Source organism: Dryobates pubescens, chromosome 23 (assembly GCF_014839835.1).
Source record: "Dryobates pubescens isolate bDryPub1 chromosome 23, bDryPub1.pri, whole genome shotgun sequence".
NCBI classification, from domain to species: Eukaryota; Metazoa; Chordata; class Aves; order Piciformes; family Picidae; genus Dryobates; species Dryobates pubescens.
Genome location: NC_071634.1, coordinates 9,540,443 through 10,073,239, shown reverse-complemented (window position 1 = coordinate 10,073,239; position 532,797 = coordinate 9,540,443). Strand labels below are relative to the sequence as shown.

At 44.4% G+C, this 532,797-nt stretch overlaps 6 protein-coding genes across 17 annotated transcripts; 2 read left to right on the top strand and 4 right to left on the bottom strand.

The window, feature by feature from the left end:
• Window positions 1-111,715: 111,715 nt before the first annotated feature.
• RNF212 (ring finger protein 212) lies at window positions 111,716-124,716 on the bottom strand. The gene is made up of 12 exons (XM_009904200.1): window positions 124,605-124,716; window positions 122,887-122,948; window positions 120,566-120,640; window positions 119,621-119,677; window positions 118,055-118,113; window positions 117,895-117,959; window positions 117,736-117,805; window positions 116,669-116,714; window positions 115,292-115,355; window positions 113,424-113,496; window positions 112,466-112,668; window positions 111,716-111,753 (listed from the first exon to the last, which is right to left on the bottom strand). The coding sequence occupies exons 1-12, from the start codon at window positions 124,714-124,716 to the stop codon at window positions 111,716-111,718; spliced, it is 924 nt and encodes a 307-aa protein (XP_009902502.1).
• Window positions 124,717-126,354: 1,638 nt separating this feature from the next.
• LOC104303567 (transmembrane emp24 domain-containing protein 11) lies at window positions 126,355-131,263 on the bottom strand. Its single transcript, XM_009904201.2, is given in 8 exon segments — window positions 126,355-126,504; window positions 127,297-127,443; window positions 128,377-128,502; window positions 129,059-129,159; window positions 130,255-130,440; window positions 130,443-130,497; window positions 130,499-130,573; window positions 131,168-131,263. Coding segments are annotated over 8 exon segments (936 nt in total).
• A 2,325-nt stretch (window positions 131,264-133,588) lies between these two features.
• Window positions 133,589-140,120, bottom strand: LOC104303568 (spondin-2). Its single transcript, XM_009904202.2, has 6 exons — window positions 139,628-140,120; window positions 138,553-138,779; window positions 137,946-138,169; window positions 137,505-137,696; window positions 136,115-136,289; window positions 133,589-134,057 (listed from the first exon to the last, which is right to left on the bottom strand). Exons 1-6 carry the CDS (start codon window positions 139,792-139,794, stop codon window positions 133,879-133,881), a joined length of 1,164 nt encoding a protein of 387 aa, XP_009902504.2. The 5' UTR covers window positions 139,795-140,120; the 3' UTR covers window positions 133,589-133,878.
• Window positions 140,121-240,836: 100,716 nt separating this feature from the next.
• On the bottom strand, window positions 240,837-438,358 carry CTBP1 (C-terminal binding protein 1). 9 transcript variants are annotated; one of them, XM_054172373.1, is made up of 11 exons: window positions 438,032-438,144; window positions 399,125-399,286; window positions 274,937-275,153; window positions 271,450-271,604; window positions 264,347-264,491; window positions 260,117-260,323; window positions 254,379-254,593; window positions 250,512-250,642; window positions 248,242-248,369; window positions 246,807-246,924; window positions 240,837-241,209 (listed from the first exon to the last, which is right to left on the bottom strand). In XM_054172373.1, exons 3-11 carry the CDS (start codon window positions 274,941-274,943, stop codon window positions 241,023-241,025), a joined length of 1,293 nt encoding a protein of 430 aa, XP_054028348.1. In that variant the 5' UTR covers window positions 274,944-275,153; window positions 399,125-399,286; window positions 438,032-438,144; the 3' UTR covers window positions 240,837-241,022. The 9 variants fall into 9 exon arrangements, with proteins under 9 accessions (XP_054028348.1, XP_054028343.1, XP_054028345.1 ...); XM_054172368.1 differs by lacking the exons at window positions 274,937-275,153; window positions 438,032-438,144 and adding an exon at window positions 438,260-438,358; XM_054172370.1 differs by lacking the exon at window positions 274,937-275,153 and having other exon boundaries at window positions 240,837-241,206; window positions 438,032-438,150.
• Window positions 438,359-438,914: 556 nt separating this feature from the next.
• MAEA (macrophage erythroblast attacher, E3 ubiquitin ligase) lies at window positions 438,915-478,756 on the top strand. Of its 4 annotated transcripts, none has more exons than XM_054172141.1 (10): window positions 438,995-439,013; window positions 446,695-446,777; window positions 451,476-451,658; window positions 455,551-455,754; window positions 467,080-467,202; window positions 470,040-470,116; window positions 475,035-475,143; window positions 476,303-476,436; window positions 477,498-477,693; window positions 478,457-478,756. In XM_054172141.1, the coding sequence occupies exons 3-10, from the start codon at window positions 451,551-451,553 to the stop codon at window positions 478,550-478,552; spliced, it is 1,047 nt and encodes a 348-aa protein (XP_054028116.1). In that variant the 5' UTR covers window positions 438,995-439,013; window positions 446,695-446,777; window positions 451,476-451,550; the 3' UTR covers window positions 478,553-478,756. The 4 variants fall into 4 exon arrangements, with proteins under 4 accessions (XP_054028114.1, XP_054028116.1, XP_009902509.1 ...); XM_054172140.1 differs by lacking the exon at window positions 438,995-439,013 and adding an exon at window positions 439,022-439,145; XM_054172139.1 differs by lacking the exon at window positions 446,695-446,777 and having other exon boundaries at window positions 438,915-439,013.
• A 5,288-nt stretch (window positions 478,757-484,044) lies between these two features.
• On the top strand, window positions 484,045-526,414 carry UVSSA (UV stimulated scaffold protein A). The gene is made up of 13 exons (XM_009904239.2): window positions 484,045-484,222; window positions 484,735-485,065; window positions 486,002-486,122; window positions 487,183-487,608; window positions 488,776-488,885; window positions 489,991-490,119; window positions 503,202-503,313; window positions 511,353-511,530; window positions 511,880-512,032; window positions 515,219-515,402; window positions 516,484-516,595; window positions 522,460-522,643; window positions 526,260-526,414. Exons 1-13 carry the CDS (start codon window positions 484,053-484,055, stop codon window positions 526,351-526,353), a joined length of 2,304 nt encoding a protein of 767 aa, XP_009902541.2. The 5' UTR covers window positions 484,045-484,052; the 3' UTR covers window positions 526,354-526,414.
• The last annotated feature ends 6,383 nt before the right edge of the window (window positions 526,415-532,797 follow it).

Genomic DNA, 532,797 nt, shown 5'->3' with positions numbered 1-532,797 from the left:
TGATCCAAGGAATTAAAGAGTCAGGCTGCTGCTGCTGTCCATTTTCTGATGGAATTACATGAGTTACACAGCTCTTCATTTGTATGCCATTAAGCATTAGGGTTTTATTGCTGCTTTTCAAACAATTAGTACTTAAATATGCCCAATATTCTCATAAAGAGGCAGTAGCACTGTTGATGTCAATGCCCTGGTTAACAGTTTGCTTCCAGCCAGAGGTCCACCATCGTGCTCTGGTGCCACTTATTATCAGGGAGATCTTTCCTGATCCCCTTCTGAAGTCGTTCTCTGCTTCGATCATTTAGCTGTGCAGCCGAGTGAGGAGAAGCCCAGCACTAAAGTTAAGTAAAACTGGCATTTCTCTTAACGCAGACATTTTTTAAGTTCATTGCAAGTTTTGGTTATAAAAAGGCTAGTGCTTCGTGGTGATCAGTCATTCTGACATTTTTATGGTGTTTTTATTACCCCTGGCTCATTTCCATACTAAAGGGAACATTTGTAACAATGCTTGCCGGCTCTGCTATGATTAAGGTTGTGCTTTCGCTGCGCTGTGTTGGGCTGCTCCTGCACTCAGTAATGCTCTTGGCACACGTCCCCCCCAGACCCTGCGGTGTGTTTATTCAAAAGGAAGGAAAGAGAAGTGTCTACTAAAACAATAAACTACTACTGCTTGCGTTAACACGGCCATAACTTCCTTGTTCTGCAGACAATCAGTTAGGAAAGCTGTTAGGTAAACTTGCTCCTCCACTGTTGGAAAAATAAATATTCATGAAGCTTACAGCCACCTTTTCCTGTGCTTCATTATCGACTTGAAAATGGTGAAAGATTTGAAAGCTAATGACTTCATCAGAGATAAGGAGGGAGGCCCAGCTCCTGAAACCGGTAGGAGCCGGGGTCTGAAGTACCGTTGAGGATGTGGGTAGGAGTTTAGTGCAATTTTTGCTAGGTTATTTAAATATTAATGCTACTAATACAAGTGGTTGAAAATGGTAATGCCTCCACCAATGCTGCCTAAACCAGGAGGTGAATGTGAAAAGAGGAGTTGTGAATGGTAAGGAGGAGCAAATAAAAGAGAGTGGGGAGGTGACGTGTCACAGGAGGTTTCCAGGGTGAAGTCATTGCTCTGGCCAGTCTGCATGGGTTAGAGCCTGGGAGGCAGCCAGGGGCTGCTTAGGGTGCTTCCCTCAGACTCAGGACATACCAGAGCACTCCATGCCCACTCTAAAAGACATTTTCTCTTGAGCTGCAGAATTTAACTCAAAGCATGTCTTGCCTTGCCTGCATTTCAAAGAGAAATAAGGATGTGTTCTAAGGCCTGCATTCATCTTTCTTAAATGATGTAGCAAAGTTAGAAACGGTAACCATGAGCTGCTTTAAACAGGGAGGAGAGTCTGACACATCCCAAGGGTTGTTTGATTCTTGGTAAGGGAGAAAGACCTCCAATGGCATTTACTGTTCCACTAAATTTGTCACCCATGTGCAATAAAACAAAAGGATGAACCTGGCTTTGCCACTGAAACACAGCGCTGGAAAGTCACAGAAATACATTTCAAAATTGGTGAAGTGTTCATCCACATTAAATTTGCCCAAATATGGCATAGAACTCAGCAAGTAACTGTGGCTTTGCTTATGCTGCTGTGTGCTGCATAAGAGAAGCCTGGAGAAGAGAAGGATCAGGGGTGACCTCATTGCCCTCCACAACTACCTGAAAGGTGGTTGTAGACAGGAAGGGGTTGGTGTCTTCTCCCAGGCAACCAGCACCAGAACAAGGGGACACAGTCTCAAGCTGTGCCAGGGGAGGTTTAGACTCGAAGTGAGGAAAAAGTTCTTCACTGAGCGAGTCATTCGTCATTGAAATTTGCTGCCCAGGGAGGTGGTGGAGTCGCCGTCCCTGGAGGTGTTCAAGGGGAGATTGGACATGGCACTTGGTGCCATGGTCTAGTCGTGAGGTCTGTTGGGACAGATTGGACTTGATGATCTTTGAGGTCTCTTCCAACCTTAGTTATACTGTGATATTGTGATCCCTCTGAGCACAGGAGCCTGGTGTTCTGCATGCTCCCTGCCCATAGGAACTAGGAAACAAAAAGAATAGGAGAGAAGAGGCACCTGGGGTTTGTTGGTACCAACTCCAGCTGTGTTGGCCGGCCCTGCTCCTGTGCTGCTAGGGGAACACGAGCTGCCCTCTGCCATAGCTCAGTCAAAGGGCTCTCCTGCCTGGAATCAGGAGAGGGAAATCTTGATCTTTATCTGAAATTCTCTTCCAAACTTGCATGCAGAAGAAAGGCTACATGTAGGGGCAGGTTCAACCTGGTATCACAGAGAGGTGATAGAGCACCTCCCTGTCATGTTGGTGTCTTCAGGCCTAACACTCCTGTGTACCAGAAGAGATTTGCAAGGGCCCATAAAATCAACACAACTCTGTGCTCTGCTGTACAACCCTTCTCTCCAAATCCAAACGGTGTTTCCTTTTAAAGCACACCCAGAAGATTTGCCACCCTTTAAGGTAACAATCTGGTGGTTGGAACTCTCACTCAAGATCACAGAATCATAGAATTAACAAGGTTGGAAAAGACCTCAGAGATCATCAAGTCCATCCTATCACCCAACACTTCATGACTAACTAAACCATGGCTCCAAGTGCCATGTCCAATCCTTTTTTGAACACCTCCAGGGATGGTGACTCCACCACCTCCCTAGGCAGCACATTCCAATGGCCAATTACTCCTTCTGTGAAGAACTTTCTCCTCATGTGGGAGAAAGGTTCCATATGCTCCAGGCCCTGCAAATTTTCCAGCCAAAGCCCTGTAAATTGCTGCAAATCCTGACTTGCTCAGCACCCTTGGCTTGGCATTCTGATGCTGGGATGAGACCAAGAGTTGTGGACAAGACAGGGAAAGGAGGTAAATGACTTTCAGTCAGGGTGAAGCTGCACGAGAGCTGTTCAAATGACACCTCAGCTTCCTGTCTCCTTGGAGGCACCTTGGTTCCCTCTGGACCTGCAGCAGATATGTGCAAGACTGCTTTGGAGAAGAGAGGGGCTCAGTTACCCAGGAGCAGGCTATCACTCCTCTCAGTCATGCATCCTGGAGCAGGAATGATGGCTGTCCTGAAAGGCTGGACGAGAGGCTGACAATGGCTTCATCTAAAGTATGTAATGCAGGCAAGCTGGGGGAGAGCAAGTTGCCAGGAGCCATATTTAGAAGTCTTTCATGGCCATCATCTGCCATCATCTCAAGCCAAGAATCATAAGCATTATAACAAGGAGATATACTTGAGCACAGAGGATTACAGTTTTCTCCAGGATTGTTGTCATAAACCCCATAGTGGGTAGAGCTTAGCATAGTTTATGATAATAATGGAGTATCACACTGCCCATAGCATCAAAAAATGACAGCAAAATTCAAGAGCAGGTGGGCAGCTTTAATTATATAGCCTCCAAAGGCAATAAACATTGGGATGTTTTTTACTGTCTGTCTGGTATGAGTCAGTCCACAATGACCCTACTGGTGTGATTTGGTAAGTGGAGAGCATCTAGCCCATATTTATCCATGCAAAGTAACTGTTTTCTCCACTTCTGTGAGAACAAAGAAACCAGGATTTGTAGAGGGGAACTGGGGGATGTATTACTGCCAGTGATTTGCACATTTCAGGGCTGAAACATCAGATGGAGGAAGTACAGTCCGAACAGCTGGGACTGCAACAGATGTTCTGCAGACAGCTCTGCCTCATGAAGATGTAGTACAGTAATAGGTCATGTTACAGCAACAGAAAATTAAAAAGAGTGATTTTACATGCATGAGCACTGGCTCCCCAGGCCCGGCAGCATGAGTGACACTGAACAGGGGAAGGCAGCTGGGAACCTTCTGAAGAGGTCATTGTGTCCCTTGCCACCAGGACCTGCTTTTCCAGCATATAGATGTCTCTAGCAGGAATAACAATGACTGGTACTGGAACACAGAAGGAGTGAGTGTAAATTCTCCTTGCCATTCCTCTAGTTTAAGGGCAGATTCTCAATTACTTGGTAATTGTCTGCTTCAAGGCTTTTAGCCTCTTCCACTGCCTCTCTTCCCCCCAGTATCTGAGCAAGGAGTTTCCTCTATTCTGACTTATGAACAAGAATAGCTGCAGCAGCTTTGCCTGGCATGTCCCAAGGTGTTTAGTACCTCAGACATGGTCAGAAGAATCTGTTATGGTAAAACCAGATGATGATCTCCCAACTGAGCTCCATCACAGCCTCAGCCAGACAGCCACTCAACCAAAAGCCTACCAGAGAAGGCTCCACAGTGTGGTCAGGACAGACTCTACCTTTGCCTGTGGCTGCTGTTCTCATGCTACTGCATTCATCTAGGAAAAGTTGACTGTTGAGACCAAGGGACACTAAACCTTCCTTTCCTTCAGACTAAGAGAGTATCCTAACCACAAGGTCATGGGGTTTCTTGAGAACTGCCCAATCTTTTGCTTGAAGCTGAGACATTTTGCAGCCAGGAATGCAATTGTGCTGAGGTCAGATGAAAAACAGAATCACAGAATCACCAAGGTTGGAAGAGACCTCAAAGATCATCAAGTCCAACCTGTCACCACAGATCTCATGAATAAGCCATGGCACCAAGTGCCACGTCCAGTCCCCTCTTTAACACTTCCAGGGATGGTGACTCCACCACCTCCCTGGGCAGCACATTCCAATGGCTAACAACTCTCTCTGGGAAGAACTTTCTCCTCACCTCAAACCTAAACTTGCCCTGGTGCAGCTTGAGACTGTGTCCTCTTGTTCTGGTGCTGGTTGCCTGGGAGAAGAGACCAACCCCCTCCTGGCTACAACCTCCCTTCAGGTAGTTGTAGACATCAATAAGGTCTCCCCTGAGCCTCCTCTTCGCCAGGCTAAGCAATCCCAGCTCCCTCAGCCTCTCACAGGGAGCACAGAGAGCAGGATCTTGTACTACTACCATTTCCACCCCCCCAAACCCAGCATCTATTGCTTCCACAATGAGCAGCATCTGAAAAAAAAGAAACTACCCTTCTTCACTCTTTGCCTCTAGGTACATAATTTGTTCTTCTCCTGGCTGGTTACTCAATTTTCATATGTCCCCACAGTTACTGATTTTCATTACAGAAATGGAGGTTGCCCTCTTACCTCCTGAATGTGAATCCCTGAGCTCTTTTAATATGTTATCATCATTGATGTCTTTCACAGATATCTTATGCAGCCTTGCCACTGTGATGCCCTTAATAAACTCCAACAGTAAATGGACTCCATAGACTATTAAATATATTTAAATACACACATTAAGCAAGCATTAAGAAAAGTGAGTGCTCTTAACTTGATGAAATGAGACTGCAAGCACACAAGGGTCCCATAATGGCAGTTGCATTACAAATGGACTCCTGTGCACATATTCACATATTCCAGCCCTCTCTCCTGACATGAGAGAAGTGTGATCTGTCATGACTTTGCATGATATCACTGCTCTGCTGCCATGTAAGGAATTACAGTGCATCGTGAAGCGCTTGGGACCCAAGTCAGCATGGTCCCAAATGGAAGGGCCTCATTTTGTTGTCTCTCCAAGTTCATCAAGTTCCCATAGCAACCCAGAGCCCATCAAATAATTAAATAACATAGCCACAAACACATGGAGCAACCACAGAGGGTTTCTTAACATGTTTGCCTCTCTTTAACCACTCATTTCTGACAGAACAATTCCACTCAGCCTTTAGCACGCATCCTGCTGCCACACAGTTCCTTCTACAGCAGTACAGACACCACAGGGAGGTTTAGCTGGCCTCTGACACTGCCAGTGGCACTGCAGCCATCTCTTACTAGGAAATTACACAGACTAAAAGAGTAGTTTACAGGCATCCCACTGCCTGAAAGCTATTACTTCAATTTCTTAATGAAGGTTTATGAATAACAAACACTTGTACAACATTCAGGGAGTGATTTGTGAGCAAAGGAAAGAGGAAGTGGGATTTTTTTAATAACATTTTCTATATTACATTTATGATTAGTAATTGCTTCCTCACCAGGGATTACAGGCTATTATTTTAAGCTTCAGGATAGCAGTGATGTGTAGAATAGATGGACTGCAGGTCTCGGTTCTTATTTCTGAGTGTATATGCCTTGGAAAACCTGGACAGTATCCTTCCCTGGGAGATTAGTCCTTGCTGTTCAACATTGTCTTGTATCTCTGGTCCAGACCAGGTCTGTTGTGACCTCCTCTTGGCACTGTTTGGGAAGAAAACCCAGAAGGGGCAGGGAAGTTTGAAGTGCTAAGAAAAACTCCCCACTGCAAAGAAAAAGGTAGAGAGCCAAAAAGGGCAGCTGGACTTTTGAAGGACCTTCAGAAATCTTTTCCTACTGCTCACAGGACCTCACTGAAGCATTAGTTGACCTGTCCTGGTTGTTGAGCACTCCTCATTGCTGTAATTTTGGTGGGTCACAAGACTCCTGTGGGAACCTCAGTTTCTTTACTGCCCAGGATTATGGATGTCAACCATGGCAGGGTTTCTGCAAGCATCTGTTGCTCCCAGTGCACAGGATGGCACTTCAGATGGCATTAAGTCACCCTCTGCCAATATGGCATGACTTCTGGAGCACAGCCTGGAGTCATATCTGCTACCTGGAGCAATTTCCCCTTTTTACTGTCCTGGTAGACATAGGGGCAGCCAGGCTGGACTCCACTTTGCCTCAGCTGCTGTTCTGGGGCTGGTAAATGTTGTGCTTTCTCCTTGGCTCCCAAACTAGTAACTTTCTTCCTGACCAAAAGCTTGGGGCAGGCAATTAGAAGGAAAAAATAAATTATTCCAGTAATGAGTGCAAAAGAAAATGCACAAAGGACAAGAAATAAAGAAGTAACCACATGCTTTAAAGGTAACACCTGAAGAGAAGCTGGCCTTGGTTTTATAAAAGCTTACAAGGGGGGCAGATAGACTTCTCCACACTTCCAAGACCTCATGACCCTTTGGAAACTCATTAGTCATGTCCATTATAGAATCAGAGAATCAAGAAGGTTGGAAAAGACCTCAAAGATCATCAAGTCCAACCTGTCACCCAGCATCTCATGACTACTAGACCACAGCACCAAGTGCCACGTCCAATCCCCTCTCAAACACCTCCAGGGATTGGTGACTCCACCACCTTCCTGGGCAGCACATTCCAACGGCTAACAACTCTCTCTGGGAAGAACTTTCTCCTCACCTCCAGCCTAAACTTGCCCTGGTGCAGCTTGAGACTGTGTCCTCTTGTTCTGGTGCTGGTTGCCTGGGAGAAGAGACCAACCCCCTTCTGGCTACAACCTCCTTTCAGGTAGTTGTAGAGAGCAATAAGATCTCCCCTGAGCCTCCTCTTCTCCAGGCTAAGCAACCCCAGCTCCCTCAGCCTCTCCTCACAGGGCTGTGATCAAGGCCTCTCCCCAGCCTTGTTGCCCTTCTCTGGACACGTTCAAGTGTCTCGATGTCCTTCTTAAACTGAGGGGCCCAGAACTCACACAGTACTCAATGTGTAGACTAACCAGTGCTGAGTACAGGGAAACAATGACTTCCCTGCTCCTGCTGGCCACACTATTCTTGATGCAATAGCTACTATTTAACACAACTGCACCCTTCTCTTCCACCACCACAAGATGTAGAGCTTGCATACTTCGTACTAAACAGGACAGGTACCAAAAACCAAAGTGTTAATTTGGAGGGAGAGGAGAAGGCTGAATTAAGAATGAGAGACAGAGACAATCACTTTGGCTTAGCCTACCTCCTAATTTTCACTCCACCCTCCATGAGCAGTTTATATTTGAGTGGAGAGTATTCCTCCTCCATCTGTTGACAGAAAAAAACCTTCACCCAGGTCTGGTTCGCTGTAAGAGCAGCTCTGCCTGCCACACTTGGCCCCCACAAGTGAGTAGGAAGCTTGCTCCCCATCCTGTGAGAGGTTTCAAGAGCTTTCAATTTTCCTCTCCTGTAACAAATAAGAGCACACAAAACTGCACGCCAGACTCTCCCCCTCCAGTTTCAGATTGGTTCCACTGAAATTTTTAATCCAAGGCATATGGGAACAGTTTATTTCCATTCTGATATCTAAAGATTGGGGAAAACTTTTGAGACGTTTGGTGCACTGCAATTTCAAAGGTGCTTTAGAACCTAAAGAAATTCTTCATTTAAGGGAAAAAAAAAGGAGAGGGAGAGAGAGAGAGAGAGAGCAAGAGCAAGAAAGAGGGAGAGAGAGAGAATATGTTATGGCAAGTTGAAAAGTATATTTTTAAAATGTTTAGTCTGGAGATCCTTCCCTCCCCAAATGTTCCTGCAAGCAGGTTGGCTTCTGACAAAGCAGTTTCCAGGAAACGTAGCTTTTCTTATGCCAGTATCCTGCACTGCCTGGGAGATCATCTCTGTAACCTCATGCCTCGGACATCGGCCTTAGGACTGTGTTGAAAGAACCCAGCTTGAGGTTTATGGGCTCCAGACTTGCAGGGAGTCATTCACTTACATGGGCTGGACAAGCTGAACTGAGCCAACAAGAGGGACGTTTTGCATTTGCTAGCTGCTGAGACAGCATATGTGAGCTGGTGGGCAGCTTTTGCAGTGAGAATTTACAGGAAGGTTGTTTGTGCTCTTCCCCTCTCCCCCTCCCTCTCTTTTTCTTTTGAAAGAATGTGATGGGGAACTGGAATAAGCAGCCTAAAGGGAGACACATCTGAACCAGACACCCTCTTACACAGCCTGGCCAAGCAGGCAGCCCGGTATAGCCGAAATATAAAGCATCAGGTACTCTGGAGGCTGGGAGGGGATCCAAACCCCAGCTAGCAGGGCATTCACATTAGAATAAAAGAGACCTTATTTGAGGAGTTATAAAATCACTGCAATATGTTCCATGTATAGAAGGAACAAAAGGTCACAGAAGTGGCCAGTTTGGCTTGCACGAGGCACTGAGGGCAACATGCTGGCAGTACACATGCTAGAGGGTGCCAAAGAAATCAAATGTAGCTTGCTTCAGTTTAGGAAGGCCAAGGGACCAATAACACAAAGAGATTCAATTATAACTTGGTCAGCCCCTTGACACTAGCGTGTTTCTGGAGCTGGAACTGAAGCTTTTCCATTCAAAATAGGGTCCATTGTGTATGAGCCTGGTGGCTCACCACATACAGCTGCCTCCCCCAATTCTGAGCTTGGTTGTAGGTTTTCCTTAGGCCAAGGGTGGGAAAAGTGTGCTGGAGACAAAGTATACCAGAGAAGGGCAACGAAGTTGGTGAGGGGTTTGGAACACAAGCCCTATGAGGAGAGGTTGAGGGAGCTGGGGTTGCTTAGCCTGGAGAAAAGGAGACTCAGAGGTGACCTTATTGCCCTACCTTAAGGGAGGTTGTAGACAGGCAGAGGTTGGTCTCTTCTCCCAGGCAGCCAACACCAGAACAAGAGGACACAATCTCAAGCTGCACCAGGGGAGGTTCAGACTGGATGTTAGGAAGAAGTTCTACACAGAGAGAGTGATTGCCCATTGGAATGTGCTGCCCAGGGAGGTGGTGGAGTCACCATCATTGGAGGTGTTTAGGAGGAGACTTGATAGGGTGCTTGGTGCCATGGTTTAGTTGATTAGGTGGTGTTGGATTAGTTGATGGGTTGGACACGATGATCTTGAAGGTGTCTTCCAACCTGGTTTATTCTATTCTATTTTATTCTATGAGCTACTGCAGAAAGCCTGTCCTTTTCCTGCTCCTGCCAACCAGAGCCACATTCTCTCTGCATGAAAAATACTTAACACTTACAGGAGAACACCTAATGATCCAGCTTCTAAGATGATCTGCAGCAAAGGGTGTGGGCATCGAAGGGGATCTGTCATGCTGGAAATGAGTATGCTAATATTTGGGGCAGAAGAGCTCTGTACAAGATACCCCAACTCAAGGAGGAAGAAGAAAGGGAGAGGAATGACTGACCTGATTCAGTGGGTAGATGTTAGAAAAAAAGTCTCCAGCTGTTAATCCCACAAAACATTTCTCCCCTTCAGCATTTTTCTGAGTTTTTTTGTTTGGTTTTGTTTTGTTTTGGGGGAGTGGTTGGTTTGGTTTGTTTTTTGTTTTGTTTTAACAGCTGATCTGGTACAGGGCAGAGCTGTGCTCAAGGTGCTGTGATCTGGCCAGCCTGATCTAGTATGAGGTGCCCCTGCCCATGGCAGGGGCGTTGGAGCTAGATGATCCTTGTGGTCCCTTCCAACCCTGACTGATTCTATGACCTACTCTAGATGATCCTGCTCTGGCAGTGGGGTTGGACTCGATCTTTTGAGGCCCCTTCCAAACCTTAATGTTCCGTGATTCTGTGATCTTTAGGAATTACCTAATTAGGATTTAGGAATGGGATGTCCTACTGATCCTTAAGTCCATCCCATGAATCGGGTCCCATGTGTATGGAGGCTGAGTATTTAGGAGACATCAGTGCAGCTCTACCCAGTTTGGGTTCCTATCCCTGAAACGTGCAAGCTGACCAACAACACAGGGTAAATCCTGTAAGAGTCAGGCTCTGCCCTTGCTTAATCCCTCAGGACTGCTGTTTCTAAATATTTATGTTACCTGAGATTTTGTTACAAACTCAGTAACTGTGCTGCTGTAGCCCAATAAGCCACAAAAATGGCCTCTGGTTTGCACAGTGCTGAGAGAAGAATGTCTGGAAGGCACTGCCCGTGGCAATGCATAAACCTGTTGCTGTGGGGGCTTGTTCATGTAGGAGTAAATCACTGGTGTTATCCCTTCTGAAAAGTTAATCTGAAACACAGTTTCCTGTGCAAAAATTAGAGGGAGGCTTACCACCCACATCACCATCACTCTCTAGGTTATATGACCAGGTTTTGTGGTTCAGTTCCAGTGCATTTTCAAAGAAATGTCTCATTTTACACTGTTTTTCTGTTTCTATCTGTCTGCTGTTCTTCCCATTTCCCTGATAACAGTCACTATTAATAGATATGTTATTAAGTCAGCACTTGGCAGCTATAGTCTCTGTTTTTAATTGAGAGAGGCATATCTGAGACATGTGGATGGAGTGCTTTGTTCAGCTTCAGGCACTACAGCTTAAGTAATATGTACTCCAGATACATGAGATGCAAACCACAGAGGAGAAGATAGATAGAAAAGTCATGGAGAAATGAAAGAACCAGATTTTCTGAACACCAGATAGCTCTGCAACTGAATGCATAGGGAAGTGCTAGAAGAGACTGCACAGGAAGGGTTCTAGTGGGAGTTTTTTTTAAGAGACCCAAGACAGGCAAATCAGACCTTGAACTCAGCTATCATAGACATTTGTTTCTAGACAGCTGTATTTCATTGTCCTTAATAGTAATTGTCCTCCTGATTTAAACCAAACTCACTCAGATTAGCCTTTAAAAGTCTGTTTCTTAATATGACAGCTAAGGATTGAAGGCAGATGCAAGCCCAGGTTCTTTCTGGACCTCTCCTCCAAGCCTTCTCCTTGACTAAAAGGGTGGGGAGAAAAGGTTTAGCACCTTGGGCTGTAACCCTTTCCTTGTTCAGAGAGTGGGAAGCTGACTAGTGACAAAGGCTTCACCTGAAATCTCTTGACTGACAGAGCAGACACAACTCTCCTAAATTTATGCAATATATTAGTAGATGTCCTTAGTACACCACACACAAACCTGAACAACTTCTATTTCTCCACAAGGCACAGCTATAGTAATTCTTCTCTTTTTCAGCAAATTAAGCTAAATATCACCTTTTGTCCCTTAACTTCCCAGACCTCACCCATCCAACACCATTGGTTTTAACCTTTCTCAAGAAAGACCTTGTCTTCTGAAGCCACTTATTGCTGAATTTTGCCTTAAAATGGATTCTGGGCTACTGACTCTTTTCCACACTGGTGATTCTGATCTGTCCCTATGGATCCATCCTGAAACCATGAGGAAAAGGAATTTGCAACATCAGAGCCTACCTGTTCATTGTCCAGTCCCTTGCCTTGCTTTTTGCCTCACCTTGCTGCTGAGCTCTGCTCTGAAATGCTCCAGGCACACCAACATGTGCTTCTCATCAGCAGCAAAGGAAGCTTGAGCTGATAGGGTCAAACTGGATGAGCTAATAGTTTTAATCAACAAATCCCTAAAGACCAGCGAGATGCAGCTGCCTGGATGACACAGTTATGCAGCCAGCTCACAAGAGGACAGCAATTAGCTTGCTGAAATGCTAATGAAGAGGCAATGCACAGAGCAAGGCCAGAAGCATAAAGAGACCTTTGTGCAGGGGGTGGGGGAAGAGGAACTTCTTCTCATCTGAGATGTGGTCCAGTGGCTTGGAGTTGTGAGGAGTCTGCAAATTCGAATCAGAGCCACATAGGGAGAGGAGCAGCAGGACTGCCCCAAAGCTCCTATGTTTGGGTGTAGACCCTGGTGCTGGCCCATCTGGTGCTTCACCATGGGCTATTAACACAGTTCTTACAAATTTAAGTGTTTTAGCTCATTAAAGAGTACCCAGAGGATGTTTCTTACTGTTAATTAATCTCTCCTCACTCCTCATGTCTCACTTCACTCCCTACTTTATGATTCCCCATGGGCCTCCAGCTCTGGAAATCTCATTACCACAAATACCATCTCATGCTCCCTTCAAAGTTCACATCATTACAGGCCCCAACTGTTCCTGTAAGGAAAGAAATGGCTCCATTTGAACCTTCTCCTGGGCCTTCTCAGGCATTTTAAGATGTGCAATTATTTGCCCATCAATTACATGAATTAGGCGGGGCAGTGAAACCAGGTCCCACTGTCTGAGGTGCAAATGAGGAATAAACCTCAGCCCTCTCCCCAGTGAATTTACAATCCATCTGCACAAGCAACATTGCCTCCCCAGGGCCTCTTGTTGGAAAAATAGCCTTTAAATGATATAAAAATGAGCCACTCACTGAAGAAAAAATGAACCTGAGCAGCACAGAAAGGCATGGGAGTTAGTCTGGGAGTCCCTGCAGAGCTTCTGTCACCTCAGTTTGTTTGTAGGTTGATATCTTTCATTCCAACAGGATTTAGAAAATGATTTGTATTTGAAAAAGCATTACTGAGCATCTGGGTGTTGATCAGAGCACAGAGGTTGTGCTGCAGTATCCCCAAATGCCTTTCTGGGAAATATGTAGCATAGTCTTAGTACATGGACTGAGTCAACACACCTCTGTGTAAAGGACATATATCTAACTGGAGTTCTCCTGCTTCTGCTCCTGGTAAGCCCCTCTGTGCTGATGATACCCACCACAGGCAGAGGGGATATTGTAGAGCGCCCCTTGTCCTCCCACTAGCACTAGTCAGTTGGCCATAGCCCAGCTTTTTCCCCCTACCAAAGGCAGGGTGACTCACTTCTTGGTGGACTTACAAGCGGTGTGCTTCAGTCCATGTCTAGATACTAACTGGTGAGCATTGATTGAGGCTTCTCCTGCACCGTTTCAACTCCTGAATTCAATGACTGCATACCAACCACTGGAAAATCCTCTCTCCTCATCCTCCTCTACCATGTCTCTTGAGGTGTGTATTCAACCCCAAAAAGATTCAGGCAGAAACACCTTGGCTGGGCAGCCCCAAGTTTGTCCTTGACAAAACTGGTTAACTTCAGCAGGATTCCAGCAGTGATGAATTCTGACCTTTACACACAACCCGAGGCAGAGCAAGCAGGGGTGTCTCTCTCTTCTAATTTAAATTTTACACTCCAAGGATATACATCCATTTTAAACCCACCTCTTTAATCCTGGCAGCTGAACCATTCAGCTCCTGTGTTGCCACTGAGAATTCAGGCGGAGTGTTTGACAGAGGGTGAGGGAGCCGCTCCCCATCATTAAGGAAAGCAGAGGTAGGGGCAAGAGTGTGTGACCTCTGGAATAAACAACCCAGGCTGAATGCATCAAACAGTAAAAAGTTGCCAGAAAAGAAGAGGATTAAAATGCTTAAACCGCACTTGAAATCACATACGCCTCGAAGTAGAGAAATTCCTTCCTGACTTGTTTGCTCCCTGTATAATCAGTTTTCAAATATGCTCACTGGAGTGAGTGCATTTGTCCCAATCTAAGGAAACAAATGGAATGATGTAACTTGTTTCTTTCAGTTCCCACTTCACTGCAACTTCACAATACCCTTGGACTTCAGGGGATTAAGTTCCTGTCTTGGCCGTGGTCCAGTTACTGGTCACTGCTATTTGTTGATTATCCCAGCATTCCAGAAAACATTTTATCCCCTTCATTAACTCACAATTGACCAATCACATAAATTAGGTTAAGGACTAGTGGACATGTCTACAAAGAAAGGAGAGATTCAAAGAAAGGCCAGATTAAAGAACAGGTTGAATTTGATTTTTTCCTTTTCTTTTTTTGTTTTTTTTTTTTATAAGATCTCTAGTCTTGAAATTGCAAATAATGATTCCTGGAGAAGAAGAAGAAGAAGAAGAAGAAGAAGAAGAAGAAGAAGAAGAAGAAGAAGCAGAAGAAGAAGAAGAAAGAAGAGCATTAATTAATCCGGCCACACTTTTGTTCACACTTTGAAAAGATGGAGAAAAAAAATAAGTATCATGGTTTCTCCAAAAGAAGGCCCCCACCTTCTCAAATATACACAGCTTATTTCCACCAGAAACCCCAGCTCAGAATAGAATAGAATAGAATAGAACAGAATAGAATAGAATAGAATTAACCAGGTTGGAAGAGACCTGGGAGATCATCGAGTCCAACCTATCACCCAACACCATCTAATCAACTAAACCATGGCACCAAGCACCCCATCCAGTCTCCTCCTAAACATCTCCAGGGATGGTGACTCCACCACCTCCCTGGGCAGCACATTCCAATGGCCAATCACTCTTTCTATGAAGAACTTCTTCCTAACATCCAGCCTAAACCTCCCCTGGCACAGCTTGAGACTGTGTCCTCTTGTTCTGGTGCTGGTTGCCTGGGAGCAGAGACCAGCCCCCACCTGGCTACAACCTCCCTTCAGGTAATTGTAGACAGCAATAAGGTCTCCTGCAGTCTCAGCAACCCCAGCTCCCTCAGCCTCTCCTCACAGGGCTGTGCTCCAAACCCCTCCCCAGCTTTTTTGCCCTTCTCTGGACACGTTCCATCAAGTCAACATCTTTCCTAAACTGAGGTGACAGCTGTGACTGTGTGAGTGTGCAAATGCACAGCTGTGGGCTCAGTGTGTCACCAGTGCTGGTGTGCTGCTGTGCAGACAGCTGATCACTGGTGGGCACGGTCATGCAAGGTGGTGCTCAGGTCTGTGTGATTCAGGAAGAGTCAGAAGTCCTGGAAGCAATTTCACTGAGAGCAAGACTATCTTGTACAAAATCAGCTCACCATCTCTATGGTGAACTGCTGGTAGCGGAGGGGAGCTCTGGTGCAGGGCTCTGACCCTCCTGCTTGAGCCCAAGGATTCCCAAGCCTCCTCTGGGGTAACAATTAGGGCTGCAGTTCTGCATGCTGCCCTTCCTATGCCTCCTCCTTTGTTTGGCTACACTGCGACCCTGGAGCCATAGGAGAGTGATACAATTCCTTGTGCCTCCTTATGGTATTTGGAATACACATTTTTCTGGCTTTGACTTGGGGGAGAATGTTTCCAAGAATGTAACTGAATGGGGTCTAAATTGTACACTCTACCATGGACTATTCTCTGAGCTCTTGCATGCATGTGACCAACATGTCTCTGTCTGTGGGCAGGACCAGTAAATGCTGCCTGATGCTGGGTGATTGCTGTGCCCACATCCTCTCCATCTAAGAGGAGCTGTGGGCTCCTGGAAGAGAGGGAAAATATGTGGTTCCCTTCTTTTGATGTCTGTGGGTTGTGATTTTCTGTGATAAAGTGTGTTGTTTCTGTGAACAAATACTGCTCTACCTAAGGAATTTGGGCCCTGCAGGAAGATGGACATTCTCCTTGCAATATTTGTTTCACCAGGGAAGAGAAATTTAAGCTACCTGGTCAGTGCAGGGACTATTTTTGTTTTCTTCTGTGGGTGATAAGGATTATCATGACCCAGCTTTCTGAGTCTGATTTATGCCTCCATTCTTCCTGGGATGATGACCCCAAAATGAGGTCATTTCACTCTATGGGGTTTTTTGAGGGCAGGGGGGGGGGCGTTATTTGTGTTGTAAATACATCACTGATTTGTACAGTGAGCGGCATAAAGCATTAGTGTGACCATATTCATAACATTAAAAGGTTTCAAGATGTGCCAGGGGAACATTCAAAATAATATAAAGAAGAGGTTAGTCAGGATCTATACTTGTAGCAGCTGCCCTGCCATCAGTAGGATCTAAGTCAATCCCTGCAGTATCAGTGGAGGAAGCCAAGATTTATGCCTTGTAATCCCTTGCTATCTTGGGACAGGAAAAGATGGAAGTCAGCATCAATTAAGTGTGGAGGGCCTAAGGAATGGAAGTGATCCCTTGCTTGAAATCCACTGAATTTTGTGTGTTAAACATAGACTGTGAGTTAAAATCCCAAATGCCATTTGGCATCCATCTGGTGCCTAGATGATACCCAAATAAGAGCAGTTTTTCACCCATTACTTTTAAGCAGTTTTCCTGGCAAAAGGACAACGACATATTGTGCTGCTGTTGTATTTGCACCAATTTTTCACTAAGTACTGATTGATGTTTATTTAATCACCATTGCTGGTTTATATGCCATGCCTCATTTCTTTAAACAGTATGATTTTTTTTTTCCTCCCCCACCCTCCCCCCCCCCCCCCAATAAAAAATTAGAGTAAAGGATTTATGATGGAAAAAAATCCATAAAAGGTCCCTTTTATTCCACCTAATTGAATTTCACCTCCCGTTACCATTACCCTATTCCTGTTCACAGCACAGAGAATTAAAAGCTTTGGCAAGTTTTTGGGTGAGTATGTCCAAGAAGCTAGAAATCTTGGCCTTTCTTCTGGAAGGTATTGTGTAAGACATATCCCTGTGCTTTCCCCTTTCCCTTCTGCATCGTTCCCATAATCACCCTGAAGCTGTAGCATAGCTGCACTCAGGTGCTCTGTAGGATAGAACTTCTCAACCCCACCTTAGCTCTAAAAGCTTTGCTAGCTCTGTTTGACATTGAAGTCTTCAAGAGATGGTTCAGACACCATCAGCAGTCCATAGCCATGAATCTCCAGGTCCTTCATTCAGGAGTGAATCCAACCCTAGCACTTACCTGGCAGCATCACATGGCAGCTTTGTGTGGTGCCTTGCCTGTCTCATGCCACTTTAAGGAGCAGCAGTTCAGTGCTGTTCAGTTCACTTCACTTCACGCAGTTCAGTTCACTCAGAGCTGAAGCCCACACCCATGATTTCTTGCCCAAAGGACAGGTTTCCTTTGGGGCTTTTTGTTTTGTTTCTGACCATGCTCAGATACTGTCTATTCTTAATAAGGAAGTGATCCTTTGTGGGGTAATGAATAACCAGTTTACACATAAACTTTCTCCTGGAAGGAACATGCTTTCCAGAGAGGTCAAAGGCCCTCAGTTGCCTACAGAAAGAGAATTTAACTTGTAGGAGGCATTTTGAGAACGATGCTCTTGACCTACCTCCACAAGATGTTTAGAAAACTCCTTCTGCTCCTAAGAGCAAAAGTGAGATCTTGCAGCTCTGGCTCAGTTGCTCTCTGTGTGTCCTGGGACATGATTTGCATGTGGGCTTGGGTCACTTTAAGTGGCTTCCACCCCCTATCACTCATCCAAGTAACACAATGATAAAACCCTCTTGCTGGATTAAAAGCATGGTTTTGTATGTTATGAATGAGGTTAGCTCCTGTCTGCAGGTATTAGTCTTGGCAAAAGCCTGACTCATCTCAGGAGCAAGGGCATTCTTATGGATCCAATTAGAGAAAAAAAACACCACTCTCTGGCAAGAAAGACCAAAACCTGTAGTATTTCTGATTATACAATAGCAGCTGGAGTATAATATTGTCATAAGGGAACATGGGAACTCAATGTGTAAGGTGAAACTGGGCTTGTCAGAATTAATTAGTGTGAGAGAAATGGCCTGTGGTCAAAAACTGCATACATTGTCCATTTCTGGGGCTGAGCCATACTCTGAGGTTGGTGAGACGGCACCCTGCACCTCACTCCCACAAGCAGGAGTTCACCCCAAGGACTTCTCAGTGGTGGTGGTGAGAAAATCTTAATTTCTCTTGCATTAAAACATTAACTTATCCTAGTGACTGAACGACAAGAGATTTCACCAGGAAGTCTCAAAGCACTCTCTGAATAGCTGTTAGTGATGGGACATGGGCCAGCATGTTGCAGAGAAATGCACACATGCTGGAGACTGGTTTGGACAGCAAGAGAACCATCAGGGCTAATCACAGAATGTTAGGGGCTGGAAGGGACCTCAAAAGGTCATCCAATCCAACCCCCCTGCCAGAACAGGATCACCAGGTCACACAGGAACACATCCAGGCGGGTTTTGAACATCTCCAGAGAGGGAGATTCCACAACCCCCCTGGGCAGCCTGTTCCAGTGTTCCATCACCCTCACAGTGAAAAATTTTTTCATATCATATCCTTCCACCTGAAATACAGAAATAGCTGCAACCACATCAGTATCTAAGTGCCTCACAGCACTCTTCTAAGCTGGAGATTTCCTGTTATTCCCAATTTACATGGAGGCACAGATGACAAGGAAACTATAGGATTTCAGTGGGATCTAGACATTCATTTACTCCTCCAAGACCTACTCCTGGGGACATGTGTGTCATCATGCAAGAATGGCCTCTGAAGGGCTGCCAACCTTCCTGGCCATGAGATGCTGAGGTGTCCTTGTGCCAGTACCCTGACCCACTGCTCTTACTGGGCACCAGGGCTCATGCAGGGTTTGGAAGCTGCTTTGCTCTGCAGACAGCGCAGAAATGGGTTCAGGTTTACTGGAGAATAGATGAAGATAAGAGAGTTGAAGCATCATCATTGGCACCGCACATTGAATCAAGTGTACACTTGCTTTCCTGAGTTGAAATCTTTGGTCTTGGGGGATCCTTCCCCCTCACCACAGCTTCCAACTTTGTTTCCCTTAAGCTTTTGCTGCAATAAATACATTGACTCCAAGCAGAATAATGAGGTGGTGGAAAAGGGTTAGAGAGAAAGGCAGCAAAAGAGGCACTGTTACCAACCTGCACTCACACAAATGTACTGGAGACAATTCTAATACAGGAGAACTTAGCTCACAAAGTGTGAGTGAGGGATTCAAAGGGGCTTTGCTAAAAGAAAACTTTCCTTTGTGAGCACAGGTAGGTAATTTTACCCAACTCTTGGTAGTTAGCCACAGGATAATATTCTTCTTTTGCTGACTTTCACATCAGGTGCTTATGTTTTATGCTTCCCAGGACAGAAGCTGTCCTGAAGAGTTCCTGAGGCTTCAGTTTCAGTAGTGATCCAAGTGTTACTGCAAATACAAAGGCAGATCACAGCAAGCTGAATATTACTTGTGCTACAGACTCAAGATCTTTGTTTCTGGCAAAAAATCTTTGTGGTGAGGGAAAAGAGAAGCCCATAAAGTTCTTAGTCTTCACTTGAAGGGGGTTCTCCCACTTTATGCAAAGGGAAATGGACATACCTTAAAGGAACACAAGAAAATCCCTGCTTTTCACCTGACAGAGTTATTCATGTCATCGTGCTCTAGTGTGAAAGGGCATCATGTACCCTACTAAAGACCAGGGTGGGTTATGTCCTTTGGCTCTCTTCTTAAGGCAAATGTACAAGTGGTGTCTTGGGCTCAGATGTATGCAATCCTTTGAAATTTGATTTGTCCCCTTGTCCTGTTGCCTGTTATGCGGAGTGGCAGTGGGTGGAACTATCATGTTGATGTTCCCATTGGTGACCACATGTATTTCAGGAATGCTCTGTAATACAACCTGGCTCATTGTTGACAGCCAGAACTTTCCATGAAGTCCACAGGCTCCTTTTCTTCTCCTTGGCATGCTTACTTAATTTGGAGGACAGTAAGGAAACAGGTGTGCCTGGAGTGCAAGCATATACCACCACACCAGACTTCAAGGTTCAGGCAGAGCAGGAGAAGGCACTTTCTAGGGAAGAGATCTCTTGCCACCCTATGCAGACTGTCCTTATATATCCATCATTGCCTGGTATATTACCCAAGGGCAAAGATCTGACCAACTTCTAAGCAGGCAGTGTGCCATCGTAACAGATGGGCATAAATGGGGCAGCCAAGAAGCCATGTATGTGCATCTACTGTGTTTAAGGGTTGGATTCCCAGCCAGGAACGTCGGTCGGAGCAGCTGTCCACCCTCAGTTTACGTGCCTATAGTTTAGGAGGATCTGCCATCACTAATCCAGCTTCAGAGCTGGTTTAACTTTCAGAAATTAAAAATAGCAGGCACTGCCCCATATGGAGAGTGAGTCTTGACCCATTTACACAAGGGTTTGTGTGGGTGAAGGAAGGAGGGGGGAGACTAGCATCAAAGAATGGCAGGGTGGGGAAGTGCGTTGACCTCCATTTGTCTCTTTATTGGGATCCGCTGTGGGATTGTGTCAGGAATGCCTCTGCACACCAGCCAGCTCCTGCCAGGGTGCCCAGAGCAAGGCTTGGCCATTGTTCCCCTGTGCAGGAGAGGACCAGATTCTGCTATCCTGTTCATCTTAGCCCTACAGCTTCATGCTACACCATGTCAACAGCAGCTGGATCTAGTGGTTTAAAACCGCTTAAAACCTTGCACTTAAAACTGAATCCTACCAAATGCTTAAGATCTGCATTTGAGATTCCACCACTGATGGATGTCTCACCAAAGCACTTAAGCTCTGCAAGCAATGTGTGCTGGTGTCATAGACATGTTCATGTGGCTCTTCATGGGGAAAGAACAAGATTTTCCCTGAATCTGATTATCATATTTAAAAGCATATTGGGAGGCTCAGATCTAGAACCAATAAAGGACTTATACTGAAGAAGTTCAGTCACTTAAGGACCTCCCTTAGAAGTTTAATTGCTAGAGAGGTTTCCATACCCATGAGTTGGGGCCTGTGGCTTGTATACTTCATAGATCACTTAAGAGAGGGCGTGGGCCAGTAAACATATGGCAAACAACCTTAATTAACCCCAAGGAAAGGCAAAACACCCTGCTGAGCCCCATATTTACCTTTCACCATTAGTCTTGTTTCTCATCCTCCTGGCTGAATGGAGTTGTGTCTCTCTTACCGAGAGCAGAGCACTTTCATAAGAAGCAGCTGTGAACCTCACACTTTGGTGGGGTGGTTAGGACTGTTGGGGGAGGAAAGTCAAGGTTATTCTCCACCCAGGCTGGAGCAGGGATGTCCATGGCACCAGCCTGTCCTGTGTCCACTGGCTCATGCTGACAACCTGGCTGTGCTGATGTTGGCCTCTTCTGCCATTCCCCAGCCTTGGCATCTGGAGCACTCAGGTTTGGTGCACGCAAAAAAAAAGGACCTCTGTTGCAACAAAGCAGAATAAGGCTTTGCTCTGAGGAACTTTCTGGACTTGCCCTATTCCCCAGGCACTCTGAGGCTCCAGCAAATATTTTGTGAGCCAGCTTTCACACTGCTTCTAGGAACACACAGAATATTTATCCAAAATGTCATGCGTCGTCTGCTTGACCTCTTGGCATTTGTTGACATGAGTTTACCTCATAGCCACTATTTTCCTAATAAATTCTGTTTAGGGTTTGTTTTTCGAGCTTAGATGGAAAATCCCAAATTGTGTCATGACAAAAGTAAACACTCCTACATGTTGAACAGGCTCTGTTTTCCATTCCTTGGCTGCCAATGTCTGGGGTGAAAAAAAGGCCCAAAGAGGCTGAGTGTCAAGAGTGTAGCAGAAGTGGGAGGCAGCCAGCTCAGAGTCTGGAGCTTGTGTGCTGCTGCCACAGCTGAGTCACTACTGCCCTGACCTGTCCACAAAGGATCAATAATCAAAGATTTGTCCTTAACTGACAAATGCATCTCTCCCTGCCCTGATGGGAGGAATGTTCTTCAGTCACAGAAGTATAATTAGCTTGTGCAGTGCTGGGCAGCCCATGATTTGAAGAGGTGTGTGTTTTGCACATCTGCATGCTTGACACCTTTGGACCACGGAGCCTGAAAAAGTGGTGGTGCAGCAGAATTTGCTTTTTACCCTCTGAATCTGAGCTCTGCTTCTTTGCAGGGCTGGATGACGAGGTGCATGAATTCAGCACACAGGCTCTGCTGAGATGCTCCAAACGTCATGTCAGCTGCCACCTGACGCACAGCAGGCGCCAAATTTTCTGCCAGAAAGTCTGAACAAAGCTGCCAAGCAGAGCTAAGAAACCTGGAGATGTGCATTAAACCTCAAGGTGTTCACACACCTCTCCCTCTGCTGTCTCTGGACCAAAGCATGGGCACAGGGGCATGGCCTGTTGAGGTCAGCTGAGTGATTGGTGTGATCATGGAAGAATCTCCCCTCCAGCTCATCTGAAGCTGGGCTGTCAGTTCATGTTTGGTTTGCAAGGTCAGGTAGCCTTTAAGCTACTGCAGCAATGCACTCCTCTGTTGAAGTTTTCTCCCTTATTCTGTGTGTTTAAATTCCACCAGGTCAGGGTGACAGGGACAATGAGCTGGAGAAGGAATATCATTTTCAAATCTGAGGTCCAGTCTGCTGTATTTCAGGTGCAGGTCATCACCCCATAGCTATATAAGAGTTGGAGGAAAGGCAGACCAGCCCTGAAGACCTTACAGTATCAAAGCATTCACAGCTGAGTTAGATACTTAACTGCACTGTGGTATTTAATTTGCTTTTTCAGGTTTCTTCACATTTAATACATGATTTAAGCTGCAGAGTCTTTGCCTGAGGAACTAGTGTCTATAAAAATCAGTGTCTATAAAATCAGAATAGAGCCTTAAAATTCTGATTCTTGGGATACACTTTCCCTTCAGTTATACCATTTTTGCCCCACTGATTTCAGTGGGGAACTCCTCATTTGCCCTGTGAGGAGGGAAGAATTGTTTTTTTCTGCATGAATCCAACTTTCAGCTCTGGCCAGTGAGCAGAGTTCAAGCATCCTGTGTCCCTATGCCTGTGATTTGCCAGGCTTTTCTGAAGCAGCATGCTAGCTGCCATCTAAGCTCTTGCTTGTGGGAAACCTCAGTGACACTGACAAAACCTCTACCAGTTTTCCACCAAGAGTGATTTTGCTGAAAGCAATCAGACCTGCAATAACAGAAATGCGAAAACTTCTCAAAAGCTAGTGCGGTCTCCAGGCATTCATGTTGAAATGAGAATCATCTTGCAGAGGTGGAGGGCTGAGTTACCCCACAAAGGGCCTGATATCTCACAAGGTGACTTTTTAGATCCCCCTTTCTCAAAGCTGGGCATGGCATAGCTGAGTTTCCCCAAACTGCTGGTCACTTCAGAAACGTTTGGCTCTGGGATCTGTCCTGAAGGCTTCTCTTGACACGTCCAAAGATAATCTCAGGTCTGCCAGAAAGACCTTGGAGCCAAAATATTAACCTTTCATTTTTCACTTCTGTCCCCTCTGGGTTTAGTCATGCTCGTAGTTAAGAAGTGACTTGCTTCTGCTGGAAGCTGCTTTGCTCAGGCTTTGCACATGACCAACTCTTTTTTTTTTGCAAGGAGAGCAAAACCATCTCCCCACGAGACTGGCTGCTTAAGGAAAGCAGGAAAGGGGATGGCAGCTATGGAGCTTTTTAACACTCCAAGAGTTTTGTCTGTTCTTTTTCTTCACTAAGTGAATCGATTGGCACCCGAGGCGCATTCAATCATGGTCTGAAAGGAGAAAATATTTTAACAACTAAATGGCTCATTCACTGCAAAAAAAAAAAAAAATATATGAAGAAGAAAATCACATTTTCCAAGAAAATATGCCAAGCTGGGCTTGAAAATCTACGTGCAAAGGGATCACAGGACAAGTATGACAATTTCATTGCTTTCTATTACACTTACTGTGAGAATAGCAGCATGTGATTGTGTATTAAAGCAGTGACTGATCTGTTTTCCAGAAACCCTTACCTTGCAGTAGATAAGACAAATACAGTTGTAAAACACAGGGTTTACTTCATCCACATACTAGCCCAACTGTTTCCAGATGGAAAGCTGCCATCATTTCACAGCTCATAACCACAGTGTGTAAAATTTTAGAGCTGAAATTGTATTTCTCCCACATACTCACTGCTGTGGGTGTTGTCACAAGCTGCATGAGGTTTACATCTGTGTGACAAGGTGAGGCAAAGGGATGCTGACTTACCCTGTTGGTAGAAGGTGAGCAGCCAAATACTACCCATACAGCAATCTTGCATCAGTAGCTTGACTCACAGAATCACAGAAGCATCTTCACTTTTCTGGCTCTTCTCAGATAAGGTGATCTCTAACAGCCAAGCTCCCAACAGGATGGATTTTCCTTAAATATGTTAAGGGGGAAAAAAGCATTCAGCAAAAATGCTGCTTAGAAAAGCAAAGGAAGAGTTAATCAAACTGGGTAGGTGAGTGTAGTGATTGAACTGGGGAAAAAAAAAACCCTAGCATAAATATGGGCATGTACCAAACCAGTTAATAATAATAAAAGAAATAATTGAGCACTGATACTGGTGCAGAGCTGCAGAAAACATGGAGCGTGGGCATCCGGTGAGAAGAAAGCAACACAGAGCTCCATACATAAGGGAACCAGACAGAAGGATGTTGACCAGTGGAAAATTAACAAAGGATTAACTGCAAATATTGAGATTAAGAAGGTCTGAGCAGAGAGGTGGGGGAAAAAAAGAAGGGCAGTGTTATGAAAAATAGGAGCAGAGTGAGAGAAAAGGAAATTAAAAACCTGAGAGCGTAACAGGATAAATACTGAGACCCGGGGCAGAAACCCAACCTGCAGGGAAGTTACACCCCACTGTATGGCACAAAAACCAGTTTGAAAGGGGTGTTTTTGCAAATAATATACTGCAAGACGTCTGAAATAGCAACAGTTTAGGATGGCAGTGGGCCATGTGGTCCATCTACCCACTGTATCTGTTCACCATGGGATGTGTTTTCCCTCCAAAAGCCAGGCTGACTCATGCTTTAATGTGCTTGCAGTTACACAACAGCTTTTTGGACTTCTGTGAAGCATGCAGACATTTCTTTTAACCTCCAGCCTTAGCCACTGTTTATGAGCTTTTGATGGTGTTGTTTTGTGTGCTTGAGTAAGTGAAAGTCAGACCCCATGACCCTGTGGGCTGGAGGGGACCCTTCTCCTGGCTCACCCAGGGACTATTAGCTCCGTTTGACAACATAAATGTCCAAGGGCCAAATTAAGTGCCACTGGAGGCAGTGGGAAGGTTGCCACCAGTTCAAATGGATTTAGGGCTCAGAGCCAAAGGCTTCTTTGAACCAAGATAGGGAGACACTTGCAGTCTGTCCAGCTCACAGAGGCTTGTACTTTGTGATTCATTTCCCTTTTCAGCTCATTATGGAAGAAGGATGGCTTCCCAATGTGAACATCTACAGGATGTGTATAGTTAGCATGAGACGTGCTCTTCACAAATTACATGCACTTAAGAACTCAAGTAATTTAAAGCCAGACAAGTCCCCCTTAAAATGACAGCTCACAAAGAAAAGACTGAACATGCTCTTTCTTGAAAAGAAGAAGCCAGAAGCAGAAGTCAGTAGGATCTAGAAGAGCTTTACCACTGCCAAGAAAAAAACATGAGTGAAAATTGAATGGCATTCATACACAGGGAAGAGGGGGCAGATTAGAGGTCTTCTGACCCTCACCTATGCAGAGGCTGTGCTGCTCAGCCTGTGTCCTGTTTGACCCAGGGAGATCCTCACTAGACATCCTGGGATACACAGCAGTGGGCCAGTGGGGAGCTGGCCAGGCTGTTTTGTGTGAGGAAACACAGGAAATAGCAGCTGTTTGGGAGAGGAGAGGAAGATCAGATAGTCAAGGAAGTTTGTGACTGCAGCAGGTTTACCTCTTTGGAAACTATGAAGAATAATTCAATAAAAGAGAATGAACAAAAAGAGAAAAAGGAAAGGAAAAAGGAAAGAAAAAAATATAGCAAGAAGAAACATCCTGAGGCAGAATAAGGAAACAAGCCAAAAAAGTCATTTACAAGAAGCAATGTTATTTGACTTCCAGTTCCAATGCTTTTTTTTTTCCCATTGGCTATTCTATTCTTTGAGCACCCTGAGCACCATTAAAGGACCACTTATTTCACTAGCTTGTGCATCAGGCTAATTATATCCTGTGCACCACAGCACATGGACTTGACAACCCAAAAAGGACAGCTAGAACTGGGTTCATTAAAAATAGGGTTTCATTTTATACCACCATAAAAAATAATTATGGTTCAGTCCCAAACTCACAATAACCAAATTTGTATGGCACAAAAATTCTTTCTTTCACAGAATCACCAAGGTTGGAAGAGACCTCAAAGATCATTGTCCAACCCATCACCACAGACCTCATGACTAAACCATGGCACCAAGTGCCACATCCAATCCCCTCTTGAACACCTCCAGGGATGGTGACTCCACCACCTCCCTGGGCAGCCCATATCTGGACTTCCTAGTTGAAGCTTCTTATTCTTTCCTATCCCATATTTTCTCTGTCTCTCTCTCCACCAGTCTCAGAAGGACATCAGGTCACTGTCTCATCTAAAGGTGTCCAGAATGAATTTGACAGTAAAATTAAATTCCATTTTTTTTTCTATCAACAGCAATGCCTGGGGTTGGCCAAAACTCCCAGGAACACATTAATTTTATAAGTAACATTTAATTCTGATACAATATAGCTCTGAGGCCCCTCTCAGTGAGATGCTTTGAAAAACACAAATGCAGGCAGTGGTGGCCTCAAAAGAATTTATGTGCTGGTTCTGATCCTATCAATATAAATCTGTACCTAGATGGAGGGCTCTATCTTGCAGAAAGTTCAGTACTGCTAATGATTATGGAGCCAGAAATGACCCCATTTAAATCTCAGTTCCTTGGCTTGCTTTTTGAGGCCAACAGCTCCTCTGATTTGTAAACAGAGCGCAGAAAGCTGCCCATGAGCTAGATATCCACGATGGCACTTTTACAACCATCTCTTCTGGTTGCAGCTGTGCCATAAATTACCCAAGATATAGCCCTCTTTAAGAACTGTTTAACAATTGGAAGCGTAACTAATGATTTCCAAGGAGCAAGACTTCAGCTTCTAACAGGATGGAAGAATATAAGGATTTGGGGTGCGACTGAGAAATGTCATCCCGCGACTGTGTGCTCTGGCAGTTGGCCAGAAGCACCCTTCACTGGCCCAGTGCTGCTCCATTTATGTGCCACTCAGAGATCTCTATGGAGATTTTGCCCTAGTATAAGGCTGGTTCATACATCCTGGCCCTAAATGTATTCTGCATATGCTTTGAACCAATTACAGGAAACCATGAGCAGCATCCTCTGCTCTAGATTGCTCCTCAACACGAACTGCCCTGGAGTCATCAGACCTTTGACATATGAAAGGTATAGCCCAAAGAACCCCAGACCTCTCTACATTTACCTGTAAATACACTTGAACCCTCATGGCAAGAGCAGTGGCCCATGAGCCCACAGCCATGCAACCACCAAATGGTCAGACCATAACATAAGTTCCTTGGAGGAATGGGGATGGACAAGGGTGTCTGATGGACACAAAGCTGAACCTTAGAAAGATGTCAGAAAGACCAAGGAGAAATCTGCTGAAAATAAAAAGCTTTTATTAACTTGTAACATGGCTGGATTTAAGGATGAAATTTACTAATGGAGGTTGGGAGCAGATTGAGCATTGCACCAAGAGGTCTCATGTTAAATTCCTGACACTGGCCAAAAGTATCCATGGCACCTTCACTTCTTTCTTTCCACCAGTTCTTTGACAGTCTTTCTCCTCCTGGGAAGGACTAGCAGCACATATCCTTTCTATCCCAAATATTTGTTAGAATGATTTTCCATTCCAGAAACCAAAGTGGGGAAAAAAGGAAATTGTTAATGCTTTCTAAATAATTAATGTTAACTTTGATGTAGGCCTCCCCTCCAAGCAGCACCCTTTCTTACAAGGGGTGAGCTTGCTTAGCCTGTGATAAGAAAACAAGTTATTTAATCAATATATTTTCCAGCCTACGTGTTCTTTGGCAGAGACTTTCTGCTGTCTTTTCTGTGTCTGTCTCTGTGCAGAGGTCTCTGCCTGCTTCAGAAAGCAGAGCTGTTGGACATGGATAGGAATGTGTCTGGCATCTTCAGAAGAAAGACTCCAAGGGAAATCAGTCTCTGGGCTCATTTTGCAAGAGGTCCAGCTCTGACTGGTTTGTGGCTAGCTTTCCATTCCAGAATTGCTCATGGTGAGCTGTCCAGACCATGGCTCTCACCAAAGAATCTTGGAATCGTGAGAAAACAATGAGTTAGCCGTGAGGAAAGATTAACCTCCCAATCCTAATCCTTCCAACTATCACTTTACATAAAAAGGGTATTCATCTCTAAATCACCACTAAAGACTCATGGATAAATTTCTCTGTAGCCTAATTCCACTGAAACTGTCACTTTTGCATCAAACTCATGGTGACTGAATGCGGGCTGGCCACAGTTAATATTGCAGCGTTAGCATTCCCAGCTAATGCTGGAGCCATGCTCGTGCTGTCATGCACTCTATTTGCACAGAGAAAACTTACAGGCTAAACAGGCAAGAGAGTCAAAGACTGGAGAAAGGAAATATTTTTATACTTTAAGTGGCCCTTCTTGAGCAGAGGAGTTGGACAAGATAATCTAACGAGGTCCTTTCTAACCTCAGTCATCTTGTAGTTCTGTTATTGACCAGCCAGAAGAGTCTTGTGCAGTTTTACAGCTGCCAAACATGCTGCATTGAGGCCCTGGTCCTGCTGGAAGTGTCTAGGTTCCCTTTATCCTTGGGAAATATAGAGCAGAACAGGGCTTGCTCCTTGCTCCTTTTTCTGAAAGAGAAGAGAAAGAAGAGAAGAGAAGAGAAGAGAAGAGAAAAGAGAAGAGAAGAGAAGAGAAGAGAAGAGAAGAGAAAAGAGAAGAGAAGAGAAGAGAAGAGAAGAGAAGAGAAGAGAAGAGAAGAGAAGAGAAGAGAAGAGAAGAGAAGAGAAGAGAAGAGAAGAGAAGAGAAGAGAAGAGAAGAGAAGAGAAGAGAAGAGAAGAGAAGAGAAGAGAAGAGAAGAGAAGAGAAGAGAAGAGAAGAGAAGAGAAGAGAAGAGAAGAGAAGAGAAGAGAAGAACAAACAAAAAGCATTTCATGCGCAGTGCTGTCCCCAACTTCTGTCTAACACTGGTGAGGGAAGTTTGAGCAATGCACTTCCTGGGGCCAGTGGGTTGGTTTTTTGTGATACAAAGGGTGCTGTCCACAAACTCTTGCCTTCCCTGGAGGAAACAGCAACCTTCTTTTCAAAGGCTGTGCTGTGTGTTCCAGTTCCCTCCTGCTGTAGGTGCACCTGCTTGGGCTGCTGTGCTCACTGTGGAGTGTCTCCAGCTGCAGAGATATCTGATGTGACAGCAGGATGAAGGACGTGTCAGGAAGCACAGGAGATAAATGGCACAGCAGCCCTAATGCTCTCATTGATAATGGAGCTGGAGAACTGAGATCCATTTACCTTATTGGTGGGTGAAACAAATCAAAGGCGGCAGCTCCTCCAGGTGATGTACGTTGCTGTGTCAACAACAATTATCCAGATGGGAGTTTGCCACACCACTTGATTTTATTTTTTTTAAGAAACTGGAAAAATTGATTAACGTCTTGACTGCTTTGATGGATTTCTTATTGTATTAGGGTGCAGTGAGCAGCATTGCCTGGCAAAATGATTTCTAAGATGCTTATTGCCTGTTGGAAAAGAGGGAAGGGGAAAACCAAACAAACAAACAAAAGGATATTTAATTTTCTGGTGCTATTACCACCATCTGTGCTCCACTTACACTTGCAAGTCCTTTTCAGTACAATACTTAGCATCCTGGGGACCATCCTCACCCCCAAAAGGGCAGAAGGGCATTAAATTGCTCCAGGAGAACGGTGCCAAACCCAGGCATGATTAGTTGTTACAACCCCCAAAAGCTTCAAATACAAATGACCTACATTTAGGAACTGGAATGGCTACCGTGTCAGCTGCTGGCAGTGGTGGGTTGTACTTGTTGGAGGTACTATCATCTACTGCAAGACAGACTACCTCACCTCCTCAAATCCTGCATGATCTGTCCCTTCCAAGCCCTGGTGCTGGCCAGGCCAAGACTCACACCTAGCACAGGGCATCAGCAGTTTTCCTGAAGGCATTCAGGCTCCTCATGTGCCCAAAGCCAACTCCAAAAGCCCAGAGGGTTTGCTAACAGAGATAACTGAGTGTATAAAATTTCCTTATGTAGGCCAATAGCTGATTTATTTTTATTGCTGTGGATGACCTGCACAGCCAGAGGAGATTAATAGGTTGTCTAGTCAGTCCTCTGGGCATAGCCTGGGCAACCCATTCTCTCCAGCAGCTCCCAGACCAGCAACAATAGACAAGGAAGTGTCAGTTATCAGCTGGGCAGAAAGCACTTTCCATTGTTAAGTAAAGGATTTCCTTATGATTTCCCATGCCAAATAATAAATTGTAAGTCATGGAGTGTGTGCCATGACAGCCCAGGACTACTGTGGGGAAGATTAATATTAGAACTGAATCACATCTTTACCATCTCTTGTCATAGCTGGCTCCAGGCTGAGTTTAACTCTTCTCCTTCTTCCCCCTCCTCTTCCATTCTCAGCTGGAAGAAATGGAAGAGGAACGCAGCACTCTGCATCCGGACCCAGCAATTGCCATGAGGGACAGCCTTGCCTCAGCCCTGTGAGGAAGGTTTGTTCTCCAGATGGTAGAGTTGTGGCACAGCCTGGTGGGATCAGGCTGTGACCTTTTGCATTTCCCTGGAAGAAAAAGAATGGAAACTTGTTCACTGCTTCATAAATACAGTAAGTGTTACTGGGGGAGAGGACTTATGGGATTTCCCCCCACCCCCTCTCCTCCTTTTTTTTCCCTCCAGTGGCTAGAAATTGCAAATGCTCAGGAAAAGAAGGAGGATTGTAGGGGAGCCCTTCCCTTGGGCAAGCTGTCATACACATGTACAGGAAATTGAATGCAAAAATTATTGCAGGGGAGGCTGTTAAAGAAGTGACAGGGTTATAAAACAGATCTTTCAACTGCCACCCGTTATGGGCATTCCAGTTGTAAAGGGTCACATTTTAATACAAATCTGCTGCCCCAAATTACATTTGTCTTTTTCCATGAAACAGAAGTCAGCAGAGATTTACAGGAAGGTAATTTTCTGCCTTGTTATTTTAACTCTTTTATCTCCTCTCTGAATTTTATAAGAAGATGAAAACTCCACTGCATCGGTAGAATTTATTAGGTTGCAACGGTATAACAGCTTCTGTTCTGGGTCTGCTGAAACACCCATGAAAAGCCTGAGACCCGGGCTTTTAAATGCATCCTAGCCTTCGTGAAATGGATTGGCAGGGTGCTGCGGAAATAGAACACAAAATCTTATTATGCTTGATGTGACTAATTTATTACATCAATTCGGTGCTCCTGATCTGATATTCCAGCATTTGCCACGTGAGATCACAGAGCAGGCTGGAAATGAGATGGCTTGCTCCTAAATAATTGTGACAACAAAGCAGTTTGATACTCAGATCTTTGCCTGCTACCAGGAATTTTGATTATGCTTCCCTTCCTCTGCCTCTGTTTTTCTTCCTGTTTTCAAAGCAGCAGACAAAAGATGTCTCAAGGCCATCTGCAGAACTAGATTGGAGATCACAGTGTAACTAGGTAGATGCGGTGCCAGTTAATTTAATTAGTTTTGAAATAGGTTTAAAAAAAAAAAAGAAAAAAAAAGGAAAAAAGCTCTCAGCCCCATCACTGAAATCCTATTCCAGAGGCATGCCACTTTCTGTTATCATTTCCCCCACCCCCCAAATTCATCTCGACTTTGCTATCGGCAAATCAAAAGCTGATCTTCCAACATTAACACCAATTCAGATCTAAATCCTTTTTTCACTTGAAGCCAAACACAAAGTATATGTTTTAAATGCAGCTGCTCAGTTTCTACCCTGGCAATTAATGTTTCATCCTGCTGTTCCAGGTCTGTTTGTTATTCCTTCAGACTCCTGAAAAACACAGAACAAATCCCTGGAGTTGCGCTTTTAAGTGGGCGAATTCAGCGTTGGTGACTCCGTTCTCCCTCGGAGCCAGTCTCTAGGAACTGCAGCTCCTGCTCTGTAGAGGCTTAGCCTCGATTTTGCAAAGTGCTTTTGTGTAATCACTCACTCTGAGCTGCGACCGCTGATCCGGAGCAGCAAGGGGTAGCCAAGTGCGGGACTGGTACGTGTGGAATCCAGGTCTAAGTCTTTCTGCTTAGGTAGGAATTCTCAAGCAGCACCGATGCCAAAGATGCTTTGTGGATTTCTTCAATTTCTTGGCCACAGACACCTGTAGCCTGCTCTTTACTCATGACAGGGGTTCCTTTTGATATTTCCACCGACGCCTGTGCTTATCAGGAAGCCCTTCCCCGATGGTTTTCTGTAACATCATCTGCAAGTGGAAATAAATGCACCGATACATTTACAGTCGGTTAACAACAACCAAATCTTCTCACTGCAGACCGCAGTCTGTTTGTTTAAACCCTGATATGGTGTAGCTAGATGGCTTTATCTTGCTGTCCAAGCAGAACTCTTAAAAGAATATTAAGACACAGTAAATTCTCTGCTAGTGGGGACTTACTTAAAAGCCCCTTTTATCTTGTTTTGCTTAACAAGACACATTAAGAGCTGCAGTTCTATAGGAAAGAATAATAGGGGAAAACCTTCAGATGTTAGCATTGTTTTATAATTTCCCCTGTTAACGACCTACTTAGATCATGTTTGCTGAGATCTTTGCCGATATAAAATACTCACAGGATTGCTGACAATAGCTGTTGACTGCAAACACACTCTCCCCTACTTACAGTGCCATTAATGGCTTTATTTGCAGTCGATAGTGACTGCCATTGCTTTTAAATACTCGTGTGCTGAAAGTCAGTTGAAGTTAATTTGGATTAAATATTACTAATTCATCTCTGAGTGTCATTTTAAGTACTCGTGAGTTTAATAATAGAGGTGCCATCACAGCCTGAGCAGTTGTGAGCATGCCATGGAGAGCCACACACCGGGCTGAAGCAGCTTCCACCTTGGTTAAGTCCCTTAGGGTAAGCTCAGGAAGGAGAGCAGTGGGGTACAAACCTGCTGGCACCATTTGGTCTGAGACTCAGGGGCTGCTCCATAAAATGTCCATGTTTAGCTACATCTGCCCATAAACAGCAGGACTCAGGCACTGGGATGCTCACGAGGACACCCCACATCTAGGGTTCCGCACCCCCTCATGAGGCGGTTGTGCCCCTCTGATAAGAAGTGTCACTTTGGTGTACTTTGGGAAGGAAAGGGCAAATGAGTTTAAATACCTGAACATGAAAAGAAGCTGGGCTCAGCAGCAGGCTCCTTGCATGAGGAGAATGGCATTCGATCGGACACAAGGCACATTTTATCTTGGTACGTACCTTATTCTATCTGCACACCACAGGTACATGATGCAGGAGGCAGGTAGCTTGAGGAATCAGATGGGCTGAGGTTCACCAGTGTTTCTTAAAAACCTGGAAAGAAAGACTTGCTTTTTAAAAAGCATGTCTGCAGAAGAGAAGGGAGCTGGATGTCCATTGCCATCTCTCTTCCAAAAATGTGACAGAAATCAACCTGGCAGCGAGGATCAGAAGTCCTCTCCAGAAGTTTATTACTCATAGGACCTTTCTGATACTGTTATCTTGACTGTCCCTGGGGACCTGGCATGACTTTTGTAGGAAGAATGTGGGCTTGTGAGGACACCTCTGCTGGGCTCATATCCATCACCTCCTGCTCTCCTGGGGTACGACAGATCTCAAGAGGGATTTGAACCCCATGACTCAGTTCTGAGTATGGGACCTGACCAATGAGGGCTTAAACAGAAAAATGGCACCCTCCTGTGGTAATGATTTTTTAAAAGGCAAGCAGCTGTGGCTGTATTAAGTGCAGAGTCTAATCCTGTCAGCATGTGTTATCCATGTGTACACCCACCAAAGCAGGTTTTGCAAAGGATGAAAGTGCCCCTCTGCCCAGGCAAAAATGCCACTTGAGTGCTGGGATGATACAGGCAGCTCACCAAAGAAGAGCCACGGGCAAAGACCCTCCAAGGTCAGCCAGGGAGGCCTGCAGGGAGCTTGGAGACAACTGGTCAGCTGCACAGAGCCACTCTGGAGCCCAAAGTCCACATCCGGCCAGCTTTGAGAGCCTACATCCTTTTTTTGGACTTGGCTCTTTGTCAAAACCATAGGGTACAGTGCCTGCATGGACTTCAAAGGAAGGGCACCAAATGTGATTTGGCCCGGGCAGTTATGACCATTTATTGCTAGCATCTTTCTCATATACTGCTGCCAAGGGTTAAAATGTTTACATGCCCCCTGATTTTAAATGGACCGGGTTGCATGTCAAATGCCAATGAGAGAGACAGCTGGAGTATCTAAACCAAGAGCTTTGATCTTGGTATCTGTAAAAAAGAGGTCATTTGGTCTCCCCAGGAAGAGACATTTAGAAGTTCTCCTTAAAACTCATGCAAGTATTTGATTAACAATAACTTCTATTCACATTTAGGTAGGTTGTGTTACTGCTTGCTAAATGCATCCTCTGTCGACGTGTATGTGCATGTACGTGTGCAAATAGCTGTGTGTTTGTCTGTGTGTAGATAGACATTATTATGTATGTAAAGCTGCGTGCTTATCCACGTGCTTTCTAATGCCCACTGTTTGCATACAGACCTATTGACCTGTCTGACTTGGGTGCAAGCAAATGGCAATGATGTAAGCATTTGATTTGATCTTAAAGTCAGTGTTTGCAGCCATAACCTGAATAATTGGTCCGCGTGCGGATCGCTGAGCAGCTCTGCCGTTGTAAGATCTGCAGCTCTCGGGATGATGCAGGCATGAAAACACAGACTTCATTGTGCTGCAATCACGCCTGACATCGATTCAGAAGAGAGGAATTCTAAAATACAACATTGCACAGGGGAAATACTTCTATTCTTTTAGCAGAGGATTTTGTGGTTGGTTCACAACGCAATTAAAATAGCCACCAGATGTTTATGACTTCAGGCAGCAGTTAACTTCAGTGTCCCTGCTCTCTGTCCTTTGCTTCTTTGTCAGAACAAATGAACATTTTTCAGTGCTGGAGGGGGGAAAAAAATGGATTTTTAAACATACTGAGGGGGGTGGTGTGTATTCCCATTTGGCAGTGCTCAAGTTGGTCGGTGACAGGCTTATTAAAAATGATAATTTTTGAAGTGAAAATAAACTCTCTCTCCAGGATGAAATAAATGTATTGACTTAAATGTGAGATGAAGCACACAGTGTCTCATCATTAAACTGATTGGTGAGAAGTGGTATCCTAAAAAAAAAAAAGGCTTTTCCAGACTAATGAACATAGAAAGAAACTCTTTTCCATTGAATAATAGGATTATTAGTATGCAATTTCTTTTTAAAGACACATTTAAAGGGAGCCTGCTGTGTTCCTATTCTGGTAATTTCCCTTAAAGTCTATTATTTTTATTTGTTTCAGGACTGTTAATTTTGAGGCCACATTATATTCAAATTAGCTTTGATTACCAAGCTCTATAAATGGTAATAGTTTGTGTTTCAGCACCCAAAAGGAAGCTAATTCATTTCCTCGCACTTTAACGTTTGGGAGAAAGAAATTACTTGAGCTCTGCAAAAGAGATTTTTTAAAGGGGGCTGCAAAATCCCATCTCGGGTGTGCTAACTTAGAAACGCTGTGTTTCATCTTCTCAGCCGTGTCTGCTACGGTGCGTTGGCAAAGTAATTGATAGTTTAAGTGTAAGGTGATGAAGTATCCCAGACAACGTGGAAATACATGAAAGAAATGTATATCCCCGGGTAGGGAGCAGTATGGTCTTCAGGAGCAAAATCTTGGCGCTTAAAAAACAATCAGAGAGTGGAGAGAAGAGCCAGCAAGAGAGGTTGCCGATATTCGGGTGTGTTGATAGATGTAGATCTGTTAACGGGCAGCTTCTCTCTCAGCTCTGGCAGTGCCATCATCGATCCCGCGCTAAAGGGGAGTCCTCCGAGCATTGCAGCGACCAGCAAGAGAGTTTGGATTTGCTTGGCTCTGCCGGGCTCCGGTCACTCGAAAATTTGGCATCCCGAGGTGATTCTCGGGGCTGCCCAGGTGGCTGCTGTTCTCGGGAAAGCGCTTGCCAGGCTGCAGCGGGTTTCTTCTGGCCGCTGGGCACAAGCTGTCCCCAGCCCCTGGGAGCCAGGAGAGGGGCGAAGCCTCGGGTCGCCTCTGGCTCCCCCTCTCCGCGCTTTCCCAGGTGCTTGTCAGGCTTTCGAAGCTGCTGCGAAGCCTTCAGGCGGGACAAAGGGGCATTTCCCCCACTGAAAGCTGCTGCTTTCTGCACTCCACCTGGCTGTGCTTTGGCTGCCCATCAGTGCCGGGAGCTGCGGGCTGGAGGGGCTCCGGCTGCAGGGTCTCTGCAGCAGCACCCGCACTTCAGAGGCTCAAACTCCATCCAGATCCACGCTTGTCGTTAACTCCTCAGTGGCTCTGTTACAGCAATTATCGGGATTGATGCAAGGGGTGAGGGAGAGAGGGGTTTTTTGATTTAAATTCAGCACACTGCAGCTTCGGATGTGTAAGCAGAGTGACGGGACACTCTGCTGTGCTTGCTGGTTGTGGTGTTTCAGCGAATTTACCCTTCATCCCCATTGCTGCACGCCAAAGAGGGGGCTGTGGAAAAGATTGCAACAGAACAAATGGTTAATGACCCAATAACCAGGAAACTGCATTTCTGTAGCATATCAGTGAGTAACATTTAGTCGAATCAGGGCACGATGCCAAAGCTGAGACCGGCAGGTCAAGAGCAAGTCACCCTCGCATCTTGTGGCAGGCTGTTCGAGGTCATGCAAGAGCTTCTTTTACTGTGTTTCTAATCCTGGTAACTCGGGTTAAACCCTGAATGAGCACTGGGACTCCCCAGCACTCAGGTCTTCAACAGTATTATTTACCCCCAAAATATTGAATTATTTTTTTTTTAAACCAGCTTTTTCTGGCTTAATCATACTTCTTGGTAACAGGATGCAGGAGTGGTTTAGCAATATATCACATCACAAATCCATGCCTCAAACTGCTTTGCAGTCTAATGTGTACAAACTTCTTTGTCTCAGCTGCCACTGTTCTCCCCCCAACCCCAACCCACTTCCTGATGTTTCATTTTTAATTTGTGATACGTGGTAGCTAGCATCTAAATTCAGTGTCAACCTATATAGTAACATCTTCCAGTCTGTTTGGGGGAACTGTCCCATCGCTGCTGTGTATCTTCCCTTGCATGGTTCACTCTTCCATAGCTGGGAAGAAGTACAATAGTTCCCTTGTTGTGTTTCTGATTGATTACCAGCATGAATTACATTTTGTGATCAAGAGAGAATTATTTGGCTTGATTAAAAGCTAGTATTGTTCTCTGCCATTTCTCAGTCTGTTATCTTACCCATGCTACCAGGAGTTCCTTATTGTTTTATTATGAGAAGTTAAATAGTAACACCTAATTTCACAGGTGTCCCTTGTTCCATTTTTGATCACCTGAAATACACTCGATGTGGTTTTATCAGGTCCTTCCTTCTCTCTGATCTCTTTCCAATGGTGCTTTTCAGCCTCACTTCAGAGTTAGGGTCTGGATCTTGCAGACACCCACTTAGATATTCCCTTCGGGTCAAGGGGACTGTTCATATGTGCAAAGTAACTCAAGTACTTGAGCACTTGGGGGACTAGGACATGGAGCAGCAGTGAAGTATGCCAACCAAGCAGGCTCCAGAAAAGCTTTTCTGAGGCACAATGATTTCAACGTGCTAAAATTCACAAAATGCAAGGCAGATGTGTGCTGATCAGGAAATCATGTTGGCTGCAAGATAAGAAAGCTCTGATAACTTCTGAACCCTCCTTTGATGTTCTCCATGCAAAGCTGCACTGATAGCAGGGTCACCTCATGCAAAATAATAAATAAGCAGAGAGGCAGAATGCAAATAAGCACCATTCAGAAACTGCTTTTAAACAGCCTGGTTTCAGCCCACTGGAACTGTAGCAAGGCTGTTTGTGTAACCATCTCCCTGTTGCCCAGAAACAGCTCATGAGACTACTGAGTGTCTGCAAAAACTCAGATCTAGTTTGTTTGACTTGGACATACAGTAAAACTGACTTTTAAAAGTTACTTTCAGACAGTGATTACCCTTGTCCTTTTACAAGCCATGCCTGGAAATGAGATGTTAATTGTTGTTAATGAGCCTGTCCACCTGAGTAAGCTCTGCAGGGCAGAACTGCAGAACATAATTGCTCCAGTTTGCCTCCAGAGTCTCCCCTGCTGACCCTGATGTCTCTTATATTTAAGAGCAACGGCACCAAATCTGCCCCTTCAGCCCTCAGAGCTTTCTTCTCAATCCAGGACAGTAGCCAATTTTTGTTCCTCTCTCTGTCCCAGTTCCACGTGAATTCTGGAGCGGAGTGCTGCCAAGGTTCAGCTCTTGCCAACATCTCTGGCACAGGGCAAGGACACTGGTGTGTACAGGGCTATGGATGCTGAGCAGGGGGGTTGTGTGCTGAGCTGGTGCTCTGTGTACCTGTATAGTTTATGCCCTGGTCTAGCTGCGAATGAAGGTGTATCAAGCTGCTTTATTGTGATGGCGTTTTTGTGCCTTGACAGTTTCTGTTCTGTGTGCTCTGATTACATTTTCATAGACCTTCCTTCTGCTGCCATAGCTTAGGAACAGTTGTTGCATAACTTTGCAATCCATGCACCGTGCTCACCTGTGGGGGGAGGTTTCATAATAGCTCCCTATGGGGCCCACAATTCAATGCTGAAGAAGTATTATTTTCCTATCTGAGTTGGAGAGAAGAAAAAGCTTTAGCAGAGAAGGAAGCTCTGCATTTTGCTTTAGTGATTGCCACCTGCCTGAACATTTACTGTGGTGTTATTCATATAGGAAAAAAAACAATGCTGGGACCTGAGATTTTCTTTTGATGTCATAGCTACCTACCTCACCTATCTTCTCTAGCTTTTGGGTAACGTACAAAGTCATAACTAATACTCAAGGCATTATTCCCCAAATTACTTCAGCTGGCTACCCAAAGGCAACACATGCCTATATCATGCCATGAGTTCCTTATACTCATTCTTCGCTAGCAGGGCCATTTAATGGGTGGGTCTTTCATGAAGCAGTAAATATCACTGGGGCTTGGCTGTTTCAGACCAAGAGAGGCTAATGAGCTCAGAAGAGCTAACAAGTACAGAGACAAGAGTCCTCTTGGAAAATTCCCTGTGAGCAGCTGCTCAGCCATGGGGACTATCAGCTCTAGAGATCAAAGCTGGCAGGGCATCACAGGAGAAGATGGACAGTGATTAAGCTAACCAGATTTATGGTTGCCAGCCTCTACAGAGGGCCTCTGACCATACTGCTTGTGCCCTAGGAAAGAATTCAGCTGGGCAGTCACATTCTCTGCCCAGAGATGTTCTTTTACTGTTATTCTGCCTCAATGTTTGTAGCCTGGGTATTGTGTCAAGGTGCCTGCGTGCTTCCAAACTAATTTCTGCTAGAAATCTAAGTTTGTCTGATAGATTTCCCCAAGCATGGGTAAATGAGGCTCATGGAGTCTCACGTTCTCAGGTCCAACATCTATATCTCACTGGCAGAGTAGTGACTTCAGCTCAGTCCTCCAGAGCTGGAGGCTGAGGTGTCTTCCCACTGACCCTGTGCATCAGTTTTGCTGCACTGCTCTCACCTTGCACTGCTCTCACCTTTTGTGGTGGATTCTTCTCCTTATGTGTAGCCTTTTCTACCAAGGCTGAGCTACTCCTCGTTCCTCTTTGCAGCGCAAGGGAAGTTCACAGCTGGCCATGGCACCTGGGCTGAAACAGGGACGTGCTGCTCCTTTTGGCCACATTCAAACAGTTCTGTATTTAAAAAAGAGAAATAATAAAACAGGGGTGGAGGTGTGGGAACGCAAATTCTCATGTTTTACAGCGAAGAAAGATCACGTTGCACATTATTAATGCTTCAGTTAAAAACACCTCTGTTTTATTGCTCTTTACACAGCGAACTGTGTTACTCAGGATTTGTTACCTCATTGCCCAGAAGTAATGACCTCAGACACACACAGCCTCATTGTCAGTTGGCCCCTTTTTAGTTCATTTGACATGGTCTTGGCAAAAAAAAAAAGAAGACGTAGAAGAAGAAAAAAAAAGGCAGTTGAAAGGCATCTCTATCTTCTGTCGCTGTGGCTATTAGAGGGCTCAGTCTGTACGGTGCCCAGCTCGTGTTTTAAAGCATTTAAAATGCTCTCTCTCGTTGCGGTGCTATCGTTGGGTTCAAAGCAAATTCAGCTGAGGTAGGGCTGAAGTTTCCAATGGATAGATTCCCATTTTGTAAAGAAAGGCAGATGAAGTTAAAAAAGTAACCACACTTTTAAAATAAAAGGACATTTTACATAGAGAAAGTCTATGTCCTTATCTGCGAGCCAGAGTCGTGGTAGTAGTTACTTGTGTTATTAGTTGCACTGAATGGATATTTCCCCCCCTAAATCATTCCAATTTGAAATAATAACTTAAATACCTGAACCCTTTTTTAATATCTAAATTCTGATTGATTTTTTTAAATTAATTTTTGTTGGTTTTGTTATCTAATTTTTTTGTTACTAACTTCCAAACAATCTCAGATGGCAAAGACCAGGCAAAAAAAAAACCAAACCAAGAAAAACCCAACCCAACCCAACCCACCAAAAATAAACCACAAAAGCAAGAAGAAACAATACCAACCTGCAAGAACTATTCTGATACCTGCTTATGGAGAGATTTTATGCCAACAGTTATGATGAGTCCGTTTCCCTGGTCTTCATCAGGACCAGAAACTAAAGAGAACTCTGAAAGTTACAAGTTCTGTGCCTGTGAATAGAAATCTATTAACCTACAGAAGTTTCGTAGCTCAAACTGGAGTTCTCTTCAACTTAAAATTTGTTTAATTAGCCTGCATTTAAAGAATAGCTTCTCAAATGCCCTCTTTTTAATCACACACTGACATTTCAGTCATCTGCTTTCTGTTTACATTTATTTAGATTTGTGAGCAATAAAGGTAATATTTGGAAGGAGCAATGTAAAGCACAACCACCAGAAGGTTCACACGCAGTAGGGCTGAATGCAGGAAGTGATTTGTGCTTTACTCACGTTAACTTTTCTCCTTTGGAAGAGAAAACTCTTTCAAGATTCATCTAAAATATGAGCCTGGTCTAAGGTTAATCAAAGTTAGAAGAGAATGACAAAATTACTGGTAGAATCAGTCTGATATTAGTGAGGTTTATGTTCACAGGACTTACTAAGCCTGGGAAAAAATTCAAATACACCAGGATTTTCTAAAGCCTTAGGTTAATTGCCAGGAAAAAAATATCATTGCAAGCTGTAAATGGTTTGCTTCTACATTTAGCATTTAAAAAGGTCATTTAGAATCTATGGGGTTATATATACACATATAACATGTACATCTATATGTATGTTTATATATGTGTGTATATCTACACATATATGTGTTATATATACACATATAATTATATGTAAAAGTAACATAATTAACAATTGGCAATAGAGAGTTATAGCAATGAAGTGACAATTACTTCTATATTCTTTGCAATATTCATTTTCAATCTTATGTTATTAAAATACTATTATTACAGTGATATAAATTATAATGTCTATTGAATGTGTATTTACACATATATATTTCATATTAATACAATGGTGTATGAAATGTATTCATATATTTATAGGTTAAAATAAATATATATTGATATAGTTCTAGATTAAAATACATGCACATATAATGTATTATAGACCTATAAAATAGCTACATATATAATGTAATCTATAATTGCATTTTTGTACATACTTTCTCATTTTATATATATACATGCACAATTTGATATTTGAATTATTGCTCAAAACTCATTTTCACATATATTGTTCATCTTATTAAGACCAGCATCATTAAGACCAGCTATAGCACTGGGCAATGGGTGAACTTTTTTTAATGACCTCTACTTAGTGTTTGCTTTTATGTCTCAGTCAAATAGAATTAATTCTTTTTATTATTTTTTTTTTCTATAGAATTCTATAATTCCAGGAAGAAACTTTTTTCTTTATCTTGTGGCACCTTGGTACCTTTACAATGGTCTGCATGGACTGGCAGGGGCTGTTTTTTACATCATGTGGACATTTCCTGGCATTTATACATATATATGTATAAGAAAAATGCATTCTGCCCAGTAGATTTAAGAAAAACAAAGCCCACAATAATCCCAATTATTTTCCATGTTATGTAAATATGCACACATCCTTTTCTATTCTTCCACAGTGGCACAAAGAAAACTTTAGCAGAGAGGAAACCAAGCAGGAAAGTTTAATTTGGAAATCAACAGGATTGAGCTGTGTCTGTTTTCCTTTACACCTTCTGTGTAACTCAGGAAAGATAAACTGTGTTACCAACCTCTCAGCAAATGCAAACAGTTATGCACTGAGCTTTCACTTTCTTTTTCTTCCTTTCTTTCTTTTTTTTTAGCTGTTATTTTTATCTTTTCATTTTGGTGCCAAACTTTATCAATAAATTTGGTAGTATTACAATTTTTCCCTTCTGTAAAGGAAACTCCATCCTTTGTAGCTCATTTGTTATTTAACATCCACCGCTTTCTGTCCCCCTTTTTAAGGGGATTCATAAACTCTCTATGTCCAAATTACAACATTCTTTGGGTCTTCTTCAGTGAGTCCAAAAGCCAGCGCTCACCTTATAAAACAACACCACCACCACCACCACAACTAAAAAAACCCCAAACCCCCACAAAAATACAAAGGAAAACACACAAAACCCCCTTTCAATAGAAACAATGATCAAAGCTTTTGATTAAATGCTTTGGGTCTAACTGAGGAACTGAAATACCAGCTTTGTCCTTTCTATTTGAGGTCAGTCGCAATCATGGCAGCGCTCATGCTTTCGTGTTATCCCCCATGCTATGGACCACTCTGCCTGGATTTTGCCCCATGCCATTTTTAAGCTTGACCAGTGTAAGGTGAAGATCAATGTGAGTAAATTCAAGGGCAAAAGTATGGGGCAGTGACATGGCCGCAAAACAAAAAATAAGGCTCTACAACAGCTGTGTGGTATCAGTTTTGCTTGATGCTGCGAAGACCTGGGGCATTACGCAAGCTGACAAGAAAAGATTTGATGCATTTGATAGCAGGTGTTTAAGAGGGATCAGCAATGTCAAATGGCATCACTATGTTGGCAACATCGAGTTTCAGGAGAGAACAAGAAAGGAGAAGATTATGGACTTCCTAACAAGGAAGTGACTTTGATGATCTGACCACCTCGTGAGCGCGGAACGAGGCTAGATGGCAGGAGGTATTGTGAGCTGGACTTGCTTCTCCTGGTTTTACAGCCCATCCTGAGACTCAGCAAAAGGTTGGAAAAGTCAGTAGGAATCTTCTGTAGATTTTGACCTTTTAACTTGTCTACTGAAGGTGGAAAAGCCTTGCAGCAAGGGCCGTTGCTTTGCTTCTGCGTGGAGCGTGTGGTCAGTACTCACTGACCCAGTGGAGAGACACAAAGTGGGAAAGAGGTGAATGGGAAAATGAAAGACATCCCTATAGCAGGAATAGTCTCATGAATTAAGGATTTCCAACCCAGGCCTCGCAGATTTTGCAGTGTAAACCTAGGTCATGCAGACAAAATGGGGTTTAACAGAGTCTGCAGAGCCAAAATCTACACTGACTTCACTGAACCTTGCATAGAAAGTCCCTCGGTGTTCACATATTCTCCCAGAAACAGCCTTGCTGAATGTAGCTGAAGAACGTCTTTTAGGAACATGTAGCCCAAAGAAGATAACTTAAAACAGATGGGAGCAAGAAATAATAAAGCCAGGCCATATGGGTAGAGTGGACCTATTGGAAGGAAATGCAGCCAAGTGTATTATGAAGTAGTAATGTGTGAAAGAGGCTGCACTAATGTATGGACTATCTGTAAGTGGAATTTTTTCATGATTGAATCAAGAAAAGGGAAATGTACTCTGTCCAAAGGGTAATAAGAACCACATTTCAGAAAGATCCATGTTGAGTTTTTACATCAAATGATGTAAAAATATATCTCAACATTCAAACCAGGACTTTACCTATTCGTTATATATTTGTATGAGTCTTATTTAGGTTTTAAAATATTCTCCTTAAGTCTCCAGCTGGTATTTTTTTTTTTCTTTTCACTTAAAATCTCTCTTGGCTGCAGCAGAAGTGGACAGCAAATGCAATCAGCCATTTCAGTCAAGCAATCAAATCTCCTGTCTAGTGATAGATGGGGCACTTTGTGTTTTTTTTGCCTTTCCAGCTAGAATGTTTTGCTTTACTTCTCCATGAACTGTTTAGGATAGCCTTCCAAAAATAGATATTAATAAAACATAATACTTCTAGTGGCAAAAATGTGATTTCTCTGCCATGCTGCACGGTGCACTTTGAAAGCCAGCACAGGAACACTAATCATCGATTCCACGAACAGAATGTATTATAAAATTAATTTTAAACCAACAATACTTACCCCAAGCTATTTTCAGTTGAAATTTTGGCTCTGGCTTTGACTAAATGAAAGTGAAAATATTTATTCAGGCAGCTAACTGGCCTATCAAACATCCAGTGTTCAGAAGATCTCGTGACAGAGCAAACACTCAGCCGAGTGTTGGGGGAAGGACAGGCTGCATTTCAGCAGGACCGCAGCACGCCAGGGCTCTGCCTTACCCAGAGACCTGGGTAAGAGCAATGACATTTAACAAATTACTGTAGAAAACTGATAAGGGCATGATCCTTTTTGATGCTGAAGATCATGCATAATGCCTGCTGTGCCTCAGTACCTTTTCATAAATATAGAATGAAAGCTCATGGCAAGATGTTGACAGATGCCACAGAGCAAGCGCTAACTCCCCCTGCCCCAGGCAACCCAGTTGGTGCTTTTCAGCCTCCTGTTCTAATGCTGTGGCTGATGGTCTCTCTTGCAGAGCTAGGAAGGTGGTGTAGCATTTGTGTAGGACAGAAAGTTGGATGAAGGTCTGTTTTTTGAATGGTGAGATTAACTCTTACCTTATTGCAGCTGGGCTCTGACAAAAGCAAAATGCACTCTTGTTTGGGCTGTGTGTGATCTTGTGCTACATACAATTGTGTGAGAGAGGGACAGCTAAGGAGCTTTGGCTGAAAAGTTGGGTTAGAGAAGTTTAGAAGGCAGCTTTTGGCATCTAGACAGAACTGCTGTTAAAATATATCTTCCATGTGGGCCTAGTGAGGGGCTGTTCCTGAAACAAGAACTGAGATACTCTTTGCTAACATAGATTGGAACCTGACCCATTAAGGTCATTTGGGGCCCTTTCTGCCAGAGTTCCTTACAGCACCATTTCAATATATGAAAGGGACCTGCAGGAAGGCTGGGGAGGGGCTGTTTGGAAGGCTTGTAGAGGTAAAATGAGGGACAATGGTTTGAAATTAGAACAGGGTTAGACATCAGGAGAAAGTTCTTCACAATGAGAGTGGTGAAATACCAAAACAGGTTGCCCAGAGATGTGATGGAGGACCCTGTCCCTGGGGATATCCAAGGTCAAAGTTAATGTGGACCCTGAGCAACCTGATCTAGTTGAGGATGTCCCTGCTGACTGCAGGTGGGGTGGACAAGGTGATCTTTGAGAGTCCCTTTCAACCTTTCTGTGATTCTATTCTATGATTGTTCAGCGAGTCCATTGTGAGCATTTTCAGAAAGCATCTGTGGGTGTAAATCCCACATGATTTGTGGCAGAAGAAAATGATCAAACTATCAGTCCTCATGCCCACAAGGTGCCCAGGTAAAGAGTGAGCTGATCTGTTGTAGCTGGTGGCATTTCAGTGGTGAAGCAACAGAATTGGGTGCATAAGTCATCCAAACAATACCTGGCTTACCATCAAAGGCAGGTGAGGAGGGGACAGGAAGGGTGAGGTTGGCAACATTAGACACCAATTTATCTTTTGAAGGTCTGAATGAGGGAGTTTCCATTGTTCCAAAGAAAATTCTGGTTGATCATGACAGCTCCTATGAATTTCAGTAGGTAGAAGTTCAGAGCTCCCTCGTACCAACGAGTTTTGTTTAAAACATGGCTATCCCTTCACACTGGAGTTTTTATTTCCATTATCATGGCATTGTGGCAATGGACAGTAGGTTGGTTTGTTAATTGAGCCAATACGCTGCTTCTGGCTAGCAAAGGAAGCAATGTGGATGGACACCCTTCACAACCAAGTTAATAGAATCATAGAATGGTCTGGGTTGAATGGGACTCTAATAATCCTCTAATTCTGAACCTTCTGCCATGGCTAGAGGTACCTTCCACTAGATCAGGTTGCTCTAGGCCACATCCAACCTGGCTTTGAACACTTCCAGGAAGGTCAGGAGCCACACACTGCTGTGTCATTTGTCCTAGCCATTAGAGGCTGTCCTAAACCAGTCTGAAGCTTAACTGCTCTCATTGTTGTTGCCTCTGAGTGCCCAAACAAATGATACAGAATGTCTGTGCTGTAGATAGCAAATGGGAGCTGTCATTAGCTGAATCTATGCTGCCTTTTAAACACAAACAGAAATGGAAACTTGTGTTCAAATCTGTAGTGCAGCAGCACAACATGGTGCCAGAAGGGGTCCAAGCCTGCAGGACTTGCCAAGTACAAAGGTCAGAAAAAAGTTGCCTGTCATGAGGATTCACAGTGGTGGTAAGGAGGGGGTGCTTTCTTTAGTGAAATCCAAGGTGGCAGCATCCTTGGAACACAGCTCTTGTTTGTACGACAGAACTTGCACACCAACATTTGAACGGTTCAGCTCCTCCTCTGCAGCTTTTAAGACTTCAACCCACTTTGCAGTGATATAAAAGGCATTAAGTAATTTTACTCACCCAGTGTCTTCTGCTGCGTGAAGATGCTGCATGCAGTGCACAAGTGATGTGCAGAGGATATGGCAGGGGACAGAGGACTCACCACCAGCCTTTGCCTGGGCACATAGGGAGCACCATGAATTCTGCAGGAAGATGAAGGAGAGCCATGAAAACCTCACTGCCCTGTCACACCCTCTGCTTCTGCCCCCTTCTCTTACAGAAAGGGCTATACTAGGAAAGTTTAGGAGAGCTTTAAAATATTTAATTAGGACTATTTTTCACTCTCCTGTTAATAAAGCAACGGGCCATAACAGCTTTTGGACTATCGTGGGCATCCGTTCTGACTAAAAATAGCTTCTCTGTTCATAAGAACATCACAACCATAAATTCTGATAACTTGAGAGCTAGGAATGAGCATCTAAAAATGTCCCTTTTCTACAGCACAAAGCCATGAGGGCTAAATCTGGATATGAAGCTATGACATTTTTTACTATAAACAAGTCCTGCCCATGACTGAGCTGTTTGATCTGCTGGACCACAAGCCAGAGCAGATTTGTAGGGAAATATTCCATCACCAAAGCACTGGGGAGGAGGCAAGAGACAAGGCTTAACTAGGAGCTTGTAGATTGCCATATCAAGAAATTAGTGGATGGATTGCAGATGAAGCTGGGACAGAATGTGTGCTGAAGTCATTTATCACAGCCCACCTAGGAGGTCTGGGGGGTTTTGCCTTCTGCACCTGCCAACAATATATATATTTATTTGTAAATACATGTACATGGAAATGCGTGATGCCCTCCTTCCTGCATTTGTGTAAACAATTTCTCAAAGGTTTGTAAACGTACCTTATTGTGTTTTGCCTCCTAGAATCCGCAACTTACAAAGGAAAGCCAGCCCTAAGGACACTGGCAGGATTAGTGCCATGGCCCGATGGCACCCTCTGTTGCCTTGTGTCCCTTTTCTGGTGGCTGTGCCCATGTGGATGTGTTAACACCCAAAAGCATCTGTGCACCATCTTCTTCAAACCTGACTTCTTCATGCCTGACTTCCTTGTTTGCTTGGAGTTGTCCTCTGTTTTTTCCTTTGGTAATAAAAATCCAGTCAGCCTTCGGAGCCTGCAGTGGATGAAGATGGTGTTAATGACCAAGAGGACACTTTGGGAGCCTGGATTGCCACACTTCTTTCAGCAAGAGCAGCCTTCTCTCCCTGATCTGTCCTCCCTAATGCAGCTAATCAGAGATTCTTGAAACAACTGTATAAAACTGAGCTTGGTTCTGCAAACAGTGATCATTTCTGGGAGATGCTGTGTGAGACAGAGTGCTCAGCACTCCCTGCGAAGCGATTAGTCCTGATGAGAGCGGGCTGTTTGACTCTTATGCCACTAATTAAATCACAACTTTTCTTTCTTGCAGCGAAACAAAAGCTTGATTCATGAATCCAAATACATAGTGAATCTGACTTTGACTCTGATCCTCTGTGTTCATAATTAAACAACCAGCTCCTTTTACAAATGGAAACAAAACTCCTTCTGGGACAGGGCAAGTTTTCACTCTTAATCATGTTCACTTACATCCATGTGACTACACTTTAATTGCTCATTAATACAGACTTACTAGGAGGATGCAATGATACATAATTACCTTGTTCTTCTTGGATTTCCCTAATGATGATTTCTCAGACTGTAAATATTTTTTCTGTCCTTTACTCTCCCATGCTGCTAAGAATAATAGAGGTGTCTATTTTACTGTAATTATTAAGGACTGATTTTACTGTGATGGCAAATGCAGGATTAGATACATACCTTCTGTTGTTACTGGTAGGACTGTGTCTACTTTCCCCATCTGCAGTCTGAAAAAAAAAAATATCAGATGCTTTAGTTAGACCTCATCACTTAGCAATGATCACTCAGAAGTCATCAAATATCACCACCAACTGATTTTCCTGTAAAACATGTCTTATACAGCAGATATTTTTAGCTAAAAGTATTTAAACTGAAAAGAAAAAAATATCAGATGCTTTAGTTAGACCTCATCACTTAGCAATGATCACTCAGAAGTCATCAAATATCACCACCAACTGGTTTTCATGTAAAACATGTCTTATACAGTAGATATTTTTAGCTAAAAGTATTTACACTGAAAAGAAAAAAAACAACAACTTCATATCCTGATATAAAAGGAGAAGTGGAGAGAAGATCATGGAGAAAGCAAAAATCTGACTTAAAACTCAGTTTGGGTGTTTAAAAATCCATGCCACATTCACTGGCTTTGACACCAGAAAGATGTTATCAGGAAGTCAAAGTGAATTTTATCCCAGGCCTCATAAAAAGAAGAGTGTTTGACAGCTGTGGGAAAGAAGAGGGCTCAAGCTGCATCTATTGTTTGTGCAGCAATATCTCCTTTCAAAAGTTAAATTACTCATAATGATTCCGTGTTAATTTGTTATTTGAATCCCCTGCATGCCCACTTTCCTCAGACAGAGCTGGGTGATGGGAGATGGTAGGGATGTTGCTTGAGCTTTTTGGCTTCGTGTATATCTCTTCTGAAACGAGTTCTGACTGCTGCTCATCAGATACATAACTTTATTCCTCTGAAAACTAACCCCACAATTATTATAAACAATGAAACCCCTTCAGAATTCCACACAGAAGAGCAGTTCTTTTCTGATTTTCACTTGGATTTTGTCAGGGGAAAAAAAAAAAAAGCCACCAACAACACAATGTTAAAAGGCCAAAGAAAAGTTTCTTTGCAAACAAACCCAAAATATCAGTAGTTTAAAACTAGCATATTTCAACAGGACTGAAATCCTTCCTCCTTGCTATTTTCTCAAACCAAAGTGCTGGCAAAATCATTGTGTCCCTGAAAGTGTTTAATTTTGACCAAATTTGCATGTTCTGGTGGCTCTGACTGGCTGAGGTTGAATGCTCTGCTTCATTTGGGTTAAGGCCCTTGTGAGCCTACCGAGACTGACTTAGTCTTTCCTGAACAGAGAAATTATTCCAGTAGAGACCCAAACCCCCCGAACAACACCTCAAATTATTGTGACTCTTAACGAGAAACCCAGGCTCAGCTGGACAGTAAAAAACAACAGAGAAAGGTGTCAGATGAGAACATGCTCAAAAGCCAGAAGCTAATGAGTGCAGCCTACTCCAGGCAGTGGGTTTGGCAGTCTCCAAAGCACCATACAAAGGACAGAGATGAAGGAGAAGGCAGATTGTTTAGAGACAGTGATGCATACTGCATGTGAGGAATGAATCACACTAGAAGAGCAAAGCACTTTCTGGTGGACATAGCCAGCTGTCTGCTCCTGTTTGTCTTTACAAGGAGAAATTGATCTCAGACTGGGTGAGAGCAAAGAGTGATTTTCTACACTGTGCTGGGATGAGGGGAAATTGGGAGCTCTTGGGGGAAGCTGGACTTGCTGGGAAGGTTTTGTAATGGAAGAAGAAGGAGGAATGGAGAAAGAAATGGTTGGAGCAAAAAGGGGCAAGTCTAAGGTAGTTTGGAGCATGCACATGTGCTTACTCCTAGTGAGGTTACCTGTCTTCAGATTTTGGAGAATATCATCCCCCAAACAAAAAGATCCACTTACCCTTTTCTTCTCCTTACTGCTTCCCTATGCACACATGGTGTTGAGCTGATAGAGCAAAAATGCCAATTTGCTCTACCCATTGTGGTGGGTTGAGAGAGGGCTTAGCTCTCCCTCCTCCACAGAGTAAGAAACCACAGCTAACTCAGTCGAAGAGCAAAAGCTATATATTTACAAGCATATATGGAAAGCAGGTTATATATAACACAATATATACAGGTATTTACAATATATACACAGAAATACACAGCAAAGACAAATAACACAACAAAAATCCCTCCCTCAGGGAGGGATCCCCTCTTTGGAACCCCCTCTCTCCCCCCCTTACCTCCCTTTTTCCCCAAAAAGGGGTTAGAGAGAGAGAAAGGCAAGTTACTAAGGAAAAGAGTTGTTAGCAAGCTTCAAAAGCCCATGCAGGATTAGTGTTTGCTTATCTGAAGGCCAAGTCCAGCAGTTCGCAGAAGAAGCAGGCAGGGAGAACAGGCTGAAACACCAAACTCCCCCAACTCCCAAACCGAACAGAACTGAGGGAAAAAAAAATTTTCCAACCGCTTCACAATCTAAAGCTGAATTTTTGTTTATCAACCAATGAAATTCGTTTAGAATATCAGAATGTTTTGGTTCTAGTACCAAAAACATTAGCCAGTGTGTTCCAGCAGTGTTTGTTCTTAAAGGCACAGCCTCAAACGACCACACCCATGAATCTCTTCCATGGACTCTGCTGCCTAGTTTGTCACTATTTATTTACCATCTGAGCAGAGAGGCTGGCTCCATCTTACCTTCAAAAATGCACTGGAACAAAAGGTGCCAAAACAAACAGTGCATGTGCTCATCTCCAAATGTGGAAGAGAGAAGAGGAAAGGAAAACTGCTGGCATCCCTTGAGATGTGGTCCGTTTCCAAACAACCCCCTGGAACAATACTTCAGGAAATCAGAAAGAGGCCACAGGGTGCTGTCTGTCCTTAAAATAAAGACAGATTCACAGCAGGTGACCGCTGTTTTCCCACTAGTTCACAAATATTTTGTTTAGCTACACAATTTCCCTGGGAGTGAGGGGCGTGTTGGCAGGTCAGAGGACCTGCTGTTGGGTTATATCATTGTTATGGGAGTCACGCTGCTAAGGAGCTTTGAGTTGTACCCCATACTGAGAACAGTCTAAATAATCTGTGGCTCAAAGCATCTCTCCTCAGGGATCACTGTGAACACAGGCAGTTTCAGCCGACCCGACCAGCTAAACGCAAACACGTCAAGATCTCAATAGCACCAGAGCATTTGTTTTAAATATCCTGAGTGTGAAATCAGGGCCAATGGACAACATCCATTTGGTAATTGTTTTGTTTGCCAGATGTTTCTCTTTCTAATTTTACTGCAGAGCACATAAAAGTATGTGCTGGGATTAAAATGGTAATTGGGAAGAACACAGTAGCCAACTCCTGGTTTATTGCAGCACCATATACCAGAGCGATTTCCAAGAAGAGAGCCATTACTCCAGATTTGCATGGGTGTGAGATATGAACCCAGACCATTCTTTCAAGGGAATGTCTCCTGTAAATAAATAAAGTCATTTGTGAGCCCTTGAGAATCAAAACCTGAGAGTGGCAGCTCAAGGGAGAGCTCACGCTGTAAGACTCACCTTTCTCTCAGGCTGGAGGTTGTGTCTTCCAGAAGACAAAAAGCAAAGTATATCTCTGTTACTGCCAGCCCCAGGTTTTGAGGCTGGCCACTATGACCTTCTGATGCTGCCAGGAGCCCAGGGGGAACCACAGTCTGCAGTAGAGACCCAAAATGGGAACGCAAATAGATAAAACTGCATTTGACATGAGACATGGAGCTGCCTAATACAGATCTGACTGGGTCCTTGGTGGGGTTCCTAATCCATACTTCCTCTACAACTGCCTCTTTAATGGGAATCACTCTTGCAACCAATAAGTTATATATAGATTTATTTTATATATTTTTTTTCCCCAAGTTTCTTTTTGGATAAGAATAATTGTTGGGTATGCAACCAATGGACACACCAAATGTGGCAGCTGAATAATGCTGAGACCAGAGAAAGTTTCCTGCCTTCCAATGAGCTGCTTGCCGAGATCTGTGTGCAGAGCAAAGGTATTTTGCAAGGCTGACACTGTTGCACTTGTATCAAAGAACAGAATGGCACTTTTAGAGGAATTGCTGCTGTTAACCTGTAAAGAAAGAAGATCAGGAATGGTGAGAGACAGTTCAAAATTGCAACGTGTCTTTCCTCCCAGATTTTCAATAGATTCAGAGCAGGAACAGTGCCAGGATGGCAGAGCAAATATTTCCTGCACAATATTTTATTAGTCAGAAAATTCCTCAAGGTTTTATTCTTACAGATCATTTTGGCTGGCAAAGCAAACCTTTAACTGCAAGGTTTTATTTCAGTGCTTTCAGAAGCTCTACTGAGTGTGAGTTCAGGAGGACACACTCAGATGTCTTTGAAAAAAGCTAGCGCCCAGATACAAAGAGCACTCATTTTGTAAGACTTCACAGGTGATTAGTCAGTTGCAGGGGGATTGTATGTGGAAGGATATTGAAATAATAGAGATGTCCTCATCACAAACATCCCAGAACCTGGAGCTCTGCATACAGCTCCCTGGTTTTTTTCAGCTTATCATAATTTGCCAAACTCTGGAGGGAGCTGGGGTCCGAATTTGAAATCAAAGGAAGGTCTGTGAAAGGAACATATGCTTTTATTTGCCAAAGGAAGCCAAGCTTAAACCACAGCATTTCCAACTTCAGCCATATATTCTGTAAGATATAACTTCAAAAGCAAGAAGGCATGCCATCTTGAGAAAATACCTCTTTTTCCTCCTTCCTGACTGATTTTTCTTAGCTTTTCTAAGTTTTTCCCTCTTCAGTACTCACAGAGTAGGTAGCTGACAAAAAGGGAAACCTTTTCCAGATGAAGTCCACGTTGGCTATCACACACTATCAAAAAAATGTAAATACACTTTCCTAGGACATTTTCTAGGAATGCTTAGACCTTAAAGGAGGGTAAAATTCTTCAGACTGAAGAGGGTCTGTCCAGATGGCTTACTGGGGGATGTGTAGGTTCACTTCACCAGAAGAAACCAAAACTGGAAGTCAGGAGGCTTCATTAACAAATCCCACACACTGAGCTACCCTTTTACATTCCTAAGGAACTAATTTATGGGTTACCCTAGAATACAGCGGGGGGGGGGGGGGGGGGGGGGGGGGAAGGAATGCACTGAGTTTTCCACATACACTGACTTTTCCATAGGTGGTTAAGTGAAAAAATATTTCTCCAGGATCTGTTATTACTTTGCAATAATATAAATTAATCCTAGCTTCTACAAATGGTTTCACTGGCAGAGGCAGACAGTCACACAGTTCAGCTTCGGGGCTTTGCTCTGGATTTGAGCAGCATTTTAGGACAACAAGCTGTCACTGGTATTTAAGATGGGGTTCATTGATGTGGCCATGGTATTTCATACCCATAACCTCTAAACATCTTCTTAAAAACAGACACTTCATAAGCTTGCTAGCTGCAGAGGATCCTACACAACCCTTTAAAGGACCCTAACATGAAAACTCAATCAGAACAAGATAGTTTCTGTTCATTCCTGATGTTATTTCACAGTGAAGCTGGTCAAATATTTAAATAATCTCTGTGCAGCCCTTTTTTGGCCTTCACAGAGTGCAGCTGACAGCTGGCACTTGGTTCTGGAACTTTCTAGGCTCCCTGAAGCTCTTTCTTATGTTTAGTTGCCGCTCTCTAGCAGGGGCTGAAACAGCATAGGTTTCAGGTAAGTCCCATGAGAAGCAGTGAATGACAGAAAAGTCACCTTTGTAGCTCACAGCTTGCTGTACAAATGCAATGTTATTGCCTGTTAAAGTGGAAAAACTGAAATAGTAACACTATTAAATATGGTTGATATACATTAACATGGATAATAATGCAAAGAGTGCAACGGGGAAGGAAGATACCTCTTTATATACTGGATTTACTGAAGCCAGGTTGGCCTTTCTGGAAAATGAGAAGGAATTGCACTTTTCCTGAGAGCCAGAGCCCATCTCTGTTGGGAGGCTGCCACAGGCAGCTCTGTTGCCTCATGCAGGAAAGGAAACTGGTCTGCAGGAAGATCTTAGCAGAGTCACCAAACAGACACCTGCAAAAAATCCCTGAGTTTTTACCCCCAGAATTTCTGTGCAAGTTCTTCCTCAGTTTTCACTGCCGAGGCTCCTATTTCAAGGCTTTGTGCCCTTGGCTCCCAGTCAAAGTAATATGGACAAAGAGATGACCAGAACTGCACCCTGAAAATAATCTGGCTATGGAAACTGTCCTGAACGGAAAGAGCTCAGTGACAATCATGGCGAGAGTTCACTCAATACCAGCTGAAAACCCTGCAGTCACAGAGAATCACAGAATCCCAGCACAGTGGGGGTTGGAAGGGACCTCTGGAGATCATCCAGACCACCTACCCTGCTCCAGCAGGGGCACCCACAGCAGCTTGCCTAGGATCACAATGTCCAGGTGTGTTTGGAATCTCTCCAGAGGAGACTCCACAATGTCTCTGGGCAGCCTGCTCCAGGACTCTGGCACCCTCACAGCAAAGAAGTTTTCCTCAAGTTCAGACAGCTAACACCAGCACTTTGCTTAACCAAACAGTCCCTAATTAGTGAATACTTCAAAGTCATCATTTCAATAAAGCTGTCCCATAAGAGAAGACTTTTCACATAATCAGTGACATGATGCTCACTCTCTGTGCCAGTCACAGGCAGCTGCCAGAGCAGCTCCTCACAGAAAACCTCTGCAGACTGTGGTGTTTACTGACTTTCATGCTTCTGCTAGACAATGCTAGATTACATTTATGTCATTTTGGTCATTTAATACTGTTGCTAACCCACATAATTGTTAAGGGACTACACAGTGCAATTTAGCATCCTTAAGACAATTACACAGCTAAGCACCATGAGCAGTCAGTAGCCAAATCTTTTGCCCAGTGTAAGGAAACCTCAAGGCTCCATGCACTGCAGGGTGGTTCTGCTGTACCCTCAGGAGTCTGACTACAGATGAGGTGTCCACAGTGCACGGTCAGGCCATAGCAGATACTCTGCCTTTGTACCAGGGAGATGCTGTTATTGAAGGCAGAAGGGGACCTGAGCCTATTTCCATCACCCCATAGGTGGACCACATGAGAACTTAACCTTCAAAGTTGTTTCTTGAGCCAAGCTTGAGATCTCACCAAAGGAAGATGCATAGCACATTTCCTCTGCATTTTACATCCATCTGAAATGCATTTTGCCAGCTTTAGAGTTACCTTGCATGTAACACCTCAAACCACAACTGTAACCTCTCCAGTTTCTCTTATGCTCACAGTATTTGATTTGGATGATATATTTTTGCTTCTTATTTTGGCTCATTTTGAGACTCTCATGTTAATGCCACAAGAGCTTCAATCTCATGTATAATATTTCAGACATGCAAGGGGGGTGGGGGGAAATAAGAAATAGAGAAAAAGGGAAACAAAGCTGTCTGCATTCACTTAAAGTACATTGCAATAAAGCTCAGTAAAAATCTGATCAGCATTCTTTTTTTAGTCTGCTCTGATTTAATAAGAAATAAATTAGTGGAAAACCTAAAGGCTGAAAGGAAAGTTTTGCCACTGTTCAAAACAGGACATGAAATCTTTAGCATAATATTTACACTCATTATGTTAAATACTTTCTGCATAGTTAAAATTTAGCACTGCCAGCTTCAGACAGACTGGGGAGGACGTTTGTTTGTGCACAATAAATCTGATTTTGAGAAGAAAAACTCGTTCTTTTCTTACCCCTATGTATACACTAGCATTCACAGAAAAATCTGATTCAAAAGTATGTAAACATATTCATTAAAAAAAAGCTTCTGGCCACTTAAAAGAGAAGACACAATTTGCATTCTGCTTGACGGTGTTTTCATCTTGGCCTTCAAGTTGCTGTGATTTATTATCTCTGGTGGTTCACAAAGCTTTTGAGATACTTCAAGCATCACAGCATCATGAAAACAATTACACTCACATATAGAGATCACTTAAAGCTGTGATGCTTTAAGTGATCTCTGTATCTGAGTGCAGTTGTTTTCATGATCCTGCTGGTCATGAATCTTCTGACAAAATATTTTACTGTTTGGGGAGGAAGGATTTACCTCAAAAAAATCAAACTGTGAGCAGTGACATTTTCATCAGGAAGCACTGGCCAGTTTCCCCAGGGAAAGTTTCAGGGTCCAGGATAGGGCTGCTATTCAAAACAAGGAGGAGATAGACTTTTACCAGCAAACAGCCTATAGTCCCCAGCCCAAATCTTTCAGGAAGATTTGGAAGACAAAAGACCAGTCTCCTGCTCTGTCTGACCCAGAGCTAGGACACGGCACTGCAGTCCCAGAGCCTTCAACCCTGGCTTTAAGCTAGCAGGGGTGTGAGGCTGGTGCAGTTCCAGCTCTGCAAAGCATGAGGACATTCTGAAAAATCAAGAGAGCTTTCATAAAACACGAAAATAGCTTCCTGCTGAGCTGCAATTAAAATCATGCCCAATCCCATGAACACACATACTGTTTATTAAGGAAGTTACTAAGATGTGCCATAGCTCCCAGGCAGAGGTGAGAAAGAAGTCTTAACTCACCATCTACTTCTTTCATCTGAGATTTATCATCTAGCCAGACAACTCTGATCGTTAGCACATCAAAGTTCTTCAAGCCTCCCTGACCAAAAAAAAAGGCACTGATATTTCAAAGATCAGCCATGTATTTGCAGATTCTAAGATCATATGGAAACTTTGCAGTCACCTTCCCTGACATCTGCAAGCATAGCCCAGAGGAGGTTGCCCAGCAACTCCTGAATCAGTTCCAATAAGTTGTGGCTGACTCAGAGCATCTTTCTCGGAAAGACATTCAGCCTGATTTAAAGATTATAAGCAATGGAGAATCCACCACTTTCTTTGGCAACTTGCTACTTACAGAGAGGGCAAAAGCTCACCAGGAGGAATGGGAGTTTTGGCTGGGCTCACATTTAACCTGTGCATTAAATATTCACAAAGATCAAGTTGTCAAATATTATAATTTACTGCCCCCAGTAATCATAAGCCCCCAATGCGAAGTAAAGTAAGAAATCAGGTAAAGTATTCCCAGTTTTAAAATCATTTATGAAGTCAGAGCAGGCTGCATAACTATCCCTACAAGGAGCATGATAATGTTCATCCAAGACATATTCTTTTATTCTTTTTGAGGACCAAAACCTTAGCACTTGGACACAACATCTCTTTAAAATGCAGGAGTGAATTAAGGCATTAAAAGTCTGCTTTTCTTTTCTCCCAGGACGGATCTTCTCCTGATGCTAGTTAGAGTCCTAGAAAAAATATGAGTTACAGTGACTCCATCAGTCAGAAATTGCTTGCATGGCAAGACTTCCAGTAGAAAAATGAAGATACTTTATCTTGCCACAGCCTCAGTTTTGGGCACTTGCTTTGCTATACTGACAGGCAGAACTCCTCAGTTAGTCCTATGAAAAGCAGCCAGCCATAATGTAAACAACGTTTCTGTTTATTCTGCACTCAGCAAAAACATTCCAAGAGAACAACAAATGTGGGATCCCTTCTATTATTTACTTCTCTTTAAGAACATTGTAATTCCCAAACCAGGCTGGCTACTTCTCACTTCTCTTGGCCAGTTCCTTTTGCAAATGCATGTCATCACCACCAGCTAATCCATCACTGCCATTTGACTCTGACTTTCCTTCTAAAGACAATCCATGTTTAAAGGCTCCGTTATGTAATATGCAATAAGCCAAGAGTATCTTGCAACATTTGGATAGGTAGGGCAGCAATGTTCTGCCAGATTCCTTTCAGCATTTAAACACCATTCTTAACATGCCAAAAGTTCCTTCAATTACTAATGACTTGCATAATTAGTAATTGAAAACAAATAGGCAAGACAGATTAGCAAAACTGGTCTGTGTTTTACTAGATGTTACCACAAGAATCATCACTGAAGGAAAAAGAATGCAGAGAACTGAAACTCAAACAGGTCCTGGCCCCTTTGGGAAAGGTCAGTGTCAGTTCAGCGCTAGTCTCCTTCAGAAGATAAATTTGGTGGACCTTCAAAAGGTCATTTTGGAGGAGAAAGATGTTTCAGAACCAGCCCCAGAACAGGTGGGTGAGTGAGTCTACAGGCTTGAAGAAGTAAAAGACATAGAAAGGGTTTACAGTTCAGTGGGAGAGAACATCCTAGGAGAATGAAAAAGACAAAGTTGAAAATCTGGGGGGAAAGGGAGGAAATAAATAAGTAAAGGACACCTAAAACCTTCACAGGAGAGAGGAAAGGGGTTAGAGAGAAAGTTTACAGTCTCAAGCAGGGCATTAAGGGTGGAACCAGAGCTGTCAGTGAGCTGAAGGCAAAACATTGTCCTCTATCATCCATTAGCTGAGCAGAACAATGTCTCTTCAACCAAGTGAGCAAAGAACAAGAGTCAGGAGAAGAGATTCATCAAGAGAAGGACCTGCTGACTTGGTAGCAGCCTTTTGTCCATGACAAATGGGACAGCAGAAATAAATGCTCTTTTGTCTAACACCAGAAGTTCCTGTTGATATGACAGACATATCTATTAAGTTGTCTTTGGTGGTCTGGCTGTGAACTGACACACACCCTAAACACTGCTCATGGCTTGGTAGGCCTGCAAGTGTCTGTACAAGTGGCAGAGGGCACTAGTGGCAGGCAGCAAACACCACAAAGAGCACCTATACAATAAAAACAGCAAAAAGAGGTAGAATTATTTGAGAACAAACATGGCATTATGAGCAAGGACTCTGACTTCTAGTTCATTGCTGAGGTCTCTGTGAACACTCTCCATAAGCAAACATGATTGCACTGCAGAAATACCTGTCACCAGTTTCTCCTTCCAGTGAAAACAGTCTTGCACACCAAAAACACTGGCTATGTGGCAGGCAAGTATCAGCAGAGGAATCAAGTTTCCCAGGGGAGAAAACCTAGCCTGCTATCTGCAATCAAACTGGAACATGATGGAGGTTTTCACAAGGCTCAGCAATGGCCAGAAAATAATGAAATCAAGATCTAAACAATTGTTGGAGCCCTCTGGAAAGGAACTGAGTCAAAATTCCCTAGCTTCTCAGAAAAGACAGAAATATGACCAAGTCTTTGAGGGCAGCATGAAGTGTGTCTGAGCAGATTGGAAACCCCTGCTAAAGTAAATACAATTCACACCAGCACATAAAAATAAACTTTAGAAAACTACTCTAAGAGAAACCAAAGATCCATGCAGTAGAGAATCCTTTCTTTAGCAGCAGTCAATATTAGAATTTTTAGGTAAAAGTATGAAAAGGTGATTCTTCTGTCTCTGCTCTTCTGTCACACATTCTGGCACTCAGCTGTTGAGAAACTTAGGAGTTGCACTCAGTAACGGACAAACACAGCGCTGAGCAATGAGGTATGATGGATCACAAAGCTTCTCCTAAAAATGGGAGGCCTTTTCCAATTGGGATTTACTAATGCATTCCAAATGAAGCAAGGTCTCAAGGAGCTGAGAAGAAACAACAAAAATACCCTATCCTCTAGTTTCTAAATAAATCAAATGTGGACTTGGACCATCTAAAGGACATTCACAGGAAAGACAGTGGTGGTTCTTCCTACTCCAGCTTCTGTCTAGGAACACTGAATTGGAGAGAAGGCTGGTGCCAGCTCAGGGTCAGGCTTTTGTGGAGCCATACAAGCCCTCAGCCAGTCTCACATCTCAAAAGGCTGGTTGGGAGTTTTGTGTGCCTGCCCAACCACAATCACCCCAAGTGTCCTGCTTTGGAAGTTGCACACAATGCACCTACTGCACTGTGTATCTACATCTGCTTGAGATCTGTCACGAGCCTGAGCTGGATTGATAACAGGTTACAGCTGGGTGGAAAGCATTAGGGAAGATCTTAAGTAACGGGGAGAAAATCCATGGAGACTTGTGCAATCTCAGTTTACATGGGCTTTGATTCAGAGAAAGACTTGCAAGGCATAAAAGACTAACACAGAGATGCTTGCCTGAAGCACAAACGCCTCTTAAATCAGAAGAGAAAGGCCCAGGGTACCTCAGGACGTGGAATAGGTTGCTGTGGTGCTCCAGCTTTCCAGTCAACAGTCTCTCGGCGGGAGGAAGGCCCCCTGTAGCAAGGAGGCTGGGAGATGACGTCTGTGAGCCCGAGGGGACTGATCAATCCCTGACATGTCCAAAGCAAAGGGACTCTAACTTGGCTCATGGTGAGCTTACAGGGGAACAATGAAACTCAATTGTTATTTTTTCAGGAGAGAGGAGAAAAATTGGCACATATACAAAATGCAGGAAATGGACCAGATAGAAGTTATTGTTAGGAAATGTGTTTCATGGCCAAGACACATATCTCTGGCTGGCCAGGCAGAGCATCATGTGTCTTCATGGGAAGCTTCTCTTCTACTCAGGGAGCTGGATGGAGGGAAACAAAACTGCAGGAAGAAGTTTGACTTGAGCAAGCAGCAGGGATCAATGTGGCCTGAAGCACAGAAATCTTATCCCAGGGAAGGGCACAGAATTCCTGTGCATGTTAGGAATGGGGGACACCCTGTCTGTTGTTTTATATCGGTCTTTAAAATGGAAAACACCTCAAAGAAAGGGAAAATACACCAGAGTAAGATCTGTAGTGATTTAAAGTGACAGCTTTTTCCCCTGGGGAAAGTTTCCATCCCATCTGGGAGGCCCTGGAGCAGGTTTTGGATGGCTAAGCCTGCCAGTGTCAAAATATTTTTTAAAACCCAGATAATACCACAGAGCATTGTAAAGTCTTGAGCAGACCTTGCTGTTTTTGCTACTGCTGTCTGATGGCAAAGCAGGTCATAGGCCTTGTCAATAAGAAAGTGAGCACAAAGAAACAGGATTTAGCACAAAGAGGTATTTGCTCTGAACCCCAGTGGGAAGGAGAAATCTCCAGTTACAGACAGAAAATGGAGGCTTTCTGGAAGAATCAGCTCTGCAAACATTTTTCAACACAGTTTTCTGTGGGGCTTTTGGCTTACACAAGGTTTTGACTTTACATACAAGTCATGGAGAAAATGCAACACAGACTTTGGCACTGCCAGGTAAAGCAGCAAGCTCTCCCTGGGAAATTGACTTCGCCGCAGTAAATCAGGTTCTGCTCCCAGTCCTTTCTGTTCATGTGTTCACACTGGTCTCACACTGTCAGCACTGCATGTGTGCTCCCAAAAGAAACAGAGAAACACAGGCACACTGACACTGGAGATGTCCCTGAATTGAACTTTGAATTAAATATGCTTTGTCTGTTATTAGATTGTGTGAATCTAGAATTTCCACATTCACCTCTGCACCAGCAATCTGATGTTGTACTAGTGTGGTACAATAGCAGTTCATCTGATTGCATGCATCAAACCTCCCCAGAAGGACTGGGAACAGCATATTCCATTCCTTTGAACAGAAAAAACCCAAACCCCAACACTCCAAAAAGAGAGCAAAATATATCACAGCACTTTCCACAGTGTTGCATAAACTCAGGTCCTCTATAAATTCTCATGTGTGGTTCCTGAAAAGAGACATAACAATGTGGATGGCAAAAGTGGGGGGGAAATGCTAATTTCTGCTGGAGAAGAGATTTTTGGCTTGTAAAAGGTTTCTTGCACATCCAAGCAGGGAACTTTTACAGGTATTTTGCTTAGTGTAGGCACAGCTAGAGGAGGAACAGGCTAAACAAATTGTGGAAGATGACTCTGAATGCTGCAGGGTCACCCAAAAAGATGTCGCTGGTCTATTTTAGGTTTTTGCCACAAGAATCAAGGAGTATCATTTGAGAGACTGAAAGAGTTGCACTGGAAGGAAATACTCTGCAGAAACCAAACGAAGCAGATTTTGCAGAAGCAATAAAAACCCATAAGAGGTACACAGAAAGTGTCCTTTCACAAGCTGAAACAATCAGGCAAGGAGGAAGATTGAATGGGATTTGGGTGCTAGACTGGCATCGTAGGATAACTAAAAAAGAAAAAAAAAGGAAAATCCCATTATAAATAATTAAATCTCTTTCCACACACACCCCTGCCCCCCCCCCCCCCCCCCCCCCCCCCAATAATTACAATGGAAACATGCTGTGATATGGAGATGAGCAGCCAGCACCAGTAACATTCTGGTTTCCAAAAGCTGGAAACACCCAGCTGTAGAAAGTGTCAACAAGACAAGGTGAAGAACACCTGAAGAAACACCAAGCACTCATTTGTGGAGGGGGACTGGGTTGGAAATGACTTGGAACTGCAAGCAAAGGAGCTGACTTCAATTTTGTTACTGCTGTGTCCAGAGCAATACTTTCTGTCAAAGAAATATGAGGTTGCCATCTGCTTTTCCTTGAAAAAAACCCAACCTTCAGGGCCCCACCTTGGGCTAGTTGTAGAGACCAGAATGCCGTGATGCTTATTGGAAGTACAGCCTTACCTGAAAGGCTACAGACAGCTGTAGTAAAGAAAAATTACTTCTAGTGCCCAAACCAGTCCAGAATATTAACAGTTTGGGGGACATTTGTAGAAAAAGGTCCAGAGGAATTAAGTTCCTCTACAGAGGGGGAACCAAACACAGAATCCTGCCCTCAGCTGTGTTGGATGCTGCCCCTCCAAATCTTCTCAAGAACATGCTTCCAAATCCACCCCACAGAAACCATGTGGCACCCTGCTTACACTAAACAGGCTGTTTGCAAAAGCCTTTGTGTTTCACACTAAAGATGGAGCCTAAAGAGATCATCACTGAGCAACTCCTAAACACACACACTTGGAATGCTGAGCTCTGTACTCACTCATGTTTCACGCTCGGTATTGCTTCATTAGAGACTTAACTGCTCTGCCTCAAACTGATGAAATCAAGCCTTTGTGATGGGAAGAATTTGCACTGACACGCAGCCTGGGCCCATGAACTATGTCTCTAAGCTGAAGACAATTTGATAGATGGCACACTGACCACACAGGCAGGTTCAAAGAAACCAGTTTGGAGTGCTGGAGAATTTTGCAAGTATTTTTGATCAATGGTGTTTGGAAGTCTCGAGAACATTAATTCCATAGCCAGTTTGCCAAAATGTCTACCTTAGACACAATTTATGAGCATACATGTCAAGATACATTCAAAATCCTTTGAGACTTCCAAGTACATGAATAACACACGTATCATTACTGCCTCTTTTCTTTTTTTTCAGTGTAGCATTATATAAATCAAGTGAAAGAGCCAGGTTTTCTCAGCTAAGAAAACCCACTGTGCTTAAAATAACAAAGGTAGCACTTATTTATTAATGTGCAACGTCCAAAATTCCTATTAAGTTCTGTCAAGAACAGTTTAACGCTGCACACTCTCAGGAACTGAAATTAACACATACTCACTTGGAGGTTAAATCCATCACTTTGCTGTATCTGTAGTATTCATTTGTGAGCTAAAGGTAAGGAAGTCCCTGCTTTCTCTCCTGAAAAAAAAAAATAGAAGTGAAAAAAAAAAGTGCAAAGTACCATGTTGAAAAAATGGAAAACTCATCTAAATGTACCCACTGTCTTTTCACTCAGTCATTTATCAGCTGTCTTGTGTCAAGCTGCCATTAGAATAGAATAGAGTAGAATAGAGTAAAATAGAATAGAGTACAGTAGAGTAGAGTAGAATAGAATAGAATAGAATAGACCAGACCAGACCAGACCAGGTTGGAAAAGACCTTTGAGATCATCAAGTCCAACCTATCACCCAACACCATCTAATCAACTAAACCATGGAACCCCACCAAGTCTCTTCCTAAACACCTTCAGCGATGGTGACTCCACCACTTCCCTGGGCAGCACATTGCAATGGGCAATCTCTCTTTCTGTGAAGAACTTCTTCCTAACATCCAGCCTAAACCTCCCCTGGCACAGCTTGAGACTGTGTCCTCATGTTCTGCCACAAGTTGCCTGGCAGAAGAGACCAACCCCCACCTGTCTACAACCTCCCTTCAGGTAGTTGTAGAGAGCAATAAGGTCTCCCCTGCGCTTCCTCTTCTCCAGGCTAAGCAACCCCAGCTCCCTCAGCCTCTCCTCATAGGGCTTGCACTCCAAACCCCTCACCAGCTTTGTTGCCCCTACGAGGCATTTAAGGATGGCTATTTATCAGAAGCCTTTCCTCATGCTCTCTGAGATGGTGGTTGTGAATCAGTATCTGATGGGGATGTTGTCAGCAAGTGAAAATGCAACTCGCTCTGCATGGTGAACAGTGGCAGTTGAGAACACAGCAAAGAAACAGATCAGCACTGCCATTTTCATGTTTCCACTCAGTGGGAGAGTTAGAAGATCAAAGGCATCAGATGAGCAGTTACATTGTAAGTCAGCTTTTCTGAGTGTATATGAAAGCAACAGACGCTGTCTAGAGTGGAAACAAATTAACTTAGGGCTAACCTTTTTGTTATAATTTTTTTTCCCACAACATTCTTATAAAGCTGGCAGGAGTGTTTCTGTACTGATTGAATCTTAGAGAGTGAAAGGAATCTTGACTGTTGTTCCTTAGATAATCATCCAACCAACACAATCATAGCCTCTTTATAAGAAGAATATAAAAGAGCTCGTAATTTCCTTGACTGATAATAACATCCTGAATGATAAGGACCACTGTGTCACTCTGCAAAACCCTAACCTCATTCTAACTGGTTTCCTTGACACTGACTCACTGTCATTTCTCTGAACAATTGCAGTTGACCCCTGGTGCAATTCTTTGTAACAATAACAACATTAACTTTTCCTGTCTCAGGGACTCACTTGACTTTCTTTGGAAGATCCCCTTACTGGCTTTGGCGGCATGCAAAGATCAGTTTTGCTGAAGAAGATTGTTCATTAAGTGCTCTCACTCCAGTTATTTCTCTCTCAAAGGGCAATTTTGGCTTTTACTTTTAGCAGGGCAGTGAAAAAGTACTCAAGGTTATTTTTTGTTCTTAGCATGCAGGGGGGACAGTTTGTGGTCGTGTTAGCAAAGGAGCAGCCACAGGTGTTGCTAACTCAGATTGCTGCTGGGAACTTGCAAATCCTCTGGAACCAATTTCAGTAGAAACTGATGCTAAGAAAAGCTTACCTAAAAGTTCAGCATTAAACTCTATACAAGGGGTAGAAAGAGCTGACAGCAAGTTAAATCTACTGGAAACTGAAGGGAAACGTGGAGGTGGAAGAAAAATTGAGATATTTTGCTGTTCCCTGAGTGTTGCCCTTGAAAAAAAAATCATTCCATCCTTAATTTCTCTAATGCCATATCCTTTGTAAGGTTTCAAAACCAACATTTAAAACATATTTTTAAGGATAGCTGTGTCTGAAAGTTAAAGCCCTTTGGGGAAGAATAAAAGAAGGACTTCAAAGTAATAAAATGCTAAATCTGGCAGCTTGTTTTTAATGGAAGTGAAAACCTGCACGATTTAATACTTTAAAGTGTAAGAAGAAGAGAAACATCACATGCAGAGTTCAGTTTCTACCCATGGAATTGTGTCCCTGATTTAACAAATTTCAACTTAAATGCTTCACCACAACTGACAAATGCTTTACTGACTTTGAGCTCATTGTACAGAAGTCCAACAGCATTGGTAGGACTGGATCAAAGCAGCAGTGGTTTTCCAAGCAGCTAGCTAGCCTGATGTGAGCTGGCTAATGTTTTGCAGTCCAGTGAGTGCTGAAATCCCTTTTTGGTAGATTTTGTTGGGGAATGGATTTTCACACGTTGCTTCCAAATCTATTTTAGCTCCAGAGAAGCCTCTGGCCTCCTCCTGCCTGAAGAGCACTGCGGCACCTGATCTGGCTTCAGCCAGGCTTCAGCCTCACAGAGTGTCCAGTCTGAGCAATGACACTCAGCTGCACCTTCCCACCTTGGCTTCTGAGCCATAAGGCTTTCTTCTGGTGCTGAACAACAGCCCTTCCATACAGAACCCTGCATCAAGTCCATACATTCTTGCTAGTTAAACAAAGAGCAAAATCTAGTCTAGTTCTTAATTACTCTTTTCACACCAATCCAACTTTCACATACTTGAAATACTTTGGATGTGGGGCAGAATTCTGAATGTTGCCATCAAACTGATTCATGCCCTAAGACACTGGTCAGGATCCACCTCAGAAGGCAACACTGATGCACTGAGTATTATCAGCTACATGCCGAGTTGATTTTGACCACTGAACCTACTGGTACTTAACAGGGTTGTTAAGATTAATATTTATGATGTGTTTTAGGGATGAAAGCCTCACCAAAATGTGATTTATGGTTTGGCTGTTGGGCCAGCAGGACTAAGCTGCTGTCAGTTATGAGGACTGATCTGCTATGCTCTTCCTCTGGAGGTAGCCTAGCACTAGTTGTCCTTTCTGTGGAATGGCAGGAGAGTGTCAGGGGGTCTAAACCAGGAGGCAAGATACCAAGGTATGTTTGCAGCCTGATTTAGGTGGTAGAAATACCAGTTAATATGCACTGCTTGGGCAAAGGCAGCACATGCCGTGGTGACAAAAGTCACCAATAAATCTGATTGACCCAACACACTGCTAACACAGTGCTAATAATTCAATACACTTGGAAAAGAAACAGCAAAATTAGTTTGGCTTTCACCATGTTTTCTTTGCCCAGATATCCTAAAATAACAGGGCAAAAGATCTGTATACACAGGGTCTTTTTGCTCAGGTGACAGCTTGTTAAAGCTTTATCTGAGGAGAGAACTTTTCACTTGAGGAGAGGAATAAAGGACGGACCAGGCAAATTCCCATCTGTGTTTTACAGACATCAGTTTTTTGGTGCTAGTAACAATTAACATATCTGTGCCAATCACAATTTGCTAGTCTCTGTCTGTGCTGACTTTGGCTGTACCTCAGCGGCAGGGAGGGCGAGTTCCACATCCTTTTGCCATTTTGAGTTCCCTGGTTATCCATATTACACTCATGTGGAAAGCAGGGCAGACAGTCAGACGTATGCACCCATGACTCTTCCTGATGCAGAGTGAGGATGTGGTAAGCGAAGCCTAAGACTCATAAGCTGGGAAAGATTCCCACCTTTTGTGTGTACCCATTGCATTTCTAGAAGGTTTTGGTGAAATGCTTGGCTTAAACTACCAAAGTACAACATAGCAACACTACTTACATGATTGGTGTATGCTGTGACACCTCTCAAGATGTTTCCTTCTCTCCTGCAGTGTCCCAGATATCTTAGCCAAGCAGATGTTCACCATTAATTTGAGCCACAGAAAAATGTAGGATTCAAACTAAAAGAAAAAAATACAGAACATGGAAGACATATGAACTATTCTGTCTATGCTTTGTCTTGCAAGTAATGAGGAATTTCTATTTTCTGAGTCAGAGCTGGAACGCAGACACCTCACGTTCTGGAGGGACCTCACTATCCAGCACCGCCAGCCACTAGAGAAGGTGATGCCTGCATCCCTCCCTCAAAACCCTGTCCTGTTGTTATGAAGAGCAGCAAGACATATCTGTGAAACAGACAGGGAGAGAGAAGTGGTCTTTCTGATGACATTCTGCTCTGTTTCTTGTTCTAGCATGTTATTGTGCCCAGTGACTGCAGGAATAAAGCAGGACCTGCCCTGATGGTGCCACCGCTGCCAGCTCCATCGTCCTTCTGCAGCCAGTGTTTGTTCCGTAATTCACGGCCCAGTTCACTCTCAGCTGTGAAGCTTTCAGTTTCTGTAACATTTCAAGACTCATTTCTAACTAATAAGAAATGCATCCCTTGAAGTTTTCCAGGAAAACTGTTGGTGATAAAAGTCCACTGTTTTCTCTGAAGAGAGACTGCTGGGCCATGGCATGTGGCCATCCCCTCCCACCTTTCCTCCCAGTGTCAGCAATGTCATCGCTGACCCAAGTGAGTGCTTTGTTTCCTGAAGCAGAGAGAATAAAGTGATTCTCAACTGATAAGGCTCCTCCCTGAACGTTTGGACTCTGTTACCACAAAGATGGTCCCCATCTGCCTTGGCTGTTCCTCTTGGAATAACCCCAGATCTTCTCTGTACTCCAAGCAATCTGACCCATTTCCTTCCCTCAGCAGCATGTTTACCCGTGAAGCACCAAAGAGCACAAAGCTTACCAAACAGCTCTCCAAGGGCTCACCTCATCAGGAGATATAGACATTAGAGTGAGTTTTACTCACAAGACACTCATTTGGCATGTTTCAAAGACAACAGGGCTGCTGGAAGTGCTGCCATTCCAGACCCTGGTGTGAGAGGCAAAGGTTACTGCCAGCAGCTCCTCCTCGCCCGCCAAGCCAAGCACTGCTCCTTAGCTTGAACCGCTCTTTGTGGTAGAGCAGCATCAGGTACTCATTGACTTGGCTGCCATTAGGGAGCCTTTCCCTGGGATCCAGGAGAGCCAGCTCCATGGCTCCATCCCTCTGTGCCAGGCCTCTGAACGCTGCAGACTGGGACATTTTGTGCAGCCTCAGGAAACGGCAGCTCTGCTGAAGGTCAGGGTTTGTGAAACAGACACCTTCTTTCTTTTTCTTTTTCCCCTTTTCAGGGGATTTTTGTTTTACTCCCTTCTCCCTCCTCACCCCACACTTTCCCTGGGCCTCTTCCAAGAACAACCCTTGTGCCATTCTCTCCCACCAAAGGGACAAAGAGCTTCTTTTAGCAGCCCACTGGCAGTTCAGGATACAAAGAAGTTAAACTAACAATGTGGCGATGAAGCAGCCCATTGCAGGCAGGTCTGGATGAGTCACAGAAGTAAAGAGTAGGAAGGGATTTAAGAGGCCACCTTCCCCTCTGCCCCAAGGCAGCACGAGTATTTTCTTCTACTACATTTTCCAGTATCCCTGCAACTTCTGCTCCTTTGGAGTACAGCAACCATTTGGTTCCTTCCAAGGAATGGTGTTCGTCGCTAGGATTCATCACTCCTCAGAACTAGTTTGCCTTGTCCTTGAGGCTTATGAAGAGACTACACCACCTTAAATTGTTTAGTTTAACCCCAGAACAAAATACTGTCTGAAGCCAACATTTTAAGGGCACATCTAATCTCAGGAGGAGATGTTTATAAGGTCTGGGTTGCCTAATGGCTAAGCTCTGATCAGCTTCAGAGAGAGTGAATACTGGGTGCACTATACGCTGAATGCTGTAGCATGCAGAGAAATATAGAATTACTGCATTCAATTAGTTAAAGCTATTTCCAGACTTGTGCTTGCACTCAGCCATGGTTAGAAGTGACAACATTTCAGCATTACTGCCCTGATACCACTTGTCAGAGATTTCTGCCCCTACAACCAGCCATAACAGAGATATCCACTGGGTCATCCTCATCATGTACAAAAGTGCAAGGGAATTTGTCCACTCTTTCCCCTGACACGGGTCCAAATTATGCATAGTGTCCTCCAGTATCACTTGTGACTCATTTGCAGACCCTTTTGGCCCTCTAACTACTTTAAATAGAAGACTGTTCTCATTGCTGTAATGATGTGGAAAGGTCTTCTATTTCTTTTGGTCTAAATATGAACACAGAGCCCAGTACCGTCTCTTCATGCATCTCAGAGTACCTGTAGGATCCACAGCACCAGTAACTTTACCTTAGGTCCCACTGAATAAACAGCCCCAGCAGTGTGTCAGCCAAGATGTATGGATAGGACACTGCCCCAGGGCATGTTGTTATGGTGGGGCCAGGATCGTGGTTCCTGCTGGTGAGAGTTTGCAGTGTGGGGCTGAAACCCTAATGGCTGAGCACGGAGGCTGCAGAAGTGCCTGATGGTGATGCTCTCACTCTCCTAGAACATGTGCACAAAGCCCAGGATCTCTGCTTTTTAAGGGGAGGTGAGACACTTCCAAAGGTAATAAAACAACAGCACATATCAATTTGTCTCCTGGAACTTAAAATGTAGAGAACACTGAGGACATACCTGGGGCTTACTCTGGTGTATCACAACGTGGTGTGACCTGGAGGCCAGCAGACCAAGTCCTTTCCAACCCAGTCCCCCTGGCCTGGGCTAAACAGACACATAAGATTCCTCACAAGAACCTGTTAAACGAAAGCCTGCTACCATGACCTGGGCAGGTTTGCAGTTGTTCAGCTCTTGTTTTGCATCCACCTGCAGCTGCCTGCAGCTTCCTCAACCTCACAAAGATCTTGGCACTCTTCAGGACAAGTCAGTCACCCTGTGAGACATGGCTCGATGAGAGGGCACCTGCTCGCATTCCAGCACCATTAGCAAACCATCGCTGCCATGACTCTCAATGGGGTCACAACGATGTTCACATCAAGATCTGCAAACAAAAGAAGCCCATCATCTACAGGGTAAACATTAACAACCCCTGGGTTACTGTAACCTCATCAAATGCTTTATGGAGTATTTCCTGTGGGTGTAATATCTGGACACTATTTTTATGCAGAACACATCTGTGGGTGTATTAGCTGCTGTCAGCTAAAGCAAAGAAACGACAACAACAACAACAAAACCTCAGCCCAAAGTAACCAGTTCTTTCATACCTTCATCTTAAGGACATACTTTTAGTGCTGAAATAGATGAAAGAGGCTGGATAGGCTTAGTTCAGCCTAACCTAGTTTTATAGCGCTGGACGGAGATCATTGCTGGCTGACAGCACAAAAACTACTAGCAAGGGTTTTTTGTACCTTTTTCAGGGAGGGAATTTAAACACCCCCCCAAAATGGTCTGAGTCTCTATTTTTTCTGTTTCCTCTTTTTTTTTTTTTTTAAATTTTTATTTATTTTATTTTTTTTTTAATTGAAGCAAACCCATTATTCTGAATTTTTTTTTGTTCATTTCCACCTGGCAAAGATTCAGTTGTGGCTCAATTCAAATGGAAACTGAAATGAAAAATTCATTGGTGCCTCTCTCTGGGCTTTGCTAAGCAATGCTGTAATAAAGCTGCATGGAAATGGAAGCTCCAGACTTCAACTTTACGAAGGAACTTGGAAATTCCAGGCAAGGCTTCTGTCCAAATCAGAGCAAAAACCCCAAATATTTCAAGATTCTACAGGAAGGAGACAAAAATATCTCAAATATGAACTTTTTTGTTCACTGAAATACTTCATTTTTTTTTTCCCCCCTTATCATTTCAAATCACCTTTTAAAGGCTATTTTAAAATGAAAACAGATTTCCAAAATAAAAGGTTAGTGGGCTCCATTTCTAAAGGTGCAAATGGAAAGTCTGAATTATTTGGTAACCTTTTAGTGATTTTCCTCTGATAGGCCAGCAACTGACCATCACTTGGGAGAGGTACAAGCTTGGAATCTATTTCAGCCTAAAGTTTCCCTTCAAAATCTCTCTGACCAATTCTTTTGCAAGAAAAGAGATGAGAATTTTGCTCATGTGGAAAGAATTTTCCACGGAAAATGCTTTTTATTAGCGGTGAGGATATGTGCGAGCATCACAGGTTGAAAAGTAGTAACAGCACCACTGAAGACCCTGTTTCCATTAGGTGTGGCACTGGATGTGGCACATGGCTAACTTCAAACACAGAATTTGCTTCACAGATTCATGGGACTCTTTTCCACAGAAAATGAGGCAGCACATGCCAGCTGCTTTATGGAGTTGGAAGACAGCACCACAGGCTCAGCAGATCTGATCTGTGCTGCCATCTCTACCATCAGTGTGACAGCTAACTGTTGGCACATACTGGTGGTACGGCATCATCTCAAGCTTAAATGCATGAAAAATAAAGACTTTCAAATCCTACATGTTCCAAAGAGGTTTGGTGCCCAGAGAAGGGCAACAAAGCTGGGGAGGGGTTTGGAACACAAGCCCTGTGAAGAGAGGCTGAGGGAGCTGGGGTTGCTTAGCCTAGAGAAGAGGAGGCTCAGGGGAGACCTTATTGCTCTCTATAACTACCTGAAGGGAGGTTGTAGACAGGTGGGAGTTGGTCTCTTCTCCCAGACAACCAGCACCAGAACAAGAGGACACAGTCTCAAGCTGCACCAGGGGAGGTTCAGACTGGATGTTAGGAAGAAATTCTACACAGAGAGAGTGATTGCCCATTGGAATATGCTGCCCGGAGAGGTGGTGGAGTTGCCATCATTGGAGGTGTTCAGGAGGAGACTTGATAGGGTGCTTGGTTGCATGGTTTAGTTGATTAGGTGGTGTTGGGTGATAGGTTGGACACTATGATCTTGAAGGTCTCTTCCAACCTGGTTTATTCTACTCTATTCACAATACAAGGAGCTCACTAGACAGAAAAACCTGGAGTTCAGTATCCACATAGAAGGAATATTAACACCCTGAATGAGTGCTGCTTGCTGACCTGTTAATCAAAAGACAATATTATCCAGGAAATTATGGACCCAGATAATGATCCTGTTCTGAGCCTTAGCCAGTCCAGAATGTATTTTTTTAAATCTTTCTTTTTTTTTTTTTTTTTTTTACAATAAGTTCCTGATTTTAACTTGGAATAAAAACATCTGCAAACTTCCAGAGGGTTTAGTCAGCTCAGACTGATACAACAAAAGCAAAGGAAGTGAAACCCTGGCATGATCTGTACAAGACCCTTTTCCACAGACGCTTTCCATACACAGGCTTACATTTCAGAACAGCTAATCAATGGAAACATTGTGCTGGCATCTGGGGGGGAAAAAAAATCTAGACCCTGATGTTGACACCTTTCAAATATTTATAGTGCTTATTGTATCAATGCCTCAGTGATCTCCCAGCCAAGCTATACACACATGCCCACATGTACCAAAACAGGGGTCTCTCAAGGAGCACCTTTTTTGCCCTGCCTGCAGTGCATATCAAATCTGTGAAAAGAATATTTGTGCCACTTTTCACCCCAGCTTCAGAAACAATGTGCACAAACAAAACCCCTGCGCACAGCGTTTGGCCACAAAGAGCTAAAGCTTGGGTCCTAGCTCCACAGAACCATTTCAAACTGCAGTGACAGAACTTTTAAGGATGTCTGAGAGTTTAATCCAATTTAACCAGGTGTTTTCCCTCATCTGCACCATGTCAGAACAAGTGCAGCCTATGTCTCAACCACAGGTCAACATCTCCAAGCTAGCATGGCTCTAAGACATCTCTCCACAGTGCCAGTATGACTTGTCCCAAACTTTTCTCAGTGTCATACCAGCACAGTTTTAGAAGGCACAGTCAGTGCTAGCTCTGGATCCATGTAAACCTTCCCCTGCCTCCTCTCACCTGGCCTGGAACTCCCCAGCTTACAGAGTAATGGCATGAGCACCTAGTGATCCAGGAACCAGCAAGTGCTAAATGTAACCCCAAAGGAAGGTGCTGGGTGAGGCTCATCTTCACCACTTGCATGAGGTGCTGGATGAGCTGTACATCTCCAGCAGTGGAATGGGATGGGATGGGATGGGATGGGATGGGATGGGATGGGATGGGATGGCATGGCATGGCATGGCATGGCATGGCATGGCATGGCATGGCATGGCATGGGAAAAGAAAGACTCGCCCTCTGGAGGTGTCTCACTCATGCTCTGCACTGCACAGCAGACCTGGACAACAGGTTCAAGCTGAAGACAGAGTCCACCCGGCCCATAGTGCAGGCACCTGCCTCTGGCTTGTATTTGCACCCCAGTTTGGTCATAGCCCATTCCTGTCAGCTGGGACAAACTATCCCCTCTGCTCTCACCTGTACAACACAAGGGTAGCACTCTCCTCATCAGCTTGTCCAGTCTTTTTCACTTAAGAACACCACACAGCTTACATCTCCTGCTGGTGTGCCTGTGCCACAAGCCATATGCTGCTCCACAGCCAGGAAGCTTCCTTTGATCATGGGCTGGAACAAGGCAAAAGAGATATCACAGTCCCTGTGACAGGACCTCATTTTTCATTCAAAGTCTGCTTCAGCTTATTTACTTACATTTTTTTTTTCCCTCCCAGCAGACTGGGAATTGAATAATGATTCAATTTGCAGCGTTTTTTGCTTGTTTGAAATAGTAAAGTCTAGAAATATCCCAGGCAGACACATGGAAAACTGCTTGCATGACACTGGGCCAACACTTTCCAAAGTGCTATGAATATTTAAGTCCAGTAGGCACTTGAAAAGTGCAGAGGCTTCCACGGGTAGTTTCCTTCTGTGCTATAGTTTCTCGCTGTTCATGTGCAGGAATCGGATGAGTATCCCATTCATTGCCCAGCCAATTTTTCTGGTTAGGTCTCATAACCAAAATAATAGCCTTATATGGGAGCTGCACTGGTGTTTTAACAGCTTTATAAAAGGCAGCTCTGTGTCCCATCTCTAAATATTGGCACTCGAGCTGCTTGGTTGGAAGCCTGGTACACATGTATACTTACAAAGATTTTCTGTTTCTGTTGCTGGCAGAAAGAAATTACTGTTCTTCTGCTGAATAAACAAGTCATTGTGGGTTTCTCTCTTCCATTGCCTCAGCCACTGCAGAAGTCCTTACGTGGAGAACTAAGATACAGTCCTAGGGTGTGGAGGTGGTCTTTGTTTAGTGAGGAGCTGACAAATGAAATTTAGCAGGTTTTGCCCCATCTCGAAGTTAATCTGGAAATGCATGAAGGAGGGAGGTGCTTGTTTAAATCCTGTGCTTCAGAAGAATGCTCTTGGGGTGGATTTGGGGGCTGTAACAAAGCATTAGATTCCTGTGCAGTGCTTGAGAGGCACGTGCAGCTCCCCCACATGAATGTGAACGCAAACCTAAGTTTGATTTGGCCCCCACCTTGGAGGTGCCATCATGACTTGAAACAGTTGCATCAATGCAGAAGGAGGAACCTTCTGCTCATTTTCCATTTGTGGGGTTTGGAGCAGAACATTGGTTGCACCAGCATGCCCATGTGACAAGGGCACTTGTTATCTTGCCTCACAAACGAGCCCAGTGGATTGTGTGTACCCACTGCAGGTCTTCTAGCAGGCGTTGGCATAAGACACTTCCCAAGAATGGCAGGAGGTGGAGAATCCAATCACTTCTCGTGGGAAATTTCCATTGTTCGTCCATAAAAATATGCTTGGCTTCAATTTGACCATGCCTTTGCCCCTAAAAGTGGAGGGACCGCTGCTCTCAGTGCTTTTCTCTGTGTGAAAGAACATAGCAGCTGACATTAATTCAGCCCTCGGACTTTATTTTCAGTCTTCTTCTGATAACCTAAGAACTTGCTCTATAAATCCTTCATTACAAATTATTTTTTTTGGCTGTGAAAAAAAAAAGTGCTTCAATAAAACCCTTTTTTGTTTCTTTTTTCCTTTCCTTGACCTCTCTTCCATCTCATACTATCCTTACTGAAATGTGGATGCTGAGACAGCCAGGGGATTCCAGGATCAGTCTGATTACGGCTTTTCATGAAGGCGAAGTGACAACCCCCATTCAATCTTTCTGCTCCCGTGTTTGCCAAGAAGAATCACATCTCCTGCAGGGGTGTATAGAAGAAATCACTTTCATCCTGACATGCACTGAGCAGGAATAAGATGTTAGACATGCCAATATGTCCCTGCAAGCAACAACACAGCCATAGCATGCCCTCAGAAATTATTGGAAGCGGCGTATTTAATCACTTGCAGTTAAGTCATCGGTGGTGTCTTGGTGACACTTTGAATAATGGGTTGCCAGTGTTTCTGTTATATTTGTCGCTGTTTGGGAATGGTTTAGATTGCATTAAGAAGAAAAATGTTAGCATTTTGTTTGCCAAACAGGATGCAAATGGCTCTGTAATTTTCAATAATGCCCTAGCCCGTGTTGTGTCTGAGCAGCAGCAAAATGTTCCCACACACGGGGTTAGCTTACTCCGCTGAGGACAGTTTTAGAGCCTGCTTTAGTTCTTTGAAATGGAACAAGAAAATGTGAGGATTTTATTTCTGTGATTCAAATGTTGCTTAATCAGCAGGCTGACTCCTCTTTCTGGGGTTATCTCCCAGCAATCACAGCAGACTCCAGCAAGCAGGTGCCCAGCTCTTCAGGAGAAAGTTAGCATATGAAACATTCAACAACGGCACATTTTCTCCCAGCTATTTCTCAGCCATTGATTCTTGTCCTTATGTCCTTAGCACATGGTGACTGAGCTTGCTGTCCTTCTACATGTGCATGTCCAAGTCTGTGTGTGCAGAAACAGATCACTGTGCAAGGTGTAACACCAAATCTTGGGCATGTTTTCAATATCACATTCACAAGCATTCAGGTCTTGATGGCTGGAGAGCTTTACAGAGAAATGTCAGGCAGTCACTCTTCTGAAGTGCTCAAAAAGATCAAGGAAGGATATGATTTCAGTGTCAACAAAACTATGATTTTTCTTTAAAGACTGCATATATATATATCTATATATATATCAGATATCAAAAGGCTTTTTAACGCTGCACAAAAAGACTGAAAATTGAAGGCAAAGGCATCCCACCAATAAATATGACACAACCATCTAAGAGAGAGGTTGAGTCAAAGGAACTGGCGGGTTCCTATCTCCTTAAGGCTCCCCCACATGCTGTCATCTTCATGGAAATAAGGCACTTAGCTGTGTGTAGAAGTTACTCAGTGAAACGTGATGGCTCTGTCATGATAAAGTGCAGAGGAGAAGCGTACGTGGCTCCTTCTTGACAAACTATGTCAATTCAAAGCTGACCAATCTATGTTTTCCACCCCCTTTCCCCAAAATCCTCTGGGAGATTTGCAATGTTGATTACCAGACTCTCTGCTGCTAGATATTATTAATTGATTTTTATGACAAAGTTACCTATGATGCAGAACACAGCATGGTAACCTGCACACAACCAAATTGCTTGCACCTAAGAGTCCTTGTGTTGACATCAATGAGGCAAAAAACCCCACCCTTCAACAATGTTATTTCCAACACAGGACCTAAAGGAACACCATAGAGGCTCAGGGTGTCCCATAAGCAAATGGCAAGCAGATGAAAGCGTTAGGAAAGCAAACAACTGTAAAAAGCAATGCAATTACCACACACATTTACACCCTTGCATACACACTGCCAATGGAAGAATTTGCATCCTGGCTTTTTGTTATCCTGAGGACAATTTTCTGCATTTAATGTGAACTTGACCTCCTGCCATGTGCAGAATAGGGGAGGTCCAAAGCTTCCCTGCCTGCTTGCCTTCAGCAGCACCCATTTTTTCCCAATACATGCAGACATGAAACATCTGGATATTTCAAAAGCCTCAGCTCCCACTGAACTCCACAGCTACTGGAGCCAGCCAGGAAGGTTTACAGGAAGAGAATTAAAGGATTGCTAAAAATCCCATTCTTCCCATCTACCATAAGCCAGATCCTAACTGGAGCATACCTTCCAATAACTCATCTAAGCTGCTGAGCTCCAGATCAGGTGGGGCAGCCAGTAGCAGTGAGCTGGTTAACGTTTACCAGAGCTTGGCTTTGGGGATGGTCAAATGCTTATTGTAGAACTGGACCTCTGCTTTTCATTTACAGCATTTCCCCTCTTGCAAATCTGTTGCATTTTATGACTTCTGTTTCAACTTTTAGCATTTTGGATATTCTGAGGCATATTTTTAGGACATTATTTGACTCCATTAAGCAGATACATGTTTCCATCTATGTTTAACAGGAGTGAAGCACTATCATTTTTCATTCTGGTGCAGCAGGACAATCTGTAAAAGTCTGCCTTTCTAAGCAATATGTTACATTTAAAACTCTGGTTTAACACAGAGGGAAATAGATGTTAAAATACATAGGGGCCATTAAAATAACCAAAGCAAAAGGCCCCCATAAGATATAATTTACATTTCTCAGAGGGGAAACAATATCTATTTCATCTAATTTCATGTGTTGGTTTTTATTTCTTTTTTTTAAAGGAAATTTCCTTTACTGCTGCTAAGTAGGAAGTTTTAATAAGGTATTTTTTTTCTCTCTTCCTCTATCATCTGATTCTTTTATGAGTGGCCCTAACTCTGTTTCTTTTGCAATTGTTGCTTCAGAATGCACACGGTTTTTGTGATGGATTTCTGGGTTTGGGGAGAGCATCAGCACTAGTGACCACAGACAAGCACAGGCTGGGGGAACTGTGGGTCTGGAAGCAGCTTTGAGGAGAGGCTGAGGGAGCTGGGGTTGCTTAGCCTAGAAAAGAGGAGGCTCAGGGGAGACCTTCTTTCTCTCTACAACTACCTGAAGGGAGGTTACAGCCAGGTGGGGGTTGGTCTCTTCTCCCAGGCAACCAGCACCAGAACAAGAGGACACAGTCTCAAGTTGTGCCAGGGGAGGTTTAGGCTGGATGTTAGGAAGAAATTCTTCATAGAAAGAGTGATTGGCCATTGGAATGGGCTGCCTGGGGAGGTGATGGAGTCACCTTCACTGGAAGTATTTAGGAAGAGACTGGATGAGGTGCTTGGTGCTATGGTTTAGTTGATTCGATGGTGTTGGATGATGGGTTGGACTCGATGATCTCCCAGGTCTCTTCCAACCTGGTTTATTCTAGTCTTTTCTATTCCATTTGCTGATGTTCCTGGCAGGGAAACATTCCAGTGTAAAAGCCTCTGGTAAAACCAAGTGCAAAGCCATCACACTAGGTGGTCATCATGGCTCCTTCTAGCTTTAATTTCAACAAAGCTCAGTAAGTCATGACAAATTGCAAACACTGTTCTGAGGAAAACTGCAGGGATTTTTTTCAATGCCAACTCTGCTTTCAATCACCTTTAGCACCTCCAGTATTTGCCTATATATGAAAAGAAAACATGCTTAAACCTACTGCATATAGCTTCATGGAGACATCTAGAGCTGCCCACACTCCTTATATGGCCAGCACAGAAACAGCCAAAAGAGGATTTCTCCACCAAAAGGTCTGAATCACTCCTGCAGGCATCTCTGTCTGCATTGTGCACAGAGGATGCTGAAAGCAAGGGCTAAAATATGTGAGGGTCATGTCTCCAGGTAGCACAGTAACATTCAACTCACACCCAGAGCTTTGGGAAGATCATTAGCTTCCCTGAGCATTGTGCTTGACTTTGAATGGGCATCCTTCATAAGTTCTAGGCTGGTTCAAAAAAGGGAGAGGTTTGCATCACACACATCATGGCAAATAATTCCCAGAGAGCACTTGCCTTTGGAAAACTGAAAGAGTCACATAGGCTTCTCAGGGCGGGAGCTACTAAATGTGAGACATGTGAGAACTGGAAACAGCATAGGAGGGCACCTGTGAAATCCCATTAGCAGCTCCCTCATGAGCTCCTGTTTTGCCAGACTGAGCCCCTGGCAGAGAGATGTTTTGATGCTATGAATCACAGTGACAGGAGGTATTAAATCAGCAAAGTCCCATTTCATTTACAAGGCTCAGTTTTCATGATTTCCCATCGCAAAGGAAGTGCAAGACTAAAACATCTGGTCCTGTCAATGGGCTTTCAGCCAAAGCTTCAACGTCTGCCACTGAGCTGAAACAACAGCAGCCTAATCTCAGTATTGTCTTTAGCTTTCTCAAAAACTCTTCCTCCACAACGAGACAGCGGAAAGAAATCTTCCCTCAGTGGTTTATTTCAGGCGTAGCACATCAAGCTGCAACCACACACCGACAGCAGACACTTTCCCACCAAGAATCCCACCACTTCCTAAAGGCACTAAAGGTTCAGACAGGGCAGGAGTTCATCAAGGCTAAGCAATTAATTCAGCTCAAAAGATACTTTTTTACCAAGGTTTACCAAGTCTAGCAGGAGGTGGTACCTTGTTTCTGAACAGCTGGGACATGTTCACAGGGAATGTGGAAGAGCAGCAAGAAACACAGAAGAAAAGAAGGAATTTTATGTCTGATTTCCTCACAAGGTTCAGGGGAAAATATATTTCAGGCCAGAGCCAAACTGGATTCTGATGCCTGAGTGTCTACACAGATTCTGAACGTAGGTAGTCTTTTGAATATATATAATTTGACACTTCTGCAATGTCCACTATGTCACCAGCATGAATCATAATTGATTTTAGCACCTCACAGGCCAAATGTTCATTATAAAAAGGAGAGATTAACAAGCTGGGTGCTATTCTGAACAAGATAGATGTGGGCAATTTTCTAAACAAAAATAGCCCCCAAAGTGCTAAAAGCTCCCTGATCCAATCCAAGCAACTTCTGGCTGTTTGAGGGGAGGAGAAGGCTCTTGCAATAAGCAGTTCACTGCTCACTGTGTGCAGCGAGACACCAACTTAAAAAAAGGCTTTCTGTGAAACAGGAGCAACAAAAAGAGAATTCTGTTGGATGCAGGGGGGAAGGAAACACAGTGACAAAGATAAGGAAAAGGCTAAGCTACTCGACGGCTTCTTTGCCCCAGTCTTTAGCAGACCAGTTGTTGTCTGAGTACCCAGCCCTCTGAACTGGAAGATGGAGGTAGGGAGCAGAATGAAGTCCCCAGAGTCCAAGAGGAGATGGTTGGTGTCCTGCTGCACCACTCAGACACACATGAGCCTGTGGGCTGGATGGCAGACACCAGTACTGAGGGAGCTGGTGGAAGTGCTCACCAAGGTCCTCACTGATTAGATGTTAGTAAATGTGACTCTATTCTACAAGAAGGGTTGGAATTTGGGATTTGCATCTCTGGGATTGATCTTGCAGGGAAGACAAGGTAATTGAAAGCAATCAGAAGCAGCAAGAAATTGCCTCTGGTTAAAACCACCCAGCTCCCCAGGAATTACACCAATACCCATGCACATGCTGTTTGAGCTCCAGCAAGTCACTTTTCCCTGCTGACCAAATGTTGCATCACTAGAGGGGATTTGCTTTCTTGCTGAGAAAAAGACTGACATCCCTGTTTCAACACTGTCTTTTCAACAGCCATTGCTGCTCCAGACACAAGTAAGTATTCCATAAGTCAAGCATGACACAGCAGATGTGGTATCTCAGCCTTTCTGTACTCACAGGCAAGACATTATTAGGTGAGTTTTCAGCAGACACTTTAAAATAAGCACACTCAGCACAAAACCTGGGGTGCAGAGTGGGAAATCCTCTGTCCTGTAACTCACACTGAGAGGACTGGAGACATAGGTGAGTAGGATACAAAGCTTAGGTGAGTCTTACACAGCCTGATGTGTGCTGGGACACAAGCCGCTCCTGTTCCACTACAGCAAAGACTGTTGTCAGAGACATCACATGAGATCACAGAGACCTGGTTTCCACACACTGCCCCCTACAGAGCTCACAAAGATTTCTTCCAATGGGTGAGAAGATATAGAATAGAATAGAATAGAATAGAATAGAATAGAATAGAATAGAATAGAATAGAACAGAACAGAATATAATTAACCAGGTTGGAAGAGACCTTCAACATCACCGAGTCCAACCTATCATCCAACATCATCTAATCAACTAAACCATAGCACCAAGCACCTCATCCAGTCTCTTCCTAAACACCTCCAGTGATGGGGACTCCACCACCTCCCCTGGTAGCCCATTCCAATGGCCAATCACCCTTTCTATGAAGAACTTCTTCCTAACATCCAGCCTAAACCTCCTCTGGCACAGCTTGAGACTATGTCCTCTTGTTCCGGTGCTGGTTGCCTGGGAGAAGAGACTAGCCCCCACCTGGCCACAACCTCCCTGAAGACATCTCCAGCAGCTAATCTACTGTCCCATGCCTCATTCCCACCACATTCAGAGGTGCCATCTCACTTTTCATTTCAGAGGGTGCCAAATAAAACCCCGAGATGAGGGTACAAAGTTGCAGGCACTGCTGGCACAACACAAACACAAAGGAACAGTGTTAGGCAGATAGATGTAAACACTGGGAGATGACTAATGGTGAATGCACAAATTACCCAGTCCATTATTTCACCCTGTTTTGTTGGGGGTAACTGTAGATTTAAACGCTGGCTCATCAACTGCCAAGCAATGTTTAGCTTTGTATCATCCCAAAGTATCTCCTATCATGGGAGTATTTGGATGTTCTCAGTTGGCAGCAGAAACAAGACAGTTGCATTAAGTTAAACCCTGAGATTAAATCTGGTCTCCAGGGCAAAGGCAGGGTGATTAGTACTCCTGTTTATAAGCAGGGTTGCTCTAATCTTTTACTTGTAAATTTCCTCCTCCATCTGTTATCCATCAGGGAAGTGAAGTTTTAAGAAGCTGTGCAGATGGCTTTAAGGCACTCCACTTCTTTCCTAAGCAGTGCCTGGCCCACTAGATGTGTTTCTTGGAGATGGAACTTAGTCTGCAAAATCTGCACCTTCTCTAACCTCTGCTGGTTTCTGCCCAAGCACTGGCACTGGCATCCTGTGCAAGGGGCTATTCCTGCCTCCCCTCCTCAGCAAATGGGCTCCTTTGTGCTGAAAGATGCAATGTGCAGTACCTGTGCCAAAGGATTAAACTTTCATCATCTGGGTTTGATACTTAAATTCATGAGAGGAAATGAGTGCTAAGCATCCAGTGCATGCCAGCATACATTGAAAGATCCCTTTAGCAATCCATACCAGCATCTTAAAATGGGGTACATGAGGGTCTTTTGCACCAGAGAACATCTCATCTTCTCAAAGCAAAACTCCCTCACCATGCTTACCTTTTTTTAGAGAAACAGGGCAATTCTCAGCAATTTTTCAGCTGTAGCAGTAAAAAGCAGGGAGCAGGAAAGCCATTGAGGGAGGAGAGACAAAGTGGTGATAAGAAGCAGCTCATCAAGAATGTGTTTGCAATGCATTTTGGCACCAAGGAAGGACAGGGTGGCTTTGGGCTACCCTCACATGAACATGCAACACAGATACCAGTGACAGCACCAGAAACAGTACTGGGGAAACTACTTCCTTAGGAGTCCTGGGGTGAAAAACAAGCCTGACAAGTCAGTGGTCTTCTGCCATTGACTTTTATGAATCTCAGGTTTTACACCATGTGTGGGATAAGGTCTGTGGCAGCCAACTACAGACCTGAAAAGAATTCCAGTCTTAGCCAGACAGTTTGCTTTATCATGGATGCCTTCCCAGTGTATGTTTCAGTACCTATGTACCATCAGGTAAAGTACTACAAAAAATAATCTATTGAGGTTCTCTGGGAAGTCTATGCCATGATAAATAGAAAGCTCCAATACCTTGCAAGCCTTTAACTGCCTTATTTAGACTTAGCAGAGAAGAGCCCATAGGATTAAGGCAACGGGTGTTGTGATGCCTCCAAATATCACAAGATGTTCTAATGCAAACTGCCATAAAATTCTTAAGCACCTCAAGGAACAGGGCTAATGATCTGCCACAGTAAGCAGATATTAATCCAATACATATTCAAGGCAACCCTTGTACATACTGTTCAAAAAGCTGGGCTTGCTCTGCACACCACATCCTGCCAGAATAAAGCTGTGTACTTGCCTTCATCACAGAAGCTTTACAGGGCATGTTACTGCTTACTCCTGTCTATCCCTGACCCCCATGGCACTGCACAAACAGGTGTGCTCAGACCCTTCTTCCTGAAATCTAAACCATTTGACTGAAATCAAGGCTTAAACACACGTAATTTATGCACAGTTTTGCCTTTTCCATGATACACAAAATGCCATTAAAGGCAAAAGGCTCTGTTACTCGCCATCTGTTTTTGGAAGCCTGACTTTGTGTAGTTGGATGTGCTTTGTACACAACAGGCATTCACTCAGACAACATTTACATACAGATTTTCAGAATTCTGCTATTTGAAGGGAAGAAAAACCACCAAACCCAAAATATTTTTATGATTAAGGCTTAAAACCAACCAAGGGCAGAGAAGCCTGGCGAATTTCTTTCTCTTGTCCAAAGTTTTCTGTGTCACTCTATGCAAATCACTTCATGCCTCTCCATTTCAGGTCTGAATCTCTAGGATGAAGACAACAGTGGGTCCTCTTCTCTTGAAAATTCATATAACAATGTATTGGAGCTTTTGTTTAGAAAAGGAAAGCTTTCATTTTCTATTTGTGGAGGCCCAAGTGAAGCAGACCTAGCTCAGCTGGGCTGCTAAGTGTCCCTGCAATGTAAATATAAATCACACCTTTGAGCCATTAGCACTCCAATTTTTCATGAAGTGAGATTAATTTCACCAGCTGAAAGCCTAATCTAAGCTGGCCATCTAGACTCCAGCCATACTCAGTGGAGACAGGCATCTCCAAAGGGTAATTTCTCCCACTGGCAGTAGACACTTGAGATGTTCTTGCACTTCCCAGTTAGTGTCCAGCTGCCACCCCAGAAGGGCACAGGTCTCCAGGACACCCTTTGTCATCTCTACTAGTGCTATGTGGTCGTTTCAACACCCTAATGCTCTGCAAAAGCCAAAAGCACTAAAGCAGCCAAATAATTCCACCAAGGGGAAGTTTAGGTCACCTACTAAGACAGTTAATTGAGCTGTGTGACATAGGTGTCCATGCATGAATCAAGAGCTCACTGAGGCTTCCTCTACAGGCCAGGCTGAGGTGCCATTGGCACCATCTAAGGAGCATAGCATGGGATTCAGCTGCCCTGGAGCAGATGCCTCCATTAACCAGATGAATAGCTCTGCAGAATCCTCCAGCTACACAGGCCTTAGATCATCCAGTGTTTTGGATTCAGAAAACTTTCTGTCCCTCTTAGAACAGCACAGAATTTACTTAAGAGATTCATTTAATTTATTTAAGAAATTGCAAGCAGTTTTTGGCAAGAGAGCTTCTCTGCTGTATTAAACAATGCTCCAAAACACAAAGAGGACAGAATCCCTAATGTGTAAAACCTTTAGCAGAGAGAATGTAGAGAGCAAGCAGATACTCGCTAATTACAGGAGAATGTTGGTAACATGGAGGTTTGTTTTGAGTAAGAGAAAGGAAGCCCCTAGTGCTAATTTCCCATAACAGAAACATCTGTCTCACTGGTGTGTGGGAATTAAATCCATGTTCCTCCTTCAAACCTGCACTTATTTGGTAACATGGCAACCTTAATGGAAAATAGCATTTGCATGTCTGGCAATTTAGCTACGATGCCAATGACAGTGAACGTGAGATGAAAGAGGGGGTAGGAAGGGTTGAAACAGAAGTAGCAGCATCTGATGAGTTTTAAGATGCATGGTACAAAAGGCAGCTTCCAAAACCCATCTGCTAAAGTGCCAAGGTGAAGGATTTTTAAATGTAAATGGATCTTTTTATTACACTTCATTTAGACTGTAGTGCCTGTGAGAGCAATAGAGCAGGCACACACATAGAGACAACTGAACCACATGGCACCTCTGTCATCAACCTTGCAGTCCCTGCTCACTTATTTATGTGCAAACAGGCTGAAAGCACCACCAGGTGATAGTCTGAGAGTACTCATCTTGCAGAGACCATCCTGGATGCAACCCATTGTTGCTGGATGATCTTAAAACACTTTGATGGAGAAGGACTCTGCAGTAGCAGAGAATTTAGCATGGGTTTTCCACAGATCCTCGGAGGAAATCTCTCTGCCTGCACATTTCTCCCACATCTACTTGAGATCATATTTAGCATTCAAATCAGTTTTCTCAGGTTTTTGTTAAAGATGGATGAAAGGCCAAAGCCTGCAAAGCAGGATACCTCTGTTCCCACCCCTGTGTAATGACCTTGGACTTGTTTCTGCTCTGTTCTAGAGAAACGCATTTCTGTGCTCCTGTTCAGAAGGGCATTTAACTATGTAGTAAGTGAGTAGGTGGGTGAACAGGGGTCTCAAGTTACAGGTAAAGGTAATTTTACAGGTAAATTACAGCAAAGCATAATTGTAAAGTGCCTCAGAGAGCAAAGAGAAAGCTTTCTATTTTGAAGTAGTGCACTAACCTGACTTCAGCCTTTCATCACACAGAGAAACAAATTCTCATTCTTAGATCACTTCCTTTGTGAAGAAAACCACAACCTCCTCTTTGATATCTATTCATTGGAATTATTCACTGGTCATGTTGGAGGTAGAGAAAGAAAGGTCTTAAAAAAAGAAGCCCTCCAGCAGTTACACAGATGCAACTTGATCTTGGATTGTGAATATGCAAGCAGTGCTTTGGCCAAAATGTTCTTCACATTTTGGGCATCTGGCAAGATACACAGTGGAAAGGTAGAAAAATGTCATCAGCATACTACAGCCTTTTCTGATAATCATTGTTTTTGTCATTTCTCTCCTTTGTTGGTGTGAGCTATGTGAGACAACCAAGGTAATTCTCACTTCTTTCCTTCACTGGTGTGAACCACATGAGACTTTTCTGACACCAGTTGTCTATGTCCACTGTATCGTTCTGACTTACCTTCATTAGCCACGTAGCAATAGCAGCACACAGCTCAGGAAAGGCATCAAAGCCTACTTAGGAAGCAGAACACCAAGACTGCAGGCCTCCCTCAGACGTGCAGCTTGCTGTGGTGGCATGATTTTTACCAGCTCTAGAAACACAAATTATTGAAGACCTCTCCATAGCCACTCCACAGCAGCTGCTGATTCAAAGACCAACCTTGACAGAAATACGACATGATGTGCCCATCCGGTTCCTGAGGCTCTTTAGTAACTTTGCCATTTTAGTTAACTGAGGCTTCTTCTACCAGTCAAAACAAAACCACATTCAAAAAGGCTTGTCTTGACTATCAGAGTGTTAACTTTTCCCCTTCTGGTAGATAAATTGAAGCAGGAAAACAGACTGTGGCTCCTGCATCCCCTGGTGCCCCCACACAATGGGAATGGGATTACAGCCCTGCCGTGCCCCCGAGGACTGAATCAAAAGCCTCTTTCTACTCTGTTTTACAAGGAAGGACATCATTGCTCCATGAAACATAATAGCTCAACACTTACACCTGAAACACAATCTACTCCCTTCTCTCTCCGTTCTCACTGGAGCTACTACAGCTCCCTTGTTCCATTATGCAGGATATTACTTTCTCTGTCTGAGAGCAGTAGGGAAGACATCAGCTGTTATCTTTCAGCCGATAAAGATCTTCATTCACGCCTCAGGGATTGCAATTTAAGGGGAAAAAAAACATCCTCCTTTGGGCACTGTGAAAGGCAGTGCAATAACAGTGTTAATAGCTCCCAGTCCACATAACACCGCTGCTTCTGGCAGTAGGAAACCCGATGTGAGCCTTGCTGAGATGTTTTGATCACCTGTCAGGGAAACACGATGTCTAAGTTTGACTTCAGTAGAAATATGTCATTAGCATTTGCACCACATTCCATGCCTAGCACAAGAGCTGGCCCATCAACAGGCTTTGGGCAGAAATCCACACGGTAACCATGAAGGGCTATGGACCCTAAAATCCTATTATATTTGACAGGGATACCCAAGAGATTTTTTTCTTTCTTTTGCTTGGACCTTCTCCTGGAAATTTTTTGCACCTTAGTCAGGCCACAATGTCTCCTAATTTTCCCTCATGTTTTTAAGAGTTCAGAGCATTTGCTCAAGAGGCTCTCTGGAACTCCTCTAAATCATGATCCTGCAGTACAGTTTGCTCTGGGTTGCTACTTAATGAGAAGAATGTGAAGCCCTTGATTCTCCCAGTGGTGTCCTGCAGAGTATGCAGAGATCCTATACTACATGCAAGCCTAACTCCTGCAGGAGAACCGTGTCCTGAGGCTAGAAAGGAAAGAATGCTTTGGAAAACACTGGAAAGTTCTGAAATTAGCTCAAGGAGTGTCAGCACAGCATTAGTAGTGTGGAAACATCCCATGAGTGGAAGATTGTTTTGTGCTGGGAGCCTAAACCTGGCTTTTCTCAGTTAAATCCTTTCACAGGGCCGATTGCCCTCTTCCCATTCCATAGAGGTTTGGACACTGGGACCTGGAAAGGGTTTGTGCTGCATTTCTGTCTCAAGCAAAATCCCCAGAGTTACTAAGGATGAGAGAGACAAACAGAAACAGCCTTTAAATTAAAGCAACAACAACAACCTATTTTTTTTATGGTGAAAAGGGCATTTGGTGCTATTTTTGTGTATCAGGATACACTCTCATCAGTTCTGCAGGAAGGTATCAGTCAAAATAAAGTGAGAATATCCCCAAAAGTTGTGTTTATAAGATTTGACAAGTGATAGAACATAATAAAGGGTATTTCCATTGCACAGCACCCTTGACCTGTCATGAATCATTGCAACAGAAGAAGTGCTGTAGCTGTGGCAGCAGCAGAGCAGATTGCCATTCAAATTCCCCAGCAGACAAATAACTGTGACTTAGCACTCCTCCAGAAGCAGATCACTGTAAATAACACACCAAACACTCAGGAACTCCCCTGATGTCTCTCTTAGGCCTTACAGCAGAGATCACTCAACGCAGGAGAGTGTCCTCACTGATTCAGACAGGCTGTGGTCCAAGCTGCTAAAGAAGGTGCTCATTACAGTAAGAGCAAGCTGGAATCAATAGTCTTGCATGCACTGCACTTTGTGAGGAGACAGAAGGCCACAGCTGAGTACTGCTAAGAATTTTTTTTATCTTCAGAGCCACAATTGCTAAGGTTGTGCCACATTCCAGGCTAGAAACCCAGTGAGAGCAGTAGGCAGAAACCAGTTCCCCCATTCACAACCCATCGGCTGGCCATTTCCAGCTCTGGGGCACTGGTCCCATCTCTACCTTCCTCACTTATTTTTGGAAGCTGAATAAATAGTTGCTGGCTGGAGGAGAGAGCCCACAGGCTAGAGAGATGAAAATGGTCCCCAGGAGGCTCCTCATGGTCAAACCCAGTCTGCTGCAGACTGAATTATGAAACGTAATCTGAAAAGTGTCTCTATCCCTGAGGCAACAAGACTTTGTTTCATGAAAGGAAATTGTACTTTCACAGTGAAAGCTAGTTACAGATGAGAATGAATACACACAAATGTGTTTCTTCAGAGAAAACCCTGCTCACAGTAAGGTGTATTTTCCACCTCCAGCCAGGCATGGCAATGGGAAAGCAGAGCCAAGGCACTGAATTGTCCTGCAGACAGTTATGGCTCTGTTGAGGAGCTTACATTAAACAAATTCTGGTAAAGTCAAGGAATATTCTATATTTAACAAAGCTCTTTTGCCTGCTCACTCATTAGTTAAAGATTTCTGAGCATTACTGTCCATTCTTCAAGTGTAAAATACCTACATCCAGCAAACAGCTTGACTAAAGCTTAGCTTCTTGGGGTTTCTGTTGTGTTTATTTTGCATTTGCTCTTCAGTGCATCTGCTGGCACTGCTGAGACCACTCACACTGATTTCAAACATATTCCCATTGATTTAACTGCTGCTTCCTGAATTTAGGCAGAGCATCCTGAAAAGGTGTAACCTGTGCTGGCCCATGGATCAAGCTGAAGCTTCAGAACAACCTCTGCAGTTCTCATTCTGACAAGCTCCTAGATAGCTTTCCCAGAACCCACACAAGTCACTGTCTATATGGAGTTTGATGAACGTCTCAGCTGGAGGGGAGCCATCTGCTCCTCTCTGCTGGTCTCTTCTCCCAGGCAACCAGCACCAGAACAAGAGGACACAGTCTCAAGCTGTGCCAGGGGAGGTTTAGGCTGGATGTTAGGAAAGAGATCTTCATAGAAAGAGAGATTGGCCATTGGAATGTGCTGCCCAGGGAGGTGGTAGAGTCACCATCACTGGAGGTGTTTAGGAAGAGACTGGATGGGGTGCTTGTTGCCATGGTTTAGTTGATTAGTGTTGGATGATAGGTTGGACATGATGATCTCAAAGGTCTCTTCCAACGTGGTCTGGTCTATTCTATTCTATTCTATCTCCACTGAGCTAAGAGCACTGCATCCATCTTCATACAGAAAACTTCAAAAATAACCTGCTGCACAACCAGAAAATTATTCCTTGTCCCTCTCTGTTTACCAGCATAGTTTATCACAACTTGCACAGCATTATTTTTTTTTCAGGATGAGTCACAGACAAACTACACAGGGCCTCTTCAATCTCACTTTTCCTCCAAAGAACACATAAAAATGTAATTGTTGTTTTTATGAATAGAGCAACAAGCAGTTTAGATCCACAAAATACTCAATATAGCACAAAGACACTGAAAAACAAGATTTTGCCAATGATGACAAAAATTCCACAGAATCAGCAGTTGTGGTTTAAAATCAACACTGCCAAAATCAGAGCCTTTTGTCTTGGTTATTTCTGCAGGTCAGGCCCAAGTTGAAAGACCTTCTCAAGACAATGGAGAAGGTTGCAACTTCAAAATGATGTGGTCAATTGAAAGTCATTAAGCAGACGCAGTGGCCCATTAGTTGCTCTTCACTGGCACCACCAGTCCAAGAGACAACAATGCATTCTACCTGATGTGCAGCTTAAAGGCTTGAGCTGATTTCCAGGGCTTTCTGCCATGGACCAAAGCAAGGACAATGGTATTTACAATCGAAGCAGCACAATACCAGTATGGTTCACCCCAGGCACAGGGGGCAACCTGAACTCATAGTCCTTGGCAAGAGACCTCACCACTGTGGTTTCAAGGGACATTTTGTGTTTTACAGAGAAGTGGACTGGCGTCTCTCTCTTTGTGTAGGCTTTGGCTCTATTACAGGGGTATTTTGGCTTGGAGCAGTTGTGCAGTTCTGAAGCAATCTCCCATCACTCCCTTTACCACTTGCTCAGTTCATAGAGTGGTCTTAGTGCACCAGATTTCTTTTGTGAGAGACAAAACCAAAACCTTTGCTGTAGCAAGTCCCTGATGTTCTCCTACAGGCACACAAGGCTCCCAGACTATATCCCCTGGACATTGCTTCAACCCACATGCCTGGTGGGGCCTTCCTGTACAGGAAGCCAGACCACATATAAATGGAAATAACTGCCTCAAACTATGTCACATGTGTATGTAAGCATCTCAGCACCTACCCCTTGGAGATAAACACCCAATGTTTTTCTGCTGTGCTGCTTGCTTTGTAGGAACAGCCTTGTAAAAGTTCATTTAAGAGTTTTGTCCCTTTGCAGTTAGCCACAGAGAGTTATTTTGAGCAAGGCTTAAGGTCTAGCTCTGTCCTTACCACTTTCTCCAGGTAGAAGTTTTACTTCAAGCATATTTCTGGCTCACCTGAATCCAGTTTTTAGGTGTCTACAGGTCCATGTGCATGAGTCAGACCAGGAACCTGACTTCTCTGAAGCAGCAGAAGCACCTAATGGTAATCTGCTATAATACCGCATGGCTTCTCTGTGAATTCGGCACCCATCCACGCTCCTGCTTTGTTATCCATAGCTGAGCACAGCTGTGGCACAGGGCAGCCAGACACTTTAATTACACCCATCCAGGTCACAAATACTGGCAATCAGCTGGTTCAGCATTAATGGTTTCAGTTCCATCATCAGCATTAGAAAATCTAGCTGATGGGAGCAGGCTGGGTCTGGGACAGCACAACCAGAGAGGAACTGTAAGAGCAAATTGCCCTGAGCAGAATAATTAACCTAAGTAATGATATCTGAATTAGCTACTTTTCCTTAACAAATAACCCTCAATGAGAATGCTTTTTTTGGCTCTACACTGAACACTAAGTTGTCTTTGAACTACACAGGATCTCATCAAATCCCAGTCTATTTGCAGTCTTTTCTGGCCTGCAACCTTCTTGGCATTTTTAAAACTAGCTGTATAGCTCACGAGTTACCTTTGAAACTTCCTAACTCGTTGCATAATTTCTTTTTCTTTTCATCCTGACCCAGCTTGCTTTTAAAACCATCTGTGTCTTTTCACTGGAGGTGAGGCTTTGCAACTAGTCTCCATTATGTAAACATATATTGTAACATCCCCAAACCTGCAGTTAGTCAACAAAAGATCAAACAGGCCAACACACTTTCATGGTAGCCATCAAAGTCACTCAGACTTTCTCAATGAAAGCTGCCAGCTTGCAGCTCTTTTGTCCCATGGCAAAGATAAGGCTATTTGTCTTTCTTTCACAGTTACAAATAAATAAGGAAAAGAGGGACAGTAGTTTAAAATGATATCTTAATCAAACCTGTTCATCTCAGAGTTTAGATTTCAAACCTTTATGTGCATTCCAGAGTGAAGTCAAATGTCAAACTTTCCTCCTTTATCTTCTCTCCTGGACTCTGGAGAAGATCTGTATCTTTACAGAATGAAACAACTGTTTTCCTTAAAATGTTTCAATAGGCCTTGATTTTGTAAAACAAGCCACTTCTCTGGCAGGTGCTTTGATTTCAGGGAATTAAAGCAATTACCACAAAAGGGCTGACAAACTTCACAGCTGCTGGAGTAAAAGGAGAAGGAGCTTCATGGCTGAACACAGCATGTCTGGGCAGGAGAAAGGGTTGTCGAGGAGGGGCATTGGTATTGACTTCTTTAATATACTTCACTTGCTATTCAATCCCTTCTGGTTCTAAGTGTATATTGAGATATCATCTGCTTTCTCCAATTCCCTAAATCAACTTTACCAACTGAACCAACTGTGGATGTCCAGAGAAGAACAAAAAAAGCACAGTCAGAGCTGCAGAAAGCACCAGAAGCACAGTTAGAGCTGTTGAGGAAAAAGTGTCTGCCTCATGGAGAGGGAAGAGGGATTAATCATTTTGTATCACAGTATCACAGTATAACTAAGGTTGGAAGAGACCCCAGGGATCATCAAGTCCAACCTGTATGTGTTCAGTTGTGCCCTCTGGGTGTAAACACAGAATTCTCCAGCAAATTCTACTGAGATTGTTTTGGATTCCTATATTTCATTTCCAAAATCACACCATGAGCTTCCATTCTGTACCACCTTTCCCCAACAGTGGTTGTCACAGAGTGTACAGAACCCTCCTTTGCAGATGCATTTTTTTCTAACCATGCTGCAGAAAGTGTTTTTGCAATGCTGTATTGTATGTACAAAGTATGAAACATCCAATCTAAACACTCAGGAAGGCCTGGCACAGTTAGACCATACAGAGATGCTAGCCAAAAGGTTTTCAAAGAACAGTGTTAGCTTCATGTCCTTGCACAGGTGTCAAGGTCAGTTCTGAACCTGTTGGAACTACAGGGGCTGTACCTTTGGATGGCAAGCCAAAGGACCATTAGAATTGTAGTTCCCTCTAACCTCCAGGACCTTCACTATTATTAATACAGAAACTGTCTAACTCTTTGCTGGTGTTTTTTTTTTTCCTCTCTGGTTTTGCTATATATATTTGGACACTTCAGTTGTAACCATTCCCTTCCAAATTTATCACCATCCTCTCCTTCCACTCCTTTCTTTATGGTCCAGTTTGCTGCTCCCTTCTCCTTCTCATGTGTCTCCTCCCTGTTGCTTCTCTATCTGAAACATCCTGCCAGCATCTCTCTTTACATCTCTGCCTCATTCAAGTCCCTTTAAACAAGATATTCCTTTCAAAATGCCCACACTTTTAAAACTAATAACAGGCCAAAAAAACCAAACCAAACCAAAAACAAACCATGAAGTCCTTCACCTCTTTGACACTGCCAAGCACCCTGTCACCTCTCTGCTCAGCCCCTCACAGGGTGGGCTGCTGCCTTTCCCCTCTCTCAGCCCTGCTCAACACCAACAAACTTCATCAATAATTGGGGGATGTAATCCAGTTTGGAGAATGAGGCACTGACCCTGCCCTGCTCTCAGCCCTGCCATTCCACTGTTGAATGACCTTGAACAACTTTTTAACCTTGTCTGTCCTAATCTGTCTGATCCTGTGACTTTTTGCAGCAAAACATGCAAGCTCCTGGGATCTCATTATGTGCTGTTAAAGGGCCCTGATTTCCCTTTGCCTGGCTCAGCTTGGGTCTACCCCTGTGACCAGGCATCTTTACAGGCCATGTCTCCTTCTGAGCTGTTGGCTCATCTTCCCTGGACAGAGGGCAAGAACAGGCAGGTTGCGATGCACCTAAGCACATGCAAGCTTCACTTGTGGGATGCAGTGACCTACTCCATCAGAATGCTTGCATGTTGAAAATAGTCCCCCATCTATTAACTGATTGCAGATTTTTGGTGCATTTAGGTGGAATATCTAAATAATTTGGGACCAGCTGGATTGCATTTTTTAATAAATAAGCTATTCCATGAAAAACAAACAAACAAACAAACAAAATCACCCAGACCTTTTGAGAAATGCTGTATATCCGAAAGGTGATTTTTCTGTGTCATTTCAGAAGTTTCTTTGTAAATGGGTTCTTGGACCTCTGCTTCACAAGAAAGTTTTATGACACCTGATCCTCCTGAAGAGCTGTACCTGTGCAGAATGCATGGTGGGGTCATGGAATCTCCTCTGGAGGTACTCAAAACCTGCCTGGATGTGTTCCTGTGTGATCAGCTCTAGGTGATCACAGTATCACAGTATCACTAAGGTTGGAAGAGAACTCGAGGATCATCGAGTCCAACCTGTCCCCACAGACCTCATGACTAGACCATGGCACCAAGTGCCATGTCCAATCTCCTCTTGAACATCTCCATGGATGGTGACTCCACCACCTCCCTGGGCAGCATATTCCAATGACGAACGACTCACTCTGTGAAGAACTTTCTCCTCACCTCGAGTCTAAACCTCCCCTGGCGCAGCTTGAGACTGTGTCCCCTTGTTCTGGTGCTGGTTGCCTGGGAGAAGAGACCAACCCCTTCCTGGCTACAACCACCTTTCAGGTAGTTGTGATCCTGCTCTGGCAGCGGGGCTGGACTCAATGGTCTTTCAAGGTCCCTTCCAAACCTTACCATTGATTCTGTGATTCTGTGATAGACACTCAGGTACCAGCACATTAGCCCATCAGAGATCCATGTTGGTTTTGTGCAAGCAGAAGGCACATGTGTCACATCTCAACTGGTCATTTTCTACTGGCATGCATGCAATTAAGGCATGCAATAGGTCAAAACAACAAAACAATGTTTTAACACATCCAAACAAATTCTGCCTAGTTTCTCTCCTTCAGTTACAAGGTGTTTACATTCCCCTCAGAGTCAAAGACAAAACCTAGCTTTCTCTACTTCGAGCAAAGGCAAATCTTCACAGCTTTCCAAAGCTATCCAAAAACAACCCTTCTCCTACACTTCTTAACATCTCAAGAACTGCATCAGCACCTAGCACCACAGAAGTCAGATATTTCAAAGACTTCTTCCTGCCTTCAGTGGGAACTTCCATGAAATGGCATCTGCTGAAGAGCTCCTGGGAAGTAACATTCTGTTTTCCTACCCAAAAGAAGCAGCTTTGAGAACAGCAGGCCTTTTGCAAAGTAACCAGGTGGAAAGGTCACGTCACTCCCTAAATATGCAGAAATGGAAGACCTGAATAAGTGACTAGCATGAAGGTTACACCCATCACTGCTGATCAACATCACCTCATACAGCTCCAACAGCAGCAGAATATTGGAGTGTCTTGGAAAAAGACTAAATAACAGAAAGAACTTCTTGAAGAGGCAGTCTGCGTTTTGCCAAAACCTTTTACATGCGCTCCACAAAGGGGAGTCTGTGAGCAACTGGGAGGGGAACAATAATAATAAGGTGGAGGAATAGCTTTCACAGGATAATAAATGAATTGCAAATAGCACACATCAGGCACACTGCTTCTCAAACAGAAAGCTGTTCCCAGAACAGAAATAAAAATGAGATTGTGACTGGGACAAATGGCCTCTTCATCCTTAGCAAAGAGAGACACTTCCCTAAGCAAAGGACTGATTTGTAAAAAGAAAGAATCTTAGGAGTTCAGGTGCCATTTTGTGTGCCAAACTAACTAACTAATTAAATATATATATATATATACATGCACCCCTTCAACCACCCCAAAATTCCAAGCACCCAGGGAGATCACTACAGAGTCCCACCCTACCCTATCCTACCCTTTGTAATAAGGCACAGAGGGTGTATTCCAAAAAGGAGGTCAGCTGTCTTTGCCTTCAGACCATGTCAGAACAATCAGGCACAGCCTCCCTGTGCAGCATGCCAGAGGCCATTGCCTGTATAAACCATGCCTACCGTGCCCTGTGAGCAGTGTGTGTGCCAGAAGGGAAGGCAGCAAGGAAGGCAGGCAGTCTGTGGCCTTGATTTTGGGCAGCTTCCAGATGGCTCCTGTGCACTCTGCTTTATCTGTCTCCTGGAGAAAGTGGATCTGTCATTCAAGTCATTCAGAGAGGGTTTCTTTTCACTCTCCTGGAAGTGTTTGACTTTACCTGGCACTTTTCTTACTGTTACCTATGAAATAAAGATTTTTATCACTTACACTGAAACAGCCAGAACTTCTTTATTGTCAGTTCTGTTGGAACAAGAGGCCAGTGATGACTGGATGAGCTGGCAGCCTTTTAAGAGTGATGTGAAAAATAATCTGGGGGAACAGTGCAGCTTAAATGAGGGTCTGCAATCTGGCAAGAGCCAGAGGGGGTATGGTTTGGGACAGATTTCTGCAGTGGGGATGGTGGAAATAACATCTAAAAGGTGAAGCAGAGATGGCAGGTGGCTAAAAAAAGCTTATAAATCTTTGTACAGGAAGGAAGAGAGAGAAAATCCACACTACAAGACCAAGTGTGCAAAACCTTCCCACACTCTCATCTAGCCCTATTAAGGCACAGGAGGGGAGGATTGGGGGAGGGGGTGGGGGTGGGAAGGAGGTATTTTGGGTCCAGCTTTAATACAGGCAATCATTTGCCTGAAATCACACAAACCCCCAGTTTTAATTTCCCCATTGAAGTACTTTCTTTTGCTTGGTGTTTATAAGTGGCCAGAACAAGATGGCTCAGAAGAACAGTAGGAAGCTTTGTAAGCTATGATTACAGAAAGCAGTAAGCAGGGATAGAATCTGAATGGCTTTAGACTGAACATGAATTCCTTTTAACCCAGCCATGGACTGGGAACATGCTGCACTGCATCAGTGCTTGCACACAAGAAGCAGTTACAGTGCAGCAGCCCCTGCTCAGCCTCCTCATGCACAAATACAGCAGACAATGCACTTCCCACGAAGCTTTCAACATGCCAGAGAGATGGGGTTTTTTTTCCACAGAAAAGACAAAAACAACAACAACAAAAAGAAATTTGATGAAGGCTGAGGCAGGGCAGACAAGAGGAAGGAGAGGGAACAGGAGTGATAGAATGGTGAGCACAGAAAGGTACCATGCAAAGGGCTAGCAGGGCTGTGGCATCCCCCTCTCTTGCAGAACACAGTAGCATCTGCTCACTTGAAGGCTGGGGACAACCAGCACAGGGCTCTCCTTCTGCATCTCCCATCCCACAAACACCACCACTGATGTGCTGGACCATGGCAGAGGCAGTGGAGGAAGGTGTTAATGGTAGTGCCGCATTTAAAGAACAGTTTCAAACTAAACTGCTAAAAAGTGTTTTAATTAAGAAAAAGAAATAAAATTTAAACCTCAGAATATTCCTTGAAGACAGTCCCTTAGCAGGAGCTGAAGGAAAACAGGCTGGTTAGGATTTAATGGACTAGTCCCAGAGAGCTTTTCATAAAGTAGTCACAGTATTATAAATGAGAAATGCTGCAAGAATAATGAAAATGGGGCTTTACACAAAGTACAGTGCCTTTTATTTGCATATGACCTCAATGATTATGTGCAAGATTTGGCCCTCCTCAGAGTAAGTGCCACATTCTGGTTAGAGAAATATGATGCCTTTGTTTTGGCAGAAAATAAATCTCTTAAGGTAATCAAAAATTCATGTAACGTAGTCTAAAAATATCCCCTCCAAAACCGCCTGTGCCAGACTAAACAGGAGAAAATATTTGCCTTTGACAGGAATATTGATCTATAAAATGTTTCTTTTCTTCTCCCTCCTCTGCCCTCTTGATTTTCTTCCAAGCTCCCCTCTTCTGGTGCTTTCAGTGGAGCAAGGCCTTCTTCTGGGAAGGAACATCTTGAAACACGATTTTGCCAGCTACTCCCTGACTCTTCTTTACACTGAGGCTTTCTGCACTGTTCTGGCAATTTATAGAGGAGACTGCATCCATTTTTAGCTCTTCAAACTTCCCTTAGCATGTGTAAGGACCTTTGTATGAGCAAGAGCTTACCATGCTCATCAGTGTAGAATTGCTTTGGATGCCCTCAGCCCTGCAGAGAAAAAAAATGGAAGTGAACCTGGAAAAAATGTTTCACTTCCTCTAAAAGTCAACCCACCTAAGAAGGAATCCTCATAAAGAGGAATGCTGCTTGAGGCAGGGCTTTCTCTGAATACAGTCAGTGTCTAGGTGCTCAGGAGGTGGATTTCTTTTCGCTGGTGTACACTGGTGACTTTATAACACTTCGGTGATGCAAAGCACCAATGCTAGCTTGAAAATGCAGGATTTGGGATCACTGGCACAGCAGTGAAATCAGCTGGGTGGGACCAGTGTATCTGACACTCGCTGTACTGGTTGTGGAAGCTAATTTACACCAGCTCTGGGAAGCTACTTTAGACCAGCTCTGGTTTCCTTACCTTGGTCACTGCTCACTTTGCTCATCCCTTTTAAGCAGGGGTTAGGAGCAGTTACATCACTCTACCCCTCCAGGATCAGAATTCTGTTTGGTTCCTACTTTCCTGGAAAAGCCGAACAGTATCAAAAAAACTTCTGCAGGTCTCTGACTCATATGATTACAAACCAGGGGGGGGCTGGGGTGGAGTGAGGTTGTTTCTTGTTTTGCAGAAAATAGCTAGTCTCTGTGGGGATGGTATTTCCAACAAATATCCCACCTGTTTCCTTGGCCTGGCACCCTGTCACACCAGACTAGTGATGGGTTAAAGCTTTTAAGTGATTGACTGCTGTTTCTGAGTCTCATTTTTCCACCAACAGCTCCATTTCCCCATTAGCAAATGTTTTTATTTTGGGCAGACCACAATGCTTTGTTTGTGTTTGTTTGGCAAGCCATGCTTATGCCTGGTCAAAGGAAGGCTGAGACACAGCCCATCCCTTATGCAAGTGTTAATGGCTCTGAAATGCTGCTGATGGGCAGCTGTCCCTTCTGCTTCCCTGCTGTACTTCAGACAGACGAGCCATTAGAACCTACTAAGCATAACATGACATATGGCTTTTCAGGGGCAACATCAGATAGGAAAGAGTTTAAACATTGAGTCCACTTGCACAGGCTTAGGATTTTTCTGATTGTAAGGAGGAACAACAGAGAGGTTTGCTCTAAACTCACTCAGTCATTTCAAAATGCAGCCAATAAAGCCAGTGTATAATAGCTGCTGGTAACCACAACCATGTGTCAAATGTACCATCGTGTTCTCTAGGAAGGAGGATGTAAGAAAGTCTGGTTGTTGGACTATTCTTTTTCCTGGAATACTATAAAGCTAAAATAGCAGCTTAACAAAACACCACAAAGATCAAGGGACATTAGCTGTCAAAGACCAAAGGCAGCACAGGGTTCCTAGGCTGAGGGATCTTGAAGGCCTAACGGAGTACTAAAAATGGTCTTTCAGCTTCTCTTTCCCTCCTTCTTGGACTATTTTGAATTTGTAGTTATTTTTAGATATTTGCAAAACAAAAGCTGCCTTTCTCCTAATTCCCAGTCCATACTTTCACATGGAACAGGCTTAACATTTCTTCAGGACCCATGACATAAACAGGCATTCGAAACCTGAAAATAGACCTCCATATTTTTGTGCATACACCAAGTACTTGAAGGGTGGCCAGCTAATCTGCTAGGAGTTTCAGGTTAGGGATTTCAGCCTTAACAGTCAAAGAAGTCCTTCAGGTCTTCAATTTAGTGACAGGGATTACTGTTTCCAGTCACCTTTGAGCCATGTTCCTGGTGCTTCTTTCCCTGCACAATGGGTCAGCGCTCTAATTCCTTGTACTTTCATGTCACTTGTAGCCAAATAGGAAGGGAATTATGTCTCATCTATGACCTCTTATAACCTCTAGGAGCATTCTTTGTGGTTCTTATCCAGTGCCTTACTTTCAATAAAATTAAATTAAAAGATGAGTGAGTCATCAGTCACCTTCTCAGTGCTACTCACCAGTTAGCTGGAGTCACACTATTCAGAGCTGTATCGCTGCTAGAATCAGGCTCTTGGCCTGACAGCATGAGGTCTTTCCTGAAGACATCACAGTTTCTCCTTAATCTGAGTATCCAAGTTGACCAACTTGCAGCTTTTGTTGCAGAAACAGGAAGCAATTGGATGCAAGAGTCACTCACTGCAAGGAAAGAAGAGGTTTTACACAGCTTGGTTGAGCTCCTTCCTCCACCTCCTTCTCCTGCCAGATTCTACTGAAAAGAGCTAAAATAATAATTTCATGAGTCTGTCTATTATTGACAGTTCATTACACCAACCTGGATGGATTCTGGCTTTCACTTTAAACTGGAGATAGTCTTGCCCTTCATGAATGATTTCATAGGTGTTATAAAAACACACTGCTGTGGGAATGTGCCGTTTCAGTAACCAACTACCTCTCAGCAGTAACACTGATCCCTCTCTGATTTCATTGTAAAAGATAGAAAGTTCCACAGAGTACCGAGAAACTCCCTCATGCTGTGCTGCTCTTCACTTCTTAGAAGGTGAGTCAGACAGTGTGATGGGGCAGAATTACATCCAACCAGACTGAGCTCCATGTCTCCAGGACCATTGCTGATGCATCAGTGGAACAGATTCTCGTTAAAGGCTTTGTTGGTTTCTACTTTTATTACTGGGATGATATTTTTGAGATAGAATAGAATAGAATAAACCAGGTTGGAAGAGACCTTCGAGATCATTGTGTCCAACCCATCATCCAACATCATCTAATCAACTAAACCATGGCACCAAGCACCCCGTCTAGTCTCTTCCTAAACATCTCCAGTGATGGTGGGTTAACATCTTTCCTAAACTGAGGGGCCCAGAACTGGACACAGGACTCAAGGTGTGGCCTAACCAGTGCTGAATACAGGGGCAGAATGACCTCCCTGTTCCTGATACAGGCCAGGATACCATTGGCCTTCTTTTCTATAAATGTGCATAAGCACAGCCACTTTCAAAACTCCCCTTTCAGAGACCTGCAAATTCAGGAGTAGTTTGTGACCTCTAACTGTAAAACAGTCCCCTTTTTTCCCCCCTGGGATGTTAATATTTTGTAGACGTTTGCATGTCTGCATAAGATGCTGTACGTGTATGCACAGAAGCAGATGCTGTTGCATGGTTTGCCTTTGAATGGAAACTTCCCATAAGTATAAATGAACCTACTCCTCACAAGTGCATGCAGTACAAACACAGTCACACTGATGTATTTCTTACATATTTTTTGGGCCTGGTTATCAAATTTATGATGTTCTGCTCCCGTAATAAATAATGTGTGAACCCATTAAACTGTGTTTCTCATATGTCACCAAGTGCAGTAGACCCAGCACATGGGAAGCATAATCTCTTTCCCAAAGCCAGATACTTCATATCAGACTGCAGGGTTTTCTATCTGGCTGTCTGTAATATTGCTGGAACCGAGGGAATTCCAATGCTTGTTATATATTTCAGACCTATAAAATATTGACTTAATTTCTCCAAACGTCAGATAAGTTTAAGTTTTCCACTCAACAGATTCATCTGAGTTTGCATTCAGCATCTCCCACTGTCAGATTCAAGCCTCAATTAACAGCAAAAATCAACCCCTCCAGTTTTAACTTGCCCAAAAATGCAGTTAGTTAAAAAATATTTTCTGCTCATATGATACCTTCCTCAACTCACAAATGCAAGGCCATATCTGTTCATCTGTTCACCTCTATCCTTACATCTATCCATTTTACAGAAACTAGCAGGTAATTTTGTTTTCTTACCATCTTGTAGCAATTAATTTCCAGGCCTCTTCCATTAAAACAAACAAACAAAGGAAAAAAACCCAAACAATCAAACAAGAAAAACCACACACACACACACAAACAAATGAACAAAACCCCACCGTAACAGTGAGAAAACCGAAGGACAGAAAGGTTACATTGTTTGCTTATGGTTGCACTGAAAGTCTCTAGGGCCATTGTAACTCTGAAAGCCACTCTTCCTCTGGGCAATAAACCCTGCTGCTTTTGCAAACACCTTAGAATCCCACCTGAGAACCCAGCTGCTCTTCCCACCAGCAGCACTGCCTCTCAATGCAAAGGCAGCAAACTGCAGTTCCAGTAAGAGCTGGCAGTTGTCAGCATTCTGAGTTACTGTCAGCAACAGAAGCTGCACTCAAGCCTCCAAATCTTTGTGTCTCCCTCTCACCCACGTCCATGTGTAAATTTTCGTTTGTGGGAACTTTTTCACCCCGTTGTGTTTCTGACAAAGCTCAGAGAAGAAGCACCGCTGCTATTACAGGCATCTAGCATGCTGCTTACCAAGTAACACTTCATTACATCCCACCAACTGTTTTCTTTGGAGGGAAACAAACATTCCTACAAATAGAGCAGATGACACATGAAATGATAAAAATGCCTATTGGGTAAATGAAAGATCTCCTTTCTTCTCAAAACCATTCAGCTTTACAAGTCTAACGTGGGGTCTTGTACTATGCCAGATACATTTGGAAACCATCCCAAATATCACTTTGAAACTCTGCCTATTTAAAAGTTTTGGCAACTTTGATCACATGCACAAAAGCTTCAGTAAAATTGTTGTTTTCATGAGGCCAGCTCTGCCAGGAAAGGACAAAGCAACAACCAATGCCCTCTGTTTGCATCTACCCACATTTAATCTATTAATGTGAGCCAAACTTATGGTCGTCGGTATTGTTTTACTGGTATCATTATCTGGCCTGAAATAAAGCTGTGGGTTGCTTTGTGGCTGAAATAACTGAAATCAGCACCCTTACACCAGATAGGAGTTTGACCCAATGCATTTTTGGCCAGAAAGAACTGAGGAGATGTTCTGCTCCATATGCTGCAAATGCAAGCGAACCTTGGCTCAGCAGGCAAATGCCTCACACACTCAGAACTAACTACACTTGTGGGTCACAGTGACTCTGTGGAGTTCAAAATATGTGGAACAAAAACAAGTTAAAAAAGATGTTACTCTGTTCCTGAGATACGATGAGGTTTCTATTCAATGATCCAACATGCAGTAGCTAAAGAAATCCAAATGGCTTCTTTTCTATGCAGGCCCAAAGTCTCTCAAGTTTTTCCACAGTTATAAAACCTTCAGACAATTGCAATGAGAAAACATGAATATAGCCATTAGTGGCTCCCTTATGCTTCACTGAAAACCTTAAATCCATGAATGGATTTGACACTCCAAAGAAAGAGGCTGCTGAGAAACATCAGCTTACCTGTCATGATGTCTCTGTTACATGTTAAGAGTGGAGCAACCAGGGTTGAGTGTTAACTGCAGGAACCTGGAGCATTCTTCAGCTCTAATCCTGAGTACGAGCTCTAGTTGTGTCTCATCTCCTATACAGGGAGTACCATAGGTATAAATCTCCACTCCCCACCATTTCATTCCACCCTCCCCCAGTTTACCCTCATTTTCCAGCCTCTAAGACTCTAGCATACAGATGGAAAAGAAGCCAAAACAAGATCCACCAGGATCGCTGCTCCAGGCAGCACCAGGATTGTGGGCATTCTCTTCCTTGGTTGGCAATAGCCATCCTTCCTGCTGGAATATTTCAGCCCACAAGAAAAATAGAGATAATCAAAGCAAAGGAAGGTTTTATACTTGCTTCCCACATATAGGAATAAAAGTGTGTGGAATCCCTCCTCTCCAGCACAAGCAAGATGTTAGTTTCATTGTCTGACTATAGTCACCCTCCTGCAGTAGGAATAATTCTTCCCTGCTACTTGGACCTCTGATTAATTTATTTCTTACTTGTTCAGAAAACTACTCATGATCATCTCTATCCTCTGAGTTAATGGTAGAGATTTTGTTGTTGTTGTTTTGGGCATCTTATGTTATGATCTCTGAGGCTATTCTGGATTTAGGGATTTCAGCTGGGTCTTAAGTGTCTCATACACATCACAAATCGAACACATACCACAGGGCACAGACTAACCCAAAACGCGTAGCTGAGGTTGGTGTTTCTGTAAAAGCCCAGAGTGCTGTGTTACACTGCCAGGCTAATCTGTCATGACTGAGAATCATTATATTCATAAGTCTACACCACACAGACTGAATCCTCTGATCTAAATGAAATTGCTCTGGTTTCATGGTAGTGCTGCTTGGATTGCATTATGGTCCATTATCCATGGCCTTGTTCTGGCTCTAAGTGCTGACAGACTGGTGCCTTACACAGCTATAGTGCCCATTTACTTTCAATGCCAGAACAATAGCCGTTAACACATCTGCTCTGTAAAGATTTGGTACAGCTTGTTTCACAGCCCTACCTCAGTCTCCTAAGGACTGTATTCTGCTTTTTTGATTAAACTTTTTAAATGCATCAGTCTCCTCTTTTTTTCCCCAACTCTGCTCCTTTTATCTTGCTTGACTAATTCCAAATCATCAGGATTTTGCTAAGCAGGAGCAAACTTTTCCAGTGTTTTCTGCTAAACTTCACGGTGGTTTGTAGATTTTAAATGACCCTGCTTACTTAAGATATTTAAGATATTAATATGTCCTGTTCTGGCATTGCCTAATGGTATAGAGTTTAAAGCTGATGGTTCTCAAACCCAGGTTACCTTAAGCTGGATGACCCCAGAGGCATGAACACTGATGCAGTCCCAGGGAGGAGCACAACCAGATGCTGCCTCTGGTCATGCTCTGACTCGTGGCTCTTGTACCAGCTGCTGTAGAAAAAAAAGATTCAAATAAGCAGATTTGGGGGAGCCTCCAAGGAAAATATCTTCCTAAAATACCTGGGCCCAGGCATTATATTAAGTTCTGAAAAAGATGCATGCAGAAGGTGAAGTGGTTTTGTGTGTGATTTAGTTCCACAAAATTTTCTCAGCACAGGAAGAGGCTTCTGATGGCCTTGGGCAGCAGGGTGGCAGCAGCAGGGGCAAGGGAGGGTCACACGGTAGTTACATTAAGAAATTATTGGTTACTATAATCAGCAAATTTCTGTGCTTTAGATACTGTGCTGATGTACAGGAACACACAAATAACTCCCCCAATGCAATGGCCCAACCTCTGCTGTCTAACATTCACAAACACAGACCTGAGCCTCCAAATACAGAAAGGAAGATAAAATGCAATCCCCTTAATTGTGAAATAGCAATTTAACAACTGATACAATAGCCTCTGATACTGATTTTTCCAAAGCTAAATCCAGGCCACCAGCCATCTTCAGCAAGCACTGGAGCAGGAGCTGCCTTTCCAGCACCAGTTGCTCCATGTGGAACTGGAATGGGGCATCAGTGACTTAGTTACACACTACAGGCCATGCTCCAGCTGCCTCACAACAAACCTCTCTGCAGCAGCTCCACAAGTTCACAGTAGCAGCACTAATTTTTACCAGCTGAGGGCTTGAGCCTTTATCTCTTGTTTAGATTTCAGAATAGACCTCAGATTTCTGCACTGTGAACCTCCTCTAAACAAAGGGCTGATCGTTGGGGTTTCCCTTTCACTCAGCACGCTGAATGCCAGTGAGCACAGACCACCAGTCCCAAGCCATGGGCTTTACATGGTTTGCTTGGTCTCCCTCCCACTGCCATAGCATGCAGCTCTGGGAACAAAAAAACAACCCATCTAATACCTGGAGCAGTGCTGCCATGGATGCGGGAAGTGGAGTACCTACCACATGGGTGCTACTGAAATGAAACTGGGTCCATGTGCCAACTCTGGGAAAAAGAACACTTTGTTTCTGCCTGGCCTTGGCAAGCTTCTCACCCTGGCTAATTTAACATTAAAGCTCCGCTGGCTGTCTCAGATCCACATTGTTAAAGCCAGCTGGATATGCCAAAAATGACAAGGAGCGCAAGCTTTTTGCCTAAACAAATAACACCGACTGTCACTTTGTATCAGGACTTAATCCTGCTAATGAACTACAGGTGGGACACTTGCCCTGATTGAGTACATTTTTCAGAGCCCTTTCCCATTCCCCTATTGCTGGCTGGCAGCTGTAAGGTCTGTGCTGTAAGCTGGGCTTTGCTCTTACTCAGCAGTTCATCACTTAGAGTGCCTTTGGCTGTACATTGCCTCAGCTTCGTTATCTCCAGTGCCGCAACAAGGAAATGCTGGTGCCCTCCCCTGCAGGGCTTGCAGGCTGCATTCAGGTTTGCATCAGACTGCAGGCTCAGTTTTTGTTTGGTATAAAGGTGTTTGTGATGTTTTCAGCTGGTTTCACACCTACCTTGACATACACACCCTGCAAAATGGGCTCTTCAACAAAGACATTGCTGTGGGGGCTCATGTAGGTTTCAAGGAGAACACCGTGGTGCTCCTCAGAACATTGTACATGGCCTGAGAACACCACTTAGGGTAAAGGAAAAATTCTTACTACATGCAAAAGCTGCTTGATATTTCATTTGCACATTTTCCACAAGAACTACTGAAACCCCTGACACCGTGATGTATGACCAAATAAAATGTCAGTTTACTGCACACAGAGCCACACTTACTGACACATTTCCACTCAGTGCCAACTCTTTCCCTTGCCATGTTTCTCAAAGCCCACTGTGCCAACCCAACCTCGCTGCTACGTGACTTTCCACACAGAGAGGTATTGCCATTTCTCAAAGCACCAGGCTGAGGCTAATAAGCAGATTGCTTTAAACTTGCACCAAAATCAGAGGGTATGAAGGAAGCAGACAATTGGCAGAACTAGGCTTTCCATCACGTGTCAGCGAGACCTCCAGCTTGGGGAAATGCTCTTTTCTGGAGTATAGCACTAATGTATTTACCATATGCTGTGCTAGAAGCTTTTTACACTCACACTAATAATCTGCAAACTTGGTAATTTCACACACACAGGCTGGAGCTCTCTTTTTATGTTTTACTACAGATGTAATGTGTGCTGCTGGGTGTTACTAGGCTGAGTTACTTTTATGCTCTATAAGCTTTGTTGGTGAGCTGTGAAACGCTGCCAGAAGCAGCAGTGAGTACACTGTGCTTGTGAGGAAGCACAAGTCCTCTGCATTGTGAAGGTTATTGGACTGGGTTCTTACCTATTTCATTATTCCTTGATTAGGAAAACTGCAGAGTTTGTAAAGTCCTGTTAACCACTACTGGGAACTGCAGAGGTTCTAACAGAAGAGGAAGCAGACACAGAAAGGTGAGAGTGCCCCTTTCAGAGTTTACAATTAAATAAATATACCAGATAGTCCAGATCTGCAAGAAAATTATGTCAAAGCACAAACCAGCACAAGTCTTGACCAGAGGCAGTCAACCAGCTCTCCTTCATGTGTCCCACAGTCTCTCCTTGCTTTAGACACCCCCCAGGATCTACCTATTGCTAATGTTGCACAGGAAACAGCAGAAAGGAGAACATGCACGAACATCTGAGTGCACACAAGGAGGAAAGCTGACCAAGCCTGGAAAGAGGGCTTACATTGAAAACATTCCTTGATGGTTCTGGCTGCTTCTGTTCTCCTTCCGTTTATCCCTCCCTCCATCTCCCAGCTAGACTTTCCTGCCCCTCCCCTGCACCATCCCCAGTTCATAATGCTCCCAGGGTACAACTGCTTGCACAACACCTGACCCATGGAGTGGACCCTGTTCCAGGCTGGGTCCTGTTTGCAAAGATAGGTCACAGATACAGCAGAGACTCGACTGGGTGGTCTCAAATGGGCCATCCATGCCTTACTCCCATCATCCCAGAATTCAGGTGGATTCTTTTGACATTGTCCTTTTGCAGAGTTTTTTTTGCATGTGGGCCTTGGCAGCACAACTGTGGTAGCTGTTTGGTTTAAGGGTATTGCAAGGTGGACCAGGATGTAAACCAGCTTCTTTTCAAGCTGCAGTGGTTTCTGGGTAGCTTTGTGGCACCAAGGTCAGGGGACTGCTGTTTGCTGTGGGCAGGGCTGTGAGATACCTTTCCCATGTTCTGCCTGGAAAAAGGAAAGCAACTCTTTTCATTTGCAGAACAGAAAGAGTTTTCCTCTTTTGTTGGTGGTAAATTGTGAGTAACTTGATAACACAGCTTGTTCACTGACTCATAGCACTGAAAAGCCTTTCACACACACAGTCATTTCCTTCCCCACCTCATCACCACACAAACACCACTTTGTCCTAAGAAAGTTCTTTCTCTGTCCCCTCCAGACAGCTGGCACCCTAGTCCTTGGTACTGCTGTACCCTTGTCAGTCCAGGACAAATATTTCATCTCTTTCCAAAGCATAAAGCACCAGGGCTTTAACATAATAGGAGGGAAATCTGACCAGAGTTCAGGGGCACACCAGCCAAAGGACCCTTGGGGCAGAACATCACCAACCTTCTCCATGAAGACATTCAGCAAGCCTATCCTTGTGCTAATGAAGGACACTGGTGCATATTGATCCAAATCAGGCAGTGCTCCCTGTTGTAGCAGTAGCAGTCAGGGCTTCTAGAGATGCAGGTGATTCGGCGACTGTTTACTGCTAAAGCCTGCTGGAGCTGCTGGCACACCTAGCAACCCTAAAAGTGCAACATGAAGCAACCCTAGACACTCCCAGAAGGGATGTGAGCAGTGCTCTCCTACCTGCATGGATGTTTCTATGTGAACAGAGAGTTTTGTAGGAAGAGTCTGCAAAATGGCACACATCTGATCACATGTCTGAGCTCCAGCTCCAGAGGCACACAAAGCTGATCTATGGACCAAAGTACGCTGGCACTTGTGACACAGAGACCACAGAAGAAGAGAGGTCTTGGATTGCATCTCCTTGGGTCACAAGCAAGTTAAATTCTAGACACAAAGTAGGACTAAGGTTGATAAGCTGAGAGTGCCTCATTTGATGAGGTATGGCATCCTCTCCTGACTGCCAGAACTCCAGAGTTCAACAATAAGCGGTAGCAATTTCCATTTTAATTGGCACAATTGCAGAAAACGCTGCTTGGCAAGTATCAGGTATTGTGTCTAACAGACTGAGCATTTGTCTGCAACAGACTCCCTTTGTGTGGCCGAGCAAGAAACAGACATGATGCTGCCTTATATGGCGTAAGCAGCACCTTGTGAAGAGAGAAGTCATGCCTGTGAAATGAAGCTGGAGCTGGCAGGGATAATGCAAACAGGAGGATACTTTCAGCATTAGTGGTTGACCCCACTGCACAAACAGCGTGATTCTGACCTGTAATCAAATCTTATTCTATTGTCTGCGTGTGCATAAAGCATCCTTGCAATGAAACAGACACTCTTGTGTTCCCTTCCAGAAAACTGCAGAGGATAAATTAGTGCTCTCTTATGACTTAAAGTCAGAAATCTGCAGACAAACACTGAGAAGAGCTTGAGGCCACTTCAGTCTGTTTCTCAAAGCTGCACCACCGGGTTTAGCACAGGCATCTTCACTCTGAAGTCTTCAATACCTGCTTCAATACCTATCCCAAGACACCAAAGCGCTGGCAAAGTGCTCTGCTAAGAAAGCTTCCCAACGCCCAGCCTAAATAATTTCTTCCTTCAGACCACTGCTGCATGTTCCACCAGCGTGACCAGTCCCTGCCTGTTGTCACCTTTCATGTTTGTGGACTGCCCTAGCCGAATTGCTGGGGCAGCTTAGTTCCTTCAGTGCTTCACATTTGCTGTTCATCTTCAAGTACTTTTCTGATGTTACATCTTCAGCCTCTACATCATTTTCTTGCCTTGCCTTTTATGTTCTGTACTTTTCTGTACGAATTCCAAACTGAAAAGGTCCCAGAGGCAGAGGTTTTACTCCGCTTGCCCAAGGATAGGCTTACCAAATTCGTTTGGAGGGAAGTGAGCACCCTCTCGTGTATCGTTGGTGCACTGCACATTGCCTTCAGAGCACCTTAATTCCTTTTGAAAGCAAGGAAAGTTCAGTGAAGATGGATGCCCAAGAGATTAATACAGAAAATTTCGTGCTTATTGGTAGACAGAGAAGAATTTGCTACTTTTTGTTCTCCTCTTCTTAATGAAGAAAATACTGTGCTGAATTATTTTTCTTTTAACAACAACAACCACCACCCACCCCACAAACAAACAACAAAACCCCAAACTTGGCAAGTTACATTCCTTAAATGCCTTCCTTTAATTTGATTTTTTCCCCGAACCATTATTTTGCGTTATTTGAACCTACTTAGATGTGAGCTTTGAATAAAGTGATGTTATAGTCAGGTCATTAACCAGTGGTTTCAAAACATGTAAAAGCTACTGCTAGATACCACAAAGTAGTTCAAAGCAGAACACAATTATATGAATCTCCATTTTTATACTATACTTTGGTCTCTATTAATGTGGTGGTTCAAGTTCTCTTCTCAACCTGCAGCCACAAAACATGTTCTGCCCATGATGAGCTTTTACCACAGAGCAGGTGAACTGGTGAAGAATGGCAGAGGCCGTGGAAATAGTCACTGAATTTATACAGAAACAACAGTGGTGAACAGCAGCTCAGAAATAGTTCAGCTATCTGAGTGTACTTACTCACAGCTTTAGATGGCAAGGTGCACTGTTTGTTGCTCTTAGTTCTGTAGAACTAGCCTATATGGCTGCTTCCTATATGATTTCTCCCAGGGAACCTTCAGACAAAGTGCCACTTTTCTCTGATTAAAGCGGCACACTTACTAGTTACAGCTCATTGCAGCACGGAGGAGATCATGTAAGAGTGATGAAATCAAATTCAGAGATAAGTAAGAATAGTCATTCACTCTTGGGTCTGCTGAGTGAATTAACAATTTGTCTCAGCATCACAAAAATCCCCTTCTTTATACTCACCTTCCTATTCTTTCCTTTAGTTCAAGCAAAACATTTCAACCCAAAAGACATTTGTCATGCACTCAGAGGACTTTATCTCAAAGCCCCACAGAGGAAAAGTTCCTACTTGGTGACTCAGTCACACCAAAATTTTGTCAGACATCCATAGAAATGGTGGGAATGCCAGATTTAGAGTCATTCTTAAATGGAAAAGGTTGCATTCTAGCATCCTCAAATCAGATCTCCAACTGGTGTTCCTGTGTGAGGGTAAAGGCAGCCTCCAATGGGTTTTGCCTCTTCATCCCAGCTCCCCCATTTCAGCCCCTTTGGGAAAGAAATCATTGCTACCTAAAGCAAACATTAAACTTCTTGGAGTGTGGAATAGATATTGTATTATGAGCTCTGCAGAGCCTGATAGAATGTAACACCCCTCAAACCTTACCCCTTTCAACAATGCAAACAAAGTAATCTATCAAGTAAGAATCAGAATTTGCAATTCTGGAATCAAAAATCCATACATTGATGATTTTTTTTTTAGGACTGAGGCTCATCTCTAGTACTGTACAGGCGCAACCATTTAAAATTATAGTCCTGCTGCAGCTCAATGAATTCACCACAGGAAATGCACATTGAATATATAATCTTTTGCCTTAACAATTAATAAGGGTTATTTATTTATATGATATATTTTAATCCAGAATCTCTAAAAACAGCAAGGGGGTTTTGTATTCCTGTTTATAACTACTGTAGATATTAATCAGGAAGATTAGTGATGTTTGAAATGCATTATTCCTGCTGAAGAGTCGGCTGGTTTGTGCCAGCTGGACAGAAATGACAAATGCTTTGATGTCCAGGGACCCGCAGGGTTCCTCCAGGTGCTGTTGACCGACAATGTTTGTTTATCTTTCTGTTGAATGTCCTCCAAAAGTAGTAGAACCTACAAGTACAAATGGAGAAAAAACAAAAAGCAAAATAGTAAGAGTAAAGGAAAAATTACTCTGGGAACTAATTCCTTTGGTCCATCTTGTTTCCTTTTGCACTCCACTTTTCTTCAGTCTTACCTCCATCCTTCCTAAATTCTTTAATCTGCTTCCTCTACAGCATTCATTCTGTACCATGCACTCTTCTGGGCTCCTTTTCTACTCCCAACCCTTTTAGTGTTTTCACCTTTTTTTTTCTGTCCCTTGGAACTCATCCTTCCTCCTCTATGTCTCATCATCTGCCCACCCCCTATCCATTTTCAGAATGACTCCACTCATCTGTTCATTTCCTATAATTTGCCTAGTTCCTAATCTTGCTCCTCGCACCTTTTTTCTCCACTCTTCACTTGAGAGCTGCTGTAAGATTAGGTTTTGCCAGGTTATTATGTACTTTACATTAGTTAGGACTGGCATTTTTTAGAAAACTATTATGACCATTATCAGATTTAACTCTCTCAAAAAAAAAACAACACCACCCCCCCATCCTGAGGCAAAGCCAGAACACATTTTCAAGCAGATTACTGATAGCCTCCTTCCAGTTTTGAAATACCATATTTGTGTTGCTTCATTTATTTCATATTTACTTTTCTTCTGTAAACAAGTAATAAGCTTATGTTATGCTGAAAAACTGTCAGCAAGTGCTAAATGTTGCTGTTGTAATAAACTTGCCTAAATGTTGTCGTTGCAACAGTCCGGAGATGGTGATTGGATGCCTCGTCACAGATGGCTGTGGAGAAGGCAATGCAAACGGGAACAGCTGAGGGGTTCTGACGTCAGAAGTAGCCCATGACCCCCTTCTGCTGCTGCTTTGTGATCCAGAGGATGATGATGTGAGTGAACACAAACTATGTGGTAGCCTTATAGGTGTGGATCTGTTAATGAAATTAATTAATGAGTATGATTCGTAGCACAAGACATTTTGAAAGCACTGAAATTCCCAGTGCTAATGCTACAGGTTGTTGGCTTCTGCATACTCCTTGTCAGATTTGTACTTCTGTAGGATCTTTACATGTTTAAATAAGCAGAAGGACAAACCAAATTATACAAGAATCAGAGATGAGGGGGAAAAACAAATCTTTTGCTATATATATTTTAAATTTGTCCTAGGAAGATATATTTAGCTTTATGATTACAGAGAGCAAGACTTGACTTTTTTTTCTGGACACACTGAAGGGTTTTTTTCTTAATAATATCCTTGCTTGAGACATTTTCAATGTTTGGACACCTCAAACACCTGCTACGCACTGCATGAACATACTGAGCTTATTCAGAGAAGAGCTCTGTAGTGTAAATATTGTGCTGTCATGTCAGATACTGAGAAAGATTATAAATCAGACATCTTGTTGCAGTTTCTTGCTATGAAATTGCTACCTTTTGTGTAAAACTACTATGGCTGTAGATGCCACAGCTACAGGAACTGGGATTATCTCTGCACAGTTTATAAGAAAGTGACGTCTACACAAAATCTTCCCACCATAAAACAGAATCATTAATACAGGTTTAGTTAGCCTGTGTAATAAAATTTGCTAAGGTTTAAAATATAACCTTTAAATGCAGAGATTAATACAGATGATATATTACAGTCTCTCCTAGGAGATGATAGCATCCTGCAAAGGTATTTCATTACCTTGTAGATCCTGCTCTGCTATTTTGGCTTGACATTATTCCAGATGACTGAGAATGTCTGTAGGATACACTTCCTGTAAGAATTGATTTATTTTTTATCATGACCAGTGTGAATTACTCATTTTACTGAAAAGAGAGCTTTGGAAACCAAAATGAGTACTTTAGTTGCATCATGTGGGGGCAATTGGTGATAGGTTTATTCAAGGGTTAAAAATGATGCACAATTACAATAGCCAATGAAAGATAAGGAATTGACTGACAACATAAAGTCACTGTGTCACTTAAGCCCTAAATACTAATCCTGTGTTTTCACATGTTCTAACACATTTACACAATTGAACACAGGGAAGGAATTTGTAAGTCACGAGCTGTCTTCCAGTACCTCTTGCTGGAAGAAGATTCAGCAGAACTGAAAGCTATCCAAGGTCCTTGGCAATACTCCAGCAGAGGGTAAAGGTGAAAAATTGCTTTTAGTCTCGGTAAGTGAAGCCTACATAGAGCTTAGCTGTCATGAAAACAGCAAATTGCACTGTTCCTGCCAATTTTTTTTTTTTCAAGGTAAACACATATATTGTTTCCTTTCATCTTCTCTCATTTATTAGACTGTTACTGGACTATCAAGACAGCTCTGCTAAGGTGCTCTAGTGCTTCAAGATATTCTCTTTTGACCCTCCCCATCTCTAAGAAGGAAACTTTCTTTTGTGCATTATTAAATCATTTCTACTTGCCCTTGCTTTTGCAAGTATGCTTTGATTCATTCAGCTTTTCGACTGCAAAACTTTATAGGCTGATTCTGAAATGTGCTGAGCACATATCTGGTCTACATAGAATTTTACTATCTAATTAAATATGTTTATACTCAGAAACAAACAAAAATAACCCCCAAACAGTTAACTTCAGCTCTCATTCTCTTGTTATCTGTAAATTTATAGGCAACCATGCACTTAGGAAGCATCTGAACATACAAATCAGATACAATATGGAAAAAGCAATTTTTGCTCCTTTGTTACACTTGTATTGCATTTGTCTTTGTTTTGGGATATTTACACCATGGGGAAAGGTCAGAATGCCAAAGGTTCCTTGTGTGGCTGGAAATGTGTTGAAGCCAGGTGGAGCACAGCCTGAGAATGGGCTGTCACAAAACAGGATTAGTGTAAATGAAGGGGTGGGAGGGATGTGGGGATGGTGGATCTGCAGAACATGAGGAGTCTGGGGAAGCTCCTCACAAATGAAGCTGCACTAATTGCAGTGGGCTATTATTCATGTCTGTCTTACACCAGACTGTTGCACAAGCCCTGGAGCAGCCCTGAGTGAAAGGAGCTGTGAGCAGGGAAAATGTCTTTAAAAAAAAAAAAAAAAAAAGAAGAAGAAGAAAAAGAAATTACTGAGATTAAGTTAATTAGTTTGCTTTTGATAAATCCTTTTGTAACTTTCATTTTGTTTCCCCCCACTTCCTCCAGTGATTTTTAACATGACATTATGGACAGTGCTAATATCTGGTAACTATAAACACATAATTACAAAGGTTAATAGAGGGTCAACAACATATATTGCAATATGCCTGTTCTGCTCAACCAGAACATCATTACAGTGCTTTCTTTGCAAGTGTGGGCTATGATTGGTCAGTAAAATTCATTCTGATTGCAAGCAATTATTCACAGAACAGGGAAGGTCACTACTAGGAAGATTTGCATCATTCTTCATTTTTAACCATTTCCCATCTGCTGCATTCATTGCTACATGATGAGTTCCTTCTACCTCAACACAATTAGAGTCTGCTCAGTAAATTACTGATGTATGGATTTTAATTTATTCATCCTCTTAACAAAATTCAAATGCCATCCAGTTACAAACTGTATTTTCACTCACCCATACGTCCGTCTTGTGGTGGAGTTATTAATGATAACCTTGCTGGACCAGTCGGTGTCTCAGGCTAAATGGATGGCAAGGTATTAATTGGAGTGTTATAAGAATGTTAATTGTGAAGGTCTTTGAAGCAATGGTTTACATTTTTAAGGCCTGTAAGACTCTGGATTTATGGCACTCTCTGCTGACAGTTTTGTTCAGAACACAGAAAGCCAAAACCTCAGGACTGAGTTATTTCTCAGAGCTCCACAGTGGGCTGGGGAGAAGGTGGATGTACTTCGACTCTAATGCAGTCTGGTATTTTCTCACATTCAGGTGAGAAAATACCAGACATTTACATCATTTTCCGTGCTGAGACTCCATTCTTTAGCTAGCATCTGTTCCTGGCTGTCACCTCTCCTAACCAGAACACCAACACAGTGAAGAGTACCCATCTTCATTCTTGTTTTAGAGGTGTCACTCAAAGTATGTACTTCCCTACTTAGCATCAGGCTCACATCACTGAATTCAGACCTAGCGTTTCCTCAGCATCTGAAGATAGTACACGTGCTGATGCCACTGTGCAGACAGAAGCAAGATCATCTGGTCAAGCAGCAAACAAAATTGTTTATGAAAGGGGAAAGAAAATGACTGGCTTGGTTTGTATCTTTAAACCTCCTTTTCTTACATAATAAATGAAATTTCAGGAATGTTTTGGTAACCAGTGTGATGTGAAGTTAAGAGTGCCAAGTGATTCCCCTCTTCTAACTTCAGACATCTGCAATGGCAGCATTTATATCCAGATTGATCTCCTGAAATTCCTCTATGATCAAGGAAGAGAAACAGGACCAGGATCAGTAAGTTTTCCTTTAGAATTAAATGAGTCACACATGCTACTTTATAGGCTATACCTATGTATATAGGGCTATCTATGGATCTAATCAATCCAGAGGTTATAAAGGAAACCCTGTGATGCCAGCAGAGATCTGCACTACAGCCATCTCCATGAGGTTTGGTGAAGGTGGAAATCTTACATGTTCTTCCATTCCTTAATGGAATAGCACTTGAACTCTCAGTTTCATGCAGTAGCAACATTTACTCTGAAAACAGTTACAATATTTTTATGATATAAATGTACTGAGATTTCAAGAACTTGCCACTTAGCATCAGAAGCTGAAAGGCCTGTGTGTGACACAGAGGATAGAACGGCAGTAATCAGCGCTGTGATGCATTTCCTTTCTACTAGGCAGCAAACACAGCTGAAATCAATGTGTGCATAAGAATTATTCTGAATAGGGGGGATCCTATGATCCTACTATTTGCAGTGGTGACAGAGCAGAAGACATCAAAAGCATATCTAGGTAGGTATCCATGTATACAAACAAGCAAACCCACACTTACCTTCCTCATTGGTGAAGGTACAGGATCAATCTCCATTGACTCCACTCTTATAACAAAGGTCAAAATAAGGATGACATTGTAATAAAAAATAACAGATTCACTTTAAGGCCTAAAATTACATTAGAATCTCAATTTAAATTTGACTAATGATGGAAAACAGAATACCTCATGCATAGCACACACCAATGTTTAAAACTCATAAGGAAAAAAAAATCTATTAATTGATTCTGAGCTTTGTTTTAGGTATTTACAGAGAAAGCTATTTGATGATTGCCATTTTAATGACTTTATCTAATTGAGGCTCATGTACTACTTTATGTATTTGTCACTTGTCTCCACAAGAGTATTCTGAAATTTTATTATGACAAATAAAGTCACAGTCACAGGTATTGAAATCTCTTAGCATCAGCTAAAATATAATGAGCCTTACTGCAGTTCATCCCATCTAACTTTAGACAAATGCAACCTACACATGGATGTCTGTACAAGTAATTCAGTTTTTCTCTACAGTGGGAGGACTTCCTCACTAATTAATCAATCTATGTATCCAGAAAAATCTGTATTATGCATTATGCCCAGTGAGAACAAAGGCAATCTCTGCAAGTAGTTATTAAGTAGACTGGATAGAGAAGAACCTCCTCAATTCTTTCATATTTACATGGATTGCAGAAACAACACAAACAGTCTCAAAGTGCACCAGGGGAGATTTAGGCTGGATGTTAGGAAGAAGTTCTTCCCAGAAAGAGAGATTGGCCATTGGAATGGGCTGCCCAGGGAGGTGGTGGAGTCACCATTACTGGGGGTGTTTAGGAAGAGACTTGATGAGGCACATGGTGCCCTGGTTTAGTTGATTAGATGGTGTTGGGTCATAGGTTGGACTTGATGATCTCAAAGGTCTTTTCCAACCTATTCTATTCTATTCTGTTCTATTCTAAACAAAACACAAGATAAGAAAGTATACATATTTTAAACTCATTACAAGAAAACCCCCCAAACTTTGTGTAGCAAATGTCATTATGCTGTCACTGTCAAGATTTTTCATGGAAAAGGAACAGATTTATACTTACATTTCAGAAGCTGAAGGATGACTGGGATGAAGAGAATATGAAGGATAACCATTCTGCTTTCTTGGAGGAACTAAAGTCATTAAGAAAGGTAGTATTAGAACACAGCTAGATCCAGTGATATGTATTCAGTAGTTAGTATCGTAAGTCAACACTTCTTACTGGAAATTGGATTACTACTTGTACTGGCAAATGGTGGTTGTGTGTTTTTTTCATGAGGTTTCACACTGAAGGGGAAATAGAAATAAAAACAGGTATAAATGGAAAGCTGGTTTAGTTGGTTCATTTGTCTAGTTGGCCAATAAAGCATTAAACCACTTACCATTGTATCTGATGCATTTGTTGTGTTACTTTCTTGAGAGATTCTTCCAGCTTTAAGGTCTGTGAGAAAACCATAGATAAAACCAAAATCTCTCAGTGTGATACACACCTTCATTGTCACACACCAAGAATTCTGAAGTGTGGAAGGGCTGCTTTCTATGAGGCTTAATCTCAGATACCATTGTTATTTCAGATTTATTGCAGCAAGACTGTAGCTGTTGCATGGATCAATTGAACTGAGTCAGACTGAAAAAGAGATGCCTCTTTTTGGCAGTTATTGGCTTATTTTGATTACTTTTTGTTAAGTGTGCTGGTAATAATGGATATGTGAATGCTAAGAAAAGTGTGTGAAAATAGTTTCCTTTTCATTTTCCTCCTTTTCCCATATCTGATATAAAAGTTGTGCTTCATTTAATACAGAATCACCTGGAAAAGATACCAATACCTTTAAGAAACACCAAATTCCATGCTCCCATATTTTTCATATCAGATTGAAAACTGATTCAGTTCTTTGCAGTATCTTCCTGCAACAAGCTTATATGAAGAGGTTTTTTTCTGCTATGCTACAGAGACAACCAAAGTATCTACAGTAAAGAATGTTGTGAGCTTGCAAAATTCAAGAACATTAAGGTCAAAAACATTAGGCCAGGTCCCCAGTATGTGTGTTTTTTACAGTCTTTTATTACATGATCATACATTATATTTTATGAAGGATGTAAAAATTTAGTCAATAACTTCAGTACTGCATCTGCATTTTATCTTTAATTTCTATCCTGTGACCTTAGTCCTTCATGACTTTCCACTAGTCATGCTTTGATTTGAGGACAAATTCTACACTTTCTGGTTAACATCTTATGCTTCTCCTTGCAATGCAATTTGAATTATTTGATTCATTCTTTATTAATTCTTTCATAACATTCTCTGGTATACCTCTATAAAAGTATATTGTTTATGGGAGGTGTTGATGGGCTGATTTACCCATATTGCCAGGCAGCTCTAAGCCATACACCTGGCTGTGTCCTTAGAAATTAATGGGACATCCAACTGTTATAGCAAATGAGGTAGCTGAGAAATGAAAAAGGATTTTTCTTTCCAACCTATAGATGAAGATGCACAGCCACAACTTAAGTACCTGTTCCCTACAAATAATAATTCTATTCCTCTTACCATTGAATTGTCCCTAATTCAGGGTACTAGTCCTTAGTCTTGTTCTCCATTGCTCCAGCTTTACTTGCCAGCCTGAGTCTTCTTTTCTTCAAGGTCTACCATATGAGTACCAACTTCTCCCCACCTTTTCTACTTTCTCCTGTGTATAGTGAATCAGTTCTTTCTCTCCTTGTCCTTTGACATTCATCTTGGTCACCCCACAACTAAAATGCTTTATTTAATAATAGTAGCCATAACTAATAAAGTTATCACCAATTTACAACATTTATAATAACAGAAATGAGGCCATCCTGACAAATCATCCTAGGTATCCCAATATGAGGTGAATTATTTTCTGAAACCATCCAAAGCAACAATCAAACATAACCACCAGAAGGAAGGAAGTCACAATTAGAGTTACCTTTTTTCTCTGGTATGCCAACAAATGTTTACGATGTTTTTCTTGAAATTCTGAAATCTAAAAGCAGGTACAGTTATATCAGGCATCACTAATGATTTTTATCCCATCTCAGCCAACAGTGATGGAGAATCATAGAATGGCCTGGGTTGGAAGGGACCTCCAAAGGCCATCTAGTCCAACCCCCTCTGCGGTAAGCAGGGGAATCCTCAACTAGATCAGGCTGCCCAGAGTATTCAAATTATTCTATATATTACTAAGTGTTTAAAATTTCTTCTTTAAATCCTCTCCAATGAAATATTCTGTTATTATCACTAATAAAGGTCATTTGCTCTAGCAGCAGCTATGCTCAACCTGGGAGATTTATTTTACTGAACTTGAATTTCAACACTATGCTCAATAACAAGGTAATGACATTGGAAAGCCAGTTTAGCTGTGGTGTTTCTTATTCATTAGTGCTAAGCAAACACATAAAATTAATGGCAACATAAAAAAACCCAGTCTTACTGGCAATTATAACTTGCCTTGTAAAAATATCCTGTTAATTAAAACATAATTGTTAAACATGCTGTCTGATGGTGTGTCAGAACTTCCTGTGTCCAAACGAGGATCATAAACCATGAGAGGCAAAAAGTACACAACATGCCAGGAAGGCAAGACAAGAGCCTGAGGAACAAATTACAACAGGCAATAACTTACTAATAAATCTTTCCTCTAATGTGTAAGAAAACTGCCAGAAAATTTGTAGAGATAGAGGCAACTGAGAAGAAACACTCTGAGAAAATTAGCCCATGGCTACTTTTAATTCACTGCAGAAGAGCCTGCGAGGTTCCCACTGAATAGTCATCAAAGGATCAGAAGCGTCTGCAGTTCATGTATGTTTAATATAACAATCAGTAGAAGCTGCTGATTATTTTATAGAGTTTAAAAATTTTAAGACAGATTCACCTGTGTTATTTCTTTTGCATATTTCTTGCATAACGTGTCTATTCCCATGAACAGTGACTGAATATCAGGACTTGTCTGCCAAGAAAAGAAAGTATACCAAGGTTAGCATTTTTCTTTGCAAGTTGTATTATATTCCACAGCTACTAATTTTCATAGAACTCACAGGAGGAAATTAATTATATTTGAGACTTCCTCTGCTCTTTTGAAATTGGTTGACATGAACCAAAACATTTCCCCAGGATAAATTAGCATATGGAGAAAGAGAAAAGCAGATAGACAGACGGCAGGGTCTCCAGCCTGTCTGTGGTATTTAAGTAAAGAGAATGCAAAGAAGATTAAAAAAAATTAATCTAGAAAAATTAATGTGTTCATAAAATATATTTGACACCTTTTAAATATGTTCATAGGAGGCAAACTCTAGCATTAGAGTCTTAACAAAACCTTGGTTTAAGTGTCTCCAAGGTCTCAAAAAGGTGAAACCCAAGCAGCTTTGTTGCTGATGTAAAAGCGCTTGAAAATAAAGGTTTGCAGAACCTTTCTATATTAGCTGTTACATGGAGGAATAGCAGATGTTAATCTGATATTCTGTAATATTGAACAGTGAGGTTCAGATTTATCATAACACTTAGCCATCCTCTGAGGAAAAAAGCAAGTAGGGATCATGAGACACAGAAGGAAGGTATAAAGGTGACACGCATGCATTACTTAAAGATGAGAATATTTAATGGGTAGATGTTGATTGCACCAATATACAATTTAATGAGGAGGTTTAAGGCATTTATAGGACCTCCTACTCATTGAGAATTCTTCCATAGCATCAAGCTCATAAAGGTTACCAGGTATATTTCCATTCAGGTTCCTGAATTATAAAGCCATGACTTTTTTATATGCATCTTTAATTATCATTCCAATCATTTTATCTGTTCTTAATCAAGGCTAAGCAATCATCATGAATGTCTTTTTCAAAGAATATGGTAATTGGCTTCCTTCCAGTCCTCCAGAGCAGAGGCAGGTTCTAATGAAACATCTAATATTTTTGTTAGTATCCCAATCACTGCATTTTTTAATTCCTTCAGTATTTTGCAAGTAAATTATCAAGGTATGTGGAAATGCTGCAATTTAAGACTGATCTAACTTCAGAATCAGTTTTGATTTGAGCAAGGTGTTGGGCAAGATGACCTCCAGAAGTCCTTGACAACCTAAATTATTCTGTGCCTGAAATTAATAGCAAAACTTGCAGCAAGGGTTGGCTGATATGTAAAGCTTATGAAAGTACCTCCTTTTAGAGCTTTTGTGAGGGGCTTTATGGTTGTTTTATTTGATTGCTACGTACACTGCTACTTTGCTTGCATTCTGCTTTGCTGTAGGTTTTAATTTTGGGGAGCATTGTTTTCTTCATCCTGTTCTACAATATTCTGTGTTTGCAAACATGAAATATAATGTAACAGGGTTTTTTACTTGTTTATCTACACAGTATGTAGGCATAGAGGTTTGTGTATTCAGCTTAGATTTAAACATATCTACAGAAATGCTCTCCCTCAAGGCCAGCTCTTCAGGGTCAGTTCCAACTGTCCTCTATTTCATATATATGATTGCCTCATAGTCTTGTAGGACTGTGTGTGTTAGCTGTACTGAAAGATTGTAATACTTTTTTTCTCTCACTGTAAGGCAAGTTTGTCTCTTAGGTAGCCATCAGCCTAAGAAAATTAAATGTTTTCACACCCCACTTACAAAATCAGCTAAGAAGGAGGAGGATCATGAAAAAAACTAAATCTTTCTAATGATATCTTGAGAAAGGGAATGAAAAGCTGTTAATTATCTGGGGAATCACAATAATACCCAACAATATTTCAGATCCTCCCCTAATCAGGTGGCCATGAAGAAAATAGTCAAGAGAAAACAGGGGAAAAAAAGGCAACAGACTTGAAACCACTGATGCACCACCACACAGTTTTTGATCCAGCCCATTACATGAAATAACTAATTTCAGTCAGTGTTCTCTGATATGAAATACTAAAGTCAATAAACATTTTCCTTGTTTTGGAAGCACAGACATTAGATAGTAGCCAACCACATTTCTTGCAATGGATATATAGTCCAGCAGAATCTAAGCCTAAAAAAATCTCTGTAGGCTTTTATTTGAACAAATCCATAAGACTAAAACCTATATAGTGCATAAGTATCTTAGTCTCCCAGTTTATCATTAGTAAATATTCATGTCACAGTTAGTAAACAGAAGGAAAGTATTTTGTAATGCAAATAATTTAGCTGTTAAGTGAACTACAGATTAATGAACACAACAATACTAAAGCTTCATTTACCTGTTTTGAAAGGACTAATGTGCGACAAGGATTTCTACAGACCAAACATTCATCTTTCTTGCCTGAGAATTAAAGACACATTTGAAATACATCAAACAACAGCTACTGGATACATTTTTAATAGCATTTGATGCTAAATCTTTGTTTGGAGTTTGTGGAGGGGAGGCTGAAGTTTACACAAGAAATACAAATAAATAGGAATAAATAATTGAATTCTATAAGCACTGCACAGGGAAAATGTGTGTGAATGTCATCAGGCTTCACTCCTGTAAACAAGCATTCACGTAAATTATTTTATGAATATCATTAGTGTCACTGAATGCAGGTGACTTTTAGTTCCATTGATTTAAATAGGACTCTTTGCCTGGTTTAATTAAACACATGCTTAACTAATGAGTTGGAGGCAACCAGATATACAACTTCTTACGCTGGGGCCCAGCCTATTGATAAAATATGTGAAACCTTAACTTCAAAGAATTAATAACTTTACCTTATGAATATTTTCCAGTGAAAAATTAATCATGCTGGGGCTTAAAACTTTATCATTTAAAAAATACTTCTCTTTGATTATTTGCAAATATTTCTAGTAAATGCATATTACTACAATATGTATAATTGATAATTTTACTAGCTGCTCCCTTTCTGAGGATTCTGAGGATTGATGTTTATGAACACCACTCAGGAGCTGGATACAACACAGAAGAGCTTCCAAACACCACCTCCAGTCCTCCTCATGCTGCTGAAAATTGACAATACTGAGGTTTAAGACATCTTAAGATTCGTAGTGAAATCTGCACTAAATAAATCCTATGTTTTGCAGATTGCTCTTTCACTAATCAAAGCACATGACCTTTCCAAAATTAAACAGAACAGGATGCCATCTCTGGGTGGTTTTTTTTCACAATGCTATCATGGATCATGTGCATCCAGACTTAATTTTCATTAAATCCTCCAGTTTCCTGGAGCCTTGCCCTCAAAACCACATTGCTCCAGCCGGATTCATCTGGAAGCAGTCAGCAGTTTTCACCATTCAGTGAAAATCATAGAATCATCATAGAATCATCATAGAATGGCTTAGGCTGGAAGAGACCTTAGAGATCATCTAAGCCAACCACCCTGCCATGGGCTGGAAGGGACCTTAGAGATCATCTAAGCCAACCACCCTGCCATGGGCTGGAAGGGACCTTAGAGATCATCTAAGCCAACCCCCCTGCCATGAGCAGGGACACCTCTCAACTAGACCAGGTCACTCAAGGCCCCATCCAACCTGGCCTTGAACATCTCCAGGGAGGGGGTATCCACAACCCCTCTGGACAATCCATTCCAGAGTCTTGCCACCCTCATAGTGAAGAATTTCTTCCTAAGATCCAAACTAAACGTATTCTCCCTCAACTTAAATCCATTTCCCCTTGTCCTGTCGGTGGACACTCTGGTAAAAAGTCCCTCTCCAGCCTTCCTGTAGGTTCCCTGCAGGCATTAGAAGGCAGTTATAAGGTCCCCTCCCAGAGTCTTCCCTAGGCTGAACAACCTCAGTTCCCTTAGCCTATCCTCATAGCTTATCAATAGCAAGAATGGAAAAAGCTTATCAATAGCATTCAATTGATATGAAGAAATGTTCAGTCAGGTCTTTTTTCCCCAGTGACAAAGCAGAGGTGTGCCTGCCCAGCACCCGGCCCTGGCGCTGAGGCCGAGCTGCCCGTGCCCCGAGCAGCCATTACCTTTCTGGAGGCAGAGCTCGCAGATGACATGGCCGCAGCTGGTGAGGCAGAACCGGGGCGTGGGCTTGCGGGGCTCGCAGAAGCAGACGTTGCAGAAGACCGAGGTGGCCATGGAGTGGAGGGCCAGGAGCGCCTAGCAGGGAGCAGGCAGCTGAGGCAGACCCTCTCTGTCACCCCTAGGGACACAGCCCCACAGGCCTTCCTCTATCTTCCTCCAGCCTGAGGCACCTCAGGCCCTGGTGTGAAGGGTGCAGTGCCCTGCCCCAGGGTCCTGAGGGCAGCAACCTCACACTCCAGCAAAGGGGGTTTGGTCTCTCGCTGCCAAACTGGTGAGCTGCCCACACAGGGCACCCTCTCTGAGAGATTCCCAACCAACCTGGGCAACCAACCTGGCCCCAGCAGCCTGTCCTGAGGCCCTGCAGCAGCCTAGGGCTTCAGCCTTGTAAATGCAGAGATCAGGGGCAAGTTATCAATTCACTGTCACAGATTTGTTGTTGCTTCTTTTGGGGAGCGTTGATTTTCAGTCCCTAGACTGAAACCCCCCAAAGGCTTGCTGGCTTCCCCTGCAAAGGCCAAGGGAAAATCCCCTTGCAGTCCTGCAGGCCTCTGGGTACCACAGAGCCATAGACTGCACAGGAGCAACCTCCAGCTTTTAACTCCATAAAAAACTGCTGCTCCCACAGTGCTTCCCCCAAAGAGCTATGATTCAGCTTCTGCTTTATAGAGTTGATTAAAAACGTTGAAGGAGACTGAAAACATTTAATCAAAGCAAAGATATTTAATTATTATTACAGACAAAGAAGGAAGAGCTCTCAAGCTACAGCCAAAGCTTCAAGGCTCAGTGCTGGTTTGAATAGAGACCTAATTAATATAGAGGACCATAAACAGCTCCTTTGTAAATTCTGACATGGTGCCTGCCCTTTTGGTTTAAAGGCTTAAGTGTATTATCAGTGAGATGAGTTAAGCTTGTCATTGGGATGTAGTTAGGTGCCTTACCCATCAGCTGAACCACAATCTTGTAGTTTACCTTGGTGTACTTCATAAAGACTGTACCTGGCATAAGCTGTGGGAGAGGTCTGATACCAACTCTATAGCCTGATTTTGGGGCTTATCAGGGAGCAAAGTTCTAAATCACCTGTCTAGGTCTCTTGCATGGTAACTGCTACAACCACTGACCATAATCTTAATAGTGGGCTCCACTATCACTTAGAACTTCAAATACTTTAGAAGAAAATATTCACAACTATATTTGAGGAAAAGCTAGGTGTTATACATAGGCTGAGTTCAAGACACCAAACTAAGCACTGAAGTGAGTATAACTGTTTCTCTGCCTATTATCTGAATGCCAATCAATTTGAAACACTGAACTGTTCCCAGTAGTAATGAATAAGATTGTTAAGCCAGCAGAGAAATTTAAAATATTAGGAAACATCTTTTAGATTTCTATTTTAGGGATAACGATTCTGAGCTGAACTTAAATGCTGCCTTAATCATGGAGTTCTTCTAGGTTTAGTCTTACCCCTGCAGAGGGGAAAAAAAGCCCAACAAACTGATAAAAGATGGGATTAAAGGAGTAAAATGTAAGGGGATGCCAGGTTGTGATGGAGAAACCAGGGTAAAATCAGAGTAGTAGAGGAGAGAAACCTGGAAGCTACATACAACCAGTGTTCTCAGCAATGCAGGGTTTCTTTGGATGCTAGGTGTTACATGGTGTGCAATTTCTGGGCCTATGCATTTACTTTGATAAGAATTAAACAAGCTTCTTAGATATAAAGAAATCTCTGAGAGACTTGATTTGCCAGATTCCAACGGTGATGAGAATTAGTGTTTGTGCAATAGCCCACCACAAGATATTGCTGTTGGTTTCCTCACTTGTCTTCCGAAATCTTTCTTCACGTTCCTGAAGGGAAAAGGCAAATGCAATTACTACCTTCTGGCATCTGCAGGTTCCATGCTGCTGTCCAAGTAACTAGTCAGGTATCACTCTTCTGCAGAGCAGTGAGCAAACACTTTTCTCACGTTGATGAAAATTAAAGTGTGTTCTTATCCATAGGGTATCTTTACACTCAAAACTGAGAAGCAGACACACTGCATCCTGAAGCCAGAAGCCAAACAAAGCTTTCCCTTGTGCCTGTTGTGCAGGATTAAGCCTTCTTAGGTTAACAGTCACCTCTGTATCGTAGTCAAGAATCTTTCAGCAGCCAAGTTTCTTTTCCTAGGTAACTAGCTGACCTGTTTCAAACACAGTCTGCCTGCCTGCATAGGTATAGAAAACTAAAGACAGCAAATGCACAATTGTTTGGAGGAGGTCTTCACTTTTAACTGCGTGGAGATCTATAAATATACACTCAGCCATTTCCTTAACCACTTGAGTAAAGTTTATACACAGAGGCCAGCATGGAAACAACAGCTGGCAACAGCAGCAGCAGCACCTGACACCTGCTGTTACTGCCTCTGACCATGTCTGAAATTTCCTGCTTTAGAATGACACCTGTTGCTGTAAGCATGAGTTCACAGGGGTTAGTTAGCTTTCATGTTACAGCTTAACAATATTTTACAAGGTAACATAAGCTATATTTGTTAAATACCAACAGAGTTCTGTGAGTTAGTTAAAAATAACACTACAATTAAATGATAAATCTTATAGCATATTAATCAGTAAGGCTATGTGCAATGCTTTTAACATACATACTCTTTCATAGTTCTGTTCTTTGGATACGTGGTGAATTTGCTCAATTATATGTTCTAGTCTTAAGTTAACTTCATTCACTTTGTCTTTGGCTTGAACAACAGATTCATCAAGAAAATGTTCTCCAATTCTAATGTCCAAGTGGATACGCTGCAAACAGAAAACAATATTCTCATCACTGTGTCTTCCCATTTTCATTCCTATGTTCTTGAGCTGAACAAACCACCCTATTTATATTTGTGCTATCAATGTTCTACTTCCCTGTATGTGTTTGCTTCCTTTAAATGTAATAACCAGAATCACAGAATGTTAAGGGCTGGAAGGAACCTCCACAGATCATTGAGTCCAATCCCCCTGCCAAAGCAGGGTCACTCAGAGCAGGCTGCACAAGAACACATCCAAGTGGGTTTTGAAAATCTCTGGAGAAGGAGGCTCCATAACCTCTCTGGGCAGCCTGTTTCAGTGCTCTGTCAACGTCACTGTAAAGAAGTGTCTCCTTATGTTGAGGTGGAACCTCCTGTGTTCCAGCTTGTACCCATTGTTCCTTGTCCTATTAGTGGGAACCACTCAAAAAAAAGACTGGCACCTTCATCTTGACACTCACCCCTCAGATATTTATAGACATTGATAAGATCCCCTCTCAGCCTTCTCAAGACTAATTCAGCTCCATCTATACCAGATAACCGCCTCCTCATGTGTCATCAGAATTATATTGGTGTTGTCTAGTTAACTATGACTAATTCCATTAACCCTCTCTAGCTGATGAGCCCCACAGATTTATTTTATTATTAGAATTTAAGTGCTTTTGTAATGTATACAATTAAATTGATCTGGATCTTTCACATTCAAAGCACTGTACAAACATTAAATCACTCTGTAGTTATTAGTTTTTCCTCTTTATTCTGACTTCTTAAACACCAGAACAGACTCTTTTTCTCTCTTCATAAGTCTAGGTTTGTTTTCTTTAATTACTAGGAAATGTTACATGCTGTAAGTCAGACCAACATCTAGCCTGGTTTGTCTCTCTGCAGTTTGCAAACAATTGATGCTACAGAACAAAGAATATTTCAGAAATGCACTTACCAATTTACTTCCTGCAAATGCCACAAATCTTGTGGAGTTAGACTGTAAACAGATAACGTGCTCCCCAGAGAGGTAGGAGGTGAAAGAAAAGGTTCCTTGTGGCCCATACAGTTTTGACAAGAGTACCTGTAATTTAGATATTATAGATGTCAGATATGTACATTATGAATACCAATAAAACAATCAAAAGGAGTACTGTGAATTGGATGTAAGAAGCAATCATTAATCTCCTGAAAACTGAGGCCCTGCCTGGGCACAGAAATAAATAAAGCTGATAGCAGCACAGGAGATGCTGTGAGGGATGGCCACTCAGCCTCACAGGGACCTTGATTTGTAGCTCAGGTTATCATCTGCCTTCCTTTCTGCTGCTCGGATCATTCTGTGCCACCTTCCTTCATTAGTGAATTTTCATGATTTTAAAGATCTAGCCTGTTTTATCAGGTGTGACTTTCTCTTCTGAGTGGCACAGCTTCCCCATGCCAGTCTGAATGCAGGAACTGTCCACAGGCATCTTTATCAAACCTTGCCGGTGCTGTTTACTTGCATAGATCATCAAATTACTGCACTAGCTTGTAGGCTGCAGACTGCTTTTCCCCCCAGAGGTGTCTATTATTTTAGACAGTACTGCCTGCCAACGCTGAAAGTCATAAATCCTACAGAAACACTCCTAAAGCGTACTTACTTCAGCAGAAGGACTTGTGACCGTCACAAACATTCCCAAACCAGGAGCAGATTCAAGAAAGTCCTGTTTGTGCACATCCCAGCGTTGTACTTTGTAATTCCCTGGATAAAACACAGATAAAAATCTCTTAAATAAAACATAGCTTAGTATTAAACATCTTTATTGCTTTTTAAGCACAAGTATAGAGATAAATGACTAACAATAAAACAATATGGGTACTTCATGTGCATATGATTAAAATTGCTCCAGGGCTACTTTGCCACAGTCTGAAGGGCAATATTTTATTGCTATGGGAGAAAATCTTCTAGAAAACTACAAAAATAGTTGATTAACAAGTAATAGTTTTTGATTACTGCTAATAGTCTGGCAAGATTAGCATACAGAAGTCATGCTGAGACCTCCCAAAGTATGTGTACTGTATTCAAATTACATTTTTAAGGTTGTCTTTCCCATTATTTATATATAAAAAACCGTATGATTATCTATTATTTTTTGTTATCCTCTTTCTGCACTACATTTGCAATCTTGGAGGCAAATTTAACGTACTTGTGCTATTCCAAGTGAAATGAAACTTTGGCAGCAGTTCCACTGCTGCAGCATTAGATGCAATGGATGGCGGCGGCGTGCAAGGACGCTATGAGAAGCCCCTGCTGCAGGGAGGTATTTTCAGTGTATCCTCTTTCTTATCACCACAGATTTAACATATTCACTAATCACAGATTTTCCCATTACACTTCAAGCTACCTTCATCATTGCACAGGCTAGATCATACAATCATAGTCATAGAATCATAGAATCAGTAAGGTTGGAAAAGACCTCAAGGATCATCAAGTCCAACCTGTCACCCAACACTCAGTCATGACTAACTAAACCATGGCTTCAAGTGCCATATCCAATCCCCATCTTGAACACCTTCAGGGACAGTGACTCCACCACCTCCCTGGGCAGCACATTCCAATGGCTAACAACTCCCTCTGGGAAGAACTTTCTCCTCACCTCAAGCCTAAACTTCCCCTGGTGCAGCTTGAGACTGTGTCCTCTTGTTCTGGTGCTGGTTGCCCAGGAGAAGAGACCAACCCCCTCCTGGCTACAACCTCCCTTCAGGTAGTTGTAGACAGCAATGAGGTCTCCCCTGAGCCTCCTCTTCTACAGGCTAAACAATCCCAGATCATCTCGGAGCACTGGCAGGCACCTACCCATCACCAATGTGTCGCTGGGGATGTCTTCAATTATACATTTCTCTTCTCTTTCTCCACTGTGAAAATACAAAGCAAGTGAACAAGAAATCCAAAAACACAACAGAACCCCTATCAATTGGCTTTTCATGGTTGCCATGAATCCCAGGTGCACTGCTGCTGAAGGTAACCATTTACAAATGTATATAATCCTGTGGTCTTTCCTTGTTTGCTGCTTATCAGTTTTTGAAACAGAGAAAAAAAACATCTGTGAGAAAAGGCAGCTGGTGGTTACATGTTTATAACTAACTACAGTATGTCCTGTAGAATGAGATAACACCTAAAAGAGATCTTGTAAAACCTTTCCTCTTTCCCAGCACCCAGCTCAAAACTTTATACACATAGAACATGAAACTAGAAAGGACCTCTCAGATCAGTTGATCAGTACTGAGTACTTGAGGTTAGTTCCCTAGATTACTGAAAGCAACCACGCTGGCTATCTCTTTCCATAAACTGCTCACTTTTCAACTTAAATTAACTTGTTAACATCTATTTCCCATTTGTTCTGGGTGATTATTCCAACCTAAATCACTGGACAAATGTATATGCTTGTACCAGCCCCACAGGGACTGCAGGAAAAGGCTGAAAGAAGGAAGTCAAAAGAACAACAGAAGAATCTGAAACAAACATAAATGTGATGCTGTAGGAGAAAAATAACAAAATGAACACTTTCTGAACAAGATTTTTTTACATATAAATGTCTTTTTTTCTAGACACTGCTTAATGAGTTCTCTCTTACACAGCTGAACACTCAGCTGCATAAACAAGACGGGGCAAATCATTTTAGCAGGGCCTGTTGTGACAGGTCAACTTAAAGAGGGGTCTTCAGACTGGAGAGAAGGCATAAATAAGTTCAGACCCTGACCCAGATTACCCAGAGGTGGTAGATGCAATGCTTGCTTTGATGAAGATCCAGAGAAACATTAGAGGCTGGGTTGTACAGGACAGAAGGATACAAATTGCATCTCATGGCCAGCAAATCCTTAGGAGTCTCAACAGTGATATAAGGACTTCATTACCGCTTCAGCATTTATCTGTCAGAAAGCATTCTAGATTATATATAATCTCATCATATAGTCAGACTCTTACCCCTCCACCACAGGAAGCTCTTGACCAACATGCACCTGCAGAAATTCTCATGCCATTCTGTACCTGCTGGAAAGAAGTCTGTCAGCAGATTGTGAGCTACCTAAGCACTTATGCCTTTAGCTTTAGGATAGGGAAGACATATTTACTTAGCAAAAGGGAATAGAGCCTCAAACTGCAGTTAGTTTATTTCCCACCCCCCTGCTGGTCACTCATCCCAGTCATTTAGAACTATTTGGTGGAACCCACTAGCTGCCCTCTTATTCAATCACCTAAGGCCCACATAGCCAACATTCCTGCTGTGCACCAGGGAGAGCTTTGGAGTTCAGTTCACAGCTCACTGTTCTGGTTTTACCAGGGCAGAATCATGAGCCAGATGTACCTTCCAGAGTGCTTTCTGAAATGAGTTTAACCCAGAATGTAATATACCTATTTCTTTCCCTAAATCTTATGTAGTTAAGCCCACAGCATCTCAGCTGCCAGCTATCTGTAACACCGGATACAAGAGAGAAGGAAGAGCTTCTCTGTTTCCTCTCTGTCCCACCATTTTTAAGATGAATGTTCAGAGAACTTTCCAGAAGGTTCCTTTTGGGATCTGCTTGGATGAGTCCACAAAGTTGGTGAAGGCAGTGGAACATCTCCCTGGTAAGGAAAGGCTGAGGGAGATGGGTCTCTTTAGCTTGGAGAAGAAGAGGCTGGAGGGTCACCTCATTCATGTTTATAAAGATGTGCAGGGAGGCGTCAGGAGGATAGAGCCAGGTTCTGCTTGGTGATATCCAGTGATAGGACAAGGGGCAATGAGGGCAAGCTGGAGCAGAGGAAGTTCCATGTGAACATAAGGAAAAACTTTTTCACAGTAAGGATGGCACAGGCTACCCAGAGAGACTGTGGAGTCTCCATCACTGGAGATGTTCCTGTGTGACCTGCTTTAGGTACTCCTGCTCTGGCAGTGGGGTTGGACTTGCTCTTTCAAGGCCCCTTCAAATCCTTAACATTCTGTGATTCTGTGGTTCAAGAAACCACCTTGTGGTGTGTGAAGTTTGTTTCTCCTAAATCATAACTTAAACTTGCATGTGATTTCAGCCCAGGACCTTTATTGAGTTTAGTTATCACTTGTCGATCAGTCACTCTGAGATTAGCTCCTATCCTCAAACAATATTTAAATATATACTTCAATATATGTTTTCTGAGATGGTGATAGTTGTGTAAAAAGGAATAGAAAAAGAAGGGGAAATGAATCAAAAAGGCATAGAAATTAGCTAAGTACAAAATATGACCATGACAATGTAACAAGACTACTTCAATTCTGGGATGGAAACAGGGGAGTGTGAGGGGAATAGAAGGGATAAAACAATGAGTAAGTCAAACAGTTGTGGAAAACAAGCAACAGGGGGGCCATGAAAAATGCAAAATGTAGAAATTCCTGTATGTAGCTCTATTATTGTGTGTCCAACTTTGTGTAGTCTGATAAAGTTTCAAACAACTTCTGTAAGCTACATGATATGAGCTGAGCATTAAAACTTGCAGCCAGGAGCAGCTTCTGACTTCATTGTGTGTGGATGTATCTGTGTGTGCCTCCATTTGAGATAACATTAAACACTGGTAAGGTTTCTCTGTGAAAGGCACAAACAGCAGCACATGCTTAAGGAACCACTTACTGCATAGAACTTGCCAAGGATCTGATTTGTGTTACGATCAACAGTGTTAACTTCGGGATAGTTGTCTCATGAGGGACACGCATCAACAGGCAGTTAGTTTAACATCCCAGCTAACACTTTTAATCAAGTTCAGAGGCTTCTACCAGTACCCACAGCTGTGGTTTTTGCCTAGTAGTTTTGTTGGCCGAGTGCCCTCATGACAGATTTTTCTCACTTTGAAGGGGGGAGGAAAAAAAAAAAACAGAAAAAGAAAAAGACATTTTCGTGTACTCCTAAGCCTCAAGACAAGTTTACTCAGTTATACTGTGTCTTAACCACACTGCAAACATGTGATCACTTCGACCTGCATAGGTAGTTTCTGAAGAAATGCGTGTTAAACGTGCTCAGAAAGACAACAAAAACGCCAATAAATTATACAAGCATAATTTAGAGAAGAAAAAGTAACTTCTAAGTATAAATAGCTGTAGAGCAACAAATTACGGTAAGCAAGAACGTTATTAGTTTCGATTTTGGTGGTTGAAAGGTTTTTACGGGTGTCAGACCAGCCTTTCCGAGAGTCTTTTCTGCCACTAGAGGGTACTCCAGGAACTTGCAGTATATTTACAGCAGGGACCGGTTGGGGGTTTTTCGGTCGGTAAATGATCAAGTACTGTTGTCATACTGAGGAATTTAACCCTCCAAAATCTTGATATGAAACAGCTTTCAAACCCAGCCTACAATACCTTTACAGCAAAATAGTGCAGCACACCCTATTTATAAGGAACATTGAGTGACATGTAGTTTCCATTTAGTTAAACATATCCTACTTTTAAATTATCTAAATTACGATCTTTTCTTGATTTCAGACACAGTTCTCTGGTTCACATCCAGTTTCTTCATCCAGATTTGGACACGGTGTTCCATTGTTGGCAGGCTGAAGGAGTACGAAACGAGTTCTTATCTTGGTCCCTGTTTTTCTGCAAACACCTCTACAAAGACCCCAGGAAGACCATTGTGAAACCTCACAGTCCAGTGGTGTTTCTGTAACATACACAATAAAAAGGTCATTTGACAGAAATTCGTGCCTAAGGCAGATACATAGTTTGCAAGGCATCAAGGAATGACGATCAAATAAGCTCCTCTCTTATACAATAAAATACATGGTATTAATAAAATCCATGTGTCTCATAAATAAAAATGTCCTCTTTTTTTTTTCAGCTCCTAAGCTCATCAACATTCATATTCATTTCTCTGCAGTGTAGAGACTGTCTGAGGTATCAGTAGTGCAGCATGCTATCTATTGAATAGAAAATACAGAATGCCTGTCAAAGAAAACTCTGCCTAAAATATTGCATTCAAAAGACTACATTAAAAAAACCCAACAACATTCACTGTCAATTTTATAACTCATTTGCCTTTGCATGGCTTACCAAAACTACAGGGACTGAAGCTTTTCTCTGGTTTATTCAGGTATACTTATACTTCTTGGCTTTGTTTGCTGTGTACTGCAGTTCCCTTTGCCAATAAAGATATTTTGTCACTAGAAGCTTTTTAATACTAAAAGGGTTTTAATACTAAAAGGCTTCAATATTGTCTTAATTTACTGCAAGGAAAGCAGTCAGAAGCTCTGAAGTGTTTTTCATAACATACACTTCACTGAAAGTATCTCTCATAAAAATATTAATGACTATTCCTTAGCAAGTTAAATAAAAATATGTCTTGTCACAGGAAATTGCATCATCAAAACTGTGTGTTGCAGCATTTGTGGGTAGAATAGGTGTGCAGCACACCAGCTTTCAATGCCATGCCAACTGCCTGCTATGCACTGCTGGAATTACAATGGAGCTCACCACTGCTGTTGAGATGTTTCTGAAGGGAATGAGCGACACAGCTAATCTCTGGTGATTAAATCTGTCCTTTGGATTCTGGAATATGTTTTAAAGTAGACTGATTTAGTGGCTAATATACAGTAAGGTGGGGATATGGGATTAAAATTACTTCTGAAATACCATTCTTGAAATGCAGATCCCAAAAAGGGCCAAATGTTCCTTTCAAATGGCATTGGAAAGGCATGGAATGAAAAATGAGGCACGTAGCACTTTGAATATGTCTTGTGTACTAATAGAAATACATTAAACCACTATAAATCAATCAGTAAATACATTATTAAAGTCTCAACCATGCATTATTAACTGTGTAGGGAATGGGCTATATTTCACTGATTGTGAGGGAACTTCAGCGCAGAACTAGAGGCATGCAGTGTTCAGACACTCTGGAGAACCTGCAACACAGCAGCTCTTCTAGGAGTACCCTGGGGATTTAGCTTAATGCTATCTCTCAAGTAGTATCTAGGATGTCAGTCTCCTGTTCTGGACAGGAGACTTCCTCTTACACTTTGTAAAAATCCACTACAGAAATGTACAGAGAAAATCTCACTGGACACTGTCCAGCTGCCATCTTTCCCTTAGAGCCAATATTATGTTAAATATCTATCTTTTCATTTGGAGAGCTGAAAATTATCTTAAGATTGATGTTGAGTCAGCAGTTTGCATCTCTTCCTACCTAAACAGGGTTCTCAGCTAATATTTTTAAGACAAGAAAAGTGAGAAAGCACATTGGTGGTGCTGTCAGGATGTATGTTTCTATCACAAGTATGTCCAAATCAATTTAATTATAATCAGTTGTTATTGCACATAACTGTCAAGGCCTCTGACCCAGAAACAGACAACAGTAATTGTTCTCTTTTAACTTTTACATCATTATGTAAAAGCTAAGGATTAATATTTACTTCCCAGATGCAAAGAATCTGGGAACCCTGATTCTTATCAAGTGGTGTCACTGATCTATGCCAACACTGGGGGCTCAATAGCTCCTGCTGCAGGCATCACCCAACCCTTTGAGTCATGGCTGAAATGTTGAATCCCTTCCTTACTCCTTCAGAGATTGATTGATTGATTGATTGATTTAAATCAACTGGTTTGTTTTATTTCCCTTTTTCTATGCAGGTAGGAGAATCCTCTGCCTAATCAGATATTTCACATATTTGCTGAGTGAATGGAAATCACAGAGCTGAGGCTATCACAGTGCTGATCACTTACCTGAGACAGTGTCTATTACTTCATTGCTTTTATCTGGCATATTATCATAAGGTACAGGAAAACCCAGAAGGTTTTTCTTTATTTTCACCATTGTCACTTGAGCAATAGGTGGCAAAATTTTGAGTTTGGGATAATAAAATGAGTTTGCTGGGTGGCTTGGAGAGGAGCAAGTGATCTGTGAAATAAGAAGGGGAAGCTTAAAGAAGATAACTGCAAAATCAACTTCATATATCATAACAGTTTTTGGCAAGTAAAATGCATATAACCAGTTTCTGGGAACCTCAGTTCACACAACTCCTGCCGGTAACTGCAGAGTTTTCATGCATAATGCTTTGAGATTGGGCACAATGAACTGTGACAACCTTTGGAGACAGGACTGAGATAGGAGTACTGAAAACACAGCAATGTATGGAATGGTTTCAAGGAAAGAAATGGATGTTATGACAAGAAATAAAAACACAACAACAACAAGAGCATTAAATACTAATATGAGGTATGCTATAGCAGCTGTCATATGGATATAGGAGGCCAAATGCATTCTTTTCCAGCTTCTCTGCTCCTTTTCTCATTACTCATCAGCATAGCACTTGGCTCTAGTAAAACTAACCTTAAGAAAGGATTAGCTGAATGCTTATGGGATTCAAAACATTTGAATCTCAATTCTTCACCACCCATGAGTGACCTGAGCCAAGCAGGAGACACACAGAGTATGGAGCAAGCACAGGAGATTGGCAGTGGGGTCAGGGAGGCTGCAATGAGGTTCTCCCTTGCCTTCTCTGTCCCTCAAATGTAAGAGTTTCAGGTCGTAGCAGTGCTTTTCACTGAAAACTCCCCCTCACATCACTATTTGTTGCTGACAGCTTTAGTAATGCCAGGACTTTTGTGGATATTTTAATTTCCCCAGAAGACTAAGAATTGTTAAAAATCATCTGAAATAGTCAGCTTCTATAGACATTACCTAAACGTGGAGCCAAATGCTCATGAACCCTGTGCAGCTTCAAAATTCTTGGGTAAGACAGAGAAAAAATAAAGGAAGCAGCAAGGTTATCAGCTGTGCAACAAATCTATACTGAGAGCATCAGCACTCTCAGGTTCAGTACTGGTTCAGTACAGTTCATTCTCAGAGTCAGTCTTACAGGAGCCCATGCTGTAGCCACAGGGTAATCTCTCTGGAGGAAGGACTGGGAGCATGCAGCTATGAAGTGCTAAACAACATCATAGAATCATAGAATCAATAAGGTTGGAAAAGATCTCAGAGATCATTAAGTCCAACCTATCACCCAACACCTCAGGACTACTAAACCATGGCTTCAAGTGCCACATCCAATCCCTTTTTGAACACCCCCAGGGATGGTGACTCCACCACCTCCCTGGGCATCCATACACTCACCTCTGTAACTGTGTCCTGTGGAATGGTGGCAAAGTTTGGGGAAGAAAATGTGAAACCACTGTCAGTTCCAGCATCATATGGGAACAGATCTACTGTCACTTCCTCCAGCCAGTGGTCTCCTTCACAGAGATTCAGGCTGTCAATGCCCACAAACCAATCTGGGCTTGGAACAATTCGTACGACAAATGAAACCTAAGGAAACAAAATGATCCATCAGGATTGCATCACTCACTGTGAAGTGCTCCAGGAATCCACACTTAAATGCGTGGCAGAAATATCACTCTGCTCTTCAGCTTCATAGACTAATCTGTGCAGTGCCCCCTGCAAGCTGACGTTGACTAACTCTTTGCATTCTTCTTACAAGTCTGAACTCAAATATCTACTTTTGGGTACTAGTGACATACAATAAAAGTTTTAAAATGAGTATGTACATCTACTTACTAAGGGATGTCTTGGATGCACTTCTAACTCAGTGGAGGTTTGTCCTGTGCCACTGGATATGGCAGGAGCAGAGAAGATTCCATGTACGCTCTGAATTTTCTCTCCAGCTTCTTCTATTTCTTTCATCAATACCCATGCCTCGCCCTTCTCAGCAAAATCCCGAACCCCATTGCTGGCATACTCATTTTTTTTCCACATGTTGTAGTCAGAGCTGTGAGTAACACCTATTTGAGTGAATACATGGCATGACATGAAAGTCTGGTTTAAATTGTCCCCATTTTTTCTCAATCTCTCCATTTTATTTATGAGGCTAACAAGGAAAAGGGAAAAAAAGGGCAAAAAGCAAAGTATAAAAATGAGTGAACACTGAAACATTTGGCTTATCACTGCTCATTCCAGCTGCAGCCAGCTGGAAACAGAAGTCAATTGAAACCAGTCGTAGGTTTCCGCAACTGCTGTGGAGATTTCACTTTCTGCATTTCATGCTTTATAACTTGGGCTACTTTGCCCTCTTTCATTAATTTCCTTACAATTGACTATTAAGAATAAAGCGATCACAGAATTCAAGAGATTTCCCTGTTCTTAAGGGGGTCTGTCCTCCACTTACCCAGCATTGCTGACCACTGTGCTGGGGGCCTGTAGAGTGGGTACTGCTTGGGGAAGGCAGCCTGGCTCCACTTGCCCGTGAAGATTATGCTGTACTTGGCCAGCTCCTCTGCTGAGCAAAGAGAATCATCACCCACAGGCAAGCTGCTGGCACAGCCCACTGCTGCTACAAGGAGGGTCCAGATAACTTTACAGGAGCAGTAGACAAACATCAGGTTTTCCATTCCCCTCCACACAAAATGAAAGAAAAAAAAAAGACCGTTAGCCACATTACTCACTCTGGACTCAAAGCTTGGTAACAGCCCCCTAATAAAATGTAACACACCATAAGTTACAGCCAAAGGAAAGTATACATCTGAAACACCGCCGATCGTCCTGCTTCTAGAAACATGATTGTGATGCTTTCAGATTTGATATTTCCAATGCTGTATACTACAGCTCTGTAAGTCTGCTGGGGACAAGTGTTTCCAGTGAACATAAAAATACCTTCACCTTGTCCACGGTACTACCCCTGAGAAAAATCTGGTTCTGGTTGTTTCTCGAAACCTTATTAGAGTCACATCTTGAATTAATTAGAGTAGCAACTGTTTCTGTGGAAAACATTAGTGATGTATTTATTCTTTTAAAGATTAAATTGCAGGTTACTTTGCCAAGAGAGATGATTTAGTTTAAATTTGTGTTCTACAAAGGCTGGTTTATGGCATAACATTTAAAAATCAAATACATTTCGTCTTTCTATAAATTACCCTGCTGTCATAACTGCTGCATGAGAAAAAAAAAAAACCCACAACCCTAAGACATTGTGATTGCCTCAGCTTGTTTGAGCTCCACGGCTGTTAAAAACCAATCTTCTTTTTAAAAGTTGCTGCTGCAAGTTGGGCAAATTTCACTTTTAAAATGCATCTGATAAGTGCCATCAGGCTGGCCCACTCCAGCAATTGTGTAAAATAACAGCCTCATATATATATATATAAAGAAAGTCTTTTAAACTGCTTTTGTCCTGTGAGAAAACTCGACAAATACAACTAAAATGCTAATAAGAGATGAATCGGTAAAAAGAACTGCAAATACTCACTAAATGTTTCCTCTGGAGTACTGGCAGGGGGAGAGCACCTGCTTTTGCTGGCAGCTGAGTTGGTCTGCAAGAGAAGACAGTAGGAGTCTTGCTATTTATGCCTGGAGAGGGTCCCTTTGGTCCAACAATTATTGTTCTCCTTAGACTTCCCAGGTTTGCACAAAGCATGACATCTTCTTGCTTGCAATCTTTTTGGATGGACTACCAGAGGCTTCCTGTCTGTCCACTGGCTCAGGTTCCTATCAGAGGACTGATGACGAACAGATTAAATGCTTTTAAAAATGCCTGGGATTTTCAGCAACAGTTGGAGCTTTCTGGTGCCTTTACACTTCTCTGCTCTTATTGATGCCTCCAAGCTATACAAATGAAGGGATTCCAGCACTGAAATAGTTCTAGTGAACACACTTTAAATGAGAAGCATGTTTTCTTGTAAGTTTTATTGTCTGACAGATGCTCCTTCCAAACATTTCCAGAGAGCTCTCACACACCATATGTATGTGTTCAAATAAAAGGGGTGAGGCAGCTAAAAAAAAAAGAAAGTCAAGAGGGAAAAAAAAAAAGAAGAAGTTACATTTCATAATTGCACATACTCACACAGACTGTGTCTTCTGCAAACAGGAATTGATTTAAAGCAGCACAGTGTATATTTTTGTGTTCTCCAGCATCGTGAGCTGGATGATGAAAGGGCTCTGTAAGATCGTGGCTTCTTTGGAAAGAGTGGTTTGGGGAAGGTCCGAGATTTTTCCTGAGCTGTCCTCAGAGTAAAAACCCCAAGGAAAAAAAAAAATAAAATAAAAATCTTATTCTTACTGTTAAATCATGCCTCTTCTGCAGCTCACTACCTACACTTACAGCCCTCAAATGATTTCACTTGCCCGTGAGAAGCTGTGCAGCACAAAATGACCCGATTAAGAAATAATATTGAGTATTTGTTTTAAACTGTTTTCCCCACCACATCTCAAGTCAGGGAAAACAAGGGCTGTGTGCCATGCCTCCAAGATTAACAAAGGCTGCTGTGGCTGATCAGAAGTTTGCAGTGACCCATGAAGGATGTCTTTCCCTGAGTCTTCTTTTGAGGTGGTGAGGAATGTCACTGAGGTGATGACACCATCTCTAACTTGATGGTAGCGCATATGATTAAAAAAACAAACAACAAAAAAGAAGTCATTTTTCAGATGAAACTCCCAGGCCATTATCAGTATGTAAAGTGACAGGCAGCCCACCAAGAGGGCAAATAACCAGATGGAGCTCTGTGGCACTTGACCTGGGAACTTGTCTTTCCTTTGCCCCCCACCCCGTGGTACATCAGCAAGAAAGGCCACGTGAATGGAATTTCCATGGATTACTCGACCTGCAAAATGGATGGATTCAGCACCCATAACCAAAATTCCTGTGCATCTGGACAGACTGAGAATTCTACAGCAGGTTAAGTTTTCTAGACATGGCCATACTCTTAATTTCCAATACCCCTTCCTCCGTCCTCTCTTAATGCAATGTTTTCCACAATTTATTTCTGTTCCAGGAGCCAGACTTTGCTAGGGAAAAGAGCAGAGCCTTCGTGGGTACTTTTATAAACCACTTGAAGTGTTTGCTGAAGGATGATGTTTGAATTACATCCAGATCACTGCCTCCTATGCACAGAGTTGCAGATCCTCAGAGAACTGAGTCTACTTACATCAGAAGTGGGAGGTCTTCCCAGCCCATGCAGCTCTCTAGAAGAACTACACGGAGATCACACAAGTTTTCAAGTCTATTGCTGTTAAAATTACTTAAGGCTCACTTATTTATTACTAAGTAGCTTTAAACTTCGGAAGGCTTTGTTGTTTATCACCACAATTACTGAACCAGTTAACTTCACATGTTGAAACACACCATGACACTTCCAGGAAAACACTTAAAATGAGAACAAAGCAATTAGCTCTGGATCCAGCACAGATTTTTGTCATATCTCAGACCAGCCCTTTCCTTTCGAAGAAAAAGCCCTGGCAAAAGGCACAGCCCCAGACCAGATCGTTCTGGTTCCATGGCTGCATGTTAGGAATGTATCTAGGAACAGCAACACACACGGGCTGCATCTTTTGGCACAGCTTTGTTAAGTTACTAGATGATAAAAGAAGGGGAATCATTGGCAGGCATTAATTTGGGAACTCATCTGAGGATTTTAAGTACAGCTGTCACGGTGCAAACAATGGTCTCGTGGTGATTCGTTACTGTGATCTCAAAGTACAACAAACTCAGGTGACTCATGCCAGGGGGTTCAACTTCAGTCAGCAGCAAAACTTTATTGTTTATCCATATGAGGTAGGGGAAAGTGAGGGGAGAAAAGCAGAGTAAAGTGATGAAGAAAAAAGGAAAGAGGTCTATAGCTACCAATTATGCAAGGGTCCAAAGATGTCCCTCTGGGCCCATGTCCAGTCCTGCTGGTCCTTCTTGATCTTAGTAGGGAAAGCTTCACTTCGAAGTTTTCTTCTTGTTGCTTCTTCAGAAACTCCTCAGGTAACACAATCTCACAAACACACACACATAAACACAGAGGAAAACTCCTCAGAAAAACTTCCCATTGCTAGGGAGACAGCTTTTATAATCAACTTCACACCTGTTGATGTCTGAACTCCTCCTCTCTCCACCCTTTGTGCCCCTATGAGTAGGGCTTCCATGCACACTTAAGGGGGTGTCCCCAAGGTGTGGTCTGCCTTGGAGGCAGGTAGCCTTAGACCAGGAGGTGTGTTTTCATATTGTAATGACATTATAATGAGCAGAGTTCATTAAAGTTCATGGTTCCCTTGGCAACACCAGGACATCAGTCTCTCTCTTGACTGCAGTTCTGTTTCTCCATTCCAAAGTGATGCTTGCACACAACAGGGTCATCCATCATACTTGGCGGGTATGGACCCTTGGTACTACCTAGGTCTCTCCCACAGAACCTGCACCTGGAAAGCCATGGAGATCACATTCCAATGCACAGGCTCAGTCACTTAATCAGTAACTTGTTGTGGAGTATACAGCTGCAGAATTCAGGCTAAGATGTTAGCTTCACTTTCAGTCCTTCTCCTTGGAACAAGTGGGTCCCAATTCCTGGTGACAATGATGAGACAGCTGAGGCTCTTCAGACCGCTCCTTACAAACAAATCTCAAAGATCACAGAAGTCAGAGGTGATTCTTTCCTTGCAACAGGAGCCCGATGCTTTGTACTGAGCATCCAAGAGACTTTCCAGTTCTACAATTCTCTGTTACCAGTTTGTTCTTCCATTATTCCAATTTCTTGAGGTGATCAAGCTGCTCAACATATACAGCTGCTAGAATACAACTGAGACTAGATCTTTTATTTTCCTACTTTATCAGTATGGGGATTAGATGCTTTGAGGCATTTTAGTTTGAAAGACGGAAGAGGGATTCTTCAGACTGCAGGGAAACTTTTCCACTGTAGTCCTGTTTTTGATTCTGGTCCAAAATGGGGTTTTTCTTCCTTACCATTCCTACACTGGACCTCCTCTCTTTACAGGGAGAGTTCTAGTGTGACTAATTTCTCATGATTGACGTCTCCAAGATCCACAGTCTCATTCATTATCTTTGCTGAATTTGTAATTAAATTGTTGGACAAAATACACTTACTGTAAATTTAGATAAATATCTCCTCTCCCCACTTCCCACCCTCTCAAGGCTGAAAGAGGTGAAAAACAGAGAAAACCATATCAAGGGATGTTGTCAGAAAATACTAACTTGAGGACTCCCAATCCTGATACTTTAAATAGAAACTGAGCTAAACAAAATCGGTCTCTGATATTGTGTAGAGCATCAAAATATCAAAGAAAATAAAAGGGGGGGGGAAAGGGAAACAAAAGGGGAGGGGGAAGGAAATCCCCCCTCAGATTTCCACTCAATTTCCACTCAATTGCTTTCATGGCTGGAAAGCCACAGATGCCAAATTTTTGTGGGCTAGCAGTTAGAGGAAAAAAAAAACCTGCCTGTGGGATCAGAACCTATGTTTGCATTCCTTCTTCAGTCTGTGTGTCCCAAAGCAGCTGAAAACTCATGGAAAACTCAAAAATAACCAAACCCCTTCCGTGTAGGAGACAGTTAATTTTAGTTGCAGAAGTGTGCGACTTCTGCTGGCTCTTGTCAATAAGGCAACAGTTCCTACAGGCTTAACCAGGGTGAAAGCTGGAAAGCATAAACCAAAAATGGTGTCCAGATAGTTCTGGTCTTTAAGTAACAGTCATGACTGTGCCTTAATTGTTCTGCATTTTTGGTAACAAACCCACCAACCAAATTAAGAAAACAATGAGGAAAGCTCTGCTTAAATACATAGCAGTACAGTCGGCTGGCTGGTTTTTGAACCATGTACACCACAACAATATTTGTATGAGCATGCTTAGCCTGTCACACAGGAATATGGCACATTAAAAGAGACTAAATTCCATTTTGATTACTCCCAGAATAAGCAATAAGATTGGCATGATTATTTATGACTTTCCTATTAAGCTGTAAGATGAAGAGAAAGAAAGAATATTTAACTAAAAAGGCTGGCTTGAAGTTAATTTGCACACCTTTATTCGAAACAGAAGCTCCAGAAATCTCGTGTTGTTTATCTTTCTGAAGTCTTGCCACACACCAGAATTTTGCTACAACAATTTCCATTTTGCTAGTAGGGAGTATATGTGCAACTCCGATATTCACAGGCTGTTTAATATGCTTATGACCAGTTATCATCTCTTTGTCTAGCAAGAAAAACATAACGTTGTATTTACTTAAGAAGGATTATGCAGCCTCACTTTCCTCCTGTAGTTACCATGGATACACACACGATTATGGACACCCAGCACTGCCAAAAACGTTTGCAATTCACTCAAAACCCTCTGAGCTCTAAGTTGTCAAATCTCAGTACCAGAGTAGCAAGCAGTAAAAAAATTTATCATGGAGAAACTGCAGCGTTGGCTTGGAAGCTTCTGTAAAATAAAGCATTTGCAGAGAAGCACAGAAGAGTCCCCATGCTGGATGGTACAACAGCAGGGAAGGCAGCTGTAATCTTGATTTATCTTTTGGCATAAAAATTGAGCCCTCCCTTAACCTCCATACAAGAAGGTCTGGTAAACTTTGTCAGGTCAGCAGACAGTCACCAAGTTTTGTTCAGCCTGGAGAGAAGGCGGCTTTCAAGGGAAGCCTTCCAGTGACTAAAAAGAGGTCAGGAAGATGAAGCTAGGCTCTTCACAATGGTGAACATCGGGAAGACGAGTGACAAAGGGCAGCCAGTCACCAGCATTTGAAACACTTGGAATTTGAAGGTTATGATAGAGGCATTGTGCTGCTTGTATAAATAACTGTTTTAAAACTGGGCTATAAATATGCTCAATGCACAGAAACTCCTGACAGGATTGCCAGCTGACCGCAGAAGAAAAGGTAGCTTTCATGGCACACATGCCCAAGTGCACAAAAGGTCTTAAAAGTAGTGTAGAGATGAAGGAACAAGACTATTATATAGAAGACATTACTGCTTCTGACCCTAGGCCATCATCTCTTGTCTACAACAAAAAACTTGCCCTTCCCCAGAAACAGTGAATGAAATAAAATGCTCTGTTTGCCCTTTGGGTCTCAAATAAACCCAGGGGAACGTGAACAGTAAGAACATTTTTCTTTCTTTTAGGAAAAAATACAGTAGGAACAGTATTTTTGCAAGTATTGCAGAAAGTGGAATTACATTTAAAAAAGGAATCAAAAGAGTTTGCTATTTTGAACCTGAAGAAAGCTGCTGTTCAAATAATGGGTTATATAATTCCTTGTAATTGTTGCTGCTGTTTCAGACCCTGGCATTTTTAATAATCATAAGTGCCTGAGTATGAATTTTATTTATCAGTTATTACAGTGAAAAAGTGAACTCCACAAGGAGATGACAAATTTAAGTTTTCTCCATTATATTCTGCATTAACTACAAATTAAGGATAAATTGCTATCAATTTATATTTCAGGAAGCTGTACTGCTCGTTTACTTCTTTTACTTCCAGAGCTAAATCAATGTCAAGTACCATGCTAGGAGGCACTCCGCTGCTAGAAATGCTCGAATGGATTTCCAATTCTGAGGCACTGGTATAAATATGAATTAGCACCAACAGAAACACTCTGCAATTATGCCAACATGAACATAATCAGGATCTGACCTGTTCTTTTAAAAGATGTAAAGCTCATATTGCAATTTCTTTCGTCAATAGAAAACCCACTGCCCAGACTGCATTTTAATTAACTGCCCTGAGTTCTGTTTGCAGATTCAATTAAGAAAAAGATATTATTCTTCACTTCTTGTCCTAACCTGCTCTTCAAAGTTACAGTGCCATTTACTGAATGTATTATCTGTTATGAGTTCTGAGAAACTCTTCAAGTAGTTGTTTGGGCAACATTTTATATTATGAATAAAATACATTGCCCAGGGGGAATTGTATTGAGGTATCACAATTACTCTTTACACTAAGGGTAAATAAGCACAGAACTGGGGAAAGACTTCGGTGGTCACTCACACTGTCTCCCCCAGTTTGCTACCTGAGCAGCAGCAGCCCTGTGTGATCATTCTAATGACAGTTTTCTGGTAAAAGAGAAAAGGTCAGAACAGCCAATTTAAATGTAAAAGGATTGATTTAGTCATCTGAACAACAGCCTCAATCTTCTGTAATGATATAAAGAAAAAGCTTTTACCTCCTTTCAAGTGTGGATCGTCTGCCTTTTCTGGAAGCCCTGAAGTCTTTCTCTGGGACTTCTCCCTTTGATAGTTGCTCAGACTCGGTCTAACACATTCGTCTTTCAACTCTTGCATCTCAAGTTCACTGTTTTGAAAGCTACATCAGCATTTTCTTTCCCTGCTGTTCTAATGCAGAAGCAGATGTCTTTATCTCAATAGTGATTTTGACACTTCTCTTGGCTAAGTAACTTTTGGCAAATTAGATTGTGTAAGCAGTTTACTACTTGTGAGTAAAACAGTCAGAGATACCGTGATACCAACAGTGGAAGAATGCTCAGAAGCATCAATCTGCCAAACTTTGGATCATCCTTAGCAACAGTATCAATATTTGTCCAGTGCTAGAAAAACTGACATAAACACAAACAGCCACTTCACTTCATGGCGTCTGCAGGTGAGTAGATCTTTCCTGCTGCTTAGAATGAGAAGCTACCTTTACAGGTGCTTACAGTGGTGACACTAGTGCCTGATCTGCCTTGCCCCCATGATAATAAAACAAAACTTTTCTAAAAACAACAGTTAAAAAAAAAATCTACAGTAAATTGCATAGTAACTGCTGAAGGTAAGCCTGCACAGGCTACATCACAAACCCCAAACCATTCTTACAGGCATCCCTCATCTCCCAGTGCTTACACACATTCTTTGTTGGCTACCTCAGCAAGTCCTGTCAAATCAGGCACATCAGACAATCAGAATTCTCCCTCTGACACCAATCAATTAACACCTCAGCTGGCTAGTGGGACATAAGAGAGAGTAACAAAGCAAAGCATGGTGCAGATTTGCTCAGTGAAGACAATGCAGATGGGATTTAGGTTGCAATGCTTCTAACAAAGCATTTGGATTCCAGTTCGTGTTCAATAAAACTTCCAATTATCTGGAAACAGGAAGGGAAGAAGGCTAAAAAAATGCATAATCCTTTATGCTCAGTTTACAGAGGGATCAATGTCTTCTGTTGATAATCTGGTCCTATATGTTGTGTCTTCATTTTCCTGGGTGTGCTAGGACTGCTTGAGGACATAGGACAACAGACCGACTCTATGGGGGCCCACATTCTGGATCTGTGATGCCGAACACCAGATTTTATCAATAAACAGAACAGAACCTCTTCTTTGGTGACAGTTTACATGGTAGGTGCTTTCTTGGAAAACTGAACCATTGGGTTTTAGCATCTAGAGAAAGAAAAGCAAGCAAAAAGTGCCAAGAACAGAAAATAATATTAGAACATGATCTTAAATATCTTGTACTAGCTAGAGACTAGTTGTCATCAACTTCAAGTATCTAAACAATGAGCTTATTTTCCCATGGTTTCTAGCCCATTACAGTAGCTATTTTTCTCCTTCTACCAGCAGGACCAGCCAAATAAAGTACCCCAAGGATAATTCACTTATATTTGTGTAGTCATTTCCAAAGAAGGAAGAAAGCTCCTCCATCTCAGAGAGCTTGTTTGTCAACAGTTGTCTTTATGAGGTTTTCACTCTGAGCAGGTCTGAGCCTTGAGGCAATACTGACCAATCTTCTCTGTAGAGTGAACATACCCCAAACCACTGCAGTAATTCTAATCTCTGCTTTCTGAGAGCACAGACAACCCCTCCAAGCAGAGCAAATGTAGATCTGGAGGATGCAGATAAATACATGTTTTGAAAACAGCTCTTCCCCTGTTTTCTGTTTCTTTTCAGAATGAGCTTCTCCTTCCAGATGCTCTGGAGTCCAGCAATCTGTGCTGCCTTCCTGGGTTGCAGCAACCTTCACAGAGTCTCCCTCTGGGTCTCCAGGAATGTATCCTCTCCTTGACCTCTGAGGCTTGGCTTCTTTGCAACCAGTGAGCCATGTGCTTTGTCAGGAGTCTTTCAGCCTGCATGCAGTCATTGTCATCTCCTCCCTTCCCTCCCCCGTCCACCTGAAACAGGCCACACAGCCAGGAAAATCAGAGACAGCCTTTCTCCCTGCTCCCTGTCACACCCTTTGAAACCAAACAAAAATAAAAAGATACAAGGACCAAGAAATAGACACAAAACCATTAATAAAAACCTCAAGTTTTTCTTCCAGCATGAAGGCAAAAAGCAGTAGAAAGTGGAGGTGCTTGGCAGTGCCACATCTCAGTCAGCTGCAAAGGCTTTCCTGGTTTTCAGGCACAGACATGCACCCTCTGCATTTTCTTACCTCAGGTAAGACCTGAGCTAGTCAGGGAAGATGCAGAGATCTGAGAGAGAGAGGTTCAGGTTTCTACTCCTCTTTCAGAGTCTGGATTGCACTCACAGTCTGGAGTGAGGATGGTAGGAATATACTTGTCTTAGACAACACAGAAAAGAGCAGATGGAAAGGTCTTACAGCATGGTTAACATATGTCCATTTCTTTGTCTAACCTCTCTGGTCATCTCTCAAAGATCTTGTGAAACAATTGCCTGTCCAGCTTCTAGCACTGCTACCTGTCATCTTGACATTTGACTTGGCATCTGACGGCCTCCCAAGACAATAAAATCCAAGACTGATTCCAGCTTGTGCAGAGGAAAAGCAAAGCAGATTATGAGAAACTTTCTCCTTTGGCAAAACCCAGTGGAAGAGGTGGCTGTTACCAAGTGCAGGTTTCTGTAGGAACGTGATGTTAGAATGAGTCAAGGTTCTCACCTGCAGCAGGAGCAGTCTCTGGGGTGTGGCATTGTTCAATGCTAGGGGAGAAAATAAACAAGAAATAAGAAGTGAACCCTTCTGCTGACATGGCTGGCTCTCCCAAAACCCTGTCTCACCTTTTTTTATAAGCTCTTTTCTTTAGCAGTGGTCACTGCCTCCATCTGCTTTCAAAACCTCTATGAGTTCAGGTAATCTTCACAAAACTGAGGAATCCCAAAGCCTGTTTTCTGCAGTTTTACAGCTTCCACTTTGCTCACCCAAGAGTCACTGCATTTTTTTCTAGAGACTTTCCATATGCCATTGGTGGTGCTTTACCACTGATGCCCACCTCTGGCATTCACATTCTGAAGCCATTGAGAGTATTTGGGACATATGGCAGGGTGTATCAGCCTGCAATGAAACACCTTTCCAAAGATAACAGCATTCATATGCTTATACCTTTCTGAATAGGCAAAGACTACTTGTTAGGAAGTGAACAACTCGTTAAGCAGATGCTTGTAAGACCTGCAGACACCTTCATTTCACTTCCCAGTCTTCCTGTTTCTCAAGGCTCATTGAAGAGAAAGGCTTCCAAGATCAGCCTGGAGACCATAGAATACATCTCACCTTTTACACTCACCTGTTCAGTGTTCAGAAAAGAGAGGCAGCATTTCTGCAGAGCAACCACAACACAGGTCTGTGGTAGAGGAACACAATGCAAATTTCATCCAAGATGACAGGTCTGTGGAGAAGCAGCCTAGGAAGCCTTGCTGCTTACAAGTAGCCTTCTGTTTCTGAGCTGTTTGGAGATTCTCTTTTCTACATAGCAAAAGAATCAACAGCAAATCAAAAGACCATGATTTCTAGAAAGACAATAATGTTTCCCCTAGGTCTGGAAGCCTTCACAAATTTAAACCCAGAGGGAGAGAGACACTATGAGAATAATTGGCAGAAAATGGTATCAAATTTAATGAAAGTTAATGGAGTATTCTCAGCCATTTTAAAGGGAAAAGGTGCACGTTTTCACATGAAATATTTTCTTAGGGGACTGTGGAATGTTAGGTTTGATTCTCCTGAATTGTCTGCCAGGCTACACTACCAGTGGGAATCTCACCATAAGCTCAGCACTGCTTGCATTAATAGACTAGAATCTTAGAATAGAATCAATAAGGTTGGAAAAGACCTCAGAGATCATCAAGTCCAACCTGTCACCCAACACCTCATGACTACTAAACCATGGCACCAAGTGCCATGTCCAATCCCCTCTTGAACACCTCCAGGGATGGTGACTCCACCACCTCCCTGGGCAGCACATTCCAATGGCTAACAACTCTGGGAAGAACTTTCTCCTCACCTCGAGCCTTAAGGGACAGCTGAGGTGTTCTCATACTGAGTTTGCAGTACTGAGAGCAGGTTGCTTCCATGAGCCTGCTTCCTTCAGCTGAGCCATCAGGCTCTGAAGGGGCTTACTAGGGCATCACAAATCCTTTTGGCAGTAACGTCTGGAAAATGTCTGGAAACAGCTTCGTTTTCTAGAGTGAAACAAGACTGTTGAGTCATCCATAGAGCCATCAAGGCTCTGAGTTTTCACTCAGATGAAAAGGTGGGGAAAGGCTGTGGATGAAGACATCTTTTCACTGGGGAGCAAGGCAAGAAAATACGAGGAACTTACTGTGACTCCCTCATAACTGAGATACTGCAGAATAAATAAGCACTCCCATAAATCATATTCAGATGAGAAGTAGTAATTTATTGGTCTAAAAACCATATAGATTTTGCATGCTGTGTTACTAACCTCTCACCCTATGCAATTCATTGGAGTGTTTTCAGTATCTGCTGTTTATATCCTGTGCTTTTAACTCTGATGTAATATTTCAGAGCATGAAAAGGCTATCAGGGTAATAATGAGTGGGGTTTTTTTGTTGGTTTTTTTTTTCTTCCAGCATTCTCTTGCTGACCTCTGTTGAGTAATGCTCATGTGTATTTATTACTTAAGTACTTCAGCATTACCAAAGCACAAGGAAAAACAACAAAAAAAAAAAAAAAGAAAGAAAAAGGAAAAAAAGGAGGAAATCTAGAGAGCTTAGGGAAAAAAACTCCCCCAAAACCACCCTTGTACAGCTGCAATTGTCCCATGGACTGTTTTGCTTTGGGTTTGTTTTTTATGTTTCCATTTTATTTCTACAGGGATGGGAGTTCCTGTAATGTTTTGGAAAAATTACAATATTTAGGTCAGAAATATCACCCCTCACACATCCCTGATGCTTCTCTGGAAAATGTCAGAGTGACAAAATGAATTCCTTCGGAAGAGTGACACAGCAGCTAGGGGATTCAGGATTTCCAGGAGAGCTTTGGAATATTTACCCAGCTGCAACTCTCAATTTCTCTTCTGTTCTTTGAAATTTTAATCTCTTTTTTTCACCTTATTGCATGGAAATAGGTCTAATTTCGGCAACATTTTTCCTTGCACTCAAGTACTTGGTCACACTGGAATGAGGCATTTCTTCTTTCATTTTCTCATCGTATGGAAAATCCATGAAAATGTGAGAGCAGTGCAGTGGATGGAAAATTATTGCTTTCTCTCACAAATTTGGCCAAGGGAGAGCTGGAATATTTACTAAAATAATCCCAGAATACATCAATATTTCAGAGATGGACAGGTGCTAAGTATTTTGTTTTGTTAAGCTGGCTAACCCTCTATAAATCAACTGTATCCCTTCTCAAGTTAGTTTTAACTCTTTCCGTCCAGTTTTTCAGTGAGCTCCTTCAAAATAATCTTACCACACTTTTCAGATGACCAACATTTTTATTAACACCAGCTTTTCAAGCAAGGGCAGCAATCTTCTCCAGCTTTGCAGGGAGAAATCCAATTACTTATGCACTTCTTAGCTGGTTTTGGTTCTAGGAATCACGGAGTGAGCCTACATTATTTTATCTCAAGTGATACCTCTTGAATCAAATTTTGTGATCATTCCCAGTTAATAATGTTTTAATTCACATTCTGGACTGGGCTTGGATTCCCACACAAACTGGATTTTGGAATGAAGATGAGTAGAAAATGAGCTTGGGGAAGCATTCAGTCCACAGTACAACTAGAACTAGCCCAGCATTAAAGCCTCCGGAAGCGTGTGAAAGGCAGAACCAGAATAGACAGCTTCTGTTTATGACTCTCTTGATGATGGTCAGTGCTAAAAGGGACACAGTTTCCAAATGAACTTTGAGTTCACAGGCACTCACATGCAGAACCAAGTTCTGGACTGAGTTAGACACTTACAATGCCGCTAGAATGTACACAGGACTTAAGGGTGTGATCTTCTGGGGTGGGGGGCTTATGAAAACGTCATTAATTGGTTATCTGCATCTTTAAGTCACTAAGTCTCTTTGGGAATCAGAACCTTGTATTTTTGTGGTACAGTTCCACCTTCTTAAAATAAGGATTAAAAAAAACCCACAAACAACCAAAAAATACAGAGTTTGACAGAACCTGATGAGGATAAAGGTATTAAAACCAGTGAGCTACTCAGATCACACGAGCGAGAGGGATGAATCCCTAGCAAAGATCGCTTTCATATCACAGATCAAGGTTAAACAAAGGCTAAAGCTCTGCATGCATGATTTGCAAATGTAGTTATGCTAATAGCATGATGATCTTAATTAGATGATCAGCTGCATATCTGACTTTTGATAATAAGTCCTAATGTGACTTGCTAATCAATGTCAGATATGGGAATAGAATGCGGAATTTCTGACTTGTGAATCCCTGCACTAATTGCTAACCCAAGCTGCCTCCCTCATGTCACCCTTCTCTTCAGCATGTTCCAACTCCTGCTTGCACTCATGTGATGTATTACTTGAACAGCTTTTTGGAGATCCACAGGCTGTTAAGAGCAGAAGACCACTCTAATCATATTATCCAGCTACTCAATAACAAGGACAAAATAATTTCTGGCTATTTCATACTGGGAAATCATTATTAGTTTCTTTTTACCATAAATTAGCATTATCAATCTTAATTTTTTTGACTGGGCCACAGAACTTCTTCTTTTTTTTTTTTTCAAAGACATCTAATTTTGATTTCAAGATTCCAGATGATGATGAATTTGTCACTTTGCATGAGCAGAAATGTCAATTATTAATTGCCCTCGGTGTAATGAGATGCTCAAAAATAAGGTCAGATTCATCCTGTTTTGAAAAGTTGCATTTAATTGCCAGTTCAAATGTTTCTGGTTTCTGCTTGCAGCCACAGTCATATCTTGTTATGCCTTTAACTGCTAGATTAAAGATTCCTACATCTCAGATCACAGATTGCCATATAAAGGAGGCTGTGAAAGAGGATTAATCACTTTATTCACATCACTTAATTCTCTGTGGGAAGTAGTTCAAATAGCTGAGAACATAATAGAATTATTTTTAGCTTCCACTACTTTGTTTTTCTTTCCAATTTAGCAACATTGCAGATAAACCTTAAAAAAAAAAAAAAAAAGAGGAACTATTACAGAAATGGGTTTGAAAGTGGATCTGAAAGATTTGCCTGGATGCCTTCTTTCCACAGGACAACCCCCTGTATTCTCTACCTGAAGAGAAAGGGGTGAGGGGGGGAGGAAAGGAAAGGAACCCTTTATTTTTTTGTCTGTGTAGTTGTCAGCTGTTTCTTTGAGTTTTGTCGACACATCAGAAAATCATCTTAACAACTGGGATTCCCATTAATTAAGTCACTGGAATAAATACAGCTGTCAAAGCAAAATAGGGTATTGTGGAATTTCCACACACAATAACTCATTCCCCCTTCAAGAGGCGGATGCTAGAATTAATAAAACTGAAGGAGTCCACGAGGCTGGCACAGCACCCTGGGTCTAAGCTCTGCTCATAGAAAAGTATGACATGAATCAGTACCTCAATTTTCTGCCTGAATAATGCTTGTGTGTAAAATTGCTATCAATTGGAAATATTTGGATCAAACCAAAAATAAGAACTTGGCTCCCAGAAAAGACAGCAGAAGGTATTTTTCCTTGCGAATCCATAGTATTAGTAGCATGCCCAAAACACACAATCTGTGAAAATAAACCTGTTAGACCTGCATTTAACTTTCTCTCTACAACATTAAATGTTAATAGATCGTGGCCTGATTGGAACATGGTGTCATATTTTTCATCTCATGCAAAATTTTACTGTGGGGAAGGGGGAAGCAGCAAGATGTTTCTCATTAAGAAAGTGCATGTTTGCTGCTGCAGCTGCAGCTTTGGCTTCATTTCATGGTTTCAGCTCTCAAAGGGCATAGAAAGGAACAGTAACAACCACTGCAGTCCCAAACTTATCACCTCCTAAATACAAATGGAAAATTTAGACAGGAAGAAAATTAGACCTGGTTTCTCTTCTAGGAGAAAAATGCCATTAAAGAAACAAAACCCCTCACATTGTTAGATAATTAAATCAATGTTAAGGAATCAAATTCTAGAAAAGAATAACTTTTCACTAATTTTGAAAGTGTCCAATTTGCTTTTTCTGCCCTTGGAATGCACTGTTCCCATCAGTCTCCCTTTCACCTGGAAAGCCTGATTGATAAGGAACTGCACCAGCAGTTGCTCAGCTCCCTCTGAGGAGCAGATCCACCACATAACTCTTCTGAACACAGACACACACACACACATCTACCCAAAGGTTCCATCTCCATAGCAGTAATATCCACAGTATAAATTATGGAACAATACAAGAACATTCATTTGCCATGAACTTTCAACTCCTCACCTTTGCTCTGCTCGTTAATCCATTCCTCGTGGGGTAAGTGGAACAGGACCAGACAGTCAGGAATCTGCCAAAAGTGGGAGTTCAATCAGACTGAGCAAAAAGTTGATCTGAAAAGCAAAAACAACTGGCAAAACCCCCCCCACAACACCCAAGCATAGAGAAGTTCTGAAAAGCAAGGGGAGGGAGGGTTTCTGCCCTGTCATTTGTTAGCATTTTTTCCTAATCAAAACACATGAAACAAAATTAATTTTAAAAGCCTGGCCCAATAAAATGCTACAAACACTGGGGGTGGAAAATGGAAAAGAATGTACCACAGATAAACAGCCTTGATCACAGCTCTTAACTGTTTACTGGGGAGTGCTCAGCGTTCCAAGGTTAGTTTATGGATTTGCATGGAATGGAATGAAATAATATATTAAATAATAAATGAGTAACTGCACAAAAAAAAATATTCCAAAGGTTCTGGAAACAAAAGTTTTAATAGTTTAAATAATGAAAGGTCAATAGGATTTATTCAGATAGAGCAAAATCACTTTGTCCTCTGTTAATATATCTTGGAGTTCCAGTGATTAATATTCTAGAGAAGGAGCCTCTTTGTTAGCTTCATTATGCTACAGTGTGAAAAGTAGCCACATGCATCCTATTATCATCCTTCCAGTGCACCCTCAGCCAAAACAGAGAGGATGTGAATTATGTTCCTAGTATTGACAAGGTTAAAAAAGAAAGCATACTTTAAAATTTATATCTCCTGACAAATGAGGAAAGATAGCCAATTTTAAAATGCTTCCATAGAAAATCCCCTAAAGGCAGAGACATTTCTGCAGGAATTAAACAGAATTATTCTGTATCTAATGAAAACTCTGCAACCATTGCTGGCTTACTAAGTTTGACCTTGGTGCTTAGTGATAACAAAAGATGGAATATCTCCTTTGTCCACCCATTATAAGCACACATCAAACATTGCACAGGGAGCATCTGGTTTTAAGAGGCACTTACTTTGGAATGGCACTCAGACATGTAATGTGCTCAAGTGATATGTCTGGATTTCTATTACTGGCCTTCACAATTAGCAGCAGCAGCAGCTCTACGGTGTGTTTTTTTCCTATTCTGCCAAACAAACCAAATTTCTGTTAATTATATGACTAAATTAGTCATTCCAAACTTAATACCTCCCAAAGCCATCAGCAGATGTTCCCTGTATAATCACTGATGTCACTGTAAATGACTGAAGAGGAGACACTGAGTCCGTGCTAACTTTGGTGTTCCTCTTGTCTGACTCAAGCTGTCTCATCACACATCTGACCAGCCTCCATCAGACCAGCTGTCTCCAGAGACACTGACACTTCCAAAAGGAAACTCAACCTCTTTAAAAGCACACAGAGGAAACTCAATCCTGTCACACTTCACTATCCCTAGAGGCTGCCATATTATCTAGCCCCCATAGCTACATTTAAACTGCAAAATCGTGAGACCATTGCTATCTTCTAGCTGAACATGGTGGGAAACTGCAGGTCAGATTCAGTTCTAAGTTTCAGTTGCTTTTGATTTAAGTTTCAGTAAGACCAGAAACCTGCCCAGTCTTGCAGGAGAAAAGCTGTCTGTGCCTAGTGAGTGATCCTCATCTCAGCCACTTCGAGCAGGGGCCTCCCAAGCAAATGCAGAAGTCACATAAAGCCAGAGATAAATGTTCTCAGACTGCTGATGCCTCTTCTGAAGTGAAAATCAACAGTAATAAAGTTATCATCTCCCTGATGAGATCAATGGAAGTATTTAATGCAATATATTTAAAAGAAGGAGGCTGCAGACAGAGCAGAGAGGCAACTGGAAAGCAAGGGATTTACTTGCACTTCCACTTTCACCCTTTAATACCATGTCTCTTCTAGTCTCTTCCTTGCTGCTCTATCAATCTGTAGCACAATTTACTACTGAATGAGTCTGCAGGAGGGAAAAAAAAAAAAGATGCCTGTTTCCCTTCCAAATAGCTATCAGCATGCTCTCTCTCTATAAATCCTGGTGAGGTCCCTGGTGGTGGCATAACTGTTAACAAATACAGAAAGTGATATGGAATAGCTCCATTTCCCTAGCATATTAAAACTACAGTTGTCAGCATTTAATGTCTCTGATATCCTTAACCCCCTACAAGTTGTAGAATTAGCTAAAGCTTTGCCTCCAGGTATCCCATCAGGATGCTCCAATACAGAGAGTTGCATTCAGTGTAACTCTCTAGGAGTAAAATATCTTTTTTGACATACCTAATGTGTCATAATAACTGCAAATTTATTGTGTCGAGCATTAAACACTTTTTTCCTTCCTAGATGCCTGGAGCAAGGAAGAACCATCACTATTACCATAAGTATGCCACACTGAATGAACAAATATGCAGAAGCCTTACTGCAGACTTCAATCATTTACATTATTTTTAAATGATATAATTTTAAAAGATGTTCTTTTTAGAGTCATAAATGAGAATGGAGCAGATGGTTTGAGCTTAATTTAGAGTAATTTGTCTATTAAAATACACTGCATTGCCAGTGAGTCTTCATTAGGACACTAACTGATTGCAAGGGAGTTGTAATTCCTGGGGTAGACAGAAAGGTATTGGACCTTTAGGAGAAGTTAACAATCTTGGAGGAGAAGTGAGCACAGATTACCATTTCAAGATCAGATTTTTGCAAGGGGGGTGGGGAATAAGTAAATGTGAAAAGCAAGAGAAACTCGAAGTGAGATTTACAGTCCTTTCAGACTTCCAAGTGTTCCTTCACAGGCACAAACAAAAGGGACCTTTATATCATTTTATTCACAGATTTCTCACTTTGCATTGACTTTTAACTGTTTATCAGTGCAGAAGATTACAGTTTTGCATTACAACAATAAAGACATTTTTAGAAGTAATTTCTTAGAGGTGGTTCGAGTAAGCAAATGATGCATATTGGAATTTGGTATTGTCTTGTTCAGTCTGGATTAGAATTAATTTGATGTTCATTATCTGTAGGGAAAAGGAGTGAGCAACAGAGAGGCAAAAAGCAGGGGGCATAACGATATGGGTCAATCAAAGCTAAAGGTAAAGTGAGAAACTTTAAAGGCACCTAGAATCACAGAATGCCTCAGGTTGGAAGGGACCTCAGTGCTCATCTACTCCAACCTCCCTGCCATGGCCACGGTCACCTCTCAAATAGACTCAGCTGCTCAAAGCCTCATTCAGACTGGCTTTGTACACCTCCAGGGATGAAGCATCCACAATCTCTCTGGGCAACGTATTCCAGAGTCTCACCACCCTCAGACTTCTTCCTAAGATCCAGTCTAAACCTACTCTTCCTCAGCTTAAAACCATTCCCCCCTTATCCTATTTTTGACACCCTTATGACAAGCCCCTCAAAGCCTTCCTGTAGGAGTGGAAGCAGCTATAAGGTCCCCCTAGGTCTCTTCTCTAGGTTGAATAATTCCAGAGAATATAGGAAACATAAGGTTGCTAAAGGTAAAGTGAGGGACTTCAAAGGGACATTGAATAGAGGAAGTGTAAGTTTCTGCACTGCTGATGCAGTCAAACTGATGTTAATGAAATAAACCTTTGGGGTTTACATCAACCTTCCCCATGGCTAAGTTTTAGGTTTTTTTCCAGGAAGAGGATCCTGTGTTACTGTGGTCTGAGTAACAAAAATTTTTAGCTAATACTTAGTGGTTGTTAAAAAAAATGATGAGCAAGCAGATAGTTACAAATGAGCAAGCAGATAGTTACAAATAATGTATATAATTATCCTCATCCTCTTGTGAAGTTTGTATTCCACAAGTCTATACACACAGCCCCATTTCACATCAGCCTGTGTGTGCTTTCATGGAGGTACCTTCATATATGGAAATGGAGTGTCCAGGCCTGGCCATGGACCAGCATCAAGAAGAGAATTCTGACAGTGACTCAATGTATTAAAAACTGCAGTGTCATGCAAATGCTATCAACATTTAATTGTGACAGAACACTGGCAGAACTAATCAGGAATGGTGCTGGCTTGACAATTCCACATCTTCTCACAACCCTGGGGAAAAGCAAAATCCTAACTCCCACCTCCTAAGTGAGGGTCAGACTCACAAACTCATGGCTACTTCAGTAGATATTCAAGGTGAGGCTCAACAGGGCAACCTGATCAAGTTGAGGATGTCCCTTCTTACTGCAGAGGGGGGTGGACTAGATGACCTTTGGAGGTCCCTTTCAACCCAGACCGTTCTGTGATTCTATGATTCTCCATGTTTCTTGTTATAAGATTATCAAGCAAACAAAGCAAGAGTCACCAGGACTGAAATAGGTTTGATTCTGCCCCTAGTGATTAGAGATTTACTTTAATGTGTCATTTAAGTACAGTGGGTTGTGCAAATCTGTTGTGACTTGACTTACATTGACTTTTTCTCTCTGTCATATACGGTTCAAGAAGAATGGAGCAGAAGTTTAGGACAAAAGAGTCCTAAAGCCTGGTTTGCTCCCAGCACCAGTTAAGTATTTTTTCATGCTTGAGAAATATCCACAGCTACAAAGGCAATTTCTAATTCAGACACTTTAGAACCAGGCTGCTGCTGAAAACCTGCTGTGCAAAGCCTAATTTTCTAGCCTTATATGAACATGGTTTATGTGATGCAAACAAAGTATTCTGCTTTCCAAATGACTGCAGAAATTAAAGCCTTGCTCAGATTAGAGGCTCACACACAAATATGACTAGCATGAAGTGAGGGAAAATGAAATAAAACCCCCCATCCTGCAAGGCTTACAAGTTTGTTTTAAAACAAACCACAACTAATTTCACATAATGGTGGTTTCAATGGGTAACAAGAGCCTCATCTCCTAGATTGCATAAAACTAGGGAGAAAAGGAAGGAACAAGACAATATTGTATGATTTCCTCTTCTCAAATTACTCTGAGACTTGCCAAATAGAGCTCATTTCCTAGAAAGTGGTCCTATATAGAAGGAGAAATAACTAACATGAAGAGTAGCAGGCTTCTTCCAGAAAGAATGGAATTATCAATACTGGTCAATACATTTCATGAAGAATGTATGCTGTGAAACAAGCTTGATAGAAATCAAACTGCAGTCAATAATACACAGCTGCAAAATGACAGCAAAATTATGTTAGAACTGATAAGACATAAAAGATGCTCTGCCCTCTGCCTCACTACTGAAAAGTCCTCAGCTGGTGCACTACATCCCATCTCAGTTATACTAGCTCAAAACAGCTACAGATGAGCAAGACCTCATGGTTAGGTACAACATGATGTGACACTGCTTCTGGCTGATACCACAGCTATTTGGGCTCAGTCTGACTGGACACAGAGCTATGCTGATAAACTTCTAGGGAGTCAGTGCCCAAACCCAAAGAAATCAAAGCTAGCATATTCCACGTGTGAATTGTCTTTTGACCATGGTTATCTACAAGGAAGAGAAATTCAACATAGTGTTTTCCTTCACATCCTTGCAGTTCTGGACTTGCAGGATTTCTGGCTCTGCAGCTCATCAAAATATTTGTTCTGCAATTGAGAACCTACCCTTGACAGCACACTGCCATTTGCTCTTCTCACAGACTCAGTGGTTTTTTCCTCTCTGTCTTGCAATACTCACAGTTCATGAAAAGCATCCAGATTTACACTAACCTAGCCAAAAAATTATTCATGAAAAGATCATCATAACAACAGCTCCAATTGAAGGATTTCTAAACCTCTTTGCTTTGCTAGGGCTCAAGGTCAAGAAACAAACATTCAAGTGCACCAAAAGTCTGGGCGGCAGGGCTCTGAGGAACTGAAGGTCAGCAACTGCTTATCTTCTGTGAGACTTAATCCAAAGAGCCACAAGTCTCTCTCTATTCAGATTCAATTCCATCTTTCTTGAATTCTTATAATCAAGCTCAAGCCTATCTTTTTACATCCCCAGATACAGTGCTCTTGCCCATTGGCAAATTTCAGACATTATCTCAGCTTTTCAGCTGACATTTCCACAGATTATTATGCTGCAAAGCCTTCAACTTCTAGTGTTCACAGTCTCTCAAGTGGATATTGTCCAAGAGTTAATCCCCTCTTACACCCTCTGAGGAATTGGAAATATCAATAGAATAGCCTGGAGCAGGTTCTAAAAAAATATCTGAAGTCTCTAAAAATATGGCACACCAGAAAAAAAACAACAACCCAAACCAAACCAACCTCCCTGTCCCCATCAGCCCTTCATGCTTCTGGGATAAAGATAGATACTTCTTTCTGTAGAGGAAAGTGGAAAAAAATCATCCAGCTTGATTTATGGACCACAGGCTGATGAATATTGCATAAAGACTAATGACTGAAAACCTGAATAAATGCTCAATTTACAACTTCTGCTGTTAATCCAGTCACATGCAGATTGACTTCCAGATGCCTCCTGCAGGTTAAGACTTCTTTATGTATATTCCAGCCTTACAGTGTCTTTTTCTGCCTTCTAAATATTGCTTCCTCTGTGTCTTTTTTCAAGTGTTTGATGAATTGTTGGAACTCCAGATTACTGGTATGCTGGTGGGAACTATGCTGACACAGCAGATACTTAACCCTCACAGTCTTTCCAACCTAACAGTCTTCAAAGTGTTCCATGGCTGTGATGTGATCAGTGGGAGTCATTTGTGTCTTCAAAGCATTTGGTGGTATCCTAATAGTTCTTAACTGCCTTTGCTGTTTCTCTTGTACAAAGCCAAGTGATATTCAAGACTCCTTCTGGTCCTTTTTTTGGAGCCCTCTGGCCGGCTGCCACTATTCTGTTGTGGTTTTCAGTCTTGCAGTGACATTATAGAGCATTGGTAACATGATCTCATGTTCCATTGCACTCTCCATGTCCTGGCAACTTTGTCCTACACTGTATTTCCACTTTTTTTTCTTTTCTTTTCTTTTTGACTAACCTTTATTCTCTTCTCACAGCACACAAGTTTCAAAAGCATATCTTGGGACCACTCAGGTACGCTCTTCATAGAATAGTTGTGTTAAGTAAGCATAAGAAAAAGTTCCTGCCAGAATTATCTTAATTAGATATTTTTTTATCAAACAAAAAAAAATTCTATAAAAATAGGAAATAAAGAGGCCTTGAGGGTCCATATAATGACACACTGGGAGGTAATATGAAGGCAAAGGATGTGCAGTACTATTAAGAAATGCATTAAAATGACTTTTTTCCCCTTTATGTATACTAGATATTAATGCTTAATATTGAATGCCAAGACAACACAAATAAACAAACAAACAAACCCCTCCTGCTAATATGTTTAGCAAGAGCCTACAAGTTTAGATAGGTATAAGAAGATAATAGAAATCTGACAGCATCTCAGAAATGGTATGCCTTATGCCTTATGCAGTCTTGGCAACCTCATCTTTCAGTCCATTTTGTTTAAACATCTATAGTCCAAAGTGTATATTCCAAATCTTTCACATTTCTTAAGGTAGAGATCTTGTAATGCTATACCACAGTGGTTCAAAGAAGCTGTAATCACAGCAAAGGCAGCTTAAAGCTAAACATACAATCTAATCAGAGTACAGAATAAAAACATTTCCTGTGAAAGACTTGAGGAAGAAGAGGAAAAGGCAAGGAGGTGACATATTATGTGATGCTCAACATCTGAGCACAAGAACTGGGGAAAGAGCAGTTGCTTGAGTCACTCCATGTTGCAAGAATTCTATTTTGCACTGCAGAAGTGCCTCCAGCAGTTACCATCAGCGTTTCTGGTCAGGAAAACGTAGCCCCAGCAGCCTCCAACACATCAGTTGCCAAAGGCAGCTGGTTACTCAAACTAGCTGAGGTGCTGGATTAGCTAAGTCATGCTCTGATCATTAATAGGTTAGCATTACTTCAAATCTTTAGTGCTTTCATTATTAACTCTGTTTTGGTTTTACAGTAAGCGATTTTATATGTTTAGCAAGCTGTTTGGTGGTAAATCTGGCTCTTGCTGTTCTGGCATGTGACACTCCCTCACTCAAGCCAAGCTGCCACAGCACTCTGGTACAGTTCTACATTTGATCCAATATTCAGGAGATAAAGGGAGTTCTCTCACCTCTCTGCAGAGAATCCTCTGGGGTTGGTCAGGGTCATCACCAGTCTGGAAGAGATCATCCTGTGAGAAACTGTCCCAGGCTCCTCAGCAGGCAGTGCCACACAAGATCCTGCAGCAGTTTGTGTGGTGTCTGCAAGAAGGACACATTGGTGTGAACAAGGAGGAAAGGTGATTGAAAAGTAGTTCTTTCATTTCCACTAGAGAGGAATCTTTACGGAGATCTGAGTTTTCTTTGTTTGTTTCATTCCTGCCTCCACTCAGAAAATACTTGAACAAGCTCTTTAGGCTTGGGGGTGGTTTTGTCAGCATAACTGACTGGACAATAATGGGAAAAGCTTTCAGGCTGTGCTGTGAATAGAATGAATCATGGAACCCTGGTATATCAAGGTGGAAAAGACTTCTTAATTCATGTGCTCCATCCTTTTGACCAAAGAGGTGACTCTTTGCAAAGTGAGTTCAGATTCCTGAACTGTTTAAACTGTAGCACCTTCAACACACTCTCTCACAAACGAAGCTGAGGAACCAAACGTCTTTCTTTCAACATTATCTCTTCAAGGCTTTATTCAGTCCGAAAGCAAATGGGAACCCTACCATCAAACATGGCTGTGTCAATAAATAAGAACCAAAGGCTACCAAGAGAAATGAGACATTTGTTTCTCTACACATTCCTCTTGCTGCTTCAGTGTAAAAACACAAAACAATGTGAAAAGTTTACGAGGAAAACATTAAAACAAAGCACATATTTTCTTCTTTAGTTTTGTTTGGTAGAACAGAAGGGAAAGGTCTCAAGCCCTTGTGCTCTCAGTTCTGCTAAGCAGATGTGTTCAGCTCATGAGCTCCCACTTCAAAGATTATTTTTTTTCCCCCCCTACAATATTTATTTATATAAATTGGTGAAAGTTTTTGAGCTGCCTTGTACTTCGAGCTACTGCAAAATACATTTTTAAACATCACAGGAAAGAGGAGATGAATCATTTTCATTTTTACTAGTTCCAAAATATGTCATAATGACTTTAACAGTGCAAGAATCTCTGGATTACCTCTGGCAGGGATAGGGGATGGAGGAGGAAAGATGCTGGGTTTTTTTTCTCTGCATTAACATCAGTAGAATCATCTGGAGTTCATCAAGCACAGGTCTGTTTCTAGTATCAGTATTTTGAAACATGCTTTATATTCAGTATGAGGCTACTCAATTGGAGCTTTTTTTTTTCCCCTCAGCTCAACCTCATTCACTGAATATAACAAACCTCACAGTCTGTTCCCTATAGCTGCCATGTCTGTGTTACCTGTCCGTGCACAGGTTCTTTCTCATGGTTTCTGTCAGTATCAGCAGGCAGCAGCATTTCAGATTTCAGTGCTCTGTAAAGCAAGGAGAGACACTATAGTCAGTAGAAAATCCACACATTTTGTTTGCCTCATAAAGCCTCTCTCATGAGCTCGTATTCACCAGCTCATCCAGGAGAAATGCTGGTGTAAGATATATATTCAGCCAAACCACAGCCCATTTCGCAGCCTGGTGAGCACAGATTCTGCTTGTCTCTCCTTTGGTGTAGCTGGGGGTCCAGGTTATTGCCTCTGCAGGATCTCTGAGAAGAGCTGATCAGTCCCTTTCTCATCCTCTTTGATGTCATGCATTCTGCTGGCCTTGTCTCATGGTTCTTTGACTTGGGGACACAGCAGCTCCACCAGTGCACAGCACCTGTCCCACTGCCTCAGGCAGGCTGGAGCTTTTGTTCTCTGCCTCTTACATCACACTTGAGGCAAAGAGGCTGTGTAACATGCCACCTGCACAACAGGTATGCTCTGAAGAATACAAATCTGCTGATGGTGCTGCACATGAGCTCATGGCAACAGGATCTCCATGGGGGAGTAGTTTCAATTCATGTGTTCACTCACAAAAATGGTTATTAAACTCAGATTACCAAACAAGCAACACTATCTGAGCACACCACCCCTGGTCACATGCAGACATCTCATGATCTAGTAAAAATTGCCAATCACATCTTTCTATTTTCAACTTTTTTTAAACCAGCTGCCTTGATTGCCTGCAGCCTTCCTCACAGATGTAGCTGTTGCCTTCTCTGACCTCTGCTCTGTGGTCTCTCTGTTTATACAGCCTAGCCACTGTGAATGTGAGCATCTTCTTGGATGTTTTTTTCATGTAACTTCAACTGTATCCATATTCTCTCTATTTTTATGTCTCATTGACCCTTGGGCACATTTCTAACCTTAGATGGAGTCACATGTCTTAATTTCTGTTTCCCCAGGCTATCAGCTAAATAGGGCTGGGGTGAGACTTGGTGTGTTTGATTCTGGGGAGTATTTTAAGATGCAGCTTGTGAGAAGGAAAACAACAATATCTGAAATACATCTGTTCTCTGTCCTTTGCACCCAGACCTGCAGTTTGAATGTAATATTATATCTTGCTGATTATAAAAACTCATGATTTTATTAGCTTGTAGTGCTGCTAACCTCAAGCACTCAAACACTGTGAGTAAACCCCCAAAAATCCTACAGGGAGGCTTAAAACCATGAAATCTAAAAATATACACATGAGGACATTTCATTTCCTGGGTTAAAGCCTTTAGGGCATATTGAGGTCAGATTTTCCAACTTTTTGTGCAAACAGGAAGACTATAAATAAATCTCTTTTAAGAAAGTTTATCTATCTCCTTCCTTTCCTTTCAGAAGCATGGACAATGAGAACCATGCTGGTCACAGTATCACAATAAAAGCTGGCAGCATGGCCAGTTGCTTGCTGGGAGGGGGAAGAGTTGGCTGCTTTGCCTGCCTGCTGAGGGTTTGTAGAAGATGATGGTGAACCAGGCTTTACTCATTTCCAATGTGATGGACATTGAGTCATGTTCCAAAGGTGGGGAATAAACCCACAGACAAAAATTGCTTCAGAAGAAATGAAAATAAATAACCTCCTGTGATGGTAGATCTACAGAGAAGAGACTAAACAGTTCAGCCAACCAAGATGCACTGGAAGAGTAAAAGTGAAAAAATAAGAGTAATTCTTCCTCCTGGTGTTCAGCACAGGAAGAGAGCACTGCCAGTTTCCAGTTCCAGTCCCAGCGTCAAAGCCTGCTTCTGCATTTTATCAAGTGCCTGCCTCAGGTAAAATGTATTTACCATTACAAATTCACGCTGTATTTGCCATACACACAAAGGGTCCTTTCAGTTTTCATTCTTCACTCATTTTCCATATAACAAGTATAGGAACATGTCACTTCATTGCAGAAACAGCACGGAAAAAAAGACGGAATTCGTCTACATTAACAACTGGCTGAATGCAGCTCAGCTCCTACAACAACCTCACTCTGGCCACACGTAGTCTTAAGAGGTTTCTCCCTTCTTTTTTAACCATAGAATCAGAGTGGTTGGGTTTGGAAGGGACCTCCAAAGGTCGTTTAGTCCAAGCCCCTCTTCAGTAAGCAGGGACATCCTCAACTAGATCAGGCTGCCCAGAGCCTGGTCAAGCCTCTACTACAGCCCTGGGCAACCTGGTCCAGTGTTCCACTACCCTCATGGTAACGAGCTTGTTCCTAAACCATCTCTCTAATGGAAATGAAGCTACTATGCAACATAACATTAGACTTCAATACAGTTAAAAATAAGGAACCTGCAAAACACTGAACCTTAAGCACACATTTGACCAAAGAAGTTTTGTATTCTTCTTTTAATGGATATTTCCATAACTATAACCTAGCATTTTAGATATCTAGATCAGGCTGCCTGGAGCCTTGTCAAGTCTCTACTACATCCCTGGGCAACCTGTTCCAGTGTTCCACCACCCTTATGGTAAAGAACTTGTTCCTAAACCATCTCTCTAATGGAAATGAACCTACTATACAACAGAACAAGAGGACACAGTCTCAAGCTGCACCAGGGGAGGTTCAGACTGGATGTTAGGAAGAAATTCTACACAGAGAGAGTGATTGCCCATTGGAATGTGCTGCCCAGGGAGGTGATGGAGTCACCATCATTGGAGGTGTTTAGGAGGAGACTTGATAGGGTGCTTGGTTGCATGGTTTAGTTGATTAGGTGGTGTTGGATGATGGGTTGGACTCAATGATCTTGAAGGTCTCTTCCAACCTGGTTTATTCTATTCTAAAATAGTAGACTTCAAAACAGTGGTTAAAAATAAGGAACCTGCAAAACACTGAACCTTAAGCACACATTTGACCAAAGAAGTTTTCTACTCTTCTTTTAATGGATATTTCCATAAAAATATAACCTAGCATTTTAAATATCTAGGGATATATAGATATAGATATATATATATATAATATATATATAGTGTTTTATTTGTAATTCATATTTGGAATAATAATAATAATAAAAAAAGTCTCTAAAACAAGCAAATTAAAAAACAAATTCAGATTTTTTTTTTCAGACCAAATGAAATTTTGAATTAGCTGATTAGAGCTGGAAACAGACATTGTGACCTCAGCATCATTAAACCACCCTGCAAAGTTATATAGCGAAAGCCTGCTGGCTCTAGGTGGTGCTTGTTAAATGTGTTCTGTTCTTTCCATAAAAAACATAACTTAATTTTCAGTGTGTGGTTTCAATTTGTTCAACTGTCTGTATAAATTACCAGTATTGCATTTCATTTTTCCTGGGGAAAATATAGCTGAATTTCACGTCATGAACAAGTTGACTTGTTCTTTTTCTTTTCATTCTTTTCAATTCTCTACCCCACCCTGCTCAGTGGCAGGACAGTTTTTCCTTTTGCATTTCCAAGACTATGCCATCCAAACCCAGGCTTCTCCTTGCAGGCATTTCTGCGTGCAGCAGTGCCTGCTAGGAGCAGTAATCATCCCATCGGCCCTTGCACCCCACCCCCAGCAAAAGGAGCAAGTTACAGAAGTTTGTATTTCAGTATCACTAAGGTTGGAAGAGACCTCAAAGACCATCGAGTCCAACCTGTCACCCAACACCTCATGACTAGACCATGGCACCAAGTGCCGCGTCCGATCCCCTCTTGAACACCTCCAGGGATGGTGACTCCACCACCTCCCTGGGCAGCACATTCCAAAGGCTAACAGCTCTCTCTGGGAAGAACTTTCTCCTCACCTCCAGACTAAACTTCCCCAGGCACAGCTTGAGACTGTGTCCCCTTGTTCTGGTGCTGGTTGCTAGAGAGAAGAGACCAACCCCTTCCTGGCCACAACCACCTTTCAGGTAGTTGTAGAGAGCAATGAGGTCACCCCTGAGCCTCTTCTTCTCCAGGCTAAACAACTTCAGCTCCCTCAGCCTCTCCTCATAGGGCTTGTGCTCAAGGCCTCTCACCAGAGAGGCTTTTATTCTCTTCTTCATAAAATATCAGAATATGTCAAAGATCAGAGGGTGAGCAGGTCTTTGCTCATCAGTTTGCCCTTAGTCCCTCATATCCAAATCTCCTCCTCCAGCAGGATGCTGGCCTTAAACCCTCAAAATTCTTCAGCAAACCCATTGTCATGATTGCAATCCAGAGATGCTGAAAGTTAAATGTGTGCTTAAGTGCTTTGCTGGATAACACATTGGAACATTGAGCACTGTAAAGGTCTAGAATCTGGGTAACTTCCTAGAGAATATGACCTAATTCCTTCTAATCCCTACAGAAAATGGCCTAATTCCTTCGTGTAACCACAGGAGGATCAGCAGAAAGTTCTCCTGTCTGGACTAGGAAGTCTAGGAGGATGTGCATGACTAACAAAATATCATCACCATTTTTCAAACGTTAATAGATTCAATTAATGAAGAAAAAAACCCACACAACAAACAAACACAAAACAACACAACACAACAAAGCAAAAACAACCCCCCACAAGATTCTAGATGATGTTTAGTTAGTGTTAGGTCCAAAGCAGAAACTTCTAATAGCGTTAAGGCACGTTGGTTTAAACTGAATTCTGTCTCCAAAGGTTTGGACAGAACTGTTCATGAGGTGAGAAGTTTACTTTGGAGATGTTCCCATGTTACACTCTTTCATTAAATAAATAAACACCTTTGATTTAAAAATTTTTGCCTTAGTCAGTCCTCTTGCTGCTATTTTCCAGAGCTGGCTGCGATGTGTCAGCCTGTGGTCACAGGATGCATTCATAAAAAGGTGCTGAAGACACCAATCCAAAGCCCTTAGACCACTAACCACCAGTCAGAGGAACAGACTCTCCTTGTGCTGAATTCCCTTTGTTATCAGCTCCCCAGATACCTTGACAAAGCATTGGTGCTGCATCAGTCAGCTTCTGCCTCTGGACAGTAGCTCAGAAAGCAGAGAGCATTATTGCAACACAGGGAAACATTACAGACTAATGGAGATTCTTTACCCATAAATTAAATCTAACAAACCTAATACAAACCCCTGGATGCCAGCATTAATCAGATCATGTGTTTAATTGTTAAGGAATCTGGGCAATAAAATTAAACGAAGTTAATGCCAAACTTGGAGTCAATAAAGTATTGGTCGTGCAGAATACTTTCTAGAGCTTGTCCACAACAGTTTACTGTTGAGAAATTATTACCCCAGCAGCTATGCCAAGACTGAACAGAGCACAGATTATGCCCTATGGAAGCATAAATTAGACTAAAGATTACTAAGACTGATGTCCTGGGATACTGTTCTTACACATACCACAATCATTAATTCGGGTGACAAGACAAGCACTGCTGGATCTTTCATGGGGATGTTTTTGGTGTTCTAATCACAAACTGGCTATGTGCTGCTGTGGCAGATGGCTCCTGTTCTCTCACCACCTCACTGTCCTCCTCTCAGCAAGGTGCCACAGCACTCAGCCCTGTGCTGGACAAGAGACCTGCCCCACACCAAACTAACTCTGTGCTGCTTGCTGTGATGTTCTGCACAAGCTGCACTGTGAAGGCACCAGACTGTTCCCATTAAGCTAGAACTTGTCAACACAAAGATCCTGCACAGGACTTTGTAAACAGAGAGCAAATGTTGTTCAGATCTGATAGCTAATGCCTTTCCCATCTGTTGGCTGGAAGTCATGGGCAGTCCAAGCAGCTCTTAGCATGATGTGTAGAGAGCAGAACCATCCAGAAACCACCCTGGTAACTTATCAGAGAGCTTATCCACACACAGCTGCTTCACAAACCCTCATGAGCAGTATTTGACTAACCTGCTTGTAGCTTTCTCTGTATACAGTAGTCTACCAGTCTGAGTCTTAGGGGAATGAGCACTCAAGGGGGGTAGTTTCCATGTCTCCCAGTTAGCACTGAACTGTGTTTTGTTTGTGAAACTCCCACAGCAAGATCTTGTAACCGACAGCTGATAACAACTGGAGGTATCAAATACTGAGCAAAAGATTGCGCAGGTCAAGGAAAATATCAGAGAGTTCAAAACACACCTCACTCTTGTATCCATCTAGAAAACATATACTTAATGATAAAAAGCTTGAGAAATACCACAATGACTTCCTGAGCTCACAAAATCTCTTGCAAGATGGAGTGAGCTGACAGAGCCCAGCATCACTGCAGAAAGCCAGAATCTCACTGTCTCAGAGGTTACTGCCAGCCCACAGCCACCACCCAGGTGGCCCACTGGGGAGGTTTTCTTTGCTCCTCTACAAACACAAGGTGTTGTGAACTGGCTGCTATGTGGAGCAGGTACCTGTTTCCTCTTCAACTCTTTCTTCCCAAAGCATCAGACATCCTGCAAGACATTCCTATTTTGGAACTGTGGGAAACTCCCACCTCCCCAAAAGCCAGGCCTAGAAACATTTGCTGTACTTTAAGAAGATACTGTGCTATATTTTATATTCAGATCAACTTCTGTAATAAAGGAAACAGGAATCAGGTGAGCAAAGGGGTTAGAAAGGCAGAAGTTATGCATGTTTGTTTCTGAGCTATGTTGTGAAACCTTTACCCATCCCCTTCCAACTACCACAAAGCAACTTTCAACACATTGCACAGTGGTGTTTGCTTAGGACTGGAAAGATGTCCTTCAGATATGCAGAAAGAGATACCAGAAGATGTCAAACTAAGCAAGACCAGCAGAAAAGGGGTGACACTATACCTAAGCAACCACAGCCAAAGCTCTCATCCAATGTACATGAAGCTAGTGCTCAGGTGACAGAGGCAAAGCAATGCACAGACAGCTGCCATAACATGCAGTGGCTTTGAATACTCATTAGACAAATTAGGGAACATGCTAACAAAAGAAGTCTTTTAGGTCAACCTTATGAGAGACAGATTATACTCAGAAAGTAGAGAGGCAGATGTCAAGTGCAGAACAATGAATCATTAGGGGAAAGCTAGAAAATGCTAAATAATAATAAATAAATAATCTCAAGGGAAAACTTCAAAAGAGAAAAAACAGCAGCAAAATAAAAACATTCCACTGGGCAAAAAAAGGAAAAAGAAAATAAGAGTGATTTCAGAACAAAACTCAGTTGTTTGCATCTTCTATTCCAAAAGTTCTAGCTATCTCCACCCATGTACTAATGGGCTTTCCAGGTAAAACACAATCTGCACAGCAATACCTCCAATAGACTGGATGGAGCCAGCTGAACTCCCTTCCCTGTCATAGACACTGCTCAGATCAAACCTCTAGATGTGTAGTGTATGGCTAGAAACCAGATTTTCCTGGGTTTTGGTGCCCAGGCAGATTAAGAGAAATAAACCAGGATATTAGATATTTTGACTTTCCATTTAAGATAAATTGTATTTATTTTTCAATAAGCCCTTTGGATTCTTTCAGGCACCAGTGCCAAAGAGGGTAAAACAACATTAGGAGAGCATTAACCGCAACATGACATACACCACCACCCCCTAGATGACACCACAGCAAAGACCAGATGCTGGTTCAACCTTACTGCCTCCGCTCCTTTCCAGGACAAGCTGCAGCAGCCTGAGAGCTCATCTGACACAGGAACACCCACACACAATGATTCTCCCTCCTATTCAGAGTGAACTGGTTTTCAACACTACTTATGAAAGGGGAAATATTCACCTGCCCTCCCAATCTTCTCAAAAGCACAGACCACCCCCAGCAATAGGCAATAAGCTGACTTCCCAGTTTATTCTGAAGCACACAAAGTTATTTGGTTACAGCTGTGCTGGTAGCTGTGACATGGTAGCTGTGAGAGCAGCCTCAAAGTGAGGATGGAGGCCAGCTTCCTCCAACATCTGCATTGTTGGTCTATTTACATCAACATTCATGCCTTTTATTAATGTGTTTAGATATTGCTAAAGTGTCCTCAGCACCTGCTGTGAAAGAGCCCATCTAGCGCACCCAGGAAACTAAACCCCAGCACCTGGCATCTGTAGATGCTCACACTCTTACCTGCTCTGTCCTTGCAGGGCTTGCATCCGTGACTCGCCTTGCAGGAATGCCACAGGGGGACCAGGGAGCGCAGCTCTAATCTAGCCTGGAAAAAAAAGGACAATGGGCTCAGAAGCATCCATCCCACAGTGCCCTGTGTGAGTACAACTACAGCAGGTGTCACCCCCTCCACCCAACCCTGTCCTCCAGAACTGTCCAGTTCAACTGCACACTCCTCTGACATCCCCACCCCTCAGCTTCAGCTGTGGTGTCCCAACCCAGCACTAAGCTCTCAGGACAAATATACTAAAGCACAGTGTAGAAGTTCTTGTATTTACTGCCACTTCGGGAATTTCCAGTTGCATCAAACTTTCAGCAAAGAAAAGTTCAGTAGGCTTGATGAATTTTACTGATCAACTCTGGTATGTTTCTATGGCAAACTTCCTTAGGTTTAGGTCTTGTTTCTTCTTTCTGATAAGAAAGCACCCAAGTGATTTTGTAACACTTGCCTTTTGTTCCAAACACTGTGACTTAAAAGCAACAAAAAAAATTGTACAGTTTAGAACTTCTCTCACTGGAAGTGTGACAATGGCAATGTATGCATCAGACAGATACAAATCTAATTTCTGCAGAGCACAGCTGGAAGAGCGCAGATCTAAGCCCACAGATTCAGTGCAACAACAGCAGTAGCCTTTTAGAAATCTCAGACATAAAATACAAGCTCATGGCAGGCAGCTAAGGCTCATATGACCCCATTAGTCTTTGCAGGATTTTCTTTTTCCTAGGCTTTTGAAGAGCTTCAATTCATTGCTGCTCCTACAGCCAGTTGTTGTTTGTTTTGCTGGGGGCTTTTTTTCAGTAAGAGCATCCCATCATGAGCTCTTTGCTCATTTTATTGAAGGGTGGTTTTTTTGTAGATCATCTCATGGAAAAAAAAAAAACCACTCCATTCAATATTTTCAAACCATCCTTGGGAAGATTCTCTTCTGCCCTGAGGACACATCACTGGAGTAAGAAAAAAGGGCTGCAGAGTTATAGCTATAGCCAGGGTTCCACACACTGCATCTTGGCCCCACATTACAGAAACCACAAGACAGCTACTCAGCTATGGGTTTAATCATGTGCATTCTCTACTTGCCTTGGTGATTTCCTTACAGCTTTTACTTCTGTGACATCACTTTTGTACATTAAAAGCCAAGGACAGAAGAGAAGCAAACCCAATCTGCCAGGAATGTCGGGAAGGATTTCTCAAGAGTAAGAGAAGAGTTTGCAACTTCTCTTTCTATAGAGCTCCTCCTCCTCCCTCCCAAGCCTCTGGGTTATGCTTCTTTGGAGTGTGCATTTGCACATTTCCCAGCACAGCTACTTCTGATAGCTTTAGACACATGAACATATTAAATGATGAGTTGTCTTTAGGAGCTGCTTACCTGATGCCTAAAAAAGAGGGCCTTTGAGGCTGTTGTGTTAAATTTTACTTATAGATTATCCCAAATCAAAAATCCTACCTCTGACCTTTCTATTACTATGTTTGTTTACTGTGCAAAGGGAAGAAAACTCAACATAGGTGACACAGGAGGTACTTCACACCCTACCTTTACCTAGAACTGCTCATGCATTGCCTCCTCCTGCTGACAGGAGTTTGTCAGGCACATTTGACCCATGTAACAAAATCCTGAGTGGTCGTGGGTGCAAGGAAATGTTGAAGGTCTGTAAATCCCAAGTGCAGCTCCCATCACACATAAAAGAAAACAAATTGAGCTCTATCTGGAAAATATCTTCCTCACTGGGCTTGAAAGAGGAACATCATGTCACAGTTCTTCACCGATGCCCATGGGGAATCTAGAAGCCAACCTCTGTTGCGTAGGGACCACTGAGAGGCCAAACTCTCTGCTGTTGAGACTGGACACAGTGGCCCAGGACCCATAAAGGGCACCTCAATCTAAGTACTGACTGGGGGTCTTCCAACCCCCTTGGTGTGGGGTCCAGCATGCCCCCAGCTATTGCCTCATCTCTGCCATCGCTGAGCTCCCTGAGCCAACACTGTTTTTTTCCTACTCTTTGTGATACAACATGAACTTTCCTTGTTTGGTTTATGTTCCAAGAGACAAATGATGGAGAAACCATTTCTGAAGCTCTTTCATTTGTCAATGACAAATGCAGAGATTTATATGAAACACCAGGAAAATGGAAATATTGACTCTGATCCTTCAGCTCAGCTACCTAGGTGAAAAGTGTCATTATTGTTATGAATCAACTGCAAGCACGTCACAGGCATAACAAAGTGGTGTTTATTGCTGGTAACCTTTGTCATAATCATAGTTTCCAAGAAGGACTCCTTAGTTACTGATCAGACTCTACGGGTGAGATTTCAGGAATTGTCTGAGCAAATTTGGTGCCAGCTCAGATGGAAAATTGCTGAGAAATGGGTGCCTGACTCCCACAGGGCCTTTGTAAAAGGCTCATCTTGCATTAATTGAGAGTGAGGAGCGAGCAGAAATTCAATATAGTATCACAACGAGAGCATGAGAAAGAAAATGGCATATTGAGCAAGTTTAAAGGAAAAGTTCTGTCACTGAAGGACAAATTATTGCAGAAACTTATTATTTACTGGCATTGTCCTTGCCTTTACCGCCAGGAGACAGCAGAAATTAAAAAAGACTTTCTACAGAGTCTCAGATTCTTCCTTTCAGTTCTCCAGGGCCCTCAGTGGCAGACTCCATCCAACCACAATCCTATCTCCAGCATTATTCAACATCTGCATAGGGCACAGAGGAGAGACAGATACCACAGGGGTGGGATCAGAAGGACAGTGCTAGACACTGCTGCTAGAGTTTCTCTCTGCCTCTCATCACAATATCATTGTCTAGATTATCCAGGGTATACCTGAGGGAAAACAGCTGAAACTGTTGACTACAGAGAAGATCAAGGTGATGCTGATGAGGTGCATTTAAAGCACAACAAATACTTTCCACAAAGCCATCTAATATTGAGGCATCCATCCTCAGTTTAAGTGTCTCTGCAGACCTAGAAGTCTTCTGTGCTCTTTGTGCTTCTGGAAGTTCATTTAATGACTGCATGAAAACCACTGACTAGCATCTGAAATGGGACTGAATATTGTCCAGATACCAACCCATTCTTAGTGAGGAATGGTTTTTATTTCTCCATAAGCTTCCCTACCACAGCTCTGTCCCTGAAACCTGTTGTGCTTTCTTTTTAAAAGTTGAGACAACAAAAGAAGTCACTACAGGACCCACCTGTAGTGGGTTTCATCCCCTGCACTTGCTCATTGCACTGCATTGAATAGGCTGAATACTGTCTGGACACTCAAAGTCCTCCCTGGATTTCCCTCTAATTTTCAGTTCCTTCCTTTCCCACCAATGACTGTCCAAGGACATCTGCTCCACTCCAGAAATGCCTGTGAATGAGGCACTGCTTCCTAAGGAGGACTGGAGACTGTTCAAAGACCATGCACAGCTGAGAACTTACCCCAACAAGAGCTCGAGCAGCAATACATCTACCGAGCAATCATGTTTCCTCAAGCAGAGAAAGGACGGAGGGGAAGCACCACTGCTCTGCCTAGATTTGGATGCCTAGTGGGTCAGGCACCACAATGAAAAGTGCTGCCCAGATAAGCAGACCCTGGGGCAGAGATGTTCACTTGACTTAAGAAATGGGAATGAAAATAGACATAAGCCCCTGGATAAGGGTCTGTGCGGAGACTGCACTTACTTCTGAGTCAAAAATGCAGCTATGGTAATGAACTACAGGCTTTTTACTCAACTCCAAAGACCATTTCCACTTCAGAAAAGCATAAAGGACCTAATGCATAGCGCAAACAAGGCCTGTAGTAGCAGTTCAGAGACCACCACAACGTTTCAGGCGGTTCAGGCTGCTTTTGTTACTTTGTCACAAAGAGAAGCCTGTAGCCATATGTTACCCAAATAAAAATTCATCACACAAATTATTTTTCTTATGATTTGCCTTGATTTGTTGGGTTTTGGGTTTTTTTTTTTTCCATCTTGCTGAGTTGTTTCATGAGCCTCTAAATTAAACTTGTGGTAGGGCAACGGACTAACAAGGACTGTGCCCAGTTTATGTCAGGAAAGAGCTGGCTGCAAGACAAAATATTTCATGGAAACCTTTGTAGCTCTGCGGGTGCCAACCCTCACAATTATTTGTGACCTTTCTCCCGCACGCAGCAACTCAGCACACTCCAGCAAGTGCTGCAGCCTCGCACAAGAGGAACTGAGAACTCTAAAGATGACCAGCAGGCTTTGCTGAGTGGGTTTTCTCAGTGCTGCTTTCATTTCATTACATGATCGTTTGTTTCCTCCTAGTTTAAGTTGTTCTTGTTGAACTTCCAGTTCACTTAGGAAGAGACTGCAGTAGGAATCTGTTGCCAGTGAGTGGAAGGAGATGATGGTGTGCAACACCTTCCTGAGACCAATAGAGCTGCACCAGGGGAAGTTTAGGCTTGAGGTGAGGAGAAAGTTCTTCACAGAGAGAGTTGTTAGCCATTGGAATGGGCTGCCCAGGGAGGCGGTAGAGTCGCCATCCCTGGAGGTGTTCAAAAGGGGATTGGACGTAGCACTTGGCACCATGGTCTAGTAGGCATGAGATCTTGGGTGACAGGTTGGACTTGATGATGTTTGAGGTCTTTTACAACCTTGTTGATTCTATGATTGCTCACTATAGAGCCCTGATTCTAGTGGTTTAATTAGGGTAGAAAGAACCTTCTATTGCTGAAGTTCAAAGAAGAGGTTTTGCAACAGGGCTCCATTTTGTCTTCAGAAAAACCACTAGGCTAAGTTGAGGGCAGATGCTGGCCCCCCAGAAAAATAACCCTATCCTTTCTTCCTAGATCAGTATTAGGTTTTGACCCAGATTTTAACTTACAGGTTATGAGAAGGTGGCATAGATGTGATGTCATGAAAGGGTGGCAGCAGGGCAGTCCCAGAGAGCTGGCTTTGCTGTGTCAACTTCAGGACTTCCATGTGTTACCCTGCAGTGATGTAACAATGCCAAGGTGGAAGATGCTAAGCTTGGCCTTGCTCAGAGCATGTGAAATCCCAGTGCTTCTGGGCTGCTGCAGCCTGCAGAAGGGGAATGCTCCAGCCTTACAGGGGGACTGCAGCTGTGCCTGCAAGCCCAGACAGCCTCGTTTAGATAAGGACAAGCACTCAGCTGGAAAAGAAACCCTGGGAGCATCAATCTGCCGTGCTTGTGAATTACCCTACACACAGTGAATCGGGGGCCATAAAGGGACTCCCCACTATTTGCAGCATTAAAGAGGTCTCTGGAAAGATCTCTGGTGTAAGAAGACAAAATCAGTCTGTGAGAAAGAAGTGGAAAAAACAAAGCTGACTAAGATTATTTTTTTTTCAGTAGGAATATCGTGAGTCTCAGGAAACCTCAAACCGCCATCTGGTTTTTATTTTAGCTGCATCTACTGATACTTATTGACTGCAGGGAACAATTTCCAAGCACTTTCCAAAAGTTTGACTGTCTATACATTTGTACAAGAGACACCAGCATTCTGGTGTAAGAAAAGATTGGACACTGAGTCAGAGAGACCTGATCAAAGATTTAAGGGGCAATATTTGCAACAATCTGAGTGGGTCATTTGGGGGGCGAAAAAAATCTGTTTAGTTTGAAAAAAACTTCTTGTTTCTAGAGCCAAAAATGATTATAAACGGATTAGATTAGTAACTAGAAGTCCAAACAAGCTGATGCAGCTTATTTTACTTGTGTTGATGACACTTTCTTTTGTCTTCATCCAGTAGTGGGAAGTGTTTTATCATCTTCTGGTTTGGAAAAAGACCCAAGCAGTTAATGTAAAAAAACATATATTCTCCAGTAGCTGCAGCATGATTCATTTTCCACCCTATGAGATCACTGTGAGCTTGAAAGCACCCTAGAGCTTTATTTGCTACATTATAGTCATCAAGGATCATAAAGCATCTTCTTCCTTCCGCACCACTAGAACTTCAGAGAGGCAGTATGGTTGAGTGGAATGAGCAAAGGGTTGAAAACCAGGAAATTCTTATTATAAACCTAAAACAGCTTGTGTCTTGCCTTTGGCCTTGCTTACATAATGCTGGACTCAGTTCTCTGAAGCAATACAGTCCCATAACTCCAGCTAAAGAAATTACAGACCCCAGCCCGTTGTGACACCCAGACCTTGCTATCTGCATTGTAATATAGGCACGATAATACCAACGCTTTTTCACCAGGCACTTTGAGGCTTATTGGTGAAGAGCAGCAGGTAACAGCAAAACACTTTAATTAAGGTCTGTAAATCATTTTCAAAGGAGAAGTTACTCATTATAGTTGTTCCACACCATTTCCCCCACAGAAGCACATGGAGGAAATCCTGCACATTACATTTCCCTGTATTGCTACATAGGATGTTGACTTGAGGACTTCCCCGTTTTCCACATCATTAGGACAGTCCAATCCCAGCAGTACTGGATGAAAAATCTGGGGGTCAGGCTGCCATCCAACCCCCTGCAGCAGTAACCCTCCACACATTAAAGATTTGGTGGTGTTTTAGGGTGTGGTGGTACCTAAGCACCCCAAAACAATAGCAGAGATGATTACTGCAAAAGATTTTAAGCTTACCCAAAAAGCAGTTCAACTCTTCCATCAATATGCACTCCTTCATCTCCTGGGAGTAAAGGCAGCTGGCCAAGTGCAAACATGCCCTGGAACAGAGAGGGAGAGATTGAGTCAGGCTAGGTAAGACCATGCATGGTACCTTTACTGCTGCCGTGGTGGAAACAGGACAGAGAAAAGAGTGCGTGTCCAGAGTGCCTCACCATGATGACACTGCTCTTCAGTGGCCTCCAAGGATGATCCTCAGAGAAACAGCTCCTACTGAGGAATGTGTAAGAGCAGGAACGCTGAGGAGAGCAACCTATGGCTTTCATAGGTATTTAGAGAGCGCATGCTTTGGAGCAGGACAACAGATTTACTGCCCTCCACCACTGTGGAGGGCACATAGGCCATCAGAACTACTCACAGAAGCAAAAATTAGGCATTTCAGTGTCAGCATCCCAGGACTGATCTGGGGCAGTTCTCTCCACAGTCATGCTAGAAAGAAAAACAGTAACAAATACATTCAGGACATGACCTTCTGCATTACTGTTAAGAAAATGTGCTTTTCCTTAGCACCTTCTAGTCTGGTGTCTGTAAATTAATTATACTTTAGACAGCCTGGCTGTCTAAAGAAAACCAAAGTACAAATAATTACCTTCGTGTTTTCCAGAGTGGCTTTGTTACAATTAAAACAAACAAACAAAACCCACCCAAACCCTGTCATCTGCAGCTGAGGTTCAGCTGCCTCTTTTTAAAATGCCATTACACTGAATTTTTCACTGTTTCTTTTTACTCACATAACTCTTCCCATCCTATCCTCCTAGCCTCTTCCTTCTCCACATGAATCCCCAAGGTGCCAGCAGAGATCTCTTTGGCTGTGTGACCTGCAGTGAAAAAAAAAAAAGGCAAAATAAAAAGCAGCAGTGTGTGGAAGAGAAAACCTAAGTTTAGCAGTGAAAACTCCTGAGGTCTGTTTCTCCCAGTGCACTTTTACATCAAGATTATTTAATTGGGTTAAAAGTAGAAGTAATCTTCATTTCACATACAGGATGCATCTTGCTGGTGGCCTGCAGTTGTGTAGCTCCCTGCTGCACAAAGTCATCCCTTCAGTTTACTCTGTGTTCAGTTACTGAGGTGATGGATTTAACACCCAGTACCTTTTTTTCTCCTGCCTCTTGTGCTTCTTTCAAGGCTATCAGTGCAAGCCCCAGTCCGTGAGTGTGTATGTTCAGTGCCACCCTGGCACTGCCAGCTGAAGACAGCACTGCACCCTTTAAATAGATTCATTTTCTTGAGATGGACCTTGCCACTAGTCTCTTTTCCAGCTGGACAGAATAATCAGGTTGTCTCAACCCAGCCAACAGAGAGTTTAATCCTCAGGCCCTCAATCATCCATAAATCTGTCTGCAGAGAGCCACTGCTAGAAATTCTTTGCTGTTGATGTCATATCTTGTAAAATATGTTGAGCCCACTTTGAGCATGTGTCTGTTTTGACTTTTCCTGAAGAACAGTCTCTGGAGGGAAAGTCTGAACTGCAGCATCCATCTTTCCGTACATCCAGATAGGCAGTTGTGAAAGCCTCTCTCTCGTGGGGATGTTTTCCAATGAGTCAGACTCGCTTTCTCTGGATTGACAAGTTCTGACAGCAAAGTATTAGCACTATCTTGCAGCCTTAGTCAACTGGACTCCAACCAAGAGCTGAATAAAAAGACAGACCTTCATCCTGAAGCAGATCCCCAGGCAAGTCTCCTATTAAAGAAACACAGGACCTTTTCCTGAGTAATCAGGAGGGACTCAGAAGAGTAGGCAGGATTTCAGATGTCTTTGAGTTAACCTTGCAGCATTCTTCTCTACTTCTGCACAGATTTTTGTTGGGCAACTGAGGCAGAGAGCCTGAAGGTTGGTTGCAGAAGGGGACAGAGGAAACCTGCTCAACACCAAAGCACTGTTAGTGGGGCTTCAGAAGCACCTAGATCCACAGGGTGCAGAGGTGTTTTTAAACGCTCTCTGCTGCCTGATTCATCACCTCTTCAAAGTGTGGCTCTGAATTATTTCTATCAGCTTGGTGAAGTGGAGGATGTCAAAGAAAGAAATCCCAAGTCTCATACCAGCACTGATCATCAGTTTCTTCCTTTCCCTCCTTCTTTCCTTCATTAATTCCTTCTTTCTTTCCTTCCTTCCTTCCTATTTCCCCTCTCTTACTCTCTCTCTTTCTATGACCTTAAAATGTAGATAGTCCAAGGAAAGCAGAAGCAAAACATTTGCTGGAAGATGAGCAAAAGAATGGAAATTGACTCAATGTGTTCTTTAACAACTCACAGTTGAGATTCATGGAAGCAAAACTCAAACCAATTCAGACCAAAAATAAAACTACGGGCTTTTCTTTTCTTTTTTTTTTCAACACTGAAGATGATTAATCACTGACACAGCTTAAAGATGTCTGCAAGATTTTCCATCACTAGCAACTTAGAAGTCAAAATTGGATGGTTTTTAGAAAATAAATGCTCAGTTTCAAGTAAAACTTAATACAGGGAAGACCTATGACCTCTCCTACAAGGGATCAAACAGTCACAGTAGTCTTTTTTAACTTTACAATCTATTAATGAGATCTTTCTATTCTCTTCTCTAGGATCACCCTCTCAATTCCACTACTTCTTGGCATCGGAGGTAATTAATTCTTGAGTTCCTATATATTTTTCTTCTCAGGCACCTAGATAGGAGGCAGGTCTATTAAAAATACCATTAACCCCTGCAAAGCTCATTTAGCTACTTCCATTTCTCATGTGCAGGACACCTGCTCATCAGATGGCAGCACAGTGTCTAGAAGGAAAGTCTAGAGCAGCAAGGCCACTCCTGGAAAATCCTTGTGGATATTGGGACATCAGCCATATTGTGGAGGACATTTGCAGTGACAATGGCAGCCAAATGTGGCTGTAGTCCATTCCCAAGCTCAAATTCATCTTCCCCCTATAAATCTGAGAACTATGTATGGTTTGAACTTCAAAGGGCTCCTGAAGAAGCCAGCTTGAATGTGGCTGGCAACTTATTCATGGAGTCTATATGAACTAGGCATGGGCCAATTAACCAGGAGGTATCTGAAGTTTGACTCTTCTTAAGCACAGAAGGCTTATTTTCAAGGTATGTTATAAAAACCTGACATTAATGTGGCTAAGAACACTTCAGCTCAGCACATATCCAGGTGATCAGCCATTCTTCACTTAAAGACACAACTTAAAGACAGCAACTAATGTTGCTGGCTGTCCCCAGTAACCACAAATCTGCTCACTCTCAGGGGCTGTAGGAAACTGGGTAAGACCTGGTTGCCATCAACAAAACCAGGGTCCTTCCAGTCAAGCTTCAGTGGCTCGAGTATTTACCTTCTGGTTGGTTGGTGTTTTTCCCTCTCAAGATGCAACGTTTTGCTCTGCTAATACCATCATGCCTCATCTATAGCACTCCATGGAAAGTATCCATTAGAGGCACCTTTCCCTTTGGGGAACACCTGGGTACCCCACTCTTCCTGGAGTACCTCTACACTTCATTACAGAGCAACCAAAAGCATAGCACAGGAGCACCCAGGCCAGCTCTGAACCAGCGTCTTCAGACTCTGTCAGTGGGGCAGCGGCAAGGACACGAGTGCACACATATTTTCTGCCCCATGAATCTGAAGCAAGAACATATTCATCAGCACTCAGCTCACACCCAGATAACACTGAGCTGATAACTCTACATGCATTACCCAGTGCCTGAGACAGGCAAATGGTTTAAATCACTTGGGGGTTTAGTAAAGGAGCCATTTAAAGAGAGAGCAGCAATTGCTGGTGTAGACCTTATTTACATTTCTCTCTTTATTTACAGTCACCCTTATTTACAGGGAGAATTTTTAGAAGTAATGACTTAATAATCCACATTTTCCTATGACCTCACAAATGCACCTTTTTTATGGTAAAGGAGCTTTTATTGATGACTCAAACTTACAGTGGGTCATGAGGCCAGAAAGTAAATGACAACCTTCTCCCTGCATAAAAAGTTTTGAACACGGTATTTTGGGAGATATTACTGTGCTGCTGGGGGTTGCTTGGCCTCAGAGGGAGATGCTGCTTGCTGCCAGGCCAGAATCCCTCCAGCAGGGCAAGATTCGTCTCAATTAACTCCTCATACCTACAGCATGAACACCTACATCACAGCCAGTCACCTGCAGTTTCTTTTGTGGCACTACACAATGTTAAGACCGAGTTGCTCAGCTGTATTTTGTGTGCCTGCTGTAGGGTGAGATGAATCAACCTCAAAGAGCCCGTTTCCTCCCGCTGGCTAGAAAGAAGCCCTTACAACTGGCTCAGCTGCTGACATCTGCACTGCAAACCTCTCCTGTTGCTCAGCCTGTGTGGCTGCTGTCTGCAGCAACTGCCCCTTTAATAGGCTGAGAGGACATGTGCCAAAATACCATTATTGAACAGCATTAACACAATTACGTAGGCAGCCACGCAGCAGATGTTTAAAGTGCTGCAGAAATGCCACGACTTTCTGAAGGATGTAGCTGTAGGTGGCCTAGAAAAAAACCTGAAGCTATTTTTTAATGCAACTTCCACACACCAAAGTGTGACAAACACTGGCTTGAACACTGAGCTTGGGAGAGTGGCCCATCCTACAGAAGAACTGCAAAGACCTCAAAGTTGTTAGGTTCACAGAGGTGTGAACTGCACACTGGGTACATTTACTGGGCTAAATTGACATTACAAGAGACAGACCTATATAAGAGACATCTGCCTCCCTGCTGATTCATAACTGATCAAGCTATCAGTTACTGTGAGAATGGGGAATATAAAAACCAAAGTCTTGGCTTGAGAATTTTGTGTCATATGAGTAGCTTCAAATGCTTTCCTTAGAGTGTTTAGTTAGTCACTGAAACTGCTGGGGGTTTGGGTTTTTTTGTTTGGTGGGGTTTTTTTTTCCACAGGTGGGAAGCCAAAGAATTTTAGTGCTCTTTTTAACCAGGCAGTTGTCTTTTTGCAGTGTTTCCTGTGCTTCAGTAGAACAATCTACCATGACAAACTCTTTTCCCAGCTTATAAAGCCACCATTCTTCGAAGCTGAGAGCAGCTGGTTTGTAGCTGTCATAGCACCTAACAGGGGTAAGGTCACTCCCTGTAGCTAATCTGTGAGCTAAATTACAGAACCTGATCCCCTGCCAAATTCTAAAAGCAGAGCTTCCACATGATGGTGACCTGTGGTGTCCAGAGTTTAATGTATTTCTTATTAAAATCAATGGAAACTTTATTTCTGTGAGGGCTGGACTGAGTCCTAATGACATGGTGACAAATGCTTCCCATATGCCAGCTCTGGTGTTAGAACTGCTGTCGATGAGATGTCCTTAAACTGTGCTCTTCAGTCCTGTGGCCAGTGGAACCATTAATATATATTGGCAACATTATATTTAATTAAAACTGATTTTGCTGATTGAACACCAGGTAATTCACCCTGATATGTAATTAGACATCAGCCTCACTCACTTCCAGTTCTACCTGCACAATCTTCCACAGGTTGTAAGAGTGTAATATTATTGGTGCAATTTTTAACACTAACTACACGACGACCGGTATCTACCACATTGCTTTTCAGCAAGACCATAGCAAGCCTGTTAGCAGCTCTCTGGATTCGAGAGCAAGATACATTGCCTTTTTCTCTATCCTATTTTTTTCCCCTTTTCAACAATAGGAAAGATTCTTAAAACTCTTGGCCTGGGCTACAGGCACATGGGCACAGGGCTGTGTTTCATGACCAGTCAAAAACATGAGTCTGGATTCACCTCTTCACAAAAGAGGCAAGAGTCTTCCTGCTGCTGTTAGTGTAAGACAGATGAAGACCTCAAAGAAATAAATGTAGGGCATAATTAGGGAAATCAAGGATTTTAGATCATCATAAATCTGTACTTGATGTCACTGTGGCAAATGGCTGACTGATAACTGGACCTTATGTTGGGCTGAAACTTCCTAATTAATTAGTTCTTTTTAAAGCTGTTTTACCGTGAGCCTGGTCCTGGTATCAATGTCTGTGTGCAGCCATGTGTGTCTGTATGCTTCCCCCTCATTTTCCTTACAGCTCTTTTTTGATGGTTGATTTTTTTTGCCCCCCCCCCCCCCCCCAGTCAAACATTGTTCTCTCTTTTCCATTTTTGTATATCTGCATTTAATTTGTCTTCTGTGTTGGGGGCCACTGCTGGCTGAGGATCTATCCTTCTTGTAACTGAGACACAGCTATTTCTGTTCCTTAGCCCCTACTGTGCCAGAGGATTTATTTGTGTGTGGCTATTTGTTTCTGGGCATTGGACTAGACCAGTAAACCAGCAGTTTGGGAGGTAAGGAATGCTGGGAACAGCTTCATGTCAGCTCTGCTGAGCTCCAGAGCCTGGCTTTCAAAGTCTTCCTTTTACCTCACTCCCAGATTTTCCAAAGCTTGATGTCAACGACATGGGACACCACTATTTTAGGAGATGTCCTTGTTCTGCCCAGCTCATAGGAATCTTCAGGCACTTCCCCTTGTGTGCCCCAAATCTACATGGAGAAAAGGGTGAAGGTATTCTCTGCAAAAGCTCAAATGATGAGTCAACAGCATAATAAGCATTTACACCAGGGCAGGATCTGCCCCATGTTGCTTCCAAGCATATGACAAAGAATTCAATTCACTGACAGTACAGTAAGTTCATGTGGAAATGGACAGGCTTTTGTGAAAGAAAGGGGGGGGGAAGACTATAAATTAAGACTATTTGATTTAAAAACCAGTGAGAGTAACTCCATAAGCAGCTGCTCAGATGTTTAAAATGCTTTCACCATCTACACCGTCCAGGGAAAATGAGGAGGTGTGAATTCAACTACCATATAGGATCACAAGGTGGGCTCAGCAAGAATAAAGCATGGGAGGATGCAATGAATTAACCAACAAAACCAAATTAAGCAGCACAATAATCAACCATCAGACATCCACAGCACCTGGGAGGCAGCCCCACTGAAACAAAACAAAACAAAGCAAACAAACCCCCCCCATGAATAGCACCTTAATGAAATACAGACCATGATGTAGGCTGTATTCAGTAAAGAATTCAGCTCTTTGGCATTCTTGGGAGAGGAAACTGGAGTGTTCTCCAAGTGTTTCAGGAAGCCAGCTAGTACCATCAAGTGTAACATCTAATACCTCTTTTCTACAGCTTTAAATCCTCTCTACTTGGCCAACAAACAGCGTGATCTAGCAGCCTTTCCCTCCCTAGGACAACAATTGCACATCCCCCAAGGCTGTGCCAATGGACTCCTCAGTGTATGCACTCTTGTCCTGCAGACAAATGAACACTGAGCTGGCCTTCTGATGGTGTTATCAAGAGTGCTGCAAATATATCCAGTGAGCTGGAGTGAAGAATGGCTGTAAGATAAGGCCAGCACAGCGTAACGTAAATTAAACAAAGCAGAAAAGATTACATACGCTCCTAAGTAATGTTATTATTCTCCTTAATCCTCAAACACAGTCACTAAATTGCACTCCCAGATTTAGTTATGATATTTACAAATGACTTAACTGCACACTTAAAGAGGGGAAACTGGCTACAAATGGGGGCAAGCTCATAATTTAAGGTCACAGTGGTGCCAGCACTGAGCAAATGCTTATTACTGGGTTATTTTTTTGGTCATGGGGAATTCTTTCTTTCCCTAAGAACAAATCCCAGAAAAGCAAATTCTTTTATCACATCTGCCAAATCTGGCATCCAGGCTTTATGCAAATACAGGACTTTTCTTTTTGAAACACTGGGAAGCAGAGGCACAGGTGAGATTTGTTGGAGAGTGTTTCCTTTTGAATCATTTGTATGAGCAATTCAAACCCTAAAATATAAATTTCATTTGAAAAAAGATAATAATCTAAAGGAGATTGAGCAGGAAGGTATTGCATGCAAAACAAAGCATCTTGCTGGAAGTGACACAAAATTGCTGCTCCCTTCCTCCCTTAAACAGAAAACCAAGAAAGTTCAAAATGAGGTTACCAGTTTTGTTTGTTTCTAACTGAAAACAGAAGGTGCATATTTTTATGACCCATTCCTGAGCTCAGTTGCCCAACTGCTCTCAGAAATGCCCTCTCAGCCTTTGATACCTATCCTCATTACAGTACCTTTTCCTCTAGAATGCTTGTCATCTCCTATCTGTCTCCTTTTTCTTGGTAGAGAACCATGGAGCAGATCTGGATATTGGAGGACAGGTAATAAAACAGAGTCTCCTGTTCATCACTCTGAAGCCTTATTTGCCCTTCTCCAGCGCTCACAAGAAGAGGAGAGAACCTTTGTGTGTAGCAATCAATGGAAGAGGACTGGAAAAGATGTGTTTGCAGCTGTGGCCAGGAAACAAGAAATCTGAACTGTAGGCAACAAACCACAGCAGAGAGAGGGAAGGGTATCGTGTGTTTCAGGCTGTTCAAGGACACAGAACTAGTCCTTAAATCTCAAATTCTCCTTTCTGAAAAAATGAGCAAGATTAGAAGTTGTAGCAGAGGTTTCCCTCAGACTGCTACTTTCAAAAGAAGACAGAGGTCTGGGCTTCTCCTTAGCTAACAGCATCTTCATATGTACTGACAAAGTGAGCCACTACACAAACTGCCAGCCAGCCGCTGAGGTGTTGCTGGAACCGCACCGTTTCTGCGAAGAAGCTTGCAGCCTCAGTGAAAACCAAAAAAGAAAAACCAGCCCCCAACACAGTCTCAAGGGCTGCATGTACACTTCAATTTTTGGTGGCTTAGATCAGGAGGAAATTCCTCTAGGCAAGACCTTCTGGCTCCCACTCAGAAGCCCTTCGCTCAGCTCACAACATTATGAAGTGAGCCAAAACCCCTCAGGTCTTTCCCAAAGACACTGCAAGGCCTTGGGCAATTGCCTTCAAGGCTTTGAAGAACTGATCTGAAATACCCACTTTAAGTAAAATAAAGACACTTTCATGCTAGCAGCTGGAGTGCATCCTTACCTTCCAGTGAACATCTGAAGACCTTTCTAAGGAAGTGTGCTAGAGCCCTTCTGGGATGCCAAAGTAACACTTCAAGTGTTCACATTGAGGGTCATGAGGTTTCTTTTCTTGGTACTTCTATTTCACCCTGTAAAATGATGACATTTACCCATCAGACAAAACATTTTGAGATTAACTGAACTGTTTGGAAACTTCTAAAACTTCCACCTGAAGAGCCCCACCAAAGCTTCCAGCCCTGCAAGGATTACAGCTGCCAAAACATGTGTTGTGCTTAAGAATTTCAGCGTATAGTGCTTCTCCAAACAGCATTCACAAGCCATAAGCAGCCACAGTCAGCCATGCAGGAAGCAGAAAGGTAAAGTCTGAGAACTGACTTCTAGGGCAGGGGAAGTTTCAGGAAGGGGAATTCATGTGAGTGAAAAAAAGACACTGAGCAAGGGGAGTTATTCCACACAGACCTTAATAATTTCAGTTCACTTATAGAAACCTCAGCACAGCTATCACATAGGGAGAACTGGCTGACCATACCTCATATGGCCCTCATACTATCCTCAAGTCTGTATTTTCTATTGGTTACTCAAACTAGGAAGCTCAACAACACATAGGCAGTGGCTCCTTAGCTGTCCATTTCTGAACTGCTTGGGGTTTTAAGCAGGGAAATTACAATGTCCTGACGTTGCATTACTGTGCTCACACTCCTGCAGCTAGCAGTCTTTAAGGATGCTCCTTGCTAAGCCAGTACAAACTGACATGAGATAGACAGAGAAGAAAAATAAGAAATGCAGCTGTGTCAGGCTCAAAGAAACTCAAGCAGCCATGACAATGTCATGGACACTTGCAATCCAGAGAGAGAGTTTTGCTCAAAATAATATACTCACTGCACTCCAGACCCTTCATTTCTGTCAATTCATGCTGGGGAAACTTCCTCTGCTTACACTGTGTGATGTGTTGTCTTGGGAGGCTGTTTGTCTTGGTTTATTAGCAACACAAGAAATGTCAGTTAGTGCTTTACAGGGCTGTTTCTGCCAACAAAGAGATCATGTCTCCAGCTTTTAATAGCTCCATGGTTTGGGGTTTGCTTTTTTTTGACTCAGGAGACCTCCTGCAAACCCCAACTACACACAGTAACAAAGGAACATGACCTCTAGTGGGAAGAGGTCCATTTGTTCACCTGCCTTGCAATCTCACAGTCATCTACTTGAACATGAAGCCGTAGATACAGCAGTTGCAGTGCATCCATGCTAAGCCTTCACCTGTGTGTTTTTAACCCTGGTATTCTGAACTGCACTGGTGACAAAATAGTTCTTTTCCAACGAGAAAATGACTAATTTTCATGGGACCCAAACTAATGAACATTGCCACACACATGTGTTTGGAGCTTGGTTCCTTCTCCTTGGTGTACCCTTGAGCCTGAATTTCCATGGGTCGCGTTATTCAGCTTGGATATAACACCCCTATAATTTCTTCCCTGTTTAGTACTTGATATATGTTCTCAAAATGAATCCCATCTTCAACAACAACAAAAAAGAGCTTTTTGTCTTAGAATGTCTGCAAATAAATCTCTGTATTCTTAGATAATGGAAATTGTGGGTGATTAAATTCAATTGGATAGAGCCTGAGCAAAATTTCTCTGACTAGTTATCAACAGTATCTTGATTTTAGGTTTGGCTTTGTCATTATATCTCCTACATTTACAGCTGCCTCTACTTTCCTTCAGCAGTTCTCCATATTTCATTTTGCAGATTGTTCTCTGCAGGCTCCTGAATATGTGGGTATTTGGCAGTGATTTTATAACCTATTATCAGCACTGAAAATTATAGTGATCCCATTTGTGTTATTATAGCTTAAGAATGTGTCAGACTTTCCATTTTAAACTTTCTACTGTCAAGAATCTGCAACTGGTCTTTCTTTGCTGACAATTAATCCTGCAACAACAAAATTCAATGGGAATAATGTTGTTTATTAATTTGGCATTTTTCTCAGGACTCCTGGCAGTGAGTGTGAGGAACATAACTTCTCCTGAAATTCAAAGGGGGGAAAAAAAACCCAAAACACTAAACAAACAAACAAAAGAGCTTCACTAATTTCCTGCCTCTTGATTCAGGGTCCACATTTTAGACCAAAAATGTTAGATGTGTCTCTTTTTAAGCCTCTGCAGTATTAATACAGAAGTGGATAGGAGGATTACTCGAGAATGCCTGGAATTATTTCCTTTCACTGGAAACATAATATGTTCCTTCAAGATGGTGCCAAGATTTTTCTGCCAGTGGAGCAGAGAATGGATAAGGGAATCGGCTCCCTGCTCACACAGAATTCTTTCTTTTTAAACATCTCATCCAAACTAAACCAGATCTTCTCACACCCTGCAGCAGCCTCTAGGTGAGAGGGCTGTAGATGTGCAGATCAGAAAGTGCTCTGCTGGAGCTGGCTAGGGGAGGAGAAACCTGAAGAGGAACCAAGATGAGGCTACTCAGGAGACACACTCATACCAACTGCTTCCTTGACATTTCCCACTGCCCTGACTCAAAGCTAGTTCAGTGGCCTATTACAGCAGCCCCAAATGCTGCATGCAGCACCTCCTAGCTTCTCTTCTCATTTTTACCCTCAGCAGAAGGGGAAAAAATTGTGCAAACATAGCAAGATTTGGCCCTCCAGCTTCTTAAACTTATTGATGAAGCAGTGCACACAAACCCATCCTAGCAAACAGTGAGCTGGGTAACTGGTGGTATCTCTCTCCTCATCTCTTGAGAGAACCTTTGTTCTGCCCAAGGCAGAATAATCTCATTTCTTTTAAGTTTCAGCTGCCCAGCTCCCATGGGACCTTGGACAAACAGCATAACCCAGATTTCCAGTAAAAATAAGTAAACAAGTAAACTTGTTCTCATTTGATGAGCTCAGCTTGAACATTTGGGCTTGCAGGGTATCAGAGGTGGGTCTCAAACACAGAGGCAGCCATGTCTTCACTATCTCCATTATGAAATGGGTGGCAGTGAAAGTCTGATGCAAGACCTCAAAATATGGAAATTGGTTGTGCTGCAGGAAGAATGAGTACTGTAGATAAGACACCGGAGAAAGAGAGAGTTCCAGCCTCATTCTAGTGATGCAGACCTCCTGAGTCTCTAAATAAATCAGAAGTCTTGGGAGAATAGCCCTGTTTCCGAGGGTCTGTGCTTTCATTTGCACTAATGTATGGAAATCCTACAAAACAGGATTTTGTCTCCTGATATTTGGAAACATCCAGTTCTACTCCTGCTTAGAGAGGAAGATTTCTTGCTGAGCTGGATTTTTCAGCCAGTTAGTTTGCATAAAATGCTGAGGATTAGAAGAACTCAGCTCTTGACATACTTAGCTCCTATATTTTGGGTAAGTTTTTAAAAGGAAATGATGATTGTGAAGATGATGGTATCACAGGTCAGTTTTCCACTAGGAAGTAGGTCCTTGGTCAGTATTTCCATTCACTCTCACTGACTCTAACCAAAGGCACAGACACTGCAAGCAGAGTCTGGCCTCCAGTGGATTTTCTCCAGACCGCTGTAGATGTCTGATGGGAAGGTCTATGGAACATCTACTGCCTTTGAAGTAAATCCTGTGGTGAGAGGTTCCTCAGAAGGGCAGATTGTGAAGCTGCCACCAATGTGAATGAGAGCCAGAAGCAAAGAATGAGAAAACTTCATAACCTCTCTCCTCTGCAGTTTCCCGGCTGCCCTGTCAGATCCTCAGCATCAAAGGCAGATAGCAGAGATTAACCTTAAGCATTTATATAAAAAACTGGCCAAGGCAAAATTCCTGTCCAAGGGGCACTGCCCTGTGAATCTTAATTCACACCTGCAGCCTGTCTGATGTCACTGGGTGAGCTCCCATGGCCTGAGACTCAACCATACAGCCAAGAGACAGATCTGGATCTTCCCCAAAAAGTAAGCTATGTCATGGTCAGGGAAGGGAGTGCAGTGATGGGTTGGCACCACAACATGCTTTGTTGAAAGCTGGCTGGCTGCAAGAGCCATAGAGGACCTTTCCTGGGATGGGTAAAGGGCTGGTGATGAGAAGTTGTCTCTGCCTTACAAAGCCAGCACTGGCTCCCTGATTCCTAGTCTGACCAAAACAGACCCTGGGTGGCATCACCTTCCCTGCCTGGACAAAGGGCTCGTTCCCAAGTATAGCAGCATGTCCTTGTTTGCTGTAAACTGTGCATTAGGAACCCTCATGAGTGTGACCCAAGCTAAAGAGAGAGTTCCTAAGCTTTGGGGGCAACATGTTCCATATTTTCTTTGCAGTTTATTGGCTAATTAATTCTAATGCATTCACATTACATCACAAAGTGCAATGCAGAAATACCCCATGAAGGTTACCTTAATAGGGTGTGAAGATCTGATGAACGGTAATTCAGAGGGAACTGCTTGGCCCATCTCCTATTTACCTGGAAACATTACTGCTTAAACCCCCCTCCCCCTTAAATACATTACTTGTTTTTATGGCTCAAAAGCCTTTAATTTGAAGATTTTTATGACTCCCTTACAATACACATCCATTTAAAAAATGTTTTAAACCAACCCGGATCATTTACTGCCAACTGTGCTTTGGGCACAGCATTGATTAGTCCAAGTGTGATAAAACAACCTTGTTTTTATTCATACTTTAAGAGAATAATAAAACCTGCATGCTTGGAAATACTGAAGCAATATCTTGGCCCAGAGCTATTTAAGCATGAATTATTCAAGTCCAGTTTGGTTTTTGTCTTTTAAATTCATGAATCCCCAGAATGGTTTTGTAAAGTGTATCAGTGAAACCATGTTTCTAATTACTAAAGGGGAGGTGGATCAGAATGCATCATATATGTAAAGGGGTCACTTTGTATTTGTCTTCCTTTGCAAGCCACTGTGACTCCCCTTGGAAATTAGTTATTCAATACCCACCCTATATTTTAGTCTGTGGTCCACTGAGAGAATGCAGATCGAGTTACTTTGTTCCAATAACTTTTGCAAACAAGCTTTTTCTCACATCCTGGAATACTGGGGCTGCCTAAGTGCACCCATCTAGGGGTTTCACAGACAACTGACTGGGAGCCCATTGCCTGGAACTGGGCTGCAGTAATCAGAGCAGACTGCAGAAAGAGGCAGAAAGGTTTTGCTTCTTCAGCAAAAACAAAGGCTCGTGTAGCAGTGGCAGGGTGTCCGTCTGGACATGACACTGCTGCAAGCAGGGCTTCTTCCTTAACTGCTGCAAAATGTCATAGACAGAAATATCTTTTGTAAGTGTAAAAAACAAAAAGAAAAAGAAACAAACCCAAAAGATTAATCCTACTTCTGCAATCCTTCCACCATGGGTAACCTAACGACGCTTTCTGCATACACCGTGGTCTGAACCGAGTCAGTGGAAAGAATGAGACCGAGAGAAAGCTTTTTCTAGTTCCCTCAGCAAATCACCTCAGTGCTCCTCCAGTCCCTACACACACACACAAGACTGCTTTATTTGGAGTATAAACTTCTGAGCCTAGAGAACACTTTTCTGTGTATTTGTACAGTGCTTTGCAATTGCTGAATTAATAAAGATTTGTTTCTTATACATCACATAAATTTATACGGGCTGGAAGGCACCCTGGACATCACCTAGCCCCCAAAATAGCTCAGAGCAGGTCCAGCTAGATCAGCCCACACAGGAACTTGTTTAGTCTCTCTCCAGCTAAACTCCATCTCTCTTTCTAGAGACAGTTTTCAAAACCTCTCTGGGTCTTCTGATGTTTTATCTGTAGGTTTTCCTCTCCTTTAAAGACATTTGTAATCAGTAGCTCAGAGCTACCATAGCTGTACACCAAGAACAACGCTGCAGACACTTGGCTACTCTTCTCCTATGAAGAGGAGGCTCAGGGGAGACCTTATTGCTCTCTACAACTACCTGAAGGGAGGTTGTAGCCAGGTGGGGGTTGGTCTCTTCTCCCAGGCAACCAGCACCAGAACAAGAGGACACAGTCTCAAGCTGTGCCAGGGGAGGTTTAGGCTGGATGTTAGGAAGAAGTTCTTCACAGAAAGAGTGATTGGCCATTGGAATGTGCTGCCCAGGGAGGTGGTGGAGTCACCATCACTGAAGGCATTTGAGGAGAGACTGGATGGGGTGCTTGGTGCCATGGTTTAGTTGATTAGATGGTGTTGGATGATCGGTCGGACTCGATGATCTCAAAGGTCTCTTCCAACCTGGTTTACTCTATTCTATACTAAGTCTTTCCAAGTTCTCAGTAGTAAGACTGAGGAAACAGCTACCAAATCCACAAGGAAAGATGATTGATTTTATCTAGTTTAAATCAGTATGAGATTGATTAAGTGACGTGGCAAATTCTGTCCTTCAGCTTGAGAGAGACAAACGCAGTGCAGTATTCTGACAGCTGCTTCCCTGCTTGTCCATCACCGAACAACTGCAGCACAGCAGCATCTGCGTGAGGAGGCAACCCTCAGATACTGCTTTAGAGCATCATCATGGGTCTGGCAAATAGGTTTAGACTGAGGATACAAAAACAAACTCTCTGCTATTTGCTGGAGCAGTATTTAAAGGGCTTATGATTGGCAACATAATTGATCGTATTGACCAAAAGAGCCATGGACATCTGGCTTTCTAGCCCTACAGATAAAAGACCATATGTTATGAAAAGATAGAGTGTGAGAGGGGGAAAAATGTTATAGGCTGAATACATGAGCAGAGGTCAAAGCTAACTGAAATCTAATCCTGTCACCCCTGCTCCAACAAGGAGTGAAGGATGTAGGGCTGTTGAGCAATGCAGAAATGCTGTTGCCTAAGATAGAGTTGAGCTGATGGCTACAGACCTCAGGAATCTTTCTGCTTAACAGAATCACAGAATGGTAGGGTTGGGAAGGGACTTCGAAAAATCATCTAGTCCAACTTTCCTGTCACAGTAGGGTCACCTAGAGTAGGGTCACCCAGAGTAGGGTCACACAGGACTGCATCTGGGCAGGTTTTGAATATCTCCAGAGAAGTGAACTCCACAACATCTCTGGGCAGCCTGCTCCAGGGTTCTGTCACCCTCACAATGAGAAAGTTTTTCCTTATGTTCATGTTGAGCCTCCTCTGTTCCAGCTTGCACCCGTTGCCTCTTGTCCTATCATTGGATAGAATAGAATAGAATAGAATAGAATAGAATAGAATAGAATAGAATAGAACAGAATAGAATAGACCAGACCAGACCAGACCAGGATGGAAGAGACCTTCGAGATCATCGTGTCCAACCTATCATCCAACACCATCTAATCAACTAAACCATGGCACCAAGCACCTGATCAAGTCTCCTCCTAAACACCTCCAGGATAGAACTGAGCAGAGCCTGGCCCTATCCTCCCAACATTGTCCTTCAAATCTTCATAAACATGAATGAGGTCATGCCTCAGGCTCCTCTTCTCCAAGCTAAAGAGCCCCAGCTCCCTCAGCCTTTCCTCCCTGGCCAAGAGAACAGTTTACACTACAAGTGCCTACAGTTTACCAGAAGTATCTTATGTCCACTTCTCCCACTCCTTAAGCAAGCTCAGCAGAGCACAGCCTAAGTGTTTAAGATAAATTAGGGCATATTACAATTTTCAGCATTAGTCCCAGTTTTCCCATGCTTGCTATTCTGGGAACAATGCATCCATTCAAATTGATTGCAAGTGAGTTATGAAGGGACCCAAGCTCTCTGTCCACTCCTAACTGATGCCCTTTTTTCAAATGTTAATGTCAAAGTCCAAGTCATAAGCTTAGAATCATTGGCTTGTGCTGTTCCCTCTTTGAGCTCACAAAGAGACACACACATTTTGTAGGCTGAATTTTGTGGGGAGTTGGTAAAACATCAACATCTCTACTGGGGTGGGGGGGGGGGAAGTAAAATAGGGAATAAAGGTGCTTTACATAACACCAAGAGCTCCCCACTGGCACACCTTTCAGTTTTGTTCAGTGAGCAATGAAAAAAGAACATCTATTGAAAAATCACATGTGAAAATGACGCTGGAGAAACAAAGGGCACAGATCAGAGATCCCACTCTCCTTTTAGTCCACTTCAGAGGCTAAACAAACAAAATTCACACCAAGTTGGCTGGCATTTTGAAAGGTGCTAACTCAGCACACTGCAGCAAGATTCTGCTGAACTGAGCACTTTATGCTCTTTGAAAGAAACATCTGTGATTCAGTGATAGATTTTAATACAGTTAGACAATACAACAAGATGTGTCCCGGAGAAAAACATCGCTGTGAATGGATGGCTCTTGCAAACTACACAATACCCACTCCCTCCAGATTACTCCTACCAACAAAGGAGAATCTTTTGTATTATTAAGTGAAGTCAACAGAGCAGATAAAAGGGTGATTTCCCCCAAAACATGGTAACAACCTTTTTAAGGTGGAATTTTTGTGTGGTATTCTCAACCACAGCATTTGTAGGTCAGTGTTACGTTTAAGGTGGCTTAGCGCACAGAATTAAAAGGTGCCAAGGCACAAAATGCCCTACAGGCAGTGCACTGCAAATACCAGCATCATTCTCTTTACCTGGTGAGACCGTAAAACAAACAGGAGAAGTTACTCAAAGTTCTAAACAAAAGCTAGAGAGAAGCAAAGTGGAGTGGAGAAAAGGGAAGCAAAGTGAGAGGAGACTCGAGGAGAGGAGACTCGAGGAGAGGAGAGGAGACTCGAGGCGAAGAGAAGAGAAGAGAAGAGAAGAGAAGAGAAGAGAAGAGAAGAGAAGAGAAGAGAAGAGAAGAGAAGAGAAGAGAAGAGAAGAGAAGAGAAGAGAAGAGAAGAGAAGAGAAGAGAAGAGAAGAGAAGAGAAGAGAAGAGAAGAGAAGAGAAGAGAAGAGAAGAGAAGAGAAGAGAAGAGAAGAGAAGAGAAGAGAAGAGAAGAGAAGAGAAGAGAAGAGAAGAGAAGAGAAGAGAAGAAAGACCCACAACCCAAATCAGAAGATACAAAATCATTCTGGGACTAGGAAATGGATGTTATTCCCCACCTCCCAAGACAATTAACAAATATTACCCACAAATCTGAACCAGCCTCAGTCTGTCTTGGGCTTTTAAAATTTTCCCAATCCATCTAATCTCCCCCACCAGCAACGTGTGGCCTTTTACAGCTCTTCCCCCAGATTCCATGATAGATTTTGTACAATACAGGCCCCAAATCACACAAGTGCTTTGGTTTCAAGGACCACAGGCTGCAAGCAGAGCATACAGTTGTTGCTCCTTGCAATCCCAGACATAGCATCCTCAAGGATGTGTGAAAGTTCTCTAGATAGTTGCAAAAGCCCCTTGCATGAAATCCAATTTCATGTTCAGTAATCATTTCGTCACTGGGTCCAGATGATGAAGTGGACACAGATGTTCATTAGCAACAAAACCAAGGAGGCAAACAAGGAGGCAATCCAAGAAGCTGCTAACAACTGAAAAGCCCAAGGTTGGCCATCACATCTTGCAGAGTTACAAACATCTCTGTTCAGACCAAAAAGAAATCTGACCCCTTCACCATCTGTAGGAGTCCAAAGAAGATTTTCCCCATCCTACCCACACCTCAAGGTAACACAATTTTGTACAAGGTGCACTCAAGCATCAGTGGCCTAAGCATGCAGAAGAGTTTGGAACTTTCCAGCCAGCCAGGATCTGCTCCTACAAATCCTCCCATAAAAATAGCTTTCCCCTACCACACCTTTTTTCCAGAAATCTCCCTGAGTGGACTCACAGCCTGGCTTTGCTGATCTCATTTCTGGTAGCACCAATAGGTAATAAGAAAGGTTCCTCCCGGGGCCTTTTCCAGAGGTATTTTCTCTCCCAGCTTCACAGTGGAGGAGGAAAACACAAAGACCATCTGCAGGGAGTGACAGCTCCTGTTTGCCCTGTCAACCATTCCAGACTCTATCCCTGTCCTCTGGAGGGAATCGTTCACAGGGAGATTAGCAGAAGGATTAGCATCCAGCGAGATCATCCATAGCTCAGCCAGCAATCACCCAGCTCTGCATCCTCTGCCTTTAACCTCTCCCTTCCCGGACTCCTGGCACTCATCCCCCTCGCCGTGCTTCAGGAGAAGCACAAGTGATGGAGGTTTGTCAGTGGCTCATCTGGCACGTCTGAGCCATGTCTCCTCAGCCACAAGATGTCAGTGTTGCTGAATGTTATTGTTCTACCTGAACAGAAGCATCTGTAGATGCTAAGTGTGACCCTGGGCTTTGGACAGTAAATTGAACCCAAAACCCAGCAATAACACTCCACCAAGGACAGAGAAGTCTGCATGGCAAAGCTCAGCCTTAACCATCATAAGTCATACTTGAGCTAACATGGTCGTTGCTGCCACCTCCTCTTAACATGCAAATCCTTGTGTCTCCTTGCAAGTCCCAACTCATGCCATGCTTGATCACAGCAATATCACTTAGAAAGGATCAGCCAAAGTGATACCAGAGCTGCTCATCAAGAAGAAATTAGTCCATCCCACTAGAAATGAGGCTGTCCTACTCTGATCCTACCAACTCTCACTAACCATGATATCTGAAATCAAAGAACACACTAATAGCTCTCTGTCCATTCTCCTCCTGGTAGGTACTTCCATACCCCCTGGCTCTGGCAGCACACTCTGCCCACATGGCTCCATCATGAAGGTCCTTCTGTACCCAGTCTTGGTTCCTTTCTGTATCACTTCCCCAACTGTATAAGTAGATGTTTTTGCAAGACCAAACTACAGATTAGTTCACTGCACTCTCTGGTTTTAAACCACCCTTTCCTCTTCCCACCCCTTCCCAAAAGGCCAAGGTCAGGCAGAGGGGGAACTTTTGAACTGATATTGTTCTGGACTCAATGTATTGTGGAGCTGCACCTCGGATTTCCTCTGCAGACCAACCAACCTGTGTGTCGATTATTTTTCTGCTTCCTTCGTGGCTGCAGGAGATTTGCTTCACCAAACAGGGACTGGACTTCCACCCTAAGTATAGCAGAGCAGGGGGACAATTAGCATGAGAATTCCTGTTTACATAATTTGCTGCCGTTCATGTCCTCTGAGCTTGTTTACTTCTGAAATGGCAGGAAGCATGACTTTGGTGGGAGTGGAGACAGGACTGCTCACTGTGAAAAAACCCAAGATGAATGGAGATAGATGAGTTTATGTAGACTTGCAGTTACAAAAACACACAATGGGAACACAGTTATTTGAGCTGGGAAGTTCAGCAGATGGCTTAATACATTTGACCCACCTAGGACTTTCCTTTAGAAAACACAAATACATCTTCCAACAGTGAATTCAAGAGTTTGGGTTATAGGGAGTATATCTAGGGGGGAAAGAAGATTTTACCCAATTCTTAGAACCTTTCCCCAGTTGCTTGCCCTCTCTTTCTCCCCAAAACACAATCCATTCTTTGCAGAAGACTGCCATAGGCTAAGCAACAAAAACAAACCTCAGAGAAAAGTCTTCCCTCTTTCCAAACTTTCCCTCCACTTGTGCTGAACACCTCAAGTAGGAAAACCCATTCCCAGCTTCATAAAAATTGTTCTTAAAGACAGCTCCTGTCAGCTCCTCCCTGCTCCATCAGACAGTCTGGTGGCAGTGACCATAAATGGCTGTATGAATCCCCCTCTCATCTTTGCCTTCTGTTGAAGGCACCATCTCCTCTGCCAGTCAGCGATGCTCCTTGCATCACACGCTCCTGCCTCCCCAGCTGGTGCCAGCGGGCACAGAGGTGCCAGTCCCCCAGGTCTGGCCTGGCCAGTGCTGCTGCAGAGCAGGGGCTGGCTCCTGGCCGGCTGCAGGGTCACCATTTGCCTGGAATTTGGGAGATGGTGCCCAGAGTGGCAGCTGGCAGCAGTGAAGTGGAGAGATTCTCAGAAAAGCCTGGCGGGTTCTGGGGAACTGGCTGGCCTCAGGAAAAAGCTGCATTTACTGGGGTCAGCTCAGGATGAGGATGGCTGGGATTTAGTTAGTTCATTAGTTTTTTTTGCCCTAGGATCCCACTCCATTCAGGGTGTTTTCATGCAAATTCTAACATTTTCAAGCTACTCAGCAAAACTAGGTAGGCTGGCTGAGACTCAGCACTACAAACCCTGGGGAGATGGATGGTAGCTTTCAGTGTAATTCCTGGAAAAGTTAAAGGGGTGACTGAAGCAGGGCTACTGGATCCAGCTCATGCATAGGTAACAGGCTAGCTTAGCTAAACAAGGGCTTGTGCTTCACATAACTAGAGCAGTCTAAAGAGGCAAAGGTTGGGATGGCATGGGAAAGGATTTCATCAGCCCAGACAGAGATGGAAATACAAGACTTAGAAAGCAGAGAGTGGAGGAGTCTCTAATTTCCGGCACTCCAGTGGAAAGGTGAAACAGCTTCATTAACGTGCCAGAGCCCTGCCCCACAGCTATGACTTTTTTCACCTGCTTTTGTTCTCCCTCCCCTCTGACAAAGCAGGTGGGAGGAAGGGCAAGGCACAATCCTGGAGCACTTTTCTTTTCCTTTTTTTTTTTTTTTGAGTGGGAGCTTCCAGAAAGAAAAAAAATCCCACTACAGTTCTTGTTTTAAATTATCAAAGGACAAACTTCAGCTCTGTGGCTTAAATCAGCTTCACATGCAATAACCTTTCAAATGGTGCTTGAAAGTCAAGTCAAATTTCAATACAAATGATATTGCCAGGTTAACACTAAGAGATGAGACACTGTCCTTTATGTTTCACTATCATTCCCTCCAATGTGTTCAACAGTCATTTTAATAGAATCATAAAAATCTTCAATTTCCTCAGTAGATTTAAGCAGTGCCAGCAGCAGCAAGAACTGTTCTTCTTCTGTCTCATTTACAAGGTTTGTGATTACTTTAACATCCCCATTTTTGCAGGTCTTGTGTCCTCAAGACCCCAAGCTTGTTACCTCTCTGCTTCGCGAGGCCTTCTCAGCAGGAACTGCTCCAACTGTTTTGTCTTGCCTTGCTTCTTCTGACAAAGATGTTAGAACTGGAAGCTGTAAGTGCAAAAAAAAAAAAAGAAGAAAATATAAATAGGGAGGGCTATGGAAATATCCTGCTGGCAGTGAGCTTCATCATTTCAATGTTCTGCTGGGAACTAAAGACTGGCACTGCAAAGCTTTTCAAATGTATGTCAGGTGCTCGTATATTGTTGGATTTTTAAGGTGAGAAACTGAAGCCCACAAACTAATTTCTTGGGAAGCATTCAAATGAAGTGAAGAGTGGGGAGGGCAAAGATGCAGTCTCAGCTTAACCTCCAGCCTTTCCACACACAGCTCTGGCACTGCAGAAGGGAAAACTTATTTCAGGGCAAGCCTTTCATGGATGACCACTGGCAGGTCATCAGGTTTTTTTTGGATGCCTTACTACAGACACCAGCTGTCTGATTTCCATGTATCTTTGCTATGAACTCATAAAGCACTACAAAATACTGAATGCTCTGAAATAGAATATCATCATTATCATCTTATCCTGGTGCCTTTTGACACAGAAATGCCTGGGTCCATTCAGTAGCTGTATGACAGAGCTCATAATGCCTCTTTACATGGCCATTGTGAACAGAAATGCAGCACTTTGGGGGAAATTGTTAAGATACTGAACAATGAAAAGGAGAGAAGGAAGCCTAGGACGAAACTAATAGTCCCACATCAAACAAAGCAAGAGGCTGTACTTGATAAGGGGACTAAAATACCTGTGATCACATCACTGGAGAGTTTAGCATGATGCAAAAGCTGGAATTGCAATCTTTAATTGTGATATTTCTTAACCTTAAGCACTTGATTTATCCTTAACGGTCACAGAGTGAAGGATATTTTGCTGCACTCATACATTAGCCATGCAATGCACCCCCTCTAAATTCATAGATTCATAGAATGGTTTAGGTTGGAAGGGACCTTGAAGATCATCTAGTTCCACCCCCTCCTGCCACAGGCAGGGACACCTTCCACTAGACCAGGTTGCTCAAGACCTTATCCAATTTTGATCTAAACCAGCCTGATTATATTAAAACAATTTATTGTGTGCCTAGTGATTGTCTTATTTTCTAATTAGGGACTAATACTTCAGTTTCTTAAGAATTGCCTTTAATGTTTTGCAGAGTAAGACATGATTTGGTACAATTCCATATCCTAACATCAAAATTCACCCTGGCTTTGTTTTTGGTGGCAAATACCCTGAGACTTTACCCTGTAGGCATCAGTCATGCTCTTAAGATTTACCTACCAGAATAATCTGGGTCATCCCTTTTTCAGAAGGCCACATGTGTGATGCCTCTATGACATCACACTTGGAGTCCAGAAAGTGCCTCATCGTGTTCTGAGCTGGGGCCTGGGTAGCACATCAGTTATGGTTCTCTGCAAGACACATCTCAGTATCCAGCTTTTCAGGCTGTGTGTTTGTGTAGTTGCAACTTTCCACCTCCCCCACAGTGATTTAAGTGATGTTATTCTTGGCTAATAGTAATTGTGAGAAAATTGAATTCCATCTGTTTCCACCAAAAGCAGAAAATAGAATGTGTGAATCAATAGAGGGCTGCACTCCTTACACACATTTGTCACCACCAGCGACTCTGTTGCGGAAACATCTCCACAGGTATGACCTGCAAAATGAGCAGCAGGCCACAGCACCTGGTCACCAGCTGGCTTAGGTAAAAGCCAGAGCCTCTTCTGACACCTATGGATCTTTCAGATGTGGCACAGCCCCTCCAGACTCTTTCAGGGGGAAGATGCCTTTCACCCTACTAATGGACAGACATAAGCGGAGCTCTGGCTGTGCTCTCAGCATCAGTGCTTTGGGCTTACATCTGGTTTCTCCAGCCTAGATGATTGCTTTCTCATACTCATGCTGATTCCTCCATACCCTGTGTAATTTCAGACATGGCTACTGTGCATCACCAGAGGTTTCTATATGACTCATATCAGCATCACCTCAGGTTTTCTCCCTACTTAATGTTGTCAGAATTGAAATCTCTGTGGCTCTCCTCAGCTGAGCTGCTTCATTCACAGCCATGACCAAACCACAGAGAGGCAAACAGCACTTCAATAGGTCCTAGCAAGTCTGTGCTTCATGTACAGGCACACCACCACTCCACCAGAGCCATGTTCTATCCAACTGGTAGGACATACCAGAGTCTTACCTGCCTGCTTTTATCACAACCATAAGCTAGGTAGACCATTCCAGGAGTCCTTCAGCAAGAACTGCTAGGTTCCTTCTCAGTGTCATGACTTCTTCTGTGTGAGCAAAATCCACTTCAGTGGTGACAGCACAGCATCTCCTCCAGGCACCATCTCCCTGCCCAGGTGGGCAGCACACTCAACATCCTGCCCCATCCCAAATTAAAGCAGAGATCTAAGGTGCAGAAAGGCAGGAAATTCCATCAGAACAGTTGCTCTGTAGCTTGGCATCTCTTCAGCACCGTGCAAAACTTCACCTTCAGGTCAGTGGCACAGAATGAATTTGGGCTCATTTGCATCCAGTGCCACCAAAAGGAGGATCCAACTCACCCAGTTGTATCCAAGAGCTCCTCCCAGGAACAGCAGGCATAGCTCACACGTTTAAAAGGTGATTTTGGGGTTCCTCAGTCCTTTGGAGACCCACAATCAGGTGCCTAGAATGGTTTTCATAGAGTGTGGCCGCTAGGCATTAAAAGCCTAAACACCTCAAGCTTCAAAATGAATGGCTGTTGTTTGCCAAGAGGCAGAGGGAAAAAGGGGTTTTGGCTGCTGCACAGCAACAGTAAAATGAGAAGACATTAAAAAGGAGCATTTTTGGGTGAATAAGGCCATTATGTCAACTAACAGGACACCTTCAGCTGGAGCTCTGCTTGCCATACCTGGGCTTGAATTTTTCAGGGTTTACTGCATGTATGCACTGATAAAGTCCAAAGTGGCTAATTACATTGTTCAGCAGCCTAAAAAGGACTCCCATAGGCAGAGAGATTGAAGGCAGCATAACAGCCTTCAGTTTAGAGGGAAGCATGTAAAAGGTGACAGAACAGAGGTGTGTAACATAATGAACAGCTTGGGGAAAAGAGGGTAAAACCGGGTGGTTTGCTTTTCCTAGAGGCTTCCCTATTGGTCAATACAGATGTAACAAAAAAAAAAATCTTAAATTAGTCCAAGGACTATTTTCTGCAATGCCTGGCTGCTATGAAAATGTTGGAGGAAACAAGGAGTTGACAGCTTTAAAACACTTAAATTTGTATCTGCAATTACCCTAACCGAAATAAAACCTATGGAGGTTGATCTGTGGCAGAGTATAGAACAAGAGCCAGTTGCTAAACCTGAGATGGCTCTACCCTGTCAGCTGACAGTGAGATGAAGCTCTTGCAGTGCCATCACCATCATCAGCCACAGCTCCATAGCACCCTGAGTGCAAGCAAGCCTTTCCAAGTCTCACCTTCCCAGATTCCAGGGGTTTTACAAACCTTAGCAACATACACAGTAGAGGTTACAGAGAGAGCTCCAGGTATTACTCCTCAGTCAATACAGCCTCTCCCCAGCTTTTCCATCAGGAAATAGCCAACTTAGGAATTGGGACAGCATGTGGCTCCAGTCAAACTGAATGTAATGGGAAATGGAAATCACTGAATGGGACAAAAGTTCATGTATTTGGTGCCAGTAATTGGATACTTCTAAGCTTGTTTGAGTTGGGGGAGCTAAAGAAAAAAACCACCAGTGAAATAAATCATATCTGGGAGGAAACTTAGGCTTTCTGAGGATAAAAGCATGAGTCAGCTGATGAGCTAAGATCTGAAGGTGCAAGCTGTGGCAGAGCCATATCCTGCATTAATCAAGCAGATGCAGAGATATACTGTCCTGACCAGCTGGTTATCTGCTTCCTGTCTGCAGAGGCAAGATGTCCTAGCCACATGTGCCCTAACACAAGCTCTAAACCAATCCCCTCCTCCCCAAAATGAGAGCCAGCATCTATCTTGAGAACAGCCACCAGGCCCAGGACATCTCGAGCAGAACACATGAGCCTCCACAGCCAGACAGACAGGTGAATGTCAGCAGGGCTGAGACAAAGCCACATCCTTCTTCCCACAGAAGGAGAGAAACCTAATACACACATCTAGAGAGAGCTGTATTCATGCACACAGATGATGAGCAATGAATTGCACCCAGCTACCACAAGCCCAAGAACAGTAAAGTCTGGAAGAGTCAGCACCTTCTCAGATGAGGTTTCATTGCCTGCCACTTGCCCATCACTATGTTCTCCCTTTAAGCAGCTCCTGTGGATTCATATTAATGCAGGAGTTTAACAGTACCCAAAAAAAAGAGAACATCCTTGCCCTTTGTTTAAAAAGCATTGGGAAGGGGTTTTAGCAACATCCTGTATTTAAACATTTGGTGCCTGAGGTCTGATTTCCAGGTCACTTCTCATGAGTGGAAGGGGCAGAAGCCAGCCTGATAGTTAGAAACCAATGTTTTCATTAAGCAAGCTGCTCACAGGAACTAAAGTTTCAAGAACAGTCACTAAATGATGCACAATTCATAACTAGAATAATTTCTCAGCAGCACTTCATCAAATTAAGTTATTTTAGTCACTTTGATACTGTCAAACACAGCTTTCAGTGCAGCTTACTGGAGAGCTGGTCTGTGCAAACAAACCCACCACCCTCCCTCTCAGACTTGCTGCTGTTTCCCCACAAACACAAACCATTCACCTACTGGAGGTCTAGCAAGGCCATGTGTGTTGTTTCATCTCTGTGCTAGCCCAAAAGAAGACAGACACAGGAAAGACATTCACCTGGCCCTCATCCCAGGCTTTGCCATGCACACACACATCTTTCCACCCAGAAGGTTCCCCTTCTCTGTGCAGGTAAAGCTGGATTCCTTCTTTTTTTCTTTCCTTTTTTTTCCCCCCTGCCAACTGCCTCCAGCTGCCTGGTTCCCCAGTCCAGTTGCAGGGATATTTCAGCCCTCCTGGCTGCAGAGGGATGAATTCCCAGCACCCACTGCAGCAAAGCTCTGATGGTCAGACTGTGAATGGTGTGGGACTGTGGCGTTAGGGTGCTGGGACAGCATCTGCCATTAAAAACAAAACAAAACAAACATTTATCCACCCAAAAAGCATCCAGAGAAATGAAAAGATAGATAGATAGATACATACTTCATAATGAGGGTAGTGAAATACTGGAACAGGTTGCCCAGAAATGTGGTTGAGGCCCCATCCCTGGAGACATTCAAGGTCAAACTTGATGGGGCCCTGAGAAACCTGATCTAGTTGGAGATGCTAACTGCAGGGGGTTGAACAAAATGACCTTTGAGGCTCCCTTCCAACTTGATGCATTCTGTGATTCTATGATGAGAGATTAAATTATATATGTACAACTACATTATGCATCTATACTGGTATTCAAAACATCTCCAAATGGAGGTGTGCTGGTTCAGCAGGTACTCCAAATCAATTTGACTCTGCCCCAGCAAAGATGCACCCATGACAGCCATGCTCCAGTCCCTCAAGCTGAATTGAGAAGCTGCACTGCAGAAATTTTAATGATAAGAATATCATCACCACCACCACAAGCAGTGCAGTGGGATGGCTGATGGCCTACAGTGCTACATTAACCCCACCAGTAAAGATAAAGTGATCCAAAGGCTGAATATTCTTCAGTTAAGGGACAGGCTAACAGTGTAGATACCTGAGGGCTTGGCCTCAGCACCTTTCAAAAGCTTCATGCCATAGCTTGCACTTGCAAACTGTTGTGAGTCATGCTGCCCACCATGCCACCAGCTGAACAAACTGTGTGAGGTGAATCTCCCTGCATGAAGAGCCCAGCTTGCTCCCGGAAATCACCTCTCCAGGGCTCTCTGCTACTTGTCTGCTCTTCAGCAAATGAAGGGAAGCAGCTCACAGAGCTGACACCAGTACCAGGTTTCAGAGGTACACAAACCAGACACCGAGGATGCTCAGCACGTCTCTGAAGGCTCGTGCTGCCTCATGTGGGTGAGTGTCCTGAGCTAACAGCTTTGTCTTTGAGTAATTTGTGGAGAATAAAACTGGTTCCAGCTTGTTCTTGCAAGAGCATCTCGGGCACGGCTTAGCCACAAAGCATTTCCCGTACTGTGACATTTATCAGCTGAGCAATCTGCACAAGTCCCTGAATTTCAAGGGGGAAAATGTGGCAGACTGTTTGTTAAATGCAAGTTACTAAAAGTGGTAAATGGCTTGTTTTACTACCTCTCCCTGATACATGCAGCTGAACACACAAATCACCGAGTCCACTGGAAGTCTGGAAAAGCTCACAGTTCCGGAGTTAATCATTAATACCGTGGGGTTACAAGGAGGTATTTTTTAAGGTTGCCACAGCATGTGGGAAATTCCCATGTGCATTCCCTGCAGGTTTTCAAGAAACAGCCTTTTCTGTTTGGCTCAGATGCTTTTGTAATTGTTTACATAAATTGACTATGAAGTATCAAGGTCAGGTATTTTTCCAGAAAGCCAAGGAAAACAATTTGCCATCCTGTTGTATGAGAAAACACAAGAACAATTCCAGCATTAGCCAACTTCCTTTTCTTTCTCCTGCTTTACATGGTATTACACTATTGTGGCAGAAAACACTGAAACTCTGCTTGCTTACAAGAGTGTGAAGCCTATGGATTACAGAAATCCCAAAGGGAGAGAGGTAGCAACACATTTAATCCCATACCCAAAGCAAGGCTACTTACCTTCCTTTTGCTTTCCCCAGGTACCCAGCACTAGCATCTCAGTTTCCAGCAAAAACTCTGGGAACCTAAAAAAAATTATATTCATGCAATTAAAACTGCTTATTTTATGAAGGGGTCCCAATCTCCCAGTTGACATTACCAGTGGAGAAGATTGTTTGGTTTTTCCCTCTCAAATCAATAAAGTTCCTACCAAATCAAGCCATTTTCTGCTGACATTTTTTTTCCCCCCAAAAAAACCTTCACTCAGATGATGATGCTCAGGCAGCCTAACCCCAAGGGCTTTGGAGGCTTTTTCTGAGAGCTGTGTAACTGGGAAAGTTATCTAGTCCTCCAGCTGCTTTGGAAGAGAAATCTTGTTTTCCATCTTAACCCCACTGAACTGGGACAGAAACCTACTGTAAGAGACTCCCCAGCCATGACCCTTAGTGGGTGTTTTGCCACCATCAGTGGAGGTTTCAGGATTGAAGTGGTGAAATACAAGCCAAAGATATCAGTATTTTCTTCCAGGAAGGGAAAATCCTCTTGAACAACCCACCAGGAATTCTGTAGGGTTGGGCAGCTGAAGTCTGCAGCATAGCTTGCTCTCCTGACCCACCCCCATGTTCAGCAGCTCACACAAGTGCCTTCTGTAGATGCACTGCTTGAGAAATTGCAGCTGACACAGACAGTTGGAGACTAACATGGATCAGTGAAAAGTATGTCTGAGATTTAGACATCTCTGAGAACAGTGCCACTAAGTATTTTTACCACCTTCCTTCTCCTCCTCATCCCACTTAAAATCCAGCAGCCCTTAGGGTACCAGGACCTAGCAAAGGTGTTGAAGCTCCTCCAGTCTGCACCACCTAGCCAAACACCAGCTCAGGTCCAAGCTTACCAAAGGCTGTATCATCAACAAAGGTTTTTGAAAGCCCTTTCTGCAATGAGCAACGCTCCTCTTGCAAACAAGTATGAGGACGAGAACCACCACTCACACATCGGTTTGGGCCAGCGCTCTCAGGAAGGACACAGATCCATTAGTGTGAGTCCAGAGGAAGACAACAGTAGTGGGGGAAGGCTTAGACCCCATTAATTGTGAGGGAAGGTTAAAGGGGTGGGATTTGTTTAGTCTAGGAAGGAGAAAACTAAGAGGAATTATAATAGCAGTCTCCAAACAGATGGACTTGTAGCTGTAGAAGAACGGAAATGACCATCCCCTGCATCCCCATGGAGCCTGGAAATAAGTGACAGTGTCACACTGGCCTTGAGGGGGACAGGAGCAAGGCAGTAGGAAAGTTTCTAATACTCAGCAGTGACAAGCCCTGAAAGCATTTTCTTGGGAGGCTGCAGGACCTCTGTCACAGGAGGTTTATGAAAACATGTGAGACAAACATGCCAGGAGTAGTTAGTGTGAAGCCAATCCCACCTGGGTGAGGAGATGGACCAGGTGACCTCCTGAGAGCTCTCCCAGCCCTGTTTTCAATTATTCTGTTCTTCCTTTCTCAAGATGTGTGGAGTGGTGTGTAATTGCTTGTCACAAGTCATTTATAAAAAGCAATTTTCTTACAAAAGTCCAACAGGATGCTGTGAGACAGCACATGAGGAGCAAACACTGAGCCTTACCTCACTGCTTTACACAACTGCCTTGACACCGCAGGCTTTGTCCAGTCCTGCTTTTCCTCTGGCTGTCACAGGTTGGCTCCGAGGTTTTTTAAGAGTATGTTCAGGAACTCTGGTGAATAATTAAAACCAAATCTCCAGATGTATTTAGAAACAGAGGAGATGGGTAACTAATGCTGTAGCTGATGGTCAGGTGTGGGGGAGGAAAGGCACACAGACAAGGACCTACCCTTCAGTCATGCACCGCACGTTGAGATAAGCAAATGCACAAATGAATTCCACCATCTGGTTCTGATGCACCAAACTAAAAACATCTCTGCCAGGTGTTTGGGTACACTGCTTATCCGTATTCCCCTTCCAGCATGCTCAGTAATTCAGGTCTAAGACTACTGAGGAACTCAAGTGTTGAACTCTGTTCCACTGGGAACTGGTAGCTAAGCACCACTGCAGGGCTGAGCCTGCACATCAGTGCAGATGTTAGCCTGAAGAGCCTTCCCAAGGCTGGTTGGGCATGGCAGGGCCCACCTAAGGACTGCAAGTGTTGTTTGCCCACAGTTATGATCACAAAGATGTTCTCTGAGCATGCCTTACCTAAGAGCAAACAAATCCACCCCACAGCTCGACATTTCACACAGGCCTGGAGCACTTGGGGAAAGGTCAGAAAACCACAACAGAAACATTTCAGAACGCTTTTCGTTACTTCCTCCTATCTAAAATTGTTCCTCTGTTTTCTGAGGCTCTGATCTTTTCAGAAACTTGTAGCCCAAAAATCTTTCTTTTTCCAGGTCCACATCTCTCTTTTTTTCCTTTTTTTTTCTTCCTTTTTCTCTATTTTTAAACACCACCTCCCTCATTTTGCAGGAATTCAGCTGGCAATTCAAATAGTTTATTTTCCAGTTAATAAGTTATTGTACAATGTCTACTAAAAACATCTGAGACAACCATGCTCTTGTTTGGGCTGATTGTTTGAATTATGTCCCTTTTCCTTTCCTTTCTAAGGGGTTGTGCTGCCTCAAAACTCCATTTAGGTTTCTTGCTATTGTTGGGACATGTGCTGCGTGCCACAGACACTGCTCTCATTTGCAGGCTTTGGCAGATCAAAGAATGGTTTCTAGCCTTTGAAGCTCACCACTTTAGAGCCTACCTTCCCAATTACTGGAAGAGGTTTTTTCCAGCATCCTGGCTTCCTAGGCTACCTTTATAAGCTTGTCTCCCTGACCCACATAGACCTAATGCCTACCTTAGTCTCACCATTGATGAAATGCAGTTGAGGAGACATGGTGCTGATCCCTCTGTTTGGTCACAGAAATCATCCTGCTGGAGCCTTGCAATGCAAAAGCAGGTTGGGGAAAGAACAGTTTCTCCACACCATAGCACACAACATCCCCCAACACCATCTCTACATGCCATTGCGACTCCACAACCTCCTCAGTGATTAGAAAACCTTGAAAGGTGCCACAAGGGTTTCTGAAGCAGAGCGGTTTCATTCCAGGGAGATGGAAATAAACAGGTAGAAATGCAGTCTGCCACCTCCAGGAGTGCAAGCTCTCCAAGTGGGAGTCTGTTGTGGAGCTCAGTCTCAAACATCCTGCATGATAACTGATCTCACAGGGCATTTTTCACCTTGGTGCAGCCCATCATGGTGGGACACTTTCCCAGCCTGAGTGGTGACACAGGCTCACATTTAGCCATCCATCACTTGAATGTGGCCCATGAAGTCACGTATGATTTATGTTATTTAATTTATTCTTTTTAATCACAATATGAGAATAATGATGAAAATATTTTCAGCTGATGAAAGGACATCTTCTGATCATAACTCATTAGCTGCAGAGTGATCCAGCAATCCTAATTCCAGCTAATAACTTCTTTCTCCTTGGGATGGAGGATTTCAGCCCACTACAGATTCAAAGCAGTGCGACAATAAGGCTGGCAGCACAAACAGGCAAAGAGCTACATCAGTTTAGACAACATACAGCAGTGCTTGCTTTACACCAGTGTTCTGTGAGTGACTGGACAACTGGGGGGCTCAGCAGGGCTGCTTCTAAAGGAATAGATGGATACAGGTGAATTCTCTTGGGCATGACAAACGACAGCAAATGCAATGGCAACACAGCTCTCTGCCTTCCAAAGACAACATGGAAGGCATGTTGCTTTTATTCAGGGGGTGACATTAAAAGCAAAGAAACAAAGTGCAACAAGGCATGTGGGTTGCAGCATTATCCCACTCACTTCTAGAGAGACCTTCTGCAAGGGCAGGAGTCCCTCAGGCTCTGCTGCAGAGGACATGGCCCTGCACTGCTGGGAGAAGCTCTTCCACAGAATAATTAGACAACAAAACCAACTGTGAAAAGCTTTGGGAGTCCAAGTCCCCTGTCATCATCCTTCACAGCAAATACACTGGGGGGGGGGGGGGGGGGGGAAGGAGTGTTGCCTCCATACAAAAACAACCTTTCTCTCCACAGCAGAGCATGGCAAAGGGAATAGGGCTGCGGACACTCACAGCTCTCAAGGCAGGGCGCTGTGGCAAGCCAAGCCTGCAGGATTACCAGAGAGTAATTCCTCTCCACAAGAGTTTCTCTTTGTGCTGCTTTGCTCTAAGGATGCTGTATGGATTGCTTTCCTCTGTGTTCCCAGAGCTGCAGCCCATGAGCCACCTCATGAGAGAGTTTTGAGACACCCAGGAGCAAAGTGACCCAAGGCTGAGGTCTGCTAGGAGCCTGGAGGGGGTGTGAGTCCTCATGGGCGTTCGTTAAACAAATGTCCAATTTTCAGTCTTCACAGACAAACATGGACAGCCTTTTGAAAAAAAAGAAAAACAGTGGGAAGAAATGCCTTACTGTTTATTCTCAGTCAGGATGAGAGGAAAGGGCTCTTCAAGTCCCTTCTGATGCATCAAGGATGCCCACTTTTCCCTGTTCTCTCTTTAACACCGTACTCCACCCACCTCCCCATCTTGCATTGCACCAAGGGCCATCTGACATTTTCTCCAAGCCCACAACTATGATACCAAGCACAGCAAGCAGAATCCCAGAACATTATGGAACCAGATTTTGCAATACTTTTTGCTCCACTTCCTCCCTTGAAATTAAAGCCTTATGTGTCAGTGTCACACTCTTGTAGCCAGAAGCCCTCCTCCAGCCCAGTTTCTCCTGCTCCCAGCTGACGCCGCAGCTCATTGCCATCAAGGACACAGCTTCCTGTAGCAGATCTGAATGCTGGAAGGGGAGGTGTTGTTTTTTGGGTGGGTTTTTTTTTTCCCTCCCCATATCCTCAGTGCTAGACAGAGTGAATTCAACCCATCAGACAGGAGGCTCTTCCCACAGCTTTTTCTGGGAATATGGCAGAGTTAGTGATTTCTTCTGTTTCCTGTAAGGCTGATTTCCTGTGATGAGATTGAAAGTAAATTTAGAAAATACATTTGGCTGTATATTTTGTTGTATAAACCACAGAATACTTGTGTTTGGGGATGGGAGCTGAGGGGGTTTGGAGGCAGACTTCAGCCTCAGCAATGTCAATCCTTAAATTAGAATTACACTGTCCACGGTAGTTGGCATTAGTCTTACCTTCTCAGGCTTTTCTCTTACATTAACAGACTATCAAAAGGAAAGAGCACAGAGGTGCTCACACCACCTCATTTCATGCCATTCAAACATCCTTGATCTTTAGTCTTTCCAGAGCAGCCAAAAGAGGTCTATCCCTTTGGCAGGGCAGCAGCGAGCCCAGCACACCCAGCCAGTTCTCCCTAGGCAGTGCAGTGGAAGCTTGCACCACCTTTTACATGCCTGACAAGAGATGTTGCTTTTGGAAGGCTGATGTTAGAGAAGATGAGAACAAAGGGATGTTTTTGCCTGAGCTCCTACCCAAGAGCATTTTCTGCTGCTCTAATCCTCTTCTGTTTGACATAAGACATCGTGTACCGAGTCTTGCTGTCTCTTTGGTCCCTCCTGTCTGGCTTACTGGGGAGAGAAAGATCCCAGTTTCTGCTGGAACATAAAATGGAAATCATGGTTGGGAAAAAAATTGTTGTCCCAGACAACTGCCAAACAAACCTGTTCCACAAAGGTCAAAATGTTGCAATGTGGAAAGGGCTCGCAAAGGAGAACAGGCAAAACTCAGAACAGTCAGTCACGGTACTCCATGTCCATGGCTTTGAGAGGCTTCAGTGAAATACCAATCTTCTTTTCCTTTTTTGTTTCCAGAAGGCATGTGGCAATTGCAGAATATCAACTTTGAGATGTCACTGTCTTTCAAACAGACCAATCTGCTGAAGCTTAGCCTTTCCTGCCAGTTCTTTCCACTTCAAACCATTGCCAGGTTCTGATGAAACAATATTTAGGTAAAGGAAAATATTTCTGATCAGTTCTGGTAAGCTTGCAGGGCACACTGGATGTAAGCTACACTGGTGAAGTGCAAATGTTTCCTTGGTTCCTTCCCACAGCTTCCTGAATGACACACATCAAATGGCTGTCAGTCCATCCAGGAAAGCCAGCAGATGACTTCAGGGCCCCTGCAACCCTCCTGAGTTCAAATCAACCACACAATAAAACATTGACTGGTTATGTCTTCATTTGCTCTTTCTCTGAGCATGCAGAAAGCTGGTGCTCAGGGTAGCAGCTCAGGAGGACAAATTAATCTTCTTTAATCGTTGTTTAGGCTCTTTGCTGAAAGACATAGGCACTGGTAGATGTTAGTCTAGGGTATTCTGATGGGCCTTCCTTTGCATAAGGTCTTACTAAAAAGAGTTAGCTTCAAAAACCAGCATTCATGTTCAGCCTTCTGCATGCTCCACCTCACCCTTCCCCAGACCTCTCTCGCAGTCACCAGCATGTGGCTGAGCACACTTCTGCCGGGGAGGGAGAGATATCTGCCCTGGCTGTTGCCAAAACTAGCACTGTTCCCGGTGCTAACGCAGGGTCTCGGAAGTGTGCATTATTCCCACTTGCAGCTAATTGTCAGGTTAGAGAATCATGATGGAAACTGATTCCAAAATATCCTGAGAGGCACAGATGCCCCCCTTCAGCAAGCCTCCTCGTATGGCCAAAGTCCTGTCCTGGCTCCAGGCTACAGCTGGAAGGAGCGGAGATCCCGAATCCGTTCTCACAGATGCTAAGGGCGCAAGGTCGTGCCCCAGTCTGGGTGGCACGAAGTTCAGAGGTTTGTACCCCTTGAGATCAGCCCCCAGGAGCTCTGCTGCAGGTGTGCAGAGCAGACAGCAGGGGGGTCCCTGCACCCCCACCCTAAGCCTGCCTGCAGGGCTGTGTTTATCTTCAGGCATGAGGGTTTTTTAAATGCTTTCGCTGGCTTGCCCTGGGAGGTGGCCGGCAGGATTAATAGCTGTGCTTCAAAGCTATAAACTGCACGGTGTGTTTGCTCAGACTTTGAGCCATGAGTTACTGCTGTAATTAAATCCAGAAGGAGAGACCATAATAACATTCTGACTTGATTTCCAGTGGCAGAGCATTGATTAAGAAAGCTACATAATAAATGAGAGGCATTTCAGAATCACACTGTTGATGTTATCTGTAATTTTTTCATAATTAGAAAAGCCTAAAGAAAATTGTATATTATAATTACATGCATTATTAATCTGACTCTGTTATAATACAAATTCTTCCATGATTACAGGTTGCAGCAAGCTTTTTGTGATTTCCCCCCCCACAACTCCCCACCACACCCCCCCCTTAGGAGATCCAGCGATTTGGTTTACAAAAGCCCTTGCAAACAACAGAGAGGTTGTGCCACAGTATTTCAAACTCATGCAAAAGCAGAGAAATTTCGAGCTGGTCACAGGAAAATCCAAAAGGGCACAAATAGTTTAGGGGCAATCATTTCCCTGTTTGAAGTCGGTGGTACAATGAACAGAACATTCACGTGGCTCTTTCATGCAGCCCTTCACGCAGCAGTCTTGAACAACTGCATGTGGAAGGAGGCAAGGAGGATATGTAATGATTAAAGCTCAACAATTTGTAGTTCATTCAGCTCCTTTTGAGTAAAGTGACCTGAGCACAGGGGATTGGTCTTGAATAAAAATGTATCTCACCATCCTCTACGGCTATTTGGAGTCTAATACATCTTTCCCATGCTCTTCACGTAAGTAAGGGTTAGCAGAAGACACAGAGAGATTCTTAATTCACTGAGACAAGTGACGACACCACACAGAAAGGTCTGCATTGCCAGAAAAAGCAGAAACTCACCAAATTAAGGTTAGTTAAGACAACTTCTCAGCCATGTTGACAACTGGCTACTCTTACAGGCATTGTAAGAATGTCACACGGGTTCAGAGGGATTGATTCCTGATATGAGCAACTGGTTGGCAAAGTCAGTAGACAGTTAACAATTTGGACTAAATCTAGTCTAATTCATTTTGCTTGGTGTGACAGTTAAAGCCCAGGCACCACTACTCTTGCAATCCTCTTACCAACATTTTAGGGGGAAATTTGCAGGGTCATTTTTGGAGGTACCAAAAATCATTGCAACATGAACAATTAACCAGAGACCAGTAACAGAGTTGTGCCTTTCATCACCTGCTTTCTATCCACAGGTTAATTACAGGTACAAAACCAGTAAGAGAGACTGTAAGATGCATTGCAAGTCCTTTAAGTGCTTGAGGGTTTGCAGAGCATCTCTAAGGCTTCCTGCACCCACATCAGCCAGTGGGCAGATGCTGAACTGAATGGTTTGACACACCTATGGGTGAACTTCAACACAGCTGCTGATGGCTGGTTCACACTTCAACTAATTTGGTGAACAACCTTCATATCCAAAAAGCAACATGGAAACAAGAAACTTGTCAAAAAGGAAAGCCAAAGCAAAGAACCTTCATCACCCTCATGAAAAGAGAGATAACAGGAGCCATGTTAACCACAGACCTATCCCCAAATGTTAACAGCAAGAATATGAAACTACCAGAGCATGAAAGCAGGGAAGTGAGAGCACAAGCAGGCAATTCCCTGATTTCTGATCCCCACAACATCACTGATCACCCAATCTCAATGAGAGCAGCCACCATGCAGAAGGAATCCCCAGATCACTTCTTCCCAGAACGGAAAATCCCTGTGCCAAGACCACCAACATCACAGGACCACCCAATGCCAGCCTTTGCCAGCCAGCACCATACAAGTCCCATTTGGCTCAGGGAAATAAGGCTACATTCATGCATGGTAAAGGCTGTTTGGAGAATTGTTAAAAGGAGGTTCTGAGCATGTTCCAGTCACTGAGTGTTGATTCTGGCAGGCACAAACTGAGTCATGCTTGGTCCCACACTGAGCTGCTGCACTGCAGTCTAGGGGCTCCCTCCAGATGGTTGCAGATGCCTCTGAATGGGGACCAGCTGGTTAATGTTTTCCTGCCTTGGTTACATGCAGATAAAACCATGTGCGTCATGGTTACTTTCGACAGAAAGTGGTTGTGCTTCATTCACCTCAGGCTTGATAAAGGCTGTTCTTCAGCTGGAGACAAAAGGGTTATTCTGACAGGTTATGGAGATGTTTTGCCTGTGATTTAAATGCTTGATCCAATCCTGCCTGGACTCTCTAAGACAGATGTAAATGCCCCAAGTGGTGCTGTCACATTAAATGCAGTGGTTGTCTTGTTCACTTACTAGCTCTATTTTGCCATAACACGCACTGACTGGCAACCAGCTTTGATTTCAAGACTTCTGGAGAGGCTCCAGCCTAGAAGAGCATTAGTCACCATTTGAATTCTGCCTTCATCAACTTCATGTGGTATTTCAACACGTTTACCTTGAAGAACAGATTCTTCTAGCCCTAGTCCTCATAGGCAAGAGATTTCCTTCTTCAATTTTGGTAATTATTGATTATTAAAAGGCATGAAGAAGCAACATGAAAGGGAAAACATCTTGCTCTCCAACTGCCCAGGGTTATATCAGAAGAGAGGTTAACCTAACTGAAAAAACACTGGTGAAACAGGAAATTGGCACTGGATCTGATCTTACCCTGGATAATTCAGTGCCAGATCTCATTCCCTGAATGGAGCTTTTATCTTTATAATAAAGTAAAAATATCCTCCACTGAGGAAGACCTTTGAGCTTTTTCCTCTGTTGTGGGAAGTATTTACTTTCATCTGACCTGCCAGACCCCGTAGTACCAAAACTCCCTTTACACAAGATTTCTCCATCCAAGAGTTCTGAAGCTCAGGAGCTCCTCCTTCATGGATGAATTGGGTAGCCCCATTTACCTGGGTGCCATGGTCTAGTCGCGAGGTCTGTCGAGACAGGTTGGACTTGATGATCCTTGGGGTCTCTTCCAACCTTAGTGATACTGTGATACCTAACCAGATTTAAATGCCAACTGATGATCAGACTGGTGCATTTTCCTTCTTAATTCATAGACTTTCTTCATAATACTACTTGGAAATTATTGATTTCTTAATACATCATTTAAAATGTTAAATGTTCATATTTTCCTTGCTCATCCACAAACAGATCAGCTACCTCTAAGGTACTTCATATTCACCCCTGGCAATAAAGCCAAGACACAGAGCATCAGGAGTGGGCAGATTCATCCCTGGTGAATGTGGATTTGCATATTTGAACCCTGAGGCTTGTAAAAACAGGCCTGATTTGAGCACAAGGAAGAGGTGCCACAGCAGCAAACAATTCATTTCAACAGGAAGAAATGATTCCTTGTGAAGTGCTGTCATGAGCAACGATATAAAAATAACCACAGATTACCTTACCCGTGTTAGGAAATGTGCTCTGCTGGTGCCCTAAACATGGAAGTGTAATATAAATTGTGTACATTTTCCACTAACTGCTTTCTCTGCCATAAAAAGAGCCTCTGACTGCTAAAGCAAATTGATTCTATGTGCCGATGCTCCCACAAACCCAGTGAATCTACCCGGAGACGCACTGCCCCTTTATGGGAACCCGCATCACTTACTGCCCTGGGAATAAGTCTGATGGGGTGATTGAAGACCATCTCACAGAGAGCACAGCAATTATTGCTGGAACAAGAACTCATTTCATACAAAGCTGTATTTATCCTTACTTTGAAACGACACTGCTTCAAATTATCCAAGGGACTCCACAGAGACTGTGCTCAGGCAGTTAACTCATTAACATCGCAGACTCCAGCTGGATGAGCACAGATCATGTGGGTTTGGGCCTTCAACAAGTAGCCAAATGTGGCAGCTTCTTTAAAATTTTATCTAAATATTTTGTAACACAGCTAAGAGCTCATTCTGATCTATACTCACTTACTGCTTACAAAATCTAGACTGCCCTTTGAAAGCAGCCCATGGGCTGGTTTGTGTTTAAGGGTGCTGTAATACTTGCTGAATCCAGTTGGCCATATCACTTGCCAGGTTATGGCAAGAACTGGCACCCCTTGACTTTGAATAAGCTTTGTTTCCTGTGTTTAAACTTCAAATGTGGCTACTGTCTATGGTTCATCTACATGTGGTTGTATTTCAGCTGCTTGCCTAAGTGTTCTAAGCTAAATCAAGCCTGACAGACTGAGACACAACACTTAACTTCCTACTCAAGAGACTGTGGAGCTCCCCATAAAGAAGCCCACAAAATATTTATATACATTAATTATATATATTCTGCAGTGTCCCAAATATTAAGGAAGAGGTGAATACAGAATTTAACTGAGCCTTCTTACAGCCATTTGCTTTAAAAACCAAAAAGAAAGATTGATTTATGGAAGGTAAATCAGAGTAAGAATATTAAACCACTTACAAACACTGGAGTTTTCATTCCTTGGAGGACCAGAACATGGTACAGATCTGCTATTCTTTACTATGAGGGTAGTGGAACACTGGAACAGGTTGCTCAGGGAGACAGTTGAGGCCCCATCCCTGGAGGGAGCCTCCCAGGTGAGGCTCAGCAAGGCTCTGGGCAACCTGATCTAGTTGAGGATTCCCTGCTTACTGCAGAGGGGGTTGAACTAAATGACCTTTGGAGGTCCCTTCCAGCCCAGACCATTCTATGATTCTACAATTTTATGATTCTGTCTAGAAAGCTTCCCCATTCCTGCATCAATCCTACACCAGCAAAGCAGAGCTGTGCAGGAAGGCACTGTGCCTGTGAACAGACCCTTGCTTGCCAGGATGTGTTCTCAGATGGTGCTCCATTGCCTTCCTTTAAGCCTTTTCCCCAAAGCAAGCACATGGAACCTGACCCACAATTTGCTGTAGCAGCCTGCCTTGCTGCAGCAGAACAACCTGTGCACAGCCACAAGACTAAAGCCAGAGCTTTTCACTGCAGCTAGCAAGATTCACTGCTCAGAGAAGAAGATTAAGCAAATCATGATAAATTCCATCATTATAAGCACGTCTTCAAACAGCTGGGACAAGTTTCCCACTGGTGGCAAACTCTGGTTCCTCCAGTATCCCAGTGAAGGCAGATATTGGTCAGAAAGCAAAGAGAAGTTATGCAGAAAGGATTCATTAGGTGAGAGTCAGTGGCCAGGGCTGTGATTTTTGTATTTTGATGATCTTTTTTAACTGAAAATGCATGAATCTGGATCTTGGAGTGTCACAGTTTTGATTAATTCATTCCTCTCTATGACACTTCTAAGCCATTCTCAGGGGTCTTGCCTGATCTTTTATCTCTCCTAAGAGAAGTCTACTGTTTCACAGAGAGAAATGCACAAGGTAATTTACTCATGTGTTATTAAAGCCACTCTGCTTGTAGATGGATGCTTGCTCATATGTTGCCATGTTAACAGGAGTTATATGAAACGTGGTCTCACTACTCATTAGAAGCTCCTGGAATAAACAGCTTGCTCCAGCTACCCAACACTGGGTTTTGTGATGGCTGTACAGCCCATCTGCAGCCCTTCCTGACTCCAACATTCCTGTTGTGAAAGTGAACATCAGACAGAGGGAAGAGGGAAACCCGTGCCATGTTTAGCTTTCAGCCTGATGCCAGTACTCTTCTTACTGCAAGACATAATAATCAAAGACCCAAAGTAAATTAATTCTCTACTCAAACATTCCTATCAGGAATTATGTATGGCAGAGTTCCCTGAAAATCACCAGCATATGGAGAATTTCTTCAGACTTACAGCTCCCCAGGCTCTCTCAGATAAAGACAACATATTTAGAGAAGGAAAGAGCAAGTAAGAGAGAGTGACAAACAACATCATGTTGCCTTAACAAAATGTATGCCATCTAAATGATGGCATTTTTGATCAGCTCGAGCCAAGACCCCCCATAACGGTGTCTGACAACTGCCCTCTCTCTGCTCACCTCAGGTATTTAATTACACATAAGTGAATAGCAATAAACGAGCTGAATTATGCAAAGCAGCGCTCTCAGGAAGGAGATAATGACACAGCCAGGAGAATTTCTCCCAGTAAGTCACTTACATCTCTAGATTTGCACAGAGTCATCAAAACAGCAGCCCTGGAAAGAATCAGAGATAACTTTACCTGAAGGTGGTATCAGGGTATGCCACTCCTGGCAGACGTCTGTGCAACCTGCTCCCCAAGACCCACAATCACAGGAACTTCACAACCTAGTCCAGTTTATTGCCCTTTGAGAGGCTTTCCTGATGCTCAGTTTAAGTTCTCCCAATGTTAATGTGAACACACCACTGTCTGTCCTAACCATCACCAACACAGAAGACTCCTTCGGTTGGAAAGCATCTTTCATGGACCTGAAGGCTGTTGTCAGGCCTGACTTCCTCCTCTTTTTTCCTGCCACTATATAACCCAAGGTCATTCAATTTTTACTTATGGGACAGAGGTTAAAAAAATAAAGGCAAACCCCCACCCAACCTTTATCAGCCCAGAACACTGAACTCTGAGAAATGTATTGATCAGTCTGGCCACAGTATTCCCACGCCAAGCAGAACAGAGAGCACTCCTGCCTGAACTCAGAGTGGGATGTTTGTCCTTCTCACAGCAGCATCCTGCTGCCTACTTGCAGCTCATTTTTTGATCTGTTACAATCAAGGACACTTTTCTGAAGCTTTCTGGCCAGATGCTGCCCAGCCTATTTCCTCAGCCAAGGGTTTCTGGGTGAGGGGCACACAAGTGTAGCCCCTTCCTCCCATACCTCGCAGTCCCCCTCAGCCTTCTGCCTGCTGCAAAGCTACCGAGCACACAGCGAAGTTTTTAAACTGAGCTATGTGACATCTGTTCCTCCCTTCAATCCACACAGGGTTTTTTTGAAGTGAAGGAAATTAAAATGCCTTAACACAACTTATTTTTATCAGACCTATGCTGACTGCTATTCATCTTCCAATTATTTATGTAAACTTCACAGACAATTTGTTACGGTTGCATTTCACACACACACACACACACACACACCCTAGAACTGGTGTTGATCCAACTGGACTGTAATTCCCAAGTTGCTCTGGGAAAAAGAAGAAAAAAAAAACATTAGTTTTTCCTCCTTCAAGTTTATTGCCATTATCTGCAGACAGCTTTCATTCTCCATTGAGTAGCAGACCAATTCCCCCTTTGATCTTCCTCATTCTGTTAATGGATCTTATAGAATTATTTCTGGTTATCTTTGAGGTCTCATTTTGTGCCTCAGCCTTTCTGGTTTATCCCTGAATGCTTGTGCTGTTCTTTCAGATTTATTCTTAGAAATCTGACCTCTTCTTTCTTTTTCCTTCTCCCCCCCCCATTTCTGTCTGGTGTTAAATTTACAGAAACCCCCTTCATCATCTACCCAGTTTGGCACCTACTGAATTCTCACATTCGCAGTCCAACTTCTGTCTTTAGCTTAGGCTGAAGAGCAGACAACTCTATCTTCCCCTGGCTTTACCTCTTATGTTATCTTGCTATTTACCAAACTTGAGTTTAGTGATATTTGTCTTCTTGAAACCCACCACTTTTATCATGATCTCCCCCACCTTCCCCTTCTGATACAGCAGCCCTGAGGCAATCATAAAAAAAAAAAACCCACAACTAATTTAGAAGTCATTCAGTAAATATAACATTTTCCATCATTTAATGATAATAAAATTGAATATACAGAGGAACAAAACACAGCCTTTCAGCTGTCTTGTAGGAAGAAACAGTAGTTAGGAGAAGAACCTTCCAAGAGAAATAGGAATCTACCACTACGTGTTTATGTAGTGTGCAAGCAACCCATAGCTTTGGAGGGCCTTGCAGATCATTTCCAGCCAAAATAGAGAGACATTTTCTGATCTGTGATTCAGTGAACAATGCTTTCTCAATCATAAAGTTCTACTCTCCTGATCACTCTCAGATATCAGAGCAATAAGCTCAGTAGTGCAGCCAATAGAGAGAGCGCGAGTCTGGCACTTCTTGAGCAGCAGCACCACGCTTCAACATACTCTCAGTACCTGTTTGCATCAGCAGCTTTCCATTTCTTCTGTGGACACAGCATATATTTTTAACCCTGAACTCCTTAGGATCCTTTTATACAATAAAGCACTTCTCTGTGCCCCAGCATGGGAGGGAAGCTCATCTGGAACTCTTTTGAGGTGCCGCTCAGGAGGAGGCATACAAGATTTTAAGCACTTGCTTAAAGACACAGCTTCGCCTCATGGGCCACATAACCCCAAAGGGAAAATGTAGTAATTAGTCCAAAGAAGCCTCTGACTCACAAGCATTTACCCACCACCCAGAAGCAGATATTTGAACAACTGTGGGTTTGGAGCAGCATCCCCCAGTGCTTAAAATAACCCAGCAAGACCTCTCATCATAGAAATCAGCAGTTACACCCACCTCCTCTTCTCCACCAGCCTTTCCTTCTTGGACCTGCTGCCACTTCTCCATGGATAGAAAGCAAGAAAGCACTTCACAAGGGAGTGGGACCTGAGATCTGTCCGACAGCCAAGCAGCTCCTTGTTGAGGTTTCAGTCCTAGAAAGGCAAAGCCCAGGTGTACAACAACCCTCTGTGCTGTTCTGCATTTCCCCTTCTGCCTGTTGGACTGACCTTTTTCTATTGAGTGTAGTCGTCTCACATCCTGGTGCTGCCAGGAGAGAACCAAGACCCCTTTCAGGCTGATGGGGAAGAGACATGCCTTTTGGAAGCTGTCAAGGACTGGGCATGGTGTACAGCAGCTGGTGCCCATGAAGATGGTGCCTGCCAGCAGAGCTGACTGTAGCTCGCAGCATGCTCCAACGACACACTGCACACACCTGGAGATGCTCCTTGGGTGCCCTCAACATGGCAGAAGAGGAATGGTTGTTTGGGACCAGCTTGTGGCTGGAGGAAGGGGAGAAAAGAGGGATAGAGCATTCCTGTTGCCTGTAAAATAATAACAATAATCAAGTCAGGAAGAATCAAACCCTGTTAGCCCTTCTCTTCAGCATGCCTAAAATCACACTAGGAGCAAATCTCTCTCTTTTTCTGTGTGTTTTTTTTGTGTGTTAGACATTTTGCTCTCTGGCCTGTGGACATACAGGCAACAGCTGCCCTTCTGGCTGGACAGATGAGCCCCAAAACACCGTAGGCACACCAATGGCCAGTGATTTCTGGGCAGAGGTCCAGGGGCTGATCTCAGCCCTCTGCCTTTTGCAGGGCTGTAGGAAAGCTCGTGGGGTTTTGTCTCCTTTCGGGGTGATTATCAGCAAAAGCCACTCCAAAAATGCATCTCTCTCCACATTTGAAGAGGCAGCAGAATGCCCTCAGTGGAAAATCCCCACATCTGAAAGATCCTGTGCTTGGAAGCTGGCCAGGGCTTGCTGGCCTGCGGACCAGATTGCGAGACTCCACTTTGCAGCCAAGAATCGTCCCCACTGGACCAAAGAAATGCAGGAGACTGTTTCCAGGCAGCAGCAAGCAGAGAAGAAAGTGCATGGGGTGAGATGAGTCCCGGCAGTCCACAGCAGGAGGATGTAACCTGATAGTTTGCTTCTCCTGCCTCATCTGCTGTGTGGTCCAGTGTCAGCGTTGTGCCTGAGTGCATTTCCCAGGAAGGGAGTGGGAAGGAATGGCAAATGTTAGGAAGACAACAAACCTGAAGCCTTCCAGGGACAGCTACCTGCACTGTCCATGGGAGGGTAACAAGGGAAGAATTAGGCTACATTCCTCTTCCTTCTTCCCAGCAGCTTGTAGCACTGAATCCACTGACTCTGCCCCAGCACCTACACACCAAAAGGTCTTCTATTGAATGAAGTCCATCCAGAGGAGATAGAGACTGTCTTTACTCAGTCATCTCTGAATAAATTACTCAGATGAGACTTGGGCATAAATCCTAAATTAACCTGAGACCACTCAAGCATTGTTTTCCACAAGCTGGAGCATTTGCTTGCAGGACTCTGTTAACCCCTGGAAACAAGCATAAGCCACATTGGTCTCTACTGCTCCAGCTTTCATTTAATATTTTCTACTACTTACTGTGACACACTTCAGCCATCAGTACCAGGGGAAATTAGGTTTCCTTTGCTCCACATGACATCATCTCCCATACTTAGCAGCTGGGCTTGATGACTCAAAAGTGGCTTCCAACCTCAAGAGTTTTCTGATTCTACAGTTTACCAGGCCAGAGCAGATACAAGTTTTCATTAGCAATTAAACTAGTTTCAGCACTGGTTCAGGGGAGCAAATTGACTGACCAGGTTCATAGGTACAGCTCCCTGTGCCTGCAGGCTTGGTTTGGTCACTGCATCGACAGCCCTCTGCTTAGAAAACTTTTTGCCCATCAAAGCTGATCATAACTTTTCCCTTCCCTTGCTGAGAAAAGAAAGAATAATAATTACCAAAAAAAAATCTGAAACAAATTAATGCTACAAAAATGAAATAAAATCATATTAAAGGCAGAGTCTCATGCAGAAGAGCATGAGAACTGTGTTCAGAGCACCACGCTGTCCCTAGAGGACTCTAATCCGGTCAGGCTCTAATCAATGACACATGCCACTTCTGCAAGAGACAGCCCAAAGGCACAGCAGGGTGAATCAGAGATACAATTCCCACCATATCCTGCTTTTATGAGTTTAAATCTGATCTTCAACGTTATTTGAAAACAGTTTCTGTGGTTTAATTAGATAGAGTCAATAGCCAAATGTTTTCTGGTCTATGTGAAGTCCTGAGTCCACGGTAGAACTAGGAGTCAGAGAATCACAGAATGTTAGGTGTTGGAAGGGACCTCCAGAGCTCACCAAGTCCAACCCCTCTGCCAAAGCAGGGTCACCTAGGGCAGGCCACACAGGTGGGTTTTAAAAGTCTTTAAAGAAGGAGACTCCAAAACCTCTCTGGGCAGCCTGCTCCAGGGCTCCAGTACCCCCACAGCAAAGAAGCATCTCTTTGTTTTGAGGCAGGACCTCATGTGTTCTTGCCTGTACCCTTTACTCCTTGTCCTATCACTGAGCAGCACCCAAAACAGCCTGACACCTTCATCTTGACACCCACTCCTCAGATATTTATAGGCATTGATCAGATCCCCCCTCAGCCTTCTTTTCTCAAGACTAAACAGCCCCAGGTCTCTCAATCTCTCTTCATAGGAGAGATGTTCACATCCCATAATCATCTTCAGAGCTCTCTGTTGGACTCTCTCCTGCAGATCCCTGTCTGTCTCAAACTGGAGAGCCCCAAGCTGGACACAGTATTCTAGGTGTGGTCTCACCAGGGCAGAGCAGAACAGGAAGAAAACCTCCCTGGACTTGCTGGCCTCACTCTTCTTAAGTCGCTGGGGGTGTTCAGGACAAGGCTTGACAGGATGCTTGGTTGCATGGTTTAGTTGATTAGGTGGTGTTGGATGATAGGTTGGACACGATGATCTTGAAGGTCTCTTCCAACCTGGTCTGGTCTGGTCTATTCTATTCATGCACCCCAGGACACCATTGACCCTCTTGGCCACAAGGGCACATTGCAGTCCCATGGAGAACCTACTGTCCACTAAGCCTTCCAAGCCTGCACTTTTAACTCACCCTTCTATGTCTACCACCGTGCTACACGTCCTAACCCACGCTAATACTTTCAGATACCACCTTCTAAAGCTTAAAATAATATATATTGTAATGGTGTGGGTTTTTTTCCCCTAAACCCACATCTAGCAGTCTGTGGTTTGATAGTCCAAATCTTCTCTTTCATTTGTCACGCCTGCAGTAATTTGCAGGGGAGGCATGATTCCATCTGAACCTTATTGATAAAACCAGCTAATGGCTGGAATTTACATAGAAATAATACAGGCATCAAAAGCTATCCAGGAGTTTGAAGCATCAAGAATAATCACAGTGCATTGAATAAGATCATATGAATAATTCAAGAGCCTCAGCATCACAGTTTTGGATTCCTATAAGACCACTGCTCTTTTTGTCCAGAATTGTAAGCTTAAAAAAAACAAATTCCAATTAAAGACAATGAAAAAAAAATAACATCAAGCCACATATTTAATTCCTCTTAAAAAAATATTACCACACCACACACACCCCCCCTCAGGACTGATAAGAGTAAAGGCAAGTGTGGCAGACTGAAGTGGTGCTTTAGAGATAAAGTTTGCTGAAATACTGGTCATTTTCAAGATTCAGCTTGACAGGGTGCTGGGTCAGCTCATTTCAACTACACCACCACCTAGAAAGGTTGGACCAGGTGATCCCTTCCAACCTGGCATTCTATGAGTCTATGATCTACTAAGCACAACTAGAAAACCTTGTGATGAGAAGAAGAAAACAGGTATCATCTTGGGAGGGACTGTTGTTGGGGGGTTTTGTTTGTATATATATATATATATATATATACATATATATATGATGATCTTTGAAGTCTCTTCCAACCTTGGTGATACTGTGATTATACATATATATCACAGTATCACCAAGGTTGGAAGAGACCTCAAAGATCATCAAGTCCAACCTGTCACCACAGACCCCATGACTAAACCATGGCACCAAGTGCCACATCCAATCCCTTCTTGAACAATCTGCCCTAAATATTTCTGTCCTGCCCTACCATTAACTGGTATGCTGGCCAACAGCAGAGTTTTGGGCTAGCCCAGGCAGCCTCTAGATACTAGAAACCCTCTGGGGCCCTCAGTTTAGGAAAGATGTTGACTTGCTGGAACGTGTCCAGAGAGGGGCAACAAAGTCGGTGAGGGGTTTGGAGCACAAGCCCTATGAAGAGAGGCTGAGGGAGCTGGGGTTGATTAGCCTGGAGAAGGGGAGGCTCAGGGGAGACCTTATTGTTCTCTACAACTACCTGAAGGGAGGCAGGCAGGGGCTGGTCCCTTCTTCCAGGCAACCAGCACCAGAACAAGAGGACACAGTCTCAAGCTGCACCAGGGGAGGTTCAGACTGGATGTTAGGAAGAAATTCTACCCAGAGAGAGTGATTGCCCATTGGAATGTGCTGCCCAGGGAGGTGGAGGAGTCACCATCACTGGAGGTGTTCAGGAGGAGGCTTGATGGGGTGCTTGGTTGCATGGTTTAGTTGATTAGGGGGTGCTGGATGATGGGTTGGGCGTGATGATCTTGAAGGTCTCTTCCAGGCTGGTTTATTCTATTCTATCTCGGGTAGTTCCATAGTGTGGGCCTGATGGAACGTTAAAACTGTTTGATAATAAATAACAACTGATTGTTAAAACTATAGAATAACACATAAAAATGCTTCTTGTCATTTAATGCTAATTAATATTTTAATAGATATTAACTAGCAACTAAACTAACGTTTTAAATGTTTTGATACCTTCAAACCCCCTTGGCGAGGCACAGAGGGCAGCGGGGCCCAGACTGCAGCCCCGTCTCTAGACGCGTTCGTTAGAAGCGGTGCAGCAGGATCTGGTTTGGACAGGAAATTAACAGTTAAGGCTGAAACTCTAGTCCTTCATTCCTGTGATTAAAAGAAAACAGATATCATGCTGAAAGAGAAAGGCAATTTCAGCTTTCATGTAGCAGTGTCCTTCAAACGGTGCTTCGCATCAGGCATTATTGCTCCGCAGAACTCAGCCATTAATTCCCTTCATTTAAAGTAAAAAGCGCCCGCGGAAGATTATAAAACGCTCTGTGTTCCCAAACAGGCAGATGCTAATGGCTCATCCTGAATATGCCACTCTGCCCCTCCACACAGATATTAAATGGCTGAGATAAATCGTGGCTGGGGGGCTTACAGAGGCACCGTGTCAGCGATAGCGATGGATTACAAACTTCCTTCTTCAGACAGCGAACAGCCCAGGAGGGGCTGGCACCCATCATTTCTCATTCCTCAGGAAGCTGATACGGTAATGATTGCTGCAAAGGAAGGCACTGATAGCCAAAGCCATTCATAAACAAAATGCCACATCACCCCACCCATGGGGACACTGCGGAGAGAGCCAGGAGCCTGCCCCACCTTTGCAACCCTGCATGGTGTGGGCATGCATGGAGAGCCCTGCAGACACTCTGGCTGTGTTTGCACCATCAGCAAATACAACACTTGAGATAAAAACATGTTCCACAGCGCAGCACACCCAACAATCTGCTCTGATCTCATAGCCAGCCCTGTTCTGAGCACTAGTCTGGACTAGGGACCTCCTGAGGCCCCTTCAAACCTAAATTAGCCTATAAAATGTCATGCAATTGGCTTGTATCAGGCAGCTGGAATCAGCTTGGTCTTTAATGTGTGCTCTCTCCATAGACCAAGTAAATAGAGAGTTCAGAAAAGGTAATTATACTAATAAAAATTAAATGCTAATTAGTTCATGAGAAATTAAAGGGTTTTTTTAGGAATTACAAGGAGCCAAAAAGTTCTGTGAGTTGCTTCTTCTTGGCCACATACAATAGCAAGGGGATACTGACCAGTGGCCCCAGTGAAAGCTCTACTTGTAGGACATGTCTTAACGTGCAGAGGGACATGTCTTAACATGCAGAGAGACATGCCATCCCAGAGCTGGACACGCCACCCCTGCAAACACTATCTCAGCAGTCACAGAGCAGCCAGAACTCCACTTAGCCCATCTTCAACAGCCAAGGTGTAATATTTATGAGCAGTTTTCTTTTTTTCCCTTAGAAGAACCCTTAAAACCATGAACTGCACACCAGCAGCATCACACACACTGACAAACACTGTATTCATGCCTTGAGTCACTTCCTCACAGAGGCACAGTCAGGTCTCTGCTGATTGCCAAGTGCCAGGGAGCTTTAATGAATCAGGTTTGCTGGACAGGATAAAATGACACCAAATCTGTCACACTGAGCGAGGCCTTCACTGCTCTTAGCAGCATGATTAAAGCAAACTTGTGACTCACATCATTTTGCAGGTAAGAATTCTCTCTGGCATTTGTGCAAAGGTTAACTGCCTTCTGGTGGCTTTAGCGACAGCTTCTCAAGTGATGGCTGATGCTGGACCCTTCTGTTCTGAGCTCTCCAGCTGACCTAATCTTACCAAGGCTTCAAAGGTTAACACTTTCTGAAATTGAAGCTTTGCTGAGTCCTCCTCCTGCATGTACAGAAGAATCACTGCTTGCTTCTACTACTTGAAAAACCACGGCTTGCTACCCCAGATGTCACTGCTCAGTCTCATGACCATGTTTGAGCAAGAATCAAGGAAACAGAAGATCTGAAGGCCACAAAAATGTCAGCAGGGTGTGACCATTTTACTGCAGGAACAATACTGGGCTATGTAACTCAATATACAGAAGAAAAATGACACTGACCAAGACAGTCCAAACAAATGTCACATCCCAGACAAGTGCCAGCACTTGAATTCTAACTTACATCATTGGAACTTGCTGCCAGGTAAACTCCAAGCCTCAGAGCCTGAACATTAGTCAGAGCAAAGGTCCATCCTGAGCCCAGTGTCTTGTGACTTGCATGCAGAAGGAGAGGATGTGACTCTTGGCCAAATCCCCAAGCTTCTGGCAAACCAGGAGTTTAGCAACAGCTCAAGCAGGAGGTTGCATCTGGACTTCTGGTTTGTTCAGCTGCCACCATGTACTGACCCCCTTACAATTTGTCAAAGTGCTTCCTGAATTCACCTTTGCTTTGGGAACAGCCTGTCCCAAGAAGATCAGTGACCTCTGTTCCATTCTGTGTAAAAGCTCCTTCAGTCATACTGCTGATTACTACTGGCTCTTGGTTTTGTTTGACAATAGCAACAAGTTGAGAACGTCACACTCAGCTGAGCGAGCCCTAACCCCACAGAACACCTCCTTCAAAGGCCCTCATTCTTCTAGAACCGTTACCAATCCTTGGGCCATTTCCAGTTCTACTACCAGGTAGTAGAACTCTTGGTGGTAGAATCAAGTAGAGAGCATGACCAGATCTGCATTTAAACTAAGAGCACAACATGGCTTTGCACAACAGTGAACTGAGGGTTGCTTTACCTTGCTTGGAGCTGTTCAGATGCATTTGCAGACACCTTCGTATCAAATACTTGGGACCAAGGGCAAACTTGCAGATGTGAAAGCTACAGATTTACATGGACTTTTCAATGGCACAGCAAGGGAATGAAGCAGCACCTAACCACCCCTGATGCTTAAACACCTTTAGTTTTACATTATCTGTCCATGCAGAGAAGTGTTGGAGCAGTCATTTTCCCTTGTCCTGGCATATCTCAAGATGCTTTTTCCACAGCAGTGCAGCTTCTCTCTAAGACCACTTGGAAGATGACCTTTCAGCTCAAAAGCGGAGTGGAACATATGGCCAATCTTTATCTTGGCATGGCAGGGAGGTGAGCAGAGGTCACTCTCCAACCAGGTCACTGCTGCTGCACACCTGCTGCCCAGCTGGAGCTGCTCTTGCTGGACACAGCACAGCTCTACAGTGCAGAAGGGGCCACCCCAGGCACCAAGGACCACTGAGGACAATTTACAAAACCCCAGACAGCTTCTGTTCTCCTCATTGTGCCATGCTTCAGCACCTCAGCAATGCAGTGTGGCTGCTGGGGGACACACAGAGAATCACACATGAAGCTGCTGCTGCAGAGGCTCGCAGCATTTTACCCTGGCAATGAACTTTTTCCTCTCATTTCCATTTTCATTGAAATATCAATTTGCATTTATTAAAAAGCCCTTATCCTCCTCTCCAGAAAAAATATAAAATCAAAACACCAACCAAACAAATGGGGGAAGGGGGAAAAAAAGCAAACCCACCCTGATCTAAAGAAAGAGATTGGTTTACATAAAATCCTATTAGTTTAGCTGATTGCTTCCAAAACGTTTCTGAGAAAGCTTTCCATTACCATGCAAATGGTGCTGGGCCTTTTGCAGGCTAACTGCTAGAGAGCAATGACTTGGGCAAATGTTCATCCCCACTGCTGCTGCTGAGAGCTGCTGGGAGCCAATGTGGAGAAGCGCAAGAGCCAGCTGATCTCCTCTCTGAAGGAACCAGCGAAACCTGCCACAGCCCTCTCCTCATGTCCCCACAGCAGCATCCCAAACGCATGGGGAACACACTTGTGGGGGAGCCTGTGGGTCTGAGAAAAAGGAGGAGGAGAATAGAGCACAATTTGGGAGAGAAGGAGGCTGGTAACCCATCAGGAGCACATGTAGGGATCACATGCCAGAGAAGAGCTCAAGGGAGTGTGCCCATCGCCTGGACAGAGAGCTGCATTCTTCCTCAGTGTCATCATTTTCTCCTCCTTGCTGGAATAACCATAACATCCCACAAGCTTTTCCTGGCCAATGAAACTAAGAGAGCTAACAATGCTACAACTGCGTGGCCCTCTATGTAACAGTTCCTGGAGGTGCCTGCATCAGCTCCATCCCTAAGGCACTGCTTGCTGCTTGCCTCTTTGGGATTGCAAGGTGCAACCTGGGTGATGTGAAAACAGCCAGGAGCGAGGAGCTCACCTTGATGGTTGTTCATGGTGGCAGGCAGGAGTCAACACTGAAGGTATTGCAAAGTCTGCAAAGACACTGCCAAGTCAAGGTTTTTGAGTCAGAGGGTACAGGGTGGGGGTTGCTGCCTACCCCTCTGGTGTAAGCACAGCATTTCTTAAATGCTCCCCAGAGCTGCTTTGGTGAATCAGGAGCCACATGAGCAAGGCAAGGCTCCAGATCTAAAACACATACATCAATATGGAAGGCCACCAAATGTCTCCCTGAAGCCTTCTCTTCTCCAGGCTGAACAACCCAAACTCTCTCAGTCTGCCCTCAGAGCAGAGGGCTTCCAGCCCTCCCAGCATTGTTATGGCTTCCCCTGGCGCTGCTTCAACAGGTCCCTGTCTGTGCTGAAGACCCCAGAGCTGGCCCCACCAGTGCAAGTGGGGTCTCAGCAGAGTGGGGCAGAATCCCCTCCCTGCCCCTGCTGCCCACAGATGCAGGAGATGCTGCCAGCACAGCAGCTTCCCTCAGACACCTGCTCCCAGCCTGGCTCCCCTTGCTCCAGGTGCATGACCAAAAAGCAGCAGGAAGGCAGATGACTAAATAACTTTCTTCCCCTCACTTCAAGCCCTGCCCACAACTTTCCAGCTGCAGCCTGTCCCTGATGCCATGAGAGAGGCGGAGAGGAGCCAAAGGAAGAAACACAACAATCCCGTTCGGAAGACATCAGGCCAGTTGCACACTGGAAGGGAAAATCCTGACTGATTGGAGCTCCCTACCCATCTGCTCTGTGGAGGTGACTGGCTGAGGCAGCAGAGCATGAGATTTGATTACAATTATTATCTTAGTACAGAGATGAAATTGTTCTGAGTACAGAGAGCTTCTGGGAACAGGCAAGCATCCAAAATCATCTTTGGACTCCAAACTCTGTGACCAAGAGATGGCACAAACCGAGAGCCAGCGCGTTTCCCCCAGCGCCTGCCTCCCCGAGCAGGGCTGTCCTGGGCAGGCTGCCATGTCACCTCCAGACAGCCCCTGCTCCCGGTCTTGTTTTGCAACGAGGGAAAAAAAACAGATATGGTGGGACCACAGACCAGCTAATCCCACTTAAACCAAACCCAGTTGCTGCCAGGCCCTGCTTCTCCCCACAGTCAATTCCAATCTGGTGCTTGCCTTGCCAAAGCTGAGGGCTGGAGGGAAAGTCATATGAGGCAAGGCTGAGGCAGGCTCAGCCTGGAGGAGACTTGGGACCTTATCATTCTCTACAACTACCTAAAAGGGAGTTGTAGTCAGGTGGGGGTCAGGCTCTTCTCCCAGGCAACTAGTGACAGCAAAAGAGAGCATGGTATGAAGCTGCACCAGGGGAGGTTGGATATTTGGAAGCACTTCCTCACAGAAACGCTGATTAGGCACTGGGATGGACTGTCCAGGGAGATACTGGAGGTCTTTAAGAACAGATTGGATGTGGCACTTGGTGGCATGGTATAGCTGATGTCATAGCGTGAGGTCACAGGACTTGATGTTAGAATCATAGAATCAATAAGGTTGGAAAAGACCTCAAAGATCATCAAGTCCAACCTGGCACCCAACACCTCATGACTACTAAACCATGGCACCAAGTACCATGTCCAGTCCCCTCTTGAACACCTCCAGGGACAGCAACTCCACCATCTGCCTGGGCAGCACATTCCAATGGCTAACAACTCTCTCCGGGAAGAACTTTCTCCTCACCTCCAGCCTAAACTTCCCCTGGCACATCTTGAGACTGTGTCCTCTTGTTCTGGTGCTGGTTGCCTGGGAGAAGAGACCAACCCCCTCCTGGCTACAGCCACCCTTCAGGTAGCTGTAGAGAGCAATAAGGTCTCCCCTGAACATCCTCTTCTCCAGGCTAAACAATCCCAGCTCCCTCAGCCTCTCCTCATAGGGCTTGTGCTCAAGGCCACTCCCCAGCCCCAGAGAGGTGTTCTCAGAGGTCTTTTCCAGCCTCAATTCTGCAATTCTGTGACATGGACAGCAGCAGCACAGAGGGACCAGAGCCCATATCTGTGAAGGTATTCAGATGCTTAAGTGATGCTCATACATCTAAATTTACCTTTGCAGTGACACAGTTCCTGGGGCAGGAGTAAACTTTCTCACAGGACAGAAAGCAGCTCTATTAGCAGGGAATATTCCTGAGAACTCCAACACAGCTCCTTCTGTGGAACAACACTTGTGGCCCAGATTGTGAGAAGCCAGAAGCATGGGGGTACACCACCTTGCCCAGCCACTCCTTTTTCTCTTAAACTCCACAAGTTGGAAGTGTTTACAATTCCCTTGCTTCTCATTAAATAAACCTGACCTCCTGGAGGCCAGGCAAAGCTTTGAGTAGTTAGCAGCACACAGTAAAGGAGAAATGAGGGCTTTGCTGGCTGGAACTCACCACGCTCTACATCCTTGGGAAATATGTTTGCAGCACTCCATGCCAAGAGTGAATGCTTCTTGTCTCCTGGGTGGCTCTGGGTGGTACAGCAGAACTTGGGCAGCACCAGTGGGACTTGACACGATAATTGGCCAGAGCACAGAAGGCTTAAGAGTTTAGGCTGTTGGCACCAGTCAAGCAGGATTTGGTCTGTCCCCTGAGTCTTGCTAATACCCAGATACTGCAGGGGTCTAAACAGCTTATGCTATTCCAGGTGGGCAAAGCACTGTGTAGGGTAGGAGTCCACAGGAAGTCAATCCAGGAGAATTAGTATTTCTTCTGGCTGTTATATCCTGCCTAATTCTAACTCCTCTAGGAGTTATTTGACCCCAGCATCTGTACAACGAGTTATGAGATCCCTATTGTGCTGCCTTGGCTTTGGGTACCCTGCAAAGGAAATTCACTTACAACACCCTTCAGAGAGATCCAAAGCTGGAAGGGACAACGATAATGTGCAAGCAGGTTGCACAGGCACTACTCTGGATTTCCAACAGTAGTCCCTCTTGGTGCCTCTGTGTCAGAGGCTTATTTTTGTGCCTCTCATCTAATGCACAGCCATGTCTTCCCTTCCAGCATGCTCCTCCTGGATCACATTTTCTCCTGGTGTTTGGAAGAGCCAACAGCAGTACGAAGCCTGAAAGCTCTGTGGCCTCACCAGGTGCAAGGCAGCCTCCCTGCTGGGCAAGTCTCTAGGAAAGGACACTATGGACAATGGAAGTAGGCTCTGCCAATAACCAGTTCTAATCTTTTGTCAAGTGCAGCATGCTTTTATTAATTTTACTGCTGTGTCAGGCCTGCCTGCTGTGCCCAGGCTCCAGTCCCAGCACCCCCACACCTCTGGTTTGTGGCCCATCTCTATTACTCAGAATGGTCTCAGAGGAAGCCCTGTCCCTTGAGTGTAAATGCTGACCATCTTAGAGATGTTTTGTATCTAAGCACTTTCTAAGTCTGCCCATGCAAGTATCAGGCCAGATTGCCTCATTTTGTAGGCATAAGAAAATATTTCTTGCTTAGTTCAATAAAACCATTTGTATTCATCTCTCCTGATCCCACCATTGTTTTCCCTTGCTCAGCAAGATGTATATTGCAGCCTGGTTAATTGTGTGTTTGATCTTTACTACTTAACCAGATCTATTTATCATTACAATGCATCAGTACATTATAAAGCTTTCAGGCACATTTATCAACATAACAAAGCTCCCACTACAGAAGAGTCCTCCAGGGAAATAAAGCAACAACAACAAATACTTCAATGCAATTCACTTAGCAGTACAAATATTTGTAAGTACAAAAATCTTTAAGTGTGCTTCTTCCCTAAATGGCATGTTTTACTTAAAATTGCTTTCATAATGTGACAGTGCCTTCAATTTCTGCAGCTGATGGCTTCCTCACATTAAGGCAAGGCCAAGTGAACTGCTTGCTTACAGCTTCCCTTCTGCTGATGCGAGGCAGAACTCGAGTTGGCTGCTGTGCTATTGCCAATTCAGTTACACTTAATAAAACAGGGACACTTAAAAAAACACTAGTGCATGATTAATAACTGCTATAAATACACTGCAGCACAAATGCAATGCTACAGAGAGCTGTGAGCTAAGTCTACAACAATCAATTAACCGTTAATTCTAATGCCTGTTAATCATTGATTAACCCTTCATAAATAACAGGTGCATTACCCTTGCTGTGAACTGGGCCCATCAGGCTGTGTTACATGGCTGTTCATGTTTCTCATGCCCATCATCTGCATGTTGCAAATCTGTACCATTCTTAATATATGTAACATTCTTGGGAAATAGGTTATTACCCTGTTTGCAGGTTATTTGGGTTTGCTTCTGCCTCACTTATTGCAAACAGAAGGGCACCCCAGGAAGTCAGCTCTTCTGGCTGAAAACTGACTCCTCACAAGAAAGTCCTGGAGATGTTTGGTTTTTCTTGTCACGCAGTGAGTCACACTCAGAGTGTCTATGGGAAGCGTCTGACCTGAGCACTGCAACAGGATGTGGAAAGATGGCCAGGCTGCAGCAGTCCTGCCCTGAGCAGGTGCACAAGGAACCACAGGGGGCAGCCCAAACTGAGGTCTGAGCGCCCTGTGCTCTATGTCCAAAAATCAAGGTAGTGCCCAGCAACACCTCTCAGACCTCTAGCTATCCTCCTGCCTCGAGACAGCAGCCATGGGTGACCCACCTTCACCAGACCCATCACATGATTAAAGCAGCCAGAGCATCTTGAAGCCACAAGAACTAAACATGAAATTGTGAGCACAGATTTCAGAATACTGAGGCTAAGATTCTGAAGACAAGTACTCAAAAGTCAGCAAAACCCAGACTTTGACATTTTGTAAGCTTTGGGGTGGCCACATGAACACAGGTGGTTAAGGGATCATTAACCTTACATTCAGGAGACCAGTGCTCCATGAACAAACAACTGATCACAAATCTGCTTTGCACTCACTGTGCCTGCTTGTAACTGCCCTGTTGCTGTTATTGTGCCTCATGCAGATTTTAAAGCTTGCCAGAGATGCAACAGAGGAAATCTAATTCTGCCCATGTTCCTCATCAGTCTAGAGAAGAAGATTCCCATGACATTCCAAAACATGGTATTTCAGATCATGGGTCTGGGGCAACACAAATTCTCTGCTTTTCCAAACAAAGCTCTTACCAAGGAATAAGAGTGTAGATGCTACTGAAGGCTACAGCAAGATCAAGGTGTGCAGTGAATAAGTTTCATATCCCAGCATCTCTGAAGAAGAGGTACCACAACCCAAAAAAGGCACCATCCATCAGCAGGTAGCGTGTACAGCTGCAAGCAGTTTTGTTAGGGACCAGCACACCAAGAGCAAAGCAGGCTTAGATGCCTGAAACATGTCTAGAAGGAGCCAGCCACTAGTGCTACTTCCACCATAGAGAGGGAACTGGAATCTTCCCTGTGAGGGACCCAAAAGCTATTGAGAAAACAAAACAGGAGACTGTGGTGGAAATCTCTACCTTGAGCCACCTCCAGTAGGAAAAAACCCAAGGATGTAGCCACAGAGGACAAAATCTCACAGTCAAGACAAGAAACAGTGCAATCTAAGCTGAAGCTTCAGACAACACCCAGGCTCTCTCTGTTCCCTCACTTCTATGTTTGTGCCTGTGAAACGTTTGGAGCAGGAATTATCTTCAAATGGTCCTGTACTGTTTACAGACACAGAGAGCATTACAGAACCTCTGTCCTGAGCAGCTCCCAGGGCTTTGAAATACCTGTAAGAAAAGCAAGGCACCAAACACTGGCCTGGGATGAAGAGATGAGGCAGGACAGTCACAGCTGTATCCACAACCTGCCCAGCTGCTCCGTACCTGCTTCTCTCCAGACTGGGACGTGGTGGAAACTCTGATGTTGATCTGCTGTGGGCAGGCTGAGAGCCTGAGCCATCGTTGCCTAGGCACGACAGCGTTTGCAGCCAAGGCAGGCTGCCCACGCCCGGTACCTGAGCAGCCCAGGAGAGCTCCACGCAGCACAGCACTTGAGGGGCAGCTGGAACTGCAGGGGGGAGCCTAGCGCCGGTGTCTCCGGGGGCCGCCGCTAGCCAGCAAGCACCAAGTGGCTGCTTTGCCACCTAGTGGCAGCGACGGGGGCACTGCTGATGTGGCTGTGCCTTTTGTCACCCCCCCCGTGCCCATCGGCTCCCGCACACTGCGGGCAAACGGCAACAAGAGACAGCAGAGATCACAAAATATGACCAAAGCACCAACTGCCACCAGCCCCACTGCAGCTCTGCCGGTCAGCAGAGCCACCCTGTGCCACCACCCAGCTGCTCCAGAGCCTGGCACAGCCCTGCCAAGAGCTAGGATGGTCAGGTAGTGAGATGGACGTGACTTGGGTGAAGGAAAGACAGCTGTGCTCAACGGGAGTCCGAGTGGAGTGCTGTATCCAAGTGGAGTCCAATGATAAGACAAGGGGCAAGGAGCAGAAGTTGGAGAAAAGGAGGAAGGAGGTTCCATGGGAACAGAAGAAAAAACTTGCACTGTGAGGGTGACAGAGCCCTGGAGAAAGTGGCCCAGAGAGGTTGTGGAGTCCCCTTCTCTAGAAGCATTCAGAACCCACCTGGATGTGTTCCTGGGTGACCTGGTCTAGATGATCCTGCTCTGACAGGAGGGTCAGATTTGACGATTTCTAGAGGTCCCCTCCAACCCCTAACATTCTGGGATCTTCAGCCTGACAAAAAAAAAAACAACAACCAAACACAACACAAAAAGACATCTTAAAACATGAATTACCAATGAAGTATGACTGCTTGGGGGGGGTTCCAAGTTTTTGGCCACAAAAGCTGCTAGAATAAACTTGCAGCTTTAGGGGGGTTTGTTTCATGAATGGAAGAGGAATGCTCTTGCCATCAAGTCAATCATAATGGATGGCATTCCTGGCTCTGAACATTCCACACACAAACCTTCCACTCTCCCATAGAAACAAAATTTCACTTGACATAGTGCTCCCTGGACACAGACTCACGTATTTCAGTACTTCTTCATTCAAGGTTCAGCATTTCTTGATTTGCAGCCTCCCAACATTTTGCTAAGAGCAACAGAGGCTGCTCTGTAGCCCTGTGGGAATGGAGAACAGGAGCTCTTCCTGGATCCCACAAGGGCAGCTCACTACCCTCAGGTGCACAGTGACCAGTTCACAGGGAGTGACCAGACAAGAGACCACAGAGGTTTCTTTCCAGGTTCATTTTCACCCATCCTGGATTTAGAATAGAACAGACCAGGTTGGAAGAGACCTTTGAGATGATCGAGTCCAACCCATCATCCAACACCATCTAATCAACTAAACCATGGCACCAAGCACCCCATCCAGTCTCTGATTCTTTTGGTTCTTGTGGCAGCTAAACTTTTGTCCTGCTTTTCAGAACTGTGTTGGGATGAAGGACACCTTCCCAAGGAGCACAGGGAAGGCCAGGCCAGCTTCCAGCCGAGATCTAACCTGCCTTGACCACACTTCCTACTGTGCTGAAGAGAAAGAAGCTCCTTCAGCTAAGAGACAACCAACCACATTCTGCTGCACGCTTCCACCACCACAAAAGCAAGCAAAGAAAACAATGGAGACTTCTCATGTTGGACTTCGGCAAAGACGTTTATTATGCTCATTGTTGGGTTGCTGTGGTACCTCCTCTGCTCTGCCCACAGGGGTGGCACAAAGTGCTGTTACCATTTTGCAGCTGACGATGCCGGCGTACAAATCAAAACCCCATCTCCAACCTCAAAACTCCATTAGAAACACAGGAAGAAAAGCTCAACATTGACCAAATGGAAAAGGGGAGGGGGGGGGGGGGAGGGGAAAAAAAAAATGGGATGGAAAGAATTATTACCTTTTCTTTTTGTTTTTCTCCTTTATTTCTCAAGCTTCCAAGACAGGATTACAAACAACAGAGAGCAAAAGTAAAGCTAGAAACGAAATTACTTGACAGCATCTGGTTTAAAAAAATTACAGCTAAAGAAACCTAATAAAAAGTTGAATAAAACAGTTAACTAGAAATAAAAAAAAGGAGGGGGAGGGGGAGGGGAAAACAACAACCAAACATTTTTTTACACGCCTTGATAGTTGTCCGGGGATTTTATTTCTTTAAAATAATTCATACAAATGGTTACAGTCACAAACATGGGTTTTTTAAACCCCACCCCCAAACCCCCCCCAAAAATAAAACCAAACCCCAAACAAACAGAAAAAAAAAAAATATCCCACCCTACCCCCCCCCCCCAAAAAAAAAATAATATTGCTAGCCTACCACATTACCAGGAAGGAATCAATGTAGGCAATGAAATGCTGCTACTTTTCAGTAGTCTAGTGCCTTTTTCTGCATACCACCAATAATATATACTTGAACTGGTGACAAAAAGCACAACTCTCCTTTATACAAAACCCCTCGGCGTTGTTTAATTCCTCTAAGTCTCTTTGCAAGGTCATCTCTCCTTTTGTGTGTGTGTGTGTGTGATGGGTTAACACCCATCCTGAAAACGGGGGGAGGGGAGGACGTGCGAGCGCTAGGGTCCGGCGGAGCGAGCGCTGCGGCCGGCCGGAGCCGGGTCGGGCGGAGCGAGCGCTGCGGCCGGGCCGGAGCTGGGCCGGGTCCGGCGGAGCGAGCGCTGCGGCCGGGCCGGAGCCGGGCCGGGTCCGGCGGAGCGAGCGCTGCGGCCGGGCCGGGCAGGGCGTTTTTCCCCCCTGGGACACCCACTCTGTTCCACTCCCCGCCCCCTACTCCCTGCCCAGCTGAGGGTATAAAAACGCTCTGTGTGTTTTTGGTTTGGTTTTTTGTTTTTTGAAATCAGGGAATTGGTGCCAAAAATTAGGAGAAACTGTTGGGTTGTTGTTGTTTTGTGGTTGGTTATTTTTTCTCCCCGTGTTTGTTTTGTTTTTTGTTTTTTTTTTTTACGTTTTTACTAAACCACCCTAAAAAATAAGACAAGCAGGTAGAAAAAACAATGCACTGTGTGGCGTAGTAGAAAGAAAAATGGGAAAAAAATTCATTGTCCTGAGAAGTCTGCCAACTGCCTCGTTCTGGGGCATGGTTTTAAAATATAAAAGGAAAGGATTTTTATTCTTTTAATTCTTCTTCTTTTTTCATCTCAAAATCGGTTTGCTGAATGCCTCCCTTAACGGTTCCCCCCCCCCCCCCCCCACCTCGTTGACAGCTAAGCAAACAAACCCTTTTTTTTTTTTTTCCCCCTCTTTTTTTCTTCTTTTTTTTTTTTTAAGGTTCTAAAAACTGTACACAGACAAGTACATTCATGATATAATTAACTACTAACTTCTCTTGCTTAACGAAGAACCCATAGGACACAGAAACAGTGATCAGTCCACGGGACAGGGACAAACTACAATTGATACGGAGGGGGGGGGGAAAAAAAAGGTTTCCAAATCTTCTCTCTCTCTTTTTTTTTTTTTAAATCTTTTTTTTTTGTTGTTTTTCTCCTCTTTTTTTTTTCTCTCTCCTGTCTCCCACCTTTTCCTTTCACACTGTAAATTGGACCAGTTTCTAGAACAAGAATCGTCTCCTCCTGTTAAGTTCGTGGTTCTGCCTTGACTCCAAATGCAGGGTTTCGTTGGTTTGTTTCCGGGCGCGGAAGCCGGAGTCTCCGGAGCTGGGAATGCTGTTCTCCTAGGCTACAATTGGTCGCTGGGGTGGTCTCTATCAGCTTCTGGTTTGACAGTTTGGCCAGGGGAAGGAGCGTGGGGCGGGTGGGCTACAGCGGGGAGGCCGTGTGATAAAGACATGGGGTTGGGGACTATTCCTTCTACCGCTGCTGGGATGCCGGTGGAGGCCACGCTTACAACGCCTGGGGGGTACCTGCTGAGAAAAGGAAACCAGAACATAGGTGAGGACCAAGGCATGGGTGACCAGACAGCCTCCTCTGCCTCCTTCCACAGCTACGGAGGTGCTTCAGAGCAGCAAGAAGGCCAGCTGGTTAAGCTCCAGGTGAGATACCACACGCAGATGCTGCTAAAGAAAGCAAAAGCTGTGTTCTACCCAAATGAGTTTTGTTGGATTGTTCATAGAATCAATAAGGTTGGAAAAGACCTCAAAGATCATTGAGTCCAATCTGTCACCCAACACCTCATGACTACTAAACCATGGCTTCAAGAGTCACATCCAATCCCCTCTTGAACACCTCCCGGGATGGTGACTCCACCACCTCCCTGGGCAGCACATTCCAACAGCTAACAACTCTCTCTGGGAAGAACTTTCTCCTCATCCGAAGCCTAAACCTCCCCTGGCACAGCTTGAGACTGTGTCCTCTTGTTCTGGTGCTGGTTGCCTGGGAGAAGAGACCAACTCCCTCCTGGCTTCAACCTGCCTTCAGGTAGGTGTAGAGAGCAATAAGGTCTCCCCTGAGCCTTCTCTTCTCCAAGCTAAACAACCCCAGCTCTCTCAGCCTCTCCTTGTAGGGCTGTGCTCGAGGCCTCTCCCCAGCCTTGTTGCCCTTCTCTGAACACATTCAAGAGTCTCAATGTTGTTCTTAAATTGAGGGGCCCAGAACTGGGCACAGGACTCAATGTGTGGCCTAAGCAGTGCTGAGTACAGGGGCAGAATAACTTCCCTGCTCCTGCTGGCCACACTATTCCTTATGCAGGCCAGGTTCTTCAGGTTCAACAGCATGAGTGACAGCAGAGCCAAGGAAATAACCTGAAAGCATTGCTCCTCTCAAAAGTATACCTCAGCAAGAAACAATTCAAGCTTGGTCTATACAATAGGTACCTGTTCCCCATGATTCTTTCTCAAGTTGACCTTTGGGAAGTTCTTAAATTTTGTTGTTGTTTAAAACAACAACAACAAAAAGATCTGTCATTTTGAAGCGCTTCCTGAGAGCTCCTCCAAAGGCAGCAGTCACAGCCACACACACAAGATGATGAATTCAAGCCTGCTGCACATGAGTGACTCTTTCAGTATCACACCTAGCAGTGCACTTGTCTGCAGAACCAGGACAGGTGCTTTGGGCAGGCTGCAGGAAAGAGGTCAAACGAAACACTGCAGGGGGCTTTAAAGATGTTACTCTCGGATGAACACCCAGACCGAAAGATTTCACAAATTCCAAGTCACCCTCTGGTTCAGCTTGGTTTCATGATGGCTCTGATGCTAGCAGAACAACAAAAACCTTGCAAATCTCCAGTTCCCATCCTGGAGCTCAGATGCAGCCGATGAGCACAGGTATGCCAGTGCTGAGCGTACCCAGCAGCCACACAGCAACACCTCTAACAAAAACTCCTCAATAATTATTGGCAAGTCACCTTGCAATGGCCACTGAACACTGGCCCTTTGCCTTTCCTCTCCATCATAAACCCACCCACTCTTCCCTTACCTTCTGCCCACCCAAGCATGCAGTGAGAAGCCTGAACACCCAAACCAGCCCTTCCTGTGCCATTTGCTGCCCTGGCATTTACTCAGGAAACGGTGAAAGGGAGAACAGGCCCTGCTAGCCCTGTCACATCATGCTGCTGTGGATTTCCTTCTTGTCAGAGCTCACTGCCAAATGCACCAGGGAATTTCAGCCTGTCCCAGCAGCACTTTTTCCAAAGTAAGGATGGGCAGCACAAACATGCCTAAGTTCCCTCGAATTTAGACAAAAATTAGTGCAGACCTTATGCAAAACTCAGAGGAGGAAAACAGCTGGATGAAAGCACATCTATTTGCTGTTCTTTTCTTCAATCATGGGAGCTGTTCTTTGTGAGCACTGTGCCAGAGGAGCTCAGCATGGCTGAGACATTACTGGTCTCCTCGTCCTGGGAAAAATTCCTACAGATCTTAAGAGGCTGTAATCTGGGATGGACAAGCAGAATGTGACACACCACACCACTGGCAGCCCAAAGAACTTGGCTCACAGGTGTACACGTTTGTGGGGCTTCCTATGCTAACTCCTTCTCCAGAGATGCTCCTTAGAATTAATTTGCAGTTGCTAATGGAATTAGTTGCTTGTTTTGGTACCTCAATTTGAATTTGATTAATTCAGATTGGCTTCAATTCCTATGAAACCTGTCAGCCTGGGTCTTGTTTTATTTATTCAAGTTTAATTTCAAAATAGTTTTTTATGAATCACCTAGAGGAACAGATAAACACCAGCAGCAAATTACAGAAACTTCCATGTGGAAGCCCAGTGCTGCAACCAACATAAACCTCTGGGAGAAGAGACCAACCTCCACCTGGCTCCAGCCTCCTCCTTTTAGGGAGTTGTAGAGACCAATGAGCTCTCCCCTCAGCCTCCTTTTCTCCAGGCTAAACAACCCCGGTTCCCTCAGCTGCTCTTCACCAGACCTGTTCTCTAGACCCTTCACCAGCTTTGTTGCCTTCCTCTGACCATGCTCCTGCACCTCAATGTCCTCCTTGGAGAGAGGACCCAATATTACAGATAACAGACCCCCTCTACAGAAACTACTTTGACAATTCCTAACCTCGCTTTGCCATTCTCTTTCCACAGTTTCTGTCCCAATCCTGCCTCTGACAAACTCAACAGCCTCTAGACAGAGGCATTTCTACCCCACACAACCCTCCTTATGCTACTATTTATTGCTTTTTTTACTCTCAACCAGCAAATACACTCCCTCCAACACTTCACAAAGCTGCTCCAAATCTTCCTCCTCTGGCAGCAATAAATTGCAATGTTTTCCAGTTAAAATGTCCACTGAATTAAGTGTTTGTGAAAAAGCAGCAGCAGATCAGTTTCACCACCTCTTTCATATGCTCTCACCCCCCCTTTCTTAATTTAGGAAGAAAGAGACAGTGCCCCTCTTAATTACAACTGAAAGGCAACTGTAATTTGTGTCAATCTCATTTTTCAAACTACAGAAGCCCCCTGAACTCTTCATGTTGTGCTCAAGAAACTGGGTCTATCCCAAATGAGCTCAAAAATCTAAGTGCATGCTGTGAGCTTACATCAGTCTGAAAGCCACTGGAGAAATAACTCACCATCAATCAACTCCTGAGTTACCAACACCTAACTAGTCTCATCCAAGTGCCTCCTCAGTAGCTGACACATCTCCTACATGGCAGAAGGCAGAAAGAAGTGTCCCTGTGTATCAACTGCACAATCAGTGGCTGCAGAAGTTCACTCTGCCCACTCTGTTACACAGGACACGGCTGGGGGTGGTTAACAGGCAGCCCACAGTAACAAACAGAGCAGTAACACAAGCCCAGAGCCTCTGTGCTGCCTCACCCAGCCTGCTACAGACAGCTCCTTCTCAGGAACACCTTCACTCAAGGAACAGCTCTCATGTGTGTGACCTTTTGTGTTGGTAGGCACCTTGCATTTTACACAGTGAGGGTTTTGTTTTCCACAGAACAGGACCATTTTCAGAATATCTAAGATTATATTCTCAATGTTCTACAGATGTCATAGTATCTGATAATTGAGCAGTTCTGTCCTCCACCAAAATACAAGGCAATGTTATACCCAGAACAGCCTCGCTGATTTTAGTTCACCCAAAGAGCTATTTGCATTTTTTAACATATAAATTATTATCCCAGGTCTTATCTTCTAATGCAATTACATGACTGTGATACAGTTATTAGCACATCTGAAACATCACACTGCCTGTGAAAGGCTCCAGAACTCAGCCAGTTTAACATAATCTTGGACTGCAAAGAAAAGGCAGGAAAAAAATTGTTTGGAATAATCAATTCAAATTCTGTACTTAATCCAGGTGGGAATTAAGCATCAGCAAATTCTGCTACTGACACCAATTTCTTCATAAAGCCTGAGCTTCAAGTTCTGCATATTTTATACTGCACAAAACAATAACTGCCTTCAGCCACACTCAAACACTGTTTTATCACCCCTCCAAAAAGCAGCTTTTAGTATTTGTTGCCTGACTCCTGATGTCTCCCTCAAAATCCCTCAAATGAATTCCATTCTGAACTTGAAAGTAACTGAAGTAAAGATTAATTTAAGATCAATTTTCTTTGTTGAAAAAACAGACTGAAAGAAGGTCTAAACCAGGCATTCAGCTCCAAGTTGATCCTGGTTTTATCTCAATACATACGGTCTTGGCCTTGTAAATCATTAACTCCCCAAACATTCCTAAGTTAAAATCCATTTGATGCTATGAGACCTCCAAAATGAGAACAAACAACTGCATTTTAGTTGGGCACACAACCCTGCTCCTAAATCATGCCATGGCTGGAGTCATGCCCCCTGCTCAGCAGCACCTGCCCTTGAGCCTCAGCAGCACTGCCCCAAGTGCTCCAAGCTGAGCAACATGGACCCACAGGCTATGAGGAGAGCAGATGCTGCTGCAGGCACCGCAGGTACTTTTGCCAACAACAAACATCTTGAACTGATGGGAGGTAACACACTGACCAAATCAAAGGTACTCTTCTGCTTTGGTGCACGCAGGGCTACTGCTAAGGAGATTCTGGCAGAGGGTGGTGATGCTTCCCCCATCATCTGCCCATCACTGTCTGAGGAGACTGTTAAAGCCACTGGGACAGAGAGCGTTGCCTCACTCCACTGCAGAGCACAGCTGGGTTCTCACTGAGGTAACACATAAAGACCCTGCATCTACTGAAAGCATTGGGGCAGCCCTCCTGAAGGAGGACAAAGAAAAGAGATTTATGAAGAGAGACAGCAGAAAGATTAGCACAAAGAGGTATAAAAGAGTAATGTAAGGCCTGCGCTGTCCCCTCCCTCAAGGCAGGAGGGGGAAGAGGCTCTTTGGAGCTTTCTCAGTCACTTCCATCCTACTTAGGAGAAAATTCCATCATAAAGGATAAAACATGGCAGATATTTTTCATAAATAAAAATTGTGTGGAGCTGGCTGCTAGGGCCAGCTGGAAGAGCCACTGGAAGAGCTGCCAGGGCTAAAGGGACAGAGAGACTCTCAAAGCAACTAAGGACTGGACACACTGGATGTAAAAAACCCTGCCCCTTTCCATTAATTATTAAAAGCTGCTTTCACAGTTGGCTGAGAATACACAGATCAAGTCCCTCAATTGCTTTTGTTTAAAAATTAAATAACTTAAACCCCACTATTTTAAACATTTTCCTAACAGCCACAGGCTATTCCGCTGCATTCACCACTGAGTCACTTGCTCTGTCTTCTGTCTGCAGGCCACAGAACCACACAACAATGGTTTATGACAGGAATTTCTTCTGTAACATCTTGCTGCATCATTACCTTCAGCAAAAGGCACCAACTGCCACTGCCCCTCACTGGAGGTGGCCAGAGTGTCCTACTGGGATGTACAGGGAACTGTGTGCTGTTCAGGTACCACCAACCACACAAAAAAGGCAAGAAAAGGAAGGGTACTCATACTGTGTGACTGCCACTGGCAAAGCAAAATCACTCTCCTGAAAGCAACAATTACAGAAACAGAATAGCTGGGCCCAATGCCACCCATAAGGGGGTCTGTTGCTGCTTCTGCAACACCTTCCCTGAACTGCACACCTGCACACTCACCTGTATGCAGCACCATTAAGCTCTGGATGAACAACTCCAGGATCCATGCTGGCCCAATGTGTAGCTGCAGTCAAATGATCTTTGTTAACACAGTTTTTCAGACTGTCTGGAATACGACCTGGGATGAAGTGAGGGAGAGGAAAGAAGAATCCATTAAAATTGCATGTCTTATGCTCTTAATGCACCCATGTTACAAAGAACTACAAGTATTTGCATATTTAAATCAGCACATAAAAACACAACAAGCTTATGTTTGATTATCACTGCTCTGGAACCTCAGCACAAGGACTGGCTCCAACAAAAGGATGGGCAAGACACTTCAGTTTCCTCTAAAATAGAGGGGAACAGTCCTGTAAAGGCTGTCAGAGAAGGAGTTCAGGAAGTGCCTTTAGTCACCACCCAGAGGAGACCCTGCAGAGGCTGAAGTGACACTCAGCTGCCAGCCTCTCTAGGCACACTGGCTGCTTTCTGTGGAGCAGAGCAATGTGCTGGCACTGAGCTGCTCTCAAGGTGACACAGATGGCCCCTGTGTCTGAAGAGCATTCAGCCTAGATTGCCAAGGGGGAAACAGCAAAGTCCTACTAAAGAGAGAACATTAGTGCTTAATGAATCATTTTCCAGTATGAAAATCCTTCCTTTTATTTTAGGCTACAAGGGATTCAAACCAATGCCAAATGGCTCACTCCTCTCATTTTATTTATTAGCAGTGCATGCTCAAGACAGAAGTGTTTTCTCTCATGTGCACAGCTCACAATTACATGGTAGTTATGTAACAAATGACTTTGCTCTTTAAAATGCCAGACTGCTTTAGCAACGCTTCAAAGAGGAGCATCTAAACCAGAGTGCCCTCCCAACAGCACACTGACAACCTTGTGCTGACAGAGCTGTCGAGAGGGGAGCATCACTAGAGCAGCATGAAGCTCTGCATGCTTTATCTCTGAACACTGCAGCTTGAAAGACACTAAAATTCCAGACAGTCCTCTAAAACCAGTTGGGATGAAGAAGTGTGGAAAAATACAAAGGAGCTAAGAAGAAAAGCACACAGAACTGCTCCGGACAAGCACAAGGAGACATCTTGTAAAATCTCTGAAAGATGCCAGAAGCATCTGAATGACCTGCAGTCAAACCTATCAAATGGGTAAATATTTACAAGCAGCAACACCACAAACAGCAGGTTTGGCACATTTCTGTTCCATGACCAATGTGCTGCTTTTGCAGTGTCTGCCTTCCCTCTGATGGCATTGAAGCACCCAAATGATCTGTTCCAGTGCTGAGAACACACTGAGTGGGTATTTGCTCATGTCTATGTTCCAACTACAAGAAGTGGTAAACAAAACCTAAGGCTGGTTCTCCTCAGCCTTTTTCAAGCCTGAAGACCCAAAAAGGCTGTTCCAAACCACGAGGCAGTGAAGGAGCTGAGGTGATGGATGCCTACCTGTGATCGCCCTCCGGATCTCTCGCGCAGCTTCCTCCCGCATCTCGATGGAGGCTTGTTCACTGTACCAGGCTGCATGTGGGGTACAGATCAGGTTTGGGGCATCCTTCAAGGGGCCCTGACTAAAGCTAAATGAAGATTTAAAACAAGATCAAATGACAAAAACAACTGGGTGAGGGGAAAGAAGGAAGGGAAGGGGGCGGAATCCAGATGGATTTGCACATACACAGATTAACTTCAACTACACAAGAACTGCATTTCTATTCCTTGTTGGGTTTGATTTTGGTTCTATCAGTTAATTTAACACACTATTCAAGGCATAAATAAGCCACAATCATCTCTTACAGGCTCAAAGGGTAGAATCTAAGCATAGCAGCAACATTAGCTTCTGTCCAATGTACTGATTGGTAACTACAGCCACTGCCACCTCGGCTGCGGGGCACCAATGCATGAAGCAAGGCCCGGCTCAGTGCAGGATGCCATTCCCTGGCTCCATTTCATCAGTCTGACTCCCACTGCATTAACCAAAGCAGCCCTGATCTCTCAAGAGTCACTATGTGACATGTAGTCACTTAAAGAAAAAAACCTTGCCATTATTTCCAAATAAAAAGTGTGTCCAGCAGCAGCCTCAAGGCTTTTTTTTAACCCATTATTATTTTAATAATTCAGTTATTTTTATCTGTTATTTTTAACTACTTTTTCCCCCCCTCCCCCCTTTCCTCTTCCTTTATAGAAACCCCACAGAAATAAGATTTATTTGGGGGGAAAACAATAGATCTGTATCAAAGTGCTGTCACAGATATAGAGGAAAGAAACTGGCTCCTCCTATTTACTTCCAGTTTTAAACACCTTACAATCAATTGTAACAGCAGGAGAATAAATGCTTTAAGGAAAAAAAGCAGGCAAGTGATAAAAGGATAGATTTCACCTGCAGTTCAATCAACATCAGAGTATCTGGCAAAACTCTTGAGTAAAGAGTTGCCTACTGACATCAGACAGGCAGCACTGAGCCAATGGAAATGAAGGCCACAGCCCTGCCACTGAATCTCCACAGATGGCATCCCCATGCAGTACCTGGGGCTGCTCTGGCCTGCTGGGGCAGAGCTGAGACCTGAGCTGGGACAAATGGCTGTAGCTGGAAATCTCTTCAGCTGTTAGATTCTGGCTTTGCACAGCACTGCTGCACTGCAATGACTGCATTTAGAAGTCACTGAATGCAGGGTAGGCACAAATAACATTAAATATTTGTGACATGGCATTGTGTTGCAGCAGATATAAAAACTGGACCTTAAGGGATGCTATTCTAGTTTTTAAAAGCTTCTATTTCCACTCCCCGAGCTGACAGTGAGAAACTGTCCTCTCTCTCTCTCCAGTCTTTACAGCCTGCCCTCAAGTCCTGCATCTGTTCCTCTTCAAAAACTCATGTGGATTGTTCCAGTTAAAATGAACATTTCTCCCTGCCCAGACTGAGGAAGGCTTTGTGGCACATCAGCACTAAGCCATGGCAGCCTCTTCTAACTCCAGAAGTCAGGCTCTGGACTCAAGAACATTTCAAAGAGGCTCATGTCTGACTAAGGGTGCTGGTGTCATAACATCAATGCCACACTGGGGAGTGGTTCATATCTGCCCTACTTGGTGTTACTCAAAACACTAGGCTTGTGCTAAGCCAATGACAGCAGAGTTACCACTGCCCTGATAAAGAGTTAAACAAAACCAAATCTGCTCTCTGGTCACCTTCATTTTTTGGCCCTGCTGCATTTCTGCTTCTCCTGCAGAGGCAACCCAAACAAAAGTCTGTCTTTTTCTCCAGGAAGGTGTCCTGAGGAAATTTTTTCTGACACCAAATCTCAACCCTTTTGCCTTCTGAGAGTTTGCTCAGTCATCAATATTAGATGCCTCCAAAGCTGCATCAGTGACAAAGGAGCACTCCCCTCAAAGCCATGGCACAAAGCCATGCCCAAGACTTGAATGCAAGTCCCTGTTGGTTCTACTAAATAAACTCCAATTGATTTTAGTTGGGGGTTTTGTTGCTTTGGGGTTTTTTGTTTGTTTGTTTTAATTGGCTATAACATTTTTCACTTCTGACCACATTCCCAAGCTCCACCTACATTTGCATCAGCCCAGTGCTGCCCAGATTCATGCCGCTTTACCTACGGAGCGTTCAGCTGAGGCAGAACTCGGTTTTACTTGTTGCTGTTGATTGTATCATGCACTAGGACTTAAAAATAAGAAAGTGAACAAAATAAAAAGAAAAGAAAAAGGAAAAGCACCTGAATGGTTCTGACTCATGTACATCTAAGGCTGCCCCTCGTATCCTTCCTTCCTTCAGGGCCTGTGCAAGTGCTTTTTCGTCTACTAACCCACCTCGAGCTGTGTTGACCAGGAAAGCCCCTTGTCTCATCTAGGGAAAGTTAAAAAACAAGAATGATGAAATAAAAATAAATGAAATAAAATCTTTGTGGCATTATTTTTTTTTTCTTTTTTTTTTTTTTTTCCACTCAAAAGCAGCATCCATCACAAACAAAGGCTTTTCAGCTGGTTAACCTGTAACAGTTGTCACCCCTTGCCGTTGGAAAGCACCACCACAGGCGATGCTTCGAGCAGCAAACGCTATTTCACAGCACTTAGGAACCTTTTGTTTCCCCGTAAGCAGCGTCTTTTAACAGAAGCCTTGCTTCAGATACTGCGCAGGAACACGATCAAAAGATACAACTGTGCAGAGGAAAGTGACAGATCATTTTATGCCTTTCGATTCCACCGTGAAATTGCATGCGACAGGAACTCCGGCACATCCCTCAACAGATTCCTACTTTGTGGTTTGCGACTTTCACACAAATCCAAAGCCTGCATCCATTCTGCAGGAAAACCAACGCTCTTGGATTTTCAAACACTTCTCCCTTTAGTTGTCAAAACACAGTAGGGTCTATGTTTTATTTATTTTTTGTTACTTCAGCTTTCTCCTTCCCACGAGACTTCCCCGAGAAAGCTCTAAAGAATTCCTGTATTATTCAATTAAAAGGCATGAAAATGAATGTGGCTGAGGACGCCTCGTGCCCCGGAGAGGAGCGCTGAGCGCTGGGCAGATTAGCATTGCAGATGACACCGCGCGGAGAACCGCACGGGTTTCCGCTGTCGCGCATCCGCAGCGTCAAAACAAACCGGCGGTTTCAATAAGAGATGGCACAGAAAACGTAAGTCACTGCATCCTGCTGCCAGCCACCCTAACGTTCCATCTCTTACCAGCTCTCTAACTCAGAAGTACTCCTGAAGGTGAGCATGTGAAGAGCTCTGTGGTGACAGAAATCTCATTTTGTCCTGAGTCCATCTCTCACCATATGAGCAAGAAACCCTCAATGTTTTGACCCCAAGTCAACTCCTTGAAGCCTGCACATCCAACTACAGCTTCTGTACTGGATCCTTGTGCTGAAAGGCTGACTGGAAATATCCAATTCAAGAACAAGAAGGTTTAGATGGAAGTCAGCTAGAGAATTTTGTTTTATGAGATCACAGGAGATACTAATCAACTTGCACAAGCTTGCAGTTAGCTTTTTAGAGAAAACAAACCTTATTTCCCTGGCCAACTCACTGGGTTTAGCACAGCCCTGCCACTCCATCTGGAGACTCTTGGGCTTACAGGAGAACCATCTATTGGTCTCTATAGTAAAACCAAAGTCCTCTTTGAGGAGCAGAATGAAGGGATAGTTTTATTTCACTTGGGAATTGGATCAGTGACAAAACAGTAGCATGATTATAAGCTGCTCTAGTAACATTAAGACATTCCTGACGGGAATTATCACTGCAGCTCTACTACATCACCTGAAAGAATCAGACCAACTCAAACAGCAACCACATCTGCTGTGCAAACATGCCCTGTAGGCTCAAGGAACTTATGTACCTTGCCTCTTTCTGGGCTCTTGCAAGTAGCTGGTTTGAGTTTCAGTCTAGCACTGTGTTTTAAGTGTGCTCATGGCCTTTGAAGAGCTTGACAATTTTCATCAAAAGTAAACCTTGCTAAAGAAAAAACTTTTGTTTGAGGCTAAGAACCTTACTTTCCAAGCTGTAAAGCTAGCACTAAGACAAGTCCAAATCAAACAGAATGTGGCTGCAGAACTGCCTCCCAGAGGGAGTGAATGAGGTTGACTCACGATAAACCGTGAGGGTGGATGCAGCTTGAGATGATGCTGAGCAATGGGTGGAAGCTTGAAAGAGCTTCACAGCTAGAATTGCTGATGCTGTTAAACTCACCTGCACCAAACCTGCAGAGCTGCTTTAAAAACACATTGCCTTTGAATTGTAGTGTCTGCTTCTCAGATTGGTCAAACTAAGATGAGCTCACCTTCTCATAAGAGAACTTGATTATAATGGGTTCAATAGACACATGGAGCTACTACTTATCTATACGGTCAAGCACCATGGCTAGGAAGAATGCTGACTAATTAAAGGGAGAAGCTAATGAAGGAGAAGACTGACACCAAATTTTGAAAGACATTTTAAGGTCATGTCATTTCAGATTGGAAACAGAATTCAGCATGAGACCTAGTGAAATGAGATGCACCACACCTCTCTGCTTGGTGCATGAGCATGCAATATTGGACAGAAGCAGCATGTAACACTACACATTTTAGGTTAACATCTGTCAGCCTGAGAAAAAGCTGTTCAGGCTCTTTTAGATACATATTCAGATATGGTTTATGCTAACTAAGCACTCAGAGGTGTTAAGTTTTATAGCTTTCACATCAGCTGTTATGATACAGACTGCTTCATCCTGACTTTCATCAAAGCAAAAAACATCTAACACCTTGATCCTTGTTTTTCATCAGGAAGGATAACAACTGGCAAGATAAATGCTTACTATACCCTTTCCAGTACAGATTTTCATTTCAGATGGTATCACTTAGTTCTAATGATTTGTTTCTCTCATTAATGCACTAAGCCCTCCCCAAAGCTCACTGCATTTATCCCACTTCCACTCAAAAACTTCCTGTGAAACACTGGGCCAAGTTTTGCAGCCCACTACAGGAAAAGTGACCACTGCTCAGCCTCTACCAGCATCTCTGAACTGGGTGTCATTTCTTTTGGATCTGGATGTCTGCTTGCAAAGACACCTAACAGCGTCACAACCATGAAATGTACCTAAAGCACACGACACAGGGGAGCCCCTGGGGCAGAGTAACAGTTTTCTCTTACAGAGCTGCACTTGAGACATCTTAATTTCTTGGAAATTTTAAACTCCAAATCCTGTTTTTATGTTAGGATGGATCTCCAAAATACCTGAACTCTCAACCCAAGAACTGTGTTAGGCAGTCAGTGTAACAGACCCTCCATGACTGCAGAACACTTTCAGTAATTACTTCAGTTCTCTTCAAGTTCAAGAGTAGGTGGTACAAACCACTGCTCAGAAGCCAAATCGTGGTCTTACTGCAAAGGAGTGCTAGTGTGACTGTCACAAACACCACACATATAAAGAACAGCAAAACCAAGGATAACATTCTAGACTTTCTTTCCTGTACACTATCCAAGTTCTTATATTTGGAGTTAGAAGTCAGACATGCAGTGGAGAAGCTTACTAATAAATTAGTCTAGAATGAAGCAGCTACTACACCTAGATTTTGAAATTATTTTAATATTACCTAAAACTTTAGGGAGAGATTAGTACTAACTCCAAGGAACATTATTTTTCCAGGTAATGCAATGCTGCAGATGCAACCCAAGCAGGAAGAGCTCTGCAGGTGTCAGCAGCGAGCACAGGAGGGAGCCATTTAGTCACAATCCTGAAATCCCATCTAAAGAACCCAAACCGAGGAACCAGAGTGCAGGCAGAACTGCTACCTGAAAACACACTAGTGAGGAAGTGGCTACAGGAGCCACAGAAAAGGTGCTTTCACAGAGACACAGCTTCAGTCAATCTCAGCCACATTAAGAACAGCAAATTCTTTCCACAAATACAAGGTTACTGAGCAAAATAGACAACAATAAAAGCAAGAACAGGTAAGCCACCAGCTATTTGCTACTCAGCTATACAGCTGCTTTATCTCAAAGCAGCAAGAGGGAAAGAATGCCTCTCAAGTGAGAGCCTGAGAACCTGCAAACACTAGTGTGTCAGCCAGCAGCAGCAGGGCGCCCACAGAGCTCGTTACCTGCTTGATGGTGAAGTCATTAATAAGATGATGATTGTGTTCGTTCAAGTTGCAGTGCAGGGTAACACAGTCACTGTGGAACAGCAGGTCCTGCAAGGTGCTGACCCGCTGCAGTCCCAGAGCTCGCTCCATGCCATCCGAGAGGTATGGGTCATAGAAGATCACACTGAAGCCAAAGGCTTTGGCACGTAGTGCTACTGCTTGCCCAACACGCCCTGCAACAAGACACAGGCAATTAGGACAGAAGCAAAGCAGCTGGTGCAAGGCACCCTCTTCCTATTGCAAATGATCCCATCAAACCCTTTTGTACAGCACCTAGGAGAGGACACCAAACAGGCAGCTGCCATCCCACTTGAAATCATCCCCAAAGCCAGAAATGTGACCTTTGGCTGTGCCACTGTCCAAAAGCAAGCAGGAACTTCACACCTTCTGCAGCCCCAGAAGATGCCATGTCATCTGCAGTGAGCAGTGTAACACCAGGGTTTGCCCTGCTGATGGCAAACCACCACAGCTGTGAATACATCCTGCCAAGGGCTTACTCTTACCCATGTCAGACCAGCTGGCTTTAATGAAAAGCTATAAAATTAATCCTCAGAAATGGATGCAATAAAGGTAATTTGCTTAATCTGAAACTCAACCCTTCTCAATGCCTGGGTTCCCTTCTCTGAACTACTGTTTTCTTCTGTACTGAAAATTATCCATTTGGCATTAAAATGCCTTAAAAAGGCCCTGTCATTTGAAGCTCTAAAAAAAATGTTGTATCCATCTACCTAAATGATGAATAAATGAGTCCCTCACAAGGCAGAAGAGTGCAATGCCTTTTGGTATTCCAAATGACATTAGCTTTTCTCTGGTACTCTTCCCTTACTGTCACATCTCAGAGCTGTGCCTGAAACTGCTGTCAGGCACAGGTCCATGCCACACGTCTCAAAAAGCATTTCCCTCTGACACTCCACCAGTAAACCCCAGTGAGAACAGTCAGTGAGCACATCCAATAAGTGAAGGGAATTCTGAAGAACATGAGCTAACAGCTTCTCAGGTTAGAAGACTGCTCAGTAGATGACTCAGAGTAGTACAAAGGTTAGATAAAGAGCTTTCCAAAGCAGCACTGGACACACCAGAAGAAGCCTGGCTCGTTTTGAAAACAAGTTAACAAGCTTCCTTTTGTAACATCTGAGTTTGTTCAAAAAAGCATCACAGGGAAATCCCATCTCTTGCCAATTGTGCTTGAAGGGATTTCCCTCTGCTTTTCAGTTCCTCTTTGAGTAAACTTAAGAGGCTTCTTCACAGAAGAAAGGTTTTTTTGTTGAGCACTTTAACCTGAACACAGCAATTCTGCAGTGCTCAGTGACAGCTGTGCTTCGAAGCTTAAGCAGAGGCAATGTGACCAGGGGGCTGACTGCTTTTCTCTGGGGACACCAACTTCAACTACTCTTCAAATCCTTTCCTTCCCATGCTTGCATACATCTTACTTGCCTGCTTCTCACTCGAATCAGACACTTTTCATCACAAACACTGCATTATCCCCAAGTTCCCTGCATCAGTCACACAATAATTTGGTGTTTTTAAGCAAAGAGTATCACTTCTGCTCCTGCTCCCCACACACCACTGTCATCTGTCCTTTCCTACACTCAGTGCAGCAGCAGTACCTGAGGGGATAACACAACACTGAAATCTCTTACAACACACTCTGTTAAAGCTACACTTTCTGTTCCCTGCAGCCAAGGCTAACAAATCAAAGCCTCTGCAATGGGCACAGCTTCCCCTCTGAAGCGCTTGGGATCAGGTGTGGACTTCTAGACAGAGCTGCCCTAGCACAGTTCCTTCATGGGATAAAACTCCCACAACTGAGAAGTCACATTTAGTCTCAGTCATTGGACAGGCACCCAGGCAGGCACATGGAATTTGCCAATTCCTTTTTAAACTGCAGCCAGACAACACAGCACAACCACAAACCTGCCAGAGCTTCTTCCTTTCCTGAAGAACCTTTATTATGCAAGACTCTCCTGGGCATAAGAGATAGGCTCAAAACCTACCTTAGCCCATCAAGAACAGAACAGCACACAAAGCATCCCACCTTGAGGACAATTTTATCTTAAAGGTCTGTACAACTGCTATGGATATTCATGGCTGCTTGGAGGGAAGGCAAATTCTGAAACTCAGAACATTTGATGAACTTCTTGGTCAGTAGTGTAGGAAGGGTGCAGGGAATGTGTGGTGTATAGAACTTGCAAGGCAGAGGAGAAAGTGACCCAAGCCTGTTTTAGAAATCAGATTTATAGAAAGCTCAAGCAAAGCCCATACATCATCTCACTGACACCAGAAGTATGGAGAGACACCCAAAGATGTCTGGATCTCCTCTTACAGTCTGACCCCTCCACTCCTTGTAAGTCTCCCAGTTTGTAGGTATCTCTGACCTTGACCTTGCCAATAACCAGATTTGAGTAGACAGCTGCAGTTGTCAATGACCTCTGCCCAGCTCTTGGGCAAAGAACATGAATCCTGTGCTGGCATGACAAGGTCTCACCCCGTGCCCTTGGCAGTGTTGATGACCTGCCTGCAGATACCCATGGAAAGGAAAAGTGCTTTCACTTCACAGCCCTTTCCTGTCCATGCAAGAATCATGGAGAACCTGGGTAATTTTCTTTCCTCTTGGAGAAACCTACAGTGTGGAAAGTGCCATGTTGACATATTTCCTGCTGAGCACATTAGGGGAGCTAGCAGGAGTGCTGAGGTACATCACTCATTGCATGGTGGTGCCACCCAACTGCCAAGCCTCAGTGCTGTCTGATGACAGATCAGTACTTCAGGCCAAGATCTATTCAGGACCATGGGACTGCTGAGAGAATGCAAGCAAGTGAAGACAGACAAAATGAGTGATGACATGCACCATGATGTAAAGACAAATTTATCTGGAGAAATTTCACCTGTGGAGCAAGGAAATGCATTAGCTGTTAGTCATCAGCATCTGCAACCAGGGAGGAAGGGGAAGGGAGGGTGACTTCACTGCTGTAAAATTGTCATTGCAGCAGATCCAGGCCCAGCTATCTCTTCAGCCAACTACTTGCATGCTGCTGCTCATAAATGCTCTCCTTTTCAAAAGCCTCCAAATGTTTAGATCTAAGGTGAAAAGGTAGCCTTTTTTTCTTTTTAATGTAAGGCTTCCTAGCCACACTTGAATTACTTGCAATATAGGACACTGGATAGTAATAAAGATTAGAAGTGACAAAGACAGCTGTTTAATGATGTGGTATTATTTATGTATGGCTCCAAGAATCACACACTTCATAAAGACAGCAAGAAGCCCAGGCTCTGCCCTCAGGAGCTCAGAGGCTAACCAAACAAGCAGAACAATGACGGATGGCATCCAACAGGCACATGAAGGAGGCTTTATGCCATTGAGTCTCCGCTTATCTTCAAGCTCAATACGAGCAGAGGATGAGAGATGGGGTTAACTTTAAAGGAGGAGCACAGAGTAATAGGATTATGCAGGATAGACCAAGTGTCAAAAGCAGGATACTAGAGGAGGCAAAGAAAAGAGTGGGTGATGGAAAGAAAAGGGCAAGTGAGTCATGAAACTTGGCTAGACCAATGGATGAGGAAGTGAGGAGCTGAAACTTTGGAGGGAATGATGTAGTCATTCCCTAGCACAGAGATAGGCAAGAGCTAGGGTGTTTCTCTTTGGCAAAACAAGAGAACAGCCCAGGAACAGATGCAAAGAACATCTGGACTTAGCTGCTGCAGCAGCAAAGTGATAAATTTAAGCAACCCACTGCTGCAGAGACCATGAGTTTAAGACAAGAACAGAGAAGCATGGCTGTGGTTGAGATATGAGATGGTCCCAGACACACATGAAGGAGAAAAGACAGTAACAGCAACACTACACAGGACTAGAGAAAAGGACTTGGTAAGAGATGATGAGAGTTGTTTGTTTTGTGTGCAGCGCGCTTACTAATAGCCTCTTAATGGCCCATCACAAATGACACTGACATCTCTGAACAATAATGAATTGAGGCAAAACTAAACACACAGAAGAGGCCACTAGTAGAGAAACATAACCCAAGGGCAACAGCCTTTTGAAGGTGGTTGTAAATACACATTTTAATCTGAAACTAGAGAAGCAAAGCACCCATATCACAGCCTAAGTGCCTGAAGGGCTCAAACCTAAAGCCTCTTTCAAGACTCCATCTTTAATCCTCATTAATACATAGCTACAAAGGGGTTTGTTACACAGGTGGGAATCAAAATGCTGTGCCTGTTCACATGCAAGCACAAACAGTGCAAGTTGTCAAAACTGACTTTCAGGCTTTAAAATTTTCCTTGAAAGTGAATATTCTGTTGCAGGAAAAGAAATGAGAACAACAAAAGGTTGGAGACAATGACTCGTTAATAGCCATGACAGATGTTTACCTTTAAAATCAGATTTCACCAGTCATTTAATCCACCACAAAAGCCTGGCTTTTTAAAACAAAACCCAGACCCCAGCATTTCACATGGCTTTACACACACTGCCAATCTCACCAGCCATTTCTTTTTCTATACCATTCAGTCATGCCCAACAAAACCAGCACACAGAAAATTCACTTCAGGAATTCTAACATGACTTTGCCGTTTTAATTTGTGCAGTGCAAAACAACGAAAAGCAATGCCCAGAGGGCAGACACCTCCAGCAAGCAGGCACACAAGCATGTGTGCCAAGGCTGAAGTTTCAGAAAACTAGGTAGGCATTTCCATCTCCAAGCACTGCAGGTGACCTGTCTCTGATTTATGCACTGGTGCTGGGCCTGGAAGTGCACTCAACGTGGTGTGCTCAAATGTGGTGCATAATTACTTGTGCATGGATTTGAGAAGGCAACTTCATGACTGACTAACTTCTTGGAAGCCATATTTTGAAGGCAGTTCTTTGACTGTGAAGATTCTGGATGTGTTGCATACTCATTTAAATGAGGACTATGTAACACCAGGCTATTTTCAACTTCTAAAAGTAAGAGTTTGTGGCTCGAGTTAGTTGACAGCAATGTGTAACTGGAAGAGTCGTTTAAGTATGATGTCTTGTTGTCAAAACTCATATTAATAATTCCTGTGGATGAATACCACAGCAATTACATCCACCATCTATCAGATCTTTGGTAAGACAAGCACATGACTGAATAATTTTTATATAGAAACTGACTTGCTTGTTTTTCTTCTCCACTTCTGTAACAGACAGTAATTAATTCATCTCAAGCAAGCCTGTCCATCTGTTAGATGCTGAAACACATTTAGGGCCATTCAGAGAGGTAAGTAGGTGATTTTATTAGGGCTGGAAACATTTCAAACTTTCTTGCATACATTTTTCCTCTGATTTGAGCTGAACTACCATTTCAGATGTAGCTCAAGCAAATGCATGAAATAATTGCTCTGTAGACCGTTCCCACAGCAAAGGATTTTTAGATACATTCAGAAACAGTGAAGTGAAACAAAGAAAGCACAAACTGCACCAGCTACGGCAAGGGCTGAGAAACACAACAAACATCTGACACCAGGCTCAAGCAGCAGAATCCTTGTCCTGCAAAAGGGAAATGATAGTAATCTCCTTTTAAACCAGACACACTCCTCTAAGAACGATGTGGTACTGTGGAGCGCTTGATGTGGGAAGGAGAGAACTGAGCCCTCAGCCTTTATAGCTCAAATCTTCATGGGTTTTTAAAGGACTGAAAGGCTGAGGCACACCAAAGAACCCCCCCAAGCCAACATACCTAATCCAATAATGCCCAAGGTCTCCCCTCGGATCCTGGCAGCCCCAGAAGCCACTTCCCGGATCTGCTCCACGCTCTGTACTCTCGTGCCTTCCCGCAGAGCCTGGTGCAGCCAGGTGGTTCTCCTGTAGAGGTTCAGAATGTGGCACATGGTAGAATCTGCTGTTTCTTCTACTGAGGCAGCTGGCACGTTACACACGGCGATCCCTGCATGGAATGGGGAGAGGACAGTGGTTGCCAAACAGTTGTGACTTTTCCCCCTTCAGCAGCAGTTCAGGAGGATGATCTTTACTCTTACAGATATTGCAGTATCTGTTTTACACAAACACCAAGGCTGACTGCAATGGAGGAAATACTTGACAAGCACCTGCAAATTTTGTGTTTTTTTCTCCTCAGTATCACAGTATCACCAAGGTTGGAAGAGACCTCTAAGATCATCGAGTCCAACCTGTCACCACAGACCTCATGACTAGACCATGGCACCATCTCAATTTATTATATGACTGTTGATTGCATCCTCAAACTAAGGCAGATAGATAACAGCATCAAAACCACAAAAGGAAAGCAGTGAAGATGTCAGGTAGCTCTGAACACGAGTCAAGGTCTTGGTGAGCATTTCCCATGCATACTGAGCTGGGTGTTTGAACAGCACAGAGAAACCTGCCTTGTTCTCATGCACTGCAGTTAATTATCATTGCTTAGATCTAACTTCCTGACTGAGCTTTCAACCACTGGGCAGACACCCCCCAAAAAGCCATCTACACAGGTTATGAAAAAGCTGAAATCATTTATAATGAGGGCTCTTACAGCCCTCACAGGACAACTCTTAGTATTTTGTGTATGACTAATCAGAACACCAGGAGGAACAGCTTGCTTCATGCTGCAAACAGGTCTGTAGAGTTACAACAGACAGAGTCCAAGTCCAGACCCTCAAATTCAAGAGAACACATCTAACTGCCAAGAGGGAAAGAGAAAGTCTGCCTTTGCCTGGCATATCAAGATAACACAAAATTAAGTCCACATTGCTAACAGCTGGAAAGTTACCAGTTGAAAAGGGTGCAACATCAAGCAGCTAGATCCCCCAGATTTCCACAGTCACTTGTGGAAGGCAGATGAATTCAAAACTCAGAATTTTACTTCTAAGGTCAGATCAGACAGCAATTAACTGCAATTCCCCTGCAAGTTATCCCATTCTGCTCTCTACCTCCAGTACAGTCTACAGCAGCTAATCAAAATGTTTACTTCACAGAGTTTGTGTCTGTTTTGACTTCTCTTTCCATCCCTTCCATTTACTACATGTTTTGTTTCTAATCATCAGCTCCCACCAATGTTTGTCTCAGTTCTGCCGACTGAGATCACAAGCAGTGTAATTTCATGGTGGAGGGAAAAATAAAGTAGTGTTTTGTATCCTAAAAACCACCCTAATTCTGTCTTCACTGTCTAGTAGTTCAGGTTTTTTACATACATGAATATTCAGTGAGTCCTCAGCTAACACCAGTGTATCATATGAATCAAGAAGAAAAAACTCATTCTCTTCAATAACAGTAATAATAATCTTAAAGCCAACAAGATCATACCAGATTTATCCATGTTTTACATTCTAGTGCCTTTGCTCTGCTGCCCAGCATATTTTACAGCTTTCTTTAGACCAGTAAAAACCAGCATAAGGAACCTGCAGGATTGTTTTTCTTCCCTCTGCTGTGGAGATTCAGCGTCTGCTGAGTCACTGCTCTTAGACTTAAAGACAGACAAACAGCATCATTTGCTGCAATATTCATCCTGGCTCCCTGCTAACATCACCAGCAGGGTGAAACTCATTGGGTTTTTTAAAACTGGGGGAAGAAAGCACAAGTAGGGAAGAGTGGAAAACTGAAAAACAACATTCCCTTAAGTGCATCACATTGAACAGCTGCATTTGTTTACACAAAGTCTTTTTCATGGAGCAAAAATGCAGGTTTTAGATGGCAGGAGTTTAATAAGCATGTCCCCTGAGAGCTGGCATCAACAGAATAATGCTTTAAAAGGAACTTCAAGTTGTATCATATTCAGGAAGAGAAATAAGAAATTGACTCACCTTACACTTTCCTCTCTAATAGGTTTCCTTAGGAAACTTAGGAGAACAAAAATCAAGAGGAGAGAAACTTCTTTTTCCCCTATTTCCCCCCAACTTTAAAACCAGCTAATTTCTGAAAGGCAGACACGGTGAAGCACAAAAAAGCAGGAAGGAAGAGGCAAAGGTATGATGAGATGAGACATTTCACATGGAAGACAGCTCACTTATCTCATACCCATCACTTCCATGCTCTCTTCCCTTTCCCACCACCTTCAGTCATCTTGTGCTTAGGTTCAGTGCTGAGTAACACAGGTCAGGGGCCAACACTGACTTCCACTTCACTCACATCCAGCTACGCTCACAGCTAGTCAGTAATTAATGTAACGGAGAAAAAGCAGAAAAATCTTCCAAGACTCTATCCAAGAAACAGATCTTCATACATTTTAAGAGGAGGAGAACTACTAGCATGAAAACATCATCAGGCAAGGCTGGCAACAGTCCCCCCAGGCCAGCTCTATGAAACCTAGCTCTAAAAGTTACCGTGGAAGCTCAGGCTATGTCACTTTACAGTCTAACTCTACACCACACTGCAAGAGTGAATCAAAGCTTTATCCAAAGACCCATTCTTATGTTACCTCCCTGAGACGTGTATTGTTTGTACTAGTTCAACAGATGGAAACAGATTTGTCCTGTAGTGGTCAGTCAGTATTTAAATCCAACCACTTTACCCTGAACTACTAAAATCAGAGATTTTAACACTGTAGACCTCTCAGCATTCATTGGCTTTTGACAAAGTGGAGAACTGTACTTCCTGACTGTTAGAATGCCAAATGGGACATCTTAACTGTGTAACAGCCTAATCCCAGCCCAGGAACTGAATGATGGAATGTGGCTGTTTCACACCAATGAGAACTTCCAACATTTGCTGGACTCTGGCTTGAAGAATTACATGGATGCATTTAAATCATTAACTTGGGTTACAGGCCAGCTGAGACTGACAGAAACAGCCAGCAAAACTGCAAACCACCTCCTCACTAGAGACTCTGCACAAATTGGATTCCTGGCTGCTCAGGGCCTTTGATCTGCATAGGCTTTGGCTTCTGATGGAGAATATGAGCCCGGGCCAACCTCTACCCACATACACATTTTATGGGGCTCACAATGCGTGTCCCTGACTGGGAAACAAGTTCCAATACCTAGAACGCTGCCTTGCAGCCTTCAGACCTGACCTGTTTCTCACAGAAGCCTCCAAAAGCAGGCCTCAGCCTGCTGCCCAGACTACACAGCTATTATAACAGGGGAATATTTCACCAGCACTGATAAACAGTGCTGTACCAGTGGGGTTGTTACCAGGGCTAAACTCTGTCAGGTTGAAATACACTTTTCCAAGCCCTTCCCAGAGCACAATGGGAAGCATCCTTGGTCACCTTCACAAAGAAAGGAAGAAAATACAACCTGATCTAGCATGGGGGGGGGGGAGCCCTGCTCACAGCAGGGGGGTTGAAACTAGATGATCCTTGAGGTTCCTTCCAAACCTAACAATTCTATGATTCCAAGTGGCAGCTTGACCTGTAGCTTATAGACAAGAGCTGGCTCATCCCAAGGAAAAGAGAGCACAAACTTAGACTGCTGCTTCTCACCGTGGAACCTTGAGCACCATCTCTTCCCAGCTTCAGAGAGGGAATTCATTCTGAAGCATCAACAACTGATTGGCCTATAAAATGGGCATTACTTTTATGGAGTGCTTTAGTGCTAAATCTCATGCATCATAAATAAGTCTCAGACAGCTGATAATGATCTCATTTTTTATTCAAACAGAAGTACTATGCCACGCTGATGGAATTATACTTTGTGATTGAATTACAGCAGTAGCAGTTAAAATATACAATTGAGTTGGGGAAAAAAAAAAAGAGAGATGAAAAATTAGGGCCTTACTCCTTGGGTTTATATTGAACAAGGAGATTGTCACCCTGTCACAAGGTTGTTAATATTATCGTTTAATTAACTAATGCTACTATCTCCATAATGATTTTTAAACACTTTGATGAGAAAATTATACAGCTTACATACTAGGTTAGTATAAATTATACAGAAAACATTAATGCAAAGACTCAGATGCTTATCAGATTTCTGGAGGCAAGCAGATGAGGTAAAAATAAGGTCTTTAATGGCCATACCTAAATCTCCAGCAGATTTGATGTCAATATTATCAAAACCACTGCCAATTCGGACAATTATTCGAAGTGCTTTAAATTTCTCCAGGTCTTCTCGTGTTAAAGTGATAGTGTGATACATCAGTGCCCCCACTGCTTCATTTAGTACCTATAAACAGAATGGAAGACAACAAAAAAATACTTATTTTGGTTTTCTTTCACAGGATCTCCATTTAAACATGTATGCATATCTTCAGGCATAAAGACAGCAACAGCATTACATCCAGGTCTTGTTTCTCCGAACACCTTCCAGCCTCTTGTCACTCTTTGCTGTGCCCATTCTAGCATGATGAGATGAGCTTTAAAAGAACTAAGTGACCTGTGTTTGTCTCCTTATGATGAGAGGAAACCCTTCTCAGCCCACACAAGATGCTCTGCACTATGGAACTCCCAAGTGTCCCTGGCCTGCAGATGCAGATGAAACACCAGGAGAGCAGCACCCACTCCACACAATGAGCAGTTTTATGCTCAAGCAGCTGACATTCAGTTGTGAAAGGAGTGACAGAGCAGTTTTTCTTCTCCACACACACAGTGGTACAGCCATTCACTTCACTATTAAACCACTTGATACCTGAATAGAAAACATTCAGGGATCATCCCAACCCCCTGAAATGGCAGAGACTGAAATCTTCAATCCATTCCCGAGAACAAAGTGTTTGTCCTTCAGTTTACTTCACACCAAGTACTTGCTGATAGAAAACTGGGTGCCATATAAATTGGTACAAATGAGATGCCAAAACAGAACACAAAAACACAACCCACGAAACAGCAACAACAAAAAACAACAGGGGGGGAACGTGAGACAAACACAAAGCCCAAACAGAAATAAGAAATGGTACTAAAGCAAAATGTTGCAGAAGTAATAAAAATCCCTGTGAAAGAGCCAGAGGAAAGCACAATTAAATTGACAAACTCTGAAGTGTCTGGATAGCTTTCAAATACTCTGAGCTCTTCCATGGAATTCAAGAAAGGTTAAGAGGAAGGGGAAAAGAGCCTAGCCTAGCACACCATACCCAGCAGTGATGAATTCTGCTACCAAACAGTGACTCTGCATCCCACAGCTGACAGAAGTTTATTGTTCAGAAAAGGAGAAAATACTCCCTTCTCTTCCTATGGAAACTGGATTATTTCACTTCTTCACACACTTCTGTGTTCCCCCCCTTCCATGCACTACCCAATACTCTCATTGCTGCAGGGGGTATAGCAAAATGCACAAATCCTTCCCCAGCTCAGCTAGCTCCAATGACTCCAACAGGTTCCCATGACACACCTCACATCAAAGCTCTGCAGAGGCTGTAAATTTCTTATTCAATAAACTTTTGGGTCTGGTACCCAGACAGGTCCTGTCATGGATTATTACTCACACAAGCATTTTTTAGGGTACTGCAAGATCAGTAACAATAATCAACACCAACAGAAACCATTTAGAAAACCTTACTGCAGCAAAGCAGTCTGGCGCTCAGAGGACTACAGCTGCTGGAACCCAAGCTCTGCAGCTGTAATCATGAACATTAAAACACACAACTGAAAATTTTGAAGGAAAACAAACCCAAACCCTGTGAAAATGAAAGAAAACCACTTCTTACTGGAGACTTCACAACATTATTTCTGCTCTTTCCACACGTGTTGCTGGATTCGTAACCCCAGTTGTAAGTCTGATAAAGACCAGAAACCTCTGAGTAGGATTTGGATTTATTTGTAAGAGTGAACAAAAGGGGAAAAAAAAACAGAAAACAAACCAGAAATGATACATCCTTAAAAACACAGCTATGAGATAATTCAAAGAACAGCTGTAGGCTCTGATCTTACAAATGATTATACACACAGAAAACTCCTTGATTGTCATGGTACAAACAAGTCCTTTGGAGATTGCATCTAACAGTCACCGACCAGACAGGCTGCACTCATCAGAACGTGCTTCCTTGAGCTGAAACCAACAGAAGAGTTTACTTCTGCTTCTAGAGAAACATTACAGCTAGTACGGACCAAGCTGAAGCCTAAGCCTGGGGCACTCTACACAAGAAATAATTCCTCTTAGAACCAGAGTACCCACCAAAAACACCCTCAGGGTTTACTTTGTCCCATTCATTCCTTGAAGAAAACAGTTCCAAAAATCTCACAGCTCCAACAATATGGAAATGTCTTCTAATTTCCAGCCTCAATTTATTCACAGCCCAGCTCCTATCCCCTCATTCTGGCGCCAGCCTGGCCCATTAAGCTGAGCTTGCTCTCCTTGATGTTTGCAATCCAAATGTATTTATAGACAACCATCATATCCCCTCAGCATTTGTCTGGATGGACTTCACCAGCCTAGTCCTTCCAGTTTTGTCTGGGATGATGCCCTTCTACCCCTACTGCACTGCGCTCACACAAGCCTAACCTCAGCTTTTCTCTGGGGTGACTGCACCAGGAGTGCTGCTGAGGTCTGTCTCCCTCCCAACACCAGCACTGCCAGCAACAGTACCTGTACTGGAAATCCCTCCCAGAGGTATTTCTCCACAGCCACTGTCACACTGCCAGCTGACCCTCCTCCCCAGCTTTCTATCTTCCTCCCAAGATTATAGTACAACTTCTTTACCCAAGTCACAGTACTTGCTCATTCAAGCCCCAAGGTCCTCAAGCTCTCTGTAACAACTCAGCTGTCTCCTCCATTCCAGGTTTTATCACATACTTCCCACCCTCCCAGGGTTGCTCCAGATGGCAGTAACACAGGAAAAAACATCCTATATGTAGCTATCAAAAGAGCAGGACCCTCCTAAGGCTCAAGTGACAGCCAGACCCTCCTCTCAGGCTGGGAAGAGGCCAGTGGCTGTGTTTATGAGAGTGCTGCCACTACTTTGAGGTCTGCATTAAACTGAGGCTAAAAGACAGCTGAAGTGGCTCAGACATTTGTGTTTTACAATGAAGCCACTTTTCCCTCCCTAACCATGCATATTTGATTAATTCAGCCAGTCAGGGCTCTAATTTGGACCCATTATGCTACATTTTTGGGCCCATCTAGATTATGGGTTGGCACTAGGAGACAGGAAAGTATGGGAAAGCGCGAGAAAGTGTTCAAGAGAAGGAAAAGTATTTCCCAGCTCTGGTTTAATGCTGACCAGCCACTTCCATGGGCAGTTATTCACCCATCCAAGGGGATACAGAACAAACAGATACAAATGGAAATTCCTTTTCAGTGTTTGAGCCTCTTCAAAGGTTGTGGATCAGTTAGCAAAGAAAGGCATCGCCAAAAACAATCTTCTGTGACTGATTCTCTAACACTCATTTGTTAATTGTGTTATTTCACTTTTTGGAACTGAACATGTGATTGAAAAAATACCCAAAAGGCAGAAAATCTGAAATTAGAAAACATTCAGCAAGAAATGTTAATAATGCCACTGATGGATTAAAAAAAAAAACACTAGAGAAGATGTCTGTATTTTGGAATTATTTGACTAAGTTCTATTCTCAGTCAATACAAACACTAAATGCACACAAGGAAAAGTTTGACAAGCTTGTCAATGAGTAAAATCAAAACTTGAGCTAAATTCAAGTATAACATGAAACTGAATCCAGAAGAAGTGTGAACAGTCCTGGAAACTGAAATAATCTTCAGAGAAAAAGAGCTGTGCACAGGAGTAACTCAGTGCTACAGCAGCATACCCAGGGGTGAAGGCAGGAGCAAGCAGGGAGTGGATGTGGGGTTTCATCCTGATCCACGACAAACTTGATTGATACAACACTCGCCCAGTTTTATCACGCAGACATCAGCTCAAGTCAGTTTGAGTGAGCTATTTAACAGGCAAGCCAGACATTCCAGATGAACACAAAAGTGTGTGGCAGTCTGACAGGGCTCCTCCATGATCTCTTGCAAGGGAAGGCAACATGATGAAGAGAAGAAGCAGAGGTAGCTGCCTAACTTCAGCAGCCACTCTTGCCTTCATCAGACAGCTGTGCTTGTCAGCATGTCATCTCCAAAAAGTATGTTCCACAGTCACCAAAACAATGGAGACTTTTTTCACATTGGGGTACCAAAACAAAAAAAACCAAAACCACCAAAAAACAAACAAACAAAAGAGTATTTTACCTAAACTGTGTAAACTTTGCTTTGCATTATTTGACTGTGGCATGGGTTGAGTGGAATTGTCTGCTGCTACTCAATGCCACGCTGCCTTCATGCCAGCTTCTGGAGCAAAGTATCATGGGGCTTGAAGTTCAGATGTAACATCAGAGGCTTCCTGTTCCAGTTGCTGCTTCTGGTTTTGGGATGTTGGGTTTTGCCACTGGGCTGGCTGCTGTGTGCTTGGGAGGGGGAAAACTGTTTTCCCTCTTGCTTCTGTATTTTGCTTGCTTTTCTGCAAACAGGCTCAGGCCAGTGTGCACTGGATTAGCACCAGAACAAGAGGACACAGTCTCAAGTTGCACCAGGGGAAGTTTAGGCTTGAGGTGAGGAGAAAGTTCTTCACAGAAAGTTGTTGGCCATTGCAGTGTGCTGCCCAGGGAGGTGGAGTCCCTGGAGGTGTTCAAAAAGGGATTGGATGTGGCACTTGAAGCCATGGTTTAGTAGTCATAAGGTGTTGAGTGACAGGTTGGGCTTGGTATTTGAGGTCTTTTCCAACCTTATTGATTCTATGGTTCTATTTCTTCTCTAGTGAAACACTTGATCTCAACTACCTAACACAGACATTTTTTTGTGTTACTTTCCCTCCTGTCTGTGTGGGGGCAGAGGGGCTTGTGAGAGCAGGCTGTGCTAACCCAGGGCAGACCTACAAAAGAGTGCTGCACATCCAGCGTGTCATCAACAGCCTGGCACACAGGGGAAGGCTGCAGCAGGCTTGTGGCTGTTCTCAAAGCCTCACGTGGACCCTTTGCAGTGTTGCAGTGAAACTAATACCATTAAAAGTAAAAGCCAATCTGCTCAAAAGGTATTTAAGGGGATCTCCAAAGCTGCTGATTCTGCTGCTTTTTCCAAGTCCTTGTGTCTTTAAGAGACTATCAGCCCAGTGTGAGGTTGCCCTGATTCACAGCACTGTCAGTAACACACACATTTCACAAGACGCACTTCAGTAGACCCTAAATATTGATACTTAAGTTTATACTGTACATAAATACAAATACTTTACACAAAACAAACAAAAGTGACTTGCAGGCTCCTGAAAACCTTCTCTAAAACCCCATCTATCCCCACACTGTATAAACTACATGTGCACACACAAGTGACACAGAGGATATTTTACAGACTGGAGAAATAACACACACAAGATCCACACACAGCTACAGAAGCAATATGCACAACCTACAGCAAACCTCTTTAAGAGCTCTATTGAAGCTGGTCTTTCAAACCCAGGGTTTACTGACAGTTATAGGCAGTTTGAGGACAGAGGCTGATTTGAGAACTGACTTTGAAAATACTTTTACTAAATAAAAGGCTTTAATGAAAAAAAAATTTAGCAGGAGTTCTGTGTATTACCTTGTATGTTCCACTAGCAAAGCTGAAGTGTGTTCCTTTTCAGCCTAAGCCTATCAGATGCTGTGATGGATTGAGTATCTACATGAGAGGATCATGTCACTGATGACAACCTATCAATCCACACAGCTCCATCTCAAAAACCCTATTAATAATCACCATGAACTTTCAAGCCCCAGTGATCCTTAGTGAAACCTGGTACTGGAAAATGAAAGAAACAGTTAGCTGATACCCAACCTCACAAGGCTCTGATCTGTCTGTAAGAGCGATGCGTGCTGCTGGCTGGGCACAGCAGCTTTCTGAAGGGTGTCAGTTCAGGAGACACTGGCACTCTGCCCCTTCACCTGTAACACTGCCACTGGCAAATCTGGGAGATGTTGGCAGAAGGTCACTGAACACAAACACCAGCTCTGTGCACAGCCTTACTGTGACAACTGTACCTTAGCCACTTTGTTGTGGACGAAGGTGTAACAAAAGTTATCAGGATTTTCTTTTGCTGATCTTTTCCAAGTCTTTCATAAGGAATTTGATCCAAGGCTCTTTCAGTTTTAGGCTCTGGATCAGCTCCAAGGTGACTATTCCCAAGGATACATTAATGCTTAGAACAAGGTGCCTTCCTTTACATGTATTCCTTGACAGTTTCCTTGTGATGGAAAACTAAAATGCAGCAACTGCATCATTAATATAAAGAACCACCTGAAGCTGGAAAGATTGTCTTACTTAACCACTGACATAAGAGGAACAAATCTAAGACTCACCTAACAGCAGCACCATTCTTGATTTGTGTCAGTTTCAAAAGATCTGTTGCATTATGAGAGCTCTCCAGCTCTTCTTTGAAACAGTCTTAGATGGATGTGAAAAGGTTCTACTGCTGTCTAGAGAGCAGCAAGGATTTGGGGTAGACATGAGGCCTTCAGGCTGAAAAGTCTCTGAAGAGAAAATGCAGGTGTATGGCTTGTTGGCTCCCTAGGCCATCATCCCCAAAAGTGGGTATCCCTCTAAGAAAATGAAAAAACCTCTGACAGCACTCAGAACTGCTATCTGTTTACAGCTCCCAAGCCACCAGGAAGGGTGTGAACTTCTAGAACAGACAGACACATTCTTTAATTAATTTTCTAAAGTATTTTGGTTTACCATTTGTTTGGAAACTTTTCTGCAGCGTCAGTTCTCAGTGCACAAAGCCTCCTAAGCCCATCTGCACAATTCCTTGGCTAAACAGAGAGGTTTGGAAGCTCCTCACGTGGCCACTCCACTCCTGAGATCTGGCTGTCCAGCTGCAAGCTGAGCCAGACTGTTTACAAGCAGCATTTCATTTAACATAACAACATTTCCCCAGAGGTAAGTCTCTCCATGGATCTAATTCGGTAGGTGAGCATATGGACAACATCTGGCCGAGGAAACACTGCATGGAAGCATGTTTCAACAAGAGACATTTCCAGCTTTGCTTTATCCTCATGTTTTATTGCTTACTGGGAATACCCTGTAGCTGCCTCACTGGGGTGCACAGCCACTGACTACGTCAGAGCCGGACGCATCCCCACAGCTAACAGCATACCCTCGCCATTCATCATCACGGAGTTACTTGTTTCCAGACCAGTTGAATTATACCTCTAAATGTTACCTTTTCATGAATCTCTTGTGTAGACTGAGCATCACAAAATGCCACTGTGGCTACGTCCTTCAGAATAGGCATTTCTACTGTACAGTCCCTGCCATCCAGCAGCGCGACCAGGGGGCGCGGGTGCATGGGCCCGTTCATGATTGGAGGTCGAATGCCTGGGAAGAAACAAGAGAAGCCCTGTTAGTTAAGTCATGCAAATGGGATAGGAGAAACAAATTTGCTTATAGCTACTGTGTTTATTCTGATGGCAGAAAAAAGGACAGAAGCTAGTAAAACAAGTAACGACTTTACAGTCAGCAACCAACTAAAGCCAGAGGGTATAAGAAAAAACATGCTGTGGAGACTGAGGAGGCTGAGCAATGGGAGATGAATAAAACCACCAAGTGGATAAAAGCACCACAGTGTGTCTCTTAAGGAGATATCCTCACTGTACTGTTGAGAAGATCCTGTGTGATCTTCTCCAGGATTTACATTTTGACTGGATTCCACACCTTTGTGAGCTCTGGACAGTGAGAAATACCTTGTCCGGGCTTGCCGAGAGCAGCTTATGGAGTATCATAAGCAATTAAGAGAGGATTTGAGTATTCAATTTACATAGATTTTATTCTCAGCAGGTCATCATCATCTAACTGAAGAAAGCCTACAACAGCAAAACTTTGAATTGACTGAAGATCCAGCGTGCCAGTGTACAGGCTAGCTGCTGATTTATGTAGGTCTGCTTAGACTTACAAGCTTTGCAAAACAATTCTGTGCAGTCTGTCAAACTCCATCCCATTTAATCTGCCACTTAGAGAACTTGAACAAAACGTCCCCCTCTAAGTCAACACCATGCTTGGAACGTTGCAGAGGGACAGAGAAACACACTTTAGATATCTGGGGCAATTAAAACCAGTTGGAAGTGCAGACTTGATTTATGTTCTCTTTATGGAGTCTTAAAATGAAAAAGTAATCCTTATAACACAACATTTAGAGAACATCTTTTTAACAGTAGAGATGCTACCGATACACAGAAGTACTCAAGGGAGTAATAATAAACCATTGCATTTAGACAAAAGCAGTTAAGTGTGGGTGGGGAAAAAAAAAGAAACCAAGAAAAAAAAATAAAGGACTTCCTGAAGAGATAAGGAGAAGCAAAAAAAAAAAAACCACCCACCAACCCAAGACTACAGTACATATTTTTTCCTCTCAAGCAGTTTTAAGCACTGCAGAGTGAGGCAAGCTAGATTATTTCTTGTATGCACATTTCAGCAACGTATTTCTGTCACAGTGTGACTTTAAAAGCGCTGCTCGCGGCTGGATGATACAAGTTAGTCCAACGTTACTGCTAAACACAGAGTGAGGTTCCCCAGTTGCTTTCTACAAGCAAACCCTGCATCTCAAATCCCAGCCTGTGTCAGAAAGCAAGCCCTGCAAGACTGTCATCTGCATTTTAAGCGCATGGAGAATCAGCAGAATCCCAGCTGTATAAGATAGCTGGAGAAGAAAAACAGCTGCTGGGAAAGCAGGCTTTCAGAAATCAGCAGAAGCAGCACACTGCTTCCCAGGAGGACCAGGCTCAGGCTGAAGGAGTCTGTGACCCTGCAATGGCAACTGTCCAGCCTGCACACAGGCTCTGTGCCTGCCCCTTACTGTGGCAGGGTGACAGGCCAGCCCACCTGCAACCTGGCATTTAAGCGCTTCACCTCTTCAAACAGTTTTTGTACTCGATGCGGACAGAACAAGAGTCACCACTCTTGGTTCTTTTAAACCCCAGCATCTCCCAGCAGCTGGTGATGCCCAAAGACCAACTCTGCAGCACTCTCACCAGAGCAGACAAATGTGAAAAGTATTCACCAGCTAAGTTTTCCATGGGTACAACACCCATGAAAACCACACTGTGTTGTAAACCTCTACTGTGCCAGAGATGCTTGGAAATACTTGTGGTAAACAGATTCCTTCAGTAATATCCAGCCACCAAAATCAAATGGAAGCCTTTGTAGTGTAATTTTGAAGAACTCTGCATCGTGCTAGCTTACTACTGTTACCTGAACCAAAACCAGACACATAACCTTCATACAATCACTTGTAGGCAATAAACCACAAACTAATAATGTGATGCAGAACACAAACACTACAGGAACACACAATGCAAAGTTACATCATTATCCTGAGAATAATTTCTATCCTTTAATGGGAACTTAAGTTATAAAACCCCACATTAAAATTACTTTAGAACACCCCAAAATAAAGCATATTATAACTTGTTCATGTTTCTTTCAAAGCAGTGTATCTGATAGCATGAGTAAAGTGCAATTAAGTCTTCAAACAATGTAAAAAATGCCACTGCAAATCCTCTTCATGTTACACAGAGTAACTGTACTCATTTTATGACTGAAATAATATGGTCATTGCCTTAATTGTCAGCCCAGTAAAGCTGGGATTTCAACACCACATCTGAATGCCAGCTAAAATAAAACTTAAACCCATGAAAGCAGAACTTTGATACTGAGGTTGCTGAAGATGAAGGAAAATGGCACAGGTGATTCCCTTAGAGCTATTACTAAAGAGCAGACAGAGCCTAAACAGGTAAGAGAAAATGACATGAAAAACTGTTGTTTTCAAGAACACAAACCACATGCCTTTACAGCAATGAATTCTCCAACATACATGAAGGTGTGGTCTGGCTTTCCCCTCACGCCAGGGGCTCCACTGATTTCTCAACCCAGTAACTTGTGTCCAATGCTAGCGCCAAGTGGCATGCCAGACCGAGCCCCAGAGCATGGAAACCAAAGCCAGAAAAACAGCTAGAAGGAAAAACCCTTCCTGAGCAAATCTCAGGCTGTTAAAAGTCCCCAGAACTCAAACACATCCAGTGACCTTGACCACGAAACCCCTACAAACCTCTGCTTGCCAAAATCCTTTCTAAACTCGAGCAGAGACTTCCTGTTGCACAATCCTCCTGCCTGAACTCCGTATCGCTGATCGCAGACAATAACTCAACACTTGAGTAAACTCACATTAACTCCAGCACAGGGGCAGCCACTAGGCAAAGTTTACATTTGGAAAGGCACGGTTTCACTCTGAATCAGAAGCCTTTGAACAAGAAAAAAAAAGACTTCTTCCACCGTTTAGATATATTCTGCCTGTTTCTTATCTAGAAACGTCACGCTGCACCACAGGTTTGGCTTTGCAGCAGCCCTCTGGAGTGGCAGGATAAAGCAATGTGTATTTAAGAGCAGTATTTTCCATGCCTGCATTAACAGTAAATCATGCAGCTTGGTGCCAGAGAGGAATAACTGTAAACCAGGCAAAAGTGACATTCAACACCACAAACATGAAACCTATTTGAAGAAATCATTTCCCTCAGCTGGTTCATCCAAGTATATGGTACAGCATTGCACATAACACAGATAAACATCACACCATCCACCCCCCAGCCTAGACCCTTTGTAATAAGACAGCAATCTCTATTTATCCTAACTCAAGACTTTCAGGAACCCCTACCAACCTGACATCTCTTAATCTGAGCTTGATTTCCAGGGTCATGAATTCGATTTCTCAATGCTTTACAATCTTCAGCATTCTGAGGCAAAATAGCAGCCTGTCATTCCATCCTCATTTTCATGTCTTTAATTTGTCTTGCAGCCTCCTGTAATCTTGAACCAAAGCTCTTAAACTTCTTATCCACTGCAACCTCTGTAGCCTGGACGGCGTTCAAACTTTTACTAAAAATTAAACACAAACAGTACATTAAAACAACATTAAGGGTCTGACTGGTGCTCACAGAAGCCAGGAAACTCAAAGCTTAAAGCTTCTCACTGCAGCTGTACCCTTCCCCTGTCACTGCTAGCTTCCCACCACACCTGCTGGGCTGCCTCCAGCCAGTAGCATACCAGGGACCCTGGCGGACTATGAAGACAGAAGTAGGACACCTTGGCCAGGACAGCATCCTGCCGGGACCTACCTGAGCAGCAAACACCACACAGGCAGCACATGCTTTGCTAGAGGAGCAGGGATCTGAGGATATGGTGTGACTTCCAACACCACTGTGGTAGTTTCAACCCACTACAACCACGCAAGTGCTCCAGTGAGTACCAGTACCAGCTGTGCTGGAGCACTGAGTACTCCATGTAGCATGAGAGATGGAGTGAGAAGCCTTAACTATGAACTTGGTGGTTTTGCTGGGTATAAGTCAGGCCCTTAAGGTTATCTAAATGTATTTAAGGGGGAAAGAAAACAAAAAAGACAGAAGTTTCCCACAACAGTTCTAATCCAGCCATTAGTGTATTTGGGGGCTTTTCTTTCTCCAATATGGAAATCTGGTGGGGAAGCCTTTGCCCCAGTAGCAGCTGCCATGCCATGCCCACTGGACTGTCTGAGGCAACAGGTGTAGGTGCCCACCAACAGGGGAGCTGTGCCCAGGCAGCAGATGCCCGCCACACAGCTGACACAAGGTTGCCTGCTCTTAGAGGATCAAAACCTTGTTCTAGTCCAGCTTTTGTGGAAAAACTGTTGGGGATTGAAAAAGCAGCTTCCATCTGCAGGGCCCAACAGGAGGCCGGCCCCATGCACAAGCATGTCAGTGGCTGTGGGTCTCACAAGCTAGAGACCAATGGAGTTCTTGCCAAAGAACAGAGGAAGGGCTGTGACTTATTACCTCAGATCCCTGGCAGCACAGGGACACAAACTACCAGATCCACCTTAGCACAAGAAGCTGACTCAGAGCTACTTTAGTGGCCTGGTTTGCTCCTGTCCCGAGCTTCACCTGCACCTCCTGCTGCTACCGTAACAAGGGTGATTCTTTGTGTGCCAAGGGCCAGGGGAGCCGAGTCCAGCACCACTCACAGCTAGAGGACAAGCACTGACATGCTCTAGCCCTCAAAATTTATTTTCTGCCTTTTGTAAAACAGCCTTTACTCTTAAATGGATAGGCAGCCAAGTGATCCCACTGCAAAAGGCACAGATCTCAGAGTAGCCCTTTCCTGGCACTAGAAAGCACAGCAAAATGCAACAAGCTAAGTGACTGCTGAATATTCAACCATGTCTTCTGAACCTCTCTCTGCCACTAATTCAACATTAGGATCTCCCACACAGGATGTGTGTGCAAAGGAAAGGACTCTGGCAGATTCATAGGCTGCAAGTTTGACCTATCTTTCAGGTCCCTAAATCCATTTGCAAAGCCCATGTAATTCTTTAAGTGGGTTTTTTTTTTTTTTTCCTCCCCCAAAATACATGCTTCCATTCCTTTTTTTTCCTGAAAAACACATCAATGCTAAAAAATCACAACACTTCCCAGAGACCCTGCAATGACAGAGCAGTATGGAATGGAGGACAGCAGCCTGGCAAAGCAGTTTCCATTTTCAACTTTATGGGAATTCTTACAAGCGCAAAGATCAAATAAGCAGGGAAACTCCCTTGCCAATGGTCCTTTGAAAGAATCTGTCCTACCAAGCTTCCTTGAATCAAAGTGATTTAAGTTTTTAACAGAACACATACTCACAAAACCTCTAATCAATATTTACAAAACCCAAGACCCCAAAATGACAGGTTGAGCATTCACCTAATTTACAGTCTTGCACATGTTACATGTGACCGATCCCCTGGGGCGTTTTACTTTACTTTATATTCTCACCTAGGCTGTAAATTCGGTCAGAGCTGTCACTTATTTACTATAATTTACATGTTTTTTAAGAATAAATGCCAATATTAATTCAAGTAAAGGAGGAGTTGTCATAACAAACAAAAAATATCCCACTCCTAATGCAAGCACAGAAGCTGTTATCAATTAGGCTTGCCAAGAAACACTATTAAAATTCCTAGAAACACCCTACTCCAAAAACATATTTTAAGGTTCCTGACACATCATGCATTTTTATAGTTTGGACTTTGCCTTGGTACTCTCATCATTCTGAGCACCGTGAGCACAAGCACCATTTAGATTCCAGGCAGAGCAAAACTCTAAAGCAAGCAAGTAGAAAGAAGCTTTAAAATACAGTACATGTAGAAGGAAAATGCATTCCAGAAAGAAATAATTGTCCAGTACTTTGGATGCTGAACATGCAGTGCAAAAGTCTCCTGATACCACCAGAAGCAGAGCAAACACCTTTTGCTACCATCTTCAATGTGAGCATTTGGGATGTGGGATTGAGGGGAGGCAGAGGGTAGAATATCCTTAAAGAACACCGAGAAGCAGGCACAAAAAGGCGACAGCTACCCTCAGAAGCCTGAATTAATTAGCAGATTACATTTAGTGCCATTCTTTTCTCATTTAATGTTTCTAGCCATGCTTCTGTAGATTTTAGGAACCTGCTGCAAGTCTTACCAAAATTAAGAGAAACACTCCTAAATTGGTTTTCAAACAAACAAGCTCTGGACCTCACAATACACGTCCAGGAGAAAACTAAGCCTCAGCTTTAATTATAGCTCACAAGCAGTCCCTGCTGAAGACTCAAGAGCTCAGAGGTAAACACCAAGCATGCCAAAACGTCACTGGAAGAGCACAGCTAATGAAGATGCTTTTTATTTACCCACACTCAGTGGAAACAGGTCATCTGCCTTCTTTTCTTTGTGATTTGCAAAGGACCAAGAAAAACAGAAGTTGCTTCCTCTGGCGTTGACCTACTGATGTGCAAGCAGAGCAATCACACCCACCTGTGTCCCTTTGCTGACTGCAAGGGCTGAGATACACCCAGCCCCTCTCCAAGGCGCTCACTCCTCCTTCCTCACACAAAGCATCTCAACAGAACCACTGCTATGTAACCACCACCTTGGCCCCCAGACTGTCCGAGGCGCTTTGGTTTACAGACACATCACTGCTCTGGTGAGACACGAGCCTGGGTACCCACACCATTGCTGCAGTATGCAACACAAAGACCTCACCACAGTATTTTGAGATGACTGCCTTACTTGGTTTTCTTTTGGTAATATAGGCAAGTAAAGAAAAAAGCCGCTGATTTCTATTAGAAAATCCCACCTTTCCTTGCTTGCCTTGGAACCTGCGAGTCATGGTTCCTTCATTACTGTTCCACACTTACACAGCTTGCCACACTCAGACAGCAGCCTGGTAACTGTGAGGAGATGTATTCTGCTGTGGTTTTAAACAGTGGTCCCTAACCAGTCTTTTTGAAGCATCTAGCAATTTTGCTGCTATTTGTCTAACATCTGTCAGCATGCACACAAACTCCTAAACGCTTGTCAGGGTACAAAAAACAAAGGTCCCACAAGGCACATCTTGAAAGTCTATGATCAGAAATGAAGGTCTGTGAAGGGGAAACAAAATCATCTGGCAGCATTTTGTACTGCTACACATGTACTTCAAACAGCCACGAGGAAACTGGATTGCACATCTGTCCAAAAAAAACCATTCCATGTGCCTATTTGGAGCATGCTATAACAGTGTGTATGGTCTTAACTAATACTTCTCAAAATACAACTGAAAACAGGATGAATCCCACCTATTTAGTATCAAATGAACCAGCAGTAGCAGCATCATGTTGCTGTAAAATGCTTTCACTGTGTATCACCAAAGTAAACCAAATGACAACACTCAGTTACAGCTCTGTGGAGCACCGAACCCAGAAGGTATCAGCAGTAAACCACACGAACACCACCACTGCAGAAGTGCTGCTTTCAAGTGACAGATACATGAAAGCTCCAGAGAAAAGATAAAACATCTTAAAGGACTGAGTTTCATGTCTGACATACAGCATTTCAGTACCCCTGTAAACACTGTTCCAAGTATTTTGAGCTTAAGGGAAGGATACAACTCAGTGCTGTCGGAGCTACCCCACCTGAGCACACTCCCACCATCTAAGGCTGCCAGCTTTTATTACTGACCCCACCAGTTTGACAGCGCCATGTGGTGAAAGGCACAGGCTGCCCAAGAGATCTGAATCACTGCAGTGAAGCTCAGGACAGGACCCACCAACTTGAGTCAGAACTTAAGGGATTAGGACTCTCCAGTAGCCACGTTTGCCCACAGCTACAGGCTGGGATGTCCCAGTTCCCACCGAGGCATTATCTGCTAAAATACAGAACTGAAGGCACCAATCAAGCCTGCATCAAATACCTTCCCACCAGGTACAACATGCTGGGTATTAGTCAGAGCACACATCCACTTTCATCTTCTCCCCAAGGACTGTGACCAGGGAGCAGACTGGTAATGGCAACCAGGAGGGAAATCCACCTTAACACACCCAAACTCGAGTTTAAAATACAACTGAGCTTGTATTCCAGCCCATAAACTTTATAGGCTGGTGGGTGTGACTCAAAAGAAAAAAAGAGGCAGCCAGAAAACTCCCACTGACAGGAACTGGAGAAACAATGTGCTGCAACACTTATAATGGGAGCAGATGATTAACTGCCCCAGCCATTCCAGCAACAATATCCACTGTGCCAAGACCTTCCACAACACTTTCCATGGACGAAGTGCTCCTGGAGGTTCTGAGGACAATACCTGGGATACAGAACACAAGCCTAGAAGCAGTAGGCCAAGCAGGGTTGCACTGCCACAGGAAGGGCCCCTTTTACCCACGTGTTCCACAGAAATCAGGATGCAAGCATTGCCTTTTCTGTTTGAAACCTTGTTATCAGAAGTGGCATCTGGGCTGTGACTTTGATAAAAGCTGAACAGCCACATAACATTAATTCAAACCCTAATACACTTAAGAATGATTCCTTATTTGCCTGTAAAATATTACATGAACTATAAAGAGAAGGGCAAAAAATAAGTCACCTTTCTCTCTCTCCTCAAAAAAATGCTTCTCCTACAGCAAGTTAGTTTATTCCAGCAGGTTTGGTGCTGGTGTTTGGTTTGTTGTTACAAACCACTGCCTGAGCTCTAAGCATGCTTTGCAAATAAACACCTATGCTTTGCAAATAAATACCACTTCCTAGCACTGTCAGCGCAACCCCTTTCAGAGTATTAATTGCACATTATATTTTGAAGACACTGCCAAGGATTTATTGCAGAATATAACTCCTGGTGGCAGCCTGTCCCAATGACTACCCTCTGTGCTCTTCTCATGCTTCAGATGTTATACACTGTCTCAAAGAAACCCAGTGAGGCCAGCAGAGCCAACGTCAAAGGTTTCCTTCATTCTGATCCCAAACACCACCAGCAATTTCTCTAGCAGCCCACCTGTACTTTGCCCAAGAACGTTAAACTGTTACTCAGGGCCACTCCTTATTCTCCTTATCAAAAAGTCTGAAGATAAGCAAGTGTGGGGCCTCAGATAATCAAATTGAGTTTCACAAGGTTTCCTTTTGAGGTCAGCAGAACACACTCAAATGACACTAAAAATAACAGCACAGAAGTATTTTACACACTGAACACTGACCTCTCCATATTCTTTATAAACTTGTTATTGCTTTCATTTTGGAGAAGCATCCAAAGTGATTCACCACCCTCTTAGCTGTGCTAGACCTATCAGCAATCTTTATAGTGGAAAAATAAATCACTGTGACTCTTTCTTAGGGATGGGAAGAAAGAGGAGAGCTAAGAACTTCCTCTAAGATGCATGATTCAAACAATTTTTAAAGCTCAAACATACACATATGTAGCCCAAGCTTTTAAGATCAATGTAATTAAAAAGGAACAACTCAAAACAGTAGTAAGGTCTCTGGTAAAGGAGGATAACAAACCCCCTCTTTAGTTACACACCATTATGTTCTTCTGTAAAACAAAGCAACTCTGACAAACACTGAACCACAGAGCAAAGTACCCCTTAAAAGCTTTTTTCCCTCTCTCCCTTTGTTGGTTCCTCCCACAGCCATGAACCTCTGCTATTCTCTGTCAAGATAAGAAAATGGTTGCTGATGACTGCAAACTAGAGAAGAGTTGTGTTGGACAAAGGAGAACGTCTGGAGCATACAGAAATCAAAGCCCTGCACCTCCCACCCAGGTTCCCCTGCAGCCAAACCAAGCTTGAATAAATAGGATTTTGTGAAAAGATGTTCATTCTGAAGGTAAGCAAACAGGATGCATAAAAATGACAAGCTGACTGAGAGGGGGCCAGTAACAACAGCCAAAGTGCCAAACAAAACAAGCACTTGAAGGCAAAAGCTAGTTTTATGCTATCATGTTACATTTAATCATAATATAATAAAAGTGCATGATGTCAGAGAGCTGTTCTACTGAGCTCTGCTTCAAGGAGACTTCTGAGTTTCAATTACAAAGGCTTTGGTCCCAATATTACAGTCAGAGCTGTACTGAAAAGCACAGTTAAGATCAGGAGCTATTTCCACTGCCTGATGAGAGAAGCAAAATATTTCTTCCCACACATACCACATACTAAAGGGGTTTAGAGAAGGCTTTTGAATGCTTTAAGTTGTTTCCACTGAACTGGTGAAAAGTCCCAAGTGTTTAAAAATGACCCATATTTGCATTTTTTTCACTGGGCTTTGTTATGTTGCTTAAAGTCTCTGTAGTTTAACCATGTTTAACTTGAAAAGGGTCTATTCACGTGCATCAAAAACGCTTTGTCTGCAGATCAAGGCTTCGAATTATAAACGTTTGAGGGCCTAAGTTATGTTCTATCTCTGCAAACGGTGTAAAACATTTACTGCTGCTATAGGCTGCCCCTATTCCCCACACAGGTGACACTTCCAGCAGCCTCTCCCCAGCTGTGCACCCTCAGCTGGACCCAGCATTGCATCTGGCAGGCTGCAAGCAGGGACACTGCCACTCAGCCCACGGCACAAGAATGCCACCTCCCCCTCACCGTGACAGTCTCCAACTCCTGCCACAACAGGCCCCAGAAACTGGCTTTCCAAACAAAATACAGACTGACAACAGGCTGAGAACAACTGGAAAGGATACTAGAGCAAGGTACTGGATGCAGTCCAGAATCTCCAAAAAACCCCAGAAACCTCTCTTCCCCCCCCCTACATTTTCAGACTCTAGAAGCAGGAGGGCTCTTGGCAGCAGGACAAACCCAGCGAGCTGAAAGGCATGCAGGAGCATGACATTTCTAAACAGTCACATGGAAACTCACAAATTACTTGGGAGTTTTTGAACCCAAGGATCATCAAACTACCACCATCTTCATACAAGCAAACTCAAACCACCTCTCCAAACTCATCCTGTGGTGCAGCAAACGGACACGGCACAGACGGGAAAGCGAGACGAGCTGCTGGCTGTGATGGCTGAAGAGATGGGAGGGAAGCCTGCCCAGTGCCAGGCAGTGGCGATCGGTGGCTCCCAGAAACCCAGAAAGCTCTGTGACCATCTTCCAGAATGTTAGGGCAGAGACTGGAGCTCATTCCTGCTCTCCAGATCAAGAAACCACACGAGAGCAGCAGCTCTTCCTAACACGTTGTTGCCCCTGGTTTCTGGATGGAACACAAACCAAATGAGCCCAGGCAAACCACTGCAAAAGCAGCAGAAGTTTATGCATCTGGCCCCTAACTTCAGCTTCCACCACTCTTTTTGCTTACTAGGTACACTGACAGCACAACTGTTATTTCAGAGGAAATTGCAACTCTAATGGTACTTTCTTCAGACCAACCTTTTCAACTCTTCCTGTCCCTCCGAGGTCAGCGCTATCACCCCAGTTACAAAAGGAAAAGGAATAAGTACTGAGAACAGGAACTGAAAGCTGGAAAAAAACTCTGTACTGAAAATCCTACATCCACCAACAGCCCAGGTCATTTGTTAGCTCTGCACACTAAACCAAACTAAAGCAGGGTACAGTGAATAAACTGTGCTGACCAAAGAGCTGAACACTTTAGGAGGCAACTCCAACCTCTCTGTTCTCATGAGGTTTGAAAAATTACTAATTAGCACTATTTCCTATAAACTTCACAGCACCACAACATATTGTGAGATGTGACCCTCAGAGGCTTTTTTGAGCTGTTACTCAGCACTAGGAACACTGAGAGCACGCAGCTTCCCACCAGTGTTTTCACCAGAAATCTGCTCTCTCAAGTGCTAGTGACTACAAAATTCCCTTGCACCAAGTTTCAACATATCAACTTCTTCACAAAATATGAGCAAGAGACTTGTAACTGCATCATTGCCTCGCAAACAGCTAACTTGGCTGCCTTCTAGCTTCATACCATGCCTACCACAACCTCACAGCAGCCAAGTGACTTGCAAAATGACTGGAGTTACTGAGAACTGCACAGCTAACAGTAGTTTTTGTCATTTTCTTCCTTTAAGGACATAATAGAATGAGACCTCTGGAGAGAATCTGGTCCAACCCACCTGCTAAAGCAGGTTCACCCAGGGCAGGCCACACAGGAACACATCCTGGTAGGTTTGGATTCTCTCCAGAGAAGGAGACTCTCCAGCCTGCTTGTTCCACAGCTCCAGCACCCTCACAGCAAAGATTTTTTTCCTGATGTTGAGGTAGAACTTGTGGTGTTCAAGTTTGTGCCTGTTACCCCTCATACTATCGCAATACATCACTGAACATCTTGACACCCTGTTTGCTCTTCTCCAGGCTAAACACAAAAGAAGAGATCAGTAAAAGCCAAAGCCAGAAGAGTTCCAGTTCAGTATTTGGATTAACTCAATTACCAGTGGCTTTTTTTTCCTCCCAGCATGGCTCCGGCTGCTGCCCTTCCCAGACCAGCATTGCCATCGAGCACTTCAGGGAATGGTGAGGAGAAAAAAGTAGTTTACAACAGCCACAGAAAATGTCTCTTGTCTCCAGTTTCTCTGACAAGTACACAGAGATGATAAAAGGGTCAAATCCATTTATTTTTTGCCCTCTTTTCTGTTATCAGACCCATTTGTTTATGAAAGGAGGGAGAGCGGAGCGGGAGAGAGGAGCAATGGTTTTGTTCTGCGCCTGATGAGATCCTGTCACACAGGAAGCGGCACGGCCCAGCTCCTTTCCACAGCTGCAGCATGGTTAGCAAAACCCTGATCTGCAAACTGCTGAAAGCAAGACACAGAGCCCTCATCTTCTCTACCAAGCTCCTCAACCCCCAAGAAAACCACTTGCAAGCCACTACAAGAAGGCTGTGAACAGTGTCAGCAGAAGGGCAAGAATACCAAGCAAGCTATTTTTTTTCCCACTGAAGACAATACCACACGTCAAACTGTGGGGTTTCTACCTATAGGGTTTGGTTTGCTTTCAAACTGTTTGGTTTTTTTTTTCCAACTGTCCTGAGGAAAGGAGCCACATGGCTGCTGAGCAATACCATGACATGCATAGAACCGGGCCAGAAGCATGAACAAACGCATCTAATCCTCTTCTGCAGATCTGGAGCTCTCCCGGGGCCATGTGTCAAACCTTGCACACACCGAGGGGTTTGAAATTGAACTGCATGGGCTTTAGCTCAGGCAACAGAGAAACAGCAGTGCATCAATGCCCCCAAAACAGGCCAGATGAACTGTTTATTAAAGATGTAAACCACAGTTATGAGCAGCACCTACTGAATTCATTTGTTTGCCCTACGAAACAGTGAACAATGTGGCTGAAGTCTGGAATGGGAAGGAGGAATACAAGCCAAAGGAAATTAATCCAAACCTTAATTTTTATTCTGCATATCCAATCTGTATAAAGCTCTTCAGACAACAGTCTGCAGATATCAGGAATTAGAAGAAGATTAAATCTCAAAGAACTTGAAAGCAACTATACTGAAAGCAGACAGTCTGCACCTGCTTATAACTCAACACCTAACTGAAGGCCCATCTATATATACTTAAAATACTCTGCATTTTGATGGAGTTTTGAATCTCTATACTAGTCTTAACTGTTCTTCATGCTGTGTACCAGTGCTGCTTGTTTTCCTCCAAGCAGCAGTGACTACAGCATGTCATCATGTCACCATGACCACTATCACAGTCATCACCAAAGCCTACAAACTCACTTGTATTTGGGGAACTGCAAACCCTACTGAAGTCAAAGCAGCAATGAAAGGATTCCCTCACTTCCATCAGACCAAGTTTACAGCTTTTGGCAAGTGAAATCCAACAAATCCCTACAGGAAAACAGGGCACTCTCCAAATTAAAGAAAAGGAGGGTAACACCAGTAACTACATTATTAAAAAGATTTAGAAGTGGTGTAAAGTTGCAGTATTGAAAAGTGTTACATACTTTCTGGAATTAAATTCAGCTTTGCTCATTTGGCCTTTGGTTAGTCTTTGTTTCACTGATTATGTCAAGTTACATGCATAAAAATTGCTTTGTTATACAAAATCCTGTCTTACTGATACACTGTACCTGATGCAGCAGAGTATTTCCCCCCCATCTCTTCAAAAAAACCCACAAAGAACATTTTCCCCCTCTAAGAGAGAAGGAAATGTAATTCACATTGCATCAGAAAGCACACAAGTATTAATGATGGGGGAAAGAACATAAATGGTTTCCATTTTCACATTCAAAAACACCTACCTGCAAATTAATGCTAAAAGCAACTGGCCTATAAAGGAGCCATGTTTCCATGCCAACTGATCACAGAAGTACATGGAATTCAACCAAAAATGAATAACCTAGAAAACAAGACAATAAAAAGGAAGCAGAAGTGCTGGAAAGGAAGATCCTGCCCAGACACAACTATGTCACTCCAGCAAAGGAAGGGGTTTCAGCTGTGGATGGCACACGCTAGTGGCACTTCATGGTGACACTGCTCTGGTCAAAGGCAGGACACTGCACACCTCTATTAAGAGAAGGAAATACTGGTACAACAGCAGTTCTTAGGAGGTTTCACAGCTAGCAGACAGAAAGGCACAAGTCACCATTCAGTGCACACCCTTCACCAGGATTCTGATGTTGGTTTCCATCCAAGAAGTTTTTGCCTTGTTCCTGACTGGCAAGGAGCTGCTCTGCACTCTGCAGCCAGCAGCAGAGCTCCTGCAGGGCAAGGCAGGCAGGCTGCCGAGTGGCAGCTCCAGCACCAGTGCAGCCAGGCATCTGCAGCCCAGGGGCTCAGAGAGCCCCGTGCACACCAGTATCAGAGAGAGTTAGTGCTGGGTGTCTGTGAGCAACTTCAGCTTCACAGCTGAGGCAAAGGTGCTGCCACTTTCTGTACTACAGCAGAAAAACGTTACAAGTTCATAGATAAAATCACAGCTTGCATGGTCCACATGTGCCTCTATGTGAAAAAAACATACATTGAGTAAGGAAGCTTATAAACACTGAATAGAAAAGAATGTTACAGATGTGCACAGGGACAGATCCCAGATACTGCCATTGACATGCAATGGAACCAGCAGCTCAACTATTTGCTCTCTAAAACCTAGAGAAATAAGTTCCAGCTGAAAGGCCCATAAAACCTGTGCTTTAAATTAAGACCAACTGAAGACAGGACAATAAATTTCTGTCTCCTAATACATCTTTATTTTATCAACTAAGCTTTTCTTCCTATTTACTTCTTGAAAAACATATTAAAAGCCATTAGAGATTTAAAACATGGAAAACCATTGTCAGAGGACTGGAAGTTGGGAATCCCACCACTGATGCATTTCAGTGTCACTGGTTTGCTGCACTCTGAAGGAACAGAGAAAATAGCAAGTGCCTGTACCCATCAAGCACATGAACTGCTCAGCAACTCTGAAAGCACAAGGCTATGAATTCTGACAGGGAGAAATGTGCTTTAATAAACTCCTAACAATCTTTACTACCATAAAAATTACCCCTACCCAGAACAGCAGCAGCAACTGAGAGCTGCCAGGCAGGCAGAGAGCAGCAGCCCTCACACCTCCCTGACAATTTATCCTTGCTATGTTTCAGAAGGATCAGGGGTGGCAAAGCTGAGCGAGATGAAAGGTCAGTTCAGCTTCAGACCTTTGCCTCTTTTCATCTATTGTCAAAGAGACTCTACTGTTCTACCAACATCCTTCTACTTTTGGAGGCTTCTGAGGGTTGGTTTTGTACTGGCTGCATCATTTCACTGCCACTTACGAGATCATCCATCGAGTGCATTGATTTTTTCACGCAGCAGTGCCTTGGGCAGGATGCTGGGTGGTAACAGAGCAGAAGAGCCATGTTATTTCAATACAGACAGCAGAACAATCATGACATGAAAATCACTGTCAGCAGAGCCACAAACAACTTCAATGCTCGCAATGCTTCTCCCCTAGCCAGGCCAGCAGAGTGTTTATATAAATGGAAGCAAGAACGCTGCCCTGAGCCTGATATTCTCCCCAGCAAAGGTCTTGTGGGAATGTTCACTTTCACCTGGCAGCCTTCCAGAAGCCAGCAGGAAAAATACCCTTGTCAAATCTTAGCCAGCTGAAGAATACTCCACATCTCTGACACTTTCCAACTACTCCAAGTTACGTGTAAATGAACGCAAGCTTTGAACTACATCCACATCAAATGGATGTACTAATGAGATCAACTGCTCTGCAAAAAGACTCTGTCAAGTATCTCAGGTCCAAAGCAAACAGTCAACACCACACTGCACAAACCACCAGTTATAGGACAGCCAGCAGTGTTTGCAGTGTCTGTAGAGCCTTGCTGGATGGGGCAATCAGGATCTGAGGGCAGTGCCAATGGCAGCAGCACAGCCCCATGCTAGGACAGTAACCTGGCACCACCTTACAAAGCTGCTGCTGGAGCCTGCACTCAGACACACAACCAAGAAGAGGGGAGTGCATCTGACTCTGCACTAAACACCACAACAAGAAATGCAGCATGGAATCATCACAGAGCCTCCTTAGGTAGGAAAAGGCCTTTAAATCACTTTGTCCAACCATTAACCTAACACCACCAAGTCACCACTGAACCATCCCTAGGTGCCACATCTCTGCATCTTTTAAATGCCTCCAGGGATGGGGTCTCCACCACTGTCCTGGACAGCCCATTGAAGGCCTTGACAATGCTTCTGAGGAGGAAATTATTCCTCATGTCCAATCCAAACCTCCCCTGGGGCAACTTGAGGCCGTTTCCTATTATCTTATCGCTTACTCTTTGGGATGAAAGAGTTTATCTTGATTCTGTGCACAACTGAAAGCCACTGCCTCCCAAACCAGTTAGCTGTGATGAGACACAAACAAGATCTACCAAGCACCTCTTCAGAGCATCATTAAGCAGAGAATCCCACTCTCATCTGGTACCAATTCCAACAGCTCCAAGGGTGCTTTCCCAGGTACCCTCACCCTCACTACCTGCACTTAACTGCACCACTGCATGGTGGGACTGGAGGCAGAAAAATAGAAATGAGTTCTCCCAGATCCCCCTCATGCATGAGAAGACCACCAAGATCATCTGGACCACTCCACTGCCACTCAGGACATCTGCTGACACTGCTGTCTCCACTCCCCTCTTTCGATTCTCTTGTCAATAACTAGGCTAGATTTGCCTTGAAAGTCAGCTGCCCTGCACATCAGCACTTGCCTAGGATTGTAGCAATCTGAAACTCCTTCTGCAATGAAGAAATGGACTTGAAGAAGGTGAATCAGTTCAGTTGTGTAGGATGGAATTTCCTAACACAGGTGCTTCAGCACAGTCTCTTTCCTAGGGGCACAAAGCCCACACAGAGGTTGGATTTCCACTGGAGCATGCTTGTGAACCAGAACACAGATACCCAGTTACTGCCAAGTACCACATTTTGGTCTGGTTTGGCCAACCTCTAAAGATTAGAGTCATTAGCCATTGGAATGTGCTGCCCAAGGAGGTGGTGGAGTCACCATCCCTGGAGGTGTTCAAGAGGGGATTGGACGTGGCACTTGGTGCCATGGTTTAGTCATGAGGTCTGTGGTGACAGGTTGGACCTGATGATCTTTGAGGTCTCTTCCAACCTTGGTGATTCTGTGTGAAATGTGAAATCAGTCCAAGAGTTCAGACAAGCCTGCAGGAGCTCAACTGACTGGAGCTGAAACTGCACTTAAATGTGAACACTTCCCCAGGTATCATATGGCTTATCCACGGACTGCTGCTTCCACTCTCCACTATAACACACCAGGTTATTTACTATTTACATAAATGATCACTGCTTAAAGTCCTTGTTGGAATCAGCCTTTTCAAATGGAAAAGAATTTTTACTAATTCTCTTTGAAAATGGGGGAGAGAATTAGGTTACTTTTGAGATACTTTTTATCCTGCACCACCACAACAAATAAATAATCCCCTCCTGCCAATAAATCCTTAGGGTATTCCAAGAGCTGCTGGAATTGTGCAATCCACACTCTGAAAAATTCATCATTTCTCCAAGATTGTATCCCCAGAACAGCCAAAACTCCAAACCTTTATTTTCAGCATCTTCCCACCCCCTCTGCTTTGAAGCTCTGTGGGTATATGAAAATATTTTCTATTCAAGTTATTTGTTAACCAAATTTTTCCATGTATTTTTTTTTTTAACAAAGCCATAAAGCTCAGAAAAAGAATTTACACAATTCAACAGGCTTCAAAACTGCTCCAGAGGGAAGATGCTAACAAAGTCATGAAAACAAATGCCAAACTGCAATACCCATGGTGCATCAGGTTCCACATCACCAGCCCAGTGCAATATACTGGTTTGCACTTTGTTTATTCACAGGGCTAAGAAAGTAAGATTGATGATATGTATTGGAGGGACCTCATAATCCTGTTTCTCCCAACTCACTGACAGAACTCGCTCCTCAACTGCAGGCACTGAACCAAACCAATCTCTGAACAGAATTTTAACAAAAGGATTGTCCTGTAATCACCTGGGCTTAGAATGTAAAATGTAGCCAGGATCCTAGGGGATTTGTAAGCCCACTGCAGTTCCCCCTGTTATCAACTGGAAGCTGAGGAACTCAGCATCCTGCAAGGATCAAAATCTGCCAGGAAAGGCAAAGTTGTGCCTGCAGCTTACTGTTCTCCAAATTCCTACTTAAAATCCTGGTTTATTGCTTGCTCTGAGGAGATAGTTCTTGTTGCTGAATACATAATGCTGGATTTGAATTTTAGATGGCTCCAGGGTGGTCATAAGATAAACAACAAGAGCATTTGTATGCCTCTGTATTTACAGTAAGAAGAAAAGACATCGGGATTCAAGGCTGCAAAACATGCAACCTTTGGAACAAAGACACGGTAAGAGAAAGCCTTGAAGAGAAGACTGCCAGATGCAAACAGCAAGCACAACCAAACCCAAAAGGCAAAGCATTGCAAAACCCTTTCAAAACCATACAATACTATAGGAATTAAGTAAACTTGAACCTCCCCTGCAATAGCCTCGTCATAGCTAATTTGTGATTTCCTGTAGGCTCAGTGCTAAAGAGCACAATGGAGCCTCTATTGTGAGCCTCCTCCCACAAGCCTTCAAAAAAATGCAAGACATTCATTTTATCTACACTGGCGTGGCTAAAACATCCAGCTCTGCACTGATAAAAGGTTATTTTCTCAGATGTTGCTTTTGCTTGGAAAAATACCCCCCCCAAAAAATTAAAAATAAAGCTGCTGTCTGACTGTGCTGAGTTCAAAGTTCACAAAGGAGTAGTGCTTTTGGTGCCTTAAACTGCTGACCATGAACCCCCCACGCACACACACACACAGCAGATGCAGGAAGCTGCTTTAGGTTTAGAATAACAAGAAATGAATTCACATTAAGAAGCATCTGCAAATTCAACACAATTCAGGCTTGAGCAGCCTCACAGGAGCTAAAACAAATAACCAACCAACAAACAAAAAACCCCACTGAAATTTGACAGAACCAAGGGAAAAAAAGCCACTGCAGCACTAATTACGGGGGGGGGGGGGACAGTCAGGGACTGTTCCAGAGGTACTGAAAATTGATACTGCAGGTTTTTTTCCATCTGAAAGGATCCTGAAGCTAATTGCAAACAAACCAAAACGAACAAAACTTTCCACACAAAGAGCTGGTAGCAGGAATAAAGGCCACTAACGCTGACAAAAGGCAGCCTAGGAAAGGAGCACAGCAAGCAGAGGTAGACCTGAAGCATGCAGCAGAGAATTTGATGAGGATAGAAAATACAGCCCAAAATGCTTTGGGCAGTCAGCTCAATGACCTCTTTTAGTCAAGAAACAGCACATTAAGGTAGAGAAAGAGCTAGCCAGCTCCAGTCAGCGTGGGAAGGCACACATGCAGCACTGGGTTACGGGAGATCACCGCTCGGCTACACTCGTTACACGGATGGGAAAAGCAGCACCAGGAGAAGGGCTGTGATACATGTTCACACTGCTCAGAGAAGCTCCAGACAGGCTCTAAGGTAGTTGGTAGACCACAAATGTGAAAATGCTCATTATATGGTTGAAAATAAACAGTTAAACACATCTGGTACAACACATTAAAGAGGGAAAAAACATTCAAGTAGCAAGTCTAAGAGTTTGGAGACTGGCTTGTGGTTATCTCTGCTGAACAATTTTGTCCTGCATGACTCTGCAAAGACTGAAGCTACACACTCAGCAAGAGACAAAGTGCCTGCAAGCACCTGATCAAATTTGACTCATCTGGGCATTGATGAAGTGCTCCACACCACTGTTTCTGCTAAGCCATGTATTTTCTTTATGGGATTGAGAGTCTCATGCTGCAAATATGCAAGACAATGATAATTTAAGGCAGTTTGGCTTAAAATAGAGGGCTAATGCTGAAAATCCATACTCAGGTGAAAATCCCAGAGAAGCCAGCAGAAATTCTGCAATTGTGAATTACTGATACTGGATCTGCACCAGTGGCAAAGCCATTACTGCCTGTCAGCCCCCAGCAGCACCTCCCTGACTGCAGGCATGACTAAGAGCTGCCTGGGGCAGCGGTGCCTGCGCATCCTGCTGCAGATCAGCCCTGTCTGACTGGAGAGCACGCGTCTTAGCACACCTCCTTTCTGGCTCCTTCTCCCAACTTCTGACTCACCCAAGGGCTAAGATGACATTCCGCAGTGATAAAATGTTTGTGTAGTAAAGGATGATGAAAATCCCCCGCAGTGCTGCTTCTCTCCTGGCTCTGCTCAGAGCGCCGACTCACCCGTGCACTGCCCAGGCACAGGGTGTAGGCTCCTGCTGCAGGAAGGACCTCAGCTGGGTGGGATGCAGCAGGGAGAGCCTGGAGAGTCAGATGTGCTGATCCAACTGTCATCAGGTGACAGCCATGGGAGACTCCTATTGTGTTTGGAGGGTAGGCAAGAACAACCCACCACAGCAGCAGCAACAGTGGTCAGCCTGGCTTTCAGAGGACCACTCTCCTTTGATGTGCCTAGAACTCAGCTCTCCTAAAGCACTGCCTGCTTTACCTGTGGTTGCACTCTGCTCTGACTGTCCAACATGGGTGAGGGTCTCCAGCCCCTCTGTACAAGGTCATACATGTCTAGGGAACTGTGCACAACATTGGGCTGCCTGTCATGGTTTCCCCAGCTACCAAGATGTCTTACTTCTGAAGGTCACGTTCAGTTGGCTGCAGAAGGCTTGCTTTAACAGGCAGCAAAACAGTTAACTTCTTGTCATGCTCTCCACTGTGGTGTGAAAACTAACTGCAAGTTTCCAGCATGCCCTGCTGAGACAGACCTCCCACTACTCTTAGCACAGGGTGTGTCCACATATGACATCAGGAGATGGAACCTATCAGACCATGTCAGGGCTCTTCAGGAGGACCCTTAGTGCACAACCAACAGCAGGAAATCTGGACTGCACCCAGGAATTGGGAGTTGTAACTGAAGTTAAGTAAGAGATGGTTTTCTGCTTTCTTCCTTTGCTTGCAAGCTGGCACCAGAGCTCCCTTAACAAGGCTAGAGGAGAGGAGGGTGACGTGGGGAGTCCTGGCACACAGAGTCAGAAAGCGTGAACAACTTCACTGCAGACTTATGTAACTTTGCTGCTGGTGACAACTCGCTGAGCGGGAGTTGGGCATGGATAAGGGACATCCACAGACTGTAAATAGAACTAATCAAATGTGCCTTAAAAATACCTAACAGACAAAATGGCACAATCACATTAGGTTGTGTTTTAATGCTGGAGCTACCAAGCCTTCACACAGAACAAATCTAAAAGCTTTGTCAAAATCTCAACCTTGCAATTACCCAGCAGAACTGTCCCCAGCCCCGAACCAGCTTCTCCTGCCCTTTGTGGAGAACCCCTCCTGGCTGACTCCCCTGGGGGTACACTGCAAGGAAGGTCCTCCAAAAAGTCAGGTATAATAAAGGAGAAAACGCAGAGATGAGCACCAGTGACCCAAACTAAACACCACCATGACACAGGCATTAGCCACTTCTAGCTCAAAGAAGAAAAAACAACAAACTGCATTAATTTTCAGTTACATTGATAAGAAACAAACTGGGTAATTAGTAAACAGAGTAATAATACAGGAAGCAATGTTTGAGATGAAATGGCAGAAGTATTTCATGAAAGAGACAAGTTAATGTGGAATCATCTTTCCTCAAAGATTAAACCCTCACCCTGCTACAGCAGACATTCATGCTCTGCACACCCAAAAATAATTAACCTATTCATCTGGCAGATTTTTCAGGAGACATTTCTTTTGAACTGCTTTTCCTCTGGGATTTGTGAACTACTTTTCGATCACTCTGAAGCCCTGGGTGCTGCCAGCTCCTGCCTGGGCCCTGGTGCTAGCAGCAGGGCCTGAGGGTGCGGCTGTGGCACACGGTGCTCCAGATGCTCCCCGTCCCAGACATAGCCACAGATAGCCCCAGGGCAGCACAAATGAGGCTGGCCAGAGAGTGTCTTGCACTCCTCGAGGAACTGGATAGGTCTCTGGTCATGTTCAAAAACAATTTGAAGTTTTTACTCCTTTCAACCATCAAACCAAAGTGGAACATCAAAGGACATGCCCCACACGCACCTCAAGAAGCCTGCTGCAGGATTCTCAGCATCCTGCTCACATCCCAACCCAGCCCAGACACTTTCTCCCCACAACACTGCCACACAGCATCAGCATCAGCATCAGCCAGCAGCGCTACGATTCCCCACATCCCCCCCAAACCCTGCTGAGCTCGTTAATCACCAGGCAGAAGGACTGAGGATTACTGTGGCTTGGAAAAAATCCTGCCAGAATCACAGCTCAGAGAGTCCAAAACGCCCACCACGACTGGAAGCATGGCTGCAATTCTCCACTTCTCCCAGAGGAATACTGGTGAGGCAGCAGAGGGTTGCAGCTCAGCAGGAAATGTTAGTTTTAGGTTTATCTGTAATGCATGTTTGCTATCTCTCCCCGATCAATACATCATCATCCTCGCTCTCAGGACAACAGAGAGGGAAAAGACCTAGAAACACAGCAGGAACTTCTGACTCCCTATCCTGTAAATCCACTGCTGCGCTGCCTGGAGCGAGGGAGCACGTGCAGAGAGGAGCCAGGGCTAAAGGGCTCTGTACCACAACTCTTATCCTCACCTTAGATTTTAAGACACGTATTAGGAGTGTAACCCCATCTCCACTCTCCCACTAAATAAATAATTATGGGGCCAGAAGGTTAGGGAGTCTCAGACAAGGCTGCCGTGCTGCTGCACTGCCAACTGCTATGGGATTTGAAAGCTTGACACATGCTGGGGAGTATCACCTCATCAGTGGTCCCAGCTGGCCTGGGAGCTGAAAGCCTCAATATGATTCTTGAAGGCAGGTCTCTGGTAGGCCAGCAGCCAGCCTCTCCAGATCAGCCCCTGTGACAGATGCAGGGTAGGCAGCACAGGACAGCACTAAGCAGTTGTACCCCAAAAGACTTGCATGGCTCTGAGCACTGTATTTAAAGCGCACAAATTAAAGATCACATCTTTACTTAACAGACAGATAAATATGTGTTGTTCCATATACCTACCACTGTTCAAACTATTTCCTTCTAAAAAGCTGGGTTTGGGGTTTTTGTCCATTCTTCTGGTACACATGGATAAAGGTGCTCTGGGATAACAGCAGTTTTCTCCCCGGAAGGGGCCTACCCACCCCAGTCACCCCTCTGCAGTAGATGGCCTTACTTAAGAAGGGATTGCCTTCCCATCTCAAAATGCTGGCAAGTGCAGCACTGCATCTGCAGGGTAACACTTTCCAGCATCCAGCCCCATCCTCACCCTCCCGGCTGAGCCCTGCGACTGCTCTATTTGCACTGTCAACAGCACAGTAACTCCAGAGACAGAGATTAGCAAAGCCTAGCAGAGTGCATTTCTAACAAAGGGCAGATGCCATTTATCTTTATGATACAGCAGGACAAGTGGAGAGCTAACCAAACTGACAAATGCAAGGGCCCTTGTCATTTGTTCTGTCACGCTACCGGGGGCTCCACGCTGTGACCAAGTATCACAGCACAGCCAACACCAAGCTCCTCACACGGAGCATGCCCTCTGCTCCAGCTGCTCCTCAACGACACACGGCAACACTGCACCCGAAAAGGCAAAGGGGGGGCTCCCATAGTTTCACATCAAAACCGTGGTTTCACTGATTAAACTCTTCTGCTGAGCATGACTGCAGCACCTCTCAGGGTTAACAACTGCTTCATTTGCCAATTCACCAGTGAAATAACACATCCCTTACTGGGAGGATGTTGGATCTACACCATAGTGGGGGCAGCAGGGTCTGCAAAAGGACAGAGAACACACCACTGACTCTGCACCAATTTATACCTTTGATGCCATCATACTGGCACAGAAACTCGATTTACATCCCAAGTATTATTTTACATTAGGAATGACCAAAAGGAGGGAACAGTGCAGTTCTCACAATTTCCCTCCCCGGTTAACCACCTCACAAATGCCTATTTCCATTTTAGGCTGGAAAGCTGTGGGGGTTGTGGGGGCTGTTTGGTCGATTTTGCTTAGAAAACACACCAATGAATTGCAAGTGCACGTAATATTTTGTCACTAGCACTCAGGGCAACTGTCACACTAACAAAGCAGAGAGGATTTTATTGGTCAAACATTAAGGAATTCCAGCATTGAAATCCTCCTGCCTTCGCGGGGGGGGGGGGGGGATGTCAATAAAGAGGAGCATTTGAAAACATATTAGAACTGAAGTTAGCAGTTTAGGCTGCTAATCTTACATGCCTGCTTCACCAAGGCACAGCTAAAAATAGATACAACAAATCAGAACACAGAACAAAGAGATGCACTGGACAATTACCCCTCTGCTAGCCCAGTTTTACTTTACAGAGAGCTTCTGAACCCTCCTTATTGAGAGAAGACACTGAATTTTTAAAGCAGTACTCAACTGAATTTCAACCAAGACTACTTAAATAATGGTATTTTCCTTAGTATTTCCTTGTTCCCTTCCTAGTGGGATACAATAACGAGGCTGAAGATCTTTTAGTAAGGGCATCGGGCTACCTGCCAAGGGGCTGGAATGCTAAATAAGAGTATTTACATCTTCCAGGCGCAGGAATCGGCGCGATGCACTCGAAGCACATCGCTACATGGCAAATCTGACACTCAACTGGAATTCCCTGGGAAACAAGCACACATTCACTTGGCTTTATTAGGCCTCATTATTTTCAACGAGGCTAAGGGGGTGATTATCCTTAGCTGCTCCATCAGGGCCTAACAGCAAACATTCTTTCTGATAAGGACAACAGCCACCAAAATACAAGGCAACGCAAAATTGGCACAACAGGTGAGATTTTGAGAACCACCCCTGATAAAGATGTATTTTACCTCGATTCTGTCCAGCCCAGTCCTAGGACTGAAAGCCTGCCTTTTTTATTTCATTTTTCAGAGGAAAACAAAGCAGCATAGCAGGTTAGTTCATCTCTACACGGTAAACGGGATTATTTGCTGCTTTGCAACCTTCTTTTAGTATCACTTGCTGATAATATGACCGTGTTTGTAAACGGAATCGACACTTCTCTTCCTTATGTCCGGAGGGGAATGGGGGCGGGGGGGGAATAATCACCTTCAGATTAACGTAATATATGCCAAGCGAGTCTGTAACACCAGCTCATGCATCTTATTCATATTCCCTTAAAAACCAGCAGCAATCCATGAATGCACTCGCTAATACATGCTTAAAGAAAAAAACAAAACAAACAAAACAAGAAAGGGAGGAAAAGAAGCAAGAACAATTCCCATTTCAGGAGCCTCACCTCTCAGCCACAACCCGCCTGCAGACAGCACAACCATTGCTGCAGCCAGGCCCCAAGCACTTTTTCACAGCGAGAAAAGGCAGCTTTTAAACTTCCTGTTTACGGCAGCACCAGCACAGCCCCGCTCTGCTCTGCCCTTCCACGGCTCCTCACCGGCCCTTCCCCGCAGCCGGGCACCGCTCAGCCCAGCGGCAAGCGGGGCCCGGGGCAGGACCCCTTAAATCACCATTCTGGAGACAGCTTCGGCGCCGTCTCACGGTTTTATTTACGGCTGAATTACACCCGCAGCCCCCTCCCAGCCACCGCCGCACCGCCCCCCGCGTTCAGCCCTTATTTCTATTTTGTTGGGTTGTTTTTTTCTCCCCCCCAAAGCCCAGCCGCCGCCAGCAGCCACCACACAAAGTTGTGCTTGGGAAGCGGCCGCTGGGCGCCCCCGCTTCCCGCGGGGGGCTGTGCGGCGGGGCCGGCGGCGTCGCGGCCAGGCACACAAAGCGCGGTGGCGGCGGGGGCCGACCGTTACCCGCACACGCACACACACACAACCTCCCCCCACGGTCCCCACCGCCGCCAGCAGGCCGGCGCGGCCGCCAAGCGAGACGAGCTGCTTACCTAGCGGCAAGCCCTTGTTTAGCAAGTGGGAACTTCCCATTGAAGCGCTGTGTCCGCGCCCGCCGCGGGCAGGAGGCCGGCCGGGGGGGCACCGCCGCTCCGCGACGGCGAGGCTGGCCCGGCGCGCAGCAGCCGCGGCATATGGCGGCCGCTCCGTGGGCGCCCCCGAATCAGCCGCCGAGGCGCGCCCCCGCCACGCGCACGCGCACCGCCCTCCAGAGGGCTGCGGGGGGAGCGGCCGCCGCGGGCGGAGCTTCCGCGCCCCGGCTCGATCTCCTGGTTCTGGGCAAGCACCGAAGACGGGAAAACAGCGGGGCGGGCGAATGGGGGCCTATAGCTGGCTCTGTTGGCTGCCGTTTTAGGTTGCGGTATGGTGCGGGCGCAACGAATTGGCACCTAACGCAGCTCCTTATTCTCTTTCATATAAACTTCAACAAAGCTAACGCTCGATACATTCAACACCCTCCCCGCATCCCAAACCATCTAACCGACTGCTCTTTATGCTCCAGCCGAGACTTTTCCCCTCAGGTATTAACGAGGATGGGAACCCCCATCCCAGGCACCGGCTTTGCTCCCGGCGATAGCCAGCGATGCTCAGCGCTCCCTATATCACTGAGCACTCAGAGCCAACAAGATCCAAACCGGCCCCGTGATCCCAGCAGGGAAGCAGTAGGTCCGGGTAGGCACTGCCGCGGCTGGGGCTGGCTTTAGAGGAAAAGCAGAAAATAGGCTAAATAGCAACACTCTTTCTCCTGGGGATGTCCATGCCCAGTAAGCCCAAAGCACCGGGTGATTGGCACGAGACCCCTTCCAGTCCTCGCCCTCAGCTCCTGAATGAGGAAGCCCCAGGTTAATACCAGGCTGTCTCATTTTACCCCTTATTGCTCCGTGGTCCCTCTGTAGCTGGGACGCCCCGCAGATCCCACCTCTGGTCCCGCACTACATCCCAGCAGGAATGTGGGACCTGCTCCTCGGGCAGTCCCACAGCCCGGGCCCGTCTGGCGGCACCAGAACGGCCACGGTTTGTACCATGTGCCAGCGACTCACACGCTCCTGCGAGAGGCCCTAAAGAAATAACGAAACACGGCCCGGGGCACGGTCAGTGCGCGGCAGAGGCTGCGGAGCCCACCGGCGCTTCGGGGACAACAAGGCCGGGTCTGCATGCCCCGAGAGTCGGCAGCCGTGCCGGAGCCCTTGGCCAGAATCCTCTGAGGGTTACGGGCGCCGGTGTCCCCCATTTCCTACACCACTCCCGCTGCCCTGCCATCCCTTCGAGGGGTTAACCCCTGCTTTCACTAACATAGGAAATAAATTCATCACTTCGACCCTGCGCTGCCCAAAGCGGAACCGCGACTGAGATTTGGGTCACCCCCAAGTGCTCTGCCCAGTGCCTAGACCCCGGCGCCCTCTTTACTCCGCTCCGGATGCCCCCGGAGCCCACCATTCGCCTCCCTGCTGAGGCAGTACTGGCGGCGGCGGCAGACGCGAACCAAAGTGTGCGAGGCGCCCCCGCGGCCGGCTGGGTCAGCTGACAGGGGCCCCGCCCCGCCCCGCCCGGCTGAGGGCGGGGGGCCCCGCCGCGCCGCCATCGCCCCGCCGCCGCCGCCGCCGCCTCCCGCCCGGCCTCTGCCCGGCCTCAGCCCGCCGCCGGCAGCTCCGGCCCAGCCCCCAAAGAAACTTCTGCACCCCTCTGCGTCCACCCCCCCGCCCCCCATCATCGGCCGGGTGCTCACTCGTTCCGCCTCCTCCCCACAGACAAGCCCGAGGAGCCCAAGCCCCATTTTCGGTTTTTCTCAGAAATAAAATGCTGGGTTCCTGACAGCGGCTCCAGCCCTGACAAGATCGCGGTACTTGCGCTATTTTCTGAGCTCCGAGAGGGGGCCCGGTGTCTCCCCATACAGAAGGAAATGGCAAAGCTCTTACAGGCCTGGAGAGGCGGGCAGGCGGTCCCCAGGCCGGGCCGAGGCGCTGGGTCTGGCTGCTCCGGGGAGCTCGGGGAGCCCTCGCTGAGGGGAGCCAGCTCGGTTTACATCTGCTCCGCCGCCGCCCCAGGCTATGGCCGGTTCCTGCCCAAGTCTCGGTGTTTCACAGCCTCCCCACGCCTCCCGCGGGACGGTGTCGGTCAGCCTTTGCTAACTGCAGCGCGAACTGCGAGACCCTGGGCGAGTTTAGAAAGCAATGTACAAGAAAAGAGGGTTGAACAGGGAGATCTTGGAGCTTTCGGGGCCCTTCAGGATTGGTCTGCAGCTCTTGCAGCCAGGGCCTCCTGGACATCGTTCACTAGAAACTCCCTTTGCTCAGTACTAGGAGCAGATCTGTACGCACAGGCTGCAGAATTTCCTCGGGGCGGTTGGTTTGGGGTTTTGTAATTATTTGGTGGTGGTGGGTTGGCTTTTGTTTGTTGGACTTTGGGTTTTTTTTTTTGTCTGAAAGGGGAATATTTGAACCCAAAGGTTCTAAAGGGTGGTTCCAGCCTCCAGAGTTCAGGAATCCATTCAAGGCATAAACAAAGGATTTTAGCTTACAGGCAGCCTTTAACCACTCAGCTCCAGGTCCCTAATAACTTAGGTTTGCCCATCATGCTCCAGGTAGTGTCCATTTCACAGCGTTATCCAGCAGGACTGGGAGGTAACTCCCAGGGCAAGTTTGTGCAGCCTCTGACTTTGTTCATTTTTCTCCAGTATTCCTGGGAAAGCCTTCTGTGGCTCCACACAGATGTCTCAGACATCCTTCAAACAACACAGTTTCTCACTGTGCATCACAAGTGCAGCATCTAGCCAAGCACCTCATGTGGGGTTTGTATAAATAAACAAATTTGGGTTTAATCACTTTAAAGTGGTTAACCACTTTATTACCATTTATAGATGTTAGCAAATAATATATATATATATATATATACATATCAAAGCTGTAAGGAGAAAATAATGATTTAGGTTTTGCACTACTTCAGTTGCCATGTGGCAAAGCATCAGCAGGAACATGTATTAGGGGTAGAATACACTGAAATGGCAAGTGAAGTATCTGTGAATATCAATATGGGTAGGGAAGGATCTCTGGGGGAAAAAATATCATTGGTAAATGAAAATTCAGAAATGAAATAGCAGTTGAGTTCTATTTTTTTACAGGGAAACACAAACAGAGGGAGGCAATGAAGCCATTTCCTCAGAGGGGGTTACATGACTGGGCAAGTGTTTAGCTCCGAACTGGAACTGCTGCTTCGAGGAGGGAGGGGAGTGTGGTACAAAATATTATGACAAGGGGAGTGCTCTGAGTGAGGATAAGTTGGCATGATGAACAGATGGAGTATTCAATAACAGGAGGTTATTAATACTGCAGCTTGGTATTCTCTACGCTACTTCATGAAGGGATTCATATGCTTGCTCTTTTCCCTTCCTGATTGTACACAGACGTAGCAAACATACACGCTGTAGGTGATGCTGGACTTGCTCCCCTCCCAGCACACACATCACAAAGCCACATTTCCTGGGAACACATCAAAGGCTGGATCCTCATCTGACTGTAACTACACCAACTGTGTTCTTTTCAACAGCAGAAAGCTGATTCGCACCTGCTGAAGGAGGGAAGTTATCTGACCCTGTCTCCCCCTAGTTAAAAGGTCTTTCCACCCTGCTCCTGACAGCTGCCATGAAGCACTTGCTCTAAGCTAAGAAGATGCTCAGGAGAGAAAAGAAAATGAAATGAATCCAAGAGTCCTCCTTCAGAACACGTTGCAGTGCTCCTTCTGCTGCAGAAAATCAAGCTCTCTCCCACCTAGAGTTTCAGTCCTCCTCCCCTGCATGGCTTTCCTTGGCCTAGTTCTAGACTGGACATGAGAAAATGCAGGAGCAGACCAGCTGACTCCAGTCAAACCTCCCACTGCCCCCATCTGTTTTACTCCCTATGTCCTCCAGCTCCCCACTGGGTCATCAAACTTCCAGTCATCCTCACATCTTTCAGTCTACGACTTGTGCAGCTACAACAGAACTACCCCTCCCACAAAACGCTCACAATCCCCATCCTCTCCTCTCATCCAGGCACTGCTGTCTATTATTTTTTTTAACAGTAATGTTACACAGCTGAGTGTCTTCTGTGTTCTGCACTAAGAACTTGGCACTTTGCAGAGCCCCCCCAAACTGTTTCTTGGCTCCTTAACAGTCAGCTGGAGGAGCACATGTGCTGAAGAGTAAATACACTGGTTTAAGTGTATCTGTTAACAGCCATATGTATAATTTAAGTACAAGTTTTATTCCCCTCAGAATGTCTGCTCAGGAGGGCATGACCTTGGGCTTTCACAAATTAGATACATTGGGGTAGGATATCTTTAGCAGATGTGACTTTGAAGATGCTGAAAGAGGAAGTTTTACAGTTGTACAGCCTGAGCAAGGAGCCAAGATGCATGTTGAATGCTCTCTAAAGTGAATAATGATGTCTGACAATATCCTCACAGCTCAATACTGAGACAGTGTACTTGCAGGTTCTCTTTGGTTTGCCAGGGCTGTGCCTGCTGGCTCTTCCACACGTGGTTCTGCCTCATTTCCAAACATTCCTCGTGCATCACAACAGTTTTTAAAGCCATCAGCTTAAAAGCTTTGTGCATTTTTACATCAAAATGTGCAGTTCCATTTCAAGGGAATAGCTGAACTTCTGTGAAGGGTAAATCTTGCAGATGTGATTAGGAGCTCCTAGAAAGGGATGGGGATCAGAAGAAAGGAGTGGTGGCATAAAGCAGGCCCAACACTCAAACTTTCTTCTAAAATCAGCTCTTTAAAATGTGTAATCAAAGCACATCAATGCAATTGATTTAAGATGTGGGAAGAAGACTTTGGAATTAAATCTTTCCTTAATTCTTTTGCTCAGACCCCCAAAATAATTCATTTATAAAACACACACCCAAGGATCAGGCTGCTTGCATTTTGCAGCTGCCTATTTTAATTAGAACTGGGTGTTATGTACAGCTTCCTCTGTGTGAGAGTTCTCACTGTAGGAAGTTCATGCCTTCTGGTTGTGACAGAGCAAGGCCATTCTGGAGAAACCTTTTCAGCAAGCTATGGTGGGGGGATCATCAAAACAGTAATTGCCAAAAGGGAAACACTTCATCTTTAAGAAATGCATGAAATAAAATGGAGGAGCTTCATCTGCTGTTTAAAAAAAGAAAGAAATAAAAAATAAAGAAGGTTTCCTGAGGATCAAAGCCATGGAATAAAGTTCCACTTAATGAACATGAAGTTCAGCTGTGCCAAACACTTAGACAGTCACTTCTGAAATGCCCAAGTGCACAGCTCCTTTCTCAGAAGGGACTGGCTACACCAGCTCTGTGCTGGAAACATCAGCCTGGCAGAAGTGAAAAAGCTTGCAGTGTGCTGAGTGAATGCAGGAATAAATTCCCTTCAAACCAGTGACCACAAACCCCCTCCCTCCTCCGATGTTATCAGTGTTAAGTGACTAAGGGATTTTCTTCCTGAGCTCACCCTCTTCACACAAGTGCTAAACCCACAGGAACCAGGGTGGAATCAAGCCCTCAGCACTTTCTGGTTATTGTGAAATGAGAAGTATCATTTTTCTATCCAGCCAAAAGGGGTTTAGAGACCTTTTCCAGGAAGCTCTATGTTTTGGCTGAAGAGAAAAAGAAGCTAAAGATGAACAGCAGAAGAAATGTATCAAGGACCATTAGTGGACGTTGGCCATTGTCCATCTGTTCACTGAGGAATAAATCCAGACCTGAAGGAACAACTGCAACCTGCCCCATATGGCTGGCCCCCTTCTGTGCTGGCAGGGCTGCTTTGGGGATTTGACATTGGATGAGGTAAAGGAGAAGCAGCACAAGCTGTGTTCCCAGGAACCGACGTCCAATTAGCATGAAAGAACAAAAAGTGGGTTAGTAACCCAGGGGAAGGTTTTCTCCTTCTCACCTGTCTGGGCTCTTGGAGCTCACTACAAAATGCACACACTGCAGTGATGCTACACTGAGGCTCCTACTGCCAACGATGTCCTGCAAAATTTAACTTTAGCTACTAACAAAATTATCTGGGCAACAGACAGCCCCTCAGTCAACCAGTGATGCAGCTGTCTCCCAAGGTGTTCAAAAAAGGCACTTGGAAAGAATATATTACACTAGAAACTTCATTACAAATCATAATGCACTGTGCTTTCAACATAATGAAGCAGCATAACAACATTCTGCATTTACTGTTAGAGAACTGGATTGGAGCAAATTAGTATTGAGCGGTAATTTGCTTCAAGTTTTAAATCAGTCTGGGCCTGGTCACAAAGCAAAGTATTATTTTCTAGATGATTAAGGGCAGCAGGCTCAGACTCAGAGAGAATGCTTATGACATCTGATTGTCTCTTTAAATTACAATGAAAAAGTGATACTCTTTGTGCTGCTGCATTCTGCATGCAAAGAGACAGACAGGGACATTAAAACCAACTGAAGGGATCAAAACCTGCAAGCATGCAGCTGATTCGAGAACCTGTTTGGTGGCAGTGATTTCACAGGTAATACAGAGAATAGCCAACCACCCTAGAGAGCACCAGGGGGTGTCCTGTGTGAACCTGCTCTGGTGGGTATGTCTTCAGCCTTAGGGCAGGCAGTGGTCTCTTCGCTGCCATGCCATCTGTCCCCATCATCAGAAGGGGACAGAGCTGTTGGAGCGCATCCAGAGGAGGGCCACAAAGATGATCTAAGGGCTGCTATGAGGATAGACTGAGGGAGCTGGGGTTGTTCAGCCTAGAGAACAGAAGACTCCAGGGGGACCTTAGAGCTGCCTTCCCATACTTGAAGAGATCCTACAGGAAGGCTGCAGAGGGACTTTTCGTAAGGGTGTCTAGAGACAGGACAAGAGGGAGTGGTTTGAAGCTGAGGGAGAGTAGATTTAGAATGGGTCTTAGGAAGAAGTTCTTCAATTCAAGGGTGGTGAGGCTCTGGAACAGGTTGCCCAGGTTGTGGCTGCCTCCTCCCTGGGGGTGTTCAAGGCCAGGCTGGATGAGGCCTTGAGCAGCTAAGCCCAGTTGAGAGGTGTCCCTGCCCATGGTGGGGAGGTTGGAGTAGATGATCTCTAAGGTCCTTTCCAACCTGAACCATTCTATGATTTGCACTCTGTGATTCTCTACCTCCTCTCCAGTTCCCATATAAAACACTTGGTATCATGTTCTTGTCGAAGTTGCACAAGTAGCCAGCAAATAAAAGCTGTAGCTGTATCAGAGAGACTGTTCAAGTTCCTAGACCATTACACTGGCACTCACAAACACCAGTCATCCACAAGCTGGCACAGACAGCCTCAAACTGCTTTGTTTGAAATGTACACCTCAGAACTGAGGACCCCACAGGAAAAATAAGGGGAGGTATGAAATCCAAGCAACACCTCACTGTAATTTTTCTGGAGTTTTTTCTCTTGAACTAATCTGAGGTTTACCAGTCTGAGAAAACAGCACAGACACCACAGGATGTGAAAGCAAACCCATGTCTGTCACAGGAACATGTCCACTTGCTGTCATGGGCCTCCAGCACAGCCATACAGAGGGCTCATCTGTATTCCTACACTGAATTCCCACACTAAGTGAACTCTCCTGCTCTGTCACATTCACTTGGGATGAGTACAAGTCATCAGACCTGAATTCCATCCTCTTCCAAGTGAACCCTGCTTTGTACCCTTGCACCACCAGCATCCACTGTCACCCAGCGTGGAGAGAAGGGAGTGGTGATCTCTCTGCCCCATCACACCAGCTCTCCAGGCACACAGCATCTCCCTGGTGGTGCCCTTCCCTGACTGATTTCACTCACAGTTAAAATCTGTCCATGCCCTCCAGAACACCATGGGCCAGGCTCTGCAGACATCCTCAGTGACTGCACAGCAGCTCCAGCAAACACAGAACAATTGCACATCACAAAACCTGCCCACGTCTGGCTGAACACAATGAGATCTGCCTGCAGATAACTATTAGAGAATTTAATGGACTGCAATAGAAAACTTAAAGCTCTAACTGGATTTTTAAACTTAATTTTAAAAGTAGTATACCCAGAAATGTGTAAACAAAAGAAGGAGAGCATCCTGTTAAACACCTACAAATAAAAATGCTCTCCATTGACAGCATTTGTGCTCTAAGAAACAGGAAAATCAGAGTGGAGAAAACCAGCAGCAAAGGGACAAGCACTGAAAATCAATTCCCTAGTTAAAACACATGGAGCAAGAGAGGCTGGGCAATCCATACAGCGAATGGCTGATGGGTTTAGAGCAGCAGAGGCAAGGGTCGTGCTTCAACACACACCCCACTGGCCACAGAGACACATTGGGTGTTCTCTGCCTCCCTGTACCCAGCAACACACCAGTATTTGTACACCTATCAGGTATGTGTTCTTCTAACAAACACTTTATATGCAGTCAGTGGGTGGCACAGCTGTTTTTTTCTATTACTAAACTAAAATAAACACTCTGGTGCCACTTTTTTTTCCACTTCCCCTTCTCAAGACTTAATAGCTGCAAAGTAACCTGCAAGCAATCCTCATCCCTGTGCCAGTCTGTTAGGGTACAGCTCAATCCTGAAGGACATCTGCCCACGTGCCAGTGCCCACAGCAAGGTGGCAACCTTCTGTTCACAGGAGAGGGTCCCTTTGTGTGGCTGCACCATGTAAAGAGGGAACAGCTACCCTAGCACAACAGCTGCCTGATCACACTGCTTGTATCCGTAACACACAATTTCCCTACAGAAGAACATCGAGTTCGATGGGTGATCAGCAGCATCAACAGATTTACTGCCCCCTGCGTTCCCATTTATTGCCCAATACCTCGAGGCACAGATCAAGGCAGCACTATGCATCACAACAGGATGGTTTCCTCAGGGGTTTCTGCACGCACTTTCCAAAGGCCTTCCCACACTGCACGAGGAAAATGCCGCAGAGAGAACACATCTCACGAAGATGTTTGCTAAACCCTCATCTTTGGAACGGTTCAACTCCTCTGTGCAGGAAAACACCATCTGACAGAGATGCTGTGTTGAATTTGTATCACAGCACAGCACAACTGTGGCCCTACAAGTGTCTTTTTGGAGGCTCATCATCCCACAAGGAGCACTGATCTCCACAGCACTGCTCAGAGAGCGGCTGCTGTGCCGGGGAGGTGCTGGGCTGGCACCTCTGCAACGTCTCTTACTCAGGAGGATGCTGAAGAAAGCCCACAGAGTTCATGATAAGCTACAGACAAAGGGCACTAAAATAAAAGGACTTCCATGACAGTGTGAAAAGGTAAATTTCCTCAAGCAGGCTACTGAATAGAAGAGAATTTGGAACATTAATCAGCTTCTGAAACTGGTTGCAGTTAATGCACCACGTTGCTTATCTTCCTCTTTTCAGGTCTTTTCATTCATTTTGTCACAACTATTCAGGCTCTAACACACACTGTCTTTTTTTATGCAGCAGGGTATCCAGTGCTGCTTTTATGCCATGAGCTATGGTTCCTCACTACCCTGATGTGCCATTTGAGCTGCCAGGTCACAACAAGCACAGCAACCAAAAACCTACAACGCTGATCCAGTCAAAAAATCTTGAGGTTTTCATATTTATCACCTAACTCTTGAGAACACCTCTGGGTATAGAGCAGCTTTGTGTTGTTGCTGCTGCAAAATCTCACTTTTTGTTTGGGTCCCATTTATTCCTATGGCCAGCAGCAGAGTCATTGATGTTAGAATCAGCTTGTATTAATTTGTGTTACTTTCTGCAGCTGCAAGGCTGATCAGAGCACAGGCTTGTCCATCAGCTGGGGAGGAGCAGAGTTCAGCAGGCACACACAAGGAGGAAATGCTGCCCGGCAAACTGATTGGATTTGTAATTAAAGTGATTCCATTCCTGAACAGCACCACCTCCACCACGGACCTTAACTAGTGGAGGCTAAAAACAAATGAGCTGTAATAATAGGTAAATGTATAGAGCTGATGTATAAATAATTAATTAGCTCTTCCTGAAAGACCTGGAAACAAATGAGGATACTTTGTGTATCCTTCTCCTGTGCTGAGCTCTAAGTCAAGTGGCTTCTGAGACCCATGACCCAGAAAGGTTAAAGTTTGTGTCTTTCCCAGAGGCTGCACCTACATGATTAACATCACAGAGAAACCCGCATCAGGAAGACCAATTACAAGAGAGGAATGAACAATAATTCATGTAGATAATGAATAGTTGAAAGGGGGGGGGGGGGGAATAAATCACCCTACCCCCAATATGAGTAATTTGGATGTTTTTCCTTTGAGGCACCACAACTGTTAGCTTCTACTAAATACCAACTGCTGAGAGGAAAGGGATGAGTCTTTGTTTCTGGAGGTTTGATAATCACAAACAGAATTAAGTGTTCTCCTCAGTCTATTTCTGGATCTTTCCTGACAAGGTATTTCCAACTGTGCTAAACATACTGGATATTCTGAGATGGAAACAGATGTCTACAAGGCTGTAGGCTAAGGTCATCAGACTCATCTCGTTTGTGACCTAACCCTGGTCTTTTGGCTCTCTTTGAAAAAGGGGGGTGGGGGAGTTTGGAAATAAATAGAAAAGGGTAGAGGAGAAGAGAGATGAAAAGGACACCTCATTTATCTAACAATTCTTCCCAGGTGATTTTCAATCCAAGAGCACATGCAGGTTCTGGTAACACACAGCCAACATGATGCAGATCAAGGAGATGGGTGTTTGGTCAGCTATCATTACTACTCCTCACAGCCTCATTGTTGTTTCTGGCATTATTGGCAGGCAACTGTCTGTTTTTCTCCTGATCATCTAACCAGCCAACCTTTGCTGTTTAAATTTCAAAGGCACTTTTACTGCACTAAGTGGCTGAAATTGCTCCAATTTATACATATTCTACATAGAATCTTCATTTATCAATGAGGGGTTCCATTTCTCAGCTCCTGAAGCATCCAAAGGAAAAAAGTGCCACACTGATGCTGACATCATTTCTGCTGCTTAGGGGAAGATAAAATTGGGTCTCTCAGAGCTGCAGGCAAAATAGTACAATGGCTCCCACACACTGCCTGTGTAGACACGACCGGGGCGGCTGTCTGCGCTGGGCACTGCTGCGCAGCGCGGGCACAGGACGCATTCAGAAGATCTTTTTGTTAGGATCAGTTCATGTGTGCAGGCAGTGCTCAAACAGCTTATTCTGCAATCACTGCTACCTGCTCCCTGACCCCAGAGATGCTTTCTTGCTTCAAACAACCACCAAAGCTCCAAAACACTGCAGGCCCCCACAGTGTAAATAAACAAACACACGGATTGCACAGGGGGTTCTGTTTTAAGAAAACCCCAGAGACGCCGAGAGTAAATTTTCTGGATCCTCTTCCCTTGGATGCTGCAGGGCAGTCAGAATTTTTACATCAACACTGTTTCCATTCTGCTCTTAGAAAGATAAAATAAAAAGGAGAAAAAGGGTTTGTACAGGAGCATTAATAGTTCCACTTGCCCTGTGGCGAGCGGGGAAAATATGTCAATGTGAATTATTGTGCTGTCTCCATGGATCAAGATTTCTCTTAGTGCTTTCAAAATTCCACTAACAGAAACAATTGCTAAGAGCATTTGCTACTTAGCCTGTTATGCTGGAATCAAACAAGACCCTAGGATCAACTAATGCTAAAATATTATCTTTTATATTGATTTTCTCCCCCTGCATTAACCGAGGGAAGACGCAGCCAAATAATTTTAGCTGGGAAGAGCAGCGTACTGCTCTCACAAGGACGTTCAGAGAATTTAAATAATCAAGATAATTGCAAGATAGAATTCTGAGCAGCTCATGCTTCCACAAATGTAAGTATATCAGAGTGCAATTTTACTTCATTCTGACCCAAACAACTTGTACTGCCTATTCTACTGACTGCAGAGAGGTTACACGGTGGGGGATGTAACATCTCTGTTCTGCAGAGGCAGGGAACACCCCTCCAAACACATCAGGAAATGATTCTGATGGTGTGGCTGTGTGTATCTGAAGGAGAGAGCCAAACACTAATAAAGAGATTCCATTTTCTCTCCTGGAAGGCTATTTTAGGGGTATTTATTAAATTCCATTTTTATGCCCCTTTCCTAGCACTAGATTACAGTCTCAATTCATTAAGTCATACGGGCCACTGAGCAGACTTGGTATGAAAATTTTCTGTCTCAGTTTTTGGATCTGGCCAACAAGAATGCAGCAGAAGAATGAACAACTGATGGGCTTCACACTGTGCACTTGCACATCATCGATTATTTCTACCAACTAGCAAACTATTCTCACTAGAAAATGATCATCTTGATTCTTAGACTGCATTCACCACCAGGAGTCATAAACATCCAACAAATCCATCGAAGCCAACCACAAAGATGCAATAAAAATCAGGGTATGTGAGTTAGCTCCACTGGTGCTCTGCTTACAAAGGGTTTGTGCTCCACAAAACTGATCGAAACAAACAGGTTATGAAACATTTAGCTTAGGACACAGCTGTCAATGAACGGCTCTCAGCAGAGGTGTTTCTAAACGGGTGCCTGTCATCATCTTAACCAATGATGTGGATGTGGCTAGAAAATCTTTGCCAAAACACCTGTGAACATCCCCAAAACAATACCAAGTGTCTGTCAGAAACAGCACAGCACAAGCACAGAGTCATTCTGGACCACTGATAAATGAAGAGCGCAGGAACAAAACGTGTTAACGAAACCAAGATGGAAAGCTCTGCCACGAGGAAAGGCTTACTGGGGCAGGGGATGTACAACTGAGTGAGCTCCAAAAAACCACACCTTAACATCAGGAGAGAACCTTTGCCTTGAAAAAAAGAGTTAAATTGAAATATGGAAGAAATTTTTGCCATGTGATAGGATGCCTGAGATTGTAAACAGTTAACTATTGCTGCCGGCTCTGGCATCCACGCTCTGTATATCTAAAAGGGTACAAGAAAAGCTCACTTGCTGGAGAAAAATGCCTTGAAGAACACAATGTATTCAGATTGCCAACAGAAAATTGAGAGATAACACGATTACTTTTTGTAGGGAGAAACATCAGACACTGAGGCACTGCCTGATCTTAGAGGAAGACATAATAAGAACGAGCAGCTTAGAAGCTCATTCAACATCTGCAGCTTCCTGCTTTTTTTCTCTTAAGTGGCTGTTACTGACTATACTGTCAGGGGTTATGGTGATGTCTTTATCTCCTGAAACTTCAAATGCTTTTCTGAAAGATCAGTCTAATAAAAAATTGGGGCTGAACTGATATATGTGAGACAAAGAGGATCAGAGTAACCTGGAAATTCCCTTCTGATCATACACTTAAAGGAGTTACAGCTACAGAACCTTGAGAGGACCAATTGCTGGTCACTGATCTGCTCCCTGTAGGAACAAACATAGTAGATGACCTGTCTTTCATTGAGCCAAGACCAAAGTTTCAAGTGAAATTTGTACCTATTTATGACACAAAATAACAATTAACACCAGCTAATTCCTGCTTCCCCAAGTTCCAACATGTTTATGAACATGAAACAAGGATCACTGCTACTCAGGGTAGTTTTCAGGTGGTACAACTGAAAGGCTAGAGGGACTTAATCAAGCATTTAATAACTGCAGAGGCCAGCACAGCTCAGTGAGCCAAGATGAACTCCTGCTCACAGCTGGATTCAACATTTGAAAGGTTTTCAGTAATCTAAATCCCTGTTATTAGCATGTTTGCTACAGCTGAAGGAGTAACATGCCATCATAAAGTAAGTGTTGGAATCAGTACTGTACACTGTGCTGGATACTGCCTGCCTTAAAATCAACTTCTCTGCACCTCACTCTGAGTTGTAGAAAACTCCAGTTAATAGAGCAATCTCTAACCACACAAAGGTCTCTCAGCTAAACCCTCTCCTGGTACAGATGAGGAATGGACAGGATGATAGTAAAAGAACACACCAGCTAGAACCAGGTATATTACAGAACCATGGAATCATTTGGATTGGAAAAGACCTTTCAGATCATCCAGTCCAACCATTCTCTAACTCTACCAAGGCTGGTGCTAAACCATGGCCCTCAGCACCACATCTCTGCCTCTTTGAAAAACCTCCAGGGAAGGGGATTCAGTCACCAACCTGGGGAGCCTGTTCCAATGGTTGATACTTACAGGAAGAGAGGTTGGCATCATCTTTGCTGCCATCAGGCAAAGCAACGTGCCTGTCTCAGAAAGCAGAATGGGATGGGGTTTGTGACGCAAAGTCCTCTGAGCTCCAGAGCTTGTTGCTCCTGAAGCCAACCCTGTGCCCATGCTCAGCTAAGGGCAGTGAAACTCTGTGCACTCATCTCATCGTTTTGCAAGGGCCAGTCAGAACCTGACACTTTGTTCACACCTCATGCTGATGATTGGTTAATGGCAGCTGGCAAATTCCCTGAACATTGACAGAGCTTCCCAGAGAAGGGCGTTAGTGAGTTCCCCTGGGGGAATAAAATCTTCATTGGCTTTGTCCTACACTTCAGACTTTCCTTCAGCAGAATCAATGCTAATCTCTTCTCAGTGCAGACCTGTCACAGAACTAAAGGAGCTAGACTTCAGAAGTACACAGAGGTTTTGAGATCTGAAGATTCTGGTTACAATCAAAAGCTCCAGTTCAACTCTGATATCCCTGGATGCTTCTGTCACTGTGAAACCAGCAGGGGCTTCTAACTATCCCTGCAATCCTTGCTGCTGACAGCAGGTTGAGTAGACCCCATTAAATATGACCTCTGATCCCCATCACACAGCCAGAGCTTTAGCCCTCTGGTTGCCCACCAGACCACCACTATGCCACCACAACCTCCCAACATGAGGAGGGGCTGCTGACAGCCTTGCTAAAAGTCAGAGAAATTATGCCCACTGCTCTCTCCTCATTCCAAAATCCAGCCAGGTTCTCAACAAAGTGAACCAGCTCAGAGAGGCAGACCTTCTCTGCTAAATGCTGACTGTTCCCTGTCACCTCCTTCTGCTTCATGTCCCTAGGAACACATCCTCAGTCCTCATATTGCCAGTGCAGTGGTAGAACTTTTTTTTGCCCTTGACATTCAAGCCTCAACTCAAGCTTTGGCTTTCCCAAGGCCACCCCTGCATGCCAGAGCAGTGCCTCCAAGCTCCTCCTTGGCAGCCTCTCCCTCCTTCCACCCATCAGTGCCCTCAGAGCTCCAAATCTGGTGGTAGCTGTGGGGCAACCACAGCTCCAATTTACTCATATCGCTTCCTGAACCATTTAATCTAATGATTTGCTTCCACGTTTCCTTCAAAAGGAAGGGGTTTTTTCTTTTTAAACAAAGCCTAACCTAAGCAGCAATGACATCTGTAATGGGACTTGGATGGCAGCGGGTGGGTAGCAGTTAAAAACCTACTGGGAGCAAAATTAGGGCTTTTAAGAAGAGCGTGGCTTCTGAGATTTAATTTCACTGTTGCCTAAGCCTCTCCTTAAACTCTTCTCTGTGCTAAACAATGCAAGCAACAAGGTGACTTATTCAGGGGGGCAAAGATGCATTTTATTGTCTTAGGTGCAATTCAGGCAATTAACAAGACCAACCACCCAGAAGGAGCAATATTTCCTAGCGTCCTCTCTTCCAGAGGCCACAGAAACGCCATCCTTTGGCACACGCCGGGGGATGCGATTGCAGGTCCATTTCTACCTCTGGTAATTGCACAGCACAGCTAAGGAATTGGACTTGAGAGTTTCATGATGGAAACAACCTCTTCCTCCTTGCATTCATCACCACTGCAGAGAGAATGTGGTGGGGTTTTAATAAACTATCATCTGATTTCTAAATGTTCTGGGCCCCTCAGTTTAGGAAGGACATCGAGACACTTGAATGTGTCCAGAGAAGGGCAACGAGGCTGGGGAGAGGCCTTGAGCACAGCCCTGTGAGGAGAGGCTGAGGGAGCTGGGGTTGTTCAGCCTGGAGAAGAGGAGGCGCAGGGGAGACCTCATTGCTCTCTACAACTACCTGAAAGGTGGCTGTAGCCAGGAAGGGGTTGGTCTCTTCTCTCTAGCAACCAGCACCAGAACAAGGGGACACAGTCTCAAGCTGCACCAGGAGAAGTTTAGACTCGAGGTGAGGAGAAAGGTCTTCACAGAGAGAGTCATTCGTCATTGGAATGTGCTGCCCAGGGAGGTGGTGGAGTCACCATCCCTGGAGGGGTTCAAGAGGGGATTGGATGTGGCACTTCGTGCCATGGTTTAGTCATGAGGTCTGTGGTGACAGGTTGGACTTGATTATCTTTGAGGTCTCTTCCAACCTTGGTGATACTGTGATAATAGATGGTCTTGAGGATTTGAAACTTCATCAAGTGTAACTGAGGACAGACTGAGTTTTGTTTTAGTAAGGAGATGGCTTGGGTTAAAGAAAACTCGAGCATTTTTCCATGTTCTGTTTCATTTAATGGCAAATAAACCACCCTTGGGATGAAAAATGTGGCCAATATTTGTTCATAAACAAGGCATTAAAATGCCATTAGAGCGATGCCAGGTGTCAAGCTGCTGGGCTTTGCAGTTCTCAGCATTAACTTCAGGTAATTCTTTTTAAGTACATTCCATGTAAGTGATTTTGATTGTGCTTCATCTCAAACCACGTGGACCAAATTACAGCGTGCAGCCCCACAGAGGGAAGATTTTGGACATAAATCACTGACCTGAGCAGAGGGTATGTTGCCACGGAAATCACTGCACCTGGAGCTTGCAGTGATGATTTCTTTAGATTCCCCTTCAGAGGAAGATGTTTGGAAGAGGACCTCTCCCCTGCTGCCTTTGAGCCCAGGCTGGACAGGGTGCTCCCAGCTGCTTTACAAGAGATGCTGGTGAGCTCGGCTGTCTTCCCCTGGGCAACCTTGGCTGGGCAAACTCCTCCCTGGTGTTTCCCACCTTGAAATACTAAAGGCTGGCTCCTCTTAATCCCAGTGGTTAAAATTATCTCATTGCAAATGTTGACATCTCCATGAGATGGTGTGAAAGGGAAAACAAAAATCATCCCCCAGAGGGTAGCATGTCCACGTCCTGCCCCAGACACAAGAGACCTGCTGATTCTTGATGATGGAACCAAGCTGGCTTCATTTGCACTGACCTCCTGTATCTGTCCTGATCTTTTACAGATGTCCAGATTGACATACAAACCTGAACATTCTCTGGACAGCTGCTCAAAGCACACACACAGATTTTTGCTTTCCACTTATTCTGCAATTTAACTAAAAAAAACAAAAAACACAACTTTCCCCCCCCCCCCCCCCCAAGTGTCAATTTATGTAACAAATTTGTGAGTTACAACCACAGACATCACAGCAGCTCTGTACAACCCACACACATCTCCCTGTCCTCAGCACAGTAGTGAAGAAAACACCACACTCCTCTCACAAAAACACCCTTCGAGCTTTGAAGCGTACCCTAAGGATTACCAAATCCAGGCTCTGATGGAAAGGAGCAAGTTTCAGAAGCCAGGACCATGTCCTCCTGCTAGCATCCTTTGGCAGCTGCAGGTATCACTGGTAGCTGCTTACACCAGTCTGCAGCAAACCACTGCTTCTGCATTTCAAACTGAACGTCATCCAGAGAACTCGGCTTCAAACTCTTCTGTCCTCCCACCTCCTGCTTTTTAAATGCAGCCTTCACTCTGCAGTGTAGCTCTGAGAAAACGGAGCAGAAAGGGCATTCAGCATGGAAAAATCCTCCCTGCAACACTGCCTAGCTCATGGGGTTTCATAACTCTAAATCCACTCTTGGTGCATCGTACCCCACCAGGTAGTTCTGCAGGGGCACCACCCAGGGCAGTAGGACAACTCCATCAACCCAGTGGAGGACAACCACATCCCAGAGGGGTATTTTCATGCTTCCCTACAGAAACCACACAGCAAGGCAAGCCCATGAGCATTGTACCCTGAGCAACTCTGGCACCAGCATGTCCCAGCAAGGCAAGGAGAAGCTGAAGCTCCCAGAGACCTGCTGCCTTTGGGGTTTGCACAATCTAAGCACAAGGAACTGCTGTTGATTCATCTCCTGGAAGACAGACCCATACGTTTCCATTCTCCTATTTACAACGTGCTTGACAACAGGATCTTCGTCATTTCTGCCTTCACTTTGACAGCACAAATATTTTGACACCAAAGGCTGCAAAGAAGTTGAACAGATTTCATGTCAACACAGACCAGTATGAAAATAACATAGCCTGAGGTCACCAGATTGACTTGACTTTTCTGTCTGGCTCTGAACAAGTGGATTTCTCCCTGTGAGTGACCATTCCATGTTCAAACCAAAGGGAAGGGCAATGCAAGCTGTGCCACTTGGTTAAAACAATCTCCAGGCAGTCAACATTTGCTCTCTGCTGAAGAACTGGCGTGTTTGGAGCTCACAAGGGATTTAGAGATCTGCCTAGAAGGTACCACCAAGCCTGTAACCATCATTTCTACAGTGACTTATTCTTTTTACACAGAATACAGCACTCCCTAAAAAAATGACCAAGAAACCATTGTGTTGTAGAAGGCCAGAGGGAAAGGAGAGGACCCCTTAGAGCTTTTTCAATTAAGTATAAAGCAAAATAAAAAGTGTTCTTCATGCTTCAGACATTAAGTAAACATGGAACAGCAATGGCCAAGTGGTGCTTCTCAAGCCTTCATTCTGGGGAAGCAACTTCTCCTGCTGGAAATGAAATCTTGGACAAGATGAGACAGTACAGGTTGAGAAGTGGTGCTTCTCAAACCTTCATCTGGGGAAGCACCTTCTCCTGCTGGAAATGAAATCTTGGACAAGATGAGACAGTACAGGTCCCATCCAGTGTCTAACTCACTGTGGCAGCGACACAGACTCAAGAGCATGTCTGCCTGTGCATTCATCTGTGTGGGACATATCAGAACACCTCTGTGCCTGGGCACCAAAACACAAACTGAACAGATGCAGCTCGCCCATCCAAGGGGTGTTTATCAGCCAGAAGCATTGCATTTAACTGCCAGCCATGTAAGAAAATGCTTCTACTAACTGAAAGCAGAGAGGTGATGATTAAAACAGAGCCAACCTCACTAAGCTGTCCTCTGGTCAAACACAGGGAAGCAATTCCTTCCCTAAATTATTTACTGCAGACATTTGCAGGAGGCGACGTGCCTGAGCAATCACTGCTTCAATCTTTATTTCCTTGCTTAAGTTAACCAAGAGGAAAGCAAGCAGCTAAACTGACAAGGTATACAAAAGGGAGAGAACAGGGTTTGCAAAACAAATATCACACTTCTCCCTTCTGGAGTCTGACTGGGTCTCAGTGCTGTCATTGGGAAGACATGGAGACACAGGGCTGTGGTGCACCATTCCTTGTGCTGGCACTCTACAGAACATTGGTGGAAAATAAAAATGCAGTTGATCTGTTAAGCAATGCCACTGATGAAGAATGTGGCAACCCCAACATACAAACATCAAAAAGCCCAAACTCACAACCCCCAAAACACTGATCTTAAGATGTTGAGGGAAGAGAGAAGAAGGGAAATGAAAATTCTGCTGTAGTGGGAACACTGCCATGAAAATGTAAGGGGGGAAAAGGATCAGTGATGAAGGCTTCTCTTCATATTAATGACCACTGACTGAGTGTTCAAGGTCAGGCTGGATGGAGCTTTGAGCAACCTGATCTGGTGAGAGATGTCCCTGCCCATGGTGAGAGGTTGGACTGGATGATCTTTGAGCATCCTTTTCAATCCAAACCATTCTGTGATTTTAAGAACAGCCGCAAGAATGGCTTCTGATCACTATGAGTGGAAGGTGACCCTGCCTAAGGCTGGGACACCATGATGAAGCATGACCTATAAATAATCACAGACCATCACCATTACACACCTATTCTGGATGCCCTCTGCAAACAGCACAGTGTGTCCTCAGCACTGGTGGAACATCAGCCTCCCTCCAAAGCCATTTCTCTTGACCTTGTTGCCCTGTTTCCACACTGCCAACAGTCAGCATGACTCTGAACACAACCTTTACAATAAAAACTGGGCAAGAAGACAGGATCATTTATAGGAAAGTGCATGTCTTCAGGTGCTTCATCACAGACAGGGTTATTACACTTCTGCACCACATTGCAAGCAGGTTGGGGGAGCAGCTGGGGTTGCCTTTCTAAACACTCTGTTCTGAAAATGTTTTGTTTTGTTCTTTTAAACAATGACAGAGTAGCTGGAATTGTCCTGATTTCTTCTGAAAACAAAAAGGCAAAAGAAAATGGGCTGAAAATTGGCACTTTAGGTAGTGTCTGATGCAAGGTAAGTGGAATAAACAAACCCCATTTTATTTTATTGAGTTAGCAACTGTAAGAAACCAGATTACCTCTGGATCAACCTCCAGTATGGACTTATATCCAAGGAGCTTTCACAGGCTCTGGTTCAATTCCTGCTGCCTCTTCACCATCTCCCTGTAACAGGAAGGCTTTCTCTGCCCAGCTGAGCAGCTCACACAAGGCAGCAGCCAGGCTTGCTGTTTGAGGCAGGTGATGGCCAACAGCTTGGACATCCTGACAAAGGAGGTCAATGTCCTGCCTCTCACAGCTTCTCTGATTAATGAAGCAAATTACAGTAAACACTAAATACTGCTGCTATCCCATCTTTCTCCTCTTTTACTTTAGTTTTCCTGCTAAGAACAACATCCCTTAAAAGCAGATGCTATTCTGGTTTACTTACTTAATATGAAAAATGAAAACTGTTGGTGTGGAAACTGCTGTTAAGGGTGCACAAACAGTTACTGCCTTTGCAAATGCATTTGGATTAGTAACATGATTCCTGGGTCCCACTGTTGGTCCCTGATGTTTGCAGTGATATAATATTAGCAAGTGGTTAATCCCAAACTAGTTTTGCATTATTTTTTACATGCTTTTATGCCAGTTTAAGGTACCTTTTACATGACTCTTTTACAGCAGCCCTTCCAAGATTTACAGCTGTACAGCTATGAATCAGGGCTTGCTCCCTGCCAATATTGTCTTTAAAGAATTAAGAAAAAAAAAAAAACCCTGTCAATAAAATAATTAAATATGTTTTAGAAGTTACCAGAGTGAATTCTCCTTTCAAGCCTGTATGAAGGTACAACTAAAACTCCATTGCCATGGTTCAGCTGATTAGATAGTGTTGGATGATAGGTTGGACTCGATGATCTCAAAGGTCTTTTCCAACCTGCTTAATTCTATTCTATTCTATCCTATCCTATCCTATGTGTAAAATGCCCAAGACCACTAAAACCAGCTTTCCTTTTTTGTTAAATCTTTGGAGTAGTACTAAAGAGAGCAAGTTCTGTATTTATTTAGCAATGCTAAAGCTCAGCAGCTTCTGGAACTCCTCCCAGTGAGTGCATGCAAGACTCAGACCCTACCCTGCCAAGCAGAGAGAAAAAAAGAGTAGGTGTAAACTCCAGACTTCTCAGCTGAGGAGATAGCAAAGGTGAACAGGCTCCAAATGAGATCTCCTCCACAGGACATCTCACAAGCACACAGTGATGGCATGGTTCCATTTCTGAGCCCAAGCTCATCCAGCATCATTGTGCAGCTGCAGGCTTTTGGAAGCTATCTATGTGTGTACAGAGTCTATATTTAAGAGAAGTGAAGCTTCTGCATGTAGTGGAAGGCACTTACACTGCAATGGAACCAAAATTAACTTGGAAACCTGCATTTATTGCTGGAAAATCAACCAGCAGAGAAATAGGGTATCTGAAACATTTTCCAGACAACCTGGTATTATCCCTATTCCATCAACATCTGAAGGTGCCAGATGAAATCACAGCCCCGCAGCGGGAACACAGAATGAGCAAATGTCTCTCTTCAGAGATGGACTAGATAAGGCAAGGAGGGGGGGAAATAACAGCCAATTGCAATGACTTGGTCGTCATCAACAAATCCATCCCTTACCAAGCCAGGAATATCAAGCCAGTCAGCTTCTGCACCAGCACAGTTAAGAATCTGACCCCTCAAACCAGTGCTTACAGACTGTTCCATCTAGGCATGCCGCTTACTTGTGCGCACGCTGCTCCCCCACCTTCACCTCCCCAGACCTCAGGGCACTTGAGCAAAAACCAGGGACCAAAACACTTGATTTGTGGGTTTGGGCACCAATGACAAGACTATTTTTTTTATGGTTTTCTCCAGGCCTTTCCCCACTCATCTAAAACTAAAAAGCACTTTTGTAACAACAAGTGGCAACAGCATTTCTTCTGCTTTACTTCTCCTTAACCCTTCAGAAACCCATGGCACCGCTCAGACAACCAGCAGAGGCAACAACAATGCCAAGAGAAAAAGGTAGTGATGAGAAATGGTGAAAGTTCTTCTGGTGCAGATAATTTTAGTTTGCTTATTTCTGGCTGGGCAGTCAGTACTGGGCAGCCCCCTTATGAACCACAGCAATTCCCTTGAGCCAGGTCACATGCAGGGCCCAGAGTCCCAAAGATGCTGGGTCCCAGCAGAGCAGACCTGCCTCCCCAAGGCATCTCAAAGTGCTGGTTATGGCACTGTTGCTCTAAGCACCAGCTTGAGAAGGGGAGGATTGGAAGAGCATTGGCAGAAGAAGGCAGTTGAGCTGGCTTCCAAGTGATCTTGGAGCAACATGACTGCATAGCTGAAAACCACCCCCGAAATTCAGTTTCCTTCTTCCAGCTTGGTAAAGCGAAAGCACTGCATGCTGTGGTGGACCTAGGTTGGATCCTAGAAGTCTTTTCCAGCTTAAATGATTCTATGTTTGCATGCTTCTCTCTCAGCTAGGGTCCTAGACCTGGGTGTATATATAGAGGCTAAAACCCGAAACTAAGTTGCTAAAATGTAACTGAAATCAACAACAGCAACACGAACCACCCTGAAACAAACAAACAAAACCAACTAAAAGTCCCCCAACAACAAAACCCCAACCAAACAGAAATACCCAAAAGAAACAAACTAACCAAAAAGAGAGAGAAGGCAAACCCAGCCTCTGTTTCACTAAGCACCAATTTGTCCACAGCCTGCCCAAAGCGAATCAGAAAGGATGGCAGAAGATAAAGATGCACATTAAAGGTGCACAGACTCCACGGAAATCAGCCTGAAGCATGGCAGAGCTGCTGCCCACTGAGCAGTGCAATGAGACAGCAAAGTGGAGCTGGTGTCAGAAACCTCCACTTTCCTGTCACCTGGGAAGGCAACCCTCAGCTGGTGGGAATGCTCAGTGTCTCTGGAGAGCAGCATCAGCAAGGCCCAAGGAAGTGAGGCTGTGTCACACTTCCAGCTCCAGAGACAATTCTGACATTGGGAATGATAAAAACATGACCATACCCTGTCACATTTTTCACTGCCTTCAATTAATTCTTCTCTCTGTCACATCCAGATAAATGCTGGCAAGCCTGTAAGCTGTTTTTCATTCCTGTTATTAAAATGTCTATATAATATGCAAGGAAGAATATGATTTAAGAGTAGTGTGATACTTGAAAACTGCATTAACATATAATAACTTCTCCTATTTAATCCAAGACATTGTGTAAATTAAAAATACATCAAATAAAATTCTGTGAGGCTCTTGCCCCCAATGACTCAAACCACACAATAAATCCATCACAAAACTATCTCCTTTGTGTGATGGGAGTCATATAATTGTACTTTTCAATCTCTTGAAGAACGGTAAAATACGTTGAAAATGAACTTAATACATAATTTTGAGAGACTGAGGTTCTCGAAGTCTAGATAGAAAGTGCAGCAAAATAATGGCAACTAAAGATATTCAAATTAAGTGTCAAGCCATGAAATACAGAAATTAAAGCTATGAAAGCATTTAAGGGGGAGATAAATTATTTGTTAAAACCTCAACAGCATCAAAGACGACTTCAAAAGTATTTTCTACTTGTGCACCTTGACCTTCATTTGAACAGTATGTTGCTTGTCTTCCCTGGTTCCTGGGACGACTCCTTTCCTAGAGCTGCCTGGCTCTGACTAAAACTCAACAAATTCCTGTCCCAAGTCAGACCAGAGACTCAGTCCAGTATCTTTTTTTAGGCCATGGCCAGGGTGAGTGCCTCAGAAACCCATGAAGTCTGGAGCATCCACACAGGACTGCTTTCCCAAATACACAGCAACTTGATGCTTGGGGACCTCCAAAGCAAGAGCTTATGGCTGGGAGGTTACCAATACCCAACAGACTTCACTTTTAATTGCCCAAATCATGCCAGAATACTCAAGAGCCCTTTGTCACCACTGACATGCAACCTCATCTACCTCAAGACCCATCACAGATCTCTGGTCACAATTCACACTCTGTTCTTTGAGATAAAAGGAGGAGAAGGAACTCAAGCTTTCCTGGTCCCCTACAATACTTCAAAAGCAAGAGGAGAAAATGCAGCACCAATTAACTTCATTCAAAGCCCAAAAAAAGTAACCTGGGTCCTCCAAGAAGAGCACTTCTCCAGCAAGTGTAACAGTTAAGTAAGGAGAAGTTATCTTGGCTAGTAAGAAGTGATTAGTGCTGGAAATATGTCTGGCTAGGCCAGGAATAAAAAGTTTAAACATTATCTGGGAATCAGGAGGACAGACTGGGAGGTGCTTTAATTGCACAGATGGAGCACATTTGGGCCAGGAAATCAAGTTACAACTGATTTTTAAGAGCTGAATTATTCACCTCCCACAAGCCTCTCACTAGAGTCTGCTCTTTTTTCTTTTTCCTTTTCATTATCACACATGTGAACAAGAGGTTAAATAATGGTGAAATGAGTTGTGCTTAAAAGGATTTTTCTGGAGCAGGGCTGTACACAGATAAAAATCACACAGCCTGAAAGGCCAACTTTAGTAACTCTCTACTCTTGGGCTGAAGAGAAGCACAGCACAAGACAACAATCCCTTCACCTGGCAGTAACATGCACATAAAAACAGATGAAGACAATTCTCTTCCAAAATTTCCTGGCCAGACCACAGTAAATATCCAAAGAGAAAGAAGGTCTGCCTAGGGATGGCTGTGCAGATTGGGTAGCTGCTTATTTGATTTTAAAAGTATTCAAAGACATTTAACACTGCACAACATTTAGATGTAAGCATGGTTGAAAGGTGATTTTCTTTTTTTAACCCTGACAGGGCTTTGTTCATTTTTACCTCCAGCCCTGTGTCCATCCCTCCTGTAAGGCTTTATCGCCTCGCCCTGCATCACAGGGCTGAAAGGATGGCAGAGAAAGGTCGTCGTCCTCCTCCAGGAAGGACAATGCTGGTGTAATTGGGTGTTTCACACCTAGTGCTGAGCGTAAAAACCCTACAGACCCAGTGCTAATGTCAGAGGTGTTCTTAGAGCAAGCTCTTAATGTCACAGATGTTTAAAAGAAAGTGGTTTTGCGACTGAAGTATTGAGATGTTTTGATGAAGTGGAGAACTTCATCACAGGCACCTCAGGTGTGTGTGTATTTGGTGTGTGTGTTTGAAAGGTCACATCGGGGCTATCAGAGAGTGTAAAACCTGCATACAGCAGGCTGGGGCACATTTGCTTGTGCATGTACAGAGGGATTGGATTGCTGGGAGCACTGGGAATTAGGTGCATGCTCAGAAGACAGCTCGCTGCTCACTGCCCTGACTCAGCACCACCCAGAGCTGCTGCACCTGGGGGTGTCAGAACAGCCTCCACCTACTGCTCTTGGTGCCCATGGATCAGACGTCCAAAGGTCTGATCTGCCTGGTTTTCAGTCTCTCTGGCAGCATGGTATCCCAAGGCAGCAAGGCCTAGATGTTCATCACTTGCTATGTAACCTTTCATCTGGTTTGTGCTGGACTTTCATTAGGTTGGTTAAACTTCCCCCCTGCTCCTGATGTGGACAGATCTGCTGGAGCAGCAGCTCTGCTCAGCCATGTGTTTGCTGAGCCTCTGTGAAACAGCAGAGCAGGACTCATGAGTTCATAGCTTAGAAGCTAAGGCTTTTAGAGGGCTACATGGACACAAAGCCCTACACCCCAAATGACTGCAGCTTGCTTGCCTCAAGCTGGGAGTCTCCACCTCTGCAGAATCCCACACCAACTTTTCCAAGCGAAACTGCAGACTTGCCCGTGACACTGGGATGCAGCCACAATCCAAATCACACCAACCACATTATTTCCTAGCCCTGGGAGGGAAGGATGTGCGTGGATAGCTTTCCCTGGTACACTGCTGGAAATGCTCCTTTGTGAGGAAGACAGCTGAGGTATCTCCACCCCCATTAGTGGTGGCTAACCATGGGCATGCACACGACTTGACCCAGAGTATGACACAGTTTGCTATTTTTAAAGCTGGAGTATTTTATAGGAGGGTCTTTTACCACATGAAACTCAACGAGAGCTAGGCAGCTAATTACCTAAGAGGTAAGGAAACTTTTAAGCTACACACAGATGTTGAGCTGCACTAAAAGGACACTCATTTGCCAAAACCACTGCCAAATTAAAGTTCCTATTTGGAAACTTTCAGGCACTTGTGTGTGGTGCAGCTGCAGCTGTTTAATTGCACATAAATTCTGTTTTCCCCTTTCCCATTGTTATTCAAATGACACTAAAGAGCAATTACAGCAGAACAACAGTAACTAGTCCACTAAAAGTTCAAACTGTAGCAGATCTGTTTTAATTTAAATTCAATAAAGTATTAGAACAGTGAAATACATGGGCCTCTCTGCAAGCTCATAAAGGGTCCTTCCTGTGTGTCTATGTCCAATGTACACATCCAGTCCACGGGCACTGGGATGCCCTCAGCCCTCGGTGCCTGCGAGCCTTTGGGTGGGTGCTCACCTGCAGATGGGCTCACCCTGAGGAGACAAACAGGCTTTTGAGGGGAGCATTTTATGTGATCAGTGACTTCCAGATCAAGTGGGATGTCAGTGGCCACGGTGTCCCCTGCACAGCCTACCTGGGCGCTCGGGGTGCCTCTATCAGATGGATACGCTGCAAGCACCTATGGGCACCCAGGTAACTCCCATGCGGTTTGGGATGCTGGTTGTGCCAGGGGTATGGAGCTGGCATGATGCTGAGTCTCACACATCTGCTGAGCAGGCATTTCATTTAGCTGACTGCACAAACCTTCAGATCACAGAACTCTGCAGGCTTCATCATTTCGGTATTTACCACGCACCTAAACGCTCCCAAGGCACCTGATTACCTCCTGTACAACACTCCTCCTAAATTTGGCCTTGGCAGTGGAGCTGGAGGACATAAATCAGCAAAACTGAACCAGGAGAACAGACAGCACCAAAACACCTCTGATGTAGAAGCAATTACCTCCTTGAGGCTTCTCCTTACCAAACTGGGCTGATAAAGTATCATAAACCTAATGGGTTTGTGAGATTTTTCAACTCTATATGGACATCAGGGTGTGAATTTCTAGCACCAAGATGGCACCACACAAATGTTTGCTATCCACAGTTCCTTAGCCTTGGTGAGTGAGTGAGATAAAGGAGTGAGGAACTCCTTTATCAATGCTGAGGATTTCCATGACAAAGTTAGTTATGAAATGGCAATTTCCTATTATGTGTAACTGCAAAAGCAAGAGAAAGAAGTAGCTGCATCCAAATAAGTAGCTGCATTCTTAAGCTTAGGAAATAAACTAAGCCTTCAAAGATAGAGGGGTTAGAGATAAGGGGGAGGTAGAGCTAATAATTTTACACCACTTACATTAAAGTTGGGGGAAATCTTTTAACCACTTACTCCTCTAGGCAGCCATCTGAACCATGACTCACCATACCTAGACAACATCATTTACATGTCTGACAAATAAAACAATTTCTAAATGTCACTTAAGCAGTGAAATGTCACCCACAGCATATTTGGGTACTTAGCTGGGCAGGGGGGGCGGGGAACCCTCCCTTTTGATTTGAAGTCAAGTTTGTGCAGCAATGTATCTCATTTTTTTCTCTGTTTTTCCTGGGTTTATTAGAGAATTGCTTTCCTACAAAGCAAGAAGGCTGACTTTTCTTTAAGTCAAACCCAATCTCTTCTACTCTCAGGCTTCTTCTCCCCTCCCAAACACAAAATGACTGTCCAGGACAAAAGGAAGAGGAGGGGCAACATCCCACGAGCCAGCAGAGCCAAGAGCACTGTGTAGCTCAGCAGTTATGACGAACTCGCTGCTTCTCCTCTGCTGCTCATGCAAGCAAGATGAGAAAAAAAAAAGCATACCCAAATGTTGAGCTTCTTCAGGCCAGGCAAATTATCTATTTTTAGCAATGTTGCCTAGAAAAGAGAAATCTCTTCCCTTAGCAATACCAGCTGGTTCCCATCTTACCTGTGAATCCCTCCCCTGGAGGTCTACACCTCCAAACGCATCCCCACGCAAACACCGAGACATTGATCACTAGCCTGGCTGGACTGCTCACACCTGGCTGGGGGACCACTGTACATCTGGCTAGGCCAAACCAGGGGCTTCAGTCCCCAGTTTCTTACATCATCTCCACCACTGTTGAACCCTTCAGGAGACAGTCCCTATTTCTTCTTGGTTAAAGACAAGGAGAGCTCAATCTGATGCCCTGGCAGCACAGCTCTCTTTCTCTGCAGTGTGCTCTGTTCTACTTCCCCAGCTCACATTCAGATGAATTAGCATTTTTTAAACTGAAATGCTTCAAGTATACTTTTTTTTTCCCTCTCCCCTCACCCTGGGCCTAAGTTAGGCAACGTTCCAGTCCCTGAGAAACACTCTTGAGGCCTGCAGAGAGCAAATCATTACAATTTTGAAGACTCAGTAAAAATGGAATGGGAAGATCTATCAGCTGAAAATTGGTCAATCCAGTCCACATCCTGGCTCTGGAAGTTGTCCAAGCACCTGATGTTTCACAAGCAAATTTTTCTGCAAGTAAGGAAAAAATAAATTTATTTCTGACTCACATTGTCAGTCCTTCTCCTACCATCCCATGGAAGGGTTTTAGATCACTCCTAACACTTCCATCTGCATACAATGTTTAATTATTCAATTATTTCATCACAAATTCCGGTCTGTTCTAGCCTAAATGGGCACCATGCAGCAGTTCTATTTCAAGTGCAGTCCCTTCCAAGATTTGGCATCAGTGCTTTCAGCAATGCCCATAACTACCCAGATCAAAACCTTCTGGTCCTTAGTAAATACACACTCACACCAAACAAATCCTGGTTCATTTTCCTTTCCAGCCACTGTGGGATGTCTCCATCAGAGCTGCCAACTCCGTTGCTGCCGTAGGCAGACCAATGTCAGACAACTGCCCTTCAGGAGCTGCTCCCTCCAAGCTGCTCTACAGAAGCAGGTATTCAGAAAATCAAGAATCACCAGCAAGTCCTGGGCTTCATACAAAAAGCTCCGTCTTCTAATGCCACCTCGTCTTGAGTTGATCTTAAAGGAATTAAGTACCGACTGTTCTTTTCCCAGGGCAGCCCTTAAAGGACATAAAATCCTTCAGAAGCACTTCTTAGCCATTTCTGAAGCTAAAAAGTTATTTGTTTCTTCTTTTGAGAGGGCACAGAAGGGATGCAGGAAGGCAGAATGAAAAGAATTGGGGAAAGAGAAGAATCTCTCCTTTCTATCAATTTCAGGAATCCTGCCTATGGCCTTGACAAGATGTGAGGGGAAGAGGCAAAGCAAGAAATAGGTTCTTCTCCTGAGCAAACCTGCCCTTCTGGTCATTCCCTGAGTAAAGAACTGACCCAAGGTCTGAACTGCTTTCTCTTTTGAGCTTCCAGAAATGTGAGTGATATACCAATAAGCTTTTAAGAGCCTCAGCCCAGAACAAGTCACATCTTTCATGACCAGCACATCCCTCCAAGAACAAAGCAAGCTCAGCTCTTTTTAATGGATTATGAAATATTATAACCTAGAAGTACCACCATAAACAGAGATCTTCTTTTGCTATTTGCTCCTGTTCCAGAGCTTGAAGAGGCACACATATCACCTCCTTTCCCTCCCCAAACCAGAGATGCCAATTTGCCACCTCCACACAGCAAACCCAGCCAGACACTTAGCAGCATCGTTCCGGGAGAAAAATAAACTTCTTTTACTAACGAAGTGTAGTCATTAACAACTGCAATTTGTGAGCTAGCTTCAAGACATGACTGTGAAGAGACAAGTAGGGAAGAGACTGTGCAATATGCTGAAGACTGTGACTGGAAATCTTTGAGATTCCCCACCAAGAGCTCCAGCAGCTCTCCAAAAAGCAGTGGCCATCAGGCATGACTAGAGAAACACACCTGCTCAGAGACAGGAAGAACAGTTCCATAGCCACCTCGGTGCCACTAGCTAAAACAAGCATAAGTTTATGTTTTGAAGCATAATCCCCTGAAATAAGGATGAAGAATTTCCTTTCCTGGGAAGGAAAAGAAATGCTGAGGTTTTACAACCATTACTGGATCTGAAAAACAAGGACATCTCTCTCTCTACCAGAACTAATTTTTCACTCCCTTCCTTCGTTTCTCCAGGGTTATCACAGAGGTGACTTCTGAACAGCAACGTGCCTTACATAATGCCTAGCTGCATATCTCATACAGCCATGGCCAGCAAAGGTACCACCTAAATCCAGTAAGGAGGAAAGCATCACTGTGGAAAACAAATTGAAACCAGAAATTATGAAACATAAATACTTAGATGAGCACCCAACCATCCCTCTGAGGTTACTGAAAAGATTTACATATGAAAAGAGGATTGCACACAGTTTCAGAAGTCCATGTACTAAGCTCTGATGTTCATTGCATCTCCCTTAAGAGCTAATTGAGGGATGGATGCACGTGCCCTGAGGGACTGGGTGAGAGATAAAAGGAGAGTCAAATGTGGATGGGGCCCCCACGGTTGTGGGCAGTGAAAGTAACGCCAAGGTCCAGCAGACAAGGACATGCAACATGAAGACCCAGCTACACAGAGCAGCCTTCAGTGCCAGGGCATGAAGGCACCATACCCTAGGAAGAGAAAGTTCATTTTATAGAGACCATTTATTTTATAAATTAAACAACTGGGGATGGGGAAGTGCTGGGAAGCAAACAGAATGGCCATTCAAACACCCTGCCATCAATGAACCATTCTGCAGAGAGCTGTTGCTTTAAAACGAGGAACTTTGCTGAAATCAAACCCAGACTAACTAAGACAGGTTTGGCTAAGTGATGGCTTGGACCTCCAGCATTTCTGCAGAAAATCCCACACGACCACCAGAAAACCACAACTGAGTCTTTGTGTGCCTCCTGACATGAAAAATACACTTTCTGCTAAGAAGGCTCAGCTACCACTAGCATTTGTTTCCACTCCATCCTCTGGAGCTCTCTGCCATGCTGTTCAGAGCAGAATGACACACAACATTTTTCACAGGCTGCCATGGGCTTGCAGATCAGTGGGTTAATGTATCAGCCTTTCACCTCTGGAAACCACAGCTCAACAGCCTGAGTTACTCTGGTAATAAATGTAGTATTGTCTCGGTTCAATACAGGCTTGTGTTTGAAGAACTGCAACACAGTATTTTTATAACCTTGTAGAAAAGATAAGAGGTTGGCAATTCCCTTTTATGCCTTTTAATCTCAAGAAAGCTAATTAAACCCAGCCTCTGAAAATAATTAGGTACCTGACACTCTGACTTTACCAAGTCTGGTTTAAATCAAACTATTTTCTTTGATAAACTAAGCTATGATATGAACTAACTATAAATTATTTCCATAAATAGGTTCACAGCAGGTAAACCAGATTAGAGGTCAATAAAGCCAAAAGGTACATCTAGCTCAGGTAAGGAGGAAGCACATGGGCTTCTTTTAGGAACAGAGAGAAAAGAACATTGTTGAAAATCAGTTTTTCAGCTCGGAACCAGTTTCCAGGTTTCAATAACAAAGCTGTTAAAAAAAAACCCTGAGCTTGTTAAGAAAAGCACAACAGAGCCACACTGGGACCCCTCACAGCTGGAGGAGTGAGTTAACAACCCCACACAGCTCTAGCTAGCTCAGCTTGCTCACAGAGAGCTACCACCAAGGACTGGCACTCCAGGTTGGCCCAAGAGTGTATACACCACAGAGCACAGTGGTCAATGCAATCTTTATAACCAGTATGTTTAAGGGATTTATAGTATCATAACAGTCAACTTCCCCCAAAAGTGGATGGATTTTTAACTCAATATTGATGTTTTCAAGACCTCAGAGCCCTAGGCAAGCCAGATTGCTGCATAAGGAAGCCAAAGCCTTCTAAAACCAACCAGATAATTTCCTGCTTTCGCACAACTATGGGCCATGGTAATTCTTTTACTGTAATAAGGATTACAGAAAAAACCCTATTCTATTGATTTTAATGGTGCTGTCACTGCACAGCAGAACACTACTTGTGCAGCATCACTTTGCATTACTGCTCCCACCCCTGATGGCAGCTGAGAAGCGCTGAATCCTAGCCAAGAGCTGAATGCGCCATTATCTCCCCTTGCACAGCTGCACAGGCATCCTCCTACAGAGGGGTGCTCTCCACCATTTTGTTTAGAGCTTAAAAAGAAAGTAATAACAACATAGATCCCATATCCTAAAGGCAAAGACAACCCCTGCTCAGGGAAGCACAAGAGCACAGCCTCTTTGCACAGTGTCTGTAATAGCACATTGCCACACGTGGAGTTAGCAGCGGGTTGCTGAACTCTGAGACCTCGGTGGGTTTTCCCTCTGTTTGCTCCAGTCAGTTCAGCAAATTCCAGCATCAATAAATGCATAAAGGTTTATATTAACTCAGGCTGATTTATAATGTAATTCAATACTACAGGGAACAGAGGCATGTAAGCCTGAAAGGGATCTTCACAGTCAACCCTGACTCCACTTTCCAGCCATTGCCCACACTTGGTCCATGTAAATCCTTTTGGGAACCAGATCAGACTCCACATTAAGGCCAGCTCAGTGTCCAGCCCTGCTGTGTCTGTCAGAGAGATCACTCATGGTCAGAAGCCTCCCAAGCCTCCAGCCCAGAAGCAGCAACTGTCAGTTTACATTAAGTCCTTCCCTGTGCTAATGGCACTCAGCTGAAGTAACTCCTTGTGCTTCTTTCATTTGCTGCTACTCCTGCAGCCACAAACATATCCACACTCAGCCCATGACCTGCTGTGCTGCCAGCCACTCCTCTGACCTTCTCAGGACTCTCGTGTCCACAGTCTCCTCTATCACACCAACAGATCTTCCCTGCCCTGTCCCAGGATGAATTCCTTGTTTGTGAACCTGATGACAAGAGTAACACACAGGGCTCAGAGGAGACAAAAGCCTTATTCAGTGGCATTACAATTTCCTCTCTCTCTGGTGGAAGTTTCTTACACAGTGCATCGTACTTGATCTCCCTCATGGCTACACGTCATCAGTGGCTTGTGGTTCACTTGCAGCCAGTTACCACAGCCAGCATTTTCTCTTCCTTTGTCATTTCAAACAATGGAATAACATGAACTGGGCAGAGCATCATTACAAATACACACTAGCAGTCTTTCAGCGCATCTCCTTGCGCTTTGTGGTGTGAAACGTGATACCATTTGTATTTTACCCATTCTCATCATCTTCCTCCAAGGTATTCTGTTCAATTACTACATTGGTCAATGTGTAATGAGTTGGTCAATTCTGTCCTTCTGTGTACTGCATATGGCCAGCCTCCCTGTAAGATAACTAAGGGAAATACTAAGCAAACCCCACACCATGGCCAGTTCACACATCGCCAACAATCCTCTTCCTGCCTGATTTTTCTTTACATCAAGCCCTCCATCACACTCTCCAACCCTGAAGTAATCCTGTCTCCATTTTCACTGACAGTCTCCTAAAGTGCTGCACATTAAGCACTTACTGAAGCCCAGCCTGAGCAGAAGTATCCATTACTTATTTTTAGTAAACTCAGACTGTACTTTCTGCCATTTCGGGATCCAGCAATTTCCTCAAAACACTTCCCAAAGGATGTCAGGGAGGTGGGAGCCCTTCTAACAAGCTTTGCTTCTCCTCTCTCAGTTTTAGTTCTACACAAATTATTACTCAGAAATTTCTTCCTCTGTTGTGTGCCAAGAGAAGAAGACAAAGTTCCCAGCCAGAGGAGCAGGTCTGGTGCTCATCAGGGCATGCCCATGGAATTCCCCCATACACCCACATTCAGCCACCCACCTTCAGCCAACTGCAGCACCAGAAGTGTCCCCACAGGGAACAGCAAGAAAACACCAGGAGGGAGCTTATCTCTCAGGGGCTCAAGCACATACTGCCTAAAAATTAACTTGAGGAATGGAATGGAATGGAATGGAATGGAATGGAATGGAATGGAATGGAATGGAATGGAATGGAATGGAATGGAATGGAATGGAATGGAATGGAATGGAATGGAATGGACCAAGTTGGAAAAGACCTTTGAGATCATCAAGTCCAACCTATCACCCAATACCATCTAATCAACTAAACCATGGCACCAAGTGCCCCATCCAGTCTCTTCTTAAACACCTCCAGTGATGGTGACTCCACCACCTCCCTGGGCATACCAACCCCCACCTGGCTACAACCTCTCTTCTGGTAGTTGTAGACAGCAATAAGGTCTCCCCTGAGCCTCTTCTTCTCCAGGCTAAGCAACCCCAGCTCCCTCAGCCTCTCCTCATAGGGCTTATGCTCCAAACCCCTCCCCACCTTTGTTGCCCTTCTCTGGACATGTTCCAGCAACTCAACATCTTTCCTAGGCCCAAATTATACTAAAAAATCCCACGAAGCCTCCTGTTCTTTACCCATTCCCATGTGCAGATATCCATTCCCAGCTTCCATTCTCGCATGTAGATATAGAATTTTTTGTTGGAAAAGACCTCAGAGATCATCAAGTCTGACCTATGAAAAAATGCTACCAATATTTCAGTGAAATAGTCCTTTCTTAACACAGTAAGTGGTTGTAGAGCTGAAAAGCTGTCAAAACACCCCAGACGTTTGCCACTGCCCTTGTGGAACAGAACTGTAATTTAACCTTCTCCTCAGAACAAAAATCCTTTTTTCCTACTAAAAAAAGCCTTAATTTTTCTTTTCTTTTCTAATCCTGTTAGCAGCACCCACCTATCCTGAGCCTATCCCAGCACGACCAACTCAACAACCTGACTTGGAATGTCAGTGGGTGGAACACCGAACTCGGGGCACCCCAAAGCTCACAGCCATGGCAGTCAGGGTTGGAAGGGACCACAAGGATCATTGAGTTCCAACCCCCCTGCCATGGGCAGGGGCACCTCACACTAGATCAGGCTGGCCAGAGCCTCATCCAGCCTGGGCTTAAACACTTCCAGGGATGGGGCCTCAACCACCTCCCTGGACAACCCATTCCACACTCTCATGGTGAAGAACTTCTTCCTCATGTCCAGCCTGAATCTCCCCACCTCCAGCTTCATTCCATTCCCCCTAGTCCTAGCACTACCTGATATCCTAAGAAGCCCCTCCCCAGCCTTCTTGTAGGCCCCCTTCAGATACTGGAAGGCCACAATAAGGCATGCTTGCATACCCAGGAGATGTGCTGATGCAATCTTACTGCAGGGTGTGCAGGGAAGCCCCCCCAGCTGCAGCTGCCTGGAGTGGGACAGGGTTCCCCCTCCCCAGCCTTCCCAAACCCCACAGCAGCTTTACCAGGATGTCCCCATGCATGGCTGTGATGGCCATCCCAGAGGTGGCACCAGCAGCAGGGATTTGGAGCTTGTGCTACCCTCACAGTTATGATTTCTGGCAGGTCAATGAAAAAAAAAAGGCGAAAGAAATCAAGATACCACGGTGAAGACATCAGCTGGGACACTGGCAGCACAGTATCTGCACTCCAAATCACCTGAAAAGCAAACTCCTCTGGAGGAGGAAACAGAATCATGCTTTTCCAGGGGACAGAAGTGGACTGGCAGAAAGTTAAGTTGCTGTACACAATAAAAGTGCAGTCGGTCTGGGTCCTTTTGGAGCTAAATGGTCATTCTGCAAAAACTTAGGGCAAGTGATGCACACCACTCCCGGCAGGAACAGCACCTGGATTAGACAGATAGGAGCCCATGACGCTAGTCAGACATTGAGCAGAAGGTTGAAAACACTTCCCCTGAGAATGAGCGCCCTCAGTAGCTTCATCCAGCTCCTACTCATGCTCTTCTGCTCCATCTGCTGGCTCTGCAACCGCAGGCCAAGGATGCTGCACCTGCTGGAACAGCAATGCCCACACATGAGAAAGAGAAAAATAACAGCAAAGAGGCATTTATCAGTCTGCTAATGGCTCTTTATCCATATCTTTGGTTTGGGTTATTTTTGCATTTATGGACAGAGGTCGAGCTGTTGAATCTTTTACTTACATGAGCTTATTCTACTTTTTGGGGTCATTTCCTCCCCTATCTGTTGTGAGCCTAAACAGAAGCACCAGAAAGATCTTCTTAGGAGGGTGAAGAATTTCCAGAGTTCAGGTGCCTTTACTTCTCGATGTTATAATGACAAACAAGAAGTGGAAGGATTTTCTTGCACCTCAGAAATGACAGCAAGCCTGTGTATTCAAGCAGATGATCCACACAGGCTTCACATGGGTATGGGCACATAGTTAATAAGCCAAAATCTGCCCCAAGGGTCTTTCCAGGGTGTTCTTATTACTATTCTAGAGGGAATCACATTCTGCTGTAGAATCAAAAAGTGGGACTGGATGAGACCTAAAGAGGTCCTTAGTCCACCCTTTATCGACAGTAACACCAAAGTTATCCTTACAAAAAACCTCTAAATGCCATCAGCTCCTAAAGCAACTTACTCCACTCTTCAAATGCTCTTCACTCTGCTGCAGAGGAAGGAATCAATCAGTTGCCATGCTGACCACTTTCTGGCTCTTCAGAGTTAAGCACATGCACAGCTAATTACAAGGGATTTTTACTTTTCCATTGAAGTCTTGCAATTTCAGTTTCCAACCACCAAAAGCACACAGGAGTTGGAGCAGAAAGAAGCTTGGTACAGGTCGAGAAGGATGATACTCTTGTGAATGAAAGCTGAGGGACATTCTACCAGTAAGGTTCAAATTTTCTTCTTTTTATAGTAAGCAGGAAGAAGAAAAAAAAAAAAGAAAACATGAAAACAAACCAACCAACCAAAACCCAGAGTTTAAAAGCCATTTGGCATTAGGGTCTTAACTCAGTAGAAGTTTTATGGTATCAAGCTCAATATTATTCCAAAGGTAGTTCCTGAAATTAGGAGGCTGTGGAATAAATCACTGCAGCAGTACTCTGCTCAGGAACTCCTCCTCAAGGATCTGATCCTCCTCAGGGACAAGGAGATGAGTTGGTTTGGTTTGGCAGGGTGCTGCCATTTAGAACAGCTTTATGTTCAAACACTGCAGAAAGATGAAGCTTCTGCCCTGGTATTCGGGTGGCACCAGTCAATGGTTTGCTCAGTGCCAGGGGAGTCTGAGGTGAGGAGTTGCCCAACAGCCACTAATGGCATCTTTTGGAAAGCAAACACAGACATTCCCTGTTTCAAATCACACCTTCAGCTGGCTACACAGCTCAAGTCTCAAAGTGTATGCAGACCATACAACCTCCCATCTTCCAAGGCTGAGGGAACTGGGATTGTTTAGCCTGGTTTGAAGAAGAGGAGGCTCAGGGGAGACCTTCTTGCTCTCTACAACTACCTGAAGGGAGGCTGTAGCCAGGAGGGGGTTGGTCTCTTCTCCCAGGCAATCAGCACCAGAACAAGAGGACACAGACTCAAGCTGTGCCAGGGGAGGTTTAGGCTCGAGGTGAGGAGAAAGTTCTTCCCAGAGAGAGTTGTTAGCCATTGGAATGTGCTGCCCAGGGAGGTGGTGGAGTCACTGTCCCTGGAGGTGTTCAAGAAGGGATTGGACATGGCACTCGGTGCCATGGTTTAGTAGTCATGAGGTGTTGGGTGCCAGGTTGGACTTGATGATCTTTAAGGTCTTTTATAACCTTATTGATTCTATGATTCTTACAGCTAAATAGCAACAGGGGATGTAAGAGCAAAGGGATCAGAACTGGGTATCTAGTGGCAGCTCAAAGTGATTTCCAAACAGACAAAAAGCCCTTGAATTGTGCTGTTTAAAAGCCAGTTCAGAGAAAAATACTGCCTGCCCTTCACAATTTCTTCTTCCACTCATTTTTTCCATAATGTGTCTAAATTTATACTGTGACATCTCGCACATGATTCGTTTTGGGTCAGGCAGGAACATTACAAACAGAGCAGTGTTGCAGAGTACATTGAGTAACAGCCCAGAGTGGGTTGCTCAGGGAGATAACAGAGCGTGGGTGAGGTGGCACAGCAGCAGAAGTCACCTCCTCCAGAACACGGCTCCATCCAGACAAGCGTTCCCCTAGCACCGCCTCATGCAGCTACAGCGTTCACAGCACTGGCTGCAAGTTCAGCAAGGAGTATTTAGAAGAAAACTTCAATCTATGGAGTTGGTTTGGTCTTTCCTTTGAGTCTCAGGGTAGCAGAGGCTGTGCTGCATTCAGACCCCAAGCAATGCTGCCTGAGGAGAGGAAGGTGACAAATGAGGATGACACATGCCAACTTTACAAATATGGATCAGCAGAGAGTTAAAATCCAGTCATCACTCAGCTGCTTCATGGCTGTCCTCTGGCCCCTCAGTTTCTCATGTGGTTAAAAAGAAAAAGCTCTCAGTCCTTTTTGTACCTTTAGAATAAAACACCACAGTACTTGAGTACTGTGTGCAGTTCTGGGCCCCTCAATTTAAGAAGGACATTGAGACTCTTGAACGTGTCCAGAGAAAGGCAACAAGGCTGGGGAGAGGCCTTGAGCACAGCCCTGTGAGGAGAGGCTGAGGGAGCTGGGGTTGTTTAGCCTGGAGAAGAGGAGGTTCAGGGGAGACCTCATTGCTCTCTACAACTACCTGAAGGGAGGTTGTAGCCAGGAGGGGCTTGGTCTCTTGTCCCAGGCAACCAGCACCAGAACAAGAGGACACAGTCTCAAGCTGCACCAGGGGAAGTCTAGGCTGGAGGTGAGGAGAAAGTTCTTCCCAGAGAGAGTTGTTGGCCATTGGAATGTGCTGCCCAGGGAGGTGGTGGAGTCACCATCCCTGGAGGTGTTCAAGAGGGGATTGGACATGGCACTTGGTGCCATGGTTTAGTAGTCATGAGGTGTTGGGTGACAGGTTGGACTTGATGATATTTGAGGTCTTTTCCAACCTTTTTGATTCTATGAGCTAATTATTTAATACTCTTATTTATGCACATCCCCTAGACTTTCAGTATTACAGGTGTCTGTCTTGGAGACATCAGTGAGACAGCAATTAGCTCCGGCCTTAAATGAAGAGTAATGTGCCCTGATTCTGGATTAATTAGTTACAAGTCATTTCTACAAGTCATGATTTTTCACTCTCCCCTGCAAATATTTATGCACTCATTTACCACCCCAGTGCAACTGTGTGATACAACCAGCCCAGAACAATACGACTGGCTTAGAATACAAAGCAAGACCAAATTAATTCCTGCAGCACCGAAACCTAACACACACATTTCACAGGAAGCCAAGTGGAGCCATCAAGCACAGCTCCTTCTCCTGGGCATCAGCACTAATTGCTTCTGGACTTTGCAAGAGGTTGGAAATGGCAGCAAACCAGCGAGCCTTTTCTCAGTGGAAATCATGAGAAAAATATCATTTCTTCTGACCACAACAAGAAAGGCTTTTAAACACACAAAGTCGTCACAGGACTTTTTGCAGCAGCTCAGCAGAAATCCCTGCAGACAGGATCGCCACTCCTCTGGCTGCCCAGGTGCAGCAGCTCAGCAGAAATCCCTGCAGACAGGATCGCCACTCCTCTGGCTGCCCAGGCGTGCCACAGCCCTGCTCGTCCAGCCTGTGCCAGCCTGCTCCGGCTGCACCGCGGGGCTCCTGCAGCCTGAACACGTGCAGCTTATGCCTCACACCATCAACATCTTGTCTCAGGAGCTGGGGTTGCCTGATGTCCTTCCCTTTTTAGAACAGAATAGAATAGAATAGAACCAGCCCAGGTTGGAAGAGACCTTCAAGATCATCAAGTCCAACCCATCATCCAACACCATCTAATCAACTAACCCATGGCACCAAGCACCCTATCAAATCTCCTCCTGAACACCTCCAGTGATGGTGACTCCACCACCTCCTCGGGCAGCCCATTCCAATGAGCAATCACTCTCTCTGTGTAAAACTTCCTCCTAACCTCCAGCCTAAACCTCCCCTGGTGCAGCCTGAGACTGTGTCCTCTTGTTCTGCTGCTGGTTGCCTGGGAGAAGAGACCAACCTCTGCCTATCTTGTTTGGCAAGGACCAATCTGGACAATCCTCCTCCTTCTGTCTTTAATTGACTTCCAAGTGGAGAAAGTCTCACCAAAAGGATGGAAAACTCCCTGTAACTGCCACAAGCCAGCACCCTGCAGGTGACCGCACATCTGCATGGAGCTGTTCCCATATGGATGTGTTGTCTTTAGGAGATCCAGCCCTTTCTCATCCATGAGAATCAGCACGGGGAAATTTGGGATTTTCCACTACAAAAGCCCAGCTCTTTCTCTCCATGTCTCTAATGTCCAGACCACAGGGGCAAAGTTGTCACCCACAGAGCCATAGGCATGAATCAGTAGTGGCTGGATGCACCGCTTACACTGGCATCACTTGTCTTGCCCCAGCTGTTGGCCCTTCCCACCCCCCCAGGCATGGCTGCAGCACAGATGTTAGTTCTCAGAGCAAACAAGGGCTAAAATTCTCTTGTCCCAGATGCAACTCAACCAACTCTCCTCTGGAACTGGCCCAGGGCCAGAAAAATACTCATCTGCTCAAATGTTCACAGAGCAGCACGAACTGGCAGCCTTGAAGGACGCGCCATGAGGGTGGTGAGACACTGGAACAGGTTGCCCAGAGAGGTAGTAGAAGCCCCATCCATGGATTTTTTTAAGGCCTGGCTGGCTGGGGCTCTGGGCAACCTGATCTAGTGTAAGGTGTCTCTGCCCATGGCAGGGAGTTTGGAACTGGATGGCCTTTGAGGTCCCTTCCAACCCTGACTATTCTGTAATTCTGTGATCTACTGACTCTTCAGATAAGGACAGCCCTACCTTACCTGATTAACCTCCCCAGGTCTCATGCCTCACTCCTGAGGCTTCTGAAGATGTAGATCATTCATAGAAAACATCACTAACACCATGGATAGACTCAGATCACAGCACACCAGGTTTTATGCTCTTCATTCTCTTGCAGGCCAGTCCAAATATGATCAAGAAATAAAACCATGGGTAAAACTCCAATCAGCCAATTCTTGCTTTCACCAAACAAAAAGCACCTATTTTTTCAACAGAGATTACCTGTTTGCTTAAAAATTGACATCTTTATGACTTTGAAGGGCCATAGCTTGCAACCTTTAGAGGGACACAGATGCATCCACCCCTAAACACAGCTCAGTTTTATCCGTGTATTGAGTAGGTTTATCCATAAGCAAAGGATACAACCAAAGAGCATTACTAGTCACACACCTAACTCATGCACGAAGTAACTTAAGTATAAGAAACTTCTGGAAAGTTTTTATCAGTATTTGGATAGCTTTTACAGATGAAACAATCCTGGGAAGGTACTAAGACAAGTTTTCTCAAGTCCAGCTGCAAAGCTGAAGGCTGCGAATGTCACCTTGCATAACCGGTGGCTCCTCCAGTGCTGCACCTTCTGTGCAGGATCACAGTCACTTTGAAGAGAGTGGCTTGGTATCCTTAGAGACAAGGATGGTATTCCTCCAAAGTGGGCCTGGCAGTGATGATAATCCATCCTCTGAAACACCAGGTGCTTTCACGTTCTCACACAAACATAAAAGGTACCAATTTTTTTTCCCCTGAACTTGTGAAGCAGCGGCCCAGGGGTGCACTTTGGAGCTCTGAATATCCCATTCCCTTTCCCAGCCCCAAATGGTGTTTAATTGACTTAATAAGTAGTCTACCTCTCCAATAATTTTCAAGCACAACATACCCTTCTGTACTTTTCAGGATTTTCAGGTTTTCTAATGAACAGTGCATTAACAAACTATTTTCCTAGCCTCATGTTTTCTCCCTTGATTTCACTGCACATCCAACATCCCACCCTTCCAGTCCACCCAACAATACACCTGCTGTTCCCAGTACAACCACTGGCATGGCCAACAAGGTTCTGCTGCTCACATTTCAAGTTCAGATGTCACATTCTGTTCATTCTGAAATAGTCTGTTCTGATTTCATAAAATGAAACAGGTAACTCAGGCCATTCCACAAGAAGCAAGCACTACAAGCACCAACTGGCTCTCAAGAAAGCACCTTCAGGTTCTCACCTGTGTACAGAGGTTCATAGTATCAGTCAGGGTTGGAAGGGACCACAAGGATCATCGAGTTCCAACCCCCCTGCCACGGGCAGGGACACCCCACACTAGATCAGGCTGGCCAGAGCCTCATCCAGCCTGGGCTTAAACACCTCCAGGGCTGGGGCCTCAACCACCTCCCTGGACAACCCATTCCAGGGCTTCACCACTCTCATGGTGAAGAACTTCCTCCTCACGTCCAGCCTGAATCACTCCACCTCCAGCTTCATTCCATTCCCCCCTAGTCCTATCACTACCTGAGATCCTGAAATTCAGAATGTGCACAGCAAAATGAAGTTCAAAATCTGTTCTTTACTAGCACCCAGCTGGCCTTCCCAAATGACCTGCACACCACAAAGCAGACTCAAGACACTCTCCATGCAAATGAGAAGCTCTGCTGGGCAGTGAAGCCTAAACAGCCCCTGACCGTGCAGGATGGAGCAGGCAGTGATCTGAGCAGCAGCAACAAGAAACAGAACTCATTATGAAACCTATGTTAGAGAACAACTTGACTGCAGCCCACCTGACCATGCCTCAGACCTGTGTGTGTCTGAGAGGAAAGAGAGATCCTGGGACACCCAGAGTAGTGCCCTGGTGATGTACTGGAACCTGCCTCTGCCCACAGAGATGTGTTGGGTGCACATGAGGTTCATCACTATTAGGTAAATCTAATTTATTTGGTATAAGGCAAATGGAAAAAGAAAAACAACAAGACCATTTAAAAATTGCCTAAGGTCACTTCATGGGCAAAACAATGTGTTTAAACTGCAGAGATGACAACATGCTTAATATGACTCCACAGAAATTGCTTCCTTGATGACAATACATTAAACCCCTCATTGAATATTCATAGAGTTTTTGACAAGATTGAGTGACACACAATCCCAGCCTGGCCAGCAGCGAGGTGATGGTCTGCCTGCCTGAGGACGGATGCCACAGCAGCCAGGTCACCTCTGCTCAGCCCAGGGCCAGGAGAAGCCCTACCCAATATCCCCACTCCCAGTTTCTAACACAGAGGGAGATCAGACCCACAAAGCTCCTCTGTGCATTGACTGCAGGGTGAGGAGCAGCCTTCAGCACAACTGCAGCCTCCTAACAGCATGACAGCAGCAAATTAGAGACACAGGCAAGAAAAAGCCTCTGCCTGCCTTGCACTTGATGAGTTCTGACCTCTGTGTGAGAAATGGGTAAGACAGTTTAAGTGATGTGGAATATGTCCCTTCAGAAGGCACTGGGATGCCATTTACAGCCATGGGAAACATTCAGATGGGCAGGTCACTCAGCGAGCCTGCACAAAGGAGGTTCTAATAAAGGCAGTGCCAGACAATGCCATGCCAGCACTGTGGTCCAGAGTGCCTTTTTCTGTCAGATGTGTAGCACTGAGACAAACAGCAGTTATTGTTGAGACAAACAAGGGCAGATAATTGGAAAGCATTCAGGCTAAAGCCTTGTTCATTAATCCAGCGAGAAATGCCACTGCCGATCATGCACCGGTAATGGAAGGTGAGTAACACCATCCTGCAGCCCCACAATTCCACCACTGCAGCACTGACACCACAGCATGCTTCCTGGGCCACCATGCCCATGTCAGTGATCTTTATGACAGTATCACCTGCTAACACATCAAAGTCCATAGCAGCAAAGCACTTGATGGCCTCAGGACAGTGCATCAGGTGGCAAAGCTATGGGTGACAGAGATGGGACCTGAAAGTACCAGAAAGGGGCCAACAAGAAAGCTAGGGAGGGACTTGTTAAAAGGCCTTGTAGTGATAGGATGGGAGAAAATAGATCAAAGCTTGAAATTCTTTAGTGAGGGTGGCACAGATAGCCCAGGGAGGTTGTGGATGCCCCCTTCCTGGAGGTGTTCAAGGTCAGGTTGGATGAGGCCTTGAGTAACCTGATCCAGAGGGAGGTGTCCCTGCCCATGGCAGGGGGTTTGGAACTAGATGATCTCGAAGGTCCCTTCCAACCCCAACCACTGCTTGAATCTATGAAACCTGTGGAACTGTGCCACTCCTTCCAGGAGCAGTGGGGGCTGCCAGAAGCTCACAAAGACAATGATTTATATGTGACTGCCTCACAGGAGAGCTTTAAAGTGACGCACTTTGCTTTGGGTTTTAAGCTTGGAAACAAATTAGATCTTCAAATACTCGCAGAAATATCAGCTGGGGATGGGGGTGAGGGGGGAGTTTGGGAGCCAGCCATGTACAATACTGCACACTGACAGCCATTTAAAATAAAATTCAGGTAATTAATTTTATCTTGTTCTTTTGCTGCAAGCCCCAGGCTAACATTTTTGCAGCAGCTCCAGCCACAGCTACACCTGGCATGTGCACAGTGCTCATTCCTGGAGCTATTCCACATCACTGCCACTCACCTGTGACTTACACTGCTCACTATTCATGCCAGCTTCTCATCAAAACATCCACAGCCAAAACAGGGGTGTCTGCACTAACCCAGAGAGCAGAGGGTGCCCAGCAATGCCCCCAAAGCCCATCACTTCAACCAAGGACATGGACATGACATGCAGCAGTTCAGAGACTGCTCTTGAGTCTGCCTTCCCAGCCTGCCAGCTTCTTTCACTGCCAGTCAGCCCAGACATGTTATGTGTGATGTTCAAGGGTTTGGCAGTTCCCCCAGCATCAATACCTGGAAATAAATAATTAAACAGACAAAACAACAACAACTCTATCTGCTTGGAAAATTTTAACATTCACAGAATCACAGAGCAGTTTGGGCTGGAAGGGACCACAAAGACCATCTAGTTCCAACATCCTGTCATGGGCAGAGACACCTCCTGCTAGAGCAGCCTGCTCAAGGCTCCATCCAACCTGACTTTCAATGTTGCTAGGCATGGACCCTCCACAATTTCTCTGGGCAACCTGTTCCAGTGCCTCACCATCATCATGGGGAAGAATGTCTTCCTTTTATCTAACCTAAACCTATCCTCTTCCAGTTTGAAACCATTACCAGAAGATGCTTTCAAAATTCCATCTCCTTCCACAGCACGAGCTGGAGATACCACCACCATCATCCATCCTGCTGTGCATCCATGCCCTGGGCATAGGGACAGAGATATCTCTAGACTTTGAGGCTAGACAGCTTCATCTGAAGCAGACACTTGGGAAAATTTGAGTAAAATCAGTCCAACCCCTTTTTGCAGTTCTTTCCACTCACCCCAGATAAAATGCAGCACTGCAACTGAAGCTGCTTGCAGAATTCAAACACAGGCTTGGCTAAAAAAGAACAAGGAGGTTGCCTTTGGTTTGCCTCACAGAAGTTGCTGGAAAGGGATGACTGCTGGTATCTTCAGACAACTACCCTTATTCACTAAAAGTTCAAATCAGCCTCTGCATGGTACTGCACAGTGCTCTGAACAGAGAGCCACCTGCAAAATAAGCAGACAGGGGAGCCTTTGCCAGCTCCTCCTCCCTCAGTTCAATCACACAGCTTGTTCCACACTTTGGGTTTCAGAACATTCTTTTCCCTTTCTTTTAATACAGACAGCACAGGAGATCAAAACACACATTCAGGAAAGGGATGCTGAGGGCTGGAAGCAACTCAGGCAACTTTGCAACAGCAAAGGCAATGAAGAAGCTGCGATCATGAGTCCTGAAGTGAAGCCACTGCAGCAGGCACTGAGGGGCTCTGATGCACCACAACAGTCACTGCTCCTCTTGTCACTCCACCCAACTTCACTGCCACACTCTGAACACCACCTAATCAACTAAACCATGCAACCAAGCACCCTATCAAGTCTCCTCCTAAACACCTCCAATGATGGTGACTCCACCACCTCCCCAGGCAGCCCATTCCAATGGGCAATCACTCTGTGTAGAATTTCTTCCTAACATCCAGTCTGACCCTCCCCTGGTGCAGCTTGAGGCTGTGTCCTCTTGTTCTGGTCCTAGGTTGGACACAATGATCTTGAAGGTCTCTTACAACCTGGTTTATTCTATTCTACTCTATTCTGTTATGGAGAACAAAATAAAATCAAGTAAGAGTTTACTGACTGCACACATCCAAACAGCAAATCTGTGCAATGCAAACCCGACCTGGCAGCAGGCTCTTCGGGGAAGATGAGCTCCATCTCGTTTCACACAGGCATTATGTTCCGCAGTAGTTTGAGCAGCAGTTTTCCTGTTCACTGAATTTTCACACACTCTGTTTACCTCTAAGTAAACACTAGCCAGTCATGCTAATGTTTCAGTTAACACAGCTTTAGGTCCCGCAGTTTGTCAGCCATTTCACTTCTCAGCCTTAGCTTAGCAGCAATATTCTGGGTTTGTGTTTGCTAAATGCCCTGGTTTGTTCTTTACACACCATGAAAGCACATCCCCTGCAATTACCTGAAGCCAATGTTAACAAATCTGCAACAATTTACTCTCTTTCAGAATGTCATTTGGAATTTTCCTAGGAAATGTTCCCCCACCCCCCCCAAATCCTGAACACTGCACTGACCCCTCCCCAAAAGCTCCCAACACAGGCCTGCACCATTGGCATGGTGACACAGTTGGAAGTTGCTCTCTGGGGAAAGGCATCTTCATCAGTGTCAACTACAGTGGTTCTTTGGTCTAAGGTTTTTGATGTAGGCAGCAAGACATCTGATGCATAACAAGAAGTTAAAACATTATCAAATCTGTCACTTCCAGGCAGAAAGGTACCAAAACAGATCAAGTCATTAAACCAAGGCAGCATCTTATGCCTGACTGGCACCTACAGAGCAAACTCCATTTCTTACTGGGTTTGATTGCAGCAGCAAAGCTGTAGACCTAAGAAGACTGGGACAACTGCAGGCACCTAATCTATGTTCCTAGGAGTAACTGCAACCTGCAGACCCATGGGCATGAAGCAGAGACGTCCAATCAAAACTCTCAGCCTCCACTGGCTTCGTGTCATGGACAGACAAAGTCTAAGTTCATCACCTATCCACAATCTGCCACCAAACTCCTCAATCCCCAGTCAAATGCATCATCCAACATCCCTATTTTAGTGTTTTCTGTAATTCTCCCCCTCTACTCCACTCTGGTGAGACCCCCACCTGGAGTACTCCATCCAGTTCTGGAGCCCCAGGAAGGATCTGGAGGTACTGGAAGGTATCCAGAGAAGGGTCACAAGGATGAGCAGAGAGCTGGAGTTCCTCTGCTATAAGGACAGACTGAGAGGGTTGGGGCTGTTCAGTCTGGAGAAGAGAAGGCTCTGAGGAGACCTTATTGTGGCCTTCCAGTATCTTAAGAGGGCTACAAGAAAGCTGGAAAGGGACTTCTTAGGGTGTCAGGGAGTGATAGGACTGGGGGGAATGGAGCAAAACTAGAAGTGGTTAGATTCATACTAGACATTAGGAAGAAGTTCTTCACCATGAGGGTGAAAACACTGGCACAGGTTGCCCAGGGAGGTGGTGAAAGCCTCATCCCTGGAGGTTTTTGCAGCCAGGCTGGATGTGGCTGTGAGCAACCTGCTCTGGTGTGAGGTGTCCCTGCCCATGGCAGGGGGGTTGGAACCGGCTGATCCTTGAGGTCCCTTCCAACCCTGACAATTCTACAGTTCTATGATTCTGTGATCACAATCTCTGCAGGCATCTGCATCCTGTACTTCGAATGACCTTCCAAGCAGCAGAAGAAACCAAAATAAAATGACTGAATTTAAATTAATTACCAATTAAGTCTAATTTAATTCGTGCCTCTGCCAGCTTTCTCACGAGAACGGGGAGCTGCAGGAGGGACACCACCTGACTGACACAGCTTGGTCTACTGCTCCTGGTCCTCAGGGATTGCATCCAGCTATAGATAGTCATCAGAAACTTCTTGGCCAAACCCAAGATCTCCACAAAAATAGAACTTCAGAACAACATCTGCGTAAGAACCGAGCACGTGTTTCTAAAAAGGTAGCAGCAGGCTGCTGCTGCTTAGGAAATCATTAAACCCCCAAAGACAGCATCCAGGATGGCTCATCAGGGAGGCTCCAGCTCACATGCAGAGCTGGGAACAGAAATACTCACGGACAGGAAAAAGCCTGAAGCAGCCAATAAACCAGACGAGATCTTGATTAATGAGATTTCAGAGGTGCCAAAAATATTAATTACAGGTAGATAAAATGCTGATTTCCACCCCTGGGGATGACCCTAATGAGCCAGTCAAGGCTTGGGCCTCACCAGGAAGGAGCACAAGCAGGCATGTATGAGCTACAGCCATATGGATGGAGTCAGCTCCCATATCCAAAGAGGCATCTACAGCAACCTGCGCTTCAGCTGAGCAGAAAGCATGGCACCAGAGCCTGCAGCCCCACTCCTCCCCACAGCACTGCTGCTGGGCTCCAGCCAACTTCCCACCATGCAGAGACAAGAGCCCAACACCTCAAACACTGCTGCTGCCAGAAAACCACACGCTGGGAAACAAGAGCAACAATTCTTGATCCCACATCAGGGACAAACCATGAATTCTTTTGGCACAACTGCTCCTTCCCTGGCCCTGCCCCACTGCTTGGCTCCGCTCTGGGAAGTTCAACAGCTTCTACCACCACTGCTCTGAGCCCTGCCCCCAGGAAGCACCATTCAAGTGCTGAGAAAGGTGTCATCACCTTGAGCTAAAATCCAACTGTATTCTGTAATGCAAATTTAATAAATATTAAAATGATAGAAGTGTTTCTCTGAAACAAAAATAAGCCACTGGGCTGTTTTGCTCTTGGCCAGCAAGGGAAAATGATACAGTCTTGACCCAAGACTCTTGAGGAGCTACCTATAATAATAATAATAATAATAATAATACAGAACAGTGCTTAATTTAGCTGTAACCCAGGGAACTTGTGGGAAAGCAGGGATGTCCAAGCACATGTCACAAACAACTGCTGAAAAAGATGCCAGCCCCCACCAGAAAGGAGAGTTTCAGAAGGAAACTATGAGGAGAGGCTGAGGGAGCTGGGATTGTTTAGCCTGGAGAAGAGGAGGCTCAGGGGTGACCTCATTGCCCTCTACAACTACCCAAAAGGTGGTTGTAGCCAGGAAGGGGTTGGTCTCTTCTCCCAGGCAACCAGCACCAGAACAAGAGGACACAGTCTCAAGCTGCACCAGGGGAGGTTTAGACTCGAGGTGAGGAGAAAGTTCTTCACCGAGCGAGTCGTTCGTCATTGGAATGTGCTGCCCAGGGAGGTGGTGGAGTCCCCATCCCTGGAGGCGTTCAAGAGGGGATTGGACGTGGCACTTGGTGCCATGGTCTAGTCATGAGGTCTGTGGAGACAGGTTGGACTCGATCTTTGAGGTCTCTTCCAACCTTAGTGATACTGTGAAATACTGTGAAAAGCTTTATCCAGCCAAACCCAGCCACAGTGCCTCGTCAGGAGCACGTTGGGCCAGGGCAGAAAGAGGTGTGAGGAGAGCTGTGGGAAAACCTGCTTTTCTTCACTCTTTCTGCATCCTTCTGAGGCACCTTAATTCTGCTTCCAAGGGCTGTGCCAGCTTGGGGGGAGGATGGGATAGATCCAATGGATTGTTCTCCGTGGGTTTAAAAGGAAAGCAGAGTCACTTCAGGAATAACAAGACAGGACGTGTGGAATTCTGAGGATTCAAAAGTCTCAAACATGAGGCAGATTTTCTTCCTTTTATTTTTTTGTTTTAATTCCACTTTTTTCCCCCCCAAACAAAGAACCCCTTCTCCCTTCTCCCAGCCCACTTTCACTCAGGGTACAACAAGAAAAGATTCCACATGTGCAAACGCTGGGTTTAAAGGAAGTTTCCCTGAAATACACAAAAGAATTGCAGTACCACAACTGCTCCCTCATGAAATACAAGTGCATTTAAAAAAAAAAAGGCATTAAAAAACCCTCTTTGTAGCATCTGGAACTGCTCCACTCGGCCCCTTGAGGCTGCTCAGATATTCTTCTGCTATCAACTTCCCCACTCAGGGCTAATATTTCAGCAGAACAAAAACGATGGAGTTGGGAAAACTCCTCATTATTCAACCATAAACTTTGCAGCAAGGAAAGCAGATTTTCCTAATCATCTAAGCTGTTATTCCTCTAAGTCAGATGACTAATTGCAGGAATATTCCTTGGAATTAGATGACTAGGAACAGGAGCACATTTAACTGTAATGAGAAAAAATAATCTCTTGAAAATACTTCAAACTCCAACTAAAATTCACAGCTTTAAAACCTGGTCTCACACAACATCATCATAACTTCAAAGGGGTTGAAGCAGTTCCATCGTGAGGCCAGGCTGTTGGGTTGTTCAGCCTGGAGAAAGGAAGGCTCCAGGGAGACCTTAGAGCAGCCTTCCAGGATTTGAAAGGGGTTACAGGAGAGCTAGAGAGGGACTTTGTACAAAGACATGAAGTGACAGGACAAGGGCTGATGGCTTCAAACTGGAAGAAGCTGGACTGAGATGAGACATTAGGAGGAAATTCTTCCACAGGAGGGTGGTGAGGCACTGGAACAGGTTGCCCAGAGAGGTTGTGGAGTCTTCCCGGAGAGATTCCACACCTGCCTGGATATTGTCAGCCCGGGCAAGCTGCTATGGGTGACCCTGCTTCATCAGGGGAGTCGGACTGGATGATCTCCAGAGCCCCCCACCATGCTGGGATTCTGTGACTGAACTCAGAGGCAGGACCTGGCATCAGAGCGTCACGATTCCACCAGCAGCTGTTTAACCAGGGCTCCTGAAGAAGCCTTTTCCTCCACAGCACCCGAGGCAAAGCGCACACATCCAAGTGTCACCCCCATCTGAGCTACAATTAATTTTTTATAAACTCTAAGTGCTGTAGCAATGCCATCCAGCAACCTTATTTTCAAATTGAATCAAGCTCTGTACTGCCATCCAGAAACAGTTTCATGATCTCCACTGCCTTGCTCTCAGGGGACCGCTGAGTGAGTTCATCTGAGCTGAAATACGATGTCATGAACTTAGCAGAACAATGATTTAATGTCTCTTCCTTGTGCTTTCTCCATACAGAAGCCAGGCTGGATCGTTTCTTTCCTTGTGTAAACAGCTATACACAAGTCATGCCAGATTCCCTGGACAGAAGTCAGGTCACTGAAAAGTCTTATTTGTTTCTCCGTGTCCATCCCCTTGAAGAGTCCATAAACAATGTCAACAATGTCTTTACCAATATCCAGTGGTAAAGCTAAAACACTCTGGTTCCTCTTGCTGAAACCTCTCTCCCAAAAGTGATGAGGTGAGAAAGCAAAGACTAATTGAAATTGATTTTTTTTGTTGAAGAGATTTTAACATCTACAAATTCTCCTGTGAGGATACAAAGGAGCCACTGGCAAACAGCTCTTGAGCAGCAGCCGGAGATGGTTGGGAATTCACAGACAGAAGAAGAAAAGTCTTTTAATGTTTTGAACAAATTACCATTTTCTTTAAAAGAAACAATCTGGAAATTAATAGTATTAAGTCAAACAGTGGCAAGCAGTCAAAAATGGCTGCCAAGTCAAGGTGGTCTAAATGCCACCACCACGGTAGCAGTGCTTACCACCCAGCTTCAGGTCCTCGAGCAGGGTGTGGGCACTCACAAGCCCAGCAGCTCTCTCCTGGCAAACCTCAACCTTGGACCACCTTGAGGCCATGTGTAGGCAGAGATGACCCATGGGGAGCTGTGCAGATAGCTCAGCCCCAAGCTGTCCATGAGCCACAAACCAAACAGGACAGTGCTGCATCATTCAGAGCACCGACACCTGATCTGAGCCTTGAAATCTCTCAGCAAATGATAAGTCCCAAGTCTCAATCCAACCCATTGTTCAGCTGCCTGAGAGCAAGATAAAGAGGAGCTGAAGGGTTTCAGTGTTGGTGTCAGCCAACAACCTTGTGTACGCAGAGGGTCTTGCCCCCATCACATAAATCAGGGGATACAAGCCCTATGACTTGGGTTAGACATATCTGCTTTGTGTGGAAACTCTCAGAATCATAGAAATATTCAGGTTGGAAAAGACCCTCAGGATCACCAGGTCCAACCCAGAACCCTGCTCTACAAGGTTCACCCCTAAACCATATCCCCAAGCACCATATCCAAATGGCCTTTAAACACACCCAGGGTTGGTGACTCAACCACCTCCTTGAGGAGCACATTCCAATGCCTGACCACTCTTGCTGTGAAAAAGTTCTTCCTAATGTCCAGTCTAAACCTGCTTGGTCACAGCTTGAGGCCATTCCCTCTTGTTCTATCACTAATCACCTGTGAGAAGAGACCAGCACCAGCCTCTCTGTAACATCCTTTCAGGTAGTTGTAGAGCAGTGAGGTCTCCTCTCAGCCTCCTCTTCTCCCAACTAAACAGCCCCAGCTCCCTTTCTACTCTCACAGCAGATCCCAAACACCTCTAGACCTAGACTGGACATGGCCACTGAGAAATGGCTGCACCTCCTTGGCCACTCCACATCCTCAGCAGTGTCTGTGTTAACCAGTGACCTGTGAAACAACAGCCAACTGGTTATGGATCCACCGCCGCTGATATTCCACCTGTATTCATTAATTACAGTTACCACAGCCTGTATTTAATTACCTTTTATGAGCAATAGGCTCAATTAGCCAAGTAAGCCTGCTAGACAATGATGCTCCACTTCTGCAGTCTATTCTTACACATCAGAAAATTAAACCTGGAGATAGCACTTCTGGTTCCTGATCACCTGAGCAAGCAGCAGCCATCCCTCTGCAATCTCCATTCCCACATGACTCAGCACCAGTCCCCTCACAGTCAGTACCCAGCCCTGTGTGGGTCAGCAGCAGTGTCAGCACCCCCAGACCCCAAGAGGATCTGCCCCCAGCTGAGGCAGTGAATTCAAGGGCAGCCCAGGCAAATGCTGGAGATGCTGCTGCTGAACAACCTGCCCATCCTCTACCAGAGCGCTGCCACCGTGCTCCAAATCCAGACCTACAGATGAGGCTTGCTTGCTTTCCTCCACACTGCAACACAGCAAGGCCCAGAAAACTCAGGTTCGGTCTGACCTCCATCCAGAAAGCACAGGCAAAGAAATGGAAAAGATGGAGAAGTGAGAGGGGAATCCCTTTTGTTCCTTCACCTGATGCCTTTTTTTTTTGTTCCCCAAGTAAAAAATACTTTTCTGGGGTTTTTTGCAGTTAGTGCCCTTAAGGTCTGCCTGAACATATAGAACAGAGACTTTGGGGTTTTTTTGGATCCAAAGTTTGCCAGTGGTTTGGCTTGTTCTGCAAGGTACCTGCCACAGCACAGGTTTAAACCTACTCTAGGTTTAAGAAAGTGCTTTTTCTTCCAAGTAGAAACCCAAAGAACTGAACATTTACCCTGTGATGACATCAAATACAGGCAGGAGAAGCTCTGTGGATTGATTCTCTTTCTGCAAAAGGAGGCAAGGACCACAGCACATTTTAGCAGAGAGGACACCAAGTCTCTCCCTAGCAAGTAGCACTGGGATGTGCCCAGGGTCAGGATAACAGGACCCCAGAGGGGCTGAGATTGGGCAGCCCCAGCCGTGCCACTGTCCCCACTGCCTGCTTCTCACCTCCTCCAGCTAAAGCTCCAGGGAAGAGCAAAAGGGGTGTGCGTGAGTGACGAACGGGGCTACTGTTTGGGTTGGATTGGTGGGAAAAGCCTGATTCCCATGGGTTTGGGTTTCAGTTACAAGCAACTGAACACAATCTCGTGACTTGGCGTTCTTTAGGACAGCTCCAACTGACAGCAAGACCCTGAAACCAGTGCCATGAAATTCACCCAGTGAATTTGCTCAGTGAAGCACTGGGCTCAGTGGGCACTTGGGAATTCTGAACTGGACTTCTGGAAAAACAAAACCAAACCCAAACAAAACAGACAAACAAACAAAAAACAACAACCCACCAACCAAAAAACCAACCAAACAAACAAAAACACCAAACCCCAATATATCTGTAAAGCTTGTCATGAATTTGTTTGGAATGTTTTAAACCCCTCTGTTTTCAGCACTGGTGGCAAGGCAAACATCCACCGCTGAGGCTAAAGCAAGCAACCACAGCTGGGAGAAGTTATTTTCCACACACACAGAGCATTCCACCTAGAATAGAAGGTCACTTATTGCCCCACTTTGGGAACACAAAAGAAACCTCCAGCTGAATGGGGTCTCCAGGAGGGGAACAGATGGGCCAAGCTCTAACATAGCACTGCTGTATTGACTGGTGATGGAACCAGAATCGCATCGCCATGGCAACTCCTTTACTGCCTCCTCCCTCAAGACAACAAGGAATAGCTCACAAGAGGTATTTTAGGAAATCCATAAAAAGAGAGAAATTGTGTTTCTTGCTTTCCAATTATTTAAAACACACCTACAAAAGGGGCTTTCAGGGAACGGGTGGATGGCATTAGCTTCCACAAAGTGACAACTTGTGCCTGTGATGTGAAGCCTCGTGATGAACGCCAGGTATCAATCATCCTCCTAAAACACTAACTGCAAACTTGATGGTGCTTCCACTGAAACCCCTTCTGCTGATTTTCTCTGATAGATCTGCTTTAGTTTATTACTTCCTACTTGGATCAAGAGAGCAGTCTGATGTGAGGGCTACCACCCAAACCAGCCCATCAGCCGACCTGAGCTTACCCACAGGTTACACCTACCTGCAGTACTCATGTCACTTCTTGCATCCCTACAGCACTTAATACATACAAGTTTATTTATCTTACTTATTTGCATTCTTTAAGTGCTGAGGAATCTTTGCTTTGCAGAAATCTGTTGGACACAGAGACTGAAGATGACTGCAATGAAAAGAAGCTGCAGCAGGGCCAGGCAGATAAAGCGGGTGGGTGCTGGCCAACTCCAGCTCCTTTTCAGCAGGAAATCCTCAAAACTTTCAAACAATAACAAATGCTTCATTCTCAGAGTACACTCCTCTGAAGTGCTCATTTCCTTCCAAGTGAAATTCATTGGGTTTTAATTTTCACTATCTCATCCCTGCTTGCAGACGTGTTTGCAGCGACACACATCAAAGACATCAGAGCTGATAGAGATTATTTGCAAACTACTTATTAAAGCAAACTACTTATTAAACACTCCCAGTGAATTTCTTGCAGGGAGCTGAAGAAACTAATAAATATCTTGGGTTTTCATAGCATCACCTCAAAACCCCAGGAAGACAACCCCAAAGGAGTCCCAGCTGTTCCATGTACACTTGAATAATTTGGGAAGCTTTGATTTGCCACACACCCCCGAAGGGCCCCACTTACACTGTAAATGTTTTTGTTTTCCTTGGCAGAAGCCCCTGAACAGGCTCTGGTTTAATATCAGCTTTAAAGCAACAATAAAAATAATCATCTCCCTCAGATGCCAAACCACCCATACTGCTGCAGGTCTCAGGGGAGGGCCTGGCTGTGGGAACCCGGCTCAGCAGCTCCCACTGCACTTTCTGGCTCTCTGAAGGCTCCATCGGGGAGCTGTGCATGCCCTGACCCTAGGGCAGCCAAATCCAGTCACCTTCTACAACTGAGTGGGCCCAGCAGTGGTTCAGCTGCAGTTTAGGAGAAGAACAGCCAAGCTACACTGACTTTGGAGATGAAAAATTTGGGAGGAATGGTCACCAAGCTTCCCAAAGTCAGGAACATGACACAGACTGCCTGGCCACACATTGGGTTTCTCATTGTCTGAAACACAGCGGGGTTCCTCGTACCACCACAACTAGGAAGTGCCACTGTTTCAAATGTACATGATTTAGGTTGGCTTTTCCTTCCTTCTCTTTTCCTAAAGCATCAGACTTTCTGCCATTTGCTGACTTTTTGTGAAGGAGAAAGCTCCCTGCAGTCCCCCATCCTGTCTGCACCTGAGCAACTCCCCCAACTCCTTTTTACTCCCTTTTACAAGACATACTTCACCTTACAGCATTGCCACAACTCTCTGTCCAGAGCCCTCCAGATGCTGCTGGCACCGAGAGTTCCTGTCCAGGGAGCTGCAGACGAGATCTCTGCTTTCTGTGACTCAGAAACATGTGTCTCCATCCTCCAGCTCCTGCACACTCACCCCCTGCTCTGGGCTGTGGCAGTCACCCTCTGCACACCCCTCAGCACTGCTGACTGAAAGGTAGGGGTTAGCAAAGACCCCTTCATATCCAGCTGGAATTAATCTAATTTGCAGTACCTTGGATTTCTTTTTTCTTCTCTTGAAGCACCCAAGCCTCTCTCCTCTCTCAGATGAAATGTGTCCCAGGCCTTTAAATCAGTCTTCTGTATCTTCTTCAGAAACTTTTCCCACCTGATGGAAGGACCCACCTGCCTCAGCTCCACTCAGTCCCACTGGAGGAGCAGCTCCTTGTGCCCCAAACAGAAGCAACACGTTCTTCTGGCCCCACAGCTCTGCTAAGCAAGCTCTGGAAGCTCAGGTTCATCTGCTAACTTGGAGTCATTACTTATCCAGATAACCCACCATCATGTCACATAACTTCTGCTTCTCTGCATCCGACTTCATGTGAAATTACCCCCTACTGAACCAGGTGATTCAGAGCCATCTGTACCTAGGACTTCTTCAGTCATTTCCATCTTTGTCTTGACCACAAACATAATCAATGATGTCTACTGATTTTTCCATATCATGGATAAAAATGTCAACAAGGATTAAGACAAAATTATTCTCCCCAGGACAACTGCTCATTTTAAACCCACTTCATCTCTGCAGTGCCCATTTTGGATCACTCTGCTGTTCTAATTCAAATGGTATAGAGTCAAGTGTCAGAGGGAAACCCAGACTGGTAAATCAACACTATTACCCTCATTAGAAATAATCCCATAACAACACCCTGCAGTTTGGTCATTTGCACACCAGAACAGTGCAGACTGCTGAGCATTTTATTGCTACTGATCATTTCACTTCTACAATTTCAACCTGCACTGTTTGGTGGTAGCTTTTTGGGTTTTTTCTTAAACACATACCACCAGCAGAGGCAAAAAGAAGATGTAATCAGCAGAAGGTACACCACAGGGGAAAAAACAAACAAAGAAAAGGGAGAAAAAGAAAAATCACTCAAATCCTTCTGAAGCTAAACCTCAGAGCCAAACTGGGCACCATTGTCAGCAGGTATTTGAGCTGCAGCCAGAACATCTACCTGCAGCAGTGCCTCTTCCAATGCCCCATTCATACCTTGCAGCCAGACCAGCAGAAACATTCCTTATCCTCACAAAATACTTTTGGGCCTCTTTATTCCCCAGATCCCACCTCACTGGTTAAAAAAACAAAGTGGTTTTGGGCTCAGTGGAGGGAAGAGAAAGGCACAGCAATATTCCCAGGGCTGTGGTGACAGAGATCCTGGTGCATTAGGAAACTTGTTCTGTCATTGCATTGCACTGTGTAAATAGAAAATATAATTAATAAGGACAGGCATGCTAACATTGGTTCCTTTCAAAACCTGGAGGCAAGGAAGGAGAAGGGGGGGGGAAATGATAATATTTAGCAATAGGAACAAAAACAGCTGCAAATGAGACATTTTTTTCATCCCCCTTAAACTAGCTTTAGTAGCAACTGAGAATAAAAATAAACTTAGAAACCACTTTGTAGAAGTCTTGGTTTAAACAGCATATTTCATTCCAGTCATATGTAAAACTGGAACAATGCTCTTTTTGCCCTCATTACAAAATGGAGAATATTAACTATGTGAAACAACAGGGGCCCATGCTGGAATGTCTCCAGAATTAAGTTCTCAGTATGAGGGGTTTTCCTCTTTCTTTTTTGTTTTTCTCCCTAACTTCAAGCCACAAAGACATTCAGGATAAAAATCTTACAATGACTTTGGGTGGAGATGATCCTGTCCAACCCAGCCTCCTTCTCAAAACAAGGCTCCAAAATGCATAATTTCTGATGATTTGGAAAACACACACTGCTCAAGAAGCCCAGGTTGTGCCATGATGCTACAGCACCACTGGTGACAGACCAATGATGCTACCCAAGTCAGAAGAGCAAATCCAAGTTGTGGCCAAGGTTTAGTAACAACAGCTAGCGATCAAAAGAGTCAGGCATCTCCCAAGGCATCTCCTCAACTCCCCAGATCCCTCAGAGCTTTAACTACCATTCCCTCACTGCAGCCTGTTTTGCTTGGAGAAAACTCCATTAGGGTTAGTTAAGGCTCTTCCAAGCCATGGAAACCCAGGAGAAATTGTGTTTATTGGTATCCAAATCCCCACGTAAAGCAACAATGTTCAGACACTTCCTGGCAACCAGCCCCACCATTTCCCAGCCCACACCACCCTGCAGATACATACTGCAAGATATTTATTGCAACCCCTCCAAAGTCTCCTGGCTGTTGGTTCAGTAGCTGCTTCCCATGGTCCTGCTGAACGTTTACATAAGACAATTGCTTCTAATCTTTATGTATTTGCTTTAGATGTGCCCTGACAACCACTTAGCAAAGTGGCATTTTCCTGACAAAATGAATCATTTGCCTTCTACCACCAAGTTGCAGATCTTTGTTACTGAAATAGAAAGGCTAGAACATGCCCTAGGAAGTCTCTTTCTCTGCTTTGAAATTATAGGGAGCAGATAGACTGAGTCTGAAAAGCTTGTGATTAAAAAAAAAAACACAACCAACACCATAATAAAAAAATGAAAGAAAAAAGAAAGTTAAAATTACAAGTGAGACCATTTCCAGAAGGGCTTATAATGGGAACAGCATCTTGTGACGAGTGGAGCGCAAGAGGAAAAATACAGCATGGAAAGGCACAGCTCCTCTCGACGCTCAAAGTACTGACAGCACATTCTGCTGAGAAAACCTTTGTGTCCTCCTGATTTAACGACAAACTCCATGTGACTTTGCCTGGTTGGAGGAATGGAACAGGAACAAAACCAAGACACTGTCCTGACGTGGTAGCATTCAGGATTTCTTTTGAGAAATAAATTGCATCTCTTTTTTTGTTGTTACATAAAGTTCTATTTTCAGCCTGAACAAGGCGGGGGGGGGGGGGGAGGAGAAGAAAATAACCACAATCATTCTCAAACCAAGAATCCATTAGAGGTCTAACACATCAAGGAGAAATCCTCTCTAAAGTACCACAGACTTTGATTTCCAGCCCTGCATTTCCGTTTCCATTGCCTTTGCTTGACAAAGCAGTCAGTGCTAAGCCCCTTCTCAGCCCAAGTGTCTGCAACAGCCTCACCCTCCTCAAACTCCTGTCCTTTCATGGTATTAACCACTTCTGGTTAATCCTTGACCTCTGAGGTCCTCTCTTCCTATTTGTATTTCTGACATACCTCCTTTCCCCAAAACAAATCCTCCTCCTCCAGCAACCACTGAGGTTCAGATGTTGACATCCTGCCTTCTCCTCTACCCATCCTGTTCCATGACTTGAATAAACTCCATCCTCTTCCTGCTGGCAGCTCAAACACTGCACTTCTCCAAGATGCAACCAAGTCTGAGTTTTATAGAACACACACTCAGTAAGATCACAGCAGAACTATCACTTGGCTCTCCATCCTCCCCTGAGCCTTCAGTGGTCTCCAATTATTCATCCCAGCACATAAAGCCATGAGGCTGCCCTTCACACCACAGCATCAGATTGTCTCTCACGGTCCCTGGATCTTTCTGGTGGGATGTAAATTGTGCTACTTCTACTCTGCAAATTAAAAACCTGATGAGGAACACAATTTCAGATGACCTTAAAGTCATCTACTGTATGTTTTCCCAGTGATGACCACACTGCCCCCATCAAACCTTTGCCAAATACCCTGGATGGGGCCTGAGCAATCTGGTCTAGTAGGATGCATCCCTGCCCATGGCAGGGGGTTGGAACTAGAGGATCTTGAAGGTCCTTTCCAACCCAAACCAGCCTAGGAGTCTGTGATTCTACTGTCTTCCCTTTTATTATCTCTCTTCAAACCCCTACATTTAACAGCTTTTGGGGAACCTGGGCACAACTCCACATTTTTGCCTACCACACTTCAGCAGCTCACCTGCATTTCCTATCTGCTGAGAATACACACCACCTTTTACCTGCTTGCTGTACTTGGCTCCAAGCTCCCTGGCTTTTATAGACAGCTTTATTCCCAAGGATGTAATCTTTTTGCCCTCAAAGAAAGCATCCCACACCAACATCTCTTTGTTGTAACATCACAAATCATTATTATTAGTCAGCACCACAAATGTCCACCAAGTAACAAAGGTAGTTCTGGCTTGGTTTTTTTTTTTGTTGTTGGGTTTTGTGGTTGTGTTTTTTTTCTGCTTTAAAGCAGTTTTCTACTACTAGCTTACTTCATCTGTAAGCTGAAAGATAGAGTGACCTCTCCATATGGCACTTTCAACATATGGAATAAAAATACAGATGCACAAACGTTTAGTATACAGCAGAGAGAAACCACAAAGCATCCTTCAGCTCCAGTTCATCTCCTCTGCACTGGGCCTGTAATTGAGAGAAATTAAAATGTTCCTGGGTTTGTGTTTGATAAAACCTGACATTTCTAAAGCTTTTTTTTTTTCAGCATCTTGTTTCTGAAAGAATGGACTAGAAAGGTCTGCAGCAGTAAGCAAGGTGTTTTGGGAAGGAAAATGGCAGTTACTGCTGCCCATCAATCAAACGTGCCCTGTGTGACCATGTTCTCAGAACAAGATGACTGAGCTACTGCTTTCAGAGAAACTAATTGGTTTTCCCTTCCAAAGTCTGCAGGAAGTTGTTTCAGCTTTTATTTAACAATAATTCCAAGATACTGCAAATCACCTGAATAATGATCCCAGGTTCTTTAAAACCAGAACATTCCATAGCAGAGGTATTGCCAGAGTCAGAACTGTCATGCTACTTCCCATGAAAAGGAGAAAGGCTCAACACCATAAAATTAGACCTACATGGAGAAAAGGCAGGACAGGGTTTACTATCATGTTCCAAAACCTGATGACCTAATAAACCCCTCCAACTTTTCAGACTCTTCTGCCTGATCCTCTGCATCCAGCAGCAGGAGATGGGTGCAGCCAGCTACGTTGTGATAAGGTAGCGCCCGCAAGCAGATCTGCAGACCTAACAGCTTTACTTTGCTCTTCTGGAGGTAAACAGAATACACCAGAGTCATCCCAAGGGGCAGCACTCCTGCTCCACACCACAGAACAGCCACCCCCTACACCACCCACCCTCCATGAGCACCACTTCCCCACCCACCACAACACATCTCCAGCAAGAGATGCAGCTCAGTGGTCTTCAAATAGCTGTCCCTGAGAGGTTCCATCTGGATGAGGTAAGTCTCTACCACAGTAACCAGGACATGCTGCTCCCACCAACCCAATTTCTGAGGTGGCCAAGTTGAACATGTCACAGAGTTGTAAAATGTTTCTGCTCTGGTGTTTCCTGCTCAACAAGGTGAAAGCTTTTCTTGCAGTATGTTCTCCAGGTGAAGAAACACATAAAGGCATTGGTGGCAACACAAGCAGGTGATGTTCAGGGGGGATATAGTCCACGCATGGAAGTTGTTGGGAATGTTAATCCTACAGTCTCCACCTGCTCAAGAGAGGATGGTATGGCAGGACTCAAGAAAGACCAATGGGACTTGAACCATGAAAAACACTAGCCCTGACCATGATGCAGTATGGCTGTGTCACAGCAATCTTGCTCCATCAGGAAAGGATGAGGAACATCAAATGAAATGTGAACTCCACAGGAAGCTGATTTGAAGAATGCAGGTAGCGTGTCCTTCCATCTTCTATCAGACTGTATTGGTTCAAGCTGTTTTTCCCCACAAGGAGGGACTGGGGATGTGGGGACAGGGCTTCTCCCCTCCCAGTGACACAGAGAATGGAGCAAGCCGGATGGTATATTCTACACCACACTCACATCATGCTCACTATATGATAGGAAAGTAACGGGTTAGCTGGGGTTTATGTGACTTGTAACATATTCTCTAGCTGGTAAACCTTCCTGTTTCTGGGGGGGTTGTGTTTCTTCCCCAGTTTCTGGGCTGGGCTTTGTCCCTTTTTGTTCCAGTTGCAGTTTGCAGGGAGCAGTGGCGGTTTTCACAGGCTTTACCCATGTACTCTGGGACCTTTTGCCCTGTTGAGTTTTGTTTGTTTTCCTTTTGTGGCATCTGATATCCCTGCATAGAGTAGGAAATCATCCTTATCTCAGCTGGCATTTTGGATCTCCAGCTCCTTTCCTCCTTGCCCACCCAGAGTAGGGGGGAAGGATAAAGCCCCTCTGTTGGCACTGGACTGCAGGAACTCAGCTGCCAGCTGAGTTACAACCAGGATGCAGACAATCATCACTACATGGTCTGTAGTGGTCACCATATGTTTTACAGCTCACATTCTCTTCGTGACAGGTCTAGTCATTAACACAGAAGTTCCTTGGCAGAAGCACACTCCAACTGTAACTAGCTGCATGTTAGCTCCTTCTCTGGATCTTCAGATGTTAAAGCTGAGATAGCCGCTCAGCAGAATTGCACAGACTGCTGTCCTTGCACCACATCCCATACCAGCCTCCTTGATGCTCTGTGACCATTGACCAGAGGAAACAAAGCACTACAAGATGAAACCTGGAGGCACATGTGGGCCAGAAGAAAAGCTCCTTACTAATAAACTCAGAACTTCTCATGTAAAAAAGCATGCCCTATTTTCTAATATCCCTGGTCAGGGTGCTTTAGTGCCATTGCCTGTTTCCCCACAGTCCTGTTCAAAGGGTTGGTCTATCCTCTCCCCAGTTGACCCCACAAACACATACTGTCCCATACCAGACTAGGCAAGTCTAAATGTTCTGTATGTCACCCTCTGCTCTATTCCCATTTCAATCCAGCCCCAACCTGCCTGGCATGGCCCAAAAGCCCTGTGACAGAAGATATCTGGGCACAGCAACCTAGGGCTCAGCTGGGAGCTTCTCCTTGAGAGACTGCCAACACCTTCTCCAACCCACCTCCCTTACTGTACTCTTCATACCCACAGCAACTGAGGTCACCATTAACTGTGCCCTTTCTCCTGACCCACTTGTCTTGAAATAGCAGGACCTGGCATGGGTTAAAAACAGAAGGGGGGGAAAAAGGGGAGGGGAAGGAAAAAGAAAAAAAAAAGGAGGAGGGAAGCTGCAGGTTTTGCTTCCTGGATAACTCCTCTTAGAAAAGCCAACTCTGTTCTGATTTTCTCCACCATTTTTTCCTCTTTCTTCTTCAACGTCTCTTCAGTATCTTCTTTTTGTTTCTCTCTGCAAGAAGAGGAATCAGGTTAGGAAAAAGGAAGGATGGAGACTGCTGCTCTAAACTGCTTCACATCTTCAAAACTGTGGAGAGAAAAAGATGGGACGTGGGAAGGTAATGGAGCCCTGTGGCCTTTGTTTTCCAGAGATGACCTTCATTTTCCTTCTGGTTCATGACTGAAGGAGACATGAGAGAGTAAAGACTGCTGGAGATAATGGCAAATCTCGAAAGAGGAGAAACGCTCAACCAAATGATATGGAGAATAAGCAGCAAATGTTAAAGGAAAATAAACCCCACCAATACAGACTGTGGTCTCTCTGCAGAGGAAAAAGGCTTTATTTAGTCTGAACCAAAAGTGTTCACATTCTGTGAAATTTCAGGTGAACTCAGGTGTGGATTTCATATCAAATCCACCAGCAGGTATGTTAAACACAGCAGTGCAGACCCATTCAGATGCCAATTTTCTATTATAAGAGGCAAGACACATGGCTCTGTTTCCTGAAGGACAACAAGGAACCAGAAAGAAATAAAAGCATGACCTTAATATTGTAAGCAGCAGTGTCTACACATTCTGAGGCACCCCCCTGCACTCTGTTTGCACTGACTTTTGCAAGGACAGTAACAGATTAACACTGATCACAACACGCTGCACTGTTGGCTGGAACAAGGTTAACTTCTTGCTCAGAAGAAAGACCTCTCAATAAAACCAGGGTAGGTAACCCTGGCTAGGCTCTGAAGCACCAGGTTTTGCTCCTGCAGCACAGGAGCCGTTTTCCAGGTAGCTGAGCAGGAGGAACCAATTTAGAGCTGCCAGCACAGACCCTCACTTTCCCCTGACACAGCCAACAAGATTTCTCAGCACCCTTGTAGAAACCCACCCCAGATGAGGACTGTGAAGCTGCTGGCACTGAACCCAACTACAGTAAGTATTTATTTAAACAGAAGGTGTTCTTGGGGCATCCTCTTGTGGTTTGGTTTCCTTATGACCTTCAGGAAGGACAGACACCTTCCAAACCTCAGTCTTTGATCACTGCAGAGGTAGCACCATTCATGCCATGAACCCACCAGCTGATTCTTCACCTTCCCCAACCAAACGCATCAGCTGAAATACTCTCTGCCTGGTTTTAACTCATTTAAATCACAGATATCTTGCTTTGAGAGAACCTCTCCAGAGGAATGAGGTTTGCATTTAGTGACATTTTCAGAAAGACACAAGAAATAATATCAAATAACTATTTCTGCCTCCTGACAAGCTTCTTGGAGTGCATCAGAACAGCTTTCTAAAATAAACCAACCTTTTTCCTGCACAGAATTGCCATCCTTATAGGGTTTATAAGGCTACAACAACAACCAAAAAAATCCTGGAAAGAAGCATAAAATCAAGTCCATCTTTTTGAACTCAGGAAACTAAGAGACAATGAAGTTTAAAACCAGTTCCTTCAGAATTAGACATAGTCAGATGCTTAAGAAAATCTTCCTGATGCTCACCTTATCATCCTTCACTTCAAATCACTCCTCTCCACCTAGTAAGATCTTAACCCATTAGAGGTGTAAAGCTAAAGCAAAGCTTTTCCATCTCCAGGCAATATTCAGGCCCTCCCCAGATGTAACACATGGTTACCTGTGTTACTAAAGCACACAAACTGCTGTGGTAAAGCAGAAACTATTGAAACAGCTTGTGCTACAAGCACAGAGAATGTATCTGTATCAAAGCCACCACACAGACACACACAACAACAAATAAACAAACACCAACCCACAAACGAATTGGATTTGAAACACTGGAGGAAGATCTGAAGAATGCTGGACTTGAAAACAGTTTACAAGAACCCCAACTCATGTCTGTGCTGAGCCAACACAGAAATCAAACCATCTGAAAAGCAAATCAGGATTAATGTTCCAGCTCTCTCCAATGCAGGACAAATAGGAAAGCTTCAGAGGCTTTCTTCTCTATTTTATACATTCTTGCTGTGCACCTTCAGCTACCTAAGGAGTTGAATGAGAAGTAGAGTGGTCTGCAGCTGAGCTCAACCTCCCCCAGGGTTAAGTGCATCTCCAAACACCGACCACTTCCCTCCGTTTCTGTTAGACAAGGACAACATTACCCAAACACAGCTGCTGTAGGGCCGGGACCAGCACGTGGCATTGCCAACCTGTGCTGTATCCGAAGTCCAAGGAAACTCGAAAGGGTCCTGGAAGAAGCAGTTCTTTTCCTGCTCCCTTTCATTACCCCCCAGTCCAGGTGGAACCTCACACAAGAGGTAGCTGCACCACACACGGCGGCAGCGGCGCACCAGCGAGCGCTTCATTAATTAAAAGCCAGAAAAGGAAGTTTGCTAAACGAAGCAAATGTTCTTATCACTCCTATCTATATTCATTAAAACTGACAGGAAACCAAATATCACCATCTGTCTGCCTGCAATAAAGACACTAAAAACAGCTCCGGGCTAAAGAATAATATAAAGTATAGAACTGCAGCTCTTCAAGTTTCCGTTTTCAACGGACCAGAGAGAAACTGATGTCAGACAGGGGAGAATGAAGGATGGCAAGGGGCTGGAACAGGAGACTGGCACAGAATCTACACGCTTCACAATTTACACTGAAGCCCCTTTGCAATCTCTCCAAGCAAACCAGGAAGGTGGAGTTTGCTCTGGGTTTCTCAGATCAATGAGTCCACAAAAAAGCAAGGTGCTGCAGAGCAGCTCGTTTGCCTGTTCAGACATAACTGCTGCCAAAACCATCCCCAAACCCTTACTGCACTATGTAAACTGCAGAGTTGTAACACTCAAGCAAGTCCCAGGAGGAACTTCTGCAGCTTCATCGTGGACTGAGGCATTGGTTGTATATTTACAAGAGAGATTTCATTCTTGATGTTTCCTGTATTTGGATTTTGCTTGCAAGTAAACAACTCTGAATAAAACTTGAACAGGATCTGATAGCAGAGGTACCAACCCAGCTCTGGAAAAAACCACCACTGTTCACAGAGGTCAGCAGAAGGTCACCATTTTAAGGTCCTTTCCACCAGTTGTACAATTCCTACCTTCTTGTAACTGCCCTTTTTTTGTGCTGCAGGAGCAAGGAAGGAACAAACAAGTAGATGGCAAAAAGATGTTTAATGACAGGAAGGAAAACAGCTTGCTCCCATGCCCAAGAGCACAGCTCTGTTGTGAATTCTGCACCATAGCCCGGCTGCATTTTGCACAGAATGAAAAGTGCTTCCAGTCCCTCAGCGCTGCACAAATTATGAGCTCTACAACCAGTTTTTAAGACCAAATAAGGTCAAAGTAATTTAAGGCTGCGATAAACTGAAGAAGAAAAATCTGTTCCCTGTTGTGCCCAGGTACTGGAGCAGGGGCAGTGGTGGGCAGAGTCCTGTGATGCCTGCAGGAGCAGGACAGAAGCAGCAATGAAGCTGAAGACCAAATTGAAAACTTCTTAATTTTTATTTGTGTGTCCCTCCAGAATGTTTTGTTGGGTTTTCTGCATTGTAATTTTCTGTCCCAAGAACAACAATTCCTGCATCTAAACAGGCTCTCATGCCATAAGAAGCTTTTTTAGCCTGCACACAATCACAACCCAGCAATTACTGTGCTGCTGTTCATGCTTGAACAATGCCAACACAACCATTAGCAGCTCAGCATCAGGGTGAGAGGCGGCTGAGAAACAGAACTGTAGGACTATTTCTGTTTACTGAAGAAACCACAACAAAATTACAGAAGGCAATGAAGTCTGAGTGTAAAAAGTTGCTGCAGATCCATGCCCAGGGAGGTGGTGGAGTCACCATCACTGGAGGTGTTTAAGAAGAGACTAGATGGGGCGCTTGGTGCCATGGTTTACTTGATTAGATGGTGTTGGATGGTAGGTTGGACTCGATCTCAAAGGTCTTTTCCAACCTTGTTTATTCTATTCTAGTCTACTCTATATGCAATGTACCAGCAGATTCCTCTTTAATTCTGAGGAATCTGCTTTGGGAAAAGTCAAGCTGTGAGGATGTAGGAAAAGTGAGATGTTAAGAGAAGGCTGAAATTCAAGGGTAAATTCTCTTTACTATTAACTACTTAATATTAGAGACACAGCACACTCATTAACTGCCCATACCAGTGGGAGAGAGGGATATTTAGAGAGGACTTTGGGAAGGTGGCAGGCAAACGTGGAGAAATGGATCAGAAGAGAAAACAGAAAACCATGCAGAAAAAAAGAAAATAATAATTGTCTCTTAAAATTGCTGGAAAATATTTGATGATTCTAAGGTGCTTGAAAAAAAGAAAGAAAGAAAAAGAAACATTATGGTGAAGCAAAACGTTGATTTGCTGGCTTTCTAAACCTCTGGTCTTACTGTGGAGCTCTTTCTGAGCAAACAAACACACCGCAGATGATTGTGTTTTGAAACAGTTCACGTTGTATCAGAGCTCCTGTCTTCCTACAGAGAGTAAGAACTGGAAGTTGCATTGCATTTCATTAATAATAGGATGCTACAAAGACCAAGGAGCACAGATAATGACCTGAGAAGGTTAACTCCAGCAGAAAGAGCAAGCATGACTCGCTCCCAGACTCTCCTGTCCACTGCTGCCGCAGGAACACGGGGCTGTAAATCCAAGCACCTTCCACAGCATGTGCCTGAGAAAACCAGCTGCAGGCACCAGACTCTGAGTGCTGGGCTGGGAAGAGCCTACTGGGGCACTGAGAAAGCATCAATTCCCTATAATCCTCTTTAAAAGGTAAATGAAGCTCAGCTCTGAACTGTGTGGTGTTTCTTGATCCCCCTCCTTAACACACAGTGAAGCTGCTTCTGCTCTGCCTTCCTTTAATTACACATAGCTTTGTTCCAATATTATACCTACACAATATGATCAGTATAATTGGTTTATTTATATCCATATATAACCAAAATACCAATTTATTAGTGACCAGTCTATATCATTTTGGTCTTGTATTCACCTTGTCTGTGAGCTGAAAAATTTCCTCTGCTTAGTCTCCACCTCGCAATGAAGCATTCCTGAAAGGTCCATCCCTTCTGGAAGGTCACTAGAAAGCACCCAATTTCTCTGGGCTTAAGCAAATCTCCTTGGCCCCCAGGACTACATACACTGCATTTCAATTCAAGGTGGTTTTTGCCCTTTTGTACCCAAACACATCATCATCTCCTTATCCTGACACATACAATAAACCCCAAACCTGACAAGTTTGGTGCTAGCTTGGCAGATGACCAATTTTGGCAAGCAAATCACCATCACTGCAAGACCTCCTTATGGGTATTATCCCTGAATTCATTCTGGACAGTCAGTAACAGTTTTCTATACAACTCTGTAAAGCTCCCTAGAAATCCACTTCTGAGAAGAGAAAGCTAGAGCAGCACCACCCCAGCCACAACACCCTGGTGTCTGGTATTTAAAGCACAGACCCAGTACACCAGTAACGTGCAGCTCACTGTGCTTTTGCTCCACACCGTTAAAAACCTGACCCAAGAACAATCACAGAATGGTCTGGGTTGGAAGGAACATCCAAAGGTCATCTAGTCCAACCCCCTCTGCAGTAAGCAGAGGCATCCTCAACTAGATCAGGTTGCCAAGAATCCTGCCAAGCCTCACTTTGAATATCTCCAGGCCTGGGGCCCCAACCACCTCCCTGAGCAACCTGTTCCACTCTTCCATTCCCTCACTGTAAAGAGCCTGCTCCTAACATCCAATCTAAATCTGCTCTTCCCTAGTTTGAAGCCATTGCCCCTCATCCTATCACTACAGGCCTTTGTAAACAAGCCCATACTAGATGCACCTTCTAATGCACACAAAACCAGACCAATTTATTACCATTTACATTGCTGTAAGTATTTTCTTGTTGCTATTTAGATGGGCTCAGTAATGACTGCAGCAAGCTGGGACAGGTTTGCTGTAGAAGAGAAACCAGGGTAGGACTAAAAATAAAACCTGGTTGTCTGGAAAGCTGGGGAAAGTGTGGCAATGCTACAAGGGATTCAGTGCAAACCTGCAGAAGATAATCACCACACAGACAGTACTTAGTCTTTCATTTGAATGGACATTTATTTACAGACAGAATAATCCAGAGCTTCTACAGGTTTCTTTGATGCTCCCATCACTCCTATTCCCCTTTCCCACGTGTCACTTCTCTCACACTTCCTTCTGCCTTCTGCTATCTTTCTTGCCTTGAACCAGGCTCAGGGCAACTACTTCTCCATGTCCTGGTTATGCTCTACTCCTCCATGTGCCCAACTGATTTGATGCAGCGATGGGTGAAAACTCAGAAGGATCTCAACAAACCCTTGAGTAACAGGCCAACCCTCTCCTGCCTTTCTTTATACTCTGCAGGAATTATAGTCCTTTTTCCAGGTCTATCCCATTATTTCTCCCTATTTTACACACTAACCATTACTTTTCAAGGCTTATTCCTCCCGTACCCTTCTCTCTCTACCATGGTCTTCAGAGAAAGCTGAGGCTCTTAAGCACTGCAGGTCAGTCACTTCATCGTTATCACTGGAAACACATTCTGAAACTCCAGGTACCACCATAAAACTGGTAAATCTCACCTTGAATGTTAGCACTGCTTTTGTACTCTCCCCTAGAAACCTACTGCTGATCACCATCAGAGACAGGATATTGGAGCAGACACATTTGATCTGCACCAGCATGGCTGCTCTTACAGATTTATTGCTAAAACAAGTGTTTTCATTAGTCCCTAAGAAAAATCAGCAAGAAGTAGAATTGCAGACTTGCACTTTACTACAAGCAGCTTTGCTGTGTGGCAGTTCCTCCTCTATGTTTGTTAGACTACTATGCAAAGGAAGTTAATGCTGGTGGTGATGGGCCTGTCTGTCAATGAACCAGGTATTTGGTTTCACAGTGGCAGGAAACCTTAGGTACAGGAAAAGTAGCACAAAGTATTTTTCACCTGCTGAGAAATAGGGGTGAAAAGGCTTTCAACATGATTTTAAACTAATAAGGATGATGATACTGCTAAAGAAGAACAGTTTGTCATGAGACATCCACCTGGAGGTGTTTCAAAGAGGCAGAGATGTGGCACTGAGGGACACGGTTAAGCACCAGCCTTCAAAGAGCTAGAGAATGGCTGGAGTTGATGGTCTTAAAGGTCTTTTTTTTTTCAGCCAAAACCACTCTGTGCTTCTAAATCTAGAGCAGGAGAAAGACAGGCAGGAGCAGCACCCAGAGGTCCCACCAATGACCCAGGCATGGAACCAATATCCAGGTGGCCACACACCCAGGAGCTGGCACCCACAGCGGGACTTATGGGGGGACGCAGATGCTCCAGTCAGGAATGTTGGGAGGCTCCAGCACACAAACAGTAATTCAGCAATCACATTTCCTTCTCCTTGCTACAAAATAAACACTGGCTCTGAGACAGACCCTTTGGATTTATGTCCTTTTGAAAGGATTTAGTAATTGGAGGGGAAAAAAATGAAATCAAACCAGGAGTGAAGCGCACAGTAAATAGTTGTGAGAGCAATGTTCTCCTCCGGGAGTACTGCAGCAGATGTTTATCACCAGCTAGTGCAACAGTTAATCCAACTCCCACCAGATTAACTCTTTGGCTCTGGAAACCAGCCCTTTGCCAGGGCAGCCTGCAGAAAAGAAGGGACCTGCCAGAGCTACCGCAGTTAACAAGCAGTTAACTGAAGGAAGCAAGGAGAAAGCCCAACCAACCAAACCCATGTCTGGCCCGAAAGACTCAGATGAACAGGTGTATGTGTGGGTGGGAGTGTGGGGGGTAAAAAATGAAGAAAAAACACTTAAACAAAGCCTCCACTGACATTCTGGTCACTGAAGTGGGTACAAGCAAAAATGAGCCAAACAGCCCTGCTGAACAACTCAGCCAAGAACAGAGTTTTTAACCTATCTTTGGAAAGGACAGGAAATATGATTATTGATCTGGGGCTTCAAAAGGGTGGTACCAATGTATCACAGCACCAGCTCAGAGGTTAGTCTATTTAAAATCTGAGTAAGAATGAAAATGGGAAGGTACAAAACCACTATTAAAATACAAATTGTTCCAACAGCAATTCCCCAGTTCAGAAACACTGCAGTACCTCAAAGCAGCAAGAATTCCTAAAGATTAGATTAGGTACCCATACCTCAAACAGTAGTAGCCTACTAGGCTATTTTTCCTCTTTCTTTTTTAAAGCAATTCATTGACAGGTGTTACTTTTCCTGTATCTATAGTACCTAGACAGATTACCTGGTATTTACTCCTGAAAGATACAAGCACAAGTGGCAATTTAAAGCATTACCATTTAAAGCTGAAATCCCCATTTCTTAACAGGTGCAAACCAGATCCCTGTTTGTAACCCCTCCTGAAGGCAACCACAGGGCTAGAAGTCCCTGTCCAGAGTGACTTCCCTGCTCCTCACTTCAGAGACACTGACTTGTGAGAAATCTTGGAGCATGTATGGGTCCTGTGAAAGGAGTGAGCAGTCCAGCCCTTTCCACCACCCAAAAGGGGTCCAGCAAAAGAGGGAAGTGCACCATGTGGTCAGTGCTGAGCATCACCTACTGCCCCCACATCCCTGGGACCATGCAGCACCTGGCTGCATGTCCAGGTGGGATCCATGGAGCACTACTGGGAAGCAGAGCTATTTGAGGAGCACACACCATTTCCATCTGAGGGACCCCCCTCCCCCTTCATGCTCCCAGCTGCCCTAAAACTAAGGTCACCAGTTCTGGAGACTCCAGACTGAAGTTCCATACTGACTGAATAAACTCTCAGCTGGTTAGGTTTTTAAGCAGAGAGAAAAACAAATGCCAGTCTGCCACGTGTGGAGATAATCTAAAGAGGACTTGTTAATCTAATTGCTAGGCAGAACAATGGAGCAAGGAAAAGCTGTAGGAGTCCTTTTGACTCCACAGGATTTCTGCTGGTAACACAGAGCAAGTTTCTCCCTTGGCATTACTCCAAATCAACAAGAGCATCAGCAAACATCGTCAGCCCTTTTATATTTGAAGACACTGATATTATTTCCTCTAGAAAAATCTTAAGACATATTCCTTGGAGTCTGAAGAGACCGAGGGCCACAACACTTGCTGCTGCAGAGCCTCTGCCCAGCAATGTCACTCCCGTGCTAAAGGCCACTGGAAGGCCACCCATTAGCCTGATGACTAAAACACAATTGTTTGCAGCCTGGTTTGATTTCCCACACACAGGCACAGAGACATCAAATGCTGTAAATGCCAAGAGGAAGGGTTTGTTTTCTCAGGGTTTGTTTTTTTTCTTTGGCATTCCAGAGAAACACACCGACATTACGTTCTGTGAGTCCTGCCAGCAACGTCCCACGTTCACAGCTCCAGTACTGGTGATAGATTTTGAACATTAACAGCACAAAGCATGATTTAAATCAAAGCCTAAATCATAAATGGAAAAGTAATTTAAACTAGTGAACTGGAAACCTTGATTTAAATAATTTCATTCTGCAACTATAGTTCTCCTAGAGATCTATTTCCTCTCAATGGCTGTTAGTTCTCGCTGAGCAGGTAAACAAACTACAGGCATCTATTCAAAGGGCTATGAAGCCCACTGCACTCTAGAACTTTTAACATCTTAAGTAGACAATTTAGTAGGCAATTATTTTTTGCCTGTGATTCCTAAATGCCTCAGAAGTATTTAGTAAGTCCTAAAGCACCTTTTATGGCAATGATTAGTCCCATTTTATACAAGGATAACTCAAAAGAAGAGATCATTAGCTAGTTAGGGCTTTTTCCTTCATCAGATTAAGCTAGCTCCAAGATAGCATGATTGATCTCCACTATAACAACTACCTGCTGCACAGGATTTTTCACTCTGAACTATCAATCACAATAATTTGTAAATACCAGTAAGAGAACAATTAGCAGTAAAGCCTCAGGAGGCAGCGGGCTGGGATCAGCATAGAACAAGAAGCTTTTGCTGGATGGTTTCCCCATGATACAACACCTGGTACTATTTTTACTTCATCTTCTAAAATTGAGCTGCAAAGGCAACATCCAGCACAGTTGGCTGCTGTTCTTCACCACAGCAAAGCTTCTTTATGGACAGCTGTGAGTATTTTGCCATGCATAACGATGGCAAAGCCAGCAGCCAGCACTTAGATCACTTCCACAGCCCACCTGAATCATCACACCAGACCTTCCCGGTTGTACAACCTCTAGTTTAAGGGCTCATTTCTTACTGTTGTGCCTGAGAATCTCCAGGATGTTGTGCCAAAAGCACTGACTGTGAATGCTTCAGAACAATGTCCACATACTGAACATGGCACATCCCAACGTGCCAGATGGATCCGGCCTTACACATGGCACAGCTTCTGCCCTGAGGAAAAGTGCCAGATAGGAAACCTCTCATATCTCCTACCTCAACCTGTAAAAGTGAGAGAAGTTATGCAAAAAAGATTGCCCTCAGTCTCTCACCATTCTGCCAATGCTTCTCTGGTGCAAAAAGCTACTTGTGCCCCAAAGAGGGCCACGATGGGGAACTGCACCTTTCATAAAGCACCTCCTGATTTTCTCTGCAAGCCATCCCCTGCCACGCAAGGGCACCAACATCTTCTTTGTCCTCCTGTAAACTTGCTTTTGCTGAGATGCTTACCAAAATGTTACCAGACATCGTTCAGTGGCTCTGAGAGTTGCCAGGAGGGGTGAGTGGCAGAACACCAAATGCTGGAGGAAAATAAACCAGCAGAATAAACAGTGTTGCATGACCAGACAAATCTGGTAAGTGTAACCACATAAAATGCCAGCCCTTTGCTTCTGCCTGAAGCCCTCAGCCACATTAAGAGGGTAACCACTCACAAGCATGCAGAGGAAGAGGATCTTGAGGACACAACCCATTGCTCTGAGACAAACCGACCCCAAACCTTGCAAGGTCCAGCTGGATTCACTTATCTTATTGCAAGTCCTCAGCTTCAGGAAACAGACCTCTGTTGTCTCCAAAATAGCTTGTACCAGTGTATGCCAGACTCCAAATCCCATCCTCCTGGCATGCCACATGTGCCACCATTCCTGCCACCCTTCCACTGGCTCAGGTATTAGGGGGACATGGAGGAGCCACAGGGAGCAAGAAGGATGAGCTAACTACAGGTCAGGAACCTTGCTGCACCCAGCAGCTCACCTTCCTAAAATTACACTGAAAGAGGGGTTTGGGCTTAAAAACCATGCACATTTCCTGCACAAGCTTCCAGCAACTGCCCTGGCTGCCCGTCCCCCCCTTGCTCCCGATGCTTCAGACACGATGCTGCTGGTTTGGGAAGCAAGCTGGCTCCAGCGGGAACACCAGCCCCAAAGGCAGATGTTGTGTAAATTCATATTTCATAAACACAGTTAATTGTGACAAGAGGGCTATAAAAACCCTTGTACTGCTTAAATTATTTCTCCACTTAGAGCAACTCCACGAGCAGCCAGCGTTCCACACTGCACTGGCAGCTCAGCAATGACATTACAGCTCTGGCAAACTACAGATATAAAAATTACACATCTTGAAAAACTGCACATTATTTTTTCTTTTCTGCTGTCTTTTAACACAACCATTTAAAACCAAACATGCCATGCAATTGTCGTTAGGAGTTCTCCAATCTAAAGGCTGCTCGTGTTTGAACATGGAAATCGTGCTTCTGAAATAAACATTTGCTGCTATCGGGGGGAAGTGCTGCTCCAAGTCACATCCTGCAAAGCAGACACTGTTGCCTTAGAGTCTGCAATCCCTCACCTTTAGCAAGGGAATGTTCTCTCCATCCAACAAGGGCATGATAAAGGGAAAAATTAACCTTCTCTCCATCCAACAAGGGCATGATAAAGGGAAAAATTAACCAACAGGCTATCAACAGAACAGCTAGAGGATAGCTGCTAAAACTTGGATTCAGCCACACTGACAGGTAAAAAGATAGGTACTGCAGGGCTGGTTTTAATAAATCAATGATATATGCATTCACTGATGCTGACCCAAATTATTGGGGAGACAATAAAAACAACACACAAAAAAATCCCCAAGGATTTGAGTTTTACTTTTCTAGGCTCATTTCTTCTATTTTTTTCCCTTTAGGAAAAAGTATTTATGAAGAGCCTATTACCTGTTTATACCTGGAAAAGATTTGTTACCATGCATCTCCCTTTGCACTTATTAATATTTACCAATTTGCATGCCAGAGTAAGAAACAAGGCACCTGCAGCAGAGCAGCAACCTGATGAGCACAAAAGAGTAAGGGGAGAGTTAATCTGCTCTCACCTGCCTGAGTCAGCAGACAGGCAAGGGGCATAAAGGGGTAGGTCAGGTCTGGAGCACTCACACTTCTGTCACCACCATAAGCTGGCATCCCCAGCCTGCCTGGCTGCAGCTGCTTTACACCCGTGAGAGACCAGAACCTGCTCTTTTGGCTACAGCAGACTCCTGTGGGTATCAGCCAGGCACAGGCACTGTTCCTGTCTGTTTCCTCAGGATGCTTTGGAAAAGTTTATGTAAAGGATGAGAATCATACATGCTATTATGTAATGAAATCAAAAGACAACAAAAGCTTCTGCTTTTAATCAGTGGTTACTGAACTGGAGCTGGCTATGTCTAAAAAGCATGTATCACTTGCATAAATAAATAGCATTAATTTCCCAATTAAGAAAATACTTTAGATGCAGCTATCTACATTTCCCACATAATCAGGTATCCACAATCTAGTTTATACAGCATGCTCAGTTTAAGCCCTGAATATACACCACTTCAGGCAGCCCAGTGACTGGGAAGACAACCACACAGCTGCAAGCACGCAGGTTTGCCCCACTGGTGCAGCAGGTGATATTTCCATCCATCATTATTTCTTACAAAGATGGTCAAGCTGGCAGGGTCCTCTCAGCAGAGGGGAGACACCCATATGTGCAGGGGCAAGACGCAGGGACCTGGGCCCTCAGCAGCACAGCTTCTCTAGCTACCCTCCCACTGCCCAGGGGCTGCTCCTACTTGGTGGGGCCAGACCGAAGCTCTCCCCTCACCCCACGGGTCCCCGCGGCCTCAAAAGTCTTCAGCCCTACCAATAGGGCTGGGCATAAAGCATTCCTCTGTCTCTGTGATGGACAACGAAGAGTTAAGAGCATCACAAGAAGCCCAGGTGTGGACTATACAGACCTCACCACGGATTTCAACCCACATTACTGTGGAAGGCACCGCAAAGGCTCAATGTCAATCTCATTGGAAAGAAACATGGGGGCAGTGACTGCTCCTTGCTCAAATCAGGGATTTGCACCCAAAATCTCCACTGCTCGCCTGCACCGCAAAGCGCCACACTGATAGACCACAGGGTCCTGGGCCAGGGGGACCCGAGATGGCACCGGGCACACAGAGCCCGCGGTACCCAGAGACACAGCACAAGGGGGACTGCAGGATGCGTTGGAAGCTTGTGCTGTCTTCAAACAGATCTGTCAAAAAGAACTTTGGCCACGGACACCGCCAAGGAACTACAGCTTAGAAGGTGAGAGCAGCTCCGACAGGAGATGAAACACATAGAATAAGCACAGCTGGCTGTGCACAGCCTCGGGAAGGAGACGAGATTCGTCACATCTCTCACAACAGATCCCGTCACCAAGCACGTTACAAAATCATATAAAACCAAATTTGTCCCTGACCCGCCTAACAGATTAGCAAAACAGGGTAAAACCCGGGAGTATTCAACTTCATGTTTTAAATTTAACCCAAGCCAAGGACGTTCGGAAACAAGACGCAATCGGCCCCTTCCCCGGGAGCTGCGGTCCTGGCCGCAGGGGAAGAAACGGCTGAACACGGAGCACACCCACGGAAACGGCTCCCGATTAGGGCTCGGGATGTTCCGCAGGGATGCGGGCACAGCCCTGCCGGTCCTGGCGGCCCTTCTGCCACCTGGACCCCCGCAAACCTCAGCTCCGAGCACAGCGGCAGCCGCAAGCCCTGCGCGCAGGAAGCGGTTGCAGCCCCCGCACCCCCGGCAGCGGAGCGGGCACCGACCGGCCCCCGCCTTCTCCGGCTGCTAATGGCTTCGGTACAGCCCCGGCCTCGGGCTCTGCCGGGGGCACCCCGTGTTCGGCCGGTCCCGGCGGCGCTGGCCCTGCAAACTTTCGCGGAACGCGGCCCCTACATCCCCCACACCCAGAGCCGCTGCTGCTCCGGGAGCTGTACCCGAACACTGCGGGGTGGGCAGGGGCTGGGCACCGCCGTTGTCCCCGCGGCGCAAAACGCGGCGCTGCCCGGCGGGGCTGCGGCTGCCCCCGGCCCAGCCCCAGAACCCTGCCCGCCGCGGAGAACGAGCGGCGATGGCCAAACTCCGGAGAGTCCCCGAGCTGGGGCGCAGCAGGGTGCGCGCCGCGCGGGGCTCCGGCTGCCACCGCAGCGGCCAGGGCCGGCACCCACCTTGCATCGCCGCCGGCTCCACCGGAACCGCCGCCGCCGCTGATGCCGCTGCTGAAAATACGGGGCAGGCGGGCGCGACCAATCGGGGCGGAGAGCCGCCCGCACGCAGCCAATGGCGGCCGCCCGCCGCCGGCACGCAGCCAACCACAGCGCGGCTCGTTCCCGGCGGCGGAGGCGGGGAGCGGGGAATGTGCGGCGGCTGCGGGGGTCGGTGCGGGGCTCGGTGCAGCGGCCCTGCCCGATTCGCCCCCTCCCCACTTTTGCCTTTATTTTTCTATGCTTTTACATTTTATTTTATTTTCAGTCCTTCCCTCTCCCTCTTTCCCCCTCTGTTTAATTTGTTCCACTTCAGCCTCCTCTCCTCCCTTTTTCTTTCCTCGTTCCTTACTTTTCTGCAGTTTGTTTCTTGTTTGTTTTTTTCACATAGCCCCCAGAGTACTGGGGAGGTTCCTGAAGCTGTACGTTTAGGGTTTCAAACCACCACAACTGACCAAAAGCTTCGGGACCCACCAGGACCTCGTTCTGCTAGGTGGGAGAGGCTGCTCGGGGCTTGCAGAGCGAGCATTAGAGACCAAGGTTTAGAAAGCGCAAGGAGAGGCTCTGGAGCCCCCAGCACAAGAATAACACAAACCTGCCACAGTGGGTCCAGAGGAGGCCACAAAGATGATCAGAGGGCTGGAGCACCTCTGCTGTGACAACAGGATCAGAGAATTGGGACTGATCAGCCTGGAGAAGGCTCCAGGGAGACCTTAGAGCAGCCTTCCAGTACCTAAAGGGGGCTATAGGAGAGCTGGGGAGGAACTTTTGACACAGCCATGGAGTGACAGGACAAGGAGTGGTGACTTCAAACTGGGAAGAAGCTGGATTCAGATCAGACATTAGGAGGAAATTCTTCTCCATGAAGACGGTGAGGCACTGGAAGAAGTTGCCCAGAGAAGCTATGGAGACGCCAAGCCTGGCACTGTTCAAAGGTAGGCTGGATGAGGCTTTGAGCAACCTGGTCCAGTGGTAGGTGTCCCTGCCCATGGCAGGTGGTTGGAATTAGATGGCCTTCCTACCCAAACCAGTCTGTGATGCTGGTACATACTCAGTGCAGGACTCGAAGCAGCTCCCAGGGTGCTGAATCCAGCCCTTAAAGGACCAACATGAAAGCAGCACTGCCGCAGACAAAGCTTTGGACTGTATCACCACTGTGACATTATTAGCACAGTAAATTTTGTTATATTTTGTTATATATGGATTGTCCAGGGAGGTGGTTGAGGCCCCAGCCCTGGAGGTGTTTAAGACCAGGCTGGATGAGGCTCTGGCCAGGCTGATCTAGTGTGAGGTGTCCCTGCCCATGGCAGGGGGGTTGGAACTAGATGATCCTTGTGGTCCCTTCCAACCCTGACTGATTCTCTGATTCTATGATAAGGTCCAGCAGTCTGGAAAATAAATACCTGATTTACTAAAATAATAAAATACTGAAGGCATAGTCTTTTACATCAAAATTCATTAACATTTGTTCATGGAAATGAACTTTTCATCCAACAGGACTCATGACTGCCTGGGTACTGCAGCAGAAAATTATCAACTGTGGAGGAAAAGATTTTAAAAACCCTGCATTTACTTTTGTTTTTTCCAGTCAAGTGCCTCTGACAATTCCTAAATTTAATGCAAACTAAAATAATGAGGAAATATTTGCCCCCTTTCTCTGCTGCTGTGCTCCTCTTGCCCTCATCCCCAGCATTTCACATCATGGGAGCTGCTGAAAGTTCCTGCCTCACTAGGCTGTGTTAATCACTCGTTCCCAGCCTTGGACTCACGCAGGGTGATAGAGGCAATGAAGTGATCAAGCCTGTATCAGCCCAGGTCGTGGTGGTAATGGCCAGGAGAAAGCTTTTCTCCTGCAAATCAAGCACAGCCTGTTTCTAAGGTGCCCCAAGAGCCACGAGCTCTGTGGCGCTGCAGCTGCTGACAGGCAACCAATAACTGTGACAAATTATACATGCATGGCATCTGCAGCGATCGATAAAGTGACTCACCAAATTCATAAAAGATAGATCACAAAGCATACATTTTTATTAAAGGAGAATTCCACGATAACCAAGGACTGGGGATGCTCCCAAGCATAAGATTAAATTACATGCTGAGCAAACCTGGCAGCTTGTGATAAACTGCAAGAACTGCGGCCCAGGAGCTGCTGACACCCTCCAAGAGCACGTTCTGGAAGCACAACAGAAAGGAACAACAGAAACAAACATCCCTTGAAGTGCTGGCTGGAGAATTCCCTGCCACAGCTACAATAATTACTTTCCAGCCTTCTCCTTGCTTTGTCATTTATTCCTTCAAATATACTGCTGATTTGAGTGTTACAAGGAAGAAAACCAGATTACAGAATCACAGAATCAGCCAGGCTGGAAGAGACCTGCAAGATCATCAAGTCCAACCAATCACCCAACCCTAACTAATCAACTAGACCATGGCACTAAGTGCCTCATCCAGTCTTTTCTTGAACACCTCCAGGGACATTGACCCCACCACCTCCCTGGGCAGCCCATTCCAATGGCCAATCTCTCTGTCTGTGAAGAGCTTCTTTCTAAGATCAAGTCTTAACTTCTCCCTGGTGCAGCTTGAGACTGTGTCCTCTTGTTCTGGTGCTGGTTGCCTGGGAGAAGAGACCAACCCCCACCTGGCTACAACCACCCTTCAGGTATTACCAACATAGTGGGGGTTGCACCAAATGAACTCCTTAAACTGGTCAGAATCCAGCAGTCACCATGACTGGAGTACAGATTGCCAGCGTGTTCAGGGTGAGGAAAAGTTACTCCACTGTACAAGGCAAGCGTCCCACCTGACACAGGGACACCGCTCACTGACGTGTGATGCCTGCTGAGTGGCCTGCAGCATTTGCTTGAACTTGGGGATACAAGGAATGCCATTGGACCAGCAGCTCTGAAGCTGCACCTGTGGCATTTTCCACCACTGAGAACTGCACCAAGGAGAGCTTTTCCAGCCTCCTGGAAAGGTGTCAGAGCAGCCTCCCATGGAGGGAGATAAAGCATCTCCTAACAGCCAAGGTGAATGCTCTTGGGCCCAAGCCTCAGGCTGCAGGACCCTGGTGAGGTTATGGCCACATTCATACATGTCCCACATGAAGAATGTGAAGCACTGAGACCCTGGTAAAGTTCACAGTTTAGGAGCTTGTGTTCCTAAACATCCCCAGAGTCCCCTTCTGCCGGCTGCCTCTGCCACACCAACAGCATTAGGAGGCTGTCCTAAAATTAGTTCTAAGCTCTGTAAGGCAGCTGTGTGGTGCTCACAGGCAGCCCTGCAGGGCTGAACTCCTGTCAATATTCCAAAGATTTCCTTTCTGGAAAGACACCCAGCATTTCTGGGAAGCTCCCTTCCCTTGCTGTGAGCCAGGCAGTGCTTTACATCCATCATGTTAAGCCACCTTCTGAAATTCCCTGGATTTCCTAGCTAAACACAGGATTACAAGATCTTGCCTATCTTTTGTTGGTTTTTTTTTTCCCTAGCTAATAAATAATGGAATCTGAACTCTGAAATGCTGTCGTGGAACCAAAATCAAATAGAGCCCAAGTAATATGAACACAATTTTTGTTTATACTAGCTCCATTATGAACTGGCTTCCTCTGGTAAACAAATGACATTTAATAATACATTAAACACATAAACAGGAACGGATTTGAAGTTGTAATTCCATCAGCTCTGCCTCATGCCATTCATCTTCTCAAAGGCCATCTCCACATTTCATCTGATCGTGTACAGAACATTTTTTTTTCAGTTAATAAATAGCCATGGCTCTTAAAATGCCTTATTGCTTGAGTAAGCTGCTGTCCCCTAACTAGGGCAGCCTAGAGCAGGCTAAAAGGAAATCCCAAATCTATTCTCTGGCATTTTATTAGCAACTGGAAAGTTATTATAAAGTGTTCTTTCCTTTCAGAAAGAAAAACCTTCACTCAGAAAACACACCCAAATGTTCCCCCCTTACAAACCACCATTTATCCAGTATTTTACACCCTTGCAGCACAGCAGTCATTCCATTTCCTAAGCAAGCCCCCACGCTGCTGCAGATCTCTGCAGCCCCCAAAGCGTGCCCTGAGCTGGCAGCAGTGCCTGCTTTAGAGGAGCAAACAGGACCGGCCTCAGAATCACACCCACCACCTCGAGATGAGGCAATCACATTGGCTCCTACCAGAAATCCCCCTCCCTTCCTCCCTCCCTCCCTTCCTCCCTCCTCCCCTCAGCAATTATTTAACTTTCAGAAATAGATGCCACACAGATGACGAGCCACAATTACAGACATTCCTCCCTGACATCAGGGTTGCACACAGGCATGTCAGTTTTCTGGGGTTGGGTTTTGTTCTGTTGCAAGAGTAAAGATCTTCTTTTTTTCACTTACAGAGAAAACTCTGAATATTGCACATGCACATTCACATGCAACTTCCTACTTCACAAAACTCAGCTGTAACTCACTTAGAAGAGATGACCTTCGAGCCTTCTTAGGTGAGCAACTGATCCAAGTCATCTAGAAATGACTACCTGGGAGCCCACTGACTTCCTCCTACATTTTCTTCCTTGAAGTTTTGCTGCTTTTAAAGCCTATTTGTGCATTCTGTTGTGGTGACATCTTTCATACACTCATTACATTGATTCTTCTCTTAACATGACACATTTAGCCTGCATGTAAAGGGACATGTACCATAGCAGCTATCTACAACAGGCTTTCACTCCAGAGCCAGTTGTCTTGGGTAAAGCTGTGAGCATCCACCCTTTCCCCAGGTAAAGGGAATGGTTTGAATGAAGAATTGAGTGCTGCTGGTATCATAACACATCTCTTAGACACACAGGGCTGAGAAGGGTTTGCCTTGGGATATGACAGGAGCTGTGAGAAATAATTCCTTGCATGAACTCAAGCTTCCTTAGTAAGGAAATCCCTGCATTTTTTGACACCCCTCTCCTTGGAAAGCTGGAGTGGACTTTGGGTGCTCTTCCACCACTCAGAGTCAGTTTGGCATTTGTTGGTACCATTTTTCCTCCTGTAGCCATTGGCTTCCAGCTCTTTCACTTCTGCTCCATTCTGTACCGCTCCAAGGATCAATATTCTCTCCCCCTCACATCTCTTACATGATAGTCTCTTCACTCCACTCACTAAATTGTTCAGAAGTGATGTCTGCTTGCACTGACAGAGCAGAGAATTCTGTCCCCTTGTTCTTCTGCATATTACAGGGACTGCTAAAGCACATCCCATGATCATCCAAGCCCCATTTATCTATAATGAGGATCTGGTTGCAAGTTCCTACTTCACTAAACTCAGCTATAACTCACTTAGAAGAGATGACCTTCGAGTCTGCATTTTGAATTGGATTCCACTGCTATTAGCCCAGTTTTCAATGTCATCTCAGTTATTTCTGTACAATATCCTGATTCTCTTCTATATTTAGGATGCCTTCCAATGCTGTCATGGCACAGCCCCTCCACTGATGCCAGATGATCCACATTAGGCATGTCAGACCCAGTTCTCCACTGGTGACCCTTCTGGCACACCACACCTTTCAGTAAAAATACTATTTCATTTTGAACAAGGCCTGCCAGTGGATTTATGCAGGAAGAAAGAATTCTTCTTCAGCTCAGTTTTTCCAGCTGCAACCACTCTGCTTGCTTTGTGGACCCCTTCATAAGCTCTTTGGATCACAGGTAGCAGAGGCTATTTAGTCTCTCTGGAAGGACAAAACTGTTCCATTTGGAGAAGAGAAACCTATTTTTCAGTGAAAGGGATGTCTGTTTTCAGAGCTGTCTGAAATGCAGAATACAATCCACTAAGTGAGGATTCCAAAAATGAGGTAAAATGTGCAATAATTCACATCCTTCATTGCATTTTGCACTCACGTTCTGCCTATATTAAGGCTTCTTTGTGCAGCCCATCTTGCAACACGAGTAAGAATAGAGCAGTTTTGATGGGTAAATCAGAAACAACAGCTTAGGCTTTATTTTGAAGACTGTCTGTTCCTATCTGCCTTTTTGGAAGGGTTTAATAGCCTTCAGAAGCTCTAAAAATGGGTCTGCCAAAAAAAAATTAATAGGCTTAACCATTTTTAGAAGCACTGGCGATCGATATTAAGGCTTCAAAGTAGAGTGTTTGCCTGTTCTTGATGCTGCTTTCTGTGAAGACAAGCCCCCTAACTCTACAAAAGCAGCAACTGCTACAGCAGACTGAACTCTTCCACACTCTCAGCCATCAATTTCAGTCCTTTGCTAAAATGTACTGAAGCACAAACACCTTTCAGTTTACTAACACACACTGGACCCAAGTTAATTTCTGTGTGAATTTCCCTTTAGCTTGCAGGAGCATTTGATGATGGACCACATCACCTAAACTCCAGATACTGTGCAGTAAAGCAGTTTACTACCTTTGAAAAAGGAGATAAAGCTCAACAGATATCTGCATTCATTTTTTTTTCCACCATTAAGCTAACAAGAAGGTGGCAGAAGAAGCTCAAATGGGCTATAAATGTCCTCCAAAACACTCTGCAGTATGGCAGACGTGGTCCAGGTGACTCTAACAGGAGTGTCCATCCTTACTCCTCCTCCAAGAGACAACACCACTACAATCAGCTGCTTACCAAGTGCCCTGTATGTTAACTTGAAGTTAATATCTAAACTGTGTTTTGTACCCTCTTTTGGGACCATGGACAAAGAGAAGTGTTTTAACTCAACCCCAGCCATAAATCCTGGTGGCATCTCCATGAATGAGCCTACAATTGAAGGATGAGGAAGAGCAGCTTCCATCCTGTCCTAAAGAATTATATAGTACTTGCAACACAAATTATTTGACCAAGATTCCTTCTTATTTAATCACTAAAAAAAACAAACCACCAAACCCATAATTTTTATTCTAAGACAAATTTGGAGTAGTTGAAGAAGCTACAAAAGCTAATCTTGGCATGGCCAACACTTAGCAAGGGTTGAAAAGCAGCAGCTGTTCAGGAAGAAACCAGTTTCATGTTGTTTAAACTGGAAAGTCCCTACAAGAACTAAGCAAACATCCTTATCCTTTCCATAACCCCAACTCTTGAAGCCAAAGCAGGAAAACAAACAAATATGTTCAAAGAGTGTTTTGTCATTTGGTAGCATCTCCTATCTGTGACACTCAGAATGTTCTGGGTAAACTAGGAGGTGCTGTTACTGGTTTGTGAAGAAGCTGGAACAGTTATTTCAGTCCACACTACGCAACTCAGTCCCCACACACAAAAACTTCACAGGGTGCCCTACACAGACACTGAGCAGCCCATTTAATCTGCTCAGTGTCAAATATCTTAGAACAAGAAAGCAGCAATCATTAAAATAAAAATAATCACAACAAGGCATGACCAAAATTTTAAGAATAGAATAGAATAGAATAGAATAGAATAGAAATAGAATAGAATAGAATAGAATAGAATAGAATAGAATAGAATAGAATAGAATAGAATAGAATTGAATTGAATTGAATTGAATTGAATTGAATTGAATTGAATTAACCAGGTTGGAAAATAACTTTGAGATCATCGAGTCCAACCTATCACCCAACAGCATTTAATCAACTAAACCATGGCACCAAACACCCCATCCAGTCTCTTCCTAAACACCTTCAGTGGTGATAACTCCACCACCTCTCTGGGCAGCCCATTCCAATGGGCAATCACTCTCTCTATGAAGAATTTCTTCCTAACATCCAGCCTAAACCTGCCCTGGCACAGCTTGAGAGTGTGTCCTCTTGTTCTGGTGCTGGTTGCCTGGGAGAAGAGATCAGCCCCCACCTGGCTACAACCTCCCTTCAGGTAGTTGTAGACGGCAATAAGGTCTGCCCTGAGCCTCCTCTTCTCCAGGCTAAGCAACCCCAGCTCCCTCAGCCTCTCCTCAGAGGGCTGTGCTCCAAACCCCTCCCCAGCTTTGTTGCCCTTCTCTGCACACGTTCCAGCAAGTCAACATCTTTCCTAAACTGAGGGGCCCAGAACTGGAAAAGTAAAGGGCTGATTAATGGCAAGCAGCAGATGATGATGATGATGCAGGAATAACAATTAATCTGAATGGAAATTACTGCATTTTGTGCAGAAATGCCTTTGCAGACCACGATGGAGGACAGAGACCTTCCAAGACTGACTTCCATGGGACCTTGATAGGAAATCAGGTCATATCCCTTCCTTTAAATGCAGCACTAAGACTTGCTGTGGTAAACACTTCACATGTCCATAAGCAGCAGCAGTACCAACATCAGTGATTATCTAACAGCAATAGTGTACAGCAATAGATTTTTATTTCTATTAATAAATATTACAACTGCTGTGCCTGAATAATTCCTGCACTGTGCCTAGAAAGACCACACCTAAGCCTTCTAATTTGTCCAACAGTGCAATGAGAACAACACTGTCATGCCCCAGTTAATATTTCAGACGTGAAGTGTCATTACAATGGTAACATCTAATTTGATCACAGACCATCAGAGGAACCAAAATCAAGAGAAACTAAAAGTGTCAGCTACGCCACTCATTTTCCCCCAAACTCTTTTAAATCAAGTTCTCACTGTAGAGCTCCTCAGTGATTTCATCTGCTGAGCTCAGTCTATTTTGAACCTGACACTTCCCCTGACCTCTCCAGGAGGAAATCCCACCAGCACACAACAGTGGATTTGCTGTTCCTGGAAGAACATGTAACTGCATCTCCTTGCCCTTCCCAGCAGTACATCGGGACATGCTGTCCCTCTGCATGTCCACCTGCAAGAGCATCCCACCCCACCACCAGCTTTTAGCTTAAAGGTTAAGATGCATTTGCTCCCAAGCTTGTCCTATTAAACTTTTTTTCCCCCTGATTAATGGCTAGCTGGCAATAAGTTTGCACTTTTTTAGTGATTTATGTATTGCAGATTACAAGTGTCCTGCTGAGAAGCACATATGTAATAAGGGCTATTTCTATTGTCATGCTGCTCCTTGCCAAAAAAGCAGGGTGAAACCCATCTGTTGTATTTCCTGGCTGAGGTTAGGCAAGAAAAAGGAGACTATGCAGCACTCTGTCACTGCAAATGATACTGAGTACAACAGAGCTTGGAGACGGAATCCAAAGTGCTTACTCAGGGCGGGCACTCTGCCTCACTGATACTTGCCTGATACACACAGATGGAAATCCATATGAAATAGAACAGAAGAAATAATGCCCAGGAGATATGCAGCTCTGGAATGTGGCCAGGCACTCCTTGAGATAAGAGCTAAAGTAGAGGCTGAAGCTTCAGAAAACTATTTCTCCACATGTACCTTCAAATATGCAATTTTTTTTTTGTACCAAAGCTTTTCATTTCTGCCAGTTTTATAAATGAAGTGACTGAGACCAGCCCTGAGACTGATAAGCTGCTCTTGAAAGGATGCATCACCCCCTATTTTTGTAGATGCCTGCTAGTTACTATTTGCATCACATCCCTTATTTTAGGGTATGATCTTCAGCTCAGTGCAACTCACTGGTTATGGTGGTTTTAAGGTTTTTTTTCCCTCCCAGAGATAAATCTCACCCCAGTGGAACCACAGCCCCCTTATCTGGTACAAATCTCTGTCTCTTTAGAAGCTCATTCCCATGCAGTACTGGATGCAGTCCAAACCTGAGAAATTCCTTCTCTGTACTGACTCTCAAACATGGTGTAAGTCTTGGTAAGCCTGGTAAAGTGCTGTCTTACCAAAGCAGGCAAATCCACAGGGTATTTTCACTATCTGTTTAGGAAAAGCACTTGACAACCACAGAGCACTGTTAACAGTAAACTCAAATCCACTTAGATTTTTATTACTTCTGCTTCAAAAAGAAGAGGGACTAGAGGGAATGGAACAAAAAATAGAAATGGGTAGATTCAGATTGCATGTTGGGAAGAAGTTCTTCACCACGAGGATGGTGAGACACTGGAACAGGTTGCCCAGGGAGGTGGTAGAGGCCTCATCCCTGGAGGTTTGTAAGGCCAGGAGATGTTCTGACAGGTGTCTCAGTTGGGGGTGAAAGTGTTGACCCAAACACTTTATTATAGAAGCCTATATAGAAGCCCTGGAGGTTTTTAAGGCCAGGCTGGATGTGACTCTGAGCAACCTGATCTCGTGTGAGGTGTCCCTGCCCATGGCAGGGGGGTTGGAACTGGCTGATCCTTGAGGTCCCTTCCAATCCTAACAACTCTGTGATTCTATATTGCTCATAGAATTCCCGTCAGAAGCAGGCACAAGTCTCCTTGATGCAGTTTCTGTAAGTGCTGCTCTAGTTAGACACTTGATGGGACAATATCTGAGTAAAAGGACAAAAGCCCTGCTCTTCCTAAGCCCGGCTGGTCTTAGGAACTTCTGGAATTGCTGCACGCTGCCAGCAGATGGGAAATCAGTCAGAGACGCAGCAGCAGCCTCCATCTGAAGGCTCCCAAGTAGGAAGGAACCTGTCCTTTACGCCTGATGGAATCCAGTGACACAGCAAAATATTGCTGCTGCAGTGTCCTCGAGGCGTGCCCTTCGGAGAGCCCCGCGCTGCCAGCTCACCGCTGCTGCAATAATCCATTACCTGCGAGTCATCTGCATGCACAAACCCAGCTCAGCTGCTGAATCAGGAGGTAAGGATGGAATTGCTATGTGCTGTAGCTTTTCAGCCTGATCATGAATGCTGCTATTGGCTTGCAGAGTTTCCTGTGTAAATATGTTGTGATTGTTCCTTCATAGAGGCAGGTATATGGACAGGCAAATTAAGAAATGCTGAGCAGCATTGCTCTGTAGTAGTTTGCTGGGGGGGAGGGGATGGGGGGTGTGTGTAGCTATGCAGAGACTTCTCACCTTGCTGAAAAAACAGACATGAATCCAGCCCTGGACAGGACAAGTACTAACATCATTTCACAGGTAAGGAAACAGCTACCTTGGGGAATTCCTCCCCAAGGACTCTAAGCAATTGGTTAAGCCCTGTTCTGATCTCCCATATCTTCAATCATCTACCACATCACTTCTGGAGGACTCTCCATAGCCTTGTCACATAAAGCATCTCTGTGGTGTGTTCTGCCTGCACCTAACACTGAGGGCTAGATGTTTTCCTTTAGTTTTAGGTATCTTGTTCTCTGGCTTTAAACACTTCAGCCATTCTGAGTCAGGCCAAAATTTACAAAAGCTAACTTAGAAGTGGTCTTTAAAAGTAAATATTCCTTACCACACCTATACAATGTATGTCTGAGGTCACGGAGAGCATTGTGTTTGGTGGCACTGCCAGGCTGGATGGGAAAGTGTTGGCAATGCACAACAGCGTGTACCTGAGGTCCAGGACACTGCTGGCTGGGTTGGGACACCAATGCACTGCATGCAGGCAGAGTTGCTTTATTTTTTTGTCTTTAATACTCAGAGAATGGGACAAGGACCCTCAAAAGTTCTACAAAGTTTGGGCAAGAAAAAGAGAAGCCTTCGGCAGGCACGGATGCAAGGGAAACTTGCAAGGGGTTCACACCAAAAGTCCACCTCAATAGCAGGGTTTTCCTGCTGCTAGGTTCAAGAAAAGAGCAGTGAGATCTATATGAAAAACAGGCAACACCAGGAGTCCATCTCCAGAACCTCTCCCTGCCACCAGCAATCTGCAGCTCAGGAGGTGCCTCAGAAGGTTCAGCAAACCCACAAAAGTACCTCCTCACTTTTTCAACCCTCTTGACCTGTGGTGAGAGCTTCCTCACTCACCTGCTGAGTGAAGGACCACTTCCTGCACCTCCAGGCATCAGGGTCACTTGATGCCTGCCAGTAATCACACTGAGAGTGAAAAGAGGTTTGCAGATATAACAGGCAAGAGGTTTCAGAGGCATTTGCTCAAGTAGGAGTGCTGCTTTCTACCTTAGGGCTGAGGAGAATAATTTAACTGCTGCATTCATTAAAATAGGTCAAAACCTTCCTGTTTATTCCCAGAAGGGGACTCAATGTCCTGACTGTCAACAGCGTGGAGTGCAATGCTGAGTCAGGTAATTTCGCAAGCATAGCTCATCAAGACTTTTCCAGTGAGAAATGTCATTGCTCCCTACCCCACTTGCCAGTGGGATCCACATACAGTCCATGGAGAATGCAGAAACTCCAGCCAAATCCTCAACTGCTCCCTAAAGGGATCTACTTTCAACTATCACAGCCCTCACTGAGCTCCCTGCTCTTTACAGGGTGCCACACACAGCTTGGTTATCTGCAGCAGGCAGCCTTCAGATCAAATTAGCACATTGACCCCAACCCTCAAGTGGCTGCAGCCTCCTTGCAGGGAGCTGCAGGGAGCAATGAGGTCCCTCCTTCAGACTAAACAACCCCAGTTCCCTCAGCTGCTCCCCACCAGCCCTTGTTCTCCAGACCCTTCACCAGCTTCACTGCCCTTCTCTGGACACACTCCAGCGCCTCAATGTCCTTTTTGCAGTGAGGAGCCCAAAACTCCATCCAGCGTTCAAGGTGTGGCCTCACCACTGCCATCCAATAAACAGTTAAATATTTTTCCACTAAGTGGGAAATGCTGATTTTAGGAACATAGCTGCAGGTGCTTCCATTCATAAAGGACTAATTCAATAAAAACCAGAGCAAATGAAACAGAGTTGAACATTAAATGAGAAAAATTAACATGCAATGCTAATTGATTTCCAGTGGCAATAGACTTGCATATCACCAAGGAAAATAAAGCTATCACAAAGAATATTTTAAGAAGCATTAGGAAACAGGGAGTGAAACAGAGATTATTTTATTTCCTCATTAGAAAAGGGAATCAGAAAAATGAACAAATGAAGGCTCAGAAATAATGGGGGGGGGGGGGGGGGGTAAAGGTGGCTAAGGCCCACAGCTGATGCAGGACCACACTTTCCTCTCTCTGTCACTGGATGTGCTCTGACCTTGGCATGGCAAGGCCTTTAAGGAGTTGCTCTAAAGTTCCTTTCATCAGCTGTTCCAGGATGCAACCATGCAGTTGTTGATGACTGTAATCACAAGGAACCTGTGATCATCTGGAGCACCAGGTTCCCCATTCCCAGGCAGACCTGGCAGGAATGTCATTGCTGAAGGAGTCACTGCTGAAGGAAGTGCCACTGCTAAAACAACTTCAAGACTCCTTGGTCTAGGGAGGGAATACAATGGGGCCCAGTGATGGAAGGCATTTCCTTGGTCAAGGAATGACCAGGTGGCACTTTTTGTTTCTGTGTCTAGTATCTCAGCACTCTTCAGATGGATTTTCAAAGGAAATCAGGCTCAGGTAATTGTGTCTGTCCATCTACCCACTGGGCCCTCCTTAACTCACTAGCAAGTTTCAAGCAAAAGCTGTCGGCAGGTTCAAGGAGGATTCAGTTCCTGTAAGTTTCATTAAGGAGAGAAAAAGAAAAAAGGCATCCAGATGAGAAGACAGAGTCCATGAGAGGCCCTGCTCTGTGAAAGGCTGTGGTGGGTCAGCAGCAGTAACCCCTTCAATGGCACCAGGCACACACTGACGCAGAGCCAGCCCAGCTGTTGCCTTACAGATGCTGGGAGGAGAGGCACTGGAATCCTTGCCTAGAGCCCCTCATGCCTGCCATCTTTCTGCAGAACAGGGCAGCTGATGCATGCTACAACTGGTCACAGGGGGCCTGTTGATGTGCATCTGCCTCCAGAAGAGCTTGTTCTGTTGGAGGATCCTGTTCTGGTTTAAGCACAACAAACTGCTCAAACCTGGAAGAGGAATAAAAATTATCTTAAAGCATGGAGGGTACTTACATTTCACCCAGATGGTACAAAGGGATCTCAAAGTGCTGATGATTTCAGATGGGTTTTGGGGTACTAGGACACCTACCTTCCCTAAACTCCAAACTTTGGGTGTCCTTATCCTCTCACAGATCTGGACTGAAGCATGTTGCTAGGCTGCCAACAACTGCCAGGCAACAGATCACAGCATGCAGCCTGGAGTCACGCTTACAATGCCACACGTTGAGCATATTCCACTGGTAAGAAATCAATAACTGGCATTGCCATAATCAAATGCAAAAAGTGATCCTGTTTTACCCAGGGAAGGGGGGAAATAAGAATAACCTCCTTGTGAATCATTCTTCTTGCCTTTCCAAAGTAAAACTTCTACACTCACTCTTCAACCAAATCTTTCTTCTTGCCTTTTCAAAGTAAAACTTCTGCACTTATTCTCCAATCTGCTATGAAATCAAATTAATTTCAGCATTAATGAACAAAGCCACTCACGTTGCACAACATGTCATTAGGATTCCTACTACTTCTCCTCTGAGCTCCTTCTATTCACTGCCCCACCAAATTATTAAAACAAAGCAGTTACTATGGTAACTAATTCATCCTCTGCATTATGAGATAGTTTCTAAACATCAGCGTCTGGTCCTCCTGACTTACATGCCCTAAATTCCAGTTTGAAACTCTAAACTTTTGTCTGGCTTGCCAGGAAGGCCTCTTACAATCCCTGCATTCATGCAGATTAGGATAGCTGGAGAGCAGCTGCTTTTGTTCAGTGCGGGGAGGAGGAACAGTTACCAAATTATCCGAGTTTGATAAATCGCTGGTGCCTGCCTGCGTGCGAGCGCCCAGCAGCTCTCAGGGAGCAGGGACAGGAGCTGGGAAGCAAACAGGCAGACAGGACCATCTGCAGGTTAGATAAACTAAAGCCACAAAACGCCTGGCAGATGTTGTGGAAGCCAAGGAGCATCTGCCCCAGTGGTAGCTGATAGGGAGGAACACCACATGGGTATGCCTGATGCCCTCTTCAAGACAGAGAGGAACAGCAAGGAACGAGACAGCGATAAAATTGCCTGGGAAAAAGTTTTACTAGCAGCTAATGAAACTATTTCTTCAGCTGTACACTCCTTGACAAAAAGAGGCCTCTATCATGCATTTAATTAACACTTAAAATTACTCTTAATTACCTATTAACAGGAATCATAGTCTATTTGAGTGTCACTGTCTAGCACAGGAGGAAGCTTTCTGAAAATACAGGTGGGATCAAAAGAATAAAGACTCTTTCCTCTTCAGCTTTTGTAGTGCTGCTGCCACTGCCTGTAATTTCTATGGTTTGTTTGGTTTTGGGTTTTGTTTTTTTGGTGTGTCTCCATTTAATTGGCAGAATGAGAGGCTTGAAGAATCGGTGCCTAGGATGATACTTTGAAAAACAAGCATCAGGAAAAGGAAAACATGAGTAATGTTGAAATGCTAATTTCTAGCTTAGAAGAAAACAAAACCACATCTACTCAGAAACACAAACAACTTAAATTTAGTTCTCACAGGAAAGGAAGGAAGCAGGAGCCTCCTTATGGAAGCATCTGAGCAGAGTCACAAAGCACTACAGCCCTCTGGCTCCGCAGTGGTACCCATGGGCACACCTGTACCTGCCGCAGATGCCAGCTGCTACCACAGGTAGCAAAGCCTCGTTTTCTAAAGGGATTCCAAGAGCATAACAACAGCCTCCCGTATTTGTGTCACAGGAATTCGAAGGCTCGAGCTGACCGTCTTCTGTCAGAAGAACAAAAGGCACAGAGGCAACGGCTAGTTTTCTAACCTGCCGTCTGCCTTGAGAAGAGCTGAAAGATAAAGCTCAGATTTCTTAACTCCAATGACCCATCCATCAGCTCACAATGACTTTGCTAAGGGGAGAATCCTGAGAGAGTCTCCCTTCGGCAAAGCCTCCATGCAAGCCCCCCTCCTTAGGGAGAGGAGCCCTTCAAGTCCAGTACTGACCCCAAGGAACAAGGACACAGGGATGGAGCAGCAGATGCCTTCAGCACTAGGAGACTGTCTCCACTTCTATTTTCTTGTTGCCACTTGCATAATGACACTCCCATCCTGTCTACGCTAAAGGAGGAAACAAAATCCCTTTTTGCATCTCAGACTGCACTTCCCTAAGGATGGGAACTGTCTCTGTGAAAGCTGAACATGCCTGCTTTAATTAGATGACTGCTTAAATTTTTCAGTGTGTTTACCTCGACGCTTAATCTTTGAACAGTTCAGCGTACCGGCGAGCAGAGCAACGCATAAAATCCAGGGCTTCCAGAGCAGCTCCCCTAACCCCAGGCAGAAAGAAGCATCTATTGCCACCAACCACTTAGACTTCTAAAGCTTTTAGAAGTTTTACCAGGCACTCATCTGCAGAATCTGTAGTCTGAGAAGTCTTCTAAAAGATTACTCAGGAATTAACTGATGAGGTGTGGTTAAGTATTAGGATTCTGATTCAAATGCAGGTGGCATTACAAATACAATTAGCACAACCCTCTAAACTCAGTGCCAGGCTATGCTGTTTATTGCATTTAACACTCTGTGACACCAGTAAGACTTTATTCTAGCTGTAAGATGCTCCGAGTATATCACAGCTGAAGGTAGCTGCTGGCTGTCACCAGTAAGCAGTGGATTTTATATCAATACACTGATGAAAATGTCACTACAAAGATAAAGCCTGTAATGATGGACACAACATTTTCCTTAACACATTTGTAATCAGTGACCTGAGCCTTTCAGCCCAATTTAAGCATCTCACTGAGATTCTTTGCTCTGTAGGTTTTTTTTTCTTCTCCTCCTCAGTTTTTCTTGTTAAAATAAAGCTTTTCATTAGCAGCTACTGTTCAGCATCATTAGGGCAAAATGGGCTTTTAAGCTAATTTTCTTTCATACAGCTTGCATTGTTACTGGTAATACCTCGGTAAAACCAGAGCAGCTTAAGTGCATGCAAATTCAATGCTGTTTAGGTAGCACATCATAAAGATTCAAATTACAAAAGCAGGTTACTGCAGCAATCCAGCAGAAAGCCCAAACCCCTTTTTCACCACAAAAACAAACAAAAAAATTACCATTAAGGATAAAACCAACCCCCAAACATAACCCTCTGCATAAGTATTTCAGTTGCAAGTGTAGTAAGACATAGGATGTTTGTGCTCTGAGGTAAACACACACACCCCCCCAGCACAGAGATAACTTTCCATAAGGTGTGCTAGTGGTAAATCCTCTTATGTGATGACTCTTGGGAGCATCATTTTCACTTTATTATTTCAAGGTCACCTTCTCTTAATCCTTGGAAGAGCCTCTCTGTTCTTGGAAGACAACTGCTATGGAACAGATTGAATATTGTACCTAATTCTCTCTCTTTCATGCTCATGAAAATAGTTTCAAAGTTCTTACTGGCAAAACACAGGGTAACAGTGTTGCATGGTTCAAACACCTTTGCATGCAACACATCTGCATTTTTAAGACACTTGTAGCTGAAAGTAAACTGATTTACTTATAGGATGTCCTGCTTGGGTTACTCTAGATAACTCTGCTGAAGCGCTTGGGTTACAGCGGAAAGGTTTGAGGGCTGTTCCTGCAGAGAGATTTGGTGGCTTTTACCACCTGCTTCCTAATTCAGTTTATACTGGTTTGCCAGGGAGAACAGGAATTTTCTCCAGTTCAAAATCTTTATTTGTTTGCTGAAGGCACTTCAGGAAAGAAAAATCACATTTTGGTGACGGTTAATTGGTGCTGCGTGAAAGAGCCACTTTCTCTTGGAAAACAGCAAGTGGTAAAACATCAGGAATCTTTTAGCTCCCTCTGCTGCCCTAATCCCTCAATGAGCCTTCTTCTAAAGCCTGTCAGAGAGACACCAAACAAGGAGGCAGCCCCTTGATGTCTTTGTAGGAAACACTTGGCAGTTTCCTATGCCCAGCACCGTGATAAAAAAAACCCCAAACCTCTATAAAGCACTGTGGGATTTACCACTGTCTGCACATTTCGTTCTTTGCTTCCTTTCTCTGACACCTGCAGCCAGTGAGACAGGTGTAAACATTTCCAAACTGGGATGTCAGTTAAGAAAACCGATAGAACCTCCTCCAAAACTTGACATCTGCAGTTCCCCCTGATAGAAGACAGAGCTAAGTGTGCTCACCGCCTGGAAGTATTTATTCCTCCTTCCTTTGATTTCCAGATCAACACACAGAGAACAGAGCTCTAGTAAAAATTCTTTTTTATCTTCAGGGGAAGCCCAAGCCCTGCCAAAGTAGGCCATCTCCATCATTAATATGCAGCAAACTTGCCTTAGCTGCCAAATTTCACAACTGCAATGGGTCAGATCACAGTTGACGCAAGGCACACAGGCTCCATCCCTGGTCATGAAATAACACTTGGTATTTGTCAATCTGGGACTTGCCACTTGTGAAGAAGCCAAGCTCTCTATTACATGCACAAGAGGGGGAAAAAAAAGAAACAAAACAGGAAAGAGAATGTGGGTTTTTTTAAACTAAATGACTCTGTATTTCAAGATTTCTTTGCAAGTTTGGAATGAAGAAAACTGAATTTATTTCCTATCTGCTTTCTTCTCTGCATTCCTCCTGGAACCAGCAGTATAGCACATCAGCTATCATCACCTCATCTTAGTAAATCTCATGGTGTACAGCATCAGGCAAAGAGAAAAGCAGCTTTAAAAACACTAACATTTTCTTACAGGGCATGAAAGCCCAGCCCATGCCCTTGAAAGAAACTCTTCCTTTATCCTGCACTTCTACTGTCTTTCAAGGAGCACAGCACTTGGTATTTGCCAGTGATGAGACCTTCCCAAAGCAGGGCTGCCCTTCATGAAAGCAAAAGATGAGAGAGATTTTATCTGCAATTGCAGAAACCCATCCCATTAAGATGCAGTTTCTTCTCCAAATCAGCTCCTTTCTCAGCTGATAGAGCAGCACTGCTAAAACAGCCAAAATACATCTTGGGTTTTCTGCTGGACGCTTTTAGAAAGGAAGCAGCAACCTGTGCGTGAAGAACAAGCTTGAGCTGTACACCAGGGCTGCCTAAAAAGGGAAGAAGACCTGGGATGATTGTTGAGGAGCTCTGAGGTGTGCTAAAATGCTTTTTGCTTCCTGAACCCCAGAACTAGATAAACATACCATCTGTCTGGTGGCAGATAGGGTCTGCACAGCCCTTTTGTACTGGCACACACCACAGCCTGTGCTACAGGTACCACCTACAAGGTGTTCTGCAGAGAAATTTCTGGTTTCAAGCAATCATCAAACTGAGAAAGTGTTGTGCTGTAGTTTAATCCTCAATATCTGTGTGAACAAGCAAGAAGACACAGGAGAGGACATCCCTTTCCTCCTCCTAGCTCCAGCCACATGCCTCAGCTCTCCCCTTTCAAGAGCTCCCTTGGAAACCCACCCCAAGCAGTGGGGTCTGAGCACTGCCTTGGGCAATGGAATGTGTAAGAGAAAATTCTCTGTGCTCAGCAAGCTCCCTCACAGACAAAGGAGACAAAATAAAATATTCTTGATGCTGCAGCCACCTTCTGTTGCCTTCCTGCTTCATCTATCAGCTCACAGCGAAGCGCAGAGCTCGAGACATCCCCACAGGAGCTTCCAGGCAGCGGTCAGTAACAACAGACACACATTAATTAAAGCTTTCTAGAATCCAAGCAGACACACAGCATTGTTTACAGGGGTGTTGGGGTTGTTTCTTACAATATAAAGCACAATAATACCTTAATTAGAGATAATAACTTTTCAAACTGCCAAAAACATTTAGATTCTTTTTTTTTCAAATTACCCCCAAAATGAACATATTTTATTTCTGCACTGTGACACTTCCAACTGTTCTGCCAAATGTATACTGCTATAATTATGCTTTGCAATCACCAGCAGCACCGGAGAGGGGGACAGAGAACAATATAATCAGGGACTAATTAATCTTTCGCATGCCTTGATACCATTTATCTTCAAGGGAGGAATCCAAAATGTTGGTTTATAAACTGGCAAGTGAGTTTAATATTAGCATCTCAGAGTGCCTACAATCATGTCTTTATAGAATCATAGAATCAGCAAGGTTGGAAAAGACCTCAAAGATCATCAAGTCTAACCTGTCACCCAAGACCTCGTGACTACTAGACCGTGGTACCAAGTGCCACGTCCAAACCCCTCTTGAACACCCAAGCACAGCTCCCAGCTCCTGGTGGAAGTTAGACAGCAGAACTCAGTACCTGGCTTTTTCAAAGAACAGTCTTCAGTTTCAATCCTCTACATGACCTCTAACATATACAGAATTTATAGAGCCACACAAGCCCTAGTTTGTGTAACTATAACACTGGGATGACAGAATCACAGAATGATTTGGGTTGGAAGGGACCTTAAAGATCATCAAGTTCTACCCACGTCTTCACAGTCTCCTCTGGACTGACTCTAATAGTCCACACTCTTGTGTTGGGAGCTCTAGAGCTGGACACAGGACTCCAGGGTCTCATGAGGAGAGACAAAGCATATTTTACACCACCCTTTTGAGATGATACACGTAAGAACAGGGCAGGGCATTGAAACGTGCATGAAAATCATTGCAAACAGTCTCAGGATTAAAAGCAAATATTCTGTTTCCTATTTAAGGAGTGACTGAAGGGAATCATTGGTACCTCAGAGACAAAATCACTTACTCAGCTACATTAAAAGAAAGCTAATTGGTCCCAGAGTAATAGAGTCAGGTTTTTGCTGCACTATCAACTCAAATGTAGCAGTACCACTACCATACTATGGTTAACTGACAAGGCAGGAGTAAACCCATTGATGCCTGTTCAGTTTGTTGCTTCCTTTGCATGATTAGTTACTATGAGCAAGTGTGCAAGTTCCCTAAGGCCACAGCTCCAGGAACACTCTGTGTGCGGTCAGCCCACTTGAAAGAGTGTTTGTGGTCACCCACACACTCCTCAGAAAACTGAGTGCAGCCCTGCCCCATGTCCCCAGCCTCAGCTGTTCCTCTGGGAAGTCAACCCCACAACACTCATCTTCCAGAAGCTGAATGTCAACTCCTCATCCCCTCCTTGAGCTGGAATACTCAGTAAGGGATTGCTGTTTGTCACCACTCCAGGTGTCATGATGTGTCCACAGCTGCCCACCACAAGTTTGTGCATTAAACTAGTTGTAAAAAAATAGATAATCAGAAACAGTACTGGCTAGTAAATCACTGCAGCCTGGTTTTAAGTGGAACTATCAATAAAAAGGAATGCCATCTTCAAACTACTTCCTACTGAGGCAAAAGGCCAAGTGAAGAAAGCTACAGGCCAGCTGAAGAACAAGAAAAGGTGACAGAAGATCAGCTACCTTTGCTAGCCCTACAGCCTGTTACATGCCCTCAGGTGTGCAAAATCTTATGCACGTTTCTGAAACAGACAGTGTTTGGGTTGTGCTGTGGAAGACACAAACTGGCACCAGAGAACAACTTGGCATACTTAATTTTTACACCTGAACAGGAGATAGACAGGGAAAGGCCTTTTTAAGACAAACTACCCCCTTGAGTTTTTATCCCACTTCGGGCAGTTGCAGGGTGAGGGATTTAAAACCATCAGCTGAGATGTGGTTGCAAACCCCACAGAACACTGGGACATTTCACATGCAGACACTCAAGAGCAGAACACAGCTCAGACACTGTCAGGAGCCAAACTGAATTCCTCTGAATGTACTATTTCAAGCATTTTCCCATATCCATTGTTTCAGCCCCTTTCTGCCTGGCCTTCCCACTCTTATTTTGAAAACCTGGCTCTTTGTCCAGCAGATAGTGAATGGGCTTAGGAAGCAGAGGTGGCTAAGAAAACTTTTTCCAGTGTTAATTTTCAGCTGGCTCAACTCCCTGCACTGCATGGCTGTGCAGATCTCACTGTGGGATGCAGTAGATTCTTCAGGGCTGGGAAAAACATGCCAGACAAAGGTGCTGATCAAACAGCATCACTAGATGTGAATATCAGCCTGGGGGAAATCTCTGCTGCTTTAACCAGGCACAGTGGCCACTGGACTGGCACCTCTGTCCCTGACAACACTCCTTGCCACATCACCACAGACTGTTCTCTCCTCTCCTGTTGTCCTGTTTATCACTACAATGAGCCCAAAAGGAGGCTGAAATTCCACCAAGTGTGTTGAGCTGATCTGACTGCTGGCTGCCATCCAAAGGGACAGGTTTTTCCAGCCTCCCCACCATTTGCCAGCTCAGCTAACAGAGGCAAGAAGAAGAGTACACACTCTGCACTTTTTTTATTGAGGGGTCAGATGCAGGCACCCTGGGGTGAGGACCTGGGAAGAGGGAAGAGGGCCATGCACTGCACCAGCACTCCTCTGAATCACTCCCAGCTAATCCAACTGCAGAGCTGACCAGAAGGAGGGGGAGCCTTCCCCAACTGCATGCTCTCAGCAACCACCTCCCCTTTCTCTGGACAGAGATTAGCGCCCAGTGAGCAGATTCAACAGGCTAGTCAGTCTAAGCAGAACACAAGAAGGGTTTGGAGCAGGCAATCTGGGGCAGGCTTGGCTGGTTTTAGAGGAAACAAACAGGGAGATAAATCATCTCCACCAAACCTGGTACTGCACCCTTTGATACTTGGATGAAAAGCCTCTTTCTCTGGATCCATCGGGATCCACGGCCCCAGCACCCCTCAAGGACCCTTTCCAACTGCCCCTTCCATGTAGCTGCTTTGTCAGTTGAATAGTGACCTGAGGAGTTCACCTAACTGGAACACATGCCAACAAAGCCCTTTACTTTCAGTATGAGTCTTCTCAGACTAGCTCAGCCCATGGCTACACTTGCCTCGGCACAAGCGGAAGAACAGGGGCAGGACTCAGCTGCCAAGGGTCTGCTCACACCAACAGCTGCCAGCAGAGTCTCAAGGTCAACATGTGTAGGAGCAAATGGCCTGAAACTGTGCCAGGGGAGGTTTAGGTTGGAGATCAGGAAAAATTTCTTTGCTGCAGGAGTCAGGCATTGGAACAGGCTGCCCAGGGAGGTGTTCCACCTCCTAGAGGTGTTCCACCATGCCTAGAGGTGTTCCAAGAGACGTGTGGGCATGGCACTTTGAGATGGAGTATAATGGCCATGGTGGTGTAGGGTTGATGGCTTGACTTGATCTTAAGAGGTCTTCCCCAACCAAAACAATTCTGTGATTCTGTGAAATGTTTCATCTGCAGTTCTCTGCTCCAGCATTAGACATGATGCAGAGACCATGTGCCCAGGACTCTCAACACTCTGCCATCATACCAAAATCAGTTAGTTAGTTAACTATGCCCTTGCCTTCTAGGGAGAAGCTAACATTTCAATACAGAAATGCATTTAGACCAAACCAGCACACCTTGTCCCTCCACCTGCTTTCACACCAACTCTAAAAGCAATACCAGGAACACACAATTCAGTCATGTGTGACTTAAGGTAAATGCCAGACCCAAAAGATTACATCCTTTCACTAGAATTCAGGCTGGTTTTATTAATACTGATTAAAGTTTGAGGATCTTCTGGGTCTGGGAGGGGGAGGGTTTGAGTGTTTGGTTTTCATTTGGTTTTCTCCTTCCTTCCTAGGATCAGAGACAGGCTGTTAAACCAACCTGTATGAAGCAAGTCTGTAGAGCAAAGACCCTAGAGAGCATTGTCTGATCATCTTAGCCTCTTGTGATTGTTATTTTATACAAACCTACAATCTTTCACAACATTTGGGCAGAGTATTGTAAAATACTATGTTGAAAGCAAACTTAACTGTAGAACAGCAGAGTGTTCACGCAGCGCTTGCCTTTATTTATCTACATTTGTTCTCAGCCAGAACCAGCATTTGTGCACAGCCAATGTAATCCCAACAGGAATTGCAACTCCATCAAAACCACACCAAATGCCCCAAAGAGGGGAGTTCTGGTGTCCAGAAATTCAGTAACCCTCACCACTGACGCAGCTGACATTAGAAACAGATATGTCTAACCTTCAAATATGCGATCCAGGCGTTGCCGCTTCACTTTGTGTTTGTCCATGAGAGAGGTAAGAGTGGAAGCTCAAAGAACGTCCCCACGCAGCTTGGTGATGGTCTTCTCAAGCCAGCCACCAGTCAGAAAATGCTTACTGTATTTTAGAAACTTGTTTTCACCTGTGAACAGAAAGATAAACTTCTTAAACTTCATAATCCAGGGGGTATTTTTCCCCACCTCTCTTTAGACAGATGATCTGAAACACATAAACCACATTGAGCAACCTGGTGTCTCACAACCACCTGCCTTCCAAACACACAGAGAAGCAAAGCACACAGTGCAGCTCAGACAACCTGGTATAAGAAATGCTCCAAGACAGCTGGTTGCTGCCTTGTCACTCCTCAAAACTTGTTTGTCCTTTCACTGGACACAGCAGCAGCTAGAGAAGGTACCTGGGGCAGGCACAGGTACACAGCTTTCATAGCATGGCAGAAATGTGGCCACCTGGAACGAGACTGGAAAGCCACACTTGTGCAGCAGAACACTGGCAGCAAGACAAAATACTTTCTATTCTTGGTTTTCAGCTTCCCATGACAAAGTACAGCAGAGGTGGATAGTTAGAAGTTGAAGGAAACACTTAAGAGGCACAGACCTGAGGAAACGCATCAGGGTGACAAGCCGGCATGCCAACATCTCTATCACCCAAATGGCATTTGCAGCAGGTTTATGCATGACTAGGCAAGCTCTTTGGCAGCAAGTACAACTAAACACTTCTCAGATAGCTGGGCAAGACAGCAGAAGGGCATTGCAACAAGCAGTCTGCTTTTCCAGCCAAACCACTGAGAAGCAGGAAGGGGGGATGGGGAGAGAGAGAAGGAAAAATCCCTCAAGAAAAAATTAATCAAGCAGTAGATTATAACATGCACACGAACAAGTGGCTGGGGTAACACTGAGTATACAGACCCTCTACAAAGCATAGCCAGAGCACCACTTTTATCTGCTTTTAAATATCTCAATAGACTTTGAGAGCCAAACTCTGCATTACGAGCACAGTGCACATCAAAACGAGCCAAATAATCCACTTCCCTCTCTCCTTTCATCCCTGCCCAACAGCTTTCAACATCAGTGGATAGCATTAAATGGCCTTTCAAGTGACTGAACCTACAACTCTGCTTGTTTCTTTCTAGAGGCTCAACTTTCCTAAAGCCAAACAGGGCATATTCCAGCACCTCAGGATGAAGATTCATGCAGTCTCAGTGAAATGATAAAGGAAAGCACTCTGAATACCAAGAACTGCACATTTGCATTAGAATAGGTATCTTGACCAGCACGCCCTGCTTGGTGCATTTGGACTTTGTTAAAAGTTCCTTTCTTTGTGTTTACTTTCATTTTAAAATGGAGCTGATGTGCAATACTCATCATGCTTTTAACGCTTCATTCAGCCTCATCCTCCTCTCCTCCTCCACACCTCTGTTTCTTTAACCTCAAACTCACGATTCTTCTGCTGTTTTGCACAGCGTCTGACTCCAGCTGAATTATTTCATCCCATCATGAAAGGGGGAAGAAGAATTGATGAAGGATGCAGCAGCCCATTTTTTTTTTTCTCTTTACAAAACAAGAAGAATGTTGCCACGTTAGACATTTTTCTCTTACATTCCCCAAACACATCACTCTGCAACATAGAATGTGGCTCTAAGATCGCACAAGCATCACATCGACTCTGACACACATTTTAAAGCTTTAAAAGCCCCACAGCCACCTGCCTTTGCCTGAGCTGAGGCTCACTCCTAAACCAGGCTTTAATTTATCACTTCTGTTTTATCATCTACTTCCTTCCCTAGTACACAAAAAGATCTGGAGGATAAGGAAGAGAAATCAGAATATAATGAACATTTTAAACGCTTGTCCTGGTTTAAAATTTTTATCGCCGGTTTAATTTCCTGTCTTGTAGAGACACAAATTCCTGCTGGCCTCCTGCTGCTGCTGCTGCTGCTGCTCTGGTTGTTCATTCAGCACAAGATTTTTTCCACTCTAGTCACTCCATGTACAAAGCTGGATGACAGCTGTAAAAAAACACAACCCAGACCATCTGTAACTACTGACCTACCACTGCAAGTGTCGCCAGATGTTTGCTGTCTGTCTCCAGCAGCTTCAAAATGTACCCAACAAATCAAGGAGGGTTTGGGGCTTTTTTTCCTTTTAAATATTGGGGTTTAATTCTTTTTATTCATATGAAGTTCTCATAAGTTTTAAGAAATACCCCCTTTTTTTGGAGGGGGGGGAAAGGAAAATAACGTGTTAGCACAGCTCTAAACTTCACCCTCACGCAGCTCTCTGACACTCCACATTCTAACACAAAGAGAAGATGACGACATGGAAAGCCTTACCCAGCAAAACAAAAGCCTTATAATTATGGGAGCATTAGTTACTGCAATTACTAAGCCACAACATGAATAATTGTATTTGAGAAATTCACTAAAAACACAAGCACACTGCCTAAAGAACTCCAAATCAGAGCACAGCACTGCAGATCAGATTTCTGCCGTTCAGCACTTAAAGTGAGGATCCAAGTGATTGCAGAACCCAGACTGCTTGTGTCAGGTATTAGCTGCAAACCATCTGAGATACCATCAGTGGGCAGAACCCTGCTGAGCAGCACACATTTTAGAGTGAAAGGCACACTGCTCAAACATTCAGAGGTTTTTTTTCTTTCAGTTAGGCAGATGATTCCAGTGTTTGAAAATATTTGTAATGCGCCTCTGGGTGTTGCAGTCTGGAGCATTTGGCTCTTCCCTGAGGAAGGAGGAGCTTTACTATTTCTGAGACTGCAAGACAAAAGGAACAGGGAATCTCCAGCATTTTTATAGGAGGGTGAGCAAATTCTGGGCGCTCAAAGAGGAAGAAGTAAAGATGTCAGCTTTTACTGCAGTTTTCAAAGCAGGTAACAGGTGATGGGCTCAAGGATAAACACAAGGTGTGAGTGAGAAGAACTGAAGGAAAGTCCCTCCCAAACCCATGACCTCTCCATAAACAGAGAATGAAAAGGAAGCAAAGAAATAAACACTTTTTAAAATGACAAACTTGTATGCTAATTATACACACAGGGGTAGGCTGAGATAAACTGCAACTTCCTAAGGAAGAATGCCCACCAAACCCAAAAGTTCACAGCATTTCATGCAGCACCCTTTCTTTTTCCATCAGTCTTACAGCAGGATTTTTGTGAGGACCAGATCATGTTTTTGCTGACTTCCAACAGGTGGGGAAAGACTATCAGTAAAATGTCAAATACATCCTGCACAGCCTCTGCTCAGCGAGCCCCACTCACAAGAGGATCCAGAGGAGGAACTCTTCTGAGCACAGCCCAGGCAAGGCAAAAGGCTGCTTTCTGCCTCACCATCAGCTTCCTCTGCGTGGAAGGCCTTGTTTGCTGTCCCAAATCAGATGACAAAGCACAGGAAACCCAGACCAGAAATTAAATACACAGAACAGACTGACAGATCATTAACATACAGAGAACAAGGTTGTGAAACTTCATGTTACCCTCAGGAACCTCAATCTTCATTTAATTTAGCCATTCTAATATAGATGTTCTTGAAATGAAACTACATTAAATTACTGACTTTCTTTTTTTTTCCCCTTTCTACTATCATCTTTCAAAAGATATAAAATAAGGCTATTGTAACAAAAGCTGGAAGTTTATATTCCATATTCCATTGCCATCAAGTTTTTACAAATTGAATTACTTTCCTTCCCACCCAGGTAAGAAAGATCTTTATTTGTCAGGACACTTCATGAGCTTCAACATATCCATTCTGCAGAGCCCTGGAAGCAATAAGTAAAGATGATGAAAAAGGAAATGTATCCAAATTTCACAGTATTTCTTCAGCACAGAACAACAATATCTTGTGTCAGGCAAAAGAGAGGACAGCTTCAAGACAGTAAACAGCAGGAAGTGAAATGCCACGTTAAAATGCTGTCAGAGGACTTAGCTTCACCTTGACATAAAAGCAACGCTGCACTAGCATAGGAAAGAAGTCCACGTGCTGAGGGCATGGCAAGAGATGGGCTCTCAGAAAAGGGAAGGCAAGAAAGAAAAGCTAATGATGTATGAAAGACATATCTACTTGAAAAAGCTCTGCAGATTTGTAGCTGAACATTCCTAGCACCAGTTGCAACAGTACAGCCCAAACTCTGGCTCCGAGCAGCGCTGCCTCACAACAGAGGATGCTGTGCACTACGCCCACACACAGAGTAGAATTTTGACCTTCATACCTGATGTGGTGTTTAGTGGTTTGTTTGTTTGTTTTCCTTTCTCATGTTCAACGTATTTACCACTGGGACTTTGAGGAATGCCCCCTTAAAATACAGAGGAACCTCAAACAGAAGGATGAGAAAGAGAAGAAGAGGACAACGACTTCTGTCTATGTGTTTCTTCAGAATGCAGCCCTGGCAAGGCTGCTGCAACAGCACTGGAACAGCCTGTTCCTCACTCCTGCAGGACATGATCTGTTCCTACATTTCATTCCATGCTGCCACTCTTTTCTGGAGATGCTGTGACTTATACTGAGAGCTTCTGCAGTATAAACCCTCACACCACTTCCACTGTACTCAAAACTCCTCTTGCAAAGGGCCCAACTACATTTAAAAGTGAGTGTGGAGCAGAACAAAAAGATGAATTGCCAGCAGGAAAAAGCATAAGGTCAAACTTTCGGTGCAAAATTTGAGGTTATTCCATCTTGTCTTACAAAAAATTAATGCTGAATTAATAAGAATATATATAATTATATCTGCCTGCCAGGCAATTTATCTCGCCATTAAGTGTGGTTAAGCCTCTTTGCCTTACCATTAGATGTCAGTACAGTCTAAGAGAAACTATACAGGGAGCTTCAAGATCCAATAAATTAATCAGAAAAGTGAAGCAATTACTGAGTTAGACACCAAAAAAGAATGTTAGATCCTACTCAGAAAAGGGCATTAAGGAGGGTGAAGAAGGAGAACACACAGTGGTGAGTCCCCAGCCTGAGCAGGACACAACTCTGGGGAGTACAACAAACACGTGAAACTCTGTGTCTCAGTAGTACAGAAAGTCATGAGCCAGCACACTAACAGCAGGAGGCTTTGGCACCCAATCTGCAATGCAACTGTAAAAGCTGGAGTCACAGCTACTGTGGACACCTAAGCTTTAAGTGGCTTTTCAAAGGAATTACAGAAGTTTATGGAAAACCCATCAGTGGTCACTGATGGTAATGGCCGTGGTGCAAAGCCACCTCAGAAATCCATAAGCCGGTAAACACCAAAGCTAAGAAAGATGCCAGTGCCTGCTTGCTTTGCTCTCACCCAGCGATCACTGTGCTGACCATTCAGCAGCTGCCATCAAGGGAGATGCTTCCTGAAGAGCAGGAGCAGAACAAACACAGTGCTTTACTCAAGCAGCCACTAGTGACCACAGGGCAGATGGACCTGCAGCCCCTTCTGACACATGAGCACACTGTACATCCTTAGGGATTGCAGAGGTGTTCTAGGAAATGGACTGATCCAGCCATGTAGAAAGTGGTGTCCACGGATGCACAAGAAACATTCCAACACAAAAGTAAAACAAGCTAGTGGAATTATACCTGAAAGATGCTGCTGGACTCACCAAGCTGACAGGCTGTCCATCACAGATCATGCAAGATAGCTACAAACATCATGAGCACCACTAACTGCCTGGGCCATAGGCTCCACCAGAGTGTATGGCCAACTCTTGCAGTGTCCTTCACTGCTGGCTGGTTATGCTTAATGGTCAGTTCAGGTTAGACTTCCAGGCATCGGCTCTGCCTGGCAGATGGAAGAAGTCCCTAGTGTTGTCTCCACAAGTACCACTTCAGTATCACCAAGCTACTCCTCAATCTATCAAGCTCCTAGTAAGTCTTGTGTCTGATCCTACACTGTGTCCAGAGTTTGGAGTCTGAAATCCAACAGCAAGTTACCAAAGTGCCAGAACAAGACCAAGCCTTGCAGGAGCACTCACATCTATGTCCAATGCAGAAGAACTTGGGTTGCTCTCCAGTCCTTGGAGACAGTCTGGGACCACCCCTAAGATGGAAAGACTTTCTCCTTGGTTCAGCAGTTTATTCATCTCCAATGCAAGGCCTCTGCTTTCCAGGGCAGGGGTCCTGCCCTGTGAGCACAACCCAGTCTCACGTTCTGTATTTATGACCTAAACTCGAGCGAGTTTGACAAGGCACAGCTTATCAAAGCAAACTCGACTGCCCTGCAGCACTTCCACCTCCTTTCTTTCAGCTGCATCAGCAGGTTTTGCTGTGTTTATCAGTGAAGGGGTTTTCCTGTTGAAAAAAAACACACCAACCCCAAACATTCAAAATAATCCCAAGAAAGCCCCTTGTCAGCATGCCACTGGAAACAAAGCTATAGGCTTCTGACCTATTGTCCACTAGTTTTTAATACTGTGGATGGCTCTTTTGTGCTCTTCTATGTTTTGAGTCAATGAGTACCAAATAAAACATCCTCCAAAATGTAAACATTTAATACCCCTGAGCCTGCACCTTTTATGGCATGAGAACATTGCAGTGATGATTGTACAGCCACAACAGTGCCACATTTTACCAAGCAAAATCCCAGAAGTAGGGAATACATTCCACTGATTGCTAATGGATTTAGCCTGCAAAATGGTTAAGCACTGCTCTAGCACTGTATCTATGCCATTTTATGGAAGAAAAATGGACTAAGATAGCATGTTGCTAGTTAAGCCTTTAGTTTCCAGGCCATTCTCATGTGCCTCTGCCATTCTCATTCACTTGCTCACAACTGCATCTGCATTTGGATCAGTTACTACTGCTTACCAATTAACACAGCAAACAAAGCAAGGAGCCAACAAAATAAGTCTTTGCCTTTAAAATCCTCTTAAAACCGATAGCTTAAACCAAAACCAAACAGTGGTCTGCATGTAAAGCACCAACAGAGCTGAGTACATCTTATGGTCACATGCTAAGCATTTGCATCTTTATGGATTAATTTGTTGTACACAAAGCCATTTTCACGGAATCACCAAGATTGGAAGAGACCTCAAAGATCATTGAGTCCAACCTGTCACCACAGATCTCCTGACTAGACCATGGCACCAAGCGCCACGTCCAATCCCCTCTTGGACACCTCCAGGGATGGTGACTCCATCACCTCCCTGGGCAGCACATTCCAATGGCTAACAGCTCTTTCAGGGAAGAACTTTCTCCTCACCTCCAGCCTAGACTTCCCCTGGTGCAACTTGAGACTGTGTCCTCTTGTTCTGGTGCTGGTCACCTGGGAGAAGAGACCAACCCCCTTCTGGCTACAACCTCCCTTCAGGTAGTTGTAGACAGCAATAAGGTCTCCCCTGAGCCTCCTCTTCAAACCAGGCAAAAGTGTATTTAACTTAATAGTGGTGAAGTCTGCATCGATGGAGCATGGGAAGCAGGGCACTCATGCCTTCGAAGGCCAAGCACAAGTTAGCCTTGCTTTGACGGCTGCTGTTATTGCTCCAGCAGTTGTTCAGTGACTGCCACAGAAGATAAAGACCCTGCAACCTCTTCCTGACTCATTTCAATATAACTGAAGCTCACCCTACACATAATTAGATTTGAAAACATAAACGTTTTTGCTTGAATAAATAGCATCAGGAGTGCAACCCTCGGAGTGCATTTCCAATTATGTTACAGTTCAAAACAAATGAAAAACTGTCCTTTGAAGAACCGAGTCATGAAACACACCAAAAGGTACAAGCTGTGCTTTTGTTGTCTCCGAGAGCGCAGCCTATCTGGGCTGAGATTGTCAGCTTTGCAGCGTCTACAGCTAGATGGAAATTATCTGTATAAAGGGACTAAAATGTCAAATTCTGAATTATCTGATAATTCTACAACAGATGGCCTAAAATATTAGTGATTCAGTTGTTGCTGGCATTGGGTCAGTTCTTTACTTGTTAATTAAGGACCTTCATTTTGAACTATTATTTCGCTATGAAATGCCCACGGGGGGTGGGGGAGGTGGGGAAATTAGAAACTTCATGGCTGAAGATTTTGTAAAGCTTGCTCTCCATTTGTGCAAGAATCTCCAGTCTGGCTGATTAATAGAATTCCAGTTGGTGGGGGGAGGGGGAACAAAAAAAACAAACAAACAAAAAGTATATCTAGAATAGAATTAACCAGGTTGGAAAAGACCTTTGAGATCATCAAGTCCAACCTATTACCCAACACCATCTAATCAACTAAAACATGACACCAAGTGCCTCATCCAGTCTCTTCTTAAACACCTCCAGTGATGGTGACTCCACCACCTCCCTGGGCAGCACATTCCAATGGCCAATCTCTCCTTCTGCAAAGAACTTCTTCCTAGGTGGGTTGGATAATAGGTTGGACGCAATGATCTTGAAGGTCTCTTTCAACCTGCTCTATTCTATTCTATTCTATTCTATACCTCCCCTGGTGCAGCTGGAGACTGTGTCCTCTTGTGCTGGTTGCCTGGGAGAAGAGACCAGCTCCCACCTGGCTACAACTTCCCTTCAGGGAGTTGCAGACAGCAAGAAGGTCTGCCCTGAGCCTCCTCTTCTCCATGCTAAGCAACCCCAGCTCTCTCAGCCTCTCCTCATAGGGCTGTGCTCCAAACCCCTTCCCAGCTTTGTTGCCCTTCTCTGGACGTGTTCCAGCAAGTCAACATCTTTCCTAAACTGAGGGGCCCAAAACCACACAAAAAACCCAAACCTAAAAACTTTCACTGCCTGTTGTCTTCATAATATCTAGCTTCTGCCTGAAGTAAATGCTGGCAGCATGCAAGTGCATACTATCTGAGGACAAGCACTAGGAGCAAGCCCTCAAATAAGCTAAGGTTTGCTCCACGAAGCATCAGTTTGTTATCTGATGCTTGGAAATCTGCAAGAGCACACACAGGTTGGCAAGGGTATGGAGGAGTATTAATCAACTCCACACATGTTAACAGACTTTTGAATGGGGGAAAAAAAAAAAAGAAAATTATGGCTAAACAATCCCAGAACCCCAGCATGGTGGGGGGCAGAAGGGACCCCTAGAGATCATCCAGTCCAACCCCTGTGCTCAAGCAGGGGCACCCACATCAGCTTGCCCAGGATCACCATGTCCAGGTGGGTTTGGAATCTCTCCAGAGGTGACTCCACAATCTCTCTGGGCAGCTTGCTCCAGGACTCCAGCACACTCACACGAAAGAAATTTCTCCTCAACTTCAGAGGGAACCTCCTGGGTTCCAGTTTGTGCCCACGCTGCCACTGGTCCTGTCACTGAGCACCACTGAGAAGAGTCTAGCCCCATCCCCTTGCCCCTACCCTTTAGCTCTTGCTCAGCATTAAGAAGATTCTTCCAGGCTGCTCTTCCCCAGGCTAAAGAGCCTCAGGTCTCTCAGCTTTTCCTCCTCACAGAGATGCTCTACACGCTCAGCAGCTTTACAGCCTCTACTGGACTCTATCCAGCAGTTCCCTGTCTCTCTTGAACTGGGGAGCCCAGAACTTCACTCTTTCACCTCCCATCAGATGTGCAATCCGCGAAAAATAAGCACCCAGGCAGTAATCAACCTTGCTAATGCATCTTTACACATAAGCTACAGTTACTTTGCTTTAATAAAAGCAAATTGGAGTTTCAATGGGTAGGAGATTGTCGAGTACCAGAGCAGCTGGGGACACTGACTGCTGAGCAGCTGTTAAGCTGTTCATCTACAATAACCCCAGTTTATATTTGATATATAACATATTAAAAAAAAAACCCCAAACCATAATGAAAAAAACTTGGAGGCCATCAGTCCAACACCTCAGTTGGCCATTTCTGCAGCGATCAGAACTCTGCTCTCTCGCTGCATAAATTCTCTCAGTGTGGAAATAAAAAGTGACTACAGCAGTAAAAAAAAAAAAAAGGCCCTTACTGTTTGCCATTGATCCTGTTACAGGAGGATCACTGCTCCTGAGGACAGTGTTCCCTCGTGGAGATAAAATACATCCTGACCTCTCTCCTCCTGACGGCCACACTCACTCAGCTGTCCTCCACTGACAAACCTGTCGTGGGTTTGTGCCTGCTAGAGCAGGAGTGTTGTTTTCACCCCCTCCCAGGAAAACACCTCACAAATGCATTGTTAATTCTGTCAGTGATTTTTTTTTTCCCCCCCACCTCCCATTCAGACAAAAAAAAAAGAAAAAGTGAAGCACATTTCATGTTTACCTTTTGTCCCATCTTGCTTCCCACCACCCTGTTCCTCTCAGCTCCAAACACCTGAGCAGCGAGACACTGTCAAAGGGTGTTCTCTCTGTGACTCTGGGGCAGTAACGCTGAACGCTGCCCACGGCCACAGCATACAGAACAGCCCCTGGCACTTCTTGTTGGCAAAGGAAAGTGCATCTCAACGTGGACAGATGAGCTCTTCTTTATCCAAAAGCATCCCAGCTGTAACTTACTGATTTGAGCAGTTTAGCTCAAATTTACTGTGTTCTCCATGGCCAGAAAATTTATGTCTGGCATTTGCTGGGGAAAAGCAAAACTCTGCAAGCCTAGCCTAAAACTGGCTTCAAGCCTTTGGAAGTGGTATCCCACTTCTGTGACCTGTTCTATCACCTCCAGCTACATTACCTTGTAAAGATGGATGACCCCTCCAGCTGAGTGTTACTGCAACTCATGTACCTCTGCACCACAAACCTGCAGCACAACTGAATAGAAATCTCTCACTCCCTGTGTGTGGCACACTTGAAAGTCCTCTTGGAACTATATCTTAACTAGGGGAATGGCCTTAGAGGAACTCCAGAGGACCACAAAGATGATCCAAGGGTTGGAGCATCTCCCCAGTGAAGACAGGCTGAGAGAGTTTGGGCTGTTCAGGCTGGAGAAGAGAAGGCTCCAGGCAGACCTCAGGAGCAGCCTTCCAGTACCTGAAGTGATCTACAGGAGAGCTGGAGAGGGACTTTGTACAAATCCATGAAGTGACAGGACAAGAGATAATAGCTTCAAAGAAGCTGGATTTAGATGAGACATGAGGAGGAAATTCTTCCCCATGAAGGTAGTGAGGCACTGGAACAGGTTACCCAGAGAAGCTGTGGAGGCTCTGAGCCTGACAGTGTTCAAAGCCAGGTTGAATGGGGCCTTGAGCAAGCTGATCTAGTAGGAGGTGTCCCTGCCCAGGGCAGATGGTTGGTACTACATGATGATCTTTAAGGTCCATTCTAACCCAAACCAGTCTGAGATGTCTGAAATGCTTCAGGTATTCAGCCACTGCACTTGTTCCAGGCAAGGCAGGTATTCATGTATTCAGGAAATGTACAGCAGAGTGCAATTAGGGAAGAGACACAGAAAAAACCTGATTATAGCTGGGCATCATTGATAAAAACCTTAAGGGATTAATAGAGTTCATTTCAGATAAACACCAGTTTTGATGCATGAGCACAAAGCCATCTATGCTGGAGACATGTAGTTGTATACACACACCTAATCATCTACAAGCAATTTAAAGATAAAACTAATTTAATCCACATGCTTCTGTTATAGGCATCAATTCTGCAAGTGTTTATTAGAGCCATTCCAAGTACTTTTTCTCTCCCATAGTTACAACACACCAAATTGTTACATTCCACAGAAAAGGAAAAAAAAATCCAAAGGTGTTTCAGACACTCTTTGCATCCAGAAATTCCACCCAAGATGACTTTAGACTTGTTCTTATTGTACATAAAAGACCTGTTAAGTCATCTTAATAGAGGACTTGTCCCCAGGGTGTCTTCTGCAAGTGATTCATTTCATTGACTCTGATAGTAAAAGGGTCATAAGCAGAAGCAGCAAAGCTGAGATACAGCCCTGAATGTGCATGCTGGGTTTATGAGAGAAAATGGGGAGTGTTGCAGCACCAAACCCTCAGAGACATTAACCACAGCACAAACCACCTCTATACCTGCTTTTTATTAGAGATTTCACAAATATTTTACATCACAGTGCATTAAGCTATTTTACTTCCAGCACAGGGTTCTGGAAGCGATGCAGGGGAGCTACACCTTTATTTCACCATCTCAGAACCTCCCCATTTGTATTTCACATGCAGTTTATCACAGCTTAATTTCAATAGCTGTTAAATATCTGTTAATCCGTTCACTTTTTGTTCCCCGAGCCATTTAGTGCTTTCACACTGCATTCCACAAGTACAGCACTTGGAGCCCCCGGTTCTCTGCATACACACTTAAAGCCAGAGGCTTGCAAAGACAGCAGTCAGCACACATCGCCGCAACACACAATAGCAACCCGTAGTAACACAACAGTTGTGGGAAGCTTGAGGCTCAGTTTTCAGTGTGAAGAACAAAGACTGATGCTGAAATATTTTTTTTTGAAGATTTTTTTTTCCCCCCCTCCCCTCCTTTGGTAAGCTGATAGGATAAACACAGCCCTGGAACATTCCGTCCGTGGCAGGAGATTTAACAAAGAAATAAATTGCCAGATGAGGAGCTCCATGCTGGCAGGGGGAGGGAGGGGGGCTTGTGCAAAGGGAAAAAAAAGAGAAGCAACAAGAAAAATAAAAAAGCTCTGACATGCATTCAGTCAAAACCCAAACATGTCCTTTGTGAAAAAAAATACACCTCAGTCCTCCCCAGATAAACTCTCTTTGTCCAGAAAAAGCTCAGAGAATGGAGTGAAGCGCTCTCAGGCACAGTGATGGACAACTAAAGCCACCTTTAAATGCGGCTCTGGAAACACAGGATGAAAGGTCACCAAGAAGACAATGTGCAAATCCCCCTTATACACCTTACTCTGAAACCTCTGCAGAGTTTTCTGAGTAAAACAAACAAGGACTTCAGACACACATTCAGGCAGCGGTTCTTCCCATATCCAGTAACTGACAAATGGCTTGGGAGTCACAAATTTAATCCCCAACAGCAAATAAACATGATGAATACAAGCAAAATTTTAATCACTCTGCATCATCACACAAGTCCAGATGATACAAACTAGAAAAAAAACCAAAACAGCACAAAACCCAAAAACCCCAAAACTTAGGCTGCTACAGATAAACTTTGACTTTGCATCAGTGATACCTCTGCCCTAAACTGCCCCTGAAAGATAAGTGGCTGCTTATGAGGCATAAATAAACAAACAGCTTCACAGAATCCTAGAATGGTTTGGGTTGGAAGAGACCTTAAAGATCATGGGCATGAGCAGGGACACCTTTCTCAAAGCCCCATTCAACTTGGCCTTGAACACCCCCAAGGAGGGAGCATCCACAAACTCCCTGGGCAACCTGTTCCAGTGTCTCACCACCCTCACTGTCACAAATTTCTTCCTAACCCCCAGTCTCATTCTGTCCTCCTCAAGCTTCCATACATTCCTTCTCATGCTATCACTACAAACCCTTATAGAAAGTCCCACCCCAGCTTTCTTGTAGGCCCCCTTCAAGTACTGGAAAGCTGCTTCTTTCCCATGACTATGTGGGAAATACCCTCCTGCCTCCTCCTGTCAGCTATTGCTACACTTCAACCTTCAAAAGCCTTCCTAAACTCTTTGAAAGCCCTCACCTGGGGAAATGTAGCCATTTATCTGAACATGAGCACTGGGCCCCTACAGATCTAAGTCAATTGACTTAATTCTTTACCAGCTACGCAGATGAATAATAAAAATAAACTCTTCTCTGAACATCCTGCAGCCTCTCTGAGAGCAGCTGTTACTGTAAACATGTTTTGCTGGAGGCAAATTCTGTTCTTTCTCTTTTCATACAATTCCTGCTTCCCTCTAATTTTCAAGGTTGCTTTAGCAGGAGTAGGACAGCAGCCAGGTCAGGCAGCACTCTGACATTCTACAGAAATGCATAACCTCGTGCCATCAACAGCTCTGCTTTGCTGGGGAGGCTGGAGGAGATGTGCTACAGAGGTCCCTTATACATCCACATTTTATATACAGCATCCCCAAATGCTTTACTTTATCTGAAGAATTAAAGCCCACATCTCACTTCCCAAAAATCACTCTGTGCAAAGCAAATACAGAACTTCCACCCTTCTGGTTACACCTGAGGCATGGCACAGCTAAGAACTCAAAGCTGAAAGGGGTAGGAGAGAAAGAGACAATGCTGTAAGATAAAGGACAGCTAGGTGAGGGAGAGACCTTAGGTTAGGTTACTTGCTTTTGAAATAGTTTTAGCATGTCACAGACTGCACTCAGGATACCCAACAATCAGCAGATTTGTCAGCTCCACTTCTAGAGCAGGTTATCTAAGGTGATTCTGCTGTTCAAGGGAAGGAGGCAGCATTTGTTTTCCAGCTTCACACACAGACAATTGCTCCAAAGCCAGCATTCCCAGTGCCTCATTCTCAGGCTACAGAAATATTTCCCACTAAACCAGTAAACAAATACAAGTTGCCACCTGCCAGAAAGGAGAAACAACTGTTCCCAGCACACTGCAGAAAGAGCAGAGTAAATCTGTTTGTGCCAGGGGTGGTGGCTGTAAACTACTTGTCTGCCTTGGTAAAGGCAATGGTAGAGAAACTTTGCAAGTCTTTGCACTTGTTTATGATGAGACATTAATTTATATCATTCCTGATTAGATCCATGCAAATAGTTCTGCCCTATAAATAAGTCTCCCTGTTGAAGTGCATGACACCGATACAAAACAAGACATTCTTTCCCTGGAATGTGAGCAGCTGTGCAGAAAATAATTGGGATTGCTGGTCAGGGACTGCTGTTTCCAAGTATTCCCCCTGTAAGCATGCCTTTTGTTATTCTGCTCAACTGCTCTATTGTCTTGATATTTACAGTAAGATATTGTAATTCCTTGATATCGTAAGAGGAGAGCTAGAGAACCTTGTTTCTCTCCCCCAAAATGTCCTGTTCCTAAAGCAAGGATCAGAGCACAAAGCAATTGAGTTTCACCCACAGAACACTATTAGGGAAGAATCATCATATGGCTATGAAGAGCTTGAAAAAGCAAACTCTTAAATGTGCCCAGCAGTGACCCTTGAAGCACTTCTTACTGTTTTCTCTCTCAGCCAATCTTCAGATGTACTTTATACCTAGTTTATAATCTCACTTTAATTTTCATTCCATTCCTGAAGCTCTGCCAGCTGCTGTGCCCAAATTGCTGGATCAGTCTCTGTTACACTAGCTGGGGAGGGAAAAAAAAAGGTTTCTGACTTTGTACAAGTCTGGGACATGAATTAAAATTTCTCCAGTGAATAAAGCAAAAATTAAACTTAGCCTCTCAGCATGATCAAGCACACTCACTTCCAGTGTCCAAGTATCTGGCCTCTGGAAACACAGGTTTGTCTTCAAATGGGTTTGGAAAAGCCAGCACTGAGAAGCAGTGTTTTGTTTCCCTGGCTGTAACTCCCTCTTCAGTTGGTCTCTCTTGGTAGGCTCCAGTTACAGAGGTTGCACACTGCAGAGAGCCAAGCGCTCAGATCAATTTTACTGTATACTTGATGTCTGCAATAAGAAATCTGCTTCATCAATTCTGAATAGGAAGTTACAATTTTCAACTACTTATTGACAGACTTAGTGTTGATCAAAAATACTCTAGGTACTTTGGCCTGGAGAAAAAAAATAGGTGGTTTAATGTTACTTTTCAAACAGCAGCTGGATTGGTAACTTGCTGAAAACTTCTGGTCCAGAGAGTATGCAGACAGGAGCTGGCAAAATGTCTGGCCAGCAGCAGTAGCTCTGAACATCTCTGCCTTCCAAAAAACTGGAGCCCAGGGCATGGTGCTTGCACACCAGCCTGGCCAGGAGGTGAACACGTCCCAGGCAGCTGTCGTGGCCATGAGCTTTGCTCACTGTGAGTCATCCCAGAGCAGAAATGTGGCAGAAGTGCTGGGTCTGAGTGCACAAGAATCCAAAATTCCAGCAGGGGAGAAGAAACAGGGGCTAAAAGAACGAGAGCAAGGACAAAAATTGAGTGTGGCTTCGCTCCCTCTCTCCTACTTAGCTTCACCATTTTGTCACCAAGCACAAAATCCTGCAACGACTTCTTTTTGTAAGTGATCAAGGGGTAGCCCCTGGTAGTGAAGCTTCTAACTGAAATCACTTTACCACTGCTTACAGTATAATGTTTTAGTTATTTTAATTCTAGTTTTACACTGTTTGGGTTTTTTTTGAAAGCTCTCACATTTAACACCTATGCATGAAGGAGATCAGGGCTTATTGATTCTTTAATCACCTTAAAGACATAACATTGAGCCACAGAACCAGCAGGATTTTGCAGAGCTTACATTAAAGTGCATGTTAAACTTACTGACTGGTAAAAATCACATTGCTAGAACATGCATCCCAAATTCTGCTTTTAAGGCTTGCTCTTAGTGTGTCTTTCCCAATTATGTTTTATTGCACAGAAAACTCACTTGACAATTAAATCAGCTTAAATGAACACGATTAAAGGGTGCAAACTCAGGCATGCCAAAGTTAGGAGACACTAAAATTAGAAAGTAACATGCTCTGCATTTTTCTAAATGCAAAGAAATACGATGGGAGAGATCCTGCCTTCTCCAGCAAGAATTTGCTTCTTGTGCACTGCTCAGAAGAAATTCCTCCTGTTCTTTTCTCTGGCACTTCCCACTGTAACCCTGGGCACTCACATTCATTTAATTCCATAAAATGGTATGGGGAATGAGGGCTATTTTCCAGTCTGCAAACCAAGGAAACTAAGGCACAGGAAAGTTAAGACCAAACATATTACAAGACTTCAGAGAGCCAACATGAGATTCCCAGACTTGATCTCTCCAAGGACATGACATTGAGTAGTGATTCATATAGCCAAATATTGCAGCCTTGTGTTAAAGTACCCTACACCATTCCAAAGGTGTGGCCAGGCAGCTAATAAATATCCTAGTCGCTTACTGCTGCTAGAAAGAGGTAATCTTCATTCCTCTTCCTTCCACACTTCAGACAAGGGCTTACACTCTTCACTGGTACAGCTTGCTATTTGACCATTCAGCAAAGCAAAGCATACTGGAGATCAAAAATAAAACTAAGATAACCACCAAAAAATTATTAGCTTCTGCTGACTTCGTGAGCTGAACTAGTTTGTGAAGCAGTCTGGCAAGCAAGAGATTGGATGCAGAGAAGAAAAGTGATATGGCTGCAGGAGGAGGAATGGGGTTTCCCCTCTGGGAGGCAATCGTGTTGGGTCAGGTCACACATCACACCCAGCCGAGCCCCGGGCTGCTTCGCAATGCAGACTGCAGTGGCTCAGGAGCTGGCAGCTAACCCAGGGTAAAAACAGCAACTACAGACCTTTCTAGCATCTTGCCAGGACAAGGGAGACAAATTCATCGCATTTCCCCAGGAAACAGCTTTTCTAGTTTGAACTCTAGCACCCACCACTGCTGCATTCCTCAGGACCTAACCATGAGGAGAGCCTGCCTCTTGGAACACCACACACATTGCAGTTGCTGCAGCACAAGGGAAGAGAGCTCATAAGCAATCACTTCTTGTGCCACAGCTTTGCATTGACCCTTCCACACAGCAGACTGCTGGACCTCCACAAGCGTGCTGCACAGAAATCAAGCAGGGACACCTCCCTCTACCCCACCTTCCTCAAGGAAGCCTGGCCTTGAACACCTCCAGGGAGGGGGCATCCACCACCTCCTTGGGCAACCTGTTCCAGTGTCTCACCACCCTCACTGTCACAAGTTTCTTCCTAATCTCCAGTCTCAATCTCCCCTCTTCCAGCTCAAAGCCATTGCCCCTCATCCTATCACAAGACCTTGTAAAAAGTCCCTCCCCAGCTTTCTTGTAAGCACCTTCAAATCCTATTGAGAATATAAACAATAAAAGATGTCACCATAGTGACCAGCAGATCCAGCTCATCAACAGTTACCTGTTGGGCTTTCATTTGGAAAGTTCCTACCTTACTTTGATGTGCTCTGCTGTCTGCCGAGCCCCCAGCGCCCTTCTTTCAAATGGAGGAATAAAACTGCTGCCACACAGCACATTGTGTGAAGTTTCCTGTTTGCCATAGGAGCTGTGCCACATGGACAGCGACAACTTCAGCCAGACTGCAACACAAACAGATAAATTGTCTCTGGGCAACAAGGCCAGGCCTGAGGGCTTCACTCCATAAATACTTCCAGCTCCGCTGGTGCAACTGTCAGCAGGAATGCGCTGGGGAGCACAACACTGAAATGGAGGCCTTTTGAGTGCCAAGACATCCAACCAAAGGAAAACAAAACCAACAAAACCACACCAACCACCTTCTAAGGACAGCTGACTTTATTAGTAAACTTTATGCAACTGAATCAGGTATCAGTGGAGGCTAAGGGAGGAAGGACCACCAAAGAGGGTTCTCCCATGGGAACATCAGAACAAAGCCTCACAGTTCTGCCACTGGGTATTTCTTTTCCCCCAGTCTTGATTCAGCATGTGACCTCATTGGGGATTGAAAGGGTTAAGGAGTGGAAGATTTAATCATTATTTGAATAACATCACTGTTGTTTTCATCTCCTTTGTTCTTATTTTGACAGCAATGTTATCTTTATGGGCTACAAGTTCATAGTCAGGATCTCCCTCCTGCCTTTTTGAGGTTTCCATTTCCATGCAGTGCCTTTTTTTCAGACTTTGGTAACAATATTTGGGCTTGGGGCAAATTCCAGTAAACCAATATCCAGACAATTCCAAACACAACCATCCCAGGTCTGTGGCAAGCACTGGGAAGTCCGAACAACTCTCCTCCTACTCTTTCAATCATTCTTCAGTTGCAGATACACTTCCTTCTCTTCATCCCCTTCCAAGATGGAGACATGCTTTCTCCATGGAATTCTTGAAAATATCCATGAGCTATTTCCAAGTCCAACTTCATCTGAAGGTCCATTTTTAAGTTGTTTTTGGGGTTTTTTTAAGTCTTCCCCCCCCCCCTTCATTTCCAGCATCCCACACTTGCATAAAATTAACAGTTGGTTAATATGTTTACAATGGATTTGTCAGTCACAAACTGCTTGTTCCAACGCTTTTTTAGGTGACATTAATAACCAAGTTGCAAAAAATTTACATCAAACTAAGGCTTTCTTTAAAAAATTATTTACTTGCTTGTTTTTTAACAGTGAAGTCCCTGACTGAGCTGTATTACAAACAAGAGATGTTTGTTTGAAATACTGGAGCCATTTCTGCTCTGCTGTTCAACCTTTGGTAGGGTAATGGAGATCAATACTGTGTCCAGTTCTGGGCCCCTCAGTTTAGGAAAGATGTTGAGTTGCTGGAACCTGTCCAGAGAAGGGCAACAAGGTTGGCAAGGGGTTTGGAGCACAAGCTGAGCAGGAGAGGCTGAGGGAGCTGGGGTTGCTTAGCCTGGAGAAGAGGAGGCTCAGGGAAGACCTTATTGCTCTCTGCAACTCCCTGAAGGGAGGTTGTAGACAGGCGGGGGCTGGTCTCTTCTCCCAGGCAACCAGCACTAGAACAAGAGGACACAGTCTCAAGCTGTGCCAGGGAAGGTTTAGGCTGGACGTTAGGAAGAAGTTCTTCATAGAGAGAGTGACTGCCCATTGGAATATGCTGCCCAGGGAGGTGATGGAGTTGCCATCATTGGGGGTGTTTAGGAGGAGACTGGATGGGGTGGTTGTTGCTATGGTTTAGTTGATTAGATGGTGTTGGGTGATGGGTTGGACACAATGATCTTAAAGGTCTCTTCCAACCTGGTCTGGTCTATTCTATTCAAGCCTGTACCATTTTTGGGGCAGTTTAGTGTCACTTCACTGGCTGCAATTAAAATAATGAGCAATCAAACAGAAACCTAAGTATTGCAAATACTGAAGCACACAGCTTGTTGCCCAGCTTTCTACAGACCTAAAATTTCAAGTGCTTTCCATCTACTTCAGGTACTTCCAGAAAGCAGCAAGTGCATTGCCAAGTGTAACAAGTGGGTTTGTTCTGCTTTTCACTCCTACTTGTGTTGACTCGAAACACCAACGAGAGATCAAACCTCCTTCAGAGCTTCTTTCCAAAATGACTTCAAAAGCATGAAAATGTTTGACAGGCATTTTAGGATACTTGAGCTTTATTTTCTGAATTCCTTTTTAGTACAAAATGTATTAATCCTCATATAAAAGTGTGACCCATCTAAATAGCTCAGAGTGAAGAGAAAAGATCAAAACAAATGAAAGCGTTCACTCAGATTCCTCCCTTCCCCTCCTTGTCAAAAACAACTAAGTTTTTGGGCTTCTCAGGGGCAAATAATTACCCCCTTCCAAATGTTTACACTACAAAAGGTTTTGGTATACTATTTAAAGGGCTCTTCATTTATTAAGAAAAATATATGCATATATTAAAAAGATATGTTCAAACTTTCATTTCAAGCACTGAGGAATTAGACAAATTTTAATCACAGAAAGGAAAACTTAATAAGCATTTCTGAGACTTGGCACATTTGGTCCCACAACTTCCCTGCAGCAATACACACACTGGGAATGAGCAACAAGGAATGGAAATTTATGAGCAATTCTACTAATACAATGAGATACTCATTATTTAAATTATAACATGCAGTAACATTGACAGAACAGCCTGCAAAGTCCCTTCTCCAGAACAGGACTGAAACAATATAAGCTATAATTTAAGATTCAGTTGCTATATATATGCACACACACACACATTCTTGGTTTGGTTTTAATATACTAAAGTGGTCCAGTTGCACCATTTAAACTCACAAAAAAGACAAAGTGAACAACTCCCACATGGAGTTGAAGGTACTATGGGTTGAGAGTAGCTCTGGAAAAAGAGACTTGGCTGTGTTGATTGATGAGAAGCTCACCAGGAGCTGGCAGTGCCCTCATGCAGCCCAGAAGGCAAATCATGTCCTGGGCTGCACCAAGAGGGGCATGGCCAGCAGGGCAAGAGAGGGGATTCTGCCCCTTGGCTCTGCTGAGACCCCACCTGCATGCTGCATCCAGTTCTGGTGTCACCAGGATAACAAGGACACAGAGCTGTTGAAGTGAGTCCAAAGGAGGGCCACAAAGATGATCCAAGGGCTGGAGCACCTCTGCTGTGAGGATAGGGTGAGGGAAGGAGCTGATCAGCCTGGAGAAGAAAAGATTTTAGAGGGACCTCAGAGCTGCCTTCTGATACCTGAAGGGATCCTACAGGAAGGCTGCAGAGGGACTTTACACAAGGTTGTCTAGCAATAGGACAAGTGGGAATGGTTTTAGGTGGAGGCAGCATAGGTTTAGACTGGTGCTTAGGAAGTTCTTCAGTATGAGGGTGGTGAGACTCTGGAATAGGCTGCCTAGGGAGGCTGTGGATACCTCCTCCCTGAGGGTGTTCAAGACTAGGTTGGATGAGGCCATGAGTCTAGTTGATGGGCATCCCTACCCATGGTGGGGAGGTTGGTGTAGATGATCTTTAGGGTCCCTTCCATCTTGAGCCATTCTATGAAATCCTTGCCCCTGCCATGCTAACAGAGAACAGTCCAAGCAGCCTTGCTCTAGATTTCAGAACCACAAGAAGAACTGCCATGTTTCCATGGGCCCTTTGGTCAGTAGAAAGCAAACAGTTCTTCAAATCATCCAAAAGGAAGTTTTCAAGAGTTTGACCCTGAGAGGGACACAGACAGAAAGAATTAGGTCTGAGAGTAGGAAAAGACTGTTCATTCCTACAGTAAAATGAAGAGTTCAGCTGCCAACCAGGCACTGAAAACAGTCTGGGAAATAGCGTTGCTAAACCTTTGGATTAAGGAACAAGTCAAATTATATGGTCAAAAAAATTATGTATTTCCACATCAAAAGCTTGCCTTATTTTTTTAAATAGTGATTGAATGCATTTCCATTCACTTTTGAAGCAAATCTACTAAAAAAAAAAAAAGGGGGGGGGCGGGGAAGGGGAGGAAAAAAAAGTCCTCTGAGTATAAATTTGCAGGAGATAAAACCTTAAATAATAATAAAAAAAATACAGTCATTACTGGCTGCCTGCTTTAATTAAATTTCATCTGACCAATTTCATCAGACTACTTCTGCAGGTGGGCCTCTCAAGATCCAGCTTAATTAGAGCTCACAAAACACTCACTGGGGCCATGAAGAATACAAAGCCATGGTACTGTTTCTCCAGCATAACTTTGGATTGAGATTTAAAAAGAAAAAAAAAAGTTAGAAGAATAAGCTATCAGCCCTAAAATTGCACCCAGAATTGTCCTTATAGGGAAATCACTCTAATCATGCAATACTGGGACACAGGTTTCAGGTAGAGCTCTATAGAATCATAGAATCAATAAGGTTGGAAAAGACCTCAAAGATCATCAAGTCCAACGTGTCACCCAACACCTCATGACTACTAAACCACAGCACCAAGTGCCATGTCCAGTCCCCTCTTGAACACCTCCAGGGACCGTGACTCCACCACCTCCCTCATTCCAGGTGGTGCTCATTCCAATGGCTAACAACTCTCTCTGGGAAGAACTTTCTCCTCACCTCAAGCCTAAACTTCTCCTGGCACAGCTTGAGACGGTACCCTTTGTTCTGGTGCTGATTGCCTGGGAGAAGAGACCAACCCCCTCCTGGCTACAACCTCCCTTCAGGTAGTTGTAGAGAGCAATAAGGTCTTCCGTGAGCCTCCTCTTCTCCAGACTAAGCAACCCCAGCTCCCTCAGCCTCTCCTCATAGGGCTTGTGCTTGAGGCCTCTCCCCAGCCTTGTTGCCCTTCTCTGGACACGTTCAAGAGTCTCAACATCCTTCTTAAATTGAGGGGCCCAGAACTGGACACAGTACTCAAGGTGTAGCCTAAGCAGTGCTGAGTACAGGGGCAGAATGACTTCCCTGCTCCTGCTGGCCACACTATTCTTGATGCAAATACAGGCATTCTCCTCCCGAGTCTCATTTGGTTTGTTCCATGCAACTAAGACCATGCTGGGAGGACACTAAGATTTTCTGATTAAATAGATCACTGGGGGCAGGGGAGGAGTAGAAAACCCCACAAAATAAAAACCATGGGGTGCTCAAACACTTCCTGAAGGGCACATCATGAAAGGGTGCAAGTATCCCAGTTCCCACGCACTCCTCCTGGAGATCCCCTGTCTACATCAGCGTGTGTAGCCCAAGGAGAAGGTATGCAAATGCTCAGCTACAGAAATAGTTAATTGTACAATTACATAACAGTAGGTCAACAGCTCTGGAAATTAAGGGGGGGGGGGGGGGGGGGGGGGGGGGGAAGTCTTTAAAAACTCCACTTTGAGAGCAAACGCCGTCATTCATGTGGAAGCATGAACATAATGAACTCCCAAATGCTTCAGCGTTACAGCCATGAACAAACCCATGAGGGCTGAATAAGCATTTGCACAAATGCACTTTGAGAGGGCAGGAAACAGCATCCACACCAGCTTCAAAAACCCAGAGGAGGAAAGCACTCCAGACTTGCGTCTCAAGTCTCTAAAGCTAAACTGCAGAGTAGGAGAAGCTGGCACCTTCTGAAGAGACTTCTCCAAAGCAAGGAACAACGAAACACCTGTGACACCAACTCACTGGCTGGCTGCTGAACAGCTGCACACTAATGTCCTTGCATGCATCAGGAAGTGCTAAAGACCTTCTGGAAATGAACAGCCAAGGTGAACCCTGGCAAAGCAGCTGGCAGCACACAGTGCTGATAGCCTCACGCTGGCAACAGCCCTGCTAGTTATCAATGGCAGTGAGCTGCCTAAGAATACAGGTGCCAAACCAACAGAAACCAACATATGTAGCCTTGAAGCTGTATCTCTTTCATAAGAGCCACAAAAAACAACCAAAAAACCAAACCCAACACACACAGATGAGAGAGATACTGAAACTTTTCGTGGTTGTTCTATTCTATTCTTAGGTTCATAGATGATCTCAAAGATCACCTGGCCTGCTGTTTTCCCAAGCCCAGATCATCTGTACTCCTCTCATTCCTGACAGAAGTTAGCCAAACTGAAGCTTAAGGTCTCAGATAAGAGATTCTGAAGGATTTCCAGGCAGCGGATCCCAGAGCTTTATTACCATCACAGGCAAAAGAATAGATCAGTGACTTTCCCTGATAAAATCAGTGACTTTCCCTGATAAAATCAATGTGACAAGCCAGATGCCTTTTCTCACCATGCTGGCAAGCAGCCTCTTCACTGCTCACCTTCCCTTCTCCTCAAGTACTTGCACTGATGGAAAACAAATGATAGAATGGCTTGAGTTGGAAGGGACCTTCAGGACCGTTTAGTTCCAACCCTCCTGCCATGAGCACTGTGACACCTTCTACTAGACCACGTTACTCAAAGCTTCATCCAGCCTGGTCTTAAACATTCCCAGGGATGCGGTGGACACAGCTTCTCTGGGCAACCCATTCCAGTGTCTTAGCACCCTCATAGAAAACAGAACTGCAGTTAAGGTGGAACCGGTTCTGAGGCTACTAAAAAGACAAAAGACTTTCATGGGACTTTTGCCTAGGAAAAGATTCAGTTTGTCTACAGTGTCCAACCACCTCCACTGCTTCAGTTCTACCACCCATGCCTGGTGCTCACACGTCCCTCTCCTTAGCCACAGCAGTCAATGTCAGTCCACTGAAGGGTATTTCAGTTACAGATCAGCTTCCTTAATTGTGTCTCAACATGAAACATGGTTTATTACAAAAGCAACTGACCCGAATAAAAGCTGAAGCCAGCTGTTGTTCTTTAAGATCATTATTCCACCACTCCATCATACAGAACTAGAAAAAGCCACAAAGTTTCTTTAAAGTGAAAGGGATGATTATTTTGTAATGTCCAAACTTTAGGTCTTCAAACCCAAATACCTGCTATCTAAGTCACAGCTCCAATCACTGCCTGTTCTAGCTGAGCAAAGGGCTTTGTCAGCCAGACAGGTATTGAAGACACCTTGCTGTGACACTTCACTTGATTTCTCACCAATACTCAGCCCTATCTTTTTGGGCACTAACTCATCAGAAGGCCAAGCACACAAGCTATTGATGGTTGTTTAAAAAAAAAAAGTAAGTGTCTAGTACAATTAAAGTGAGAAGGAATGAAAAGAAATCCTGAAAGCACAATCTGAATCTCACCCTAGTGATTGCTCAGCCATACCATGACTCACAACATCTCCAGTTCCCTCAGGTTATCCTCTCCTGATTCCAGTGGAAGGATAGGGAAGACACAATGCTCAGCTGTAAGAGGAATGAGCCATGACAGTACTGGTGATGTGTTCATATCAAGCAGATGCTAACAGTGTCTGATATTGCCTGGCAGTGCTTTATCACACTGTAAAGCTGCCTGAGATGCAAGACAGAGGTGGCAGTTACTGCCTTACCTGTCAGCTATGTCATCTTTGTAGTTCATCAACTCTAATCCAAACCATTCTATAGAGGAAACCAGACACACCATAGAAACGTGACCATTAAGTTGATCAGCAATACAATAGTTTTAGATGACAAACTGAACTCAGAATGAAACCCTTCTGTCATCTTTACATCATCCACTTTCCTACTGCTCTCTTGGTATATGAAGATCTATACCCTTTAAAAGCAGCAAACACTCCAGCCAGGAGCTCCAAGGCCTTTCTGAGGTATCAGTCTTGTTCTTTTGGAACATCTGAGGGTTCATCTGATTTTCTGCAGTGACCAAAGAAGAATCTAAGTATCTCCAACACCAGTTCCTCCCCAAAAAAGCATTTTCCCTCTCTCTCCCAAAGCACACATCTGTCTAAAGTGCACGCCCACAATCAGCCATCTAATTCCAGCTCAGATTTAGGAAGAACTAAATGCAATGGTTGTTTCAGTGCTGTAAAATCAAGCATGAACCTTATCCTCCAGAACCAGGTGTGGGAGGGAACACATTCTTTTTCTCCTCCTCCTCTTCAGAACTCACTCAAACACTTAAAGCAAAAGGTTGCACTGCTTCATAATTTGAATGTCACAACATAATTCTTAACACAGCCCACATAGGTGCTATGACCCAGAATGAAGATGTCTACATTTGACACATGGAGAATTGAACACTGACTGCACCCTTTTTTGGATACTCTACTTTTGCATGTGAAGGATATTGTAGGGTTAAGAGAGCTGACCAAGATCAGCCTTCTTTCTAGCCCCCTCCCCACTAAGTTAAGAAGATTAAAATCATAGAATTGTCAGGATTGGAAGGGATCTCAAGGATCTTCTGGTTCCAACCCCCCTGTCATGGTGCAGGGACACCTCACACTAGATCAGGTTGCTCACAGCCACATCCAGCCTGGCCTTAAAAACCTCCAGGGATGAGGCTTCTGTAATAAAATGTTTGGGTCAACACCAATTTTTTTCTTTCACCCCCAACTGAGACACCTGTCAGAACATCTCCTATTAAGCACGGCTGTGTCCAAAATGCTTTATTACATTATTGATCTCATAGCATGCACATCCCCAAACAATCTGTATCAGCAAGTGTTTCTTTATAAGCTTATGTTTAGGAAACGAAACTAAGCAAACACAAATGATTAGTAGTTTATTTCAAATCTTCTTGCAATGGTAAATTCCCAGTCAAGAACAACAGAAAGGAACCATACCGAGGTTGAGAAATGGCAGCCGTAAGGTGGCACTTTCATACTCCCTCCTGCTCTGTCACCTCAGTAACTCTTATCACATGCCCCCCCCCCCCCCCTCCAGGTAAGGGGCTTCCAGATATCAATAAACCAACGTTTAACTAGAAAAAAGTAAGGCAAAAAATTAATAGGGAAGACTTCTGACTGGGGGGACATAATGCACCAACTCTCACTCTTCCAAAGCACAACTCTATGACCAGGCTCAGACAGGGAATTGCCTGCTCTGCTGAAACAGGTAATAGTAAGGAACCCAGACAGCGAAGGGAGAAGACAAAAGCTGCAGAGCTGTGACAGTTGGTGAAAAGGGGCTGGATGTTTTCTCTAGAAAAGAGGAAGGATCATAGAGATCATCAGGTGACTACACAACTTGATATAGGACACTGTTGGATCTGAAGCAGTAGAACAATTCCATTGAAACGTTCCTCTCTAAGCCTCTGTGAGGTACAAAGAGACCAGAGTAAAACTTCTCTCTTACCAGTATGATGAAAAAGTAGGTAGGTATTTTTGAGCCTACAGCTTATCATTATCATCTTACCTGCACTTTCTTTTAGTCCATCAGAGCCAGCCTCTGTCAATTAGCTCAGCACCTCCACTGCACATTTGCTGTACTTCCAAGCATCACTATAGTTCATCTGCACCATGTCAGGCTTGCAGAGAACTTTCTGTCCTTACAGTTCCTGAACTACCGCTTGTATGAGTCCATCTCCTGTTTCCTGTTCCACACTCTTCAGGGACTTTTTTTCCCCCCAAGAGTGCAACAGTGTCCAAGAGAACAAGAGCTGGTCCATAACTAGGTTCAGTGAGGCACTGGAACCAGGTTAAACACCTTCTGGACAGATGAGTCTCACAGGATTCAGTACACAGCTGTGAAAACAGAAAACTCTCCAGGCCCTTGTTGGACTATACCGGGATCCCTGAAAACTCCAACAATGGAAGCTTTTGGCCTGTCAATTCCAATTCCAGACTCTTGCTGGGTCTGGGGTTTGCAGTTGGCAATATATCAAACTCTTTCCCCACACCAGAGCTGCAGCAGAAATTCTCCCTGATGCTTACTAAGCAGACAGTGCTGAAGAGGGAAGCCCTTCTCACAGTCTGCTCTGGGACATGCAACTGCAAACCTCCATGGCACGTTTGTCTGTGACAATGTGCAATATTTGGGGCTGAATGCAATGCTATTTATTTTGGTAGCAAGACTCCAGAGGGACAGGATGTTTAGACTTCTGCCAAGCTGCACCCATAAAGCTTGAGAGACACACCGCATTCAACGGGAAAACTCTGCTGGAAACCACCTTCTTTGACACATCAAACCTTATCTATTCCTCATGCTGTATAGATACAAGGTTCATTACTCATGATGGTCTGATGAAAGAATTATACTCTTCCTCAGAGAGTCAGCACACACACATAATAAAAGACAACTGCATTGTTACTGCACAGTGATAGTTAATGTGCCAAAGTTTTACTTCATTTAAAACAGAAATGAAATTTAATTTTAATATAAAGTTAATCATCCTATCCTGAGGTATGTATCCAGATGCTGAACAGGAAAAAGAGATGTCAAATTATAATCTAGTGCCTTACCTTGCTCTTTCTGTGAGACCTCTTTTTATTGTCAGTCTTGACAACAACGTGAACATCAATCTGAAAAATACTGCATCAGGCTGCAAACTGTGTAAAACTTCCACAGCAGTGGAACTAAATAATGCAGCCATTAGTAGAAAGGAAAAAGAATTATTTTGACAAGTAGCTGGGCATGACACTATTTCTAAATTAAATTTTACTGCAGTCCCAAGCTGATAAAATGGATAACATTTTTGCTATCAAAGTGCTCCGAGCCTGAGCCAAAACTCTCCAAATACCTCTTAAAAATCATACTAAAATGATCTGTCTGTGTCATACCTATTGTTTACACCCTGCCTTGCAGATCAAGGCTCTAAAGCACCTGCAAGGACTGCTAATAGCAAAAAAGCTAATTTCAGAGGAACAGACATCACCAGATAGGTTCCTTACTGCAGGCTACCTCCTCAAGATGATGGGACAAATTAATATCAGCACTGCATATTTTCAGCCACTTTGCTGTTAATAGGCTGCTCTGGATGTTTTTATTGCATATTCAATGGTTGCTATTTGCAGTGATCCTGACTGTAATTTTTAATTAGCATTGGCTAACAGCCTACTAACATAAAGAATTTCTGTACTTACCATAAATAACATTGGCTAAACAAAATAAAGGGGGAAAAAAAACCACACAACAAAACAACCACCAAACCTTCATAGCAGCTTTAGGTGTACATTGGCTTTGTGGACTTCAACACACATACACACACAAACTTCTTCCAGAACTACACAAGCTTGGGTACTGACAGCTAAGAACAATTTCATACCAATTACTGATTTCAGAAAGAATGCTGGAGCTACAGCAGCCATATTCTTAGAAATTACTGCTTGCACTTCTGTGAATTCATCAGCAAAGGCAGTAAAGGGTGACATGGTTTAGTAATTAAAGTTTCAAGCCAAATGATGAAATTGAGACAGCACCTTTCCAGACACAAAGTTATCCCAGCCTCAACACTGCAGTGAAGATGCCACACAGAACTACTCACTTTTAATAACACAAAGCTATTAAGTGCACCATGAAGGAGAGGTACTCTAAAGGAGGAGTTGAAAAGCTGAATATTAAACAAGTTACTGCTCCATGGCCAGATCATTTCCTCTCAAGCATTAATTTCTAATTATTACCTTGTCAGAATTCACAGTCAATAACATTATGGGAAAGGCTGTCACTTAAGGGAGGTGGCTTCCTGCAAATGACACCAGCCCAGCTGTTCACGCTGCTTCCAGCACACAGCAGAAAGGCACAGCGTGGTGCTTTGCACACCTCAGCCTTCCTTTCAAGTGTCAGAATGTCACTGCCTCTTCTCAAAACACTGGAAAAGATCTTGGACTGCTACTCCCATCAAGATACTTTGAAGATCTCCAGCTAACAAATACTCTACTTGATTCCTCAGTGTCATGAAGGTGACAAAATGCCTACAGAGTGCTCACAGCACTCTGAGAGAAAGCAGCTGATAAAAAGTTGTTTCTTGAGACAAAAGGCAACAAACACACAAAGGAACTTTCAAGACAGTACTCCTAATTTTCATCAAAACATGCTGTCACATGTCAGGAAAAGGGTCAGTTTCCACCTGGAAAACATCCACTCACAACTGCAGGCTTGCAAACAGTTCCTCCCATGATGGATCTGGACAGCCACAATCCGTGAAGCACCTCAAGACTTGACTGCTGTGCCTTTCCTTCCTCAATCCAGGCATTGTTCCATGCAGAAACACATCCAAAGGACCAATAAAATCTTACTGGCATTTCTGGGAAACATGTCTAGCAGGCTAAGCTCTCTAGATCAGAAATAAATAGCGATACAGATACATTTAGAACACACTAATCAAAGGCCCAAGCACTACCCACCAGCCAAATACTGAACAAGCCTCAAGAAAGCTTAAAAATCAATGACAACCACCCAAAAGTAAGAGTGACATCAAAGACTACTTATTAAAATACCTGCCATGCTTAGCTCTGCACCTATTAACTTTGCTGTACAATCTATTCAGAAACTTGCAATCATCTGTTCTACAACTTCTGCATTCCCCTGCTCGGGTCTTGCCCTCTGCAGGTCTGCACTGTTGTCCCCAGCCACAGCAAGAGGAGGACACCCTTTCCATGCAAGCTTTTAGCACTCCCACAGGCAGAGATGCTTGAGGTAAAAGCAATGTGGCCTAGATTTAATTGCCTTACTCAAAGTAAGTATCCAGAGTTCAGAGACCCTTATATGCAATCAGGAGCCATGTGTTTATTTTGCTGTAGTCACGGCAGGATCAGAGAAGTTAAACTTTGAATTGCTCCTGCAGGGATGAATATATCACTTTGGGTTTGACATCTTCAGCCTGCAACAACATAGTGCTGGAAGTAACACAGTCTATCTTCAGCAGATTAAAGGATTTTATCTGCTTCACTTTTATGGCACAATGATCCCACCACAATCTCTACCTTCTTCAAGCTGACTTCCCAGGAGGTAAAAAGCTGCAAAATCAATTTCCTGTCCCACACTTACTGAGCAGAACGGGAAATGGCCAATATTTTCTCCAGAGAATCTTTTCCAGATACTTTTAAGAAGGAATTAGTATATGACTTGGAAGACAAGCAGAAAGCTGAATTGACTTACCCAGTACAACAATTCCACCCTTCCTAGCCATTAGTCTGTATAGTGTCCTATGCATGACACATCAGGTACAGGCTCTTAAAGACAGCACATCCTAATAAAAGATGAGAAAACTATTTCAAAATACACTGAACAATGAAATGAATTGTCATGCACCAGTAGCCATATCTGAATTCTACTCTAGTTTATGGATGCTTTCTACTTCAATTTAAAGTAGCAACCTTAATAAAAATAGAAATGTTCATCTGAACTAATCATCCATTATTACTGCACTAACAATGTCCATTCCATACAAAGGTCAACAAGAGGGAAAAAGGTAAAATATTGCCCACTGGTAACAGCAAGGGGATCCCTTTTCCTCCTCTTCCTCCCAGTTAGGGCATGCCATGGGTTGAGCTGAATCAGCTGCTGCTACTCAATGCCACAGCTGCTATCATGCCAGCTTCAAACTGAAGTGCTAGCTGGAGCAAAGTATCATGGGGCTTGAAGTCCAGATGTAACATGAGAGGCTCTCTGTTCCAGCTGCTGCTTCTGGTTTCTGTTTTGGGGTGTTGGGCTTTTCCACTGGGTGGGCTGCCAGTTGGGGAAAGGCTGCTGGCCTCTGCATTTTGCTGTGCTTTTCTGCAGACAGGCTCAGGTCATTGTGCATTGGATTATCTCATTTCTAGTAAAACTCTTTATCTCACCATTTTATCTCAATCCAGAGATGTTTGGGGTTTTTTTGTGTTACCTTCCCTCCTGTCTGTGTGAGGGGAGAGGGATTTGTGAGTGAGCTGTGGTAATCCAGGACAGGGCAGAACACACTACTGAAGTTCTTAAACTTAACAATAAATGACATTTTAAACTCAAAAATCAATACATTTTGAGTTGAGAATTTCTGTTGTGAAAATAATTTGCAATGCATGTGAATTCCACTGCTGATGGTCCACTATCTACCATTCTGCCTGAAGCCCAAGGGCTTCCATACACAGGTTTAAGCCACAGCACTGCAGACAGCACCGGATGCAGCCTCCTGAACAGGTCTCTCAAAACACCTGAGAAAGGAAAGATGGAATCATGGCCCACAAAAAGCTGAAAGTGTCTCCTAGCAAATCCATAAGCCTCTGAGAACTCCTCACACCCTGTGTCTGGAATATGCTGAACTACTGGCTGTGCTGTGGACTCCTCAGAAATGCTTTCCAACCACCATGCTGGGCAGCAGAGCAGGCAGGAAGAGAAACTCAAAGCTTTTAAAGGTTTTATTGAAGATGTTTTCTATTACACTGCCAAAAGCCCAGCACATTTTAACTGCTCTTCCTAGAAAGCTGAAGACACCTCACATCCCTGAGGATGTGTCTGCACTGTCATTGGGGATGCACTTTTCACTATCATAATGGTTCCTCTACACTGGAAATTTAACCTGTCCTCTCCCCTTCCTGTTTCCTAAGTGTTCCCAGTAGCTAATCACTAATTAGTATCTCTGGTGGTTCTCTCAGATGATATGACTCCTGTGTGCAAGCATGACAATCCTCCCCATATCCCCCTGAGCCCATCAGGATCATCTGGAGTTCTTCCCTGAAAAACTCAGGGTAACACTAAGCCCTTTCCAGAGAAAGAAGCACGGTCAAAGTCTCTCTGGCTGCAGTTCAAACTCCCCCAGCACTTACCAGCTGAAGAACTGTGCTCTGATTTTATTTTCCACTTCAGATGACCACCCTTTTTTTTCAGTTGTAAAATAAATCCTAAATGCATATCACATAAATGCTTAAACCCAGGAATGCTATGGGACCCTAATCAATCAACAATGCTTAATTCTGGAAGAGCCTAAACCGAGTTAATTTAGATTATCACACTTCACTTGATTTTATGCTGTCACTTGGTAATGTCAAAACGTGTGCTGGGTTCTGTTCCTGTTTTGCTGGAGTAGGAGGATTATTAAAATATGGAAAGGATTCATTCCTGTCTGCATGAGCTGCTGTTGATATCCCCAACCAGAAAGATTCCTTTCTAGAAGTATCACCAATACATATTCCAAGGGAGTGTTTACTTCCAGCCTGCCTCTGTTCTAAAAGCCTTCTTGCTATGAATTCCTACAGCAAGGCTACAGGTCTCCTGCTCAACATTTCTCTGTAGATTTTCTAATCCTTTTCTCCTTAATCTCCATTATACAAAAAGAAATCCACGTATGCATGGTCTGTGAGGAGCTAAGGAACTTTACCTCTCACCATAGTTACCACAGCTGATTTCACCACTGCCTCTGGACAGTGAATCATTGTCCTTTAACAGCTCAGATTGGATTTGTGTATGCCTCAATACATTCAACAAACATAAAATCCTAAACACAGACCAATTTTGTATCATTAGCAGATGAGTACATGCCAATTTCTGAGGCTGTAAGATAACATTCCATCCACCTCTGCTGTCTCTGTGTTGTTTGCCAGGATCTCAGAGACTAAAATGTTTAAATGTGTCACTGTGACTGTTATTAAAAAGATTTTCTGTCTAATTCAATTCTTTGGACAATTCTGAAACAATTTTACATTCAGATTTCCATTAGCATGCTCAACTATTCTATTAGACTTCCTTGTTTGTTTGTTTCTCATGGTAACCAATTTTATTGGACTTGACAGAAGCTGTTCAAATATTGAGAGGCAGTGGGAGATGGCAGGAGGTGATCCAGGAGCATACATCTTGTGTGACAGAGAGATGGTAGGAGGTGATCCAGGAGCACATATTTTGTATGACAGAGGGGAGATGGCAGGAGGTGATGCAGGAGCACACATCTTCATAGACACATAGAATGGTTTGGGTTGAAAGGGACCTAAACATCATCTAACTCCAACCCCCCTGCCATGGGCAGGGACACCTCCCACTAGCCCAGGTTGCTCAAGGCCCCATCCAACCTGGACCTGAACACCTCCAGGGAGGGGGCATCCACCACCTCCCTATGCAACCTGTTCCAGTATCTCAGCCCCTCACCGTGAAGAATATCTTCCTAATTTCCAGTCTAAATCTCCCCTCTTCCAGCTTCAATCCATTCCCCTCATCCTGTCACTACAAGCCCTTGTAAAAAGTCCCTTTTATCGTGTGTGACAGAGGGGAGATGGCAGGAGTTGATCCAGGATCATACATCTTGTGTCACGCAGATTCCTTTCCTTGCTCTCCACTGCCTTTTTTCCCCTTTCCTCACCCCCCCAACACCTCCTCGCCACCCCAACCAACCCAGCAGCAAATAGGCGAGGTCTGGAGCAGCCCCAGGGTACCGTACCCTGCTCCCCACACCCCCGATACCGCGGGCACATCTCGGATCCAGCCCGGCAGCTCCAGCAGATGCTCCGCAGGTCCCTTCATGAGCACCGTGTCCCTCTGCCAGCTCCGGCAGCGCCACAACTCCACTGCCAACATCTGCGGCACCCATCGCTTTTCCCTCCACATTCTCTCACATTTCCCTGCTAACTCCGAAAGGCTCGGCGGTGTTAAAAACCACAGCCCCCCAGCAGCGAAACCGGGAAGATCGGCGGGAAGGAGCGAGAGAGGGATAAACACAAACATGGCGAGTGGCCGGGGGTTGTTCGCTGTCAGAGCGGCTCCCAGCCCAACATCAAGGCTTTTGTTAACGCGCAGCGGTCATTTGCATGGAGAACCAGCAGCCTTCCCCGGCACACACGGCGCAAACCCCGCGCAAACCCCGCGCACCGACCCGCGGCCGCGACCCCCACACCCTCGGCGAAGGCTCCCGCACGGAACGGTTCGCGGCGAGCCCCGATTTCGATATAAAAACAGCGGACAAACCTCGGGAGCGCTGCCCCAACCGGGGCTCCCTGCTCGGCTGGGCTGTGGCTGGCACGGTCAGGCTGAGATGGACAAGTCCGTGCCCCCCCCTTTCGAACCCCCCCTCCCGGTACCGCTGCCCGCACCCCCGGGGCACGGCAAACTTTGCAAAGTTACCGGGGAAGCAGTGGAAGGGCTGCCGAGCTCAATGGCAGCGGAGCAAAAAGCCCTGCCCGGGCAGCTCTGGCAGCATCAGCCGGGCACTGCTTTGGAGTTTGGGCTGTGTCAGCACTTTCCTCCTAAACCCCATCAGTTTTTAGGGGGCTGGCACTCAAAAAGCAAAACAAAGAAATTAAATGGCTCACGACTGAAAAAAAGATAATAATTAAATTGCTCATGGCTAGAAAATTTGCCCCTCAGGCACATGTGTCTGGGGGGCAATTTTTTAGCCATGAGCAATCTGAAGGCATCAGCCATTTAAAACAGCAATCTCTCCAGCTGAGGTTGGTCTGGGGGAGCTTCTCTTTGCTTGGTAATATCCTCTCAGAGAAATAAAAACACCACCAACATCCCCAGCCTGTTTACATCAGCCAGGCACACTGAAACACTTCTCAGTTGCAAGCTTAAAGTTACAATGGGGGGGGGGGGGGGAGGGAGGATTAAAAAAGAGTTCTACAGTCATGCTATGACTTTCTTCTAAAGCAAATATATGCCCTTAGAGGAAAAAAAAATGTGCAACAGCCTAAAACCTGCTGGGAAAGAAAATTCAAAGCTTAGATTTTGCTGACCTAGAACAGCCATGACAGGAGGCAGCTCCTCTGATCCTTACAAAACTCAGCATATCAACACTTGCCCATCAGAAGGTGTCCCCCTGGGAAGTTCTGCCTTGGCAGCACTGTTGCATAGCTATCAAATAAAACCCAGCAGCACTGATTAAAACAGAACAATCCATTACAAGTGGCCAGTTGCTGTGAATAACCCAGTAAAGTAACAAGCTCCTCAGCTGGAACTGGCTCATCCTTGTTATCTTCTAGAAGTTATAATGCTCCTTGAACACCTCTTTCAAGGTATCTGGTATCAGCACAGGTCATCTCAGTCTGTTTTACAAAGGCAGCTGCCCAGAGTAGTTTGAAGAGAAGCTGCTTTGATAGCAACACCTCATTCTGTCAATGCTGTGCACAGTATTTGCTAAGATATGCCCAAAGTCTTTCCATTATTCAGACATTAAAAAAATCAAGATGAAGTCCTGGGTATCTCACAAAGCATGTAACTGACCAGAAGAACATCTGGTACGCTTCTGCTTCTTCACTCTAAGATGGACAGTGCACCCACCACCCATCTGCTCAGGGGAAGAGCTATTTTGACCAGTGGGGCAAGCCATGCTCCTCCCTGATCCAACACAAGGCTTTCTATCACTACCTTGTGCCAGTCTCACCTGCTAAAATCAGAGCTGATGGTGCCACACGCATTTCTGCCACCCTGGCACATGTTCACAAAGAGGAAAAAGAATTAAGGAGTAGCATCTCAACCCACAGCTTTCTTTGGCCCTCAGGAGCAGAACACTAAGGTTTTTGCTTGGCTCCATCCAATAACACAGAGCATGGATGAGCTTGGAAGATTTGAGTGCAGCACTCAATGGCAGACAGACGTTCTCCTCTACTCACCCATCTGCAGCAAAGCACAAAACATTCTAAGATACCATCAGATGAGTAAAGTCCTCCTAAAGGTTTGGAGTATTCTGTGTGCACTGCTCCATTTTAACTAACTGCTAATTCACATTAGTAAGTCACTAAATGAGGACAGGCATCAACTGCTTTTGATTCAACTGGGCAATGCCAAGAAATACAAAACAGAAGCTGATTTTTACTGGTCTTCTTACACCATGGGGGGACAAGGTAAAATAAACAAGATACAGTGCACAAACCTTCTCAGCAGATCCAACTCTATGTTTCTGGTTTAGAATAAAGCATTAGGATTTATAAGCACTGTAAAAGCAAAGTTGTATTGGTAATTAAACTGAATTTAATTGAATTAAGCCCTGGCTTTATGACTTTGTATGGTAGGTTAAGCAGGAGACATTTATTAACCTAATATTAAAGAACAAAGTACAGCCTCTGTATATGAATAACCATACCCAGGAATAACAATAACCATAAATATTTTGTTAAATACAGCAGGAAACTACAGATTTTAGCAAGTTCAAAAGATGATTAGTTTCCTCCTTATCGCCACGTTTATCACACCAATATTTATATTATAAACCAACAGCTGCAACCAGAAATTGAAAACAGGCCAGAAACACACATAGGTTGTATCAATATTTGCACATGGAGCCCAGAACATCAATTAGTTGACACTCAACACTCCAAGCTCCCTCTCTGAAGCTGCAATATTTAAAGGTTAAAGATTAGACATGCTCCCTCTTGTGTTAAACTAAGAATACACGGGATACATGCTGTTTCCTCTGACATGATGGTTGCTTGGCCATCTGTTCCATTAAGCAAACCCTTTAACTTTGGCTACTAATGTCTGACAAACCTTCACCAGGAATTCTTCAGTTTAAAGACGGACACACACTGAGCACGCAGCCTGCATCCGTGGAATGCGCATGTTACACTGAATCAGCTACTGTGTTATCAGGAAGGACTATTAAGGGATCACATGTTAAAAAAAAATCCACTGCAAATAAGTGGTTTGGACAAATACAAATCTAGACTTTGTAAATGCCATGAAAAGTCTCACTCCTTCAGTCCCTACAAACATCACAGGCCTTAAAGAGTTAAAGCATGCCAACTTCAAGCCCTGCAGTTATGTCAATGATACCAAACACGGAGTAGCAAGTTTCCTTCTAAATATTATCTTACAGAATGTATACAACAGACAGGAAGAACAGGAAAAGTTGACAACACCACATGATTATGTTTGTAAATACAGCAACAACAGAGCTAAGTTTCCAGTCTCCCACTTGACAAGCTCAGGTGAAGCTTTCCCTGCACAGAGTCCTTACAGAGTCAGAAATCCTCCTCACAAAGCCTCTTGCAGAATCCGGCCCCAAGAGCCTGTCTGGACATGAACATTAATCCCAGGTGTAACTAAAAGATGTTTTTACTAATAAACTTCTTAAACGAAGGCTTTGCACCTGGTGTGGGTTTGGCAAATTACACTCAGGCACACACATTTGCTGATCATGGTCAGTACCAGCATGAGTGCCAGGGCAGCTGAGAGGAAACACAAACAGCCTGGAGTCTAGAGAGAAACCTACACTCAGCTACAGGACTTTGCATGTTCTCTTTTACTTAGCGCCAGCCCTTTGTGGTGCACAGAAGATGCCCTCAGTGCAACAGGGTCACTACACACTTGGAAAATAATGATGCTACCAAGTACTCTAAGAAATGCACTTGTTAAACATGACTTGCCCTTTCAAGCCATGAACGTTACATGTGTCTTATCTTCCTGGAAATATCTGTGTCCTTTTTGTACAGTCATCTGCAAACCACAAATAGGAGAGCCGCACAGTTTAGAAAAGACAGCAAAAAATACCACAGTTACTATTGGATGCGGGTTTGGGGGCATCTTTAAGGCCTCAGAGCACAGCAGCACACTTCCTGAAATACATCTGCTGACAATGGTAAGCACCTGCATCACGACAGAACTTTTGCCATTGACTTCAACAACACAAGGAAGTTTATGCCACTGCACAGAGCTCTGATCAGCACGTTCCCACTTTCTCTGTGTTGTGCCACAGACTTAATAGCTCCAAGTTGCTTCCACCCCACTCCTGAGGTGCTTGAATCACAGTGGGAAGGTTCACATAGGGTACTAGGAGGGCTGACTCTCAAGACAACGCTCTCTACATATTAGAAAGCAGTCGAAAGGTATGGGTTTCATCATCCGGGAGTGTTTTTATTCCCTGGGACTCACACGTAGAGAGTCTGCAGGATCAACCCCCTGTTCTTTTTTCGACACGGAAACAGGTATGCTCGACAGAGGAATTACTGCTCATTTAAACCAGTGCTTTCAATGCAGCTTATGGCCCAGCAGCTCCCGCGGACTGCTCTCAGGAGCTGAGCAGAGGTCACGAAGAGACGCACATCTGCGAGCGCCGCATTAGAGAGACACACGGCTTCCCGCAGACAGCTGGAGCCCGCAAACTTAACCCCCGAGCAGCGAAACGAGGAAGCCCCCGGAGCTGCAGACCGCACGCCGCTTCACCGGGCAGCGAACAGGGAGAGAAAGCAGCAACAGATCCGTGCCAGCCCGGCTGCGGGGGCAGAGGCGGCTGAGGTATCCCCCCCCGCGCCCCGCGCACGCCCAGCCGGCGTTGGAGGGCACTGAGCCAGCTGAAGCTGCCGGCCGTACGCAAGCTGAACAAGGACCGAACGGCGGCCAACCCCCGCCTCACCACCCCCCTGCCCCGCGGGGAAGGCGAAACCAGCGCGGCTGCTGCGGGAGCTGCTCCCGCCCCACACCACCTCTCACCGGGGAAACTCAGCGCCTGCCCGCCGGGCAGCGGGGCCCCGCCACGGCCTCCCCTCTGCAGCTCGGGAAGCGCCTTTGGGCCAGCTCCCCCTCAACGGTAAGGGCAGGCAGCTCCGCACCGGGGAAGGCGAAGCCGCGCCGGGTGCCTTTGCTTGCCCCGGCTACGGGGGAGTGTCAGGGAGCACAGCAAGGCACCGAGGACCGAGAGCCGAGGAGAAGGGGACTCACGCTGTCTCTGCTATTTAAACCTCTTCCCGCCGCCTCCGCCTCACTGGCTCTCCCTCGCTCTCTCCTCCCCGCGGAACTTACTAGGGGCGGCCCCCTTCTCCCGGCCGATATACACATAGCCGCACGCCGTGCCGCCGCTGCCCCGCCCACCCGACCCGAACGCGCCGTTCATTCGCTCAGTTATCTGCCCGTCAGTATGGCGACGCGACACCGTTGGCTAGAGGTGCCGCCCATCAAAAAGCTCTCCGTACCCCCTGCACCAGGCTCCGCCCTCCGCCCCGCCCTCCTCTCCCCGGACTCCTCGGGGGTGCTCGAACAGCCCATTTAAGTCACCGTCGAATTTACTTTTGGGTCCCACCTACTGAGCTCTAGAAGAGACTCTGGTTGGGTGATAGAAAAGGGGTCTCTATAGCTACTGGGTGGCTGAGCGTCTATAACCCCTCAAGCCCCGCCTATCTCGATGGCGTCACTCCATTCAGCTTGCCCGCGCGTCGGGTTGGCCCCACCTATTCCCACTCCGCTGCCCAATCAGGAGCGTCTCCTCAAGCTTTGAGGCGGTGCCCACGGGTATGAAAGGAACGTGCGAAAGGACGCCCCCCGTTGGCCGGTGTTTCTCGCCCCACTATCCCCTTTAGGCTGTACCACTGCGCCCGGCGCAGGGGTGCAGGGCTGGGCCTGGCTCTAGTGGTTCCGCCCGTCACCATCAGCCATGGGGCGGAGCAGGGCCGCCGTTACCCGCCATGCCGTGCGCGCTGTAGGTAGCTGCCTCCGGCCGGGCTGGGCGAGGGCGGGGGAGGAGGTGGGAGCCCAATCCAAGATGGCGGTGCAGGAATCAGCTGCTCAGCTCTCAATGACTTTGAAGGTGCAGGAGTATCCCACTCTCAAGGTGGGTGCGGAGCCTTCTTCCCTTTCGCACCGGCACGGAGGAGAGGGCTGAAGCCATTCGCGTCCCACCGGAGCAGCGCTGAGAGGGAGATGAGGGCTTGGCGAACCGGGTGCCCCGGCCCCCTTCCTTCTAGCTCTCCGCCTCAGAAGTCCCTGGGGCCCTCGGGGCTGTGGGGTGGCGGTAGGGAGGGATTCCCGCTGTGCCGCTGCCTGCCTGTCTCCGTTTTCCTCCGCTTGACGTCTGGGCTTCTGCCGCCTCGGCTTCTCCTCTTCCCCTCCCCCTCCGCGGAGGGCGAGGGACGTGCCTGGAATATGCTGCTGGCCCCGGGTGTCTGCCCGGAGGTGAAGGGGGAGGCCCCCGACATGACTGGGGACACGGCAAGGGTAGTGGAGAGATGGAGAAGCTGGACGAGAAGGGAAAGGGGGCGTCAGGTCCTTGTGGCAAGGCGAAGCTGCGGTGTAAGGGGATGTGAGGGGCAGAGGGCTCGGCCGGGGTCAGGCTGGGGAGCAGGGTTAGGGGCGTGGGAGGGACGGCTCAGGCCGGCCGGGGGCCGCTTTCAGCGCTCATCCCAGATGATCAGCTGAACCGACGTGGCGTTGTTAGGAGACCTGCTAAAGGGGAGGGAGTGGAGGTGGTAGCAGAATATGGTTCCTTAGCTGCTTAGTCCCCCGAAGATGGAGATGAGCTTAAAATATAAAGAGACAAACTTACTAGAAGCGGCTGGAGGCCTGGAGAGACGAGTATGCGAAATAGTTAGGGTTTGGTACCAGCACAACGCTGGTTAAGGCACTGGGGCTGTCTAGAGGCTGGTAGCTTCTCAAGGCTGTGTGGCTGGTCTTTGGCTTTGACTAGGTATTGTCAAGCAAATGAAGGACTCGGCACTGAGCGGTAAGGTCATCGCCTCTAAGAACTGTTGAACTGGAAGGATGATGCTCACAGCAATCAATGGAAACCTTTGTTTGAAGTCTTGTATATACAGTAGGTCTACCACGTTAAGAGGCATAGCTGTGAGAGGGAGCTGGGTGAAGGTTCTTTATTGCAAAATGCTCATTTAACTCTCTCTCATGCCAGTATATCAACCTTTTTTCATTTACAGAAGATGTTTATGCAAAGTAAACTTTGTTGTGCTGAGATCATGCTGCACTTCCACACGCTGAGAGCTGTGTGCTCTTTGCAGTGTTTGTTTTGCAGGTTTTCTAGCCATGTTCTTGTGCATGTCTTCTTCAACTCTCCTAGCTTCATTCTACTTTGCTCCAAGAAGCAGAAGGACAAAGTGTTGATTCCCATTTTCCAAGTGAAGGCTTCTTTCTGTCATGGTGAAGTACTTTAAAGCTGACAGCATCAGGCTTAGATTTTTACATAGCTGTAAAGAGTGCTCTAGCACTTTCCATAGCCAGGACAATGTGAAGGCATTTAAGTTAAGATAATTTTTTAAGCCTGCATTTTAGCTGTATTCCAGTTGTTATCACAGCTTTGCTTGTTACATTCCTGAAAAATTACTGGCAGTGAGGATCAGGGAGGTTTTGGGTTGCTGTTTATGGCTTAAGATGAATTGTCAATGTGCCAGCCATTTAAAAGGTAGAAAATATTTTGAACTAATGCTCTTTATTTCCACAAGCATTCTTTTTCCCTGAAAAATCTTAACAAAAATACACATAAGAGAATGGAATGTTGTTTATAAAATTGGGAGGCTAAATAATAAAAGGGTGAGACACCCTTGCACTGCAACTCTGAATTTCCTAGCAAAGGTGATGTTTATTGATTTTTCCCAGCACCCCTTCAACTTCTGGATTGTTCCTGTTGTCTGTAATGGCATTTTTCATTGTTTAAAAAACCTGCCAGAACAGTGTCTGCTCAAATCCCTTGGATGTATCCACTTAAATGTCTTTAGCTGTGAGTCATGTATCAAAACATTCTACTGCTGGAGGTGAAAAAGCAGCAGGGAGAAAGGAATACTAAGGCTGAAGTCCACCGAAGTGAGTTGATATGAAATCCCATTTTGTTCTTTAGGAGGCAGGTGCCTGCAAGTTTCTGTGGGACTGAGCCTGTGGATTTTCACCTGAGCCCTATGAAAGGAATGCATATAACTTTCTTTAATATTGTCCACCAGCACAGGGGCTCAGGCATTTCTTTTGGAGCTCTGGATGCTGGTGATTTTCCCTGATGGAAGTAAAATGTAAGACTGTAGACTTGTGTTTATATCCTTCCTGTTTCCTCCCTCTAGCTTCCTCATGCCAGCATCACTAGATAATAGTTGTGTAATAGCTCCACATTTACAGTGTGTTCCACAGAGTGCCTTTCATGTGCTGGAGTGCTCAGAACTGCAGAGGGAAATCCCTTTTCCAGAGCTAAATTATGGTTGCTGCAGGAGTGAAAATGCTTCAGTCCTCCTTCAGCAGCTCAGCTCAGGGGAAGTAAATAGAATTCTTCAGCTCAACCTAGGGAAGCTATTGGAGCGGACAAAATAATACTGGACTATTTCCCCCCCACTCCAATCCCTTCTCAAGGACAAGGAGGCTGCCAGCTATTCTTTCTCCAAAAATGCTGTGGAACCCTTTTTTCCTCCAGTGATAGGGAATTGTGCTAGTCTCATCTGAGAGCATGAAGCAGGAGAGTTGGCAGTTTAGAAACGAATGAATGCGAACATTGTTATCACAGTTCTCTGCTGAAACACTAATAAACAAGTGATGACAGGAAGCCAGATAATTCATCCATATCTTTGGAAGTGTGAATAATTATTGAACTGACCTAGCAAACTGTATGAGGCAAGACCCTGCGACTGGGAGATGGAAGACCTGAAAGCAGGGATGATCACTTGTAAAAATAGTCTTATCTGAGCTGTTTGCTGGGAACAGTTTAGGTTGAGCTGGGCTGCAACTGCCTTGAAAACCAGCTGATGGAAAGGAGAGCTGAAGCACCGAATAGTTGAGCACCTTCTCAGAGCTGCTGTTTGCTTTCTGTTGTTGGTAGCTGTGGCAGGGAAATACTGGCAGCACGTGTAATAAGGTATTAATTTCTCATGGAAATACCATGTTTACCTGAGTGCTCAACAAGGGAACTGGTAGGAGAATAGGATTATAGGAACTGTACGTTGTTTCTGTCCCAATTGCATGGAACTGCAGAATAGCTGAGGTTAGGAAGGACCTCTGGTGACAGACTAATCCAATAGCCTCTTCTCAGACCAGGGCCAGCTAGCGTGGGTTGCTCAGGGCCGTGTTCAGACTGTTCTTGATTATCTCCAGGGTGGGACTCCACGCTCTCAGGGCAAACCTTTGACTGCTGTTACACTATAAAAAGCTGTCTTTTGTTTCCATGGGATTTTCTGTATTTCAGTTTGTGCCTGTTGCCCTTTCACTGGGCACTGCTGTGAGCAGTCTCTTTATTCCCCCCAACAAGCGTGTATACACATTGAGAAGACTTCCCTCCAGCTTTTTCTTCTCGAGGTTAAACAATCCCAGTCCTCTTAGCCTCTCTTTGTATGTCAGATGCTCCAATCTGATCGTGATCTGTGGCCTCCTGCTTTACTCACTCCGGTGTATGTGTGCCTCTTGTACTGAAGGCCCGGAACTGGGCACAGCACTTCAGATGGGGCAGAGTAGCGAGGGAGCATTGCCTTCCTTGATCTACTGGCAATGGTTCCCAGCCCAGAGTTCTGTTTGTGCAGAGACACATTGTATTCTCATGGGCAGCTTGTCCACCAGCACTCCCAGCTTTCCAAGCTGTTCTCAGCATGTACTGGTGCATGTGGTTGTTCCTTCCCAAGAGTAGGGATTGGCATTTCCCTTTGAGTTTCTTGAGCTGCTCGTTTGTCAGTTTCTCCGGCCTGTTGAGGTCCCTGTGAAGGGCCCCCGCAAACATCTGGCATGTTAACAACTCCTCCCAGTTTTGTAGCATCTGCAAGCTTTGGAGGTGAACTTTGACCCATTATCTGGGTCACTAGTTAAGATACCAAACAGTTCAGGTCAGCTGCTTTTCCCACTGAAGTGGAAAAGGTGCAGGATGAATTTTTTGCAGTATCGGTTGCACTGCTTTATTTTTTTCTCTCTGTTTATACGCTTCACTGTAAGTTGGCTTTGAACGTAGCTTTGTACTTTGAGAGCCACGGAGTACATCTGACAGAACTTTCAAAAGGCTTCATCAGAAGTTGCTCAGTGCAAGTGAGTGGTTCAGGCAGAAGTTGAGAAGGGCAGAAGTAATGGAACTTCACAGTAGCACAGAATAGTAGGGGTTGGAAGGGACTTCAGGAGATGGAGTCCAACTGCCCTGCCAAGGCAGGTTCACCTAGAGAAAGTCACACAGGAGCATGTCCAGGTGGGTTCTGAATGTCTCCAGAGATAGAAACTCCACCTCTCTGGGCAGCCTGTTCTGGTGTTCATCACCCTTAAAGAAGATGGTCCTCATGTTTAGCTAGAACTTATGTTCCAGCTTGTGCCCATTACCCCTTGTGCTGTCATTGGGCACCACTGAAAAAAGCCTGGTCCCAGACTTGTGCCATCTGCTGCACTGTCAGTTCCTCAGTACCCCAAACCAAGACGTGTGTGGCTCTTGCGGGGAGTCATTTGTGAAATGCTTGTGAGGTAGCAGCCTGCCAGGATAAGCTGATGTGGATGTTGCTAACAGCCAGCTCAGAGCTAACTCTGTGTCTCAGGCTAAATCTGGCACCAGGCCGGGCGCTGTGACTCACAGTGCACACTGTCCCTCCACGCTGCTGACTAACAAGCTTCCTGTCCCCACACATCATGTGTGCATCTGGGCAAACTGGCCTGGCACCTCCTGCACGGGCTGGCTGCTAAACACCCCTGGCACCATGGGGGCTGCAGGAGGACTTTGCTTTTGGAAAGTAGCTACAGTAGGAGTTGGCTCCAAAGGGGATTGGTCTCCTTCCACCCCTGCCCACTCCCTGTAAAACACATTTTCAAGTGATTAATTAAGGAAGAAAATGCAGTAAAAGGCAATAAGGCAGTGTGGCCAGGAGCTAGAGATGTTGCTTGATTAGCCTCCTCTGTGCCTGTGGGGAAATGTTTCTGGAAAAACACTCATTCTATGGAAGATGTTTTATTAGTGTCTTCAAAGGGAGCTCTTACCTGCTGTTGCAGTGTCCTTCATTGGTGGTGCTTTCAGATGATGCATTTGGCTTGTGTGCGCTTGCTGGTATAGAAACAAAGTGTTTATATGGCAGCTGATGTGTTGGGGTCTTTAAATGTTGACAAAAGGCAAGGATGTCTGTGAGATCTTTGGTTCTTTGCATGATGGAAGTTGGTTAAGAGCTGGGAAATGAGTAAAGATGAGCTTCAAACACTTGCTAGTTACCATAACAGGAGGAAAACACAGCTTAGTGTGATGGGCCTGGAGCTCTTACTGGACACACCATGCAGTGTCAGTTTTTCTTCCTGTGGTGTTTCAGTTCAATAGTTTCTACATTAATCAGTGTACAAGTGCCCTTTTTGGGCCCACAGCTTTGGGAAGGTGCTGTTTTGGTGGATGGGTGTTTGCTCTAAGGCCATGTTGGTAAAATCTATCAATCCTTCTGAGTTTCAACTGCCTGCATGGTACACGTGGCCTCCTCTAGCTTACATCCTGAAGACACATTAGCTAGGAAGTGTTGGCTAACCAGCATGTGAAATACACCATGTTATTTCATTACTTACAATACATTATTGCTTATTTACATCAGGTTTTTGCTAAGCTATTTTTGTTTGATGGCTGGTAACTGCTTCACAACTTAAAAGTGATTGTTCTCAGCTCTTGGAGTGCTTTGTGAATTGCCTTGAGTTGTGAACTAGTGAGAGCTGAAGTAAATCATAATATATTAGGTAGGACTTTGGTCATTTATTCTGATACAGGTCTGCTGAATCAATCCTTAATTATTTGTCTCAGGGGCAATGCTTCAGCTGGAATGGGTTATTTTGGGAGCAATCTGTCTGGAGATGGGATCTCTCACTTAAAGGCTCCACCTAGGATCCTGGTGCCTAGACTGGGCAAGCACAGGAGGACACCAACCTCTTTCATTTAAAGAGGTGCTCCATTAAAATGGACAAATCTTTGAAGAGGAAAGGAAGATCTAAACAAATGGGCACAAACCTGCTGCGCGACCTTAGCTTAGCAACTTGATTGTTTCTTTAGGCAGGGAGGGATGCTTAGGGTTTTGCTAGTACTTGGATATTTCTACTGAAAGGAGAAGAGGGAAGAAATGCCCTCTGAGGCATGAGTCCAAGATGGCAGCTGTAAACAAGTGTATTGGGAAGGAGTGGTCCCTGATGTCCTCAGTGTGGCTCTAGGCAGGGCTCTAAAATGGCTGTCAACTTGCTTACATAAGGATGTGGGACCGTTTTATATAACGAAAGTGGCTTTGTGAAGCACTTTAGTTTTGTTGTTGGAAGCCTTGTTCATGATGCATTCAGTAATAAATGACTAGCAGTTTGTGGAAAAGGATAATATTTTTGAGGATTCTAATTGCTTCTGTTGAGTAAGTACGTGTGGAGCAGATGGGTAGCCAAGAATTCTCACTGCTAATTCTCTCCTGTATTGAAGTAGCAGCTTTGAATGTTATAATGATCTCTTCTTTCTAGACACAGCTGCTCTAGAAAATGCAATTCTGTCTTCCTGAGTTGTCAAGCTGACATGTTTTGAACTAAGGGGAGCTACTTGGTGCTAAACTTCAAAAAGATTGAAAGTTTCTTTCAAGAACCACTGTTTGAAATCCAAATGATCTGCAACTGCATCTAGGCTTAAGGGTGTTATTTTGTCTGGTTTGATCTGTATGTCTGCAACAGTTTTATTGTGCTAAACTTAAACCTGAATCTAGCCATTAGTCTAAACTTCTCATTCCTGAAGTATGATACTATTTGCTTTTAACTTTCTTTCTCCTTGTTCTGGTTTTTGCCTTGAAGGGAGAAAAGTCAATGTTTTAAGGGCTTGCTAAGAGCTACGTGTCAGAAGACCTCATCCTGTGAATCAGGGGTGGTATAATTCACATTTTGGATGAGTTCAGTGACAAATAATTATGCTTGCTCAGTTCTGAAATAATCCAGGAAGGAAAAAAGTGTATAAAAATACAGAAGTTCAGTAATTCTGGATGGAAATGTTCACTTTTCATTGGTTTGAGGGAAAGCTTTTGCAGTAGTTTATTATACCCTGCCTCCTTTTCCAAATGGCATCATGTCTGTTCCCTACTTTTGTGTTCTGTTGAAGGTAAGCTTGGTGAGCTCATTTCATCTCAAGGAAACAGCTTAATGCTCAAAGGTGTTTCTTGCTGGGTTTACATTTTCTCTTGGCACTGTTTGTTAACACTGTTTAGGAGATGCTTCATTTTTTCTTCTGCTTTCTGTTCTCTTGCACTAAGTAGCGGTGAGTTGTCTTTGCTTCTGTCCTTTCTGAAAGGCAGTTTCATCGCTGCACTTGTTGTTTTCCCTGCATCTCTATGGCTGGCTTAATTTCATCTAAGGGCACAGTATATGACATTTGAAAAAGCTTCTTTATAGCTCAGAACATTTTCAGCTGGATTGTCTTGGAGACCTGTAGATTCATACAAATCTCTGGTGCTTTTCAGGTGTTATAAGCTAACACAAGTGAGGAGAGGAAGCCCATTCAAAGGAGAGCATAGTTCTGTAATGGTTCCCCTCACCTAATCTGGTAGGACTCTTTTATTTTATTTTTTTTCTTGAAACTTTTTGTTCTTCCCACTAATTCTCTGACTTCATGTACCTGAAAAGATTTTTTTTCTTTTTTCCCTTTTTTTTGGATCCATGTCAAATTCCCTCCTGGCCATAATGGAGTTCATTTGCAAAGGTACACAATGGAGGTGTTTGCGTTCAAAAAACACTCCCCACTTCTTGTGGCAAGGAGATTGGAGCTTTGAAGAAGGGTGGTTCCCACAGACATCAGTGAAGTCAGGATGTGTAGTTAAAACTGCCCAGCTTATGAGTTGATCCTGCTCTCCAGTGAGACCTGATGAACTTTACTCCCAAATACAGGAGGAAATTGAATGTTCTTGTACAGAATTGCAAGCCTCTGCAGGATGCTTGTTCCTGTTGTCTGTACTGTTTGCTGTGAAAATCTGGTTTTAGAAATAGACATTTGAAAATTCCAGTTACCAGGGGGCTGGGGAATGATTAATGGTCTTACTTGCCCCACCAAATGGTTCTTCCTTCAGTTTGATGTATCAGTCTTGTTCTGTAATTTCCAACAACCCAGTGACTGCTGTACAAACTGTTTCCACTAAATCTGAGTGGTTTCCTATGGGGGTAGAAACTTGTTGATTAATGTTGTGGTGTGAAAGAGATTGTTTGGGGGTTTAGTTTCCATTTGTACTTGAAATTCTTTAGGTTTGTACCTGTGTAAGTGAAGAAGGAATCTAGCTTGCATTGCATGTGACCAGAGGAGTTTGAGCCCTGGTGTGCAGAAGGTCTAGCATAAGGCTGAAGACTGATGGGAAGGTGGAGGCATGCATCTGTGATTTGTCACAGAACTTCAATTATGAAAGAAACACCTGCAGTTCAGGCTTTCAGCATTGCTGTGTGCCGGTGAGGAATACTCCAGGGGCGGCAGCAGGCTGGTAGCTGAGGTTTCACGCAGTAACCATTACAATTTGGCCAAACTTCTTCCACCTCTAAAGCAGCAGAAATGCTGGGTGTAAAACTTTTCTTAAATAAGCTTGTGTAGCTTAGGGGAAACTCCTTTCTGCTGTGGCAATGCTCTGGTAAGTGCTGGTTTTGGATAGCTGTGCAAGAAAGGCAAAGTAGAAGGCTTTGCTTCAGTGCTTCTACTTCCTGAAGTAAAATTTTGGTGAAATTCTTAATACAAGCAATTAATTTTTCTCTTCCAACCAATGGCTTATTGATGCAGAAACACCATCCTGCCTGATCAATAATGGGCTCAGCAATTCATGGGACTTAAAGGAAGTCATGCTATGCAAAGGTATTGGATCTGTATGTTAAAAATAGTGGTGGATTTGAATGATGGTTTATTTGTATCACTGAAAGTGTTTTGGAGATGCCACCTCCCAGGAACTCTTGAAAGAAGGCAGAAGTCCTTATGTGGGTGGGTAGCAGGGTGAGATAAGGATGAAATCAAGATTTTGTTGCCAATCTCTAATGTGGGAAGCTGGTATTGGTGTTCTGCTGGCACCTCTGGCAGTACTGCTGATGTTCAGCTGTTTGAACAGCCTGGAAGACAGTGAGTGCTGAGATGATCCAGTTCCCTTGATGAAGCAAAGGTAACAGAGATGCAGATGCATCCAAATGTGGAACATTGGAGAAGGCTGGGACTAAAAAAGTATTGAAATAGATTCAATATAGACAAGAGTGGTACAGTTTTTAAGTAGAGTGGAAAGAAAACTAATCCTAGTCTGGGACAATAACTGAGTTGGAAATTATCATCATTGCTTTGTGGGATCTTGGGGTTACAGTGAAAGCTTTGTAGGAAGGGCCAGGTTAATATTGGCAAACCTAGAACCAAAAATGTTGTTAAGGGGAAAAATGGAGACAATCTCATGCAGCAATGGAAATCCATCGTTTTTTCTTCTCTTAAGTAATGAGTTACTCTTCCCTCTTCCTGAGAAGAATGTAGTAGAATTGGAAAATGTCTCCAGAAGGGCAATAACTTTTAGAGATACGGAATGACTGCCTTCAGAGAGTGGTTTAGAAAAAGCCTCTTCCATCTCAAGAGAGGCATAGGAGAAAGTGAATATTTTGTTTGTTTGTTTTTCCTTCCAGAAGAAGAGCAAAAGGTTTTCAAATTAGGCTAGCAAGCAGTGTTTCTTCATATCATGTGTTAGGCTGTGAAATGTCTCACAACAGGATGTTGCAGTGCTAAAACTCTACAGGTCAACAGCGACCAGTAGAGGTCATGGATGAGTGTTTCCATACTATAGAACTTCCATTCTGGTTCAAGACACCCAAAGAGACTAGTTGGGATTAGTACCTTTGTTGTAGTCTTCCTTGTTGACAAAGGATGGTGGCAGAGGGAGGGGCTTTTGGTGTTGCCTGATATGGCTATTGGTGTCTTCACATGGAGATGAATTTGGTGTCTAAATTAGCAGAGGGAATCCATGACCCAGCCATTAAAGTAGGAAATAGACTTCTTCAGACAGTGTAGGTCAGGTTCTGCTTCTATCCAGGCTAACCTCAAAGCTAATTTGAGTTGCTTAGGTTCCTGATCAATTCTGAAAGCTTGCAGGTATGGAGATTTCCCCACCTTCCTGGGCTGTTGTTTTAGTGCTTGCCAGCTGTCCTTGTTAAAATATCTTCTGCCCTGTGTCCAGCTGGAATTGTCATTGCCAGTTGTCATCACTGCCTCCTTCCCTTTCCCTTTAACTCTGAGAGAAGTCTGGCTAGATCTTATCTGTGACCCTCACCTTGAGGTAGTAAAGGCTACTATCAGATTGTGCTGCTCCCAGCACCCCACAGCCTCCTCTTCTGCAAGTGAAACAAGTCTGTCCCTCTCACCTTCTGCTTGGCTTTGTATCCTCTATCAGCTAAGCATTGTGGTGACAGCCTTCTGGACTCTTTCCAGTTTGTCAACATCTCCTTTGGCAGAGGGGAAGTGACCTGAAAACCAGACTCAGTATTCCAGATGAGTCTGCTTGAGTGCTGAGCATGAAGAACAAGCACTCCTCTTGCCCCACTGCCTTTAGTAGGGTAACTCCTGAAATGAAAAAATAGTTGGATTAGGTTATTCAGTTTCTTCCAGCCAAGCAGACTTCCCTTCATATCACAGTAGCAACATTTTAATCTTGGGAAAACGTGTGTTACTGTAATTTCACCCCTCTTGTAGGCTGTTGTCGCTTCAGTCAAATTCCTTTTCATTGGGTATAAGCTGGTTTAGTACATGCTGAAGTTGAGTGGTGTGTCTGCAGCTGTGGAAGCTGGTGAGCAAAGGCAGCAGAATCTCTGTGTAGAGCTTTGAGATGCCAAGAAAACCTTATTAAATAATTCCATCCTTTGAGAGGAAGAGGATGCTTTTCATGTCTTACCTGGAGCATCCTTGTGTGGTATGTCTACTGCAGGTCAGAACAAGCTGATGCAGGTCCTATGAAGTCTTGAAAAGCAAGAGCTTGGGCTCTTCTTCTTTGCTCTGAAATTGGACTGTTTCTTGGTGCATCTGATTATGTAATAACATCTCTACCAGAGCCCAAAAGGAGAGTGGACCCTGGGGGTACTGTCTTGCATGCAGATGAATAGAGGGAAGAAAAGGGATGCAATCCTGACATAATTGCTTAGAAGTGATACACTTGAAGATGTGTAATCAAACACATCCATGATATGTACCAAACAGAGCACAGATTTGCATTTCCTGTTTTACCTTGAATGTGTGTAATGGGACTGCTAGCTAAATTAGGCCTTTGATTAATGGCAAAGCAATCAAGATTAGCATAACTACCTGGAAGTGCTCATGTGGTTGTTTGAGATAAAAGATAGGATGAACAAGTGCATAACACTGCAGTGTTTGTAGTTCTAAACTTCCTGTGAGGTGATGGAACTCCCTGTCTGAATTGTTCACTGCAGGGGGAACATGATGGGAGCAGCTTAACCTTTACTGTGACCTTTCCCCAAGTCATCACTTCCCTAACATTTGACCAGGCTGTGGACTGTTCCCTCATGTGCATCCTTCATGGCCATCAGTAGCCATTTTGATGTGACTGTCCCATAATGACATTGGACAGGTAGGACAGGAGACCTCCAAGACTGGTTAGTCTCTAAGTCAAGGAATGGAACCTTAGAGGTGTTTAGCAAACTTAGTCCCGCAGTGTAGGCTGTAGGTGAAGGTCCTCCTAGCAATTCTTAGCCCTACTAGAGTTAATATTAAGTAGTTGTCCTTTATGGGCAGAAGTAGGTGGGAAACCTGCTAGAGTTCCTGAACAAGCAGTGGTGTAGTCTGTAGAACATCTTCAGTAGCTGATATGCAGGACACTGCTTTCTCACATGTAACTCCTCTCTTGCAAACTCCTGAAGGAATGCAGACTTGAGAAGCCATTTTATGAAGTGTGATCTCAGTTGTAGTTCGCTTGTAGCTTGCCTTTTTTAGAGACGTGGCTTTGCTTCCAGTTCTCCCTGAACTGTTTCCCTCATTCAAAGCAAGATAGGTGAAGTTGGTATGAGAAAGGAATCTCCCAGCTCTTCTTTCCTGTCAGTGCTTTTTCATCCTCTCTGAAGTTAGCTCCTTGCTGAGAGCTTTGCTTTGAGAACGCAAGTTCAATCAATGACTTAGTGTCCTGGAACGTGGATATTCTTCTGACTGCAGCAGATAAAATCATCAGTGTCTTTAAACTCTAGAAGACCTGACTTTTTTTTTTAGCAGAGAAATTGTAATGGTTTGCCATTTCTCATGCAGGTGCCATATGAAACACTGAACAAACGCTTTCGAGCTGCACAGAAAAACATTGACCGGGAAACGAGCCACGTCACCATGGTGGTGGCAGAGCTGGAGAAGACACTGAGCAGCTGCCCTGCTGTGGATTCAGTTGTTAGTCTCTTGGATGGAGTAGTTGAAAAGCTCAGTGTTCTGAAACGAAAGGTAAGTGGTGCTCTACCTTGTGGTTTCTCTGCCTCAGTGAAGGTAGCAGTAGTTCTCCACAGCGCTCATGCTTGGAGGTTTTGATCAAAGATACAGGTAGCCTTGGTCTGGGAATGCCCAGCAAACCATCAGAGCTTGCTGGGTCTTGCTTCATTGTGCTTATGAAATGTGACTTGGTGTTCCCTGACTAAGCATACCAAACCTCAGAGAGGTCATGTGAATATATATTTACAGTCCTGAAAAGGAGCTTCTCTACCCACAGGAGAAAGAGCCAAATGAATTGATTTGTACCAATTCTTGCCTGTCTAATGGGAAGGCTTGTGTGGTTTCATTAACTGAGCAGTGAGAAGCAAAAACACATAGAAATGAGGCTGAAAAATGTTTAAACCCCAGGGGAAGCTGTATGCAGTGCTGAGGCTTCTTTGCAGAGGAAAGTGTGAGTTGTCCTGCATGGTTACTTAAACGTTTTATAAACAGTCAGCCTGCAGGTTGGAAGGTTCCCAGGGAACATTACTAAGAGCATTTTAAACAAAGTTTAGCCAGATAACCTGCTTGTTCAGCCTGAATGCTTGTGTGAAATGCAGCTGAGCTTCCATGCCTTCACCACATCTTTCTAAGAATGAGTTTTAAATATACTCTGTAGTACAAACCATCCTTATTTTGGATGGGGATATTACTCATCCTGAGAGTCATCAAAGCACTTGCAGAAACATCAAGCCAGCTCTGTTGCCTGGCTTCAGAGCTCTGCTTCTCCAAAAATAAACATGGTAGCAGACTCATTTCATTAAAACTTAAATAACCAACAGATAGAAATCTTGATGCTTCACTTCACAGAGCCTCAATACCTTGGAGGTTTTGGTGCTATGACAAGAACACTGTCAGGTGTGGTGATCTGGGGTTTTCTGCTTGAGCAGGTTAGCTGGGTGTTGAAAAGCTGTTCTGCAAAAGACCTCATAAATCTTAATTGCTGGTCTCATCTTAGGTTTGTGAGACTTAGAGGTCTTGAAGGATATGTTTTCTCCACTTCTCTCTTACTTACAGAAAGAAATCACTGCTGTTTCTGCAGGAGGTGTTAGCTTTTGCTTGTAGGTGTCTGGTAATGATGTGGAGGAGTTATTTACTTGTTAAATCTTTGCTGGCTGCGGAGGTGTCTGAAGGCACTGCTGAATGTTTTGGGTGCAAGGCTCCATTTTAGTGTAATTGCTCATTTGTTTTTGACTGCCTAAAAGACTGTGGGGAATCTTCTCGCTGCTCAGAACAAAAAGCAAAAAAAAACAACCATGTGTTCAACAGGAGAAGTCTTCTGAAATACAAAGGTGTTATTTCTGCTCCAAACCCTGAGCTCTAACCATCTTCTGTGTAATCTCTGCCCCAAGCAAAATGATTTGTTTTCTCTAGGACCTTTGCACCCATGTGGGATCTCTTTCCTCCTGTGTTTAGACAAGGATCTGATGAACTGCTGAGATGGCCCTAACAGAATTAGATGGTTCCTTTATTTAACACCTTACTCTTTAAAAAAAGAGCTTTTCAACACAGCAGGTTTCTGGGGTTCTGAAAATGATCCTGGTGAAACCCAGGCTTTTGTGTTTTCCCTCTTGTATTCTGTTTAATATGCTTGTTCCCTCAAGTTCTATTACTGTCCGGCAGGGCAAGACCAGATAGGCTTGCCTCAGAGGGTTTTGAAAGGATCTCTGGCCTTTCTGAGTGCACTGAAAGGATCAAAAAAGCCTGCAAAAGCTGTCTAAGTCCAGATACAAAACCATGGGATGAGAAGGGACTCAGCCTTTGTGCCTGGCTGCCTTGAAGTCTCCTAGTTGTATTCAGGGTAATTCTGGAGGTTGCCTTCACATCTGATAACACTGTAGACACCTAACAAGTGAAAGTGAGTTCTGGCTTCAGTTAGTGTTTGCTTTCTGAATGCAGAAGGACTCAGCTTCTAACTTAAAATACTGATCTCCAAACCATATGGTACAAGATAAGGCTCAGTACAGCAATAGAAGGAACTCAGCCTACAGTAACAAAAATAACTCAGGCTGTAGATGTTGACATGGATTTTAGTCAAAGGCTATCTTGTGTAGTGACTGGGCTTTTAGATACTTGGGTTTGGTATCCAGGGCCAGATCAGTCAGGCTGAATTGGGGCATGCTTGGTAGTCTTTTCCTGCACAAGCTTTCATTTATTTCACCTTGCTCTGCAAATACTAGTGCTGGCATAAGACGCTTGTAGCTGAGCATGCATGGGAAAAGAATTGGAACGAACTTGTGCTTCCAGAGCTGGATGCTGCTGTAGCCTGAATAGCTTCAGTACTGGGAAGGTGGCTGTGCCAGCATGGAGAGCGAAGTGGGCTGTTAAAACCAGCCAGGTTCTCTGTGCTTGGCAAGCCTGTGTGGCCATAGTTGGCCAGTTATACAGACACCAGCCAACCAGTTTAGAGGCACCTGGAATAAGGCAGCCCAACCTGGAACTGCATCACTAGTGATGGATCACAGGTGGGAGTAGTGTCATGCTCTACTTTTGCCTGAGCAAGCAGAAAGCACTGCAAGCTCTCTTGTGCTCTGTGGCCTGGCCTGGCACACAGTTGTCTTGTGCTATACACGGAGTCAGCTAGCTCTGAATGATGGTGTCTGGAATAAATGGCATGGTAACATTGGAGTAGAACTTGCCATCTAACATAAAGGTTGAAGGAAAGCAAGTCTGGCTTGAGTGGTTTGGGTTAAATTTGAAAAACAAAAGAAAAGTCATTGCAGGTATTTTGGGGAGGTTGTTTTGCACTGGGTGAGCCAATATGTTGGTTTTTAAATGTCACTCTGCTTCCTTTGGGCAAATCTGTTTCCCTAAGTAAGGCTCTTAAAAATAGATTCACGTTTCTAGAGCAGCAGAGGTAAGTAAAATAATACCAGTTTAACAAAACCAACCTCTGTAAGGCTCCTCAAAGATCCTTGAATTAAGGGTGCTGAGAGGCCAGATGTTTATGTAATTGTTATTATTGCATGACTGATTAAAATGGCTCCAGTGTATTAGAAGTAATGTGGGCTTACTCTGCATCACTCCTCAGCAGAACTAATGAAGCAGGACAGCTGCTTGGAGAAGCCATGCATAGGTTAGAGGTGGAAAATTCATGGTTTTCAGAGCCAGATGACTGTAAACCTTCCCAAGGCTCTTTGCAGCCTTGCAGCAGCTCCTGCTGTAGCTGAGACCTGGCTGCTTTTGGACTAGCTGCACATGAAGCAGGAAAATGCATGTGTTCATCATGTCACAACTCAGAACTTAGCAATGTGCAGGAACATCTCCGAACGCTGCCAGCCACTGGGCAATTGCCACAGGAGATGCCTCTCTAAATGAAAGAAACACTCTTGGGCGTAACAGAGGGGTAGAGCACCTGCCCATGGGGACAGGCTGAAAGAGTTGGGGTTGTTCAACCTGGAGAAAGGATGGCTCTGGGGAGACCTTTGGGCAGCCTTCTAATACCTGAAGGGAGCTCCATGAGAGCTGGGAAGGGACTTTTCACAAGGGCTGGCAGTGATAGGATGAGAGGCAATAGCTTTGAGTTGGAAAAGGGGAGATTTAGGCTGGGAATTAGGAAGAAATTCTTTCCAGTGAGGGTGGTGAGACACTGGAACAGGTTGCCCAGGGAGGTGGTGGATGCCCCCTCCCTGGAGGTGTTTAAGGCCAGGTTGGATGAGGCCTTGAGCAACCTGGTCTAGTAGGAGGTGTCCCTGCCCATGGCAGAGGGTTGGAGTGAGATGTTCTTTAAGGTCCCTTTCAACCCAAACCGTTCTCTGACTAGTATGTAAAGAACATTTGCAAACAATTCTGACCATGCTTGGCTTTTAAAGCAAACTGAAAATACAGAGCTCTTCTTTTCTTTTCCTCATTAATTTTCACTTTCCAGGCAGTTGAATCAATCCAGGCTGAGGATGAAAGTGCCAAGCTCTGCAAGCGCAGGATTGAGCACCTGAAGGAGCACAGCAGTGACCAGCCGGCTGCCGCCAACATGTGGAAGAAGAAGCGCATGGACCGGATGATGGTGGAGCATCTCCTACGCTGTGGCTACTACAACACAGCTGTGAAACTAGCAAGGCAAAGTGGCATTGAGGTCGGTAGCAAGGCTGACTACCCAGCAGTGAAGGGGAGGTTGCCAAAGAGGCAGTTGCTGCAGCCTTGTGGCAGCTTTTTTTGCATCACCTTGCGTGTCTTCATTGCCAGCATTTATCAGTGAATTATTTTAGGCCTCACTTTGTTCTCCTGACTTGACATCAAGTGTGTTTTAATGTATTAAGTCAAAATTGAAGGCCTAGTTTTCAGTCACAAATCTAAAAGCTTTGAGATAAACAGCTTGCCCTGTTAAAATGCAGAATAATTCTCAAGTGTCATACAGCAGTTCTGGTTAGACACCTTTAGGCTGCTGAGTAAGCAGTTGGTGGAGCTTCCCATCTGTCTAGCCACGCTTAGCTATGTGTAGGTGACTAGACTAAGCAGAACAGCATATGCTGATTGCAGGAACAGCTCTTTTGTTGGATCATCCTACTGTTTAATGCAGCCAGAGGCAAGCTTGCTTGTGCTTGGGAAAATAAGCCTTGATAAAATTTAGGTTTTTTAATAGCCAGTGTCTCCTGCATGGTCCATGGAAACTTTTGCTGTTTTGCTTATCTCGCTCTTTACAGCTCTGTGGTCATCACTTTCCCTTTCTGTGGTTATTTAGCTGGGTTTGCTTCCTTCTCATAATTGCTTATGAAGTGTTTGGCTTTGTGCACCTTGGTGCAGTCTCTTTATGCAGAGTAATGAATCCCAACTGTGCTCCCCTGACAGCCACAAGGACATGGAAATTGACTCTTTAAGCATTTGCTTCTCTGACAGACAAGTTGAGCGTGACCCAGCAATGCCACTCTGGTGGAAAAGAAGGCTCAGCAGGGCTCTGTTGCATTGGGATGAGCATCACCTGCAGGGGAAAGGTGGTGACAGAGCCTCTCAGCACTGGAGGGCTATATCTAGTTAGGGCTCCCCAGCAGAAATGGGGACATTCAGACATTCAGAAATGTTCAAACTCAGACTGGACTGGGCAAGGTCCTAGGTAACCTGTTGTACATGACCCTACTTGGAGCAAGGGGACTTCACAATCTCTTGCAGAAGTCCTGATCTCAGCTGTTCTGTAGTTCTTTCTGTGACTGCAGGCTGAACAGCTAGAAGTGCTCCTTGCTGCTGTTTGAAGAGGCTGAAGGAAGTAGTTCTTTCCCGCTCAGTTATAGCCTGTGGATCCTAGATTAAGCATCTTCCATAGCTGTTAGACCAGTCTGGGAAGCATGTCTTAACATGCTGAAGTGCCTTGCATGGCTTCTGAATGCTGAGAGCTGCAGAGCTGCTGAGGTCCTTCATGAGTGGACACAGTGCAGAAAGCATCCCATTCAGTGCCCAAAGCAAATCATGGCATCACTCTTGTGCCTGCAGTAACACACAGCAGGCAGTTTGCTCACTGCTGAACTGCACCAGTGACCAGTTTTGATAGTTACTGATGGGTTGTGACTACTTTCAGTCTGCTTTCTGTTAGCTATCTCTGAAGGAGTGGTACTCTAGAATCCTTGTGATGAAACAGGAGCATTTAAAAGTTGTAGTGATGATCAAGTAGGAAGCAAACAGCTAGGAAAATAAACATTGGATGTGGAAAGTTATAGGGAGGTTTAAATATTAGTTATGAAGTAGCTGAAGGTGGGAATAACTTCTGGCATGCAGCATATATAAAGCATAATGCTATAAGTCAGTGGGAAAAGTAAACCCCAGAGATGGCATGGGTGTGATAGGTCTTTAGAGAAAGATGTTGCTGCTTGGGAAAGTAAACTAAAATGTGAGTAATAGTAAAACAAGAGCTGACAGCCAAGGGCAGAGATGTCACACCTGTGCTGAAGTAAATGTGTGGGGGAAGGAATTCTGTTGGGGATTTTTTTTATTCTGGTTACATTATGGTGAGGCCACATCTTGAATATTGTGTCCAGTTCTGGGCCCCTCAGTTCAAGACAGACCTTGGGAAACTGCTTGAAAGAGTCCAATGCAGAGCCACAAAGATGCTGAAGGCAGTGGAACATCTCCCTTATAAGGAAAGACTGAGGGAGCTGGAGTTCTTCAGCTTGTAGAAGAGGAGCTTGAGGGGTGACCTCATCATGTTTGTGAAGGATGAGTGTCAGGGAGATGGAGTCAGGTTCTGCTCAGTGATGTCCAATGATAAGACAAGGGGCAATGGGTGGGAGCTGGAGCAGAGGAGGTTACACAGGAACATAAGGGAAAACTTTCTCACTGTGAGGGTGACAAAGCTCTGGAGCAGGCTGTCCAGAGAGACACTGGAGTTGTCCTCTCTGGAGACATTCAAAACCCATTGGGATGTGGTCCTGTATGACCTGCCCTGGGTGATCCTGCTCCGGCAGGGGGTTGGACTCTGTCTAGAGGTCCCTTCCAACCCCTAACATTCTGTGATTCTGGGTTTGGATTGGTGGCTGTTCCAGCAGGCAGATGGTTGGTGCTTGTAGTTAAACTTGTTGCAGTTGGGTTTTGCATGTGGTCCTTCACTTGGTGATCCCAGAGTTGGTTAGATTTGAAGCTCTTTTTCTAGCCTCTCCTTTAATAAGCTAGGAATTGGGGCATTAGAAATGAGGCATGCTTACAGTTTCTTGTTTAATTCTGTGGTAGCTGTGGTGCTTTTTGCCTAAAGGATTGAAAGCCCAGATTCTGAAGCTGCCAGTCTCCTTATCACATGCTGAACATCTTTCTGCCTTTGCTTACTTCATTTTAGTAAAAGAAGAGACGCTTTTGCCTCGATGCTCACGTTGTGCTGAAGTTACATAAGTGAAGAACCCCACAAATACAAACCGGCTGTGTTAGGGCAGGGAGCAAGTGATTTAGCAACCTATGAACCAGTAATGCTTGAGCAGGGTGGATGTCACTGGGATGTGATTGCTTCAGTAAGAAATGCCTAGAAAAACTTGAAGTTTGAGTGAGGGAAGCCACAAAATGTGCAAGTTAAAAGCTGAGTAAGTCCTCCTCTGAACAATCAGCCCATTGTACCTGAGGAATCTTCCTTGTTAAGGCATGTCGGTGAAGAACGGCTTGTAGGCACAAAGCACAAAAGCGCAGGAACCCCTCACAACAAGTTTCTGTTTGTAAGACTTCCATTTCAAACAAGTAAATAATGTTCAGCACAGTCTCTTGAGTGTGCTCTTTGCTTCACTGTCCTGCAGAACGTGGCCAAGCTGACTGGGTGTGGGCTGAATGGCAAAGGAGCCCTTCATTGTGTTGCGCTCCCGTGGCTTGCGGCTCTCACACCAGAGATGCGTGAGAAAACTGCAGGAGAGCTCCTGAACTGGCACCTCTTTTTCAAAGGTGCCAGAGTGGGAAGTTGAGGCTGTTCTGAATTACCTTCAAGCACTAGGTTATAGGTGAGCAACTCAAACTCCTGCGAGAGTGTTTTGGCGGCTGTTAGTGTAGGCATGGCAACTTCCCCTAGGTTGGTGTAACGAATGTCTGGGTGTGTTCATCTGAATTTCAAAGTGCTGCAGCTCCTGAGCAGCCTCACATCTGCAGCTTGTCTCCAGCATCCTTGGGAATTAGAATTATGTAAATGTGAAACAGTCAAGATGGATGCAGAGTAGCAGACGTGCTTCATTACAGATCATTTGGTACTTCAAAAGCCAACGACATGAAGTGTGCTGTGATGTTGCATGTCTGGGGTTTTTCAGTCTTTTCAGACAAAATGGGTTACCTGTAGTGTAGCAGAACAGAGATAATTTATTACAAAAGGCTTAGACTGGAAGGCTAGTGATTCAAGGAAGATGCTTGACTTTAAATCATGCTTAAAGGGAGAATGGTGGTGTCACCTGTGGATTGCCTAGATACAGAAGAGGTTTGGCTTGTTATGCTTCTGGGTTTTTTGTCTTATTGTACATTGCTGCTGCCAGACCCCCCTCCCAAGTGTAAATGTTCCTCCACATTTTACTCTTTCTTGTAGTACTGTACTAGGTGACAGGAGTTTTGTGACTGTTGCTGTAACACAATCTGAGCCTGCTTGGACAAAAGCTGCAGGGCTCGCACTTAGCTGGCAGAGGAGTAGTTGTCTTTCCTCTGCTGGAAGAGGCTACAACAGAAAATGGCCAAGGCACATCTAATACCAGAGGCTCTTTCTCCCTGCCTCGTGATGCATCTTGAGCTGCAGAAGCTTTGTCTCATTGCTCCAGCACGGTCATTTGTTACTGTGCTTAGCCTGGTGTCTTCTATGGCTGGATATGATGCAGCCTTTTGAGCTACTGAAACTGCTGAGGCAGGATTAGAGGATGGTTGGGAAAACAGCTGGATAATGACCAACCTGAGTGCTAGCTGCAAGTGCAGGACTCCACCAGAGTGGCTTGTGTACATGATCAAAGCAGGTGGATAAAACAGTTCTGCTTGGCTCTGGAGCAGCTGGCACCTGAGTATCTACACTTTCAGTAACCATACCTGAGGGAAGCTGTTAGAAAAACTGGAGGGAGATGACTGGAAAATGTAAAGATGCTTTTGCTAGGTGTGAGAGCAAAAATTATGGACCAGGAAACTTTGTCATCCACTGCAGAAGAGCTTAGGGAAGGAGCAGTACCTGGAGTCAGCAAAACTCAAGTTTGCAGTCAGACAGAAGGTTAGAACATGATATAACCAGCAGAGTGAACTGCAGGATGAAGTACCAGCGTGTCAAAGACTATTCAGATAACCAGTCCATTCCAATTGCTGGGGATGTTCAGCCCTAACCAAGTACAATTTAAAGGCCTGTGCTGTGCAGAGGCCATGGATGATGCTCTCCTGTGGAAGCTGGGCTGCACACTGTGGGATGCTGTTTACTGTGCAGACAAAAACTCTTCTGGCCCTTGTGTTGATGAAGCTGTGGTTTGGCTGTCTTTGCTTTTTTCTGACAGCTAGCTCTGCAGCTGGCTTTGGAGTAGGACATTCCCTCAATGACTCTGTTTATTTTCTCTGTAATCCTGTTAGTGGGTAGCATTATAACACTTAACAGTAGCTTAATGAACTCCAGACAACATTATTTTATGAGGAGGCCTCTTAACATTAATTTGTGCCTCATTTTAATTGATGTTCAGTAACTGATGTTACTGTATTGTCACCACCTATGCCATTGTGTTTCCCTTCAATCCTAGTGTAGTTTATCCATTCTCTGTGCTGTCTCTGCCAGAGCTATTGTAACCAGCAGCCTTTTACTGCTTCCCTTCTATAGGGGCAGAGAAAACTGATTGGTAGTCTGATGGCTTAAAAAAAGGTCCAGGCTTTCCTAAGGCATCCCAAGGCTACACCTGAATTTTGCTGTATTTGAAGAGGTCACTTCTAGTATGGGACTAAAGCAGAATTTTTGGGTGGAGCTACTGTTGTTGAGCTTTGTCTTTGACCAGTGAGGTGCTCTAGTCAGTAGTGAAGTGAATGAGATCTGCTTGAGGTCTCTTGGAATAAAAGAATTCTGTGCAATTTCTTGAGCATGTTACCAGTAATAGCCCAAATCCTGCCAAAGAAGAAAGCCAAAGCAGTCTGGTAGGCATTTGCTCTGTTGTTTCTGTGTAGTCTCTGTAAATATGTGGACTTGACTCCTGCTTTGTTCCAGTTCCCTGCTAAACTTTCACAGTTGTGCAGGGCCCTGAAGTTCCTGATTTTGTTGTGGCTTAAACTAAAGATGGTCCACACTTGGGTATAAGATAGCCAGTTTCTGACTTGGTTCCCAGGTTTTGAGTAGAGCTGTGGTTAGTTTCAAGTTCAGCTGAAGCTCAAGTATCCACCAGTTCAACAAATCACATACTACCTTCATAGGCACCTCTCCAGCATTCCCCAGCTGTTGCTCTTCATATAGCCTTTGCTGTGTTTCTGGGCATCCCTTCTGCTTCCTTTCTGTAGCACAGCCCATGTGAATTAATGAATTCCTGGCCCTGTTTTCATTTTCCTTAGTCTTAGTCTCTGAAGCCTGTGTTCATTTTTCATTACACAGCAGTTATTCCATGACTCCTAGAACTCATGGAGCTTGGCTCCCTGAAGGCTTGTCCTGGAGCTGATGCAAGCTTTGTTCTGAATGCCTCCCTGGAGAAAAGCTCCAGCAGATCTTGCCAGTGTTGACTCTTTGGAGTCTAGCAAGCAGCACACATTTGCTGCAGCCTTGCCTTCCAGTGAGGGCAGGTGCTGGAGTTTCCCAAAAACAAGGAGAGCAACCTTGGGAAGGAGTGAGATCTGAGGGCTTGGCCCCTGTCAGCTCCTGCTCACACTGACTGGAGTCCAGAAGATGTTCCAAGGAGAGGACATGCATCTACCTGCTTGGGATGTTCTTACTGAGAACCCCTATTAGCAAATGGGAATGCCATGCAGGAGCAGAGCTTTCATGTGGGCCAGGAGTGTGTATCTAGTAGGACTCATCCTGAAGGAATCCTTATTCTTCAGAGTGTTGTATTCCTTAATCGTTGGAGCTCTCTGCAGAACCACAGGGTGGGTAACCGCCCTCCCTGGAGGCACTTGCAGCTTGAAAGGTAGCAGTGATATTTTAAAAGCTATATATATGTAAATCAGGCAGAACAGAGGGTGCTGGATAGATGGGTTCTTTGTTTAAGTAAGTCTCTCTAATTTCACTTAAGTGTCTCAAGCCTTCATGTGCAGTTCTCTCTAATAATAAATGTTTTTCTCTAAGGCTTGCCCTGTTGTAATGGAGTTAAATAGACCTTTTATGATAATGTGCATCCAGTACTTAAGTAGTCCCCCATCTGATATCTGCTCTGTGGCTGAACAGAGAGGAACACTTGAGTCAAATAAGGAAGGTTACTTCGCTGTAGTCAAATACTTGGCAGAGGGGTTAAGCAGAAATGATAAAATCTAGGTGGTATTTCCTTGCTTATACTAGAAGGAAGAAGAATGTTCATGCTGTGCTCCCTCTTGGGTATTTGGATAACTCAGTACTTCTTACAGGTGGATTTCTCCCTAAGCCATTTGGAACTGATTTTCAGTGCAGTTGTAGAAGCCTCACTGAATAGAAGTTTGTTGCTCAGCCTTCCTACCCCACATCAGGTACTCTGCATTTGTGAGTGAGTTAAGGCAAATGATCCTGGTGATGCTCATGGAGCTGGGAAGTGTGGGAAGAGTTAGGGTTTGAGAATAGCTCTGTGTGCAGTGCAGGGTTCTGCTGCATTTGTGAAGTGCTGCAGCCATAGAATCACAGACTGGTTTGGGTTGGAAGGGACCTTCAGGATTATCCAACTCCAACCCCCTGCCATGGTCAGGGACACATCTTCCTAGACCAGCTTGCTCAAGGCCCTGTCCAAACTGACCCTGAGCACTTGGAGCCTCCACAACTTCTGAGGGAAGAATTTCTTCCTGTCTCATCTCAGTCCAGCTTCTTCCAGTCTGCCATCAACCCTCTGTGCCATTGTACAAAGTCCCTCTCCAGCTTTCCTGTAACTCACTTCAAACACTGGAAGGCTGCTCTAAATTCTCCCTGGAGCCTTCTCTGGTCTGAACAACCCCAATTCTCTCAGCCTGGCCTCACAGAAGAGGTCATCCAGCACTCACCTTTGTGGCCTTCTCTGGACTGGCTTTAACAATTCCATATCCTTCTTGTGTGGGGGGTCCAGGGCTGGCCCCAGCACTGGCAGGTGGGGGTCTCAGAAGAGTGGAGTAGAGTAGCAGAATGCCCTCCCTACCCCTGCTGCTCATACTGCTGGAGAACAGCCTAGGATAGGGGCTGGTTTCTGGGCTGTGAGTGTGCAGTGACAGCTCCTGGTGAGCTTCTTGGCACCCAGCACCCCCAGGTCTTTCTCCTCAGCACTGCTCTTCATTCATACTCCACCTAGCCTGTAGTTGTGCAAATTGCAAAAGGAAGGCAGACTTGACAGTGTTGCAGAAGATGGTAATTAAAGACTTTGGAATTGCTTTTTAATTTGTCTGCAAGTCAGAAAACATTCATGGTGGTGCTGAACACTGTCAGTGGGAGGGGGGTGTGCAGCAGCAGATTTCTTGCTTCAGCTTTTTCTCCACCTGCAGAGCTGGTGGCAGTATGTCTGTAACACTGCATATTTGCATTCACTCAGTTTGGGGTGTAAAGAAAGGAGATAAGAGGCTCTCTTTTGTAACAGCATGTTAAATCTTAATGCTGCTTGGGAACAGAGAGACAATGCCTCTCCATGGCCCACAGCCTGAGCAGCTCTGAACTGAAGAACAACTTCAGGATGCTATTCAGCATTGGGGCCTTGGTGGGGAGTTTCCTCACTTAACATGAGGTGCTTCCTAGAGCTGGTAACTGGTTTCCAACCCAACAAGGTATGCCAGACAAGCAGCTCCCCAGTGCTTGAATTGTTATAATGGTTTGGATAATCCCAAATGATCTGATGATGCTCCTTTTGTTCCCTTAGTCCTGGATAATGAAATAGACCATGGAGGAGCTTCAAGAATAGGAACCACCACAAATGGAAGCTAGACAAACATGATCAGATTAAAAAACTAGGATGATACCAGCATATGTGTTTTGAAGGTTTACTGCCTCATTGTCTTAGAGGTTTTTTTCTTCTATCTGCATGATTAAGGCTTCCAACTACTTTTTATCAACTGCAGAGGCTATTTATTTTCCTACAAATGGATTTCTTAATGCTTTTTTTAAATAGATATTGCTCCCTTTCTATCTAGTCAGCAGAGAAGAAAATGCTGTTTATTGATAGAATTCAAATGTGATTGTTAGTTCTGAAAGAAACTCTTTCAATTAAAAATGTTCTCCTCCCTGGATACATACTGTCTATTTAAGAGACAGCTGCCAAGCTTTGACTTCTTTTGGCAACCACACATCTAATTAGCATTTCTCTACCAAATAGAACCTTTTCTATTTTAGATTTGCAAAAAGGAATGTGGGAGTTCTCATTTAAGAGCTCTGTCTGCCTCTGCAGCAGACTACAAGCCTTTTGCTCATAGCTGAGGGTTGCTGTGCTGACACCTGATTGATAGATGCTTATATTTGGAGTTCTCCTGCTCATTGACTTCTGAAACAAATGCTGCCTTTACACTTCTTGAAAACATTCATTTTTTTTTTCCCTGATGTAGCTTAAACTATAAAAAGCTACCAAATGAGATTAAAGCAATGATGTGTTGTCTGCCTAGCATACCCAGTCCTTTCTTTAATGGAAGAGAAAATGCCTCTGGTTTAATTTGTTTTAATAGCAAATGCTGTTCATTAAGGGGACACATAGCTGAAATGAGCTTGAGGAGATGTATGGTAATGGTATTGTTTTAAGTTCATACTGAATTGCCTTTTCATTCAGCAGCTGTGTGGGAGAATCTGCAAGCAAGCTAAAGAATATGGTTGTGTTAAATGTCAGATGGGTTATGTGGGCAGGAGTGGGTTTGTGGTCACCTTTGCATGCACAGGGGAATCACACCATTCTTTTCCACTTGTGAATAGCACCAGAAAAACTTGGGACCACTAAAAGGGATGTTCTCATAGGAAAACCTTTTGTGGACTAGGCTGGCATTCTTTGGGTTCATTTGCCAACACATTGATAAAATAGATTATTTTTTGTTATCCTTAAGGGGATGGGAGGAGCCATGGAAAGTCTGGGAAAAAAGCATTCCCAATACATGTGTAACTTGTTAGATTTTTGCACTGGGGAGATTTAGACTGGAGATTAGGGAGAAATTCTTTACAGTGAGGGTGGTGAGACACTGGAGCAGGTTGCCCAGAGAGGTTGTGGATGCCTTCTCCCTGCAGGTGTTCAAGGCCAGGTTGGCTGAGGCATTGAGCAAGCTGGGCTGGTGGAAGGTGTCCCTGCCCATGGCAGTTGGTTGGAACTAGATGATCTTTAAGGTCCCTTCTGACCCAAGCCATCTCTGTGATCTTAATTTTGTTCTATAGACTTGTAACTGCTTTAGCTCTCATCCCAGTCTGACTTACCTGGACTTAGTACCATGAGAGCTGTGTGAGGCCCTGTAGTCTTCTGATGATATAAAATGATTTGGTCATTGTCCTAAAATCTATCAAGTGTTGCATCTCAGCTGTCCTTCATAGTTTGCTTTTAAACTCACATTTGAGTCATGAGAGAAGGCTTTAGTGAAGCTCCCCCTTGTGCTGCATTCAGAGACACAAGGGACTTGTCCCCAGCTCTGTGAGTGGCCCTCTGACACACCTCACATCAGCTGGTTCCTTGGACTTCTAGCATTGCCTTAGCCAGTTTCTCCTGATAAATACAAGTGAATGTGAGATGCTGACTGCTGCTGTGTTTTATCTTTGTCTCAGGGAGATGTCAATTCTAAGCCTGAATATATTCAGCTGTTCAAATGCCATCTATTTCTGAGGCTGGCTTTATTCACCAGAGATTCTGTGATGTTGGTGACATTCAGCAGTTCAGTTGTATCACTTCCACAGCATTCTGCTGTGAAGTCAACATAAAAATGAATTTGTTCAAAATTAGAGTGCATATTAATTGACTGATTGAGTGCTGGATTTCTGTTTGTGCACTGGGTTCTGCTTTCCCACAGTGTTTTCTTCAGTGGAGTACAGGCTGTCACAGCGTGATGGATTTATGCAGCTCTGAAAACTTCTGGCAGTGCCAGTTTAGATTGGATTCAGTTCCTGTTGTTTGGGAACATCTACCCAAGTTGTCTTTCCAGCATGTGAAAACATGCAGTTCTTTGATAGCCTACTAGATCTTCATTTGGGTTCAGCTGAGTTTGCCTTGATGGGTATGAATGTATAAAGCTGCTGGAGAGCAGAGAGTAGTGGAGGTGGAACATGGGTTTGTCCTGGGCAGGTCTGATAGGAGATTGCTGCTTTTTCTTCAAAAACATCTGTTTGTGATAAGCTTTTGAGGAATCTTGTGGCCCACCCAGTACATAAATGGTTTTTGGTATAGTAACACTGCTTTGTCACCACTTTGGGATGTTGTAGAGAGAACTGTTGTAAGCAATTGAAGCTCTGGCGCTTACCATGTGAAGCAAGTAAGAGAAAATATGTTGGAGACCTCAACCATGACAGGACTTTGCCTGAAACTCAACTGTTACAGATGGCTGGGTCATGTAGCTTGGGATTCCTCTCTTTTGTGTATCTCTTGTTCACTTCAGCAGTGCTATGGCACTGTGATGGTCCAACTGCCATAGTAGGCCAAGCTTCAAGGAAACCAAGTGCAAACTACACAAGAGGTCATGGGATCTGGTCAATTTGTGTGCAAAGCTCCTCAGTTTAATTGGTTCCTTCTTTCCTAATTCTGCTGTATGAGTAGAAAAATCTTGTCACTATCTTGCTGCCAGAGTATCTCAGTGTAAAACAGACTGTGTGATCCTGCTCTTGAGAGCAAAACCTTCTGTATCTCTCTAGTCCAGTCCTGTTGAAGAGCAGGTTGCTGTGTCAAGTATCTGTACAACTGAACAAAGCTTGCTTTCCTTTCTGTTTTTGAAGGACTTGGTAAATATTGAGATGTTTTTGACTGCTAAAGAAGTAGAAGAGTCACTGGAAAGACAAGAAACTATGACTTGCTTGGCTTGGTGCCACGACAACAAATCCAGGCTCAGAAAAATGAAGGTACGAAAATGTAACATGGGCATGTTTTGCTGAAATTGTTCTCTAAATGTTTTCTGAACTGCTTAGCTATTTGCTGTGGTCAGTCTGGTTTAAATTATAGGTCTTGACTGAGGCCTTGTACAAAAATGAGGACAGTAAGTACAAAACTCTTCCTTCCTTTTTTTTCCAGAAAGTATATGTAGTTGGAGCTAAACTAGCTCCTACAAATGCCCAACCTGCAACTGAGCAGTGGGTCACCTTAGGGGTGCAACTGTTTTCTCAACAGATCATGCTCAGCTAAAACAATGATTCACATTTAGTGTGATTTACCAGTGTAGAACTATGTAGTGTATTGATGCATAGGAACTTGTCTTTATAACTCTCTGCATCCCAGTGAGAATATAACTGTTTATACATGAAGGTGTCTTAAGAATGAGACTTAATTGGTAAAGTTGTGGCAGGTTTAGCACTGAGAGGCATTTCATACAGACCTTGGTCCTAGAGTTTTTATGTGTAGTAAGAAAGAAAACCCAGCTCGAGTCAAGAACTAACTTCCTGTGACAAATGACTGCTGCAATGGTTTTCATCAAGACTAAAAGCCAAGGCTAATCAAGCACTGAAGACAGCAAATCTCTCTCCAGCTACTGAGCACCATGACCTGGATCTGCTGTTACTTGTTCTGTGCACTTGGCTTCAACTTCTTTGTCTCAAATTCTGCATTTCAACACCTGCTGAAATCTGTTTTAGGGCTTGCAGAAATCTGGTTTTAACTCCTATTAACCAAAATCCCTGCCTCCCTCAAAGAAGTTTGTGTCTTCTTTTTTTTTTAACCAAAACTGATTAAATGCACTCAGTGGTAAGCAGAGAGTGATGCTGTCTGTCACTCAGGGGCACCTGAACGAGAGCCAGCTGAAGATGGGATGCAAAAGTCAGGCAATGATTGCTCTAAAGAAAATTATGATCTTGTTATGGAAACCATTAGAGGAAGGCCAGAGTTTGTATGTAAACACCCCTGCATAATTACACTGCTAAAAAATCCCCTCTATAATCTTAGGATGTGAAGTAACATAAGAAATATAATCTGAACATCTTCCTCCTTTCACCACTAACCTTCAACAGACAAACAAGGCAAAACCAACATAAAATACCTATTTCTGCAAGCCCTACTCTTTCCTAAACAAACAAAGCTAATGCTGTGAGATCAGAGTTGGAAGAAGATAAATGCTTCTCTTTGAAACATAAGCATTGCAGTTTCTGGTTACTGAACTACCCATCAATGCTTTTGTTCTAAAATCCCAGCTACTACCTTACTGCAAACTTAATCCAGAAATGGAACTGCACCTCAGCCTGGCAGGCAGTCCTGCAGCCTGTGCAGGTGTGAGCTACCTACCCTTTTCTGACTGCTGCTGTGCAGTTGTTTGGAGGCACACCAAGTTCAAATGTGTATCATGTCATTGCCCTGGGCTCTCCTAGCTGCACTTGTCTGCAGAACCCACCAGTGATTGGCTTGTGCATTACTTCAAGGTTCACAGAAACACAAACTCTGAAGATTGTTTTGGGATGTGGGGTTTTGCAGCTGTCAGAGAAATGCTGAGCCTTAGGATTTAGGATCACTAGCAATTAAAGATGTTGCTCAGTTTTGTAGTAGAAATATAGGTAAAATTCTAAATGAGGGGATTGTATGGATTTGTGGAACAGGGTGCTTTAAAATAGTCCTGGTTGAAATAGTCACATCAAATAACCTTTTATCTGCTTGAGTTAAAAAAAATAGCTGCCAAATCAGTTTCTGTTCCTTAATCAAGTGTATCTTATTGTAGGCCAGAATGCACCATTTTGTTCCAATAGCTTACGTTTCAAATCTCCAAACAAGCAACTGTTGCAGTGTGTGCATTACTCACCCCAGGCAGCTAACCCATGCAGACTGGGAGTTGCTCACATTCCTGCTGGAGTCACTGAGGAATTTTGATATTGCTGTGCTGATGGACAATAAACAAAAGGCAACTATTCATTGGAAGCATGGGGGAAGAGAAAGCCATTTGCCAATGGGAGCAGGGTGACTGGAGGAATACAGCTCAGGATGCAGAGGCGTTTGATTATTTTCATTTGGTTTTGTTTTCTTAAGGTGATAGAGAAGTTGGCTGTGTCCCTCTCAAGGAGCAGTGACTTGTTCTTTGGTGGGAGGAGAATGTTCTTCTTAATTCTGTGTATTCAGAGTGTGTTCATGGATGAGTATTTCTTGCTAGCTGGTGATGGAGTTTGATTTGAAGGGGACACTGTCAAGTTCATTAGACTCCACATGTTACATTTTTTCCAAAATGCCACCTGTTTGTTTGTTGTTTTTTTTGTTTGAGACTTGTTTCCAGCATGGCTTTTAGATGCTTGATGAGATAAGATTGAAAGGAGGGAGTTGACTGTAGCCACTTCAACTCTGTGCTGGGTTTGGTTAATACTGGGGACTTCAGAAGAGTGTCCAAAGGCTTGTTTCTTCCTTGCAGTCTTCTGGGGAGACCTCCCTTGTCCCTCTAAATTATCACATAGCCCAAATGTCTGCTGAATCTGCTGCTTTAAGTTGTAAGAAAGTACAGAGAAGTCACCTGGTTCTCTCACTTGCAGCTCAGATACTTTCAGTCATTAGGGAGAAGCTCACCCTGCTCAGTGCTGAGGCTTTGACAGAGGCACAAGGAATGGATTTGTTTGCTCTTAGGGGATTCTGAGCTGATGTCTTATCCCTGAAGCCAGTGTTTCAGCTGTTGCATGGATGCCTAAAAGCAAGCAAATAAGACTGCATGTTATTAACACTTTTTTTTTGCTGTGTCACTTGCACACCACCTAAAACCCTGTCTTGTCTTTAATCTCAGAGCTGTCTGGAGTTCAGCCTAAGGATTCAGGAGTTCATTGAGCTCATCCGACAGAACAAGAGACTGGATGCTGTGAGGTATGAAATTGGGCTGCTTACCAAAGCATTTTCTTAACAAGATGGTGCTGTGTTCTGGGAGTAACCTGTGGTGCTTACTGCAACACCCAGAAGCCCCTCTGCTCTGACAGATCTTGCTAGGGTTGTGATCAGGCTTTGGATTTGAGCTGGGCTTGAGGGCTTTTAAAAACAAGGTGTCCACAGATGTACCTTTCAAAGATTTCATGTTGCTGGAAATCTGTGTTGTCTTACTCTTCAAAAATCAAGGTTTAGAAGATGAATCTGTTGAATAAAACACTTGCATGGCCTGGTGGCTTAGAAGATGATGAATATATCTACTCTGAACTGATTTTCAGGAGCTGCCGCTAGCTGAGAGCATTCCACCACATCCCCAAGTTTTAGATTAGAAGCTTTTCTTACTGCTCTTCTTGAGTAGAGTGGGTGAGAGTCTTAATTGGTTAAAAACAAGACTAAAAGACAAGGTAGAGTAAGTATGGTGGAACAGACACCACCCTCAAAGTTACTTGCCTTCAGTTTTGGGGTTATGTCTAACTTCATCCAGATGCCTTGCTTGCTTTGAGTTAACTCCTAGCACTCCTGCTTTGTGCTACTTGCACCTAAATCATTGTTCTTTTGGTCCCAGTTGGTGCAAATGTGCAATCTGATAAACTTCAGCTAGTTTTTATGTTCATTAAAAAGAATCCAACCTGCATGCTAGCTTTTAGATATGTGCACTTCCACTTTGGAGCTTTCAAATCCTAAGGAATTGTGAGGTGCTCAGGAAAAGCATGCAGGACACTGAACTGCTGCCTGTCTTCTGAAGCTCATGGTGCTCTTTCTCCTCAGGGAATACTGTGTCTTTGTGCCTTTAGCTTTATTCTCTGCTAAGTTTGCTCCTTTGCCAAATGTGCAGTCATGCATCTCACCAATGAGTAGTCCACGCTCTAAAAACTATTTGATTTGAGCTGCAGCTTCCTTCTGTAGCTTGGAAACTAGAGAGCAAGCATAAAGCTGAAAGGAGGAGATAGGCTGAGAACTGGGACAAAGTAGATAAGGTCATTCTGTATTTTTTTTGTTGTTGCTGGATGTTTGTTTCCCTCTGATTCCTTTTCCACATGAGAACTGGCAGAATGTGCAAGTTGTCAGCCCTCAAGAGGACCCAGCACTCTTGGCGCAGAGTTACTCTTTCTGTCACATAGCTGTTGAAATTCAGGGCTGGCAATTTGCTCAGCAGTTACAACTTGCCAGTCATAACAGCACTGCTTTAACTTCATACCCTCTTGTAGAGTGAAAAAGAGCTACACAAGTGCTGTATCTCTACTCACTCCTCTTGAGCAGGGTGAGTTTTGATCATTTTGTACATTGAGGAGCTCAGCGTCTCAATGCTTCCCTTAAATTGTGTGGCTTAATGGAGTAATAAAATCTAACCTTCTGCTCTGCATCAAAATAAATATGCAATGGAGGGAATGCATTTTGGGGAGGTGCAGCATAAATCTCATTGCTTCTGGCAAACTGTTGCAACTGGAGTTTTTCTGAGCTTGCTTCTGAGTGCCTGCAGCAGGATTCCTTCAGAGCTGTGTCCCTGGTGCAGTAAATAGGTCAGGCATCCATCAGAGGCTGTTTACCCAGGAGTTTCCTGTATGAGTGGAACTTGGAGAACTGACATTTTGTTGGAGCACAGCTGGTGTTTAAATAAGTTTGAAAGCTTTGCTTACTGCCTGCTGAGAACCTCTGAAGTGACATACTGCTTTTAGGTTCAAATTGATGGGAGCTTTAAAATGATGCATCATACTAAATGTCTGGTTTAATTTCTGTAGCTTTTTAGGAGTGCACACAGACCTTCCTCTGAGGTAGCTGATCAGAGCAGCCTGGAAAGTGCAGGCTTCAAGAATGTACTATTTCTGTAGTACAAAGAGCAAATCTCTTCAGCTGAAGGTTCATCACAACATCTTTTTTACCTAGCATCAGTAGCCTTTAACTCCCAGTCTCCTAAGCCTTTTTGCAGAGCTCATACCTATTACAGTAACAAAGACTGACTGGTGACCCTAATGTCACACTTTAGGGGCTCCCAGCAATTTCATGCTGGAAAATCTGACAGCATTCTGCTACTTTGTTCTTGTGGGATGCCAGAGATAAAACAGAGTTCTTAGCTAAAAGCTTACCAAAACATTCTGAGCACTCCTTGTTCTTGGGATATGGAGGACAAAAGGAATAAATAAAAATAGCAGAGCTAGGAGCAAGTGACCACTGTCTGTTCAGGTTAGTCAACTTCTCCCCTGCAAGGGTGAATAAACAGTTTGTTCCTTTGCTTTTATTATGGGGTGGGGTTGAACAGGCATTTAAATGAATAATAAAACTGTTGAGCACTCCTTGAGTACAAGTTTTTCTGGCAGTCATAATGGTCTGCGAGATAAAAGCATTCAGGCATCTGTCAGAAAGACTGGGCAGAAAGAACAAGTCCTTTCTTGATAGCAGCTTCTGTTTGTGTGCAGTTCTTGCTGTTTCCTGATAAAGATGCTCAGGCAGATGTACACCCTGCAAAGCTGCTGTACTCTTAACAAGTCCATGTTCACTTAAACTGTCAATCTTCATTAATGTACTTGACAAATGCAAGAACAAGACGGCTGCTGTCCCCATGCAGGCCAGAGGAACAGCCATTCCAAACTGCAGGTGATGAATCCTGGCCCCAAAATGCTGACACAGTCATTCTGGGATTTGAAAACCAGCATCATCTCTCAATTTCTCTGCTCTGTTACAAGAATTCAGTTAGTGTTTGGCTTTGTAGAATCACAGACTGGTTTGGGTTGGAAGGGACCTTCAAGATCACCCAACTCCATCCCCCTGCCATGGGCAGGGACACCTCCTACTAGAGCAGCTTGCTCAAGACCCTATCCAACCTGGCCTTGAATACTGCCATGCTTGAAGCCCCCACAGCCTCTCTGAGGAACCTGTTCCAGTTCCCAATTCTTCCTCACCCTCCTGGGTAAGAATTTCATGCTCATATCTCATCTCAATCCAGCTTCTTCCAGTTTGAAGCCATCACCTCTGGTTCTGTCCCTCCATGCCTTTGTCCAAAGTCCCTCCCCAGCTCTCCTGTAGCCCCCTTCAGGTGCTGGAAGGCTGCTCTGAGGTCTTCCTGGAGCCTTCTCTTCTCCAGGCTGAAAAATCCCAATGCTCTGTTTTCATGGCAGAGGTGCTCCAGCCCTTGAATAAGCTTGGTGTTGGCAAACTTGTTGCAGGTGTCTCAGTCCCACTGTCCATGTCACTAACATGCTTAACAGCTCTGGCCACAGTAACTGACCCCTCAGGACCACCACTGGTCACAGAACACTAGTTTCTTAGTGACTAGCTCTTCTAAAATGTTTTTCTCTCCTCCCCCACATGCAGTCACAGTCATTTAGCTGAATTGGTAGCTCTGTTTCTTTCTCTGCTTGAGCTTTCCTAGCTGTCAGTCCTTGTGTCTGCAGCTCTGCACCAGAGCTCAGGACTTCAGCCTTGCTCCAGTGTGCCCAGGCTACTGAGTCCCTTCTGGCAGGCCATGGGCTCTGTGCTTCTGCTCTAATAGCAGTCATCTGGGGAGCGATACTTACATTCCTGGGCTGCTGGCCCAAAATAGGAAGCTGAGTGGAAACAGCCTGTCCCACAGAACTTCCATTGCTTCCTGCTTTGGGTGGGAGAGGAAGCAGGAGTCCTGAAACACTGCTAGAGACTGATCTTGTGACAGTGGTGACCTGAGTCTAGGTTAGGGGAACACAGAATTGGGGGGGGAATACTTAAGTTTTTTCTAATTCATGTCATGAAATGGGCAACTGGAAAATACTGTACATTTCCTAAGAGTCATTTGTGACCTTAGATTTGAACAAGCCTCTTAAAATTCAAAAGAGCAAGCACTTAGCAGAGGGCTTCAGAGATGGCTTTGGTGCCTTCCTTGTAATAGAAACCAAGAAGAAAATAGGGAAGACTCTTCTACAGTTAGGCAATGACAGAAATTCAGTGTGGTGCTGGTTCTGCTCTGTCTGCTGTGCACCAGCTGTATCCACTGAAAAGAGGAGCTTTCAGCAGAAATGCTGAGCTGATCAGCCAGTGTCAGGGCTCAAAATGGGGGGGGGGGGGGTCCTGCATGCTTCAGCTGAATATCTTGGGGAGACTAGATAGGGGAGGCTTTCATAGAGGGATGTGAAGTAGCTGAATAGCCTTTATGATCTGATCACTTGCTAATTTCTTAATACTGATTTCCTGAAATAGTCAAGTTTGTGGTTTTGCTTTACAAAAGTTTCTGCTAATTCTGTCCCTGCTTTCAGATCTCCAGGTTTTCAGCTTTGTCTCTAATCAGCACAGACACTTGTGCTGAAGTTGACTTAGGGATTTTATTTTCCTGGCAAAAAAAGTAAAAAGAAAATTGCTCTTAAGAAGGTGTTTTCTACTAAGTTACCCTGCACTTTCCTGTCATCTGCCCAGAAAATGCCACATTGCTTCTAGCCTGGAGCACAGCCAAGCCAGTTTTTCCAACAGTAAAACTTCTCTCCAGTGTCAGGGTAAACAAGGCAGCTATTGAAACCCTTGTGATGTGTAATGGTCTGGAACAGCTGTGTATCAGCCACATCTACTTCACCTGAGTGTGGGGGGCACTCAGCTTGTAAGAGCAGGGGCATTCCTTCTAACAGTCATGGATCTGGCATTCCAAATGAAGGTGAAGAAGGCTTCAAGCTACAGTGAAGCTCTGGTTTGTTCAGAAATTAGAGTACAGAATTGCCAGTTGCTGAAGTCGTTCTTGTATTTGTGTTTGCAGGGTTTGGTTTTTCAACCTCTTTAAGTGCATCACCTTCCAGAGTTCATGTTTTTGAGAGCAGAACCCAGAGTGTTTCCCTGAACTCTTCATAATTGTGTGAATCCTCTTGCTCTTGGTAGCAGGCTAACCAAGGTGTCCATTCCCTTTCAGACATGCAAGGAAGCATTTCAGTCAGGCTGAGGGCAGCCAGCTGGATGAGGTTCGACAAGTGATGGGAATGTTGGCCTTTCCTTCAGACACTCACATCTCTCCCTACAAGGTAATGTTTGGAGCACTAACACACACATGCAGGTCTTGCCTTCCAGGAGAATGCATTGATATGGAGATCAAATGCTGATCTAAGTTTGCTTCCTGAAATCCACTCTAAAGCCCTTAATGTTACATCAATCCTTGTCTGTGGGTGAATCCAGGCAGGATTTGCATTGCTTTGGTTGGGTGCTGGTAGTTACAGATTAATGCTGAGCTGAACTAACCACAAACCAGCACTGAGGATCCCAGAGACTGGAGACATGATCTGGAAATAGACAGGAACAGACAGAAGACAGGGAAGTACAAAGAGAAAAGTTGGAGTTATGTTAACAGAATGGCCTTTGGCTTTCGTGCACTGGTTCCACTGTCAAACTGCCGTCCTTGCCTTGGTTGGATTAGGAAAGGAAACACTTGAATGATACAAAAGCAAGGGTGTTGATGCTTGAAGGTGTTCATTTGGGTGGATTCTACAAATTAATGTTGATCAGTGGTTATATCTGCATCTACATTTGAATCCAGCAGAACTCATAGGTGGATACTGCTTTTGCAGATCTTGAGTTTGCTCCATGCTCATGTGCTAACTTAGTGGAGGCAGAGAGTGGACAACAGCTGAGCTGCAGGGTAAGAATCCTGTGCAGTGCAAGTGTGTGGCATTGCCAGTATAAACGTGGCTTTTGAACAACTGATGATGAAATCAGGGGGCTAACACCAAAAAAACCCCAAACAAACCAGAAAAAAACCCCCAAGCAAGCTGGAGTTACTCAAACTGGAGGTGTAATAATGTGCTACTGTTGCATCACATCACCTGGGCCCTCAGTCACAGGCTTTTTGTAGTGTTAGCAGTAGTTACCTCTTCATCGTGTATCTGTTGGGGGCTCTGTTATAGCTTCTCCAGCATTGCCTTAGGGTTAGATTGAAAGCTTCATCCTGCAAGTCCAGGACCATTCTGGCTTTAGCTGGGGCAAGTGGCAGAGCAAACAGACACTGGATGTGACTTAAATGTTTCTTGTAAAGTGGTGCTAAAAGGTGCTGCTCAGTCCAATCCATCCATCCTGTGCCCCAGCACACATGCTCCTGTGGTGGGCTCAGTCCAGTGAGTTCTGCACGATTGACCACTCCCAGGACAATGAGGTTGAAACCCACTTGTAGCTGTGTTGTTTTTTTAACAGGATCTCTTGGACCCTGCTCGATGGAGAATGCTGATCCAACAGTTTAGATATGACAACTACAGACTACATCAGCTGGGAAACAACTCTGTTTTCACTATCACACTCCAGGCAGGCCTTTCAGCTATAAAAACACCGTATCTTTTACTGCAGATGTGACTGTCCAGGGCCTGGGGGCTTGGTACTGGGGGTGCTGCTCAGAGAAGAAATAGGACATTGGAATAGTCTTGTTCAGAAGTTGCTTAAATGGAGTATTGGTCTTTCTATTAAATTAAGGGGAGCTTATAATAAATGGCATTATAGATAAAAATAACAAAATCAACCAGAACTTTAAGGTGAATCATAGAATTACCAACTGGTTTGGGTTGAAAGGGACCCTAAAGAGCATCTAGCTGCAACCCCCTGCCATGGGCAGAGACACCTACTAGAGCAGCTTGCTCAGGGCCCTGTTCAATCTGCCTGTGAACACCGTCAGACTCGGTGCCTCCACAGCGTCTCTAGGCAACCTTTTCCAGTGCCTCACCACCCTCATGGGGAAGAATTTCCTCCTGAAGTCTCATCTCAATCCAGCTTCTTCCAGTTTGAAGCCATCACCCCTTGTCCTGTCAATCCATGCCTTTGTAGGTCTCTGTAGCTCTCCTGTAACTTACTTCAAACACTGGAGGGCTGCTCTAAGGTCTCTCTGGAGCCTTCTCTCCAAGCTGAACAACCCATGTTCTGTCTTCAAGAAAGAGGTACTCCAGCTCTCAGATCATCTTTGTGGCCTCTTCTAGAACTGCTCCGACAGCTCCATGTCCTTATGTTTGGTGCCCCAAATCTGAATGCTGGATTCCAGGAGAGGTCTCAGCAGAACAGAGGGGCACAGTCCCCTCCCTCCACCTGCTACCCACGCTGCTGGGGATGCAGACTAGGCTGTCCTCCTGTGTCTGAAACTGGCAAATCTCTGCCAGAATTCATCAGCTGGGTTGGCATTGTGTGATGGTTTAACCCATTTTCCTCCAGCTTTACCTGCAGAGGGTGCCAGATGCTTGTTGCTCACTTCGAAGCACTGCAGGCACTTGATTTCTTGCATCTGCAGGTGAAGCCCGAACCCAGTGGTCTGCACGCTCCAGCCCAGGCTGGGTCGGCACAGGCCGCTCCGGTTTTCATTAGCTACTGTCGGGCTATGGCGGTTGTTCCTTAACCGGCTGTTCCACAGGCAGTGTTACAAAGAGGATGGGAGCTCCAAGAACCCAGACTGCCCTGTGTGTAGCAAGTCGCTGAACAAGCTGGCTCAGCCCCTGCCCATGGCACACTGTGCCAACTCCCGGCTAGTCTGCAAGATTTCGGGGGATGTGATGAATGAAAATAACCCTCCCATGATGCTACCAAATGGATATGTCTACGGCTACAACGTAAGTGACCTGCTTGAGGCTGGCATGGCTCTGCTGGCACGCCCCCACGGGGCACACTGAGAGCTCAGACACTGGCAGGAAGCTGAAAGGAGGTAGTGTTGTAGATTCCATAATCTGCTGATGGAGGAGAAATGGCCTCCTGCAGGCAGTTTTAAAGCACGGTGTGGCTGTGTGATCAAACTGATGCATAGAATGTTTTGGGTGGAAAGGGACCTTAAAGGTCATCCAGTTCCAACTCCTTTGCCATGGGCAGGGACAAACCCACTAGCCCAGGTGGCTCAAGGCCTTGCCCAACCTTGCCTTGAACACATCTAGGGAGGGGGCATCCATAACCCCCCTGAGCAATCTGTTCCAGTGTCTCACCACCCTCACTGTCAAGAATTTCTCCCTAATCTCCAGTCTCAATCTCCCTCCTTCCAGCTTCAATCCATTGCCCCTTGTCCTGCCACTACAAGCCCTCATAGGAAGTCCCTGCCTAGTTTTCCTGTAGCCCCTTTCAGGTACTGGCAGTTTTAGAGGACTTTGTCTATGTGACCAAATTGATCGTTGAAGAAGCTGAACTCTCAATATATCCATTTATAACACGAAATCAGGTGACAATGGAAATCTCTGCCACTGGAGGGCAATCATGTGAAATAAGTAGCTTATGGGCAAAGATACTTTGACCTCAGACTACAGCATTTTGCTTAAATGAAATGTATTCATTGAACACTAATGCCTTGAGTAACTGTTGTGACTGTTCCATTCTCTCACTCTCTTTCAGTCTCTGCTTTCTATTCGCCAAGACGACAAAGTAATTTGCCCAAGAACCAAAGAAGTCTTCAACTTCTCACAAGCTGAGAAAGTCTACATCATGTAGGTCAGTGGAGCAGAGGCTGAGGTGCCGCTGAGCTGACACAGTCAGTGTGTGTTGGGCATCCCCTGGCATGGGGGGGGGCCTTCATGTGTGGCAAAGAAGCAAAACCTGCCACCTTGGATCAGACTTGTCCGTGGCATTCTTGTTTCTTGCGACCAAAGAATCAATGAGCAACAATAAACACTCTTAAAAAGAAAGCAAAACAAACAAACAAATTAACAAAAAAAAAAGAAAAAAAAACAAAAAGAAAAAAGAGGAATTATGACTTAAGTTTGTACTTGAATAAAAACAAAAACCAGTTTTGATTGTTAAGGTTTTGTAACGTGAGGTCAAAAATTGGACTCTCCTCAAAAGTACTCTCATCTTCTAGAAGATGACTTTCTTTAAAGATGGACATTTGCACTGGGGGAAAGTTACAACAGATTGGGAAATCCATTTTTCTTCCCTCTTTTTCCACAATTGTCCAAGACCCTTTTGTTATCAGAGATTTCAGTACCACCACTGTGTTCTCCTTTGAGCTCCTCTTTGCCTTCTTTCTGATCCCCTGGTGAAGTTCTCCTGAGTTACATAACTTCTCTCCACGGGAGGACGCTGATGTCTGACACAGGTCTGGCTTCTCTGGAGGATCAGCTGGGGACTGGCTTGAAGGAGTGTGAGGTCTTTCTTTCCAAACCCAAATATTTTAAGGAGGTTAATAAGTATTGAGAGGAACTGAGAACATTTCAGGCAGCACTTAATGCTTGTTTAAATGTTCTTCTTCCAGTCTACCATAGTGTTAAAGTCCTTCTGAAGTTCTTAGTTATGTGCATAGGGTTCAATATGAAATCATTAGTGCTACTGCCTTATTTCTTGCTTTGAGAATGTACTCACATGAAAATGAGCTGGTATTCGTACGTGTTGGGCCAAGTTTCTGAAGATGCCTTGCAGGATGATTACATAATTTTAGGGTCTCAATAGCATTCATTACTGAAACCAATAGTTCAGTTTTAACAACTGCAGAACTCATCCTTCTGACTTTTCAAAAGGAATTAAACCATTGTAGTTTAAACAGAACCATATTGTAGAGGTTTGTATCTAGCGCTTATTTTTGCATGTTGATGTTGATTAGCTAATAAAAGATTGTAAATGTAAAACATGTTAATAAAGATTGTTTTCCATTTCTTGATTATATAAAACCAGAAAGCTGCTGTCTGTTCACATCTGGAAACCGGGTCTGGTTTTGAAGGAGTGCGACTTCCCGGGGCTGCGCTTGAGTGTTCTGTGAGATTTGAAACAAAAACACTGGTCTGGGAGGGGAGGGAGGAGAGCAGCTGTCCTGTCACAGCACTGCCTCTGTCTGGGGCCCTGAAGATAGATTCATAGAAGCCTGGAGTGGTTTCGGTTGGAAGGCACCTTAGGAGATCATCTAGTTCCAACTCCCCTGCCATGGGAAGGGGCACCTTCCAGTAGCACAGGTTCCTCAAGTCCCCATCCAACTTGGCCTTGACCACCTCCAGGGAGGAGGCATCCACAACCTCCCTGGGCACCCTGTTCCTGTGTCTCACTGCCCTCACTGTGAAGACTTCTTTCCTCCTCTCCAGTCTCAATCTCCTATCTTCCAGCTCAAAGCCAGTTCCACCTCATCCTATCACTACAAGCTCTTGTTAAAAGTCCCTCCCCAGCTCTTGTGCAGTCCTCTTCAGGTACCTCTTCTTACCATGACTAAATAGGAAATGCCCTGCTGACTTCCTGTTAGCTATTGCTACATCTCACCTGTCACAAACTCTTTGAAAGCCCTCCCCTGGGGCAGTGTAGCCATAGATCTGTAGGGCCCTAGTGCTAATGCTCAGATAAGTCTCCAACATGCTGCATCTTTTCAGCAGAGAAGTGGAAGCCTAAGGTGGTGCTGCCATTGAGGGCTGGAGCGAGAGCTACAAAGGAGCCTGGTGCTGCCCTGCTGGATCCTGTCTCTGCCTCTCACAATGGAGATGGCCAGGGGAGAGGACCAGAAATCCCTTCCTTCGTTCCCAAACTGATGCAAGAAGCCAAAGCTGGTTAAGTGGGCGATGACCTCTGAGAGGCTGGATCCTACATCTGTCCCTCCTCCTTTGGCCCTATTTCCTGTCCCATAATGCTGTGCATTTCTCAAGGAAATGGTTTTATCTATTCCCAGGGAGCTCATCTGAGTTCCCTGCCAGGATATTTTCCTGGTTGTCTTCTGACAGAGCCAAAAGGAAGACTACGAAGAGAAAGCTGACAAAGCCTATTCACTTCAGGACAAAAAGATTGTTAACTAACTTAAACATTTTTTTTCCCCACCCATGGAGGTTTAGTGGGATCATGCAGACAAATTCCCTAAAGGAAATAAACAGATAACCAAATCAGGGGGCAATTTCCTTTTCCTTCTTCGTGAGCCACAGCGAGAAAAATCACTTACAAGAGGCAGGAGCAGAACTGTGGGAAGTCCCTCAGGGTGCACATTGCACACCCCATGTGGAGATGTCTCTTCTATTTAATAAAGCAGCAACTTAGGGACTCAGACCACAGAGATATTTTATTAAGTGCTGAAGAGGTCCAGGAGGAATTTGCTTTTGGAAAGCTGGAGCTGCCTCGGATGTAATTGTAAAGGAAAAATCCTACAGGGCCTGATGTTGTGAGGGATCTCATTGCTCTCTACAGCTGGGGGGTGAGGTGAGGGTTGGTCTCTTCTCCCTAGGAATAAGTGATGGGATGAGAGGAAATGGCCTCAAGTTGCTCCAGGGGAGGTTCAGATAGCACACGAGGAACAATTTCTTCCCCAAAACGGTTGCCAAGGCCTGGCCCAGGCTGCCCAGGGCAGTGGTGGAGTCTCCATCACTGGAGCGGTTTCAAGGCTGTGGAGATGTGGTGCTGAGGTGACCTGGCAACGCTGGGGCTTGATGATCCTAAAGGCCTTTTCCAGCCTCAGGGATGCCATGATCTGCACCAGTCGCCCCTAGGGTTTGGGGTGTCAAACATCTGCGCAGGGCGATGCTGCCAGCCCGCGGGTTCTGCTTCGTCGCAGCTCCTGCCCTGCCGCCGGGCCACCGCTTCTCCTGCATTGCCCTCTGCTGGGGGCTGCCCCCAAAGGCAGCCCCACTGCAGTGACCAGCACTGCACGCCCCTGCTGACGGGCAGAGGGCTCACACATTCACTCTTCCTTCCCTCTGCACATGTCTGCACTTTGTACTTCCCATTCTCTGCCAGCTTCAAAAACCAGCTAGGGGATTTATTGTTTTTCTTCCTACATAAGATGCAAATTTAGAGTTCCAGAACCATAGGGTTCTATTTCTGTAGAGAAAGAGTTGAGATTAAAGAAGTAAAATAGATTATAAACAACTTTAGAACATTCCCCTCTCCTGCAGCATCAGGAAGCTCTGGCTGGCCGGCCTTTCTCTGGAATGTGGTGACAAAGGCACGAGGAAGGAGTCCTGTTTGTGCAAGTGGCGTTTCTGGTTACTGATTTCACAGCAGAGGGTGTAACTGCATTGCTCTCACTGCCCTCTCTGCACAGAGGTAAGAAATGCAGCTCCTTGAATCAACAATCTGTCACAATCCACGTGACATGAAGCAATAGACTCAGGCTGTGCTGGAATCAGATGTAAGCCTGGAGAGGTCTCAGATGGTGTCCAGTCCTGCCTCAGCTCTCCCCAGATGTTCCAAAGCAAAGCCAAGGAAGGAGAAGTAACTGTGGCTTCTGCAGCCAAACTCACGCATCGGTGTTCTAGCCTCTTCAGCCTTTACCAGCTGGGTCCTAGTGGAGGGAGCAGGGAATATTTGCACGGTGGATATTTACCATGTTCATTAAAAACGAGGAGGGAAAGGAAACTCGGCAACTTGAGCAAGCACCAGTTTATGTAATTGTCTTGGGCTTTAAGAAAAACAAAAATGAAATAGCTTAGCTCTTGCTGGGATTTGCCTCAGGGACTGCCACGAATGAGCCACACAGCTCAGCATCCACCCGGCAGCTGATTCTTTGCAAAGCCATATGGCTCCTTGCAGGGACTTCTTTCAGCATTCTGCACAGAGGCAAAACTGCCGCCTTTGTAGATGTTAGGAATGTTGCTTGAGGCTCATTTTGAAATGCTAATTCTAGATAGTACAGCAGTGCTAATTTTGCCAGCGCTAACCTCATACAAAGCACTTGTTCAGGCGCTCTCAATCCAATTAAGAGGAGAAACAGAACAGTGGGAAATACTGCAAGACTAAACGAATCTGAACTCTGAAGATGAGCTGTGGCACTGCACGTGGCTTTCACAGGGAAATCCATCTCACTGAAAGGAAGGCAATGAGGGAAGGAGAAACATTCTTACCAAGTAAGATGTCACTGGTTTCACACATTGAATCAGAAACAGCAGAACCACCACAAAATGTATTTATTCATTTACTGCAGTAACCGTGTTTGAAAGCATGAGTTCATGGCTTGTAGAAAGTGTTCATTGATGTCTTCCCTCATGGCAGGAGCCAGCGCAGGCAGCTGTGACACCAACCCACACACCTTCCTTCCGGCACATGCCCTAGCTGGGGATTACTGGAAACACAGTCTGAGTATCCAACAACATTTTGAGACGCAAACAGACATTTTAAATGTCTCCTTTCCTTAGGATGTTCAAAGCAGGCGCCTGCAAGGGCTGGATCGCTCCCAGTGGTTAATCTGCGCTTCCAGGAACAGGGGCTGCACACTTTTCTGAGCACCCAACCCAAAAGCAGGTCAGGTGCTGCCAAAAGTGACTCCAAGGCAGCTCTGGACAAACCTTTCCATTGCTCTGCCAGCAGAGGTGACTATGGACAGCAAGTAACAACACGGCAGGGAAGTGCCCTTAGAACACAGCCAGAAGCCAAGTGCTGGATGCTAGCTGCACCTGGGCATTTGGCTAACCACATCATCTGAGTGGGGCAGAGGTGTGCCCTGCTCAGTACCTCATATCTCTCTCACTTCTGTCATCCTCCATCAGTTTCTTGCTGATGAAGGGAACAAAGTAAATACATGTTTTATACATTTACTTCTCTCTTCATTATTGCTCCATGTGCTGAGAGGAAATGGACTCAGGTTGCACCAGGGGAGGTTTAGATTGGACATGAGAAATAATGTCTTTTCCTTGAGGATTGTCAAGGTCTGGCCCGGGCTGCCCGGGGCGGTGGTGGGATCCCCATCCCTGGATGGGTTTCAAAGCCTTGGAGTTGTGGTGCTGAGGGACATGGTTTAGTGGCGACGTGACAGTGCTGAGTATTGGACTCCATGAGGTTAAAGGTCTCTTCCAACCCAAACGGTCCCTCGTTCTATGCACTGGCAATACATGGTTGGTTGTCGGTGTCCCCTCTGACCCGTGTAGGCTGTCACCTTCCCAGACTGCTGTCACCGCACCTCGGGCTCCCCTCCCCGGCAACGCGGCCCCTTTCCCGCCTTCCCCCAGCCGCGGTGACGTCACCACGCGTCAGGCACGCGTCGTGCATCACGTGATGCGCACTGGGCAACAGCGGCGCCGCGGAAGCTGGCTGCGGCCTGATGCTGACTGTCGGCAGAGCCGCCCGGGCCGGAGCGGAGCCCGGCGGCAGCTGTCTTGATGTCCCGGCAGGGATGGACCAGCGGCTCGGCGAGCTGGTGGAGGAGCTCACCACCTCCGGGCAGCCGCGGCTGGAGCCGGGCAGGATGAAGGAACTGAAGAAAATCTGCAGGTAGGGCAGCGCCGTCCCGCCCGACCCGCGGGGGGAGCCGGGCCTCCTTGCCTCCCCGCAAAGCTTCTCCCGGGCCGGGCATCTGCGGGGGCTGCCCTTAAGGGGCCGTCCCGGGACTGCTGTTGGAACTGGTTCCGGCTTGCCGCTGGCAGCGGAGCTGCTGGTTTCAGAGTCCATGGAGATATGGAAAGGGTTGGCTTGCAAAGAACCCTGAAGATCATCTAGTTCCAGCCCCCTGTCATGAGCAGAGGCACCTCCTTCTAGACCAGGTTGCTTAAGACCCCATCCCACCTGGCCTTGAACACTGCCAGCCTTGCAGCCCTCACAACTTTGGGCAACCTGCAGCAGTGCCTCACCACCCTCACAGGGAAGAATTTAGTAATGTCTAACCCAAGTATGTATTTTTAAGTTGTACTTTTATGTGCTATACTCTTTTTAAGTGACTTCCCACATTTTGAATTTTGTTTGATTGGTTGGTTTGGGCTTTTATTCTCCATTTTCTCCCTTCTCAGGTCTTCAGAAGAACATCTGAGCCATGCCTATCACCTGCTGATGACTCGGCTCAACGAGGAGCACGCTGAGATGCGCTTCTCGGCTTTCCAGATAGTGCAGGAGCTGTTCACCCGCTCCCACCAGTTCAGGACGCTCATTATTTCCAACTTCCAAGAGTTCTTGGAGCTTACAGTGGGGATAGACCACGAGCAGCCTCTTCCCCCACCCAAGGAGGTGGCACAAAAACTGAGGCAAGCAGCCATTAAGTCGGTGCAAGAGTGGCATGAGAAGTATGGAGAGGCCTACAAGCAGCTTTCTCTGGGATACCACTTTCTCAAGCAGAATAAGAAGGTAGTGTGTTTTGACTTTGGCGTGTCTTTAGGTTGAGGGTCTCTAGGAGATCTTCAAAACAAAGAAACCAATACATACAAAAACAAGCTGTTTGAGAGAGCATCTTTAGGAGATCTGTTAAACACAGTCTCCTGAAAAAAATACAGCAAACAACCCTGAATTTTTTTGTTCATCTTGCAGAACTGTGAGGTTTTAAAACTTGGAATCAGAGTTGGACTTGAATAGTTGCTTCTTAGGGTGCAAAAAGTGTTGCTCCCCAATATGCTTTTGTCTGTTTATTCCTACCTGAATCCCTACTCTTCCTAAAAAGAAAGGAGGGGGAAAAACAGAATCAGCTATACTGGGTGATCAGTTCTTGTCCAGAGAAGCTGTGGAGGCTCCAAGCCTGGCAGTGTTCAAGTGCAGCTTGGATGGGGCCTTTAGTAACCAAGTCTAGCAGGAGGTGCCCCTGCCCATGGCAGGGGGTTGGAACTTAGGTGATCTTAAAGGTCCCTTCCTTAAAAATTTTCCTGAACTCCTTTAGCTGTGGACCTAATGTGGTGTTTTTGTGGAACTCGGATCCTTGCCCTGTGTAGTTTCTTCCTGCCCATTCCTCTAACCCCATGTGCCTACTGCTGTGACAGAAGGCTCCCGAAGCCTAGCCGATCCTGCAGTTTAGATGGGGAACTCCAAGCATTCTGGTTTCCTACTTTGTGGTTCCTTTCTGAAAGCCATTGATTCTCAGCAGTCCCTTATTAGCAGAAGTGAAAACTCCGCTTAGAACTGCTGTAGTTATTGATTCCAGGAGGAGAGGAGATAAAAGGAAAGGCTGCTGAGCTTCTGGCTGATCGCTGCTGTTCAGAGATTTTTCACCCCAGATAAGGATCTTAGGAAATGGATTTTTTTCTATGTATTTCTTAGGAGGAATGGTGCACTTTATTTTCTTCCTTTCCTCAGGTGGATTTTCAAGATGTGCATGCCAGGACCGTGGCTGAAAGGAGGAGGGAAGAGGAGAAGCAGAAACGACTGGATAATATCTACAAAGAAAAGGCCAAAAGAGCTGAAAAAGAAATGGAAGGTGAGTTGCTTTATTTCTTTGTGTGTGGGTTGGGAGGTGGTTGTTGTTGTTGTTAAAGTAACCATCTCTAAGGTTATGTAAAACAAATCCTAAGAGAACAGCTGTCCAAATAATAGCTGACCACAGGTGGCAGAAATGCTCCATTTGTTGGAACTTGTCACTCTGTCACCTAAAGAATAACAGGGGGAATCAGTGATAGTCTTGTGAACTCAGGTGGTATGGAGAGACTTAAAAAGAAAATAAAACTTAGCAAGTAAAGGTCTGGTCTATAATTCAGTGACATATGAATGCATAACCTCAGGCAAGCCTCTTGTGAGACCTTTCAGAGGTGGTGGCTTAATGTCAGTGCCATTGACTAGGGACAGACTTATCAATACTGATGGCTGATGGCCTTCATTCTGTGATACATACTACATTTGTTATATATATAGGGATAGGAGGAAGGGTGATGGCTTCAAACTGGAAGAAGCTGGATCGAGATGAGACATCAGGATGAAATTGTTCCCCTTGAGGCACTGGTATGGGTTGCCCAGAGAAGCTGTGGAGGCTCCAAGCCTGGCACTGTTCATAGCCAGGTTGGATGGGGCCTTAAGCAGCCAGCACTGTGCATCCTGGAAATGTTTCCATGCATGAGGGTAGAAATGTAAAGGGATTCAACCTTAAAGTCTCTATTATCAGTACCAGGTGTTCATAGCTACCCCTACACCAACTGCAACACTCAGGACTGTAGAATGCATGCCTGGAACATCGCTGACAATATCCTCACTCACTGATTCTCCAAATTCCGTGGGGCACTGGTGTCATCTTTGCTGAGTGAGATTTTAGACAGGATAGAGAAGGGAGGAGCAGTGGCTCTAAATGTCTTGCTCAGGAAATTCTGGCTTTCCTGCTTAAAAAGTGTTGTCACTTGTAGAAGGACAGTGCCTGCAGCAGAGATGGCCAAGTGGTCACTAGTTCCTGGGTAAATGGATCACCCCTTTGGCAGTCCTGTTTGTTTTGTAAGCCTATGCCTGCTCTCTGCAGTACTTAACAATATTCTACACCAATTGTGTCTTGATAGAAATGTCCCAAGAGATTCTGAACACACTGACAGAGATGGAAAACTGTTTCCAGCTTCTGATGCCAGATCCTTTCAGCTTCACTGTGTATGACACAGCACTGGAACCCAGCAAACCAACATTTGCTAATGGGGATAGACCCACATCTGCCCTGTCCTCCCAGGTGGAAGCTGAGCAGTCCTCTTTTGGAGGCATGGATGATGAGCAGCCATGCTGCAGCAAGGACCTTCCTGCTGTTCCTCAGTGTGTTAGGACTGATCAGCACAAAGAGTTGGATGAGAAGCCTGAGGAAAAGGAATTAGATGAAGGCACCTGCTCTGAAGCTCAGTCTCGTGTTCCAGTTCCCAGTGATGATGATTACCAGACTTTTGTCAGGAACCATGGCCTTGTGTCACATAAATATACTCTAGACCTTGAAATCTCCACAGGTACCTGCCACGTGTTTTCACCTGTAGCTGGAGGCAGCCTCTCTGAAGTGCTTTGTGCTTGTGTTTGGGTCTGTTTTGATGACTTAAATGCTGAGGTTCTTGGACACCATTTTGATTTGGGATTCTTGGACAACACTTTGATTTATTTTAGTTCCTTTCTGTTTCTGGTTCATCAAGCAACCATTCTTAGGTTTGAGTGTCCTTGGATGTGATCATTTAAATCTATTAATTACTTTTGTGTTACTTATTGTAACCAGTTTACAGCACTTCATAGTATCTATGAGTTGAGTTTCCTGTGTTAAAAAGGAACAAAATAATAAATCTCTTTCCCATGCAGAATTTTCTCTCATATGCTTCACTGCTTACCTCTTTCTCTCTAGCTGAAGTATAAAATGCTAGTTTCAAAGTCTTACAACTGAGTGTTTCTTAAACTACTTCTTTTCCCTTCCTTCTGACAACCTGCCAGAAGCAGGAAGTGCTTTTGCTAGAAAGCCTTAAGGATTCTACCTTTTTAATAGAACTTTGCTAATGTGAGCTACCTCTACAAACACCAGGATGGGTTGTGTTTTGGTGGCCCAAGTGAAGTCTGTACCAATACTGTCCTAAAGGAATTCCATGTGCAAACAGCCAGCGAGGCAGGCAGCAGAACTGGAAATGTATCCCTGGGACTTACAGATGACCAAGGGATGAAAAGTGCTATTTTTACTTGGACAGGAGCATTCTTGGCTGCTCTGGCTATCAAGTCCCTGTTGCCACTGGGGCAGGGATTATTTGCTATTGAATATGCAGAAACCAGTACAATAAAGCCCAGTTCATCTGAACCTAGGACAAGATGTGAATACTAAGACTACACTTGTGGTCTGTTTGGTCATTCCTCAGCGTAACAACTCTGCCACCACTGGACTGAAAGTTTTTCATCTTTTCCTGTTTTTTAACAGAGAAACATTCTCAAGTTTGTAATTGTCCCTGGTGTGATCAAGTATTTTTAGGGAGCTAAGTCTAGTTGAGAAGTGCCCCTACCCATGGCAGGGAGGTTGGAGTAGATGATCCCTGAGGTCCCTTCCAACCTAAGTCATTCTGTGATTCTGCTTATTTTCTGTAGTTCCTGTAGTGAAAGGTACTCTAAACATGGTGCACTAACTCTTTTTTTCCCCCTGTTCTGAGCAGATATAAAAGTGCATGAGAATGAAGATAACACTGCCATAATAAACAATGTCATGGATGCTCACAAACTCCTCAGAAATAGGTTCTGGCCTTCTGTGCAGTCCTGGATTCAGGTGGGATAAAGAGAACTTTTTTCCCCCCCCCCACTATTTTTTTTTACCTTATGAAAAGATAGAGAAGCAAGCACCAGGGTACAGGAGCTCTTGAGAGAGAGTGAGCAGAAATGAAAGTCAGGTTGAAGAAACATTGGTGCAAATAGAGAAGCTTTATGGTTCAGTAGGGGTAGACAAAAGGAGACCACAACGCAACTTTATTGATGGCTCTCAGCATTAGCCATCATTTGGGGGGCTGGTGCATGGAATTTGGCCTGTAGGAGGACACTGAGGAGATATTCATTCTTTGTCTTTAGTAGATGCTATTGGTGGATGAAAAATTGAGCCAACAATATGCTCACAGCCCAGAACCAGTGGTGTCCTGGCCTGATCCCCAGCAGTGTGTGCAGCGTGTGGAAGGAGGGGATTCTGCCCCTCTGTTCTGCTCTTCTGAGCCCTTACCTGCAGTGTTGGGGCCAGTTCTGGTGACCCCAACACAAGAAGGACTTGAAACCTCCAGAGGAGGCCACAAGATGGGCTGGAGAAACTCTGCTGTGAGGCCAGGCTGAGAGAGTTGAGGTTGTTCAGCTTGGAGAAGAGAAGGCTCCAGGGAGACCTTACAGCAGCCTTCCAGTATTTGAAGGTGGTGGCTACAGGAAAGGTGGGGAAGGACTTAGTGACAGAATGAGAGGTAAGAGTTTCAAACTGAAAGAATAGGTTTAGTTTAGACATGAGAAGAAATTCCTCCCCATGAAGGTGGTGAGGCACTGAAACAGGTTGCCCAGAGAAATTGTGGAGGCTTCAAGCCTGGCAGTGCTCAAGGCTATGTTGGATGGGACCTTGAGCAAACTAGTCCAGTAGGAGGTGTTCCTGCCCATGGCAGGGGGTTTGGAGCTGTGTGATCTTTGAAGGACCCTTCCAACCCAAACCGCTCTATGGCTCTGTGATTCCACTGGCTCCTATATTCTAGATAGGAAAAGAAGGGGCTTCACTAATTGTTTCTTGTAAAATGAAGGGATTTGTGGCAATGTTGCTTCCTTAATGATGAAGGCAAACTAAGAATGTTTTTTTTGGGTCAGATGTCTAGAAGACTAAGGGCTCAGGATGTTGATTTCTTGCTTTGCAGTTATTTACCAGAGCTGGGATAAATGACGATCGCCTGAGACGTGCCATTGATCTCAAGAACAAATTGGAGACTGCTATGAAGAAATACAAGGAAATGAATATTTCCTTTAAAGGGAAAAGAGGAGAAGTGGTGAGTTTCTTCAAATTCTGTGTTGCTAGAGAGGACCATCAGTAATGCTTAGCTTGTTATACAGCAAGTGCACTTCAGCTTAAGACTTCATCTTTTCAGCAGAAGTTTGACAAGTACACCACTAATCCAGCTGATTGTGGCTTCCCTTGAAGAGGCTGCACTGAACCCCTGGGGAGTTTGCCAGGGTGCTGGTTATTGGGCAGCACTGTTGTTGTTTAGGACAGAGAAATGATTCACTGCAGATGGGGTTTGCCCTTAGTTTTTCCATGTGTAACAGTTATGTTTCAGCTTCAGTTGTGCATATTTCCCAGCAATCACTGTGTCACTTTCCTTGTACAACCTGCTGGTGCCTCACAGTTCAGGAGTATTTAATCTCTCTACTGAGCATGTCATGTGGTGGAGGATATCTTAAGAGAATCACCTCTCCTGTGGAGACAGACTAAGAGAGTTGTGGCTATTCAGTCTGGAGAGGAGAAGGCTCTGAGGAGACCTTATTATGGCCTTCCAGTATCTTAAGGGGGCCTACAAGAAAGCTGGAGAGGGTTTCAGGTAGTGATAGGACTAGGGAGAATGGAGCAAAACTTGAAGTGGGTAGATTCAGACTGGATGTTAGGAAGAAGTTCTTCAATGTATTGGTGGTGAGACTGGAGCAGGTTGCCCAGGGAGGTGGTGGAAGCCTCAACCCTGGAGGCTTTTAAGGCCAGGCTGGATGTGGCTCTGAGCAACCTGATGTAGTGTGAGGTGTCCCTGTCCATGGCAGGGGGGTTGGAACTAGATGATCCTTGAGGTCCCTTCTAACCCTGACAATTCTATGATTCTATGAATTAATTATTAGATCATCCTTTAAATTGTCAAGATACTTCAAAGATCAGCTCCCTATGGCACTTCTTGTGAAATAGGTAGAACTTGTGAAAAAATGGAGGGTGAGAGATCTAATAATTCATTCAGATGCCAAAAGGAGTCTGTGATTTAAATAGCTAAAAAGCAGAGCTGGGTTATACCCATTTCTGCTGGCAGCAATCAAACAAAATAACTGCATAGCTTGACATGAAGATAAGTGAGGTTTGGGTCAGTGTCCAAAGTAGAGTCTGGGTCCTGACTGGATTGGAAGAATTTGATTCAGACATTGTACTTTGGACTAGATTGTGGTAGCCTCATTTAGCTGTGACTGAGCGTTGCAGACTTTGCTTTCATTGTGCAAATGAGGCTTTACCAAGATTAATCTGGGTCATCACCTGGATACCTCCTGATGTGCCACACCAGTCAAAAATGCCAGCTCTGAATGAAAAGCACTGAAAGGCTGTCTTGTCAGAGGTTGGGTTTTTTTTTCCTCCAGTGAAATATGGGTGCTACCTTTATGCAACCAGCTATGAAGGAATCCAGACATGTGCTGTCATTCCTGCCATTTGCTTGACAGGATTTCATTTGCTGCAGCTCTGCATGGAATATTGGTTGCTATATTTCTTGCAAGATATAAAGGACATTCAAGCCTTGATTTTTTTCATGTGGGGTGTGTGTGTGTGCATCTGTGTGTGCTTAAAGTGGCATTGTTGCCACTTCTGGAGACTGATCAATACTATCTGGATAAGATTTAAATGTTGAGAAATTCCATTGTTAGGGGGTGGGGGGGAAAAAGGGAAAACACAAAGCAGTGCTCACAGAAAATGCACTGAAAATGAAGCAGTGCAGATTGAGGTGTTAATGGAAGCCTTGAAAACAATCTAGAATGGTTCCTAGGGTTTTTCTCAAGTGTTAGTGCTGTGTTACTTCAAATTTATTACCTGAACATAGGGAGCTTTGTACTGCAGAAGAAAACTGTATAAATTAGCTTTTATTCACTTGTCAGATGACTTTGTTGAAACATAAAACCACAGTAAAATGAGAGCCTGAGAGAAAGGAAAAAAACACCCAAACAACATCTTTTAGACTGTGATTATTAAATCTCCCATGTGTCAAATATTTACATGTCAGTGTGTGAAATGCTACACACGGCTCCTCTTCAGCTCAGCACTGCTGCTTGGAGGGTAGTGTTGCTTCTGTCTGTGCTTCCTTGTGTCACTGGAGCTTTAGCCATCCTGGACCCATGGTTTTATCCTGGAATCGTGCTTTGGTTGCAGAAGGCCTTTAAGATCACTGAGTCTTCCCCTAGCAGATGAGAATTCATCAAGACATCTTTTCCTGAGCTGTGATTTTTTTTCCAAAAGGATGGGAGATGGACAGAAGATGACAGCCTGACTGTGTTGGCCAAAGGCAGATGATTTTGTGTGTGCTTGACACAGTTTATATTCACTGCAGTTAAATGCTCCTTTAGGATATGAATTGGTGTTAGCTTCTGATAGGAGACATATTGGGGAAAATATAAATGAGCTTTGAAACCCATTTTTCTGTGAAACTTGAGTTTTAGCTAGGTCTGGGCAAAGGGGCAGAAGCTGTAAAAGCACTTTTATTTTCCCTTACCTGTGCACGCCAGGCACAGTCCCTTGCTCTCCCAGGGCTGCCTGCTCAGGACAGCCTCATGCCCAGCAGAGGGAGTGCACACTGCATGCTCTGCACCATCCAAAGCCAGCAGCAATCTGGCCTTCCAGGTAAGCCAGAGACACTTGGAAGTTAACTCCTGACTCTGTTTGGGTGAATTATGAACTAATTGCTGTCTGAGATTGATCCTAAATAGTCCCTGTTTCCAGAGATGACATTATTTTGGAGGGATAACTTGTTTTACAGCTGAAAAGTTCCTTTAAAAACAAATTTTTCCTTGTTTAGAGACAGTTTCCTTCTTTAATGTCTTCCCCTGTATTTATTTTTTTCTTCTTATTTAATGTCTTAATTTCCAGCTGATTAGATGCAAATCATCTTGCAGTTTTGTAAGTTCTGACAGGACAAGTGTGTATTGTATTTGAAATCATTCATGCTGCCTTTGACATCATTTGCATCAAGGATTGTCCATTAGGAGAAGTTCTTCCATTAGTAGTAGAAATGTAGTTCCTTGGCTGTATTTTGTACACTGAGAGTTTCTTTAGCTTTTGCTTCAACTGACCTTTTGGAAAGCCATGAAAGGATTTGCTACTTGGGCTGGCTAAAACTTAGACAAATAGGAATTAGTAGACAGTGTGATGTGAGGACCATCCCCTTCATCTGTCTGTCAACAGAGTGGTTGTTTAGCAGGCCCACTCCCTTCTGAATTTTTAATTTCCAGTTCTATTAACAGCCAAGGATGTGGAGTTTTTCATTAGCTGTCTTCATTACTTTTTTCCTTCACCTTTCCCTGTCTGCTGTCAAATCTAAGCATGCACTTGGATCTTGATTTATTCATGTACTTAATTTTATCCATGTGAAACATCTGCTTGAATTCAATAATGCCATTAATAATTAGCTTTGGAGAAGGCTGTCCTTGTGTTGTCCAGAACCTGGTTGCATCTCCAAACCTTACTGTGTAGGTTTTTGTTTCTGGTTGTTTTGTTGTTGGTTTTTTTTTTTCTGGGAGCAGAAAACTAGTACAAATTATATTTACAATTTAAATATTTCATGGTCATCATTTAGTCTTAAAATATTTGAATACATACAAAGATTAAGGTTTTAAAGAGTAATAAATGAGGCCAAGAGCTTTACCAATTACTTGGCTACAAGACTACCGCTGATTATGGTTTTTTCCACGCCAACCACAGCTTGGCATTTTATCAGTGCCAAGAGTTATCCCTACCTAATCATCTTGCAGCTTTGCAACCAGCTCTTTTTTAAGTTTTTAGCTAAGTTTGGGCCTTCTTTAAACAAAAAAAAAAGAAGTTGCACTTGAATTTTACATCAAAAGCAAAGGCTGTATTGTTTTCTCTTTCTGCTTCTTCCCATGGCTGTGGAGAATTCAGCCCAGCTGACTGCTTTCTGCAACAGCTTCTTGTACTCACATCCTCATTTTTTCCCCCACTTTTTGTTTTAGAGAGGTTGTTTCTGTGGAGTAAGTAGTTGTCCTTAGTGTTCTCTCACCATGCCTGAGCCCACATCTGTTAATGCACGCTCCAGGAGCGAGGGGGACGCCTCTGTAAGAGAATCATGGAATGTTAGGGGTTGAAAGAGACCTTGAAAGGTCATCCAGTCCACCCCTCCTGCCAGAGCAGGTCATACAGGAACACATCCAGATGGGTTTTGAATATCCCCAGAGAAGGAGACTCTACAACCTCTCTGAGCAGCCCGTTCCAGTGTTTTGTCACCCTCACAGTGAAAAAGTTTTACCTGATATTCGTGTGGAATATTCTGCTCCAGCCTGCACCTGTTGCCCCTTGTCCTATCATTGGACATCACTGAGCAGAGCCTGGCTCCGTCCTCTCAACACTGCCCTTCACATGAATGAGGTTGCCTCTCAGTCTCCTCTTCTCTGAGCTAAAGAGAGCCAGCTCCCTCAGTCTTTCCTCAGAAGGAACATGTTCCACTCCCTTATGGAGCCTTTTCCCCAGGTGATGCTTCTAGACTGTACCCCAACAAAAACCCTGACTCTTGACAAAGTTACCCTTTGACAAGCAGAAGCATTTAATGTTGAGATTGGACTAGGAGCTTTATGTTGACTGTCAGTGTATTTTCTAAAACCTAAGAGAAATATGGCAATACTTGATAATGTCATCAGCATTATACCTAAAGATGTCCTTGATCAGCTTGTGTACCTCCTGAACATGGAATGTGTTCACAATAAAGTTTAATAACATTTGTATGGTTGAAGTAGTGGCCCTGGCAACAGCTTAGATTTATTTCTTTCTTTTCCTAGCTAATATTTATTTTAAAAGCCAGTTCAACCATAACTGTGGGAGTACCCACAAAATATTAAATGTCATACAGATGCTTCTGCTCCCTCTTCCCTCCTCCCCCATCTTAACCATCACATGGTAATTATTTCTGTCTGTGAAACATCTCTTTCATCATCACCTTTCAGCTTAGAAGAGCTTTTCAGGGTTTAGGTCTTGGGAGGCTGTAGGACTGATATAAAGCAAAGCACTGTAAGAGTAACCCTCCAAACAGTGTTGTGGTGTCTAATGGGGATTGTTTAGGGCTGATTCTTTTTTTGCCTTTTCCTAGAACTAAGTGTTGCTGTGCTGCATTTTATGCTTGGCACTAGCTGTGCAGCCTGCTGCTGTTACAGAGTTCAAAATACCTGGCTATGCAGATCCAGCCAGGAATTGCTGGGGCTGTCCCTGTGGCCTTTGATCTTTCTCTGATGCACAATGCCATTTGGAGCTCTTCTAAAGGAAAGCAGCATATTAACCCTTGTGTTAAGTATTTCAGATTTTCAGGCCAGAGGGTCACCTCCCTTGCTTCATCTCAGAACACTGAGCAGTCTGTTCTCTGTAGGTAGCAGGCACAAATTTACTTCCTGTTTTTATCCATCCTACCTCACAAGGGGCAGGAGTATATTCTTAGCAGGTGGACTTTTTTGTCCATGTTGCTGTTTTGTGCCACTTGTAGGAGCTGGACAGGGGAGCTGCTTCTGTATTTCACAGAATCACCAAGGTTGGAAGAGACCTCAAAGATCATCGAGTCCAACCTGTCACCACAGACCTCATGCCTAAACCATGGCACCGAGTGCCATGTCCAGTCCCCTCTTGAACACCTCCAGCAGTGATTTTTATGGTTAGACTTAAAGATGATACAAACATTAACAGAGATCTATAGGGATAGTCCTGTGTCTTGTTTCCCTTCCTCATGATACTTTTTGAGGGAGCAATTTCTTACCCTGAATTTCCCACTGATCCACTTGTAAGTGGTCTGCTTGCCCTGTGACTATAACCCAGCACTACCACACCAAAAGATGGATAAATTGTTCAGCCTGGAGAAGAGAAGGCTCCAGGGAGACCTTCTTGTGGCCTTTCAGTACTTAAAGGGGCTGATAAGAAAACTGGGGACAGACTTTTTGTCAGGACCTGTTGTGACAGGAAAGGGAGTGATGGTTTGAAACTAAAAGAGAGATTCAGATCAGAGATAAGGAAGAAAATTTTTTATACTCAGGGTAGTAAGATCCTGGCCCAGGTTGCCTAGAGAGGTGGTAGATGCCCCATCCCTGGAACCATTCCCTGTCAACTTGGTTTGGGCTCTGAGCAACCTGCTGTAGTTGCAGATGTCCCTGCTGACTGCAGGGGGGTTGGACTGGATGACCCTTAAAGGTCCTTTCCAGCCCAAAACATTTTGTGGTCCCCAGTGCCTCCCTTGTACCAGTGACAGAAATCCTCTGGCAGCAGGTGACCTGACTGGAACCTAACCCGGAGAAGATGACTTCTGTAGCATCATTAAGCTCTGCATTGTACTGTTGGGCTGGAGCCCTTTAAGCAGTTCTGCTAATGTCTAAAAATGATGAAATGTTGTGGAAAGTGCATTTCTAAATAAAAGCCAGCCTGGCCAAGTAGCCTCTGCTGTTGAGCAAGTGCAGATGGAATGAATGGTGATACTTTTACTGATGCCCATAAAACGTGATTTGCCTGGACCACAGATTTAATTTGCAGTCATCTAGATTTGAATTTATGCCCAAATCACAGAGCAGAGGGGAGGGAGAGTGTGTGGGAGGTCCCTATAAATACAGCTGGTTTGGTAGTTGATGTTTTCCTTGCCTTGCACCCAGGAAAGCTCAGGATGAAATCTCTCAGGATGTCAGCATTTGTTTCCACATCTTGTGCTGGATAAAAGGATGGGAAAGGAGGAACTCAGAGAAGTCTTTACATGTAAGATACACTGCTTGGCTGTTCCCTTTCTGTCCCTGGCACTGAAGAAATTATTTTTCCCCAGGCAGTGTTTGCTTGCATAGAATGCTTCCAAATTCCATTGGAGGTGAAGGCTGGTTTGTGTGGCGCTCGAGTTAAAAAATAGCATTTCCTTAAGGTCGCCCTTTTAACTGGCTCCTACAGCCATAAATATTCTGGCTGCCTAACCAAAAATCTTTCCCCCCCCTCCCCTCTAGAAAAATATTTAGCTGGCTCTGAGTTAGATGCACATGAGATATTGGCATGGTGGAATAATTTGCAAGATCTTCCAGGGAGGGTATTAGCATATAAATAGCAGATGCAATGACGACCATCACAGCTGAGTACATTTAATTTTTAGTTTATAAGATAGAATGGGTTTTTAAATGCATAGCCATCAAGCCTGCTGAAAGACAAATGAAGTTTAGAGTTCACTTCTCTGAGGATGCTTTACATCATTTATTTTTCTTTTTTAATTTTTTTTTTTCCTTTTCCTTTTTCAAAAAGAAGGGGAACCAGACACACATAAAACTGAACAAAAGTGATTTCTTGGGTGCAAAGTAATTGAGATTGCAAAAGCAAGTTAATTAGACCATGGCAAAATTGATGTAATGGTCCCAGCTGTAGTTTGTGAGTGCTGTTGCAGTGAGTAGAGAGGACTTCTTCGTGTGCTCTCTTGTCTCTTCCTCCTTCTTTTTCCAGGACTCATTAGCAAAGGCTGGACATGGAGTCCTGTAAATGGATGGCTTTGTGTGTTGCAGTCATTTTATGGCTTCAGTTATGATTGCAGAGGCTCAGGTTTTGAAATCCTCTTAACAGAATGTAGCAGGCAGTTTGTACAAAACTGGGAAAAGGACCAAAAGCTTGTATTTCACAGGATCACAGAGTGTAAGGGGTTGGAAGGGACCTCAAAAAAAGCATTGAGTCCAGCCCCCCCTGCCAGGGCAGGATCACCTAGAGCAGGTCACACAGGAGCTCATCCCAGATGGGTTTTTCAAGTCTCCAGAGTAGGACACTTTCCATCATTCAGGACCCTGTGTGGAGTGTGGAAGGTTTGGGGGGGGAGAGGGGGGAGGGCTTATTATTAGTTGGGATGAGGAGACATTTAACTGGGGCTGTGCTTGCACTGAGCTACAACAGCTGGAGGCTGTGGGAATGTTCTGAAAGACACAATTCCCTTTCTGCTTCAATCTCATATTTGTTCTTTATAGTTTTACTAAGATGGAGACTGATAAGCAACCATCTGACTTTTCCAAGGTTTTTATTTTTTGGTGAGCTGAGGAGCAAGAGAATTGCACTTGCCCAGCTGGAAGAGTCAGCACTAAGCTCTAATGACAATTGGGAGAATTGAGGGGTGACTGTTCTGCCTGATTACAGTGAAGACAGTGCATGTGCATTGCCTATGTTGTTTTTTTTCTCTCTGTATTCTCACATGCAAATAAGTTCATCCCAGGAAGGTGGGAATTGTCTAGCTAACTCTGTCTCTTCTCACGGTGAGATGGCTCCTCAGGAGAACTGCCACCTTCAAAATCCCCCCATGGTGTTGCAAAAGCATGATTCACTTGGATGAATTCTGCACTATGGAGCAGGTTAACACCCAGTGGAAGAACTTGTCTGTGGCACCTGAGGAGCAGTGCTGGTGCAAGTAGGCTCTGAGGGGAGTTCAGGTGGCCCATCCTGCAGCGACAGAAGGTAGCTGACCCTTCCTCTCTGATAAGACTGCAAACTGCCTTAGTGACTTCCCTCTCATCACCTGATAATGAGAATGGATTTGAGGACAGGACCCTTTTTCCCACGTTCTTTGACAGGTTCTTGAGAAACAAGCAGTTGCATGGCTACTTATCTCAGAGGTGTTTAATTCTGCACACTACAAGAAAAGCTTTGCCTTGTAGAATTCATCACCTGAGCTTATACTCCCCTTCAGATCCAGCAGGCTAGAAATGGCACATTGCTTGTTTTTCATCATGGCCTTGCTTCTCTTGTCTGCAAGGACCTGACCACTCGTTGCTAAAGGAGTGCAAGTTGCTAATTCTGCCACTCAGTGTGTTGTCTTCAGTGTTTATTTCTGCTGATTTAACTGTGGATTTTTAGTTACCTTTTTTAATTGACTGCAAAAGTTTGCCTGTAGGGGAGAAGCAGATGGGCGGTGGCTGAACGTGCATCCCGCGTCTGTAGAACTCACTCTGGAGCCTTCTTCACATTTGAAACGTAGAATTAAACCAAAAGATTTGGAGGAGGCTTTCCTTGTGTTGTCCAGGAGCTGGTCTGATTCCCAGTCCTTTCCTGACTAATAATATGGACTCTGGGCTCCACTTCTTTCTGTAGGAAGGGTGTGGAGCAAGCCAGGAGAAACGGGATAGTTCTGACGCTACCCCACTGGAGTGATGTAGATTGAGATACAGCTACCCACTGCTACCATCCGACTGTTTGAATGGCCACCAGTGAGGACTCCTAAAATATTAAAGGAAGTGTCAAAATAAAGCCTTTTTGTCTGGTTAGAATAGAATAGACCAGGTTGGAAGAGACCTTCAAGATCATTGTGTCCAACCCATCAACCAATCCAACCCACCTAAACAACTAACCCATGGCACCAAGCACCCCATCAAGTCTCCTGAACACCTCCGGTGATGGTGACTCCACCACCTCCCCAGGCAGCCCATTCCAATGGGCAATCACTCTCTCTGTGTAGAACTTCTTCCTAACCTCCAGCCTAAACCTCCCCTGGCACAGCCTGAGACTGTGTCCTCTTGTTCTGGTGCTGGTTGCCTGGGAGAAGAGCCCAACCTCTGCCTGTCTACAACCTCCCTTCAGGTAGTTGTAGAGGGCAATAAGGTCACCCCTAAGTCTCCTCTTCTCCAGGCTAAGCAACCCCAGCTCCCTCAGCCTCTCCTCATAGGGCTGTGTTCCAAACCCCTCACCAGCTTTGTTGCCCTTCTCTGGACACGTTCCAGCAGCTCAACATCTTTCCCAAACTGAGGGGCCCAGAACTGGACACAGTACTCGAGGTGTGGCCAAACCAGTGCCGAGTACAGGGGCAGAATGCCCTCCCTGCTCCTGCTGGCCACACTGTTCCTGATGCAGGCCAGGATGCCATTGGCCCTCTTGGCTGCCTGGGCACACTGCAGGCTCATGTTCAACCTACCATCGACCAGTACCCCCAGGTCCCTCTCTACCAGGCCGCTCTCCAGCCACTCTGCCCCCAGCCTGTAGCTCTGCATGGGGTTGCTGTAGCCAATGTGCAGAACCCGGCACTTGGGATGTGTTCAATCTCATACCGTTGGACTCTGCCCATCTGCCCAGCCTGTCGAGGTGGTTGAAGGGAGAGGAGGCCTTCATTCCATACAGTTAGCTAAGCAGCTAATTTTATATATATATATTTAAATATATATATATATATATTTATTTGTTTTAAACCAGGAAATCTAAATTTCATAGAAAGCCGACCCCCCCCCAGGGAAATTCAAGGGTGTGAGCAATAAGCATAATATTTTATGAAAATGACCCCCATATTTAAAAGCTGGCATTGTATGTTATGCATTGTAGCACCAAACCCACATCTACCTTTTAGAAAATTAAAACACATAAATTCTGTTTAGTGTTTGATGTGCGCTGCACCGGCTGAAAGCCATCATGCCCCTAAAACCTTGGGTTGCTTTTCACCTTTCATAAATTCCTGGGGAGATTCTATACAAAAAATAATTTTCAGCTCCGTGGCTCATTGTTATTCAAACTTGATTGATTGTCATCATTTGCTCTGTGAGCAAGTTAAGTGCTCCTGTCATTTCCAAAGAGTATAATTGGGACGTTTCACAGGTCAGCGGTGGTGACAGGTTTCCCTTTTGATTAGTGTTAGACTGATAACAAAAATTACAGTTTCCCATGATTAATGCTTTCCATAGTACTTGAATGCACAGCTCATGGATTGTACCTAAACAAAGTGCATTTGCATCTGATTATGCCTTTTCTCCATCAGGCTTTTCACGTGCTTTCAAGTTCCAAGCCATGCAGGTAATGCGGAAAGTTGCCTCTGGTGCAGTTTTCAAGTTGGGGATTAATGAAGCCCACAGAACTTTGGACAGAGAGCTCCAGGCCCCCAGTGACAGGTGAACACGTCAGGAGGCTTTCCAGTTAAAGATAGTTCTCTTTAATGCCCAGGGAGGCTGTGGATGCTGCCACCCTGGAGGGTGTTCAAGGCCAGGCTGGATGAGGCCTCGAGCAAGCTGGTCTAGTGGAAGGTCTCCCTGCCCAAGGCGGGGGGTGGAACTAGATGGTCTTGAAGGTCCCTTCTAAGCCAAACCAATCTGTGATTCTTGTGAAGTCACTCAAGGCTCGAGGTGAGGAGAAAGTTCTTCACTGAGAGAGTTGTTGGCCATTGGAATGTGCTGCCCAGGGAGGTGGTGGAGTCACCATCCTTGGAGGTGTTCAAGAGGGGATTGGACGTGGCACTTGGTGCTGTGGTTTAGTGGTCATGAGGTGCTGGGTGACAGGTTGGACTTGATGATCTATCTTTGAGGTCTCTTCCAACCTTATTGATTCTGTGATTTTAAGTTCTTTCAGATATGCTGTGCACCTAAGTGTTTGCGTTCTGCCTGCTGATATTTTAGGTATAATCTGGCAATTTCAGGAAATCAGCAGTCTGAGCTGAGTTTTCCTTCCTTTTACTAGTTTGACATAATTTCTCAAGTCCTCAAACCTAGATATTAAAAGTAAATTCTATATTGGAAAGAAAAACTACATAAGTAGATAGTGGAAAGAAATTCTTTACAGTGAGGGTGGTGAGATACTGTAACAGGTTGCCCAGGGAGGTTGTGATGCCCCCTCTCTGGAGCTGTTCAAGGCCAGGTTGGATGGGACCTTGAACAACCTGGTCTAATGAAGGTGTCCCTGGCCATGGCAGGGGGTTTGGAACTAGATGACCTGGAAGGCTCCTTCCAACCCAAATCATCCTAGGATTTTGTGACTCTATGTTGTGGTTGTTGCTGTCTTTGGCAGCAAGGTATTTTCTAGCATGATGATGCTGGGACTTGGTCTTAAAACGAGGACTAATTAGGTGTTGACTGTAAGAACACAGTAGTGAATCTGCTCTCTTCAGGACAGTAAATGCTGGTGTGTGGCAGTTTTTCTTTTCACTGGAGCTGCAGCTTTCTTACAGTCATTTTTACAAGGCAAGATTTGTGTTTCTAACTATCCCCATCCAAGTTGAAGTATCAGTATGGCTATTCATAGAAATTGGTGATCTTTATTAAAAATCAATTCAGTCCAGCCCTGCAGAAAAGGACTTGGGGGTGTTGGTGGATGAGAAGCTGGACATGAGCCAGCAATGGGTACTTGCAGCCCAGAAGGCCAACGGCATCCTGAGCTACATCAAAAGAATTGTGGCCAGTAGATGAGAGAGGTGATTCTGCTGCTGTGTGCTGGTGAGACCCCACCTGGAGTGATGTGTCCAGCTCTGGGGGCCCAACAAAATAGACATGGACCTGCTGGAGTGGGTCCTGAGGAGGCCACAAAGATGATCAGAGAGCTGGAGCATCTCTGCTATGGGCATAGGCTGGGAGAGTTGGGGCTGTTCAGCCTGGAGAAGAGAAGGTTCTGGGGAGACCTTAGAGTGGCCTTCCAGTATCTGAAAGAGGCCAACAAGAAGGCTGGGAAGGGACTGTTTAGAAGGGCCTGTAGTGATAGGATGAGGGCCAGTGGTTTGAAACTGGAACAGTGTAGATTTAGGTTGGACATTAGGAGGAAGTTCTTTACAGTGAGAGAGGTAAAATACTGGAACAGGTTGCCCAGAGATGTAGCTGAGGCCTCATTGCAGGAGACATTCAACCTGTGAAACCCTGCAATAGACAAGATCTGAATGTTCTGACTTTGATCAGTATTAGCTTGTAGGTCCCATCAGCTTCTCCTGCTTGCCTGCTCTGCCTCTGAGCTCTTAATCAGTTTGTGGTATTATTTAACATGCCACAGACTATTTGGGTATAGCTAAATGAGTAAAATCAGCAAAGGGGGAAGAAATAAAGCTGTAAGTTGCTCATTAACTCAAAACCTCAATGTTATCTTAAGATTTTGGTCTTACTTTATAGCTTCACACTTTCTCAGACTTCACCAACTGCAAGTGTTCTGATGGATAAAGGGGGCTTTAAGGAAGCCCTTAGGATAGGGTATGGCTTTACAGATAAAATGTTAAGCAAAGGCCTAAGCTCAGATAAAGATTAAATACATAATTAGGGAAATACTTTGGACACAGAGCAGTCTCAATGGAGCTATCAGAATGTCTGTGAAAGGTTGTAAAGGGAAATCAAAAGCAGTCTTCACATCAAAAAAGAGGGGGGGGAAAAAAAGAATAATAAACCCAACCCAACAAAAATCTCTCTGTAGATGAAAGCCAAAGATGAGGATGATGACGACGAGGATGAAGATGACTTTGTGGAGGTCCCTGAGAAAGAAGGTTATGAGCCCCACATTCCAGACCACCTGCGTAAGGAGTATGGTGAGTTTGCCCAGCTGTGCCAAGCTTTATCCCTGCATGTTCCTTGCTGCACTGGGTAAATAAACAGCTGCTCTGAAGTAATGAAGTGAGCAGCAGTGTGGGTAACCCCTGCATGCTCCCAGGAAGTCATCACACAGATAGGGACCAGCTACTGGCTCTAGACAAACAAACACCTTCCAGGAGGAGCAAGAGCTACACAGCCCAGGAGCTTATTTCACTCCAGCATGTCCTCACTGCAGTTCAGAACTAGAGGCAGCACCCTGCATACTTACAAGTGTGCTAAACACATACTGAGGGGGAAGGGATTGCAGAGCTGTAAATGAGCCTGAATATCAGAAATGCTGGGAACAGGCTGGGGTGAGATGAGGTTTATGTCATTTTATACCAGGAGATGTTGTCTGTCCCAGCTACCTCAGTCTTGCAATAAATACTGAATCAGTTCTAATAGTGCCAACAGGGGGAACTTTCCAAAAAGGAATGCAAGGGAAGAGAGGGGCAGCAGCCTTCCAGACAGTTGTGAAAAGTTTCTTACATGTATGTGACTGATGAAAGAGTCCAAAACCATTAGGAGTGATAGTAAATGAGCAAATCAGTCATGAATATACCTATGATTTATCTTTGGGGTTTCTTTCCCTTCCTTTGGCAGTACCCCTTGTGCCCAAACTAGTATTTTCTTAATTCCAGGCCCTGGAACTTGTTTTTCATATCTTGACCACCAGCCTGATGCATCTTAACATGTGGAAGTTCTGTTTATACTTTGTCAGCTTCCACTGGGAGTGAAATGCGCTCATCCCTTCCCTCTCTTCCTAATGGCCACATGTTTTTACATGATAAAGCATCTTACCACCCTTTGTATAACACTGACACAATTCCTTTCTGCTCTCTGAATCCCTCCTCATGGAGAGGGATAAAAGAACAATTGAAGGATGGTTTAAAAATCTCTGTAAAATGGATTAACAGATTCCCAATTTGTATTTAAACTATTGCTGATAGGAAAGCACATTATGGTGAGGGAGCCAATCAATCAGATGACAAAACCTCTCTCTCATTTTGTATACATGCAGGAGCTAATGATCACACCTGGCTCTTCTTTGTCTGGTGGGCTTGTTAAAAATTGGCATTTTGAAATAAATGAACCATTCTTGATGTTCCTGAAGTCACTCAGCTTTTCTTGCTGCCATTCAAAGTTGTTGTGTAAGCTCCCAGTTCAGGGAAGGGTCTGAGAAGAGTTCAGAAGTCCTGAAGAGAATTCAGGTTATCTTTTATGCATGTGCTTTCTTCTGTCTTTGTGGACTTCACTGCTTTCTTGGACCAACTGGCCAGTTACTAGTTCAAAATCTATTTCAGAAGTGGATCTATAGCTGCTGCATAAATCAGCTGACTTCTGTGTAATTACTTCAGGCTGCATGAGGAAAATGGAGAACTCCGTTTGCTCTGCTGGATTCTGTTCTGCATCTGTTTCTAATAAGCAAAAAAAAAAGGGGGGGGGGGGGGGGGGGGGCATCCCTTTGGCACATTGAGAAAAGTGAATTATCCTGAGAGAGGTAGAGGAATCTCTTGATTTCAGGGAGCATGTGGTTGACAAAGAATTGGCTGGGTTAGGCAGCCACTTCTGCAATTCCATGTGAGTCAGGGGGGTTGGAACTGGATGATCTTTGAGGTCACTTCCAACCCTGACAGTTCTGTGATTCTCTGGGTCTTTCATCCATGTGGAAGTGCAGCTATCAGAGCAGTGACTTTAGCTTCGTCTTCATGTAATCCAGGTGGGGGTTTGTGTCATTTCTTCCTGTTTAGTTCATGAGGACTCTGAGCTAAGGAAATGGAAGCCAATGCAAGTGAAATGCTCTAACCCAGAACATTAAACCTGCAGTGTAAAAAAAAAAAGTGCTATGTAGAAGGTGGCTCCAAGCTTGGAAGTGTTCAGGGCCAGGCTGGTTGGGACCTTGAGCAAGCTGGTGTAGTGGAAGGTGTCCCTGCCCATGGCAGGGGGTTGGGATTGGATGATCTTTGAGGTCCCTTCCAACCCAAGCCATTCTGTGACCACTTTAATGCTTTTTTTCCTTGTGAGTTTGCTTTTTCTGAACAAACCAGGACAAAAGAACAGTTCTTCAGGTTAACTTTTAGTCCTGAACAGGAAAACAAAGTTTAAAACATAAGTGTGGAAATGGGTTGAAGCAAGTCATTTAAATTATTGATTTGAAATCACTCTGTTCCCTTTCACTTCTCTTAGGAAAATGGAAGTATCCTCCCAACAAGGTAAATTTGATGCTGAGAGGCTTTCTGATGGTGCAGAGATGTATTTGTGGTTCTGCTGGGATCTGAGGAGCTTGTGAATAATGGAAAGATCCTTAGTTAGCCAGGGGAACTTTTGTGTGCATCAGTGTACATGTGCTGTGGCAGTGTCTATGTGTGCATGATGGTGATGATCTCCAAATTGATGATGCTGTATGATATCTAAGCTGAACTGAGCATGGGCACAGTTTGGGTGGAGGGGAAATTAAACAAGTCAATTTGAATCTCCATGTGTAAGATGAAATGTAAATTTGTTAAGAGAATTTAGGTGATTAGAGAACTGAAGTGTGAAGATATAACCCATTAGGGGTGTCATGCCAAATTAGCATTACCAGACTTTTAACGACCTCCCATTTGTATAATCCTTATTTACACTTGCACCTGATGTCTGCACGAGCCAAGAGCCCAGCCTTCCTCTGCTACCACAGAGCCATTTCAGACACTTGAGCTGGAAAGAGAAATGTTGGGATGAAAACCAAGCTGCTATGATAATCATCTCCATGGAGTTGCTCTGGTTCTCCGCACTCTGCACTCGTGTTGCTTATGTTCCTTGCCCCTTGTGTGGCTCATTTTGCTAACTCTTAAAGATGGAGGCATTGTGCATTGAAAAGAGAGCCCTAAGGACAGAGGAAAGTCTTATTTCAGCTGGAGATTTCTCACATGCAGCCTGTGCTCTCAAGCTAGCCATTGGCTGGCTTAAAGCCTTAAGGTGGGTAAGGTGAGAGATGGAACTGTGCAGCTTCTCTGTGCAGTTGTCTACGTGTGGAGCTGTTTGGGTGCACACACAGCTTAGTGTGTTGGGATAGCATTTGCTGAAGTCACCTCTGGCATTTCAGCAGCCTCCCCTGGCAGCTGCAGCCAGCCATTTCTTAAGTGGCATCCAAGGGTAAGATAAGAAACTGTGTCTATCTAAAATTAGAGCTTTCCTACCACAGCAAATGGTGCTTTAATTGGTGTTAGACTTCTGTTCTCTCTTAAAGCTTTGCTCATGACAGATGTTTTTATTAGTTTTGTCCTCATTTTAGAGGTCTGTGGAGATGAAGGGATAGTAACAGGAAAAAATAGAGTAGAATTAACCAGGTTGGAAAAGATCTTTGAGATCAAGTCCAACCTTTTACCCAACACTATCTAATCTACCAAACAATGGCACCAAGTGTCTCATCCAGTCTCTTCCTAAACACCTCCAGTGATGGTGACTCCACCACCTCCCTGGGCAGCACATTCCAATGGGCAATCACTCTCTCTGTGAAGAACTTCTTCCTAACATCCAGCCTAAACTTCCCCTGGCACAGCTTGGGGTGATAATTTTGTGGGGGCTGGTTTGGGTTTGGGGTGGTTGGTTTTTGTTAAGTAGAGAGTGGTTAAATTTGATTCCAATTAAAACCTCAAACAAACCAAATTAAAAAGGGGGAAAAACAACACAACCAACCCCAACACCTGCCTATTATTCCTTTAATTTGTGATGGTTTCACAAGGATTGGATACCTGTCAGAAATGACACATATTTGACATCTCCATCCCTGATGTACACAGAACCTTCAGAGATAATGAAGTCTGTGATCTCCTGTGTTAATTTTATTCACACACATTTGTGCATGGAGAGATGCAGCAGAGCTGATGCTGAAGCACTGAAGCAGTTCAGAAGCAATGCCCCAGACACTGACCTGAACCACCTGCTCTGCAGGTCTGTGTGAAGCCAGCCTTGAAAGTGGTGTTGGCTTGGTAGTGTATCAACTTGTGCCTCTGCCTTGCACAGTTGTATAGATTTAGACTGGAGATCAGGAAGAAATTCTTGACAGTGAGGGTGGTGAGACACTAGAACAAGTTGCCCAGGGAGCTTGTGGATGCCCCCTCCCCGGAAATGTTAGTGCCAGGTTGGATGAGGCCTTGAGAAACCTGGTTGAGTGAAAGGTGTCCCATGGCAGGGGGTTGGAACTAGATGGTTTTGAAAGTCCCTTCCAACCCAAACCAGTCTCTGATTCTGACTTGTCTGTGCAGCTCCTTGTGCCCCCTGAGTGAAAGAGATGCAGGTTCTACAAGCGCTCCAGAGAGAGGTGAGGAGACTGCACCTGGACCACTGGGTTTCCCTGACAGACCTGGAGTGTGTCTATGCTAATAGCACACATTACATAGATTCATAGATTCCTAGAATGGTTTGGGTTGTAAGGGACCTTAAAGATCACCTAGTTCCAAGCACCTGCCATGGGCAGGGACACCTACTAGCCCAGCTTGCTCTAGGCTTCATCCAGCCAGGCTGGAGCACATCCCAGGAGGGGGACATCCAAAACCTCCCTGGGCAACCTCAGCTTGACTGAGATTCAACAAGTAGGAGCCAGCAATGGTGCTGGTTTTTCAGGAAGGTTGCAGTCCACGATGCTTGTTTATATTCTAGATCTGTCTTTTCAATTAAACTGAAGTGAATCTGAAGTAGCTACATTTCTTCTAAATCCACACAGCTGAGGAAACCTGGCCTTGCTCTTTCTCTGAGTTTGCACTGAGGGGCTTTTATCTCCCCCTAATCCCACCGTTTCTGTCAGGACATAATCTCTTTCTCCAATTTACATTTTAATTACAAGGCCAGCTGAACTGGCTGAAATCAATAACGTCAGCCTTCAGCGGGCTGCCTCCAGCTCAAAGCCCAGCCTCTCTCTTTCCTCCCATCGATTTATCCTCTCACCACAGCCTACTTCAGTGCTCCAGGCAAATGGGTGCCATTTGGTCAATTGAAACACGAAAAAGAGAGAGGGATGGGGATTTGAACATTTTTATGATTCTTTCTGCAAGCTGCTGCTGGAACAGGCTGAGCCCTGCTGCTGCTGTGCTGGTGTTAGGGAAGATACACAGAGCAGCAGAGTTCTGCAGAAGGGCTTTACTTTGAAAGCTGCTCTTAATCCATCTATAGCTTAAAGCAAAACCCCAGCCTGACACTGGGGTGTCTGTGGGGCACTGCTGGCTTTGTCTTGTTAGCAAAAGCTGATTCTCTGGGCAGATGTGGTTTGCAGCAATCCACGGCAGAGGTGCTGCTACTGATGCTGCAGTGTATTTACCTTTAGCCACTTTCCTGTTAATGGTTTAAAATAAGAAATCAATGGGAGAATATTTTGCTCTTGTAACTCTTAAGAATTCCTGTATTGATCTCTTGGATGTGATTTTTATCTATCTAAATGTCACATTGTCCATTTATCTCTCTTGCCTTTTCTCTGTGCTGCTGACTGCTTGTCTCTGCTGTTCACACCTTCTCCCCCTCAGACAAAGTCAGGGTGGTGGGTGAGCAGTTGTGCTTTCCATGGGTATCACAGGAGAGAGCTGGAATGTCACTGGGGCTTCCTGAGAACTTACATTTGAATACAATAGAATAGACCAGGTTGGAAGAGACCTTCAAGACCATGTGTCCAACAGAGTGGTAGGGGTTGGAAGAGACCTCTGGAGATCATTGACTCCAACCTCCTGACATGCTTTTCTTAGCTAACCTTCTTGGTACCCAAGGGCCTCTTGGTAGCTGTTTCTGTCATAAAAGGAAGATTGCTCTTCCAGATCCTCATGGTTCTACAGTGTGGTTATGACAGAATCTCTTGGGTTAATTCTCTTTCACTGTGATACGAAGCACCTGAGAAGTTTTTTCCTTCTTAGCCTATGGCAGGAACTGAGATGCAGTCCTCTCCTGCCCTCTTTGCAGATACATAAATCCAAGGTTTCTTCTTTAATATTTCACTGAAGTGCTGCTTGAAAAACACATTTCTAGAGGCACCTTTATTCCTCTTCAGCGGCAAGTCTCATAAATGTCACGAGATCATTTTGTTTGCTATTCAGCCTAGATGCTTCTGAGCTTAGTTCCATCCTGTTATGTTTAATTACCATTATTGCTGATCCTTCTGCTAATTTTGACACCCCAGTGGGTGGATTTAGAAGGGTGGATCTAGTTCATGTAGTGGGTGGATATGGAAGGTTGCAGCTCAACAACTTCATCTGTTGTCTGGGGTCAGGCAATGCCTTCCATGTGCTTACACCCCACAGGTTGCAGGGAGTGTATGGTACAAAGGAATCAAGGGCAGGATGAATTACTGCAAGACATTAAAAGGTTGCAAGAAGGGACCAGGGCAAGCTGCTCTGATTTTGTTTGTTATAAATAGGTTTTTCTCTGAAATGAAAAATATTTCTCTGAAATAGCCTCAAAGCAATCTGCTGCCACAGGTCCTGCAGTTTCCCATGCAGAGGGCAGGTCATACCACATTAGCTTTTCCATTTGCAGTTGAGATCTTGTGATACATTTAATGACTGGCAAAGCAAGAATACTTCTGGATACAGCTTCAGGGCTGGCTAGAAGTGGGCAAGAGACAAAAAGTCCCGACAGAATAAATGGTTAAAAGATGTGAGGTAAACTCAAGTTGCTTCTCACCAGAAGGCTGAGGTATTTGCTTAAAATTCCAGCCTTGTGAAACCATGAGGTTTTGTGTTGATTTAGGTTTTTTTTTCTGGGGAGGTGGGACCTCACATTTCAAAAACTTGGTTTATAAAGAGGCTTTCTGCTGGGCAAATGTAGTCCTGCTACATTAGTGTGAGAGATCACGTCCTTCTCTTTTAGCTGTCATGGGCTGAAAAGTTCTCGGTGCCTCTGCCTGTTAATAGAGTTGCTCCTCTAGCTCAGCAGGTAGAGGCATGTGCTGTCCAACTGCTCAGCCTGTCTGATTGCATCATTGCGGTCCCTGCTGTCTCATCTGCCTTCAGCAAGTAATTAAGTTGTCCCACCACTGAGCTGCTGGTGCTGAACATCACTGCCTGCTACCGCCTTGCAGTGAGCTTGTCCTCAGGTGTAGCTCAGGCACTTGCTGTCTCTTCAGCGTGCTCTGTGGGTGTGCTCATTGCTTCTGCCAGCACTGAGCTGTTTTATCTTGTGTGGTTTAGTGTCTGTGAAAGGAGAACATCCTCTAGGTAGTTCTTTTTGCAGATATATTTAGGAATCTAAACTCTTCTCAGTGGTGCTGCCCTTTGCAAACCAGGAAGAAAGGGAAAAAAAAGCTGTTGGGTTTAATATTCTCAGCTCTGAAAGGTCAGTGTGGTATCTGAGAATCGTTTCACCAGAGGTGTTCCCTTGCCAGCCTTGCTGGGTGATGGTGGTTCCTGTTCTCATCAGTCACATGCTGCACTGAATGTCCCACTCAGAAGTGTTCTCTCTGTGCCAGGCTTTGAGAGTTTTGGAGGGGCTTCCCCGTGAACATCGTGAGCACTGGAGCAGGTTGACCCAGAAAGGTTGTGGCTCCAAGCTGGGCAGGGGTCAAAGCCAGGATGGATGCATCCTTGAGCAAGCTGGTCTGGTAGAAGGTGTCCCTGCCCATGGCAGGGGGGTTGGAACTAAAATAGTCTTGAAGGTCCCTTCCAACCCAAGCCATTCTAAGAGTCTATGGCTTCCTGCTGAGATACCACAAAGACCTAATCACACAGGAGTAAATGGATGTGTGCTTTTTCTTTCTATTGATCTTAGATGTCTTTTTGGGACTCTTAACTATTAAACAGTAATGCAAACAGTTCCTTTCTTCTTGATTTGCTGCAGTTAGTCGCTCAGTGTGTTTCTGTTCCAAAATAAGAAATATTTCCCAGGCACTAATGTCACTGTCCATGAGTGGGACTGGTGTCTCATGTGCAAACTGCAAGCAGGAAGATGTGTAGTCAGCATCATGAGCTGCTTGGTGCCACTGGGAAGCATTGAGGGTGGAGAAGTGAATTGCTCCTAAACATGGAGTCTTTTGCAGGGCTAGAGCCTCAGTCACCTCCAAAAGCACTGGTGGGGAAGACATCAAAGGGACCATCTCCTCTGAGCTCTCGTGCCCAGCTGAAGGGGAATGAAGATGAACTTGATCCAACCTGTGCAGCTGCCACACTGAAACTCATTAGAGACAAACTACCCAAGATACCACCTCCACGTGCCAGGTGAAGTTGGTGTTGCAGAAACCTCTTGCTCTTACCCATATGTATGAGTCACAGAAGCAGCCTGAAGAGTGCTCAGGAGCTGGGCAGAAAGTTAAGCCAGCTTAGTTTCGCTTCATAGTTACAAGTCTCTTGCTGGAATGTGCCTTCACTGGTTAATACTTGGGATTTTGTTAGTAATTGCACCAGGATCTTAAGGAACCTTTTACTGCACACTTGGTTGAGTCCTGTAAAGGTAGTCATAGTCCCAGAGCTCAGATAATACCAGCTTTGGTGTGAGAATTTAATGAAAAAAAGAGAAGAAGTTGTGATCATTGCTGTTCTGTGTTGACTTCTCATCTCTTTTCTCCAGTGACTCTGCGACTACTGAGCCAGCAGCCCTGGAAGAGCCTGACAGTAAGAGAAGAAAACTAGAAGAAGAAAGAGCTAAAGCTCCTCTCATGCCTTTTGGATTAGATCTTCACTACTGGGGCCAGGATCAGCCCGGTGCTGGGAAGATACTCAAGTAATGCTCTTTTTCTTTTAAGACAAATTAAACAAATACAGAGATTTCTGTGTACCCAGAGGTCATGCAGTAGGCTGGCTGCTATTTCTTTGGATAATTGCTTTTCTTCTTCCCCTTGTGTTGTAGGACCCATACAAACCCCTAGAAATTCTACCTTTAAATGTTATTTGTTTTGAGAGGATGTGATGCTAATTAAATCTCCTTTGATGCTTCAAAGCATTTTTTTTTGCTGCTCTTTTCATGTGTCTGTATGATTTGCAGCATGGCATCACTTTCTCCAGTTTCACTTGGTACCTCATTATGCAAAGTGCTGTGCAAGTGCAGGGTAGACATTCCCTCTGCTGGACTCTTGGCAGTCTGAACAGCTGACAGACCAAGCTAAAGAAAGGCTGTGGAGGTGCTGGGGGCATTTATCCTGAGTTTGCAGAGTGGTGCCTGAGGAAACTGATCTGCTTGTACAGCCACTCCAGAAAGAGGAGGGTAGTTACAGGGTTTGCATTTGGATCTCTCACTTTCCATTCTGGGCTAGGAAGGTTTTGTGTTTCTTAGACATGAAGCATTGCTGACTGAAGGGAAAGCTTTAGCCCTTCTGGGGAGAGGAGATGGTGGATATGCATCAGAACTTGTGTCTAGCACTCAGTTTTTCAGACCCTTTTTCTTAGCAATAGCATTTTTATGTGAATGTTGGGATACAAAGTCCTCCCCTCTCTGCATAGATTCAAGTCTACCAGAGCTCTAGTGGCAACGTGAGCCACCTCTGGCTTGAAAAGGCAGAAGTCCTTGCCTGGCTGGGCTGCATATCTAACCCTCAGCAGCCTTACTTTAACTTGGTTCTTTCCAAAAACCTTCATCCATAATCATAGAATTGTGGAATGGTTTGGCTTGGAAGGGTCCTCCAAAGGTCATCTAATCCAACCCCCCTGCAGTGAGCAGGGGGCATCCTTCACTAGATCAGGTTTCCCGGAGCCCTGTTGAGCCTGACCTTGAAGATCTCCAAGGATGGAGACTCAACTGCTTCTCTGGGCAACGTGGTCCAGTGTTTCACCACCCTGTTGCAGAAAGAAGCAAGAGGAAAACTTTACCCCTGCACCTGAGTGCATGAAATGCCAAATTTCTTTTAAATCAGTGAAAGCCAGGACAATTTGGTACCTAAGAGTGCTTTAACACAGTCGCCCCAGGCTTTGGGTTCTATCTCTTGTGGTGTGTCAGCTCTTCAGAGCCTCTCAATGGTTAAGATTTTTGAGCAGGGCATTTGTCTGTGATAATGCCCAGAAGGTAGTAAGGCTTTATTTTACATTGCAAATGAGTTATTCAAGTCATAAGTGAAATCAGAAGCATATTTCACTCCCTGTCTGCCCTGTGCTGTACTGGTTTATTTTTATGCTTTCCAATAAAATAGAGGGCACACTTCTGAGCCTCATAGCCTATAACTACAGCTATGCCAATCTAACTAAAGCTAATTTAAGTAACTCTGCACACAAGATGCCATTGGTCCCTGGGTATAAAATATATTTATTGACAAATTAAGGTAGTCATTGGCCAACTCCTTTAACTTTTCTATATGCACACATACTGCATGCTGTCTCTGTAAGATGTCTGGGTGGGGGGGAAAAGGGCAAAGCCAGAAGTCATACAGCACATCTGGAATGTGTGTGGAATTTGAATTTTTAAAACCAGAAGTGGAAAAAGCCTTTTCCCTTCACCTGTTTTGCACTGCACATGGTTACAGCATTTACAGTAAATCAAGGTTTTGGTAGTGAGAGTGTAGCTGCCAGGAAGATGCTTTTCTAAAGCAGTTTTAGCTAGGCAGTGGTGAAACTGTCACCTCTAGAAGGTGGACTTCATGAAAACTCCAGGGTGAAGCTTTCTCCCTACTTCTGCCTTCACTCACAACTCCTTGAGCTAGTTTATGAAGTCTTAACATGAGTTTATAAAGCTGTAGTAGTTTTCTTTTTCCCTTTTGGAGAAGGGGTGTGTGCTGCACAGTGTTGTGCAGTGGGGAGACTGCTCTGCCAGCTTAACCAACTATTTTGGGCAGCGTAGCCCTTAGAGCTTCATCTGCCTTTGTCCTTGAACTGAACTAGCTGAGTCTTGGGGTCAGAGTAAAGGAGTTGGTGCAGCACGTCGTGACTTTGACTAGGAGATCTAGATGTCTCCAGGTTGCTTGCCAGAAGCAGCAAACATGCAGGCTGGCTTTATTTATTTATTTATATTATTCTTTTTCCTTTTTAACTTCATATTTACTTAAATTTGGGATGGGATTGTTGTTTAGCTTTCAGCTTCAGATGCATTGAGTTAGATATCTAATCTTAAATTGGTCATCCTAACTTCATAATTAGGAGAAAGAAACCTTTACCATCAGACAAGATGCAGTCATTGCACCTGAAGATTAGCACTAAACTTAGTCAGGTAATTGGTGCCTGGGGTTGTTTCTTGTTACAGACTCTTGCCTAAAATGAGATTTTATGAATCTTGTTGAGGAAAATTTGAGAATGCTGCATCACTCTGGGGTCCTTCCTCCCCTTCTCTCCTGCTTCCCATGTCCACTGTCATGGTACCAGTCTCCTTTGTGTATTTGCCTAGATATGCCTATAAATATAGGTAAGGTCTCCAATTTTAAAATGGATTTTCATAGCTTCATGTCCTAGAGGAACACCCCAGAAATTTCTCAGGCTTGGGGACACTGGGTCAGAGAACTTGGAAGAATCAATCTGTCAGGCTCAGCTGATTGCTCTCTTCTTGGTCTCACTGTAGTCTGCTGCTGCAGGAACACAGCTGCCCAGAATAAAATCAGACAGGCTCAGTTCAAGCTGTTTCCTCCCTGATCTACCTTCTGTGTTTAAGCATAGGAGTATTTTGTTATGAAGAATGTAAACTACAGAATTACTAAGTTATTCACTGAAGCTGAATTTTGGCTAAGTGGCTCTGAATGTCAGATCATGAACTAGAGCTAAGACTTGTAATAGGTTAGCAGGTTAAACAAGAAATCAATAGCAGCCAGGCTTTGGTGCTGTTTTAAAAACATCTTCATCATACAGGAGTCAGAAGAGGATTCCTGGGGTTTCTGATTCCTTGCTAAGGCTTCCCTTCCTCTGGCGTGTCTGTGCGGTGTCACAGGATGGTGCTGACACCTCGATGTGCTTTCTTGGCAGCTTTCTGAATCCCTTTCCTCTCTTGTTTTCCCAGGTTTGCTTCTGAGCATCGATTTTGGGCACCCAGTGAAGTAGAGGAAGAGGTGGAAAACAAAGAAATCAGTGAAATGTTAAAAACCAGATACATAACCTTCGCTGGCAAGTTTGAGCCGGTGAAACACAGATGCCGAGCGCCGATGCCTGATGGGAGCCTGTGTGCAAGGCAGGATCGGATTAAGGTGGGCACCAAGCTGCACAGCTTCCAGGATATGTGCCCTGTGGAGCACATCTCCTTCGAAGGTGGCCATAAACATTTATTTCACATTATAAAGACAGCTCAGGGGAGTGGCAGAAAACTCTGTCTGGTGAGGTGTGCTGTTAATACTTGCCTCGTACTCCTTTTGGTCAGGGAGCTGTAAACATTTAAGGAACTCTCCAGTATTTCTGGCACTCATCACAGGTATTTATGTTGCATTTCTTGATGTGATATGAGTAGAGCAGACACAGTTAGGTGGTTGCTGAAAAGTTTTCTTCATTTGGAGGCATATCTGGTAGGAAACTGTTTTTAGAAACTTGGGTGTTTGAGGGAGAAAGTTTTGATTTATACAATAAGTAGCCTTTATGGGAGCTAAATCCCACACAGCCTCAGATTGAGCCCTGTGGAGCAGGAATACTTTGCTTAAATATTTTGTGCTAGTATCCCTCCTCTCCCTGTCTTATCTGAGATAATATGGATGCATTAAAACACTTTCAGTGGGATAGGTAGAGGATAGGCCTGTAGCATAAACATCATCACACAGCACAGCAGTGATGCCCTTGCTCCAGGCTTGACAGGATGTGCATCCTATCCCTTAGAAATTAGCTACTGGAGCTGATTTCTTCCAGATTCTGAATATTTTAAACATGTGGTGACTATGGGATCCTGATGCATTCTAAGAGGGACTGGGAATCAAGTGGGGACTGGGTACAATCTCTTGGGGAGATTCCAACTGGAATTCAGAAGAAAATGTTTCCCCATGAGAACAGCCAGACATTGGAATCATCTCCCAAGGGAAGTGGTGGATTCATCTACATTGGTCATGTTTAAGACTCAGCTTGACAGGGTGCTGAGCCTTCTCATTTCAACTACACCATCACCTAGAAAGGTTGGATCAGGTGATCCCTGGGGTCCCTTCCAACCCAGCCTTCTGTGAATCAAGTGTAGGGGTCTGTTGCCTGATTCCAGTGTCTGGCTTTAAGCTGTGTTCAATAACATGTAAACATTTTCTTTTCATTAAGAAGTTCTGAGAGAGATTTTATTTCCCCCCTTTGCTTCTGAAGTGCCCTTTCCATGGGAAGATAATTCCTCGGGATGACTCTGGGGTTCCCATCAACGCAGAGGACAAAGCCAGAGAAGAAAGGATGCGGCTGGAGAAGCAGGCAGCTCAGCCAGGTTTGTGTCTGCAGAGCATCATAAAAAGCCATGAAAAACATGAGGCAGGGGTGGGAAATAAGCTCTAAATGTAAGCATGCCACCTCTGTTATGTGTGTGTTTGTGTATATATTGTGTGCAGTGTTTACAATAGCTACAATTATTTGTGTTACATTGAGAGAGAGAAAATGTAGACAGAAGTTGGGCAGCCTCAGTGTCCAGTTGGGCAGCAGAGTGACAAGCTGTCACTCTCATCAGAAGGATGAGAGCCCATTCTTCTGTTGCTAAAGGCAGAGGTTGAGATCCACAGGGTTTGGATCACAGAATCAGTAAGGTTGGAAGAGACCTCAAGGACCATCAAGTCCAACCTGTCACCCAAGACCTCATGACTACTAAACCATGGCACCAAGTGCCACATCCAATCCCCTCTTGAACACCTCCAGGGATGGTGACTCCACCACCTCCCTGGGCAGCACATTCCAATGGCTAACAACTCTCTCTGGGAAGAACTTTTTCCTCACCTCCAGCCTAAACTTCCCCTAGCGCAGCTTGAGACTGTGTCCTTTTGTTCTGGTGCTGATTGCCTGGGAGAAGAGACTAGCCCTCTCCTGGCTGCAACCTCCCTTCAGGTATTTGTAGACGGCAAGAAGGTCTCCCCTGAGCCTCCTCTTTTCCAGACTAAGCAGCCTCAGCTCCCTCAGCCTCTCCTCATAGGGCTTGTGCTCGAGGCCTCTCCCCAGCCTCGTTGCCCTTCTGCTTCACCCCTCCTCGCATTCTCGTATTTGAATGTGCAGAGAGATTCTTGCGTGTGTGGTGAGTTTGGATGCAGATGTACACAGAGCAAGGTTAACTCTCTGCTCCAATAGGTAGAGCACAATGTTCTTAACGCTTCTCAGGCAGACAAATTCTAGCTTTTATCTTAAGGAACACGTTTAAGGAGGATTAAACCCATTTCCTGGGAAATACTGGATAGTAACTGTCTCCATGCTGCTGAAAAGAGGTCCTCTAGTCTTGCTGGTCCCTGACAACTGTGATTTACCTAATGCCATGACAGCACCACAAATTTTAGCAGGGTGGGGTTTTTGTCACAATGTGGGAACTTGTTTTTCCCTTTATCTACACATAACTATCATATTCTGTATCTACTCACTTACCACTTGTGCTCTGTTTCTGTTCAGCATCACTTCAAAAGTCTCTCACCTGGGGAAGCCTTCACCTTGGGCTTGACTTTTTTTGGCATTGGAGCTACTCTGCATGTCCTAATAGTCACAGTGCTTCTGGTGGGCTGGAGGGAGGGAGCAAGCAGACCTGTGCTGTTTCATTGTGAACATGTTGTTGTGCAGTTTGTTTTTAAACAGTGGGGATAGGCAGCAACACTAATAGCCTTCTCCCTGCATCCTGGCTGCTGCTCTCAGGTGTGGGATGCTCTGGAGGAAAGGCTCATCCTTCCCCAACATTATTTGGGCGTTTTTAGCCAAGATAAAGTTCTGTATTGCTAGGTAAGGAATGCAAGCAATGAATGCATAGACAGGAAGACTTCCAAGGGGAGTAAGAGACTTTTTAGCAGTAGTACAACTAAACCTCACTAGAAGAGGGCAGATTTTTGTGGTGCTCAGAGGGGTCTGCTTGTCAGGAAGATACTGGAAGCTGATGGTCTTGCAAAGGAAGACAAGAGAGGAATCTGTGTAGCAAAGTGTAATTGGAGGGGACAGATTTGTTTTCAGAGCTTTTATTTAATCTGCCTTCCTCCAGGAGGTCTTAGTTGTCTCTGGTTTAAGCTATTTATTCTAGGTGAGTATTCTGCATTCTAATTATGCCTACCCATAGGCTGTATCATTTTGAGAACTTGCAGTATGCTCCCTTTAAGGAGTTAGGTCTCTCTCAAGCTCTGACTCAGTATTTTACCAGTTTCACAGTCACATTGTTAGTGAGGCCACTTAGCCTTCCAAGAAACCCCTGCAGAGTACAACTGACAGCTGTTTATGGCACCCAGAAAGCTCTGTGTCAGGTGAATATGCATTAAACCCGGAACTAACCCACACAGCTTCCTTTAATGCTGATTTGGCCATCTCTGAGTGTGTCTGCTTGACAATTACCAGCCCCCCACCAATGTAGCAGTCACTGAACATCTTTTGGTGTCCATGTGTGCTGGGAAGTACTGTGTTTGCAGGTAGTCCAGGTGGAGTGAAGGAATGAGGTAACCTAAACTGGCATCCAGCCAACAGCATGGGTACAGCAAAACCAGGGCAGGGCTGTGGATGTTGTGCCAACAAAGACAGTTTCCAACTTAGTCATAGAATCATAGAATTGCTTTGGTTGGAAAAGACTTTTAAGATCATGGAGTCCAACCCTCAGCCTAGCACCACCAACTAGCAAATGAAGCTGGTAGGTGATTTTGAGGCTCTGGTTTCAAAGTAGAAGCTGATAGTGTGGTATAAAAATCACTTGCACTGAAAAATATTGATTTCTGGTGGTTTTTTTCCCTGTGAAATTGCCATTGCTGGAGGCCAGACATAATATTTATTTTTATTACAGTGTCAGCTGGGTGTTGTTAGAGGCTTCTCACCTCTGGCCCAGGAGGATGTGTGTGCCAGCTCCAAAGCAGTGCTGACATTGCTGCTGCATTATTGAGTGCTCTGTTAGGCTGAGATGTCACGCACAGGTCCAGCCCCAGTGTCTGGGGAGCTGCTCAACAAGCTGTGGCACTTCATTTGCTGGACACAACCTCACAGATTTTCAAAGCCATGCACACCACATCTCATTAAATACTTGTAGCCACTGCTTTCTCTTGAGGGGGTTTCTTTCTGTGCTACATTTAGGTTGGACGTTAGGAGGAAGCTCTTCACAATGAGAGTGGTGAAATACTGGGACAGGTTGCCAGAGAGGTGGTTGTCTGGAGACACTGAAGGTCAAACTCATTGGGGCCCTGGGCAGCCTGATCTAGTTGGAGATGTCCTTGCTTACTTTAGGGCAGTTGGACAAGATGACCTTTGAGGGTCCCTTCCAACCTGATGCTTTCTGTGATTATGTTTATTTCATAACATTTTCATTAACCTTTTCAAATGGTCTTTTGTTTATTTTGGGCTTGTGCTTTGGGAATTGGTTGGTTGGTTGGCATGGGCTTTGTCTTGGCTTTTTCACAAGGGACTTGAAGCAAGGCTGAACTGTGCTGCTCTGGGAAATAGAAAAGTGGGAAACCTTGTCCCAAAAAAGGTGAAAAATAGGGGGAAATGGGGTGGGACATGGGTGTGCTTTGGTCTCACATTTGAGAACATCATCTGCTAATGGTGACAGCTTGGAAATTTTTGACAGAAACATGAACATCTGGGGATGAGTTGGAGGGTTAAACTGCACCTTTAAATTCACAGAATGCCAGGTTGGAAGGGCCCCCAAGGATCATCTGCTCCAACCTTTCAAGGTGATGGTGCAGTTGAAATGAGCTGGCCCAGCACCCTGTCAAGATGAGTCTTGAAACTGTCCCTTGGAGAAGAATCCACTGCTTCCCTTGGGAGATGCTTCCCACACCTCCCTGTTGGCTGTGGGTTAGTTTGTGGAGAGGAAAATCCTGATGTCAAACTAGCCAAGCCTCTGTGATAATGGCAGTGTTTTGCCATCACTGCTGCTGCTGTTCAGGGGCATTTTTTAACTTGGCACAAAATGTTAAGCTCTAGCTGGTCTCCACACGGTGATGCTTTGGCCTCTCGAGTCCTGAGACAAGGAACCAGGAGGGATTGCCCTGCGCCGCTAATCTGCGGCCTTCATCCTTTGCCAATAGTTTGCACACAGGAGCAAATTAAGTGCCTATTTTTTGTGTCAGCCCTGAAGAGTATCTGGTTTTTCAGCCCTTAGTGACTTGTTAACAAACAGGTATCAGGGCAGGCTGGTGCGGGCAGGCCGCTGGGCAGCCAGATGTGAAATAGCATCTCTTTACTAACTGCGGTATCGATCCCCGCCTACCCTGCCCAACTGTGTCATTTTCTTTTCCCTGCTGCTAAACTCAGTAACAATGTCTGAAGAGCTTTAGGGGCCCATCAATGCTCAAAAAGGCTGCTCTTCCTTGGCATCCTATTGATTTTTCTCAAAGGCTTTTAAATTGCTCCTTCATTTTACTCAAATGCTCATTTCATCTCGACTGGACGCCGGCGGTTTTTTGGCCTTGTGTTTAAACAATTGCTCCTTTCACTGGGTGCCTAAACTGTGACGCCTTCTTATTACTGGGAGATAAACTGTTTAGACAGTTTTCCTTAATCTTGGATCCTGTATCTGAATTGTGCTGCTCTGTATTCCCTCACCTCAAATAAAAAAAAGGGGGGGGCTGAAAAAAATCAGGTCTGTGAGCTCTTCTGCTCTGTCAAGTATATGTGTCCTGTTTTTTCCCCCCCTCTCTGCTCAGCTCCTGCACAGCTTCATTTCCCTCATGCTTTTTTTTGGTGGGTTGGATTTTAATCAGTCCTCGCTTTCATGGCTTGTAGTGGCTTAGATCTAACCTTTCCCTGGAAAATTGCTCTGGGGTTCCTTAAGCACCCTCCTCTTAAGTGAGGACAATTGCCTCTGACCTCCTGGAATGTTGTTAGCAGTATCTGTCACCCTCAGTGACCATTTTGGTGTGTGAGTGGAGCTGCACGGTGGGTTAGGACTGGTTGGTTTTCTCTGTCTACACAGGTGGAAAATGAAGGCAGTGGGCATTTGGTGTCACAGCTTCTGTAAGCAAAAAAGGTTGACTGACAGCCAGGGAACTACCTGACAAGTGACTCACGATTACTGGCTGTTAAAAAGCACAATCCTGGTTATTTCTGCCCACTTTGGACCATGTTACTCTTTGAAGTGATGCTTGCTGGATTTCCCTCCCCACCCAAACCCATATGCTCAAAGTCTGTAATTTAAGGGCAGATTTAGACTGGAGATTAGGAAGAAATTCTTTACAGTGCAGGTGGTGAGACACTGAAACAGATGCCTAGGGAGGTTGTGGCTGCCCCTTCCTTAGAGGTGTTCAAGGCCAGGTTGGATGAGGTGTAGTAGAAGGTGTCCCTGCCCATGATAGGGGTGTTGGAACTAGATGATCCTGGAGATCTCTTCAACCCCAAACCATTTTATGAATAATGCAATGCCTTTTTTACTACATTTCCCTTGAAGATACCCATTCTATGATTCTATGTAGCTGGAGAATGGTTTAAGTTGGAAGGGACCTTAGAGGTCATCTACTCCAACCTCCTAGACTCAGCTGCTGAAGTCCTCAACTCAGCTGCTGAAGGCCTCAACATTGTCACTTTCTACCTCATACTGTCATATCTTGTCCTGCTAGGCAAGACTCCACCCTAAAGGCTGAAGACCATGCCTGCCTCAAAGAGTTACAACATAAACTGTTCATGCTCTTCCCTGGGGCAGCATCTGTCACCAGAATCCATTTCCGTGGTTGGCTTCTGGGGTGCTAAGGTTTTGACAAAACTGACATGATTTTGTTATGAGCTCCTGTGCTGCTGTTGAGAGAAGAGCCTGGATTTAGATAATGAAACTGAGGAAGCATGGGATGAAGTGATCTCTCCTCCAGATGCAAATGTGGGCTCATGGCAACCAGAGTCATGTTGTCTTGTTCACGAGTGCTCTTTAGGTCTCGGATACCTGTTCATGTTTTGAAGCAAATACAGGGTTTGATGTAGAAAAGTTGAAGTGTTGTCACCTCAGCTCTGCTCAAAACTTGTTGTGTTCCATTTCTTTAGATTTATTTTTTAAGCTTATTCAGAGTTCATTTCTGGAGATAAGTTTCTCAGATACCTGAATTTCTAAACAATAACCACAGCGTTTGTGTCACCTCCCTTGCGCCTTGGGAGGCTGCGGATCCTGCCTGGGCTGGGAGTTTCAAAGTGCATGCTTTGCCTTTTAAACAGAGTGGAGAGATCCAGAGTTCATGAGAGAAGTTGAAGCAGCTACAGGAGTGGATCTTGGCTCTTCTAAAAATAATGGGAAAGGAGAGAAAAAGAAAGGGAAGAAGAAAAAATACCCAAATCTGACAGACCTGAAGCAGCAGGCCAACACTTCTCGTTCCCGGCTGGAGAAGAAAGTCTTCAATAAGTAAGAGGCTTAAGTTTCTATCCCCTCTGAATTGCTGTTTCCCTTTGTTTCAGTGGCACTTTGTGTTTCCACATCGTCATGCACTCACTGAACAACTCTCTCCGCTACCTGCAGAGCTGGAAAGCCTTCTCTGTCTCTGGAGGGCAAAAAGCAGCTGGTACTGCTGACCATAGCTGTCTCTTTGGGAATGATTTTCATTTCCATTTTCCCTATGAAAGACCTTTTTTCATCCTTCTCAATTATTTTTCTTTTTAAAATCCTTTAACTGCTGTAGTGGCTTGGCTGGGTGGTGTTACTCAGATGGCTGCTGCTTTATGTGTGCATGCAGTATTGGAGCTGGAAAGAAGACAAATGTGTGGAGTGACACAGCCTCCAGCATCGGATACGCTGTGTGGTGTAGGTGGGGAGCAAGGGAGTTTTCCTTTTGGAAAGCCTGAGGTGGGCTGTCCTGAGCAGAACTTCAGTTAATAAAAGCATCTGCAAAACCCCTTTGCTTCTGGCATCTAATGGTGTCTTGAGGGACCCTCAAGGCTCTGGTGTATGCTCAATGACCTTCCCAAACTTTTGTCTGCTGCCTGGACTTCCTGGGAGTTTCCTCTCTGAGTGTGCTCAGTTGCTATCTGGGCCTGATGCCTTCTGGTCCCATCCTGTGGATCACTCACTGACATGCTGCCATTGCATTTTTCTCCTCCTTTATTGCCTCCTGCAATTGTTTTGGTTGAAAAAGATCATCCAGTTCAACTGTCAACCCAGCACCACCCTATCCACTAAGCCATGTCCCAGAGAGCCATGTCCACATTTCTTAGACACCCCCAAGGGCGGTTACTCCAACACCTCCCTGGGCAGCCTCTTCCAATGCCTGACCACTCTTGCAGCAAAGAAATTTATCCTAATCTCCAACCTGGACCTCCCTTGGTGCAATCTGAGGCCATTTCCTCTTGTCCTGTGACTTAATACTAGGGAGAAATCGTTTGAGAACTCATTCAACTGATGAAGAAAAGCATTTTGATCTTTCTGTTGTGGTCCTTGTTAACTTAACCCCCACTGGCTGCTGTGAATTCTGAGGACTGGAGCCTGCTGCAGATCCCTTTTCAGTCTAAAAGTTTGGAGGTGATAGTAGACATGTGGACACAGAATTCTTCTCACTGTGGTGCTGTTGCTGCACATCTTCCTGTCCTCCCAGCTCATGTGCAACCTATAGCTCTTGGCCTACATGTAGCTGGAGGAGAAGCTGTTTGGATGGCATTGAGACATGTCAAACAACGGCATGTCCATGACTGATGTGGACACTTTAAAGCAGCCACACTACCTCAGGTGGAAGTGGGAGCCTACCCACCCAGCAAGCTGAATGAGTTCTAGGACGTATAGGAGCTCCATGTCCACTCTGCTGTGCTGTTTCTGGTAGCTAACCTTGGTTAGATGTGGCTGCAGCACAGATTTGCTCAAGCATGCTCGGTGCTCTATCAAATGGGGAGCAGCTGCAGTGGCTGAGAGAGTTTCACCTGTCAGAAATGAAGTAGTTGAAGGAAAGTGAGAAGTGCAAGGCTGACAGATAAAAAGCTAAATGATTACTCTAAAATCCTTACTGGTGGGTTATTCCCTACATCTACTACTTGAGTTGAACAGCAGCCAAGGCACAGAATTTGTTCAAACTCAGTTTTCCCTCCTCTGCTGTGGTGGTTATAATGACAAAGCCAAACCCACATCACACTTTTACCTACAGAAGCAGCCTGTTTTCTGTGAAATTCTCGTGTCCCTGATCTCAGGAGGCAGAGATGCACAGCTCAGAGCTTCCCATCAGCTTCAACAAACCAAAGTTACAGGCTGGCTGTGGTGTGCAGTGGTTTGTGCTAATGATGTTGAGTGTGTCAGTGCCAGGCATAAGCAATCAAACCTGTCATGTTTTTAATAGGTTTCATGCTTTGCAGCACTAAACAAGATGATAACCTTGGCTCCTTCTAACAACCCCAAATTACTTGAAATGTAAAGGTGATAAACCCAGGCCCTGCTCTGCCAATAAAGCTAAGTGAAATTGCACACAGATCATCAAGGTGGGATCTCATTTCATTTACAGTGTCGCACAATCCAGTGGCGCTAATGTAAAACCTACACGATATGAAAGAGTCAAGGCCACTCTGCACTGCTAAAAGCTCACTTTTCTACTACCAATTAGGCAATATTTGAAGTGCAAAACCATGAGCACATTTTCCTTACTCTGGTAACTTTATTGGCAGAATTTTGCTGGAAGCATTCCCCTCCCAAGGTGGTTTTTCAGGATGTGGGTTTTCAGTACGGTCGCTGCTCAGAAAATCTTTAATCCCACCATTTAGAAGTGTTATTAGGAAGTAGCCTCTGTTTTCAGGTGTTTCAAAATGGCTTTTGAAATAAGCTGTTAGGGAGCAGTTAGCTAAAACAGAGGTCAGCTTGCCTCTCAGAGCCACGGGAGCAGAGCTGGGATGGTGTGTAGGGCCTGATCCTGAAGACGGCTGGTGCAAGCGGCCAGGAGCCTGTCTTGTCTTCATGTTACTGCAGGGCATGCAGCATCCTCAGAAGGGATGAAGGCAGACTGTGACAGCAGGCTGTAGCAGCACTAGACTGGAAACCATCCTCTTTGTGTGATGGAACTTGCTGCTTGCATCTCTGATGTGCAAACCAAAGGAGACATCAGCTAGTGTGATGCCCTTAAATGGGTGTAGCCTCTCAAGGCCAGCCTTTAGCTCAACATGGTGTCCAGAGAAGGGCAACAAAGCTGGTGAAGGGTCTGGAGAACAGGTCTGGTGAGGAGCAGCTGAGGGAACTGGAGTTGTTCAGCCTGGAGAAAAGGAGGCTGAGAGGAGACCTCATTGCTGTCCTCAACTCCCTGAATGGAGTTTGGAATGAGGTGGGCATTGTTCTCTTCTCCTGGGCATCAGGTGATAAAGTGAGAAGCAATGCCCTGAATTTGTGCTGGGGGAGGTTTAGGTTGGACATTAGGAAGAATTCCTTTCCTGCAGGAGTGGTCAGGGATTGGAACAGGCTGCTCAGGGAGCTGGTGGAGTCACTATCCCTGAAGGTGTTCAAGGAAAGTGTAGACATGGCACTCTGGGATGTGGTTTAATGGCCATGGTGGTATTGGGTTTATGGCTGGACTCAATGATCTTAGAGGTTGTTTCCCAGCAAAACAATTCTGTGATTCAAACCTCCATGCTGGCCGTGTCCAGGTCTTCACAGGGATGTAACAGACAACTTCCTTTGCCGTAAGGAGATTCAGGGTGACATCTGAGCACACCTGCAAATAGCAGGCCCTGTTAGATACTTGGAGTTATTCTTTTCCCTCCCCCCAAGAGCCTCTCAGAAGTGGTGCTGGGAGGGTGGCACAGCCATTAAACTGAGAGGCTTTAATTTGTTTACTCCTGTTAATAAAACCATTGCTGAATTAAAGTGTTTGTATCGCTGCAGCTAATTGAGTTAACAAGACAAATTTGTTCAGCCTCATCAGGGCAGTGTTCAGAAGCCTGCTAGTGATTAATCATAGCTCCTTTTTTTTTTTTTATCCCCCCCCCCAACATTCATAAACAGTCTGTGAGGCTGTGGAGCATTCACACAACTGGGTTTATTCTTGCTTTGTTTCTTCCAGGGGTGCTGTGAAGAGGGTGGTGAAAGCCATGAACCGAGTGGACCAGCGAAAGCACGAGAAGTTTGCCAACCAGTTCAACTATGCCCTGAACTGAATGGTTCACCTTCCTGCAGCTGCACAAACCTTTTGTCCCAGGGCTTTGTATTTGCACTGAAATGCTGGGGTTTACTGGGGTGATTTTTTTTTCTTTTTAATTGGTTTAATTTATTTGATAAAGGACATTAATTGTGGTGAGGCTGTGGTGGTATCAACCAGGAGGCTTTTAACAAGCTGATGATGCTTTGACGTGTTCATGAACTACAGCATGTGTTATGACTTGTGCATACTCTGGGTAAAACACTCAGATTTGGGGGCTTTTTCCTTCCTAAGGGACTCAGAATCACAGAATGCCAGGGAACTCAAGGATCATCTGCTCCAGTCTTTCTAGGTGATGGTGTAGTTGAAATGAGTTGGCTCAGCACCCTGTCAAGCTGAGTCTTAAAACTCAGGGGAATCCACTGCTTCCCTTGGGAGATGATTCCAATGTCACTTATTACTCATTATATATATATACATATAACAGCTCATGTAATTTATTCCTCCTTTGCCAACATGTGTTTTTAATTTGCCTTCACTTCCACGCTGTCAGAGCAAAGATGCCTTAAACACAATGGGATTTCTACCAGAGGTGACAACACACAGACTGTTAGCTCACCCTGCTCCTCTAGAGGGTGTCCCACATCAAGCAGCACCTCTGAAGACCTCTTGTGTACACCCTACAGTAAGATCTAAATCAGCTGATGTCTTCAAATAATGAGTGGGGCAGAGTTTAATGTCAGCAAGCTGAAATCCAGGAGCTGATTCAGCTTTGGCTGGTGTGGCACCAGTGGTAAAGCTGAAGTGACAAAGGTAATCCCAGTCTGCTTCTTGCCTTCCTGAGGTGGAATCCCAATACCTTTCAGAGTTACATCTGGAAAGCAGCCTGTGAAATCTTGTAGGAATACTCGGAATGTTCTGCAGTTTAAATGATACCAGAAAGCTGCAGTACAAGGTGAGAGTGTGAGGTTTTAAAAGACATGGCAGTGGCCTCCAGTGAACTGCCTGGGGTGAATCATCTGTAATCACATCAGGCTGAAAGCTGAGGATCCAGATGGAAGCACAAGCACCTAACCCCAGGGAGCTACTCTGCACACTGAGCTCCAGCAGCTGTGTTTTCTGGTCACTGGCTGGGTGCAGGTCTCCCAGACCTGCTTTGCTGGCTGCAGTCCCAGCTTAACCAGAGTGAGCTAAGAGTTGACCAGCCATGCTATGCAGGGTTTGATGGGTAAAGCAAGTCCAGAGTATCAAGGAGGACAGGGTGCTTGAAAATCAATTTCCAAGTGAGCTGCAGAAGCCTTCAGTCAAATAGTGAATACAAATTAGAATAGATTCTCTGCAGCACTGGCTTAGTCACTCACCTCTTGGAGGTGTTTCCTCATGCATCAAGGGACTATAAAAATTAAACAAGGAGAAAATTTAAAGCCCTCAGTGTAGCTTCAGACCACCTCAGACAAAAGCTGATTTACAGTTCTGCCAAATACCTTTTGACTTGCACAAGTACTGCTTGGAAAGCAATTAATGCAGGATCCTGATAGTTTATCTTGCAAGAGCTCTGCAGCTGGGAAGATGTTTTCCTCTCCAACACAGATATTTAGAAGATGTACTTCTGAACTACCAGAAATAACAGAGAGCCAGAATTTCAGAAGATGCCTACTGCCCTGCAAAGCAAAGCCACTTCTGCTCTCAGTCTGGCTAACCTGGCAGTGAAGGCTTCAGCTGAAATTGCAGACAAGGACAAATCAAGCTCATCACTAGGAGAGCTGAATCTAACTGCTAAACTGATTTTACCTCTTCTTAAGGATAAAGGCGTACACAAAAAAGGAAACCAAACAAAACCAGCAATAACAAACCTCTGACACTGGAATGTAAGGTAGGTCTTCAGTGCTGGGATCCCAGAACAACCTGAATGGAAAACTGCTTTTTGAGGTTAACAAGCAAAAGAGCCACAAAGGTCTCTGTGCCGCTGTTCCAGAGATCCTTGAGCTTGCACAGCCTGAAGGGTTCATTACCAGACCTGGTTTTTTTCCCCTCCCTGTAAAAAGAGTGGGGAATTTATACTGTGCTGTCCCTCTTTGCTGTGGACAGGAGATGTCAGCACTATGAAATTTCCAGCTGGCAAGGGGTGCACTTTACCTCAGGGAGTTCCCATCTGGGGCCTTTTGTAAAATAAGCCCAAAGATGAAGGGTGGAAAGAAAAATGGCAGAAATCTGTGAGGGAAAAGCATCTTGGGAAGTGATGCTGTGCAGTTACATCAGCTCTGGACCGGTTAAACCTGATTCTCTTGTATGATCTGGGTACTTTGCCCACTTCCTTCGTCCTAAACACGTGTGCAGAGGCATTTCTCTAGAGTGCTCCTTCCCTGCAGAATCTGCAAAATCAAGGTTTCCCAGAGGTAGTTTGGGGGTGGCCAACCCAGAGGCAGGTGCCTGGACCTCAGGCTGGGTCATCAATGGCCTTTCTAAAATCTCTACTATTCTGTTTTCTCTGGGTCTGTGGCAAGAACTCTCCATGTCAGATGGGCAATATACCCAGCTGGACTGGAGAGTTTTCTGCCTTGAAGCAAGGAAGATTGTTGACTCCTCACAGGAGAATGTGCTGAACACACATCCTCTGGAGCACTGTCTCTGTGCCAGCCTGGCCTCTGGCCAATACCCACCTTCCCCCTCAGCCAGCACTTGAGAAACCCATGCCTGAGAAACCCCTGTTAATTACTGCCTCATTTAATCATTGTTCTTCTGCAAGGGCAGCTCAATGTAGAAACACACAACAGGGCTTGAATTCTGCCACCTAAGCATTCTCATTAGACCTGATCAGACACAGTCCAGAGGGTCTGGGGAGCTTTCTCCCTTTCCTGGGTTTCTCTGTAGCTCTGCTGGAAGAAAATGCTTGTCCACAGGCCCAGAAAACCTTCATTAAAGGGATATCCTTTAAGCTCAGAATAGATCAATCTGCTTTTTAGATGCACCCCACCTCTTTGTGCACTTTACTTACAGCAGTTTACAAATCAGTCTCTGAGCTCACCAGGTTTCCAAACATCTCAGTTGCTAAACTCTGTGACATTTCCACTGGGACTTTTGTATTCCTGCCCTCAGGGCTTCTGGAGAAAAAATAAAACACGATGCAAGCATCCTTCACATGATCTCTGCTGTGTGGTTTTGTCTTTGTAACTCACACAGGTGCCTTTGCAATGGTACTGGGACATTTTGCTCACTGGGTTTGATTTCCAGGTGCCCAAACACCTTGGCTGCCTTGGCCCTCAGAGTAGTGTTGAGGGGAGCAGCTGTAATGTGGGTGGAATATTATGTATTCCTGAAAGGACATGGAAAGTCTGAGCTGAAGGGAGCTATGCTGAGGCATCTCAGTCATCCTTTTGTAACTAGAGGTGTTTCAGAGGTAAAACAGGAGCTGAAAGCAAAGACTTCTCTCTGGTTATTCTTCCCTGAGGGAAGTTAAAGCCTGGAAGGAAAAGAGGATGGTGTGTGTGAATGGAACGCTGTTTGGAGCTGGAATGAAGATTCTGAAAGCAGCAAGCATTGAGAGGGACCTTCTCCAAACTGACCCAGGGAAGTTCTAGGTGCCCAATACTACAGCCCAGTAGCTGCTGAAGTTTCCTGAGCCTCTGAGGGTCTCTACATGCAATGAGCTGCACTGGCCTTCCCATTGAGACCAGCACAGCACCTACCCCAGGGCTTGGGCAGAGACTCCATGTACATCTACTTCCCCTGCAACCAGTTGGAGGGTTCAGGATTAGGTCTCTCCTAGCCTGACTGGTTTCATGGCAGCCTGACCCAAAGTGGTGCAGCTGGGCTATGTCAGTGCAGTCCAGCAGCTGGCAGGGGGAGGGATGGGAATGCAGGGAAGGATTGCAGAGAAAAATGTGAAAGGCTGGTGAGAGATGTTGGAGCCTGTTCGGTGCTTTCAGGCCCCCTCTCAGCATCCCTCTGAAGTGGGTGTAGTGGTGGTCCTTACTGATGCAGAGTCCTCTACAGAAATTAAAGGACTTAAGAAAGGTTGGGAAGCCCTGGCAGAGGCTAAGGCATCAGAGCAGCAGCCCAGATGAAGACCAGTCTGGACCCTCCCCATCCAGCAGCACTGGTGATGAGCTCACATCTCTGCCAGGCAGCACCAGGAAGGTGAAACAAATCCTTCCTGCCAGGGTTATTGTCACTGTGACAGTTTTCATGCTGCCCACCTGATGGGTCTGTGCAGTGCAGGTGTGTGGCTGGAGAGAAAAAAAACAGACAGCAATGCATGTGGCAGAGAAGAATGTGCTTTTTGTGACCCTTTATGGGAACCAGTTATGCAAACATTCTCTGTAAGACAAATTCACTAGGAGCCCATTTTACCTGCCTATCCCCTCACTGTCCACCCTGATCTGTGCCTTGATTTACTGCACAGACTCTGCCAATCTTCTAATGTCATTCAAAATCTTCAGTTTGTTCTTTAGAAGGGCTCTATGGCAGCCTGTGGTTGTGAGAAAAGTTCAATTCTCTCTCTGATTTTCTCTCTCTGAGACAGAACCTGAAGACCAGAGCTCTAAAATAATGCTCCTTTGAGTCCTGAAATACATCTGTGTTTGAGCAGGACAATTTTGTACATGTGATGCAGGAGCTGAGGGGTGTTTGCCAGTACAGGTGGCTACAAGCAGACAGCTTTGAGAAGTGGGTTTAACTTTGTGCAGGCAAAATCTTATTTATAGCATTGTTGCTTATGTGGTGTGAGAATAGGACAGAACATGGCTGTGAGTTCAGTCTGGAGCTGGAGCACCTCCCTTAATTTATATTTCCCTGCTCAATTGGAAACTAACACCAAGAAATTTTGGGGGGGGATAATGTAGAGCACTGGCTTCCAGTGATTTGTTAGAACATCATTGGCTGCTGTTAAGTAATGACACAAAGTATTTTATAGTGTTTTCAGTTATCTCCCAAAGTGCCTCCCTCCCCCCTCCCCTTGTTATTCCCACTGTAAGACATTTTACTGCTGTTTATTGAGTGAACAATTGAAACTTACTCAGCATAAGCTGAAATATTTGAAGTAAACCAGACACAGTTTCCATCTCTTTTTTTTTACCTCAATCATATAGTGAACAGTGGTAAGATGCAATTAATATCTCAATCACTTCCCACTAATAGAGGCTTGCACCCTTGCATTTAACGTTGGCTTTATGGGAACAAGTTCAAAAACATGCTGCTGCCCCAGATCAGCATGTGTGTGCCAAAGACAGGGCCTGAAAATCCTGAATCAGACTCTGAAGGTGCTGCTCAGAGATGGGGATTTGTCCTCTGGCACATGCTTTGCTAAACGTCCTCTGGAATGTGTTCTGCATTCTGAGTCTCCTCCATGGCGTTTTATGAATGAATAGCAGAGTAATTAAAAAGCAAAAAAACCTCACAGAATGAAACAGAGCAAACACCTCCTCCTTGTGCCTTAATCATCTTCCCCTCAATCAGCAGATTCTGCTTATACCATGCCGGAGTCTCTGCTCCTCACTGGTGACACTGAAAACAAGCTGCATCCCTCCCAAACACCACATGCAGGAGTACAGAGCCTTGTGTGCACTGCAGCAGGTGCCTCAGGTAGGTGCTGGGGAGGCCATGCTGGGGGGGGTTGGTGTCAGTGTGGGACTTGGAGGGGCTTTTTATGACTAATAGAATAACCTTGAATTGCTGCATTGTGCCTTGTTTTGTTCTCCCCGAGAGCAAGTGTTGATGGCAGGAACAAGGATGGAGGGAGCCAGGAGGCTCAGGCAGGTGAGAGCATTCAGCTTTAGCGTGCTGGATGCTGAGCATCCACCCAGGGGCGTTCCTCAGCAGCTGCCCTGTGCTGCTATCATCAGGGCAGATATGTGATCACACGGTCTGATCCCACACCAGGATCAGCTGCAGAGCTGTGATGGTCCAGAGGGCACGGTTTGAGAGCCAGATCTGTGGTGCTAGTACCCCAAATGGCCTCTGAACACAGACAGCGTCCTGTGATCTGTGGCCACAGCCTGTGGGTTCTGCACACCAGGGAACGGCTAAGGCTCTACAGTTTTGCTCTTGATTTCTGTGAGACCAGACTTCTGGATGAGGTATTCGAGCAAGGATTAGCAGCCACCTCCTAAACTGTGTCGAGAGAGAAACCTGCAACAACTCCAGCACTGCTGGAGAGCCTGAAAACCGTCAGAACCTCCTTAAACAGAGCTGAGTGAGTGGGAATCCCAGAGTGATTCCTGCACCCAGCAGCTGTGGGCAATAGCACTCACATGAAGAGGTTTCACGGGTGGGACGCTGACCGAGCTAGAGTAGGAAAATCATCTGCTCCGAAGCTGTGAGCAGCTCCATGTTGGGGCCGAATGATTTTTCCACCTGGGGGGAATTTTCTGGAGCTCGCGGTGTACAGACAGGGCTTGAATTATCTTCTAATTAAGATGGGTCTGAGCTCCAGATGCCAGCAGCTCAGCTGCTGGTGGCACCGGGC

Coding starts and splice junctions, on each gene's coding strand:
- RNF212 (XM_009904200.1), bottom strand. CDS start 124,716: ATGGCCACCTCGGTCTTCTGCAACGTCTGCTTCTGCGAGCCCCGCAAG. Junction 113,497..115,291: donor ACCACAAGACGGACGTATGG/GTGAGTGAAAAT, acceptor CAATTCTTACAG/GAAGTGTATCCTACAGACAT. Junction 111,754..112,465: donor GTTGCAACGACAACATTTAG/GCAAGTTTATTA, acceptor TTGTACTTGTAG/GTTCTACTACTTTTGGAGGA.
- LOC104303568 (XM_009904202.2), bottom strand. CDS start 139,794: ATGCTTTGTGCAAACCTGGGAAGTCTAAGGAGAACAATAATTGTTGGA. Junction 137,697..137,945: donor TGCATCCAAGACATCCCTTA/GTAAGTAGATGT, acceptor TTGTTTCCTTAG/GTTTCATTTGTCGTACGAAT. Junction 134,058..136,114: donor AGTAATAGACACTGTCTCAG/GTAAGTGATCAG, acceptor TGTATGTTACAG/AAACACCACTGGACTGTGAG.
- CTBP1 (XM_054172368.1), bottom strand. CDS start 399,173: ATGGACAAACACAAAGTGAAGCGGCAACGCCTGGATCGCATATTTGAA. Junction 260,324..264,346: donor CAAATCTGCTGGAGATTTAG/GTATGGCCATTA, acceptor CATTCCATGCAG/GGATCGCCGTGTGTAACGTG. Junction 241,210..246,806: donor CTTAATGGTGCTGCATACAG/GTGAGTGTGCAG, acceptor TCCTTTTCTCAG/CAGGTACCCCCCAGGCGTTG.
- MAEA (XM_009904207.2), top strand. CDS start 439,077: ATGGCGGTGCAGGAATCAGCTGCTCAGCTCTCAATGACTTTGAAGGTG. Junction 439,146..451,475: donor AGGAGTATCCCACTCTCAAG/GTGGGTGCGGAG, acceptor TTTCTCATGCAG/GTGCCATATGAAACACTGAA. Junction 476,437..477,497: donor CTTTCAGCTATAAAAACACC/GTATCTTTTACT, acceptor GCTGTTCCACAG/GCAGTGTTACAAAGAGGATG.
- UVSSA (XM_009904239.2), top strand. CDS start 484,053: ATGCTGACTGTCGGCAGAGCCGCCCGGGCCGGAGCGGAGCCCGGCGGC. Junction 512,033..515,218: donor GGTGCTGGGAAGATACTCAA/GTAATGCTCTTT, acceptor TTGTTTTCCCAG/GTTTGCTTCTGAGCATCGAT. Junction 522,644..526,259: donor GAGAAGAAAGTCTTCAATAA/GTAAGAGGCTTA, acceptor TGTTTCTTCCAG/GGGTGCTGTGAAGAGGGTGG.